This window comes from Lissotriton vulgaris, chromosome 11 (genome assembly GCF_964263255.1).
Source record: "Lissotriton vulgaris chromosome 11, aLisVul1.2, whole genome shotgun sequence".
Lineage (NCBI taxonomy): Eukaryota > Metazoa > Chordata > Amphibia > Caudata > Salamandridae > Lissotriton > Lissotriton vulgaris.
Window position 1 is genome coordinate 602,605,509 of NC_141699.1, and position 576,716 is coordinate 603,182,224.

Here is a 576,716-nt window from a genome sequence, read left to right on the forward strand (position 1 = left end):
CAGAGGTGGCGCGGACCGGCTAAGGTAAGTTTTACTTTAATATTTGATTCCTGGCACCCACCCACGCGTCATCCCCCCCCTGTTTAGGACTGCACTTCCGAGGCATTCCTGCACGGCAGGTTATGTTGCTGAGCTACCGGGGTGGTGACCAGTCCGAGGGTGTGATGGTGACGGGTCAGAATGCGCCTCGAGGCAGCACCCTCTGCGCTCCGTCACCTAGCAGGCCTGGCCATCCACGATGTTCAACTGGCACCGCTCCTTCACCCTCGGACTGGGGGCTCCCTGGAAAAAAGATACTGTCTGTTTTGTACACGAACAACCTGTCCACTTTCTGGGTTTCAGAGGTGGAAGTATTCACATAGCGTGCAGTACTAGATTCAGCCCGTTTCTGAGCGTTTCTGGTTGTGGTATATACAATTAATGGAACAAGGCACAGAGGGTAAAGTAATCTGACCAATAGCACAAAATGCTTGTGAAGTGTGAAAGCAGTTGCCGGAGCGCAAGCGTCCCTGTCCTGCGGTCCACAACTTAGGCGCTAGACCGTACCTTTCTGTCGCGCTGTAGGGAACTCAAGCGTGTCCATAGAGATGAGAGAATGTTGAAAATGGGAGTACTTCTGTAACTAGTGTACACTCTTACTTCAATCTTGGGTCACAGCGCTGTGAAAAAGCTTATTATTTATGAAACAAAGGAAATATATTCTTGCAGAAATACAAGCATGTGCTTTTTCCTACGTGGACAGGCTGTTTGAAAAACACTAAACGCAGCCTTCACGTTCGCACTCCTTAAACATCCTTAATATTGTTTGGATTAATAGAATTCTGTTACGTCACTGTTTAAATCACAGTTCCACTCTGTAAGAAACACTAGTGATTGGCATTCCTGTACTGCTGCATAGAACTTGGCCAATCGTCACATGCTAATTTCACAAGAATCACTGCACTGCTACAGTGCACTCGATAAACTGGATTCCCTCTAGGCGCTAGACTTTGTTAACATCCAATGTAATGGTACTGATTGTATCAGCATTAGAAGATTGAACGGCTGAGTTTGCAGTGGAGTGTTTCACATCTGTTGCGCCCAGTTCCAGCCAGTGCGCCGCAGTAGATGCCCTCCTTTTCTGAGCTGTTTTACCGGCTGCCCTGGCTCCATATCGTCAGAGCTGCGTGTTTTTAAGGCTTGAGTTTTAATCTAACAGCCTAGTGCATTCTGGGAGCCGGCGTTTCGGCGCTGTAGTATAGCTGCATTGAATGAACGCACCTGATGGCAATCATCTGGAACTGAACAGGGACACTCAGGCACAAGTGGCTTCCTGGCCACATGGAGAGAAGAGGTGACCCCAGTGCTCGTGCTCGCTGCTAATTGTGCTCCGCAAGGCTCACATCTGTAGGGATGATGATCGTGCCTCACTTTCGGGCTCTTGCATCTTTCGCCATTGTAGATGTCTTTGAAATGTTGAAAAGTCTACATTTGGCCTTGGCTGGCTCATCTATTGGAGACTTGGAGGAGAAGGAGGGTGAGGCTGGGGAGACCGGAGGCTCTGAAGAGGAGGAGTGAGACAGACTGAGGGAGAGCAGAGGCTTGAGGGTGGAGAGGAGAGAGACAGAGAGGGAGCGGATCCTTGCAGGTGAGAGAGAGGCTGATACTTGAAGTTGGAGAAGAGAGAGACTGGAGGGAGAGTGGAGGCTTGAAGGAGAGGGAAAGAGCGGCTGGGGGGAGAGCAGAGTCTGAGGTGGATGTGAGAGGAGCTGTGGAGTAGTGGAAACTCAGAAGTGCATTGGTGACCACCTTGCTCTCTCATGTTTGCTTGAAAGTGCACCATTTGCCTACTCTAAAAAAAGAGTTTTCTCAGGGTCGCTCCCTCGCCTCAGGGCACTCTTCCCTACCTTCTACGCCTCACCACTTTCAAATGTCACCAGCCACCACTGATAGGAAGCAGGCGTTTTCGGTGGAGGAAGTAATTTTCCCTCTCTATCGCCTTATCCTTTACAAACACATTTTTCATTTTCTTAAACCATGAAGGTTTCTTCTTTTCTTCTTACTAATAGTAATCTATTTTTTCTGAAAATTTTGTGTCTTTCAAAAAATTGCGTACTCTTTTATTGCTGTTCCGTAACACCAACCTATCACAGTGCGGTTTACACTAGCGTACCAATTAGAACAAGATACGTCTCCTTAGTGCTTAACCAATAGTTTCGCTGCTTTTCGTGGTGCACCAATCAGCCCTTACTTTGTCTTGGTCACAAGGACCAATCCCTGCACAACACTTTTGACGTCAGCTCCTGCTCCGGCTTCTGCAGCTTCGACTGACCCCCCCTTTACAAAATCTATTGAGAAGCCGTATTTACAAAATATACAACTGAATCGGTTAGTAACTTACACAAAACAACTCCATTCGTCTATTTCGCTAAACGAAATTATAGATTTTCAATCGCACAAGTATTCTGTATTTCCAGTAGACAGCGCTTACCTCTTCTCTGCCACATAATTTTACACTTGCCAATAAAGTAGCACCATTTCCTCTACTTTACCCTTCTCTCAAGCTCGGGTTAAGCTCTATTACTCTCCCAGCGATAAGTTTTAGTCGGTATACGCAATGATCCCTGAACTTAAAACGCTAAGATTTTATAGACTGCCCTCGCTATGCATTTATCCCTTCACACATAAAGGTCCCTAAACTTGTGATATACGATGATACCACTGTAGTATACGACAATACTACCTTTTGAAACAGATTAAGCGATGTGCGACTTCACTTGCCATACTTCCTCTGCCTGCAGACAGAGTAACCAGCTTCACGCAATCCTCGGAAGCCTTTTCAGGACTACATATAACATAATACGAACTCGACAGATGTTAGTCATAATATTGTACATCAAAACCCTTATATATCACTCTATACATAATCCTAGCTAATTCTATAGCAACCAATGCTCTGCTACCAAGCTTATTACTGATGCAGCGCTACTCCGGAAATGTTTTCTAAAACCATATCACGTTTCCCTGAAGTACAAAATCATGCATCTACTCATCAGTGGGGCCCATAACACTGAGTAACTCACAAAACACTTCCTTCCTGCTTCATGGTTTGGTGAAATTCAAGGGAGTTTTGCTGTATCATAGTGGAGCGTATAATTCAAAACTAAATATTTATACTATTTACACCTGCAGTTTTAAACAAGTTTTACCATGGTTTTATTAACAAAACATTTTTATTCAGACACACCACCATTATGGTCAATGGATCTACTAGTAAAAGTTAGGCGTAGGAAAACACAAGACCAGCTTAATTCTTCATTTATCTTATTTTTATTAAAAGCAAAGTTTAGCATGTCTAACAGTTAATTTGCTTTATTTATTTCTTTATTCAAAAGTAACTTTAAAGAGGAAAATGTTATCTCAAACAGTTATATTCATTTTATTTAAAAGATTCAGAAAGTAGACATTATTGTTTAGATTTCAGAACATAGGTATTAGCAAAAGAAAGATAGTTCCCAAAATTCATTTTCTCCTGACTTCCTTAACTAATAACCTCAACTAAAGATTCAGTCCTCATTCAAAATAATAGGGACATTATTAAAGCATCTTACATCACAGGAAAATCAGCATTCCAACAGCATCTCAGGAGGAAATCCAAAAGGAGTTTTTCCTAAGTAAAATCGAGGGGTGTTATACACTATTTCACTAACTTTATCTATCTAAAAAGTAACTGTCAGTATAAACTCAGATCCTGATTGGACAAATTCGAGGATGGATGAGCATCACCTCATCATTCTAATATCCAGCTTATGCAGCTTCAGCAGAAATTAAAGAGTCTATTGTCTTTGCGTCGGGCACAGTCATGTCTGAAATTTGCAAGTTCAGACTTTATTCCCACGTTATACAATAGAGACGTCCAATTTTGTTGGCAGTCATCGGACTTCCAGGGCGAGTTGTCCTCGAACTACTTTCATTCAGGCACAGGCAGCTCACATTCAATCTCGGCCTCAGACTGTGCATGCTCAGTTCATCTTCCATTCACAGTTAATAAAGCAGCCATCTTTTTACTAGGCCTCACGGGCCGGAACGGGAACTATCATAGAAACAAACACAAATAAATGTAAATTATTGAAATATAACCCTTCTGTTTACCTCCCCTCATACTAAGGTTTCCCTGTTACCTAGCAAATAAGCAACACATATGCAAATTATACTTACTTATCCTTAGGTTTCTGCCATAAACACATGCACAAAAAGCTAATTTCTGCCACTTTTGATTAATTTGAAGCTTTTGCATTATTACATATCACAACAACAACATTAATTAGTCAGTTATATTTTTGCCATACAAGCAGATTAGAATTCCCATCTGTATTCGCGTGTGCATACTATACTATGTTGGTTAATTTTCCAAACTCACACAATTAATAAAGGTTACAGTTATGAGGAAATGACTTCACGAGAGGTATGCTAAATGTTGTTTCTCCAGCTTGCTCCATCAACTTCAAACATGAGACTGCATCCCTTTAAGCCTGAGACTGCACTGCACCCATTCAAACACTAAATTGCATCCCCCTCAAGCCTGAGACTGCACCCTTTCAAGCTTAGACTGCATCCCCTCGGAACAGAAGACGGTATCCCCTCAAGCAAGAGATTGTATTCCTCTGAATTGGACAGCATACCTTCAAACAGGAGACTGCATGTCTCAAAAATGGCATTCTTTTAAACTTGAAACTGTATTCATCCAAGCAAGAGAATGCATCAATCCAAGCATGCGAGTTCATCTATCCAAACAAGAGACTGCATCTATCCGAACATAAGACTGCATCCATCTGAGCACGAGACTGCATCGATCCAAGCATGCGACTGCATCCCTTCAAGTATGAGACTACATCTATCCAAAAATGAGACTGCATCAATTCAAGCATGAGAGTGAATCCATCCAATATTGAGACTGCATCCATTTTATTGTGACGTGTCCTTGGTATAAAAGGCTGGTAACCAGGCAGCCACAGCATTGCACTCATGGGCACCAGACAGAGAGAACCACTGCTGGTGATTGGAGCTGAGGCCCGCAAGAGGCAGAAGCAGCCGGGCCTATCAGGCTCTAAATCAGAGGTGGCTGAGAATGGGTCAAAAGGTACAAGGTGAGTGTATAAACCAAACGAAAAGTGAACTTAAAACCAAACTTGAAACTAAACTGAAACCAAACTTGAAACTGGCTTGAAACTTCCCTTCCCTTCTGGTCAAATGTCCTTATCTTTCATCTTCCTTTCTATTCCCTTCCTATTCTTTTTTTCCTACTGTGCCTTAAATTTGTATCCACTTCTCCCCCTTTCTTTCCATTTCACTTTCCCTCAATACTTTCTTCCTTACCTCTACAATCCTCTCCCCTTCTGTCACTCCCCTTTACTTTGTCTTTCCCTTACTTTTATTTTCCCTTCCCTCCTCTCCTCTCCCCTCCATCCATCCATCCATTCCAGTCCCATCCCACACTCTCATATCTCTCTTTTTCCCTCTCCACCTCCTCCCCTTCCATCCCATTCTCTTTTCTTCCCTTCCCTGCTTTTCCCTTCCTTTCTGTTCATATCCTGTTGCAAGGATCCTGCTCATACACAGAACTGTGCACAGAGACCTAGGACATCAGTGAATTGTGGTGTACCAGAACCTCACCTCAGTACCTATAAAAACCCAAACCAGCTGGCATGAGTGTCACATTAGCTCTTCATCCTATAGCCAAGTAACCAATGATTAGACAACCTAGAACATGCGACTTAGTACGAACTCAGGAATGGTGGGAAGTGAAAACACTCTTTTGTTATACTTTCATACTAGTCCACAACAGGAGTAAATAAGAGACACGATAAGGTTAAAATATTTATTTTAACGACATGATCTCATGTGCAGTATCTTAGCCAACATAAGCAGACATATGATTACAAATAATATGGCCTGCATGGTTACAATTCCATAAAATACAAAAGGAGAAATCATATTACAATGATGGTGAAAACAGGTCCTATAGTGCCTAGTTTTAACACCCTCCCTATATAGGAACTATGTATTATAAACTATAGAAGGTGCTAAACAAAAGAGGGTACGGAGTTCTCCAGGGGAGTAAGGTTAGGGATGAACCAAGAGTGGGTGAAGGCACACCAGGGAGGGGAGTACTCCCTGTCAGGACTAGAACCCTCACACACCCAGCAAGCTAGGTGGCATGCTTCATCATATGGGTTTGCTCCTCGTCGGGTCGGCGGTACAAGAAACAAAAAAGAACGTATAGGCACAAGTGAATAAATTCATCAACCTGGACACAACAATCAAGGTTCATCTGGCTTAGGCAAGAAGGCTTGAGCTCTATACTTGAAACTAGCGGTGTTGAAGGCTGCCTATACGTTCTTTTTTGTTTCTTTTGTCATCCCTGTGCAGGCTTCACTAAAAGTGGTGGGACTACGTGCCCGCCTCTGAGTTCAGTGGTAGGCAGGATAATTTCCCCCGACCACATTGTGTAGATAGCTATAGATAATTTTTAGGTCCTAATGAAATGCATTGTATCATTCTGAACACCTAGCATGAAACATGTCGACCACTAACATAGAGTAGAGCATTGCTCCCCTGGACCATTGTGCCAGCGAGCAGCCTCTCTTCACTTATTTTAAAGAAGGTGGATTACCACATCATTAACATACATTGTGGACTATCTAACCTTTTTTAATACACCACACTTCCACATCTACACTTCCCCCTAGGGCCCTCATACCCACGGCACCATATGGCAGGAACAAAAGATCTCCGTCAAAGAACCCCTTTATGGGTGCCCGTCGAGTATTGCACCGCTGACCCGACGAGGAGCAAATCCATATGATGAAGCATGACACCTAGCTTGCTGGGTGTGTGAGGGTTCTAGTTCCGACAGGGAGTTTTCCCCTCGCTGGTGTGCCTTCACCCACTCCTGGTTCATCCCTAACCTTCCTCACCTGGGGAACTGCGTACCCTCTTTTGTTTAGCAGATTCTGGGCTTGTACGCTGGACCCCATTAAATAGCAGCCCATTTCGTCCCCCCATTTTGTTCTTAAACTACAGAAGGTCTCTTAGGCTTGTGTGGGGGACCCCATTACCTTTCGGCTCAGTAAAAGTAAATTACATCTGGATCAGCATAGGCTCTCTGCATCCCTATAAACTGAAATCTTCCAAGTGTGTGAAATCATGGCAAGTGTGTGATAATAAGGACGCCAGAATCTTACTTGGCTCACAGCTGCCAAAATGTTGTGTCTAGAAAGCGTTACTCGAGCATGTGGAAAAACAGCTAACATATTTTGATAACCTTGACGGCTTCAGAACTCACTGTGCAGACTTGTGTCACAATGTAAGTCTAGAGATGTCGAAAACAAACCTTTTTTCATGTGTAGACCTTCGTGAAGGCTAACTTACAAAAACAGCTATACACTGTTGTGTGCAAAAGCAGCAAAAGGTAAAATGCTGTTTGAACTTCTAAAAAGCCATGCTAACATAACATGCGCGCAAAGCAGGCCTCAGGTCATACTACAATCCCTTCTGCTCCTGTCCCCTCATCTTTCCTTCCATCCCCTTCACCATTCCCTCTCCCTCACCTTCCCACTCACCTTTCACCTCCTACTTATGCTTCCTTCCCTCATCTCCCTTCTCCTACCCTTCCCTTCAACCTTCCCTCCCACTTCCTCTTCCCTTGCCTTTCTTCCTTACTCTTCCCTTCCCCTCATCTCCCTACCCCATGACTCTCCACACCTCCCTACCTTTCCCCTCCGCTTGCCTTCTCTTCCCTGACCTTCTCTTACCCGTTGCCTTCTCAAATCCCTACCCATCACTTCCCATCCCATCCCTCCTCTCCTTCCTTACTCACCATATCCCTCCTCTTTTCTTCCCTCCCCCTTCTCTCTGCTTCCCCCTCACCCTTCCCATCACCCTTCCCATCTTCCTATACTTCCTTCACCTCACCTCCCTAACCTTTGCCTCCCCACTTTCTCCACCTCTTCATTCCCTTCCCTTCCTTTCCTTTCCTTTCCTCTCCCCTTCCCTACCCCTTCCCTTCCCCTTCCCTTCCCCATTTCTTCCCTTCCCATCTCATCGCTCACCCAAACCCTTCCGTTCCCCCTACTTCTCTCCTCCGCTTACCCCACCACACTCCTCCACTTCCCCCTCCTATTCCCTTCCCCTTCCTTTCTCAACTCAACCCTTCCCTTTCCTACCTTTCTCTCCCCTCTCTCTTCCCTTTGCTACTTTTCTATACTTCATTCCCCTTACCCCTTGCTTCCCCACCCTCTCCAACCCTCCTTCCTCTCCCTTCCCTTTCCTTGTATTAACATTTCCCTCTCCCTGCTCTCCCTCCCCTCCCTCTTCCCCTCACCTTGTGCATCTTTACCCTTCTGTTAGACCTGGCACCTTGGCATGGGTCTCCCTTCCATTTTTGCTGTTGCCTCATGTGTTTTTACTGGTGTTAGATGCTTTAGGCACTGTGCCACTGCTGTCCAGTGCCACAGTGCAAGTGTTCCATATTGTAAATTGATGTATGAATTAGTGATTCCATGATAAGCTGATTTGGTTTACTGGTCAGACCCTAATACAGTGCACTGAGTGTGCCCAGGGTTTGTAAACCAAATGCTGCTAGCTCACTTTAGAACCATGTAACTATATTTTACTGTACCTCCTTTTCCTGATTTCCCCTCTCTATTTTCCCCTTAGGCTTTCATGGCTTGTTAAAATTAGGCAACATTTTTGTCCTGATGATGATCCCTATGACTCTTTAAAAGGGATTGAAACGCCGTCGACTGTATAAAACACCATATACTGTGTACTGTATTAACTGCCTAGGTTGGCGAGTAATGGTGTTTAATGGAATGTCTGGTATTGAAGCATTTACAGGAAATAACAGCTTTTGCCTAATCACTCTGGTCTACTTTCTAACCTTTTCTTCTTTATGTTAAATTGTATATGTCTGGGTACAGGCTTGTGCCCTCCTCTGTGGAAATGTTGAAGGTATTCAATCAGAATATTCTTTTCTAAAGTAAAAATTGGACCTCTGTCCGGCTGGACAAGTCACTACTTAATATAGTGCCATTGTGTCTATATTTATTTTGTGCCACTATTCTCTTGTGCTTAGGACCACTGTTGTTTTTCTAAATATGTTCCCCGAGGTCCCGTGCTGACTCATTCGGGTGCCCTTGTTGTTTTCTATAGTTAGTGGGCTTGCAGCACTGGTTGTGCCACCACAGAAACATCCTGTAAAAGTGTGTCTCAGGTCTGCCATTGCAGAGCCTGTATGCAGTCTGGTACTGCCATGCTGACTGGGCAAGTGCACCCACTTGCCAGTCCCTAAACCTTCCCTTTTCTTCATATCAGACACCCCTATGGTAGGCCCAAGGGCTGGGTGCATTGTAAGTATAAGGTAGGACATGCCCTGGTGTGTGTGGCATGTCCTAATAGTGAATTACAGCCATTTTCGTGTTTCACTATTGCACGGCTACCTTTTCTCCATAGGCCAGAATGGGCAGTTAGATTGTTACATTTTATAATCCTAACTGACTCAGGGAACATGGTAGAAATTTGAGTTTAGTATGCCTGAACTCAGGATGATAAAATACATCTTTTATTGAAGTTGATTTCAACATTTTGTGTTTGAAAATACCACTTTTAGAAAGTAGGTATTTTCTTGTCTAACTATCCAAGCCTGCCTCTGCTAGGTTGTGTATTCCTTGTCTGGAGTTTGAGTGACAGGGCTGGCGGATTCCAAGAGACAGGATGAGTCAGCCGAGTGGTGAATCTAGAGATCTGCATCTAGATGGGAGGGAGGAGTTGCACCTGGGACCTGAATAAGGCTGTGCTTTCCCTCCACAATGTTGGCCCCACCTCCTGTGGTGCGTCTGATGTCCCTGCCCTGCACTGTGAAAGGGGAGAAGGAGTCATGTCAACAGAGTGCTCCAGGGCTGTGCCTTCCCACCACAATGCTGGCTCCACCTCCTGTGGTGCGTCTGATGTTTCTGCCCTGCACTGTGAATGAAAAGGAGTTATGTTAACAGAGTGCTCCAGAACTGGTTTGGACTTGGTAAAGGCCCCTCTTCCCTCAGAGTGGAAAGGATTTTGGGGTATAAGTATTGGGACCCTGATCCCAAGACTTTAGATCACATTAGGACAACTAGAAGAAACCATTGATGATGAGAGGAACCTGAAGAAACTGAGGAGAGACAATCCCTGAGCTGACGTGCTGCTTGGGGGATTGGCCTGCAGTGGTTGTCTGACTGCCAAAGAAAGGAGAAAGGACTTTGTGTGCTTTATTAAACTTGTAAGGATCTCCAAGGGCTTGAGAGAAGAGCTTGCCTCCTGCTGAAGTTTCAGGCACAACAGACTTCAACCACTAGCTCCCCAAGAGTTCTTTGGAAGTGCCTGCTGCTATTTTGAACCTTCTGATGGACTACGTGTCGCAAGGAGCTGGAAGCGCGACTCAAGAGGGAGAAGCGTGTCGCCGTCGCAGCCACTGCCATTGCATCGTGGATGTCACCGCTGTAGCTGTTGCATTGCACTGCATCTCAAGAAACGTCCCGTAACCCCGAAGAAGTGTGTCGCTGTCGCAGCTGCTGCGGTTGCATCGTGGATGTTGCCGCTGTAGCTGTTGCATTGCACTGCATCTCAAGAATCATCCCTCAACCCTGAAGAAGCGTGTCGCCGTCGCAGTCGCTGCATCGTGGATGTTGCCGCTGTAGCTGTCGCATTGCACCGCATCAAGAAAAGCACCTTGCATCCACGGAGAAGTGTGCCGCCGTCGGAGCTGCTGTTGTTGCATCACGGAACAAGGGTGTCGCCGCTGGAGATGTCACATCGAGCGGAAGCGTCTCGCATCATCTGAGAAGGGTGTCACCGCCAAAGCCGCTGTCGTCCCATCACGGAACAAGGGTGTCGCCGCTGCAGCTAACGTATCGAGTCGAGACTTCTCGCAACATCGGAGAAGCATGCCGCATCAGGAAGAACTTCACGTCTTTATTTCTTTGCACCGGATCTTTGCCGCATCTTTATCTCTGCAACACTTTTGATGTGGAAGCGTGACGCATCGTAAGGTACATTTACTCAAAGTGTCACATTTTAAGAACCTAAGAGTACTAAGCTAAACCTACCATTTTAAGTACAGTATTGTGGAAGTCTATATAAAGAATACTTATTTTTTATATAAAACCTGTGTGGTGTCCATCTGTAATGTTGTCACTTCATTACTGTATGTGTTCACAAATGCTTTACACACTGCCTCTGACATTATCCAGTCTGCTCGTGCCAAGCCACCAAGGGGGTGAGTAGGGGTTATTTTAGTGTAGCCCCTTACCCTGACTAGAGGCATGGGTCCCTATTTGTCACAAGTACCTACCTGTGCCAACTAGAGACCCCCAAATCTAACACCTTCCTTTTCCTCTTTTCCCCTATCCCTCCACTTTCACTTCCCTTTCCCATTCCCTCCATCCCCTTCCTTTCTCTTCCCCTCCGTTCTTTCCTATTTACCTGCCTCATCCCCGTCCATCCCAGCCTATATTCTATTCTTCCCTTCCATTACCTTTCCATCTGTAACCATTCCTTCTGCTTCCTTTCCCCTTCCCTCATCTTTCCTTCCCCTCTCCCCTTCACAATTCCCTCCCCTTTCACTCACCCTTCCCTTTCTCCTTATTCTTTCTTCCTTCCCTCACCTCCCTTCCATACCCTTCACCTCATCTCCCTACCTTTTGACTCTGCACCCTCCCCACTCCTCCTTTCCTTTTCCCTCCACTCACCCTACCTTCCCTGACCTTCCCTTCTACCTTCCCTTCACTAATCTCGTCCCATCCCTCACCCTCCCCTTTCATTTCCTCTGCAACACACTCCTCCCCTCTTTTCTTCCCAATCTCTTCCCTCCACTCAACGTTCCTATTACCCGTTCCTTCCTTATACTTCCTTTCCCTCACCTCCCTATACTTTGACTCCCCATCCTTTCCACCACTTCCTTCCCTTCCCCTCTCTCCCATTTCTTCCCATTTCCGTTATCTGTCCATCACCCTCCCCTTCCCTTCTACCATTCCTTCTCTTCTACTCCCATCCCTCACCCTTCCCTTTCCCTCACCCTCCTCTTACACCAACCCTTCCTGTCCTCACCCTTCCCTTTCCCTCACTCTTCCCTTCTGCTTATATTCCAGCCACAATTCTATTCCTTTCCCTTCCATCTCCCTCACCCTTCCTTTCCTCTCTCTTCTTCCCAACCCATTACCTCCCCACTATCCAACACTCCATCTCCTCTTCCCCTCATTCTCCACATCTTTCAATTCCCTTCCTCTTCCCCTTACCTCTGTCCCACTTCCCCTGTGCTTCCTCTCTCCCTTCCACTACCTTCCATTCCCTTCCCTCCCCCCTCACCCTTCCCGCTCTACCCTTCCCTCCTCTCCCTTTCCTTCTCCCTTCCCTTCCCCATCCCTTCCCATCTCATCCTTCACCCTTCCCCTTCACTTCCCTCCCCTTACCTTCTCCATATCTTCATCATACCTTCCTATCTCATTCCTCAGCATTCCGTTTCCTTTCCCTCCCCTTCCCCTTACTCTTCCTTTTCCTTTGCCCAACCCTACCCATCCCTTCATCTCGCTCTCTCTCCCTCATCCTCTCCCCACTTCCCCTTCCCCTCCTGTCTATTCCAGGCTCTCCCCTTCCCCTGACATCACCACTACACCCTTCCCTTCATCTCCCCTTCCCCTCACCCCTCCCTTCCTGTCCTCCCTAAACTTCCTTCCTCTCACCTGCCTCCCCATTGCATCTTTCCCTTCTTTCTCTTCCTCCCCTTCAACTCTCCCTCACTCACTCTCTCCCCTCCCCTTCCCCTCTCTCTTCCCCTCACCCTCACCCTTCCCTTCCCTCACCCTTCCCATCCTTTATTCCTACTTTTTCCTAAACTTCCTCTCACCTCCCTACCCCTTGCCTCCATTCCCCCACCCCCCTTCCCCTCCACTCACCTTCCCTGAGCTTCCCTTCCCGTCCCGTTCCCTTCCTGTCCCATCTCCTCACTCTTACCTTCTCTCTCTTCCCCTTCCCCTCATCTTCCCACTCCTTCCCTTACCTTCTTCTTCTCTTCCCCATCCCTTCCTGTCTCATCCCTTTTCTTCCCCTCACCTTTCTACCACATCCCTTCCCTTCTTCCCTATACCTTCTTTCCCTCACCTCCCTACCCCTTACAAGCCTACCCTCTTCACTTGTTCCTTACCTTCCCTCCACCTCCCATTCCCTTGCCTTCTCTTCCCATTTTGTTCCCTTCCTTCTCCTTCCCCATCACCACACCCCATCTCCTTCTCCCTTTCCTGCCCTTCTTTCTTCTCTTCTCTTACCTATCCCTTCCTGTCCAATCACTCACCCTTCCCTTTCCCTCATCCTCACCCTTCCTTTCCCAATCCCCTACTTTTGCCTCCCCCACTTCTCCTCTTCCCCTCCTCTTCCCTTCCCCCTCAACCTCCCCTCCCCTTCACCCTTTACCTTACCCTTCCCTTCCAGCCTACCCTTCCCTTTACTTACCCAAAAATAATTTCCCTTTGCTTCCTCCTCCCTTCCCCTTTTTTCCCCCCACTCTCCCTTCCCCTTTGCCCAACCCAACCCTTCCCTTCCCATCTCTTCACTGTACCCCTCTTTCCCTCTGCTCCCCCTTTCCCCACTCGCCCTCACCCTTCCCCTTCCGATCCCTTCCATGACCTTCCCTTCCCATCCCCTACCATTCCTTTCCCACCCCCTCGTTCACCCAACCCCTTCCTCCTTCCTTTCTCTTCACCTCCCCACCACACCCTCCTCTTCCCCTTCCCCTCCCCTTCATCTTCCTTATCTTTTGTGCCTTTTCCTCCCCTCTCTGCCCTCCTCCCCTTCTCCTCACACTTCCCTACTTCCCTATACTTCCCTGCCCTCACCTCCCCACCCTCTCCACCCTTCCTTCACCTTCCCTTCCCTCTCCTTCATATCTCCCACTCCCTACCCCACCACGTCCCCTCACCCTTTCTAATCCTTTCCTTCCACTCTCTTCCTCTAGCCCTCCCCTTCCCGGCACTCTTCTGTTTACTTCCCTCCCCACCCCTTACCCATATTCCCTCCCCTTCCCTTTCCCCTTTCCCCTTTCCACCTCATTTCCTCTTCCATTCTCTTTCCCTCTCCCTCCCCCTTCCTCACATTTTCCCTCCCTTCGATTCCATTCCCTTCCTTTCCCCACCCCTCCCTTCCCCTCTCTATTATTCTCTTCCTTTCCCATTCCCTTCCCTTACTTTCCCTTCCCCATTCCATCCTTCACCCTTCCCCTTCCTTCCTCTTCCATTTCCCTTTCCTCTCCTTTCCATTCCCCTCTTCTTTTCCCTTCTCCTCACCATTCCCTTCACATTTCATTCCCCTCTTTCCTTCTTCCTTGCCCTTCCCCACACCTCCCTACCCCTTGCCTCTTCACGCTCCCTTCCCTTCCCCTCACCTTCCATTCACCTTCTCCTCTCCCTCACTATCTCCCCTCCCCCTCCCTTCCCCTCACCCGTTCCTCCTCCTTAACCCCACCCCACCTTCCTTTCACCCTCCTGTTGGACTTGGCCCTTCTGGCAGGTTCACCCCTAAACTTTTAGCTTTTTGAATGTGGTGGTAGTGATTTTTGGTTTCTGCGCCAGTCGAAAGTGCGTGCGCACTCTGAGTGCGTGGAGTAAGGTTGGCCTGCCCTCCCATAGGAATGCATGGGGAATGTCTGTGTCCCTGGTAGTTCCTGATGCGTGAGGTGTGCAGGCTCAAGTTTGGTATGTGCAGACTCGTGTGATTGAATGCTGCACAATGATATGTACGGCGTGAATGTGTCTAGTGTGGAAGTGCTGCTTCTAGACATGAGTGTGCGTGTGCAGTGAGCGTGCTGGCACGTGATTGGCTGGAGCTGGCTGGTGAGCCTGGCTCCAGGAGTCTGGATGGGTCTGCCCGGTGGTGAGTGTGGAGATTAGCATGCTGATGGCTGGGGAGGAGTGCACCTGGGTCCTGAATAGGGCTGGGCTTTCCCCACACAATGCTGGCTCCGCCCCCTGTGGTGCGTCTAATGACCCTAGCCCTGCCAGTGAATAAAGTGAGGGGCTGAGCCCATCAAAGTGCTCACAAACCAGCTGTGACTGGTTTTTCCCCTCACCCAGAAGCCAGACAAAAGAATTTACAGTATAAAAAGGGGCTGTGTCCCCTTACAAAATGTTCTCTTCTTGGATCCTATTGCTGAGGGGGGCTGCTGCTGGGAGCAGGAGGACCGACACTGGGGATTGCCTCCCTGCCTAGGAGGACCCTGTGAGCTGGCTCTGGGCCCAGCCTTGCCCCCCCGCCCTTCCTACAGGACTGTGCCTGGACTTTGGGGCACCCTGCGCTTGGGAGCATTTTTCTTTTACTCTCCTTGTCCCTGTAGCGCTTTATTTTGCCTAGCGCTTAGGAGCGCTTTTTGTTCTCAGCCGGTGCCCACCCGGCATTTGCCCCGCTTAATTGACGATATTTTAAAGTCCCCTGGCAGGTGCCCACCCCACCAGGGACCTTCCCCCTATTTCTTTTTTGCCCCCAAGCGAGTGCCCACCTCGCTTTATAATTAAATTGAAGAGGGAGCCTACCCCTTGTGTTGCCCCGTGTTTCACTGCCGCAGCCCAGGAGTGTGTACAGACCCTGCCGGGCCGCCGCACTGCTAGCGACGACCCGGAAGTGGTTGGCCGGCCGGCCAATTGCAGCGCGGCCTGGCCGGAAGTCCCGCCCCTGCAGTCGCGGTGTGAGAGGACGCCGGCGTCTCCCCCTCGAAGCTCCCGTGTGAAGGTGAGCCCCGAGGCGGAAAAGAAGAGCCAGGCGGGACACGGAGAGAGCCCCGTGCCCGGAAGCAGCAGTAGAAGCAAGGCGGAGGGGGCCCGTGGCACATTGCCGGTACCTGCATCCGCCGCAGAGTGAGGAGACCAGCCGACGCCTTCCCCACTTCCCCCGGTCTCGCTGGTGAGCCCCGCAGTCCCGAGGGAGAGAGCAGCAGCCGGTGAGTGTTGCTCCAGTCTTCCAACATCCGGGGGCAGTTTCCTTTCTCTTGAGCGTCCCCGGTTGGCAGAGGGCCGCTCCAACGATACTGGGGGCATTTCTTTGAGTTAGAGTCCCCCGAGAGGGGACTCCAACGTGTGGGGGGCATTGTTGGCTAATGCGAGTCCCCAGAGGGAGGGCTGCGGGGCATACTTTATTTCCGAGTCCCCAGAGGGGGGACTCCCCACAGAATTGGGCCATATTTCTTCAGAGCCTGCGAGGCTCAAACAGGGCGCATTGTTTACGAACCCTGAGAGGCTCTTGGGTGCCACATTTGCTCGAGCCCAGAGAGGCTCAGGGGGACATTCTATTTGTTTAGGGCCACGAGTCTCCAGCGTTGGCCCCAGTGTCTCCACAGCTGCCCAGCACTTACTGGGCAGCTGCTCCGTTTAGGCCCCCGACATTTGGGTCAGTCACTGGTTGTGGCCTAATGTGAATTCTGCGCTATTGTGTTGTTCCTGCACCTCTGAATGTTTTTAGGCATCATGTGTTTTCCTCCCCTGCACCGCTGAATATGTTGTGTTGCATCATGTGTAATGTTCTTGCTTATATCCCTACATGTATTGTGATACTTAGGTGGTTGTTCTTGCTAGTACAGGTGGTGCTAGTGACGTCCAGGGTCCCTGCGTAATATTCTCCTAAGGTGGTTAGGGTTGTGTAGGTGGTACTTACCTGTTACCAGTAATTACTGGTTGTGTGCTCTATTTCCTATTTTTGTGCTACAGTGATTTATATTCCATGTTCTAAAAGTGCCTATTCCTGACTGTGGTCCAGTCTTGTACATATACCCTGTATATTTTGCCCGTGCCTGTTGGTACATTGTAAAGTGTGTGTTTTTATCTGATGTATTTTGGTATAATACAAAGGCTATTTTTATATATAACCTTGTGTGGAGTTTCTTTTGTGGTGGGCCTGGGTGTTGTTGCTGGGTGCGCACGCAAACACTTAACCTACATAGACTCCAGGTTTAGCCTTGCTGCTCGCGTTACGTTACCTAGAGGGTGAGCAGGGGTTATCTTGGCGTGTAACTTCCTTGCCCTGACTTGGGAATGGTGGTCTCTGACTGACTTTGGTGCAAGCCCTGGCCAGCCAGGGATCCCATTCCTAACATTGGTGGCAGGCGGTGAGGATCCGGATTTGTGTTTGCGTTGTACCGCAGTGGCAACTGGCCACACTACAAAGCTCTGCATTTTAGATGACCACATTTTGGGGATTATTGTTTTTTGTTGAAGTTCCATATTTCTTCTCCTAAAGGTATCATTGTGTAATTGTGTCCAGTACATTTGTTTACCGCCCTGCGCCCAGAGTTGGTACCTGTGTCACGTGTGGTCAGGTTGAGGAATCAGGGGTGGTAGAAACTGCCTTACCAGTCCGAGGGGGGGTTGTGTGTGGATGAATGGTGTGTTGCACTGGACAAGTGAGGGTGAGTTCTCTGGGATAGGGAACTTGCTGAATACCTTGTGAATTGTGTACTCCTGTGTTAAGCTCAGACCCCTAGGTCCCCTGTGTTGCACGTGTCTGTGAGCATCCTGCCAAGATGGAGTCTTATTCAACATCTATGTAACCCCACTTGCCGAGGTGATAAGATCTTTTGGGTACCAAATGTTGTCTTATGCAGACGATACCCAAATTATCATCTCTACTACCTCACCGACCGCTGAGGCCGCATCCAAATTTCGAACTTGTATGGAGGCGGTCTCTCAGTGGATGGTGCGTCCAGGGTCCCTGCGTAATATTCTCCTAAGGTGGTTAGGGTTGTGTAGGTGGTACTTACCTGTTACCAGTAATTACTGGTTGTGTGCTCTATTTCCTATTTTTGTGCTACAGTGATTTATATTCCATGTTCTAAAAGTGCCTATTCCTGACTGTGGTCCAGTCTTGTACATATACCCTGTATATTTTGCCCGTGCCTGTTGGCACATTGTAAAGTGTGTGTTTTTATCTAATGTATTTTGGTATAATACAAAGGCTATTTTTATATATAACCTTGTGTGGAGTTTCTTTTGTGGTGGGCCTTGGGTGTTGTTGCTGGGTGCGCACACAAACACTTAACCTACATAGACTCCAGGTTTAGCCTTGCTGCTCGCGTTACGTTACCTAGAGGGTGAGCAGGGGTTATCTTGGCGTGTAACTTCCTTGCCCTGACTTGGGAATGGTGGTCTCTGACTGACTTTGGCGCAAGCCCTGGCCAGCCAGGGATCCCATTCCTAACATTGGTGGCAGGCGGTGAGGATCCGGATTTGTGTTTGCGTTGTACCGCAGTGGCAACTGGCCACACTACAAAACTCTGCATTTTAGATGACCACATTTTGGGGATTATGGTTTTTTGTTGAAGTTCCATATTTCTTCTCCTAAAGGTATCATTGTGTAATTGTGTCCAGTACATTTGTTTCCCGCCCTGCGCCCAGAGTTGGTACCTGTGTCACGTGTGGTCAGGTTGAGGAATCAGGGGTGGTAGAAACTGCCCTACCAGTCCGAGGGGGGGGTTGTGTGTGGATGAATGGTGTGTTGCACTGGACAAGTGAGGGTGAGTTCTCTGGGATAGAGAACTTGCTGAATACCTTGTGAATTGTGTACTCCTGTGTTAAGCTCAGACCCCTAGCTCCCTTGTGTTGCACGTGTCTGTGAGCATCCTGCCAAGATGGAGTCTTATTCAACATCTATGTAACCCCACTTGCCGAGGTGATAAGATCTTTTGGGTACCAAATGTTGTCTTATGCAGACGATACCCAAATTATCATCTCTACTACCTCACCGACCGCTGAGGCCGCATCCAAATTTCGAACTTGTATGGAGGCGGTCTCTCAGTGGATGGTGCGCAATTACTTGAAGCTCAACGGTGAGAAGACGGAGGTCCTAGTCTTTGGAGTAAATCCCGACATCTGGTCCAAGGACTGGTGGCCTCCTTCTTTGGGAGATTGTCCTCAACCCACCAATTCGGCCAGGAACCTTGAAGTTCTTTTTGACTCTGCCCTCTCTTTTGACCTCCAGGTAAATAGAACTGTATCTACCTGCTGCAATACCATCCGCATGCTAAAAAAGAGTGCTCCCTACTTGTCATCTGACGCTCGCAAGCAGTCTACTGTTGCCCGGGTATCTTCCAGGCTTGACTATTGCAATGCGCTGTATGGGGGCATTAACAAGAAAGCCCTCCATCGTCTTCAGATGGTTCAAAACTCTGCTGCTAGGATGGTTCTTAACCTTCCAAGGCGATCATCCGCAACTCAGGCCAGAATGGATCTCCATTGGCTACCCATACATGCCAGGATTTCCTTTAAGCTTATATGTCTGGCCCACGGAGCCGTGTTCGGCTCTGGCTCCGATGGTATAAAGGCTCTGGTCAGCACCTACTCTCCCAAGAGAACCCTTCGATCATCCTCAAGAAATTTGCTTGCGGTCCCCAGATTCAAAAAGGAGAAATGGGGAGGAAGAGCCTTTTCCACTCTGGCCCCCAAATTGTGGAATAACCTCCCTCCCGAGCTTTCCAACCAACCCTCCTTGACTACGTTCCGGAAGCTCTTGAAAACTTGGCTCTTCTCTAATGCCTATGATTAAACCTTTAAACTCACTGTCACTCTTTGTCTGTTTATGTAATTTCATATATATATTCTATGTTTTAGTCTGCGCATTGATGCCCTTTGGGCTAAGTCCGCGCATTATTAATTATCCTTCGTTCATTCATTCATTCAGTCTGCTTTTAATGTCTGGGGTCTGTTTATGCATGAGCTGAGAGAGTTTTGCGAAGAGAGAGACATTGCAGTGAATGAGTCAGACACCCAGTCCCAACTTAGGGGTAACCTAATCCAATGGCAGAAGGATGACTGGGAGCGTGAGCACAGTGAGGAGAGGGCCCAGGTCTCACAGCATGAGGGCGGTGGGTCTGAGGGGAGCACTGAAGAGTCTGAAGAGGAGGAAGAAAATGAGAGTACAGGGACGCCAGCAGATAGTGAAGACACCATAGATAGCGAGTCCCTTGCTGGGTCCAGTGTAGGTAGCAGCGCCCCATCACTTTTCCTGTCCCCAGAGGAGTGGGAAGATAGGAGGAAAGAAAGGGAGCACCAGCTGGCTTTAGAAAAGCCCAGGTTAGAGCATGCCCAGGCTATGGCACAGCTGGGCGTTAGAAAGCAACAGCTAGAGACTGAGAGGGTCTTAGCGCAGGAGAGGATAGAGGAGGCTGAGAGGGCCTGCACCAGAGGGAGATTACCTCTGGAGGGTAGACTATCCCCTGCAGGCAGTTTTAATTTTCTGGACTCCCCAGGGCGGGTTGAGTCCAGCGGGTAGAGTCCCATGCGAGCAGTCCCATTCCTAGTTCCCCTAGTATGGTACCTGTTTCCCAAGAGGAGGAGTTAAGGTTGAAATTCAGGGGCAGTAGGAAGCTGTCTCGCCAGTATTGGGAAGAGTTTGAGGATGAATGTCATGGAGCACTGTTTGATTGGGTACAGGTTCACACGGAAGATGATTTTGACGTATTGTTCGGAATGATTGTCAAAGAGCACCTGCCCAGTTGTTGTCCACCAGGGTTGCGCCAACACCTGTTGGACTGTGGGCTTACTGATCCAGAGCTCCTTGCAGAGGAAGCAGAGCACTGGGAAGGTGCTAGAGGTGCTAGAGTCATTGGTGAGTGACTCCAAAAGTAGTGGTTCAGGTATCCTCCAGCCCAGCGTGGTGGAGGAGGCTCAGTGTAGCCCAGCTAGGTCCCAGGATAGCGAGGAGGGTGTAGGGGCCCACTGCCTGGCTCAGTGGAGCAGGAGTGAGTGGGAGACCGAGGGTCCCCAGACGCACGAAGCCTTGCCTCAGGACTTGGATGGTTTCTGTAGGGAACACCAGGTTGGGGACCTAGGCTGTCCTGTTATTCCATTTGAGGAAGATCTCCTAGTGAGTAGAGGACCTGGAGCATCTGTAAACAGAGCTCCTGTGGTTCTAGAGTCTGGCAGTACCACTCCGGTAGGGAGGGTACAGGAGTCGAGCGTGAGGAGTGATTGGGGGATGAATTCCCCAGTGGAAGAACCAGTGGGTCAGGGACTACCCAGTTGGGCTAGGTTCCTGTGTAGTGACCATGGTGACACCATTTTTGGTCGGGGGGATCTTCGCGCACTGTCAGGTGGACAGGGGACGGGAGATCTACGCCAGACAGATAGTCACACGACACATGGGTCATGTGTCAGCCTCAGGGGGATGGTGTGTGAATCCCCAGAAGTCCTGGAGTGCCAGGCAATTATTCCACCAAAGGTTCTAGACCCGAGGTTGGAAGGCCAGGTTCAGGATCCGCCTGACCTGAAGGGTAGGACGTCTGTAAGCAGTGTCCTGACGGGTTAATCTTCCAGGGGAACCCCTCCAGTTGGGAGGTTGCAGACCTCTGGAATGGGGTGCAGAGGGTGGGAAAGCCCACCTCTGACCCTGGTGCAACATGAGGGGTTAAATCCTGGGTTGGAATGGCGTTCTAGGTGTACCCCTCGCCGGAGGAGGAGGAACCCTAGTAGAAGAGGTAGGGGAGGAGAGCCTTCCCTGAGACTCCTGGTCCGCCTGAGGTTGTAGACCCTAGGCTGGAGAACCAGTGGCAGTCTAGTCCTGTCTTGCAGGCAGGAAGAGTGGAGAGTGGCTACTATGTGCCAGGTGTTATCGGTCAATGACAGGCATTGTAGTGTAAGGGGTGGGCGCAGGCGAGACACAGGTTTATTTCATTTTCCTGGAAAAAAACAAAAATCTATTTAGTAACGAAAAATGATCCTGCGATGAACCTCAAATACGATTCTATCCTACCCGACATTCTTTCCCCTCAGTGGCCTCTCTTTGTCTCTGCTGTGGTGGAGGCCTCCCCTCTGCCATTAGCACGGACCTCGTGACATCACACTGGATGGTCTGGCCTGTCATAGGTGCTCCTTCCACAGGACTCTGCTGCTGGGAAGGCATGGGCCTAAGGCTGATTGTCACACTTGCTTGCACACGCACATCCATACAAACGTGCGAAGACACTCACACAGAGGTGTTATTCTCAAGTTTTCTAGGTACATCCCTGATGTGCTGCTCCTGTCCACGTTTTTACCTTGAATTCTGGGACTTGTAGTCAGGGGCGTAACACAAGCTCCTGCAACCCCCACGTTGCGGGGGGGCCCGCGCTCCAGGGGGCCCCACCGGGGCCACTCACTGAAGAATGCATTGATTGACTGAGTAGATTTTTAAAATATGGACGGTCCCGGCCGGGGCCCCGTGAAGGGCGAGGCTGGCAGCGGTGCGGGGCCCCGGCCTGGGCCCATGAGGCAGGCTGGCAGTGTGGCAGCAGAATGGGGCCGGGCCCCACTGGTGAGGCTGGCACTGCAGCAGGATGGTCCGGGGCGGGGCCCCGGCCGGCCCGGGCCCGTGTGTGGCTGGCAGACTGAGCTGAGTTGAGCATATCGGGCCGGGCCCCGGCGGGGTTCCGGGGCCCCGTGAGGCTGGCAGCAGGATGGTGCGGGGCAGGGCCCCGGCCGGGGCCCGTGTGTGGCTGGCAGGCTGAGCAGAGTTGATGAGCACATCCGTTGGCCGGGCCCCGGCGGGAGGCCAGGGCCCCATGAGGCTGGCAGCAGGATGGTGCGGGTCACCGGCCGAGGCCTGTGTGTGTGTGACTGGTAGGCAGCGGCTGCACTCGCTGAGCAGAGTTGAGCACAAATGGTGCGGGCCCCGGCCGGGCTGCCCGGAGTGTGTGAGACTGGATGCCATTAGCCATTGCAGGAATGGTGCGGGCCTGCGCGGGGCCACTGTGAGTAGTCTTAATGGTGGTGGTGTGTGGGTGTGGATCAATGGCGGCAGGTCAGCAAGGTTGTTTACTTTACTCCTCTGACTGTCTCTGGGGACTTTCACTTTCCTTTCCGTGGCCTTCCGGGATGCGTATGCGCGCCGCGGGGCACTGGGCAGGGGGGGGGGGGGGGCTGGCTGTTGACTCGCTGACCAATGGCCTCATAACATTTTTCAGGGGGGCAGGGACAACACATGCGCATTGCGCAATGAGGTCATGACGACACACGCAAATAAGTGCGTTTACCGTTATAGTGTGTAAGGTGTGGCAGCGCGGAGCAGAAGACAAAGGAAAGGAAGCCTGAAGTTGAACTTAAGCCCCCCACCACGCTGACCGTTGAATGACGCTCGTCGCTCAGGACTGAGGACTCATCATCAGGTACACTCATATACTCCTCTCCGAGTTTATCCGAACAACAGCGAACACTAACAGCGCTATAATAAACTAATTCATCATCGACCAAAGTTTGGGTGGGATTTTACGACTGCTATAAGTATAAGCCTATAAGGTAAAAACGTGCAGGATGAAGCAGGGCGCGTCCTCCTTTGCACGTGGATCACTAGTGATGGGAAGAGGATTCACTTCCATGGGAAGTGCAAGCGGTTCACGCTCAAGGGGCTGAACAGTATATAGCGAGCTGCAGAATGTCACATTCATTGTGCATCACACTCTGAGAACGAGACATGGCATCGAGGGGTAGATGAGTAGCTGTGGGTGACCCCAAAGAAGGAAGGAACAGCAAGTATCACTAATAGAGACGAGAGTAATTGATCAAGATCATCAGGCCCAAAACCCGACTGCAACTGGATTCCCCATCCATTAGCCAGATGATAGACCCGAGCTGTTGGTGACACAGAAGGTAACAATCATAGTGTAAAATATCACAGCCAGCTTACGGTTAACGTCTATGAGGCTTTGCTGACTGCTGGCATACCCAGCTGGCATTATGCAAACTCGAGTTAGCTTCACTGTCCAAAACAAATGTAAGTGCTGTACCGGTGCTTCCAATCGGTGGACACTAAGAGAGTGGGGTGGGTTGGGTCATTTGTAGCAGTGACAGGGGGGAGTTCCTTAACAAGTTCAAATTTAAGCCTATTGAAAATGGTGTTCCCCTGGGGTACTGTAAACACCAGTGTGTTTCATTGAGAGTTGAGGAGGAGATAGGGAGTCTTGTTATGGAAGGTGGTTGTGGACCATGAAGACTACTGCGTTTCATTGAGTGTTGGATAGGAGTTTAGTAGTCTTGTTATAAGGGATCGTGACCCGTTGTTTGTGACTCTGTGGACCCTAGAAAGCGTTTGTGATAGATGATAATGTGGAGGAGTGTGTGTGCATGCATGAATAAAAAGTGATAACATTTGCATGAGTTTATTTTGGCATTAAGGATCTTGACAACATTCACTTTTTTATTATTAATGTTGTGGTTGTTGCTGTTATTTTGATCATTTAAGTTATTGTTGCATGCTAATCAGACTAATGCAGGCATTACAGAACTGTGCAGTAGTTACAACTAAAACAATAAAAATTATGTACAATAGTAGCAAGTAGATACAGTCTCTGGCCCTGATTATGAGTCGGTCATTGTTTTTTCACCACCTGAGCAAACCCCAGTTTGTACTTGGGTGGAATCCACAGTTTGGTGTTACTATTGCACCCAGTAATTATTGAGTGCTCACCGTTCGTGAAATTTTGGCATGTCAAACTTCCTGGAATTTAATAGAGGGAAACAGTATACTTTTGACCATAACATGGGGATTATAAATCACTCTGTCACAAATACTTGTAATAGTTGCCATTTATAGCACTCAATAAACTACAAGCCCCATGGTGTCCGATTTCGGAAATAGCTCTTACTCTCCTGACACATTTGGAATCGGGGCCTCCATGTGCTCAGGATGAATGTAATTAACTTGCCCATCCCCCCTGGAAGGGTTACACTTTTCTGGAGTAAATCCCCAGCCATTTCCAGAGACAGACGGGTTCTTAGACGAGTTTGTGAATGTCAACTAACTCACAGATTTGTGGGTGGTCATAAACTCCCAAGGAAAACCAAGCTTAAACATCCCCCTCTCCATTCCATGCATTAGACTTTCTCAAGTGGAGTTTTCCACAATCATAGTGCACCTTTTAACCCTCTACTTCTCATTAGACTGATGTGTTGCCAGTTTTGTTTTTCACCCAATATTCCTTGCGCTTATATATAGACTACCTCAATATTGTGAACATGCGCTTATAGAGGCAAGAAGAAATGTATTCAGTTTAACCTGACAAATATGGACCCCCTTGACACTTTTCTTTTGCACAGACAAAAGGGGCATTGAGTAAACAGCTTTGTTTATTTTGCTGCTGAACTTGTGATTGTTTTGCCGGTCCCTTGAATATTTGAGCATTTAAGCCTAAAGGGGCATATTTTTTTGAAACAGGTTAAATGTTTATGCTCCTAAACTTGTTGTTGTTTTTATCACTCACGTTGAAATATTTGCACCTTTATGCAAAAATAAAAGGGGCATTGTTTGACTGCATGGTTTGATGTTTACGCTGCTAAATTGTTATTACTTTACCAGGCACTTTGAAATATTTATGCATTCATGCACAAACAAAGGTGATTAGTCTGACTAAATAGGTTGGATTTATGTATTCTGCTTTGCTGTCTGCTGTACTTGTTACTGTTTTGCTAGTCACTTTGAAATATTTCAGCCTTCAAAAAGGAAATTGTTACTTTAAACTGGTTTGATTATTGAATGTGCTGTAGTTGTTGTTTATCAGTTGATTTGAAATATATGTGGCTTTATGCACACATCAAACTGGGAATTGTTTGACTAACCTGGCTTCATTTTTGCATACTGCTGGACTCTTTTTTTTACCATGCACTTTGAAAGTATGTTCACCTTGATGCAAGAAGAAAGTTGGATTGTTTTGCAAAACATGCTTGATTTATGGGTATTGCTGGACTGGTGATTGCTTTATTTTGCACTTTGAAAGAATTTGCACTTTTTCTTTTCCTTTACCAACTACAGTTTGTATAGATTGTCATTAGGTACTTGCTGATATGGTGTGTTATTATTCTACATACTGTGTTATTTATGGTGTTGCTTGCACTTGTCTGTAATACGTGTACTTTAAATCTTGTATTTAGTCATTGTTTACACTACACAAATGATAAATTACAACAAACATCTGCATCAGTGTTCTGAAGCATCCAAACCGTTTTCTTCCTCAGCCTTGTTTGCATGTATGTTTTGCAGTGATTACTAATAAAGACATTATGATTGAAATTCCTTCCTCAGTTCACGTTATTATCATGCACAACCCTTGACAGTCGCTAGTGTGTAGCATGCAGATAATTATTGAACAGTCTATTTCTCTTGACTTTCACAGGATACTGAGTTATAGCTATTGTACTTCTCATGTATATTGTCAGTTGAGTTTTTATGGAATTCCACTATTCCAGGTTTGGGTTTCTCTTTCAAATTTTCAAGGTATTGTCAATTCTATATCGGACCATGAAAACGACTGCGTTTCATTGAGTGTTGGATAGGAGTTTAGTAGTCTTGTTATAAAGGATCATGACCCGTTGTTTGTGACTCTGTGGACCCTGGAAAGTGTTTGTGATAGATGATAATGTGGGGGAGTGTGTGTGCATGCATGAATAAAAAGTGATAACATTTGCCCGAGCTGATATGGTGTGTTATTATTCTACATACTGTGTTATTTATGGTGTTGCTTACACTTGTCTGTAATACGTGTACTTTAAATCTTGTATTGTTTGCCTGCCTGTTTTGTAGTGCTTACTAATAAAGACATTATGATTGAAATTCCTTCCTCAGTTCACGTTATTATCATGCACAACCCTTGACAGTCCTAGTGTGTAGTATGCAGATAATTATTGAACAGTCTATTTCACTTGACTTTCGCAGGATACTGAGTTATAGCTTGTGTACTTCTCATGTATATTGTCAGTTGAGTTTTTATGGAATTCCACTATTCCAGGTTTGGGTTTCTCTTTCAAATTTTCAAGGTATTGTCAATTCTATATCGGACCCTTCATAGTTTTCTTTGTTCTTCAACAATAGGCAGTTCCTGAGACAATAGGATCACTCCTTGGCATTGTTCTGATTGCTGCCTCAGTTAAATCTGCTTTTGACAGGATTGTTGCAAATGGCATAGCGTGTATGTTGAGAGTGTTTCCCACTTTCTCACTAGAACTTACAGAAAGGCAATATAGAGGCATTTCATTTAAATGTTGGAGGTTTCAAAGCAAAATATGCTAGATTTCTGGGAGGTAGGGCAAAGTAGTACATGGTGGGCCGCGCCGCCGGGGGGCGACATGGTGGGCCGCGCCGCGGGGGGGGCCTCCATGTGCTTTGCAGGGGGGCCCCCTCAAGTTTCATTTCGCCACTGCTTGTAGTCCTGTTTATTTCATCATAAAACAGGACTACATGTCCTGTAAATCAGAGGAAAAAACATGGACTGAAGCAGCACATCAAGCATGGACCTGGGAAACATGGCAGCTATGGTAGTAGGCCCCATATTTGACAGCCAATAAATCGCTGTAAGCCGCTTCGCCAAGAGTGAGGCTAATTTTGCAAATTTATGTTGCATATTTTCCTGTTTGAGTTTAGGCCCAATGCCCACTAGGCCGTGCTGCATCAATGTCTGGAGATTGATGTGGGTCACCTGTTTGTGTCCTGTCACTGCAGCATCCCTAGAACCCCTCAGTATTCTACATGCCATGTGTAGCCCTGAGGCCTCTTGTTCAACACGTCTTGGGCATCTATGGGCATGGTGTGGGTGACGTGGGGGACATATCCCCCCAAGATTTTGGAGTAGGGGGACACGGGGGACAAGGGTGGGGAGACGAGGGGATAACATAATTTCCCCTCACCCTTTTGTTATTCACAGGGCCATTAGTGCGTGAAAGCGCTACCTAATGGCCCTGCACTTGACCTGCCTGGAGTCAAAGAGGCCCCCCGCCCTCTGCCGTTTGTTATGCTGCAGGAAGGCTCTGCATTCTGGGAAGGGCAGAGAAGGGAAAAAACTCTGTCTCTTTTCCTTCATGCCCAGAGAAGGCAAGGACAGTGTCAACTTCTCCTGGTCTGCCTCTGGCAGCTGCCCTCACCCCCTCTCTCTCTCTTTAGTCCTCCATCTCTTTCTGTCTCTGTCTCACTCCTCCTTACGTCCTGATTTCAAGAGACAGATCTTGTACTCTCTCTTGCCTCTCCTTTTCTTTATTTGTTCCCCTGTAAAATGGATCTAAAAAAGGTGGAACACTTTGACTGGAAATTTCCTCATTTTCTAACCGTTTTCTATTCAAAGGAAAAACGTCAGGGCGGAGAGAAAAAATAATTAAATACCTAAATAAAGCAATACAGAGTGGTCAGCACGGAGAGAAAAAACTAATTAAATACCTAAATAAAGCAATAAAGAGTGATCAGCAAACAGGCCAGAATGTTATTTACACTCACACACAGTAGCGCCACTTTACAGAGTTTGCGAGTGAAAGCGCTACTTTCTTTTTATCTTCTTTCTTTGAATGACATTGTTTTCCCAGGGTGAGAATGTGAACCATTTCTAAAGGGACTGCAATACCTGGTTGATGGGTGGAGTGGAAATGTTTAATATGATCGTTTTCAATTATTTTAGCTTATAAAATGCGGCTCTGTGTTAGGGATGTGGACTTTTTTAAACCAAACTGCTTACATTTTCAAAGGATATACGCAATGAACATTGAAACGGGTCCCTTCCTGGTCCTGTAGCCATGTCCTGAACTTTTCAGGCAAAATTACTTACTGATTTCTGAATAATGAATTTAAAACCATTAAGGTAACAATTTTGTTCTGCTTTGCTTATTCTTGCATTACCTATGAGTGTTTTTTTTTTCCAGGGAGTAATTCATTTTTTTTCAGGCAGCATTTTATTGTGACTATTGCATAATGTGAATGTAGTCGCATCAGAATTGAATCATAGCTGAAGGTAGTGCGAGTTTCTCTCAGTGGGGCAGTTTGATGTTCAGTGTGGGAGAGGATGAGGCACTCTGGCCAGAGGTGCTGCATTTGGAACTGGAGAACCATGTTCAGCCTTCATGACCAGTCCACCAGACCACACTCCTGACATAGCTCATTCCGATGCTACACCTTAGAAGGCCTGATAGACCTTAGAAGCACTAGTTTCTTAGCACCCGCAGGTAGACCCTAACAGTGGCAAGTGTGAGTTAACCTTGAAGACCTGTCCACCACAATCCATACTGAAGTTCACCTCCAGTCTTGCGAGCAGGCATACGAAGAAGCACACCCTAGATTGACAGTGACTCTGTCACTGAGGTCACAAGACCCTTGAGGCCAGTCCACCTCACCCATTGGTACCTCCATTGGCCTTTTTCAGCAGTAGTAGCGCAACTTACCAGGGGTTGGCAATGTAGGATTTGCATGCACACCAAACTTAGGGGGTGACTATAAAGGGGTTGAAACCGCCATGTCGCCCCGTCGGTGGCTGTCCCACCACCATTGGTGAATGCATCACCGTCCGCCATGTTATGTTATGTTATGTTATGTTATGTTATGTTATATTGTGTCTTTTATAGCGCTCGGCTACTCAAAAGAGTGTCCCGGCGCTTTATTGACAACCTAAGAAGACAAACACAACACAACAGATTAAAAGAAGGCAGGGTCAACAGAACACAAAAGAGACTAGGAGGCAAAAAGCCAGGTTTTCAGGCCCTTCCTGAAAGCCAGCAATGGCGGTGGTTCCCTGGCGATCGGAAAGACCAACTGCCACACACCAGTGCAGCGGAGGGGCTTGTTGTCCTGCAATGCTGGTGGTGCCTCCCAAGCACCGCACTCGGGATTACAATGTCCCTTACCCGCCAGCCTAGCCATGGCGGTTCACCCGCCATGGAAAAGCTGGCGGAAAGGGACATTGGGGGCCCGTAGCAGGCCCCTTTCCTCCAGCCCCCAGACATGGGACCTGGGGGGCATCTATGATGCCCCGCTACAAATCACTGTACCATGTGGCAGGCACCGCATTGTGCCTGCCACGTAGTGCAGTGAAATATGCAACATGTCCATTTTTTGCATTGCGGCGGATGATCAGCCAGCAGCACCTGCTGCAATGTAAAAGATAGCCATTGCAAACGCCGTGGTGGCGGTCGACTGTAATGCCTATCGTGCATCCACCACCTTGAAGGCCAGCGGTCCCATTCCCCGATTCGATGGTGGACAGTCTGAAGTCCGTCTGCCATCGTAATCAGCACCTAAGTTTGCAAACTTCTTGGTCTCTGCTTCATACACAAACACTTTTGACATCTGCAGCCTGCTTTCGGGCCACTGGAGTTATGCAGCAATGGAGGCCAAAATGAAGTCGCAGTGTTGACTAAATTATGCAACAATAAAAAGGCTGCAGCGTAATGCAGTACATTTTATGATACTTTATTATTTTGACATATTTATACATACTAACAGCCTCTGCAAAGCTTTTGCCTCATTAGTACATGTGTAACATACACATGCAACAGTGGGAAAGGTGATCAGTCCATCTTTGCAAAGGGCCCTATTCTTCACAGCAACATAAGTCACATTTCTTTTAGTAATTTTTGATCCGTTTGAGATACAAAATTGTTTTGGGTGAAATCGTTAGATTATGCAGCAGATGAAGTATTATGTGGCAAATAGAATACAGCCATAGTTAAGTGGAAAACATTTTTACACTTAACTTACTTTTGTCCCAACATTGTAGTTGATCAATTTGTAAGTTCCCCAAACCGAAAAGTGGAGTTTGGGCACAATTTGCATTTACAAAGCAGTCCTACAACACAGGGCTACTTTTAAACTGACCTCAGGCTTCATCAGTGCACACATGCAAGCGCCGAAAGGGCTGCTGGCCTCTAAACTGCCATGCCCTATTATATTCTAGGGACTTAACGGTGGTTCTAATCCTGCTGCCCTATTATGTACAAGGGCCTTGTAGGAGAGGTCATGCCAATCATAGGGGTACCCTAACCCATAGTGCACCCTTGTGTATGTAGGTGTTTTCACTGTATTTTTAAGTGTCTCTTTCATAATAGCACTGGCCCTGGGCCTGTTTAGGCAGAGGCCTGGGTCATTCAGAGCCAGGTACCACCAGTACCAGTCAAGGCCAGACTGGGAACTAAAACCGGCCCTGGCAAAGTGCTCGGGCAGCCCCCGGGGGGGGGGTTGGGGGTGCGATCGAGCTCTTTGCCGGAGCCGGTTTTCAGCCGATTTTGCAGCTAGCTGGGGGATTGCCCGGTGGCCGCAACGGCCAGTCCAGCCCTGGTACCAGTCAGCAAAAAGTTGGGGAGTGCCCAGGGTGGCTTTGCAACACTAGAGAAGCACAAACTCAGATTTTAAAACATAACACCATGGTTGGGGGGGTTCTCTTTAATCATCAGAATTGATTTCTATCCTAATTAACCCATTTTCTAACATTAGGATAAGGAAAGACTGGTGAAAAATCATAACGTTCTAATCTATACCTTGAAGTTTTCATGCAGCTCTTTGATGACGGTTAATATCTCACTGTTCAATGTTAGAATTGTAATTATAAACTGCAAATACCAAAATAATCTCTCATACAAAAGCAGTAACTCACTGACCTATTTACATGATAAGCATTTTGTGATCTCCGTGGTATACGTTCTTTGCAGCAGGCATATTACCATACTGTGGCTACCTTACCATGAGTCAAAACTTCCACTAGACAAACCTACGATCTCTCTCAATAAAGAACACTAATCACCAAAGTTATCTTCACATTTTTATTGTTGCCTGAACATTGCTGGCGACCAGGAATACAGCAGCAGGTACTTTTGAAACCATAATGCACTAGCAAACACGACGCCCCCACCCTAAGTCAGCGACCTTTGTTTGCTTGGTGCATGAAGATGCAAGATTCATATACATGTTTTTTTAACATTTGGTCTGATTACTATATAAATGTAAATAACAATAAAGCATAATGCAAACTGTGACTACATGCCTGCTTTTCTCAATATTTCTCTTCGAAAGTATGCAATTGTATTTGTTTAACAGGCGGTGATTTGTATAGGGTCACTGGAAAGTCCACAACGTTGTCCCTGTCCCCCCCAGAATTTTAGTGTTTCCTATGCCCCTGTCTATGGGGTCTTTTGGGGTATATTCCATGTACTCTAGTGGGTGCAGGCATGCGCAGTGAAGGGAACTGAAGTGTCAGTATAAATCTGGCATTTCTGCCCACTTCTTGGACTTGAGCACAGATCCCGAACACCCGCCCCCACCCCCGCGTCTGTCAGTGGGCACTGCAGGGGCCTCATTTATGAAAAGTGACGCATCGCTGCGTGGAAACAGCGATGCGTTACTTTTCATTGCGCCCTCCTTGAGACACCAATGATGCGTCATATTTACAATATGAAGCATCATTGCGCAAGGAGTTACAGATACGTCAGTATTTCTGACGTATCTGTATGGCGCAAAAGTGACGCATTGCTGGAGTGTGTCACAAAAGTGACGCAACTCCAGCAATGTGTCCTTCACATGGGGGAAGCCCCATGTGAAAGGGCCTACGTCAGTCTTACTCCTGCTGTGAGGCAGGCGCAAGAAATTGACGCGTTTGTGTCCTAGAAGTGCCGCAGTGAAATCTTATAGATTTCACTGCGTCACTTCTATGACTCTTTCTTGCGTCAAAACGCCCCCCCTGCATACATTATACCTGGCGCAGGTATAATGTAGCGCAGGGGTTTACAAAGTGACGCATCTACATAGATGCGTCACTTTGTAAATATGGTGCAACAAGGCACATTTTTTACGCCACTGGTGCGTCACAAAAAGTGACGCACCGGGGACGTAAAAGTGACGCAAGGGCTCATAAATGAGGCCCCAGGTCTCTGTCCCATGCCTTTGTGCCTTCATCACCGCAGGCCTGCCCTCTTATAGCGCTTTATACACACGTGAATCTAGCGCACTACCCTTCCTGCCCTCCGGGATCGATTCCATCCCCGAGGAAGCTCACGTCACCTCCGGGAATCCAGTCCAGATCTCCCCTGCTGGGCCTGCTAGTTTAGCAAGTTGTAAGAGATATTTGCCTTGTCGATGCTTGTCAGTGGATGCTCTTTTTCTCCCCTGCCCCTCAATCCTTACCATAGGCTCCTGGAGTAAACGTTACGGACATGTAACTGAAGGTCTTGATATTGGAGGTGAATCTCCTGGGCCCAGAGCTGCCGTCGCAGCACTTTCGCAGCAGACAGCCTTTGAGAAATGGTGTTCCTCGGCTCCATGGAAAGTTCCCCCAGAGACGTGCATTGTCTGCAGTGGGCCGGCTGAGAGTGGTTCTCGTTGCCGACGGTAACTCAGCGAGAGTGCCGAGGAATGCGTGAGTTTCTTTTTACTCTCAGGGCTGTTCTGTTCATACCAGGAGGGTTCATTCAGTACAACCCCTCTATTCTGCGACGCTTGCGTTGTAATTTCTTTTGGCAAAAGTAAAAGATTTTTTTTGTTTAAGAGCATGCTAGGCCCCAGCAGCGAGGTAACTGTCAATATTAGTGTGAGACTTCAGGTCTGTCTTGGGGAAAAACCTTTGTCTTGCGGTGTTCAATGCTTTCTGTATTGATGAAAAGGTATATTTAGAATATAGGGAGGTTGTATGTCATAATATCTCACCGGTAATGCCTAAAATATACGTTGAAAACAAGATCCAGAAATGTGAATAACCTACAAATTTGGTTAGAGTTGTAATGGCTATGGTAAAAAAAAGTCTGATGAAAAAAAATGTCATCTTAAAAACCGTTATAATGCTAACCCTGAAAGTAACCCGAGCACTGCACCCTGACCCTTACATTAAGGGGCTGATTCTGGTTTTGTCTGAGGCAACGGGGATGGAGTATCCTCTCCAGAAATCTCTTGGTCCGCGCCCCTGATTTAGAGGTACAGTGGCGTGGCAAGGTCAGGTGGTACCCGGTGCGGAAAATTTCTTGTCACCTCCCCTCCCATTGAAATTATCAAAAGAAGGAAAAATCAGATACTTACAGTTGCAAGTGTTATTTTCTGGTCTTTGGCGGAAAGAAAGACCCCCTCCCCTTCCTTATCCATACGCTCTCCACTACACAGCTTCGAGTTCATCCTCCTTTCGTTGCGTTTGTTGACTAAACTAAAAAGTTTCAATACTTATTATGTTGACTTGTTAAGGTTAATTCATTGTCAGACAAAGTTATTAAACTCGTTTTCAATAATATTGTTAAAAAAAGTGTTGTGAGCCCCCTCAATTTTTTGATTTTAAAAACATATTTTTGCCATTTTGTCACACCCTACACCCACCGCACCCACTTTCCTACGCCGCTGTAGAGGTGGGCAAATCACCAGGATTATGCCAAAGGAGTCAAAAAACCCTGTTGGTGTAAGTCTTCCTCCATCGGCCCAAAGAGCTAGGTTGTTGGAAATGAGCCATCTGACCGTCCACCCTATTTAGAGTGGGTGGAAGGATAAAAACATTTTTAACTGCCCCTCACCACCAGAATGATCCTAGCAGTGACGGACAGTAAAAAAAAAATTAACCCCACATAATGTGAAAAAACTCCTATGATGTTGGGGGTCATTAGTTTGATATTTTTCAAAAACAAACCCCAGTTTTTGGAGTTTGTTTTAAAAAAAATCCAAAACTATGAAAATGTTATCCATCAAACGTTTTCTACATTGACAGAAACCACCACAATGGTGGCTCCTGCACATGCATAGAGATGTCTGTAGGGCCGGTGGACATCTCTAAATTTGGCGAGTGGTGAAAAGACGAGATGGCCGATGTAAAGTCCCCTGCCACCCTGTTTGCCTTTACGCTGTTCACCAAAAACTAAATCAGCCCCTAAGACTGACTCAGAGGGGCATATTATCAAGGGGGTTTATCTCCGCTTTTTTGGCTTTAAAAGCCAAGAAAGCGGAAATAAAATTATCTCCCTATTACCTAGCTGTCGCTAACACCAGTTAGCGACAGCTAGTAGGAAATAGCGACCATCTTGGGCCCCACTTTGCATGTTAGTGATATTTATCACTAATGACATGCAAAGTGGGCGTGCCAAGATGTTAGCGACTGGAAACAGTTGCTAACATCGCTATCTCTTATTACCAACTTTTGGCGATATTCGCGCTAAGCGTGAATATCTCCAAAAGCTAACACCTGCCCCTGAGCAGTTCTTAGCCATGTTATCCAATTGTATATGGATAACATGGCTAAGAGCATTAGCTCGGTAATGCATGAATATCGCTGACTTTTCAGCGATATTCATGCATTTCGGCCGATTTTTATCGCTTAGGAGATAAACCTTGAAAATAGCATGGTTCCTAAGCGATAAAAATCGCCGCAGCTCGGCGATAAAAATATCCCCGCTAAACCAACATAGCGATAATTATCGCTAGTTGTTGGTAATATGCCCCAGAATAATTGGCATATCACTTATCTAACCTTCATTTTATATTTCAATCATTTAGGTTAAAAATACACTTAACTCACTTCCGAAATAAAATATTTAAAAAAGAAAGTATTTCAACCTTACATTTTTAGCAGTATTTGTTTTTTACGTGTTTTCTCGTAATCTATTATGACTGCGTATCTTCGAGCAATCAAACTGAAAAAGTTGATCATTTGTAGGCCAGCACATCTCTAGGTTGCTGATAATATAAGTGAGCAATAAGATCAATGTCTGAATGAAAATGAACCCTTAATATATTGAAGGGCTTCTTTCGTTTTTTCAAGGGGCCTTTTACATTTTTTCCTGGGGCTTTGCCACATTAAAATGACGGAAACATGTTACAGCCACCTCATTGACCATTATAAAACATTGTCTGGTGCTCATACAACAGGAAGTGCACACTGTAGACAGCTTAGGTCGCCTACCATGTGTACTCGCTAGGGAGACACCTTCGTAAAAAACCTGAAAGACCCTCGACGTAGAACTTCAAAGATTCAGGTAAGGCAACTCCTAGAAAGACTCATCTCGGCCTATGGAAAAGGCCACCTAATACTGTCCCATGGATCCCATGGAGCAAAGGCTGGGGTGCTATTTCCAGTGTTTCCAGGGGTGTATTCAGTCCTGGCCTTTTGGACACCTTCTACTCAATTGTTATTACTTGGTTTTTATAGAGCGCACAGCTACTCGGATGAGTGTTGCAGCACTAAGGTCCTGTAACCACTGGTCAGAGAAGGAGAAAGTTAAGAGGCCTAGTTGAACAGCCAGGTTTTTAGACCCTGTTTACAGGAGCTCTAGTCTTTGTTGGACCGTAGATAACGGGGAAGAGCATTCCAACTGGAGGTGCCATGGGCAAAGAAGGAGGAGCCGCCACATTTCTTTCTCTTGGTTTTGGGTACAGCATCCAGCAAGTCATCTGAAGAGTGCAGGGCGCTTGTAGGAAGGTAGTGGATGAGTATGTTGGCCAAATAGGGAGGGCCAGCTTTGTAAAAGGGTCAATGAGCCATCACCAGCCCTTTGAAATGGACTGGCGGATCGACAGCCTGTGTAAGTCCCTGAGATGTACTTGGATGTGGTCATATTTCCGAATATTTCGAAGAAATTGAGCCACAACTTTCTGCACCAGCTGGAGTCTCTTGAGTTGGTGCACCTGGAGGCCCCAGTACAGTGCATTATCTAAATCCAGCCTCTAGGTTACAAACAAGTGAATAACAGGTTTTTGGCACTGTGCGGTAGCAACATTTTAATTTTTTTAGGGATCTTAAGAGGCTAAAGCAAACTCCTATCACATTATCCAACTGAGACCTGAAGAAGAGTTTATTGTCTAAATGTACCCCCAAGTTGTGGGCAATTATGACTGGGGTAGGAGGAGCAGGAGCAGAGCTGGGCCAGAACATACACAATTATTCTTAATGGATATAGAATTGAGCTTATGTAACAGGGTGCATTGGGGTGTGGCCGAGCTAGCCAAGATGGCGTACAAGAGTCCCTGAAGCTCCATCTGCCAGCCCACACATCACCACCCATCCTGGCCTGGGGGGCCACATGGGTGCCTTTGAGGAGTATTCATGATTGCTGGTGACCACTGCCATTGACAAGGGCCCATGCTGCTGGCTCATCGCAAACCCTGGGGGTAGTATGGCCGCCTCTGGGGGTGATGAGGCCCCTCTACAACCCCTATGCAGTCTGGCTGCATGACCCGGACCGAAAATCTGAGTGCGGAGCCCACAGAAGTGAGATTCCTCCCCGCTGCTGCACAACACTCCCATGAAAACCTTTCCCAGGGGTGATGAGCTTAAACTCCCCTGAAACGACCGCATTGCTGAGGCATTAACGACAAGCATGGAGCGCAGGACTTGATGGAACCCTGCCGAGGCCCGCAGACTCACAGGTGAACTACTGTTGTGGAACTTGTGGTGCCCTCCAAGCACCTAGCCCATGTCGACCTTCAGCTCTCCCTAGGCCCGCTGCCACTCCGCACCACATCTGGAAGCCTGACCTACCACAACCCGCATCGGCATCTCCTTCCGGAATGCCCAGGGGAGAGGACCACATCATCATCCATGCAGACTGAGGCCGTCAGCCTAAGGGGACTTGCTGCAGACCGACATCGTGCCAACCCGGCCTGAGTTGAGCCTGACTCTCTCTGTCCTCAAGAGGTGACCCCCTCCTTCCACATTTATTTATTTATTTATTTTAAGAGTTTTATATAGCGCTGGCTAGACCCGGAGGTATCAGAGCGCTTTACATGAGGTTCCACAAAATTACAAGATCACATCTGTTCCAATTTACATCTGTTGCTAGACAAACAATTACAAGAGCATAGAAAACGAGATAAGTGAAGTGTATAGGGGAAGGGGGTAAGGGTAAAGGGGTGGGCTGGAGATACGGCAGAAAGACGAAGGAAAGTCAGGTAGCTCCATCGGGCTTTGGCCAAATAGCTAGGTCTTAATGGGAAACATTTAAAGAACATGGAGGGCAAAATAAATGGAGCGTAGAGGGGAGGGGACAGGGAAGGTGAGAAAGGGAGGATAGGGGAAGAGACAACAAGGAGAGACGAAATGAAGTCTGTCTAAAGGCCGACTGGGTAGGTGACGACCAAGGAGGGAGTCCACAGCCCATCTCCCCTATAGCTAAACCAGGGAGCTTCATCGGGCATCAGACAAAATAGTTCAGTCTCAATACATTGAGAGAGGAGAGAAGGAGAGACATAAATAGAGGAAGGATGCAGGAAGAGACGACAGGAGAGACGAAAGGAAGTCTGGCTAAAGACCGACTGGGTAGGTGACGTCCAAGGAGCGAATCCCCGGCCTGTCTCCACTATAGCTAAACCAGGTAGCTCCATCGGGCATCAGACAAAATAGCTAGATCTCAAATTACGAGAGAAAATTCACAGGTAAACAGGGTGGGGACTAGGGCCAGGACATGTGAGGGCAGAGGTCAGTTGCAGGAAAGTGGAGAGGAGTAGAGCGGGGAAGGGGTAGGTAGTTCGGTTAAAGTTCCCATGGATCTGCTTTGAGTCATTCAAAAAGCAGGTCCGTTCCCTCTCAGGCGCCATCTTGAGGTTAAAACGCCAGGTGAGATTTTCGCCAGTATCCTTGTGTTGCTACGACCGGTTGGAACGCCAGCGACAATGTCAGATGCTCCCGACCATCCGATGCCTGGAGATGGTTGAAACAGTTGTTTACGTTGGGAATTAAGCACCTCCCTTAGTTGATGAAAGCGGGGCTTCAGCGGAACAGAGGCTCCAAGCAGCCAAGTGGATCCTGGCTCCTCCTCCTTTCTCCTGAGGTGACACACCAGAATGCAGCACTGAAGCATGGCTCTGATATTTATGGTAAGGTGTCCCTCAGTTAAATATACTGGCAGAGGAAGTGCAGCTGAATCAGGTCCCCGTCCCTCTCACCTCCTTTGTTGCAGCTTGTGAGTCCTCTGGTGGAGATCTGCCTAATGGGCCGAGTGTTTCATCTCCTCGCGCCATTTTGAGGTCAGACAAGTGTGGCGCAAAGTAGCAGCCTCCTCGGGATGTGCTGGTGAGAGGGGCAGAGAATTCGCTAAGCTGCATCAGGTTTTACGAACTTCTCCTGTGGGAGGAGGATTAAGCTATGTAGGGTTCAGTTATATCAGTCCTGAGGTCCGCACTGCTCACCTCCAAGATAGCACCACTTGCCTTGACCCACTGATTTGGGTTCGCGCTGCGTTCCGTGCGCGTTTCCTCTCTGCTTTTTTTTTTTTAATCAAAGTCGAAAACAAAATGAAATACCAAAATGGTGGCCCCCACCGTTCGTTTTCAGTTTCACTCCCCTCCCGTGTCTCTGGCGTGTTGTTGGAGGGGGGTTGCTTATCAGAGTTTCCTTTTTCCCCGCGCCAGAGCTGCCCGTGTCATTTGAGCTTTCTTATCTGCCTCTTTTGTTTTTCAGACCTCGCGCGGCTCCACTCTGCGTCTCCTTCCTTTTGTCTTCCAGCGTTTGCAATAGTTTCCTTCCCGCTCCTAAGATGGCGGCCCCCAGTAGCTAGTTCCAGTTTTGTTTTTCCCTTTCCAGGGGGTTGGGACCGTTTTTTACTCCTACACGCCCCCGGGGGTGTCACAGGGGCGCCGCAGCTGGAGTCTTCTTCACTGACCTTTTTCTGTTGTTTTCTGTTTTTGAGTGGACTGGGCGTTCTGACGTTCCTTTACAGACACCGCAGCAGATCAGTTCCTGGCCGCCATCTTGGGGCTCTTCTGCACCTCAGCAGATTTCTCGTAGGTTTTTCACGGTTTTGCGTGTTTTCCCCTCGCTGCAGGGTTTCGCCTGGGTGTGCCCCCCAGTCCACAGCTTGGAGATTCTGTCCCTGAAGTTTAAGGGGCAGGGGGCTTCCCACTATCTGAATAGGGGCTGCTCTGGTCTGAGGACATTCCCCCATTGCAAGCCATAGCACCCCACCTTAGCTTCCGCCTCGTCCGACTGATGTGAGTAGGCCCTGCACCTCGGCGTCCCCATCGAGACGCGTTGCGGGGCTTAGGAGCCCTCTTGCACCTGCAGGCCCAGGCTCTGACACCTGCCCACATCCAGATGTGATTCCTGAGAGGTGCCCCTGGATCTAGGACACTGGTGGGGCGGAGAAGGCCTCTCCACACAACCTCTCTCTAGCGGGCCTTGCTCAAGGCAACCCACCGCCCACCTCAAGTAAGCCCTCTCAGCCCCAGGGGTCAGCAGAATCCCTGCTGGCCCCAGCTACAACCATCACTGCTGGCGGTGTAGCCTCCACCTAATTCAGCACTAGTTTCAGGGCCCACGTCATTTGTGACCACGGGGAGCTCCCTGGAGACTCTCCAGCAACCTGACATTGGTTGCGACCCCAGAACTCCCTGCCACAGTCCCTCAGAACCACAGTCTTGGTGACCATTCTGTGCCACTTAGCTCCCTCTACGGACTACACTCCGTGAGGGCTGGGGATTACACCTTGCAATAGGATAACTGACCCAACCCTTAACTCCTGCATCAACACCAGTGCTGCTTTGAGCATGCGGGGGAGCCCTGGCTATGCCCTGCTGAAACCCAGACATTGGGCCTGCACCTTGGGGCCCGTGAGAGACAACCTTGAGGCCTCTCCCTGACTACCCACAAATATGAGGCCTCTCGGGCTCCCACTACTGTTTGATGCAGGTGGGGGGTGCCGCTTGGTGCCTACATAAGGAGTCCGTTTTGGGGACCCACATTGCCATCAACTCCCTCCTTGCCTCGGTGCCCTCTGGGGTGGCCAAGACTTGCCCCCCATCCTTCCTAGTGGGTCCGCTCCCGGGCATGCATTGGTGACTCTGGAGTTTTGAGTGCTGACTTCTTCAACTCACACATTAAAGCATACATTGCAGCAGAGCTCTAGGGGTTGCCTCCATTACTGTCATGGCACCATCAACTGCACCCAGTTCACGGTCCCTGAGGGTGGAGCTCAGAAGCCTGCCCACACAATTTGAATTTGCACCGTTGGGGGTATCACCCTGCCTGTGTGTCAGCTCCCAGGTCCCTGAAGCAAAAATTCCTGACATCGCATGATATAGGCAGGCTCCGATCGACAGCGGCCGCCACACCGACACGGACCCAGATTGTGGAACCTCTGACCAGCGTCATTACAGACACTCTTCTCAAGGGCCGTTCTCCGTTGGTGCCCACAGCAGATAAATTGGACCTAGTGCTAGCTGCCATAGAGAATTTGCACTTCACAATGAAAACACATTTCGTTGTCATAGCCTGAGACTTCAGCTTCCTGTGCAATGATCAACGCAAACTCATCGACAAGGTAACAGACAGGGAGAAACATCTGGCCACCCTGCACCCGAACGTTAGGGACACACAACAAACAGTCTGGGAGCTGCAGGACCGTATCAACCAACTGGAGAACAGAACCAACGATCTTGAAGCTAGATCCCGCAGAAGCAACGTGCTCATCTTAGGCATGCTTGAGGTGGTTGAAGACCGTGAGTACATCCAATACCTTGAGACCTCGTTCAGATCCTTCACCCAGGACTCAGAGCTCACTACCTTTTTCACACTAGAGAGGGCTCATCGGACGTAGGCTCACCATCCTCTCCTAGGCTTTCCCCACAGACCCATGCTGTTGAACCTCCTCCACTTCAAAGACTAAGACGCCATCATTAGCGCAGCACTCCCCACAGGACCACTCAGAGTGGAAGACAAAGTGTTTGTGCTTTTTCCTAATTATACCAGGGCAGTTCAGCAGCAAAGATCATCCTTCCTGGGTGTTGAGCATCGCTGCGCCAACACAGGAGCCAGTACTTGCTCCTAATTCCGGCACGCCTGAAGATTATTGCGAACAACACCACTCATTTTTTTTACTGATTCGAAGGAAGCATGAGACTGAGTGGAACAGCAATATGGCCCTTCAACAACTGATTTCAATTTCCTACCTTAGTCCCACCTAAGTCGGGAGAAGGAGACACCAGAGGTACCGCACATGGAGCACACAGGGTTACACAACATCAAGACCACCAAACCTTGAGCAGATTATCGAGTACTGGCGACATGCCCTGAAACCAGCTGCGGACATTGCATCTAGCACTGCTACCACAGACGATGAGAAAGGACCTCACCTCTTCACCACTATTGTTGATGCCCTTCTCTCAGATTAATCACAACGGGGCTCTTTGAATCGTTCAGTGATACCACTGACAGATGCTCATGCATGATCAAGACAAACCGTTGCTTCCTACTTGTTGTGGGGCTGAGCCTTGCATTCACACAGTGTTAGGTTGACATGAGCTTATTAGAAGTTTAAACACCATTTTTCCTTTCTGCTGCCTTTTTGCACACAGCACACACTTTATTAATTGTTTAGAGTTTAGCAGAGTGTTTTGCTTCACACAAGAATAGGATCATTTTCTACATTAGTAGCCTTGCTTGGTAAGCTTAGTCTGAACAGTGAGTGCCGAGGCCTTCAAGGTTATTTCAACACTGTGGTTATTGGTCGGACTGATCAGTGCATGTTCTAGACATAACACATATGCAGCTGCGGCCACCTCTTATTTTGGCGCGTTTAATAATGCACTGCATAGGCATGATCACACACACTTGGAGAACATTCGTAATGTGAGAGCTTGTGTATAGTTTGGTGTGATCCACTTATGCTAATACCAGAGGTATGAGGCGCCTATGTAATCCCAAGAGACCTTCTGTAGTTATAAAATGACCTACTAGTAAGGGAGGGTGAAATATACGTATATATTGAACCTGTTTCCGTTTAGCATTATAAAATGCTTTCTCCCTTTGTATTTGATGGAATAGTAACTATGCTGACAATCTTGTTTCTAATAATATGTCTGCTTGTATTAGCTAAGGTGCTGCGCATGAGAGCACTTGCTCGTGTCTCTTTTTACTCCCTGTTTTGGACTGGTATGAGAGTATAACGAAAGAGTGTTCTTGTTTTCCACATTGCCTGAGGTAACCTAAGTCGCATGTTTGGGTTGTCTAATCATTGGTATTTTTGCTATAGGACGAAGAGCCAATGTGACACTGATGCTAGTCTGGTAGGAGATTTTGGGTACTAAGGTGAGTTTTGGCACACTCTAATTCACCGAGGTCCCAAGTCTCTGTGCACAGTTTGGTGTAGGAGCAGAATCCCTGCAACATGGCGCCCAACGATGGTGGTCTTATTACATGATGCTTGAGTAGTACTTATATCAGTCCTTAGCCCCTTCACTATTGTTTCCGGTTAACAGTGGTGTCGGATAAACCTACCTATAGTTAAATTGGTCTTTGCAAGCTTGAATCTTTCAAAACGGTTTCCTTTTGAATTACTACCCAGTTGTGCTACATTGTTTTACATTGTACCTCTAATTCTCTGTGACGCTATGGCTAACGTTGGCATACCGCAGCATAGTCGCATTGCGGTCCCCAATCATTTGCAGGCTTATAACAAGGGTTTAGAGGGCATGGCAGTTATTTTGGTGGTGAGTGCTGAGGTGGCTTACCCGTTTGAGATTTTCTACTCATGGGTGACATTTCCCGCTGTTGATGTGGCTACTCAGGTGTTTCACACTTATACTCACACAGCCGTGCCCTTGGAATATGTTCCTTATAGGACACAGGAAATTCCTATTTCTGCATGGCAGCACCGTGTTTGGTTTGATGGCGCCCGTTCCACAGTGTAACGGCGATTAGATTAGGTCCTTTGTCCATTTCAGGTGCTTCATGGCCTGTTTTGGTTGGATTTACCCAGCATCCTCGTGCGGGGGTAGTCCCCTTTGCTGAATTATGGCCCCTATATAACTCTGCGATCAGTGTTATCAGGGCCCTAGTTCAATATATCACCCGCAATTTTCCAGGGCGAGGCCCCTGGTGTCGCGGCACTTCCAGCTGGACCGAGTGGAGTGAAGCTTAGTCCTGTGATGGTTAATGCGGTAATGGGCAAGCGTCCCAAAGATAAGGATGATATGCCTTTTTGACTTGCAGAGAAATTTGACCAGCTGGAGGCATTTTTTCCTAATTCGACTCCCGTTGAAAAACACAAGGGGCCTTATTTATGAAGGCCTTGCGCCACCGGTGCGTCACTTTTTCCCATGTTAAAAGTGACGCACCGGCGGCGCAAGGCCTTCATAAATAAGGCCCAAGATTCTTACAATTAGTTTACCCTAGGACTTGGTACCAGAAGCCGGTGACTGTGAGTCATTGGGTTGAATTTTTGTGGCAGTGTATACGAGGTGCTTCGGCACTCCGTCAATGGCTGTCCTTCCGACGGTCATTAAGTGTGTTCAAGATGAACACAGACCTGAGGCTGCGGTTGAATTGGGAATGAGACTCGTAGGCACATTCAACGTAGTTTACGATCTTGTCCTTTCTAATATAAAGGGAGATGCGGTGAACTTTCAAGTGACGAATGCCTTGCGCGATGTACCCAATGCCGACAAACCCTGACAGTTACCGAGAATTATTACGGCGGCCTATAAATCCATTGGCCGCAATAGTTTAGGTATCAAGCCCTTTTCTGCTAAAGATAAAAAACAACCTCAGGGTTCGAAGTCTGAGAAAGACGTTCAGCCCAAAGCTCCAAAGCAAAATAGGAACAAAAATAAAAAACAGGGAAAACAACAACAGAAACAGGAATCCCGTCCCGCGTCACCCGTGCCTGCGTCTACTGAGCGCACTTATGATTTGCGCAACCGCTCTACGATTAAGTCACCTGATCGATTTCAGGTTCCTGATCAACGTTCTCCTCGTTCTTTACAGGACACATCGACCTCATCGTTCGGTGGTGGAAGAGGCAGCAGAGGTCGGGGTGGCCAGCAGTTGCGACCAGCCCCGCCCGAAAGGCAAGCAGGACGAGTCTTCGCAGAAAATACCCCAGTTTCAGAAAAAGAAAGTTGCTGCTTTAACAGTGAGATATGCCACAGATAGTGAGAACGCAGCTTCGGAATCTGACATGGGCGCTGACGTTGTTGGACAGAGCGGGGGAGATTACCATTGTCGCGAGGCTCTGCGTCCACTACTGAAGGTGACAGCGACTGACCAATTCATTGTTGTTGAGACAGCTGATACTAGAGTAGCTCCCCCTGATAGGCTTTTTAAAATTGACCTTTTAATTAAAGGTGACATACAACGTACAATAAAAGGGGTATTTTGGAAAAATCTTACAACTACCTATGACATTTTGTTAGCGGAGGCTGACTGGCCCCCACCTTTTTTATTCGCAGCTCCAAGAGGGGAGGAGGTAATCCTCCCTAGTTTCACGCACACAGTGTCTAAGGAGCATGTGCTGAATTTTGTAGAAGAGTGGGCTAAGGTCCTTGCGCCGGCTTTGTACCATACTCACTGTGGTTGGGATAAATTCTCCCCCCACCATGAGATACCCTTACAGTCTATGCCACAGCCTCAACCTCAATATCCCATGCGGCGTGAAGCGAAAGCTTCCATCGCAGAAATCCTTGAACAATTTGAATATTAAGGAGTGATTGAAACTTGTGTGTATCCGATGAATAGCCCACTTTTTACTGTAGCCAAGCGTGATGGTTCGTATCGATTGATATTGGATTACCGGCATTTAAACTCACATTTCCGTACCTGTGCAGTACAGAATACCCACGGCTCTGCTTTGGTGGATGGTCTTGTGCGAAAGAGGTTTAAAACCACACTCGACATATCCAATGTTTTTTTTGCCCATAACTTGTCTAGTCTGAGTTCCCAATGGACCAGTTTTACCAGTGGTGGCAAACAACGCCAATTTAAACGTCTGGCCATGGGCTATAAGAATAGTCCCAGTGTGTTTGCTGCAAGTATCGTATCTCCACTAGAGAGGGTTGACCCAGATGCGTGTTCGTATGTGGATGACATTTATCTCACAGACGACGAAATATGGGCGCATCTGTGCAGCGTTGACCGCATCAATTGTAATTTTGCGGACTTCGGTTACAAATGTAACTTTTCGAAGTCACACATTGCAGAGTACACAGTGTTGTTCCTTTGCTATGAGCTCAACAATGAAGGTCGAGGATTGACTCCTCACTTCTTGGAGAAATGCTCACAGCTGCGAGCTCGTACAACACTGAAAAAATAGCAATCCTTGCTGGGATTTCTGAATTTCGGGCGTACATACATTCCCGAATATGCCCAGCGTATCAAGCCATTTTATGCTTTGATACAACCTACTTTTACCAAATCGTGCTGGCTGCCTGAGCATTCAACCTTTTTGCAATCTTTGCAGGCTGATCTGCTAGAATCTAAATTCTTACTGACTCAAGATAACCACACCAACCTGGTGATAAGAATCATCCCTGGGGCGGTGAGTTTCACATACCTTACTTTTTAGGAGGTGACACAGTACCTATCGCTTACAAGTCACACTTGCACATTTCGGCTGAAATGCGGTTTTCCACTGTGGAAAAAGTTTTGACAGCAGTGCAAATGGCGATTCTAAAGGAACGCGCACTGTCGCAGGGAAAACGCGAATGTCTGACATAATATCGACAGACAGAATATCGAAATACAAAAATATCGGCACAAAAATATCGACATCAAAAATATCGGAATCATATCTTCATAAAGGTAAGTACAAAAATATCAAAAAAATAATATCGTAGTACAAAAATATCGGAATTAAAAATTTAAATGTATTAATAATAATGTAAAAATAATGTTAAAATACATATAATTTTACAAATATTAAATAAAAATATTAAAACAAAATTAAAACTAATACATATACATTTAAAATAAATAAAACACTTAATAATTTAATGTAATTTTATTTTTTTTAATGTTATTTAATTGATTTAATGGAATTTTTTTTGTTTTTACCCTGTACGTCTGTATCCCAAAAACCCCAAACTGACCCTGAACCCTAAAAATATCCCTGTACCCAAAAACTGAAAACTGACCCTGAACCCTAAAAATACCCCTTTACCCAAAATCTGAAAACTGACCCTGAACCCTAAAAATACCCCTTTACCCAAAAACTGAAAACTGACCCTGAACCCTATAAATACCCCTTTACCCAAGAACTGAAAACTGACCCTTATCCCTAAAAATACCCCTTTACCCAAAAACTGAAAACTGACCCTGAACCCTAAAAATACCCCTTTACCCAAAAACTGAAAACTGACCCTGAACCCTAAAAATACCCCTTTACCCAAGAACTGAAAACTGACCCTGAACTCTAAACATACCCCTTTACCCAAAAACTGAAAACTGACCCTGAACCCTAAAAATACCCCTTTACCCAAAAACTGAAAACTGACCCAGAACCCTAAAAATACCCCTTTACCCAAGAACTGAAAACTGACCCTGAACCCTAAAAATACCCCTTTACCCAAAAACTGAAAACTGACCCTGAACCCTAAAAATACTCCTTTACCCAAAATTATTTAATATTATTTAATTACCAATTAATTATTAATTAACAATAACAATAAAGTAAATATATTAGCACATTAGCTGTAATTAATTTAATTTAATAATGAATATTATTTTTCCCAATTAATTAATTAAGAATAACAAAAAATTGTATATAAAAAAATTACTATAATTAATGTAATTAACTAATTAATATTTATTAATTACCAACTAATTAATAATTAAAAATATGTACAAAATTATATTAATTCATTAACTAATTAATATAAATTAATTACCAATTAATTATTAATTAAAATATGTACAAACTTATAATAATTAATTAATTATTATTAAATTACTTCCCACCCTATTCCCCTATAAACCCATAACCCGCTACAGAACCTATTTCTCAATTAATCAATTAATTAAAATTAATTAAAAATTAATTCTCAATTAATTGATTAATAATTCCTACTAATTAATAATTAATTTAACATAATTAAATTACTTCCCACCCTATTCCCCTATAAACCCACAACCCGCTACAGTAGTAAAAGACAATATTTAATTAAATTACATTAAAAATAAATAACAAAACATAATAAATACAATATAATATACACTAAATTTATTAAAAAATTGATATTAGTAACATCGAAGTTATTTATTTTGATATTATTGACATCGATATTTAAAACTTCGATATTACTGATATCATACTAATATCGATATTAAGACTATCGATATTACTTACCTTCGATATTTTGTCCCATCGATATTTAAACTTCGATATTATTGTATATCGATATTTAAAACTCGATATTTTGTCTGTGTACCGGAAAACGCATGTTGGTTGTTACCCCGTATCCTGCCCTAGAGTCAGTGACGGAAGCCTGTGTACCTAATTCTAAAGCTTTGCACCCATGGTGGATACAATGGGCATTATCTTTGATGTCTCCGCATGTCAAGTTCATTTTTTATGCCTCCTTACAGTCGCAGGAGTTTTTGCAGTATAAGTTTGTTCATCCTGCTCCGTTGACTATGCGGCCTTTGGAGGATTTCCATTGTATCATTTACACTGATGGTTCAGCACAAGTTGCGCATGGGTCTAAGCACGCATACGTCTCAGCTTGCGCCATTGTGGTTGATACCATGGTGAATGATGAATTCAAGTCTGATGTCGTACATACGCAGACATTAGGAGACTGTACTGCCCAATTGGCAGAGCTCCGTGCTCTGATGCTTGCATTGGAGTACGCTGATCCTGGTGTGACTACTCTCATTGTGAGTGACTCTTACTACTGTGTACAGTCTTACAATAAAAACCTGTTTTTTTGGGCTCAGAATGATTTTAGAGATTCCAAGGGTAGCACAATAAAACATAAAATGATGTGGGATCGAGTGGCTGAACTTAAAGAGCGGCTGCCACTCATGTATGTAATTCATAATCTTGGTCATCAGCGTGTGGGAGTTCACGCTGTTGACAATAGTTTGGCCAAGACACCAGTTTCGACATATTTGGTTGCAGCAGTTACACGTTCCAAAAGTAAGATTGATGATGACATCTTGGCAGCAATTGCCGCTACTGAGAAGGGAAGTAAATGTCCTACTGGATTTTCTTCAAAGTATTCTTATCATTTAAGTCCAGATAAAGTTCCTTATGTGAAAATACTGGACATTGGTGACAGATTGACTCCTAACGTGGACCATAGGTCCACACTGTTTACAGCTGCTCACGAAGGTCTTTCGGCTACTGTATGTCAGTTACAACAACTTTTCTGGTGGCGGGGACTGTACAAGCAGATGCGTGATTATGTCCTTCAATGTGACATTTGTCAGCAGATTAAACCTTCAACTGCTGCGCGTCTGCCCCAGACACAGTTGTACATTTCTACTAGACCACTTGGTTGTGTTTATGTAGATCACTGCGGTCCTTTTTACTCTGATACTGGGAAACAACCTTTACAACGCAACTTTTACACCGCACTACCATTACAACGAAACTTTTACAACGCAACATCCATTACAACGCATGCATTTACAACGCAACCATTACAACGGATGACACTACAACGCACACCACTACAATGCATGCCATTACAACGCAGTCATTACAACACATACCATTACAACGCATAGCATTACAACGCATAGTACCCTTACACTATCCAACACTTACCCTACTGTTGCACCCCCTGGAGTTAGAATAGTAATTTTTACCCCTGCACTATCCAACACTTACCCTACTGTTGCACACTCTGGAGTTTGAATAGTAATTTTAACCCCTACACTATCCAACACTTACCTTACATGCAATGTAATGTTATGCGTTGTAATGGTATGCGTTGTAAATGCAGTATGCATTGTTGTGGAATGCGTTGTAAAGGTAGTTTCAAAGAATTTGTTGTAATGGCATGCTTTGTAATGGTATGCATTGTAATGGATGTTGCGGTGTAAAAATTGAGTTGTAAAGGTAGGCGTTGTAAAAGTATGTGTTGTAACGTCATACATCCTCTGATACTGCAAATAAGTCCATTTTAGTTGCAGTTGATTCTTGCCCCCGCTTTGTTTGGGTCTGGCCACACTACAGTGCTGATTCACGAACTGTCATAACAGACTAGCGTGTCTTTGTGGGAATTTTTGCCAGTGGCACCTTCCATTCGGACCAGGGTCCAGCATTTGCCTCTAAGGCGTACAAGGATGCGATGAGTTCATTGGGGGTCCAAGTCAAGTTTTCGTCTCCATACCGGCCTGAGGGCAACAGTGTTGTGGAGCGAATGAACCGTGATTTAAAGCAGTCTTTGACAGCCAGAGTTATAGGTACTGGCAGGAACTGGCTAGCCCATCTCAATAGCGTACAGTGTGCACTTAATAATCTCCCTAGAAGGTCTCTGGGTGGGTGGACCCCATACAAGATGCTCTTTGGTATCAAAATGTTCATCCCGGACCTTGAAGGTCAAGACCAGGCGGCGGCGGCTACTGCCCCTTTTGACGTAGATGAACATTGTCATGTTTTACCGAATCTACAAGAGACGAGAGACAGTCTTGCAAAGGAACACTTGCCCTTCACATCAGATGCTGCGTTGCAGATTCCGGTAGTTGGCTGGTTAACCCGAGTTGGAGAATTGGTTCGAGAGAAGATCGAGGACAAGAAAGAATTTGGTCCCTCATATCGAGCTCGAGTTCCTGTGCTTGGCGTGCAGGGCACGAGAACAGTCATTTTACCTCCACTTCCATTTCGTAAGGAAAAAAGGTACATCTCCATTGACAATGTCAAATTACACAAAGTGGCCGATTCTTCTTAGTATGACACCTGCGGTCTCTTGTCCATCTATACTGAGACATTCTGTTTTGGCTCCGGCTCTTAACACCAGGCCTGATGTTGCCATCGAGATGCCTGCAGTTTCAAGTCCTTTATTGAGTACCCCACCTGATGATCATCTTGATGATACTGAGTATTCTTACCCCACAGACTTATTGATGCCTGATCTATAAACACGTTTGGCAACTGAGTCCAGATTTTCATTTGACACTAACTCTACCACATCATAGTCCCCTTCAAAAATCTCTGTTTTTGCAACATGGTTTAAAAAATGTTTTTGATTCCTCCTTGGACTTACATTTGGTTGGTGCTTTTTTTACATTTTTTTGTTCATGTCAATTGGATTTGTGGTGTATTTTTTCCATCTTGTAAACGGACACTACGTTGAGCAGAGAACGTCTATTCGAAACATTAATGGAACATTGGCACCCCGTTCCTCATCACACAGATTGAAGAGGGATCTGACTTTTGTAAACATTACTGCTTGGCCCGTCTTAGATGGGATTGTATGGGATGCTGTTCGATTTCAAATCCCTGGTCCCACAGAGGTTATAAATGTCCTGAATGTCCTAAGAGTTTCTTTGGGGAATGTGATTAAACGAAATATATACGCTCTTATGATTGGGATGTTCAAGCCATAGAGGCTTTGTTTTCAAATTTGAAATATTATGCTGTTTTTGATGCTGAAGATTTATATTTAGATTCGGCGAATTATGGTGATTTGATTTGTTATCAACACTTTGGCAATCATTACCTGCATAAGGCAAACACCAGGAGGAATATGGTTAATTATACGCAATGGGAGCATTGACCTGCTCCTGTTCAAGTCAGCTCCAGTTCTCTTTTAAAGAGGTTCACCTATTTTACTGATTTTAATCAGTCAAATCCCAATGCATTTTATTTTAAGATGACCGAAACGTCCACTTCCAAAGTTAGACTTACCGACATAAAATTGTTATATTCCAAGTTCTTTCTTGACCAATTGGCTATTGGAGGCTATGAACTGTGGAAAGATACTATTGAGCTTAAATCTGTTTGGGGTTCTAAAAGTGGGCAAGTACAAGGCACTGAGGCATTCCATCGTGCATGCCTCATCCCAAACCATATGTTGTTTTTGAATTCTACAATTTCACAAACCACCTGCTTTGGATTGGCTACTACTAAAAAATTAAATTCTTCTTCTTTTCCAGATTTGGAAGAATACCCCGGTTGGGATAATAATACCAGTTTTCCTATCAGAGAAGTACAGACCCTATAGCTGAATTTTACTTTTGACATATCCAGTTTGGATCCTAATGGTTGGTTGTTTTGGCACAAAAGTGCAGATTCTTGCCAACATAGTTTTCTGTGTTTAGCTCCTGGCTACACGCAGGTTAGGGTGGATCCCCGTTTTGAGAGTGACCATTCTGTGACTACCTATTCAATAGGTAAGTTATATCAGAATTGGCTCAAACACTCCACTTTAGCATCAGTTAAGCTTCATTTGTCTAAATTGACTGACGATGTTGATCTGAATGGTTTTGTCAAGGGCCCTGCTTCCGGCAGATGTAAAAGGTGGATATATGCTATTTACAACGAAGTTTGGAAACTGTCCCAGATTGAGGCTGCTTCCCGCTTAAGAGCTATAGATCAAGCTAATTAGAAAAGGTGCTGGCAGTTGTAGACAACAGCATTAACACACTTTTTTTCCGCATTTACACTTTAGATAATATTGTTTCATCTGTTGTTGATATTGTGCAAGACGATGTCTCTGTTGTGTACCATAGTCAAAATCAATTGCGTTCTATTATGCAATTTGCATGGACTTTACAAATTTTAAAGGCAGTAAAGGTTCCTTGGCACTACATGAACACGTCATCTTTGTTTGTTCCTTTTAACTTGACTGACAGGCAACGTTTTATGTCTATGAAAGATGCAACTTTTTTCTATGTTACATATTGAAAAGTTAGAACCTTTGCCATTTTCTGTGGCCGAAACAAATTCTGCTGTGTGGCTCATCCATGGGTTAATAACATTACCTTTCCCTCTATTCAAGTTTGAAAGTTGTATGAAGTACTACGCAATTGGCAGATATGAACCTCTGGGCACCGCTTATCTCCATGAAGCTTGGTCACTACCTTTTACCTATAGGTGCCTGAGGGAGGGAAAAAAGGTTTATTTGAATGGTGAGGATTGCACAACAACACCGGATCACTCATTAGTGTGTAGAAATATCCAATTGCATGGCTCATGCAACCAGGAAGCGCCAAATCTAGCCTGTGTATTGAAGTGTACACCTACGCCTGCTATCATACCCACATTCACATTACTAGCAAACAGAAGTCATTTACTTTTAAATAATGAAGATTGTAGTGGGATGTTAGCTGGAATTCCTTACGTCGTTACGGTCTCTGAATGTGCAGTTTGTTGTAAAAACGTAATGCTTCCTCCTCCACATGGGAAGCTGGATGTTTCCATCTGGCAGTCAATTCCGACCTTGAAAGCAGAGTTCAACAAGATAAGTCGCATAAGAGCTCTTTTGTCTCAGAAAGAAGTCGCCCTTACATCTGCTCGTGAAACATGTGTCCTTCACGTGGCAAACACCCGCACAGAAGTGCATGCTTTATTAAATACGGATTTGCCCGTGCATTTCAGAGAATTAATTCACACTACCTTGAATGCTTCCTCCACCAAGGGGCTGGCTCACTTTTTTAAAGTTGTTAGTAGTGGTCTTGTGACTTCTTTTCAAACTATATACGGTGTGTTCCCAGCATTTTTTCATTCGATTTCTTCCAGCCTGTTTGGTGGATTTCCCTTGATGCTAGCTCTGGTAGTGGGAGTGCTTCTATTAATTTGTTTATTTCAAAATGGATGTACGTCCTGTGTTACAAGACAATCTGCCACGGCTGTTGCTGCTCCGCAACCGAATGCTTGATTATTATGGAGTACTGCCTCTTGCTACATTGAGTGCAGCTTATGGATTGTCGTTTCGATTTTCCTATTTCACATGCGTCCAGCCTGTCTTTCATTGCCTGAGCTGCGATTTCGACTGGGCCCTGGATTTGTGTCTCTGCAATACGGTGTCTCCCAACGCAGATTATGATTAACTGATGAGCCCCTTAGTTGCTCATGAATTGTTTTGTTCTGGCGATGGGATTATGACCTTTGCAGCGATGAATGGAGTCCTGGGTTGTTGGAATGCTTTTGCAGTGGCGCATGGCTTCTTGGCACGCAGTTATATTGAAAAAAACCTAAGTTGTCCTCTGATGGTACTAGAGGCTCCGGTTATTGTGGAACATGTATGTTCCTTCCCATTGCTGGATTGGATGGCTGAAATGTTTTCAGATCAGAACAATGACTTCCTGTTGGAGCCTGTTGCAACTGTGAATATACACTGTTGGAATGAGATGCGTTTCCTCTTCTCTCCCATTTGTGACCGACGTCACATGTTGGACATCGTATTTTTTTTATTATTATTTTTTCCTTCCTCATTTTTTCCCCGCTTGCCCATTTGCTTCGCTGTGTCTGTTAAAGTGATTCTTGCTTTGAATTGTTTTCAAAATTTGGAGTTTGCTCCCGTTTTTTCCACTGTGGCAATTTGAACTTGATTCTGACTCTTGAACTTGAACTCTGTGTTACAAATGTGCCCCCTTCTTATCCATGCTCAGATCAAGGGAGGGTGTCGTGGGGCTGAGCCTTGCATTCACACAGTGTCAGGTTGACATGAGCTCATTAGAAGTTTAAATGCATTTTTCCTTTCTGCTGCCTTTTTTGCACACAGCACACACTTTATTAATTGTTTAGAGTTTCGCAGAGTGTTTTGCTTCACACGAGAATAACATGTTTTTCTACATTAGTAGCCTTGCTTGGTAAGCTTAGTCTGAACAGTGAGTGCCGAGGCCTTCAAGGTTGTTTCAACACTGTGGTTCTTGTTCGGACTGATCAGCGTACGTTCTAGACATAACACATATGCAGCTGCGGCCACCTCTGATTTTGGCGCGTTTAATTTTGCACTGCGTAGGCATGATCACACACACTTGGAGAACATTCGTATGCTGAGAGCTTGTGCAGAATTTGATGTGATCCACTTCTGCTAATACCAGAGGTATGGGTCCGCCTATGTAATCCCAAGAGACCTTCTGTAGTTATAAAATAACCTACTAGCAAGGGAGGGTGAAATATAGGTATATATTTAACCTGTTTCCGTTTAGCATTATAACATGCTTTCTCCCTTTGTATTTTATGGAATAGTACCTATGCTGACAATCTTGTTTCTAATAATATGTCTGCTTGTATTAGCTAAGGTACTGCGCATGAGAACACGGTGTTAGAAATAAATATTTCAAACTTGCTCGTGTCTCTTTAAACTCCCTGTTTTGGACTGGTATGAGAGTATAACGAAAGAGTGTTCTTGTTTTCCAGATTGCCTGAGGTAACCTAAGTTGCATGTTCTGGGTTGTCTAATCATTAGTACTTTTGCTATAGGATGAAGAGCCAATGTGACACTAATGCTAGTCTGGAAGGGGATTTTGGGTACTAATGTGAGTTTTGGCACACCCTAATTCACTGAGGTCCCAAGTCTCTGTGCACAGTTCTGTGTTGGAGCAGAATCCCTGCAGCATACCATGATGTTGATAATGGCTCTTGCTGTCTCTCATTAATGCCAACATTATTTTGTATTCCTGTATCTGCATTTCTCACCTTATTTGTGATCTCCAGTGCACTTCATGGACAGGGGCTTAACCCACTTCACCACACCTCTGCCCCTCCTCCTTTGCTCCCAGGGCAATGGCCTTGCTCAGCCCTCTCTGGAAGGGTCCGTGGTGCTCTGCAATGAAAATCATGCTCCACTGCCTAGATCACTTACATTCTTCCCTCTTGACCTCCACAAGCACACTATCCCCCCTGTGGTTGCGACAACTTTCGCAGACTCCCATACTTTGTTCAATAGGGCAAATCAGCTTGGCATCCCACCACCACAGCTTCTCTACCCCCCACACTCTTTGAGTCACAAACACAATAATGTTTGGGCTCACTATAGTTGCAGAAGGCCCCTCTTGTTACATACGATTCCATCTTCCCCTACCCCAGCACTGAATGAACAGCGCAGCGAATTCCAAGTGCCAACCACACTAAACCACTGAGAATGGGACACGATAGGCGTACACAAAGAGAAGACCCTCCCCCACCTGTTGACCCTCACAACTCATAACCAACATGCAGTCTTCTCCTGACACTCTTCGCCTACTCACACTGAACGTGAGAGGCATGCACACTCGCAGGAATTGGCATGAGATATGCACCCATGTCAAATGACAGCATGCACAAGTGGTACTCCTGCAGGAGACCCACACAACACAAACAGGAGTGGCCCACCTATGTAAACGCTAGAGGGGCTCATTTATATCACTATTTATTTAGCATATGCATGCAGTGCCCTAATTTGGATTAGACCCGTAGTCCTATACCAAGTTCTAGATACTGCCATGGACCCCAACAGTCACTATATACTAAGAGAAGGACACCTTGACTGTCGTCCTCTGCTCATTGGCAGCCTTTATGGCCCCAGTACGGGACAGACTGATTTTTGGGACACCCTCTTTTCCACACTTGCTCAAAAAATCAAATTCCCCTGGGTCCTTGGCGGAGATTACAATTGTGTATTAGATTTGTAGCTCAATAGATCCCCCACAGCTAAGCATGGGCGAATTTTGCGAATCTCGAGTTCGCGAATTTTGCGGATTTGCGAACTCGCAATCCGCAAAATCCGCGAATTCTCGCGAATTTGCGGATTTTTTTTGTGTTTGCGCGGGTTTCTGCCAGTTCGCGAGGGTTTTGTACAATGTCGCAAATTGCGAACTTACCTGTCGGGTCGCAAGTTTCGCAAACTTGTTGTTTCTACGTGTCCAGCCTGTTTGGGACACTCTTCTTCATCATAGCCACTCTCTGTCACCACTGCCACTCTCTGACTACTCATGCCACCCTCTGGCCCACCCATGCCACCCTCTGTTTCATCACAGCACCCTCTGGTTGTCCAGTCAGTGTACATTATTGTGGCAACGCAAGCACACCTTCCCTGCCTCAAGTGACCTGAATTAATTTGGGGCTGATTAATGTGTCACAGAATATTTTTTTAGCTGGCACCTGCTTCCTTAGTGCTTCCTGATTAGTGATCTTTTGCACTTGCTAAGTGCTTTCATTGTTGCAAAATTAGTTACAACACCTGCCTTGCCCCAACTGACAATAATGAATTAGGGGCTGATTAATGGATTTGAACTTCCAGCCTGGCTCCTGCTTGTCTCCCTTAGCTGTAATTCAGGACCTTTGTGGCATATGTGTAACTATTCTGAGGTTCAGAGCAGGGTCACATAATAGTTGCAACTGGCAACTGAACTCTGGAGGGGCCCCTCAGGAAGCACTACAGGAAATGGCTACTAATGATGAGCCTGAACTTTTGAACCTGGTAAGTAGTTTCAGTTTTGCTAAGATCGTATTTCTGCAATTTTGCACTTATTCGCGGGGCGCGAAGTTGTACTGGGAAGCCGCGAACTCACGCGAACAGTGCGAGCAAAATCCGCTGCTCGCGGATTTGCGGATTTTGCGGGAGATTCGCAAATCTCGCGGATTGCGAATTTACCGAAAATCCGCAAAATCCGCGAGCGAAACGGATTTTCCGCCCATGCTCCTGCGTAACTGGACACATCAATGGTCCCTCCTCGATGTCTGTCAAATACATCACCCTAACCACAAAATATACTCATTCTACTCAAGTTTCAAGTTTCAAGTTTCAAGTTTATTTATTTATGATCTTGGAATTCCAAAGAGATCCACATAAACTGAAAGACCAACAACATATAGGAATTTTTATCCAACATAGTTTCTACAATCCCAAGCGAAAGCCAACAATAAAAATCTCCAAATACAAAATATTATAATATTTTATACAATAAAAAATAATTAGAATATCCTTTATGCCCTTAGTGCTGTATGACGACAGGTTAAAAACCAAAGTTAACAATTGCTCCCTTCATCTAATAAGCGTTAATACAAATGAAAAAAAACCCTTAAAAAAGTTACAAATCCTATGACAGGACATTTCATTTGGTGACTCATAAATAGAATCAATTAGTGCAGAGGCCGAGAGAATGGATAATTGTAAACAAATTGGTCTCATCCATTTACGCCGACCCAATAGTAAAGGGGGGCAAATAAATAACACCTGATTAACATCCTGAATGGTTTTATTACACAAATTACAGATCGAGGAATAACCATACCATTTAAACAGTACGGCATTTAATGGGAGCATACCCTGCCTCAATAATAGCCAAAAAATGGCGCACTGCATTGGGCAGGTTCCAGGAGATATAGGCCTGTACTTTATTTATCACACAGGAGTCTGTGGCCGGGTAGATACCCCTCTTTAATACCTTGGCTGCTAGAGATATTTTCCTCCGGTGCTGAATTGTTGGAAAGCCCATTGTTCATGACGAGCTCAGCTCGTCATCAGCACAGCTCCACTGTGCCTCATGACGAGCTGAGCTCGTCATGAGCATCGAAGGGGGTAAAATGTGAGCTTCCCTATCCCTTGTGAAACTTAATTCCCAAGTGGCCTGTTTCAAAGCTGCCCTTAATTGATATGGCGATAGGGGGAAGAGCAAAGACTGCAGCAAATCAACCACAGTCCTAAAAAAATTAAGAATTAAGGACTGTTCTTTTAAACTTTCTAATATTGCTTTTCTGAATTAGAAATGTTAATGTACCAGGATCACCCTTTACCAGGCTTACAACCCAACGCACTATCCCCGCAAGACCCTGTACCCAGCTACTTCTTAAACCAAATTCTAACCTGAGGGCAGCCACAGGGCAAGCAGAGTTAACTGAGGCTAGGCTCCTTAAAATGTGGCCTTCTGTTGTATTTAAGAAACTCCATTTCTCTGCATCGAGCAATTTAATACCATACAACAGCGAAGCAGGTATTTTTGCACGAAATACCTCTAATAAAAGTGCAAAATGTCTTTTTCCCGTAGATTGGTAAAGGGAGCCCAAGCTTTTTCCCTGCATAGTAGCTTTACGGATTTTATGTTCTATATGAGCTTTATCACTTAGTTTCCCACACACTATTTTTCCCAAGAAAGTGTAAGATTTTACAAGTTCCAATTTTTTGCCACCCACAGACCATACAAAATTCCTGTACTGCAACTTTTTTATTCCGTGCATGCACATGATTTTACTTTTAGATATATTTATCTTTAAATAGTGGGCCTCTGCAAATGTATGAAGTGCCTGCCGATGACTATTTAATCCAATATTATTATGTCATCTGCATAAAGTAGACACACAATGGGTTTTCCCTCCAGTAAAGGGGCAATGCCCTCACTTTGGGCTAAATTGTGAGGAAGATCAAAGATATATAGAGAGAAAAGTAAGGGAGCCAATAGACTTCCTTGTTTTAGGCCATTTGCAATTGGGATGGTTTGTGAGAGACCTTTTTTCCCTCCCATTAGGACTTTGCACCAAGTATCAGTATGGAGAGCACAAACTAACTCCAAAAGTGTGGCCGGCAAATCTAGATTTGAAAGTTTTCTCCACAGCAGGAGACAATCTACTTTATCGAACGCTTTGGAGAAATCTATAAAGGCTGTATACACCCTCCCTCCTCTGACTTTTACATATTTTTCCTTTATTACCTGTAGCACAGTTAGGTTATAAATTGTTCCATGCTTTTTCCTAAACCCGGTTTGCTCCAAGGGCAAAATTTTAACACCATCCACCCAGTCATTAATTTGGGTCCAGAGGCATTTAGCAAAAACTTTACCCACTGCATCAAGAAGTGCAATTTGACAATAGTTGTGAGGAACATCTCGATCTCCTTTCTTAAATAGAGGGACTATTATACTCCTCTTCCAAGGGGGGGGAACCAGTTTGTTTTCATAGCAATACTTGAACACCGGGTAAAGAATTTTACTCCACAGTATACTATTTTGTTTTAGAACTATGATTGGTAATTCACAGGGCCTATTGCGGCTGAAGAACGCACTCCCTGATCACCATTTCTATTTCTTTTTAGGAAGGCGATTCATACAATGAGGGGTCTTCCTTTGGTGCGATGTACTTTATTGCCATCGCATTATCTGCATATAAATCCTGAATAAAGCTTATCCATTTACATTCTTCAATGGCCACAGGGAGCGATCAAGATCTAGCTCCACATCCCTCCCCGGTGAGAGACCAAAAGGTTCTTACCTGGCTTTTAATAGCTGCCTCTCTCAGTTTAATCCAAAAGTTATATTCCCTCTCTTTTCTTAACTTAACCTTTACCCGAGTCCTCTTCCTTTTTAATAGCAGTATTCTATGATATCTTTCCCTGGAGTAGTTCAAGTACTGTTCCCTAACTTGTTTATTTATTTCAAGATTTAACGGCAGGAGGAGTCTGGGGACTACTTCAATGTTTTTGCTTTGGTTCACCTTCTTTGCAATTTCTACGCTTGATTCATGAATGTGTTAAAACTTGCAATTTCTGTTACTGTCCAACTAGGCAATTTCTCTAAGGTAATATCTAAGATACTATCAAGGCCTACGTTGGCTTTATTATCCCAATGACATTTCCCGGTTTTCTTAGCAAAACTATCAGATTTACCATCAAATGCCCATGGATCATGCGAAAACAAATTCGAATTTATAGAAAGAGTTAGTAACTTATGGTAACTACAGAAAGAATTAGAGACCTTTAGGTTTTTTAATAAGAAAAAGGAGGAACTTCCCACTACCACATAGCCTAAGATAGACTCTTCACTATAGTTTTTACAAGTAAAAGTTGCTGGTGTATCAGAGGGAAATCTTCCATTTACTATAATGCCATCAACCTTCTTTGATTCATCAGCAAGCCTTTTCCCTCTCTTATTAGTTCTTTTATTTTGTGGAAAGAGAGCTTGTGGAATCTGCATGGATTCTTCTTTTTCTATATTTCTGAATCTATCCAAAGTAGTGTTAGAGATTTTACAATTCAGATCTCCTACCAGAACTATATGAGGGGGAAGTTCTTCATTATTAACTTTTTTAATGTAGAAAAAAAACGCCTTTAAGAGAACATCATGAGAGGCATCTGGCGGAATACAGACATTTATCAACATTGGTGGTGGACTTTTTACATTACTATCAAGATTATACAACATTACTGCCAGAAAAAGATTACTAGGATCTTTATAGTAATCATAATTCCATTTTATCTTATTTGAGAGTAGGCAAGCCACCCCTCCCTTTGCATGTCCCCTCCTTGACGGGGTTGCTTTCAATCTAAAGTGAAATAATCCCTACATATCAGTTCCTCCGTGCACCAGGTCTCCTGAAGACAAATCACGTTTGCATCTACGTACTTAAATATAGTAACTTCTCCCTGCTATTCTTAATTCCAGGATATTATTTTTAGTTCATTGCTAGAAGGAAGGTTTATTGTTAGACCTGCTCGATAGTACACCAGGTAACCAATTTCTTTTTGGACTTCTTTAGAATTCCATTTAAAGGAAAGGGGGGCAGTCTTAAGTTTCACTTGTCTACCATTTTTATTATTACAAATTTTTAATTCCTCTGTTTTATGCAGAGAATCTCTACTGTCTGACTGTGAGTGGGTTGACAGAGACCTATTGTCGAGGGTTTATTTTGGATTATCTCAAATAGGGGTGTGCGGAATTTGCGTATTCACGTTACGTAAATCTCCGTAAAATGGTAAACAATCTCCACGAACATGCACAAATTCCACGAACACGCTGAATTGCTTGTTCGCAATGCTTTTTTCCTGTTCGCAATTGGTGTTTGCATTTTGGGAACGCGAATAAGCAACAAATTTCGCAAAGTAGCGGAATGCAGAATTCTGGGCAATTTCGCGTTCTCCGAGGAAATTACCTAAATTCCGCAATTTCTGCAAGCGGAACGGAATTTACTGCCCAGGCCTAATCTCAAAGAATGGAATGACATCAATCCCCCTGCTTTGGAGGCCTTCTGACCTTTTTAATATAAGATTTTCAATCATTTTGGAAAGAAACCTTACCCTTAACATATAAACAATTTCTGTATTTAAGATGGAGACTAAATTTATATCACTACTTTTTATTAATTTCAAACTTTCAATCTCCGAGAGACATTTAAGTAATAAAGTCCTATATAATATTAAATCCGCATCAAACAGAGGAATAAAATCTAACCATAGTGTGTCCATATTTTCCCAGAAGGGTACAACGCAAGTTATCGCTTATATAACTCTCATTTTTATGGTGTCATGGAAGGGGACAGCCAGGGGGTTAACCCCTTGCATGCTGCCACGATTCCGCGCCTATGCGGCAAACTCGCGAGTGGGCGGGTTTATGACGGCCCCCAGCCGTCATCAGCACACGAGCGCCGTAGTGCATGACGGATGGGGGCCGTCATCAGCATGCAAGGGGTTAAGTACTGATGGGAAAAGGTTAGCTGGCCCGAATGCTCCACTGTTATATCTAATGGAAGCCCCTCTTCTAAGGTATTAGCGTAATCTCCTTTCGAGTATAGAATATTCGAGAGGGAGGCCTCATAGGCCACCTCGACTCTGTTGTTAATTCTTTATTCTGAGAGTTCACACGATCAATTTCATGTTCCAACTTCATATCTCGTGATGTATTTTGTAGGGGCTGAGAAGAAGTCTCCATACTAACTGAAACCTCAATGTTGTCCTTAAAACAAATTCTACTTTGCTTCTTTTTTGTGACAATGGCATACATAACTATGAAAGTACTTAGTCTAAGTATGTTCTTTCTTTCACATTCTCCTTGCATGACAAATGTACATATTATGTACTTCTTAACATGACTCATCAACTCTGTATGAAAAAGTGCATAAGTGTCTTTTAAAACTGTTGACAGTATATACTTTTGTATATTGTCTCTCTTTAAAACCAATAAAACTGATTTTGAAAAATGTAACAGGGTGCATCAATGGACAGTGTACCTCTCATCATAAAAGGGGGTTACTGTCTACAAAAGTCAACACCTTATATTAGTAGTTCAAGCACATTAGTTATATGATGTTCAAGGCATAATGTCCATCATGCGTCCTAGTCTTAGAAGGAAAACATATTACCATTTTGTGTATTTTGCCCATCACAGTTACAGTATGAGTGTGAGTTAGCTAACAAGCGACCATACTGGCCTTTATAATGTAATCCAAATATGTAACCCTGCTCTTTGCACGGAGCATACAGATATCTGGGCTTTCACTTGCGAGTAGGATTTGTCCCCACCACTGATTCATTTGCCACACTAGATACCACCACTTGAATCTGGTTACACTTCTTTTTTTTATTGCATTTTTTGCTGTGTTCTGGAGTTCTATGAACCATGTCCGGTTTTGCAATTCTTTTAGGATCAAAGACAGAAACCAGTTATGATTTGGGTAAATAAAGTTGTAGTTTGTTAAGATCAGTTTGTCAATCAACTTGGAATCCCATAGGCTTAGAGTTCCCTGGGGTACTTGCTGTGACAGAAGAGACCAACGTGCATCTAGACTTGTTGAGTTCTAATCCAGTCTTCCCTTATTAATCCTTCTTTGCTCACCAGCCCGGAAACAACCTTTACAACGCAGTCATCACATCGCACTACATTTACAACGCAGTCATTACATCACAACATCCTTCACAATGTATGTCACTACAACACAGCCATTACATTGCATGTCACTACAACACATGACACTACAACGCATGTCACTACAACGCAGATATTACATCGCATGTCATTACAACGCACACCATTACAGCACATAGTACCCCCACACTATCCAACACCGACCCTACTGTTGCACCCCCTGGAGTTAGAATAGTAATTTTTCCCCCTACACTATCCAACACTTACTCCACTGTTGCACCCCCTGGAGTTAGAATAGTCAATTTTACCCCTACACTATCCAACACTTACCCTACTGTTGCACCCCCTGGAGTTAGAATAGTAATTTTTACCCCTACACTAGCCAACACTTACCTTATGCAATGTAATGGTATGCGTTGTAAAGGCATAATGTGATGTAATGGAATGCGTTGTGAATGTAGTTTAAAAAAAAATTTGTAATGGCATGCGATCTAAATGTATGCATTGTAAAGGATGTTGCGGTGTAAAAACTGCGTTGTAAAGGCATGCATTGTAAATGTATGCGTTGTAATGTCATACATTCCACCAGCCCCCCTCATTTCATTTCACTGAGATTAACCCTCCTCCTAAGCTAAGGGGAGTTTGTGCTGTTTATGGGGAAGTATATGTCCAATCATTTCTACATTGTGAAGGTTCGGTGGTTTATTTTTGTTTTAAACACAAAAAAGTGACCCATAGCCTTGTTCTGCAGGTTTGACCAGGTCTGGACTGGACATTCTGCCACTCTGGTATTTTCTCTGCAACCTGCAGGCTAGGGGAATGCCTTCAGATCAGGGTGGGCTACCTCGACCTATCTGTGCACCATGGAACCATTCTAGCTGCACCCTCATGCAGCGTAGGGCTTGTTTGAATATTTTTCCCAGTTCTGATTTTGGTTTTCAGCCTGGCCCTGGTATAATCCCCACTCCTCCCTATTAATGGTACCCCTATATCAGGATTTTATTCTGAGTTCCATCAAGGGTATCCCGCAGGGTTTGTGTTGCAGCTAAAACACTTGTTGCACAGCTTACTTCTAAGTCATTCACAAGGCATACAGTAAAAATACTGGCCAACAGCATGGATTTTTATTTTAAATCAAACAAAAGTATTTTTATCAGGTTGTCATTTTTCTGTTTTAGTTAAGTAGGTAGCATTAATTCTTTGCTTGTAACTGAGACCCATGTGGCTCCCAAGTTAATGGGAAAAAGTAGATCCGCCTACAGAGGGTGCAATTTGCTTGAATCCTAGAGGGGCCTGAGGGGGCTGACTTTGGAAGGAGCTAGAAGAGAAATCAATGAGGCAAGGCTGATGTACACATATTATTCTCCAGAATCCTATAACCATTGATAGTTCTCTCCCTCTCAACGCCCTCCGCCCTCCTGGGAATTATTGAAGTCCATGATATTGGTCAGTTTCCTGCTTGTAATTATCTAGTATGGCCAAGTAGCAGTAATTATTCTCTTGTATCTGAGATCCTTGTGGCTCACAAGTTAATGGGTTTCTTTCACACCAACTTCCCTCCTACTTCACACTTATTGATCAAAAGCTTTCCTGAAAAAAAAGCCATTATGCCATTCTGTCCGACAGCGAGTTGTAAAAGGAGATTTCACATAGATAATATCTGTGTGCAGACAATAGTCTTCTTGCCTACCATCTTTTCACACCAATCATTAAAAGGCAAGCCACAATACATGGCTTATTTAAAACATTGAGCTCTTACAACTTGGAAGTTGTGAGATCTCCAGACGAGAAAGGCAGGTGTATTTTGCTTCAATCCTAGAGGGGTCGAAGAAAGCTGATTTTGGGAGGATCTAAAAGAGGAAGAGTGAGAAAAATAGATTAGCCTCAGTTCTGACATTTTGGGAAACTATACAACACTACACTGTTAAGCAAGCCAGTGCCTGTTTTTCAATTTCTTTTAATACTGTTTTTTATGATGTAGTTTACTGTTTTCTGTCATCAATGTGATCCAATTCTTCTTTTCTGAAGTGTAAAAGTTGTGGCTTGCTGGGTTGTCTACCTATTGTTCACCTCTCTTTGACATGAGCATACTAATCTCTAAAAGGAGAGCGAGGAAAAGAAAGGGTACTTCCTTATCCCCAAATTAAATGATCAGACAACAAAAGGGACCCAGCAAGGGAATCCAAAACAAAGCGACACAATGCCAAGAGGGAAAAAAACAAATAGGTTTTGAAAAACACCCCTCACCCACCAACCTAGATGGTGGCATGGTTCATCATCGGGTTCCCAGCTGGGCTGCTAAATGCAACCCAGCTCTGCTACGACGCATGATTTACAGCGGGGAGGGTGATGTTTGTGAAAGGGGTGAGTTTTAGGTGCAGTTTAAACGTGCCTCTTGGAACCTCTATCGAGGTAGAACGATTTTATTCCTGAGGTATTAGGACACAGTTAAAAAGTAGGGTGGATATTATAAAGACTTAATTGGACATTGTTGTACATTTCTTTTCTGTAAGGAGGGAGATGTGTTGTACATTGATTCTTCTTGTAATATGGCTGACAGTAGTCTTTAGCCCTTCCTTAGTGTTTTCACCTTCTCAGCCTTCCTGAATACCTGTGAGTGTTCTAACCTGTACCAGAGTGTTCTACCTGGGTCAGTTGATGGTCTGGTCAGCTGGCGAGGTTGTGTACTCAGCTGTGTCCTACAATAAATCTACATGTAATCAACTAGAAGTATCCTGTCATCTGTCACTATCCTATTTACAACAGACATATTTTTCCAAAAGAAATGGTCAACATGTTTCAGCCTTCACAATAGATACAAAGGCTTTCTTCAGGACCAAAAGAGTGAAGTGCGGCCAAATTTCGGTGACCAGGTGAATTATCAGCACACATACTAAGGTGTGCTGTGAGTGTGGGGATGTAGCCATACTTACGGTTCCCACCATCAGGTGTGATAAAGGCTACGTAATTGAGCAGCTATCAACGATTGGTACCTACTCCGGTCCTGCAAGGAATCTCTTAACATCATTTCTTTCAAGCTTTTTGTTGTAATATGTGGGACAATCTAAACTCCTTGGCACTTAGTCCGCAAATAGCTCCACTGAATATCCTGGAGGATGCTGATCTGATCATATAATATAATAATAATAATAATAATAATAATAATAATAATAAGGGAGTTTTATAAAGCGCCTGGTTACGCTCAGATGGCGCGTCCCCGCGCTATCATATACGGACGGGCATTTCTGTGTCTGGGCCTGGCCTTGGCCAAGCAGGACATTGCTCAAAATTGGAAAAACAAAAAACTCTGAGAATTATTAAATGGAAAGTTGGGTAGGGAGACAAAATATCGAAATTTAAATATCGATATACAATATTATCGATGTTTTAATTTCGATGGTATAGAATATCGATGTCCAGAATGTCGACAGACAGAATATCGTTTTTATGGTATGTTTGTTACTAATATCGAAATTTACTAATATCTAAATTATGTTTAGTGTTATGTATTTTATTATGTTGTTTATATGTTTGTTAAATATGTTATTAAATGTATGTTTAAAAATTAGTAATTTAGTTTACATTTTGCGTTTTAGTATCAGAGCGGGTTGTGGGTTTATAGGGGAATAGGATGGGAAGTAATTTAATAATAATTAATTAATTTATATATTTATTTAAATATTTTTAAATAATAATTAATTGGTAATTAATTAATATTAATTGGTAATGAAATTAATTAGCGTTAATGTGCTAATATATAGAATTTTTTGATATTGGTAATTAATAATTAAATGGTAATTAATTAATATTAATTACTTAATTACAATAATTAGAGTTGATGTGCTAATATAAGTAATTTTTTGTTATTTTTAATTCATTAGTCATAAAAGCATATTAATTATTTAATTAAATTAATTAGAGTTGATGTGCTAATATATTTGATTTTTTGTTATTGTTAATTAATAATTAATTGGTAATTATTAATTCTTAAGTGATTAAATTATATGATTTTTTTATGTGTAGTGGGTTGTGTGTTTATAGGGTAATAGGGTGTCATATAATTAAATGTAATTAATTAAAGAGATTGTATTTCTTTATTGGTATTTATTGTTAATTAATTGGTAATTAATATGTGTTAAGTAGTTCAATTAAAATGACATCTATTTAATAATATTAATTGTTATTAATTGATTAATTGATATTTATATTAATTGTGTTTTTTTGTATGTGTACTGTGTTGTGTGTTAAAGGGGGAGTAGTGTGTGAAGCAATTTTTACCCCCATGCTATCCAATGCTTTCCCTACTGTTGCACCCTCTGGAGTGGGAATTGTAATTTTTACCCCTACGCTATCCAACGCTTTCCCTACTGTTGCACCCTCTGGAGTGGGAATAGTAATTTTTACCCTTACGCTTTCTAACATTTTCCCTACTGTTGCACCCTCTGGAGTAGGAATAGTAATTTAAACCCCTACGCTATCCAACGCTTTCCCTACTGTTGCACCCTCTGGAGTCGGAATAATAATTTTAACCACTACGCTATCCAAGGCTTTCCCTACAGTTGCACCCTCTGGAGTGGGAATAGTAATTTAAACCCCTACGCTATCCAACGCTTTCCGTACTGTTGCACCCTGTGAAGTGGGAATAGTAATTTTAACCCCTACGCTATCCAACGCTTTCACTACTGTTGCACCCTCTGGAGTCGGAATAATAATTTTAACCACTACGCTATCCCACGCTTTCCCTACAGTTGCACCCTCTGGTGTGGGAATAGTAATTTTTACCCCAACGCTATCCAACGCTTTCCCTACTGTTGCACCCTCTGGAGTGGGAATAGTAATTTAAACCCCTACGCTATCCCACGCTTTCCCAACTGTTGCACTCTCTGGAGTGGGAATAGAAATTTTTACCCCTACGCTATCCAACCCTTTCCCTACTGTTGCACCCTCTGGAGTGGGAATAGTAATTTTTACCCCTACGCTATCCAACGCTTTCCCTACTGTTGCACCCCCTGGAGTGGGAATAGTAATTTTAACCCCTACGCTATCCAACGTTTTCCCTACTGTTGCAGCCTCTGGAGTGGGAATAGTAATTTTTACCACTACGCTATCCAACGCTTTCCCTACTGTTGCACCCTCTGGAGTGGGAATAGTAATTTAAACCCCTACGCTATCCAACGCTTTCCCTACTGTTGCACTCTCTGGAGTGGGAATAGAAATTTTTACCCCTAAGCTATCCAACCCTTTCCCTACTGTTGCACCCTCTGGAGTGGGAATAGTAATTTTTACCCCTACGCTATCCAACGCTTTCCCTACTGTTGCACCCTCTGGAGTGGGAATAGTAATTTTTACCTCTACGCTATCCAACATTTTCCCTACTGTTGCACCCTCTTGAGTAGGAATAGTAATTTTTACCCCTACGCTATCCAACGCTTTTCCTACTGTTGCACCCTCTGGAGTGGGAATAGTAATTTTCACCCCTACGCTATCCAACACTTTCCCTACTGTTGCACCCTCTGTAGTGGAAATAGTAATTTAAACCCCTACGCTATCCAACACTTTCCCTACTGTTGCACCCTCTGGAGTGGGAATAGTAATTTTAACCCCTACGCTATCCAACGCTTTCCCTACTGTTGCACCCTCTGGAGTGGGAATAGTAATTTAAACCCCTACGCTATTCAACGCTTTCCCTACTGTTGCACCCTCTGGAGTGGGAATAGTAATTTTAACCCCTACGCTATCCAACGCTTTCCCTATTGTTGCACCCTCTGGAGTGGGAATAGTAATTTAAACCCCTACGCTATCCAACGCTTTCCCTACTGTTGCACCCTCTGGAGTGGGAATAGTAATTTTAACCCCTACGCTATCCAACGCTTTCCCTACTGTTGCACCCTCTGGAGTTGGAATAGTAATTTAAACCCCTACGCTATCCAACGCTTTTCCTACTGTTGCAATATGTGGAGTAAGTATATATATTAATTTATATGTAGACTTTTTAATTTATTTTAAATGTATATGTAGTACTTATTATTGTTTAAATATGTTTTAATGTTTTTATTTAATATTTGTAAAATTATATGTATTTTTAAATTATTTTTACATTATTATTAATACATTTAAAAAAACGATATTTTTATTTTCTATATTTTTGTACTACGATATTTTTTTTCCGATATTTTTGTACTTACCTTTATAAAGATATAACTCCGATATTTTTGATTTCGATATTTTTGTGTCGATATTTTTGTATGTCGATATTTTGTCTGTCGATATTATGTCAGACATTCGGAAAGTTGGACATGATGAATGCAGATATCTGCAAGTACCTATATTCAAGGCAAGAGGATCCTGTCAGAAGCACCAGAAGATATGGGGGAGGTGGTTTAAATACCATGGTCTATTAGACGGAATTGCAGTGTTAACCATTGATTCATGTTAATTGAAGGGTATATGCTTAACGTCCACTGAGATATTGAGCTCTATATCTTTTTACACATGTAATGATGTCCTCATCTGCATAAAAAATTCCCCATTTGCATATAACAAAGGCAATAAAAAAGTGCTTAACAAAGATGTGGGACTAGTTTCCTAGGCCTTAGATATGTATAGCCCTGATATTCGAATGAAGAAGAAATGCAAATTCTTTCCCTGATTAGCGTGTTCCATTCGACATAGACACATTAAAATGGCGGTCTAATTTCCTTTGTGGAATAAAACAACTTCTTCTCTGGAGGTTGAAGAACATGACGGGCTACATCTAAAGCTTGATGGCACTGCATTGTTTCTTGTGTTTTTTGACATTTCATAAACATAAATCATCCTCTCTCCTTTAGGTGTAGGTTATATGAAGTAGTTGTACTGCCTCTATGTTATATGTTGGTAGTCAGCTGCTGGACCACTTTTTCTAACTATTATACAGCATTCTTGTTGAGATGCTAAGCTTTTTCAAATCAATACAAAAAACAAATACAATTAGTTATGACACAGCTTTGACTTTGCTGATCAATATTATGTACAAGTCCTACTATTCTATATGGATGGTACATGATCAATAAGGAGCTTACTGGATTTAAAGTACCTTTTTCCTCACTATGCCTACATTATGATAGCTCCATATTTGTCTTCGATGCTGTGGTTTGGCTTTATCTGATCTTCGAGCAAGAACATTTCTCGTTATTGAGTTATGGCCTTGATGCTTTCAAATAAGCTAATAATATATTGGTGGTAACCGATTGGATTGTCCTTCTCCCCGCCTTTCGCGGGTCCTCTCATTTGCATTTTTATATATTTATTTATTTTTGGACTTTTATATGACGCTGACTAGACCCGGAGGTATCAGAGCGCTTTGCATAGATGAGAGCGAGGAAGTTGAACAAGATACAAATGTGTAATAACAGACATCAATGTACAATAAATAAGGAGATGCAACAGAGCAATGGGCATACACCAAATAAACGTTCCATAGAGTAGAGGAGGGTAGCAGATTGGGCAGATGGTCGATTAGATAAAAATACAAATACAAACCCCGCGGACCGGCATCAACTAGTGTAGAACAAAGGGTCAGTCCATCACCCCAGGGCCGGAACAAAGGCAGGCCCAATTCAAGACATGAGTTAAGTCCGCAGCCGGATTAGGGACGCAGCGCTGCAGTGCCCCAGCATAGCGGGAACATATTTGCTTAAAGAGCAGAGACTAGTAGACATCTGAGAAGGCCAGCGTATGTGTATAAGATGGCCGCCTCACCCCCGCCATCACCACCGAACAGGTTGCGGACGGGAAGCGATGGGGGAACGGGAGAGAAACTTGGCAGTCCATCGCAATGCACATAAGTGGCTGCCGACACCAAGTTCCATGGACAGGACAGGTTGCAGACGGTAATCCCGCCAAGGACTACCCACATCATGGGATGGAGACTCATCCTTGGATGCTAATCCCAAGAACCCCAGCCAACTCTGACCGTGGAGTGGAGAGACCCCTCTGACTCCGAGCACCTCTCCAGTGGAACAAGGCAGTCCTGACTAATGGATCGCAAAAGGGGCAGCCCCTGGGAGAGAGAGGGCCTCAGACAGAGAATCCGTGTTCTCCTTCCGCTCCGACTGGGAAAAATATCTCGGGGTCAGGGCATCAGTGACAGGAAACGACCGGGCCGTCGCCTCAAGGTAACCTGTTTATCTTTGCCAGAGAGAAGTTGATTGTAACTGGATGGAGAGTAGCAGGGGAGTGTCCGGAAGGTAGATGGAGGCCGAGGGTAGACACCCAGAGGGTGATCCCGAGCCTGTCTCCTCTCAGCTGCATTAAGCAGTTCAATTGTGCTGATTCCGCAGGCGGTCGATTTTTGTTGCTGTAAAAGTATTACTCTAGAGGATCACTGAAAAATTGCCTTCAATCCCTAGGGTATGGATGGTTCAATGGGGGGAGAACTTCCAAGGATTTTCGCCACGAATATGGTCCTCGCTGGAACTCCTTACCCGTCGGCCATCTTGAATGTATCCTTAAGCTTGCCGGCTTTTTACAGGTTTGAAGTTTTTTTCTCTACTACAGTATGAAAACCTAATCGCTCCCCAATCCTTCTTAAAGTATGCATGTTGGGTGAGCCCTGGGACATGACACCGTTCTGTCAGTGGTGACCTTAAGCACCTTCTGTCTTTATGTATGTAAATGCGTATATGAATTCTGGCAGTTAGCCATTCGGTTTTCTTCCATTTCAGTGTCTGAGTGGTTATCCCTCTTTGGGAATATGTGACTTCATACTACTGTTGTCATTTTGTTTGGTTTAGGCGCTCTTTGTGCTTTTTCACTCTATGTATATATATTGAGTCTAACCTGTATTTCTAGAATGCTGCCAAAAACACACTGGCTTTTGATGAGGGTGATGCCATGTGTTTGGCTCTCCAACCTGATAGCTTTATTGGTATCTTAATGTTAGGTGGCTGATTCCCTTTGGCCATCCTCCATTCTTACTCAAAGAGGGTGGCTACTTTGACTATCTTTGAATTTGTTGTGATGAAGCCTCCACCAAATCACTGTGGAAGGGTTGAAATGTTGGCATCATTAGTTTTAGACTCAAAGTTTGGACTTACATTAGGTGGTTACTTCCCAGGAAATATCAGCTTGAATACACAACTTATTATCAATAAAATATTATCTTTTGGCTAGTCTAGCCATGTACATTTCAGGTATGGGGCGCCCCTGACCAAAGTCTGTTTTATCAAACTGAATTGTGGCATGATATTCATTGGAAGACTGCATTTGATAGGTTAAAACCGATCAATTGAACTAGACTTCTCATTCTCCACTAGTGGTGCTATTTGTGTTTGATACCTTATCAACCCTTATGTCATAAGGGGCAAAGATTTTGCTTGAATAAAAAGTATAAGTAGCTATTCAGAGGACAGAAAATTCTGATACAATCTTTTCAGTACAGATGTCAAATCCAGTGATTATCTCTGTTTGGATTTGTCTATCCTTTATGATTGCCAATTTTGTTCATCTGAGAACCAAGATACTTAGATAATTGGACTCTATCCAGCTTCTCATCACCAAGGCAACAGGTAAAATTAACTATTTACCAACCACATGACACCATTTTTGTTTTTAGTGTGTTTTGATTTATAAGTTACATACTTTTCAACTTAAAAAACAAAGAAACCTTAATCTTGTGCAATTGGATAAAAAGTATTACTAAATGGTAAAAAGTCAAAATATCGAGTAAAAATTTTTGAATGGACATAATATCGAGTTTAAAATATAAAATGGACAAAATATTGAATGGACAGAATATAGACATCAAAAATATTGTTTTTAAGGTAAATAATGTAATATCGAATGTTAAAAATATAGAAAGTTAGGAGACGCGCGAGCGCGTCAACCAAGATGGCCGCCGCCACCGGAGCTCCGTGATTACAATGGCCCGAATTTCCTTTTAACGATGAATTTTGTGTCAGGAAGTCGGCGAAAATAGCAGGGCATGCCTGTACTTGCTATTTCCTACCTGTGGAGTGAATTTTGGACAATTTACTACGGCGGAAGTATTCTTCATGGATCCATGGTTCCTGCTCCCAGCCTCGCCTGCAGGTACTACCGGCTTTGAGTGCTTGGGGGCGGAGTAATATTCATGACAGAGCCTGGCTTGGGCCTAGCCACGCCTGCAGTCCAATTTAGCTGCTGCACCAGTAGTTTTGAGGAGATTTTTGGTGTTTTTCTTCACTAATTACATAATTTTTCTCACATTGTGAGGCTGTTTTCTTGAATTTATTATTCTTCACGCATTGTTGTGAATTTTTTCACCTCAGAATGGATTCCAAGAATTCAACTACTAATAAAAGGAAGCAGCAGGTTTCTCCTCCTCCAACCAAATTTAAGGTGGTAGAATCCTCAGAACCTTCCCTTGCACTAATTTTGGAGGAAATTAAAGCATTGCGTCTCAATACTGATACTATTGCCTCAGAAGTCAAAAACGTCCGTAAAGATATGGCCTCTATGTCAATGAAGGTTTCTGACAATTCCATCAAAATTCAAGATAATAAAAATAAAATTGACGCTTTCACACCTTTAATGGCCAAAATAGTTCCAATGCATACTCAACTGTTGGACATGGAAAATCGTAATAGGCAATACAACCTTCGTATTTTTAATCTGCCTGAAGATGCTGAGGGGACAAACTGTTGTTTATATCTAGAATCTTTACTACCTGGTCTTTTGAATATTAAATTCACAGAAAAATTTGAGATTGATAAAGCCCATAGAGTTCCCTCACATCGGAACCCTCAACATACTAAACCCAGGCAAATGATATTCAAGGTCCTGCGTCACCATCATCTGGTTCTCATTCGGAAGGCTGCGAGAGAAATTCCATCATTATTGGTGAATGGAACCAAAATCTTTATTCATCAGGACTTTGCTAAAGAAACTGTTGCTATTCGTAAAGAATTTTCTACCTTTCGTCCACAGCTGAGAAGCCTTGGATTTTAAATATGGACTTTTTGATCCTTCTACGATGCGTGTGTGGAAAGACAATGTTTCCAAATCTTTTCAACGACCTGAAGATCTTCGGCTGTTTCTTGATCAGCAAGCTCCTCCATCTATGGACACTCATGACCCTAACATTTGAGTTTGTCTAGTCTGACTTCACTTGCCACATCTTTGCATATTCTTATATTCACGGGCTTCAACGGTTCCTGGCCATACTTGTGGAATGGGTGTGCGTTTCCTTGTCTTTATTTATGTTTCTTGTTTGTTCCTTCCTCCTTCTTTTCTGTTCTTCCTTTTCATATTTTATATATAGAGTTACTCCTTTAACTTGGCTGTTTCTTCCTTCTTCTTGTTCTGATTCCTTTTTCTCCTTCCTTCTAAATCTTAATGGCTAATATTCATAATATTAAAATTGTTTCTCTTAATGTAAAGGGTTTGAGACACCCAATTAAACGTACAAAAATTCTAGATTATCTGGGTAGTTGTAAAGCCGATATTTGTTTTGTTCAGGAAACACATGTTGAGGATAAGATCCTACAGTACATGAATAAAAAATGGGTTGATACTATTGTTTCCTCACCTGCTAAAGGTAAGAAAAATGGAGTCGCTATTTTCTTTGCAAAAAGATTACATTGCCAAATTCTCAGTAAGATTTTAGATTCCGAAGGTAGATATATTATAGTCAAAATCAAAATTCATGACTCTATTTTCTTTTTGTTTAATATTTATGGCCCTACAGCAGATGATCCTGTATTTTGATCTACTATTACTACTGAAGTTTTAAAGTTGGGAAAAGTTCCATTGATCGGAGGAGGGGATTTTAATGTTATTGCTGACCCACTGTTATCTACCACTAGATTCCAACCTTCCAAGGTTTTCCATGCTTTTAAAGCTTTTACTCACACCACCAAATTAGCTGACATTTGGAGGCTTCACTTTCCCACTGATAAATATTTTTCTTTTTTCTCCAACCCTCATAATTCCCATTCTAGGATTGATTATTTTTTGCTTTCTCCTTCTCTTATTCAATTTGCAAATAATCCTGTCATTGGTACCATTGATATTTCAGACCATGCCTTGAATCTTTTGTTTTGAATGTTTCTTCCACTTTCCCTAAGCAAACTAGATGGCGTATGAATACTGGCATTGTCCTTAATGACACTCACAAACCTAAATTATTACAAGCTATTCAGGATTACTTTCTCTTTAATCCTGAAGACTCTACGTCTATAGTAAATAGATGGGACGCGTTTAAAGCTTACATTAGAGGCTCTACAATTTCTATTATGGCTCATGAGAACAAACAATTTAACTCTAATATCAAACTTCTGGAGAAGCAAATAGCTAAATTTGAGCGTTTATTTATTACTTCCAATGATCCTCAATATAAACTTCAACTACAAAAACTTAGATATGAATTTAATGCTATCCTTAGTACTAGGGCTGGGGTCCAACTCTCTAAATCCAATGCTAGATTCCGCTTTGATTCCAATAGGTCTGGGAAACTCCTCGCAAACTATTTACGTATTAAAAGGGATAAAACACAAATTACTTCCATTCGTGGCCCTCAAGGTAAAGTTGCGGTTTCCCATAATGATATTGTTCAGGAATTTTTACACTTTTATTCCAACTTGTATAACAAACCAGATCTTTGTGATAATTCATTAATTGATACTTTTTTAAGCACATGTCATTTACCTCACATTTCTCCTTCAGATAGACTTGGGTTAGATTTACCAATTACTAATGATGAGATCCTGAGTGCCATCAAATCTCTCCCAAAGAATAAATCTCCGGGTCCTGATGGCATCCCTGCTGAATTTTATAAAGAATTCCAACCTCATCTTTTACCTTATTTATTCCAACTTTTCTCACATTTTGGTTCAGCGGGCTCCATTTCAGGCTCTTTTTCAGAAGCCTTAATTATTGTGCTCCCTAATCCTGATAAAGATCCCACCCTTGTCAAATCAAATCAAATATCTTTATTCGATTGTAAACATTACAATCATAAAAGCACAATTCATCAACAAACAATAAAAAGCAGTTCGGATATTTCACAAGTACAAAATTTCTTTAGGCAATGTAAAAGACAGGAGCAACGGGCAGCATAAACATTTTTTTAAAGATATATGTAAAATATATAAATAATTTCAGTGCATTAAAAGATTAAAAATGCCTATAGGCATTAGCAGCATAGTTATCCCTCCATACTTTTCCTGAAGGTAATTGCTAATTTCAGGAAGTTACGAACAAATAAAGTGCAATCGCTTTTCAGTAGTTGAAGGTAATAAAGTGCAGGTTTTATCTGTGCAAAATTCAGTTTTTTAAGGCAGGGCTTTAAGTATAGCCTCCGGGGTATTAGGTAATAAGGACAAATGAATAAAAAGTGTGCCAAGTCTTGCGGAGACTTCCCGTCGCAGCCTCAAGCTGGCAACACCTCACCCCGATGGGCCCCACTTGGTAACGCCAGGAGGAGATGGAACAGGTCAAAACGGAACCTTGTTAGCAAATAACGTTCATAGCCCGTCATGGGCCATGATAAATATGGTTCCATTTGTAGACAGGTTTTGAGTAGGACTTGTTTCCTGATGCTGTCTTTCTGCAACTCAACCTCCTCCCTGGCGGTATATCTAGTTGTCATCATGGCATTTTTTACAAAAATGACATTGGATTTGGTGATAAGATTTGGGGTTAAAAACAAATCAGGCCGACCAATTGCAATCAGGCAGTCATTAACATACTTTAGCCACGGGACCTTAAACCTTCCATCCAATGTTAAAACTTCTTTTAATATTTCATGAGTAAGGGGTATATCATTGTTAAGCCAGCAGTTCAGCCAACACAATACGGGGTTCACTGCTATTCTGTCACTTAAGTAGGGTACACCCAACTCCTCATGTACCGAAAAATTTCCATTTCACCTTGGCAGCCTCAGTATTTTCTTCGAGAAGTTATTTTCTGTGACCTCCAGGTCCCTCATCTTGCTATAACCCCATAGCTCGCTTCCATAGCAGGCGACGGCAACACTTTTTGCCTGATATAGTTTGAGTAAAGCGGCCACCGGGCTATTGCCAATTTTTTTCGCAAAGCCAAGTATGGCTGCATTAACACGTGTTACCTCACCCTTCTTTGTACAAACGGCGGAGCCCCAGGATAGTTTATGATCAAAAAGGACCCCGAGGTATGAAAAAGTATTAGTGGTAGGAATTTTTTCCCCGTTTTTACAAAAGAAATTGGATTTTCGAGAACCCTGGCCTGTTTTCAGAACATAGGACTTAGAATTATTAACACTTAGGCCACGGGACTCCATGAAGTCAAAGAAAGAATTTAAAAGTTTCTGGAGACCATTTGCTGTCCTAGAAATAAGGACAGCATCATCTGCGTAAAGCAGCACAGGGACCCCCTTACGTCCTACAAAGGGGTAATCGGCTCCTGTTTTTAGCAAGTACTCCTCCAGCTCGTTAATATACAAGTTGAAGAGGAAAGGAGCCAAGATACACCCCTGTCGGACTCCCCGGTTTATTCTGAATTCCCCCGTTACTTTCAGATCTTGGGTGTGACGGACATTGGCTCTTGTGTCAGAGTGCAGGTCAGCCAGAAAATGTATTAAATTCTTCTCTACGCACATCTTTAACAGGGTAACCCATAGTTTGCCTCTGTCCACGCAATCGAAAGCAGACGATAAGTCCATGAAGGCCATGTAGACTGTTCCTTGCTTGGCCAGGGTATATTTACTTAAAATCAGATATAGGTTCAGACATTGTGTAATTGTCGAATGACCAGGTCTGAAACCGTATTGTATGGGGGATATAATATTGTTTTCAGTTGCCCATATGTTTAACCTATTCAGCATTATACCACCTACCACTTTAGCTACAGAGTTAATTAAAGATATTGGCCTGTAGCATAACGGGCTACTGCGGTCGCCCTTTTTAAATACAGGGACTATGGTCGATAACCCCCACGACCTTGGGCACCCCGAGATCACAGCTGCATTTACTACAGCGGTAAGGACGGGGGCCCAAAAGGAGATACTGGATTTAAAAAGGTCCGGTGGCAAGCCATCTGGGCCTGGGGCCTTGTACTGGTTAGTCCTTGGATACCCCTTTCTACCTCGTTAACTGAAAAGCACAGAAAATTCTCAGTTGGAGTTAAAAGGCCATTTTCTGTCCTTTTAACTCCAACTGATTACTGTCCCATTTCTTTAATAAACCAAGACTGTAAACTTTATCCTAAAATTCTTGCCTCTAAATTAGCTCCTATCCTCCATTCTATTATTCATCCAGATCAATCTGGTTTCATGAAGAATAGATACTCTGCTAACAACACCAGAACATTATTACATGTCATTGAACAGAGTTCTATGCTTCGTGTCCCTGCAGGTGTTATGGCTTTGGATGCAGAAAAAGCTTTTGATAAAATTCATTGGCAGCTTTTATTTAAAACTTTACTGTCATTCAATTTTGGTCCCTCTTTTATTCATATGGTTTTGGCTTTATATTATGCTCCCACTGCCCGATTGTTTATTAATGGTCAAATTTCTACTCAATTTTCCCTTTTTAGAGGCACACGAAAGGGATGTCCCCTCTCCTCTCTCTTCTTCTTATTAGAAATAGAGCCTTTTCTTAATTACATACGAAGGTGTAAGGATATTCAGGGTATCACCATTAAAGATGTTACTGTCAAAACTTTAGCTTATGCGGATAATGTTTTATTGTTTATTAGCAATCCTATGTCTTCTGTCCCGTTTTTACTTGACATTATTGCCAATTATTCAACAGTCTCGGGGTATAAATTAAATGTTAGCAAAACTGAATGTTTCCCTTTGAATATGCTTTGTACTTCCGATATGTTACCTTCACCTGATATTATTTGGCAAAGTTTTTTTTTTATAATTGAGTATGTCAAACAGAAAACTTCCAAACGGTCTTCCCTTCATCTTTCCTCGTGGGGGAGAATGGAATCTATAAAAATGAATATTGCTCCAAAAATATTTTACTCCCTTGCTATGATCCCCACTCAATTTCCACTCAAATTTTATAAAGATATTGATAAACTATTGTCCAAATTTCATTGGAATAATAAACCTCCTCGTATTGCTTATAAAAAATTGAAAGTCCCTAAATGCCAAGCAGGATTTGCCCTCCCTGACTTTTATCTGTACCATAAGGCCTTCATATAAAAACAGAGTTTGTTGTGGTTTAATATCTCACCTGTTATTAAGCCTCCTATCTGGTTTCATATCGAAAAATCACTTGTAGAGCCTTTCCCATTACCCTCCTTGTTAACCATGTCTCATACCTCTAATGTTGTACATTTCTCGACCATAATCAAATCATCCAGATTAATTTTTAATGATTTGGATTCTAATTTTGCCTCTCCTCTACTTTCTACGGTACATTTGTCATTATGGCACAGTGCTCTAATAAAATTAAACAGAAATGTCACTTTCTGGTTCTCATGGATTACTAAGGGCATTTTCTATCTTAAAGATGTTTTTTCTGATGGTGCATTTATTCCCTTTGCTCAGCTCCAATTACACTTCAACTTGCCAGAGTCCGATTTGCTGAAATACCAATTTTTGTGTAACTCCATTTTAGATTCCTTTCCGAATGGTATTCCATCTACATTATCAGCTGATTTTATAAGTTATCTCAATACTGTTTCTGCATCTTCTAAAGCAGTTTCTGTCTTTTATAAAAAAAAATCACTACTTCAATGGGCACCAACATTGATGCAATTTCAACTTTTTGGAATGCTGAGCTTTCCATTTCTCTATCTGTTGACTCTTGGTCATTAGTTTGGACCAATAGTATTTCTGGATGGTTACCAGTGTAACTCTATCAAACTAATGCATACATTTTGTTTAATTCCTTATGGACCCCATTACGATTGTTTCGTGCTAATTTACTTCCATCAGATGTCTGTTGGCACTGTAAATTGACTCCTGGATCTTTAAGTCACATGTTATTTGAATGTCCTGTTATTATGAAATTTTTGTCCGATGTTTGGGATGTAATATTGAAAAATGTTCCTATTTCTGATGTGCTTTCTTATAAATTATTAATTTGCAAATCAGTTGTTTTAATGCACCGTCTTGAAGATGCTGAGGCATAGTTATTTAATTTTTTGTTTTCAGCTGCATTAAAATCAATCACTTTTTGTTGGAAGGATGCTTTTTCTCTTTCAGTTCAGGCGTTTGGTCTTGGATTATCTTTACAAGAAGATGTGCTCAATTATCGTTACAAGGTGTTCATCATAATTCAGTTTATTATGAATCTTTTTGGTCTCCTATTGATTCATATTTAATGTTATGACTCATGTTCTACATTATTAATTGTTTTATTTATTCATTGCTATACTCATTTTTAGTATACTATTGGTAACTCTATTTATTAACTTTATTATGCTATGAAATGGTCTATTCCCTTCCCTTCCCTCCCTCTTCCCTCCACTTTAGTTTTTCCTTTGATTGACTATTGTGTATTGTATTGCATTCTTTTATGAATGTTATTGGCAATTTTTCTTGATCAATTATTTGTAATTTACTGATATGGCATATATTTTTCTGTTTTGACCATTATTTTAAACTCAAAAATATGAAAGTTAAAATATCAAAGTATATTATATAGGTTATAAAAATTATCTTTAACAATATCAAATTTTTTATAGTGTTTTTTATGTTATTATATGTGTGAAAAGTGTGTATTTATGTTATAATTTATTTTAATTAATGAATTTTGTTTTTTATTTTTGCATAATTTAATTCTGTAGTGGGTTGTGGGTTTATAGGGGAATAGGGTGGGAAGTAATTTTTTAATTAATGGTTAATTAATTTATGTTTGCAATTAATTAAATTTTAATTGGCAATTAATTTTAATTAATTGATTAATTGCTAATTGTGTGAATTTTACTAATTTATTTTCTGTAGCGGGTTGTGGGTTTATAGGGGAATTGGGTGGGAAGTAATTTATTTATAATTAATTAAATATGTAAAATTATTTATTGGTATTTATTTAGAGTTAATTGTTAATTAATTTTTTATGGATAATTAATTAAATTTTAGTTGCACTCTTTAGAGTTGGAATAGTAATTTTTACCCCTACGCTATTCAACGCTTTCCCTACTGTTGCACCCACTGGAGTGGGAATAGTAATTTTTACCCCTAAGCTATCCAACGTTTTCCCTACTGTTGCACTCTTTGGAGTTGGAATAGTAATTTTTCTCCTACGCTAACCAACGCTTTCCCTACTGTTGCACCCACTGGAGTGGGAATAGTAATTTTAACCCCTACGCTATCCAACGCTTTCCCCACTGTTGCACTCTTTGGAGTGGGAATAGTAATTTTAACCCCCACACTGTCCAACGCTTTCCCTACTGTTGCACTCTTTGGAGTGGGAATAGTAATTTTTACCCCTACGCTATCCAACGCTTTCCCTACTGTTGCACTCTTTGGAGTTGGAATAGTAATGTTTACCCCTACGCTATCCAACGCTTTCCCTACTGTTGCACCCACTGGAGTGGGAATAGTAATTTTTACCCCTACGCTATCCAACGCTTTCCCTACTGTTGCACTCTTTGGAGTTGGATAGTAATTTTTACCCCTACGCTATACAACGCTTTCCCTACTGTTGCACCCACTGGAGTGGGAATAGTAATTTTTACCCCTACGCTATCCAATGCTTTCCCTACTGTTGCACTCACTGGAGTGTGAATAGTCATTTTTACCCCTACGTTATCCAACGCTCTCCCTACTGTTGCACTCTTTGGAGTGGGAATAGTAATTTTTACCCCTAGGCTATCCAACGCTTTCCCTACTGTTGCACCCACTGGAGTGGGAATAGTAATTTTTACCCCTACGCTATCCAACGCTTTCCCTACTGTTGCACTCTTTGGAGTTGGAATAGTAATTTTTACCCCTACGCTATACAACGCTTTCCCTACTGTTGCACCCACTGGAGTGGGAATAGTAATTTTTACCCTACGCTATCCAACGCTTTCCCTACGGTTGCACTCACTGGAGTGTGAATAGTAATTTTTACCCCTACGCTATCCAACGCTTTCCCTACTGTTGCACTCTTTGGAGTGGGAATAGTAATTTTTACCCCTACGCTATCCAACGCTTTCCCTACTGTTGCACTCACTGGAGTGGGAATAGTAATTTTTACCCCTACGCTATCCAACGCTTTCCCTACTGTTGCACTCATTGGAGTTGGAATAGTAATTTTAACACTCTTGCTATGCTACGGTAATAATATAGTATATTTATTAATAATATTATGGTAATATATATATATATATATATATGTTTTAACAAATAAAATTGTATTATTATTTTTTTATCACTTAAATTAAATATTTAATAATTGTAAGGTTATTTAAGTATTTTTAAGTATATTGTAGGTATTTATTTTTAATATTTTTTTAATTTTACATTAATTTTAATAAATTCGATATTTTTACAAAGTACATATTTTTAAACAATATTTTTGATTCAATATTTTTTTACTTACCTGTTTGTAGATAGGACTTCGATATTTTGGTAGTCGATATTTTGGAGTCGATATTTTAAATGCCTATATTTTTGTAGTCGATATTATGTCAGTGATCCTACTAAATATTGTTTTCACGGTGCAGTCAATATTTTTAAATATGTATCTTCGCGAATTGCTGTGAATTCCAATTGCCTGGAGTCTGTGTTTTGCTTCATAGATTTTGCCAGGTCATGGACCTCCGCTAGTTTTTTTGGTATCATGTCCATCGTGCTGCTTAGGTCTAGTTTGGCCTTAATTGGTGAATGAATGAATTAAGACGCATTTCTATAGCGCATGGCTAGTCAAGAGCATCCCAGCGTTTGAAGGGGATAACCATCAGAACATCCAGAGAAAAGTTCAAGGAAAGAGGAAAGTCTTAAGTTGTTTCCTGAATATAAGATAATCAGGTTGAGACCGAAGCTGGAATGGAAGCGTATTCCACAGCTTAGAAGCATTAACCGAGAAGCGTCTGCCCCCAGCACGAGATCTCTTTACCCTTGGGACTGCCAGCAGCATTTTGTCGGTGGACCTTAAAATTCTAGTGGTACCATAAGGTACAATCATAGATTTCGGCGGCAGTGGGCCTGTACCATCGAGAGATCTGAAAACTGTACACAAGGCCTTAAATTGCACTCCCTCTGAGACTGGCAACCAGTGAAGTTGGCTCAGAGGAGTCCTGGCAGACAATCGAGTGGGGAGGTTCAGAAGCAGACGTGCTGCACAATTCTGCACCCTTTGCAGAATCTTTAGGCTTCCATGGGGTGCCCCCAAGTAGATAGCATTGAAATAATCCAGTCTTGATAGAATAAGGGCCTGAACCATAAGACGTCGAGACTCGTAGGATAAAAGGGGCAGGATAGGTCTCAGCATTCTCAGCAGGCCGAAACAAATCGCGGCCACCTTGGATGCCTGTACTTTAAGGTCCAAGTTAGGGTCTAACCATACTCCCAAACTTTGTATCTGTTTTCTGGGAGCAGGGGGGGGGACCAGGCAGCCAGGCCAGAGATGGTCAATCTACTCAGGGGCAGAGAAACCAAAAATCATAAGCTCAGTTTTTGATGCATTGAGCTTAAGAAAGGATTGCCCCATCCACTCTGAGATTTTCTGTAGACAGAGAGGAAGTGTGGCAGAACTCGATGAATCAGGTTATTTGAGAAAGATCACGAGCTGGGAGTCATCAGCATAGGTCACAATGTGAATCCCCGAGGGCTCAACCACCTCCGCAAGTGGCTGCATATAGACATTCAACAGTGTGGAGCTCAATGAAGAGCCCTGAGGGACTCCACACTGCAATTGCATCTGCCCCAAGGAAAATTCATCCTCAAAGACAGAAAAAGATCTGTCATGATGAAAAGACTGCAACCAGCAAAGTGCATTCCCTCTAACACGCAGCTCGCTAAGTCTCTGAATCAGAAAGGAGAGGGGAAAACAAGAAAGAACATTTTTTCTTTCTCTAAGAGCTACACTAATACACTATTTTAAGGTAGCCACTACACAAGACAGGTCCCTGAACCCAGATATTGGTTTCCTTTTTCTACATTCATCTCTTTAGGAGGACGACCTGCTCTTTAGCACCTCCATTTCCCTCTTATTTGGCATGATAAGAAGGGCTTGTGTCAGAGACAGGGTAAGAGGAGGGAAGGATTCCAATAATGGCTGTTTTTTTAATATTGTAATGTGGGAGGGTTCAACATTCTGGGGGAATAGCTTATAAATGTTGTCAATTTTATTGGCAAGGAAATTAGCAGTTTCATCACATCTGCGTTGTGCTTCGGATTTGTTGATAGGCAGACTGGGAGGAGTAATGAGTGACTTAGCTATTTTGAAGATCTCACAAGGAACATTCACTGCAGATAGAATTCTGTCATGATAAAAATCTCTTTGAGTAGATTTTAATTCCTCTTTATACCTTCTCAGAGCCTCTCTATAAGCAATTTTTTGGTTTGGGGCTCTAAATAATTCTTTCTCCATTTTCTCTCTAACTGTTTGCAGGCCTGCTTCATTGTCTTGAGTTTAGATGAGTACCAAGGCTTTTTGGCCGTGCCTGTATGATGGGAAATAGTGGTCTTTGGGAGGACCACGTCCAAAGATGACGACAGCCAGTTATTAAAATTTTCGCCGTCATAGGATTTTCATTAGAGAGCGGGATGGTACTAGATAGCAGTTCTGCCCACTTTTCCTTGGATAACTTAGACCAGATCCGTAGCTTTTTGGTCACTTTGGCAGAGGATTGAATAGGGCCATTAGTTGGACAAGAAAAAGGTACTAAAGAGTGATCCGACCAGGGTACAGGAACAGGATCCTTGACCACAATATTGGGCAAGTTAGAAAAATCAGGGTCAAGGATACGGCCAAGGTTGTGCGTCGAGCTGCGTACTAATTGTTTTAACTGCAATGTGTTGAGACCCTCCGTAAGATCATGGAGCCCTGAGTAGGTTATCTCGTCAAAGTGGATATTGAGGTCACCCACAATTGAAAAGTTGGAGAGTTGGTTAGCATAGTTGGCTGCAACATCTAAGCAGTCATTACAAAAGCTGCTCATAGGTCCTGGGTGACGGTAAATAAGAAGCCCGGATAGGGTGAACGTATCCGAGATGTGTATAATAAGCTTTCACAGTTGGGGACTGGATTATTGGTGAATTTGCAGGTGTAAGTGTCCTTAAAGATGAGAGCAATGCCTCCACCCCGCCCAATGTGCCGATCCTGACGAAGGATGACATAATTAGGGGGGAGAGCTTGGACAACTGCAGCCCCTGCATCTTTATTTAACCAGGTCTCAGTTAAAAAAAGAACATCTGGCTGACTGTCCTCCAGCAACAGATGAATTTCTATAGCATGCTTTGGTACCGAACAACAATTAAGACTCAGCATTGTGAAATCCTCTTGCGTTTTTTCCATTCTACTTACTAACTTATGTGTAGGTAAGGCAAGTTTACAATGTGGAAATCTATGGCCATCCTGCCCAGGGTAAAAGGACTGTTTGCAACTCATGAGCAGCTCACCTCTCAATTGAATAGGAGAAGCCCTGGTATACAGGAGTCTCTCTTGGGGGGCAGGATCAGGGGTCCTGGCCCCTGGGCACGATAGGGCGTGGACGGGCACAGACGTGCTTGCCTTTGGCACGCCTTCGCAGCGCCACCGGCGCAGCCGCTGCGCGCGTCCGCTGCGCGACAGCGCCATAGTGCTCATTTAAAGGTAGGGGCGGTCAGACACTAGACCGTAACTTAGCCCAAAAATGGCCGCCCAAAGTGTCCCAACACGGAAGTGAGGGAGATAGGGGCCGCGTCTCGAAAAAGAATCCCCCTGCGGTAAGACAGCAGAGCAGCGAGACGGGGAGTAAAAATGCGAGCAAATTAATTAAAAAGTTAAAGTTGATTCCCAACAAATTCCCCGCAAGTCCCAACCGCTCAGTTCCCACTCGATTCCCACAGGTACTTCCCAATTCTCAGTACAAGTAGGTCTTGTGCACTTGGAATAAAAGTATTACTAAATATTGTTTTCACTGTGCAGTCAATATTAATCAATATTTTTAAATATTTATCTTCGCGAATTGCCTGGAGTCTGTGTTTTGCTTCATAGATTTTGCCAGGTCATGGACCTCCGCTAGTTTTTTGGTATCATGTCCATTGTGCTGCTTAGTTCTAGTTTGGCCTTAATTGGTGAATCCGAGGTAGTTGGCTCTGGTTTTGCTTTTTTATAGGAGGTTCTGCTTTCTTTGTCTGGCATTTTTGACGAGGGTTGAAGTGGTTAGCCTCAGTCCCTCTTCTGGCGGTCTTTTATTCACGGTCTCAACAAGGGCTGTGAGTGCAGGTTTGCGGACTGAAGCACCTGCTGGGTAGACCTTGTTAGACAATGTTTGATGGAGCGCTGGCACCATTGAGTATTAGACTACTTTCTATGGTACAGTTGGCTCAGTCGTCAAGTTTCTTACACAGGCTTAAGTCAGACCGTTGGCACAGTAGCGTTGCTAGTGTTGATTATCAATGAAGATCAATGAGGGTACCATGGAAGTATGGAACCCACGGCAGCTGTGTCTGTGAGACTGGCGCACTATTATGCACGGTCTCAGTGGGGCCGTAAGTGCAGGAAGGTGGTCGCTGTGTAGGAGGCTGTTCCGAGTGTTGTATTGGTTCTCTGTTGGCCCTGTTGACACTGTTGGCGCACTCTATATGCATGTGACAGTTTTGTGTGTGACAAAAGATTTTAGACAGTTCGCTCTCTATATGCGCAATGGAGACTGTGTCAGTAGTGTCGATACTGACCGTTGTAGCTCGAGAGTTGCAAAGCTAGGGTATTTTCAAGAGCTTGCAATGGTGCAATGGCGCAGTGTATCAATGCACGGCGATCCTGATTGTGGGCAGGTGCAGGTAGGCTGATTCAGCACGTTATTGTGCTGCCAATTGTCACAGGTGCCCTCAAGATGCACCGGGGGAAGAGGCCTCACTTAAGTGATGGGTGGGTCGGCACCAGTAGCGTATGAATCAGCGCCGGCAGCATCAGTAGTAGCTCGAAATTTGCAGACTTAGGAATGCAGAGCAGAAACGAGGAAACTAGTTGGTTAATGCTCACAAAGGCTGAAACTCGATGAAACATTATCTCCACATGTTATATTCATATGTTGTCAGCCCTTAATCCGCCCTTCAGGTGTGCATGGCTTCTGCCATTTTGAGAGCAGGCACTCGGGAACATCCTGCAGTCACAGGCGCAGTGGCGATGATAAGCAATTATAGGTGCTGTTGGGTGTTGGTATTGGGAATGGGTGTGAATAGTACTCCTCTGTTCTCTGCTGTATGCGGTTGTGCTGTCAGTTGCACGCAGCGTAAGGGGATCAGATCATCGGCCTGCAAGAAGCCATTGCAGGGTCAGGCTCAACGCGCTGTGAAAAGGTGGCTCCGATGTGAGTAATAATTCTGCAGCAGCAGCGCAGGTGGTTTGAGGATTAGCTTTGGGCACTCACCTTAATGTTCTTTATATCTTAATAGGTGTTATGGCGGAGTAGTAAAGGATCGACTTATGGTCCTAGACTCATAGGTTTCAGCACGATTCGAGCACTGCCGCCATTTCATGAAATCCAGGTGGGCTCTGCTCTCCGCTTGCCTCGTTGTAGGATAACAATCCTGATTTGGCTATCTTCTAGGCATCCGTTATGTATGGGCTTGATCACAGGGTGCTCAACATAGTATTTGGGGTGAAGATCGGCCCTCGGTTCATCTGTCTCCCGAATAATCTCCCAGTTGCTGCCATTGCAAGGTCAGGCAACACGGCGTGGGGGATCTAATATTCTTGCTGCAAGCGGTTGTGAAAACAGCATAAAGCACCCGCCTTTAAAGCTACTAGGCTGCACAGGGTATTGGGTGCTGTAGTGAAGCCGTACACTCACGGTGTACGAAGGAACTTCATCTTTAAGGACTTTTAGGTTGCGCCGGGCACCACCGCCCTTTTGTGTCTTCCAGGCGAGGTCCATTCACCGCGTTTTTGATTTGGCGATCTTCTGAACGTTCAGAAAAGCTTGATCACAAAGTGTTCTTCGTGGCATTATTGGGTGAAAACTGGTCTTCGCTTCGACAAACTCTCAGTTTATCTCCCGATTGTAGCCTAATTCGCTCCTCCGTGTGCCGGGGGACGGTTTCAGGCAGCCATTACCACTGCCGTCCAAGTCACTCCCCAATATTTTTTAATATTTATAAACAAGATGTTCTTCACTTATTATTTTCTTCAAACATTTATTATAAAGAATAAATATTTTTACTTCTATTACATTTTATAGTCATTCGCACACAATTTATTTTCAAATACATACGTTATTTTAAATGCATTTAATATTTACCTGACAATCTGCTATCTCACAGTAGAGTGGTTGTTATGAAGTGATCACTTTGATGTAGTGAACATTCTGTAGTTGTCATATGAAGCAGTGGGGGAGGGGTCATGCTTCCTCAGCTTAAGCTGTGTGTTTGCTGAGAATTAAGTTGTGGTAATAATGCACCCGGTGTTATCAATACCTGGGGTAGCAGTAACTTTTGGGAGTCGTTATTAGCGTTATCACTGGTTGATCCTCTCTAGGGCCAGATAGTGAAAGTAATGATCTTTAAAACTGCCACCTTAGGGTCAATGCCATCTAATGTTCTTGTTTTACTTGGGATACTTATAGGTGTGCACTGTATATAGCAACATGGATATGTGCCCCTTATCAGGGTCATAGAATGGAAGTGGGGATGTCTACATACTAAATGGGAGTAAGTTGTGCCATTGATGGATAGAAGGAAGAGATGGCGCAGAAAGAGGTGAGATCATATTAGTGATATGGATAAACAGTAAGAAACTGTTATAGGGACAATAATAATATTATGTTCCTTTATTGTTACCACCATGGCTCCAGAATTGATGCAAATATCAGAGGTGAAAGTGAGTGTCCCTGTCCTGTTCATCAGACTAACCCTTTTCTAGGCGATATCCTCTTGTTGAGTCTAACAGGGCAAATGGGCTATTATATAAAATATATCTCATTATGTTAGACTCCAATACAAGCCTCTACAACATATGTTGAATGTAAATCCAATTGTTGAGATCAAAGACTTTCCCAGTGTGTATCAAATGAAAGGGATACCTTTTTATGGCATTATTCCACTATAGTCAATATTCTCTTAAATGATCAAAGTTTTCCAGTTTTTGTGAACCCTGTCTGATCAGAGACATCAGTACACCAACCAGATAATTACCTAGGCAAGGGAGGTTTCTATCACTGGAAATAATTTGCTTTCTTTAATTCGACATCTTAGGTCTCTCATTTTTAGCGTGTAAGACCGAAATGTGTTTCCTCTGTTGCTTTCATTATTATACAACTACTTCATGGGTAACAACAATATTTCTATCTGTTGTAGGAGTAGGATTAACAATTCCACTATAAATTTGCCTTTCCGCCTTCTTCTTCCTTGTGTTTTACGTTTCATCTCTTGGTATTTACTGCTGATGTCTAATTAAATCCTTGTGTCAATTTGTTTATGCAAGAAAATGGAGCTCAAACACCAAAAGGTTGGAAATACTGTGTGGATAAACATTGATATCTCTGTTTAGGCACAAAACAAATTCAAGTGCTGCTCTCCTGTAATGTTTAGTTGACAATATCACTAGATCAACTCCTCAGTCATCTCCTCATTGTTTTTGCAAAGCATTCCATCCATAGTCCACTGTTGTTGATATGCTCAGTCACAAATGCTAAAGTTAGGGGTACAGCCTGAGAGGGCTTTAGTTTCAATATGGACACTACTAACCTTACCTCTGTCCCCATCCAACCCTGAGGAGTTCAGTTATAAAACAGGGCTTTCGTCTCACTTTATGAATAGGGGTGTAGAGGCTCTGGGATTGGATCGACCCCTATTCGGCTACAACATTAATTTAAATTAACACCAAAAACACCTTTCCCAATTAGCAGTTTCAAATCCAGAAAAGATTTGACAAAGAATTGGTCTTGCCTTTCAATTCATTTATTGAAATAATCAATATTTCTGACAGTTTATCCCTTCCTACAACCTTACAGATCTTTACTAATGATCTCAAATAACTTAACTGGTGCTGGAGTTAATTATTCTAGCTGTTATGTCTCCATGAGTTTGTGAAATTCACGAGTTAAACACCTGCAATGGGGAATAACCTGTTGGATCCAAAATATTGGATGCTTTTAGATAGGATTTCTAAAATTCTGGAGAGTTCAATGCCTCCCCCCCACCCCACCCCGCCCCACTTACCACCTGTTTTAGTCCGGTGGTGAATAGGAGTGCAAAGCACAACAGGTTGCTGTGCGGAGTCCGTGGCTTGCGGAAGATTGCATGGGGAGGAGCAGCCTCAAGGTCTGGTGGGGGCAGAAATGCAAGCTCCCCCTGCTGATCAGGGTAGGATGAGGTGGGGACCAATCTAGGTTTCTGCTCATTGCTGGCCCGGGAGCCATGATGGTTATACAGGGTGAAGATTCACAGCCAGCAGAATTATTCCCAGTGTTCAGGCACCTGGTAATCCGAAGACTAAGAAAAAGAGACTAGTCAGAAATGATCAATGTGGTTTACCCCTGGATTCCACTCTAACCAACTCATAAGGAGGAGCTAAGTGCTCTTATTTTCTCTAAATCCAATCTTGAGCTGAATAGGTTTGCTACACTGCCCCTAATTTCAGAATTGAATGGGAAGAAACACTGGGAGGGGCACATTTCAGATATTAGCATCGACTTTCTACCTCTGTGTCCACTGGAGCAGAAATACTTTCAAATTAGCTGGAAGATTTGAAACAACTTATACCAAGCAGTATGTTCTGGCATCCTCAGCTAGAAGAAAAGTGTTGAATTAGGCCAAGTGGAAAGAGTCTATCTATTACAAATCAGTTTGGCAGGTTGTGGGTGAGAAGTGTTGCTACTGTTCGATTGACTGTTTGTAAGCTTCTCTACAAGGATCCAAGAAGTTGGTTATGCTTTAGAGGGGGGTTGAAGTTGCACTGTGGTTGTTCTTTCCAACATTTTGAGAAGGTGCTTCTTTGAGATGGCAGGCTGACCGCTGTGGCCTTTTTGTAAAGAAAGTGTTAAATGGTTCTCCAAATAATAATCACAGCGGAGGCGAAAGTTCATGAAGAAAGACCTTTAATCCATCTTCTCATGTCAAGCATAACGTAAATCTGTCTGCCAATGCCCATTAACTTTCCCACCCAGAAACCCCATACTTTGAACATAAACACATAATCATGAGCATGACAGTCAGCCAGGAGCGGAGAGAACACGCTTGTGACTGCTATGTCAACAATGCACAGTATTTCAGCCAGCCACGAGCAGGAAGGAACCACACTTGTGACTGCCATGCCAATATGTAACACATCTCTTTCCCTTTTTTTAACTCATAATGTAATCTTTGAACCTTTCTGGTAAATGTTGTACACACATCTTCCTGGTGGAATCACAAATACGGTGGGAATAAGAAGAATTCTGCCAAACAGAATCACCACCATACTCAACACCTGAAGATACTTTCCTACCTGTGTCATTAGATGAATGAACAACTCCTTTAAAAATAGAAACCCAGTTGAAGTTCCACACACTTACACCCTCAGTTCTTACAGCATTTCTGAAAACGTCTATTACTTTCTTTGGATCTGACCAACATTGAGAACCTTTAGCAACACCTTCTTTTTTCTTTAAACGAACCAAATCACCAACTCTAATTCTTTGTTTGCTTGCAGTACCCCTCTTTCTATCCATGGCCTATTTCATCCTTCCTTCGTACTTATTAACTCTATGTTTAACTAATTCAAAATCAATCATTGATGAATTTTTGTCCTCACTTACATTTTACTTTAATACAGGTATGAAAACAAAACAACCTCAAATAAACAGAGAGAGGGAGAGACAACCGCTGGGTGAAACACACCCAGTTACCCTTCCGCCAGAAGCGAGTCCATTTGTTGTTATCCTGACTGGCGTTCCAGAATTGGTGGATCAAAAATCCGAACCAAACTGGTCGCTAAGAAACAAGATCCAACATTGGCTTAGTATAAACCGCCCACCCCGCCCTACTGCTCAACTAGAATCCTGATGGTCAGAAGAGCTCCCTGGGTCGGTTATGGGAAAAAAACAATACAGGGCGATTGTATTTTAATTACCTTCGAAGACCCTAGAGTGGTTGAGTACATCTGCTCAGGGGAGGATTTTAGCTTAAATGGGGGATTGGCACAAAGCGCCTCTCTTTTTTCTACCCACCAAGATTTCCGGACGGTCCCTCTCAAAATGATGGACCTTGGTACACAGTGGGTCCTCGTTACCGGGGTAGAGAAAGGGAAGAGTGGAGAGGGCAACATCAGAGGGGAAATTATAGAGAACCATCTCGATGGGAGGGTTGGAATGGAATACCATTAACGAATATGTATAGTGGCCTAGAGTTAGTGGACTGACCATCACAGCCAGAAGACCCTGGGAGTCCAACTCCAGACAAGTCCGACACCCCTTATAATTCCCAAAGTGGTAACACCCCTAGGAGTGATTCTCCACTTTTGGGTATTGTTTCCTGGAATATTGCGGGATTACGCCCAAAAATTGAAGACAGGAGTATCATGAACCTTGTGGGTAGACACCAAATTGTCTGCCTTCAGGAGACATGGTCACCGATAGAACTCCACCTCTTGGGTTTTAAGACGTATACTTCTCCAGCGTTGGTTGGCCCCAAGGGTAGGCCAAAGGGAGGACTAACCATCTATATAGCCAATACTATTCAGCAAATAAAAATAACTACTATTGAATTGGATGATAACTTTCAGATTCTCTGTCTCTCCCTACCCAAAAAAGAGTCTGTTGTCCTCATAAACTTCTATAACAACCTTGAGGAACAACAGCTCCAGAGAGTGCTAGTAAATTTACATGAGAAACTGACTACCCTAACGCAGAAAAAAGGGGTAAAGAGCTCCATATTCCTTATCTGGGCAGGGGATTTCAAGTTACATCATTGCAATCACCTGGAGAAAAATTGCGCAGGGATGGTGACTGAGGAGGGCAACCCCCTCTTTCACTTTTGCCATACTAAATTGGGTACAATGAGGAATGATCTTTTATCAGATCTGGACCTTCAAATAGCTAATGCCCTAGATGTTAGTACCAATCACTTAGAACCAACCTATGTGGGAAGGGGGTTCTACTCAACGGTTGACTATATCCTAGTATCAGCTGGTCTCCAAGCTAGAGTTAATCACTTTGAAGTCATCCCAAACACCCTAAGTGATCACTCAGCTCTTACACTGGAATTGAGTTTAATCCAGCAACAATCCTTACCCCAAATAATAGCAAAAGCACTGAGTCAGAATAATATAAATCTGGGTCAACTAAATGGATTTACCATAAAGTGGGGGAAGATAAACCCCGGGGAACTCACAGAAGAGGTGATAAAATCGACATATCCCCAGTTTAAGAAATGTCTGGACTTAAAGGCGGCAGATGAGGAAGCTCTTAGTAACTTCTCCATAATTATGGAAAAAATTAAATCTTTACTCACAGCAAGACCAATCACCCGACCCCTCAGTAACAAAGGGTGGTTTAATCATGATTGCACCCAGGCTCATTCCAAACTCAAGCTAGCATTAAATAAAGATGATAGGGATCCCCAACTAATTGCTACATTAAGAAAGGAATACCTTGCAACACGGAAGAAGAGAAAGGTGGAATTAAAGCAGGCTTTGTGGGACGAACTTCACTCGAGTGCCCAAGCAAAGAACAGTGAAGCATTTTGGAGAGTAGTGAGAACTCCATTCTTGGCAGACGAAAAAACTTCAAAAATAGAAGTTGCCATAGAAGAGACAGTATGGGTATCGCACTTCTCAAAAAATTTCCAAAAGCGAGAATTAAATCAAGAAATTGAAGGAGAAATTCCCCTAGATGTGATTTAGCCCATCCAAATAGACTTCGAAATCTCGGAGATCCTTCTGGCCCTGAAATCAAGTAAAAATGGAAAAGCTCCAGGGCCGGATGGAGTCCCGGTCGATCTTTTTAAGCACAACACAGACCTCTGGGCCCCTATCCTCACTAGAGTATGCACAGCAGCCGCAAAGAAAGGGCTTCTGGAGTCTTGGACGAGGTCCGTGATGGTTCCGATTTTTTTTAAAAAGGGAAATTGCCAGGACCCTGCCTGCTACCGCCCAATATCCTTGTTGGACTCGTTGGGCAAGATAGCAGGTAGGGTGATCCTGGAGCGACTCCAGCAGTGGGTAAAGGAGTAACACAACAGGATCAAGCGGCATGCCACACTATTCCTCCAAGAACATATTAGCCAATTAATAGACGGCGGGCGTCAGAAGACGATTTTACCGGACACCGAGAAATTAACCATGGAACTAAACTATCGCTTAGAGGACTGTATTTGAAGTCAGTTCATCAATCCAGGATACCCACGTGACCATGACTAACTCTCACAACCGGAAGATCAGCAACCTTTAGTTCCGGAAATAAAGCTAACCGGCAGCTACACAGCAATAGCAGAAGATTGCCACGTTACGACGACAAACCCTTAATTCCGGAAGAGCGGCAGCCCTCTGGCCCGGGAATGAAGTTAACCGGCAGCCACGCAGGACTACAGAAGTAACATTCCGGGAACTATTCAAAGATCTTGTTTAAACAACATCGTGTATTCAAACTACAGGCTTCCAAGTTTAAGACTAACAGCCACTGTTGATGTAAAAAAAGACAATGTAGAATTCCTGAAGAAGGCGAACGGCCGAAACGCGTTGAAGGGAAAACATTCTGTATTTAAATAATGAAGTGATAAATTGTCTAGAAATTTTATGGATCATTTAGTGTAAAACGTTTGTCATGTGTTAAATGGTAAAAAAAACTTTGTACAAAAAAAACTAAAATGCATTGATAAAACATAGAAATGAAATAAGATACAAGAGAAACTAACAGATATTTTTTTAAGAAATAACAAGAGAAACGCTTAACAGAAGCTATTTGGTGGAAAGTGAATTATTCAAAACAATGTCTGCCTTACTCAAAAGTACAATTGCACGTAACCTGGTGTGTACGGTTCTATTTTTCCAAAACAATTAATCATGATTGCACCCAGGCTCATTCCAAACTCAAGCTAGCATTAAATAAAGATGATAGGGATCCCCAAATAATTGCTACATTAAGAAAGGAATACCTTGCAACACGGAAGAAGAGAAAGGTGGAATTAATGCAGGCTTTGTGGGACGAACTTCACTCGAATGCCCAAGCAAAGATAGAAGTTGCCATAGAAGAGACAGTATGGGTATCGCACTTCTCAAAAAATTTCCAAAAGCGAGAATTAAATCAAGAAATTGAAGGAGAAATTCCCCTAGATGTGATTTATCCCATCCAAATAGACTTCGAAATCTCGGAGATCCTTCTGGCCCTGAAATCAAGTAAAAATGGAAAAGCTCCAGGGCCGGATGGAGTCCCGGTCGATCTTTTTAAGCACAACACAGACCTCTGGGCCCCTATCCTCACTAGAGTATGCACAGCAGCCGCAAAGAAAGGGCTTATGGAGTCTTGGACGAGGTCCGTGATGGTTCCGATTTTTTTTAAAAAGGGAAATTGCCAGGACCCTGCCTGCTACCGCCCAATATCCTTGTTGGACTTGTTGGGCAAGATAGCAGGTAGGGTGATCCTGGAGCGACTCCAGCAGTGGGTGGAGGAGAGAGGTATCTTGTCTGATTTGCAATTTGGCTTCCGGGAGGGCTTCGGGACAGTGGAACAGGCCCTAAATCTTTCTATCATTATGGGGAAATACATACACTCAAAGCAGGACAGACCCTACATGGTTTATGTGGATCTGTCTGCTGCATTCGACTGTGTCTCCCATACAAAATTATGGTCCGTGCTGTCACAAATGGGGGTGGATTTGCCACTTTTTAACTTTCTGAGAGAATTGTACTCTAAGCCCTCCGCCAGAGTCCGTTTTGGTACAATGGGTGAGCTATCGACGTCATTTAGAGTGGAGCGCGGAGTCAGGCAAGGATGTGTCCTGGCTCCTTTCTTATTCTCCCTCTATACTAACAGCTTGGAGGTTGAGCTTTTAAGGGGTGCCCAGGACCTCCCACAGGCAAAACAAGGCCTGATTCCCGCTCTACTCTACGTGGACGATGCCGTCCTGCTGGCACGGACTCCTCGCGAACTTCAGAAGGTACTTTGTAGATATTCTTCGTTTATGGGCAGCCTTGATCTCCATATAAATGTGACCAAGACCTTTGTAATGACGGCAGGCACAGGGAGGAAACACCCTAAAGATTTAATGCTTAAAAACCAAAAAATTGAGTTTACATCTGATTATTGTTATCTGGGCATTACGATAGATGATAAACTGTCCTGGAAAGTAGCAGTCGAGGCCAGGAAACACTGTTTTAAGAGAGCGATAGCAGCCCTGGTGTCCTTTTCGCAAAAACTGGGAAAACGACCACCCCAGGAACTAATAAAAATGTATAGAGCCAAATGTCAGTCAACAGCACTGTATGGGGCCGGAGTCTGGGGCCATACAGATGTCTCTGCGCTACAGGTTGCAGAAAATGCTTTTTTGAGGTTCCTCCTGATGGCCCCAAAGCGATCCTCAACATACGCATGCCATGCTGAGCTAGGCACGCCATACGTTGAAGATTTGGCAAGAATTCAACCATTGCTCCTATGGCGGCGCATCTGGACCTCGGAAAAAATGCATTAACCAAGAGGATAGTGGCAGATGCCATGACATTAGACCACTCCCTAAAAATAAAATGGCTTGCCTATATTAAGAATTTTTTCACTGACCTAGGGTTGGAGAATTATTACTCCACTCCTGAAAAGATCAGTGAAATTTCTAAGAAGGAGTTAAAAGATCTGGCCTTGGGCCACTTGGACAACCTAAGGCTTCTTTCTGAAGCAGGCAAACCCTCCGTCCACCACGCCATAATGGTCCAAACCACTTTTTCTATCGAACCCTACCTAAACCTTGAAATGAGTATTTTTGATCGTTTTCTTCTGACGAGATTCAGATTAAACCTTTTTCATAGATTAGTAGCCTTCCCTGTAATGAATGCTTGGGACTCAACTTACCCCTCTGTCCTTGTGAGGAAAAGTCAGTACAATCCACTTTACATGTAGTTATGTTCTGTAAATTCTATAATGAACATCGCAAATTGTGGTTATTGTCCTTGTTAAAATCTTGGGGCTTTAGACAGTGTCGTCCTGCCATGCTCTGTCTACAGTTCTTAGACACAGAAATTACTTGCTACCATGTTCTTAACTTTTTGAAATGCATATTTAGACATAGGAAAAATTTGTAAAGTAATCTTCATTAATCAGTGTATTTAAAATGAACTGTGAAAATAATCTTTGTATGTTAAACCGTACTGTACTGAAAAATTTTATGTTCACTATTTTTAAAGGAAAAAAATTACTATGTATTAATATTGCTTTTATGGATTTCTAATTTTGAAACTCCGAATACAGAAAGTTTATTATTATTTTTCTTTAACCACCAAGGAACTAACTTGGTACTAGGTTTGCGTCCTCTTAGAAATTCAAATGGACTAACTAAGGTGACTGAATTGGGTGAGGTCCTATACGTTAACAACATAGACTGCAAAGCATTGCGCCAATTAAGTCCTCCTTTAATAGATAACTGAATAGCTTCCTTTACTACACGGTTAAAACGCTCAACTTGACCATTGGCCTCGGGATGGAACACAGCTATTCTTCTATGGGTTATTCCACATTTCTCAAAAAAATATTCTATTTCCTTACCGATAAATAGAGGTCCGTTGTCTGTCACAATCTCTTGAGGAATTCCTTCTCTGCAAAAAATGTCATCAAGAAATTCAATTACACTCCTTAACCATTTTCACCTCTGGCCATTTTAAGTAATAATCAATGAGGACAATACCAAAATTTTCATTTTTAGGTAAGACATGAAATGGACCAATGAAGTCTAAACCCAATTTCCTCCAAGGGCCAACAGGAAAATCAACTGGTTGAGATTCAGCACGCAAAAGAACAGCTGACTAATCCCTGGTGGAACATTTGCTACACCTACGTACTAAATGCTCAATGTAAGAATCTATTCCAGGCCACCAAAATGTCTCCCTGTTTCGTTCTCTAGAAAACGAAATGCCCAAATGTCCCTCAAGGTAAACGGTGGCACAATGTTATCATCTCTCATGACTAACCCATTTTTAATGGCTAACTCATTCTGAACTTTAGAAAAACTCATCATGTCACCAGATAATTTCCTTTGTTCCGGCCACCCTTGAACAATGTAGTTTTTAGCAGTATTTAGCCCAACATCCTTTTCCATTCCTGACATCCAAACCTCCTCGCAAAAATGTGGTCTTTCACCATGTATTAAATTAATGTCACAAGAAGAGAAAGCAACCTCACAATCATCCTCCTGACATATTTCATCACAAACAATAGGTAACCTGGACATGCAATCCGCATGCATATTCGCTTTCCCTTGGACATATTCAATCCTGAAGCAGAAAGATTGTAACTTTGAAGATAACCTAGCTAAACGTGCAGACATAGACTGACCTCCACCAGGAGACATCAAAAACACAAGTGGCTTGGGGTCAGTTTTGATAATATATTCAGTGCCCCATAGGAAGCTTCTAAAATGTTCTACTCCCCACACATAGGCAAGTAATTCTCTTGCAATGACAGAATAGTGTTTTTCTGCTTCTCTTAATGCTCTAGAAGCATATGCTACAATCCACTCCTTTTCATTGTCCTTCTGTAGCAACACACCACCCAAACTTAAATTACTTGTGTCAACAATAACAATGCATTGTTTTCCACATACAAAGGGTTTTAAACATGGTGCATTAACAATGATTTTTTTTAGATTATCAAATGCAAAAGACATATCACTAGACCAACAAAAATGTGTTTTTCTTAAGTAAACATCTGAAAGGTTCCACTTTAGCTGAATAATTAGGAATACATTTTGCATAAAGTTTCATTAGACCAAGGAACGCAATTAACTGGTCTTTTGATGAAAGAACGGGGATCATTGATTATGCTATCAATGCTTTTGCGTTTGGGTTTAATGCCAATCCCACTAATGGTATGTCCAAGATACTCTACTTCCTTCGCTTTAATTTTGCATTTGTCCAAACGAAGGGTAAAACCTCTTTTAGATATGGCAGCTATGACTTTGTATAAATTACAATCATGTTCCTCATCGTTTTTCCCATAAACTAAAATGTCATCTTGAAATGCGATGGCACCGGATAACCCTTCCAAAGTTTCTTTCATCAGCCTCTGGAATACTGAGGCTGCATTAGCAAGACCAAAGGGCATGCAGCAGTATCTAAACAGACCTTCGGTGTAATAAATGTGGTATAATGTTTTGAATTTTCATCAAGAACAACTTGGTGATACGCACTTGCTAAATCAATACATGAAAATACTTGCGCACCAGCCAAAGTTGAAACCATTTCATGTAAATTGGGTAAAGGATGGCCATCAACCCAAATAGCACGATTTAGACTGCGTAAATCAACACATAACCTGAGATTGCCTTAATGTTTGACCGAAATAACAATGGGAGAAACCAATGGGGAATATTCTATTGGTTCAATAATACCCTCATCACATAGATTTTTCAGTATATATCCTTCAACTTGCTCCTGTAGGAAAAAGGAATGTTTCTTACTTTTTGACGTATAGGTACAACATTTTCATGTAGTCTGATAACATGCTCAAAACCTTGGTATTTCCCTAACTTCCCGCTAAATACACTAGGAAACTCTGAGGTCAACTTGTTAGTGAGATTTGAACTTGAGTCAGTGACAGCATCAACTGCATACACAGGTGGATCAGCTCTGGGATCGAGTCTGATGCCTAGTTGTTGTTGATGTGGCCACCCTAAGAGAGATTTCCCTGACTTTGCAACATAGATTTTACTAAAGGTGTGACGACCTGAAAACATTTAATTGGCTGAGAAGTAACCTACTAGGTCAATTTTGTGTCCCGTAGAACCTTCAGGAGACACATCGGGAAGCAAAAGAAATCTGTTAGGCCATTTTTCATTAAAACAATTTGCGGAAATATTAGAATACCAAGCACATGAGTCAACTAAAGATTTCAACTTAACTCCATCTACATTGATGAAACATGAAGGAAATTTTGACAAACTTTCATCATCGCAAATATTGATGACTGTTTTGATCTCATTCTCCTTGTTATCATAAGAAATGTAATTACTTTCTAAACATTGTATATAATATACATTCCTAGGAGTAGTCTTACAAAACTTATTGAATTGGCCTTTCTTATTACATTTTGAACAGACTTTGTCAATTGCAGGACATCCTTTAAAATTCGCTAAATGGCCATGCTTCCACATCCAAAACAGAGTAATTGAAAGTTCCTTTTCTCAACCTTTGTATTTGTGTTTTTATGTTTGTTTTCAAACTTATTAGGATTGGCATTCCTTTGAGTATATACCTTTTTGTGTTTCTCTGTATCTTTCGATTCCTTGTTGACACTAAAAACATCACCTTTTCCAACACCTCTAATCTCTTTTACAAATTTTTCTAAATGTTAGATCATCTTATCAATATCAATGGCAGCATTTAATAAGTCTGATGTAGATCAGATTTTTTCTTGAACTTTTTTACTATTGGTTCTCATTAAAATCTGATCTCTTAGTACTTGTTCATAGGAAATATGTTCAAAGTCGCATGAAACTGCCAAGGATCTAAGTGCTGACACATAATCTTCAATCGATTCCTCAGGTTGTTGTTTGCGTGAGTAGAAAATAAATCTTTCCATGACTGTATTCTTCTTTTTACCAAATCGAAGATTGAGTTGAGATGATGCATACTGGTAGACATTAATTCTTCCAGGATTGATTAATGCAGGTATAGTTTCAAATTCTTTTAAACCAAAACCTCCTAAACAGTGTTTTAATAGTGACAATTTTATATCAGGTTCACAAACCTCCCATGCCATTGGAGGTTCCCCAGAAGATGAGAGGAAAGAAGGCGGAGGAACAATGCCAGACATTGTAAATGTAAATGGTGAAATTAAATGATAGGTTATAATTTCTAATGCAAAATGAGAGAAAAAATAAATAAATACACACAAAAACCACAGTATTGTTAATGTAATACAGAGTTTTGCATTAGGATGAGACACCATAAATGAGTTCATTTCATTTGAAAATATTTTGTCAATGAACATAGCTCTCAAATTAAAATGAATTTGCCATGTGAAAACTCCTTATTCTTTTTTTTTTAGAACAGTTTATAAAGAAAATTAATTAAAGTACCTTTCGGACACACGGGGGTCGATTCCGATCCTGGAAAAAATCCCCCGTACGATTTGTATTCGTAGCCGAATCCGTACGAATGGAAAAATTCAGTCCGATCTGTGTAGTACGATCCATTCCCGCCTATTCCCGTACGATTATCAGCAAACCGTATGAACCACAGTCGAAGACCCGTACGAATTAGCGTCGGAAATCAAACCGTACGAATTGTAAACATGCCGCACAACCATACAAGAACGATCCAGTTCGGGAACCCAGTACGCGATTTGTACGGCCCAAAGTAGTCGCGCATGAAGAATGAATCGTACGGAAAATATCGCCTCACAGCAATCCGCATCAACACATACCAACCATTTACCCCTCGATCAAGCGTACGCGACCGCCCCACCCCCCAACGGCCTGTTTAAGTCTCCCGCACATACAAGTATGACACGCACACACCCCGATCAAGCCTACGCGAACCCCCACCCCCCAACGGCCCGTATAAATCAGCCGCACGTACAAGTACGACATGCACACAACCCGATCAAGCTTACGCGAATCCCCCCACCCCCCAACAGCCCGTATAAGTCACCCGCACGTACAAGTACGACACGCACACACCCCGATCAAGCCTACGCGAACCCCCCCACCCCCCAATGGCCCGTATAAGTCAGCCGCACGTACAAGTACGACACGCACACACCCCGATCAAGCGACCGCAAACCCTACCACCCCTCAACGGCCCGTATAAGTCACCCGCACGTTCAAGTACGACACGCACACACCCCGATCAAGCGACCGTGAACCCCACCACCCCCCAAAGGCCCGTATAAGTCACCCGCACGTACAAGTACGACATGCACACACCCTGATCAAGCCTACGCGAAGCCCCCCACCCCCCAACGGCCCATATAAGTCACCCGCATGTACAAGTACGACACGCACACACAACGATGAAGCGACAGCGAACCCCACCACCCCCCAACGGCCCGTATAAGCCGCACGTACAAGTACGACAGGCACACACCCCGATCAAGCCTACGCGAACCCCCCACCCGCCAACGGCCCTTATAAGTCAGTGGCATGTACAAGTACAACACACACACACCCCGATCAAGCCTATGTGAACCCCCCACCCCCCAACGGCCCGTATAAGTCACCCTCACCTACAAGTACGACCCGCACACATAACGCGAACCCCTAAACCAGCACAAGGAGGTTGCAAACGAGTCGCACAACACCACAAAACATGTCTCCTGTGTACACACCATTGGGAAACAATGACCTGGCCACATACAAACAGGCAAACAGAGGGCCAAAGTAACACCCACCCCATATAACACACACACCACTAATTCAAAATAAGCCACACCCACAAATGGACCAATAAAAGGGTCCACACATACAACCCAACATCCTTTGCAACATACCTATTTGCAAAAAGAAGACCCTGCCAGCACATCAACAACTGCACCCATTAACCTTCACACATACACCCTATCACATCTACACCCACACCACCCCCATCACAATCAGACCCACACACCCTCATCCATACACACCATCACCTCCTCAATCACATACACCCCACACCATGACCACACAAAAGAATCCAAAGTTCACTAACCCGGAGATGGAGACCCTCACAGATGAGGTCATCAGAGTCGAGCCACAGCTGTTTGGTGCATTGGTCAGACAGACCAGCATAGCAGAAAGAAAATGCCTGTGGGTGAGGATCGTAGACAGGGTCAATGCTGTTGCACCCATCAAGCGCACCAGGCAGGAATGCCAGGCCAGGTGGTATGATCTGCGAGGATGCTCAAGAAGGAGATGGACCAGGACTACGCCTGTGCACAACACAATGGAGGTGGTGGTCCCCGCAGACCTCGACAATACCAGCCCTGGGAGGAGAAAGTCATGACCCTGCTACCACCGGTGGGAGTTCACGGAATACAAGGAGCCGTTGAGCCTGGTGAGTATACAAACAACTCATGTAATATGGGGGGACTCCCTACAGTGCCCAACAGTATGGGGGTGGGTGGCCATGAGTCCCAGCAGTATGGTGTGGGTGGCATTGAGTCCCAGCAGTGCCCAACAGTATGGGGGTAGTTGCAAGGGGGAGGCTGAAAGGGTAAAAGGTATAGGGTAGGAGGCTGCTCTCATCCCATATGTCCCAGGTACACACCCAAGCATCATGCTCAATGCACAGGGAGTATGAAATTACGGACAAGATAGTAGACAATGGGCCCTGGTGTAGGCAGCACAAGGCCCTCCTGTGATCATTGCAAACACAAACACCAGGACAAGGTCAGACATCCTATGCAGGAACCCACAACCACGATCATGGCAGCATGCTTCATGGGGGCACAGCCAAACCACGAAGGATGGACGCTTGCAAATCACACTCAAACTACTAGCATGGCCTGTCACACACACCCCTTACAGACACGTATCCCCTGGGGACAGGCAATGGAGTGCAACACTGTCACAATTGTCATATAGCACAACAAAACAATCACTCATATGATTACGCATCCAACTTTAACATGCACAGTGCTGATTCTCAAGTCCATTGTGTCTCTCACGGTAACTTACTGTTACAACGCAACTTTTACGTCGTAATGCTGTTACAACGCAGCTTTTACAACGCTGGTTCCATTACATCGGATGCTATTACAACGCAGGATATTACATAGCAGATGCTATTACAACGCATACCATTACATCGTAAGTATTGGTAAGTATATAATTTTTTTTTAATTTTATTTAATATTATTTAATTAATTTAATTAATATTATTATAAATAAATATATTTATTTATGTTTTTTAATATTATAAATTAAACATATTAATTTAAGTAATTTTTAAAATAAGTATGAGTATAGGAGTATATGTTTTGGGGTACTGAGGTATATGTTTTGGGGTGTTTGGGTATTTTTAGGTTTTAGGGCTGGGTTTGGGTTTTGGGGTACAGGGGTATTTTTAGGTTTTAGGGCAGAGGTTGGGTTTTGGGGTACAGGGGTGTTTTTAGGTTTTAGGGCAGGGTTTGGGTTTTGGGGTGCAGGGGTGTTTTTAGGTTTTAGGGCAGGGTTTGGGTTTTGGGGTACAGGGGTGTTTTTAGGTTTCAGGGCAGGGTTTGGGTTTTGGGGTACAGGGGTGTTTTTAGGTTTTAGGGCAGGGTTTGGGTTTTGGGGTACAGGGGTGTTTTTAGGTTTCAGGGCAGGGTTTGGGTTTTGGGGTACAGGGTTGTTTTTATGTTTTAGGGCAGGGTTTGGGTTTTGGGGTACAGGGGTGTTTTTAGGTTTTAGGGCAGGGTTTGAGTTTTGGGGTACAGGGGTGTTTTTAGGTTTTAGGGCAGGGTTTGGGTTTTGGGGTACAGGGGTGTTTTTAGGTTTCAGGGCAGGGTTTGGGTTTTGGGGTACAGGGGTGTTTTTAGGTTTTAGGGCAGGGTTTGGGTTTTGGGGTACAGGGGTGTTTTTAGGTTTCAGGGCAGGGTTTGAGTTTTGGGGTACAGGGGTGTTTTTAGGTTTTAGGGCAGGGTTTGGGTTTTGGGGTACAGGGGTGTTTTTAGGTTTCAGGGCAGGGTTTGAGTTTTGGGGTACAGGGGTGTTTTTAGGTTTTAGGGCAGGGTTTGGGTTTTGGGGTACAGGGGTATTTTTAGGTTTTAGGGCAGGGTTTGGGTTTTGGGATACAGGGGTGTTTTTAGGTTTCAGGGCAGGGTTTGGGTTTTGGGGTTCAGGGGTATTTTTAGGGTTTATTTTTTTTAAAGTACGACTTTAATTAAATTAAATTAATTAAATAAATTATAATTAATAAATTTATTAAATCAAATTAATTACAATTTTAAGATTAATTCAATTATATTAATTAAATTAAATTAATTAAATTTAAATAATTACTATTATAAAATTTATTAAATTAAATTAATAAAATTATATTAATTTAATTAAATTACATTAATTCCTATTTAAAATTAAATTAAACTTATTTAAATAAATTATATTAATTACATTTTTACAATTATTTTAATTATATTAGTAAAATAAAATTACTTAAATTAACTTAATTACATTTTTTTTAAAAAGTTATACTTACCTATACTTACGATGTAATGGTATGCGTTGTAATAGCATCTGCTATGTAATATCCTGCGTTGTAATGGCATCCGATGTAATGGAACCTGCGTTGTAAAAGTTGCGATGTTACAGCATGCGTTGTAAAATAACGCGTTGTAACATCATAGATCCGCCTCTCACACAAAGCACTTGACCCATCTTATGAACGTTGTGGATGCACTTAAGTAGCACCATGGACATGGGTATTGACTAGGTGATGCGACTTCGAGAAGTCCACGTTCTAAAGCCATGAGCTAGAAGTGGGTGTACAGGTCCAGGGGGGTTGGCATCGGTTGGCCATCATGGAACAGCAACACCTATCAAAAGTAGCTGAATTGAATCCTAATAAATCCGCTCTGTCTCTTACATGAACATGCTGCATCTAAACCCTGTGCATGATTGACGCAGGCATAAGGATTAACACGGTATCCTGAATATTGCGTCAAACAGAGCACTGCTGTATCTGTGTTGTGCCGGCAACACAAGACACAGCAATGGCTGTGTCAGTCATTGTCAAGAGAATGGAACATGGAAAATACCCCTGAGTACATGTTAATTTGCTCCCACTACATACACATACACAAGTGTACAATGACCACAATGTAAAGCTGGTGGAACTGTGATGCTGATAATGGATAACAAATGAAGATGTTTCATGATATTGCATGAACAGTGTCTGTCTCTCACACCCACAGGGCAACGTGTGGAAACCACCCCCAACCAGGGGGGAGAAGGATCCCAGTCCCAGGCTCAGCAGGACCCTGACCCTACCGACAGTGACGCCACTCAACACACCGTAGATGACCCCAACCAACCTGGCCCCTCTCGATCCCAAACCCCTGCAGCAACTGGATCAGATACATCTGTGCCAACCACCAGACCCATTCCCACCACATCCCAGCAGACAGGTCAGAGCCCTGCCCATGATCCACCAGAGAGCCAGTCTGAAAATGAGGGACACCCTTTGGTGGGTACCCTGGATGTGGCAGACAACATCTACCCTGCCAACACTCTTGGGTCCCGTCGATCCGATGTGCCCACAAGCGCAGGCAGTGCTCGTGTGGGTCAGGGTGGTGGGAGTGGCGCTAGGCGGAGGCGAGATTCTGGCCAGTCACCTACAGGGCCCGGTATGACTGAACTGAGGACCATCCTGGAGGCATACCGGCGGGACACCAGGGAGGTCAACCAGGTAGTGGAGGCCCTCAACGAACTGAAACAACAGCAGGCCGAGCAACATGCCAGGCAAGTACGCCATCATGGACTGGTGGAGGCAACACTGGCTGAGCTCTTGGCGGTGCATCAGGATATGAGCCAATCACTCCGTCAGTTGCTGGCAACATGCAGCACCCTCCCTGTGTCACCAGGCCACAAACGTCAAGGCAAAGTTCAACACCAAATAATACCAACAATGGAGGAGTACCCCCTATGCAACAGTACAGAGAAAGGCCTCTGTTGTTTAGAGCTTGGTGCTCGGGTTAGCACAATGTGCCCCAACCTGTTACTGGACAGTGGATGTCCTTTTAGAAGACCCCTCACTCTCCAACCTAGTTGGAGACATGCTTCATCATCGGGGTCCCACCCCGTAGGCCGAATGCCCACAGGGTGTGCTGCGACACCTGACTACAGTGGAGCGGGTTTTTTTCTTTTATATGTGCATAAGATTTACAGTGAAAATGTATTAAAAAGGGTGCCAAAACTACTCACTACAAGACTTTATTCTTGAGTGCTTGGACCCCTGGATGAAAACAGTGTGGCATTAATCGAGGTGTCGCCTTAATACGATTAAAATGTGCTCCAGTGCATTACCGGAACGAGCCTAGGTATTTTTACGCCCAGCACCGTGATGAGGTGTCGGTCTGGCATGGCGGCTGGGTATCTGAACGATGCAGATAGGTGTTTGGAGAGTGATCGCACACATGCTGCGAAATGCTGGGAGGATATAACCTATACTGATTCCAGGCTATATCCGTGTGGGCGGATAAGTAGAAACTAGCCACCGGCGCCCTAATGGCCACAAAAGCGGTGAAAATACATTGCTTACACTCAAAGCGGGTACTACCGGCTTCATGGGCATCCAGGATTCCAAGACGGCAAATGTATGTCACCTACAATGATTAATGAAAAAAACACACACGCTAGGGTTTGGAGCTGTTTGATCGGCGGTCTGCCGGGACCGGTAAAGTAAAGTAATCGTTACTTCCTGGTTTCCAGGGGTCGCACTTCATCCCGATCACGTGAAATCTCTCGTCACAAACCGCTTGTGTTATTTATTTATATATACACGCCTTCATTGAGGCTCTGTTTCCCAACCAACACACAAGCCTCCTAATAAGCTTTACAGAACTGCTTTATTTTACACGAATTCGGTCTCCATGACCGGTCCAGTCCTGCACTGTCCTTGAAAGTCTGTCAGAGACTCCCATTCTGTTTATTCAATCCTGGAATCCTGGATGCCCATGAAGCGGGTAGTACCCGCTTTGAGTGTAAGCAATGTATTTTCACCGCTTTTGTGGCCATTTGGGCGCCGGTGGCTAGTTTCTACTTATCCACCCACGCGGGTATAGCCTGGAATCAGTATAGGTTATATCCTCCCACATTTCGCAGCATGTGTGCTATCACTCTCCAAACACCTATCTGCATCGTTCAGATACCCAGCCGCCTTGCCAGACCAACACCTCATCACGGTGCTGGGCGTAAAAATACCTAGGCTCGTTCCGGTAATGCACTGGAGCACATTTTAATCGTATTAAGGCGACACCTCGATTAATGCGACACTTGAGCATGGGTATTCCATGTAGTTTCCTATCTAAGGCTACCATGATAGGCACAATTGATGTTAAGTGTTCAACCCTGTTTGTTCACCCTTGTACATTATCCCAACCTTGTTCCCCATTTTTTCTTACAGGTTTTTTCCTGAATGAGGAAGAGACACACCTTTTTACACCTGATCGCATTTTTGCGATCTTGAATATTGAGCGAGGGCCAGGGTGCACCTTAGCGTGTGCGGACCACCCAGTTCAATCAGCACGGTCCTGATGAAAACCTTACACTTATATTTTGGTTGAAACATGTAGACCTTATTTTCTTTTCCTTATCAGTCACATAGCACATTATGCTATTTTTAAATCAGTACACTTTTTGAGACACCGAAGCCTACCTAATTAGGCACAGGTGCCACACTGTTTTTATCCAGGGGTCCAAGCACTCAAGAATAAAGTCTTGTAGTGAGTAGTTTTGGCACCCTTTTTAATACATTCTCACTGTAAATCTTATGCACATATAAAAGAAAAAAACCCGCTCCACTGTAGTCAGGTGTCGCAGCACACCCTGTGGGCATTCGGCCTACGGGGTGGGACCCCGATGATGAAGCATGTCTCCAACTAGGTTGGAGAGTGAGGGGTCTTCTAAAAGGACATCCACTGTCCAGTAACAGGTTGGGGCACATTGTGCTAACCCGAGCACCAAGCTCTAAACAACAGAGGCCTTTCTCTGTACTGTTGCATAGGGGGTACTCCTCCATTGTTGGCATTATTTAGTACAGGGGACTAGGAGTTCCCGCTACACATTTTACATGTGTTTTCCCTAACTTTCTCCTTTGATTTTGCATACAAAGTTCAACACCAGCCACAGGGAGGGAGGAGGAGGAGGAGGAACTGTCTGACGGAGCGTCCCATGCATCGTCCAGGCCTGCACGTGAGGGTTCCCCAAGGAAGAAGGGTCGTCCACGGCTAAGACGTTGAGAGGCAGTGGGGCATGCACAACTCCCAGGACACCTGACCTAGCATATTGCCCTTGGGTGCAACAGCATCACCTATTAGACTCTCCCACATGGACTTGCTGGTCACAGTCTGCCCAATGATGCCAAGCACTGTGGCCTGGACTCTGTTGACTGAAACTGTAAGGCATCTCATCTCCAGCAGTGAACTTTGGATTCCCCCCCTTACTGTACAGCACCTACTCACGTTTCCTGCTCAAGATCACCAAATAAATATAAAAAATATCATACGCATTGGTGTAGTAATCTTGTACCCAGATTCTAAAACATATGTGTGTGTAAATGTATGCAATGCCAGAGTATTTAACAATCTGCAGCCATCCACACACTTGGATCTGAGTCCGGGTGAGGACACACATAGGTCACAATGTTCAAACAACTAGATACATGGATGGCAATACACACCTGTGATGGTTACTAAATGCTGGAGGGGGGTTTGGCTCACAATACTGCACTTACAGACAGGCACAGGAGAGTCACTTGGAGGTGTATGGATCAGGGTTCAAAAAGGTAGTTGTCCATGTAGGGAGTACCTACATCTGTGTCCTGAGGTATGAGAACTATCATCAGCATGCTGCTGTACTGTGGATGTGATGAAAGGCGCACAGGCCAAGGGTGGCAGGACAGACTGTGGGCAATGGGCCATAGCACTCTCTACAAGCTCATCTGATTACGTGACCGCACCGTATGCAGCCACAACAACATAACTCCTGTGACGGGTGCAACTCATCCAGAACACCTTGCCCCGTCTGCTAATTCTCTTCACCAGAACCAGAACGGTTTTGGTGTGTGTTCCCGGTGGCTTTTTGACTGTCTGTGACGGCTATGTCGAAGTGGTGTGCCGAGGTTGCGTACTGCCACGTTACTGTAAGGAAGGCGAGGTGTGCTGCTGTGGTGTTGACAAGGTAACACACTACAATATTGTGCTGCTGTAAGGTGTGTGTGTCCTGTACGAGCACATGACCTGGTGTTACGTAGACACTCTGTCATGTGGATAAGCATAGTCTTGCCAGTATGTGTTGCACACACAGGCAGAGAAGCTGTTATGGGTGAGTTTGAGGTATTGTGATACCAGGTGGATGATTGTCTGGTGTTCTCTGTGTGTAGGGTGGCTGGAGCATGCTCTACAAATGGATGGAAGGAGGAGTAACCTGTAGGCGTGTGTGGTCCAGGATCTGGCCACACTGCGCTGCATTGTGGCTGTGGATGCAGCAGCAGGAAGGAGTGAACACATGACGGCAGAAGGGGTGAGACAACATGCAAAACAAGAACATTCCACAAGGGCATTTGCAAGCCACAAAGTGACATGTGTATGTGAATGCAGGAGTGTCTGGTTGACTCAGGGTCACTGCAAACAAAATGGCAGAGTAACCACCAAAGATCACGGTCACAGGTTCAGGCCCCTTAATGCCAAGTGGGGCACAGGACACACAGCGTCAGCAGGTGTAGTCTGCATGTAGTGGGTAGCAAGCTAAACAGCACCTACACAGCCATCTACCTCACACACAACATAGTACTTTTGTCTTTACCAACACCATGCATGTTGTCACTGCACACGCAACCACATATGAACAATGAACTCACATTAGGCCATATTGAATACATGCACATCAGAAAGACATGTGCGTTGACAGCAAGGAGGCACAATGTTCTGTGGGAATCACATGCCATACACAACATGATGAATAACCTTGGGAGGCCATGCAGCATTATCCAATGTACATGGTCAGTGGCATTGCCCTAAAGACAAAAACAGTCATGCAATGATGTCACCTGTAATGCAGCAGAAAGATCCTCCACACACTGCCAGGGACTGCCTGTACCTTTCATCATCAGAGTGGTGCGATGCTCAAAGGGTTCCACCTCCAAATAGCCCCTTGGTCCGAGTACAAATGACAGACGCAAAAGGGTGATCAGGCGAGGGAAGGAGAGGATGGGAACTGCAGGGATTGAGATCTAAAACAGAGGCAAACAAGCATTAGGCTTACATTCTTATGTCACTGATTCAACAAATACCTCATGAGATACACTGTAGCAGTCACGCCTGTGAAGTGCAACCTCTGTACCCAATTTGAGATCACAGATAATGCAATGACATGTGATCAGATGCTTGAACACGGACACATAAAACCTAGGACTGTCTGTCACCTATTTGATTCATGTGTAATGCTCACAAGTCTGCTACTATGCAAAGACATCCATGTGGACAAAAACTAAGTCACACTGTATGATGATGTGTCCCAAACCAAGAAATCAAAATGTATGGCAGTGCTACTTACGCAAACTGTAATATCTGTATTTGGCCCGGTGTATCCGTAAGGGCCATGAAGGCAAACTTGACATCACCCACAACAGCTGTAAGCATCACATATGATAAGGAAGCTAATGACCTAAATGGAATGAAGCCCCTCTGTAGCCAGTCTTTTGCTCTTGCAACTGAGCCTCACTATACTAAACATGACAAGCAGGTGGAAATTAAGTCAACAGCAAGTAATGAGGAGCCAAGCCACATAAAGAACCCTACCGTCACCATGAAATGCTGCACGGAACAAGAGAATCATGTGAATAACCTCACTCCACTGGTGCCACAGAATAATTTACATGTGCTTCAGCCCACCATTGTGATGTCATCATCGCAACATACCTGGCATCATGTGAATGGAAACTGAACTTCAACTCACTGTGAAGGCTGTCATAGCAGTATTCTCAACCTGCGCTGAGGTAACAACATGACAGTGGCATGACATAGTGGCACAAGGGGCAATGCATCCATGCAAACAGACTCACAGGACATTTGTCTTAACATGTGGGACATACACTGGCCCACACCTACACAACATGGTTTTCGGGAATCCAAACTGTACTGGCCCACAAGGTTGAGGAGATGATCCAGACACATCCTGCTGCACACAGTGAGGCTGCAATCCCCCACAGAGTCTGTGGTTGTGATCTCCCACACAATGTTAAACCATGGTATATGCAATGTTTCAGTGTCAATGTTTACACATATTGATGCATTCACCAGACTCAAAACTCAACGACAGATGACTGTCAGATAGGGTGACTCTCCTGTCATGGGAGTGGGGCTACATGGAATCGGAAACATGATGTTGTTGCATGTATGCATGGTCCAACAACATGCGCATGAACATGTACCACACAATTGAAACCATACCAACGCAAAACAGCCGTATATGAGTCCTTACCCAAACTGACATTTCCACATGTCCGTGCACGCTCCGTTGATTCGGCTGCCGTTGCTATCATCATGTGCAATAGCAGGCTGACCAAGATGACACCAACGGACAACAGGCAGGGTGACCTGGGAATGAGAGGCACACAAGGGGTCAAGTTCATGAAAATGTCATTCAGACATGGTCATGTTGAATAGACTGAGGTTGTACTACATTTGTACATTCCAAGTTCACACAAAGCATGTATGTGTGTGGCATTACATCTGCACCTGTGTGACACTCCACAACAAACATCAAAATGACATTGCATACAGTCAGCTGGACACACAGCATGCTACCCATGCAACTCTACGGTACATGCTTGAACAAAATGCACCTAGGACTCACCATTATGAAAAGAAGTTGCGGATGAGGTGACTCCGGATATCACCTTCGATCTCCTTGTCACTAGCATCCTGGCCAAGGCCTTCATCCTCAACGGGCGGATGTTCCAGCTCATCAGGATCTAGGATGAGTGGTACGGCCTTCTCCACTGCCATGTTGTGTAGCATGCAGCACCCATGAAGATGTTATACACCTTGAGTGGGGTGTATTGGAGGGCTCTGCCTGTCTTGTCGAGGCACCTGAACCGGCTCTTCAGGAGTCCAAATGTCGCTCTATCACCCGCCTGGTCTGCCCATGAGCATTGTTGTACCGCTGGTCTGCAGCTGTCCTGGGGTTGCGTAGCGTAGGAATGAGCCATGGCATGTTTGGATATCCTGCGTCTCCTGCAAATTGACATCATGAAAATGAGTGTGTAATATGATGCAGTAAAGGAAATAATGACATACACACATACATGAGTAACAGAGTTTACCCACCGACAAGACATGCCCGATGGTTGTCCAGCTGCAGCATCATCTGTGGTACCCTGCTACGCCTCATTATGAATGCATCGTGGCACGATCCTGGAAAACGTGCATAAAACATGGGAGATCAGCAAGTTGGCAAGACACACCACCAGGGCATTTATCGAGTGGTAATGTTTCCTGTTGCGGTACGCTTGCTACTGAGCCTGTGGTGGCACCAGAGAAACATGTGTTCCATCAATCGCACCAATTACATTTGGCATGCGTCCCAGGCCATAGAATTCCCCCTTGACATCTGTCAACTGTTCAGGAGTCGGAAATGTTATGAATTTATCTATGTGCAGAAACATAGCAGCCAATACATCACGTAAAACCCGGCTGAACATGGTTTGGGACATCCCCCCAACATCACCTATGGTAAATTGGAACATACCTGTGGCAAAGAAATGTAGGGCTGCCATCACCTTTACCTTGGGTGTCAGTGCAGTTGGATACCTGTGTCGTGGCTGGGGGTGTGGTTCCAGCCTGTCCGTCAGGTCCTGAATCAACTGTTGTGTGAAGCGGTAACGCCGTATGCAATCATGTTCCCTCATGGCATCCAAGTCTGGCAACGGTCTTGGCAGAGGGGGTGCCCTGCACAACATATTTTGGAGAAAATGTGTACAACTGTCAGACAAAGACAATTACAATGTACATGGCGCAAGCAACACTGCTTCAACAAATATAATCAATTTTGAGTCTGGCGTGGGCTACACATTGAGGACACATGTGCCAGCTGGCTGCCACTCCTCCATGATAACTGATAGACCTGTTGTCTGTGGAATGGACATGAAATGCATACAAATGAGCTGCTGGGCTAGTCTGAGTGTGCAGGACAAAGTATCGCGTCAGTGACACACGTCATGTGAACTGCATGAGGAGGTTGTCTGCACATCCAGACAGCTGACAGCAATGCGCACACCCACATCACATGTGCCATCATTTGCACATATCAGACATATTGTGATTGAGGTGTGCATTTCCTAAAACCACTACATGGACATCATCAGACTGCAAAAATGTATGTTTGGGGACAAATGGTCTATGATACCATCACACATATGAGCGGTTCATTTGCACAAGTGGCATGGTGTGCGTACATGTGAAACCCTGTCATCAGGTCAAAGACGCATCATAGATGCTCCTACAAGAAATAAATTTGACAGTATACAAACAGCATGCACAATCTCGCACATGGTCACACAGGGTCATGCTGGGCGTAAATTTGACATGTGTGACAGTGGGCATGTTGCTGTCATCATTTGACAGTTGCCTGTACTGAATGGTGTGCCATACCAGTGTTGATGTGCATCCCAATATGTTAAAGACGTAACTCAGGTGAGAAGTGTTGAATGTATGTCAAACACATGTGCACCATGATGAATGACATGTCTCAACAGCTCTTCACACATCAACTGTGCCCCAAGATCACATTTCCTGTGCTATGTCACTGTCTGCCACACCTAGGGCCTGCTGATTGGAGGATGCCATGCAAATGTATAGATCTGCATCCTCAACATGAGCCTACACCTACATCCCTGCCATGTGATTTCCTGGTGTCACTCTCCCAATGGTGCCATGAATGAGCTTATGAACGCAGCCTACACATGCATGCACTTGAGCATGTCAAACGCAATGTATCCCAATTGTACATGCGTGTGTACGGCTCGTTTCCCTATTGCATTGTAGCCATACGCGAGCAGAGCGTACCCCAAGTGAACGTGCGTGTGTATGGCTCGTTCCCCTATTGCATTGTAGCCATACGCGAGCAGAGCGTACCCCAAGTGAACGTGCGTGTGTACGGCTCGTTTCCCTATTGAATTGTAGCCATACGCGAGCAGAGCGTACCCCAAGTGACCGTGCGTGTGTACGGCTCGTTTCCCTATTGTATTGTAGCCATACGCGAGCAGAGCGTACCCCAAGTGAACGTGCGTGTGTACGGCTCGTTTCCCTATTGCATTGTAGCCATACGCGAGCAGAGCGTATCCCAAGTGAACATGCGTGTGTGCGGCTCGTTTCACCATTGAATGAGTTGCATTTGCGACGGCAATCGCGCCGTACTTGTGTGGGGACTCCAGAAAATACATAGGGAAAATCTAGGGGAACAGTGGAATGGTCAGAATGCAGCCAGGTTGTCAAGGAAACATAGATTTTAGAGTGTTCTACAGGTGTTCTGGAAAATTCAGTTGGGCAAAACCTATACAATGTTGCAAAGGTGGTTGTTGAGCTCAGGCTCATTTTTCAAACCATGCAAATGTGTGTCATGGCCTTTTGTGCCATGGGATTGGATGAAACATAGGATGCAAACTATTCTGGCCTATCACACAGTACTCCTTGGACTCACAGACCATGTGCAGCACAGTTATATGGCAGCATGTGGCTATGAGAGGGCACTTGCCTGCACAACATTGGAGTGGACAACACAGCTGCTGTCTCTGTATTCTCTGGACCCTGATTACCTGAGCATGGAGAGGGCACCTGCATTCAGTGAGGGGGAGAACAAGACCCTGCTGGAAGCCCTCCTGCCTAACTACAGCAAGCTGTATGGGAGACCAGAGGAGCAGGTGAGTGATGTGTGCACTACCTTGAACTGTGCACCTGTTGTGTGTGTGACACTACAGCCATTGTGTATGTATTGTCAAGAGATGCTATTTTGTTTGGAGTGAGTGACGGTGTGTACAGTGTGGTCTCTCACATGCAGTTAATGATGTGGTGTAATAGTGTTTACTGTTCCTCAGCATTGTGCTAACTGTGACATTAACTGCAATGTGAATCACACTTTCTGCTGTGCCACACCATGCATGTTCTTTTTGGATGTTTTCCTGAGCTGTTGCAGTGTTCCCCCATGAATGACAGATGAATGTACTCACTGTAGATGGATTTGTGCATGACCTGTGTGCTTGTTGGACAAAAGCATGCTTTGAAGTGATGTACATTGAAGAGTGTGATTGATCTTTGTCACCTGGTAAAATGTGCTATGTGATGTTGTATACACTGTTGACAATGACAAGCAGATGAGCTGTGCCAGGGTGTGCATGTGTGGTCTGAAGAGGGTTATTTGGTGTAGTGGGGTGTGTGACAGCATGTCACGTGCTGCAGTGCACCCTGATGTAGCATATATTTCTCAGTGTGTGCCATGCTCAAAGAGTGGTTTGCAACCCTTATGTCATCTGTAGCCTTTCAATGGCATGTAGTGCATTGTTGTTTGCTCACAGGCCACATACACATGGACAATGATACAAGTGTGGTCAGCATCCTATGCCCTGTTGTCGTCTATTTGGTGCAAGTGTGTATATTTGGGACATGGACCAGGTGTACTGATGTTGTCTCACTTTATATTCGTGACAGGTATCTGCCTATGAGAAGGGTGACATCTGGCTGGACATCAATAGGGCTGTCAGGAGTGAGGGGGGCCTCGCAGGAGGCTCAGTAACATCAGGAAGAGGTGGCAGGACATCCGGTGCTGGACCCGCCACATCGCCAGGGTACAGCTCAAGCTCGAAGCTCCACGCTGGCATGGCGCCACCTGCCACCTCGCCCCCCACATGCTCCGGGTCCTAGAAGTGGTGTTCCCAGACCTCCATAGGCAGTTGCAGGAGGGACAGCAGCAAGAAGGGGGTAGGTACATGTCGGTTTGTTGTCATGTTTGTCACATGCTACCAGCAGTGCTCCGAGGCATGGTAACACTCCCACAGTTGGAGTGATGTGGTCAGACAGGCACTTTGTGCATTGGCATAAGAATGGCCCATTTTCAGGAGATGCTTGTTTACATGCCTTGCCCTACTCCACATTTGACCTGCGCTTTTTCGCTATTAATTGTTTTTCACATGTACTCCTAAGGTGCAATGTCTTAGTATGCATATTCCTTTGCACATCATCATATTGGAGGGAGGTCTGTGACACCTGTTGGTACCTTACATGTAGCACCACCTGTGCACTGTGTCTGCCCTTCTTCATATTTTGGGACTGATCAGGAGTCTCAACATGTGTTTTCTGCACGAGTCAGCCTCAGTGGCCTTTGTCCATGGTAATCTTTCTAATTGTCATGTGTTAGCTACAGGTGAATACTGTACATGTAACTAATTTTGGCTAGTGCATACTCACACTGGGCAGTACGTGTGTGCATATTCTCAAAATATGTTGCTTATAAATAATATTGATGGTCAGCCACACAATGTGACTTTGGGTGTAGACAGCTGTGATGCCAGTGTGAGCTGATGGAACACTTGGGTCAGGTCCCAGGATGGCATCGCATGGCAGTTCAGGCAGGACTTTTCACATGTGGCACAGGGTCAAAGCGATTCAAACATGACCAGGTCTGGATTTGGGTAGCAGGGTGGGCAAATGAACAGTGATTCATCATCAGCTATCCTGTTGTCAGGCAGTGGCTCATCATTGTGACTCTCATACAAGTTGTTGCCTTGCCTGTTACTTGTATCCTACTATACATTGAGCGTTGTGTCTCTTACAATTGCCCAATACTAGGCTTAGCATTGTGCAGAGTTCAGTGGCATGTGACTCATGATGCATGCCATGTTTAGAAATGTGCCCAAATGATTTGTAGCTGATATGTCTGATGTGTACAGGTGACTGATATGTTTTTCTTATTCTCCTTGCCAACAGCATCATCACCACAATCTGGAGGAGACACAGGCGCGGACCAGACAGAGTGACCCAGCGACAGTGCCACCTGCTTTGAGGAGTCAGAGGGAGGCAGTGGCACGGAGGGTGAGGAGAGTCAGCGGGCCGGCCCTCATGAGCACGACACCTCCTACCATGCGGACGGCTCGGAATCAGACTCTCCGGAGGAGGGGGAATATGCAGCTATGCCATCTTCTACATCTTTGGCTGTCCCCTCCTCCTCCAGTACCATCTCCACCCTCCCAGTTGTTAGGGTCCCTAGGGTCCGTGCTAGCCAGTGTGTCTCCTTTGTTCCCGGCACCGCAGCCCCTGCCCCTGACTCCGCTGCTGCCCTCAGTGCTGAGTCTGTGGACCTACTACGGCAGATTGTAGCAGGTCAGCCATCCATGTTGACTGTCCTCCATGGACATACACAAATCATGCAAAAGTTGTTGTCATTCATGGAGGGCATGTCATCTGCCATGTCTGATCTACGTCGGAGTGTGGCTGCCATGGAGTCATCACTGACGGCAGCACTGTCGACCCTGCAGCATCTGCCCCCCCTCCTTCAGACCCATCCACCTCAGCCTCTCCCATACCTGCCCCACGTACATGCAGACGCCACAGGTCAGACACCACAACAGACACACCCAGCACACCCACACGGTAGACAAAGCGCAAATCTCCACGCACCCAATCTCAAGGGGATGTAGGCACACCCACAGGGAGAGGGGACAGACGTCAAACACGCATCCACAGACCCACGCCAACAGACTCACAGCCCTCTACCTCCACCCCCAATGTGTCCCCGGGTTCAGGTGGTAGTTTTTCAGAACTGGCTGAAGTGTGCAGCCAAGTATATCTAGCCACATTCTGCGAGGCACCGGCCAGTTTGGAGAAATATATACCACCTGCAGCCACTACACCTGTCCTTCCCTCTCCTGTCCCTGTGGTGCTGGAGGATTCCCCAGATGATGCCCCCACTGTTTCCACAGACGATTGAACTCTATTTGCAGGCAAGTTTGGGTGTGCCAACATCCAGGATGCCACAACCTTTTCCCAACGTTATTTGGACTGGCCATTGGCCTTCTGTGAGCATGGACTCATATTTACGTTTTATCTTTTGATGCGGCAGAATAAAGCTTTTCTTTTTGGTTCTGTACCTTTGGTTTTCTGATAATGGCTTTGACTGCTGTGTGCCTGGGAGCTGTTGTGATGTTCAGATTTGGGTATTGTAACATGTGTCTATTTCCTGATGGTAATGAGGTTCACCATGGTATGTTTCTGCTTTAACTGCTGGGCACTGCTAGGGGTCTTAGCCACACACACTCTCTACTGCTGGGCACTGCTGGGGGTCTTAGCCACACACACCCTATGCTGGTGGGCACTGTTGGGCACTGCTGGGGGTCTTAGCCACACATACCCTCTAATGCTAGGCACTGTTGGGCACTGCTGGGGGCCTTAGCCACACACACCCTATGCTGCTGGGCACTGCTGGGCACTGCTGGGGGTCTTAGCCACACAAACCCTGTGCTGGTGGGAACTGCTGGGGGTCTTAACCACACACACCCTATGCTGCTGGGCACTGCTGGTGGTCCTAGCCACACACACCCTCTAATGCTGGGCACTGCTGGGGGTCTTAGCCACACACCCTATGCTGGTGGGCACTGCTGGGCACTGCTGGGGGTCTTAGCCACACACACCCTATGCTGGTGGGAACTGCTGGGGGTCTTAGCCACACACACCCTATGCTGCTGGGCACTGCTGGGGGTCTTGGCCACACACACCCTCTAATGCTGGGCACTGCTGGGCACTGCTGGGCACTGCTGGGGGTGTTAGCCACACACACCCTATGCTGGTGGGAACTGCTGGGGGTCTTAGCCACACACACCCTCAACTGCTGGGCACTGCTGGGGGTCTTAGCCACACACCCTCTAATGTTGGGCACTGCTGGGCACTGCTGGGGGTCTTAGCCACACACACCCTATGCTGGTGGGAACTGCTGGGGGTCTTAGCCACACACACCCTATGCTGCTGGGCACTGCTGGGGGTCTTAGCCACACACACCCTATGCTGGTGGGAACTGCTGGGGGTCTTAGCCACATACACCCTCTAATGCTGGGCACTGCTGGGCACTACTGGGGGTCTTAGCCACACACACCCTCCCATGCTGGGCACTTCTGGGTGTGTTTTCCACACATCACTTAGATGTGACGCAACAAACACATACATTTCTGACGTATGTCCCACACGTCTCACAATTCCACTGGTGATATGCGGTAGCGTACCGTACCCCGAGGTTGATGACGTAGGTGCAGCACGTCTCACTGTTACACTGGTGATATGCGGTAGCGTACCGTACCCCAAGGTTGATGACGTAGGTGCGGCACGTCTCGCTGTTACACTGGTGATATGCGATAGTGTACCGTACTCCGAGGTTGATGATGTAGGTGCGGCATGTCTCACTATTACACTGGTGATATGCGGTAGCGTACCGTACCCCGAGGTTGATGACGTAGGTGCGACACATCTCACTGTTACACTGGTGATATGCGGTAGTGTACCGTACTCCGAGGTTGATGATGTAGGTGCGGCATGTCTCACTATTACACTGGTGATATGCGGTAGCGTACCGTACCCCGAGGTTGATGACGTAGGTGCAGCACATCTCACTGTTACACTGGTGATATGCGATAGCGTACCGTACCCCGAGGTTGATGACATAGGTGCGGCACATCTCACTGTTACACTGGTGATATGCGGTAGCGTACTGTACCCCGAGGTTGATGCCGTAGGTGCGGCACGTCTCACTGTTACACTGGTGATATGCGGTAGCGTACCGTACCCCGAGGTTGATGACGTAGGTGCGGCACATCTCACTATTACACTGGTGATATGCGGTTGCGTGTGGCGCAACGTACCCCGACATTACAGGCGTGCAATGGTGTGTGCGTGTGTGGCACCAGGTACAGGTATACTTCAGTTGTTGGGGTTTGTTGTACTCACCATCTGCGCCGTTGTTGGTTTCTATGTACGAGGTGGTGGGCGTACAGAACTGGGATGACACGGACGATGGGGTTCATGTCTTGTTTGTCACGTACCGGGGTGCGGTTTGGGCCGGACTCTGCTTTTACGGCAGTTTTGAGCTCTCGTAGCAAAAGAGCCGTACGGAGTGTCTTCAACACGGATCGTACTTCCTGGTACGGATGACGCAGTCTATTTACATTCAGACATAGCATGAAGCGTCAGCCGAATGCAAATCGATTTGTACGGAGTTTGTCACGAGTCGTACGGAGTGACGCTTTGGGTTTGGATCGTACTTGCAGAATCGTACGGGGACGTTTACGAGTACGAATCATACGGGGAAAAACGATCCGTACGAAGATTCGGAATGCTTTTTACCCGATCCGAATTGACCACACGGTGTGAGTGTCACCGATGACCTCCTTAAAGTTGGATTAATGTAAAAATTGCTTTCTTGACGAACGGTGTGCATATCACCGAGAAATATGCAAAGTTTATTTATCATGATGGAAGCACGTAAGGTTAGAGGTAATGAACTGCAACGTGATGACGTCATAAAGCGTCAGCACATGTGGATGTGTACAAGTAATGGAGTTAGGCAGAGCGGAAAGACATCAGAGTCCCAGTATCCAAGGAGATCCGAGAATTCTACGAGGCAGGTAACTGCTTCCCACTTGAAAGATGCAATGCGCCTTAGGATTTACCCCGGTCACACATAAATTGTAAAATTCTCTACTCACTTGGTTTACAGAATGTAAATACTTCCCTATACATCTTGGCTGCAATGATTGAATGCAAAAAGGAATCGTGTGAAAGAAGATTGATGAGAAACGATTAATTCACTCAGGAATCTGTAGTGAGTGTGTAAAAATGAATTCCTTCACACATACAAGAAACGTGGAAATGAATTTGTAAAAAAAATAAAGTTCATCCATTTAGCAAGGCAAAAGATTTGTGCCCCTCGTCGCCAGAGTAAAGAAAGTGCTAAATGGTTAACAGCGGAGGCGAAAGTTCATGAAGAGAGACCTTTACTCCGTCTTCTCATGTCAAGCATAACGTAAATCTGTCTGCCAATGCCCGTTAACTTTCCCACCCAGAAACCCCATACTTTGAACACGAACATAAACACATAATCACGAGCATGACATTCAGCCACGAGCGGAGAGAACACGCTTGTGACTGCTATGTCAACAATGCACAGTATGGCAGCCAGCCATGAGCAGGAAGGAACCACGCTTGTGACTGTCAAGCCAATATGTAACACTTTTCAATAGCAAATGGAAGGCACTGCAGTCTTTGACGCAGGTGTTAATGAAGTCAGAAATGATAGTGTGCACCCTGAGTATCGACCTTCAAATATTGATGGAGCACAATACAGAGGGGAAAACATTTTTGAAAGAAAATCACAAGGTAAGTGAGTCTAGATTTTTATACCTGTCTCCACTACCCACATGGTACCTGTATCTTCAAGGTGAGTATGAAATTTAAATTTTATTGTTTAGTTAGTTAAAACCAAAACAATTTGTTGTACATCACACAACCAATATTAAACCTTTTAAGATGCTCATTAAAAAGAGGGAAGAAAAGAGAACAGTCACATAAAAATGTTTAGTAAGAACAAGAATAAAAACGAAATGATTTTCCTCCTATTATTCAAATCATGATAAAAGGAAATGAGGCAAAAAGATAAACCATTAGCAATTATAGACTTCCTCTGGTTTAAGGCGTTTCTTGAATGCCTGCAGGAACTTTACCAGCTTGCAGTGTATTCGAGGGGCAGTTGAGTCCAAGCCTCCAATAATGGCAGATCTACATGTCCGTAGTCTCTCAATCCGAAAAATATGCTTTAAACAGTATGTCCGTTCCTTGGTCAACATCTTGCAATGGCAAATTATATGAATTAGATCTCCTTTGGGACCACCACAAAGTCGACATGTGACAGCTTCATGCTGTTTCCAAGCTGGCCCCTCAGCTAAGGTCGGAAATTTGCCAAATCTCAGTGCCATCAGCTTTTTCTTGATAAGGATAGAATAAGTTGTTTCCAAGTAAGGTGCAGGGGTTAGTGACTTATAACCATTGATCACAGCCCAAGAGTGGGAATGATGGGAAAAAATGTCTTTGTCCGTAACCAAAGAATGAAGTTTGGCCACTTTATTTAGTGCCTGTTTTAATGCGGCAAAAGGCATATTTTTATCCCACAGATTTGCCGAGCATGTTACCTCCAACGCATGCATAAGGAATTGATTTGTTTTTGATTTTTTGTGTGTTTTCAACTCTTGCCATAGGAAGGTATTAAGATTATTGTCAGTTGCTTTTTGCTTAATCTGGTTCGACACCTTGATATATGAATATAATCTGCCCAGTGCTTCGTTTTTAAGCCAAATTCGAGGCGCATTTGCGCTGGTGAAGACATGATGGGTAGTCGAAGTACCTTTTTATAAATTTTAGTTATTAAGCTGTTTAATAGGTCTTCGTCCTTTCCGTGCATTGCCACACTTGCATATGTCAGGGTTGGAAGAACCTTATTCGCCATCACGATTAATAGTGGTTTCAATGTTGGACCTTACAATTTCTTCGACAGAGTGCTTAAGCCGAATATAAAGGCTCCTGCTCTTTGCGTCAGATATTTCTTCTGGTCTATTAAGTCAAGCTTATCATCTATATAGAAGCAAAGATACTTATAATTTGAGACTTTCTCCAACGGTTTTCCTTCTAGCCAAATATAGTGTTGTGATACACGGCTGTTGGATATTAACATTGTTTTGGTTTTTGTAACATTTAAAGCCAACTTGTTTGCCAACAGGAAAACTGAGAGTTCTGTTACTAGTCTAGTTAGTCTCACCTTCGTTAGACTCATGAGAACAATATCATCAGCATATGCCAGATGTGTGAGCTGTAAGTCGCCTTGTTTCGGAGGATGTGCATTACAAGTATTCAATTTCCCTGAAAGATCTGAGATAAAAAGATTGAATAGATGAGGCGCAAGGACACACCCTTGTTTAAGGCCAATCGATGTAAAGACTTTTCTTGATAACCGGGAACCATCCCCTATTTTGACTTGAGACCAGGTATCGGAATAGAATAGTAACAGGCCCCTTAAAATGCTCTCAGGTATGGCCCATGCTCTTAATTTCGGCCATAATAAGTTACGATCTACACTGTCGAAGGCGGCTTGAAGATCAATAAAACACAAATTCATGTCCTGTTTACTGCTAATACATTTTTCTGCTATCATGCTGATGGATAAGATATTTGATGTTGTTCCGATCCCCTTTCTGAATCCTGTTTGGTTAATAGGGATCAACTCTCTTTCACCTGTCCAAGTTACCAAATCGTTTAAAAGAAGCAATGCAAAGTATTTTGCCTCAACATCCTGCAGCGCTATTAAACGATAATTGATCGGATTTGATCTTTCACCACCTTTGTAGATTGGCATAAATATAGATCCTTGCCAGCTTTCTGGTACTTGGTTGCAAATTTGCACATCTGCAAACAATTTTGCCAGTCGTGGACCCCATAATTCTGGTGCATATTTATACGCTGCTTGAGGAATGCTATTCGGGCCTGGCGCCCCATTAGATTTGCCTTTTTTGATTATTTTTATTATCTCTTCTGCCGCATATGGATTATTCGAGAGACCAGAACTTAATGCATTGCAAAGATTACTAGTCGAAGGCTGACTCCCTTGTTCTTTAACTGTGTAAATTATATTATGATTTTTTGGGAAAAGATCACTACCTAGAATTTTTGTAAAGGTATCAGTAAATTTTGTCGCTAGAAACGTAGCGCACTCGGATTCCTGCACATTCGATGTAAGTGCATTACTAGGTTTTGTTAACTGATTTATAATTTTCCAAAATGTATTTGAGTTCTGGAGTTTTGAACTAAAAATCAGTTTGGACCAAAAGCTCTCATTAGTCCTCTTTTTAAATTCCCAGACCTTATTTTTGTATATATTTCTTTGCGCACGAAAGGTGACCAACTGACATGCACCATTGTCGGCAGACTGCAACTTCTTGCGAGATCTTCGCAGAAACCTTCGTAGGTCTTGTAGCTCTTTCGAAAGTTTTCTCTGCGAACAGACAGTGTTGGTTTTCATGACAGGTAGCTTATTTTTTGATTTAATTTCTCCAAAAAGAGAGACCATGCTTGGATCGCATTCATGCAGCATTCCCTGGAACATTCAATGTGGCCTTCATTATCGTAAACCACTCGATTTCATTTGAGTTGGACCGGTTTATAAGTTTTAGATTAGCTGAACATAAATGACCTTCTAGTATATACGATGGTTGCAATCTTTCCGTGTTAAGGTTGAATTTGGAATGTTGCATTGCATGATCGCTCATCGGGGTGTATTCAATATAAAAGCTAATTACTAAAGGGATTAATGAAAGACTAACAATTGTAAAGTCCAAGGTTGATTGAGCATGTGGACCATGATACGTTTTGCTAGGGGTTTGGTCTTCCGGAGTCCTCCCATTCAGAACACGCATACCAAGAAACTATAGTTCTGTCACTAATTGGATTGCTAGAAGATCCTTCCGAGTTCCTGCTCCACCATGTGTCTGTTGAGGAACACCCCAATGGATGTTATCAGCCGTTAATATATCATCTTCCTCTGGAGTTAGAATCAGGTTGGACTTGAAATCACCAGTAATTATAATATTAGACAATGGGTCTGTAGTGCGTAGGTCAGTGATAGTGTTGCACAATATCGCATTCTTTGTCTTTTTCACCTGAAATTTGGGTTGCGTATAGTAATTAATCAAGATTGTTGACTTGGTATTGCTAGTATTTTGATCTGTTAGTTTGATTAGTTGGATACTTGGATCTGGAGATTGTAGTTGTTTCGAGTTATTTTTAAAGATGTTGACACATAAACTGAGATGCCTCCGACGGCACGGCCATAGATCTTACATTTTTCAGCCGCTACAATATGATGTGTAAAGCCAACAAGAGCAATTTCTTCTCGTAGCCATGTTTCCTGTAGCGCAATTATCTCACATCCACCCCATTCATTCAATGGTAATCCTCCCTCCAGTAATCTTTTTGTGCCTGCAATGTTCCAAGATAGCACATGTATGTCCTTGTTAGTATTTTGATTCGATTTACCTTTAAACGGTCAGATCTTCCGTTTTTCATTTAGCATACTAGGAAGCCATTTCCAGTTATCCTTAGTATGTTGCGTCTCCCCATTACCAAGTTCCGTTCCTACACATGCGAGGGGGGATTCACTTCTACCCTTTGCATTCAAGGTGAGTAGATGTGGAGTTAGGAATAATAAATTTATACCTCCCTATATGCACTTACCTTTCAATATTCTGTCCTCGATATCTTGCACCAGGATATTTTGGAGGTCAACATTCAATAGTACAATCAGTGATGAGAGGTTCCGAAACTTGTGTGCAGTAAGTGGCATTGCTAGACCTTTTGCTGCCCTTGGTGGTCGAGGCGTTTGCCGCCCTCGATGGCCGCAGGTGAGAGGGGGTTGGGACAGTCCCTACGTCTGCTGACCCGTGATGGCACAGGTAAGACTGGGGGTGCGCGGAACTGCCCCCAAAACTTGTGCTGCCCGGGGCGGACCCCTCCCTTTGCTACACCACTGTGTGCAGTCAGGGTCGGCACTAGGCATGGGCAGCGTGGGCAGCTGTCCAGGGCCCCGCACCTGCTCACAGCCGTGAGGCCTCGCACCTTTAAAGACTCCAGACTATTGAGGCTCACGAGGCCCCCTACGAGTTTATTTTTTTTCTTATTTGAACAAATCTTCCCTGCAGGCCTGTCTCTGTGGGCCTAATGGCTGCATATGCATGTTGATGGCAGCAATTAGACAGTTTATTGACGTGCCCTTACTGTGAAGGGTGCCCTGCCCCTGTATCAATGAAAAGCAGAATATCCTGTTGGGTGCAGAGCAAAAGATTGAAAGGCGATGTTGGTGAATCACAATGGAAACTGCTGACCTAGGACAAGTGGAAAGGCAGCAGAGTGGGGGACTAAAGGGGAAAGACACACTGAACAGAGTGAGGGGGAGCCGATAGGTGTGTGCAGTAATGTAATGTAATGTAATGATCCGTTTATAAAGCGCGGCTATCAATCCGAGGAGCATCATGGCGCTAAGTGGAACCCAGGGAAATGAACTACGAAACCTGGTTGACTGCTGATGGTGTTGATAGGGGCCTGAGATCAGAGTTTTGCAGAGAGATCAGATGCGCTGAAAATCCGGGTTTTCAGAACTTTCCTGAACTGAGACTCGGAAGTAAACTGTCGAAGCTGTGGAGGGAGTTTGTTCCATACCTTTGAGCCCAGCCCTATGAGTACATTTCTTCCCTTCTTTGCCAGTCTAAAAGCCGGTATTGTTAGCAGATTGGCCTTTGATAATCTTAAGCTTCGGGAAGGAACGGACCGTTAAAACGTGTGTGAAGGTATTGATGGCCCGAGGAGGGGCAGGCCGTAAAGGTGATGAGGAGGACCTTGAAAAGAACGCATTTGTGAATTGGCAGCCAATGAAGTGTGTTTAGAGCCGCTGATGCAGATGGCCTTCTCTTGTGATTTATATTTCTCAAGGTGTGATCACTTGCTTGCGATCCTACAGGAAGTTTTTTATCCATGCCAGGACGGTACCCGTGAGGCCAAAGTAAGCAAGGTGGTCTAAGAGGATGGCATGTGAGACCGTGTCGAAGGCCATCAATAGGTCTAACAATACTAATACTGCTCTTTTGCCTTGATCCATGGCGGCTTTGAGATTTTCAGCCGTATACAATAAAGAATATTCTGTAGAGTGTTAGGCTCTGAAACCAGATTTATTGTGATGGAGCAAGTTTGATTTCTCCAGGTAAGCTGTGAGTTGCTTATTTACAAATTTTTCTGTCAGCTTACATGGACTTGGCAAGAGAGAGATGGGGCACAAGTTTGATAGGGTAGTAAGGTCCGGAATTTGCTTCTTTTGGAGGGGCTTTACCGCTGCAAGTTTCCAATCAGCTGGGATCTTAGCCGTGGAAAGAGAGGAATGTATTATGTAATTTATATTAGGGTTCACAGTATCAATCAAAGTGTGTAATAATACTGGAGGGCAAGGGTCAAAAGGGGAACCAGATTTTATGGATAGAATTTCCTGGTGCGATTCTTCGAGGGAGATTGGTTTAAAAATACGCATGCAAGTTTTGTCCAGATCTGCCGACAAATCTTTATTAGTGAAGGTAGGGATAGGCGGAGGGAAATCTTCTTGTAGTATGCGAACTTTCTCTTTAAAGAAATCTGCAATGTCATTGCAGAGACTTTGAGAGGGGGAAATATTTTGTTGTATGCTTGTAGGATTGGTAAATTGATTGACTATTTTAAAAATCATTTTCTGGTTTGCCTTGGTGTTATTAATTGCCTTAGTGTAGTAGGCTTTTTTGAAAGACTTATTCAAAGCATGGTATTTCCTAAGGGCTACTTTAAAATTGTTTAGCTCTGTGTCCTCGTAATTTCGGCACCATCTGCGCTTTAATGTCCTGACCTAGCTTTGAAGTTCTTTTAGAGCTTGCAAATACCAAGGGGCCGAGGGCCTTTTGTTAGGTCTGATTTGATGTGGAACCGGAGGTGCCGACCAATCTTTCAGGGCACACATCCATTGACCAAAGAGCTGGGTATCAGTGATAGGGTCTCCGAGCAGGTTAGGTCTACTCTTTAGTACTTCCGAGAGCAAATCTGGGTGAGTAATTAATTCCTTCCATCTGGGTTTGGTTTGACCTGTTGAGGGGCCTTGGTATTTTTTTCCCTAGATGGGGGCTCCTTTTTTGACAGAATTTCAAAAGAGATACATTTATGATTGGTCCATGTTTGCTCAACTGGGGGTTTAACCTTAAGAGTATTCAGGTTAGAACAAATACAGTCCAACGTATGGCCTGCACTATGTGTGGCATCTAAGGAGCATTGTTCTAGACCAAGTATATCCATTATCTCCTTGAAGCAAGTTGCTGCAGGGTCATTTTGTGATTCTAAGTGTAGATTAAAGTCACCTAACACTGTAAATTTGGAGAATCTAAGGGTTAATGTGCTGATTACTTCTATAATGTTATCTAGAAAGTCTTTATAGGGTCTGGGTGGGGGGGTAAAGGAGTACTCCCGCAAAGGAAAAGGAGTCATGCAGCTGGAGACAGAAACTGACGCCCTCTGCTCTTATTAAGTCAGGTAGTTGAGCTATGGAACACCTGATGGTGCTACGATAGATTATTGCCAGGCCACCCCCACATTGCTCTAATCTGTCTGATCTCTGAATGAGATATCTGGGGGAGGGCATTTGCAATATCTGGATTGCAGAAGGCCTTTAGCCATGTTTCAGTCACAAAAAGACAATCAAGATTTTCATTAGTTAATAAATCGTAGATGTGAAGTGCGTGTTTACTCATGGACCTAGCATTTATGAGGCCACCGCGCAGACTACTCAGCGGGCCAAATATTTTTACTTGGGGGACCTGAGTGTGTTCGAACTTATTTTTCAAGTTTTACAGCTTATCGGACCCTCCCATGTGGCAGCATCTAATATGTTGTGACACATGGTGGCTGCTGAATTAAATGACAGTAAAAACTCCCTTGTAAGTGAGGGCCCTGACAGAGGAAATCTACGTAGCGTTTCTGGCCCTTGGCCCGGTCCAAGCGCGGACAGGTGCAGACAGGCTTGCCTTTGGCGTGCCTTCGGCGCACCAGCGGCGCACCCGCTGCGTGCGTCTGCTGCGCGCCGGCGCCATCTGCAGTTAATATTGCTGCTAGGCAGCCGGTATGAGCAGGAGACTAGACCATCTCTTTAACAAAATGGCCCCTGCAGAGTGTCCTACAGGAAGTAGGAAAATGTGATTCAGGCGCTAGTTCGCGTTCCCGCCTCCCTCCACACAAACAGCAAAAGCTGTGGTGGACCGGGGAGAGGAACTACATCACAGTGCTAAAAGCGGTGAGTGTGAATTAAAAACACACAGTAGAAAGGGTGAACATAAAAACTTCAACCCCAAGCAATTTTGACTGAGCAATTTAAAATATACACAAGATCGTAATTTTAAAAGAAATGTCAAAAAGTACTGGTTGCAAAGAGCGTGTCCCCACCGTGCGAGCTCTGCCGCTCACCCCCAATCTATGAGGCAGCTGTTCCCTGTGCATCGGTGCCATCTGCAGTTAAAATTGCTGCTAGGCAGCCGGTATGAACAGGAGACTAGACCGTCTCTTTAACAAAATGGCCCCCACAGAGTATTCTACAGGAAGTCGGAAAATGTGATTCAGGCGCTAGGTCGCGTTCCCGCCTCCCTCCACACAAATAGCACAAGCTGTGGTGGACCGGGGAGAGTAACAACGGCACAGTGCTAAAAGCGGTGAGTGTGAATTAAAAACACACAGTAGAAAGAGGTGCACGCAGAGGAGCAGAATCAGCGTGTAAAAGTGGATAGGGCAGGTTTAAAGTGTGCTGGGTCACTCGAGTCTCAGACCCTTTGGGAGGGAAGAAGGGGGGCAAGCACACCGACTACCATTTTGTGTGTGTAAAAGGCCGCTTTATTGAAACAGGTGCACATCACATTTATTAAACTGGCAAACTGCCTTACAAAACTGAAACCTCTCTAAACATCGAGTTACCTGACCCCTTTTTGTTTTACTCCCCCCACCCCTACGATCCCCACATGATAAAATCCCCCACCCTGCAATATACAAACATATAACTCAATTACATCATAATACTATCCAGTTTTATCCCCTACCTCCTAACTCCAAAACCTCCCAAGACCTACAGTCCTATTTGCCTTCTTGCAACTGTAACTAACTACCCTCTAATGTCAACTCCCAAACTGGTTACGCTTTCCCCGCTCCCGTTTCCCAACTCCCCACACTTCACGAGAAAGTACCGAAATCCAGCCCAACTTGGCCAACATCAAAAACAACTCCGCCAGCACCTGTTCCAAGCGACAGCTTACATATAACCACCCCCTGTGCACCTGTCCCAACCCAGCCACCTGACACAAAAACCCTTCCTGTCCTAAAACCCTCCCAGGACAACCAAAAGCCCAAGCCAAAAACTTAGGGAGGGTGGGCGGGGACAAAAAGCTCCTGACTAACACGTTCCCAGCCACCAGGTCTCAGTATCTAAAATGGTGGCTGGGACCCCTCGGGAACACTATTTATACTTTTTGCTGCCGGGCTCCTTTTGGGCTGGTTTTGGGCTATCCCCAGCCAGCCCAATGCGGCAAAATGGCCGCTCGCTTGTTCTCCCCCCTTCCCCCTCCCAAATCTGCCCGGGGGGCAGACCTCGCGGCTCGGCTGCCCCCCAAACCCCCCTTGGGAGGGAAGAAGGGGGGCAAGCACACCGACTACCATTTTGTGTGTGTAAAAGGCCGCTTTATTGAAACAGGTGCACATCACATTTATTAAACTGGCAAACTGCCTTACAAAACTGAAACCTCTCTAAACATCGAGTTACCTGACCCCTTTTTGTTTTACTCCCCCCACCCCTACGATCCCCACATGATAAAATCCCCCACCCTGCAATATACAAACATATAACTCAATTACATCATAATACTATCCAGTTTTATCCCCTACCTCCTAACTCCAAAACCTCCCAAGACCTACAGTCCTATTTGCCTTCTTGCAACTGTAACTAACTACCCTCTAATGTCAACTCCCAAACTGGTTACGCTTTCCCCTCTCCCGTTTCCCAACTCCCCAAACTTCACGAGAAAGTACCGAAATCCAGCCCAACTTGGCCAACATCAAAAACAACTCCGCCACCCAGGGAAAGGCGGAGGTTAGGTGCTTACACCGCCTCCCCCTTTTCCTGCCCCCCACCCCCCCCCCCATTTTTGCTGCAGAAATTGAGACGCCAACCGCTTGCCCCCAACTCAAAGCGCACCCCCCAATAAGCGGGCCTCCCTGACCCATGCAACCCGAAACCATTCCTTATTGGGACTCAGCTGACCACCAAATAAGCTATCCCGTGTTTGCCACTTGGCCTTCTTTACAAACGAAAGCTCCTCCAACCAAATCAACACATCCCGGGCTAAGAAACCATTCCCGACCTGCACGAGCAACCATTGTCAACAACTATGCCCCTTCAACGTCCCCTTGCGCGTTCAAAAGAACTCCGCTGAGCCCATAACGCCGATACCCCTGCGGATCCTCGCCACCGACGCGTAAAGTCCCCCCGGCCGCACCACCGTCCATACGCTTCAGACGCCGCACAACTCCGAAACCGGCACGTGCCCTACCACTGCTATCAGCCCCCCTCCCTTGCCTAATGCTTCCACCTCGCTAACCTCCCCGACACGTACCAACCTGCCCGCAAAAACCGCGGTGTCCCCCCAGCACATGAATTTCCGACACTACCCCCATGTGCTATGCCACTAGAAACTCTAGAAGCCCCGATATCCGCTGCTGCTTGTCTGCCGGCAACCCTGCCTCCATCAAAACCCCTGTCCAACCAACCCAAATAATGACCGCGCCATGCCGGCCCCACTGTCTTTGGATTTCCAACACTGGCACTTCGTGCCATGCCTCAATCACCTCGAGCCGCCTCAACACCCGCCGCTGCTTGCCTGCCGGAAACCGTGCTTCCCGTAAACACCAATACCAGCTCAATACCCAGAATTGACAGCGCCGTGCCTGGCCCCACTGTCTTTTGACGTTCCAACATTGGCACCTCGTGCCTTGCCTCCATCCCTTCGAGACGCCTCAACATCCGCCGCCGCTTGTCTGCCAGCAACCGTGTCTCCAGCAACACCAACCCAGCTCCATACCCAAATTTGACAGTGCCATGCCGCCCCCACTGTCTTTTTACATTCCACACTGGCACTTTGAGCCTTGCCTCCATCACCTCCAGTAAGCACCGAGACCACTCAAATCTAAATTTGACAGCGCCGTGCCTGGCCCCACTTGTCATTTGAAATTCCCACACTGGCACCTTGTTCCTTGCTTCCCTCACCCCTAACAGCCTCCACATCCGCTGCTGCTTGTCCGCCGGCAAACGTGTGTCCAGCAACACCAAGCCCAGCTCAGTCCCAAAATTGACAGCGCCGTGCCTGGCCCCACTTGTCTTTCTGAATTTTCCCCACACTGGCACTTTGTGGTTTGGCTCCATCACCTCGAGCCGCCTCAACATCAGTCGCTGCTCGCTTGCCGGCAACCGTGCCTCCAGCAACCACGAGACCAGCTCCTTACACAAGGTGACAGCGCCGTGCGTGGCCCCACTGCCTTATCCAGTGCCCATGGCACCCCAAGGACCTCCGTGATCTCCTGAAACCTGTCCAGCCCACCTGGCAGTTCGTGGAGTCCGGGGCCCCGCCACGAAAAAGAGTCATCCAGGTAGGGCTGAAACTCCCCAGTGACCCGTTCGTTCCATAAAACCATTGCTGGAACCTACGAACCTTCAACCCCGTGCAGGACCTCGCGCAGCCCATCGGCAATGCTGTGTCCACCTACCTAAGGAACCTACATTTGGCAAAACAATATTCCCCAGGAACTGGGCCTAGTCAAAGACCATAATACAAAGTGGTCCTTAGGGAATTATTTTAAAGATTTTTTTTTTTGTTTTTTTTTTTTTACCTTCAACTGTGTCACCATAGTGGACAACATTCCATAACGCTCCAGGGATTATTATCAAATCAAAATGCTGCAGTGTCCATAAGCTACCTAAGAGCATACCTTACGCACATCACCAATGTTGCGCCATATTTCATGCATGTCTGGCGACTCAAATATCCAAGCTACTCAGGTTGCCATGTGCGGTGCTGTTTGACCCTTTTCTCCACACTATACGGTCAATATGTGCACATTCGCCATATAACCTTATTCCTCCCTTATATACCTAATCCCAATACCATGCTCAGTAGTCTTATACCTGGAAGAGTGTCATAGCGTCGACGTTTGATCTCACACACCCTTATCCCCGATACCTTCACCAGGACAAGTGTTGCACCAAGACTCTATTGTAAAATCACACATGTCCCAAAAACAACATACTTACGACCCATCTCCTAAGAACATGTATATGTATTGTCTGCCCACCCCACACGGAATGCCCCCAAGCGCAGATTCATAATGTCCCTGCACCTCTGCCACTCCCCAATAGTCCCCGTGTCCGAACACCACTACACCATCACAGATTCGTGGAGTGAAACGTAACCCAGGTCCCATACGGCTGTCCAACCCGTGGTGCCGCACCATACTACTAGGCGAAATGCACACTCCTCTAACATCCATGTTTGCTCTTCATTACTCACCAACACGACCGGCAACTAAGACCTAAACGTCTGCTCCTAAAAAGGAACCAAAGTCCGTCACCGCAACCACATGCCAGTTACGTCACCTCCTACTGCTGTGTAACCATGCTCCATTCTGTATATCTTACCTTCTGCCTCTCTTTGAGCAGAAAGTAAAATTGAACAAATGTCTCAACAGTACTGATAATCTATCGTGTTATGAGACCTTAGCGCCCCCATGAACGAATCCAACTGTACTTACATCCCCTGTACTTTGCCCGGGCAACCCCGAAAGGGAACATAACGTGACAAACTTAAGTAATGACCGAGTTCCGCACATAGCGCTGTACAACCCAACCAAAACCCCAAGCCACGGTAGAAACTTACCAACGCATAGTTGCCTAAATCAGCCTCCTCACACGAAACTCACTACAACAGTCGAGTGCTTCGCTAGTGCGGTGCAGCTACGCTATGGTCGCTCCTGCGATCACGTGACCCAACTGACCGGCAAACGTGTTGGCCATAATGTTATGGAGTCCCATGTCTGACTTTGCCTCTAACAAAACGGACACGTGGCTAAGAGCCCCAATATCCTCAACTTCTCTGCGACAACTTTGGACCACCTTAAAGGCATAGAATTATTGTTGCCTTTTACCCCTTCTAATGTCTCTATTCCCCCCCCGCAAAGGAGATCTCGTATGTGGCTGCATGACCAAACCTCGCACCGGCGATTAAACACACTCCTGCCCGACCTTGCGAGCCACAACCTCGGTATACAAACCTATCCACTGCTACCCACTCAGGGGTACTCATGATCCCCAAAAAGCCCCTTTTTCTGTCCCTTAATGCCGTGTTGTAAACAAGACAACATAAAGGCAGGAGTTGTATTAAAAGGATTTATTTCAGTATTAAATCAGGATAAGAAAACCCACAAGAAGAGGCTAGAAAGAGCGATGCTGTCGTATAACGGAACGGAATGAACATTATACATGTCATGAAAGAATAGGAAAGTAATTAAAGGAACAGATACAACATGCCGCCTGTCGAAAAAGGAACACTTAACCATAATGCCGCGTCCTCCATTTGTAAATCTCGCTATAGCTTATTCTCGTATATATTGGAACTAATTGGTCGGAAAAGAAATATACCACAACCTCCTGCCCAATGCAAGTCAACATCCGCCCATAGCTTTGCATGACCACAGGCCTCCTCCAGTATTCCCACAACTATACAAAATATTGTCTCAGCTAACACCACCACCTCGTTCTATCTAAGAGCGCTTAGGCTTACCCTTGATGCCCGCGTAAGGACCCCCCCAATCCTTCCGGTAGACTGATTGTCGCAGGTTGCCCATCCATCTTACCCTACTGGCCGAATACGTTGAGGTTCCCAGAAAGCCTGATGTGGCAACGACGAACTCCTATGCTAGATACAGTACAAGTGTGCTAGAGCGTGTATAAGGAAAAGCACGTGACAATGAAATGAATATCCTTGGCCTCAAGGCATGTAAAGCTGGCACGCGAGCATTTCACAATTGTAGCCCCCAATGTCATCTGCATTGTAATCGTGTGTAAGGAAAAGCACATGACAAAGAATTGAATATCCTTGGCCCCCACGGCATGTAACGCTTGCACGCGAGCATTGCACCATTGTAGATGTCACCTGCATTGTCTTATAAAAGAGGCGAAGCCTTCACCATGTCCCCCGCTGATTTGATTGGTAAACGCAATTTGCTGTTGCTCCATGGCTGCTGACGATCCCCAAGCCGCAGAGGGCCCTGTGGGTGTGAAGGACTGCCGAGCCCGCCTGGGGCCTTCCTACTCCCCAAGCCGCTGGGGGCCCTGTGGGTGGAGGGACTGGCGAGCCCGCCTGGGGCCTTCGTAACCAGCCGCGTCGAGACCCTCGCGCACTCCGGGCCTGCTGCAGGAAGCACAGCCCTCCCTTCTCCTTGGTGCCGCTGGGCCGCCCCAAGCCATACCAAGTCTGGAGCCCCACGCCGGCCGCACCCCTGCCAAAGAAAAGGTACTGCTGGTGTACTGGGACCCTGAACCGCGTGCCCCCCCTCACCGCCCCCCTTTTTCTCCCCAACCCCCTCGTACCCTCTCCCTATTAACCCCCTTTACCCCCGGTCCCCCAGGGGGCAGGTAAATGAAAGAGTGCTTCTGCTGCTATAAACTGAGATGGGACTGTCATTAAAGGAGACGCCCCTCCCCCTCCCTCTAGTCGCAACACCTCCTTTTCCTTACAGTGATTGATAAATACGTAGTAAACGGCACAAACGCGGAAAAGGCAGGCACACCATGCATGCTTTCCTCTAGACTTTCCATTTCTGGCATAAAATATAGGAAAGTCACATATTACAACGCTTCGAGAAAATATCTTCATGGTAACTCATTTTGTTTAATTCAAGGAAAACAAATGCTGACGTTTTATTTTTAAAAGAGATGCATGTACAAATGCAATAAAGTGACTGTAATGAATGTCTGAGTCACGCGTATCTATATTCACCTTCATTAGTTAATGGCGACAGGGGGAACAATCGCCTGTTTAATGGTTTCATACAGTGATGTGGTGTCTCTAACGAGATATACAAAATGCACCTGAGCACTCCAGCTAGAAGTGGCACAGAGTAAACATAATTGTTTCTCACCCAAAAACGTTATCTCTCTCTTCACAGATCGACTATTCCTGCTTTAATCCTGGACACACGCGCCTCAGCCGGCAGCGTCTGTGAAGTACTATACATGACGCCATGCGTGGTCATTTCAAGTCTATCAAAACAATAATTCCCACATGTCCTTTGTATCTTAACCCATACGCCGCCCTCCCCGCCAATTTCCCTCCTAAATACGGCGAGGCGCCACTGGCAGCGCGCCTCGTCCGCCCTCCCTGCACCATTGTGTTCCCCGCACCGCCTGTCACAAACAGGGCTGCGCTCGTGACATCCGCGCAGCCCTGTGACACCCACCTGACAAACGGCAAACTCCCGTGGCGGCGCGCAGGCGATGACCGCCGCCGCCACACCGCGAAGGCACGCCGCGCCGGACCCCTCGCCCAGCCGGGTAGTGCATCGAAAACTCGCCTTAAAACTAGCGCAAGCTGCCGAAAAAATTAACAGCCAGCAATAAACTTAACGAGAACGACAAAAAGCTCCTGACTAACACGTTCCCAGCCACCAGGTCTCAGTATCTAAAATGGTGGCTGGGACCCCTCGGGAACACTATTTATACTTTTTGCTGCCGGGCTCCTTTTGGGCTGGTTTTGGGCTATCCCCAGCCAGCCCAATGCGGCAAAATGGCCGCTCGCTTGTTCTCCCCCCTTCCCCCTCCCAAATCTGCCCGGGGGGCAGACCTCGCGGCTCGGCTGCCCCCCAAACCCCCCTTAGTAAATTAAAATGGACATTCAAAAGGGGCCCTATATTCATGTCCTTAAGTTTGCCTGCAAAAACATTGATCCAGTGTCTGCACAATGAATGAAAGTTCGGAAAAGCAGGTGATGAGATTTGCCCTCACCCTCAGAGTGAAAAAACAAATCTTAACTCTGCAACAGTGCCACCCTTCGCTACCTTAAATGAAACTTCAAAGAGACTCATTATAATTCTTTCACAGTCTCATCATGTCAGAAATGGAGCATTTTCAATATTATATACAAGGAAGCCATAGATGTTGCTTATTCATCTTATGCAACTAATAACCACTGACAAAGCCAATAGTCCTGGCTTGTTGTAGGTGTAATTTTACTAGCTGCAATATTTTTCTGGAGGCAATGACAGAGGCAGCAAAACACCAGTCAGGCGGCAGACTCTGCTAAGCACAGATTTATGTAGCTTACATGTTTTTAAGTCACACCCTTAATTACATCAGCAACTCCCCCTTAAAAGACACCCCCAGTTTTTTTCATCCCACTTAAACTACTGATGTCAGGTCAGTATGTAGGCCGTTTTTTTGGCTAGTTGTTGACCTGTTTATGGTCAGGTGAGACGGTTTTTACTATTGATTTTTATTATATTAAACCAAACATTGCCTGCACCAAACTCAAATCAGTGCAGTCTTCCATACCTTACAAAAAACATACACAGCATATCTTTACAAGTTTAAAACTGCCCCAGTTTGCAAACATGGGACACTTTTCTAGCTAACTAACTCACTAATGGTGGCCCCTTTTATTTTGGAACTGGGCCTATTTTCTTTCCCAGTCTGATGCTGCATGTTTGGCAGGGCCACTGGCATTATGCGATTGTGCAGCAGCGGCGATTTCTGCATAATTATGCATTTAACGCATTTGCCACATAATCGATCATCTGCTGCATAATCTACAGATTTTAACAACAAAATTGCTTTCTATCTCAAACAGTTCAAAAGTTACTGAAAATGCAGCGACACATCTTGCTGCATGTGGGAAGGCCCTTTGAAAAGCTGGAATAGTCCACTTTCTGTTTCCCACTACTAAAGTTGGGTGTTAAATTGGTACTAATTGGGTGCAACCAGTGCCCAAACAGTGTTACCAAGTTTAAAAATGGCAAAAAAATGAAGTAATACTATTTCAAAATGTGCCAGATTATGCCCCATAATTTGCCTTTTCTTGCCACATAATTTACTCACCCTGCCACATAATTTAGCTCGCTCCTGCCGCATAATTGCAGTGGTCCTGATGTTAGGGTAATCAATGGCAGTGATTTTGTTCCTGTTTATATTTCACATGCTTAACTTAATCTTGCATTGCCTTAGAGTAGTAGCTATTTCCAGATTGTGTGTTTCTGTATTTCATCTCACAGCATAATACTCTTGGATGATATACCCTTTGTACTGAGTCACCTCCAGGTTCTAATAACAGGCTACAGTTGAGCACTTTGGCGATGAGGATGCAGGCAGTACAACTTTCACACTGTCCCTGTCTGTAGGTCAAAAAGGTGTTCGGATTACATGATCATTCAAAATAGGGCCTCTCTGCAGAGCACAAAGAGCAATGGTCCTGCATTCCAGTTGTGATTCTATGCAAATGTGTGTGAAGGAGCTACTTATTGGTCAAAACAACAAGGGGAAAGGAAAATAATTTATTGTTGTTACTCATTTAGCTTAAACAGGTAACAACCATTGACAAAATCCAGTTGCAGCCGGCATGAGTCGCGGGTGTGGGGGTTGCGGGGTTTGTTTTAATTTTAATTATTAAAAAAAAACTTTCTTTAGCTAGCCCGATCCGATTCCACGTCGTCGATGCTTAGGGCCTCACATGTTCCTATTCTGCCCGCGGCCCCACATATCCTGGGGCCAGCCCTGTGTGCAGTGGCCATTTGATTTACATATTGAGTTTATTGACTATGTTGATGTTACCAAGTGATACTTGGACACGACACACAATGCATACACACATACACATCTGCATGTGTGTGCGTGTGTGTGTGTGCAGACAAATCTCACAAATGTGTAGGGGTCTTACTCCCTTGCTCACTCAAGGTGATGGCCGGGACCAGTTAAAGCACACTGATTTACCGACCGACTTAATACTTTACACCACGTTATTCGCTTAAAGGAGAAAGCACCAATATACCTTGCCATCAAAATTGAATCAAAAAGAAATTCTTGCTATTCATAAAACTCGGCTTTCTTTTCATTAACTCGTTGACCCTAAACAAAGATTAATAAAAAATATTTCTGGCAAGTTTGCAAAAGTATCTACTGGTGACGAGAATTAAACTCACTCAAGCCTATATGTATGGGTAGCCTTTTTGAACGATATTTAAGTAAAAAATGTCTCCAGCAATGTAAACCTATGATAGGTACAAACAAACAATTCTATTCCTAACAGACATGCATTTCATATAGGCTTTTACCCCGGGGCGTTTTTGTTCCAGCCGATATCAAAATATAAAATACAAAGCTAGTGAGGTAAAAAGCTAAAAAAAAAAAAAACGAAATTAAACTAAAAGCTATACCAAAATATTAACACACCACCTGCTCATATCAAATGAGGACCTTATAAAGTCAGGATTTTTTAATTGATTTCTTTTAATTCTTTCAACAGACCAACACATGTCACAAAACACCACAGCCTGGCACAATATCAACAGATAGGCGCATCCTTTAATGTACTGTATAGGCTGCTCTCTAGTGGCAACATAGCCACAGTGCAGTGTGTTTGCCGAATGAAAATAAATAGTTAACAATTTAAGCTGTCCAATTCAATTGAATTGTTATTGTTCGTTCATTCACAAACTTTCTCGTTGTAAATATAACAACGAGGACTTTGCTTCACCTTCTAGAGAGAATCTATTTAAAAAAACGGTTGATAGCTTCATTTAAGAACAGCTCTAAAATCCTAAATGTCCTATTACGTATAATCTGTCAGAAAATATGAAAGTACTTCTTGCAAATAAAATACCTTAAAAACTATTAGCACGACCATTTTTCGACTAAATGCCGTACTCCCTACCGCCTAAATAATTCTCCAGTAGCGTGGCTTATATTTTCCATAATACCTGGAAAGTTAGTACGATCGGCGCTACATCTTATACGCCAATAAATTCACCAATGACGCATTTTTTTCCTTGTTCAGCTGTAATATCCTGATAAATACATCGTTACGACGTGTCCAAGTCCTGATACCATACCAGACCATCACCTTTGTCGAAGCCTTGGTGTAATCATTGCATTAAGTAGTCGATACCCACAGAGCTGCACTGGTTTGAAAAGTCAGGCCATATATCTTGGGTGAGGCACTTTTCTATGCCCTGATCAAATCGCCAGACCCTGACGGCCGCCTTAACCCAGTATTCCACTTTTGGGGGTAGAGTGTCCCTCCATTTCATACACATTTATCTTCTGGCAGTTAAGATCAGATAAAACAGCAATCCTCTGTGTGGCCGCCTACACAGCTTGCTCATTTTGTCATCTCCTCCAAAAAGAAAAAGCATTGATCTCCCTGCAAAAAATGCCTTTCAGACCGAGTCCTATTCCTCCCCAATAATCACTCGACCTAGGGCATTCAAAGAACATATGGACGTCCTGAGCTTCTAAACAACCACACCTTACACATTCGGGGGGAGGGTGAGGAGCAAACTTTTCAATTTTAGATGGTGTCCTATACAGACGGTTGATGGTAAAAAAGTGATTCCTCTTCAGGTTGGCTGGTTTGACGATAGAATACAGGAGCCTCAGGGAATTATCCCAAACCGTTTTGATATCTCCCTCATGGTAAGTTCTACTCCAGACTAAGTGGGGAGGTGCTAGCTTCTTTTTCTCGGCCTCCAAAAACTTATCATACCACCTTCCAACCTCCTTACTCTTATTTCTTGGAAGAGGAGCTCCAGCTCCCAGTCACCCCCAATTTCCTTTTCTGAGGCCGCAAACCAGGAGGACAGTTGGATGCATTTAAACCTAGACAGGTTGTTTCCAGTCTTTGCTTTTAAGACTTGCCAGGGGTACATCCCCTCTGATGTCATCAAATCTATCCATGTTGTAATTCCCGCCCTCCTGAGTGGTAGACTTAAGCCATAGTTTAAGCATATTGGGGTGCCGGGGGAATCCCAAACTGGAGCCAAGTCTGAATAGTAACCCATGTACCACGTTCTCCTAATCTTATACCATAAATTCAGCGCAGATCTTAATACTTTTAATCAGACTTTCATGAAGAACCTGGGGGCACCAAACTTATAAAGAAATCCCTCTATGCTCCACTGTCTCACCATCTCTCCAAACAGCTTCCCCCAAGTAGAGTCGTCTGACTTTGCCAGCAGCATCCGAATGTTTTTAAATTGGAATGCTGCACAATTCAAAATAAAGTCAGGCAGGGCAGCCCTCCTTTGTCTAGCCTACAATAACGTTTTTTCCAGTCCAACCTAGTGCCCTTATAAGCCCAAATAAATCTCTCAACCTTCCCCTAAATTCTGTTGATGCCTGATTTTGGGAAACCAATGGGAATGGCATTAAAGAGGTAGGTCAATTTGGTTAGGATGACCATTTTTATCAAATTGACATGCCCGAAAATAGTTAACGGGAGGTTTTTCCATCTACCTAACAGGTATTTTATTTCTTTAGAGACCCTCTGCAGGTTAAGCTGCAGGATTTCATCTATCTCATCCACAATTAAGGTTCCCAGATATCTAAAATTTGGGCTCACTTTCCCACCCCAGTCTTTATCATTCCAGCACATTACCTCAGTTTTAGAGGTATTTACTGAATAACCAGAGAGGTTGCCAAATTCCATTAATAAATGTTCCACCCTCGGAATGGATATGACAGGATAGGCCATATAAATGAATAGGCTGTCAGCATAAAGCTCAACCTTACGACTATAAGGTGGTAGGCTAAAAGGGACTACTGAGACATCTGATCTCAAGAGTTGGGCAGAAGTTCTATATGTATATCATATAATAAAGGTGAAACTGGTCAACCCTGCTAAGCCCCTCTAAATATACTGAAGCTGGAACTCAGTACACCATTTAAAAGGATCCTGGCCACCGCATCCTAATAGGCTGACTTAAGTGTATATAAAAAAGTAGGGCTGCATCTCATTGCTCTCATGACCTACCAAAGAACCGTCCAACACACTTGATCAAACGCTTTAGCAGCATTCATGGCAACTAAGGACAAGGGGGCTGAGCGTTCATTGGCAAGATCTATGGTACCAATAAGTTGATGAGTCTGCTCCTGTATGTACCTCTTCTGGATAAAACCTTTCAGATCTGGATGTATTAGCTGTGGAGCTAGTTTAGCAAGTCTCCTTGCTAAAATACTCATAAACATTTAATGATCTGCATTCAGCAGGGAGATTGGTCTATAAGAATCAGCCCTAGTGGGGTCTTTAGAGGGTTTCAGAATAAGAACTATTGTAGCCTCTTTCCGAGATCTAGGAACATGCCCGCACTGTCTATATATTGAGTTGAACAGGGTTTCAAAAATTGGTGCCAGCTCTCTATTAAGAGATTATACACTTCATTGGGGAGCGCGTCCGTGCCTGCAGCCTTATCGTTTCCACTTTGAGTAAGACTTAAACAGATCTCCTCCTTAGTTATAGGAGCCTCAAGTATCTCCCAACTTTTCATTGTTAGACTGTGCAATTGACTTACTCAATCAGCCTTAAGAAGCTCTGGACTAGGACATATCTCCTCTTTGTATAGAGTGGAGAATAAGGAAACTAGGCAGGCTTGAATGTCCTCCACTTTATCCGAGACAACCCCTTTGGCATTCACAACAAATTGATTGATGAGATTCCTAGATCTATCTGCCCTAGCTTTCCAAGTCAGCAATGCACCACCCTTTTCCCCCTACTCAAAGTTCTGCATACACTTAGCATGCCACTGCGCTCTACACTTTTGGTCTATTTTAATCCTGTAGTCTTGTTTCACAGCTTCTAGGAGTCTCTGTATCTGCTTCCTTGTGGCGGCAGGCCCTAAACGAGTCCGGAGAAGTTCAGCCTCCAGTGAACCCACTCTGTCCTCCATATCTTTTAAGCTTCAGCGTTTTGCATTATTTTTAAATGTAGCTCTGATTTTATAACTCCCCTCTAATGCACGCCTTGAAGGCATCCCACACGACATCTAGGGAGGTGGACCTAATGTTGTCCTCGAAGTAGGCCACGCATGCCCGTTTTAATGCCTCTGCCATCTCAGAATCTGTCAGGATAGCCCTCTTTAGTGTCCATCTAGGCCTGGGAACCCTGTCATAGCAAACTAGGGAAATACTGATCGTAGCATGGTCCGAGATGTGACCAGGGAGAATGTTTAAAGTGGCTATTGCCTCTTTGATAGCCCTGTCTGCAAAGAGGTAGTCTAACCTCGAGAAAGGGCCACACTTTTTACAATGTAAAGCCATGGCTGGCTCCCATCTTATACCTCCACACATCGGCCAGCTCATGCAGGATATTCTATAGTGTCTGGCGCACCCGATGGGCATTGTCATGGCACCTCCCGTTAGACCTGTCATGTACAGGATCCAGTAGAACATTAAAGTCCCCCCCAACTATAATAGGAGCTGTTACTTCCATTAAATTCCATTGAAGGTTGGATAGATGGGAGGGATCATCAATATTGGGCCCATAAAAGTAAGCATCCACTAGCTCTGCCCCTCCCCAACCCAAAGTAGCAATTATCTACCTGCCAGATTTATCAAATTTGGAGGATTTGATTACGCAGTCCGCGTCCCATTTTATTAAAATGGCGACACCCTTGCGGAGTGCCGCCTGCTCTGAGACTAGAAAACACTCCATCCAGGGATATTTTGTAAATGCAGCTCGAACTTCAAGGGTGTCTAAGTGGGTTTCCTGGATCAGACATATATGTACTTTACTCTCCTCCAGGTATTTCATTACCAATCTCCGCCTACACTTGCAACTAAGCCAATTAACGTTCCAAGATATAAATGTTAGCTCATTGACTCCCCTCATCTTAAAAATTCAAACTCAGTACTATCATGGACCGACACAGTGGTACAGCAAATTCCATACATTTCAAACATTCTGGTGTAATAGAGAACATTGTTTTTTATTTTGTTACCAATGCTCCCCACCATGTGCCCATCACCCTTCCATCCCCCTGACTAGCCGGCACACATCTGCAGAAGTCATATCAATGGCCTGCTTCATTTTAGGGATCTCTTGCTCCAAAATTTCAGTTTTTGCAGGGACTTCTTCAAGTTTCTGAGCTAAGACTGCGGAAGAGGCCTGTATCGCTACCTGATTCTGCTGGGATATCGTGAACCTGCTCTTCATCTCCTGCTTGAGGGCCAAAAGGATGTCAGCCAAAGAATCTGAAGCCACCTGAGGGGGGTGATTGATATCTGGGTCTGATTCACAACTGTGACATATAGTCCACAACAACAGCAATTTTCATTGAGGAAACCTTTTCGAATTGAAATTCTTCAGGTGAAAGGTGTTTTTCAGGCTCATGTACGAGTTTGTGCTTCACTGGTTTGGTTGCAGCATCTCCATCAAATAATGTGTTTGTTGGAAGAGTATCATGCAAAAGAATGTTCTTAATAAATTCACTCCTTTCTTTTGCTACATCCATCTCCCTATATGTTTGCTAAAGTTGTGTTATTGTAATCTGTTTTATAGGGGCTAGTTGGACGAAACTGTTACTATAGCAATTAAAGCATGGAAGCTTAGCTTTAGTGATGATGAAAAACAGTTTTTTCTCTTTCAATACAAATCTTTCCTGCTTTAGTTCTGCGCATACTTTTGATACACGTTCCAGGACATCTAGTAGACATATCTTTATATCGTTATCCACATAGTGTTTGGTCACGAAGTTGTGAAGTTGCACAGGCTCAGTCAATTTAAAGTGGTTTTGTTGCTGCTGCATGAAATGAAGTAGTCTGTCAACATGTTTACAAAAACCTTACCCTCTTGTTACCACACGTTTGTGGTAGGGAACAGTTTCAGGATAGTTTATTAATTTTGAATTTGTCATCTCTCTTAAAACATTGCAAATAAAAAAGACTTTATGGTAAACTAGCTGCCGTTGAGCAACATATTAACTTTTACGTGTATGAGCAACAATTCACCTGGAGCTTTTCTGTGATCTTTGGATTGTCTGTTCCAGTTACATATCTGGAGCCAGAGCATTGATCCTTCCCTCTCTCTCTTTCACCACAAAATATCTTTGGATTAATTTTCTGTAGAGGTATGGTTTTTCTCCCTCTAGCTTCTCCACTCTTTCCAAATACTAGGACCCATATCTCCGGTAGTGTATGCAATCAAATTAGCAGAACACAGTAATCAGTGACTCCAGAGCCTTCACGTGCAGCTCCCAATCACCATACCGATTAGCATATACTAAGTTTTTCACTTGAGCTATCATATGTAAAACCTTTCCCCAGTACTTGCAAAGTTCATATTTTTCTTCACATTCTTTGACAAACTCTACGAGCTTTGTTTTCTGATTTTGAACTGAGTGTATTGAAGATTCCCTGACTTTGCATTATGTCTTTTGAATGAAGTGCACCATGTGCCTTGTTCCCTTCTGAGATAAGATAAGCAAAACCTAATTTGTCCTTCTTGTTCCAGAAAGCATTCCAACGTAATGTTTCTACAGCCTTAGATATGATGAGCATACCTTGTAACGAACGAACACAATGAGTTCGGCTCAATACTGACTCGACAGTTTTGCTTCCAGAGATTTCAGCCTCAATAAGTGCATCGTCTATGCCACATCCACTGAGATAAACTCCTGCACACAGCAATGCAACATTTGTCTTGTGGAAAATGCCCCAATATTTGATAAAGATCATCAAATTCTACTGGGTTGCTCATAAGCAATATAGAAAACACAGCATCACAGAAAATTGGCAGGATAGGCTGGTCTCCAAGCTGAGCATGCACATTTTGGAAATTATTTAGAGCTGTGTATACTGTTGCATAGTTTGTGACCAAACCTTCTTTAGTGGGACGGTATTCTGGTGAGATCAGAACATGAATTTCAGCCCATGGAGGAACTGGCTTTTCTTCATCTTTCAGTCTGCACCTAATAGGCAATATGATAAATTCAGTTACATCAGCTTTGCGGACTGCAGCATCATGTAGAAGAAGATCCATGTCCTCAGCCACTTTGAAACTTTCTAGAAGACTCTGATGTGTTGATGGCTAGTAGTGATTTTGCACACGTTGGAAAGGCAGTTGGGTTATAAGTTTGCAGCTTCATTTGTTTATGTCTACAGCTGACACTTTGATCTTCCAGCAGCTACTTCATTGGTACAGTCTTGAAAAAGCACCATGGCATTATCATGTGTGCTGGGTGTTCCAGACAAAGAAGAACGGTCTTCAAAACTAAAATTATGGAGAGCAGCAATTGTAAATCCTTTCCTGGTAAAGTAACTTGGAAGTGGTGTACTGTTGTATTCATAAGACTTTACAGCATGAGCTGATAACAAGTTCCTGCACCGTACTATGTCATTATCGCTTGTTGATACACCAATCCTATTCATTGAAGTGATTAGCTCTCTACTTTTGCACTTGACATAGATTCCATGGGCAGTCATCATGTGTAGTGCCGGTTTCTTTTTGTCATGATCTAATTCATAAAACATGATTAGGAAAAGATAGTACATTTGCGCAGTATAATCCTGTTGGTTCACGGGATTGTCTCCCACATCTTTGTTTATCTTCAAAGCCATCATCAATGTTTTCGGCTTCTGTTTCGAACTCAAGAACTTTAGTTTGTAACAGTTCTGCTTTGTTGATAATAAACAATGATGTAAAAAATGTTAAGACGATGTCAGGCATTTTTGTTGACTCCCATGATTTGCGGAGCTCTGGGGCATCACAAAATGTATTATTAAGCCCAAAATCTAAACCTTTCAGGACTTTTCTTAAAATAGTTCCTGCTGAGAGCAAGAACTTCAGGATTCAAATCAGCTGAGAGCACTGTTGGACTTGTCCCTTTTTGGCTAAAGTTCCCTAAACATTTTCCCTTTCCCCTAGACCTTTTTCTGACATTATGTTGCCGACTTAGATGCTTTGGGCACTCTGCCACTGCTGATCAGTGTCAAAGTGCAAGTGCTCCCGTAAAAAGTGTTATGGTAATTGGTTATCCATAATTGGTATGTTTTCCTTACTAGTAAAGTCCCTAGTAAAGTGCACTATATGTGCCAGGGCTGGTAATGCAAATGCTACTTGTGGGCCTACAGCACTAATTGTGCCACCAATACAAGTAGCCCTAAAGAGAGAACTCACGCCTGCCACTGCAGTGCCCGCCCACAGTTTGGCAACTACCATGTTGTCCTATCAAGTGCACCCACTTGCCAGGCCTTACCCTTCCCTTTCCATGCACTTCAGGCACCACTGTACCACTATGGTAGGTTCAAGGTTCCCCCCTGGGCAGGGTGTAGTATCTGTAAAAGGTAGGACATGTACTGAGGTGTGTACCATGTCCTGACAGTGAAATACTTTCCATTTCATTTTTCACTGTTGTAAGGACAGCTTGCCCATAGGACAGAATGGGGAAGGCTGTGTAATATGTTTCCAGCCTATCTTCCCATGGGCTTAAGATGGAGAGGTAAAGTTTAGTATGCCTGAACTCACAATTTAATAACACATCTTTTTGTGAAGGTGGTTTTTGCAGTGTGTGTTTGGAAACCTCGCTTTTAGAAGTTCTAACAATATTGTGTGTCTCTGCCTGGTTGTGGATTTACTGTCTGGATTTGAATGTGATAGGATCTGGAAAATGTCTTGACCCGGGGGAGGAGTAGGAGACAGCAACAGGCTGACCTGCATCTGGAGTGTAGGGGGGAGGAGTAGTCCCTGGATGTGAAGAGGCCTGGGTTGCTGCCATTAAAGAATGTCTCCACCTCCTGCTGAGTGATTGAGGAACCAGACCCCCACTAATCAAAGGAAAAATGTGTCACTGGCAGGGAGACATCAGGAACTGGTTTGGACAGGGATCAGTGAACACAAAGACTTCAAAGACATTTAGGGGTATAAATATGAGAGCTGAAACCCCTGAACCTTGGACTGATCAAGACCGAAAAGGATTAAAACTACTTTGTGGTCAAGAGGAACCTCTGCCAAGGAAGACCAACTGAAGAGACCGAAGAGAAGGACTGACCCTTGCTGTGTGTTCTGGGACCGGCCTGCAGTTTACGGATTTAACTAAGGAGAGGCTAAGGGACTATGCTGTGTGCTGTGTCCCCCTGCTTGAAAGGACTTTGCTGAGTGCTGTGTCCCAAAGTAACTTGTTCCCAAGGGACCGAGGAGGGCTGGCTCCCTGTTGTGGAAACTCAGTAACATCAAAGTTTCCAAGTGTATCTCAGCAGCGCTGTGTGCATGTGCTTTTTGCAGCCTGAGACCTTCGTAAACATTGCCCCGGGACTGTGTGGCCCAAAACCCAACCGAGTCTCAGTGAGGCTTTGTGCTTGGGTATATGCAGCCTGAGCCTGCCATTTTGGTCCGTGGTGCTGGTTGGAAAGTGCCCCGTGACTGCAGTGCCCCCGCAGCGTGAATCATCGTCCATGCTGCTGTGAAGTTGTTTGTGGCCTGAGCCCTCACTGTAACGGAGGCTGCAGAACAAGATCGCCACCGCTGGCCCGAGCTGCAACATGCTGAAGGATTTCATAAAGCTAAGGAAGTCATGAGGTAATTGTGATTGCTGTTAGCAAGAGGAATCTGCCCAATATCGTCAACAACGGAGAAGGCAGCGCCATAACCTGTCCTTCCACAGCGCCGCCTTGCATCGGAGATGCATCATCATCGAGAGCGCCCAGGACGTCCGACGAGCGGAGAGAGGGAGAGAGGGAGTCAGTGCATCTCCAGGTAAGGCTTGGACTCCGGTCGGGAGCCACAAGTGTGTGTGGCCTGGGGATGCGCGCAGGTGGAGTACAGAAGTGCTCCCGTCTCTATCCCGCTGCATATAGTTAAACGCTCTGAGTCCTCGAGCGGCCTGGACCTGCCCAGCAGTACCGGGGCCACCTTGGAAGTTCCGGATTGTTGTCTGTGGTTGGGGCTTAGTGGTGCACATGCTAATCGCGTCAATTGGCCTAGCATTATTCCTGCATTACGATCCGCCTTATTACTTGCATTAGGGATTGTATTATTCCTGCATTACGAGCTGCCTGATTACGTGCAGTGAGGATTGAATTATTCTCGCATTACGAACTGCAGTATTACATGCATTAAGGAGTGCATTATACTTGCATTAAGGAGTGTGTTATACTTGCATTATGAACTGCCTTACACTGTGCATTGAGGATTGAATTATTCTCGCATTACGAACTGCCTTATTATGTGCATTGAGAATTGAATTATTCTCGCATTACGAACTGCCATAATACTTAAATTAAGGAGCGCGTTATACTTGCATTACGAACTGCCTGATTACGTGCATTGAGGATTGCATTATTCTTGTATTACAAACTGCATTAGTCTGACGATACGAACTGCATAGCATTGCATTAGGACTGCATTTGAACATCGTGAAATGCTCATTGATACTGCAAGAACCTACAAGTGTGAGTTGGCCTAATAACCGGCAAAGTGAAATATTACATATATGAATATTTTGGATTTTTTATCGTTTGGTCTTCCCATATTTTTCTTCCTGATAAAGATACCACTATTTTCATACATCAGTGTGGTCTCCATTTATGGTGTTATCACTGTGTCACTGGGAGTCTGGTTGCAAATACTTTACACATTGCCTTGAAGATAAGCCTGGCTGCTTGTGCCAAGCTACCAGGGAGGGAGCAGGGGTTATCAAAGAGGGTGTCCCTCCTTACCCTGACTAGAAGCTATGGTCCCTATTTGGCCTAAGGTAACTGCCTCAGCCTACTAGAGACCCCCAGTTGTAACAAAAGGTTACTCTTGCATGATACACACATGGGTGGGACTAGCCACACAAAGTTATTTCCAAAACCTAGTGAAGAAATATCAATTCTTGCCACTAGGTAGCTGAAACTCACCCTTTGTAAATGAAATAGAGCAAAGATGTAGGAGTACAGCTGTTGCTAATAGCCAATTCAATGACACTCGGGGAGATTTGCCTACTTTGCATGTAGCGCACTGCAGCAGCCGCAAACGCTGCACTGCGCTACATGAAAAGGAGAGAGGAGAGTGCCGTATTTAGTAAAATAAGGCACTCTCCTCCCCTCTAACGAGCGCCGGAGCTGAAATCAGCTGCAGTGCGCCACAAGGACACCTTTGCGCTATGGTGCAATGGTGTCTCTGTGAGTCTAGCATAGGTTTTGTACTGGAAAGGTACCCTTCCAGTACAAAATACTAGCTAAGACTCCCCTTTCAAACATTTTCCCTCTTAGTGTGTGTACTGTACAATGCAGCACACATGCAAAGTCGGAAAAGGAAGGAGAAATGAAAGCATTTCTCCTTTCTTGCGCCTACTTTCATATGGCACAGTTTTCTCATGCTAAACCCTGTTTACTTTTTTTAGTAAATTGGGTGTAGCGTGAGAAAACATGGGTGGTTGCATGGGAACACCCATGCATCACCCTTGGTACGCCCCAATGGTGCAAAGTAATGCAAAGCTTCACATTACTTTTCCATTATTTCCAGCACTAAACAAGACAAAAAAAGATTTTGCACTGATTTGCGTCACTTTTGTGATGCAAACGCGGTACAACATCTTAGTAAATCTCCCCTCAGTGTGTCAACCTCAGAAGGACGAAGAGTTGAATGGTTCATACAAGATTAGAGGCTATGGTATGTACACATCTCTCTAGTGGATGTATAAATGACCGAGATATTCTTTTTACTAATCCATATAAATTCGTTTATGGCAGTGTCCTTTCTTAGCATCTAGTTTTTTATATTGTGTGTCTGTTTCTGTGCGTATGTATATATATATATATATATATATATGCAAAAAAAAACTCCAAAGCCACTTCCAATCCCACGGACCGGCGAGGCAGGAGATGGACCATAGGATCTGGCAAAGATGTTTTATTTTCGTTTCAGGTAAAATCAGCAATGACGCGATTCGGGCTCACAAGCCCTTGTTCACATGCGGATCACTTCAACCATGTTGTTTTTTAAATGCTTAAAAGTGCACGCCCCCAAACCCTCACTTGGTTGGATATATGCATATATATATATATATATATATATATATATATATATATATATATATATATATATATATTCGAGCTCCGCAGGCAAGAAACCAGCAAAAAATCAGCACTCACAGCAGATTAAACCCAATACGGTTTATTTGCGCACAAATTCAAAAACCAGACGCGTTTCAGCACTTGCCTTCCTCAGTGTCAGCTGGCGACGGCAAGGCGGAAGTAAATTAAAGCATTAATCATCAAAAGCAAAAACGGACCATAAACATAATTAAAGCGCCATCTTTGAATGGTGAAATAACGCTCGTTTCAATACAAATGAAAACTCATTCCTAGCAATGCCTCTAATGCTGTACAAATCAATCACTTTGTAATACAAGTTGAAATTAAATTAAATTATCCACTTTTGACATTTAGCCCTGGATGGGCAATTTGTTGGTTTAAAGTCAAAACCTAAAATACATGAATCAGCATCAGTTGCATTGCTCGACTAATCAATATACTGCACTGGTAAACAGTTCAAAAAGTTCCTGTACCCCATAAATCTGCGATGAAGTGATTAAGTGATTATGGCCTGGATGGCCGTATTAGTGAGACTGCATGTCAAATTAACCAGAACTTTACATAGCACTAATATGACAATTCCAATATCAATTCATTAAAGGGGTCAAGCTGTAAACCAGTTAATTTCTTGAAGCATTTTGTGTAGGTGTAAATTTCTCAGACAGTGACACAGTTCAAGGTACGAAAATTATGTTATAGGTGTGATAGTAGCTCTTCCCCTGCGTTGAGTCCTCCTGGTGACTTTGTTTGGAGGTCGATAATATATCGTGACTCCAATCGTCTAAGTCTACATTTCAGATCTCCACCCCTGATGTCTTGAGGGATGCAGTCTAGGCTGAAGAAGCTAATTAGAGTCCTGTCGCTATTGTGGTGACTAGCAAAATGTCGGGCCATCGGATAGCTTTCATCCTTATTGGCGATGGCCCGTTGATGTTCTAGGATTCTAAGCTTGACTGCTTTCGTTGTGCTTCCCATGTACATCCGTCCGCAGGGGCACTTCAGGCAGTACACCACGAATGTGGTAGAACAAGTAATAAACTTGTTGATTTTAATCTTGGAATCTTTATGTGGCACCTGATAGCTCAATACCCTCTGACTATTACTGCAGGCCTTGCATTTCCCGCATGGATATGAGCCATGCATGGCGTGCAGTTCTCCTTTAGACTTCTCCTTTGGTATGTGGCTTGTGACCAATCTGTCTTTTAATGATCTTATTCTCCTGAATGTTATCATGGGGTGTTTTTGTAGGTCCTTCCCAATTATGGTATCCGATTGGAGGATCCCCCGATTTTTTGACATGATGGCTCTGACTTTATTCGCTGCCACCGAATAGTTGGTAATGAGTCTAATAATGCCATTCCCTCCTTTGGAAGTATCAGTCTTTTTATCCTGCAGTAGGGTATGTCTCTCAACTTTTTTAGCTTTCTCTTCAGCTTGTTGGAGGACGTTTATAGAATAGCCGCGGGATCTAAAGCGTTTCACGCTTTTTTGTGCGGCCTCTGTGAAATCTCTTTCCAGGGAGCTGTTGCGCTTTATCCTCAATAGTTCCCCGTAGGGGATGCTCTTAACTAGGGAAGTCAGATGGCTGCTGCGTCCGTGTAGGACAGAATTACCTGCCGTCTCTTTTCTATAGAGGGCGGTCTGAATCGTGCCTGAGTCAACGAATACCCTTAGATCTAAGAAGTTGACTTCTTTCTTGCTCATCGTGTATGTGAATTGCAGGTTAAGATCGTTTTGATTTAGAATCTTGATGTACTCCTGTGCTGAGAGTTCAGACCCCCTCCAAATAAGGAAGAGGTCGTCGATATACCTTCTCCAGCATATCACCTTGTCCACCCATGGGGTTTTATCGTCTGCCCAGACCACCTGCTTCTCCCACCAGCCTACGAAAAGGTTCGCATAGCTGGGGGCGAAGCAGGTGCCCATCGCAGTCCCCCTCACTTGCCTGTATCGCTGATTCTGGAAAATAAAGATGTTATTATTTAAACAGAAGAATATGAAGTCCAAAATCATTCTGCTGTGTTCCAGAAATCGGGCGGGTCGTAGATTCAAAAAAGTTTTTACTGCTGCAATTCCATCAAGGTGTCTAATACTCGTATAGAGGCTCGAGATGTCCATAGTAATCATCACTAGATCGTCTTCCCACTCCACATCTTGTATATATATATCAAAGTCAAAGTTTGTGAGCAACGCTCACAGTGCCTCACAGTGCCTCCCCCAGCCACTTCATGGCGGCGGTCCGTGACGAGGCAGGCAGCCTCGAACAAATGCACCAAAGCCGTCTTGAATAATACAGAGCAACAGCAATCACGGACACAGGTTCTGCTGCAGTTAACCTCGATTTATTTCAAAGGTCAGAATGGCAAAAGTAACACTCAACGCGTTTCAGGAACACTCCCTTTTTCACGAGTGCCTGTTTTCGCGTTGCTTTCTTTTTATAACACCACGTGATTACAAAGTAACAACGTGAAGACAGACTGACATTTGGACCATGATTAATCCAATGTGCTTTTGCGACTCATATTTACATTTGTAGTGAAACACATACATAAAGAAATAACTAATGCCTTCGCTCTTTAACTTCTCAAACTAAGAAAGGGTTTTTTGAAAAGATTGCATACCCGTTTCTGTAACAATTTCATAATGGTATTAAACCCAGGTGGGTATAAAATGAAGTGTTTGACAACGTGCTAAGGAATGCTAGAAAACGGTATTGTGTCATTCTATATAATAGTCTCTCCAAGAATAAAGCCCAAGTGGGCAACAGCTACATGGAAGGCTTTAGATTTGATTCTTCGAGTCTAAAAAGATTTTCGGTCATCAGCTCCATCAAAAAAGATCTATAAAACAAATTAAATAGAAAAAAATATATAAATGTGTGTCACCAAAAAGGAAAAACAACAACGAACAGTAAAAAAACATTAGACATACAGATTTCATCAGCTCAGGGCATAAAGAAAATTGTTCTACACAACTAAGGAATGTGATTTGTCAGAATTTGAATAACAAACAGTAGTTTTATATAAGGATCATCCTAGATGAACGGCTAATTCCTCGTCAAGGTTATGGCCTAGCGGGGTCATTGTTCTGTATTGGATAATGAGTTTGGACTCAAGTCTCCGAAGTTCTTTAAGTCTGTCACCTCCTCTCACATCCATTTTAACAAAGTCAAGTACCACGAAGCTCAGTAACTTTGTGTTTTGTTCATGGTGACTTTGAAAGTGGCGTGCTATTGGATAAGCCTTGTCCATGTTTTTTATGGCACGTAGATGCTCTAGAACACAAATTTTAGCCTTGTGGATGGTGCTTCCAATGTAGGCTACTCCGCATGGGCAAAAAAGCGCGTACACCGCATACTCTGTGTTACACGATGTATGTTTCTTAATGACATAGGGTCTACATGCCGTAGATAAAGTACATTCTTTTCTATTTTTGCTGTTCTTATAGGCTTTGCTGGGATGCTTTAAGGAAAATGATGAAGATGGAAAAAGGTTTAGAGAAAATTGAAACTGATATTAAAATGAGGAAGCAACGAAAATTTCAGAGAGATCTGGTAGATTACCAAAAAGGACAGATCCTTACTTTCTCTCGTAAATATGACCATCTGAGAAAGAAAATGGCTTCTAATACGCAAGGAATGCCTGTGGTGAGAAATGATGATGCACAAACTGATGAAGATCGTTCTGTGGAGAGCGGTACGAGCATGACAAGCGGAAGCATAGTAACAAATGGCAGTGGAATTTCAGGCACGCTGAATTACAGTGAAGTAAAAAACAGCATTTTAGCAGAATTCAACCTGGTATCAAAAGGCCGCCATCCCAACAACAGATCAGAGGGATTTCAAAGACGAGGAAGAGGAAGCAGAGGAGGAAGAGGTTCAAACAAACAATCCGGAACTCCGAGCAGCCCCGTGGGAAGTCGAACAAGGGGAAAGATGACAACAAAATGATGGATGAAAAAACCGTGATAAATCTATCAACAAAAACACTAAGTAAGATGGAAATTGATTTACTTGCTAAAGGTCTTTCTTTTTGTCCCACTAACAGCTTTGATTATACGCAAAGTCGCATTGATTTGTTCTTCTTTACCCGTAAATTGCGCTTGCATAAATGGCATGCCACTAAAGTCAATACTCAAAATGCTAGGTCATCAAATACCACTAGTGAATTAAGGATAAAAGATGTGGAATTACTTCATACTATGAATGTGTTGGCTGATACTATTACAGATGATTGTGATCCTACTACAAGTCTTGAACTTGAAAATTTCCCTTTTGACCTGAGTAGTAAGAATGATTTTAGACCAAAATCAATACTTCTACCGCAAATTAAGAACGATGCCATAGAAGTTTTCGAAAGAGGAGTGAATGAAGAGCTGTGGAAAATATCTAAACGTAAAACTTATGACAACTGGAATAATATCAGTAAGGCCCAAAGAATTGCCCTTGATAACCTCAAGAAAGACAATACAATAGTGATAAAAAAATCCGACAAGGGTGGGAATGTTGTCGTGATGTCAAAAAACGATTATGTAAATGAAGGCCTGAGACAGTTAGCAGAGGCTGACAAATACGAAAGAAGTAATAGGATGGAATATGAGCATGCTATTAGACAATTTCAAACAACATTAGATGAATGGAAAAGGCAATGATTGATTGAAGATACTGAGTACAAATTCCTTGATTGTAAATTCCCGAAACTGCCAGCGTTATACTTGTTGCCAAAAATCCATAAGGAGCCACTCAATCCACCAGGGCAACCGATAGTTTCATCGAGAGGGAGCTTTCTAGAAAATGTTTCTAGATATGTGGATTTTTTCCTCCAGGGTCCAGTACAACAACTTCCATCCTACATTAAGGATACCGGGGATTTTCTCCGAAAAATACAAAAGATTGAGTGGAAACATGAATGCTCCTTACTTACAATGGATGTGTCCAGCTTATATACTTGTATACCACACAGTAAAGGAGTGGAAGCATGCAGACATTTTTTAAGTAATAGATCTGCATCATACTTGGCACACACTGAAATGCTGCTTGAAATGATTACCACCTGCCTCAAGCAGAACTACTTCTTGTTCGCCAATAAAATATACCATCAAACCCTTGGTACTTCTATGGGGACCTGCTTTGTGCCATCTTTTGCAGGTCTCTATATGGGGTACTGGGAGGAAGAAGTAGTGAGTAAGTTGAACACATTCAAAGAAAAGATACCGATGACATCTTTTGTATCTGGGACGGGAATGAAGAAGAAGCCTCTGAATTTGTTGCCATGCTTAATACCAATGATTTTAATCTCCATCTGACTTCACAATGGTATAAAAATTCACTGGAATTCCTTGACCTCAAACTATTTGTTGAGAACAATAAAATAGAAAGCAGTCTTTTTAGGAAGAGTACGGCGGGCAACAGCCTGCTTCACGCTGAAAGTTGCCACCCTAATGCACTCATTCAAAGCATCCCATTAGGTGAACTACTAAGGCCAAGCGCAACTGCAGCACCTCAGAGAAATTTCTAGTGGAATCCAAGGCGATGTGTGAACGATTTGCACAAAGAGGGTACACAGAGAAAACCAATAAAAAAGCCATCACTGCCATATCCAAGCGAACAAGAGACTCTTTGGTAGCAGATAAATCCCAAAAAACAGAGTGTAAGCTAAACACTGAAGGCTGCCAGAACCTTAGGTTCATAACAACATATAGTAGACAAACTAAAGCAGTCCGAAATTGTCAGAACAAATATTGGCCAGTATTGGGAACTGATAGAGACCTGGCCAGTTGTATTGGATCCAACCCACAAATCACTTTCAAAAGAGCCAGATCGTTACGAGATACGTTATGCAGGGCTGTCGAGACAATAAGACCTATGATCCCTGGCATACAAGGTTTTTTCACGTGTCGTAACTGCAAAGCCTGTAAGAACAGCAAAAATAGAAAAGAATATACTTTATCTACGGCATGTAGACCCTATGTCATTAAGAAACATACATCGTGTAACACAGAGTATGCGGTGTACGCGCTTTTTTGCCCATGCGGATTAGCCTACATTGGAAGCACCATCCACAAGGCTAAAATTTGTGTTCTAGAGCATCTACGTGCCATAAAAAACATGGACAAGGCTTATCCAATAGCACGTCACTTTCAAAGTCACCATGAACAAAATACAAACTTACTGAGCTTCGTGGTACTTGACTTTGTTAAAATGGATGTGAGAGGAGGTGACAGACTTAAAGAACTTCGGAGACTTGAGTCCAAACTCATTATCCAATACAGAACAATTGTCAGAACCTCCACTCCTCAGGATCTGGATGATGCAATAAGGGGTCTATCTCCAGACATCCCCGAACTCTGAATTATAGCACAGAGTTGAAGGGTTATCAGGCGAGGGAAAAAAGCTCGAAGGCCGGGCCGGGGGTCGAACGGTGAACCTGTGGGGAGAAAAACAGAGTTTCAAGGAACATGAAACAACACCCCCTACTCTCATTTAATTCTCGCTAATGGTATGATGCGTACCTTTTCTACCAACAGGGTCAGCTTACTCTAAAGGGATATCCACCTCAATCAGAGCACACCCATCAATAGTACCTAATGCACACAATAAGGCAGAAGTTATTACTCACAGCTCTATATGGCTAGTTGCAATAGTATGAGGGAATCTAGAACAGAGCTCACCGGTTCAAATAATAAGTGATTGCATGTACCCCAAAACAAGACAGACTTTTGGCCCCAGAAAAATATGAATAAGAATGTTCAGTTTGTAGAACACCAACAATGTCACGCTACTGGGCTTCCACGGTGTAGCATACCGCCGCCCTTCCTAGTTGATTGCCAGAAAAGTATATAACACAAACAAACGCTTTCAAAATTGGTCTTCGGTTACGTCACCGATACCAATGTGTGAATAAAGTACACCCCTGTAATTCCCCACTTACACAGGCTTCCACAGTATTGGTACAACCGTCGCCTAATATGTGGGGGTATTACTATGGCTCTCCCCCTTCTTGCTCGGTTCTTCCCCAGGAGAAACGGTTCCGTCACCGTGTTTCCTTTTTAAAGTCACTTTTCAGTCTAAACGCCAAAGTTACCAGGAAGACTAGTTGAATGTGGGTCTAAGCTGGCCTCTTGAACTACTAAATGAAATAGTAACTCTCAGGACACTTGTTTGTCCGAAACCAATCCGATGAATTTAATTGAATTTAACAACACATCAACATTATGAATGTTTCAAATTAATTAGAAAACATTGCTTATTTCACTCCACATATACACATATAACAGTTCACTCACTCAAAAATTAACATACAAGCACTCATACAAACCATACTACGTACAAATATATACCAGCTATACATCAGTTAATAGTTCAAATATTTACAATTCCATCTAATTACAAATGAACACATAGCATTGGAACAGACTGTGTCACTTTTATTGTCAACAGTGTCTTTGTTTTAGCACAACGTTCCTAATGCTAATTGAAAAGGGTCTACGCGTTTCGATCACCCCTGGTTATGGGGAGATCTCGTCAGGACCACGTAGCTGTGAATGGAAAGGGACAAACATAAGTGAGTCTGCCAGAGGCCTCCCTATACGCTTCAGAAACCAAAATTGGGGGAGTTGTTCCTACCTCAAAGGTGCTCGATTTCTTATGGACCAAAGGCTGTAATACAAACAAACTAAACTTAGTTTCATATGGCTGAGATACCCGCCACCCCCTCTCAACACAATCCCCAAGGATGGGAAGACGGAAACGGTTCTGAACTTTTGGAAGGCGGGAGGGAGTTACCCTCCCGGACGTATTTATTAAAATATGAAACAAAATTAAAACATTAAAATAACAGTTTCATATCATGTACAATTTCATTTACACATTACGATGTTCTTGGCTGACCTTAACACATCTCTAATACAAAGGTTCTCCTAGCCGATACTAAACATCCTGCAAATGCATTTCTCAAAATTGAAATTGTACATCCTAACATTACGGGCCAACGGCAAGGTCGTAACCGGTGTCAGATCCCCAATACCAGAACTCCCCCCTCACTTGTGAGGGGCGGTCGCACAGAGGACTGTACCTCTGTGCCTACTTCCAATTTCCCTTGTCTTAGCGGGGGCCCCCTGTTAACTCGACGCCATCTTAGTGGTCGTCCGAGGACTCGTGTGAGGTGTCTAGAAGGTAGCGTAGACCCCCCTCCCACCCCACACAACTTACCACATCTGCCGTCGCAGATGTCCTTGCCCCGGGAAATTCCCAGGAGGGGCCCGTAGCCCCTATTCCCCAGGGAGGGGCCTATGGCCGCCTTCCCTTTCGGCGTCCCCATCGTTAGAGGGGACCGCCTCCCCGTTTGAGGGGCCAATGGCCGCCTCCCCCCGGGCGTTCCCATCCATAATGGGTGACGCCCCCACCTCTAGGGATCTTCCAATTACTGCTCACCGATCATGACCTTACCGCCCGACCAAAATAAATACGACAATCTAAGCTAAAGAGGAGAAAAGACAATTACACTCAAGCAATTCAAAGTATAATCTCTACTGAGCATCACTGTTCAATTCTGTTGCAACTACTTTGCTGAATAAAACATGCTGAAAAAGAAAAAATTATCAACTTTATTACGTACCAAATTACCAACTTTATTCAGAACAAACTGTAAGAGAAACAATATCACGTCACTCGACTTTATTCAAACAAATCGCTGTCATCAGGGGCTGGTGGGTGGGTCAAAATTGGCTCTTCGTTCCGTCTCGAGCTCACGTGCAACGGGGAGGTGCAGCTTCAGAGCACAGGAACAAGAGGATGCTTCCTTGGCTTGTCGCTCCTTTTATCCTTCTTCGGGCGGGCGTGGACCCACCTCCAATCCGCCTCCGGGGCGTGGCTAGCGGCGTCGGTGTCTAGGACAACCCTCTCTTGGGCGGGAAAAGGCGCGCCCCAGCTACGCCGCTTCGGGCATACCAGCCGAGACTCGCCTCCCGCCCAAAATGGCTTCCCGGGGGGATCGGGGTACTCCACCATACGTTCGGGGGGACCGAGTGGTCACCCCTTTCCATATGGCTGAGATACCCGCCACCCCCTCTCAACACAATCCCCAAGGATGGGAAGACGGAAACGGTTCTGAACTTTTGGAAGGCGGGAGGGAGTTACCCTCCCGGCCGTATTTATTAAAATATGAAACAAAATTAAAACATTAAAATAACAGTTTCATATCATGTACAATTTCATTTACACATTACGATGTTCTTGGCTGACCTTAACACATCTCTAATACAAAGGTTCTCCTAGCCGATACTAAACATCCTGCAAATGCATTTCTCAAAATTGAAATTGTACATCCTAACATTACGGGCCAACGGCAAGGTCGTAACCGGTGTCAGATCCCCAATACCAGAACTCCCCCCTCACTTGTGAGGGGCGGTCGCACAGAGGACTGTACCTCTGTGCCTACTTCCAATTTCCCTTGTCTTAGCGGGGGCCCCCTGTTAACTCGACGCCATCTTAGTGGTCGTCCGAGGACTCGTGTGAGGTGTCTAGAAGGTAGCGTAGACCCCCCTCCCACCCCACACAACTTACCACATCTGCCGTCGCAGATGTCCTGGCCCCGGGAAATTCCCAGGAGGGGCCCGTAGCCCCTCCTCCCCAGGGAGGGGCCTATGGCCGCCTTCCCTTTCGGCGTCCCCATCGTTAGAGGGGACCGCCTCCCCGTTTGAGGGGCCAATGGCCGCCTCCCCCCGGGCGTTCCCATCCATAATGGGTGACGCCCCCACCTCTAGGGATCTTCCAATTACTGCTCACCGATCATGACCTTACCGCCACAGGCCGGATAGTTGACCGGCTATCCGGACCCCCCACAAAAACTCCTACTTAAAGGTCATGGCTGCAAACTCCTTAACCAAGCTACGAGGTCTCCTATGAGTAAAGTATTCCCCACCCGGGACAGATGGACCCCATCCTCTAGATACATCTCGTCCCCCCTGATACATCCATGAGGAATAGAATGCAATGTACTTGTACGGAACAATCTACCAAGTTTGTTATTCACTTTCTTCACCGAATGATTTATAGCAGACACAGAATTAGCCCCCCGCCACACCTTCCGTGGAATCATATGGGACCATGCAATCGTGCACCCCGGAACCCTTCTCGCCAACCAACTTACTGTGGATAATATCAACTCGAGAAGTACTCGTCGTCCAGCGGTCACCAAATCATTGCCCCCAAGATGCACTATGATTACAGATGGCGGTGACCTTGTCCGCCCTAACAAACCCTCCATAAAAGTTTGGAACTGGTCAATACAGAGCCCGCCCCTTCCGTAGAAGGTCACCCTGTACCCGTATTCCCCAGCCATGTGAATCATGTCACCTGCTTTGAATACGTCTGCGGCACGCCTCACGTATGAGTGGCCCACGACCCACACCACTCTTTCCTCAGCCGGTGATCTTTGACCGCTGGTTCTCAGGTGTCGGGTCGACTGCACAGTCCGCCCCGCCTCGTAAGCTCGCGAAACTGTAAACCAAACAAAAACAAGAAGCGTGAGTGCATGATATTAGCTTCACAACATGTGCAACCGCACATACCTTTTATAACAATTCGAGGACCAACGCCCCAACTGTTTCACTTTTTCCACACTCAGACCCCTGGCTGTAGCCTCTGTAGCAGCCCCTATCCGGAAGGAATGAGTCCCGAACTCGCACGGGTTCAAGCCCGCAGCTGCGATTGCCATTGTGAGTACTCGCTGAAACTGAAACCTAGTCAGTGGGGGGGCGTCGGCGTGCCTCAGCAAGCTTCGCCCCCATGATGCCGCCCTTTGCGCCAAATACTCCTCAACGCATGCTACCGGGCACATGGGGGATCCCGGAATCCGCTGGATTACTACGCTGTCCCCGATCGCTCTCTGATCGGTTTTGGACCTGGCAAATGAGACTACCATTGTCTCCCCCTTAATTTGAATGTGCTCTCGGCACAGACCTCCCCCCGTATCCTGCTTGTTCCTTGCCACCAGTTCGCTTACCCGCATAGCCCCATGGAATGCTAATGCAAAAGCGGCCCGGAATAGCACTGTCTCTGATTGAGATGAACATGTCGCAGGGAGTACGGACAGTAACAGGGCCAACCTTTCCAGACCTATCGGGTGCCTCTCATCAACTCTGCTACCCTCAAGGCGTTGCCACCCACGCAGCGCCTTCTGTACCAGAAAAGACGCTGTGGGGTCCTGGATGCCATGAGCCCGTGCCATGAAAGAAATGGCGGCCCGGTGCCTATTGGCCGTAGCCACTGATTTGCCTGCCTGATGTAATGATAACAGAAATTTCAGGACATACTCCTCTTGGCCCCAAAGCTCCCCCCTAGCTGAACCCAAAAAGGACCAATAGGAACGGAACGCCCCTTCATATGCCTTCCTTGTCCTGGGTGCTAGACTCTCTCCCACGAGGTCTTGTAGTCCGGGGCACCGCGAGACCAGAGAGCTTCGGGAAATGGTGCCGCCACAGGGTCCGCTGAGGGCAGAAAACCCCAGAAGGCCTGCATACGGGAACGAGAAAGCGCATCAGCTGCCTGATTTAACACCCCTGGCACATGTCTTGCCCTAAAGTGGACGTTTAGTCTCATACACAGCAAGACAATTTCCTTCAGCAATCTCAAGATCCATTTGCAGCGGGCTGCCTGACCATTGATACACTCAACCACGGTCATATTATCAGACCAGAACACCACAGAGCGATCACGAAACCGCTCAGGCCATGTTTTTAAGGCCACCAGAATAGGGAACAGTTCGAGAAACCCAATGTTACCTGTGAGCCCACTCTCGTGCCACCATGCCGGCCATGTTCGTGCTGACCAATGATTACCGAAAATGGCGCCAAATCCCACACTCCCTGCCGAATCAGTCCACAACCCCAGCTCCTCGGAGGAGACCGCTGGTTTGTTCCACACGACCCGACCGTTGAAATCCGCCAGGAATGCCAACCATATGCGCATGTCCTGGCGAACCTCTGCCGAGAGCCTTGTGCGGTGGTGCCCTTCCTTAAGGCCAACCATGGCTTGGGCAATAGAGCGGGAAAATGGGCGAGCCATCGGTATCACTCTAAGGGCAAAATTCAGCTGACCCACAGCCTGCTGCAACTGATGCAACCTTACTTTCGTCTCGCTAATGCATGTTTCAAGCGATGCCTTAAATTTCGTTACCTTTTCCTTCGGCAAACGGAAGCACCCCTCTTCGGAATCGAGCTCTATTCCAAGAAACTCGAGCGAAGTAGACGGCCCCACTGTCTTACCTGGTGCCAATGGCACGCCAACGCGTCTCATGAGATCACAAAATTCATTCAAAGCCTGTGCACATTCTCTGTCCCCGGCTGCCCCCAGGAATAGAAAATCGTCAAGATAATGCATCACATGTGTAAACCCCGTTGTTCTTGTGAACGCCCATTGCAAAAAACAACTGAATCTCTCAAAATACGCACAAGAGACGGAGCAACCCATTGGCATACATTTATCCATGTAATAGCGTCCCTGAAACATGAAACCAAGGAGACGCTGATCATCTGGGTGTACCGGGAGCAACCGGAACGCCGACTCGATGTCTGATTTAGCCATCAGCGCTCCGGGCCCCAGGCGATTCAACATGGCGACGGCCTCATCAAAAGATGCGTACCGCACCGAACAAACTCCCGGGTCAATCGCATCGTTCACCGAAAGACCCCTTGGAGCTGACAAATTATGTATCAACCTGAATTCCCCTGGATCCTTTTTGGGGACCACACCCAGAGGTGAACAAACAAAATTAGCAACTGGCGGTTTGTCATATGGTCCAGCGACCCGACCTCGGGCCACCTCTTTCCCAATCTTTGCGTGTACCACCGCCGTATTCTGCTGAACCGATAGTTGGTTCCTACATTGTGCTTTACCCTGAAAATCCCCCGCCGGGATGCGGAAACCATATGAAAAACCATCTCGCAACACCCCAGCGGAGATATGATCCGGGTATTCGTTCAGCCAAGGGATCAGTGCCATGATATCAACCGGGGTAGGTAGCGGCGCCCCTCGGACTATTTCAGACCTGTTTGGTGCCTCCCCTACTTCCCGTATCACCAGTCTTGGCTCTGCACATAGTCTCGGGGTGCGAGGACTGCCCACACCCTGCACATTCATGCCTGAACCTGCAAGATCCCTGTGGCCTAGTACATTTGCCTCTGTTAAAGCTCCAGCAGACCCCTTTTTTACCTGAGCTGCCATTATTCCTTGAGTTCTGCTCATTGCTTGAACCCGCCCGAAAGGGCGCCCCTGACGAATGGCAGGAATACTCGACCACGTCACCCCCTAAAGATGGCGACTTCCCCATGCCTGGCTTCTCCATTTTTTGCCAGGAAATGGAGTCGAAACAATCCCACGTCAGGGATGAGTCGTGCTCCTTGGAATTACGAAATATGCTATCATAACAAAACCATTGATTACCCCCATATGTTTCATAAAATTCCATGATACGTGTCTGGTACACGGCTAATTCCACCAACAATTCGGGCCTACGTTCCCCCATAATTGCAGTGAACATTCCAAACGCTCTGCCCCAATTGCCTATCGATTCATCAACTCTGAAACCGGCCATCTTGGCGCGCCATACACTAGGATGCAAAAACTCTTTTTGATTTTTTACATGCTCAGTCTCATAGTGATCGGTCAACAAGGAAAACATGTTCACATATTTATCTGCCCATATCCTTTCTTTCACCTCAATCGGGATATGTTGAACAACTTTTTCCCTCCTTGAAGGTACCGATCCCTCCCCCGCCATCGGCAATGGCTGCTTACCTGAACCGGTAGCTGTGACCGTAGTCCCTTCCGAACAAACGCACGATACTGGTTGTCCCACGGGAGCCTGCGGGGAAACAAAAGGACAAGGTGCCTTTGCAGCATCTCGCGATTGCCGCAACTGCCTCATTATTAATTTGGCCTCTTCGGCCGTGTCCCCCGGAGCAACGGCACCCTCGGTATTCCTGCCCAACCATGCCGCCAACTGGGCGGCCAACTCCGGTGGCATATCCCCCTCGTTCACAGGTGTAACTACGACAGGGATCGGCTGTCCTGCGTCCGGAATCGGAACTGGGGCCTCTACTGGCCTGACCGGGCTCGCCGGAGGAGCCTCCGGAACCGGTGCCTCCTCCCCGGCCGCCCTGTTCCTGGCCCTTTTACCTCTCCCGGCAGGGACCACCCCCGGCAATGCTAGTCCGATGACTTTCCTAGGCCGGCCCGTACCGTTCCTGGCCGCCATCTGCTTCTTCATGTTCGCCATGTCCTTTACCAGCATACGAAGCATTTGATCGGTGCTAACCTTCTTTCCGACCTTTTTGCCCGGCATTTTCTCACGATAGTCGACCGAAAGGTCCTGGAACCAAGCTTCAGCGCTAAAAGAGAAAACAGAAAATTACAAATTTTCAAAATTGGCTCTTCGTTCCGTCTCGAGCTCACGTGCAACGGGGAGGTGCAGCTTCAGAGCACAGGAACAAGAGGATGCTTCCTTGGCTTGTCGCTCCTTTTATCCTTCTTCGGGCGGGCGTGGACCCACCTCCAATCCGCCTCCGGGGCGTGGCTAGCGGCGTCGGTGTCTAAGACAACCCTCTCTTGGGCGGGAAAAGGCGCGCCCCAGCTACGCCGCTTCGGGCATACCAGCCGAGACTCGCCTCCCGCCCAAAATGGCTTCCCGGGGGGATCTCCACCATACGTTCGGGGGGACCGAGTGGTCGCCCCTTTCCAAAAGGCCTTTAGACTTAACTGCTCTCAGCAAGACAAAAATTCAATAGTTACTCACATGTATTTGTGTCACAAGCCTCTTTGAATCAATGGGGAGTGAGAGATCTGTTATGAAACAAAGCAAGTATGACCTGATGTCAATGGCGGGTGGATTTATTGTGTAAAAAAATGTTGCAATAATGGAAAACGGGAAGGAAACTTACTGCGAGTCTGGTGACTCCAGAGACGATCGTTTGCGTGGTGGGCTAGGCGCCTCGCAGAACGGTGGTTGTTTTTCTGTGGAAAACAAACATACGGATAAATGATCCGAGCGCTCGCGTAACCGTCCTGTGTTGTAGCGGTGACCGGCCGGGCTGCTGCTCTCCGTACCTTTTTATTTAATCCTTGTAGGTTTGAAATATCAAGATGGGGTCAAGCTTCCGTCTGATGCGTGGCAAAGCTATCGCCAAATGTGCGATGTTCCTTGTTCGAAGATCTCCGTCTTACTAGCTTCCTGTCGCTGAGGATTCTGGGATTTGGAGTGTTTTACACAATATTCGCCTGGAGCGGCAAGAGAGCTTGGTCAATCAGCACGCATTGTGTGTGCAATGTTATGTGGAAGTAGGCGTCTTGCTGGCCTCGTGTGACTAGGAATGGTGGTGTCTGTATTACTTTGAAACTGAGGCAAGAAGAAGGAGGGGTTGAAAAGAATCAACTCGACATATAGCATATGTTATGTAGGAAAGGGTAGTTAAACCTTGAGTCTGCAGGTAGCCGATGTCCTCTGACATTGGTAAAGTGTGTCACAAGAGTGTCCAGAGTTCCCAGAAGGGTTTACAGTCAATACATTTCAGAGATTTCATTCAGGCCATCTATAGCTTTATTAAATTTAACAATTAGCATCGCCTCATGGCGTGAGAGTTTTTCTTCAATGTCGCCACCCCGGTGGTCCTTCTCTATTTTGGCAATCACAGTCCATTTTAAATCATCAACTGAGTGGTTGTTAGTCATCCAATGGTTGACTAAGGGCGCAGTGGTAACATCTTTTTTAATCCGCGATTTGTGTTGCGTGATCCGACATCTAACCTCCTGACTTGTCTTCCCGATATATAGTTTATCGCATGGGCATTTAATTCCATACACGACATATCGGGATTTACAATTGGAAAATTTTTCATGTTTCCAGAATCGCTGTTTGTGCTGAAAAAGGATCCCTTCTTCTGTACTTGAACAGCATATACACGCACCACATTTATGGTGCCCTTGTATGGGCGGCAATCCCAACATTGAGCCCAATGTTGGCTGTTTCTTTTTAATTGATGCTCGAACTAAGTGATTGGACACGCTCTGATCTTTTCTAAAAGCAAATAGAGGTTTTTCTTTCAGTGATTCATCAATGCTTTCCACCAGATGCCAATTTTGTAGAACAGCCTTTTTGAACAGATTGGAGCTTGGACAAAAAGTTGAGACGCATACCATTCTCTGGAGATTGGGTTTATCTCTCCTCTCTAAAAGAGCCTCTCGAGGGATCCACCATACTCTCTTCATTGTTCTTCTTAGCAATTTCTTAGGGTATCCTTTGGCTATTAGATTGTCTGTCAAGTTGTTAGCGTGAAAGATGTATTCGTCCTTAAAGTGGCAATTCCTTTTAATCCGAAGATATTGCCCAAATGGCAAGTTTTCTTTTAGATTACGAGGGTGGTTGCTTTGGAAATGGAGGGCCTTGTTTCTATCTGTTTTCTTTTTATATAGGGTAGTAACTAGCCCTTCATCTGTTGGGTAAACGTCAACATCGAGAAATGCCATTCGAACTTTAGAGAAATTAAGGCTAAATTTGATTTCCTGTGTTCGTGAATTAAGCCAATCATAAAATTCAATAAGTTCCTCTTGAGTTCCTGTCCATGTCATGAAAATATCGTCGATGTATCGACTCCAACTCAAAATTTTATTCACATATGGATTAGACTGATAGACAAATCTCTCTTCATAGAGCGCCATAAAGAGCACGGCTAATTCGGGGGCAAATGGACACCCCATGGCCACACCACTTGTTTGAAAGAAGAATTCTCCATTAAAATTGAAATAATTCTTTTTCAGTGCCAATGACGCTAGTTCCATTATAAATTGCGTCGGCACTCTGGTTGGTCTATCTCTTCCTTCCAGATAATGATTGATCGCATCCAGTCCATCACTTTGGGGAATCTGGGTGTACAATGAAGTCACATCCAAAGTGACTAGGAAATCTTCATTTTCAACAAAGGGAATTGATGGAAGTTTATTAATGAAATCCGATGTGTCACGGAGAAATGATTTGACTTCAGGGAGAAAAGGTTTTAAAAAGAAGTCCTCAAATTTCGACACCGGTTCAAATAAAGACTCGCAACCGGAGACGATAGGTCTTCCCGGTGGTTTGTTTATGTCCTTATGAATTTTTGGCAGGACGTAAAAGAGGGGTGTACGTGGGTTTTTGCATTTCAGAAATTCATATTCCTTTTTTCCGATAACTCCATCACTCAGACCTTTCTCAAGGATTGGATAAAGATATTGTTGCAACTCAGCAGTGGGATCACTTTTGATTTTTCTGTAGCATCTAGGATTATTCAGTTGGCTCATCACTTCTGCTATATATTTCTGAGTGTCCCAAATAACAATAGATCCACCTTTATCTGCCTGTTTAATTGTGACAGAGGAATCTTTTTCAGGTTATCTAGGGCACTTTTTTCTGACTGTGAAATGTTGAATTTTGTCCAGCTACGTGTTTGTTCCATCTTAGTAACTGCCAACAGGATTATTTTCTCAAAAGTAATAATTTCTTTTGCTACTTGATTGGTGGGTGGACAGAAGGATGACTTCTTCTTCAACCCCGTCACCTCTATTGGTGGATCATACGTAGTTTGGGAGAAAAATGATTTTAGTTTCAATTTCCTACAGAATTCAAGTGCCTCTGTTTTGAGCCTGACGAAATTGGTATGTCTAGTGGGGACAAAAGAAAGTCCTTTTTCTAGAATGCTAGTTTCCGCTGGTGTGAGAATTTTATTTGACAGGTTGAAAATTGGGGAGACTACCAGTTCTTGTAATTCTGCCTCCGCGTTGTCATTTCCCATGGTTGGTTGTAGCGTTGGCGTCCTCTGTTTGGTTGCTGGCCTCTCCCTAAAAAAGGAGCTGGAGAAGTTCCTGGTTGTTGTTGAAAAGCACCTCTTTTGTTGGTAGTTTTTCTCTGGTTGTCTGCTTCTCCTCCACTTGAGGATGATGATGAGGTATCCGAAAAGGTAATAAACTTAGTATTTGACCTGCCTCGATATTGGCCAAGGTATTTCCTTGAGTCAACTCTTGAATAAAAATCCGGTTGAAGATATGGATACGTTTTTTGTAGATTGAAGTTCTTTGTGTCCCTTTGAAATTGATTTTCTTTCTGATTGATGGTGAAATCCTTAAATTCCAGAACATCCTTTTCCACTTTCTCCAGTAATGTTTTTGAATCAGTGATTAATTGGTTTTGTTCTATTTCGGTTTCCAAAGTTTTGATTTCCTCCAGTTGTTGTAATGAAATCCTTTGAGCCGTTTCAACCGTTAAGACCATGAGGTCTCGGCTGCATTTAGTCTCAATGAAACTATAGCCCTTCTTATATATCGGATCCTCTGTGAATATCACAGGAATGTTTTTGATTTGTAATCCTCCTGGTATTGTACCAGCTCTCAAGTGCTGGAGTAGAAAATGACCGTGTAGGTCTGTACGAATTTGTTTTTTCTTTAGCCTTAAGAGTTTATCTGTTTCGTTTTGATTCCTTGCAGATGCACTTAAGGTAACTGAAGTGAAGAGGGGGGGCTTCTCTAGTAGATTTTTTATATGTTCCTCACTATAAGCAAATGTTTGATTTTCTGACATACTGTGTATAAATGAACAAAACACAACAAATTCCTAACATATAAACAACAAAATGCAAACAAAGCAACATTCGTACCAATATAAATAACTTAACAAACCGACAACTATAACGACTCCACTCTGGGGTCAGAGCGAAAAACCTCGCAGAAAGCCTTCTGCTAAAGTACCGTAACCGAAACAGGGTTTGGGCTCACGGGCAATAAGGACAAGCCTCTAATCAATCACAAAAACCAAAACGAGCACCAATATTGCCGACTAGTTGAATATGGGTCTAAGCTGGCCTCTTGAACTACTAAATGAAATAGTAACTCTCAGGACACTTGTTTGTCCGGCTCAATGTTGGGATTGCCGCCCATAAAAGGGCACCATAAATGTGGTGCGTGTATATGCTGTTCAAGTACAGAAGAAGGGATCCTTTTCCAGCACAAACAGCGATTCTGGAAACATGAAAAATGTTCCAATTGTAAATCCCGATATGTCGTGTATGGAATTAAATGCCCATGCGATAAACTATATATCGGGAAGACAAGTCAGGAGGTTAGATGTCGGATCACGCAACACAAATCGCGGATTAAAAAAGATGTTACCACTGCGCCCTTAGTCAACCATTGGAGGACTAACAACCACTCAGTTGATGATTTAAAATGGACTGTGATTGCCAAAATAGAGAAGGACCACCGGGGTGGCGACATTGAAGAAAAACTCTCACGCCATGAGGCGATGCTAATTGTTACATTTAATACAGCTATAGATGGCCTGAATGAAATCTCTGAAATTTATCGACTGTAAACCCTTCTGGGAACTCTGGCCACTCTTGTGACACACTTTACCAATGTCAGAGGACATTGGCTACCTGCGGACTCAAGGTTTAACTACCCCTTCCTACATAACATATGATATATGTCGAGTTGATTCTTTTCAACCCCTCCTTCTTCTTGCCTCAGTTTCAAAGTAATACAGACACCACCATTCCTAGTCACACGAGGCCAGCAAGACGCCTACTTCCACATAATATTGCACGCACAATGCGTGCTGATTGACCAAGCTCTCTTGCCGCTCCAGGCGAATATTGTGTAAAACACTCCAAATCCCAGAATCCTCAGCGACAGGAAGCTAGTAAGATGGAGATCTTCGAACAAGGAACATCGCACATTTGGCGATAGCTTTGCCACGCATCAGACGGAGGCTTGACCCCATCTCGATATTTCAAACCTACAAGGAATAAATAAAAAGGTACGGAGAGCAGCAGCCCGGCCGGTCACCGCTACAACACAGGACGGTTACGCGAGCGCTCGGATCATTTATCCGTATGTTTGTTTTCCACAGAAAAACAACCACCGTTCTGCGAGGCGCCTAGCCCACCACGCAAACGATCGTCTCTGGAGTCACCAGACTCGCAGTAAGTTTCCTTCCCGTTTTCCATTATTGCAACATTTTTTTACACAATAAATCCACCCGCCATTGACATCAGGTCATACTTGCTTTGTTTCATAACAATCTCTCACTCCCCATTGATTCAAAGAGGCTTGTGACACAAATACATGTGAGTACCTATTGAATTTTTGTCTTGCTGAGAGCAGTTAAGTCTAAAGGCCTTTTGAAACTAAGTTTAGTTTGTTTGTATTACAGCCTTTGGTCCATAAGAAATCGAGCACCTTTGAGGTAGGAACAACTCCCCCAATTTTGGTTTCTGAAGCGTATAGGGAGGCCTCTGGCAGACTCACTTATGTTTGTCCCTTTCCATTCACAGCTACGTGGTCCTGACGAGATCTCCCCATAACCAGGGGTGATCGAAACGCGTAGACCCTTTTCAATTAGCATTAGGAACGTTGTGCTAAAACAAAGACACTGTTGACAATAAAAGTGACATAGTCTGTTCCAATGCTATGTGTTCATTTGTAATTAGATGGAATTGTAAATATTTGAACTATTAACTGATGTATAGCTTGTATATATTTGTACGTAGTATGGTTTGTATGAGTGCTTGTATATTAATTTTTGAGTGAGTGAACTGTTATATGTGTATATGTGGAGTGAAATAAGCAATGTTTTCTAATTAATATGAAACATTCATAACGTTGATGTGTTGTTAAATTCAATTAAATTCATCGGATTGGTTCCGGACAAACAAGTGTCCTGAGAGTTACTATTTCATTTAGTAGTTCAAGAGGCCAGCTTAGACCCATATTCAACTAGTCGGCAATATTGGTGCTCGTTTTGGTTTTTGTGATTGATTAGAGGCTTGTCCTTATTGCCTGTGAGCCCAAACCCTGTTTCGGTTATGGAAAGTTACCAGGAAGACGGCTTTGTAAGCTTCCGCTTCCTTTGGATGGCTATACGGTTTCCTAAATCCGTATCGCTAGTCAAATGTACTCACCACAGCCGTGGTTATGGTCAACAGGAGCTGATCAGGATACATCCGCGTCTTCGTCTCGGGAAACGCCAAGCCGCGATGTCGATGCAGGAACAGAATTACGCACACCGAGTGCGCGACGGGTGCCTAGATAACAGTACTTCCCCCCCAGCGCCTCATGGGACATGTAGTTCGATTGAGTAGGCGCGATTCAGTTCATATCACGAGCGCTATTTCCTGACAGTAGGCCCTCCCGCCCAGCGCCTCCTAGAACCAGGCTTGGTGGGGCATCTCCGGAAAAAGGCACGCACCGCGGCAGGGGCATGGACGTTCCCACAAGGTTCCCATGAATCGTCTTCCGACGTGTACCCCTTCCAGGACACCAGAAACCAGAGTGAACCACGTCGATACCGTGAGTCCAGTATCTTCCGAACTTCATACTCCACATCCCCCCCGAAAACAACGGGAGGAGCACGGCGCCGCCGCATCCCCAATGCTGGTTTCAACAGATTACAGTGAAACACCGGATGTATGCGGAGACTGGCCGGTAGCTTCAGCTTGTATGCCACAGGATTGATCTGGCGCACAACCTTGTAAGGGCCAATGAACCGGGGGTGAAAAATGCTACGCATCTTGAATTTGATATTCTTTGTGGATAACCACACGCTATCACCAACCCGGTATAGAGGGCCATCCACACAATGTTTGTCTTCCCATCTCTTGTAGTCCTTTTTGGCGATCAGTAAGTGTTTACGAGCCGCCCTGTGTACCTTTTGCAACCACCGAATGTGCACCGCCACTGCAGGCTGATCATGAAGATTCCCAGGTATGACTATAGGCAAGGTCTTCGCATCGAACCCATAGTTCGTCTTCAAAGGAGACATCCCTGTAGAACTGTGCCAAGAATTATTATAGGACAATTCCGCCATCCATGGCAAGGACACCCAAGACGTCTGAGCTTCCATCGCATAGCATCGCAGATATTTTTTCAGCGTTTGGTTCAAGCGCTCGGTCTGACCGTCCGTTTGCGGATGGAAGCTAGTGGAGACCGCCGATTCAATTTGGAGTGTTTTACACCATGTTCTCCAGAAACTGGCTATGAATTGGGGGCCTCGGTCTGACACTATAACTTCCGGCAACCCATGCAACCTAAACACTCTGTCCAGCAACAGCTGAGTCGTCTGACCAGCCGTGGGCAAGTTCTTGCAAGGTAGAAAATGTCCCATTTTAGACAGGCTGTCTACCACCACCAGGATGGCCGAAAACCCCTGATCCAACGGGAGCCCTGTGATGAAATCCAAGCTCACGTTTTGCCAGGGACGGAGAGGAGTCGGCATGGGCATGAGTTTTCCTTTCTGTTTGGTGTTAACTCTCTTACCCCTGGCACAATCCTCACATCTTTCTGTCCATAGACGTACGTCCTTTGCCATTGTCTTCCACCAGAAATGCCTTTGCAAGAGTTCCATGGTTTTACGAAAACCTTGATGGCCCGCCAAAGGCACTTCATGACACCATATGTACGCCTTTTTCTGTAGGTCTTTGTTGGATAGGAATAGTTTGTCGTTCTGGAAAGGCAAACCGTTCTTGATGTCACGATTCCTCTCGTTGGATGCCCACTGTATCCATCCCTCTTTGGTTTTTGCTTTGACCACCTCTTTCATGAATTGATCTATGTGTATCACACATATGACTTTGGCCGGGTCGATGATGGCCTGTGGTATCGAAAGGTTCTTCTCCATATCTGTGTCTTAACGTGACAAAGAGTCTGCCTTACGATTATCTGACCCTGGCCGGTATGTGATGATGAAATCGAATTCCGCAAAGAACAATGACCATCTCATCTGCCTTTGGGTGAGATGGCGTGCAGACTTCATGTACTGTAGATTCCGATGGTCGGAATACACAGTAATGGAATGTCTGGCCCCCCACAAGAAATGACGCCACTCCTCAAGAGCTTTCTTGATGGCCAACAGTTCTTTCTCAGATATAGTATAGTTCTTTTCAGCGTCATTGAGTTTTCTTGAGAGATACGCCACCGGATGCAGTTGACCTGTCTCTTTATCTCTTTGGGAGAGTATAGCCCCTATGGCTTCATCCGAGACGTCTGCCTCCACTATGAAAGGATGTTCCAATTGTGGGTGTTTGAGCACCGGAGCCGTGGTAAAGGCTTCTTTCAGGAAAGCAAAGGCTAGAGAGGCCTCAGGAGTCCATTTGAAAGGAACGCCCTTACGTAGTAACCTAGTGATGGGTACTGCCACTTGTGAGAAATCCTTTATAAATCTGCGATAATAATTCACAAAACCCAAAAAACATTGGACATCCCGAACACATTTGGGGAGAGGCCATTCCTGTACTGCCTTTACCTTTCTTGTAGACATACTCAGACCATCCGGGCTTAAAATCACACCAAGAAATTCTACCTCCTGCACTCCAAATTCGCATTTGCTTAATTTACAGTATAATTGGAACTCTCTCAATTTTAGCAACACCTCTACCACATGTTGTGTATGTTCCTCAGTAGACTTAGAATAAACCAAAATGTCATCTATGTAGATTACTACCGTACGATCTACATACTCTTTCAGCACATCATTCAGAAAGAATTGGAAGGCGGCAGGGGCGTTACATAGCCCGAAAGGCATCACCGTATACTCATAAAGCCTGTATCTCGTTTTAAATGCCGTCTTCCATTCAACTCCCTCTCTCACTCTTACGAGATGATATGCCACTCGGAGTTCTAGAAGGGTGTAAATGCTAGCCTCCCTTACTTGATCCAGCAATACAGAGATGAGAGGGAGAGGATATCGATTTCTGATGGTGTTTTTATTCAAAATACGAAAGTCACAGCAGGCCCTGAGTTCCCCATTGGCTTTAGCCACAAAAAAAAGAGGGGATGCTGCTGGTGAGCGCGAAGGTCTGATGAACCCCAAAGCTAGAAAACGATCTAGGTATTCCCTGAGGTGGAGAGTTTCAGGTTCAGACAACGCCTAAACCCTACAACCCTACAAGTTGGGATTGTAGCCCCATCTACCAAATCTATTTGACAGTCATACGTGCGGTGTGGTGGAAGTTGTTCTGCCTGTTTTTCACTGAATACGTCCCCAAATCGTGCATACTCCGCTGGTAATACGACCTCCTTCTCCGCTGCAGTAGCTATTTGAAAAGGATATCAGCGCCAACGCCTGTGACTTACTATCCTGCAAACAACTTTCCTTACATTCCTTGGACCAAAACTTCACCGACTTCTTTCTCCAATCTATGGTGGGATTATGATGTCCAAACCAGGGCATGCCAAGGATGACTTCGTATTGGGGAGCGCCTATGATGTTCAATGTGATGGCTTCCACATGTTAACCGCTACCCTCCCCAATAGATAACTGCAAAACCTCGGTTTGGTCAGTCACTAATCCTGATTTCAAAAGTTTGCCGTCCACTGCCAACACTTCTTCGGGAATCTCTCTGGGTATACGCCCTATAGCGAGTCTTGCCACTAAACCACTATCTATGAAGTTTCCTGTGGCTCCCGAGTCCAACATCGCAAGAACCTGATGGACCTGATGTTGACATTCTAGCCCTGCTATCAAAACTATATGTGTCTCACTCTCCTTTATAGCATTACCAGACAAGGACGGTATCTTCCACTCACTCTCTTTCTCACTTGTGGGGGATGGAATGGAGGGAACCCCTGCCTCTGCCTTCGCTATCGAGACGGTACCTCTTTTATTCTGAAAAGAAATCCCCTGTGATTTCGGTTTCGAAGGGCATTCACGTACAAAGCGCCCCTTCTTCCCGCAATACATACATAAGCCTTGAGTACGACAACTCTCTCTCTCAGTTCGGGAGAGAGGTGCCCGTATGGCCCCTATTTCCATGGGTTCACTATGGGTATCGCTGGATGCTACCTCTTTTCTGGGATTCCTGTCTGTTCTGTAAAACGCCCTTTCTTCTCTAGGTCTATCCCCACTGCGATCCAACAATCTACCATCCAGACGGAGAGAGAGACTGACAAGATCTGAACGGGTGGTGGGTTGGGGATCTATTTGGGCTATAACGTCCTTCAACCCTTCTCGCAAGCCCTGATAAAACAGGGACATTCTCTTCTCTTCTGGCCAGTCAGATTCGGCCACCAAACGATTGAAAGACGTGAGATAAGTCACCAAATCGTTTCTACCTTGCCTCAAACTCAATAACTCTTTGTCTGCGCTAAAAGAGGTTGTTCGTCTATCGAACACCCCTTCGAAAGCTTTCCTGAAGGCGTCCCAATCAGACAACACCCTATCGTTATTCTTAACTAACGGCACCACCCAGTTAGCAGCATCCCCTATCATATAGGACATGGCGAACGCCACTCTAGAGTGATGATTAGGGAAAGACGAAGGCTTGCAGGAAAAATGGAGCAGAACTTGGGTCAGAAAAACCTGTATTTTATGCGGATCCCCATCGTACCTTTCGGGGCTGGCCAACGGTATAGGAGGAGGCACTGTGACTTGAATCTGGGGATTACTAGTAACATTCACATCAAAAGGGTTACGAGATAGCTTATCCACTCTGTCTCGTAATGCAGCAGCCTCTACTCAAGACGCCGCCAATTCCTGCTGTACCAAAGCTAAAGCCTGAACTATATCATCCATAGAGGCCATGGCCGATTGCCCATCCAGATCGGGAGGAGCGTTAATTCGTGGGTGCGTAATTCTGTCAGAACCTCCACTCCTCAGGATCTGGATGATGCAATAAGGGGTCCATCTCCAGACATCCCCGAACTCTGAATTATAGCACAGAGTTGAAGGGTTATCAGGCGAGGGAAAAAAGCTGGAAGGCAGGGGCCGGGGGTCGAACGGTGAACCTGTGGGGAGAAAAACAGAGTTTCAAGGAACATGAAACAACACCCCCTACTCTCATTTAATTCTCGCTAATGGTATGATGCGTACCTTTTCTACCAACAGGGTCAGCTTACTCTAAAGGGATATCCACCTCAATCAGAGCACTCCCATCGATAGTACCTAATGCACACAATAAGGCAGAAGTTATTACTCACTATTATTATTTATTTTATTTAAAATATTTATAGAGCGCGACTGTCACCTGGCAGGTATCCTGGCGCTGTTGGCTACTCCTGGAGGTTCTTAGACGGGGGGTTGAACTATGGTTGGGGATTTAAAGGGGCGGAGGAAAGAGCCAAGTTTTAATTCGTTTTCTGAAGGGAAGGAGATGAGGGATTTGGCGAATATCGACAGGCAGACTGTTCCACAGCTTGGCAGCAGCTACTCTGAACGATCTTCCCCCAGTCCTGGCCTTCTTACATCTGGGCACTTTCACAAGGCAGGCGGTTGTAGACCTGAGTGTTCTGGTGGGAGTATACCACGAGAACAGACGTTGGAGAGGTCTGGGTCCGGCACCGTGTAGTGCCTTAAAGACCAGGCAAAGGGCTTTGAAGGCAATGCGTTGCCTCAACGGCAACCAGTGCAGCTCGGCCAGTGCTGCGGTGCTGCGGTGGCCGAAGATCTCCTGGTCCGGCCAAGAGCCAGTTTGGCTGCTGCCGACTGAACTCGTTGGAGTCTGTCCAATAGTGTCGCAGGAGATTCAAACAACAGGGCATTACAATAGTCTAGGCGACTAAGAATAGTGCACCTGACTATCAATGCTCGGGCAGAAGGTGGTAATAGAGGCAGGACTTTGAGCAATGAGCGCATAAGGCATGAGCAGGTAGCGACTGTTCTTGAAACCTGCGTTTCCATGCTTAGTTGGTGGTTTAGCATGACGCCCAGGTTGCGAACACTAGTGACCGGTGGCGGGTTGTTAGAGTTTTCCGGGGGCCAAAACTCAGCAGGCAGAGGGCGGGGTATGCGGCTCGCAGGGCAGAACAGAACCTCGGTTTTCGAGGAATTAAACTGGAGGGAGTTTCTATGCAGCCAGCTTGCGGTGTCTCTTAGACAGTTGTGGAAAGCTTCTAAGGGGATGGAATCTTCGCCCTCCCAAGAGAGAAGGAGCTGAGTGTCGTCCGCGTAGTTTACTGTGGTCATGTTGTGTGATTTGATTAGAGTGACCAAAGGTTTCAAGTAAACATTAAATAAAATCGGGCTGATAGAGGAGCCCTGGGGAACACCGTGAGGGACAGGGGAGAAGGCCGATTGGAAAGGGGGAAGGGATACAGCCTGTTTTCTGTCACTGAGGTAAGAGTGGAACCAGAGCAGGGCCGTGCCGTCGATCCCTGCCTCTCTCAACCGCTCGAGCAGGATCCCATGGTTGACAGTATCGAATGCGGCAGACAGGTGTAATAAGATCAAGGCCACAGCTTGGCCCCTGTCTGCACGCATTTGAAGCTTCTCCATGGTGGTGAGCACAGCGGTTTCAGTGCCATGGGCTGGGCGAAAACCAAATTGGAATTCGTCCAGAATGTGGTGCTGCTCGAGGTAGGTTGAGAGGCAGTTACTGACCCAACGTTCCAGCACCTTCACCGGGAATGGCAGAAGTGATATGGGGCGGAAGTTGGACAAGCATTCTGGATTGAGCGTAGGTTTCTTTAGAAGCGGGGTGATGAGCGCTTGCTTCCAGGAGGTGGGGACGAAGCCACAGCTGAGGGATTGATTACAAATCATCCGGAGAGTATGAAATAATTCGTGCCCACAAGCTTTCCAAATTTTCGGAGGCAAAGGGTCAAGGGGAGATCCAGAGGTGATGCCTTGTGCCACTTTGTCAAATTCAGTTTGAGAGAGAAGGGGGAAAGCTCGGAGCCTGTTCGTGGGAGGGCAGGCTGACTTCGAAGAGTCGGGGTTGATAGTGCTGACTTCGGGAGGGGTGGGATGGATGTGTGGCGGGGGCGGGGCTAAATTATTTATGATAGTCTCAATTTTGTCGGTGAAAAACTGAGCAAGGCTATCACAGAGGGTCTGAGATGGAGAGATGGGGTTTTTGGCGCAGTCAGGATGTAAAATATTGTCCAGGATCTGAAATATGCTTTTGGGACTGTTAGCCGCATTAGCTATGGTGGAGCAGTAGTAATTCGCTTTGCTCTCTGTGATGGCGGATTTGTATTCACGGAGTGCCTTTTTCCAGAGGACTTTGTTGTTATTACAGTATCCGTGTCTCCACTGTCTCTCAGCCTGTTTACAGGTTGATTTGAGGATTTTCAGGGAGTTGTTGTACCAGGGAGCAGGTGCTCTACCTTTAGGTTTGCAGAGTTTTAGGGGGGCGGCCGAGTCCGCGATGGAGGTGATTTTTGCGCTAAAGGATCTATAGTTGTATTCCACCGAATTGGAAGAGGAGAAACTATCTTCCACCTCGAAGACTTTGGCGGAGCTACTGAGTTTTTCTAAAGCTTTCCAATTACGATAAGAAAATTGTGGTGGCAAGTGAGTCTTGGGCTGTCTTAAAGTGGCGTTATTGATGTAAAGTTTAATGAGCGAGTGGTCTGTCCAGCTCATAGGCAGGATGTCGCCTACTTGCGTTAGACCCGGACTCGAGAAGATAAGGTCAAGGCGGTTGCCAGCGGAATGGGTGGGGTCCTTTATCAGTTGGTGAAGCCCCACACTGTCACAGGACAGCAGAAGATTATTTAGACCTGTGTCTAGGCTGCCGTTTGGCCAAAGATTGAAGTCTCCTAAAATAATAAGTTTATTATGGGAGGTTGCCAAATTAGTGATAATCGTGAGGAGCGCTTGCTGTTGCGAGATGGAGAAGGCCCCAGGCGGTCGGTAGCAAATAATTACCGTGAAGGTGACTCCTAGGTGGCAATTTATAGTCAGACCGAAAAGCTCAATTCCGGGTACTGGATCTATATCAATGGTGTTCATTTGCTACGAGGCTCGGAAGATGACACCGACACCGCCACCGCGGCCTTTGGGTCTAGGGAGATGGAGAATGTTAAAGTTTAGAGGGCAAGCAGAGGCTAAGTCAGTCTCACAGTTGGCATGTGTCCAAGTCTCCGTTAAGAAAAGTACATCTAGATGATGTGAGTCTATAAGGAGATTAATTTCAGTGGCATGCTTCGGTAGCGATCTGACGTTCAAGAGGCCTCCTACGATTAGGCCCTTGTAGGTGATGTCAGTTAAGGGAGAAGCAGTCTCTTCAAAGGTGAGCTTACCTTCATGTGCATATCCTCGGAGATTAAGCAGAGCATCGCGGGAATAGCAGGGGGAAAGTGGGCTGTGTTGGGCAGGGTTTATGGCGCTAGGCGCGTCCTCGTCGCGGACGAGCGCAGACGAGCTTGCCTTAAGCGCGCCTTCGGCGCGCAGTCGGCGTGCCCGCTGCGCTCGTCCGCTGCGCTTCCGGTATTGACACATGATTTATAGTTACTGCAGGTGGCGTAGGAGGGGTCGTGGCCAGCAATAGATGGGCGTGGCTATCGTCTCCCTTTCAGCGGTCAATGGCGCCAAGGAACGAGTAGATTCTGCTTCCCCACAGCTAATAATCAGCTGTTCTGGAAGTCAGGAGAGTGTGGAAAACGGCAAGTATTTCCTTTAAAAAACAGTACACAAACACAGGTTTAAAATGAATATAACACCTCCCGGCTTTTCGCCTCAGGAGTTTAGCAGCAATGGAGCAGCGCGAGGTCAGCGCGTCCTATATAACACTGCGGAGGGGGCGTGGCCAGCAATAGATGAGCGTGGCTATCGTCTCCCTTTCGGCGGTCAATGGCGCCAAGGAACGAGTAGATTCTGCTTCCCCACAGCTAATAATCAGCTGTTCTGGAAGTCAGGAGAGTGTGCAAAACGGCAAGTATTTCCTTTAAAAACAGTACACAAACACAGGTTTAAAATGAATAGAACACCTCCCGGCTTTTCGCCTCAGGAGTTTAGCAGCAATGGAGCAGCGCGAGGTCAGCGCGTCCTATATAACACTGCGGAGGGGGCGTGGCCAGCAATAGATGGGCGTTGCTATCGTCTCCCTTTCGGCGGTCAATGGCGCCAAGGAACGAGTAGATTCTGCTTCCCCACAGCTAATAATCAGCTGTTCTGGAAGTCAGGAGAGTGTGCAAAACGGCAAGTATTTCCTTTAAAAACAGTACACAAACACAGGTTTAAAATGAATAGAATACCTCCCGGCTTTTCGCCTCAGGAGTTTAGCAGCAATGGAGCAGCGCGAGGTCAGCGCGTCCTATATAACACTGCGGAGGGGGCGTGGCCAGCAATAGATGGGCGTGGCTATCGTCTCCCTTTCGGCGGTCAATGGCGCCAAGGAACGAGTAGATTCTGCTTCCCCACAGCTAATAATCAGCTGTTCTGGAAGTCAGGAGAGTGTGCAAAACGGCAAGTATTTCCTTTAAAAACAGTACACAAACACAGGTTTAAAATGAATAGAACACCTCCCGGCTTTTCGCCTCAGGAGTTTAGCAGCAATGGAGCAGCGCGAGGTCAGCGCGTCCTATATAACACTGCGGAGGGGGCGTGGCCAGCAATAGATGGGCGTGGCTATCGTCTCCCTTTCGGCGGACAATGGCGCCAAGGAACGAGTAGATTCTGCTTCCCCACAGCTAATAATCAGCCGTTCTGGAAGTCAGGAGAGTGTGCAAAACGGCAAGTATTTCCTTTAAAAGCAGTACACAAACACAGGTTTAAAATGAATAGAACACCTCCCGGCTTTTCGCCTCAGGAGTTTAGCAGCAATGGAGCAGCGCGAGGTCAGCGCGTCCTATATAACACTGCGGAGGGGGCGTGGCCAGCAATAGATGGGCGTGGCTATCGTCTCCCTTTCGGCGGTCAATGGCGCCAAGGAACGAGTAGATTCTGCTTCCCCACAGCTAATAATCAGCTGTTCTGGAAGTCAGGAGAGTGTGCAAAACGGCAAGTATTTCCTTTAAAAACAGTACACAAACACAGGTTTAAAATGAATAGAACACCTCCCGGCTTTTCGCCTCAGGAGTTTAGCAGCAATGGAGCAGCGCGAAGTCAGCGCGTCCTATATAACACTGCGGAGGGGGCGTGGCCAGCAATAGATGGGCGTGGCTATCGTCTCCCTTTCGGCGGTCAATGGCGCCAAGGAACGAGTAGATTCTGCTTCCCCACAGCTAATAATCAGCTGTTCTGGAAGTCAGGAGAGTGTGCAAAACGGCAAGTATTTCCTTTAAAAACAGTACACAAACACAGGTTTAAAATGAATAGAACACCTCCCGGCTTTTCGCCTCAGGAGTTTAGCAGCAATGTCACAGCTCTATATGGCTAGTTGCAATAGTATGAGGGAATCTAGAACAGAGCTCACCGGTTCAAATAATAAGTGATTGCATGTACCCCAAAACAAGACAGACTTTTGGCCCCAGAAAAATATGAATAAGAATGTTCAGTTTGTAGAACACCAACAATGTCACGCTACTGGGCTTCCACGGTGTAGCATACCGCCGCCCTTCCTAGTTGATTGCCAGAAAAGTATATAACACAAACAAACGCTTTCAAAATTGGTCTTCGGTTACGTCACCGATACCAATGTGTGACTAAAGTACACCCCTGTAATTCCCCACTTACACAGGCTTCCACGGTATTGGTACAACCGTCGCCTAATATGTGGGGGTATTACTATGGCTCTCGCCCTTCTTGCTCGGTTCTTCCCCAGGAGAAACGGTTCCGTCGCCGTGTTTCCTTTTTAAAGTCACTTTTCAGTCTAAACGCCAAAGTTACCAGGAAGACGGCTTTGTAAGCCTCTGCTTCCTTTGGATGGCTATACGGTTTCCTAAATCCGTATCGCTAGTCAAATGTACTCACCACAGCCGTGGTTATGGTCAACAGGAGCTGATCAGGATACATCCGCGTCTTCGTCTCGGGAAACGCCAAGCCGCGATGTCGATGCAGGAACAGAATTACGCACACCGAGTGCGCGACGGGTGCCTAGATAACAGTACTTCCGCCCCAGCGCCTCATGGGACATGTAGTTCGATTGAGTAGGCGCGATTCAGTTCATATCACGAGCGCTATTTCCTGACAACAATGACCCCGCTAGGCCATAACCTTGACGAGGAATTAGCCGTTCATCTAGGATGATCGTTATATAAAACTACTGTTTGATATTCAAATTCTGACAAATCACATTCCTTAGTTGTGTAGAACAATTTTCTTTATGCCCTGAGCTGATGAAATCTGTATGTCTAATGTTTTTTTACTGTTCGTTGTTGTTTTTCCTTTTTGGTGACACACATTTATATATTTTTTTCTATTTAATTTGTTTTATAGATCTTTTTTGATGGAGCTGATGACTGAAAATCTTTTTAGACTCGAAGAATCAAATCTAAAGCCTTCCATGTAGCTCTTGCCCACTTGGGCTTTATTCTTGGAGAGACTATTATATAGAATGACGCAATACTGTTTTCTAGCATTCCTTAGCACGTTGTCAAACACTTCATTTTATACCCACATGGGTTTAATACCATTATGAAATTGTTACTGAAACGGATATGCAATCTTTTCAAAAAACTCTTTCTTAGTTTGAAAAGTTAAAGAGCGAAGGCATTAGTTATTTCTTTATGTATGTGTTTCACTACAAATGTAAATACGAGTCGCAAAAGCACATTGGATTAATCACGGTCCAAATGTCAGTCTGTCTTCACTTTGTTACTTTGTAATCACGTGGTGTTATAAAAAGAAAGCAACGCGAAAACAGGCACTCATGAACAAGGGAGTGTTCCTGAAACGCGTTGAGTGTTACTTTTGCCAATCTGACCTTTGAAATAAATCGAGGTTAACTGCAGCAGAACCTGTGTCCGTGATTGCTGTCGCTCTGTATTATTCAAGACGGCTTTGGTGCATATATATATATATATATATATATATATATATATATATTTATATTCCAAACTCAACCTCAACACAGAATATGTAGAGGAGACGACGCCAAATGTGGTGAAAGATATATTTTCCTTTATTGCCGCTTTTCAACGCGTTTCGCCTGACCCAGCAGGCTTGGTCACGAATAAAGTTTTTACAGATACAAATAACATTTAAAGTGCACTGGTACCATGTGACTCATCACATGACCCATAAAATCCATAGAACTGAACAAAAGACTTTCTTTACGATGTATATGTTGCTGAATCTTATACACATAATTCATTCATGATAAAAGGGATAAATTAAATGAATAATTACAAAATTGTTTTTAGTTTTGGAAAGCAGATAGACTCCAGGGAAAACTATTAAATTTCACAAACAAATGGTCGCATTGGTGGTTGTCACTAGATGTTACGTAAATAAGCATTTATAACCAATTATGTAGTCAATATATATATATATATATATATTCACTAAAAAAACATAGGTTTCAGGGACGTTATAGTTAGAAATTAGCATTTAAAAAACCTTACAAATTCACTGAAAGAACCATAGGTTTTAGGGAAAGTTATAGTTAGTTGGCCATTTCACTCGTACAAAACCAGAGAAATTCCCCCGTTATAGTTAGTTCAGTTAACTATAACTCGCGCCCCCACAATGCACCGCTGATGACGTCACATATTACATCACTCATGACATGGTCACTGAAATCACTGATGACATCTCAAATGACATCACTGATGACATCATCCAGTGACTGTGTGTTTCAGTAAAGTTTAAATATGTTTAATATAATGTAGGGAAAGGCATATTGAAGAATGAGTGGATGTATTAGTGTCTGAATGGATGATTTAGTAGGTGCGTGACTGACTCTATAAGTGAGTATTTAAACGTATCTTACTGAATGCATGGGTTAGTGACTAAACTGTGTGAATGTCTGTATCCGTCTGTCTGTTGGTGTGTAAGCGGCTGCATAGGTTTGCGAATCGCTGCATGAGTGTCTATATGGGTTATTGATTGGTTGTCTGAATATCTGTATGGGTGCCTGAGTGTTTGTGTGGGTGGTGTGTGTGTGACTCTGTGCATAGATGTGTGAGTGGGTACCTCACTGGGTGCATGGTTTCAAGAGTGCATCTGTGATGGACTGTATGGGTGGGTAAGTGTGTGTATGGGTGGGATTGTGAGTGAATGTATATCTCAGTGGTACATGTGTGAGTAACTACATATGTGAAAAGCAGTATATATGTGTGTTGGAGTACATAAATGGCTATAAATGAGAGTGTCTGATTGTGAGAGTGGCTGTATGGATGAGTGTGTGCTTGTATCAGTGATTGTATAAGAGCGTAAGAATGTGCTAGTATTTGTATGAGTAATTGAGCAGATGCGTGTATAACTGTATAGATGAGTAAATGGCAGTGTGATTAATTATTTGCATGACTGACTAGGTGCGTGAGTACCTCTATGGATGAGTGACGGTGTGAGGGTCTATATAGGTGTATGAGTGCATATGATAGTCCTGTACTGAGTGACCATAAGTATGATTGACTGTACGGATGAGTGAGTGGATGTGTGTGTAAACCTAAGAATCAGTGAGTGGGTATGTAGTTATTGGTGCTGGAGTATCTATGGTTTTGAGAATGGCAGTCTGTAATTTAGAGTGGGTATATCAAAGGTTATATTAGGGTGTGAGAAGATGCATCAAATTATCACATGGATGTCATTTGAGATGTCATCAGTGATGTCACTGACCATGTCATGAGTGATGTAATAGGTGATGTCATCAGCAGTGCATTGCGGGGTCGCAAGTTATAGTTAGCTGAACTAACTATAACAGGGGAATTTCTCTGGTTTTGTACGAGTGAAATGTCCAACTATAACTTTCCCTAAAACCTATGTTTTTTTCAGTGAATTTCGAAGGTTTTTTCAATGCTAATTTCTAACTATAACGTCCCTGAAACCTATGGTTCTTTCGGTGAATTTCAAAGTTTTTTTTAATGCTAATTTCTAACAATAACGTGCCTGAAACATATGTTTTTTTAAGCGAATTTCTAAGGTTTTTTAAATGCTAGTTTCTAACTATGCCTACAGAAGTAGGATATTTGAAGAAAGAAGAAAAAACGCACAGAAAGAAGCAAAGGAAATGCAGAAAGAAGCAACAGAAGTCCACAAAGACGAAGAAAGGTGCAGGAAGAAGCAAGACATATGCAGAAAGAACCAACATGGGAGCAGAAAGAGGCCTTGTTGCAAATTCGTCCTGTGCTCACAACCTTTTCAGACTGGTACTGTTGGTAACTGACTTGGACTAACCAGGCCTAGAGCCAGTGCAATGCTAAAAGACACTTAGAATACAGTGAAAACACCTAAATACACGAGGGAACACTATGTGTTGGGGTACCCCTGTGATTAGCATTACCTCTTCTGTACGGCCCTAGTACATATTAGGGCAGGGGGATTAAAACTACTTCAGTCAGAGGTGCAGAAAAATGCTACTTTTACTTTAACTAGTAGTCGTGTTTGCTGTGTGGTGGATAAAGGGTGCTGGGCGTCCAACCAACGCTCAGGAATTGCACTGCGTCGGACTTACAGGAGGTACCAGTAGGGATTCTTGGCCCCCAAACTCCCTCAGGTCTAAATTGGACTTCATCCCCCATCCAGTAGTCTGCCACGAGGCACGTTTGCAGAGTGCTAGAGAAAGGGGCCATGGCCTTCGAAGATGTCTTAGCAATCCCACCGTTTGGGACTTACTGGAGGTAACAAGAGGGGTAGTTGGCCCCCGAGGACATCCTTGGGGGCCATCTTCCCAAACTATTACCTCCAGTCAGTCGCACACAGCAGCATTGGTAAGTTCTCTTACCAGACCACACCCACTTTGCCCACCACTCTACAAACGCGCTCCCTGGCACGCTCTTGGATGGGGATTGAAGTACCCTTCACTGCTGGGGGTCCTTTAGAGGCCAACTAACCTACTTTTTACCTCCAGTAAGCCCCACACAGGGGGTCTGGTGAGAGGTAGACAAAGGCCATGCCAGCTTTCTCCACCACTCTGCAAACGCGCCCCCTGGTGCGTTGTAAGTCGGGGGAATAAGTCCCCTTAAATCCTGAGGGTCCCTGGGGTCCAACTAGCCCACCAGGTACCTCTAGTAAGCGCACCGGAGCTGCGTTGCAGAAAGGTTAAAAAAGGGACGTGGCCTGGCCCACCTCTCTGCAACACAGCGCAGGGGCGCTTACTGAAGGTACCCTCAGGATTGAAGAGGAATTAATTCTTATATTTTTTGATTTTCTCAGCAACTACTGAACGGATATACACCATTTAAAAAAAGGTCTCTTTCTGAACCAAGGGCTACCTTCTTGCCAAATTTGGTGTAATTCCATTCAGCAGTTTCGGCTATATCTGTGTCTAAAATTTCCTATGGTAAATTGATTTTCCGACCTCTATTTTTTGAATTTCTCAAGAACTAGAAGGTCTCTTTCTGAACCAAGGGCTACCTTTTTTGCCAAATGTAGTGTAATTCCATTCAGCAGTTCAGGCTATAGCTGTGTCTAAATTTTCCTATGGAAATTAACATGGAGAAAACAGATTTTGGGACCCCCCTTTTTTCTCGTCCCCCGCTTGCCGAATCACCCCGAAACTTTCAAGATAGGAACTGACCGAGTGCCCCACTAGTTTTGAAAATATTGCGAAGATTCGTCAAATGGCGCCAAAGTTATTGGAAAAGACATTTGAGATGTCATCAGTGATGTCATCAGTGATGTCACTGACCAAGTCATGAATGATGTAATATGTGACATCATCACCAGTGGATTGCGGGCACGAGAGTTACAGCTAGTACAACTAACTATAACAAAGGAATTTCAATGGTTTTGTATGAGTGAAATGTCGAGCCAACTATAACACACCTGAAACCCATGTTTTTTTCAGTGAATTTCAAAGGTTTTTTAAATGATAATTCCCAACTATAACCTGCCTGAAACCTATGTTTTTTTCAGTGAATTTCAAAGGTTTTTTAAATGTCAATATCTAACTACAATATCCCTATAGTATTTTTAAGTAAATTTCAAAAACACATGTATACTTTTTATAACAGTATGTTTTATAACTTATAATTATACCTCCTGGTTTTATGGTATTTATTTTTGGGACATTTCCATCTGTATTTATACATATTTTTTTTAAATAATTGTATCTGTATTTACCCATATATATTTCGGGTTTTGTAAAAAATGAATCTGAAATTAGTATATTTCCACATTTATTTTACTGATAAATATGCACTCATGGCTGAAAGACTGACCGTTTTTACTCTTGTTAACACTCTTGGATGATAAGCTATACACAACCTTCATATTAAAATGTGCAAGTTTTCTTATACGAGCATATATATTACTCTTTTATTGTTTTTACCCTTTTACTTTTAGAACGACAAACCTATTGGCCTAGTACTCATCATTGACAGCATTTACAATTGCTCAAAAATAACCCAATTTACGTATTTATCCACACTTTAAAATAAATGCAGAGGAAAATAAATACTTTTCTGTCTGTATTTATCTGTAAAAATCAGTAAAAACAGAAAAACAAGGAGCCCTACTTATAATTTAAGGATGTTTTCAACTTAATTAGCAGTAATTAACATATAAGTGTGCTAAAAGTATGACGCAATACCAATAATACCTGGCTTCGAACAACAGCGTTCACAGTCCATCAGCATCTTAGCCCACCACTATCTCACTGTAGGTAACACCTTACTTAATCTTCCTAACGCCCCAAGCGCCGGCACACCTTTCCGGGGGTAGCTTTACGCTTTACAAATGCTAGCATTTTAATTTACCAGCATAGTGATAACAAATATTAACAAGTTTTTTTTCTTCTATTGCAAACAATATTTTTTAATGTCTTCTATTTAGATGTTTTTAATCATGAGAATGCAAGGGACACAGTTTACCGGGTAACACTTTTTAAACTCTCGAACGTACGTAGATAATAAGGACCTTATACGTGTTACTATGGAAATCGAAACCTTTACAGCTTCACAGTTTGTAACTTTTCCCAACACGTGCACAGGTAAAATGGCTAAAACGTGACCACGTGTAAACTGTAAAACGTGACTACATAGGCGGAGCTGGATCTTCCTTCCATATACTACTAAACAACCAAAAACGATATAAACCACACCTATTGTGCGATTAGTTTCGTTTTTGCGAGTTATTTCTGCATCGCTAATCTGTGATGCAGGTTCCCTTTTCTTGCATCGGATTCTTGTTTTGCGTCACAAAACATATTTTGGAGTTGTAAGTTGTTTCATTATGGCATAGTAGATATTTATAATTTGTGGCTATTTGTCAATATTTAAACATTTATATCTAGAAAAAAGAGTTATTGCATGTTTTTCCCTTTTTCTCTGTAACATCAGCAGCTTGTTTTCAAAAACAGATAGATTACAACAAACATTGCTCCTTTTCTGGCTCCTTTCAGCTTATATATTTTGACTTTCTATATTATTATATTGACACTGTACTTCGCTTCAGAGGTGTTGGTGACCCGTTTGCGCAAACCCTAAAAATGTACAATCAATGTCACCACCTTCCAGTTGTTAGTGTGTTTTCCCCTAGGGATCATATACTGTTAATATGTATATTATAATATTAACAGTAATGCTGATCTCAGTGGAGTTCATGACCCGTCGGCACAAAGAGTAAAGATATATAAGGATATGTCACCATCTTCTGGTTTTTAGTCTGTTCCCCCCTTGTGATCATATACTGTGAATATAAATATTATAATTTTCGCAGTCATGATCTCAGAGGAGTTTATGACCCATTGCCACGAAGATCAAACTTTTTGACCTCCCGCAGAAAAGAAGCTCAGAAAATAATTACCGGTCGAAAGTATTTCTTTATGGATGTTCTGTTAAATAGATAACTTTATTTTCCTTTTCTTTTTACTGTAACAATGGTATCAATTGTTATAGTGTAATAGACAGTCCTATTGTTACAGAAGAGGAATAGGAGATTTTTCAGCACCGTCTGTATTGCAGCTTACTAAACATTAGAACGTACTTGATCTGATATTTTTTTCAGGGAGCATATTTTACGAAATTGCATAATAAAAAATGTAGCTTTCATACATACTTTGTTACTTTAAATATTTGATAAACCCTACATTTCTGAATGTTATTTTCTAATTTCTATTCTTTTCAGTTACGGTTCCTATTCACCTTCTCCCTAAAGAATATATAGGACCAGTATTGTATATTATAAAAGTACTATCCTATATATTCTTAAGTGAATATGTGATTTGTTAGCGAAACAGTGTGCGACCTCTAAGCACTACGACAGAACGTTCCTGAATTGTACAAAATACACATTTGAAAAATAATAATGCATACATTTCTATGTAATATAAAGTCACTTGTATTTAACTGTTTTTTACTTGTTCTCCTGACCTCAGATAATGTAGTGCAGGAGTGTTTGTTGTAGCACTTCTATTCTACTTCATCTAAAAGTAACTGATGCCCTCTGACATTATCAATATTATGGGGCAACACTTTTACAAACTATAGCAGAAAAAAGGAGAGAAAGGGCTCCAAGGCCCCCCTGCAAAATTAGAGGCCTTAACGACCCCCCAAGCCCTGGGGACCACCACCCCTGGGCTTTCTGTATTGTGGAAAAGAGGCTGCCTGGCCCCCCGCCTGGAGCCCTCGAGGGCCCTGGGGACCGCAACCCCCCAAGTGCGGCTCCTGCTGTGTCCCTAAGTGGCCACCCCAGGACACTGCTGTTTGCTATTAGAGGGCGGGAGTCTTGCAGCTCCCGCCCTCCCATAGCAAACTTGGTTTGTATTTTGAAAGAGAGAGCAGGGGGTTGGCGGTCCCTGGGGCTAGGGGCCCCCCCCCATAAATTGTATTAAATTGCCCCCGGGATTTGCCTCCCCCCCCGGGGGGGGGGGGGGGCTAATTATAAAAGAAGCCGGTTGGCAAACACCAGCTGGGTTTAAAAAAAAAAAAAAAATTGTAAGCCCTGGGGGTCCCCTAAACAGATCTAGAGGATCAGGATATTTCTACCCTGCCCCCTTTCTATGTTTTGCACCCATATTCCACTGACTTCTTCAGCCTCACTTCTACCGAGGCACAAAATGGCTGCCAACACTTCCTGGTTTTGAATGTTGACAACCACTTGACAGCCAATTAGCATTCAGCGTGTGATCGGAAGGGTGCGCTTATAGTGCGCACATGGTGCGCTCAGGGTGCACTCAGGATGCGCGGATCCACCACGGCCATAGATGTATAAATGCTTTTAACTGTAATTTTCTCAGTAACTACTGAACAGATTGACACCATTTAAGCAAAAGGCACAAGTCTGAATTGAGGACTACCTCTTTGTCAAATTTGGTGTAATTCCGTTCAGCAGTTCGGGCTGTATCTGTGGCTAAAGGTCTTAAGGGAAATGGCATGGGGAAAACGCGTTTTGAGACCCCCTTTTTTCCCGGCCCCCTTCTTGATGATTCACCTTGAAACTTTCAGGATAGGAGCGGACCGGAGCTGACCATAAGTTTTTAAAAGTTTGCAAATATTCATCAACCAGCGCCAAAGTTATTCCAAATAGAATGTTGCGGTCTTCCTATCGAAAATAGGTCCTAACTATAACTACCTACTGGCGACCGCCAGTAGGTAATATATATATAGTCACCTCTTCACCTCTTTCTTATATATATATATATATATTAGATGTGATCAAGGCTACCGTGACGTAGCCGAAACGCGTCATGCTGGAGACGATGGGACAATAAACCACCTTCTCGAAAACTTTTTGCGCATTTAGTGGTCTGTACCTGTGGTGAACTGTGGCGATCTAGGTCTGAGGTGCAGGAGCTGGAATTTATATATATTTATATAGATTCACTCTAGGCGCAGAAGAAGGCTCCCACGCCGAAATGCATCCGCCGAAAATGAGTTGTTTCTTCAATAAAGCAGTTCCTGGAATCCCCTACTTGGCCTCTGCTTCTTTCGTCTGGAAGGAGTTGCTCTGCATATTTTGCGCGAATGCCAGTATCGCGCCACAGAGGCCTCCGCATCTAAGTTGGCCTGGGACCCACTGGCAACTGCTTCGGCACATTGCTCTTCAGGTTACTGAAACGACCAGGCTCACCATCGGAGTGGGAAGAGGCAGAGCGGAGTTGCAGCATTCATGCTCCAATGCTGGGCAAGTTGGACTTCCTGACAAGCCCCCGTTATTTTTCTTCCTACACTCCGGGGTTTTGCGGCACAGGGGACTTGAGGGAACATTGCTTTTGAAGTCTTTTGCGGGACACCTGTGCAAGCGACAGTGAACAGCCCTGAAAACCGTACCAAGCATCTAATTCCCCCCGCATCACTCACCTCACAGATGAACTGCATTCTGGGATCTGCAGTGCCTGCAGCGTCCTGGAGTCCACAGGTGTGACTGACTAACTATCTGGGAGGAGGAGTCAGATGCTGTCCTATCGGTGGACGGCAGGACATTGTTCAAAATCATCTCTCGTCCACACCCCGCTCATTCACTCTAGGCGCAGAAGAAGGCTCCCACGCCGAAATGCATCCGCCGAAAATGAGTTGTTTCTTCAATAAAGCAGTTCCTGGAATCCCCTACTTGGCCTCTGCTTCTTTCGTCTGGAAGGAGTTGCTCTGCATATTTTGCGCGAATGCCAGTATCGCGCCACAGAGGCCTCCGCATCTAAGTTGGCCTGGGACCCACTGGCAACTGCTTCGGCACATTGCTCTTCAGGTTACTGAAACGACCAGGCTCACCATCGGAGTGGGAAGAGGCAGAGCGGAGTTGCAGCATTCATGCTCCAATGCTGGGCAAGTTGGACTTCCTGACAAGCCCCCGTTATTTTTCTTCCTACACTCCGGGGTTTTGCGGCACAGGGGACTTGAGGGAACATTGCTTTTGAAGTCTTTTGCGGGACACCTGTGCAAGCGACAGTGAACAGCCCTGAAAACCGTACCAAGCATCTAATTCCCCCCGCATCACTCACCTCACAGATGAACTGCATTCTGGGATCTGCAGTGCCTGCAGCGTCCTGGAGTCCACAGGTGTGACTGACTAACTATCTGGGAGGAGGAGTCAGATGCTGTCCTATCGGTGGACGGCAGGACATTGTTCAAAATCATCTCTCGTCCACACCCCGCTCATTCACTCTAGGCGCAGAAGAAGGCTCCCACGCCGAAATGCATCCGCCGAAAATGAGTTGTTTCTTCAATAAAGCAGTTCCTGGAATCCCCTACTTGGCCTCTGCTTCTTTCGTCTGGAAGGAGTTGCTCTGCATATTTTGCGCGAATGCCAGTATCGCGCCACAGAGGCCTCCGCATCTAAGTTGGCCTGGGACCCACTGGCAACTGCTTCGGCACATTGCTCTTCAGGTTACTGAAACGACCAGGCTCACCATCGGAGTGGGAAGAGGCAGAGCGGAGTTGCAGCATTCATGCTCCAATGCTGGGCAAGTTGGACTTCCTGACAAGCCCCCGTTATTTTTCTTCCTACACTCCGGGGTTTTGCGGCACAGGGGACTTGAGGGAACATTGCTTTTGAAGTCTTTTGCGGGACACCTGTGCAAGCGACAGTGAACAGCCCTGAAAACCGTACCAAGCATCTAATTCCCCCCGCATCACTCACCTCACAGATGAACTGCATTCTGGGATCTGCAGTGCCTGCAGCGTCCTGGAGTCCACAGGTGTGACTGACTAACTATCTGGGAGGAGGAGTCAGATGCTGTCCTATCGGTGGACGGCAGGACATTGTTCAAAATCATCTCTCGTCCACACCCCGCTCATTCACTCTAGGCGCAGAAGAAGGCTCCCACGCCGAAATGCATCCGCCGAAAATGAGTTGTTTCTTCAATAAAGCAGTTCCTGGAATCCCCTACTTGGCCTCTGCTTCTTTCGTCTGGAAGGAGTTGCTCTGCATATATTGCGCGAATGCCAGTATCGCGCCACAGAGGCCTCCGCATCTAAGTTGGCCTGGGACCCACTGGCAACTGCTTCGGCACATTGCTCTTCAGGTTACTGAAACGACCAGGCTCACCATCGGAGTGGGAAGAGGCAGAGCGGAGTTGCAGCATTCATGCTCCAATGCTGGGCAAGTTGGACTTCCTGACAAGCCCCCGTTATTTTTCTTCCTACACTCCGGGGTTTTGCGGCACAGGGGACTTGAGGGAACATTGCTTTTGAAGTCTTTTGCGGGACACCTGTGCAAGCGACAGTGAACAGCCCTGAAAACCATACCAAGCATCTAATTCCCCCCGCATCACTCACCTCACAGATGAACTGCATTCTGGGATCTGCAGTGCCTGCAGCGTCCTGGAGTCCACAGGTGTGACTGACTAACTATCTGGGAGGAGGAGTCAGATGCTGTCCTATCGGTGGACGGCAGGACATTGTTCAAAATCATCTCTCGTCCACACCCCGCTCATTCACTTTAGGCGCAGAAGAAGGCTCCCACGCCGAAATGCATCCGCCGAAAATGAGTTGTTTCTTCAATAAAGCAGTTCCTGGAATCCCCTACTTGGCCTCTGCTTCTTTCGTCTGGAAGGAGTTGCTCTGCATATTTTGCGCGAATGCCAGTATCGCGCCACAGAGGCCTCCGCATCTAAGTTGGCCTGGGACCCACTGGCAACTGCTTCGGCACATTGCTCTTCAGGTTACTGAAACGACCAGGCTCACCATCGGAGTGGGAAGAGGCAGAGCGGAGTTGCAGCATTCATGCTCCAATGCTGGGCAAGTTGGACTTCCTGACAAGCCCCCGTTATTTTTCTTCCTACACTCCGGGGTTTTGCGGCACAGGGGACTTGAGGGAACATTGCTTTTGAAGTCTTTTGCGGGACACCTGTGCAAGCGACAGTGAACAGCCCTGAAAACCGTACCAAGCATCTAATTCCCCCCACATCACTCACCTCACAGATGAACTGCATTCTGGGATCTGCAGTGCCTGCAGCGTCCTGGAGTCCACAGGTGTGACTGACTAACTATCTGGGAGGAGGAGTCAGATGCTGTCCTATCGGTGGACGGCAGGACATTGTTCAAAATCATCTCTCGTCCACACCCCGCTCATTCACTCTAGGCGCAGAAGAAGGCTCCCACGCCGAAATGCATCCGCCGAAAATGAGTTGTTTCTTCAATAAAGCAGTTCCTGGAATCCCCTACTTGGCCTCTGCTTCTTTCGTCTGGAAGGAGTTGCTCTGCATATATATATATATATATATATATATATATATATATATATATATATATATATATATATATATATTACCTACTGGCGGTCGCCAGTAGGTATATATAGTTAGGATTTTTTTCCTATGGGACTTTTGAAAATTCTATGTCTAATAACTTTGGCGTTTGTGGACGGAATTGGCTGAAATTTTCAGGAAAATGGCACATTTTGTTTCTGAGCAGCCCCTGAAAATTTGGGGGGTGTTTGTCAAGGGGGGGCCGAGAAAAAAGGGGGGTCCCAAAACACGTTTTTCCCATGTTAATTTCCATAGGGCGGTTGGCCTCACTTTTAGCCCGAATGGCTGAATGGATTTGCACGAAACTTGGCAAAATTGTAGGGACTGTTAGCCTGATGTGCCTTTGCTAGGTCTCAATATATGTGCTCCAGTGGATTTTGAGAAATTAATGTTCAAAAAAAGATATATATCTGTGACAGCGCTCCGGGCAGCGCTCCGGTTCGCGTACTTTTCGGTTTACGGAGCTTTGCGAAGCGAAGCTGATTGGCTCTCCGGTGTCTGTAAACATTCTAAACAGTCCGTAGCGGCCGCCATCTTGTCTCTCGGTAGGATCGAGAGTCAAGAGGAGGCCAAAACAAAGGGGGAAATGACCATAAGGGGGCATAGTAGATCCTCCCTGACCCCCTAGGTTTGATGAGGAGGTTTTAAAAGGGCCCCGCGGGGCAAAAAAAACAATTTTTTATTTTTTATTTTTTTGCGTGGGAAGCTCCCAGTTCGCGAACCGGTAAGCGGACCGGGGAGTGTACTATGAGGAAAAAAGAAATATAGACTGTTCATATATTGTATGTTAATTGATTGTTCGTTTTGTTGTTTTTTTTACATTTATTTATTTATTTTGATTAAATAAAAATGTATTGGTCAGAATTTTCATAGTTCAATAAAACTTCCAGCATTACCTCATCTGGAATCTCCTCAAACATGCATGTTTCTATGTCTTGTAAGCATTCAATAAATTGTTCATCAAAAGACTGATCCATAAAATCTTCATCCAAAAATTCTTCATTTAAAATCTCTTCAGATGTAATGTCGAAGGAAACATTGATTTTTTCATGCTCCCCTTCCATTTTTTTGCTGTAAATTGCATAAAAAAATTATTATATTAGAAGAGTTAGGGCACTGTTGGGTTTAAGTTCAGACAGGTAGTTCTGTTTTTTTAACAGTGAAGTTAAAGTAAGTAAATTCATAATTATAGCAGAGAAGTGTAAGTCAATCAATAAATATAACAGAGGAGCCTATCTGTATCTATAACTATAGCAGGGGGACAGTAAATAATTATCAAAAAACGTTTTTACAAATTAATTTAAAGTGCCACTTACAAATTATCAATTTACTTTACAGGGAGGTGAAAAGGCTCTTGAAATGTAGTTCAGGAAGTAGTAGTGAAAATGGCTGTGTTTCCTTCTCTTCTTTTATATATATTCAGGTACATAACCAATCAAATGTCAGGAAAAACAAAATTGAAAATGAAAGTAACATTTTCATTGGTTGTCAATTCCAACACTTCAGATGTGTTTTGTGAAGTAATTTACCTCAGGGTATTTAGATAGGTCTACAGGCTAAATGGCTAAATGGAATTCCAAACAAATTTATGAAAATGGCAGGGAATGGTATGTAGTATGAGCTAATCTATATTTGGTGAAAGTGTTTCCAGTCGTTTTCCTGTAAATTACTTTCCCACCTTTTTTGATGGACCGCTTCCCGGGGAGCTCCCCGGTACGCGAACCAGCAGCGTTACGGGAGTCCACCATTTTGTGTTTCAGACGAATTAAGATACAAGATGGAGGGCAAATAATGTTCAGAATGGGTAGAAGGGGGCACGGTAGACGTATCTTGACCCCCTAGGTTTTCTGAGGGTGGCTGAGGAGGCCCATATGTGCGGGAAAAAAACATTTTTTTAGAAATTTCGCGCGGTTAGCTTCCGGTTCGCGTACCGGGTAGCGCTCCGGGGAGCGTAGTTTGTTGAAAATTAGTGAAAAAAGTTAGAGTAAAATAATAATTGTGAGTGATCAGATGTAGGGTAGCTCTGAGAAGAGCTTTTGGGTTTATGGTACATTTAGGTACTTATAAGTACGTACCAATGCACAGTCTTAAATTCAAAATGAAAATTCTGTTGCCCTCATCTGAGAAGTGAACTCCATCTCCTCTGTAGATATCTTGCATGCAGTAACGCAAGTTATTGTTGTACATGGAGCCCATTCCATGGTCTCTCATTTGTTTACATGCTTCCTCGACTTCTCAATTTGTGGACAAAATTGGTTCGACCACCTCCATTTCTGTCTTTGGCATATATTTGAATATACCAAGGCAGTTTGAGGAAAAAGTGCCATTAATTGCTCAAAGGTGTCCTTTAAAAGCATTTCCCGACCTACCCCAGTCAAAGTGCCCAAATCATTACCTCCACAGTGCACAATTAACAGGTCAGGTTTTGGCAAATGCATAAAGGTTTTCACCAATGGTATCAATTGGTGACATTTTAATCCTCTGTGGCCCAACCACTTAATTTCCACATCTTGTAAATTGAGGTTAGGTAAATTTCTGTTCTCAGCTTACCTTTGAGCCCAGTAGATGTAACTATGTCCAACAATCCAGACATAAAACATGGTGAGAGAAGGTTGTGCTCCAGTCAGATGAAGTGTGGTAATGAAAGGGCAGTTGAAACAGTAGGAGTTTGTAAAGAAAAAAAACTGTGGAGTTTCGGTGCTAATGATTCATTAGCAGTGATTGGTGGATTTCCATTTCTGAAAACAGAAAGTTAGGGTGCATGGATGTGTTCTTTGAACGATGTAATTTGAATGGTCAAGAAAAAATCATTTAATGAAAGATTGCACTGGATACGCAGGTGCACTGAGAGTTCAGAGTTCAATTGAAACATTGTTGTGTGAACTTGCAAACATCAGAGGTCTATCAGGAGATGGTTGCTAAGCAAAAAAGGTAGAGAGGGCAGAGGGGGGAAGGGTTTTGATTTGAAAAAAATGAGGGAAGAGTTTTGATTGGCTGACATGAGAGATATGTGTGATGAACATCAGCATTTCTGTGCTTTCTATAGCTGCAGCCTCTGGAGTGCATACTCTTTGTTCTGCTGAAGACAATTTGGTGTATTTCTGAGACTGTTTTGAAACTCATAAAGTATTTGTTAAGGTGAGAAAAGATTTATTTAATTTAGATTCAGAATAGTATGATTTAAGGAGAAAATTATGAAGAAAGTTGTGTTTTTAAAATGTTGCTTTGTCTCAAGTGTTTTACAAATAGATTTTGTTTTTTTGAGAAATTGTCATTGGAGATAATGTGAAGTATTAGTACTGACAGGGTGTTTTTGTACATAGGAGCTGTGCAGTGTTTTCAAATTATGACTTGAAAATCGTTTTTGAGGAAAAGGAATTCTTTTAAAAATGTTCACAAGGAAATAATGGTGTCTGCTTCTTTATTAGGCATTTGAGTGTCTCTGATGTTATTTTTCCCATTTTAATTGAAGAGCTTTCTCCGTGGGGCAAGTTTCTTGTAAATATGCTCCCACCTGTGCTTGGCAAATTTAGATTTTGATTCTTGGAGTTACATAGCCATGTTAAAAATGACCCAAAAGGGGGGAGGAGCCAAGATGGCGACCGGGACGGACGTGTAAGCTCCAGGCTCCGTGAGCCGTCCGATCCTGCACCGAAATCCTGTCACTAATCCTGACCGTACCGTGTCTGAATTGTGACACGCGAACGCTGATGTCACCGGTGTTCTTTTGGGACCTCTGCCGATTGTTTACACGGTGAACTCGCACTGTTTGCCGACCCCTGAAGCCGACCCGGGACCTGGAGCCGATCGCCGCACTGGACGCGGCTGGGCGCCGTCAACCGGACACGCTAACACGACACTGGCTGGGACAAGAGCGCTTCTGATCGCGTAGACGGGCCACATCGCCCCTTTCGAAGCGGTAAGGCTCCTGGCTGGGTCGCCCTGCTAACAAGAGAGATGGGAACCCGACCCACAGCGATTTTCCCCCGGTGAGCTGCCTGGGGACTGCACGGAGTCCATCTTGGGGTGCCTGCCCTACCACAGCTCGTCCGCATCGCTGGTTAGAGAGAAAGCGCTCGTTCTGCCCTGGTCTGGACCTGTGTGCGGCCAGTTTGTCGGTGGCTCCCACTCTTCTAGCTCTTGCCTGCATAGTCGCCCCCCTGTCTTTACTGCGAGCTTGCTGCGGGGGTAACCATGACGTCCCCTCCCATGTAGAGGGAAGATGGCGGTCTCTTCGTCCTCAACGGGCAGGATCCTGCCTATGTCTGAACTGGTGATTAACTTGGGGGAGCGCCCGTGCAGTATGAGTCAGCCAGCAGTACGGAGAGAACCGACCTGTGGCGACATCCTGGCTGCCCTGTTTGACTTGCGGGCGACATGGCGGCGACAAGCCTATATATTGGAACAACGGATAGTGGGAGCTGCCGTATGTCTGAAACAACTGCGTTCGACTGGCCCCTTGTTGCCGCTGACTAACCCTGCTCAGGAGACATTGTTACACTGCGAGAATGTGAAGAAGCGAAGTAGCCTGTTTCACTTTTGATGAGGCTACTGTTGCGAAGTCACCCTCCGATTTGCTGCCTGATACTGTTGCCACCGACTTGACACTGTGGCAGTCCCCAGAGACTTTTCGGGCGATGGCCCCCCTCCCTGCCTTTACTGTGACTCTTTCTCCGCGTTCGCAGAGTGTGAATCGTCCTGCGATGGGGGGGCGCCCCGTCATCTGGGCACTGCTGGTGTTGTCGACTGGGGGCGCTCATATCTTCCTCCTCTTCGCCTTCTTTGCTGGAGGAGGCCATTTTGTTTCTTTGTCTGGCCGGAGAGGGGTGTACAGCGATGGACATGTCTGGAGGCATTTCGGCGCTCTGTCCAGGGCTGAGGATGTTTCACACGCTGACTTGCCGATTGACTGGTGACGGCCTGGCCTGTATTGTTATTTGCTATGATTTGCGCGCTGGGGGGGATGTTCTTCTTCTTTCAAGATCGCAGTCATAAAATCCTATTGTTTGTCTTCGTAGCCAAGATTTTGGTTCTGGGCGGAACGGGGGTCCGGAGGTAGACCACTTTGTTTATAACTGATGCGAGGTCTCCCAATTTCGAAGCTCCGTCTGGGGTAGAAACCATTGAATTGCTCGTGAGGTTGGGAAGCTTGATAATTGTGGGCTCCTCCCCACCATCTTAATTTTTGGGGAGTCATAGATTAGTTTACACACTCGTCTTCCTCCCTATATGTCAAGGGTGACACTTTTTCTTTTTCTGCCTTTCTTCCGAAGTTCGGTCTTTGCTTTCTCTTTCCTTTTTCTCTCCCTTTTTCTCTTTTCTTGCTAAATTTCGGGTTTATGGGGCGACAGACACTCTGCTGGGGGGGGCGAGGCCATAGCCTCTGCATGTGTGTAGGGTGGGGGGTTATATTTAGTTTTTGTTAGTTTCTATGGTGCCTATTTATGATCTTCTTTTATAATTTTCTCCTTTCTTCTGTTCTGGGTCTGTGACAGGGGTTAGTAAGGAGTGGGTGGCGCTGTGGGTGGTACGTAAATACGGACTGACGCTCCTGTTGTTTTGCACTGTACTGCCATATTGACGGGGTGTTCATCACTACTGTTGTCTCTTATTGTTGCCTGCTCATGTTATGAAGCTAATGTACGGACTCAGTTCTCCTTGATTCTATTCTTTACTGATTTATATTTAGATCACAAAAATTTAAAAATTTAACCTTCAATGCTCCTTCTCCTTGGCGACATGATTTCATTCAGTGTAACTGCTATTACTTGTTGCTGTATTGCCTGATGCCGCTGGGGAACCGGATTGCTTGCACCTGTGCTTAAAAGTATCGTGGCCGGCCTGACGGTTGTAGGCCCGTATTTGTTCCCCTTTTCATGCACAATAAAGGTTTTCAAAAAATTTAAAAAAATACAATAAAATGACCCAAAAATGGTGCAAGGGCAATCAAAAAACGCTTTCATGTGTCTTAAGGACATTTTAAGTCATTTCCTCTTGAATGTAGGTATACAATTGATTTATATGTTGTGTTTAAAAACGTTTTTTGAAATCAATTACATTTCTGGATATGTACTGCTAGAGCTTCATAGGTTGTTTGGGGCATATTTATAAGGCATTTGAGTGTCTATGATGTTATTTTTCCCATTTAAATTGAAGAGCTTTCTCCGTGGGGCAAGTTCCTTGTAAATATGCTCCCGCCTGTACTTGGCAAATTTAGATTTTGATTCTTGGAGTTACGTAGCCATGTTAATAGTGACCCAAAAATGGTGCAAGGGCAATCAAAAAACGCTTTCATGTGTCTTAAGGACATTTTAAGTCATTTCCTCTTGAATGTAGGTATACAATTGATTTATATGTTGTGTTTAAAAACGTTTTTTGAAATCAATTACATTTCTGGATATGTACTGCTAGAGCTTCATAGGTTGTTTGGGGCATATTTATAAGGCATTTGAGTGTCTATGATGTTATTTTTCCCATTTAAATTGAAGAGCTTTCTCCGTGGGGCAAGTTCCTTGTAAATATGCTCCCACCTGTGCTTGGCAAATTTAGATTTTGATTCTTGGAGTTACATAGCCATGTTAAAAGTGACCCAACAATGGTGCAAGGGCAATCAAAAAACACTTTCATGTGTCTTAGGGCATTTCAAGTCACTGCGGAAACACAGGTGATGTGATTGTGAAATGAGGAAAAGAAACTCTACATTTTTCAATTACATCACTAGTGTTTCCTACGTTTACGAATGACATTGTGCAGATGAAGTTTAGGTCTGTCCACGGACACAAAAGAGGTCTGGCCTTTGTTCAAGAGTGAAGTGGACATGACTTACTTCATTGGTAGGCCTTCACATGTATTATCTCCTCTGTATTCTTCAACAAGCGTAAATCTCATCTGCAACCGTGAGTAGGCCTCACCTCAAACAAACCTCTGGATAGGCCACACCTTATCGTCATCCTGAATCAATCATTTAAAATGTTAGGGACAGATTTATGATAGGTGTATGCCTGTTTTGTTCCACTGTGCGTCACTTTTGTGACGCAGTGGTGGTGCAAAAGATTTGCTATGTGGCAACATATTTACAACTTGATGCATCTAGGCAGATGTGTCATGCTGTAAAGTCCTGTGCCACATGAAACCTGCGTCAGGTTTCATATAGGTGTTTTGTTGCAGGGTGGGCATTCAACAATTTTACTATTATAGTCTCTGAGATTTGTGTCTTAGTCTGCAACATCTCATTGTTGTTCTCTTTTTTTAAAGATAACGACAACATCAAGCATGAGTGATAATGAGCAATCAGTTGATCTCGATCTTATCGTTGAACTTGTCATTGAAACGTCAGTGGAAGTAGATCCCTTACATCATTTAAATCCTGAGGATGATGAAGAATATGATGAGAATGTCGATTTGTCAGAATTGTTTGACTTAGGGTGGGAAGCTGATCTGCTTGAGCCTATGTAGTAAACCGTTTCATTTAAAATTAAACAAAAGTTCAAAAATAGTTTGTGTGTAGTGTCTTTATTAAAATAATCAAATATGCTCATAAAATTAGTTCAGATTCACATATAAAACAACACAGGTAAAATGTAGAAGCATTCAATTTCTTTGCTAAATTTGCCAATGCACTAAAAATTGTTCTATGTTAAAATAATAAGTAGGGTGTTAAGTTTTTGATGACTGTTATTGATTTAATGTTTGGTAATAGTGGTTAATAAAATGTTTTATTATATTTTACCACAGATTCAACTGCAGATCATTTCAAAATTTGAAAATGCCAACTAAGAATCGAATTAGAAAGGCTACAAACCGTCAAAGACAGCAGGTTCATCTATTACTGCAGCAGTCCTCTACAAAAAAAACTTGTCAAGTCACCAAGAAAGCTCCGGGTAAGACCGAGAAATCATTCATAAGAAATATTTGTAGTAAAAAAAGTATTTCTACAGAAAATGTTTCAGTCCAGAAAAAGAGAAGCAATTTAAACGGAAAGGAAAGACCAATCAAAAATGTTACTGCTAGAGCAAGAGATAACTCTGTGCATGATAGTAGAAGGAAACAACAGTTTAGGGACATTCGAAAACGAATGATCCGCAACAGGATAATAGTCAATTTGTTAAAAAATATTAAGAAAGGCCAACAGAAAGTGGCATTTTATAAGAAAAAGAAAAATGTAGAGAAAATTATGGATCAGGCTTTCGAAATTAAGCGAAAGTTATTTATTTTGGTAATCAATAGAATTAGGAAACTAAACAAGGTAATTTCTGATTTCAAATCAAATAGTAGATGGAAGAGAGTAGTCAATCGTAGTAATTTTTGTGAAGTTTTTTCCGGAGAATGGATGCATAGTTCAAGTTGTGAGGCATTTTTTAATGAGGAGAGTTATTTCCAGGATAATGATTTGGTGCTTGCAGTTGACACCAGTGGTCGAGCTTATGAAGTGAAAGATGGTTGTCCAGTTGAAAAAGAAAAACTTGTGACAACAGAGACAGAAGAGGTGTTAGGTAATGAGGTTTTAGGAAGACGTCCTAAGGGTCCTGTGTACATTTGGAAGTGTAGTAGTATTTGCAGTGTGCAACAGGATTCCATCAATTTGCTTTGTGATTTTGTACGGACATTTAATAAGAAAAGTTTGAAGCAGAAAATGAAGTTGTTGCAAGAATTAGATCCTTGCAGAGTGAGAGAAGGGACAGGTTTGCATGGTCATTCACTGGCTTGTCTTTCCAGGAGAGTATGCCAGAGTGTTTTTCATCATTTCAGGATGCTAGCAGTGCATCATAATAAAGTGAGGAAATTAGTGAGAATGTTGTATTATGCTAAGAGTCCAGCAATTATGCTTAAACAATTATGCGCTGCTCTTTTGCATGGTTCTGAAATAGATGTGAAGAATATTTGTGAAGAAATTGAGTTTTGTTACTTTGGAAGTAAAGATGAGAATGTTCAAATTGACCCAGAAGTAGAGGGTAATGTTGAAAATAATGTACAGGTTTCCAGTACAGATAATTTTCAGAAGGAAATTGCCACGTTTCAGGTGAAATCAAGTGAGAGGCCTAATTTCACTTGTGTGTGTTGTCGACGCACTTATTATAAGAATCAGATTAAGTTAGTGGACTTATATGCAAAAAGAGAAAGGGAAAATAATAGTGAATGGAAGGATTTCGCAACATACTTGATGGTAGAAAATTGTTTTGATTTGGGATCCGATCAACGTGTGTGTACTTATTGTTGTAACAAATTAAACCAAAACCAGATGCCTGCTAGGGCGGTTCATAATAATCTGGAATTGGTTGAGATTCCTTCTGAATTGAAGGATTTAAATACTTATGAATCTATTTTGATTCAAAGTATCCATCCCTTTCAGGCTATTGTAAGAATGGAGCCAAAGACAGGGAAGTTGCCTCCATCAGATTTACAGAGAGGATTAAAGGGAAGAGTTGTTTATTTGCCTCTAGATTTGAACAAAAACATTAACACAATTGGAGTAGAAAAAGTGGAAGAGGAACCTCTGGTTATCTTAGTTAATGGGGTTCCGACAAAGAATAAAAAAATATGGCAAGATTTAGTGGATGTTAGGAAAGTCAAAAAGGCAACATTGTATTTGAAAAAAAATAATAAGTACTATAAGAATGTATATGTTGCAGAAGAGGAAGTAAGTGATGAAGAGGATAGCGATTTGTGTGCTGGCCAAATTGAGAAAGTAGAAGCCTCTAAAAGTGAAGAAATATATGAACATTATAGTGTTCATCCTTTGCATTCCAAGGAAGTCATGGGGAATGCTATTGAGTTGTTTCAAATGAAACAAGCCAAAGGGAGTCCCATTAGTGTTTGGGAGGAAAGTTTGGAAGCTCGGTGTTTCCCACAGCTATTTCCAACAGGTCAAGGAGGAAGATATGATGAGCGACCTCATCAAATTCCTGCTTCTGAATACCGGACTTTACGATTGTATGCAGAAGAGGCTAGGTTTCGACAATGCATTCCCTATTTGTTTCATCTCCTGTTTGAAAGCGATCTGTCTGGACTGTCATATGCAGTGAACCACATCTTGAAAAGTGGTATACAGATGCGAAACATCTCGGCAAGTGACTTTATGGATAAAGTCAATGTCCAAGACAGTATTTTGGATTCTCACCTAATTAATCTCATGGCGTGTCAGCGTGGTACTAATGAGTACTGGTACCATCGTCATGGTGATTTAAAATGTATGCTGAGGAACTTAGGAACTCCGACATGGTTCCTCACTCTGAGCTGTGCCGAGTATGGCTGGGAAGACTTACTTGAATTTCTACGAGAGGCAAATGGAAACATTGAAAACATCGAATTCAAGACACCCGGAGAACTGTGCTCTTTGGATCCAGTGAATGTATGCAGGTACTTCAATCATAGATTTGAAGCTATGATGTCTTTCATCATGAATAAGAAGAATCCACCTCTTGGAGAGGTGTTGGATTTCTTCTGGAGAAAGGAGTACCAAGCAAGAGGTGCTCCTCATATACATATGCTGCTGTGGATCAATGATGCACCTAAATTTGGAACAGATCCGGATGACTTAGTGATGAGTTTCATAGAACAGTATTCTACGTGTGCTGTTCCAAACGCAAAGGAGAAGAAAAGCCTAAGAGAACAAGTTCTACGTTTCCAAAGCCATCGTTGTGGAAAGTACTGTCATCGTAAATTCAGAAACAAGGACAAGTTCTACACCAAATGTCGTTTCAACTTTCCACGACCGGTGATTTCTAAAGGAAGAGTGAACAGTTTGATGTCTTCTCTGCAACATAATGTGACGAGGAAATCACCCAAAAATACATACAATTTGAAAAGGAACGAAGAGTCCAAGTACATCAACGACTACAACCCAGTGATTTTGTCCATGTGGAATGCTAACATGGATATACAGTTTGTGGCTGACAACTGTATGGCTGTGGCTCGGTATGTGACATCTTACATCACCAAAAAAGAAAAGACAGAATTGAAGGATATGTGGGAGGACATTTCCCATGAAAAGAGCCTCAGCAAGAAGTTGTACAGTTTCAGTCTGAAGATGTTGTCGCATCGAGAAATCGGAGCTTACGAATGTTCTGACCGGTTGTCTTCAGCAAGTCTCTATGCCAAATCCAGGAGTATCGTTTGGGCGAGTCTTGGTCTTGCTGCAACGCGTAATCGAGTTCTGAAACCTGTGCGGGAAATTGAGTATTTGGCGGAAAAGGAGCCAAACAGTACCGACATTTTGAAGACCAACATGTTGGATACATATTATCCAAATCGAAGCAGTCACCTTGAGAATGTTTGTTTGTATGAGGTTCTACAAAATTACATATTCAAGAGGAACATCAAAGAAGATATTGAGAAAGGAGTGTATGCTGTAATTGGAAGTGAGGGATGTCTGGTCAAGCAAAGAAAATGCCACTTGGTAAACCATCGAAAATTGAGTGGCGAATCTCCAGAAAAAAAGGAGTTTTTCTATTTAGCACTTTTGCAACTTTTCAAGCCTTGGCGTGCAGAAGAGGAACTGCTTGGAGATTTCCTCTGTTACGAAGACTCTTTCACTGCCACCAAGGAAACCATAGAATGTCCTGCTTTTCCCAAATATCAAGAAATGTTGACTTTGGAAATTGAGCAGGAAGCAACGATTGCAGCCGAGATTGCCAGAGACAGTTCTCAGGACAGTCAGAGTTCTGCTTCATTGAGTCAGGATCCACTAGGAGGACCTGTTATCGAAAATGAAGCTGCCACTGCTATGAATGAAGTGGAAAGAGCCATGGCACATGCTCAGGAGGATACGGTTAACTTAGAAGACTTGGAAAAACAACTCAACGTTGAGCAGAGGAAAATATATGACGAAGTTACCAAGCAAATTGATCATGGATTAAGTCATGAGAAGAAAGAGTGCTCATGTACGTCGTTGAAGCCTGTCCGACTGTACGTGAGTGGAGAAGCGGGAACTGGAAAAAGTTTCCTCATTAAAGCAATTTCTTGTTATTTGCAGGAAAGGACTGAGTCATCGCTGTCTTGTGTTGTCACCGCTCCAACTGGACTGGCAGCACATAACATTAAAGGTATTACTTTGCATCGTCTACTGATGCTGCCAGTGGAGCATGACAACAAATTACAATACCGCAAGTTATCTGGAGATGCTTGTTGTGAAGTTTCAAGAGTCTTGAGGAAAATGAAACTTCTTATCATTGACGAAGTAAGCATGGTTTCCAATGTCATGCTTGCCTTTGTGCATTTGAGAATGCAAGAAGTTCTTAAAACTGAGTATGATGTGTTATTTGGTGGCAAACACATCATTGTTTTCGGAGATCTTCTGCAGCTGACACCAGTGAAAGGACAACCTGTGTTCAAAATGCTCACGCATGAAGATACCAGGAAGTGCCTAGGGAGCATTGGCAACGTCAATATATGGTTAAACTTCAATTATGCTGAACTGCATGAAAATATGCGTCAGGCGAAGGATGAAGATTACAAGAATATTCTACAAGATGTTAGAATTGGAAAAGTGACCGAGCATGGGAAAGAAGCTTTACATGCACGATTACTGTCAAATTTATATCCAGAACAAGACGTTGTGCCTGAGAATATTTTTCAGAAAATTACTGAGAAGAAATCCGGAATATGTTTGATGCCAACTCTTGCAGAATGTGCCATCTTCAACAACAAAATGTTGCATTTAGAAAAGCAAGAGATTGTGAAACTGGAAGCTATTGACAGAATAGAGCATATGGGATCAACAATTATTTTGTCTGAGAATTTGAAATCAAAATTGGATTCATTAGAGAAGACTATATCTAAAACTGCGGGTTTTGAAAAGACTTTGAATGTGTGTTTAAATTGCCGAATCATTTTGAGAAGGAATTTACATGTTGAAAGAGGTCTGGTAAATGGATCAATGGGTAATGTTGTTGATTTTGAGAAATACAGAAGTAGAGATGGAATTGAATTTTTAAAAATTAAATTTGATGGCATTGAGGAAGTACAGCTAATTGGTCGTTGCTCTGCTAGGTTTTTGCTTGTTAAAGACTTATATGTTCGCCGTAAGCAGTTTCCTGTTTGCTTGGCATATGCGGTGACAATCCATAAATCGCAAGGTTTAAGTGTAGACAGTGCATTGGTGAATATTGGCAGTTCTGTGTTCAAGGAGGGTATTGCATATGTGGCATTGTCACGAGTTAGAACTTTATCGGGATTGTACTTGATTGACTGTGATGTCACAAACATTTGTGCGGATCTAGAATGTGTTAAGGAATACAATAGGTTAAGAAGAGAGTATGCGCCACATTTGCCTCAATATCCTTTGTTTGAGAAACGTGTGGTAGGCCGGAAACGAAGAAATATCAGTAATAGTAGGGAGGTTGTAGCAAAAAGCCAAAAAGTCGATGAACCGAAAATTGTAAGCAGAAAGAAAATGAATTCTGTTGAAGATGTTGTCGGTTTTCAATTTGAAAACAGTTCTGGTGTCAACTGCTATGCTAATGTAGTTGTTAATGTTGTCTTTTCACTAGAGACTTTAAAAGAACAGATTGTGATCAATTCGGAACAAAGTTTATGCTGTTTGTTGAATTCTGTGTTAGAGAAATGTAGCACTGATAGAACAAAAGTAGAAAGTGTGTCTGAAGTTCGTTATCTGTTAGACGAATGTTCAGGTCAAACAGAATTCTCTGAAAATATTCAGCAGGATTGTCAGGAGTTTTTAATGTATATGCTTGATGTATTGCAAGATGAGGGTGTAGATGTAGATCACCTGTTTGGGCTTTCTTATCAATGGCAGCATGACTGCGAGAACTGTAGGGTATCAAGTACTACTAGTGTAGACTCAGAAAGATTTATATATTTAACTTTGCCAGACAGTAAATCAGTGTCCTTTAATACGCTAGTAAAAGCAGCTGATCACAACATGGAGTGTAGCCAATGTAAATCTGAAATGATGTCAACATTATTTATACGAAGATATGGCCAGTATGTCATTTTAATGTTCCAACGATGTAGGCCTGATGGAACAAAATTGACAACTTTAATAAAAAATGTTGTTGCTTCGCAGTTGTCAATATCAGGAAGGACTTTTGTAACTGCAGCAATTATATATCATGACGGTCCTTCAACAACATCAGGACGGACATTACACAGCTTATTTAAAGTCTAGAAACGTCTGGTCATTCTGCAACGATTCTGTTATAACTTTCAAAAAAAATTTGCCGTATGACCTTAAAAATTCTTAACTGGTGTTTTTAAAACCAAAATTTTAGGGAAAGAATCTCGGGATGTGCTCTGAGAAATTTCAAGAGGTTCATGGAGTAGAGGGAATGTAAGTCTGCAATGCTGTCTAGATTATTGGTCAAAACTTTTGATTATAATGTCATTTTAAAAATCCAACTATATAAACCTGATGCAAGTAAGTCTGCTTCATAGTAAGCAGTATCAGTGTCATAGGAAAAGTAGAACATGAGTGAGCAAGAAGGGTAAGATATTAGTAGTCCAGGATTGTGAAAGTAATCTTAAACGTTTTCTTTCTGAAACTTGCGAAAATAAAAAATGTCGGAATTCCAAGAGTTGTAAATCGCTCTAACATGATTTGGCCTTGTGGAAACATGTGGTAGAATGTGAGAAGTCTTTTATCGTATGTAACATATTTTTCAAAACGATAGAGGTTTTCTTTCAGAAAGTGGCGGGCTGAAAATATTAATAGCACAACAGAGTGTAAGCTGTTCATAGGACATCCTTCGACGTCATGGAAAGTAAGTTAATTTTAAGGAGTTTTGAATTCTGATTTCTTATGTTGTATGGGTTTTTTAAACACAATCATTTTTATTGTGTTTTTTTCCCCGCTGTTACATGATGAATACCTTCAAGTCACTGATTTTAGTGAAATTTGATACATTCTGAGAACAGCAAAAATAAACCATTTAACATGTATAATTAATTCTCTACTTTTTGTACTTATGATATACATTTAGAAATGTGAGGTAGACATGGAGAAACTGAGGCTTCTGTAAGTGTCAAAGTTAATGCATACAGTGCTGCACTTCTGGGTACTGTTTTATTTTGAAACCTGAATAGGCCTCACCTCAAACAAACCTCTGGAAAGGACACATCTTATTTGCATCCTGAAACAATCATTTAAAATGTTAGGGACAATTTTATGATGGCTTTACATCTCTTTTGCGCTGCCATTGCATCACTGTTGTGAGACATCAGCAGTGCAAAAGATGCACCATGTTCCAAAATAGGCCTCACTTCATCAGCATCAAGATACTGTTAGTTTAAAATATATATCTTTAGGACTGTGTAGGGGGCCTAGAGAAGCAGAGGCTTCTGTAAATGTCAAAGTTGTTGAAAAACTGTTTGTCCTTCAACCTTTTCCCATGTCTTTTCTAATTTTTAAATACATGTTTTAATATTTTTCAAATGTTTGTTCTCTCTTTCACAGATTGAAAGTATGAAAAAAAATTGAATAAGTTAACAAAAATTATAAGGTAAATGTTTTCTACTCTTTTCGTTACATTTCTATCACATTCACCTACTATAGGGCTTCAGACTATAGAGCTTTAAACAAAGTTTAACTAAATGTGGAAATTTGGAGCTGTGCCCGTGGCTTTTAGTTCAATGCGCAAGTGCATTGACCTAAAATGCGTGTGCACATTACCAAATCGCCGTCTGTTCCCTCAGGCGCACTCCTCCCACACCTTTGAAGTGAAGATTAGCTTCACTTCAAAGGCCCCGGCTGCTTTACACCCTCATTCTGCTGTCTCCGCTCCGTCCCCTCCCCTGTCTGCCGTGTGCATTTCTCGTCCCCCCCCCACAGTAATGCCACTCACACACGCAACGCCACTCACACACGCAACGCCACTCACACACGCAACGCCACTCACACACACAACGCCACTCACACACACAACGTCACTCACACACACTACGCCACTCACACACGCAATTCATCCACGCAACGCCACTAATCCACGCAACGCCACTCATCCACGCAACGCCAATCATCCACACAACGCCAATCATCCACGCAACGCCACTCATCCACACAACGCCACTCATCCATTTGCAAAACCAAAAGGACAAACTCTTCTATTGTGAGACCTATTGCATTTTCAATGCTTGATTCTTTCACTTCCTTATCTATTTTGTTTTCCACAATTATATCCTCTTCCATCTTTTCTTCGGTAAATAAATCTATTAAACAGCATCTCTGGTTTAGTCCCTATAGCTGTCTTTCTTTTAACATTACTCTCTGTTTACTTCCCTTGTACTTACTCCTTTATTTTTATTTTTTAAAAATTGGGGTTAGCTCCCGGTTCGCGTACCGGCGAGCGAACCGGAAAGCGAACTAAAAAAAAAACAGCTTGCCAGAGTGTTACACTTTCTAGCAATTTTTGTATAAAGGGGAGGTAGTTCTGAAAAGAACTTTTTTTTAATGTTTTTGTAGTTTTATATATTTTGTTTCTTTTTTGAACATTATTTGTTTTTTTTTGTATTTTTTGAACAATTTTATGTTTTTTTTGTTTTTTTTAAAGGGAAAGAACAAAAAACAGGCATTGAAAAAGGCTCAACAGGAGCAAAAAAAAATTATTGCTTGGGGCGTTTAGAGCATTGGTGTTTTTCAAATGCTAAATTAATTAATTTAACACTCATATTAGCACATGAAATTAAAGTGCCACAATATAAACAAATAAACTTCATATGAACAAAATTTTTTGGGATATTTGGCACTGTTTCTCGTGCCTCTGCAACCGTCAGAGAAATATCAGCTGATGTCCTGGCCACAGAAGTTGGAGGGTTCTCTTGCAGGTCACGCATCTCTGCCCGGCTATAATTTAGTGGATGCCACCTCTGCATATGACGGTGCATAGTGTGGTTCCCATAACTGTACTTTTTTTCAGTGCCCCTGGATAATTCATCTTGGCATATAAGGCACGTAACATAGCGTGCATTAACTTTTTTCTTTCCTGCTGGAATAGAAAAAAACTGCCAGATAAAACTATTTTTGTAATGAGATACCCGGGGTAACTCTTTCAAAAATCGTGGCGCCTCTTCTTCCTCTTCCTCTTCTGGATCCTCTTCCTCCTCTGGGTTTCCAAGGAACTGTGGAGGTGGTCCTCTCTTCTTATGAGGAGGTGGTGGTGGGGGGGGTCCAGCAGCTGCAGCTACTACTGAAGCCATTTTTTTCACAGAGCAAAATAGGTCTTCCTTTCTCAAAGTTGAAAGTCAGAGTGAGAAAAAAGGTGGGGGCTTTCATCATTTGGGAAAAAAAATAGTTCTAAACCAATGAAAAGTGTTATTTTTAGGTCACATGACCTAGTCTTACATCATTAGGAAACCAAAAGTGAAATGAACCAATGAAAAGTTTTATAAACAAGTCACATGACCTGTTACGCTCATGTTACGCGCTGCGCGCCGCGCCCCGGATCGCTTCCGGTTCGCGGTCCGGAGCACTTCCAGGAGCGCTAACGCGGCGCGTCATAAGACGCATTACGCGACAACGTGATATGTCGCGCTTCCGCGACGCGTCACGATGTTGATTTCTAATGCGGCAGTTGCGCAAACGGAACGTTTACCGGTTAGCGGACCGGGTCGCGGCATCAAATTGAGCTAACGGAAAGCTTCCCGGTTCGCGAACCGGCAGCGAAACAAAAAAAAATAATTAAAAAAAATATATAAATAAAAGCATTAAATTACAAAAATTTTAAATATATTTTTGAATTAGAATAAAAATACATTTTACAGCTTTTGATATTTGCTATTAAAAAACCATTGAAATTTACTGAAAAAACCATAGGTTATAGACCATATATAGTTAGGAATTAGCATTTGCAACACCTTGAAAATTCACTGAAAAAACCATAGGTTATAGACCATATATAGTTAGGAATTAGCATTTACAAAACCATATTTTACTCACACAAAACCATTGAAATTTCATATATAGTTAGTTGCCCTAACTATATATCGCGCACCCGCAATCCACTGCTGATGATGCCACATATTACATCATTCATGACATGGTCAGTGACATCACTGATGACATCACTGATGACATCTCAAAGGACATCACTGATGACATCACTGATGATATCATCCAGTGACTGTATGTTGCAGTAAAGTAAAAATATGTCTTACATATTGAAGAATGAGTGGATGTTTAAGTGTCTGGATGAAGGATTTAGTAGGTGCATAACTGACTGTATGAGAGAGTGATTAAATGTGTCTCACTGAGTGCATGGGTTAGTGACTAAACTGTCTTATTTTGTGCATCATTATATCTGTTGTTCTGTATACTGCTGCATGTGTTGATCAGTAGCTATATGAGTAACTATATGGGTTATTGATTGTTTGCCCAAGTATTTGTATGGGAGACTGAGTATGTGTGTGAGTTGATGGAAGGTGTATGACTCTGTGCATAGATGTGTGAGCAGTTGATTCACTATATGTATGGGTTCAAAAGTGCATGTGGAAACAGCTGCATGGGCAGTTGACTGTGTGCATGAGTGTATTGCTGAGTGAATGGATATCTCAGTGCTACATGTCAAAGTAAGTACATATGTAAAACACAGTACATGTGAGAGTAGACATATATAAATAACTGTGCAGAAGAGCCAGTGAATGTGTGAGTGGCTGCATGGATCATTGAAAACTTGTATCAGTGATTGTATAAGAGAGTAAAAATATGTTAGAATATGTTTGAATTAGTAAGGTGTGTATAACTGTATAGTTGAGGAAATGGAGGTGTGATTGATTCTTTGCATGACTGAGTAGGTGCATGAGTAACTCCATGGATGAGTGACAATCTGTGAGTGTCTGTTTACACTGAGTGTATCTAAGGTTATATTAGAGTCTGAAGAGGTTCATCGTATTATCACATGAATGATGTCATCAGTGATGTCATCAGTGATGTCATTTGAGATGTCATCAGTGATGTCATCAGTGATGTCACTGACCATGTCATGAATGATGTAATATGTGACATCATCAGCAGTGGATTGCGGGTGCGCGATATATAGTTAGGGCAACTAACTATATATGAAATTTCAATGGTTTTGTGTGAGTAAAATATGGTTTTGTAAATGCTAATTCCTAACTATATATGGTCTATAACCTATGGTTTTTTCAGTGAATATATATATATATATTCACTGAAAAAACCAAAGGTTTCACACATGTTATAGTGAGCTGGACATTTCACTCATACAAAACCATTGAAATTCCCTTGTTATAGTTAGTTCAGCTAACTATAACTCGCGCACTTGCAATGCACTGCTGATGACGTCACATACTACATCACTCATGACATGGTCAGTGACATCACTGATGACATCTCAAATGACATCACTGATGACATCATCCAGTGAATGTGTGTCTTTCTGAAAAAGAAATATTTTTTTACATGTATATCTAAAGGTCGATGGAAAAATAAATGGGTAAATAAGTGTCTAAATGTTTTTTTGTTGTAAAATTGATTGTACAACTGACTTATTAAGTATATCTTTGTGAATACATGTGTTAGCGAGTAATGTTTAAATATGTAAATATCTGTATCAGTGTCTCACTTTGTGTATAAGTGGCTGCATGGGTTAGTGAGTAGCTACATGAGTGTTTATATGGGTTATTAGTTGGTTTTTTCAGTATCAGAATGAGTGTCTGTATGGTTTGGTGGGGGGTATTACTTAGCGCCCAGATGCATGAATGAGTGGCTCACTGTTTGTATGTGTTTTGAAGACAACATGTGTGCAGGACTGTATGGGTGGATGATTGTGTGCATGAGTGTGTTAGTGAGTGAATCACTGCCTCAATAGTGTTTTTATGAGTAAGTACATGTCTTTTAAACTAGTATATGTGAGTATTGATGTATATAAGTAAGGATATATGACAGTGACAGATTGGAAGAGTTCCTGTATAAATAAGTATGTGTTTATATAACTGATTGTTTAAGAGAGTAAGTATGTGTACGTTTCTGTAGAAATAAATATAGTGGTGTGTGTAGAGCTGTATATGCAAGTAAATGGATGTTTGATAGTTTATTTGCATGTGTGAGTATATGTGTGAATAACTCTATGTATAAGTGTAGGTGTGTAACAGGATGTATAGGTGTATGAGTACATATTATGAGTGAGCACATATATGAGTGACTATATAGAACTATTAGTGAATGAGTGGATGTGTATGTAGATTTTAAATTACTGAATAGGTTGTTCTAACTGGTATTGGTATCTCCATTTTTTTGAAAATGTTAGGTTATATTAGGGTGAGAGGAGGTCTGCCACTCTTTCACAAGGATGATGTCATCAGTGATTGCAAAAACAACAAGTGATGGACCGAATGTGGATCAATGTCACACATTCCCCCAGTCAAAAGATCTGGGCCCAAATCCATCATTTTTTTGCACTCCACACCACCCTGGGTTAGACAATGGCGATATGCAAATCAGCTCTGACCCTGTTGCCCCATGGGAACAGTCCAGTCCGAACTACAAAAGCCATGTCCTTCCCGGAACGGAATCAAGCATCCGAGGACCGGACCGGTTTCGAGTAACACCTCTCATCAGCCCGGCTAGCTTGACTTCAAGTGGTGTGGAGTGCCTGGGACCCACGTCTAGGCATCCCCAGCGCACTTAGGGCGGCAATTGCAAAAACAACAAGTGATGGACCGAATGTGGATCAATGTCACACATTCCCCCAGTCAAAAGATCTGGGTCCAAATCCATCGTTTTTTGGCACTCCACACCACCCTGGGTTAGACAATGGCGATATGCAAATCAGCTCTGACCCTGTTGCCCCATGTGAACAGTCCAGTCCGAACTACAAAAGCCATGTCCTTCCCAGAACGGAATCAAGCATCCGAGGACCGGACCGGTTTCGAGGTAACACCTCTCATCAGCCCGGCTAGCTTGACTCCAAGTGGTGTGGAGTGCCTGGGACCCACGTCTGGGCATCCCCAGCGCACTTAGGGCGGCAATTGCAAAAACAACAAGTGATGGACCAAATGTGGATCAATGTCACACATTCCCCCAGTCATCAGTATTGTATTGTATTGTAATTGCATTTATATAGCGCTTACTACCCCTGACGAGGCGTCAAAGCGCTTTTTCGCCGGGTAGCACGCTACTCCGGGACCCACAGAGGATTAGTTTTGAATTAGTATAGTGAAACATGCAAGTACATTTTAAATAGTGGATAGGTTAGTCAGTTATTTGGATTTGGAATGATAGCAGAAGGACAAAGTAGGACAAAGGTTAGTATTTATTTATCGCTCGCTTGTTGACGCATGCTATTCAGGGAGCCTATAAAGGATTAGTGGTGAATTAATATGGTGAAATATGAGGTAATTTCAGTGGTGGATATTAGTGTGTTACTTGGCGTGAGAAGGATAGCGGATGGATAAAAGGGGAAGAAAGATTTGCATTCATATAGCACTTGTTACCCCTGATGGGTGTTGATGCCCTTTTTTGGCGAGTAGCACGCCACTCCGGAACCCATAAAGGATTAGTGTTGAAAATTAGTATAGTATAAATACGAAGTAATTTGAGTAGTAGATATGTTATTCAGTTATTTGGGCAGTATATTAGTATAGTTGAATATGGAACATGGAATTTGAGAAGTGAACATGTTAGTCTGTTAATTTTGATAGAAAAAGGATAGTGGAGGGATAAAAGAGTGAAGGATTTTTTTTTTTTTTAAGAGAAAAAGGGCAGCATTTCAGGCCCTAGTCCCGACCAGTCTCAAACAGGCCCAAACAGGCAACTACCCTTGTCCTCTCCACCCTTAACAGGCCCAAACAGGCAACTACCCTTGTCCTCTCCACCCTTAACAGGCCCAAACAGGCAACTACCCTTGTCCTCTCCACCCTTAGCCTCGACGCCCGGGCTGAGACGCCCTAAGCCTGGCCCTTTTTGTAGCCCTAGTAATCAGGTGACCCCTTCAGCCAATGGGAACCCTAGCCCTAACACTATCCAATCACAACACTAGCCCTAACATCTTGACCCAATAGGAGACCAGGACCTTGCAGCCAATCTTAACCCTAGTCCAAGTACCCAATCAGTTCAAAAACCCTGATCTCGACATCCAATAAAGTCCTTAGTCCTACCACTAGTCCCAACCCAAGTCCAAGCAGCCAATGGTATAAGTAGCCCTAGTCCCTACTTCCAATAGAAAGCCTAACCCTACTCTTAGTCCCACAACTGGTCCAACAACCAATCACACCAGAAGCACTAAATCGCTACTTCCAATTAAAGGTCTTACCATAGTCCTAGTCCCACCCTACTCCCAACAACCAATAACATAGGAAGCCCTAGTCCCTACTTCCTATAGAAATCCGAACCCTAGCCCTAATCCCAACCCTGCAATGATTGAATCACAGACCAAGAAACCAATCAGAACCCTCAAATACCCAGCCAATGAGGACATTAACCCTAACCCAATAAAAAACACCAGATACAGCCACCAATCAGTGTGCACATGTGCCAACCATCAGCACACCATATAAGGGCCCAGCAACCTCAGACAAGGTTTGCTGGCCAGGGAGTTGGAAGCTGCTTGCTCCTGTTCAGAATCTCCTAGGAGACAGACAGGCTCAATCCACAACTTTGGACTTCAGCAGGTAAAGGATTCACTAACTCGAAATCTAACAATACTGTTTAAATAAAGCTTTACTCCCCCTGCTGGCCAAAAATCGAAGTGCACAGGCCCCAGTAAATACAGTTTCAACAGCTCACAGAAGCACCCTCTGATGTAGAAACTCCCTGTTGCTGGGGGGGGGGGGGGGCAGGGGGCTGACCTCACTGGCTTGTGAACACAAAATGGTGGCTGGGGGTGCACTGTTTCAGCACACAGGCCTAAGCACAGAGCAAAGGAGAAATTTGGAGGGAAAACAGATTTGTCACCAAGGAATGAGAGGGACAAACTACAGAAGTTGGACTGCAAATCCCACAATTCAACACACTAAATGAAGGCAATCATGGGCAGGGAAAACCACACATTTAAAAGACAACACAGGTGATAAAATATGCAATTATAGGCAGGCTAAAACTACAATTTTTAACTGTAACAACCACAGGCATAGACAGTAAACACAGAAAGTGAAAATCGTTTTTTAAATAACTTTTTGTCTTGGGAAGAGACAGCACTAGTCTGCCTCCTTACCACTTCCTGGACTCTGCTCAAAGCAATCTGGGGCACATGTGGGCTGCAACTCACAAGATGGAGGAGACTGATTTGGGGTGCACCCAGCAAGGCCTTCAGGGGCCTGGGCAGGTGTGAGAGGAGGGCTCAGGCTTGCCTGGTAGCTGAATAGCCAATGGTCTGCTGGCCTGGAGGTGGGGTCTGGGCAGCTGCTTGCTCCTGTTCAGAATCTCCTAGGAGACAGACAGGCTCAATCCACAACTTTGGACTTCAGCAGGTAAAGGCTTCACTAACTCGAAATCTAACAATACTGTTTAAATAAAGCTTTACTCCCCCTGCTGGCCAAAAAACGAAGTGCACAGGCCCCAGTAAATACAGTTTCAACAGCTCACAGAAGCACCCTCTGATGTAGAAACTCCCTGTTGCTGGGGGGGGGGGGAGGGGGCAGGGGGGCTGGCCTCACTGGCTTGTGAACACAAAATGGTGGCTGGGGGTGCACTGTTTCAGCACACAGGAATGTCATCAGTGATGTCATTTGAGATGTCATCAGTGATGTCATGAGTGATGTAACTGACTATGTCATGAGTGATGTAGTATGTGATGTGACGTCATCAGCAGTGCATTGCGGGTGTGCTAGTTATAGTTAGCTGAACTAACTATAACGGGGGAATTTCAATGGTTTTGTATGAGTGAAATGTACAGCTAACTGTAACATGTGTGAAACCTTTGGTTTTTTCAGTGAATTTCTAAGGTTTTTTAAAGGCTAATTCCTAACTATAACGTGGCTGAAACCTATGGTTTTTTCAATGAATTTCAAAGGTCTTGTAAATGATAATTTTTAAATGTATAAATTATTATATTTCTTTCTTTTTATACTAATTTCTTACATTTTTACTATAAATATTTATATTTATTTTATTTTGTAAATTATATTTCATATTCCAAATGTAAAATAATAACAAATGTAAATCCCATTTTTTTTATAAATTCTTTTTTCTTTCCAATTTTTTACAATTAAATTCTGTATAATTCCTTTTTCATATTTTTTTGGGTAATCGCACCGTACGCGTACAGTTATCGCACCAAACTTTGTACGGTAAATGGTCCTCTGCGTGTAGCCGCGCACTCGTTACGGATACGCTTTTACCTTGCGCGTCGCATCAACACTTCGGCGTGACGTCATGTACGACGCCTGATAAGCGTACGGCGCGAAAGTTTCTAATTGTTCAAAAACATATATTTATGTATTTAATGGACATATTAAAGAAAGAAATTATCTAGGACAATCATAAAAATAGTTTTTTTAAAAAAGAAAACTAAAAAGAAACAAGCATTGGAAATGCAATAGGGCTCGCATTAGGAAAGTTTGAGCTATTGGTCTTATAAATTAAATTTTTATTATTTATGTGGTATTTTTCAAAATAGCTAAATTAATAGCTTTGTCATTTACAATGCCAATAGTTGTAACTTTCGCAAATGTGACACCTACAGCATTTGTAATGCAACACGTTTTATATTTACGGGACTTAGATGTATTGATATTACAAATAACAATTGCTTTTAATTTTTTTAAATAATTAATACTTAAATAATTTATTTAATTTGGCAATAGCTTAAACTTTTGTAGATAACTTTTGGGAAGATTATGTTCAGTGTTTTTCTATTGTGACGAAAATCTTAGAGCAGAAGTGAAATAATAACATCTTTTTGTGATTTGTAATAAAGCTCGAAAGCTTGAAAACAGCTTGAAACATTGAAAGAACATATTTTAACCAGTGATGCTGTGGTGGTGCTGAGTGATGCTGTGGTTTCGCTGAGTGATGCTGTAGTTGCGCTGAGTGATGCTGTGGTTGCACTGAGTGATGCTGTGGTTGAGCTGAGTGATGCTGTGGTGGTGCTGAGTGATGCTGTGGTGGTGCTGAGTGATGCTGGGGTGGCGCTGAGTGATGATGTGGTGGTGCTGAGTGATGCTGTGGTGTTGCTGAGTGATGCTGTGGTGGTGCTGAGTGGGAGATGGGGAGAGGGAAAAAAAGGAGAGCAGGGAGAGGGAGAGGGTAAAGAGATGGAGAGAGGAGAGAGAGGGGGGAGAGAGGAGAGAGAGAGGGGGAGAGAGAGACGGAGATGGGGAGAGAGGAGAGGGAAGAGAGGGAAAGGGAGAGAGGGAAGTGAGGGAAAAGGAGAGAGGGAAAAGGAGAGAGGGTAGAGGGAGAGAGGGAGGGGAAGAAGAGAGGAGGAGGACGAGAGTGAAGGACGGAGGGGAGGGAGAGGGGAGGGAGAGAGGGAGAGAGAGAGAGGAGAGCAGGCAGAGGGGGAGATGGGGAGAGGGAGAAAAAGGAGAGCAGGGAGAGGGAGAGGGTAAATAGATGGAGAGAGGAGAGAGAGGGGGAGAGAGGAGAGAGAGAGGGGGAGAGAGAGGGGGAGAGAGGACAGAGAGACGGAGACGGGGAGAGAGGAGAGGGAAGAGAGGGAAAGGGAGAGAGGGAAAAGGAGAGAGGATAGAGGGAGAGAGGGAGGGGAAGAAGAGAGGGGGAGGACGAGAGTGAAGGACGGAGGGGAGAGAAAGGGGAGGGAGAGAGGGAGGGAGAGAGAGAGGAGAGCAGGCAGAGGGGGAGATGGGGAGAGAGAGACCAAGAAGCGAGTTCCTCCTGCAAACTAGCTTGAAAAGCCAGAGTTCGGGGTATGGTGGGTTGAGTCTGCACGGGCACACCATGCCGAGCAGCTGCAGCCCTGGCAGGGCTCTGAGGTAGCGTCTTCTGCCCTGGAGAGACGGCCGGGTGAAATAAGAAATAGAACAAGACGGACATGCGAACTGTCAGAACTCCCGTCAGCCTTTGATGTAAAACACATTAAGAGGCATTCGCTGTCCTCATCTGCTTGGAGCTCTGGAACAAGACAAGAGGGTGGGTGCGAGCAGTTCACGGTCTGCTGCTAACATTGCCAAGCACAGGCACAATGCAAGGAAAACAAGGAATGCGAATGCGCGTTTTAAAGTGCGCTGAAACTTTAAAAATAAATGTTACTAAATTCGACTAAATCAAGACTCTTGGGGGCGAACGTCAGCCTTTGATGTAAAACACATTAAGAGTCATTCGCTGTCCTCATCTGCTTGGAGCTCTGGAATAAGACAAGAGGGTGGGTGCGAATAGTTCACGGTCTGCTGCTAACGTTGCCAAGCACAGGAACAATGAAAGGAAAACAAGGAATGCGAATGCGCGTGGGAAAATGCGCTGAAACTAAAAAAATAAATGTTACTAAATTCGACTAAATCAAGACTTTTGGGGGCGAACTGGTGAAGCCCTTGTGAGTAGACTTGGACATTTCAAACTCTCTATTCATGTTAACGTTTGTATATTTTCGATGGGAGCATAAAAGGAGACACGGCCTGGCGGCCGTGAAACTGAAAGTACGGCCAGCGCTGGGAGGAGAAATGCAGAGCGCACGCTGAGAAGCTTGTGGGAGGGAGGCTGGGCTGCCTTTGATGTGGTAATGCGAGGCAGGTAGGCAGGCGGCTGGTGGCATTGTGCACGCGCTTTTTAGGGCTTGCGCTTGCGCAATGACCTAAAAAGCACATGCACTGCATGGAATCGCCAGTGGTTAAACTCTGGATAAGCCACTATAGAGCTTCGCCAGCTATGCGCAAGGGCATCAGCAGGCGAGCCCTAAAAAAACTGTTCTTTTCAGAACTACCTACACTGCCTTAAGAAAGAACTATATTTTTATATTAGTGTGTAAAAGTTTGTCAGAATGAATGTGTAGTGCATAAATTAATGAATGAATTAGTAGTGTATGGTGAATGTGAAAGTGCAAAACTATAAGAGAGTGCTACAGCATAAATGTATAAGGTGTTTACCTATACTATACTGTAGTACCTCCGAAGCACTTCAATGTAACACATCCATATAAATATGTTAGAAGTCTATACTTCAATTTGCACTGCTAGTGAAACTGCCTGGGTGACTTTCTATGTGTTAGGAGCGGATTTACAACCCCCTTTTACACATCTTTTCCGTCACTTTTGTGATGCAGCGGTGGTGCAAAAGATTTGCCATGGTGTCTAATATTTACAATGTGATGCATATGGAAGGTGCATCACATTCTAAAGCCCTGCGCATAGAGTGGGGGGGGGAGAGGGAGTGGAGGTGTTCTGGCATAGGAACGCCTCCTAAAAGTGACTGAGTGAAATCTATAAGATTTCATTCAGTCACTTTTAGGCCTATGCTATGTCAAAACCCTGCACCTGCTTGAAACAGGTGTAAGGATTGACACAGCATTGTGAGCATAGAACTCCAAGAGCATTGCTGGAGCTGCGTTGCGCTTGGAATGCAAGTCAAGCAATGCACCCCCTTCACAACACAAATACATCACATATCTGTGCCGTTTTTGCTCTCTAATACACCACATTGTAAATACGGTGCATCCATTGTGATGATATCACAGTGCACAATAACTGGCATATCTCTGGGAATGTACCACTTATTGTACATCTGCTGATTACTGTTTGAATGTAGTGAATGGATTACTACACACTGATCAATGAGTCACTACAAAACTATAACAGGAATGACAGAGTGCTTGGTGGAAGTGTAAAGATAAAGACTGAGGAATTCAAAATATAAAAGATAAATTTGGAGGTGCATAGAAAAGTACATGCATAGTAAATAGGAGTTTGAAGCAGTCCATATGCTAAGGCCTACTTTGCTCCATAATTACTTGGGTACTGACTGCATGATTACAGTTCTGCAGAGAGAGTGCATGACTGAATTTATAAGAGCTTCAGTTTTACCACAGTACATATATAAGTAAATACTGCTGAATAGCTCACTACAATATTGAAACAGTAGAGCGAGAGTGATTGTGAAAGTCTAATGATACAGACTGGGGAATTGAATGTATAAAAAAAATGTGCAGCTACATACAAGACTGCATGCATAGTCTGTACAGGTTTAAAGCAGTACATGGCCTAAGGCCTACTTTGCACCATGATTACTTGAGTACTGACTGGATAATTACAGTTCTGCAAGGAGAGTGTCTGTCTGAATTTAAAAGAGCTTCATTTTTAGCACAGTGCATACATAAGGGCATTCTGCTGAATAGCTCACTACAATACTGAATCAGCAATCACAAAGAGTTTGCTGGAAGTGTAAGAACATAGACTGGATAATAAAAGCTATAAAACACAAGTTTGCCCATGCATAGAAGAGTTCATACATAGTGTATAGGACTTTGAAGCAGTCCATGCCCTAAGGCCCACTTTGCATCATGACTACTTGGGTACTGGCTGAATTATTACAATTCTGCAAGGAGAGTGTCTGGCAAAATGTACAGCAGCTTCACTTTTAGAACTGTGTATACATAAGCACATACTGCTGAATGCCTCCCTGCAATACTAAAATAGCAGTACCAAAATGTTTTGAGGAAGTGTAAATATACAGACTAGGCAATTGAAAGTTTAAATGCCAAGTCTACAGGTGCATAGAAAAGGGCATTTATTATATTATAACCTTCCCAATGCCCCAAGCACCAGGACACCTTTCCGAAGGTAGGATTACGATCTACAAATGCTAGCATTTTTATTTTTTTAATTCTTTTGATTAACACATAGGACAATAAAAATAAAACATCGGGTGACACTCAATCATATTACAACTGATAGTACATCTTCCTTTCACAATATGCTTATCATATGATTTTAAGAGAGATCAGTGCGGTTCCAACACTACATTAGCTTCCCGCGCGACTCGGGGAGCACAAATATCTCCCCAGTATTTATTCCAAGCACCCCAGATTTCCCCCCATTTCCCGGGCCTTCCTCTAGCAACTTATAACGATTTTTCACTAAACATGCACCATTCCAAGTCCTCCATCCATTTTCCTATCTGGGGGGCCTGGCAGGCTCCCCACAGCTGGGCGATATTGCGTTTGGCCACTGCATATGCTAACGTAACCCAGGTCTTCCCGTGTGAAGGAAGATCAGTCAGCACCCAAACATTAGGAGACATCGGCGTGCCTCCAACTCCAATTCCACTCCCAACACTTCTCGTATCTTATCGTGTATTTTAACCCAATAACGCCGTACATCTGTGCAGTCCCATAAAATATGCATGATCGTTCCAGCCTCCCCACAACCCCTACGACACTCTCCATTCACAACCAAACCCATTGACACCAGCCTCAACCCTGTTACATAAGAGCGATGAAGGATCTTCAACTGCACTAACCTAAGCCTCATTTGTATTGCCACCTCTCTCGGAGACGACACAGCCTCTCTCCAGTCCTCATCATCCAAAACTAGGCCATTTGCCTCCCACTGCTCTCTAATGGTTACGAGAGGGTCCTCAGTATGATTAATAAGCTTTTTATAAATCAATTAAATTGTTTTGGTCGGAAGATGTCCATCTAGCAATCGATCCTCCAACGGAGAGGCCTCTGGGAGTGTAACTCCACAGGGAATTTTGGCAAGCAACGCATGCCGGATCTGCAGATACTGATACCGCTCGCTTTCCTGCAAATTATGTTGTTCCTGCAGAGCCTCGAACGTGATGACCCCGTCCTTTCCCCACATATCTCTGACCTGCGAGATCCCGATGAGGGCCCACTTGTCAAAACCTTTAGTCTTCCATAAACCCCAAACAGTCCGAGCTCCACAGCGGCGTAGCCAAAGTTATTGTCCTGTCCCATTTAAGAGATCTATTAGCCTCATGCCACACCCGTACCGTGATTGCCGCCGGCCTGACCAGGGGAAGCCTCCCCTAGCTGGCATATAGAGCCCTAGTATAGTCGCTGCCCGGCACCTGTCCACGATCCATCACGTATCCAGGGTCCAGTGGCGATCCATAGATCACCTGATTGATAGCCGCCAGTTGGGACGCCCAATAATACTTCTGAATATTAGGCAGGCCAATCCCCCTATCATACTAGGGTAGCGTGAGTTTGGTAAACGCTATCCGTGGCCTGCCATCCCAGAGTAGCTGCCTCTGAAGGGACTCAATTTCCTTAAAATATGAAAGGGGTACAGGGTCTAAGGAATGCGTACAGGAAGCGGGGAAGGGCCATCATTTTAAACAGAACAGCACGTCCCAACAGGGAGAGCGGCAGAGACCTCCATCTCGCCCCATCCTGCCAGAACCTAGTCAGAGGGGGCACCAGATTAGTGTCATATCGTATCTTGGGATCCATTGAATCAAATATGCCAAGATATCGGAACCCCACCAACTCCAACCTCACCGGACAGCCTGCAGGGATATCAGGAGGAGCACCGCTCAATACAAAATTGACCAACTTCGACCAGTTAATGGCACAGCCAGAATACCTCCCAAATATGGCCAGGACGTCCAGAAATGCACTCAAAGAGTGTCGGGGGCGCTTAAGTACAGAATGATGTAATCCGCATACAACAATATTTTGTCTTCCCACTCCGACGTCCATTGCAACCCCCTAATTGACCTATCCCAACGGACCCACGCAGCGAGTGGCTCCAACGCCAGCCAAACAACAATGGGGAGAGAAGGCAACGCTGTCTGGTACCCCTCCCCAAATGGAAGTCCGCAGACCTGTGGTTGTTCACCACCACTCTGGCCAGAGGACCGGAGTATAGAAGGCTGACCCAATTTACAAATTCCGGTCCGATGCCCATCTTGCCCAGGACAGCGAAGAGATAAGGCCACTCAACTCTATCGAAGGCCATGGTTGTGTCTAATGATAACAGAACTGCCGGTTCATGTATTTTCGACGCACCACCCAGCATCCCATGTAATCTACGTGTATTAAGAGCGGTATTGCGGTGCGGCATAAAGCCGGATTGATCCGGATGGATCAGTGTCGTGATAATTTTTACCAGGCGGGTCGCCAGTAGCTTGGCTAACACCTTTGGTTCAGCGTTCAAAAGTGAGATCGGTCGATAAGAGGAACATTCTACCTTCGGCTTACCTTCCTTATGTATCATAATTATATTAGCTACTCTCTGATCTTACGGAAGCTGACCCTCCTCTCTACTCTCAATAAACATTTCTCTGAGAAATGGAGCCAGCTTGTTATATAACTCAATGGGGAGCCCGTTCGGACCCGAGGCTTTCCCGGAATGAACCCCTCTAATGGCCTGCGCCACTTCGTCAATCGTGAAAGGGGAGTCTAGATAGTCCCTATCGTCATCAGATAGAGTGGCCATCGGAATATCACGTATCATGTCCGCGTTATCTATCTGCGTGTAGCCCCTTTCCGCCGTGTACACTTCCTTATAATAGCTGGTGAATTCTTCCACTATTTGTTGTGGATCTGTTATTCTACCCGAGTCTACCGACCACAATTCTGGCACTAGGCATGACGCCCATGCCCCCTTTTCCAGCCACACAATAAATTTCCCGGCATTGTCCCCATACTCATATATCCTACTCTGAGTGTCTGCATGTTGAATCTTAGCCCTATCTCTAGCAAGACTCCTGTACTCATCCCTGAGAAGTCGGAGGCTGTGCAGTCCCTCTGGAGTGGCGTCTACTGACACCTCTCTTTCTAAATCGAGCAGCTCCGCCTCTACCTTATCAACCTCAGCCCGACTCTTCCTCTTTTTCCTAGAGATAATCGACAGTACTTCCCTCTAATGACAGTCTTATATGCTTCCCATAGGGAGCATTTTGAGTCCACAGTGCCTTCATTTTCCTGGAAGTATTCATCCGTAATTTGCACAATCTCCTTCTTAGTGTCAGGGTCCCTCAGTCGCCAAGCGCTAATTGGAGCAACTCTAGTGACATCCCACTGACCCAGCTCAACTCCAAGCCAGACCGGCGAGTGATCAGATACTCCACTAGCCAGATGTCGCACGTCATGAACCCACGCTGAGTGCGACGCCGGCACCAAGATATAATCTATCCTCGATAGGGAGTTGTGTGCCGCTGATGCGTGCTTATACTGAGTTTCACCAGGGTTTTTCATTCTCCACCCATCAACCAGGTCAGTAGTTTCAACAAAATCAGACAACCATCTACGGACCGGCACCAACGCCCTGGCAGGGTGTCTATCCACTTCACCATCCATCACTGCATTAAAATGCCCCCCCAGAATCAATATCCCAACAGGCAATGTCAAACAAATTCTGCGTAGGTCTCGAAATAAGTCGGACTTCAGGGCCGGTGGAACATAAACCGACAAAAATGTGATGGTTCTCCCCTCCCACGACCCCGAAATCCCAATGTATCTACCTCTATTGTCAGTCCATGTGGCCTGAATAGTAAGCGGAAAGGGGTTCTTCACCAATATCGCCACCCCTCTTGAGCGAGTGGTGAATCCTGCATGTGCTACCAACTTGTATCCGCCTTTATGTAATGCCAAACAACGCTTACCCATGAGATGTGTCTCCTGTAACAACACCACATCCGGTGAGTGCCTTTGGACCAACTGACCAACCATACTCCTTTTTATCTTATCTCCTAGCCCATTAACATTCCAACTGAGTGTGGAAATCCTTAATCACTGTCTACCAGAAGACATTATGATAATACATCAGTACTGAATTAATCGGTGACACCCAATGCAAAAAAAACAAACAAACATCAACAACAAAACATACCCAAAAACTCTTCTTAACGTGTGTCCCCCAACCCCCCACGCTGCACCCCTGCATGAAGCTTGCGCTCACCCCCAACTCGCAGTGTGCCTGTCACCCCCAATCTACTCTACAAGTAACTAAAAGTAGAAAACAGAGAAGGACCAACTAGCAGGTCCGCCACCCCCTCCCAACTTGTCACTGTCACCCCTGCATTTTCAATTAAAAAATGAACTAACTATAAACCCTGTTAGGCAGATAAATGCCCCCTTCAAACCTACAAATACAGATTACAAATAGACGCCCCCTACGGCCTTATCGTTACAAAGTCATTGGTCCTCAGCCTCTGTCTGGTCACAAGGCTCAGAGCCCGGCCTCCGCACATGGTCCAGCCTGTCCGCAGCCACATCGAGATTGTCGAAGAACCAGGCCCTGCCGTCGATCTCCACCCGAAGACGGGCCGGGAACATCATGGCGTATTTAATGCCTTGTCGCTCAGTCCATTTTTAACTGCCAGGAACCCATGCCGTTGCTTTTGCACCAACTGGGTAAAATCCAGGAAAAACAAGAGGGAGGCATTCTCAAATGCCAACGGAGCAGTAGCCCGGGCCGCCTGAAGAATCACATCTCTGTCACGGAAATTAAGGACTCTGGCAATCATAGGACGGGGGTTCGCCCCCGGCTTAGGTCTACCGCCCGGGACTCTAGGCGTCCGCTCAACCGTAAAGAAGTTGCTCAGGCCTTTGGGTTTAGGATAACTGAGAATGAGATTTTCTACAAACAGATCCGGTGCTGGGCCTTCCAATTTGGCCGACACTCTCAATATGCGTATGTTATTGCGTCTTGCGCGCCCTTCATAATCATCAAGCTTCCGATCCGTGAGTTCCCTGGATGCCTTGAAATCACGCACCTCCTGCTGCAGCACATTCATGTAGTCAATAAGGCTAGTCGTCTTAACCTCCAAGGATTTGACTTTCTGTCTCGCCTTCATGAGATCAACCCTTATCAGACCCATTTCTATAGTGACGGTGTCAAGCTTAGTGTCCATAGCCTCAATTTTCTGGCCCAGGGACGTCTGAACTCCTGTTATTGGGGCCATGAGATCCGTCAATGTAAGCTCCTCTCTCGCCGGATAGTTGTCGGAGCCTCCCGCAGGCCCCCTCTTCCCCTCAACCGGGGACCCCTTCGGCAGTGTGTAGCGATCAAGTTTATTGGATTGGACCTGCCAGGCCCCCCTCGAGGACTTGGCGAGGGTTTTATCCGGGTCCGCTCTCGCTGCCATCGTGTCTCTTGAGGACCAGGCCGCCGTCCCACTTCCGCCGTCAAGCTCGAGGTAACTCCGCCAACCCCAGCAGCCGGTAACAGGGCGTCTTCCGAAGCACCACTCTCTCTCTCCTCCGGTCCGCACCTCGAAATCACTCCAGACCATGGCACGGGCTCCGTCTGGGAAGGAGAAGCTTCCTCCACATCCAAGGGTTGACACCCCGTCAATGCTCCCAGTCCATCAAAGTGTGCAGCGCAATAACGCAACCACTGACACCATCTGGTCCACCAGAATGATGGCGCCCCGCTTCCCACCTCAAATCAGGCACTCGTGGGGCAGTGCTATGGACACCAGGGCGTGCAACATGTCTCTGTTAGGGGCCCCCAAATAGCCCTGATAAGCAGTGGGTCACGAGTGCCGCGCCCCCGCGATCCAACCAAGAATCGTGTTGGAGGGCCCACTTAATCTCAGGCTATAGCATCACCACTCCCACTCTACTAGGCAGATCCATGCCCAGCTCAGGGGGCCGACTCCAGGGGCCTCAGCAGCACCGCTTCCCACCGCTGCCTTACACCCAAAAAAAGTACTGGAGTCAGTGCATAACTCAGGGCCCCGCCGCTCTACCAACCATGCAGGCTCAATCTTCGGACCCTCTCCTGGCATTAAAAGGCAGACTTGATTCCACTCTAGGGCTCCTCAGATGCCTCAGCACCGCGTCGGACCCACAGACTTCAGCACCAGCTGGCGACTCCCAATGATCTGTCCAGCCCCGGATGACAGCAGGGCGCTCCTCCTCACAAGTCCTCACTCTGGCAATGCCCCGAAGCTGCAGAGCCTCACACGAGCCACCGAGCCCCCCCGGGACTCGCGGCTACTTTCAGGTCCAACCTCCGACCAGGCCGACCCTACCCGTCCACCGGTGCCCGATGTTGTTGGACTCAGGAGGGCGTAGGCCGGTACTCGAGGTCCCGGCGTCTCGGGGAACCAGGCCGCAAACCTCAGCACGGCTTTCCAGAGGCACCCGACCTCGGAGGAGGATCAGAACCTCGCTCACCGGCACCGCTACTATTCCCCCACCTGAAAGTGGGGCTGGGGCACAGGATAATAATCAGGATGGCGAGTCGGGAGCGAAGGGTCGGCGGACCTGGTCCTTAAGCATCCATATTGGTCGCTGGCATTGTTTAAATCAAGAACCATAAAATAACAAATATTAAACCTTTTTTTTTCCTCTAATGATAACGATATTCTTTTTTATACGTCTTCTATTTAGATGCTTTTCATCATGAAAATGCAAAGAACACAGTTTACCGAGTAACACTTTTTAAACTCTCCAACGTATGTAGATAATAATACCTTATACGTGTTTCTATCAAAATCGAAACCTTTACAGCTTCACAGTTTGAAACTTTTCGGAACACGTGCAGACGGAAAACAGTTAAAACGTGAGCACGTGTAAACTTCAAAACATGCCATCTACATAGGCGGAGCGACATCTTCCTTCCATAGACTACTAAACAACAAAAAACTATATAGACCACACCTACTGTGCAATTAGTTTCGTTTTCCCGAGTTATTTCTGAATCGCCAATCTCTGTTGCAGGTTCCGTTCTCCAGCATCGGATTCTCTTTTCGCGTCAACAAACATATTCCGGAGTTGTAAGTTGTTTCAAGATTTGTCAATATTTAAACATTTATATGTAGAAAAAAATGTTATTGCATGTTTTCCCTTTTTCTCTGTAACGTCAGCAGCTTGTTATTAGAAACAGATATATTATAACAAATATTACTCCTTTTCTGGCTCCTTTTACCTTATATATAGTGACTTTTTATATTATAATATTCATACTGTACTTCGCTCGAGAGGTGTTGCTAACCAGTGGACGCAAACCCAAAACATTTACAATCAACGTGACAATAATACACTTGTTATTATGTTTTCCCCTAGAGATCACATACTGTTAATATGTATATTATAACATTAACAGTCTTAGTGATCCTAGCGGAATTCACAATCCGTCGTCACAAACAGTAACAATAAGTAAGCAACATTACCGGCTTGCGGCTTTTAGTCTATTTTCCCCTTTTGATCATATACTGTGAGAATATATACATATTATTATTCTCAACGTCATGATCTCAGAGGAGTTTATGACTCGTCGCCACGAAGATCTAATTTTTTCACCTCCCGGAGAAAAGAAGTTCAGTAAATAATTACCGCTCGAAACTTTCATTATAGATGTTCTGTTAAATACATAACTTTATTTTCCTTTTCTTTTTACTGTAACAATGGTATCAATCATTATATTATAATAGATTGTCCTATTGCTACAGAAGAGGAATGGGAGATTTTTCAGCGCCATCTGTAATATAATTATCAAATATTTTAAAAAACTTGATCAGATATTTTTATATATATTAAAATATAGCTATCATGAATACTTTGTTACTTTAAATATTTAATAAACCCTACATTTCTGAATGTTATTTTCTAATTTCTATTCTTATTTGCGATTCCTATTCACCTTCTCCCTAAAGAATATATAGAACCTGTACTATATATTATAAAAATAACATTCTATATATTCTTTGGTGAGTATGTGATTTATCAGCACAACAGTCTGCAACTTGTAAACACTATGACAGCATGTTTCTGTATTGTACAGAATACACATTTTAAAAATAATAATGCATGCATTTCTATGTAATATGAAACAATTTAGTTTTTAATGTTTTACTTGTTCTCTTGATCTGAGATAATGGAGTGGGGGAGTGTTTGTTGTAGCACTTCTATTCTACTTTATCTAAAAGTAACTGATGCCCTCTTACATCAACAAGAATGTGGGGCAACACTTTTACAAACTGTAGCACAAAAATAAACTATATAGCCACGCTTAACTGATATTTTATTAAATTCCATTTTTAATTGTTACCCCTTTCATATATACTACGAACGTTTCTGAAGAAAGTTTATTTGTATTTGTTTAATAAAAACTGTTTGAAACCTAGACTGAATTTTTTGCTGAGCAACCACACCTACCCATCATGAAAGTAAACACCACATTATAATTAAATAGTAGTACTAAGAAGTATATCACCTACAAACTTGATAAAAGAAACATTGCAAAACACTGTCATTTTTCCGCCGTGATTTATACACCACAGGGCAATTATATAAATGGCCCTTAAAACATATATAAAAAATTGTCTACCTCATAATTCCTCTTCACCACCTTATGGGCACTATACACAGTTAATAGTTGTCCTAACCTACCCTCTACTACTGTCTTTCCTCATACTCCTTTGGAAAATGCATCACAATATCACTGACCACAGTGAACCGTTCCCACCCAATAAGGAGCAACTTGTGTTCGGAACACTTTACCTAATAAAATGTCCATGTTCTCCAAAGATGAGCAAGGAACGACTGCTAAGCCTTCTACTTTTTTTTTCACAACAGGTTTTATTGATTGATTAGGCAAGGGATAATTACAGTTTTCCACAATCAGAAAGGTACTGTCAAGTAGCAAGGCACATTTCAATATTCTTACAACCCAATCAATTGGAAGAAACCCCCCCCCACACCCCCAGCCACCCCAACTACCCAGTGTCCCAACTACCCACCCCTTATCCCTTCCCAACCCAATGCACGTGATCACAACAGCTCCATCAATTGATCATTTTACAACAATTATCGAGTGCCACCCTAGGCCTGGAGGTCCTCTACAGTAGGCAATCCATCATCCGGGGCTACTGGAGGCTCCAGGGTCAAGCCCCTGTAATCCGCCCACCGTTTCCAGATTTTAAAGTGTTTCCATGGGCATCCTCTGGCCTCAAACACGGGTCGCTAAAATCCCATGAAGTAGTCAAGGCCTGCCTTCCAGGCCTCCAGTTGAGGAGCCCGGTCACCCTTCCAAGCCCTCGCCAGGTCCCGCTTAGCCACCACCAGACCCAACAGCAGAAGGTGACGTTTGTAGATGTTCCCGCCCACATTCTCCAAAACATGTAGAAGACCCATCCCAGCACCTCCGACAGACAGCTTCAAACCCCGTTCCAGAACCGGGTCAGACCAACACAAGACCACACCGTATGCAACAGCGTTCCTCTCTCAGTCCCACAACGCAGGCACTCTGGGGATGCAATCAGGCCCGCCCTCCACAATCTCTCCCGGGTATAATATGCCCTGTGCAGATATTTAAACTGGATCAATCGGAGACGTACTGCGATTGCAGCCCCACGTGGGGACTCCAAGGCCTCCCTCCAGTCATCCTCGTCCAAGGGGCCAACATCTTTTTCCCAGGAGTCTTTAAGCGGGAGTAAAGAAGCGGAGCAATGAGTGACTAGGGTTTGATAAATTCGGGACACCTTGCTTCTACTGGATTGAATTCCGGTAGTTGTTCCAAGCCAACCAAGCTTGGCGCAAGCGCGTGGCGGAATTGTAAGTATTTGAAGAATTGGGATTTGGGCATATGAAATTCCGAGCTAAGGTATTGGAAGGTTTTGAGTGTGGTCCCAGTCAGAACGTGTCCAAGGGAAGAGATTCCAATGGAATCCCAGCCCCCAAATCCTGGCAACGAGGACAAAGCGGGAAGTAGTCCGTTCTTCCACAATGGGGTCTCCGCCATCAATTTGCCCCACCATCCCATGCGGCGCAGCGCCTGGCGCCAGATCTTGAAGACCACCTGTGTGGCCCGAGGCAGCTCCTTCCGCAGCCTGGCCGAATACAGTAGTGTGTGTAGCGTGGTGTCGCCCATCAACGAGCGCTCGAGGGCATATGCAGGGTCTCCTCTATCTCCATACCACCATTCGTTAAGAACTAATAGGTGGGAGGCCTGAAAGTAAGACAAGCGATCCGATGTCGCCAGACCTCCACAGTATGTGGATAGGAAGCATGTCCGTAGTGCCACCCTGGCGGCGCCCCCCGCCCACAGGAAGCGGCCCAACACTGAGTTGACCCGACGAAACCACTGTGGGTCAATCTTATGTGGGTGGTTCTGTAATTGGTACAACATGCGCGGGAGTGCGACCATTTTGAAAATCGCAGACCTACCAAAGATTGTAAGAGGCATCCGGGACCACGTCTTGATGTCTGCCTGAACCTTCTCCCACACCGGCAACACGTTGCGCTCCCACGCTATGTCAGCAGACTCGTACAGGAAGACTCCCAGATATTTCAGTACTCCAGCTGCTACCTGCAATGCCGACGCCCAGGGGTATACACCGGTTCCCCCGCCCAGCACCCAAAGGGTGGACTTACGCGGATTGAGGAAGAGCCCTGACACCTCGCCGAATATGCGCATAATCTCCAGGATACGGGGGCCGGACCGGTTAAGGTCTGTAAGAAAGAAGAGAACATCATCCGCATAGAGTGCGATTCTATCGGAGAGTCCCCCACCCCACACAAAGCTGCGAAGATGTGCATCGATAGGCACCCAAGAAGCCAGGGGCTACATGGCCAACGCAAAAAGGTAAGGGGATAATGGGCACCCCTGCCGGGTCCCCCGGCCAACCGAGAATTTCCCAGAGATCGCCCCGGACACCCGCACGGAAGCAGTTAAATCTGTGTATAGTAGTTTGTCATATGAAATAAACACCGGGCCCAGGTTAAGGCGTGGTAGGAGGGCAAATAGGTAGGTCCAGCTGACCGAGTCAAACGCCCTGTCAATGTCCGCTAGCAATAAGGCCGCCCGCTCCCCAGAGGCCCTTATGGCGTTGATGGCCGTCTGGGCTTGCCTGATGTTGTGTCGTGTCGCCCTATGCGGCATGAAGCCCGCCTGATCTGGATGTACTGGTCAGCCACATATGGGAGGAGGCGATTCGCCAGTGCTTTTGCCAGCAATTTAGCCTCAAGGTTGAGTAAGGATATGGGGCGATACGATTTGTGTCGGTCCAGGGGCCTACCTGGCTTCTGAAAGACCACAACCTCGGCGTGGCGCCAGTCTGCTGGCAAGCAACCCCGTTCCCGCGCCGACTCCAGCGCCTCCCTATAATGGGACCCCAGTTGGAGATGAAACTTATTATAAAATTCACAAGGAAAGCCACTCGGCCCGGGCGCCTTCCCCGTGTTGAGTTGCCCCAAAGCCTCACCCAGTTCCTCCGCTGTGAGGGGAAGGTCCAGAGACTTCCTTGTTTCATCGGAAACAGCCCGGGGGGCAGATACGTAATAAATTTGTCGATCGCATCAGCCGGGAGGCAGTCCCGTTGAGCATATTGGTCCGCGTAATAGTGGGCAAAACTCGCCGCCAGAGCAGCTGGATCTGTAAAAGCAACTCCCTCCCCGTCTGTGAGACCCGGCAATGTGACTGGTTGCATGATGTGTTGACATAACCTATGGAGCATAGTACAGGACTTATCTCCCCACTGATATATCCTGCTCCGCGTGGCCAGCCATGCTTGCCGAGCCTCGTCCATCAAAATAGATGCGTAGGACTGTTGTGCCTGCAGGAGCAGCCGAACCGCCACCCCATCTCCTCCTCTCTGGCACCGCTGTTCTAGGTGTTCAACCTGTGCCGCAACAATAGCCTCCCGGCGACGACGACGGGCGGGCGCGCACCACGCTATGTCCACGCCTCTCAGTGTAGGCTTCATGGCCTCCCAGACCGCCACTGCGTCAACATCCTCGACCAGATTTTCCTGCCAGTAATGGGCAATCGCACTGCGCATGTGTTGAACATAGTCTGCCTGTTGAAGGTGCCACGAGGACATCCTCCATCGGAACGGCTGACGTTTCCTATGTAACTCTATCTTCACTGCGACAGGAGAATGGTCGGACAGTCCCCTAGACAGAATTTTGGCCTCCCTCACCCTGTCAAGGAATGCTCCCGGCATGAAAACATAATCCAGTCGAGAAAAGGAGCCGTGCACAGCAGATACATACGTGTATTCTCTCACTGTGGCATGCATATGTCTCCAGATATCCACCCAGCCCAGCACTTTAACCGCCGCACCCAATCTGGTAGGGGCAGCAGCCACCATCGTACCTTGCAGCCTCTTACGGTCCATGCACACGTCCATAACATCGTTCCAGTCACCGCCTAGCACAGCCAGGGATTCCGGGATGTCCGCCCACACTTCAAACAGCCTCTCAACCAGGGACCACCAGGGACCACTGCAGCGGGGGAGGAGCGTACACACTCCCAAACACTACCGGTTCAGCACCAATCATACCCTTAATAAAAACGTAGCGGCCCTGCGGGTCCAGCATTGTCGCTCATGAATGTAGGCCAGTCTGCGGTGAACCAGAATAGCAACTCCCCTCGAGCCCCTGGAGAACCCGGCATGAAACACCTGTTGGTAACCAAATCTCTGCAGGCTTAGCACCTTTGACCCCATCATGTGCGTCTCTTGCAACAGCAAAACATCTGCAGCCTCCCGTTTACCCCATCGCAAGATCGCTCCTCTCTTAATTTTGTCCAGCATTCCCCTGACATTCCAGCTTAATATTCTCATGGACTCTCTAGGGAGTCCCGAAGGCGATAGATCAACCATAGTCAAGTTGGAAATGACCCGAGGACCCCAGCACCCAGTCCAGGCACACCACTCAAGTAATTGTACTGCATTAGGAATCACGTGCAAACCCCTCTGACCACCCCAGGCCCCCCCTACCTCCCCCCCAACACCCTCTCCCCAACATACCAACCCCTGGAGCCCACCCACCACCCGTACGCTCCACGGAACTCTGAAGCATCTGTCGCGGCATGGGGAACCTCAGGCCCAAAACAGAGCGCCCAAGGCCAACCATGCCAATGGATCACAACTATTCCCTCAAACGAAGAACCTTCCCCTCACGGCCAACCCCCCCCCCCCGTGGGGGATTAGGCAGCCCCATAAAACCAGCACCCCGAACCCCACACCACCACCTCCCCTCAGCATTAGTCCGTGACATTGTGGCAATTCGGTGGCATTGTCACAAGCCAGGGAAGGCCCTGGCCATTATCTGTGGTGTGCCGCGGCACTATGCGCCCAATGACCAGTTGTCCAGGTAGGCACAATCCATCTTCGAGCCATCCCCTCGGTAAGTCCTCGAAATCAGTAGATACTCATACTCTCAAGGTTTCAATTTTCTCTCCCAGACTGGTCAGTGTCAAGTTGTGTCTCATCGGGCTGGCCGCTACGAGAGAAGGACCGCTTCCGTGACCTGGACTTCCTGTGTTGCTTATTCTTAGTAGCAGGGTCGCCCCTCTCCTGTGAGGAGCCAGAGCCCAAGCCCGGCTGGGCGTGCGGCCGGACCCTGACTGTCTCATCAGTCTATCTGAAAACCTCCTCCGGGGTATCAAAGAAGTGAGTTTTCGACTGGAAGATGACCCGGAGACGACCCGGATAGAGCAAGGAGTACTGTATCTTTAAGCCACGCAGCTTAGCTTTCGCTGCCATGAAGGAGTGGCGTTGCTGCTGCACAAGTTTAGTATAGTCAGGGAAGATCATAATTTTATGACTTTCAAACATGAGTGTCTCCTTGGCTCTTGCTTCCCGTAAGATGATGTCCCTGTCATGGAAGTTCAGCAGTCGGGCTATGACCGGACAAGGTCGTTCTCCGGCCGGCGTTTTTTGCGTCAGGGCTCTGTGAGCGTGCTCTATCACAAAGCATCGTGACAGGGTGTCCCGGGAGAGCCAGCTCTCTAGCCATTGTGTCAAAAAGCGATCCATGCGTCCTTTCTCGCAATCCTCCGGAAAGCCCACGAAGCGCAGGTTGTTTCTGCGCGCCCGCCCTTCCGCGTCCTCCACGCGGCGCGCTAGGCCCTTTTGGATTCTTTCCATTGCCGCCACCTTCTGTTTCAATGTCCCCACATCGCCCTCCACTCCAGTAATCCTAGTCTCTGCCTCCGTAATGCGGGCTACGGCATTGCAAAGATCCTGTCGCAACAAAGTGACATCAGCCCCCACCACTCCTATTTTAGCGTCCAGCATGTCCCTACATTGGGTAATCGCCACCATCAATGCCGCGTTATCGGGGCCTGCACCTTGTCCACACCCGGAAGCACCAGGCCCTCCACTAGGCCCGGTAAATTTGTCGATGGGCCCCTGCTTGGCGGACCCGCTCCCTCCACCGCCCCTGGTCATGGCTGGGTCACTCAGAGGGGGCAGTCCAACACCAGCAGAGCTCTTCTCGGTCAGCAGTAGGACAGGCCGGATGAAGTCACAGCCCCAGAGTAAGTTGATCCACAAGGGGGGTCCTCCACCAACATCCGGATCGCACCGGACCCCAGCTCAGCCCCAAGGGTGCATCAAGGGGGACGGCAGCAGTCTCACCCGGCTCCGCTATACCGCGTGCACTGTTTTGTCGCCGACCAGACCCCTCCCAAGTGTCCACTCCGGGTACCAGGGGTCCTCAACCTCACCAGTCAGTGTTCCAGAGCGTTCAGGTCAGCCCAGGCCTTAACACACACAGTTGGAAGGCAGTGCAATTCGGGACCCAGGCACTAGGCCCCTTCGGCTCCGGGGCAAGTCCTGACCGGAGGTGGTCAACCGTGTCTGGGCTCCTCAGCAGGGGGGTTCTCAGCGCGCCACAGTTCCTGCCCCACACCTTCTACTGGGTCTAACATCCACCCCCACTGGGGCCGTATGTACTCACTGCTCGCTCTACGACACAGCAGCCGCCGTCCCACAGCTCCTCCAGGGATCCAAATGGCACTCCGGCAGGGTCCACAGTCGGCTACTGGGCAGGAAGCACAACCAGGGTGTCAGCGTCGCCCCAAGATGGCAAACGGGGCTGCCCAGGTCACTGTTTGGGCCGGCCCCGGGCCCCACCACTCGCGGTCGGGGAGCGCGAAAATCCAGGCCCCGGTCTCAAGGCCTACGCTCAGGCCACTGCCACCTCTCCGTGCCCCCTCCTCTCACAAAGCCACTCAGGAGGCAGGGGGATGCAATGAGGTCTCCGACCCCCACTCCGACGCCGAGCCAGACGAGCCAGGCGGCACAGGAGACCACCGCCGAAGTTCTGCTCCAGGGACGCCCGTCCCGGTCACCACCAAAATCGAGGCCCCGGCTGTGCACGCCAGGACTAGGCCTCGAAGAGCTGCAGCTGTTTGTTCAGCCCCAGGTGGCACAGGAGCTCCATCCGGCACACCGATGGGTTCCTCACACCTTCCGCCACAAGTCTAGGCCAGTGTATCGTCTCGTGGGTCCGGGAGCCAGGATAATTGCTTCGGATAAATGTCCGGCCGGCGGGAGCTCTAACAAGCTGCGTCCACCATCTTTGCCCGCTAGGCCACGCCCCCAAGCCATCTACTTTTAATACTTTACAGCCAATGAACATTAAACTTCGTAAAGACCCACTTGGAGCATGTTACCCTAAAACTCCCTGAACAGGAAGGAATCCTTAATAAAACTTTTCCACAAAATTCTTCTACGACTAACGGTTCCTATGAAAAAAAAATATATAAATCTCCAGCACAGTAAGTATTTCAATTACCAACATATTGTGGTGAACTTCTAACCTCTGTACTCACACAACTGATCCATGAACTGTTACTATAGTAACAGGCAGAAAAGTAGTGGCTGTACAAAAAAACGTTATATTTCCCTTGGATCCTCTACAAGACAGAAGCGAAACCAAAATACCACATTTCTAACACCTTTGCACAGTTTTTTTTATAAAAAGAGGCCCCGGAGGTGGGGGAGGGAATCGAGTGCAGGAGAAAGCGGTCCCCGGAACTTTGGGGGGCCATGAGTCCCCCCCATACATATAGTTAAACATCCGGGGTAGCTATCCCCACGCAGGGGAGACCCTCTAGGCTCCCCATTATGAAAAACAAATAGCCCCAGAGATTTGACCCCCCCCCGGAGGCTATTTAACAATAAAGCGGGCTTCACTTTTTTTTTTCCACCCAAAACGCGTACCGTGCGTTTTTTTAATTAAAAAACATATCCGGCGTGACGTCATATATGGCGCCCCGTACACATACTCCATGTAAGATTCTAATTATTCAAAAACATATATTTATGTATTTAATGTACATATTAAGAGAAGACATTATCTGGGATAATCATAAACATCGTTTTTTAAAACTGTAAAAAAGCGTATATTACTTTAAAGTTAATTTACGGAAATACTACACGTACATTGTAGGAGTAAAGATAGTTTGAAGACTTATACATTTTATAAAACAATATAGCACTGCACACTAAAGAAGAAAAGTCAACACAATTATTGACCCCTCTCCCAACATTTAAAAGCCCCTGGGGGAGGTGATAAATTAATCGAGACTGAATACGTTAGTACAGCCTACTGTGCTTACGTTACCAGAAAAACACAAGAACAGTACAAAGCCCAGATTTCCATTAAAGTGATTTCTTAGTTGCAGGTCTAGTTGTCAGATCGACACACACACTCCCTCCTGACTGGTATACACCCACACCACACCCATTCAGCGTATCCATCACTACACACATGACCCTATGTATAAAAAAGATGGGGCACACTTGTTCTACGCTATTTTAGAGTAGTTCCCAAAGCACCGAACAAGGGGCCCACTACCACATGTGTGGCCTCTTTGGTCACTGAGTTAGTGGTGCCCGAAGCACTGAGCGGGTGAAGAACATGCGATGATGATGATGGGAGCACGAATATTTTGTTAGCCATAGAGATATCAAGACTCGGCACCATATATGAGACTTCTTTGTTGGAGATCGGAACTACCTCATGAAGAAGGTGTCTTCCACGAAAAGGTAAGCAGTGAGGCTTGAGTATGCATCAGAAGGAGTCAAAGGGTTGTAGCTGACTACATACAAAAAACGACTTATTATTTTAGACGAACGCTCTCCTACATAATATATTAATTTACATGTTTAATTTTTTTCCCCAATAGCAGTAACGTTTTTATAACCGCTGAAATGCCCAGAATATATTCACAATACAAACCATTTGTAGAAATCTGACAATCAAACGTCTATAAAAGCGCAATATTATCTAACTCCAAATTAATATAGCAAGAATTATCAATCATAACATCTTTCTTTTAATATCTTTTAGATGTACAGCTTCAGGATGGATTATGTAACACGGGCAACGGCAATAGCACAAGGTGAGCAAAGAAGCTTGTTTCTGAAACAACGACAAGTTATCTGTCAAAGGAGAGAATATGTAGTATGCAGCAGGGGCAAAAAAAACATTGGGCTAACAGGGCTTCACCTAGGATGAGATAGCTTCCTGAGCCCGCACACAGTCGCACCCCAGTACGTCACAGATCTTTTAAAGACATTTTGCTTGTTAAAAAGGCTTTGATAACCCCCCGCTTACAGCCCCTGCAGCGCCACTCTTCCTTTTGCTTGAACTAAACACCCACCCCAAATTTTTTCTAGCTCCCCCACCCCCGATATTTTTCACTGTGGTTGTGCCTCTGGATTCACGTACCCCTCCCCTCTCGTGTGTGTCTCTCCCATGTTTTAATGTCCTTTTTTCCCTTTCTCTTTCTTACTCTCTCACATCATTTCTCTTTCTTTTTAAAACTTTGGACGCTACTTTCTCCACTCTGCTCTATACGACCATATCTGAATTGAAATGATTAACTCTCTTGATTACAGTGAAAGCTTCTTCCACACGTAGAGCACCATTTTTCAATAACGCCAATGGCACTAGGGGACAAAGAACTTTGCTTCCGAAACAACAAATTATCTATGAAAGGAGTGAGTGGGTAGTGTGCAGCAGCTTCACTGTGTAAAATATATAATTACCTCCCAGCAGTGACAACAGATAGGTTACAACAGTCAGACAAACAGATCTACAAGCTTATTATGCCACTTTTGTATCACTTTTAACATGGGAAAAGTGAGGCAAATAGCTTGTAAATCTACGTCTAACTTTTCAGGAAAAAATCTCAACTCCAGACTCTGCGAGACAGTTTTAATGTTGTTTTCTCTGTTTTTCTCTCTCTCACTCTCTGTGACATTATTTCTCTTTCTCTTTTAAACTTATAGAAAATGCTCTCTGCTTTGACCTGTAGAAGAAAATGTGTCTTCAAGTTGTGACTTCCACTGGCCGTGGTGTTTGGCCGCAGTGTTTATGCAACGGTAAGTACAGAGGCCTACATATGCAATGCCTTCATTACAATGCATTAGAAATAAGTCGGTATATTTACAATCCCGTTGAGCCACTTTTGTGTCAGAAACGCAGTAGGGACTTCCATATAGACACCACTTGAACGTGGCACTATAACAGAACTGAAATGTACTAGGCACACTGAACACGTAAAACTGTAGTGTTACCTTCATTTGTGAAAGGAGACAGTGGGTAGTGTGCAGCAGCTTCACTGTCTAAAATGTATAATTACCTCCGAGCAGTGACAACAGATAGGTTACAACAGTCTGACAAACAGATCTACAAGCGTATTACACTACTTTTGTGTCACTTTTAACATGGGAAAAGTGACGAAAGCAGCTTGTAAATCTACGTCTAACTTTTCAAGAAAAAACCTCAACTCCAGACTCTGAGAGACAGTTTTAATGTTGTTTTCTCTCTCTTTCTCTCTCTCACTCTCTGTGACATCATTTCTCTTTCTCTTTTAAAGTTATAGAAAATGCTGTCTGCTTTCACATGTAAAAGCAAAGAAGTCTTCAAGTTTGGAATTCCACTGGCCACGGTGTTTATACAACGGTAAGCACAGAGGCCTAGATATACAATACCTTCATTACAATGCATTAGAAATAAGTTGCCATATTTACAATCCCGTTGTGCCACTTTTGTGTCAGAGAAGCAGTAGGCACTTCCATATAGACACCACTTGAACGCGGCACTATAACAGAAGTAAAATGTACCAGGCACACTGCACACGTAAAATCGTACTGTTACCTTGACTTGTAATGCTTCATCTCATTTACTCACATCTACATAATTCTAAACTGTAATTTTCTTTTTTATTTTGCAGATTACCAATCCAACGTCCTTTGGAGTCCACTTCACAATTTGTTTATAATATTGTTTTTTTAAAGTTATTTTTCTAGTTCTTTATAATATAGTTATTTTTTAATAAAAGTTAATAAAAAAAACGACATATTTCTTTTTTTTGTGGGGGGGTTGACGGTCCACAATAAAATAATATTTATAATGTTCAAGTACTATAGTAAGATGTTCAAGAGTAAGATTGAAAAGTACTGAGTTCTATTTTCTCTGGGTACACTACAACATTTTAAAGAAATCAAACTAATACGAAACAATGTGTATCACATTTACAAACCTCTTGCGACACTTTCCCATGCAAACCTACCACCCAACAAAATTAAGTGTGGGCCTCCATGACGCCCCTCAAACCACAGAAACAATCACCCCACAAAAATGTCTATAGTGTATGAGAGGAATTGCGTGCCCTCCGCCTGGTGCCCTGGAGTCCACCACGCCCAGACCCGGTTCCTACAGTGTCCTGGGGGGAAACAGCCATTACAACGCGTTCATAACCACGCGTGATCGTCACCACAAAGCCATTAGCACACATATGGCTTTACCACAAATGCTTTTACAACTAGTATGCATTTACCACGCATGTTAAACGCATAATCGTAATGATATATTTGTGTTGACAAACACGCGTTGTAATGGGTCTGGCTTATGTCCTTCAAATCAGTTTTTAGGTATACGTGTGACCAAGTCATAAGATCGGAGGCCAAGAACAAACACTGTGTTGTCTGTGCCAGGAAATCTCATGGATTTTAGAGAAGATAAGCGGAGGGTAAAATGAAAGTAACAGGTATAATAAAAATAACGGAGAAAAACTACAAAAATGGCGAAGGACGGAGTATGTAATCAACGTTTGTCGCCTCAACACTACATTTCAAATTAACAAAGATACAATATATTTATTAATATATTACAAAAGTATAGCAGTGGATGATACACACGGCCCGGGAAAAGAAAGCAGCAAATTTAATACCTGAAATGAGGAGAGGTTTGCTTGGCGAACTTGAAGAAAAAGAAAAAAACGTGGGCTTGGAAACAAGGCTGCGCATGCGTAGAGAGTACAACTGGTGCACAAAAAAAACCCGGAAACTTATACATACTATCATAGAAATATAGCTCTTTTTTTGACCAGTAAAGTTAGTTCTTAAAAAGAACGTATTTATTTATTTTTTAGTCCCAATGCCCCCACGATCGCAGACGGCTCCCCGCGTCCTTCGTGAGCCTGCATTGCTTTATCAGAGACATCACCTTATATGCTGCTCTCTCTTTCGAAAAACAATATGCTTTCTTGAAAAAGAGAACAGATTAACTTGCTCTCTTTTTCAAATAGGATAGCGGTTTCCTGTGGTAAAGTAAAAGCAGCAACGGTACCGCCATCCCATACCAAACAGCAGTGTCCCGGAAGTACGCACCCCGAGACACTGCAAGAACGGACCCTGGGAGATGGTGGACCCCAGGGCCACCAAGGGTTCCAGGAGGGGGGCATCGCGACCCCCTCCAACATTAAAAAACTCCGGGGAGTGCAGGTACCCGGAGCTGGAAGGTCATTTTACATATTACTGCCCCAGGAAGGTGGCGTCCTTCAAACCAGTTTTTAGGTATACGTGTGACCAAGTCATAAGATCAGAGGCCAAGGACAAACACTGTGGTGTCTGTGCCAGGAAATCTCATGGATCTTAGAGAAGATAAGCGGAGAGTAAAATGAAAGTAACAGGTATAATAAAAATAACGGAGAAAAACTAGTAAAATGGCGGTGGACGGATTATGTAATCAACGTTTGGCGCCTCAACACTACATTTCAAATAAACATAGATACAATATGTTTATTAACATATTACAAAAGTATAGCAGTGGATGACACACAAGGCCCGGGAAAAGAAAGCGGCAAATTTAATACCTGAAATGAGGAGAGGTTTGCTTGGCGAACTTGAAGAAAAAGAAAAAAAACGTGGGCCTGGAAACGAGGCTGCGCATGCGTAGAGAGTGCAACTGGTGCACACAAAAAAACGGAAACTTTTACATTCTATCATAGAAATATTGTTTCTTTTTTTTGACCAGTAAAGTTAGTTCTCAAAAAGAACAGTTTTTTGTTTTTTTTACCCCAAAGCCCACTCGATCGCAGACAGCTCCCCGCGTCCTTCGTTAGCCCACATTGCTTTATCAGAGACATCACCTTACATGCTGCTCTCTCTTTCGAAAAACAATCTGCTTTCTTGAAAGAGAGAACAGATTAACTTGCTCTCTTTTTCAAATAGGAAAGCGGTTTCCTGTGGGAAAGTGAAAGCGGCGACGGTACCGCCCTACCATACCAAACAGCAGTATCCCGGAAGTAGGCACCCGAGACACTGCAAGAACCGATCCTGGGAGATGGTGGACTCCAGGACCATCAAGGGTTCCAGTAAGGGGGCAGCGCGACCCCCTCTCAACATTAAAAAACCCCGGGAGTCCACAGACCTGGGCTGGAAGGTCATTTTACATATTACTGCCCCAGGAAAGTGGCGGTCCCCGCACCGTGTACGGGGAGAGAGAGAGGGAGAGCTGAAAACACACTAAAAACTTTTTAAAAAGCCTCGTCGGGGTGACTGTCCCTGAGACTGAGGGGAAGAGTATCGTAACCCCCCCCCCGCATACTTCAAAATAAAACCACAAAGGGGTGGCGTTCCCCGGTGCTCGGGGCACCTTACAACCCCCCACTATGAAAACAAAATTGCCCCCGAAATTTGCCCCCCCGGGACCTAATGAATAAAATGGACTTCTATTTTTTATTTCCCTTTTCCACCACGTACGTATACCATGCGCATACCCCCCGATTTGTTATTTTAAAAAAAATTATTTGAGTCTAAAGATCCGTGTAAGACCCCCTGAGCAACCGTAGAGGGTAAGGAGGTTTCTACCCTGCCCCCTTTCCTTATTTCTCAACTTTGTTTTACTGTTTTCTTCTGAGTGGCTTCTAGCGACGAACAAGATGGCTGCCAACACTTCCTGGTTTGGAGTGTTCACACACAGTTGACAGCCAATCAGCATGCAGCTCGTGCTCGTAATTGTACGCATTTCCGTACGCGTGCTGTACTCCGTCTCTAGATATCGCTATGATTTTACTTGTAATTTTCTAAGGAACTACTGAACGAATTCACACCATTTAACAAAAAGCACAATCTGCTAACCGAACTCTACCGCTCTGCCAAATTTGGTGTAATTCCGTTCAGCCGTTCGGGCTGTAGCCCTGGCTAAAGGTCCCTATGGAAAATTGCATGGGGAAAACACTTTTTTATCGGCCCCCACTTGATGAATCACGCCCAAACTTTCAATGAAGGAGCGGAACCGAGCATGCCCTTTTCTTGGAGAATTTCGCGAAGATTCGTCCACCGATCGCCAAAGTTATTCCAAATAGAATGTTGTGGATTTCCTATGGCGAGTAGATCCTAACTATAACTACCTACTGGCGTCCGCCAGTAGGTAATATATATATATGAAAGAGGTGACTCAGACAGATTCACCAAAGAACAAAAATATATTTCCACTACAACGTTTCAGCTTCCGCCTTCCCCAGGTAGTACATGATGGTTTGATCAGTGGCTGCACAGATGACACAGCTGAATTTTCAAAAAGCATCATGAGTGAAGATTCCATTTGGAATGTGGAATCAATGCAGTCCTGAGAGCTCTAGAGATATGCAGTAATCAGGTTGTGTTGTCAGTAATGTTCAGTCCATCAGGATGCAGTGATTTTAAATGGTACAAACAGAAGTTTTCCCTGAAGTCCAGTAGTTCTTCCTTTGAAACATGTTCCACGGGGAAAATCTTCAAATCTGATAGTGAATATATATATAGGAAAATCTTCAAATCTGATAGTGAATATATATATATATATATATCACCCAGTGGCAGTCACCATTGGGTAGTTACACATAGGGCAGAATTTCCATAGGAAATGTGTTTTTTGTGTTGCTAATAACTTTGCACCATTTCACAAATCACCACAAAAACTCCCCCAAAAAGTGCTTGTTTTTGAAAGGTTTGAGCATTGAAAGTTTCAGGGTGATCTGTTAAGCTGGGCCGAAAGAAAAAGGGGATCCCAAAACTAAAAAAAAACATGCATTTCCTATAGACTTCTTTAGGTAGGGCTCGAGCAAAAACTGCTGAACTAAATTACACCAACTTTGGCAGGAAGTTAGATCTTGGTATGTAGATTGCGCATTTTTGTGATTTGGTGTAAATTCCTTTTGTAGTTTTTCAGAAATTAAGGTAGAATAATATTTGTATATCTGGATCATCTGGTTCAAGGGACTCTTGCGAGAGTCCCTCAAGGCCAATTAAAAAAAAATAAAACATCCTGATTGGTACATGGAGCTTTTTTCCTTGTGCCATCTCGCTCCCGTGGGAGCAAGCTCTCTGATTGGCTGCCAGCAACATGAGAAAAATGTTGCTGACAGCCATTACAGGGCTGAAGTTATAACAAAAAAAACAATATATGGGGCAGGGTACGCCCTAAACCCCATGTGGGGTCCCCGATTCCCCCCCCCAACCTGGGGTCGAAATTTTAAAAAATGAAAATTTTTGCAAGGTGGGTGCTCTGGATGGGCACCAGGATACCACCTTATTTAAAAAGGAGGCCCCAGGAGATTTGGTCTCCAGGGCCAAAATAGGCTCGGGAGGGGGCAGTGCAGCCCCTCTCATTCAATTTAAAAGACAGCCTTGGAGGATGGGGTCCCAGGACCTAATACGGCTTGGTGAGGGGGCCACAAAACTCCCTTTCTTTTAAATTACATAAGGCCCTGGGGAAGGGGGTCCCTGGAGCCTGAGGCCTGGGAGGTGGGCCAATTGGCTCCCCTCCCCTTTAGGAAAAAAGGCCCTGTGTGATGAGGTCCCCAGGTCCTAATAAGGATCGGCGAGGAGGACCAAGTGGCACCCTCACCTTTAAAACAAGCACTGGCGTTGCCAATAGGTCTCGCAGTAGGAAAGTTGGAGCTATTGGTTTTGTAAATGACAAAGCCCTTTATGTATTTAAAATGATAACCAAAGTGAAAGGCATTGTTATTTGCAATTGTAATGGCTCCAACTGTCGTACTGCGAGACCTATTGGCAACGTGAGTGGTTTTTCGTGTGTGAGTGGCGTTGTGTGTGTGAGTGGCGTTGTGTGTGTGAGTGGCGTTGTGTGTGTGAGTGGCGTTGTGTGTGTGAGTGGCGTTGCGTGTGTGAGTGGTGTTGCGTGTGTGAGTGGCGTTGCGTGTGTGAGTGGCGTTGCGTGTGTGAGTGGCGTTGCGTGTGTGAGTGGCGTTGCGTGTGTGAGTGGCGTTGCGTGTGTGAGTGGCGTTGCGTGTGTGAGTGGCGTTGCGTAGTTGCGTGGCGTTGCGTAGTTGAGTGGCGTTGCGTAGTTGAGTGGCGTTGCGTAGTTGAGTGGCGTTGCGTAGATGAGTGGCGTTGCGTAGATGAGTGGCGTTGCGTAGATGAGTGGCGTTGGGTAGATGAGTGGCGTTGCGTAGATGAGTGGCGTTGCGTAGATGAGTGGCGTTGCGTAGGTGAGTGGCGTTGCCTGTGTGAGTGGCGTTGCCTGTGTGAGTGGCGTTGCCTGTGTGAGTGGCGTTGGCTGTGTGAGTGGCATTGCGTAGTTGAGTGGCGTTGCGTAGTTGAGTGGCGTTGCGTAGTTGAGTGGCGTTGCATGTGTAAGTGGCGTTGCGTAGTTGAGTGGCGTTGCGTAGTTGAGTGGCGTTGCATGTGTAAGTGGCGTTGCGTAGTTGAGTGGCGTTGCGTAGTTGAGTGGCGTTGCATGTGTGAGTGGCGTTGCATGTGTGAGTGGCGTTGCATGTGTGAGTGGCGTTGCATGTGTGAGTGGCGTTGCATGTGTGCGTAGTTGAGTGGCGTTGCGTAGTTGAGTGGCGTTGCGTGGTTGAGTGGCGTTGCATGTGTGAGTGGCGTTGCGTAGAGTGGCGTTGCATGTGTGAGTGGCGATGCGTAGAGTGGCGTTGCGCAGAGTGGCGTTGCGTAGAGTGGCGTTGCGTAGAGTGGCGTTGCGTAGTTGAGTGGCGTTGCGTAGTTGAGTGGCGTTGCATGTGTAAGTGGCGTTGCGTAGTTGAGTGGCGTTGCGTAGTTGAGTGGCGTTGCATGTGTGAGTGGCGTTGCATGTGTGAGTGGCGTTGCATGTGTGAGTGGCGTTGCATGTGTGAGTGGCGTTGCATGTGTGAGTGGCGTTGCATGTGTGAGTGGCGTTGCGCAGTTGAGTGGCGTTGTGCAGTTGAGTGGCGTTGCGCAGTTGAGTGGCGTTGCGTAGTTGAGTGGCGTTGCGTAGTTGAGTGGCGTTGCGTAGTTGAGTGGCGTTGCGTAGTTGAGTGGCGTTGCATGTGTGAGTGGCGTTGCATGTGTGAGTGGCGTTGCATGTGTGAGTGGCGTTGCATGTGTGAGTGGCGTTGCATGTGTGAGTGGCGTTGCATGTGTGAGTGGCGTTGCGTAGTTGAGTGGCGTTGCGTAGTTGAGTGGCGTTGCGTAGTTGAGTGGCGTTGCGTGTGTGAGTGGCGTTGCATGTGTGAGTGGCGTTGCATAGTTGAGTGGCGTTGCATAGTTGAGTGGCGTTGCATAGTTGAGTGGCGTTGCGCAGTTGAGTGGCGTTGCGCAGTTGAGTGGCGTTGCGCAGTTGAGTGGCGTTGCATGTGTGAGTGGCGTTGCATGTGTGAGTGGCGTTGCATGTGTGAGTGGCGTTGCATGTGTGAGTGGCGTTGCATGTGTGCGTAGTTGAGTGGCGTTGCGTAGTTGAGTGGCGTTGCGTGGTTGATTGGCGTTGCATGTGTGAGTGGCGTTGCGTAGAGTGGCGTTGCGTGTGTGAGTGGCGATGCGTAGAGTGGCGTTGCGCAGAGTGGCGTTGCGTAGAGTGGCGTTGCGTAGAGTGGCGTTGCATAGTTGAGTGGCGTTGAGTAGTTGAGTGGCGTTGCGTAGTTGAGTGGCGTTGCGTAGTTGAGTGGCGTTGCGTAGTTGAGTGGCGTTGCGTAGTTGAGTGGCGTTGCGTAGTTGAGTGGCGTTGCGTAGATGAGTGGCGTTGCGTAGATGAGTGGCGTTGCGTAGATGAGTGGTGTTGCGTAGATGAGTGGCGTTGCGTAGATGAGTGGCGTTGCGTAGATGAGTGGCGTTGCGTGGGTGAGTGGCGTTGCCTGTGTGAGTGGCGTTGCCTGTGTGAGTGGCGTTGCCTGTGTGAGTGGCGTTGCCTGTGTGAGTGGCATTGCGTAGTTGAGTGGCGTTGCGTAGTTGAGTGGCGTTGCATGTGTAAGTGGCGTTGCGTAGTTGAGTGGCGTTGCGTAGTTGAGTGGCGTTGCATGTGTAAGTGGCGTTGCGTAGTTGAGTGGCGTTGCGTAGTTGAGTGGCGTTGCATGTGTGAGTGGCGTTGCATGTGTGAGTGGCGTTGCATGTGTGAGTGGCGTTGCATGTGTGAGTGGCGTTGCATGTGTGAGTGGCGTTGCGCAGTTGAGTGGCGTTGCGCAGTTGAGTGGCGTTGCGTAGTTGAGTGGCGTTGCGTAGTTAAGTGGCGTTGCGTAGTTAAGTGGCGTTGCGTAGTTGAGTGGCGTTGCGTAGTTGAGTGGCGTTGCATGTGTGAGTGGCGTTGCATGTGTGAGTGGCGTTGCATGTGTGAGTGGCGTTGCATGTGTGAGTGGCGTTGCATGTGTGAGTGGCGTTGCATGTGTGAGTGGCGTTGCGTAGTTGAGTGGCGTTGCGTAGTTGAGTGGCGTTGCGTAGTTGAGTGGCGTTGCATGTGTGAGTGGCGTTGCATGTGTGAGTGGCGTTGCATGTGTGAGTGGCGTTGCATAGTTGAGTGGCGTTGCACAGTTGAGTGGCGTTGCATAGTTGAGTGGCGTTGCGCAGTTGAGTGGCGTTGCGCAGTTGAGTGGCGTTGCGCAGTTGAGTGGCGTTGCGCAGTTGAGTGGCGTTGCATGTGTGAGTGGCGTTGCATGTGTGAGTGGCGTTGCATGTGTGAGTGGCGTTGCATGTGTGAGTGGCGTTGCATGTGTGCGTAGTTGAGTGGCGTTGCGTAGTTGAGTGGCGTTGCGTGGTTGAGTGGCGTTGCATGTGTGAGTGGCGTTGCATGTGTGAGTGGCGTTGCATGTGTGAGTGGCGTTGCGTAGAGTGGCGTTGCGCAGAGTGGCGTTGCGTAGAGTGGCGTTGCGTAGAGTGGCGTTGCGTAGAGTGGCGTTGCGTGGTTGAGTGGCGTTGCATGTGTGAGTGGGGTTGCGTAGAGTGGCGTTGCGTGTGTGAGTGGCGTTGCGTAGAGTGGCGTTGCGCAGAGTGGCGTTGCGTAGAGTGGCGTTGCGTAGAGTGGTGTTGCGTAGAGTGGCGTTGCGTAGTTGAGTGGCGTTGCATAGTTGAGTGGCGTTGCGTAGTTGAGTGGCGTTGCGTAGTTGAGTGGCGTTGCGTAGTTGAGTGGCGTTGCGTAGTTGAGTGGCATTGCAAAGTTGAGTGGCGTTGCGAAGTTGAGTGGCGTTTCGAAGTTGAGTGGCGTTGCGTAGATGAGTGGCGTTGCGTAGATGAGTGGCGTTGCGTAGATGAGTGGCGTTGCGTAGATGAGTGGCGTTGCGTAGATGAGTGGCGTTGCGTAGTTGCGTGGCGTTGCGTAGTTGAGTGGCGTTGTGTAGTTGAGTGGCGTTGCGTAGTTGCGTGGCGTTGTGTAGTTGCGTGGCGTTGCGTAGTTGAGTGGCGTTGCGTAGGTGGGTGGCATTGCGTAGTTGAGTGGCGTTGCGTAGTTGAGTGGCGTTGCGTAGTTGAGTGGCGTTGCGTAGTTGAGTGGCGTTGCATGTGTGAGTGGCGTTGCATGTGTGAGTGGCGTTGCATGTGTGAGTGGCGTTGCATGTGTGAGTGGCGTTGCATGTGTGAGTGGCGTTGCATGTGTGAGTGGCGTTGCATGTGTGAGTGGCGTTGCATGTGTGAGTGGCGTTGCATGTGTGAGTGGCGTTGCATGTGTGAGTAGCGTTGCATGTGTGAGTAGCGTTGCATGTGTGAGTTGCGTAGTTGAGTGGCGTTGCGTAGTTGAGTGGTGTTGCGTAGTTGAAAGGCGTTGCGTAGTTGAGTGGCGTTGCGTAGTTGAGTGGCGTTGCGTAGTTGCGTGGCATTGCGTAGTTGAGTGGCGTTGCGTAGTTGAGTGGCGTTGCGTAGTTGAGTGGCGTTGCGTAGTTGCATGGCGTTGCGTAGTTGCGTGGCGTTGCGTAGTTGCGTGGCGTTACGTGGTTGAGTGGCGTTGCGTAGTTGAGTGGCGTTGCGTAGTTGAGTGGCGTTGCGTGGTTGAGTGGCGTTGCATGTGTGAGTGCCATTGCATGTGTGAGCGTTGCGTAGTTGAGTGGCGTTGCATGTGTGAGCGGCGTTGCATAGTTGAGTGGCGTTGCGTAGTTGAGTGGCATTGCGTAGTTGAGTGGCGTTGCGTAGTTGAGTGGCGTTGCGCAGTTGAGTGGCGTTGCGCAGTTGAGTGGCATTGCGCAGTTGAGTGGCGTTGCATGTGTGAGTGGTGTTGCATGTGTGAGTGGCGTTGCATGTGTGAGTGGCGTTGCATGTGTGAGTGGTGTTGCATGTGTGAGTGGCGTTGCATGTGTGCGTAGTTGAGTGGCGTTGCGTAGTTGAGTGGCGTTGCGTGGTTGAGTGGCGTTGCATGTGTGAGTGGCGTTGCATGTGTGCGTAGTTGAGTGGCGTTGCGTAGTTGAGTGGTGTTGCGTGGTTGAGTGGCGTTGCATGTGTGAGTGGCGTTGCGTAGAGTGGCGTTGCGTGTGTGAGTGGCGTTGCGTAGAGTGGCGTTGCGTAGAGTGGCGTTGCGTAGAGTGGCGTTGCGTAGTTGAGTGGCGTTGCGTAGTTGAGTGGCGTTGCGTAGTTGAGTGGCGTTGCGTAGTTGAGTGGCGTTGCGTAGTTGAGTGGCGTTGCGTAGTTGAGTGGCGTTGCGTAGATGTGTGGCATTGCGTAGATGAGTGGCGTTGCGTAGATGAGTGGCGTTGCGTAGGTGAGTGGCGTTGCGTAGTTGAGTGGCGTTGCGTAGTTGAGTGGCGTTGCGTAGTTGAGTGGCGTTGCGTGGCGTTGCGTAGTTGCGTGGCGTTGCGTAGTTGCGTGGCGTTGCGTAGTTGCGTGGCGTTGCGTAGTTGAGTGGCGTTGCCTAGTTGAGTGGCGTTGCGTAGTTGAGTGGCGCTGCGTAGTTGAGTGGCGTTGCGTAGTTGAGTAGTTGAGTGGCGTTGCGTAGTTGCGTGGCGTTGCGTAGTTGCGTGGCGTTGCGTAGTTGCGTGGCGTTGCGTAGTTGCGTGGCGTTGAGTGGCGTTGCGTAGTTGAGTGGCGTTGCGTAGTTGAGTGGCGTTGCGTAGTTGAGTGGCGCTGCGTAGTTGAGTGGCGTTGCGTAGTTGCGTGGCGTTGCGTAGTTGCGTGGCGTTGCGTAGTTGCGTGGCGTTGCGTGGTTGAGTGGCGTTGCGTGGTTGAGTGGCGTTGCATGTGTGAGTGGCATTGCATGTGTGCGTAGTTGAGTGGCGTTGCGTGGTTGAGTGGCATTGCATGTGTGAGTGGCGTTGCATGTGTGAGTGGCGTTGCATGTGTGAGCGTTGCGTGGTGTTGCGTAGTTGCGTGGCGTTGCGTAGTTGCGTGGCGTAGTTGAGTGGCGTTGCGTGGTTGAGTGGCGTTGCGTGGTTGAGTGGCGTTGCATGTTGAGTGGCGTTGCATGTGTGTGTGAGTGGCGTTGCATGTGTGAGTGGCGTTGCATGGTTGAGTGGCGTTGCGTGGTTGAGTGGCGTTGCATGTTGAGTGGCGTTGCATGTGTGTGTGAGTGGCGTTGCATGTGTGAGTGGCGTTGCATGTGTGAGTGGAGTTGCATGGTTGAGTGGCGTTGCATGGTTGAGTGGCGTTGCATGGTTGAGTGGCGTTGCATGGTTGAGTGGCGTTGCGTGGCTGCGTGGCGTTGCATGTGTCAGAGGCTAAATGTAGCACAGGGAGACCTCCAGCGGTAAGACAATCAAAAACAACTTAGAAAACATTTCACAGTATGAAGAGATCAAACTCATGAACGAGCGTGATACACCTCAGCTAAAAATCATGATAAATAACAACACACATTAGAAGTGAAACTGCAAGTACAGAAGGACCAGCTTTGCTTGTTTAAAACTCCCACTTCAGGCAGATGAGTGTAATGTGTAAAGCGTCTTGTGCACATGAGCAGATCGGAGTCTGGAAGCAAATACAAACAAGAGGAATGACTGAGGCACATTGGTGTGAAGCACATCAAAGGGCTTCTCCTCCCCTAATTAGGTGAGGAGAAGCCGGTCGGGAAACTGAAAGTACGGCCGGCCTGCAGCCGGCCATGAATAATTAGGGGAGGAGAAGCCCTTTGATGTGCTGGGCTGGCTGGCCCTGAATGCGCGTGCATGTTATCACGTGGTTCACGTGAACAGCATGAAAACCGCGGGGCTGAAAGCCCTTTGGTTTGAAGAGAAAATAGCCGACTTGAATTCTCCCCATTTCCCATTCCTTCGGAATGGTAAAGGTGAGACCTAAAAAATATGGCCCAGTCATGGAGGATGGGGTCCCTGTGGCCTTATGAGGCTCTTGGATGGTGGCCACCTAGCCCCTTCACTTTGTTATTGGTTTGGCTCCTGGGGATTTGATCCCTGGGGCTCAATAAGGCATGGGGAGGGAGGCATGTGGCCCCCCCTTTGCTTTTTTGTTATATTTGGCCCTAGTGGATGGGTGCCCTGGGGTATAATGAGGATTGGGAAGGGGGCTGCACACCCTCCTCCCTTTATATTTTGGCCCTGGTGATAGAGTCCCTTGGGGCCCAACAAGGATTGGGGAGGGTGGCTGCACACCCTGTTCCCCTGTTTAATAGTATATTGCCCCAGGGGATGGGGTCCCCGGGGCCAGTTAAAGGTCAGGAGGTAGCTGCATGCCCCACCTCTCATTATATATGTTTTGGCCCCACTGGATAGGGTCCCTGGGGCCTGAAAGGAAAACCCTACACTGCGCATGGCAAAGTTTTGGCAGCCTGCAAACCTTTGGCCACAAGCCTTGGCGGCAAGCCAACCCCTATGATCAACCCCCCTGCTTCAAAAGGCCGTGCATAGTGTCGGGTTGGCTGCCTGTGGGAGTTGGAAATAGGGCCTGGCTGCAACACAGACCCTGCGGCCAACCCACATCATACACGGCAAAAGGCCGAGCGCAGTGTGAGGTTGGTTGTCTGCAGGGGGCCGGCTACCTATTGGTGTATTGGTCACTGTTGCCAACCCTATGCTGTGCATGGCCTAAAGTTGTGTGCAGCATGGAGTTGCCTGCCTGTGAGTGGTTAGTTGCAGGACCTGGCCGCATGCCAGACCCTGTAGCCAACACCCCGCCATGCACGGCCAAAGGCCATGTGCAGCAGTGGGTTGGCTTTAAGTATGGTAATAATATATTACTTTGTGTAAAACAACCCAAGAAATTCAGTAATGTAATTTGAGATGTAATCAGTGATACTGTAAATTTTTCATTGAACATGTCATCAATTATATAATATGTGATGTCATAAGCAATGCATGGCGAGGGTGCAAGATACAGTTTGCTCTGCTAACTATAACTAGTGAATTTCTGTGGTTTTTGGAGTTCAAAACATTAATGTTGTCACTGACATATTTACTTAATTATAAGGTTATGTTAACCTTTGCTTTTTCAGTGAATTTCTAAGGTTTGTTTTTAAACAAAACCAAATATTTTTATCACATCTAACTATAGCGTTTCATTAATTTTTGTTTTTTTCAGCAAACATATATAGATACACTAACACATACATATACGCACATTCATTTATAATGTTACATTTAGATGATTTAAAACTAAACAAATCATACCTACAAAGTAAAAATCTGCAAAATAAAGGACTTAAAACTTACCTGTAATGTAGTGACTCCAGTCCAGTCCAGTAAAACTTTATTGGATCATTATTAAATAAGATCATAAAAGTACATCAGTAGGTTAAAAATTGTTCTCATTGGTGACATGCAGTAACATTTCATCATTTTTAAAAGAGTTGTATAAAAGAGGGTACAGAATTTATTATAAATTTCAGTATATACATACAAAAGAATGCAAGATAAAATATAGAAAAAAATACAGTGTATGATTAAAATACTTTTTTGGTTTGTTTATAATGTAGTGACTCATGATGTAACTCCTGCAATGTAATGACTCCCGATGTAGAGCCTGTAACATACTGGTAACATACCAATCCAAGTGGTGAAGTAGTTTATTTGCAAATGGGGATCAAAATGCGATCCATAGTTAGAGACAGTTGCAAAATTAAAAGAATCTTTTATGCTTGACCATAATAACTTATCACCACCAGGTTTCTTGAGTCATGTTAACTCTGCTTACTACATGGGCCCATCTTCAAGGCAGGAAAAGATATTCCTGGGCACTAGAAACATGAGTTTTTCACGCCGTTTGCTGAGCGGAAATTGTTTACATCAGTGGTTCTTAACCTTATGACTTATATGGACTCCCCCTCCCCCCCCCCACTTCATTATTACTGGAACCTGGGGGCCCCACTGAATCATTATTGGAATTTATTGGAATCCGTGAAACCCCACTGAATCATTATTGGAATGCAGGGACCCCACTGAGTAATTGAAGCTGCATACCCAGCCTAAGCATTTTCGATCATTTGAAATACTTAGAAATTACAGAAACAAGCATTCATCAAATAAATATACACATGATTAAATATGTTATTTAATCCACAAACGTCTACCAGCTCTCCAATGAACCTCAGCTATGTAACAGTTTGTACTCTTATTCTATAATCCATTGTTTTAGGGTATAACTAGGTATCTTGCCTTCGCTCTGGGTGCTTGTCTCCATTGCTAATGTAGGGTGAACTATTTGTGGGTGCACTCCGTGACTCACAGACGGGGCCGGACATGTCTTTTATTCCATCTGGCTTTTCCCCAGAAAGTGGGGGTCACTCTCGTGCCCCTGTCACTTTCCCCAGCTCCCCGAGGTAAATTGCAGAGGTTTAAGAATGAGAGAAGAGGGGGAGCGAGGGCAAAGGTAGAGAGAAAGCGATCGGAGAGGGAGAAGAAAAGAAGAGAGAAAGAATGTATGGATGGAAAGTGAGAGACTGCGCGAAGGAAGAAAGAAGTGGGTTGATTCTGGTAGGTTTGCCAGGGCTGTTTTTAGTTGCCCAGTCCGACCCTGCTCACAAACGATTAACTTTTGCTATAAAGGCTTTTCAGACTAACCTAAACATGAGACAGAGTTATTTGTGACTTTATAAAGATTTTAACGCACTGATCATCAAATGGTAACTCACTGTTTCGAGCACACTTACAATTAAGTCCATACTAGAGCCACAGCCTATACAAGAGAGCACAGCAGTAAAAGAGCAAGTTATTTACTGTCCTTTATTATTTATATAATAGCAGAAAAAAAGGGAAACAAAATATTCACACAGATTTTGGAGGTACACCATCTCTTAGCAGGGCAGAACTGAGGATAGCCCACAAATAACTCACAGCCGCAGCCCCTTGTGCTAAAAGAAAAAAAAACCAAGAAGGGAATAATGAGCATGCCAGCCTAAGCCGGTGCTGCAGGACCACCAGCAGATGTCACCACAGCACCACAGCTATGCAGCTGTAGCACCACTCCCGCCATTCAGTGACCCCCCCCCCCCCCCCCCCCGCTGGAGGTTGTGGATTGGAGGTCTGGACCACTATTTCACAGGCACAAGAGAAATGGACGGAACCATCACAAGGTCACTGTTCATGTGCTACGGCTGTGGGGAGCTATAGGACCTATTTAAAACCCACCGAAACACTGGGGACGACTATGACTACAACGCGGCTGTGGCAGCGCTAAATCAGCACTTCGACCCTGTGGATGTCTTCTATACATGTTCGTGCATGTGTGAGTGGCGTTGCGTAGAGTGGCGTTGCGTGTGTGAGTGGCGATGCGTAGAGTGGCGTTGCGCAGAGTGGCGTTGCGTAGAGTGGCGTTGCGTAGAGTGGCGTTGCGTAGTTGAGTGGCGTTGCGTAGTTGAGTGGCGTTGCATGTGTAAGTGGCGTTGCGTAGTTGAGTGGCGTTGCGTAGTTGAGTGGCGTTGCATGTGTGAGTGGCGTTGCATGTGTGAGTGGCGTTGCATGTGTGAGTGGCGTTGCATGTGTGAGTGGCGTTGCATGTGTGAGTGGCGTTGCATGTGTGAGTGGCGTTGCGCAGTTGAGTGGCGTTGTGCAGTTGAGTGGCGTTGCGCAGTTGAGTGGCGTTGCGCAGTTGAGTGGCGTTGCGTAGTTGAGTGGCGTTGCGTAGTTGAGTGGCGTTGCGTAGTTGAGTGGCGTTGCGTAGTTGAGTGGCGTTGCGTAGTTGAGTGGCGTTGCATGTGTGAGTGGCGTTGCATGTGTGAGTGGCGTTGCATGTGTGAGTGGCATTGCATGTGTGAGTGGCGTTGCATGTGTGAGTGGCGTTGCATGTGTGAGTGGCGTTGCATGTGTGAGTGGCGTTGCGTAGTTGAGTGGCGTTGCGTAGTTGAGTGGTGTTGCGTGTGTGAGTGGCGTTGCATGTGTGAGTGGCGTTGCATAGTTGAGTGGCGTTGCATAGTTGAGTGGCGTTGCATAGTTGAGTGGCGTTGCGCAGTTGAGTGGCGTTGCGCAGTTGAGTGGCGTTGCGCAGTTGAGTGGCGTTGCATGTGTGAGTGGCGTTGCATGTGTGAGTGGCGTTGCATGTGTGAGTGGCGTTGCATGTGTGAGTGGCGTTGCATGTGTGCGTAGTTGAGTGGCGTTGCGTAGTTGAGTGGCGTTGCGTGGTTGAGTGGCGTTGCATGTGTGAGTGGCGTTGCGTAGAGTGGCGTTGCGTGTGTGAGTGGCGATGCGTAGAGTGGCGTTGCGCAGAGTGGCGTTGCGTAGAGTGGCGTTGCGTAGAGTGGCGTTGCATAGTTGAGTGGCGTTGCGTAGTTGAGTGGCGTTGCGTAGTTGAGTGGTGTTGCGTAGTTGAGTGGCGTTGCGTAGTTGAGTGGCGTTGCGTAGTTGAGTGGCGTTGCGTAGTTGAGTGGCGTTGCGTAGATGAGTGGCGTTGCGTAGATGAGTGGCGTTGCGTAGATGAGTGGTGTTGCGTAGATGAGTGGCGTTGCGTGGATGAGTGGCGTTGCGTAGATGAGTGGCGTTGCGTGGGTGAGTGGCGTTGCCTGTGTGAGTGGCGTTGCCTGTGTGAGTGGCGTTGCCTGTGTGAGTGGCGTTGCCTGTGTGAGTGGCATTGCGTAGTTGAGTGGCGTTGCGTAGTTGAGTGGCGTTGCATGTGTAAGTGGCGTTGCGTAGTTGAGTGGCGTTGCGTAGTTGAGTGGCGTTGCATGTGTAAGTGGCGTTGCGTAGTTGAGTGGCGTTGCGTAGTTGAGTGGCGTTGCATGTGTGAGTGGCGTTGCATGTGTGAGTGGCGTTGCATGTGTGAGTGGCGTTGCATGTGTGAGTGGCGTTGCATGTGTGAGTGGCGTTGCGCAGTTGAGTGGCGTTGCGCAGTTGAGTGGCGTTGCGTAGTTGAGTGGCGTTGCGTAGTTAAGTGGCGTTGCGTAGTTGAGTGGTGTTGCGTAGTTGAGTGGCGTTGCATGTGTGAGTGGCGTTGCATGTGTGAGTGGCGTTGCATGTGTGAGTGGCGTTGCATGTGTGAGTGGCGTTGCATGTGTGAGTGGCGTTGCATGTGTGAGTGGCGTTGCGTAGTTGAGTGGCGTTGCGTAGTTGAGTGGCGTTGCGTAGTTGAGTGGCGTTGCGTAGTTGAGTGGCGTTGCGTAGTTGAGTGGCGTTGCATGTGTGAGTGGCGTTGCATGTGTGAGTGGCGTTGCATAGTTGAGTGGCGTTGCACAGTTGAGTGGCGTTGCATAGTTGAGTGGCGTTGCGCAGTTGAGTGGCGTTGCGCAGTTGAGTGGCGTTGCGCAGTTGAGTGGCGTTGCGCAGTTGAGTGGCGTTGCATGTGTGAGTGGCATTGCATGTGTGAGTGGCGTTGCATGTGTGAGTGGCGTTGCATGTGTGAGTGGCGTTGCATGTGTGCGTAGTTGAGTGGCGTTGCGTAGTTGAGTGGCGTTGCGTGGTTGAGTGGCGTTGCATGTGTGAGTGGCGTTGCATGTGTGAGTGGCGTTGCATGTGTGAGTGGCGTTGCGTAGAGTGGCGTTGCGCAGAGTGGCGTTGCGTAGAGTGGCGTTGCGTAGAGTGGCGTTGCGTAGAGTGGCGTTGCGTGGTTGAGTGGCGTTGCATGTGTGAGTGGGGTTGCGTAGAGTGGCGTTGCGTGTGTGAGTGGCGTTGCGTAGAGTGGCGTTGCGCAGAGTGGCGTTGCGTAGAGTGGCGTTGCGTAGAGTGGCGTTGCGTAGAGTGGCGTTGCATAGTTGAGTGGCGTTGCATAGTTGAGTGGCGTTGCGTAGTTGAGTGGCGTTGCGTAGTTGAGTGGCGTTGCGTAGTTGAGTGGCGTTGCGTAGTTGAGTGGCATTGCAAAGTTGAGTGGCGTTGCGAAGTTGAGTGGCGTTTCGAAGTTGAGTGGCGTTGCGTAGATGAGTGGCGTTGCGTAGATGAGTGGCGTTGCGTAGATGAGTGGCGTTGCGTAGATGAGTGGCGTTGCGTAGATGAGTGGCGTTGCGTAGATGAGTGGCGTTGCGTAGTTGCGTGGCGTTGCGTAGTTGAGTGGCGTTGTGTAGTTGAGTGGCGTTGCGTAGTTGCGTGGCGTTGTGTAGTTGCGTGGCGTTGCGTAGTTGAGTGGCGTTGCGTAGGTGAGTGGCATTGCGTAGTTGAGTGGCGTTGCGTAGTTGAGTGGCGTTGCGTAGTTGAGTGGCGTTGCGTAGTTGAGTGGCGTTGCATGTGTGAGTGGCGTTGCATGTGTGAGTGGCGTTGCATGTGTGAGTGGCGTTGCATGTGTGAGTGGCGTTGCATGTGTGAGTGGCGTTGCATGTGTGAGTGGCGTTGCATGTGTGAGTGGCGTTGCATGTGTGAGTAGCGTTGCATGTGTGAGTAGCGTTGCATGTGTGAGTTGCGTAGTTGAGTGGCGTTGCGTAGTTGAGTGGCGTTGCGTAGTTGAAAGGCGTTGCGTAGTTGAGTGGCGTTGCGTAGTTGAGTGGCGTTGCGTAGTTGCGTGGCATTGCGTAGTTGAGTGGCGTTGCGTAGTTGAGTGGCGTTGCGTAGTTGAGTGGCGTTGCGTAGTTGCGTGGCGTTGCGTAGTTGCGTGGCGTTGCGTAGTTGCGTGGCGTTACGTGGTTGAGTGGCGTTGCGTAGTTGAGTGGCGTTGCGTAGTTGAGTGGCGTTGCGTGGTTGAGTGGCGTTGCATGTGTGAGTGCCATTGCATGTGTGAGCGTTGCGTAGTTGAGTGGCGTTGCATGTGTGAGCGGCGTTGCATAGTTGAGTGGCGTTGCGTAGTTGAGTGGCATTGCGTAGTTGAGTGGCGTTGCGTAGTTGAGTGGCGTTGCGCAGTTGAGTGGCGTTGCGCAGTTGAGTGGCATTGCGCAGTTGAGTGGCGTTGCATGTGTGAGTGGCGTTGCATGTGTGAGTGGCGTTGCATGTGTGAGTGGCGTTGCATGTGTGAGTGGTGTTGCATGTGTGAGTGGCGTTGCATGTGTGCGTAGTTGAGTGGCGTTGCGTAGTTGAGTGGCGTTGCGTGGTTGAGTGGCGTTGCATGTGTGAGTGGCGTTGCATGTGTGCGTAGTTGAGTGGCGTTGCGTAGTTGAGTGGTGTTGCGTGGTTGAGTGGCGTTGCATGTGTGAGTGGCGTTGCGTAGAGTGGCGTTGCGTGTGTGAGTGGCGTTGCGTAGAGTGGCGTTGCGTAGTTGAGTGGCGTTGCGTAGTTGAGTGGCGTTGCGTAGTTGAGTGGCGTTGCGTAGTTGAGTGGCGTTGCGTAGTTGAGTGGCGTTGCGTAGTTGAGTGGCGTTGCGTAGTTGAGTGGCGTTGCGTAGTTGAGTGGCGTTGCGTAGATGTGTGGCATTGCGTAGATGAGTGGCGTTGCGTAGATGAGTGGCGTTGCGTAGGTGAGTGGCGTTGCGTAGTTGAGTGGCGTTGCGTAGTTGAGTGGCGTTGCGTAGTTGAGTGGCGTTGCGTGGCGTTGCGTAGTTGCGTGGCGTTGCGTAGTTGCGTGGCGTTGCGTAGTTGCGTGGCGTTGCGTAGTTGAGTGGCGTTGCATAGTTGAGTGGCGTTGCGTAGTTGAGTGGCGCTGCATAGTTGAGTGGCGTTGCGTAGTTGAGTAGTTGAGTGGCGTTGCGTAGTTGCGTGGCGTTGCGTAGTTGCGTGGCGTTGCGTAGTTGCGTGGCGTTGCGTAGTTGCGTGGCGTTGAGTGGCGTTGCGTAGTTGAGTGGCGTTGCGTAGTTGAGTGGCGTTGCGTAGTTGAGTGGCGCTGCGTAGTTGAGTGGCGTTGCGTAGTTGCGTGGCGTTGCGTAGTTGCGTGGCGTTGCGTAGTTGCGTGGCGTTGCGTGGTTGAGTGGCGTTGCGTGGTTGAGTGGCGTTGCATGTGTGAGTGGCATTGCATGTGTGCGTAGTTGAGTGGCGTTGCGTGGTTGAGTGGCATTGCATGTGTGAGTGGCGTTGCATGTGTGAGTGGCGTTGCATGTGTGAGCGTTGCGTGGTGTTGCGTAGTTGCGTGGCGTTGCGTAGTTGCGTGGCGTAGTTGAGTGGCGTTGCGTGGTTGAGTGGCGTTGCGTGGTTGAGTGGCGTTGCATGTTGAGTGGCGTTGCATGTGTGTGTGAGTGGCGTTGCATGTGTGAGTGGCGTTGCATGGTTGAGTGGCGTTGCGTGGTTGAGTGGCGTTGCATGTTGAGTGGCGTTGCATGTGTGTGTGAGTGGCGTTGCATGTGTGAGTGGCGTTGCATGTGTGAGTGGAGTTGCATGGTTGAGTGGCGTTGCATGGTTGAGTGGCGTTGCATGGTTGAGTGGCGTTGCATGGTTGAGTGGCGTTGCGTGGCTGCGTGGCGTTGCATGTGTCAGAGGCTAAATGTAGCACAGGGAGACCTCCAGCGGTAAGACAATCAAAAACAACTTAGAAAACATTTCACAGTATGAAGAGATCAAACTCATGAACGAGCGTGATACACCTCAGCTAAAAATCATGATAAATAACAACACACATTAGAAGTGAAACTGCAAGTACAGAAGGACCAGCTTTGCTTGTTTAAAACTCCCACTTCAGGCAGATGAGTGTAATGTGTAAAGCGTCTTGTGCACATGAGCAGATCGGAGTCTGGAAGCAAATACAAACAAGAGGAATGACTGAGGCACATTGGTGTGAAGCACATCAAAGGGCTTCTCCTCCCCTAATTAGGTGAGGAGAAGCCGGTCGGGAAACTGAAAGTACGGCCGGCCTGCAGCCGGCCATGAATAATTAGGGGAGGAGAAGCCCTTTGATGTGCTGGGCTGGCTGGCCCTGAATGCGCGTGCATGTTATCACGTGGTTCACGTGAACAGCATGAAAACCGCGGGGCTGAAAGCCCTTTGGTTTGAAGAGAAAATAGCCGACTTGAATTCTCCCCATTTCCCATTCCTTCGGAATGGTAAAGGCGAGACCTAAAAAATATGGCCCAGTCATGGAGGATGGGGTCCCTGTGGCCTTATGAGGCTCTTGGATGGTGGCCACCTAGCCCCTTCACTTTGTTATTGGTTTGGCTCCTGGGGATTTGATCCCTGGGGCTCAATAAGGCATGGGGAGGGAGGCATGTGGCCCCCCCTTTGCTTTTTTGTTATATTTGGCCCTAGTGGATGGGTGCCCTGGGGTATAATGAGGATTGGGAAGGGGGCTGCACACCCTCCTCCCTTTATATTTTGGCCCTGGTGATAGAGTCCCTTGGGGCCCAACAAGGATTGGGGAGGGTGGCTGCACACCCTGTTCCCCTGTTTAATAGTATATTGCCCCAGGGGATGGGGTCCCCGGGGCCAGTTAAAGGTCAGGAGGTAGCTGCATGCCCCACCTCTCATTATATATGTTTTGGCCCCACTGGATAGGGTCCCTGGGGCCTGAAAGGAAAACCCTACACTGCGCATGGCAAAGGTTTGGCAGCCTGCAAACCTTTGGCCACAAGCCTTGGCGGCAAGCCAACCCCTATGATCAACCCCCCTGCTTCAAAAGGCCGTGCATAGTGTCGGGTTGGCTGCCTGTGGGAGTTGGAAATAGGGCCTGGCTGCAACACAGACCCTGCGGCCAACCCACATCATACACGGCAAAAGGCCGAGCGCAGTGTGAGGTTGGTTGTCTGCAGGGGGCCGGCTACCTATTGGTGTATTGGTCACTGTTGCCAACCCTATGCTGTGCATGGCCTAAAGTTGTGTGCAGCATGGAGTTGCCTGCCTGTGAGTGGTTAGTTGCAGGACCTGGCCGCATGCCAGACCCTGTAGCCAACACCCCGCCATGCACGGCCAAAGGCCATGTGCAGCAGTGGGTTGGCTTTAAGTATGGTAATAATATATTACTTTGTGTAAAACAACCCAAGAAATTCAGTAATGTAATTTGAGATGTAATCAGTGATACTGTAAATTTTTCATTGAACATGTCATCAATTATATAATATGTGATGTCATAAGCAATGCATGGCGAGGGTGCAAGATACAGTTTGCTCTGCTAACTATAACTAGTGAATTTCTGTGGTTTTTGGAGTTCAAAACATTAATGTTGTCACTGACATATTTACTTAATTATAAGGTTATGTTAACCTTTGCTTTTTCAGTGAATTTCTAAGGTTTGTTTTTAAACAAAACCAAATATTTTTATCACATCTAACTATAGCGTTTCATTAATTTTTGTTTTTTTCAGCAAACATATATAGATACACTAACACATACATATACGCACATTCATTTATAATGTTACATTTAGATGATTTAAAACTAAACAAATCATACCTACAAAGTAAAAATCTGCAAAATAAAGGACTTAAAACTTACCTGTAATGTAGTGACTCCAGTCCAGTCCAGTAAAACTTTATTGGATCATTATTAAATAAGATCATAAAAGTACATCAGTAGGTTAAAAATTGTTCTCATTGGTGACATGCAGTAACATTTCATCATTTTTAAAAGAGTTGTATAAAAGAGGGTACAGAATTTATTATAAATTTCAGTATATACATACAAAAGAATGCAAGATAAAATATAGAAAAAAATACAGTGTATGATTAAAATACTTTTTTGGTTTGTTTATAATGTAGTGACTCATGATGTAACTCCTGCAATGTAATGACTCCCGATGTAGAGCCTGTAACATACTGGTAACATACCAATCCAAGTGGTGAAGTAGTTTATTTGCAAATGGGGATCAAAATGCGATCCATAGTTAGAGACAGTTGCAAAATTAAAAGAATCTTTTATGCTTGACCATAATAACTTATCACCACCAGGTTTCTTGAGTCATGTTAACTCTGCTTACTACATGGGCCCATCTTCAAGGCAGGAAAAGATATTCCTGGGCACTAGAAACATGAGTTTTTCACGCCGTTTGCTGAGCGGAAATTGTTTACATCAGTGGTTCTTAACCTTATGACTTATATGGACTCCCCCTCCCCCCCCCACTTCATTATTACTGGAACCTGGGGGCCCCACTGAATCATTATTGGAATTTATTGGAATCCGTGAAACCCCACTGAATCATTATTGGAATGCAGGGACCCCACTGAGTAATTGAAGCTGCATACCCAGCCTAAGCATTTTCGATCATTTGAAATACTTAGAAATTACAGAAACAAGCATTCATCAAATAAATATACACATGATTAAATATGTTATTTAATCCACAAACGTCTACCAGCTCTCCAATGAACCTCAGCTATGTAACAGTTTGTACTCTTATTCTATAATCCATTGTTTTAGGGTATAACTAGGTATCTTGCCTTCGCTCTGGGTGCTTGTCTCCATTGCTAATGTAGGGTGAACTATTTGTGGGTGCACTCTGTGACTCACAGACAGGGCCGGACATGTCTTTTATTCCATCTGGCTTTTCCCCAGAAAGTGGGGGTCACTCTCGTGCCCCTGTCACTTTCCCCAGCTCCCCGAGGTAAATTGCAGAGGTTTAAGAATGAGAGAAGAGGGGGAGCGAGGGCAAAGGTAGAGAGAAAGCGATCGGAGAGGGAGAAGAAAAGAAGAGAGAAAGAATGTATGGATGGAAAGTGAGAGACTGCGCGAAGGAAGAAAGAAGTGGGTTGATTCTGGTAGGTTTGCCAGGGCTGTTTTTAGTTGCCCAGTCCGACCCTGCTCACAAACGATTAACTTTTGCTATAAAGGCTTTTCAGACTAACCTAAACATGAGACAGAGTTATTTGTGACTTTATAAAGATTTTAACGCACTGATCATCAAATGGTAACTCACTGTTTCGAGCACACTTACAATTAAGTCCATACTAGAGCCACAGCCTATACAAGAGAGCACAGCAGTAAAAGAGCAAGTTATTTACTGTCCTTTATTATTTATATAATAGCAGAAAAAAAGGGAAACAAAATATTCACACAGATTTTGGAGGTACACCATCTCTTAGCAGGGCAGAACTGAGGATAGCCCACAAATAACTCACAGCCGCAGCCCCTTGTGCTAAAAGAAAAAAAAACCAAGAAGGGAATAATGAGCATGCCAGCCTAAGCCGGTGCTGCAGGACCACCAGCAGATGTCACCACAGCACCACAGCTATGCAGCTGTAGCACCACTCCCGCCATTCAGTGACCCCCCCCCCCCCCGCTGGAGGTTGTGGATTGGAGGTCTGGACCACTATTTCACAGGCACAAGAGAAATGGACGGAACCGTCACAAGGTCACTGTTCATGTGCTACGGCTGTGGGGAGCTATAGGACCTATTTAAAACCCACCGAAACACTGGGGACGACTATGACTACAACGCGGCTGTGGCAGCGCTAAATCAGCACTTCGACCCTGTGGATGTCTTCTATGCACGTTTCACGATCCGCTGGAAGAAATATGAGCCCAGCTCTTTCAATGGTGCCGGTCACTTTATTGCGCCGGCTGATCCTCAGACAGCTAGGGATGTCACTCAACAACATACTCATACTTGAAAGGTCCCAAGAACTATCAAATGTACGGGCGAACGAGATGGAAGTGGACCTCAACAGGAACCCGACCACGTTGGGTTGCTCCATGACCTACCCAAATGAAAGAGGAGAGGATGGATGATATTCAGAGGTGCCCGAAACCAGCCTGGCCACCCCGAAGATGCCTGTGGGTGGACCATATGGAAACTGCGGCACCGACTGGCCTTTGCTATTCAAAAGAAAAATATGCCCACAGTGTGGCAAACAGAACCATTTTGCAAAGGTCTGCAGGAGTGGGAGTTCCTGAGCAACTTTCAACAGGCCGCGCGGAATGCCGACCAACATCAAGCAGTTGTCACTCGACGACCTGCTGGGGCAGAAAGACGCCACCCCACCAGGCCCTGGTTTTCACATGGAAGGGGATGATGACAATGTATTCATGGTGTCTTTTGCCAGCCGCACTTATCGGCGCCTTCATCTGCACCCCATGTGTTCAATCTTAGCGGCGGGCCCCACGGTGAAGACGCTTATCGACACAGGAGCGTCCATAAACATCATGGATTCTGAACAGTACGAGCATCTCTCACCCCCCTTTCTCACCCACCAAGGCAATGATCCACACCTATGGTGGGACAGAGCCACTCTCTCTGCAACGAGTGATTGAGGTACCAGTGGCCAGTGAGAGACATTTTACTCAAGTAAAGTTCCATGTGACAGATGGGAAAAGACCTGGAGCTAGTCTTCTTCGCCAACCAAATCCATGACTCCATCCTGCACGAATTCCCGAAGCTGTTCAGGGTCTCAGAAACCTTAAAGACAAACAATTCAAACTGCACATTGACTCCTCAATCCGGCCTACAGCCCTGAAGCACAGAAGGGTGCACCTCCACTTGCGCCTGCAGGTGGAGGAAGACTTAAGGAAAATGGAAGAATTGGGTGTGATCTAAAGGGTCACAGGCCTGACCCCAAGGGTGCCACCCTGGGTTATCACCCCAAGGCCCAAGCAGCCGGGAGTCATCAGGCAGTGTGTTGGCACGCGCCTTCCCAACCAGGCAGTGAAGAGGGAGCACCATCTACTGCCCGCCATGGACAATATTGTGGTGGACCTCAATGGGGTGAAGTTGTTTTCCAAACTCGACCTAAACGGCGGATACCACCAGCTCGAATTTGCACCAAGTGCAGGTACATCACCACCTTCTCCATGCACGTGGGTTTGAGAAGATACAAGCTGCTGAGTTTCATTTGTAGAGCGCACTACTCACCTGTGAGGGTCTCAAGGCGCTGGGGGATCTGCTACTGTTCAAACTACCAGATCTTGAGAAGTCTCCTGAAGGTCAGTAGGTCCTGGGTCTGTCGCAGGTGAATGTGGAGGGTGTTCCATGTCTTGGCGGCGAGGTGGGAGAAGAATCTGCTGCTGGTAGTCGTTCGGTGGATGCGCGGAACAGTGGTGAGGGCGGGGTCAGCGGTGCGAAGCTGGCGGGTGGGAGTGTAGAAGGTGAGTCGTTTGTTGAGGTATGCTGGTCCGGCGTCGTGGAGTACTTTGTGAGCGTGGGTGAGAAGCTTTAAGGTGATCCTCTTGTTGACGGGGAACCAGTGCAGGTCCCTCAGGTGGGCGTTTATGTGGCTGTTGCAGGGGATGTCAAGGATGAGGCATTTGGAGGCGTTCTGTATGCGTTGTAGTCTCTTCTGGAGTTTGGCCGGGGTTCCTGCATAGAGGGCGTTGCCATAGTCCAGCCTGCTGGTGACAAGGGCCTGGGTGACCGTCCTTCTGGTTCTGGTGGGGATCCATCTGTAGATCTTGCGAAGCATGCGGAGGATGTTGAAGCAGGAGGAGGAGACGGTGTTGACTTGCTGGGTCATTGACAAAGATGAGTCCGGGATGAACCTGAGGTTGCGTGCGTAGTCGGTGGGTGTTGGTGCAGCCCCCAGCGAGGTCGGCCACCAGACGTCGTCCCAGGTGGAGGGGGTGGAGTCGAGGGTGAGGACCTCCTTCTTGTCCGTGTTCTGTTTCAGGCGACTGTTCTTCATCTATTCTGTGACGACCTTCATTCCTTCGTGGAAGTTGTTTTTGGTGGTGGCGGGGTCTTTGGTGAGGGAAAGGATCAGCTGGGTGTCGTCGGCGTATGAGATGATGTTGAGGTTGTGCGATCGGACGATATTGGTGAGAGGTGTCATGTAGACATTGAAGATGGTCGGGCTGAGGGATGATCCTTGGGGAACACAGGTGATCTTGGTGGCTTCGGATCGAAATGGAGGGAGGCGGACTCTCTGGGTTCTGTCAGTGAGGAAGGAGGTGATCCAGTCCTATGCCAGAGATCCTTGCATTGTGGTGGCGTTTGCGTAGGGTGTGGTGGCAGATAGTGTTGATGGCGGCCGAGAGCTCTAGGAGGATGAGGGCCATGGTTTCACCGTTGTCCAGCAGGGTCCTGATGTCATCTGTGGCGGTGATGAGGGCGGTTTCGGTGCTCTGGTTGCTGCGGAATCCAGACTGGGATGGGTCCAGGGTGTTGTTCTCCTTTAGGAAGCGGGTCAGTTGTCTCTTGTCAATCTTCTTGATGACTTTCGCCGGGAACGGGAGCAGGGAGATGGGCCGAAGTTCTTGAGGTCCTTTGGGTCTGCCATTGGTTTCTTGAGTAGGGCGTTGACCTCTGCATGTTTTCAGCTTTCCGGAAAGGTTGCGGTCTCAAATGAGTTGTTGAAGATCTTTCAGAGTTGGGGTGCAATGATGGACGTCAACGGCTGCGTAAGTCTTCCAGAACGCATTCCGAGAGACATTGATGGGACCTGCATGGAGTCATTAACCTCAGTCATGACATCCTAATATTCTCGGGAAGCCTGGAGGAACATCATGTGCATCTGAGGAATACACTCCAGTGCTTGGCAAGTAGAAGCCTAACCCTCAACAAAGCAAAGTGCCTGTTCTGGCAAGAGTCGGTTGACTTCTTCGGGGACATCTTCTCACATGATGGGGTCCAGGTAGATCTGAAGAAAGCCATAACCATCCATACAGCGCATTTCCACACCACCTTGACAGAAGTGCGCAGTTATCTGGGAATGGCAACGCACTGTGGTCACTTCATACCAAACCTCGCCTCGCAGTCAGAACCTCTAAAAGCCCTCACGAAAAACGGACTGGACCGCGGAAGCTAGTGTATCCTTTCATGCCATCAAAAAGGCACTGATGGACAAGACAGTCATGGCGTACTTTCATCCAGGGTTGGCACACAGAGTTGGTTGTTGATGCAAACGCCATTAGTCTTGGAGCTGTGATCCTCCAAGCGAATTCAAATAAAGACTGGGCACCAGTGGTGTATGCCAGCAGGGCGCTATGCGGGATAGACATGAGGTATGCCCAGATTGAAAGAGAGGCCCTTGCTATCAAATGGGCCTGCCAGCATTTCCACCTCTATCTCCATGGACATAATTTCCAAATGGTGATTGATCATAAGCCGCTGATCCCCCTCTTCACAGGAACCATGCAGCTGGCCCCTCTCAGGATAGAATGTTGGGCCGTGCACCTTCAGGCATATCGCTTTGAGGTGGTGTTTCGGCCATGGGCCAGCAACCCTGCCAACTATCTGTCACGCCACCCCATCGAGACAGACACACCACATCTGCACGCTGACAAAAAACTCACTGAGGAGTTTGTGAAAATGGTCACCCAAATGGCATGCCCCAAAGCACTGATGCTGGAGAAGATGGGGCAGCAACAGCCCAAGATGGAAATCTGGCAAAGGTCAAGGAGGCGCTGACTCACCTGAGGTGGCAACATTTCTTAGACATGCCCGCTCGTTGAATACAGAAGACCAAGGCATGGAACAACAATTGTGGAGAATTCACAGCAATCTCAGTGATGACATTCACAGGGTGGTGCTACGAGGCCAAGCAATCGTGATCCCGAGTAGGCTACAGCATCAGGTCGTTGGCCTAGAACATGTCGGACACCACGAATTAGCCAAGACAAAGGTCCACCTCTCCAGCAAGGTGTGGTTCTCTGAAATGGACGCTTAAATAATCAACAGAGACCACCTGAAACAAATATACAATACATATTCCGATGTTGTTGGAATACACTCAGTGTGTTAAAATACCCCTCACACACCAAAAGGGCCCTTGGTGTCATGCTTCATCATCGGGGTCTTCCCGCCCCCGCTGCGGGACGGGGCAGTGCTGCGACAAGCGGCTACGCCGGAGCACCTTTTAATTGTGAGTACTATGTGAGTGATGATGGAGTGAGTGTCAGTGAGGTCAGGAGTGATAGACAGTGAAATTAAAAGATACCTGGCCTGGTGTTTAGAAAAAATTATTTAATAGGCACTGGCTGGTATCGTTAAAAGGGTGAGGCGGAGGGCAAGATCGGGTTACTAGTCTTGCTCTCCTGTGTGGGTCAACATGTTTCGGGGCGGCATGCCCCTTCGTCAGGACCGGGTAGTATAGATCCCCCTGTCACTCACTAATGCGCTCCCACAGATAGAGAGTGTTGTGTTTGATCAATGTGTATAAATAATTTAAATACACGTGAAAAAAGCTCGATCAGTAATACTGATGATGTAAGCCTGCAAGGATAAGAACACAGGATTTTAGAAAGAGCGCGGATCCCAATGCGCTTTACTAGTGAATACCTGTAAGGGATGAAAATACACATAGGGGAAGGAAACACACTTTAGGCTGTTACATGTCACGCCAAAGATTTTTTGGGAGGACCAGGTTTGCCGAATATGGAAAGACAAAATATATAGAACTGTGGAGAAAAGCATTCATGGGCTTATTGCCTGGCAGGCCAAGGATTTCCTGGAAGGGCCAGGTGACTACACAGGGTGAAAATGGGAAGGGATACACACACATAAAAATATATATACACACACACAACAATATAAAGCATCAAAAACTAGCAGTGAGATGCTTGTTCAATTTTGATACATACTTATTGAATGAGGAGACAATGCCCCATGAGCCAAGCTGGGCGAAGGGTATAGAGGGTCCAACTGTGGGGAGAAATGGAGAAATAATGCCAGGACCTAGATTAGCTATTTACACTGAATGGATTAGGGTAGTGTATTCCAGGTCAGGACTGTCGGCTATGCCGTACTTACTCAACCCCCACACCTCAGTGCTTCCTCCTTCGTCAGTGGCTTCCGTGGTAATGGTAAGCCAGGGCGGGGCGGGTCTTATATAGCATGGCAGAGGCTTGTTAACATAGCCTTAATTGATTAACTCGAAACCGATGTGCGCGTTCGGTCGAGTAGTTGGGACGTGTGACCAGAGCGGCCATTGTTAAATGTCCGAGGTCGGCTGGGCTGGGGTAGATTTTAGCAAGGATCTGTTGCATTTCTCTTACGGTAGGTAGTAGTAGATGGAGGGTGTTGATAAAATGGTAGGGTACACCCTAAGTCCGCTCTGATGCTTGTATCGGCGTGTGCGTCGCCAAACGCGCCTGAGCGGTGAAGTGTATTCACTCCGCGCATGCGCAGTGGTGCTGCTTTGTGAGTATCTTGCCGCGCATGCGCGGGAGAGAGGTGTTCCTCCGTGCTGCTCGTATGGAGCCAGGGGAGATGCTTGGTATTGAACACACGGAGGGACGCATAAGAAGCCAGGCATGAATTATTGTTAGAGTGGAACATGTGTAATTATCATCTGTCTATGCAGGCAAGTCAAAACACATGTTCTCAAATCGTGTTCCTCTTATTAATAGGTGGGAAAATGAAGGGGCTCTTATTAGGTTGCAGCTGTTCAGAGGGAATAACTCTTATTTTTTGCACACAGTTTAAGAAAAAATAAAATAAAAATTAGAGATTATCATACATATTTACACGTCATGTCGGCCAGCACCACCTTGCAGGTTACTGTGATTGCTGGTCGGACATGATGGTGTTAGGTTTTACATTGTTACTGTATTCAAGTCCCGAACTGTGAACAGGCATTGGTTTAATCATGCCTTAAATTGCGACCAAGGAATATCATCGTTTAATCCTGTGAGATGCGTGCCCAAGCGATAGACCCAACGTTGCTCTTTCGCAAGAAGGTCCTTATCACTCCCGTAGGCTTCTATAACTGTCCATTGCAGGTCATCTACACTGTGACCCATTGTGGCATAGTGGGTGGCCATTCTTGTGGTAGTTTTTTTGCAACGTACGTTGCTGCGATGTTCGCCCATTCGTATCTTGACCGGTCGTGTGGTCATGCCAATGTACTCTTTCTTACACGGGCAAGTGATCAAATAGACCAAGTTCCGGCTGTTGCAGTTCGTAAAAGAACGTTGTTCCCATGTGGATTTGTTGGAAAAAGTTATATTACGACTTTTTCTTGTGTATTGACAAGATGTGCACGAGCCACATGGGTGGTGCCCTCCAATGGTTGAAATAGCAGAGGGTCTCTCGTTGGTGAGTAGTTTGGGTCTCGTGTGGACCAGCAGATCCTTCAGGTTTTTGCCACGCCTGTGTGCAAACATTGGTTTTGGGAAATCTAGTTTCCCGCAATTTAAAACTTTCCAGTGTCTGTTCACAATTTTTGTGATCTGGTTCGAATTGGTGTTGTACGTTGTGACACAAATCGGGCGTTGGTCTTGTTCTTTTTCTGCTGTAGTTTCCAATAGGGCATCTCGGTTGTTGTTCCGTGCTCTCTTAAAACCCTTGTTGACTACCTTACTAGGATAGTTCCTGTTACTAAGCTTAGTTTTCAAATCAGCTGATTGGGTTTTAAAGTCTTGGATAGCGCTACAATTACGCCTAAGGCGAAGGAACTGGCCGTAGGGTAAATTGTCGCGTAGATGTCGTGGATGGAAGCTACTATATAGCAACAGACTGTTTTTAGCCGTGGGCTTGAAATGAGTACAAGTCTCTAGTTTGCCATTAGAGGGGTAGATATTCAAATCAAGAAAAACTAAGTTTTCATTAGAGGCTGTGTGGGTGAACTTGAGGAACCGATCTTGTTGGTTCAGCCAAGTCATGAATTGAACCACAGAGTCTTGATCACCCCTCCAGATGACTAACACGTCATCTATGTATCTTTTCCATGTGACCACATGGTTCTTGTAGGGGTTCTGGTCGTTCAGGATTCTGGTGGCTTCGAGGTGGTGTCTATTGGTCTAAGGAAAGCATCCGCAAATTTTGATAAGGGTTCAAGGATTGATTGGATTCCCGATACTATGGGGCGCCCAGGTGGGTATGGGGCGTCCTTATGAATCTTGGGGATGGTGTAGAAATAAGGAGTTTTTGGATTCTTTTGAATCAGAAAATCGCTCTCTTGTTTTGTGAGCCAGTCGTGTGCCATTGCTTCCTCAATCAGGAACGCCCCATACCCACCTGGGCGCCCCATAATCCTTGAACCCTTATCAAAATTTGCAGATGCTTTCCTTAGACCAATAGTACAGAAGACAAGTACCTATCTAAAAGACACGAAAGCAGTCCTACAGTTGGTAAAAGAGATACCTTTTGACCCCGAACACGACCTCCTTTTGGGACTAGATGTAGAGAGTCTGTACACGAGCCTCCCCCACCAAGAGACTCTAGAAATTATTGAGGAAGTCCTGTTCTCAACCCCATGGGCGTACCACACCCCGAGGCAAGTGGTCCTAGAATGCATCTCCATGACCCTAAAAAAGAATTTCTTCATGTATGAAAACACATACTACCTACAAAAACACGGCACGAGTATGGGCAGCACCTGTGCGCCGAGCCTAGCAGGGCTCTATGTGCACCACCTCGAAGCCACCAGAATCCTGAACGACCAGAACCCCTACAAGAACCATGTGGTCACATGGAAAAGATACATAGATGACGTGTTAGTCATCTGGAGGGGTGATCAAGACTCTGTGGTTCAATTCATGACTTGGCTGAACCAACAAGATCGGTTCCTCAAGTTCACCCACACAGCCTCTAATGAAAACTTAGTTTTTCTTGATTTGAATATCTACCCCTCTAATGGCAAACTAGAGACTTGTACTCATTTCAAGCCCACGGCTAAAAACAGTCTGTTGCTATATAGTAGCTTCCATCCACGACATCTACGCGACAATTTACCCTACGGCCAGTTCCTTCGCCTTAGGCGTAATTGTAGCGCTATCCAAGACTTTAAAACCCAATCAGCTGATTTGAAAACTAAGCTTAGTAACAGGAACTATCCTAGCAAGGTAGTCAACAAGGGTTTTAAGAGAGCACGGAACAACAACCGAGATGCCCTATTGGAAACTACAGCAGAAAAAGAACAAGACCAACGCCCGATTTGTGTCACAACGTACAACACCAATTCGAACCAGATCACAAAAATTGTGAACAGACACTGGAAAGTTTTAAATTGCGGGAAACTAGATTTCCCAAAACCAATGTTTGCACACAGGCGTGGCAAAAACCTGAAGGATCTGCTGGTCCACACGAGACCCAAACTACTCACCAACGAGAGACCCTCTGCTATTTCAACCATTGGAGGGCACCACCCATGTGGCTCGTGCACATCTTGTCAATACACAAGAAAAAGTCGTAATATAACTTTTTCCAACAAATCCACATGGGAACAACGTTCTTTTACGAACTGCAACAGCCGGAACTTGGTCTATTTGATCACTTGCCCGTGTAAGAAAGAGTACATTGGCATGACCACACGACCGGTCAAGATACGAATGGGCGAACATCGCAGCAACGTACGTTGCAAAAAAACTACCACAAGAATGGCCACCCACTATGCCACAATGGGTCACAGTGTAGATGACCTGCAATGGACAGTTATAGAAGCCTACGGGAGTGATAAGGACCTTCTTGCGAAAGAGCAACGTTGGGTCTATCGCTTGGGCACGCATCTCACAGGATTAAACGATGATATTCCTTGGTCGCAATTTAAGGCATGATTAAACCAATGCCTGTTCACAGTTCGGGACTTGAATACAGTAACAATGTAAAACCTAACACCATCATGTCCGACCAGCAATCACAGTAACCTGCAAGGTGGTGCTGGCCGACATGACGTGTAAATATGTATGATAATCTCTAATTTTTATTTTATTTTTTCTTAAACTGTGTGCAAAAAATAAGAGTTATTCCCTCTGAACAGCTGCAACCTAATAAGAGCCCCTTCATTTTCCCACCTATTAATAAGAGGAACACGATTTGAGAACATGTGTTTTGACTTGCCTGCATAGACAGATGATAATTACACATGTTCCACTCTAACAATAATTCATGCCTGGCTTCTTATGCGTCCCTCCGTGTGTTCAATACCAAGCATCTCCCCTGGCTCCATACGAGCAGCACGGAGGAACACCTCTCTCCCGCGCATGCGCGGCAAGATACTCACAAAGCAGCACCACTGCGCATGCGCGGAGTGAATACACTTCACCGCTCAGGCGCGTTTGGCGACGCACACGCCGATACAAGCATCAGAGCGGACTTAGGGTGTACCCTACCATTTTATCAACACCCTCCATCTACTACTACCTACCGTAAGAGAAATGCAACAGATCCTTGCTAAAATCTACCCCAGCCCAGCCGACCTCGGACATTTAACAATGGCCGCTCTGGTCACACGTCCCAACTACTCGACCGAACGCGCACATCGGTTTCGAGTTAATCAATTAAGGCTATGTTAACAAGCCTCTGCCATGCTATATAAGACCCGCCCCGCCCTGGCTTACCATTACCACGGAAGCCACTGACGAAGGAGGAAGCACTGAGGTGTGGGGGTTGAGTAAGTACGGCATAGCCGACAGTCCTGACCTGGAATACACTACCCTAATCCATTCAGTGTAAATAGCTAATCTAGGTCCTGGCATTATTTCTCCATTTCTCCCCACAGTTGGACCCTCTATACCCTTCGCCCAGCTTGGCTCATGGGGCATTGTCTCCTCATTCAATAAGTATGTATCAAAATTGAACAAGCATCTCACTGCTAGTTTTTGATGCTTTATATTGTTGTGTGTGTGTATATATATTTTTATGTGTGTGTATCCCTTCCCATTTTCACCCTGTGTAGTCACCTGGCCCTTCCAGGAAATCCTTGGCCTGCCAGGCAATAAGCCCATGAATGCTTTTCTCCACAGTTCTATATATTTTGTCTTTCCATATTCGGCAAACCTGGTCCTCCCAAAAAATCTTTGGCGTGACATGTAACAGCCTAAAGTGTGTTTCCTTCCCCTATGTGTATTTTCATCCCTTACAGGTATTCACTAGTAAAGCGCATTGGGATCCGCGCTCTTTCTAAAATCCTGTGTTCTTATCCTTGCAGGCTTACATCATCAGTATTACTGATCGAGCTTTTTTCACGTGTATTTAAATTATTTATACACATTGATCAAACACAACACTCTCTATCTGTGGGAGCGCATTAGTGAGTGACAGGGGGATCTATACTACCCGGTCCTGACGAAGGGGCATGCCGCCCCGAAACATGTTGACCCACACAGGAGAGCAAGACTAGTAACCCGATCTTGCCCTCCGCCTCACCCTTTTAACGATACCAGCCAGTGCCTATTAAATAATTTTTTCTAAACACCAGGCCAGGTATCTTTTAATTTCACTGTCTATCACTCCTGACCTCACTGACACTCACTCCATCATCACTCACATAGTACTCACAATTAAAAGGTGCTCCGGCGTAGCCGCTTGTCGCAGCACTGCCCCGTCCCGCAGCGGGGGCGGGAAGACCCCGATGATGAAGCATGACACCAAGGGCCCTTTTGGTGTGTGAGGGGTATTTTAACACACTGAGTGTATTCCAACAACATCGGAATATGTATTGTATATTTGTTTCAGGTGGTCTCTGTTGATTATTTAAGCGTTCATAAGAGGAGGATTAGCCCACCGCGGTGCCTTGTTGCACCACCTCTTCACTCCCTTTTTTGATATTTTTGAGTCTCTGAAATGGACACCATGGTAGAGGAAAAGGTCTGTCAGTGCCACTCCTGTACGATTTCTGGGAGTGATCCAGCACCCATCCTCACAGAAAAGCCATCCGGTGAACCATGGTCGAAGGTCAGCATCAATTCTGGCTGTTTTCCTGGCGGCTGCAACACCATAGTCATGATTGTCATTAATGGCTCACACTCTAAATTTCCTATTGTGGAGGTCGTCTCATCCATGGCATTCCCTCACGTCAAGGCTGCCCTCGACAGGACATTTGTGATGATGGGCCTCCCTGATGAAATCAAGTCTGACAATGGACCCCCATTACAGGGTCGAGTGTACCAGGACAATCTGCCGGCTCACGCCAATCGACACCGGAAAATCACTCTGCAATGGTCACAGGCCAATGGTGAGGTGGAGCGCTTAATGCGGACCCTTAACCGAGAGTTGAGAATTAGAGTGGAGAAAGGAGAAGACGCAAAGGCGTGCCTCCACCAGTTTCTGAATGCATACCGCCAGATCCCACAAAGTACCACTCGCTGCACCCCAAACCATTGGCTCTTCTGACGTGCCCCACGGGACAGAATCCCTGTGGGTCACGCCTGCCACCCAGCTGAAATAGACAGTGAAGCCACCCAAGCCAGGAGGGAGGTCAACAACTAAAAAGCAAGCCTCGCTCGAAGAGCCCAGTACTCCTCGTTGTGCGTGGGCGACTACGCTGTCATCAAGGACAGACACCCAGGGTGGAAGTTCTGGATGCCCTACGAGCCAGAAGTGTGGAGGTCATTGTCACGCACGGGACCATGATCTCCGCTAAGAGGGGTGAGCGAGTGGTAACCATGTATCTTGGTTCAAAAAGGTGGTTGGACCCAGTCCAGGCAGGAGTGGGATGCGAATCCAGAGATGGAGGATGGCACAGCTGCTGATTTAGCGCCCTCTCCTGCGGCAAGCAGAGACTGCTGCATGCCGAAGGAGACAAGCTGAGTGGTTCCAACAGAGGTTCTGCAACCCCAGACCCATGGCAGTGCACCTCTCTTGAACAGCCTGGCCGGAGCGGATCCCAGCTCCAACTCCTAGAGCCAAAAGTATAGTCTCCGGCCAAATCTTACCCATAGCCAACGACTGAGACTTTATATGTTCCCAGCATCAGGAGCAACAGCTAAGTGGAGAGTAAGCAGCTAAATAAAAGTAGGGATGTATGAGTCACCCGGGTCGTACTGTACATTATCTCACCTTGTATCACTTCTCTGGACGGGCTTGCCCCGAGGAGATAAATAAAGGGGTGCATGACCGCTCGGGGTCTTCGCCCACACATTACACTACTGCATGCATGTGTTCTTTATGGGAAAGCAGGCTAAACCCCAATCACCATAACACCAGGCCCCTGACCTATGACCTGGCACACCACAGTACCGTCTTCCCTATTTGTAAACCACAAATTTGTCCAAACTCCTTTCAGGCCACCACCATGTCCTGGGTTGCAATGTGAGCTAAGTATGCACAAATTATCATATATCAAAACAGGTTCACACTAACCAATATTACCAAATTATTCACAATTTGGCAATCATTATCTAATTTTTGTTTTTGTTTGAAGGTTGAATAATTTGGGTGCATTGTGGTGCGTGTGAAAAGTTTCCATCAGCCAGCACGCCCTTACCTCCTCAGACTACATCCTCCTAGGAGACCTCAACTTCCACCTGGAGAACAACAATGACAGCAACACCGTCGCCCTCCTGGACAACCTCACCAACCTCGGACTCAAGCAACTGGTGAACACCCCCACCCACTACGCCGGTCACACGCTAGACCCCATCTTCTCCACCAGCAAGCACATCTCCTTCAGCCACTCCACCGGACTACACTGGACAGATCACAGCTGCATCCATTTCAACTTCAGGAGAACCATGACCCACCACCACCCGCAACAGGTTCCCCGCAGAAGCTGGAGCAAGATCTCAGCCGACCAACTCACCACTTCCCTCAGCCAGAACCCTCCCACCAACACGAGGGACCCCAACGAAGCAGCCCACAACCTCACACAATGTCTCACCAACTGCACCGATGTCCTCGCGCCTCTGAAGAACCCTCCCAGCAGACCTGGCAGCAAGAAAGTTTTGTATAGGACTTCCCTGGTTCAAATATACACAACCAGGTTTATGTCCGTCCTGCACTATGTTTTTAATGAAGTCAGAGCTACCTCTGTATTAAATAATGTTTCTTCACTGGGGAGTAGCCAGTACTTCTTTTAAGTCACTTTTTCATTACCTTTGGATATAATTTTTTCAATTTTCTAATAAGAGCCCAATGACGACAACTGGCAACCAATTATCTTTTGGTGCCTGAGGGCTCTTTCTAACACTGTGCATGTATCTTTTATTCCACCTTTGGTGGTAGTAATCTATGCCCTTACTTGGTTCGCCCTAATTTTCTTATTTCGTCACTCTTCTGTTGATTTGTACTGGCAGCAAGAAAGCCTCATGGTTCACCAACGACCTCAAAAACTCCAAGAAAACCTGCTGCACCCTCGAGAAAGCCTGGCGCCATGACCAGACAACGGAGAACATGACAGCCCTCAAGAACGCCATCTGCAAACATCACCAGCTGATCGGCACCACCAAAAGGACAACTTTCAAAGAACGTCTGGACAACAACACCCACAACAGCAAGGAACTCTTCAACATCGTTAAAGAGCTCTCCAACCCCAGCGCCTGCAACAATGACATCACACCCTCACAAGACCTCTGCGACTCACTCGCCTCGTTCTTTCACTGCAAGATCGCCGATACACAACAGCTTCGGAGCACAGACCACGCACCCAACCACTGTTCCAGCGCCCCCACCACCACCCTCTGCAACTGGACCCCGGTCAGCAAAGAAGACACCACCCACACGATGAACACCATCCACTCCGGCTCCCCCACCGACCCCTGTCCACACCACATCTTCAACAAAGCCGACTCCATCATCGCACCCCAACTCCGGGACATCTTTAACAGCTCCTTCGCATCCGCCACCTTCCCGGAGAGCTGGAAACATGCCGAGCTCAGCACCCTCTTGAAGAAACCCACCGCGGACCCCATGGACCTCAAGAACTTCCGCCCCATCTCGCTCCTCCCTTTTCCTGCCAAAGTCATTGAGAAGACCGTCAACAAAGAACTCTCCGCCTTCCTCGAGACAAACGGATCCCTCGACCCCTCGCAGTCCGGGTTCCGAGCAAACCACAGCACCGAGACCGCCCTCATCGCAGCTACTGACGACATCAGGTCCCTGCTCGACAACGGGGAAACAGCGGCACTCATCCTCCTGGACCTCTCAGCAGCCTTCAACACAGCATGTCACCGCACCCTGATACAACGCCTCAGCAACACCGGAATCCAAGGAACGGCCTTGGAGTGGATCATCTCGTTCCTCGCCGGAAGAACCCAGAGAGTCCGCCTCCCCCCGTTCCGATCCGCGGCCACCGAAGTCATCTGCGGCGTTCCGCAAGGATCCTCGCTCAGCCCCACCCTCTTCAACGTCTACATGAGCCTCCTCGCAGCCATCGCACGCCAACACAACTTAAAGATCATTTCCTACGCCGACGACACCCAGCTGATCCTCTCCCTCACCAACGACCCCGCCACCGCCAGAGCCAACCCCCAGGAAGGAATGAAGGACGTCGTGGAATGGATGAAGCTCAGCCGTCTGAAACTGAACTCAGACAAGACAGAAGTCCTCATCCTGGGTCCTTCTCCCTCTGACTGGGACAACTCCTGGTGGCCCCCTGCCCTGGGCACTGCCCCCAAGCCAACGGACCATGCTCGCAACCTGGGCTTCATCCTGGACTCCTCCCTCACGATGTCCAAGCAAGTCAACGTCGTCTCGTCATCCTGCTTTAACACCCTGCGCATGCTCTGAAAGATCTTCCGGTGGATCCCCACCGAAACCAGGAAGACGGTCACCCAGGCCCTCGTCACCAGCCGACTGGACTACGGGAACGCCCTTTACGCCGGAACCACAACCAAGCTCCAGAAAAGCGCATACAGAAAGCTTCTGCACGACTCATCCTGGACATCCCTTGTCACAGCCACATCTCTGCCCATCTGAGAGACCTGCACTGACTTCCCGTCAACAAGAGGATCACGTTCAGACTCCTCACCCACGCACACAAGGCTCTCCACGACATGGGCCCTACGTACCTCAACAGCCGCCTCGCATTCTACACACCCACTCGCCAGCTCCGTTCCGCCAGCCTCGCCCTCGCCCCCGTCCCACGTATTCGCAGATCTACCGTCGGAGGAAGATCCTTCTCCTACCTGGCGGCCAAGACATGGAACTCCCTCCCCACCCACCTACGGCTGGCCCAGGATCATCTCTCCCTCAGGAAACAGCTCAAGACCTGGCTGTTCGAGCAGTAGCGAATCCCCCTCCCCCCAGCGCCTTGAGACCCTGGCGGGTGAGTAGCGCGCTCTACAAATTTCTTGATTGATTGATTGATTGATTATAGTAAATGAAGGTTGAGTGTCGGAAAAACAAATTCCTCCAGCCCGTATACCTTAACAATGCGGTCTCTGTAACAACTGCGTCTTAACCACATATTGTTTTACCACGCATGCCTTTACCACAAATTTTCATGGTAAAGGCATGCATGGTAAACAGCTATGCGGTACTAAGGTTACGACTCCCTCCAGCTCCCCTGAGTCCTAAATACAACCCCGCCCTCCCCTCATCCCTAAAAATGATCCCCATCTCCCTCTGTGAGCCCGAAAAACAACCACTTACGAACCGCCCTCTGAAAATGTTCACAAATCCCCTCTACCCCCTAAAAACTACCCCAAACCCACCACTCCCTAAAAACTACCCCAACCCCCACCCCCTAAAAAGGTACCCCGGATCCCCACCCCTGAAAACTACCCCAACCCCTAAAAACTACCCCTGAATTACCCTGAACCCCCCTCCAACCTTGAAAACTACCCCGAAACCCCAGCCCCTAAAAACTACCCCCAACCACCCCTAAAACCTACACCAATCTCCCAACCCCTAAAAACTAACCAGAACCCCCCACTCCTGAAAACTACCCCCAACCCCACCCCCCTGAAATCTACCCTGAAACCCCACTTACCTGTCTGTGTCCGCTTCCCGACGCTCCTCTCTCCCCGCTCATCACGAACACTAGAGCGACTTTACCTTAACCACACGCATGCGTGGTTAAGGTAAAATCGTTGTTCGGACAAGTCCTTGTTCGGAACTCGTGGCTCTGACCTCGTTATTCCGGATGTTTCCCAGTAAAGGATTATAATTAGTATTCAAAGACAAGCATTTAAAACTCTAGGCCCTGGCAATGTAGTTTTATGTGCAATCCTTTTCAATTACTTAATCCATGCGCTACAGTGTGTTCCCCTAATGTTTGCTTAAAAGTAAACATGCCCAAGTTAATTTCACGCTCTGCAGTTAAAAGCTGTCTCACTGCCTTTAGTTAGGCATGGAGTGGATCATAACATGATGGTCTTTTCCCAGACAGTTTTGTCGATTGATGTGGCAAAAATGTAGAGCAATCCTGCAGGACTTGTTGATGCGCACTTGATGCCAGAGGCAGATCTTCCTTGGCATGGCTGGATCCCTCAGTAATCTTGCTACATTTGACCTTGTGGTAGAAGTTAACATCCTACAAATGTCAAAGAGGAGGGCATCACAGACAAGGAACTTGATTGCTTTTTTTTTTTTGTCTACCTATCTGTCACAGCTTAATTGTGAGTGCTCAGTAGTACTACTCTTTAACTCCGCCTCGCGTCAAAGTTACCGTTAGCAGGGGTACGGTTAACTCTGGGGCTGAGGGACCATGTATCAGGTGTCTGAGCCTGAGGGTGCCCTAAGAATCAGAAATTACCAGTTGAATCAGTAACTATGATTATTCCTCATTTCATGACCGTATTTTAACTGAAGATTTTGGCTCTAGTGTTCTCGCAGTCGTTTTAAATCCAATAGGGCCAACAATTAGAAACATGTTGGCATTTGTGATCGAGATTTTAGTCATTACCTTTATTCTAATCCTTCAGAAAGCACCAGTAGTCAGTTCTAACACCTGCTTCATTTGACCTTTAAGTGGTGCTGAGGCACTGTCTACAGAATATTGAGTTATGAATGTGTACTAATTATTTTTTTTTTAAAAACCTCAAACGTGCCATTTTTATTGCTGGTAAATCCTCACTGTAGTCTACCAAAGGACTCCTTGATAAAAAGTAGGACAGTTTAGGGATGTTGGGCCTGATGTACAAAAGAGACCAGTACAGATAGTGTTCACAAATTGTGTGCTGACTATTTGAAACCAACCTGTCTGTGATTTTTCTATGCAACCCATGTACTATTAGGTCATGTCACAAAACGTACGCAATTCACCAACATCTCTGGGCTAATGTAAATTAAATCATACACCCTTTGACCCCGATGATATCACAGGAAGACATAATGTGAGCTTTCAGCCGAAGTCATACTAGGAATAATCACAGGACATTTTACTGTGATGACATCATACAAAGTGCTATCAATTGAGTTACAAACCATGCAGTAAGTGCAAGGTGATAACAATATACAAAAACAGAAAAATATCTATTTTAGCTACTACCTATATTTCAACTAGGATTCCGCCAAGCTCTGGTCGGTGCAACTATATCACCTCCCCTCGTACAATCATCATATGCCAATGGTGATGATCATATGTGCAAAGTTAAACACAGACTTCTTGACTGCAGCTTTGCCCAAACTCTATAGGACCTACGTTTGTGTTAAGTACTGTTACAAACTACATAATGTTTAAACATGACTGCAAATTAGAACATTGGAATGTTGGAAGCTCCATTGAAAACAATGGAGTGCTCCGGCTTATAATGGCTGGTATAAGCCAGGAGCTCCAACATTCCAATGTCAAGAGGCTAAACACATTGACTTGTCCAGTACCCTCACTGTCCTGAACTTTGTCTATCTACTTAAATAACATCTCTACTTTACACACAAAGATGTATGTTTTAAATCCACAGGGCGCATGAAGAGCGGCGAAACAGGTTTATTTGGCCTGTACAAACACTCCTGAAGCCCTGCTCTTTCAGCAACTGTCTGCTCACTGCCCCTGGAGTCCACACTCTAGAATCCAGTGGTAGATAGCAACCTGATGCTGACAAAGTTGTTTGGATACAACAGTATGGAATCTCCATTGAACCACATTTTATCAAGTGGAAAGTAGTTCAATAATAATCTAATGAAAAAACAGATCATACAAATAAATTTAAAATTATAAAAACAATATCCTACCAAGTCATATCTTTCACAGAAGCCTGATAAGGTACACCCTTGCTGAGGCCTGCATCATATTTGAGCAAAATTAAAGATCCCTTAAACCTCTATCTCTAAAATATAGAAGGATGTCCTGTGAATTAAATTATTACATCTTGTAATATCTATTACTCTATCAATGTTTTTCATTGAGAATAAAGTGACTAAGGCTTCTCTTCGAGTTGTAACGTGATAGTTCCTAAAGAATGGGCAGAGAATGCTTTTTCTTTCCTCCACAAAAAGTAATCAATCTAAAAGAAAGTGTGTCACGCTGTATACAATTCTCAATACACATATATAGTAATCATTTTTTTAAATATATTCTGGCTTTACTCCAGGGAATTCTCCATACTGGATTAATACCTTTACAGATTAGTAAAATTGTATTTGTTATACTCCTATCAGGAATATAAAACAAAGACTTAAAAAAATCCTTTTTGCCTAAGAATTCAAGTGAGCCTGTCAAAGCTTTTTTGGTTGACAAATATTTTATAGCTCTTCTGTGAATAAACTCTCTGACCCTTTCATGGAGACGCCTTTTTAGGTTTCGACCTGGCGAGGGGCACGCAGTGCCCCTCCCAGATCGAAAACTTTTGTCTTCAGTGGGGATGTTTGGACCGCCTCTGTTTCCAATTGGCTAGCTCCATAAATGGAGACTAGCCATTGGGAGACAGAAGCTGTCAATCACGCTTTCTGGTGAAAACGCGATTCGGGGGCGTTTCTGGGTCTTTTTTTAAGTCCCGCCCCCAACACCCTCCCTCTCGCCATCCCGTTGTCGTGCCTTCTTGAAGTTCTCCCTCCCGCCCGCCCTCTGTCTGTGCCTCCTCCCTCTTGCCCGCCCACTGTCTGTGATCGATGAGTCCCGCCCCCCACACCCTCCCTCTCGCCGTCCCATTGTTGTCCTGCCTTCTCGAAGTTCTCTGTTGTTGTCCTGCCTTTTCGAAGTTCTACTCTCCGTGCCTCCTCCCTCTTGCCCGCCCACTGTGCGCGAAATTGTCCCCGCTGCCGCCAGGCCGCGACCAGGAAGTCAGGCAGGCCGGGGGCGGGACTGCGGGACACCCCGTGAACTAATTTCCCGGGCCGTGCTCTCATTGGCTGCCGGCCCGGGATTCCCTAGTGACGTCACTCCCCGGGCCGCGCTGGGATTGGCTGCCGGCCCGAGGAGATGGCGAGGCGCCGCCTGAGGAGAGGAGCCGGCAGAGAAGATGGCCGGATGCTGCCCGGGGCTCCCGTGAGCTGCTGGGAGCCCCGGTGGTCCAGCGGGGAGCAGGAGTCCCCGAGAGGAGGAGAGGACCCCGCCGCTGGAGCCGCCGCCTGGGAGAGAGCCGCCGCCGGGAGCTGGCAGACCACGTTTGTGGTATTCGGTGTAAGCTGCTTTGTTGAAAGATTAATGTTCTTGCATCAGCCTGCACACGTGTTTACAGCGTCGCACTTTTCAGTGCCATCCTTTCCGTTTTCTTGAAGCCATTGCTCATCTGCTAGAACCAAGGTAATTGGCATTGAAGCTAGCATACTCCGAGTTTATTTCCTGTGTAAATATTGAATACGATTTCTCAGTCGGCTATAAAGATTTATTTCCTGATCAGGTGACTTTTAAATGTAGAGCTTCCACCCTAAAAATGTAGAGCCTCCACCCTGAAAATGTAGAGCCTCCACCCTGAATATTCGCTCCATTATGGTAATTTGCTTGCCCTTGTGAGCTGCTTCCTAGTTGCTTTCCTTTTTTGAACTTCAAGAATAGACGTCTAGATACAGTAAACATGCTTCTTGAGGTCCTCTTTTTGTAATATTCTGTGATTTATTGTATTGTATTGAAATTGCATTTATATAGCGCTTACTACCCCTGACGAGGAGTTGAAGCACTTTTTCAGTGAGTCACACGCTACTCCGGGAACCATCTTCCAAAAATGAAGTGCTTAGAAACAGGCGCTTTATTGAAAGACAAAGTCTAAAACACGAGTTGCTTCACAGAGACCAGCGTGGTGGTGAGTGTTGTCTGGTTAAGGTTATATTATAAAAACCTTGAGGTGAAGAGTTGGGAAGCGGGTCAGGGTCAGTTAATTTTTAACAAATATACATTACTCATATTTGTCCAGAATCACAAGTTTTTTTGGTGAACTGTCACAGTCGAGATCAGCGTCTATGTCTCCAGACTGCAGTGTCCAACTTCGCCGCTAGAGCGCATTTTAACCCTCTATGTAAAAGGCCATACACGCTGTATAGTTTACGTTTACGGCCTGAGCACAAACACCGAGCCTCGGTCTGATTCAGCGGGCTTTGGCTTCCTGGTGGGAGGGGTGACTTGTTTTATCATATTTACACAGGTTAAAACTGTCCTGGCAAAGGTTTCACGTCATTAGTGACAGTTTAACTACCAATTCAGCAATAAGCAACAGAAAGGTGACCAGTCAACCCCTGCAGAGGGCTTTCCACTGCGCAACAGTGCATTTTACAGTGTTTTTAGTTACTTTTGAACTTTTGGAGCTAGATACATTATTTTTGTTAAAATCTGCAGATTATGCATCAGATGATGGATTATGTGGCAAATGTGGCAAATTCATAATCATGAAAGTATAAATGCTGGCAATGGCGTTTTAAAACAGTAACCTAGCTGGAAGGCTAATTGGCTCTGTTTATACTAGAAAGGGGTCTTCTGGTGTGGTTTCTTGCATACTTTCTACAGGTAATGCAGTTGGCATCCATTTTGCTATCCATGGAATTATAAAAAGCCGATTAATCCCTGCTTGAAACCTACATCTTTACTCCGAGCAGCCTCCAACCTTTATTGAGGGATTTCTGGTTCATTCCATTTTCTTAATGTGCTCTTCTTTTAAGGCGCCCACATGCTGCCAGCAGGTGCTTAAAATCCGTGCTGTTGAAAATCTGAATGAATGCACATACAGTTCACAGGAAACAACATGGGAGCACATTTAACATGGCCCAACTCACAGGTCCATGTTTGAAACTGAAAGCAGATAAAATGCAACTGTGGAGAAGACCTGCAGCTCCCCTTCCACCATCTCACTGGAAGCAGATAGGTAGCTGACACAAATATTTGGGAATTAAATGAGAATTGCAAACGAGACGACTGCAAGAGTTAACCGCATGCTCCTGACGTGTTGTGACCAGTGGTCCTAATGATGAAATTAGGGTAGGGCCCACACATATTTCATTCTCCCGATCTTAAGAAGCACCGGTCTAATTGAGTCCAATTAAAGCATGGGTACTGGAAAACATATTCCCAGGGGCCAAAACAATAGTCTGTGGTGTGACCGAGGGCCGGTGAATGGATGCAGGGGTTGGAAGTTGGGTGTAAGGGAAGTGAAGCAGGTACATGGTGTGCACAGTGATTTGTGGACTCATTTTGAGGGTTTCATTCCATACTGTCCTCTAATTTAATCCCCTGGAGTAATAGATTTGACCACACTGTATTATGCTGGATCTGAGCTGTAATCCCCCTACCAAACCCTGGGGTAAGCATTATCTGCTTGTTATAACTATCTTTGGAGAGGCAAGTGAACAAAGAAGGAAACTTGATTCCCTGCCCCCTGGCTGTGCTGGGTTCCCCGCCCCCTGGCTGTGCTTGCTCCCCCTTCCCCTGGTTCCCCTTCCCCTGGTTTTGCTTGCTCCCCTGCCCCCTGGCTGTGCTTGCTTCCCTGCCCCCTGGCTGTGCTTGCTCCCCCTTCCCCTGGCTCCCCTTCCCCTGGTTCCCCTTCCCCTGGCTGTGCTTGCTTCCCTGCCCCCTCGCTGTGCTTGCTTCCCCTTCCCCTGGCTGTGCTTGCTTCCCTGCCCCCTCGCTGTGCTTGCTTCCCTGCCCCTCTCTGTGCTTGCTTCCCTGCCCCCTTGCTGTGCTTGCTTCCCTGCCCCCTCGCTGTGCTTGCTTCCCTGCCCCCTCGCTGTGCGTGCTGCCCTGCCCCCTCGCTGTGCTTGCTTCCCTGCCCCCTCGCTGTGCTTGCTCTCCTGAGTGTGTGTGTGGCTCTGGGTGGGTGTGTGTGGCTCTGGGTGGGTGTGTGTGGCTCTGGGTGGGTGTGTGTGGCTCTGGGTGGGTGTGTGTGGCTCTGGGTGGGTGTGTGTGTGTGGCTCTGGGTGGGTGTGTGTGTGTGGCTCTGGGTGTGTGTGTGTGTCTCTGGGTGGGTGTGTGTGGCTCTGGGTGTGTGTGTGTGGCTCTGGTTGTGTATGTGTGTGGCTCTGGTTGTGTATGTGTGTGGCTCTGGTTGTGTATGTGTGTGGCTCTGGTTGTGTATGTGTGTGGCTGTGTGTGTGGCTCTGGGTGTGTGTGTGTGTGGCTCTGGGTGTGTGTGTGTGTGTGTGTGGCTGGCTCTGGGTGTGTGTGTGGCTGGCTCTGGGTGTGTGTGTGGCTGGCTCTGGGTGTGTGTGTGTGGCTCTGGGTGTGTATGTGTGGCTCTGGGTGTGTGTGTGTGGTAGTAATTGCTGTCTGCTGAGCTCGTCCATAGGGTACAATAGGTCTCACATTTGCGAGAGATTAAGATAATGGCAATGTAATTGACAATGCCATTTATTTATCTGTTTTCAAAACCAACACATAAATAAAAATTTTGTAATTTACAATGCCAATAGCTCTAATTTTCCAAAGGCGAAACCATTGCATTGTAAATGCTTGTTATCTTGGCTATAGAGAAAGTAATGTCAATATTGACAAATTTGACACCTAAGGCAGAATTAGACTTAGCATTTAAGACTATACATTAGAGTTAATATAAGACAATTAGGGCACCCTTTAGTGTTTGATTAGAAAGTTTATCTTTCTCCTAACTCTTTATTAGGAAGAAGAAGAACCTTACTGAGCAAGATTGGGCTTGCAAGTCCCAAGAATGCAAACCCAATTCAGATCTCAATGCCTGAATCATTAAATTGAAATGGGATTAAAGAGTCTGTTTAGACTCAGGCCTTCCGACGTCTCCTAGCTAACTCTATAATTGAAAGAGAGAAGCACCTCTCCATAATAAGTCTTGGGGATTAATTTACCCAAGATTGTTTTCCTTAGTGGGTCTGCGGACAGACAGCCATCGACGGAGTCAAACTGTTTGACTTTGGTTATTAACAAGGTTTTTAGGACCTCAAAATGTCTATCCCATTTAAAATTTCATCAAAATTAAGGCATAAGGGGGGCGTGTCCAAGATGGCAGCGTGATCGGACGCAGGTCTCCGAGGCTCCCTGCCCGATCCCACCTAAAAGCACCTAATTGCGCCGCCTGATCTCCCTAGAGCACGGGAAATCACAAGAACCAAGAGCGGAACATAGCTGCGGTCCCGGAGACCCGTCGCTAAGTCTGCACACCCCGGGGGAGACTTCGGACAGCGAGGGAGCCTCAGCCGCGGCCCCGGCAATGGCGGCCACTTTGGAATGCTTACCGGCTTGAGTCCTCTTCGCTCCTTACCTTCCTAGCGGCAAAACCGGTCGTTTACCTATGGAGCCTGCCGGGCTGACCCCCTGCCGCTGGCCTTGGAAGCGAGAACCCTGCTCGGCGCAGACTGCCGTCTCCGCGACCCGGCCGGTGATAAGGAGCCGTGAAAATTGAGGCCCCGGCTTCGGGCCTTCTGCTCGAGCACCTGCGGCCTTCTGCGCGGCCTTACCAGCTCGCCCCTGCGGCGCGGGGGCGACCTCCACCAGCTGACGACCACACCACACTACCCTGCAACAGACCGAGTCTGAGCAAGAACCCCAGAACTGACCGGCACGACCGCTGGACCAGAGAAGAGGACGTTGCCGCGGTTTCCCTGTGGATCTCCCCGGGACCGGGGACCGGCCTGAGAGAGTGGTGAGAGAGACCGGAGGGCAGGAACCGCAATGGAGGATAGCCTTCGCGCCAGCCAATGACAGGAGGTGAGGCGAGTGGAGGTGGGCACTGCAGAGAGGGCTCAGGGGGGCACAATCGAGCTCCCGGCGAAGGGACTGACCGGCTGGGCTTATAGGCCAAGCTGCATCGACGTATAGGGGGCAGGACTACACGCATCCCGGTTGGGCTACTGAGTGTCTGGACCCATTTGCCTTTGCTGAACAACGCAGGCGGCCGCCGAGGAGTCGCCTGTGGGGAGTGCGGTTGCTTGGAGGGGGAAGCCAGTCCCGATACGCGCTTGGCCGTCTGTGGTTGCCTGCCCCCTGGGATACACAGGTGATCCCTGAGGAACCGCCTGCCGTCTGGTCACCCCTGGTGCTGCTGAGTCCGCTGCCAAACTGCTGACCATTAAGCAATAACTGCCCCACGGAAATTGGCCTACATAAAGCCGGAAGAGACGACACAAGGCCCACCGGTAGTGCAGCGGCAACCCGCCCTCATCCCCTATCGGGAACCCAAACGGAGCAGAGGGTGAGCCAACCCTTTGATAGCATGACCCGCCTTCAACCTTAATACGCCTAACCTCTGCACTTGCCTCCAACCCCTGAAGTTCATCGCCCGGGCCACCTCGGTGGCTAGTCACAACATGGCGGGTCTCAGAGGGAAAAAGGGGCCCCAGACACTCCCCGAAATGCTGGCCAAGACCCAACCTAAACCCAGCAAGGATCCACCCTCCCAAGTGACCGCGAAAACTTCGCCGGTACCGTCCGATGACCAGGTACCCATCACCAGATCCTTCCTAGAGACACTGTTTAATTCCCTCAGGGACGACTTAAAGTCCCTGAAGCAGGAAGTGGCGGATGAGGTCCGAGAGCTTCGGCGAGACGTGGAGGGTCTTGGAGAACGTGTGGTTGCCATTGAAGAAGCTGACCAAACCAGGAGCGACGAAATCGAGCAGCTCCAACAAGAGGTCCTGCGACTCACAGACCAGCAGCTGGACCTTCAGGCCCACGCAGAGGACCTTGAAAACCGTTCCTGTCGCAACAACATACGGGTCCGGGAAGTTCCTCAGAAAGCAGAGGGGACTGATGTCGCGGGATACCTACAAACCCTATTCAGGAACATTTTGGGGGAGCCAGCAGACTTTGCCATCCGTATTGATAGAGCACACAGAGTTGTGCTGCCTCAACGCGCCTCTGCCCCGCCACCAGACATCTTGGCCTTTCTCCCTGACTTCCCGCTGAAAGAGCGGATTCTCCGGGAGGCCCGACGAGCACAGCCTCTTCAATTTCAAGGTAACCCCGTTGCCCTATATCAGGACCTGTCAACTATTACATTGCAAAAACGAAAAGAATTTAAAATAGCGACGGACTTCCTGCGGCGACAAGAAATCCCTTACTCCTGGGGCCACCCGTTCAGACTGATATTTAAATGGAACGGAACTCTACATCAAATGCGATTGCTTAAAGACACCTGTACCCTTCTGGGCCTTGACCAAGAAGATGATGTGCCAACAGTGAAAGCATCGCAAGGGCCCTCCAGAGGGGCTGGCAGACAGTGGGCCGGAGACGGTCCCCTTCACACCGATTGAAACCAGACGCCTCCATCATCACGCAAGAGCGGGCGACGGCGGTGGCAGAGGTGGCCAAAGAAACCTCCTCCTCTGAATGATCTGTATTCTTGTTAGGGAGATTGCTCACAGCACACACCTTGCTCGTGCAGTGGGGGGGGGAGTCGGGTGGGGAGCCGGGATGGCCACCATCGGATATGACCCTTGTAAGAAACATTACCACTGCCCTGTGTGGACTGACAGGACTGGGACTATATCTTTTCTTGGTTTGGGGGTTAGGGGGTGGGAGTTGGGAGGGGGGAGATGACCATTCAGATCTGAGACAATGGGTTTTGGCTTTGAACAGATGGTTTGACAGTTGGGTTGCTTGGGGGGGGGTTGGGGTGGGTTGGTGGTGGGAACCAGTGTGCCGAAAGGGAATTGTCAGCGTTGGAAGTGCTGTGTTTCATACTTGTCCCTCATCACCTTGCTTAGCCCTTCGCACATTTCCGAATATGTGCCTATTCACACAAAACACTTCATACACACCTCCCCTGAGGGCTGGGATACCAGAGATCCACCTCATACTGATTAGTTTGTCACACTTTTGTTTGCCAGGGGCACACTCCTTCACTTTGCGCTGCCCAGCTCACTCTCCTTACTCTGGCTGATCCTACTTTGAAAGTACTGACCCTTAACGTGAAAGGGTTGAACAATCCTATCAAGAGGAGAGCAATAATTTCCTATTTAGAGAACTCCAGGGCCGACATCTGTTTATTACAGGAAACCCACCTTCTGCCCAAAGACTGGCATAGAATGTGCTCCCGTGCCTTCCCCAACAATTCTTTTCCTCCCTTCCAACGAAAAGGGCTGGGGTGGCCATCTTAGTGTCTAAACACTTCCGGGGAAGGGTGGGGGATAAGGCAGGGGAGGTCAAGGGTCGCCTTTTGGCCTACACCTTCCTGATAGGCGACAGGAGTCTGACGATGGGATCCATCTATGCCCCGAACACAGGATAGGAAGCTTTTTTGAAAAGCGCAGTTTCGGAGTCCCTTTAGCCATCCAAAGCGCTCTTGCTCATCGGGGGAGACCTCAACTTAGTTATGGACATGAACAAAGATAGGTCAAGGCATCGTTATGGGGAAGCAGGCGCCATCACGACGACCGGAATAGAGTGGTTGCGAGAGAGAGGCCTGGTGGACATCTGGAGGGCCATACACCCTAACGCAACACATTTTACCTTCTACTCTCACGTACACCGTACCTACGCCAGCTAGATCACTACTTAGGATCCTCCGAACTGCTCTCTAACCTCAACAAGGTTTGCATAGTGCCTGCGGCACTCTCAGATCATTATGCAGTGGAGTTATCGCTCAACATCCCTGTGTCGTCCCACCCCCGGGGTTCATGGCGCCTCAGCGAAACCCTCTTGCAAAGACCGGAAGTCACCAAACGACTCCACAAATGTATCGTCGATTACCTTACTATTAACGATACGCCGGAGATATCACTGTCAGATCTATTATGGGCCCTGAAATCAGTAGCCCGCGGTGAACTCATCGCAATCGCCGCAGCAGAGGTCAAAGACCGGAGAGCGAAGAGAGATGATCTCACTGCTCAGGTTGCTGAGTTAGAGAGGGTACACAGCCGCACCTGCTCCCCACGGGTCTGGAGACAGCTGAAAGCGGCCAGGGCTCAACTGGCCAGCTTGGACACTGACATAGCAGAATTTGCTGCGCTCCGTCTTCGACATACGTATTATGTCGGGGGTAACAGAACTGGCCGCTTGCTTGCCAGCACTTTGAAGGCTAAAACCCAACGCTCAAAAATTTCCGGCCTTACAGACGAATCTGGCAGCGTCCTCGCTGAGGAAACTCAGATTGCGGAGGCATTCCGGACATACTATGCCTCACTATACAAGGCGGAGGCGCTGCCCCTCGGAGAAGCCGACACCTATTTGAATACGGCGGCAATTACCGCACTGTCTCGGGCTGGTGCAGACGCTCTGGACGCCCCCATCCGTCTAGAGGAAGTGACTGCGGCTATCTCCCGCCTCCGCCCGCTTAAATCTCTGGGTCCTGATGGTTTCTCGGCTGGTTTTTACAAAACCTTTGGCCAGCTGCTGGCTCCTATCCTCACCCGGCTCTTCAATTCCTTTGAGGGTCCGGGCTCCATCCCCCTGATATGTTGGCGGCTGAAGTGGTGGTGCTACCTAAACCGGGCAAGAAGCCCACACACTACTCGGCGTTCCGACCAATCTCATTGCTGAATCTAGACTTGAAACTCTTCACAGGAATTTTAGCATCGCGCCTAGGCCCATGCCTGCCTGGGATTTTGGAGCCTGACCAATCGGGCTTCGTGCCTAATCGCCAATGGAGTGATAACACCAAAAGGATGCTCCACCTGATAGACAAGGCCCATTTTCAGAACTCAGATGCTGCACTGGTAGCCATGGACGCTGAAAAAGCATTCGACCGTGTCGATTGGTCATACCTACAACGAGTCCTGACGCGTTTTGGATTGGGTAACCACTTCCAACCCTGGGTCGCCTGCTGTTACCACCGCCCACAAGCTCGGGTTCATTTGGGTAACCTTTGTTCAGACCCCTTTGAAATCCAACGGGGCACGAGACAAGGGTGTCCCCTGTCCCCCCTTTTATTTGCCCTTTACATAGAACCCTTAGCACAGAAGATCCGAGATAACCCTGACATCCGAGGTATCACCTTCGGCCGAGAACCACACACAATCAGCCTCTATGCAGATGACATCATAGTTGCTCTCGATCATCCAGACCGTTCAGTGCCCGCCTTTTTGGGGGAGCTAGACTCCTTTGAGACTATCTCAGGCTTCCGAATCAACAGGGGGAAATCCCTAATATTACCCCTGGGCGAAAACGCCCACCCTTGTGGGTCTGCTTCTACGTTCCGGAGTGATCTCCAGTTGGCCACACAACTCCCGTATTTGGGGATCACTCTCACCTCCTCGACAGAATCGACGTTAGCTCTTAATTACAAAACCCTCACAACCCAAATTCGGGCGGACCTTGTGCGTTGGTCGAAACAACCCCTCTCCCTCTTGGGGAGGGTTGCCGGGTAAAAATGTCAGTCCTACCTAAAATTTTATATATCTTTCAGACCCTCCCGGTTATGCCCCCGACAGGCGCCATCTCGGACCTAAAAGCCGCCCTCCATCATTTCATCTGGGAAGGGAAGCAAGCGCGCTTACATAAACAGATGATGCACAGGAGCATGGACGAAGGGGGCCTCGGAGTCCCCAATCTACTACAATATTTTCAAGCTGCTCAACTCCGATATCTGGTGGAATGGTACAGGCCAGAATCCGAGAAGAGATGGCTCTTCCAAGATAGGGCTATGGCCCAGACGTCCCTCTGGAGAATTCCTTTCCTTCCCCGAAGGCACTGCCCGTGTTACATCTCTAACTCACCTATCACCCGCATGAAGGTCTGGGACATGGTCACCGTCAAGAAGGGCCTGACTACCTTTCCTTCCCCATTTACCCCCATCCTGGACAACCCAGGCTTCCCGCCGGGAAACGATCCCCACACCTTCTTGCAGTGGCGAGGCACCGCCTGTCGGTACGCTGGTGACCTCTTTGACACGCGGGGCTTTCTCCCCCTCTCGGACATTAAACAGGGCTACGAGATCGCGGACCCTCACCTTTTTCAATATTTCCAACTCCGGCACTGGCTCACCGACCCAGCCATCACCGCCCTAGTGGGTCGTCCACTGACAGTTTTCGAGAAATGGCTGTTAACAAAAGAGACAGATGGGCATCTTATCTCAGACATATACAAAATGCTTAAACCCCCACTTACCTCAGGTAAAACAGCGGGTCAGAAACGTTGGGAGGCTGAGCTGGGTAGGACACTAACATCTACAGAATGGAATCACATATATTACAGGGCCTCGCATACCACGCGCAACACGACAGGTAGAGAAGCAGCGGTGAAACTAGCAATGTATTGGCACCTCACACCGGTCCGGCTTCACAGTGGGAACCCGTCCCGCAGCGAATTATGTTGGAGGGGGTGCGGGGAGCGTGGCACGCTAACTCATATCCTTTGGGACTGCTGTGATGTCCGGGGATACTGGGAAACGGTCCTTGATGAAATTGACTCCACCTTTGACACCGAAATCCCGAGATTCCCTGCCTACACTATCCTAGGCCTGACCAATGCACTCACCTTTCCCCTGAAGTCTATTCGGGGTCGCCAAATGTGTATAGCCATGCAAGCAGCCACACAGCACGTCTTATCGCTTTGGGGATCAACCAACAAGCCCACACATGTGGGATGGCTACTCAAACTATGGTTCACCTTGGGGATGGAACGCATCCAGGCCACCCTCACACATACCACTGCTGCATTTCAAAAGGTCTGGCTCCCGTTGATATCCCTTTTATCTAAGGAATTTAATGAAATAACATGCCCCAAATACCTTTGAATATTGCGCCTTACTAAAGCTACCAGTGAAACCCAGGGGTCTCATGATTGATCGCAACATCCCCTATTTGACTGACTATGAAGTTGCTTCTTGCATACGGCACACTGGTTGGGAGGGGGGGAGGAAGGAAGGGACGGGGAGTGGGGGGACTTTTGGGTTTTGTTATTCCAGTTTTGTTCTCTTACACTGCCTATCATTTGCCTTTTTGGTATCAAACCGCTACTTTGGTATATCCATCTCACTTTCTATGTAATCTACAGAGAAGACGTGCCTGTCTGTCTCGCTCGCTTTTTTTGCCTGATACATTTGCATTGTAGCGTGATGCCTATTTCTGCTCTCAAAATCAATAAAACACATTTGAAACTAAAATTAAGGCATAAATACTTATAAACCTTAACCGGTTCTAGTGGGCCATTAGGGAAGAACCATAGGGACATATGCATCAAACTTTAGTTTTGCGGCTTGCAATTTGCAATTTTTACCGAATCGCAATTTACGAGTTGCAAACCGCAATGCATTTAAAAATTTGCAAATAGTTAGCGAATCGGTAAAATTTGCAATCGCAAATTGCGAGAATGAAATTGTGACTCGCAAAAACTGCAAACTCGCTATTTGAGAGTCGCAAAAAGCGATTTCCAGAATACTATTCACCATGATGATGTCAGAACCAGGAAGTGGCCATACCCATGCAGTTACCTGTGTGCTGAGAGTGAGGAGGAGGAGGAAGAATACTGAAGAACATCAATTAGGAAGAGTTTGTGTTTTGGAAACTGTTGCAGACAGCAGCATGGCTAAGGAAACACCCCTGAAGGAGAGAAAAAGGCAGAAGAAGTTCAGTGAGAATCAATTGGAGTTGCTAATCGAAGAGGTGGTGAGGAGCCATGACAAATTGTTTGGAAAACTTACATTGCAAATCCCTGAATCAGAGAAAAAAAAATTGTGGCTGGCAATGCAAACTAAAATTAATGCAGTGGGGGTTGCTCACCACAGCATTGGAGATTTGCGCAAAAGGTGGTACGACCTGCGCAGTCGTGCAAAAGAAAGGGTTGCAGATAGGCTTGCAGAAGCAAAACAAACTGGAGGGGGCCCATCAACCCAAGCCAGCCCCACAGCCATGGAAGACCTTGTGGAGTCCACCCTACAGCCAGAGGCTGTAGTTGGAGTCACAGCAATAGATTCCTCTGCACCACCCAGTACCTCTCAAGGTAAGATGCATGCAACTTCTTTTCCAAATTTCAGTGTTAGCTAACAACCAGTGTAAATCAGATCAGACTTGTGCAGGAAATAGTATTCCAGTCCATGTTTTACTTATGACACACCAATGCATTATGGGAATTGTAGTTAACAAAATCGCAAGGGATGTCTGGTGTCTAGCAAACAAGATGTGTTAAAAACCATTGCACCAGGGAAGTCAGTCTACACACACACACTGTAATTCAAAATAACTTTATTGAACAAAACTTTGTACAAAAACAGGAAACATGTCCTAAATGGCAATGAATCACGCACTGTTCCACATCACATATGCATGTGTCCAAGAGTCTAAGAACAGTGATGGACATGCACCACAAGAGAGTGAGTCCCAGTCAGAAGAGGACATAGCAGTCTCACCAACACCCACTGCACCAGCACCAAACAAACGCAGAACCACTGTGGCCTCATTGCCAGCATTGGGAAGTGAGGAGGAGGGAAAACCTGAGCCCACAATAGCTGAACCAGTGGTTACACCCACATCCAGACCACACGAACAGCTGCGATGTGGGAACATGCAAGCTCGGAGAAGCAGGACAGCAGCACTGTTGAGATCTGGCGCAGGCGAGACTTCCACATCAGAAGATGGCCTGGAGAGGGCCATGTTAAGAGTACAGTACCTGCAGGTGAAACACATCCGTTTAATGCATGGAAACCTTTCAACTCTTGCATGCAAAGTGGGGGACATGTGTGACAGCATGAATCATCTAACTACTGCTGTGCAGGCAGGTCGCAGTGAAAACAGACAACAATTTGGAGAGCTGACTGGGGCACTCAGGGAGCTATGCAAGGTGCTAAAGGAGGATCAGGTGTCCATTTGAAAAAGACACACACAATTACTTGGACGCTTGGATGGGTGCACCAGGGCCATCAACCGTCTTAGTACTGCCACAGCACAACTATCCCGATGTGCACTAGCCATGCAGTTCGAAACGAGCCATTGCTGCGGAGATGTTGCCAAGTGACTGGTCCATGTGACTAATGCTGTGGAGCAGATGCAGGCCAATGCTGTTGCTGGCAGTAGTTTAATGGGGGTGTGGAAAGTGAGGATGCCTCCAGCCACAGTAGCAGCTTGGCACCAGTGCCGGACTCCAGGAGGCGCAGCACACGGAATATGGCAGGATCAGAGAGCTCACAAAGGGATGCGTCTGACTCCCCTGAATGGGCAAGGGGAGTTAGAGGAAGCAGGAAATAGTGGGGCCATGTCCACAGCAATTGTCACTGGTGAAGCAATTAGTAACTACTTTTGTCTGGTCTTAAGTGACGTTCCATGACATACCATATTGTGTATAAATCATTGCATTCAGGCTAAGCAAGTGTACATTAACACAACAGTTTAAGTTGTTTTAAATAAATCTATTTCGCAAAGTAACAGTGTTGTGTTGGATTAGGACTCAAATCAAAAATAATTCTGTGTGATTTCTGCACGTCGCGTTCTCCCCTCAGCAGCACCCGCTGCATTTCCTGCATGTTGTGAGGGTATGTTCTTCTCTTCCTCATCGCATGGCACATGTGGCAATTATCTTGCAACAGATGTCTGGCCTGTATTGCAAGGCACCGCCGGTTTTATGGATGCAGCGAATCTGACTTTTCAGCAGCCCAAAGGTCCTCTCTACCACATTTCACCACACTTCGCGTTGTCCTGTGTGCTGCATTGAACAGGTGTTCACTAGGTGTTCTTGGATGCAGGTATGTTGTCAAGATGAAAGGACACACAGCATATGCGCTGTCACCTGTGGAGAAACAGCATATGTATTCGTCACTGTGATCTATCACCATAAAATGTAGATGTGCATGAAACAATGTAATGTGTTTACCGAGCAGGAATCCTTCTCCAAATTCACCCCCAAGTAGACATGTATGTATGCCGCTGTGCCTAAAGATGTAGGAATCATGCGTACTACTTGGGTATCTTGCCACAATGTCTATGATTATGTACTTCGCATTGCATATCACCTGTAAGTTTAGTGAATTAAATGAATTTCTATTCCTGAACATATACTCATTCACTGCGGGAAGCCATATGGCTAAATGTGTCCCATCTATGCAACCTATTACATGGGGAATGTTGGCTATCTGATAAAAGTCAATTTTTGTTTCAAACAATTCCTGTGGGGTGGTTGAGAATCTGATGTGTTGGCGCATCCGTTGTAACATAGCTTTCAGGAGGGCCTTGAAGAAACGCGAACGTGAACTTTGTGACACCCCACCAGCTGTAGCTATTACCCCCTGGAAGCTACCAGATGCTAGGAGGTGCAGGGAACAAAAGACCTGCACATGGGTGGGGATGGCATTTGTCCTGCGAGATTGAGGCTGCAGTAGTGGGTCTAAATCAGCAATTAGAACATATATCACTGCTGCATTCAGTCTATACTTCTCATAGATTTCCTCATCTGTTTGCCCTCAACAGAGTAACGCGCACTCCGAAAGTGTCCTCATGTATCCTCCTATTCCTCTGTGCTGCTGCACTTCGCCCCATCCTCCTCGCCATGGCGTAGAGCGCTGCCATTGTGAAACATTCTGGGGCCTTCTGGGCCTGTTTAAATACTTTCCTGATGTTCCCCGCCTGTTCTGAATGTTTTCACCTGGTTACCACCTAGTTTGATTTGGTGGTATTTTGCAAATGCAAAATTGTGATTTGCTATTTTTTCACAATATGTGACACTTCATACATTGCTTTGCGAATTCGCAAATACTAATTGCAAATAAGGATTCACTGTTTCTGGTAATCGCTATTTTGGTTATCGCTAAATTTAGCGAATACTTGGGATATTCTGCGATTTGGGTTTATGCATTGCTTTTTGCTAATGCTCATTTTTGCGATTCGCACTGTTTGTGATCGCAAATTAGCTTGATGCATCTAGCCCACAATTGTCTTATTAGGGAAGATCAGAGTCTTTGTTTTCTCAACATTAACAGTGAGGCTAATAGATTTACCGTATTCCGTAAGGGCTTTAAGTTTGCATAGCATTCCTATGGGAATTTAATCTATTAAGACTAGGTCAACTGTATACATAAGACATAGGACATGCAATACTCCAATTTTGGAAAAATTTGTTATAGCTCAGAAATAAATCTGGCCCATTGACATTCACTGACATGTCCTTACAGATTGCTCAGAGATATTATTATTTCTGTATTGACCAAATACCAACAGTTATTTGAATTGCCTTGTTATATTGCGTCTTGCATTTTTGCCCAGTAAGATTCAAATAAATCTTTTAACTTTCGTATTGACATAGATTGATATTTGTTTTTCACATCATTAAACTCTTGTGTAACTAAAACGCTCCTGTTACTAACTCGTTTCTCATGCATCCTATTTTACATCTTTCTTTTTAAAGCACACTCATCACTGAATCACCCCAAGATACTTCCTGGTTTATCTTCACTTTCAGAGAGTCGTGTTTGAGATAAGGCCTTTATACAAGACAAAACTTTTTTTTGTAAATTGAGCTAACCATTCGATATTACAGATATTTCCAGTACTGGGCCGAAGCCTGTCCATTTTAATCCTGAACAGATCTTCTGTGTTAACATCATATATTGTAACCCTAGTGCTATGGCCATGATTGCAATAAATATGGCATCCACTTGGCAAACTCTTCAGCCTTCAGAGCAGACACCACATGCTCTGAACACCAGGAGTAACAAGGATCTCTAACTATAGAGGGTGGTGGTCCTTCACCAGGGAAGTGAAGGCCATTGCCTCTTTGACTGGTAGGCTGATGGGCTGCAGTCTAGTGTCTAAATGACCCTCTTAGAGAAGTGTCAAAATTGAAAGAAGGCCATCACTCGATAGCGCAACATTTTTGGGATCAACTTTGGGGGTGTGGAAGATAAGTCTCCTGGGAAAGCATGCACAACATAAAATTATAGCTATCAACACTGGGAATGGTTCATACCTCTGGATTCTGAGGTCACAAATAAGTAAAACTTTGCTCTCATTGTCTATATTGTCACTCAGAATCATCAATGGACAACATCAAATATTGTTGGTTGCTCTATCCATCTATAACTATACATATAAAATACATGAAAGCCTGCCATAAATGTGTAAAAGTCCATCTCTAATTTCCTTAGTACCGTCAAGGTGGTATCTCTAGTCACCAGTAATTTGAAAAAAATGCCATAGCTGCTCAACTGTAATATTTTATTACAGGTGAGTTGTGAGGTCATAATGTCTGCTCTCAGTACCAGTAGTCAAGGTGAAAGGCAGGTCACTGTGCAAAATTACAACTACAGTTTAAACAAGGAAAAGGCTTTTCATCATCTCGGAATTCCATGACCTCATAAAGAAACTCAGCCTTTGTCCTTGTTCCTTTATGCGGATAAGGAACTCTGCAGTGACTTGCAATATTCTTATAATGTACGGTGGGGATACTTTATCTCGTATATTACACAATCAATGAATGAATCAATCACGATTTACAGAGCGCAGCTGCTTCACCCGTGAGGGTCTCGAGGCTGGTGAACCAAATACCTCACCCACGAATTAATTTGTGTTATTAGATAATCGGTTTCATGAGTAACACAGTAATTGTGTGGGGAAGACTGCGGTGGAAGGAAAGCGTGTGTGATATCCGAAACTGAAAAATCTGGGTCAGCCTGTCATTACCGTTTACCGCTGGAAAGCAATAGGCGGCCTCGTGTTTGAGCCTCAGTAAATCTCAGCTACTTCTGCAGAGCCCAGTACAGCTGTGAGAACTGCTGAGGTAAGTCAGAATCACCCGCGGCCTGTTGTAAAATTACCTTAAGTCAGCATTTCCTAATTTTAAACACAGCAATGGAAAAAAACATGATGCTCGCCGGAGCAAAGGAAGATGACTATTTTCATCACCTGTGTTTTTCCTTTGCTTTGACATCATCTAAGTAAACTCTATTTATATTTGAAATCAAAGGGACAGCTAGCAACATGATGTTCCCTGTGCTTTGCAACACGCATTGACGTTTTTTTGTGCCACGTGATCTATTGTAAGGATGTGGTGTTTTTTTTCCTTGGTTTTCAGGGCCCTCAGTGTTGCTTCTTGGTAGCAAAATGATTATTCGGATTTTATCAATTTTTTCTGCAGCAAAATATACCACTCTCCGAGAGCTCCCGAGTTTCCCAAATCCATACCTGTATAGCATATCAAGACCATTTTTTTTAACTTTTGCATTCTGGAACTTTAGGTCCGAGTTATACTATCGGGTAAACAAGACAATAAATACCAGGTGGTTGGAAACAGGGGCGTAGATTCATGAGAAGGGGGAGGGGGTGTTACACTCCCCTAATAAATGTATTATTTAGTAAATAGTTGTGTAGAGGAGCTTTCAGTGGGGTATCAACGTGTCGGTCCGATTTCACTTGGGATTTTTAAATACTCACTCATACATAAACACACACACACTGTTTTGAAGGTCTTAAAACATGGGTATTTTACAATATACCATGGGGCACATTTATGACGGACTTGCGCCACGTTTACGCCGCCGTTGCGTGACGCAACAGCGCGGAAACGTGGCGCATCCCTGCGACCTATTTACAACGTGATGCATCTAGGCAGATGCGTCAAGTTGTAAAGCCCTGCGCCACATGAAACCTGCGTCAGGTTTCATGTGGGCGTTCTGTCGCAGGGTGGGCGTTCCCTCGTAGGAAAGCCCCGTAAAACTGACGCAGTGAAATCTACAAGATTTCACGGAGTCAGTTTTACGAGGCTGCTGCGTCGAATCCTTACGCCTGCTTGAAGCAGCCGTAAGGAGTGACGCACCACGTTATGTATGGGTGGCCTCTGTACATTGCAGGAGTTGCGTCGCACTTGCGACGCTACTTCAGCAATGCGCCGCCTGTACACCACAAGATGCGTCACGCATCTGCCCTTCCTTGCACCATGGTGCCCTGCATTAGAAATGCGGCGCATCTGTGGTGCCGCAAGGAGGGAATTGCGTGACGCATCAGTTCTGGCGCATCCCTGCTGATTTGCAGAGATGCACCAGAACTCATAAATCTGCCCCCATGTTTTAAGTACCCCTCACAATCTAAACACATTTCCCTTTCCATTGCCCCCTCCCCCTCCCCAGACAGTCTTACTGACCAAGCTCCGCTCCTGGATACAAAAAATATCGCTGGGCTGGATGTCCTACTTACGGATGGAACTAGGAAGCCAGAGAGCTCTGGACCATGACAACATGTAATACGGTGTTAAATTGCACTTTGGTGCAAATTAGTAATCCCCAGGCAGTGTATGTAATCTCACCCAGTGTTCGCTTTATGCATTCAAACTTTACATGGGTCAGTGCTCTCAAGTTTTCTATACCCATGTATGAGTAGATCACCAAGGCCAGGATTTTTCTTTGCTTACTGGGACTTGTATTGTTGTTTATCTCGTTATGAGATCAGGATTACAAGTACCAGGAAAAAATACAAAATCTGGGCATGATGACCTTCTCACACATGGAACCCCTGAAACTTGAGATTTATGCAATTGTTTGTTAAAAATACAGAGCTGGTGGTCAGGTTGGGAATGGAGTATGACGCGGGGCACCACTGCTCCTCTCCAATTGAGCCTGAATAAATATCAAAGCGCCCCTTCTAGAGAACATACTTCCCCAGACTTCAAAGTCCCCATGGAGTGGTCTGCGAAGGGGGTGTTCCAGAATCCCAGATCAGCACAGGGTGCCGGGGTGACTCGGGGCCTGATTTGCCACACAGATCAGCAGGTGCGGCCATCATCTTACATTGCGCTGTGGGTGATGGGCGCAAGCCATCTAGAGTAAGCTGCTTCACTCTGTCACCTATGGAGGGAAAGGCTCAGACCTCAACTTTGGCTTCTTCTTGGCCGAAGACCCAGAAGTCCAAAACTGGAGTTGAGTGTCCCCGTGCCCTAAGCAAAGTTGAGTGGCCACATGCCCTTAGGAAGCGTGGCCGCCATTCCACACCACAACATAAGAGTAGTCTCGGGTCACACACCTTTTCTTGACTTCCGGGGAGTGAGGACCCCGACCTCAAAAGTGATAGTATCTGTATAAGGCCCGCTGATGGTAGGAGTGGCAGAGACCCTGGCATGGACAGGAGGGAACCTGGTCCTGCCCCCAGTTACTGCACTGCCTACGTCAGAACCCAGGAGGAATCCTCCCCATTGCAGGGATAAGAGCACCTTTGGAAGGGACCTGGAGGCCAAGACTAACCAAAACAATTGAGAAACTGAGCAGCCTTCTGCCACCAGCTGGCATAGCTGCCATTTCAACCATCACATGGGCAAATACGCTGCTTCACACTGAAATGGACACGACAAGACAATGTTTTCAGGATGCGAGACCCCCGTCTATCCCAATGTTGGCTGTGGCGACTGGGGTCTTGATCCCTACATCCAGCCTAGACCAGTATATCTCATGCATCCAGCACCATAGTCTGCCAAAGCAACTCTACGACTATCAGGTTTTCTAGCCCTATTCCTTAACCCCCTCATGGCCTGTTGTGTCTTAGACCTGATATTTGCTAGCCTTAGACCCCCTGTGGGCATTAAAACCAGCAAAGTGGCCTTTTGGGGTACTGAACCACCCCCACGTCCCCTGCAGATTGATAAGTTGGTGAAGGCCCCAACATAGATATTGGGCAGTCAAGAATGGTGGCCCTAGAGGTGGCCTCACAGAGATTGTGATTTGTGGGGTGGGAAAGATATCACTTATCAGTTACCAGTCTTTACAGGGAGGGCACTGATATGTAGCCTGCTAATTAGGTGCCATACCTTCCTCTATCCGTTGCCAACCTCAACATGGAGGCTGAGTTTCAGCCTTAATTATGGGGTGGTCTCTGGAACTTGCCTCAGGGACCCAGGAGAAGTTATGACCAGTCACCAGAGGGCTCCCCTTACGGCAGAGGAGAACATACCTACCCCTACATCAAATAGGGAACACACACCTGGTACTCCATGCCACTAGGGGAAGTCACCTGCACAGGAACCCTGACACACAGCCTATGAATTGCATTTGGGGAATAACAGACTCCATCTGTATTGTGCTGTTTCTTCCTTAGGCATGCTGTCCCATGGGGGCCCAAGAAGAGGCACCCTGCACTGATCCCTGTGACTTGAAAGTGTGGCACTAAGCAACATGTGGGATCCACAACTGACATCTTGGACCTCTCACACCTCACCCAACACCTTGCTCAGACTAGCTTGCACTTGGACTGCTCCTTTCATGTCACAGTGGCATGCACTCCTGGTCATCTTCAACAAGATAAACTCCACCATGAATATTCAGTAACACAAGCACCCAATAAGGGGATAGCCACCTAGGAAGGAGGATTGATTGTGGGAGAAAGTGGTACCACAGCTCTCATCTCTCAGGATTAAATAGAATAGTTCCTAGATTATATTTTGTCAAACATTGGCTCCATCAAAATAGAACTCAAGTCATGTCTGCAGGAAATTAAAACAGAAATCTCTGAACTTGGGGACTAGAGCTGAAGACCTGGCACACAATGCGTATACACTCACAGAGGCTCAGGAACTTCTATTGCATAGGGTACAATCTTTAAAAGAACAAAATATAAAGCTCACAACAAAAGCCCTTGAAAACAGAAGTCAATGCAACATCTGAATTGTAGGAATTCCAAAAGGTATGGAAGGTGATGACATCCTAGGTTTCACTCAAAATTTTCTACAGATCATTCAAGGCACCTTAAACTCCCCTCTAAGCAGACTCGACCATGCTCATAGGGTGATGGCAGTTCCACCCCATACCAACAGCACAACAGACATCATTACAAAAGTACACTTTTTCAAGGAAAAAGAAGCCATCATGAAGGTCGCCAGAGAGAAGTGTAACCCCACCTACAAGGATTGTCCTAGCCAACTGTATGAGGACCTCTCCGTGGTCAGTCTAAGGAAGCAAAGGAAAGATGAAGCTAAGGATTTTGTGAGTACAGTATAAACCTATACCTCCAACAATGGTAAGTAGATGACTTTATACTACTGATAAAAATCTTTCTACCATAGACTTTCTTTTGACATATCGTTTTCAACTGTGCTGGCTTAATTTATTACATTGTTAGGAACTAAACTACAGCTCACAGAATGCACTGATTTGTTACATGAAAGCCCAGGACTGGAAGTGGTGTGTCAAGGAGTCAATCAATCAAAACAACGACCCACCACCGCCCACAACAAGCCCCCCGAAGATGCTGGAGCATTATCACCACCGACCAGTTCACCGCCTCCTTGAGCCAAAACCCTCCCACCAACACCACAGACCCCAACAAGGCAGCCAGCAACCTCACACAGTGGATCACCGACTCCTCCGATGCCCTTGCTCCAATGAAGAACCCTCCAAGCAACCCCGACAGCAAGAAGTCACGTGGTTCACCAACGATCTCAAAGACTCCAAGAAATCCTGCCATGCCCTCGAGAAAGCCTGGCGCAACAACCAGTCAACGGAAAACATGACAGACCTCAAGGACGCTGTTAGACCTGACATCATTGGCTTGAGTCTCTCCTCCATTTTTTCTGTTTGCCTCCTCTGTTTACGATGTTTTTGCTGGTATATTGCTTTGGGCACTGTGCCACTGCTGATCAGTGCCACAGTGCAAGTGCTCCCTATGTAAAATTACTGTACTGATTGAATTCCATGTTTGGCTTATTTGGTTTACTATCAGTCCCTAGTCTAGTGCACCAGGAGTGCCAGGGCTTGTAAATACAAATGCTGCTCGTGGGCTTGCAGCACATGTTGTGCCACCCACAAGAGCGGCCTAGTAAAAGTATGTCTACAGGTCTGCCATTGCCAGACCTACGTGCAGTCTGGTACTGTCACGCTGACTGCGCAAGTACACCTACTTGCCAGTCCCCAAACCTTCCCTTAACTTCATATTAGTCACTCCTATGGTAGGCCTGAGGGCAGGGCGCATTGTAAGCATAAGGTAGGACAAGCCTGACCAAGTTGGCATGTCCTAATAGTGAATTACAGCCATATTCGTTTTTCACTATTGCGAGGTAACCTGCTCTCCATTAGTTAGAATGGACCGCCAGGATTATTAATGTTATGATCCTAGCTGGCTCGGGGAGCATGGTGCAATGTCGAGTTTGGTATCCCTGAACTCGGGGTTTAATCACGCATCCATTGGTGTGGATGGTTTTTGGATTCTGGGTTTGAAAATAGCACTTTTAGAAAGTGGCTATTTTCTTGTCTAACTATTTCTGGTTTCTGCTGGTTTGGTGTGTGTGTGACAGGAGCTGGGTGGCTCCAGAGGTCTGAATGAGTCAGTGTGGGATGAGTGGGACATTTGCGTTGAGAGTAGGGGGAGAGTAGTTGCTGATAGCCTGCCCTGCCTGATACAATGCTGGCTCCACCTCCTGCCAGGCGACTGATGGCTCTGTGCCTGCCATGGACGATCCTGGCCCCACCTCCTACCAGGAGGCCGATAGCTCTGCTCCTGCCAGTGACAATGCTGGCTCCACCTCCTGCTGGGCGTCTGAGGACCCAGCCCTGCTCAGTGAATAGGCCAGGTGCCTCTGCCTGGCTACACCCACAACAGACCCAGGATGTTGGGAAATTCCCCCGCATGGACAGAGGGATCAAAGCCAAAAAGGGGTATAAGAGAAGGACCCCTGAACCAAGACTTTAGATCACTTCTGACAAGGAAACCTGAACCAAGGACAAGAAAGACTGCTGATCCAAGGACTTGCCTACCCCTTCTGCCAGTGTGCTGTTTGTTGGGGGAATCCTGCAGTTGCTTCTTTATTTTTGCCAAGGAACCAGGAGAGAGGAACTGTGTGTGTACTCTCAGACTTTGCTAAGAAAATCTCCAAGGGCTGGAAGAGTGCCAGCCTCCTGTTGAAGTCACAGGGCTAAAGGACTTCATCTGCTAAAAGTGCTATTTGCTAGAACCTGTGAATCCAGCACCTCTGAAAGAAACCAGCCACCTCGACGCCGACGGACGCTGCCGAATCCAGCTCGACATGGTGAGTAACGGCTCCAGTGTCCCGCTTCCTCGACACCGGCCGCCGGGCCCGATCGACGCCAGCAGCAACGCCAGTGAGTAGCGAGTTCGGCTCCAGCTCCAAGTGACCTTGTGTCTGCACCGCTGCTGATCGCATCGACTTCGTGCCCTCTCGACGCCGTGAGCGCTGCTCACTCTTGCAACTTCATCATCGACATCGACGACTCCGAAGATGCGACGCCGGACATCTCGACGCCGCTGATCATCGTGTGCTTCGCTTTTCCAAGGTACTGTGTTGTGGGGGTCTGTGCGACTCCGGGCTCGACGTAGGGCTCCTCGCGGTCGACGCCGAACCCTTTGGATTAACTTTGCCTCGACGTCGTGTGACTCCAGTGTGGGTTACATTGTTGCCAAGAACTGTGTTTTACCGAAGAAGAGTTGCTTTTGATACTAAAGACTTTGTGCTAAGAAGAAACTACAATTGAACTATTATTTTTCCTTCCAAGAGTATTTATAAGATTGTGGTATATTTTTTTTGTCGTTATTTGGCCTTGTGCTAAGCCTTATATAAAAATCCTTATTTTTATAATACTACTGTGTCGTGTCCATTTGTAGTGTATTCACTTTATTACTGTATGTGGTCATAAATGCTTAACACAGCCTCTGAGATAAGCCTGTCTGCTCTGCCAAGCTACCAAGGGGGTGAGCAGGGGTTATCAAAGGGTGTGATCCCCTTGCCCTGACTAGAAAAGGTGTGTCCCTATTTGTCAGAAGTGCATACCTCTGCCAACTAGAGACAGCCGGTTCTAACAGACGCCATTCGCAAACACCACCAGCTGATCCGCACCACCAAGAGGTCATCTTTCAGAGAACGTCTGGACGATAACACCCACAACAGCAAGGAACTCTTCAACATCGTGAAAGAGCTCTCCAACCCCAACGCCAGCAACAACGACATTGCGCCATCACAAGACCTCTGCAACTCCCTCGCCAAATTCTTTTACCGCAAGATCGCCGACATCCATGACAGCTTCAGCATTCAGAACACACACCCGGCCACCGAACCGACACCCTCCACCACCACCCTGCACACCTGGACACCGATCAGCACGGCAGACACCGTCCGCACGATGCACACCATCCACTCGGGCTCCCCAGCCGACGCCTGCCCACACCACATTTTCAACAGAGCCGACTCCACCATCGCACCCCAACTCCCGGACATCATCAACAACTCCTTCGCATCCGCCACCTTCCCGGAGAGTTAAAAACATGCGGAGATCAGCGCCCTCCTGAAGAAACCCACCGCTGACCCCACGGACTTCCGCCCCATCTCGATACTAAAAAAGATCCCGCTAAAGTCGTCGAAAAAACCGTCAACAAGCAGCTGACGCCTTCCTCGAGACCAACGGCTCTCTCGACCCATCACAGTCCGGATTCAGAGCGAACCACAGCACCGAGACAGCCTTCATCGCAGCCACCGATTACATCAGGACCCTGCTGGACAACGGGGAAAATGCCTCCCTCATCCTCCTCGACCTATCAGCCGCATTCGACACGGTCTGCCACCGCACCCTGACAACCTGCCTCCACCACGCCGGGATCCAAGGAAAAGCCTTGGAATGGATCACCTCCTTCCTCTCCGACAGACCCAGAGAGTCCGTCTCCCGCCCTTCCGCGCAGAAGCCACCAAGATCATCTGCGGCGTACCTGAAGGCTCCTCGCTCAGCCCCACCCTCTTCAATGTCTACATGAGCCCCCTCGCAGCCATCGCACGCAAGCACAACCTCAACATCATCTTCTACGCTGACGACACCCAACTGATCCTCTCCCTCACCAACGACCCCGCCACCGCCAAAGCCAGCCTCCAGGGCGGAATGAAAGACGTCGCAGAATGGATGAAGCTCAGCCGCCTGAAACTGACAAAACGGAAGTCCTCATCCTCGGCCCATCCATCTCCGCCTGGGATGACTCCTGGTGGCCCCCAGCTCTGGGAACCCCCCCACAAACCCACGGACCACGCACGGAACCTGGGCTTCATCCTTGACTCCTCCCTCACGATTACCAGGCAAGTCAACACCGTTACATCCTCCTGCTTCAACACCATCCACATGCTCCGTAAGATCTTCCGATGGATCGCCACCGGAACCAGGAAGACGGTCACCCAGGCCCTCGTCTACAGGCGCCTGGACTACGGGAACGCCCTCTACGCTGGGACCACGATCAAACTACAGAAAAGACTCCAGCGCAAAAAGAACGCATCTGCACGTCTCGTCCTGGACATCCCACGACACAGCCACATCTCCGCCCACCTGAAGGACCTGCACTGGCTCCCCGTCAGCAAGAGGATCACGTTCAGACTCCTCACCCACGCTCACAAAGCTCCCCACGACCTGGGCCCCGAATACCTCAACAACCGCCTCTCGTTCTACACCCCTAGCCGCCAGCTCCGCTCCAACAGCCTCGCCCTCGCCACCGTCCCACGAATCCGCAGATCCACCACCGGAGGAAGATCCTTCACCTACCTAGCGGCCAAGTCTTGGAACACCCTCCCCACCCACCTACGACTAACCCAGGACCATCTCTCCTTCAGGAAGTGCCTCAAGACCTGGCTGTTCGAGCAGTAATGCCCCCCCCCCAGCGCCTTGGGACCCTCACGGGTGAGTAGCGCGCTCTATAAATGTTCTGATTGAATCAATCAATCAATCATGGGTTTATATAACAAACTACTCACCCGGGGTCTCAAGACACGGGGGGGTTGTAACAGCTCTGTATCAGTAGAAGAGCCAGATCTTGAGGTCCTTCCTGAAAGTGTGCAGGGTAGGGGAGCGTCTGATGTTCACGGGGAGCTCCTTCCAGGTCTTGGCTTCGATGTAGGTAAAGGCTCTCACTCTTGTTCTGTTTCTGCAGGTGCGGGGGACCTCTGCCAGAGCGAGGTCTGCGAAGCGGAGGTTCCTCTTGGGTACATGGAAGGATGCGCTCTTGTTGAGGTATTTAGGTCCGATATTGTTGAGGGATTTGTAGGCGTGGGTGAGGAGTTTGAAAGTGACCCTCTTCTCGACGGGGAGGCAGTGCCGGTCTTGTAGGTATTGGGTCATGTGTTCGTGATGTGGATTCCCAAGGACGAGTCTGGCAGCGCCGTTCTGGATGGTCTGGAGTCTGTACAATAGAGTTCTGTTGATTCTGGCGTATAGACCGTTGCCATAGTTCAGTCTGCTGGTTATGAGCACGTGGGTGATGGTCTTTCTGCAGTCGGGGGGGATCCATTTAATGGTCTTGCGGAGGATGCACAGGCAGTTGAAGCTGGCAGAGGTGACGGCGTTGATCTCGTGGTTCATGGAGAGGGAAGAGTCGAGGATGATGCCGAAGATTTCGTGCGTGGTCTGTAGGAGTGGGTGGATTCCCGAGGGCCTAGGACCACCAGATGTTGTCCCAGGCAGAGTTGCAGGGTCAGAGGATGAGGACCTCGGTCTTCTCTGAGTCGAGCTTCAAACACCTGTAATTCATCCAGGCTGCCACGTTCTTCATTCCTTCTTTGAAGCAGAGTCTGGTGTCTTCGGAATTCTTCGTGAGTGAGAGGATGAGCTGGGTGTCGTCGGCGTAGGACACGATGCTGAGCCCATGCTGTATGACAATGGCAGTGAGGGGGGCCATGTAGATGTTGAAGAGCGTGAGACTGAGTGATGATCCTTGGGGTACACAGCAGTTGATCTCAGTGGGTTCGGAGAGGAAGGGGGAGTCCGATCCTCTGGGTTCTGCCGGAGAGAAAGGATCGGATCCAGTCAAGGGCAGCTCCTTGTATCCTTGAATCGTGAAGTCTGGTTGCAAGAGTGCGATGAGAAACAGTGTTGAAGGCTGCGGAGAGGTCTAGAAGGATGAGGGCCGTGGTGTGACCCTGGTCGAGCAGCATGCATATGTCATCAGTGGCGGTGAGGAGAGCGGTCTCGGTGCTGTAGTTGCTGCGGAATCCCGACTGGGAGGTGTCTAGGATGGAGTTCTATTTGATGAAGGTGGTCAGCTGGGCATTCATGAGTCTCTCAGTGACTTTGGCTGCAAAAGGGAGGAGAGAGATGGGCCGGTAGTTTTTCAGGTCCATTTGGTCGGCCGTAGCTTTCTTGAGGAGGGGTTTTACCTCCACCAGCTTCCAGTCGTCTGGGAAGATGCCGGACATGAAGGAGGCATTGATGGTAAGTCACAGTTCGGGTGCGATGGCGGCGGCGGCCCTGTGGAATATGTGCGGTGGGCAGGGGTACGTTGGGGCTCCTGAGTGGGTTTTCGACGGTAGCGGGATTCCAGGTCTTGATGGTTGGCTTATCTGCAGCGTTGGGTGGGGATTTGATGTCCTGCGTCGGTTTACTGAAATTGTCGTAGAGGGCCTTGATCTTCAGATGGAAGTATGAGCTGAGCTTGTCGCAGAGTTGCTGGGAAGGGTTGACATCAGTTGCTTCGCTGGGGGGTTTTGTGAACTGCTGTATGATGTTGAACAGTTCCTTGGTGTTGGTCGCGTGGCTCTTGACTTTGTCTCTTATGAAGGTCCGTTTGGTGTCCTTGACGTGCTGGTGGTATTCCTTATGGCACTCCTGTGGATGTTCCGTGCTTCCATGGTTTTCTGGTTTCGCCAGGTATTCTCTAGGCATCTGCAGGAGCGCCTGGCTTCCTGTAGTTTAGTGGTGAACTAGGCAGCCTTCAGCTGATGTAGTTTGGCGGGGTGTCAGAAAGGTGTGAGTTTGTCGGCGCAGCTGGAGATCCAGTGGTGAAGTTCTATGGCTGCGAAGTTGGTGTTGGTCATGGTACTGGGGGAGTCTTGGAGGAGGGTGGTGATGAGGAGTTCCTCTGTGACCTTGCTCCAGTTTCTTTGTGGTGGTCGCAGGGCAGGCTTGGGTGCGGTGGTGGTGTTGAAGGTGAAATGGACGCAGTGGTGGTCCGTCCAGGGAGGCTGGGTGGTGTGGCTGAAACAGATGTTTGTTCCTCCTGTGAAGATAGGGTCGAGGGTGTGTCCAGCTCTGTGCATGGGCGTGTTGACCAGCTGCTTCAGTCCAAGGTTGGCGAGGAGCGTGATGGAGTCTGGGTCGTTGCAGTTGTCGAGGTGGAAGTTCGGGTCCCCGAGTTGGATGTAGTCCGTGGAGGTGATTGCGTGGGCTGCGGCGAGCTCGGCGATGGTGGTTGCAGGCTGGGTACGGGGTCCCGGCGTTCTGTAGATGAGGGTGGCGTGTAGTGTAGTCCTCGGGCTTGTCTGCATCGGGAAGTTGAGGTGTTCTGAGTTGGAATGGGGGTCGCTTGTGCTGGATGGGGACAGGCGGAGGGGGATCTTGTGAGCGATGGCTAGTCCTCCTCCTGGGTGTTGGGGGCGGTCCTTTCTCTGGAACTTGTAGCCATTGGGTATGGCAGTGGCGATGTCAGTGCCGTAGGTGGCGTTGGTCCAGGTTTTCATGAAGAAGGCGACGTCAGGTGAGAGGGTGTCGATCAGGTCCCAGATCTCTACCGCGTGTCGGTGTAAGGAGTGCACGTTGAGTAGGATGCATGTCAGGGTGTTGGTGGTGCGTGCGTCAGGCAGGCCTTCAGCGGTGGTAGGGGCACTGTCGATGGTGAAGGATCTGCAGCACGTTCAGGACTCATCTCTCTGGTATTTCTAGTCAAACAGTGGAGCATGCCACTCACTTACATTCAGGCCTGTTTGAATTAGTCACATGATGTGAGTCCACTTGGTAGCCATGCATTTTCAAAGAACCGCGCACAGTCCCTTATGAGAAAACACACTTGGAATCTATACATTTTAAAAGGATCATGGTTTCGTATGATAAAGCACCCGACATGCAATGACCCAGATTTACTAAAATAAAAGTTGCACTGCTTGGTGTCAAAATTCTACAGACCTGCATTGTATGCTTTACTTTTATGTATGTTGCTCTATATTGACTACACAAAACCATGCAATGATACTGTACGCAAATAAGGTTATGTGTGAGTTTTACAAAACACGAATGCACCTTGCAAATGTTTAAAAAGTGACGCAAAGTGATGGAAAACATTCCTTGCATTCTTTAAACATGATAAGTCATGAGAGAGGGGAGACAAGCCATGAGGGTACAAAACAGGAGCTTGGAACCCAGGATGGGAGTACTCATGATTGCAAGGCAGGGGACGTTGAGGTTTACCCAGGAGGAAGTGGTGATCCTGACTATCGAGATCACAGAACAATAGAAGGATCTGTTGATCACATTTAAGATTCCACAGGTGAAGATTGCTACATTGTGTAAACACATCCTTGATGTGGTCAATGTGGTGACCAATATACAAAACTGTTATCTGATTTTTTCAATTAATCACACATAAAGATTTTTCTTTTTCAGAAACCATGTATTTTTGGAATTTTTACATTTGAATATTGTTACGTCACCATTTCAGTCTCAAACTATATAATGCGAAATTTAAAGACATAAGCTCTATGTCACCAAAACACAATGTTGCTATTGTAGTTACAATGTAGATACATTTTTAAATACTACGAAAACCATAGTTGAGGAAAAGGCCCAATGCATTTCGGGGGGTTCCCTTCTTCAGGGGCACTGCAAAAATAAAACAATGTATGACCATTATGTTACACAACAGAAAACTAATTAGCATTCTCTTAAATGCGAAGGCAGTTCATAGTACTGTCACCATCTAGTACATTTATCTGTTGTGAAAGCTGATAAATATGAACTTCTCATTAAGGTCAAAACAAAAGAGATGAAAAAACAGGGTAGAAATAGTGGATGAGCAATGAAAACACCACCACCACGAGTGAATAATGTTACTTTGAAATTCGTTCCCATTGAATAAAAGTTGCAGGAATATATCGTCATGTTAGACTGATAGGACTACCGAAGTACAGATACTGTCCCACCACACTGTGACTTATTGGAAAAAAGGAAGGTTATGACCATGTACTCACATCCCAACTACTTAATAATATATTGTAGTCTAACTGGAGTTCTAGCCGGAAGAAAACTGTCTAATGCGAGTGCTTCAGCTGAGAAAACAAAACAACAGAATTTGTATCCATCAAAGACATGAGATGGAATCAATGCGCTCAGTTGCAAAATAAGCAATGTGCTACTTAGTATACTTACTCGCATAATACTTATATGACTGCAACCAGTATACTGCTAAACATGTTGTTGCTAATATGTAGCCATTAGCTTAAAAACTGTGTTCAATCATATAGAAACAATGGTTCCCTTCCTGTTATCACTGCTCGGGTATAGACCATAAATAGCGGAAAGAGCTCTTGTATCTCCACTACCTGCGAATGAATGAAAGTGTTATCATAAGAAGCTATCCATACACAGTAAGGTCTGTCTATTCTGATAACATACTCTCTAATTGGACAAGTTTGTGAATCGTACTGTCATGTAATTAACACCTTAGCTGCGTGTAAACATTTCTCCCCAGTGCTGCGTTGTCCATTAGAACTAGTGCTGAATGGACGTTCAATGGTCGTGCGCAGCACTGGGGAGGTAGCGCTGCTGACGACCATTGGCCGTCAGCAGCACTTAAGGGGTTAAAGAAAGGCATGTTTACAAACCTAGATGGAATCTAACAAGGACATCTTAAATATATGAGAGGTTTATTATCAAAACACTGGCCGAAAACTGGTGTTAAGTAGCAGTCACCGTATTACAGTTTAGATTCATTTGTTTACTACCATAGTAAACCAATTCTCCTCTGACAATCCTTTCCTGAACATAGTGCCGAAAAGGTAACTGTGTCTTCGAAGAACTCTTATCACCAAACCGTTTTAACTCACCAAATACTCTGTAATCCTCGCAAGATAAGACCACGTCTTCTACTCTCAATCTACAAGATAAATAAAGCCGCTTTAGAACATGTTTCCCTGATCTCTATCATGATACTAGCTAAACGGGTTGTCGGCTCACCTTAAATTGCACTAATCCGCGACGGCACTTCCTCCAAGCTCTACCACGCGCTAAACTATCACTGGCGTGTAGCGATTTTATGCACCCGCGTCGGCCTAATAGACAAAAAGATAGGGCTAAACTGTGACGTCCATCATGGTGCGCCCGCAATGGCCTCATAGAGTAATAGGACTAAACAAGAACGTCCATCTTGGAATGGTAAAGTTACTGATAACAACATGTATGGTTTGGAAAGCTTCTAAATTCATGGTAATACGAGTAACAACGACCGAAAATAATCCCCGAAGGAAAAACAAAATCGGGACTGCTTAAGCATAGAATTTATTGTTTTTGGTTACTGAGAACCTTGTGGACAAACACGCGCAATATAAAGAACCGCGAAGTATCACACTATATAGAATTCAGATTAAACTCCGATTGATGTCCGCAAAAATTAGTACCAATGGACAAAACCTAAGGACATAGCAAAGGAATGGGAGAGAAAGTTAAAGATATAACAATGTGTAAATTACAGAAAGGAAAAAAAGGGAAACAAAGAAGAAAAAAAGGTAGAAAGAAGACTAACCAATAGATCAGCCCAGTTCAAAAAGTGTGAAATGATACGTGATGTGAAGACTTCCATGATAGTGTTTCTTTTGTTTGACCTAAATCAGAGCCCATTTACAAAGACTAGTGAGTAAAAACAGCAGCTTGAGCGTCATAGAAAAATTGACAAAAAGACAGCCATTAGCAATGAGGCAAGAACCAACAACATCAGGGACAGGAAATGAAGATAGTGCATATGCAGCTTCGCCTTTTTTAGACAAGGTACAAGGAGGAGGGAGACCTCCAGACGTCCAAAAAAAACAAGGAGGAGCCAAAGACAAGGAAAAGGAAACAAACGAAAAGGAGAAAGAAGCCAAGGAACGCGAAGCGGAAGCCCGGAGTCTGAGGAGCAAGGGTAAACCCTCGTAATTAACATCTCGTCTAAGCAACTGACTAGTGCTCAAGAACTGGTACTCAACAAAGGGACTTCTTTTGTACCAATTTACCACACCAATAAATTGGAACTTGAAGTGTCAGTCTTTCGGTTTCTTCGAAACTTGAGGTTAAAACACTTCTTCACAAATGTAGTACCGACAGCAGACACACAAACACTGGAACAGGAAAGTGAAGATTCAGAAATGAGGCATTTCAGACCCAAAAGTACGTTTATGTCCCCGGTGACACATAAAATTCTGGACACCTTTGAATCTCTGATACGTCACGATCTCAACAAATTGAATTTACATCCAAGAATGCGGTCCAACCTAAGAAAAGATGAATTGGATATTCTCAGGAGATTGAGTACAGATGATCAAATCACTCTTCAAATGGCAGATAAAGGTGGTGCCCTTGTTGTAATGGACACGAGTTTTTACGTACAGAAGGTCAATGAACATTTGGAAGATCAAACTACTTACATACCACTAGAAGAGGACCCCACTTCCAGCTTTATGTCAACACTTTGTCAAATCTTAGATAAAGCAGAAGAAATGGAATGGATCACACCATCACTACGAACGTTTTTGACAGAACAGTATCCAAGAAGACCAAGGCTGTATATGCTCCCGAAAGTGCACAAAAGTTTAAATAGTCCGCCATTCCGACCAATAGTGTCAGGTTGTGAATCTATATTTTCACCATTGGGACAACTTATTGACCATTTTCTACAAAAATGTGTTCAATCATGGCACAGTTATGTAAAGGACACCACCCATTTCTTGAACTTGTTTCAAGAAGTGCAGAAAACATACAATCCGGACTGGTTGATGTGCACTATAGATGTGACTTCATTGTACACGTCTATCCCTTTAAAAGATGGCGTAGAAGCTAGTGAATGGGCGTTGCTACAATTACCTGAACTGGAAGTCAACAAAATTTTCATCTTGGAATTGTTGATATTGTGTCTTCAACACAGCTACTTGTCTTGGCAAGACAAATTTTTTCTTCAAGTAAGTGGAACCTCCATGGGTTTTTCAGGCGCACCAGCGTACGCCAACACCTTCATGGCTCAATTTGAGGACATTCATATCTTTAAGCAGGAAACATGGGCCAAGAATCTAGCTTTCTACATAAGAATCATTGATGACATCTTCCTTGTATGGAAAAGTTCCCAAAACTTGCTAGAACAGTTGATTGATGAACTTAACAATAAACACGTAAGAATCAAATTCACCCATGAGATAAGTCAACAGCAAATCCATTACTTGGATGTCTTGATAACTCAAACAGCTAGCAAGCTTGAAACATCAGTGTATACAAAACCCACTGATAGAAATAATCTACTTCTGTATTCAAGTTTTCACCCTCCTTCATTGAAAAATAATCTTCTGTACTCGCAATTGCTAAGAGTGAAGCGGATAACCTCTAATTCAGTAGACCTACAAGATGCCTTAAAACAACAGCAAGAGAGATTTAAACAAAGAGGGTATCCTGCGGAAGTCTTGGTGACAGCTTTGAACAAGACTGAAACTAAACAACGTGAGGTGTTACTTAACACCAAGCCAAAAGAGAAGACAAACAGACATGTGTTTGTTTCTAAATACTCATCAAGATCTCAAGCAATCAAACACATCATCAAATCTAGATGGGAATTACTGAAACAAGAGCCTGATTTTAAGGGCTTATATGACGAAGAACCCTTGTTTGCGTACACAAGAAGCAAGAACCTTAAGGAAATTTTGACCTCCAAAGTGCCTGAAGATCAAACGCAATTCAATGGAATGCGTAAATGCTACAACTGCGTACATTGTAATAATGTAATGATAGGGAACGTCATTCACCACCCACTATCAGGGAAAAGCATTTCATTAAAATACAACGGAGATTGCAACAGCTCTAATGTAATTTACACCATCAGATGCCCGTGTGGGCTACTTTATGTAGGCAAAACCTCAAGAAAAATTAAGGTGCGCATATCTGAACACAAAAGCACATTCAGAACAAAGTCCACTAAGTCCTTTTTTGCCACACATTGGTTAGAACACCAGCATACCAATGCTCAGCTTAGGTTCACCATTCTTGAAATAGTTGCAGTGAAACCTGATCACAATCATTCTATTCATTTAGCTCAGAGAGAAGCCTGGTGGACAACATTTTTGCAGACCATGGTGCCAAGTGGGCTCAATGACAGAATTGAATTGCAGTGTTTTTTGTAATGCAATGTTTATAAATAATAACATAGGCTCACACGCTATTATTAATGCCATTTTTCGATGCAATTTTTCTATTACGCTCAAGCTGCTGTTTTTACTCACTAGTCTTTGTAAATGGGCTCTGATTTAGGTCAAACAAAAGAAACACTATCATGGAAGTCTTCACATCACGTATCATTTCACACCTTTTTGAACTGGGCTGATCTATTGGTTAGTCTTCTTTCTACCTTTTTTTCTTATTTTTTTCCCTTTTTTTCCTTTCTGTAATTTACACATTGTTATATCTTTAACTTTCTCTCCCATTCCTTAGCTATGTCCTTAGGTTTTGTCCATTGGTACTAATTTTTGCGGACATCAATCGGAGTTTAATCTGAATTCTATATAGTGTGATACTTCGCGGTTCTTTATATTGCGCGTGTTTGTCCACAAGGTTCTCAGTAACCAAAAACGATAAATTCTATGCTTAAGCAGTCCCGATTTTGTTTTTCCTTCGGGGATTATTTTTGGTCGTTGTTACTCGTATTACCATGAATTTAGAAGCTTTCCAAACCATACATGTTGTTATCAGTAACTTTACCATTCCAAGATGGACGTTCTTGTTTAGTCCTATTACTCTGTCTATGAGGCCATTGCGGGCGCACCATGATGGACATCACAGTTTAGCCCTATCTTTTTGTCTATTAGGCCGACGCGGGTGCATAAAATCGCTACACGCCAGTGATAGTTTAGCGCGTGGTAGAGCTTGGAGGAAGTCCTGTCGCGGATTCGTGCAATTTAAGGTGAGCAGACAACCCGTTTAGCTAGTATCATGATAGAGATCAGGGAAACATGTTCTAAAGCGGCTTTATTTATCTTGTAGATTGAGAGTAGAAGACGTGGTCTTATCTTGCGAGGATTACAGAGTATTTGGTGAGTTAAAACGGTTTGGTGATAAGAGTTCTTCGAAGACACAGTTACCTTTTCGGCACTATGTTCAGGAAAGGATTGTCAGAGGAGAATTGGTTTACTATGGTAGTAAACAAATGAATCTAAACTGTAATACGGTGACTGCTACTTAACACCAGTTTTCGGCCAGTGTTTTGATAATAAAGCTCTCATATATTTAAGATGTCCTTGTTAGATTCCATCTAGGTTTGTAAACATGGCCTTTCTTTAATTACATGACAGTACGATTCACAAACTTGTCCAATTAGAGAGTATGTTATCAGAATAGACAGACCTTACTGTGTATGGATAGCTTCTTATGATAACACTTTCATTCATTCGCAGGTAGTGGAGATACAAGAGCTCTTTCCCCTATTTATGGTCTACACCCGAGCAGTGATAACAGGAAGGGAACCATTGTTTCTATATGATTGAACACAGTTTTTAAGCTAATGGCTACATATTAGCAACAACCTGTTTAGCAGTATACTGGTTGCAGTCATATAAGTATTATGCGAGTAAGTATACTAAGTAGCACATTGCTTATTTGGCAACTGAGCGCATTGATTCCATCTCATGTCTTTGATGGATACAAATTCTGTTGTTTTGTTTTCTCAGCTGAAGCACTCGCATTAGACAGTTTTCTTCCGGCTAGAACTCCAGTTAGACTACAATACATTATTAAGTAGTTGGGATGCGAGTACATGGTCATAACCTTCCTTTTTTCCAATAAGTCACAGTGTGGTGGGACAGTATCTGTACTTCGGTAGTCCTATCAGTCTAACATGACGATATATTCCTGCAACTTTTATTCAATGGGAACGAATTTCAAAGTAACATTATTCACTCGTGGTGGTGGTGTTTTCATTGCTCATCCACTATTTCTACCCTGTTTTTTCATCTCTTTCGTTTTGACCTTAATGAGAAGTTCATATTTATCAGCTTTCACAACAGATAAATGTACTAGATGGTGACAGTACTATGAACTGCCTTCGCATTTAAGAGAATGCTAATTAGTTTTCTGTTGATGTATCATCGTTGTGTAACATAATAGTCATACATTGTTTTATTTTTGCAGTGCCCCTGAAGAAGGGAACCCCCCGAAATGCATTGGGCCTTTTCCTCAACTATGGTTTTTGTAGTATTTAAAAATGTATCTACATTGTAACTACAATAGCAACATTGTGTTTTGGTGACATACAGCTTATGTCTTTAAATTTCGCATTATATAGTTTGAGACTGAAATGGTGACGTAACAATATTCAAATGTAAAAATTCCAAAAATACATGGTTTCTGAAAAAGAAAAATCTTTATGTGTGATTAGTTGAAAAAATCAGATAACAGTTTTGTATATTGGTTATACTTTAATTACATTGGAGTGCGTTTGGTAAACTAGTGGAGTTTTCCACCAGCGGTTGATTGTTATTTTGGGCTGGCTGCCTTTCAACCAAACAGCACACATACATTGTGCAAACAATTTTTTGAACAATTGAATACTTGCATTAGATAAAAAGGAGTGCGCAGGCAAAAACCTCTTTCTTAACTTTGTTGCCAATCACATTTACCCGCAGCACCCCGCAAACACTTTTACTTGAAAATGTCTTTTGACAGTATATCTAATTTAACTGAAAATAGAGCAGACACGAGAACTTACACAGACACACAAGTCCAAAGTATTTATTCACTCATTGAAGAAACACCATCATTTGATGCGCAAGGCAGCTCCATTCCCCAACAACTCAAACAATTGGAATTTATAGCCAAAAGAGCACTGAGTCAACGGTTACACGCCTCGACCCTTATACAGTACCACAAGGTACAGAGAATACCACGAGGGTTACGATTGCCTATTAAGCCTTTGTTATATAAATTCCAATATAATAAAAGATTCATGGAAAAGTGGCAGGCAGTATTAAACAAATGTTCACTGGATTTAATTTTGTTATTAATTGAAGAACTTTCTAAAACCATCAAGGAGCTAGAAGAAGAGATTAACATCATCAAATCAGATTTGTCTAATCGCTGTGAGGCAGTCTTTTGGAAACTTACGTTGGAAGATCTTAATACTAAATTGGATTCTTATGGCAAGGAAATCCAAGAAAGAAAATTACGAAAATTCCGGAGAGATACTATTGACTATAAATTAAACGAGGTTTACACCTGGGCAGAGGTGTACGCCAAAAGGCGTCCATATCAAAAACCTGCCACCTCGTCACAAGAATCAATAGTTTCGGAGAATGATTTGGACCATCAAGACAGCCATTAGCAATGAGGCAAGAACCAACAACATCAGGGACAGGAAATGAAGCTAGTGCACCTGCAGCTTCGCCTTTTTTAGACAAGGTACAAGGAGGAGGGAGACCTCCAGACGTCCAAAAAAAACAAGGAGGAGCCAAAGACAAGGAAAAGGAAACAAAGGAAAAGGAGAAAGAAGCCAAGGAACGTGAAGCGGAAGCCCGGAGTCTGAGGAGCAAGGGCAAACCCTCGTAATTAACATCTCGTCTAAGCAACTGACTAGTGCTCAAGAACTGGTACTCAACAAAGGGACTTCTTTTTTACCAATTTACCACACCAATAAATTGGAACTTGAAGTGTCAGTCTTTCGGTTTCTTCGAAACTTGAGGTTAAAACACTTCTTCACAAATGTAGTACCGACAGCAGACACACAAACACTGGAACAGGAAAGTGAAGATTCAGAAATGAGGCATTTCAGACCCAAAAGTACGTTTATGTCCCCGGTGACACATAAAATTCTGGACACCTTTGAATCTCTGATACGTCACGATCTCAACAAATTGAATTTACATCCAAGAATGCGGCCCAACCTAAGAAAATATGAATTGGATATTCTCAGGAGATTGAGTACAGATGATCAAATCACTCGTCAAATGGCAGATAAAGGTGGTGCCCTTGTTGTAATGGACACAAGTTTTTACGTACAGAAGGTCAATGAACATTTGGAAGATCAAACTACTTACATACCACTAGAAGAGGACCCCACTTCCAGCTTTATGTCAACACTTTGTCAAATCTTAGATAAAGCAGAAGAAATGGAATGGATCACACCATCACTACGAATGTTTTTGACAGTACAGTATCCAAGAAGACCAAGGCTGTATATGCTCCCGAAAGTGCACAAAAGTTTAAATAATCCGCCATTCCGACCAATAGTGTCAGGTTGTGAATCTATATTTTCACCATTGGGACAACTTATTGACCATTTTCTACAAAAATGTGTTCAATCATGGCACAGTTATGTAAAGGACACCACCCATTTCTTGAACTTGTTTCAAGAAGTGCAGAAAACATACAATCCGGACTGGTTGATGTGCACTATAGATGTGACTTCATTGTACACGTCTATCCCTTTAAAAGATGGCGTAGAAGCTAGTGAATGGGCGTTGCTACAATTACCTGAACTGGAAGTCAACAAAATTTTCATCTTGGAATTGTTGATATTCTGTCTTCAACACAGCTACTTGTCTTGGCAAGACAAATTTTTTCTTCAAGTAAGTGGAACCTTCATGGGTTTTTCAGGCGCACCGGCGTACGCCAACACCTTCATGGCTCAATTTGAGGACATTCATATCTTTAAGCAGGAAACATGGGCCAAGAATCTAGCTTTCTACATAAGATTCATTGATGACATCTTCCTTGTATGGAAAAGTTCCCAAAACTTGCTAGAACAGTTGATTGATGAACTTAACAATAAACACGAAAGAATCAAATTCACCCATGAGATAAGACAACAGCAAATCCATTACTTGGATGTCTTGATAACTCAAACAGCTAGCAAGCTTGAAACATCAGTGTATACAAAACCCACTGATAGAAATAATCTACTTCTGTATTCAAGTTTTCACCCTCCTTCATTGAAAAATAATCTTCCGTACTCTCAATTGCTAAGAGTGAAGCGGATAACCTCTAATTCAGTAGACCTACAAGATGCCTTAAAACAACAGCAAGAGAGATTTAAACAAAGAGGGTATCCTGCGGAAGTCTTGGTGACAGCTTTGAACAAGACTGAAACTAAACAACGTGAGGTGTTACTTAACACCAAGCCAAAAGAGAAGACAAACAGACATGTGTTTGTTTCTAAATACTCATCAAGATCTCAAGCAATCAAACACATCATCAAATCTAGATGGGAATTACTGAAACAAGAGCCTGATTTTAAGGGCTTATATGACGAATAGCCCTTGTTTGCGTACACAAGAAGCAAGAACCTTAAGGAAATTTTGACCTCCAAAGTGCCTGAAGATCAAACGCAATTCAATGGAATGCGTAAATGCTACAACTGCGTACATTGTAATAATGTAATGATAGGGAACGTCATTCACCACCCACTATCAGGGAAAAGCATTTCATTAAAATACAACGGAGATTGCAACAGCTCTAATGTAATTTACACCATCAGATGCCCGTGTGGGCTACTTTATGTAGGCAAAACCTCAAGAAAAATTAAGGTGCGCATATCTGAACACAAAAGCACATTCAGAACAAAGTCCACTAAGTCCTTTTTTGCCACACATTGGTTAGAACACCAGCATACCAATGCTCAGCTTAGGTTCACCATTCTTGAAATAGTTGCAGTGAAACCTGATCACAATCATTCTATTCACTTAGCTCAGAGAGAAGCCTGGTGGACAAAAATTTTGCAGACCATGGTGCCAAGTGGGCTCAATGACAGAATTGAATTGCAGTGTTTTTTGTAATGCAATGTTTATAAATAATAACATAGGCTCACACGCTATTATTAATGCCATTTTTCAATGCAATTTTTCTATTACGCTCAAGCTGCTGTTTTTACTCACTAGTCTTTGTAAATGGGCTCTGATTTAGGTCAAACAAAAGAAACACTATCATGGAAGTCTTCACATCACGTATCATTTCACACTTTTTGAACTGGGCTGATCTATTGGTTAGTCTTCTTTCTACCTTTTTTTCTTCTTTGTTTCCCTTTTTTTCCTTTCTGTAATTTACACATTGTTATATCTTTAACTTTCTCTCCCATTCCTTTGCTATGTCCTTAGGTTTTATCCATTGGTACTAATTTTTGCGGACATCAATCGGAGTTTAATCTGAATTCTATATAGTGTGATACTTCGCGGTTCTTTATATTGCGCGTGTTTGTCCACAAGGTTCTCAGTAACCAAAAACAATAAATTCTATGCTTAAGCAGTCCCGATTTTGTGTTTCCTTCGGGGAATATTTTCGGTCGTTGTTACTCGTATTACCATGAATTTAGAAGCTTTCCAAACCATACATGTTGTTATCAGTAACTTTACCATTCCAAGATGGACGTTCTTGTTTAGTCCTATTACTCTGTCTATGAGGCCATTGCGGGCGCACCATGATGGACGTCACAGTTTAGCCCTATCTTTTTGTCTATTAGGCCCACGCGGTGCACAAAATCGCTACACGCCAGTGATAGTTTAGCGCGTGGTAGAACTTGGAGGAAGTGCCGTCGCTGATTCGTGCAATTTAAGGTGAGCCGACAACCCGTTTAGCTAGTATCATGATAGAGATCAGGGAAACATGTTCTAAAGCGGCTTTATTTATCTTGTAGATTGAGAGTAGAAGACGTGGTCTTATCTTGCGAGGATTACAGAGTATTTGGTGAGTTAAAACGGTTTGGTGATAAGAGTTCTTCGAAGACACAGTTACCTTTTCGGCACTATGTTCAGGAAAGGATTGTCAGAGGGGAATTAGTTTACTATGGTAGTAAACAAATGAATCTAAACTGTAATACGGTGACTGCTACTTAACACCAGTTTTCGGCCAGTGTTTTGATAATAAAGCTCTCATATATTTAAGATGTCCTTGTTAGATTCCATCTAGGTTTGTAAACATGGCCTTTCTTTAATTACATGACAGTACGATTCACAAACTTGTCCAATTAGAGAGTATGTTATCAGAATAGACAGACCTTACTGTGTATGGATAGCTTCTTATGATAACACTTTCATTCATTCGCAGGTAGTGGAGATACAAGAGCTCTTTCCCCTATTTATGGTCTACACCCGAGCAGTGATAACAGGAAGGGAACCTTTGTTTCTATATGATTGAACACAGTTTTTAAGCTAATGGCTACATATTAGCAACAACCTGTTTAGCAGTATACTGGTTGCAGTCATATAAGTATTATGCGAGTAAGTATACTAAGTAGCACATTGCTTATTTGGCAACTGAGCGCATTGATTCCATCTCATGTCTTTGATGGATACAAATTCTGTTGTTTTGTTTTCTCAGCTGAAGCACTCGCATTAGACAGTTTTCTTCCGGCTAGAACTCCAGTTAGACTACAATACATTATTAAGTAGTTGGGATGCGAGTACATGGTCATAACCTTCCTTTTTTCCAATAAGTCACAGTGTGGTGGGACAGTATCTGTACTTCGGTAGTCCTATCAGTCTAACATGACGATATATTCCTGCAACTTTTATTCAATGGGAACGAATTTCAAAGTAACATTATTCACTCGTGGTGGTGGTGTTTTCATTGCTCATCCACTATTTCTACCCTGTTTTTTCATCTCTTTCGTTTTGACCTTAATGAGAAGTTCATATTTATCAGCTTTCACAACAGATAAATGTACTAGATGGTGACAGTACTATGAACTGCCTTCGCATTTAAGAGAATGCTAATTAGTTTTCTGTTGATGTATCATCGTTGTGTAACATAATAGTCATACATTGTTTTATTTTTGCAGTGCCCCTGAAGAAGGGAACCCCCCGAAATGCATTGGGCCTTTTCCTCAACTATGGTTTTTGTAGTATTTAAAAATGTATCTACATTGTAACTACAATAGCAACATTGTGTTTTGGTGACATACAGCTTATGTCTTTAAATTTCGCATTATATAGTTTGAGACTGAAATGGTGACGTAACAATATTCAAATTTAAAAATTCCAAAAATACATGGTTTCTGAAAAAGAAAAATCTTTATGTGTGATTAGTTGAAAAAATCAGATAACAGTTTTGTACATTGGTTATACTTTAATTACATTGGAGTGCGTTTGGTAAACTAGTGGAGTTTTCCACCAGCGGTTGATTGTTATTTTGGGCTGGCTGCCTTTCAACCAAACAGCACACATACATTGTGCAAACAATTTTTTGAACAATTGAATACTTGCATTAGACAAAAAGGGAGTGCGCAGGCAAAAACCTCTTTCTTAACTTTGTTGCCAATCACATTTACCCGCAGCACCCCGCAAACCCTTTTACTTGAAAATGTCTTTTGACAGTATATCTAATTTAACTGAAAATAGAGCAGACACGAGAACTTACACAGACACACAAGTCCAAAGTATTTATTCACTCATTGAAGAAACACCATCATTTGATGCGCAAGGCAGCTCCATTCCCCAACAACTCAAACAATTGGAATTTATAGCCAAAAGAGCACTGAGTCAACGGTTACACGCCTCGACCCTTATACAGTACCACAAGGTACAGAGAATACCACGAGGGTTACGATTGCCTATTAAGCCTTTGTTATATAAATTCCAATATAATAAAAGATTCATGGAAAAGTGGCAGGCAGTATTAAACAAATGTTCACTGGATTTAATTTTGTTATTAATTGAAGAACTTTCTAAAACCATCAAGGAGCTAGAAGAAGAGATTAACATCATCAAATCAGATTTGTCTAATCGCTGTGAGGCAGTCTTTTGGAAACTTACGTTGGAAGATCTTAATACTAAATTGGATTCTTATGGCAAGGAAATCCAAGAAAGAAAATTACGAAAATTCCGGAGAGATACTATTGACTATAAATTAAACGAGGTTTACACCTGGGCAGAGGTGTACGCCAAAAGGCGTCCATATCAAAAACCTGCCACCTCGTCACAAGAATCAATAGTTTCGGAGAATGATTTGGACCCATCAAGACAGCCATTAGCAATGAGGCAAGAACCAACAACATCAGGGACAGGAAATGAAGCTAGTGCACCTGCAGCTTCGCCTTTTTTAGACAAGGTACAAGGAGGAGGGAGACCTCCAGACGTCCAAAAAAAACAAGGAGGAGCCAAAGACAAGGAAAAGGAAACAAAGGAAAAGGAGAAAGAAGCCAAGGAACGCGAAGCGGAAGCCCGGAGTCTGAGGAGCAAGGGCAAACCCTCGTAATTAACATCTCGTCTAAGCAACTGACTAGTGCTCAAGAACTGGTACTCAACAAAGGAACTTCTTTTTTACCAATTTACCACACCAATAAATTGGAACTTGAAGTGTCAGTCTTTCGGTTTCTTCGAAACTTGAGGTTAAAACACTTCTTCACAAATGTAGTACCGACAGCAGACACACAAACACTGGAACAGGAAAGTGAAGATTCAGAAATGAGGCATTTCAGACCCAAAAGTACGTTTATGTCCCCGGTGACACATAAAATTCTGGACACCTTTGAATCTCTGATACGTCACGATCTCAACAAATTGAATTTACATCCAAGAATGCGGCCCAACCTAAGAAAATATGAATTGGATATTCTCAGGAGATTGAGTACAGATGATCAAATCACTCGTCAAATGGCAGATAAAGGTGGTGCCCTTGTTGTAATGGACACAAGTTTTTACGTACAGAAGGTCAATGAACATTTGGAAGATCAAACTACTTACATACCACTAGAAGAGGACCCCACTTCCAGCTTTATGTCAACACTTTGTCAAATCTTAGATAAAGCAGAAGAAATGGAATGGATCACACCATCACTACGAAAGTTTTTGACAGTACAGTATCCAAGAAGACCAAGGCTGTATATGCTCCCGAAAGTGCACAAAAGTTTAAATAATCCGCCATTCCGACCAATAGTGTCAGGTTGTGAATCTATATTTTCACCATTGGGACAACTTATTGACCATTTTCTACAAAAATGTGTTCAATCATGGCACAGTTATGTAAAGGACACCACCCATTTCTTGAACTTGTTTCAAGAAGTGCAGAAAACATACAATCCGGACTGGTTGATGTGCACTATAGATGTGACTTCATTGTACACGTCTATCCCTTTAAAAGATGGCGTAGAAGCTAGTGAATGGGCGTTGCTACAATTACCTGAACTGGAAGTCAACAAAATTTTCATCTTGGAATTGTTGATATTCTGTCTTCAACACAGCTACTTGTCTTGGCAAGACAAATTTTTTCTTCAAGTAAGTGGAACCTTCATGGGTTTTTCAGGCGCACCGGCGTACGCCAACACCTTCATGGCTCAATTTGAGGACATTCATATCTTTAAGCAGGAAACATGGGCCAAGAATCTAGCTTTCTACATAAGATTCATTGATGACATCTTCCTTGTATGGAAAAGTTCCCAAAACTTGCTAGAACAGTTGATTGATGAACTTAACAATAAACACGAAAGAATCAAATTCACCCATGAGATAAGTCAACAGCAAATCCATTACTTGGATGTCTTGATAACTCAAACAGCTAGCAAGCTTGAAACATCAGTGTATACAAAACCCACTGATAGAAATAATCTACTTCTGTATTCAAGTTTTCACCCTCCTTCATTGAAAAATAATCTTCCGTACTCTCAATTGCTAAGAGTGAAGCGGATAACCTCTAATTCAGTAGACCTACAAGATGCCTTAAAACAACAGCAAGAGAGATTTAAACAAAGAGGGTATCCTGCGGAAGTCTTGGTGACAGCTTTGAACAAGACTGAAACTAAACAACGTGAGGTGTTACTTAACACCAAGCCAAAAGAGAAGACAAACAGACATGTGTTTGTTTCTAAATACTCATCAAGATCTCAAGCAATCAAACACATCATCAAATCTAGATGGGAATTACTGAAACAAGAGCCTGATTTTAAGGGCTTATATGACGAATAGCCCTTGTTTGCGTACACAAGAAGCAAGAACCTTAAGGAAATTTTGACCTCCAAAGTGCCTGAAGATCAAACGCAATTCAATGGAATGCGTAAATGCTACAACTGCGTACATTGTAATAATGTAATGATAGGGAACGTCATTCACCACCCACTATCAGGGAAAAGCATTTCATTAAAATACAACGGAGATTGCAACAGCTCTAATGTAATTTACACCATCAGATGCCCGTGTGGGCTACTTTATATCTTGACATCTTCCTTAAACCAGCGGCTGAGGGTACGATGTCCTATGTAAGAGACACCATGCAGGCGATACAATTGGTGGATGGCTATATGTTCAATCATAACACGAATATCCTGACCACGATGGACGTCACATCACTTTATACGAACATACCACAGTCAGCAGCTATTGAAGTGATTAGAGAAGTTTTAGAGGAACGTCCTAGACCATGTCAGATACCTACTCAATTTATCTTGGATTTACTTGAGATTGCGATGCGCAAAAATTTCTTTTATTTTGAGGGAGACTACTATGTGCAGACATGTGGGGTGGCCATGGGGGCAAGCTTTGCGCCGAACCTGGCCATACTCTTCATGGACGCCTATGAAAGGGAATTCATATATAGTGACACTAACCCATACTTCACAAACATCAGGACATGGCGTCGATATATCGATGATGTCCTGATGATTTGGGAAGGTGATGAAAAAACCTTGATGGATTTCCATGGATGGCTAAACCAACGCTCCAAGGATATACAGTTTACCCTTGAATTTAGCAAAAAGAAAATCAATTTCCTAGACATTTCTATAGTGGAGGATGAGGGATTGTTACACACCACCCTCTATAGAAAGGCCAGTGAGAGGAATACCCTTCTTCGGTACAATAGCCACCATCCGCGCAATCTCAGGGACAACCTACCCTATGGTCAGTTCCTGAGGTTGCGCAGGAATTGTACCAGGAAGGAGGATTTCTTCAATGAATCTATGTCACTGATGGAACGTCTGTCTGAGAGAGGCTATCCACAACGACTGTTAAAAAAGGCCCGAAAAAAAGCCTGGTTCTATCACCGAGAATACCTGTTAGAGCCAAAGATAAAAATCAATAACAGCGATGAAAGGTTAACATGTGTCACCACATTCAATACAAAAAGCACTGAAATTAAGAAGATTATAAGTACACATTGGCACCTGGTGGCTGAGGATATAGGGATTATGACACCACCTATGTTTGCCTTTAAAAAGGGAAGGAGTGTGAGGGACCATGTAGTCCAATCACTATTACCCAGTGTATCCAGGGATGCTCAGTCCACTCTATGGAACACGCCACCTGTGCTGGGCCACCACAGATGTGGATCTTGTAAAGCATGTCAGCTAGCGGAAGAACTAAAATCATGTACTTATAATAACTATACGCATGTAATGAAACAACACACTAATTGTAACTCAGCAGGGGTTATATATGTAATTGCATGCCCCTGTGATTTTTGGTATATAGGGCAAACTGTCCAAAAAGTAAAAACCAGAATCCTGCAGCACTGCAGCAGGATTCGCTGTAGAGTCCAAGGGGCACCGCTAGTTGAACACTTCATAAAGTTTGATCACACACCTGAGAGCCTAAGATGGTGGGTGCTGGAGAAGGTTACTGTCAATATAAGAGGAGGTAATTTCTCAAACTGTTTAAGTGTTCGGGAATGCAAATGGATGCACACATTCGACACTGTGAACAAGGGCCTCAATGAATACGAAGAAACAACAAGACAGATGGCAACACTATATAATGGCTGAATCCTCTTATTTAATTAAATAGCTTTACCTGCATGTAATCAACAACCGTACAGTTGCACCTATGTATCCTTTGATTGGACGATATGTACATTAAAAATTTTTCAAATCCATGCACCTTATATATGCAACATTTCAAATTTATGCAGTATGTATATATCACAATTGTTTGACATGTTTACATATTGAATGTCCTGGATTATCAAATTAACATATTGGTTGCAGTATCCTATATTTGAAATGTTGGTCACAGTATTCTATCCCTCTGATTCATCTAACCAACACACCCAGAGTTGTATTCCATGTTGCACCCGGCAATTCCTCGACCTGACCTAGGACATTGCATTAGCCCAATTCTATTGTTCAACACTTGAGAGTACCCACTCTCGTTGTAACAAATCGCACCTCATCTACGAGCACATCAATGCTCCATTGACGTAAACACATGAATCCTTCTGTTCTATCTTCAACAATGCCGGGAATAGAACATTGTGTACGTTATCTCTTCGGAGACTAAAACAAGGCTGACTGTCCGCCTAGCAACGGGCTAGACGCCATGACGTAGGCGCGCCGGTTGCCTAGCAGCGCGGGACGCCATGACGTAGGCGCGCCGGTTGCCTGGCTACGAATACCATCTCGCGGCTCCAGTCTCTGCTTCCGCATTCCATAACGCGGTGCGAGACGGAAAGCTGCAATCTACGGAACGGCGCCAGATAACTAGTTACCTCTACTTGGTTTAAAGACACGAGGTATGTTATGGATTGAATGGGGTAACATATCCTATGGCAAACAATTGATTTTTGGCCATGTTATACGGACAGCGCGCTAATGGAGAGACGCTCTGTCCTTTCTCCTTCACAGCAATTGGCATCAGACGTGCCGGATTGATAACCTATATACAATTTCGAAATTTGAACGCCAGTGACAAACGCATTGGGTAAGTGACCACTGCGAGATTACTGCGAACAGTCACCTTATAATTTAGAATTTGCTTAATTGTTGATTAGATACATTAGGACCTCTGCCTCTTTAAAAAGATTTGGGACAATTAGCGCAAATATATATAGCCAATATTGTTGGTATTTACAAGCAACTCCCCAAACTGAATAAATCAATCATATGGGAGATTAAGGATGTAGCTCTAATGGATTATGTCATTGATCAGCAGTCACTCATATGTGACATAAAGTTGTGTAGCACTAATGGCTACCTCTTTTCTCTACTTCACAGTATACCATTGGATACTTGCATATTACGAGTGCGGACCGATCGTCGCACTGTGACGTGTCAAGGCACCACGGGAGGGTGAGTGCTTTTTCACATAGGTCATTAGTGGACCCATTCCAAACAATACAGTGATACTTAGCCCCACTATTCATTTATCATTACAGGTGCCTTTTAATTGATGTGCACACAGAGAGATTTCCCCCTGTTACTCCGTCCTGATGAAGACCCGTTGTTGAGGACTTGAACCACCCACCACATGATTGGGTCGAAACGTCGACTACATTCCCCTCTTGGAGCCTGTACCTACTGACCCCTGTCCCAGTCCACCTTCCATCCCCTTCTTCCTGGCAATCCTATTGCCAACGGTGCAATTTGAGAACCAAGGAATTGTAGATAGCGTCTAGCGAGTAAAAAAGAAGTATTTTTTACAAGCATTACCCAGGACAGGCTCAATGTTCCTTGTATATAAATGACCTACACTTTTTTCTGATCTTCTCGATCATTCACTTGAGCACTCACTTTATTCTTTTCTCTGTGCACGTTCATTCTCTCATTTTTAGAAGAAAATGTAATTTGTCTTATGATCTGTGTATGTGTATATAGAGACATTGATTCTCATTCGTCAACATATGATATATTAAATGTGTTACCCAGTTGAACCCCCCTTTTTTTTTGGTTTTATTTGGTTACTGGTACCTATTGTAAATGATTTTTGAGGCTGTGGGCAAGCATCACCTATGTCAGTGAAACCATAGATTGAGTCGTGTTTGTGGAGTCAAGAACATATATTAAAAGTTGTGATTGTTCTCATTAGTGAAAGTATGTCAGGGACCATTTGTTGTCTATACTACTTTATGTAGGCAAAACCTCAAGAAAAATTAAGGTGCGCATATCTGAATACAAAAGCACATTCAGAACAAAGTCCACTAAGTCCTTTTTTGCCACACATTGGTTAGAACACCAGCATACCAATGCTCAGCTTAGGTTCACCATTCTTGAAATAGTTGCAGTGAAACCTGATCACAATCATTCTATTCATTTAGCTCAGAGAGAAGCCTGGTGGACAAAAATTTTGCAGACCATGGTGCCAAGTGGGCTCAATGACAGAATTGAATTGCAGTGTTTTTTGTAATGCAATGTTTATAAATAATAACATAGGCTCACACGCTATTATTAATGCCATTTTTCAATGCAATTTTTCTATTACGCTCAAGCTGCTGTTTTTACTCACTAGTCTTTGTAAATGGGCTCTGATTTAGGTCAAACAAAAGAAACACTATCATGGAAGTCTTCACATCACGTATCATTTCACACTTTTTGAACTGGGCTGATCTATTGGTTAGTCTTCTTTCTACCTTTTTTTCTTCTTTGTTTCCCTTTTTTTCCTTTCTGTAATTTACACATTGTTATATCTTTAACTTTCTCTCCCATTCCTTTGCTATGTCCTTAGGTTTTATCCATTGGTACTAATTTTTGCGGACATCAATCGGAGTTTAATCTGAATTCTATATAGTGTGATACTTCGCGGTTCTTTATATTGCGCGTGTTTGTCCACAAGGTTCTCAGTAACCAAAAACAATAAATTCTATGCTTAAGCAGTCCCGATTTTGTGTTTCCTTCGGGGAATATTTTCGGTCGTTGTTACTCGTATTACCATGAATTTAGAAGCTTTCCAAACCATACATGTTGTTATCAGTAACTTTACCATTCCAAGATGGACGTTCTTGTTTAGTCCTATTACTCTGTCTATGAGGCCATTGCGGGCGCACCATGATGGACGTCACAGTTTAGCCCTATCTTTTTGTCTATTAGGCCGACGCGGTGCACAAAATCGCTACACGCCAGTGATAGTTTAGCGCGTGGTAGAGCTTGGAGGAAGTGCCGTCGCTGATTCGTGCAATTTAAGGTGAGCCGACAACCCGTTTAGCTAGTATCATGATAGAGATCAGGGAAACATGTTCTAAAGCGGCTTTATTTATCTTGTAGATTGAGAGTAGAAGACGTGGTCTTATCTTGCGAGGATTACAGAGTATTTGGTGAGTTAAAACGGTTTGGTGATAAGAGTTCTTCGAAGACACAGTTACCTTTTCGGCACTATGTTCAGGAAAGGATTGTCAGAGGGGAATTAGTTTACTATGGTAGTAAACAAATGAATCTAAACTGTAATACGGTGACTGCTACTTAACACCAGTTTTCGGCCAGTGTTTTGATAATAAAGCTCTCATATATTTAAGATGTCCTTGTTAGATTCCATCTAGGTTTGTAAACATGGCCTTTCTTTAATTACATGACAGTACGATTCACAAACTTGTCCAATTAGAGAGTATGTTATCAGAATAGACAGACCTTACTGTGTATGGATAGCTTCTTATGATAACACTTTCATTCATTCGCAGGTAGTGGAGATACAAGAGCTCTTTCCGCTATTTATGGTCTACACCCGAGCAGTGATAACAGGAAGGGAACCATTGTTTCTATATGATTGAACACAGTTTTTAAGCTAATGGCTACATATTAGCAACAACCTGTTTAGCAGTATACTGGTTGCAGTCATATAAGTATTATGGGAGTAAGTATACTAAGTAGCACATTGCTTATTTGGCAACTGAGTGCATTGATTCCATCTCATGTCTTTGATGGATACAAATTCTGTTGTTTAATTTTCTCTGCTGAAGCACTCGCATTAGACAGTTTTCTTCCGGCTAGAACTCCAGTTAGACTACAATACATTATTAAGTAGTTGGGATGTGAGTACATGGTCATAACCTTCCTTTTTTCCAATAAGTCACAGTGTGGTGGGACAGTATCTGTACTTCGGTAGTCCTATCAGTCTAACATGACGATATATTACTGCAACTTTTATTCAATGGGAACGAATTTCAAAGTAACATTATTCACTCGTGGTGGTGGTGTTTTCATTGCTCATCCACTATTTCTACCCTGTTTTTTCATCTCTTTCGTTTTGACCTTAATGAGAAGTTCATATTTATCAGCTTTCACAACAGATAAATGTACTAGATGGTGACAGTACTATGAACTGCCTTCGCATTTAAGAGAATGCTAATTAGTTTTCTGTTGATGTATCATCGTTGTGTAACATAATGGTCATACATTGTTTTATTTTTGCAGTGCCCCTGAAGAAGGGAACCCCCCGAAATGCATTGGGCCTTTTCCTCAACTATGGTTTTTGTAGTATTTAAAAATGTATCTACATTGTAACTACAATAGCAACATTGTGTTTTGGTGACATAGAGCTTAAGTCTTTAAATTTCGCATTATATAGTTTGAGACTGAAATGGTGACGTAACAATATTCAAATGTAAAAATTCCAAAAATACATGGTTTCTGAAAAAGAAAAATCTTTATGTGTGATTAATTGAAAAAATCAGATAACAGTTTTGTATATTGGTTATACTTTAATTACATTGGAGTGCGTTTGGTAAACTAGTGGAGTTTTCCACCAGCGGTTGATTGTTATTTTGGGCTGGCTGCCTTTCAACCAAACAGCACACATACATTGTGCAAACAATTTTTTGAACAATTGAATACTTGCATTAGATAAAAAGGGAGTGCGCAGGCAAAAACCTCTTTGTCAATGTGGTGACACCATTACACTTGACTGTGGAGAAATGTAAAAAGAGGTGGCATGATTATAAGTGCAGGACAAAGGCGAAGTTAGCAGAGAATCTGGGACCTACTTTGAAAAAAGGTGGCGGCCCATACTTCCACCTGGAGCTGATGCCCATGTAGAAGCAGGTGGTACTAAAGGGGGTGGTGCGGATTCAAGCAAGCCGGGCTGAAGACGGCTGAAATGCCAGAAACCGGTCATCGGAAGCTTGTTTCTGGTCCAAGGAAGGCATGGCTTGGCAGTTCGGGCTGGACTGTTCCCATGAGGCACTGGGTCAGACTGATTTGCGTATGGCCATGTCTGAACTGGGGTGGCAGAGTGGGCTAAAGAACGGTGATGGATTCCACCCAGATCTGTTGACTGGGTGTGAGTGTTTGATTGGTTCAGATGCTCCGTCCATCACCACCCCCTTTTGTACCGCTTTGTTCGCCATAAGTTGGCAGGGTATGCTCAGACGTGAGTCCCTTGCTCACTTTACCACTGGATTCAAGCAAGCCGGGCTGAAGACGGCTGAAATGCCAGAAACCGGTCCTCGGAAGCTTGTTTCCGGTCCAGGGAAGGCATGGCTTGGCAGTTCGGGCTGGACTGTTCCCATGAGGCACAGGATCAGACTGATTTGCATATGGTCATGTCTGAACTGGGGTGGCAGAGTGGGCTAAAGAACGGTGATGGATTCAACCCAGATCTGTTGACTGGGTGTGAGTGTTTGATTGGTTCAGATGCTCCGTCCATCACCACCCCCTTTTGTACCGCTTTGTTCACCATAAGTTGGCAGGGTATGCTCAGACGTGAGTCCCTTGCTCACTTTGCCACTGGATTCAGGCAAGCCTGGCTGAAGATGGCTGAAATGCCAGAAACCGGTCCTCGGAAGCTTGTTTCCGGTCCAGGGAAGGCATGGCTTGGCAGTTCGGCCTGGACTGTTCCCATGAGGCACAGGGTCAGACTGATTTGCATATGGCCATGTCTGAACTGGGGTGGCAGAGTGGGCTAAAGAACGGTGATGGATTCAACCCAGATCTGTTGACTGGGTGTGAGTGTTTGATTGGTTCAGATGCTCCGTCCATCACCACCCCCTTTTGTACCGCCACGTAGAAGCAGGTGACAGATGTGATTGGTCCTAAGATGGTTGGTGGAACTGATGGAACAGGCACCGTACATCTAAAGGACACCAGTACATCTCAGAATAAATAATGTTTCAGACTAAAAGATGTTAGTAAGTCAACCATATCTCAACACATATGGGTTTTGATAATATTAGATGCCAGACGCAGCCATTGGCTGTGTTTGTCATTGCTGTTAAACTTGCATTTGCATAGTGTACACTACTCAATTTCAGATGCTTAAGCACATTATCTGATATATAACAGGATAGACAGTAGGTGAATGCCTTTTAGAAGAGTGTAATAATTTCTACAGTTAGGTGATCCATAACCACAAAGGTAATAGTACTCCCTGGGCTATACAATGCTTTTTTTTATTTACATTTATTTTTTAAATCAAGTATAATGGGGGTGTATTACACAGATGTATGTGTGAACAGTAAGTAGTGTTTCTTATTTCATTTAAAATAAATACTATTTTCATTTGGTAAACAACGTTTCACGAAACAAATGTACAAATGTTACCCTCTCTGCTCCCAGCGCCTTCCAGTCACACACATCTCTAGTTTCTGCCACCTAATACTGCCGACTGCAAACCCTGGCCTCTTTACTCATACAACCCCCTATCTGCTTCTTGCACCTCAAGATCAGACTTTGTCCTTGAACAAATATGTGCCCTAACTGAAATGCTGATGGTCCCAAGCACCAGGGCCACTTCGAAGTTTGCACCCATGCCTGTGTGTTCCTGCTGGAAGTGCCATTGAGTTGTTTTTGGTAGTACACAATTAAGGCTGCCATACACTTATAGAGCACATTGGGATTGGTTAAGAACGAGTATGAGTTAGGCTGAACTCACATTTTTACAACACCAAACCTTTGTTATGTGCAGGTTACTTGTTAAATACATTAACAACTTGTTAAATAAATTAACACAGCGTCTGCATGTGTTCACTATTTAATACATCCAGTTTATGCACTTTGTAAGTCCCTGTTGGACTGCGGCCTTTCAGGATGAGTGACATTACATTCATGTATAATAACCAAAATATTTTCAAATTCTCATCTCTCATCTGGTCGCAGATGACAACTGTCGGTAAGAGAATGCGCTACAAAGCAGTCAAATAACAGTGTATAACAAGATGGGCACTCATAATTCATCAGCTTGTTCAGTGTAGAGGCTGAGCATAGCAGCACAGAGTTATGTTTTAATGTTTTGTTCAAGTAAATGCGACTCATTAACACAGCTTAAAGTAATCGTGTGTTACATTCACAGTTCCTAATAAATACATGTCATCAGTACCGTGTGACGTGGCAACGAATGAACATTCTGCTCTACTGTCAATCATTTAATCTGTACTAATTAAAAACGAAAGTTAAGTAAAAGATGAACATTACATTTAGCAGAAATACAAAAAAAATCCAAACATGTCAATCTTTGCCAAAACAGATCCATAACAGTCATAAATGTTTATTATATAACATGGTAGACATAATATATATATATATATACATAGATATACTACTGTTCCCCTGGCAATGACCTGTCCTGTCGGTAAAGAGTAGAAAAGATGGATATCCAAGGCCATGTGTGATAGAAATAATCCGACACGTAAATGTTGCAATGTGTATATACATGCTTCTAATTTCTACAAAATGCAAAGGCTTTTTAATATTATGAAAATATCATAGACACATAATAATTAGACACATTAATATGCCTTCATCCACATCCATACACACATGGGTAAGTATGTGTTACCCCCTGGTGATTTGTTACTTTACCAAGAAATTACAACTATTTGTGTTTAAAAGAATATCTCATCAAGTCCTTCCTATGTTCTTCAAATCAAAGTGTCTCTCACTAAAAAAATAAGTCTTCATGTTTTGAAAGAAATAATCACCATCGCAGTCAGCACAGGACTCATCTAAAAAATATAATGACTATTTTTAATAAAAATGTCTATAAATGTATTTAACTTCGTGCATGTCTATAAATGTATTTTACTTCGTGCATGCATAGAACAGTAAACACATTCATTACCACAGATATTGCGCTTTCTCCCTTTTCCGTGCACACAGTTAAGTGCACATTCAGTCTCAGAAGGTGCATGATGTTACAGAGAGCCCAATACAAATATTTGTATGGCGTATGTTATTATTTTCAGTCATGGGGAAATTAATCAGCAGTCATTTACAACTCATCAGAATGTCTGTTGTGTCAATAAGGTAGAAACCACGAACAGATCTGACTGAAAATGTGATTAAATATGTAATAAATAACCAGCCTAGTATGGTTTTAAATAAAAACTATTCATTGCCTTCGTTATCTGTACACAAATTTATGAATCAAGCTTTCTCTTCCAAACTAAATGTCCATGCAACTATCAATTGTTGCCACAATAACAAAAATTCAAATTCTTGAAGACGTCATGTTTTTAATGACAGTTTCCTTTCTTGTTTTTTCTCTTCTTGGGTACATTACATCATGCACATAGGTTCATCACAATATCGTATTCAGTCAATCCCAATGCATTTCGGTATCGAGATACCTTCGTCAGGGGAATACAGCAATTAAAACCAACATAACAAGAATTATCTAAACTCGAAAATGGGGAATTTTGGACCCAACGTCGTGTACATGCAAAACATAGTGTAATTTTGTCATAACGAGTCCCAGATCCAAAAACATGCTGGTGCCTCCGTGCTTCTATTGTGCAATCAATGTGTATAACTACTAACATGCCAACCCCGGTGTCACTCTGCCACCTCATGCTGATCATTGTCAATGATGCTCGTACCTGAACACCTCAGTCGGTAGCTGGCCACTTTATACAGTATGCGAAGTACCTATCTGAAAAATGAAAAGCTCTCAATGCCTGCCGACGACAGAGAAGTTTCCTGAGCTAACTCCGGTATCAAAATACCGCCTACCTGTCGAGCCCACTGCCTTTACGTGTCCCGTCTGTTCTGTGTCTGAGTTGAACTCGCCGCTAATTCTTAAAGCTCTGTGAATGAAGAGACTATGTCAGACCCTATTTTAATACGCCCAGGTACTCAAATGCGCTTAGTGCAATAACGCGACAATCTCCATTTACCTGACGTTTGACTCCAACCGGCCTCTCTTCGTCTCGCGTGTTGCTTGGACTGTTTCCTGTTTCCTATATGCCGCCGCCACCCTCGGACTAGACACTAAAATCGGACTCCTCATCTGTTCTAATGCCGGGCGCCATCTTGAGATGATCTAATCATATCAATGTATGTGTGTTAGAAAAAGAAGATAACTGAACTAGCCAGTGAAAAACTGGAGAGGTATTCGAAAAAGGCTCGGCCCCTTGAGCTAATAGTTCTATACAATTACTGACTGGCCCGTAAGCATACGTAAAATGTCTTATGACTAGCACATTTCAATCAGTACTGGTTTTGACAAAGTTACTATACATGTTTTAATTGAATGAATATTAGAATTGTACACATCACATTATTCTAAATTATAGCAAATTACAGAAAACACATAAATACAATTTTATCATTAAGACCACATGTCTCCTGTTTCTTTGCTTTTTTTTAACCTTGTCCCTTCCTTGTCCGTTTTGTTTTGTGTGCTGTTGTTCCGTGGGAGGGTGGTTGGATGTGGGTCTCTGCATGAACCATTAGGCAAGTTCTTGGACCATTATCTGCAACCTTTAGTTCAACAATGGAGTACTTACATACAAGACACGACAGATTGTCTAAAAAGAATCAATGAAGTTACAATCACTTCAGAGGAATCAATATGGTTATGTACTGTAGACATAGCAGCTTTGTACACCTCTATTCCCCATCAGGAGGGAATAGAGGTGGTGGAATGGATGTTATTAAGGCATGATTACAATGAAGGGACCAATGTGTTTCTTCTTGAGTTACTTCACTTTTGCCTCTATCATGGGTATTTCAAATGGCAGGACAGTTTTTACCTTCAAAGGACAGGTACCAGCATGGGTTTTACTGGGGTACCAACTTTTGCTAATATATTTATGGCAAAGTATGAGGAGACTAACATTCTGCAGAACCACCGATGGACACAACATTTAAAAATTTACGTCAGGTATATCGACGACATTCTAATAGTGTGGAATGGTCCACAAGACGAATTAAAGACTCTTCTCACTGAGTTGAATGAGTGTCATGATCAGATCAAAATAACCCATTCCGTCCATGCTAAAACCATGAATTACCTTGACATACTCATTGAAAAACAGGGACAGGAATTACACACAAGATTGTACAAGAAAGCAACAGATCGCAATAATGCGCTGCATTATAGCAGCTTTCACACCATGTCCTTAAAAAACCATTTACCCTACTCCCAGTTTTTGCGGGCTCGCAGAATCTGTTCGCAAGAGACACAGGGTCTACAAGAGATAGAGGTAATGGCACAGGCCTACAAAGACAGAGGGTATCCGGATGAGGTACTTATGCAAGCCAAGCCTAAAGCTAGTCTTAAAGACAGACAAGAACTACTGGTCAAAACAACCACAGAACCATTGAAAAGGGAGGTGTTTGTAATCAAACATTCAACTGACTGTAGATTAATCAAGAAAAGCATTTTAAACAGATGGGAGGTCATTGAACAGGAAGCTGATTTCAAGACAGTATTTGTAGGCAAGCCTATGTTTGCCCATACTAGATCAAAGAATTTGAAAGAAATATTGAAACAACCACTCACCAGAATAGGTACAGTCCACCACAGAGGTATGGTGAAATGTCATAACTGTGGCCATTGCAGTAATGTTATGGTAGGGAACGTTTTCCCACACCCACAAACTGGTAAACAGATTCAATTGAGACACACGTCTGACTGTAACACCAGTAGGGTAGTGTATGCCATCAAATGCCCCTGCGGGTTGGTATACGTGGGGAAACTATGAGGAAGGTAAAAGTTTGTATCACGGAGCACAAGAGTATGATAAGAACTAGCAACCCCAAGTCCGGCCATGCACTGGAAAGAGCGGCAACACACCATACCACAATTGCGATTCACTGTACTTGAGAGCATAGATGAAACGTTACATGCTGACACTAACCGCCAATTGTCTCAAACAGAAACATATTGGATTCGAAGTCTGAATACGCTTGAACCATGTGGTCTTAATGATAAAATTTAATTTATGTGTTTTCTGTAATTTGCTATAATTTAGAATAATGTGATGTGTACAATTCTAATATTCATTCAATTAAAACATGTATAGTAACTTTGTCAAAACCAGTACCGATTGAAATGTGCTAGTATTAAGACATTTTACATATGCTTACGGGCCAGTCAGTAATTGTATAGAACTATTAGCTCAGGGGGCCGAGCCTTTTTCGAATACCTCTCCAGTTTTTCACTGGCTAGTTCAGTTATCTTCTTTTTCTAACACACATACATTGATATGATTAGATCATCTCAAGATGGCGCCCGGCAATAGAATAGATGAGGAGTCCGTGTTTAGTGTCTAGTCCGAGGGTGGTGGCGGCATATAGGAAACAGGAAACAGTCCAAGCAACACGCGAGACGAAGAGAGGCCGGTTGGAGTCAGAAGTCAGGTAAATGGCGATTGTCGCGTTATTGCACTATTCGCATTTGAGTACCTGGGCGTATTAAAATAGGGTCTGATATAGTCTCTTCATTCACAGAGCTTTAAGAATTAGCGGCGAGTTCAACTCAGACACAGAACAGACGGGACACGTAAAGGCAGTGGGCTCGACCGGTAGGCGGTATTTTGATACCGGAGTTAGCTCAGGAAACTTCTCTGTCGTCGGCAGGCATTGAGAGCTTTTCATTTTTCAGATAGGAACTTCGCATACTGTATAAAGTGGCCAGCTACCGACTGAGGTGTTCAGGTACGAACATCATTGACAATGATCAGCATGAGGTGGCAGAGTGACACCGGGCAGGTTGGCATGTTAGTAGTTATACACACTGATTGCACAATAGAAGCACGGAGGCACCAGCATGTTTTTTGATCTGGGACTCGTTATGACAAAATTGCACTATGTTTTGCATGTACACGAGGTTGGGTCCAAAATTCCCCATTTTCGAGTTTAGATAATTTTTGTTATGTTGGTTTTAATTGCAGTATTCCCCTGACGAAGGTATCTCGATACCGAAATGCATTGGGATTGACTGAATACGATATCGTGATGAACCTATGTACATGATGTAATGTGTCCAAGAAGAGAAAAACCAAGAAAGGAAACTGTCATTAAAAACATGACGCCTTGAAGAATTTGAATTTTTGTTATTGTGGCAACAATTGATAGTTGCATGGACATATAGGGGCCGATTATGATGGCGGACGGACCTGAGTCCGTCCGCCACCATAGAGAAGGAGGGACCGTCCGCAGGGGCAGCGGCGGTCCCTCCATGCAGATCAGGATGTGACCTCCAGAGTGGCGGTCACATCCTCTATTTTTAACATTGCGGCGGGTGCAGCTTCAAGCTGCACCCGCCGCAATGTTAAAAATGCATGTATTACATTTACATGCACAAAGAGGCAGGCACCGCGCGGTGCCTGCCGCTTTGTGCATGTAAATGTTGGGGGGTACCATAGGTACCCCCCATGTGCACCCCCCACCCCCGACACCCTGGGGGCCCGCAACGGGCCCCCAAAAGCCAAAGTCCACATGCTTTTCCACGGCGGAAAAGCCGCCGCGGAAAAGCATGTCTCCGTGCAAATCCTAATTTGGCTGACGGTGTCTTGCAGACACCGTCACGAAATAGCCCTCCCCTCCCCGCAGATCAGTGGCGGACGGACCTGCAGTCCGCCGCTGGTCCATCCGCAATCCCACCGCCATCCTAATCTGGCGGTGGGTGTTCTATGTGGCTGCAGCGGTGAATCCGCATACTCCGGGACGGCGGTGGCTTCCGCCGGCCCGGAGTATGCGGATTCACCACAATCACAATGAGGCCCTTAGTTTGGGAGAGAAAGCTTGATTCATAAATTTGTGTACAGATAATGAAGCCAATGAATTGTGTTTAACAGGAGCATCCCACGGGGGCTTGTGAATAGTGCGCCGCTCTCAAACAGTATCTGTTTGTTAGTTTAGTTTGCCACTGACGTGAGCCAGTCAGTTTGAGCGGTAAGCACCACATGTATTAGGATTAAATATAACAATTTGTATATTCAACATAAGGTTTCTATTGGTGTGAAGAGGGTCAAACTTTCTTTTGTGATTTAAATAAAAACTGCCACATATGAGATCTAGAAACACTTCAGACACTGGGTACATCTACCTACATTTCAATGACACCCCAAATGAGCGCATACAGTACGGGAAAATGAGAGCGTGCGACATTCCATTGTTAATATATAATAAATATGATACCAAGCATGAAGTCAAAATATATTTTTAGGAATTTAATTTTACAATTTTTAGGAAGCAGACAAGAAGACACCATTGATCAAATAAAACTTCAGATATGCATATTTTTGTTTTCTTGCTAGGTCCTTCCACTATCAAGGAAAAGCCTTTGGCTACACCTGAGTCATGGAGCACCCTGGAGCCATCCCTGCCCTCTTTGTACTAAGAAACATGCTCATGGATGAAATGGAAGGCATGTCAGCCACTCTGTGAGAGGGCTCCAATAAACACATCACAAAGCTCTCCAGGGGTCAAAGAGCATCTTGTCCATCTGTGGATGGAGAAGAACATACCAAAAACTTTGAAAGACTAATCTACAAAACCCAGGCGGACATAGTGGTAGAGGTGAAAAAGGGCTTGGAGACTCTCAATGAGGGTTTTGACGGGGTTCAGGGATGATTTAGCCCAAACAGTGCCTAAAAAAGACCATCAAATGTTTACATGTGGGGCTCGATTGCATGGATGAATAATGACCCTTATTGACATTAAGGAGGCTTGTTTCGGTCCAGGGAAGACATGGCTTGGCAGTTCGGGCTGGACTGTTCCCATGAGGCACAGGGTCAGACTGATTTGCATATAGCCATGTCTGAACTGGGGTGGCAGAGTGGGCTAAAGAACGGTGATGGATTAAACCCAGATCTTTTGACTGGGTGTGAGTGTTTGATTGATTCAGATGCTTCGTCCATCACCACCCCCTTTTGTACCCCATACAATTGTTCCAAGCAGAGCATGATAACATAACATAACATGATAAAAACATGTACTTGTGATGCAGTTATAGGCCTGTGATGCAACATAAGGCAAATCATACAATTACAGCAATCCCTTGCCAGAGAACATTGTCACAGCCTTCACCCCTCAACTTTCAGTCGCCCCACAAGACAAGCACACACATGTGCCTATCATTACAAACATCATGGGAGGTCAGCTGTGATGTGTGGGGAAGATCAAAAGCTATGCGACTCCGTCCAAAAAACAAGGCATCAGGGAGGCATTTCTGTACTAATGTATCGTAAGTTCTTTGTTTACATATATGCCACCTTTTCTTATATACTATTGTAGTCCTTCTTGTTGGTGAAACAACAGTGAATGTTTCAGGGATGTGTGTCAACAAGGCAACTTTCTCATCTATTCTGAGATTACATGTGTTGAAGATTTCGTTCATATATATTTTTCTTAATGATGTGCACCTCCTACTCAGTTACCTTAAGCTTCTATGTTCTCTCATCTGTGATCATAAAATAAGCATGATTTATAAGGCATTCTTTTTTAAATGTAATGGTATTGGTGAGATCTCACATAGTTGTGTCAATTAGTATACACAAGATTGTTCTCCTGGACTGTAAACATGGCACCTCCCTCCAACTAGTTACGAGTTTATGTCAGATGGTCACATCTACCTCACCTGCCATTTGTTAGGTCTTGATTAAAATGTGTTTGTTCTTATTATGTATCTGAATTACAACATTTTATTCTGCTGTTCTGAAATATCAACTCTGTTGGAAATGACCATATTTTGCATGATGTACCTCAAGATTTTTGTCTCAGCTGTTTTATTGGCTGTAGAACTCTGTGCACTTTACCCCTGCTAACCAACGGTAAAGTGCCTGTGCTGCACCTTTCAACATGATGACATTGGTATATCCCTGATTGGTTTATTTCCGTTGTCTATAAGTACCTAGTATATGGTGCAAAAGAGTACCCAGGGCCTGTAAGTTAAATTTCACAAGTGAACTGCAGCACCCATACACTATAGTGACAGAGTAAACATGACTACAGGCCTACTCTCCGTAGCCTGGCTTTGCAGCTTTAAAACTGCAAATTCGATGTCTCAAAATAACCCATTTGACAGGCCTAATCCTTCCTTTTAAATATTATTAGGTCACTCATAAATAATCATCACTGTCCTTAAGGCAGGGTCCTTGGTGTTTAAAGGTAGGACATGTCAAAGTTTATTGTTAAACGTGTCCTTACAGTGACAACGCCACAAAAGCTATTTTCACTGTAGCAGAGTTGGTTGTTCCAAAGGAAATCATTGGGATACAATATTAAATTTGATATACAAGAGTCCAGGCTGGACATTTTATTTTTGACTGAGACGTGGCTCACAGAAACATCTAAACCTACAATAGCCACAGCTCTACCCCCAGGCTATTCCATCTTGAGAAGGGACCGTACCCTGGGAAAGGGGGGTGGTGTCGCAATCATTACCAAGAACAATATCTCAATCAATCAATCAATCAGAGTACTTGTAAAGCGCGCTACTTACCCGTGAGGGTCCCAAGGCGCTGCGGGAAGGGGGTGCTGCTACTGCTCGAAGAGCCAGGTCTTGAGGAGTCTTCTGAAGGTGAGTAGGTCTTGGGTCTGCCGTATGTGGGTAGGGAGGGTGTTCCAGGTCTTGGCGGTGAAGTAGGAGAAGGATCTAGTTGGTGAACCATATGGCTCTCTTGTTGGCGCGGCTGTTGGAGGGTTTCTTGAGCGGGGTGAGGGTGTGGGCGCAGTTGTCGATCCACTATCTGAGGTTTTGGGCTGTGGCGTCTGGGTTGGTGGGGTCGGTGGGTGGGTTCTTGGCGAGGGAGGTGAACAGCTGGTCTTCGGTGACTTTGCTCCAGCAGCGGCGAGGCAGCTATTGGGTGCGTGGTGAGTGGTTGGTTTTTTGAAGGTGAAATGGATGCAGCGGTGGTCGGTCCAGTGGAGTTTGGTGGTGTGGTCGAAGTCGACGTGGGAGCCTCTGGAGAAGACGGGATCCAGCGCGTGGCCGGCATCGTGGGTGGGTGTGGTGACGAGTTGTCTGAGGCCCAGGTTGGCGATCAGGGTGGCGGAGTTGGCGTTGTTGTTTTTCTCGAGGTGGAAGTTCCGGTCCCGAGGAGGATGTAGTCCGTGGAGGCGAGTGTGTGGGTGCTGGCGAGGTCAGCGATGGAGCCGCTGAACTGAGCCCGGGGTCCGGGGGTCTGTAGATGAGTGTTCCTCTGAGGGTGGTGTTGGGGTCGGTGTGGATCCGGAAGTGCAGGTGTTCGGCGGTGTTGAGGGTGTCATCTGCGTGGGTGGGGACCTTGAGGGTGGACTTGTGGACGATGGCTATTCCTCCTCCGATTCCATTGGCGCGATCCCTGCGGGTGATCTTGTAGCTGTCCCGTATGGCTATGGTGATGTCGGGCGCCGACAGTCGTTCCACCAGGTCTCGGTCAGGAAAGGCCACGTCTGGGGCGGAGGTGTCGAGCAGATCCCAGAGCTCGACGGCGTGTTTGCGTGCGGAGCGGGTGTTGAGGAGTATAGTATGCAGCGGAGGTGGGGGGTCCACTCCTTGGAGGTTTGGTGGTTCTGTCGCAGGGGAAGCTGCAGGTATGGCAGGAGAAGGGTCCGTGGGTCCGTTTCAGGGCGGCCTGGAAGCAGGTGTGGTTTCAGCCGGCGCTGAGTGCGTGGAGGGTGCTGACGTCGTAGTGAATTCTGGTGTTGTGGCGTTCGCGGGGTACAGGGGTTCTGGCGCTGGACGTGGTCCAGGCGCGTATGGGTGCGGCACGCCCGCTGCGCGCATCCGCTGCACGGCTGCTTCTCGGCCTGCATATGAGGTGGCTTGGGAGGGAGAAGCAGCTGGGAGGCGGAAGCGGGGAGGCGAATGGGTGTGCAGGGGGGGCAGGTCACAGGGATGCAGCGGCGGGAAAGGGTCGGATCGGGAGCAGCGGGGGAGCGGGTGGAAATGGTGCACAGGGCAGAGGGGAGGGAAAAACCCAGGAAACAAGGAGGCAGGAAGGAGGCAGGATCCAGGCAGTCAGGTGACGAGCAGCGGCGTGGGAGCGACCTGCCTGCAAGCAGTGTCAAAGGTCATAAAAAAGAACAGAAAAGTCACAAAAAACGGGGGGAAACGAGTGGCACAGAGGCACAAAGGTCACAAGAAAGGGCAGAAAAGGTCATAAAAAACGGGTGAAATGAGTGGCACAGAGGCAGAATGGTCACAAGAAAGGGCAGAAAAGGTCACAGAAAATGAGGGGAAACGAGTGGCACAGAGGCAGAAAGGTCACAAGAAGGGGCAGAAAAGGTCACAAAAAACGGGGGTAACGAGTGGCACAGAGGCACAAAGGTCCCAAGAAAGGGCAGAAAGGTCACAAAAACGGGGGGAAACGAGTGGCATAGAGGCACAAACGGGAGTAGAGGCAAGAAAAACAAGTACAATCAGGGGAGCAGAGCGCAAGAAAAACGAGTGCAATCAGGGGAGCAGAAGGCAAGAAAAACGAGTGCAATCAGGGGAGCAGAAGGCAAGAAAAACAATCAGGGGAGCAGAAGGCAAGAAAAACAAGTGCAATCAGGGAAGCAGAAGGCAAGAAAACAAGCACAATCAGGGGGAGCAGAAGGCAAGAAAACGAGCACAATCAGGGGAGCAGAAGGCAATAAAAATGTGTCCAATCAGGGGTCAGAGGCAAGAAAAATGAGCACAATCAGGGGAGCAGAAGGCAACAAAAACGAGTGCAATCAGGGGCGCAGAAGGCAAGAAAACGAGCACAATCAGGAGGAACAGAAGGCAAGAAAATGAGCACAATCAGGGGAGCAGAAGGCAAAAAAACAAGTACAATCAGGGGAGCAGAAGGTAAGAAAAACGAGTGCAATCATGGGAGCAGAAGGCAAGAAAACGGGCACAGATAAGAATGCAGGCACAGGGGTAGACAGGCAACAGCGGTCACAGACACCAGAAGACAGTATGGGCAGCACAGGGAAGACAGACAGACAGCGACAGTGATACAAACCTAAGGCCTACCACTGGCCACCAGGGATGAGGCGCAGGTGGTAGCCTGTGGGTGGAGGAGGGCCTCAACTTCTACAGCAGCGGCAGCTGGGGGAGGGTCAGGACACACAGGCGGAGCTGGGTGGTGGGGGAGCGACCTACCAGCAAGTCAAGACAGTCCCTATGGACGAGATGGATGGGGTAAAGTGTCTCAGTTTTCATTGTACTTTCTCCTCCCATCAATCTTTGGCAGGAGATTTAATTTATAGACCCTCCGGGGCATGCAGGGACTTTTTAAAGATCCCTTTCCAACGCAATTGCTCAATTAGTCCCCAGATTTAAGCATTTCTTGGTTCTGGGGGACTGTAATTTCCATATGGACAATCTGAATAGCCTGGATACCATCTCACTACGTGAGAACCTCAAGACCATGAATTTATCCCCTTACGTGTCTCTGCCTACCCATGATAAAAGCCCCACGCTCAATCAAATTTTCTCTAATATCACAATAGAAACGGAAGAACCAATTCCCTTAGTCTGGACTAATCACTTCTTGATAGGCTTTAAGATACATAAATTAATGAAATCAGCGCACACCGAGGGGAAGCAGCCACCTTTCACATCCAGACCCTTTTATAAAATCACCCCAGAAGCCCTGAGCACAGAGCTCGCTTTGCATCCTCTTTCCATTAGTGGTAATATAGAAGTAGACGCTATTAACCTCGAGAATTGGGTAAAGTAAGATATCTGGACAATTGCCCCTCAGATCTCACGGTCTTGTAAACTAACAAGACGATCCTCACCATGGTTTAATTAAACCCTGAGGAAATGTAAGAGTACTTGCAAACGCTTGGAAAGAGCGCGGAGGAAAAACTTTAGCGTAGATAGTAAAGAACTATATAAAAAGGCGCTGAAGCTCTATCATAATAGAATCCTCGAGGAAAAGAAAATCTTCTTCTCAGCTAAAATTGAGGCCTCCGGGAACGAGAGTAAGGAAATGTTTAACATTGAGGAACACTTCTCTTCTCCCTAAGCAGCATTCACCAAATGCACTCTATCAACTAACTGGATTATCCAGCTAGCATCTTTCTTTCAGGAGAAAATCTCTGGTATCCAAATATCATTTTCAGACTCTGAGGGGGTGGAACCTGATTCTCCCTTTGTACCCTCCGACCTCACTCTGGCAAGGGACGACTCCCTCTCTCAGTTCCCTTCTGTGACTTTAAAGCAATCCTTGAAGATTATGGAAAACCTAAAATCCGTCTGCCTTCCGACCCATGCCCTGCAAAAACACTTGCCGCCATAGCTGAGACTATCAATCCTGAGGTCAATGCGGTTTTGAACCTGTCACTGAGTAGCAGTCAGGGCCCCTCCATTTGGAAGAGTGTCAAAATTCTTCCATTGATAAAAAATCCCTCCGCTGACCCTACAATAACAACTAATTAAAGACCCATTTTCCTCCTGCCTTTCTTTGCCAAAACAATAGAAAAATATGTGAACTTCGACACCATGCCCCACGGCCAACTCCTACATCTGCTGCTGGAGTTTGGCCTCGGGGCACGGTGTTGAAGTGGTTTTCCTCCTTTCTGGAAGACAGAAGCCAGGAGGTCTGGTCTCCCCCTTTTGCGGACTGCATTTCCCCCTTGATAATCGGAGTCCCTCAGGGTTCTATCTTGAGCCTGCTGCTGTTGAACTGGCCCCTCTCGCCCTTATGGTGGAAGCTTCTGGTGCAACAATTATATCCTACGCTGATGACACTCAGTTGTTGTTCCCATGCAAGAAGGGTGAGGATCTTGATAGAGCGAAGATCAATAAGTGCCTGAGGGAGGTTTTTGCCTGGTTGCGACTCAACCAGCTACAATGCAACCCGGAGAAATCCGAAGTTATTCTTTTCGGATCTTTCATCTAAGATACATGGAAACAATGGTGGCCGACCGACATGTCGCCCACTCAGTCCTCAGCAGGCATTGTGAAAAATCTAGGGGTAAAAATGGATGATTCTCTTGCCATGAAAACCCAAGTTCAGTCGATAGCAGGTACATGCTAAGGCATTTTAAAAATGCTCCGGAGATTTCTTCCCCTCCTGTCGCTCCCCCATAGAAAGACAGTGGTCCAGGCTCTTATTACTTCGAGACTGGATTATGTAAATGTCTTATATTTGGGTCTCCACTAATTTTTATTAAATAAACTCCAGGTTGTCCAAAATGTGGCAGCCAGGGCCATCCTTATGCTGGGCCCCAAAGTACGGATTTCTTCCCACCTGAAGAACCTACATTGGTTACCCATCTGCAGCAGAATTAATTTCAAGGCTCTTGTATTGGCTTTTAAGGAGCTCCATTGCACAGGGGCCTACTACATCAGGAAACGGGTGACTTACTATACTCCTGACAGAAATGTAAGATTGTCACACCAACATCTGAACACTGTGCCCAAATTCGCTTGTTCCCGCAGCGGGGGTTGCACCTTTAAGGTGCAGGTGGCCCGTATATGGAATGGTCTGCCATTAACTCTCAGACAGACTACTGACCTATTGACCTTTAGGAAACAACTCAAAACTTGGTCGTTCCAGCAATAATCTCTAGCCGAACCTGCTCTGGCAGCCGTCTCACTCACTGACAGCCTCTAGCGCCGGGACACACTGTTGAGTAGTTGTGTGCTCTACAAGTATTAAAGAACATAACATAACATATTGTTATCTACAACTAGAAAACACCCACAAATTTCATTTTTCAACATATTAAAATATTTCTTACAAGCCTAATTCACAGGTGAATTAAAATTCCTAATACATATTTTGGAATGTGTGCGTTCCTACAATCATCGTTTACCTTCTTAAAGCCACTAGAGGCTAATCTGCATGAGCTCCAAGTCTCACCCAGGAACTGAATATCCCCCTTGATGAGACATGAACTTTCAATCAATCAATAAACTTTATTTTGGTTAATGGACCTCAAAATTGCAAAATGCATCTTAATAAATTAATGGGGATTATGTATACATATTTCATTGATTTCATGAAAACAATACTTTAAAACGTTCCTATTTTACAGATAAAATACAATAAGTAAAATCTATATCGATTAAAATCATCATTTAGATAAAACAAGTGAAGTATTATAAAACAATGAAAACAATGAACCCCAAACCATAAGCCTTCTGGTATCTAAAAGCTATACATTGTCTGCTTTACAAGGGAAGTTTAGATTGATATTTACTGACCAAAGTTAGTTGAATCACATTGGACAAATCGATGGATTCAGATTGTACTTTCCTTCTGATTCCCCACATATGGCCCAAGAATTTAACAATTGCACAAGCAAACCGAGGTCTTGCATCAGATCTTAAAATGCATAATGCCCCACTATGATCTCTGGTTCCCAGAATTTTGCATATAGGAGTGATCCATCTACTTCTAGGGACTGAGTATGCTGGGCAACGAAAGAAAATGTGGCTTATAGTTTCTTTCAGGGCAGAACAGCAATGACAACCCTTATTGGTAACAACATTACGTAGCCATGAATTCGTAAATGCATTCAAAGGGATTGTACCATATCTAAACTGAATATATAGCTTTCTGTCTGCCGACACTTAAATAAGATCAAGGAAGCCCTCCAGAGAACACAGCAGGTTCAAATCTAGGAGTTTCCCTGTTAATCTTACTAACTTGCTATTCCTGGTCTCGTTCTCAAATACTCAATCCGAATACATAGATTTTAGATGTTTTTTGTGGGATGTTCCAGGCAATTGGTGCAGCCCCCCTTTAATGCGACGTTGCCAAGTAGAATATTAATGTTCCTTATCCAACCTATCTTCTTAGACGTATCTAGGGTCCAGACTTCTTCAAAGGCTACGGCATACAAGGACGATTCGGGGGTTGAACTCAATCACTGCCAAAAAAGAAGAGGACGTAATTTTGCTAAGACTTTGATAAGTCTTTTAAGGATTTAACCTCCATATCTAGTTTAAACAGGGAGTAGTAGAGTCCTGGGTGGGAAGGAAACAAAATTCCTAAGGAACATATGCTCAGTTACTGTGAGATCATTCACTTTCTCAAAGCCCTACAGCACAGCCACAAAAAGGACACTGCTTACTGCCTTGTTTTTATAGACCTCTAGAGCTAGGGCAACCAGTTTGGTATATGAGCAAGGGGGTTCGTTTTCAGGGCTCCAACAATCTGTTTAAATTTTAGATTGGTCTTGTTTAGATGTTGCTTCCAAGTCATACCTTCAGCCAATCTTACAGCCAAATATACAAAGATACACACCCGCTCTAAGCGAGCGCTGTTTAGGGCTAAACATCTTTTAAAGGATTTATGCAGGTTCAGTATCAGGAGTTTTGTCTTAGTGGTGTTTATTTCTAAACCCCTCTCATCGCAGAAAGCCTTGAATTGGTTTATTAGCATCTGGAGCCCCTTGGGAGTTTTAGAAACAAGGCGCATATCATTCGCAAGGAAAAACGTGGCAATCTTCATATTCCCTAATGATGGAGCATCAGCAGGAATTCTAGCTAAGGACCCCACATGTTTGTTGATATTGTGGAAAAACAACGTGGATGCCAAGACACAACCTTTCCGGACCCCCCTGATGACAATAATGGGGTCGATGACTTGGCCCTGAAAACCCCAGTGCACCCTGGCATAGTTGTCATCAGGAAGATGAACAACTAATGCCAGGATCTCCAGAGGCATCCCCATGTCTCTCAACACCAACGAAAGCTTTCCACGAGACACAAAATCGAATGCTGACTTCAGATCTACAAATGCAGCATATAGGCTCCCCTTGCCCAATACCACAACCTTCCAGTAAAGAAGAATTAATCTAAAAACCTGATCGATTGTTCCAGTTTTTTGTCGAAATCCAGCTTGGAAATGCGACAATATATTATTCTCAGCCATCCAGTCCAGGATTCTCACTAGGAGGGTACAGCTGAATACCTCTGAATACATTCTATTAAACTGATAGGCCTGTAGTTAGTCAGATTATTTTTATCGCCTTTTTTAAAAACTGGAATAACCTCAGCTACCTTCCATGAGTCTGGAATTCGGGCATCCCCTGCAATAGCATTAAAAAATGCAATCATGTATTTCGATCAATTACTTTTATTGTGCAGAAACAAGTGTCCAGGAGTTCCATCCGGTCCCGGAGCTTTCGCTGGCACAATGGATACAATTGAAGTTTCTATTTCCTCCTTGGTGAAAATGACCCTCACTGTGTTTGGGGGTAAATCTAAAAGGGGCATCACTTCAGTGTAGTTTATAGTAGAGTAGTGGAGTAGAGGGCACCAAAGTGCTTCTGCCAATCCCTAGCTGTAATATTATCAGCTAGCACAGATTGAGTTCCTAAATTACCCCTACCTACAAGAATCCAAAATTCCCTGAAATCTTTCAGGGAGCACGCCTCCCCAATTTGATTCCATTTTATCTCATCCCAATTCCTCTTAGTCTTCTTTATAACTAATTTGTACAATTCCGCACTAGGGATATGTTTTTAGCTTTGATAGCTCTAACCAGTTGATGCTTTAAAAATCTACATTCAACTTGTGAACCATGAGTTCCACTTAATTAATTCTCCATCACTATGATTTATACATTTGAGATTAGCAACAAAATATCCAAGAGGATGGTAAAAGAACTTTGCATGTAACCCACAATCATGGCTGCATGAGAGCATGGGCCCTGATGTTGCAATTGCTTGCCTTCGAATGGTATAGAGTCAAAATATCGAGTTTTTATTATCGACTAGACATAATATAGAGTAAAAAATATAGAATGGACATAATATTGACTAGACATAATATAGACTACCAAAATATCGACTTGAAAATTTTAATATCGAATAGAATGGAAATAATATCGAATAAAAAATATAGAATGGACATAATATCGACTAGACATAATAAAGACAACAAAATATATCGAATTTAAGGTAAGTTAATATTAATTTTTAATTTTTGATTAATATGATTTTGTAGCGGGTTGTGGGTTAATAGGGGGATAGGGTGGGAAGTAATTTAATTATAATTAATTAAATATGTTATTTTATTTATTGTTATTTATTTAGAATTAATTGTTAATTAATTATTAATTGGTAATCAATGAAAATATAATTGGTAATTAATTTTAATTGATTAATTGATAAATATGTTAATTTTAGTAATTTATTTTCTGTAGCGGGTTGTGAGTTTATAGGGGAATAGGGTGGGAAGTAATTTAATTATAATTAATTAAATATGTTATTTTATTTAATGTTATTTATTTAGAATTAATTGTTAATTAATTATTAATTGGTAATTAATTAAAATATAATTTGTAATTTATTGTAATTGATTTATTGATAAATATGTTACTTTTATTACATTATTTTCTGTAGTGGGTTGTGTGTTTATAGGGGAATAGCTTGGGAAGTAATTTAATTGTAAGTCATTATATTTTTAAAATATTTTTTTGTGTCTAATTTTTATTTATTTTTATATTGTATATTAATTTATTGGTAATTGGTAAAAAATTAGTATTAGAAGGTAATTTTTATTATTAGTTAATTTGTATTTGTAATTTTAATTGATTAATTAACATATTTTATAAAATTGTAAAATATTTTATTTATTTTGTAATTGGTATTAATATTTAGGTTATTTATATTTAAATATGAAGTATTTACTTTCCCTACTATTGCACTCACTGGAGAGGGAATAGTAATTTTTACCCCTACGCTATCCAACGCTTTCCCTACTGTTGCACTCACTGGAGTGGGAATAGTAATTTTTACCCCTACGCTGTCCAACGCTTTCCCTACTGTTGCACTCTCTGGAGTTGGAATAGTAATTTTTACGCCTACCCTATCCAATGCTTTCCCTACTGTTGCACTCTGTGGAGTAGGAATAGTAATTTTTACCCCTACACTATCCAACACTTTCCCTACTGTTGCACTCTCTGGAGTTGGAATAGTAATTTTTACCCCTACGCTATATAACGCTTTCCCTACTGTTGCACTCACTGGAGTGGGAATAGTAATTTTTATTTTCTACGCTATCCAACGCTTTCCCTACTGTTGCACTCTCTGGAGTAGGAATAGTAATTTTTATCCCTACGCTATCCAACGCTTTCCCTACTGTTGCAATCACTGGAGTGGGAATAGTAATTTTTACTCCTACGCTATCCAACACTTTCCCTACTGTTGCACTCACTGGAGTGGGAATAGTAATTTTTACCCCTACGCTATCCAACGCTTTCCCTACTGATGCACTCTCTGGAGTTGGGATAGTAATTTTTACCCCTATGCTATCCAACGCTTTCCCTACTGTTGCACTCACTGGAGTGGGAATAGTAATTTTTATCCTTACGCTATCCAACGCTTTCCCTACTGTTGCACTCTCTGGAGTAGGAATAGTAATTTTTATCCCTACGCTATCCAATGCTTTCCCTACTGTTGCATTCACTGGAGTGGTAATAGTAATTTTTACTCCTACGCTATCCAACACTTTCCCTACTGTTGCACTCACTGGAGTGGGAATAGGTATTTTTACCCCTACGCTATCCAATGCTTTCCCTACTATTGCGCTCTCTGGAGTGGTTATAGTAATTTTTACCCCTACGCTATCCAACGCTTTCCCTAATGTTGCTCTCTCTGGAGTGGTAATAGTAATTTTTACCCCTACGCTATTCAACGCTTTCCCTACTGTTGCGCTCACTGGAGTGGGAATAGTAATTTTTAACCTTACGCTATCCAACGCTTTCCCTACTGTTGCGCTCCCTGGAGTGGGAATAGTAATTTTTATCCCTACGCTATCCAACGCTTTCCCTACTGTTGCACTCTCTGGAGTGTAAATAGTAAATTTTACCCTCTCGCTATACTACGGAAAAAATATTGTATATGTTTTGTAAATAATATGTATATATATATATATATATATATATATATATATATATATATATATATATATATAGCAACGCTCCAAAGAGTGCCACAGGCCGAGGCACCCTCTTAGAGATGTATATGTTTTAAAATATATATATATTTTTAAAAGTTACAATAATTATTTTATTAATTTTAAGTTTATTTAAGTATTTTAAGTATGTTTAAATTAATTATATTTATGATTATATTACTTTTAAATTACTTTTAAGATATTTTAAAAATTCGATATTTTGACTGTCTATATTTTTTCCTATCGATATTTTGGAGTCAATATTTTTGTACTTACCTGTTTGTAGATAGGAAGTCGATATTCTGGCATTCTATATTTTTACCTCGATATTTTGGCGAGTCGATATTTTGACTGTCGATATTCTGTCAGTGATCCCCTTCGAATTATGCGATTGTTAGGAAAGATAGAGGTAAAAAAAATTGTAGGGGTACGGCCATCATATTTAAAAAAGACTTCCAGTACAAATTTGAACCCTTAGTCTTCACTAACTGCGAAGCTGCACAATTTAAACTGGCCCTCACCCCGAATTTTACTTTTTCTGGTATATTAGTCTACCACCCTCCCAAACCATCAGCTCCCTGGGCGGCCTCCTTTCCTAACCTTCTAACTCCTCTACTCATGAACTCAGCCAATATCTCTATTCTGTGCGACCTTAACATACACTTAGAGGACCTTACAAATTCATCTTGCACAAACTTTATCTCTGATTTAGCTGCCCTGAATATTAATTTACTTAACACCGGTCCCACACACAAGGCAGCTCATCTATTGGATCCCATTTTCTCCTATGTATCCTGCATCCGCTGTACCCCTGCACTACCACTATGCTGGTCGGACCACTTTTTATCAAGAGCAGTCTACAACCCTCAATTTATTCAGAGACCTCCTTTACCTCCATACGGATATCCAAAAGGGACTGGAAAAACCTCGACCTAACTGCCCTAAATAACCTTCTATATTTTAACTCACCCAACACTGATCTAAGGGTAAATGCGTTCTCTGACTCTGTACATAAATGGCTCCTAAATGCTATAGACACCTGTCTTCCCCTGTCAAATAAGAAAATTAGCAATTATCGTCCACCTGCACCATGGTACACTGACACTCTCAAAAAAGATAAATCCAATTGAAATGTGCTTAAACAGAAATGGAGAAGAGGCTATGCTCCTGAATCCAAAATCTTATACAAAAAGGCCAAAAAACAGTATCATAATCTCTGTAACTCTGCGCGTGTTACCTTTGTTTCTATCACTATCTCTGATGCTTTGCACTGCCCAAAAATACTCTTTGGCATAGTCAAGCAGTTGGCCGGCTCAGAGACTTTAGCAAGACCAACCCCCCTCCCAGTAAATGCCAATGAGAGGATCTCAAACTCTTTTTGGTACAGAAAGTCGAGAATATCTACTCAGATATTGCAATAGCTAATTGTGGGAGCCCCTCTCAATTACAGTTATAATTTCCCCCCCGCGCACACCTTCACCCCATATGGCAAATTATAAATTTCATGACTAAGACAGGATATCCGGTTCCTCGCCCATTGTTTTGGACTCCTGGTCCCTTCTCAACGAAGATACCTTTAAAATTCTCCGAAACAGTGTGAAATACGGCTCACCCAATGACGCGATACCGATCTCGGTGATCAAACAGTTTCAGCCTACTTATCTGCGTATCATCATGGAACTTCTCACTGCTTCCCTACTGAAATCTTTAGTCCCGTTAGTCTGGAAGCACGCCATGGTGACCCCTCTTCTAAAAAAGCACAATGCTGACCCCAACACATTCTCTAACTATCGTCCCATCTCCTTGCTACCGGCATTCTCTAAAATCCTGGAGAAACATATCCACTCCCAGCTTTCCAATTTCGTTGAAACCAGGACAATTCTCCATCCATCTCAATCTGGTTTCCTTGCTGGTTTTTCCACTGAAACTATGTTATTGGGGGTCACGGGATGGCTGCGGCATCACCTGGAGGATGGTGACACAGTCGCGCTTATATTATTGGACCTGAGCGTAGCGTTTGATACCGTATCTCACCCAATACTGGTTAATACACTAAATTCACTCGATATCTGTGGAATGGCTCTAAAATGGTTAATTTCCTTTCTAGATAATCGTACCTTTCAAATTTTCTCGCCCTCTGCCAGTTCAGATAATCATCGCCTACCCTACCTGGTGCCCCAGGGCTCCATCCTTAGCCTCCTGCTTTTTAACCTATATGTCAGACCCTTAGCTGATGTTGCAGAGGAGGCTGGGTTGTCTTTCTTTTCCTATGCTGACGATTCCCAGATAATTTTTTCTCTCTCCAAAGCAAATACTGATGTTTCATCTCCCCTTTAGCTTGGATTACGAAAAATAGCCTCATGGATGCACACCAACTACCTTAAGCTTAACGGTAAAAACACAGAGGTGTTGATCCATGGCAAAAATAAAGATTTAGGGGGCCTCTCCACTGGCCCAGTGAGATGGGAGCTCTACCTCAGCCGTCTGACTACGTCCGTAATTTAGGCGCAACGATTGACAACTCACCCATTATGCACCACCAGGCTGTGAAGGTCACTGCCACATGCTTCACCATTTTGAGGTGGCTCAGGAAGACCATCTAAATGCTGCCAGAACCCACCCAGAAAAAGTGGTCCAGTCTCTTGTCACCTCAAGCCTGGACTATGGAAATGTACTATACCTTGGGTCCAACAAGGCTGTGACTCTAAGGCTACAGATGGTACAAAACTCTGCGGCAAGACTACTTTGCAGGGTCCCCAGAGCTACCCATATTTCCAGCCACATACAGAACTTACATTGGCTCAGGGTAGAGAAGCGTATCAAGTTCAAAGCCCTTAGCTATATTTTCAAAATTAAAACCGGCACAGCCCCATAGTACCACCAATCCCTGGTCAGCCCCTACGTGCCTACCGGACACCTCCGGTCATCTACCCAGGAAAACGTTTCTGTACCCAGATTCAAACTATCAAGGATGGGAGGCAGATCTTTTGCCTATCTTGGCCCTCTTTCTGGAATTCACTCCCCCTAGCTATCCGGACAAAAACGGTATACAACTGCTTCCCTGAAGATTGGGCTATTTAACCAATAACCTCCCCAAGCTGCTCATATTTCACTCAGTCCGCCCCGGCGCCAGGAAACCCTTTTTGGGTAGCTGTTGCGCCTTACAAATTCAACTAGTGAATAAATATCATCTTCCTGGTTTCTCGTGGCCTCACCTTAGGATTGGATCTCTGTCAGTCGAGCACGTAAATCCTGCTTCATTTTATTGAGTTTAATTTCATCCCCCAGGACCATGGGCAATTTAGGGTGACGTTCACATGGTGAGACTATCTTCAACCTAAGTGGGTGGTGTTCACTGTCGCTGTTCTTAATTACAGTCATATCAACTAATACAGACCACAACCTGAGATCTACTAGGAACTAGTCAATAAGGCTAGTACCTGTTGGGCTAATGAAGGTCAATTCCCCTTCTCTATCTGATACAGTCCTGCCATTGAAGGACTTTAGTCTATGTTCAATGGCCAGTGCATTTAGTTAGTTGCAAAGCTGATTGAGACCATTTCTTGATTAGTGGCAGGTTAAGTGAAGGGACATGCCAGTGTTTGTCCTCCTCATTTACTTCAAGAATGTCATCCTTATCCAGGGGTTCAAACGTTACATTAAAAATTGCCCCCAAAACCTTCTCACACAGCTGAGAAAAAGGCTTTGGATATCAGGAGGTGTTCTTTTCCTCGGGCAGAATGACCATCTGGGCTGTGTCCAGAAACTTAATTAACTTCAAACAGGACTACCCTATGACAGGCACATGTTAGCTGACACCTGGGCATGGCCCTCCTTTGTTCCTTCAGTAAGGCAGAAACCAATTACAGTGGGAAAGGAGCTGCCCCCAGAGCTGCTTCAGACTGACCTCAGAGGAGAGGTTGATCATTTCCCTAGCCATACCTCTGCCATGGTCACACAGACTCTGCACGAGGGGAAAAGGGTGTCACAATCTTGGATAAGGCAAAAAGGGGAACTGTGTGATTGTTTGCAGCAGAGCAACCAGGAGGTGCTGCAAAAGTGGATACGATTGCCCCAGGGAACTTTTATGCTATAGGTTAGACAGTGGCCAGGAGTCACCCCACCCACAGACTAGTGCCAGGCTTAAATGTGGCACCCACTATAACCTCCTCAGAACACTTTCTTGACCTGTGGAAGAACAGAAGTGAACTCTTCTGTGACCTGGGAAGAGCCTAGAAGACTGTGCCTGCTCTCCTTCATGTACCTAGGACAAAGAAGTGGACTCCAAGGGCCATAAAGCTGACAACAAGCTACAAGAGGTGTTTTTCTGAAACTGCCCAGCAGACTATCCAACTGGGCCCACCCTGCTGCTCTCCTTTGCTGGAGTGAGCCTTGACCCCCAACTGCTGTCCCCAAGGTCCTGAACTCTTGGCTGGTGTCAAAGTGTATTCCTCTTATATTGTCCTGAAACCCGGGGCTTATAAAACATTTTGGCTTCGAAGACCTCCAGAGGACTGGCAACCAACCTGCCAAACCGATTCGATAAAGGTGCATTTGTGATGGGCCAGATTCAGTTTCCTCCTGCTCTGAGCTGTTACAGAGCAGCAAATCCAATTCAGTTGTACCTGACCCCATGAAGCTACACTTGAAAAATCGATCCTCCAAAAACTTGTCTGAGTGTGAAGTTAGAAATGTTCACAAGGTGAAGGCATGAAAATGATGCGGTCGGTGAGGGACCTTCTCTGAGCTCGGAGCTTTCCTGAAAAAGTCAACGGGCCCCATTAACAAGTAATCTGAGACAAAATACTAACTTCATGACTTTCGGTATTCACTTTTTAAATTTTTTTTATTTATTTTTATGATTGTTCCACAGTATCTCGACAAAACAATTAATGCAGACATTTATATGACTTCAAACATTAATATGCTCAGAAAACAATCTCCATATACCTAAACCAATATTCCGTTTCTTCACCCCTTTAATTGAATATAGACTGAACTCTAAATTAAATAAATTATACATCTTTGCCCTCCAACGTTCAAAAGATGGGGGATCAGATTGAAGCCATTCTGCCGCAATACACAGCCGCGCGACAGTCATGGCAATGAAAATCAGATATCGATGTTAGTATAAGGGGGTACCCTTCCCTAGTTGGGGCCCCAAACCCAAAAGCATAATTGCAGAGGTTATAACAATCGGCATCCCAATAATTCTACTTATAAAATGTTCTACACTGACAATAAAGTTCATCAAGTGACCACAACTGAAAAAGATATGTAACATATCGGCATTATCCCCCTCACATCGAAAACATTTACCATCTTGTCCTGTTCCCCATTTAGACATACGAGCCGGCGTATAGTACAAATTAAAAAACGTTTTATAACATTGCACTTGCAAATGAGCAGAAAGTAAAGTTTCCCTTGACCTTAAAATAGCATCTTTTAAGGATATGTTATCTACCCTCAAAATTGAAGACCATTTACCATCATGTTTCTCTAAATCGTCTTTTCTGTACGACAACAATAGCTGGTAGACCCCCCAATTTTAGCTTGTCGCTGAATAGCCGCAACTACTATATTAGGAACCAACGTAATTCTTTTCCAAGTAATAAAGTTGTGAATTTGCAAGTACTTTAAGAATTGTGACTTAGACAAGTAGTACAATCTAGACATGTCCACAAACGAAATTAGGGAGCTATCCGTATCAGCAAAATCCCCCAATTGGACAATGCCTTTTAACTGACAGCCCACAGTAACACCATCCCAAAAAATAGGGGGAAGAAGTCTTACAGCGTTGGTAGGGGTATACCAAGATAATTTCTCAACTTGGCATAACTTAAGTATTCTTTTCCAAACATTGAAAGGCCGATATCAACACCTTAAACCTTGTCTGTTTCAAATAACTTCCTTCTATTTCTTTAAATAAACATTGTCGTGCCTCCGGTCCCAACAAAATCTGGAAAATTGAAGGGGCCTCCGCAGCATTACCTATTTCTTCCCCGGTCAATAAAATCTGCATCTTTAACAAAAAGCCTGTATAAAAGTAAAAGGTAAAATCCGGAATTGCTAATCCCCCACGTTCAATTGGAAGAGTCAAGAATCGCATAGCCCTTCTCGGTTTGCCAGGTGCCCACAAAAATTTTGAACAAATGGACAGCAAATGTTGAAAATTGGGACACTGTTAATTCTAATGGTACCGCTCTAAACAAATATAATACCTTGGCTAACACATTCATCTTAATAATATTACTTCTATAAATCAGTGTGAGGTGAAGTTGTTACCACTTATCTAATGATTCCTGAATGTTACGTAGTAATGTAATCCAATTGACATCAGCTAATTCCTGCAAAGACGATCTGACTTTGATGCCCAAGTATGTCACTTCTCTTTTAACTCGAGCATCATCCAAAGTCACTGTTCCAGAAATTAAAACTTGCGTTTTAGCTGTATATAATTTGTAGCCCGATACTTGGAGAAATACTGTAGCAAGCCACTCTATCTCTTGGAGTGCTGCATGGGGATCCGAAGTAGTTATTGCAATATCGTCTGCATATGCAAATACAGAGTATGGAATATTATGTACCATGAAGGGTTTAATCAAGGTATTGTTACCTAGCTGTTCAATAAATGGATTAATATATAATGCAAACAACAATGGTGAACAAGGGCACCCCTGTCGAGTACCCCTTGTAATATTCACAGTCTCTGATAATAATCCCGTTGAGGCAATTTTAGCGACCGGTGAAGTGTACAAAACCTAAAGGGCAGTAACAAAGCGTTGACCAAAACCCAAACGAAACATTAGTTCCCACAGGTATGCCCACTCCACAAGGTCAAACGCCTTTTCTGCGTCTAATAGGATTAAACCCAAATCTCGTTTTTCCGTCTAAGCGACATCGAACAGCGTCACTACCTTATTAATGTGCGTAATAGTATTACCCTCTGTAATAAACCCATGTTGAGTTTGTGATTCCAAAGAGCTGATGAGTTTAGACATACGTGTAGCCAGTATCTTTGAATAGATTTTACTATCACAATTCAATAGTGAAATTGGCCTTCATGACCCAACCAATTCAGGGTCTTTGCCCTTTTTACTAAAAACAACTATAGTAGCCTCTGCCCAAGATTTAGGGGCACATCCCTCTTGTGCAGCACTAAATGTGCTCAACATGTCAATTATGATTAGACAAAAAAAACATCTTATAAATCTCTGTAGGCAGCTTATCGGGTCTGGCAGCCTTCCCTAAAGTTAAAGCTTCTAACTCCTCCGTTGAAATGGGCTCATCCAACATTGCTATCTCACTAGAGTCTAGATGTGCTATAGCCCCATCCAGTAAATTAATAATATGCCTGTCATACATTTCTTGTCGGGTATATAGCTCCGAATAGAACTGATGCAACATGGATAAAATCCCTTTAGGTTCCCCACAAACTAACCTAGCCTTATCTTTCAAAGCTTTAATCCAACCCATAGATTCCTTCCAACGTAATCGCCATGCCAGACAGCGACCCACAGCTTCCCCATACTCGTGCATTTGTTTTTCATTTGCCAAATATTTTCGAACATTTTCCATATTCCAAATCCGTTGTATTTTAGCCCTTGCTTGCTCAGTGGCCTCTTCTAACTCTAAGATATTGTCCGCCCATGACATAGCCCCCTGGATTAATTTACCCTCAGCATTCCTAAGAAGCGAGTACAACTCCTGTATCTCTGCTTTCTTCTTCCAGTTTCGTTGAAAAACAAATCTTAATACTGCGCCTCTAAAGCACGCCTTAAATGAGTCCCATACTATAGCATAATGGGCCGAATGTCTATTGATAACAAAAAACTCGGTAATCCACCTCGACATATGTTTTTTAAAGTTCTCATTTAAACAGTTTCAGATCAAATGAAAATGTCTTTAGAGGTGAGTAATGAGTAGAGACAGTGAGTGTCAGTGTAATTGGAGAGTGGTCAGACGTAATCCTCAGCATAATTTGAATTGCGACCCTGCCCATTGATAAAGCAGATAGAAAAAAATAGTCCAGGCGTGCAAACTTTTTGTGAGGATAAGAATAATAGGTAAACCCAGGGTCTGTCAGATTTAAATTCCTCCATACATCGATCAAACCGAGATCGCTTAGAAGATTGTGCAGAGCTTTAAACACCCGTGGCTTCCGCCCCCGACGCCCCCAAGGTCCTTTCTGCAGATTTAGAGTTGATAGATGAATATTTATATCCCCACATAATATCAAAGGAGACCCCCATGTGGCCAACTCAATATTTAATTCTTCAAAAATTGAGGCATCATCCAAATTGGATCCATATATGACACAGACTGTGTATTTAATAACCCCTATCCTGCATTCTGCAATAACCCATCTACCAACTTTATCCGCTAAGCAGTGACCCATTGTAACCCTATTAACCTTGACTAATATTGCCACTCCTCTAATCATAGAAGATTGTTGTGAAGCCACTACCAATGAGTACCCCAGAGTTTCTAGAACCGACCATTGTGTCCAAGGTATGTGCGTCTCTTGGAGACAGACCAAATCAGGCTGAATATTACGTAACTCTGCAGTAACTCGATTTCTCTTACTCCAATTGTTTAGACCAGAAACAGTCCAAGAACATATTTGTACCCCCTTAGCTGCCATAATGAAAGTCAATCAACCCTTCTATCAACAGCACCATATTGAACAAGATAACACTGCATATTTCCCAATGTTCCTGAGCCAGCCAAACACTCTCTTTATTTACTTTTCGAGTAACTGTGGAATTTTTATCCTTTTTCCTCCACCTTTGTGACCCACCCACATAGCCCTCCCCCCCTCATCCCAAATGTCCCCCCCCTGAAACAAGGCTTTAGGACTCATGGTCCTGTAGATGCAGGCAAGCGTATACCCCCTTGCCTGCCCTCACGACTCTGCTCAAATTAATATGTATCTAATCAAACCTCAAAAAAGAACAAAGCTAAAATATACTAATATACACATACACTTGTGTCACAAAACAAGGTACTCTGTTGCAGCAATAACCATTTACATAAGCCCAACATATTAAATAGAATTTAGAAAATCTTTAGCAGATCCCTTGTTAGAAAAAAAATGTGTACTATCTTTAAAGATCACTTTCAGTTTTGCTGGGTTCAACAAGTAAGCTTGGGCTCCTTTGACCTGAAATTGGGCAATCACTTCACGCAACTGCCACCGGAGCTCAACTGTGGATCGGCAAAAATCAGGTTGCACAAAGAACTTAAAATCACCCCCAGATTTTTTTTATAAGGACGTGCTAACTGAAAAACCTCTTCTCGTGCCAGAATACTGTTAAATGAAATTAGAAAAGCTCTAGGTTTTTCATTTATCTGCTCAGTACCAGAACAAATGCGTCTGTTAAAAGGAAAGCGATGAGCTCTTTCAATTTCACGATCCCAGTCCCATTTGAAAGTTCCGGAAAGGCCGTTTTAAACAGTTCCACAATATAACACCGGGGATCCTGTCCTTCCTTCCCCTCAGGAATCTGGAGGATCCGTAGATTATTCCTCCGTGCTCGATTTTCAATATCCGCCAATTTTCAGGCTGTATCATCCTTGACTAATTGGAAAGAAGCAGTTACAGTTTTTTGTTGAGCTAAATCATCTTCCAGATTAGAAATTTGGGCTTCAGCCTCATTAAACCTAGAGACAAAATCCGCATGAGAATTTGACATACTCCGGACTGAATTTTGTAGCTTTCTGAAAACATTTTGAACTCTCTGGCTCTCTTCCCGCGCTTCAACGCGGTGGGATATAATGGACTGATAGATTAATGAAAGGGAAATATCCTCTTCTGCAAGATTGTGTGTATGTGTTTGTGTCTGGCCAGAAAATTCTGAAATGCCCCCCCCATCGACCAGTGTCAACTCTAGCCTCTTACACACTGTGTCCAACTTCCCTTCAGTGTGCTCTCCCGGCTCCTCCAACAGTAGACTACTGTGATCACTACCCTCATTAACACTCATTTGTGCTGCATACTGATGCACAAGATCCTCACAGGATGACATTGATTGATCGGAGAATGAATAATAATCCCCGACTCAGCATCGAGCATCTGCGTCTGGCCCCCCATTAATAAAGGGACCCTGCCATCACAATTTTCACTAGCCTCCACCCCCCCTACATTAACCATGGAAGTTGAGTCCCCATTCTTTTTTTCCACAACCATATCTCTGGGAGGTACTGAGGCAGTTGCACCAGTGGAGTGAAAATCCACACCAATTTTTCCCGACTTCTGCCGTAGCCCCAACAGCAGGAGCAGGCACTTCATTCTGCGCCGAAGCCTTCTTGCCCATATTTTCAGTGGCAGGAGCATGATTATTAATCTGACACAAACTATCAGAGACTCCAATTATAGGGAGGGAGGCAGAAGGAGGGGCAGGTTGTTTCCCCTGTAGTTTTTTTTTATTAACAGAAAATATTGTCAGAATTTTCTTTGTCTCAGGAGCCTTCTTGCCCCTAGCAGAAGCACCGTCAAGAGCCATATCATTATCCCTAACTGGAGGCTTATCTTTAGCAGTTGATACATTTGGAGCACCACCAGCTCTTACCTCAGAACCGGTGTTCCCCGCTCCTGAGTTTGCTCCCGAGCTTGCCGCAGTTACAGTGCTTCCCGCGTCTTGGACAGTTGTCCTGTATGCAAGGTCTGCCTCGCCCTCCTATTGGGGGCATAGTGGTCAGATCACACCGACTCAACAGCAAGTTTTTACTCGCCCCGTGAACGAACACAAAGTTCTCAGCGTGCTTGAACAGACCGCGCTCCACCCGACGTTGAAGGATCAGGTTCTGCCCACACACACAGCTGTGTCGGAGAAACGCGAGTCAGAAGCACCCTGCGTCTCCTGATTCTACAGCGCCAAACAGCCGCAAAGGAAGAAGGTGAATTCCAAGATTTCCCTAAAAAGTGTCACTCGTGAAGGGCTTTCCAATAACTTTATCCCTCTGGGTCTCAAAGCTGCAACATTGTAGCAAAAGATCACAGAAGTGAGTTGGCAAGAATGCTCAGCCTACATGTCCGCAGCAGCGGGCGCCATCTTACCTCTCCGCTCAGCCTCTACCTACTTTCGGTATTCACAAAGGCCATTTAGAATAGTAAAGTTAGGATTTTGTCTCAGTTAAACTTAAGTTTTGGTCTTAAGTTCAACTTAAGTAAAACTTAAGTTTAACTGAGAGAAAATCCTAACTTCACTACTCCTGAATGCCCTTTGTGAATACCGAAAGTCGCAAAGTTAATAATTTGTCTTAGTTAAACTTAAGTTTTGGTCTTAAGTTTAACTTAAGACCAAAACGTAAGTTTAACTGAGACAAAATCCTAACTTTACTACTCCTATATGCCCTTTGTGAATACTGAAAGCCATAAAGTTAAGATTTTGTCTCAAGTTACTTTTGTGAATCTGGCCCTCCGGCTTCATGTTCAGCAGTTATCCAACAGTATGAAATCTTTTTCAAGTGCAGCCTGCTTCCTTTCCTTGTAGAGAATTTTTGTCTTGAATTTCAGAGATTCAGGGGTAGATATACTAAGCCTTTGTGTAGTCTGTGTGCCGCAAATCGCCGCATGACAGCTCAAGGGCTGAAGTCATTATCTCCTAGATCTGAAGTGGTACAATTGTGTTGGCTTTTGACGACTGTGTCGTTCAAGCTCTGCGTTGAATCATCTGGTGCCATGCAAGTTTAAGTTTATGCAAGGCGGGTGTTCCCTTGCAATTTGTAATGCAAGGCTAACGCAGTGCTATTTACAAAGTAGAAAGTACTAAGTAGAAGCTGCATGACACATAGCCACACTGTGTATCACAGTGGGAAAAATGCGTCACAAATCTGTGCTTTGCCCTAGCAGGTGCAAGTAGTCAGACAAACTCCCTTTTATACATGGACATTGGATCACAAACACATTCCACATGATTTCTAAACTTGGAGATACTGATTATGAGACTGAGTCAATGTCTATGTCGATGAGAGTAACAGAGAAAGAGGAATGAGAGGCTATTTCGTCAGCAGAGCAGCCTCATTGTTCAGAGAGATGGTGAGGCTATTAAAATGTACAGTTTGAAGAAGGGAAACATTTCACATTAGTTGCGAAAAATAGCTCCAAATCTAGAGCCATCAACTGCACGTTCACATGCTATTCCACTCATGTGAAATTAGCTGCAGACAGTACTATAAGGGGTTGGTGGTAAACTCCGCTCCACTGGCAGAGTTCGCAGAGTTTATGCACTAGATCGACAAAAAAAACCTCTGCCTGCCGCTGGCGGAGCGGAGTTCACCGTCTGCGCCTGTCAGCCACCTTGTGTGTAGAATACAAACATGTGGCGACCTTGCTTCGGATCACACAACGTGGGAATCCAGGATCTAATAACAGATGCAGAGCACCTCCTTTGTTGGATACTGAGAGCAGAAAATGGACTAATAAAAGCACCATCTTTAAATGGTGCTTCTCCCCACCTTTACAGTAGCACAATGTTGAAAATACACTTTTGGACCTAGATAGCTTAATATCTTAAGCACTTTTTCAGGAAAGTTGACAAATACTACCACTCTTATTGTTTGTTTAAATTTAAATACACAAATCTTTCGGCTGAAAAGTGTACAATACAGTAGCTGGCAGGATTATAAACAATAAAATGTAGAGGATATATTCTTGCTACAAAAACCGATTCAGTAGCGTATGCCACAGTTTTGGTTGCTGAAGAGCCACAGACTGAAGGGAACATATTTCAATGACTTTTCAGGGTAGCAACCCCTGTTTTTGCATTTGGGCGTCAATGTTCTAGTTAGGTCTCGGTAATATCCTGTCTGCCGGAAGTCCGAGAATTAATGTTTCTTAGTGGGACTATTTGTCCCGTCTCTGTTTTTGCCTCTCTCCCATTGGCTGGCTTCCTAAACAGAGGCCAGCCATTGGAAGAGAGAGCTGTCCCTCCGAATAGGCTCCGTCTTTTTCGGATTCGGGGGCGTACATTTTGCTGTTCTTTAGCCAGTGACGTCATCCGTCACTCAAAACAACAAATACACGCCCCCGAATCCGAAAATGGCTGTGCGTTTCTCCGAGGCATTTTCTCCTTGCCTCGGAGAAACGTGGTGGTGCTCGCCTCCCTTCCCTTCTGCTTTTAGGAGCTGCTCGGCTCCGCTCGCCTCCCCCCTTCCCTTTGCCCTCCTCCGTCGCGCTCTCGCCTCCCCCCTGCTCCCTCTGCTGCAGCTCTCCTCCATCGTGCTCTGCCGCTCCCCAGCCCCCACCCCTCCCTTCCGCCTCCTTAAAATTATGTTGTGACCTCCCTATTCACGGTGCAACGCTGACCTCCACCCCCGTGCAGAACTCTTGTCTGCGTATAGGTATTTATTGCAGCAAGAGAGATGGTTCACACGCCTTTCCTGCAAGCCTAGCAGAGAGGGGCGTGAAAGAAAACTGCCCCGGGTTATCGGGCATACTCACCCCTTTGAACCAGCCCCTCTCCCAGGCATAGAGTGCAGTTATAACGGGCTTCGACTACTACTTCATGCAACACACTATCTGCTGAGCGTCACCCGATTGAGAGGCCCCCCTCCTTACTTTCGCCGTTCCATTTACCTCAGGGGACGTGCGTACACCAATATCCATTTACGCAGCCCCATGAAATATTCTTCTGAATGGCTGGCATTCTGGACACCATGTTGACTTTCTCGTAGTTTTGGAAAATATTTCGTGATTTGATATTCCGCGTTTATAGTGAGAAGCTGTAACTTCTAGTGATGTACTTTTAGGGGATAGTAACTGGGCGTATTTGTGACACCCTCCCATTAATATTTGGGGCATATCAGAGGACCTACGTATTTATTAGGCACATCACAATTAACAACCACGAGTTGTCGTTTGTTGGCAGCGTCAGCTTTAGTATACAGTGGGTAATATTTTATAAATTGCGATTGTTCCTTACAGAAGAATAGTCTATCCAGGAGTGGCGAGTGAGCCTCTCTTATGCTGCAAGAGATTTGCCCTCCTCTGCCTCTCGCATAGTGGGTGGAGGACTTGGTCCTCCAGTTCTATAATAATGCCATTACTGACTGCAATGACGTAATCGGAAGGCATGCAGATATGCAGCAGGGTTGTGTAAGCCCTGCTACTGCTATAATGTTAAGTAGTCCAATTTCTCCAGGTACCCATACATCATCAATCTACATACCAGTGAGGAATGCCACACTTTGTGTCGCACGTTTCTTCTTGACATCCGTACCTCAATGCATAATATATAGCCCATGGAAAATCCAAGTAGAAGAATGCATTGCAATTGTGAGAATTCCACTGTTTGATTCCCACCTTTTGATATCGAAGCTTAAGCACGGCCTATATGAATTAGCAACATCCATTAATACGTGTGCATGCGCCCCCCAGTGGCGTTAATTTTATGAGCCTGAAAAGGATGAAAAGCTCTGTGCTGGGTTCACCATGAGTTGAAAGCAGTGACCTTCGCATCGCCTAGATATATCGGCAGTAGGAACGCTAGTCCCCAGAGGTGTCTTAATGGTTATATCTGAAGGCCCAATACATCAGGTGGTAATATAGCTGAGAGGTGTTTATTCAGCAGGTGACAGCTTTCAATCATAGTAAAATAGCTCTGCTGCAGTGTGCGCTGTTCAATCTGCTGGGTACAGGTTTGAATCCTTGAAGGTTGCTCAGTGGGTTGTTGCAGAGATACGGGTGTAACCTACAGGTCACAAATTCGAATGCTGGGAAGTTTGCTGAGTTAAGTGTGCAGATGTTTCCAAGAGCTGAATGTAAAGCAGGTGGCATAAGCTTGACACCCTAGAAAACTACCTCTAGCTTTCAGTCATCTGAGCCCTTGATTATGAGTTATGGGCAGTGGTAATTACTGCAGGTTAGGCCAGGGCAAATAGCGCATGATTTAAGCGACTTACCTGATCATAACATAACATGTGCATTTGTAAATTACACGTTCAGCCCCAAAGGGGCATCTTGATGCTGAATAACAGATGTTTATTGTTAGCCAACTATAAGAGGCTATTACATTGATTACCCAGACAGGCAGGCGTTTGACTGCACACTCTCCCAGATGCCTTTGTGGGTGGGGATGTGGGGGATTGTTTGGTGCGCAGGTTTAACGATTCCCCTCAAGGCTCATATGCTGCATTTACTCTCGGTGTGACTGAAAGGTGACAGATTGGGAACACTGGAATCTGAAGTCTTATGCAGCAACATAAACTCTCTGACTGCGCACTTCAAATCGGCACACAAAAGTGAGCAGGGTCATGCTCCTACAATTATAGGCCTCTTAGTAAGGGCTGTTGCTAAACGATGACATGTGTTGTGCCATAGAGGTGCACCTCTCGGGAGGCATACAGGGACATGCAGTGAAAATTATTGCTCAGCACACTGGGCTGGTATTGTCATAACAGCATTTGGGCCTTTATCATAGCTTCAGAGTGAAAGGCATATATTAAGCATTTAGATGAAAATCATCTTCTGGATGAATAAGAAACTAAAAGTGCTGCATTTAAGTGGCTTCTGCGTGCGTGAGCTCCTCACCCCACTCCCCCCCTTGTTGCTTGTGTGCGTGAGCTCCTCCACCCCTCCCCCCTCGTTGCTTGTGTGTGCGTGAGCTCCTCCCCCTCCCCCTCCCCCTCGTTGCTTTTGTGCATGAGCTCCTCACCCTCTCCCCTCCTCGTTGCTTGTGTGCGTGAGCTCCTCACCCCCTCCCCCCCTCGTTGCTTGTGTGCGTGAGCTCCTCACCCCCCTCGTGGCTTCTGCATGCGTGAGCTCCTCAGCCCCCTCTCCCCCTCGTTGCTTGTGTGCGTGAGCTACCCACCCACTCCCCCCTCGTTGCTTGTGTGCGTAAGCTCCTCACCGCTCTCCCCCCTCGCGGCTTCTGCGTGTGTGAGCTCCTCACCCCCCTCGTGGCTTCTGCGTGCGTGAGCTCCTCCACCCCCCTCATTGCTTGTGTGTGCGTGAGCTCCTCACCCCCCCTCTCATGGCCTTTTCCTTTTGATAAGGTGGTGTAATGATAGTTAGTGCTTATGCTGCGTTACGACCCCTGGCTGTGCTTGCTCCCCTGCCGCCTGGCTGTGCTTGCTCCCCTGGCTGTGCTTGCTCCCCTGCCCCCTGGCTGTGCTTGCTCCCCTGCCCCCTGGCTGTGCTTGCTCCCATGCCCCCTGGCTGTGCTTGATCTCCTGCCCCCTCGCTGTGCTTGCTTCCCTGCCCCTCGCTGTGCTTCCTCTCCTGTGTGTGTATGTGGCTCTGTGTGTGTATGTGGCTCTGTGTGTGTGTGGGGCTCTGGGTGTGTGTGGGGCTCTGGGTGTGTGTGGGGCTCTGGGTGTGTGTGTGGGGCTCTGGGTGTGTGTGGGGCTCAGGGTGTGTGTGTGTGGGCTCTGGGTGTGTGGGCTCTGTGTGTGGGGCTCTGTGTGTGGGGCTCTGTCTGTGTGAGGGTAGCTCTGTGTAGGGGGCTCTATGTGAATGACTCTGTGTGAGTGGCTCTGTGTGGGTGGCTCTGTATGTGTGGCTCTGTGTGGGTGTAAATGCAATAGGTCATGCATTTGCGAGCGATTAAGCTATTGGCATTGTAAATGACAATGCCATTTATTTAACGATTAAGCTATTGGCAATCTAAATGACAATGCAATTTTTTTATGATTTAAAAAAAAAATGTCATGAGCAATGCCAATAGCTCTACCTTTAATGATGCCGAGACCATTGCATTGTAAATGTTTGTTTTTGTATAGTGTTGTTGGTGCTCAGGAGAGCAACTGTGCTGCTTCGCTTCCAGTAAGGCAGATGTTGTGGTCCTTTTCCTTTCACGTGTGTGCTGTTATTTCTGGATCAGGTTATTTGCCGGTGTCTGGTACTGAGAGATGGGGACGATCAAGAATGTTCGCCAAAAACTGCACACTGCAGCAGATCGACTAGCAGGGGGGCAACTGGCAGGAGAAGACCCTCTGGGCAGCTGGGAGGAGCAGGAACTCTCTACCACGGCCCGACAGCGAGATTCAGCTGGATGGACTGCACCCCCAACAACAACAAAAAGTACTATGGACATAAAAGAAATACTTAATGCCACTTGGATAAAAAAAGTACAAAATTAGGCGTAAGACCAGGCGGCATTCCGCCGAACACGAAATTCTCTGGAATTTCGCGGAGTTTGAAGATAACTACGAGACATTCCACTGAGTAGAACTCTGCGAGCTCCGCCCACCCCTAAGTCCTACATATGTTGGCTTCTGGTTCATTTTAGAGCACTACTGCCAGGGTAGTAGGCATCTCAAGAAGAATTTTCTTTTTTTGCCACCAATAAAGGATGCCATAACTGTAATAAAAGCACAGTATTTGCATTTCCCACAATCTAGGCCAGAGCAAATTCAGGTGAAGCTAGCTTTCTATTAAATTGTGTAATTTATGCATGTTATGGGAGCCACTGATTGCACCCTTAAGCAATTAGTCCCACCTGCATTATCTGCTCACATCTACCACAATCATAAGGATGCCTCTTCAATAAATGTTCAAGGTATTGTGGATTCTAAAGGAAAATTCCCGTGTGTAACTAATTATCCAGGAAGCACACATGATTAATATATCTTTAGGCACTGAGCAATCAATCAGTGCTTCAAGAAAGGTAATTGTGGTAATTCCCTGCTAGTAGGCAAGTGTAAAATATTAATTTGTGTAAAATAAATGTCATAACTTGATTCAGCATTAGCCTTTCAAATCGACTAATTTAACGTAGCTAAAAATCGAATTGTTGTTTAGAAGTATACATTTTATTGTGCATTGTAATATATATGTACAGAAATCTATATAATCACTTATGTTGAAGCTTCACGATATACTTAATGTTTCTAGATATGTAATATGCATGGATTACGGCCACACATGTTTAACACCTTATTGGTAATAGTGTTGGAATTTTCACAATATAGTTCTTTAATTTTATAATAATTATTTATAGTTATGTCATAGAAGAGAAGCTATATGTATTCAATAAAGTAAACAAACTTATTAACTGATGCTACATAAGCCATCAGGTTGAAACAGCTGTGCCGTATTAGGATCATGTGAGAGCACGATAACTGTACATCTCAAATAAGATATGCAGTACTTTTGTTCCATCGTACTAATGTTCCTAGATAGTGTGAATGGATACACACAAGCTCCATTTAACAGGGGCGGCTTTGTTACAGGTTGTGAATTATTTGTATCAAAACTGAAAATGTTCATTGATAAAAAAATGTTTTGATGCAAAATAATTTCCACATCTGTGATACGCAATGCATTACTAATATACATTGTACAGATAGATCTACAGTGTAAATTATTGTTCTTATGCATGTCTTCCTTTCAGAGTGTTTGGTTCTGGAGTATAACAACAAAATACAGTTATTTTAAAATTTGGAGATTTACGCAAAATAATGCTAATATGATTATGATTGACCATGCATCACTCATGGTATGGCTACCAGTAATAGCATTACAACAATCTTGACTGTAATATATTTCTTTGTATCGTAAATTTAGGAATCCTGCTAACATAAAAGACAAAATGTTTTTGCTTAAAACAGTGTTACTATCTTTGCATTGGCATGGCAAATTAAAAACTACACCTGAGCCTACATAATTTTTTTTAATGATAGAATATAACATTTAGCAACCAAAAGCACATACAGGCATAAAAAGATTTTATGATATGGCTTTACTTTTATGCATTGTTTGCAAAGCCACTGGAATTATTTGATTGTACCGCCATAAAGTTTTTCACATAATCATGGTTCTGTCGCATTTGCCACACAATCCATCATCTGCTGCATAATCTGTCGATTTTTTTTTTGATAATCAATTTTATTGAAAGTTTTAGGAACAAGCAAATTCATTGGTAGCAAATCAGACATCACAGTTCAAAAACACATCTCCTCATTGACGTCAACAAAGGTAAAGGAGGCCCCTCCTGAGTGGGTGCGTCAATCCCCAGACAACGCAATTGCATAATAAGACTTGGACCTTCTCAGTGGTATTAAACCGAACCATTTGCCCCACAATTTACCGAATAGTTCCAGACTGCCCGGGCCTCAAAGAGAGACTCCTCCTGTACCCCACACCAATCCACCCCCTCCTCCATTTCCGCACCGTTAGTGCCGCCGCCTGGGACCAGTACGCTACTATGTCTCGTTTCGCCACTGCCGTCCCCAGGAAACGCTTGTCAGCCCTGGAGCCATCTAAGCCATCGAATACCCCCAACAGCAAGCGCCTCGGGTCATAGGGGACCTCCCACCCCAGGGCCCGCGTAAGCTCGAGCTCCACCCCCCTCCAGAATGGCGCCAAGGTCGGGCACTGCCACACCATATGGTAGAAATCCGCTGGAGTAGAGGCACAGCGCGCGCATGCCTGGGATGCTTTCATGCCGGCTCGGAAGATACACGCCGGAGTGAGGTATGCTGCGTGAAGGTAGTAAAGCTGGACCAGGCATAACTTAGAGGATGTAGTCAGGGTTTTGGGTGCCATAAGGGCGTCCCGCCAGTCTGCTTCGTCTAGAGGACCCACCCACCCCTCCCATCGCTCCCAAAGCCGGTCAAGAGATGTAGGGCTGTTGTTCACCAGAGCTCGGTATGTACGGGACACCCCCCCCCCCCGCCCCAGGTTCCCCATCATCACATGGGGCTGAATTCGGGGAGAGAGGTGGGTGTTGGGATGTGCGTGTGGAGAGCATGTCTGAGTTGTAGGTATTTATTGAATTGGGAGTGGAGAAGGGCGTGCATGTGTTGTAGGTCAGCAAAGGATCTCATGTGGTCTCCCACCCACACGTCTACAAATATCGAGAACCCCACAAGGTACCAGCGGCGGAACCCCCCCCAAGAACGAGACCTCCCTCAGCCAGGCACCATTCCATAACGGCGTCTGTCTAGTAAGCCTCCGGTCCCATTGCACATGACGGAGAGCAGTACGCCAGGCCGTGAGCACCGTCCTGGTGACTGGGGGCCATGCCTGCGGCACTGGGCAGCCGTATAGGAACCCCTAGATCTGTGCAAATTCCATGGTAGTGAGCTCCACCCCGTAAGCTGAATCGGACCAGCCGCCCGCAAACCAGTCGTGGATCACAATGAGTCTCGTGGCCAAGTAGTAGAGGTGAAGATTAGTGACTCCCATACCTCCATCAAAGGGGGGAATACAACAGTGTGCCAGGGACATTCGCGACTGCCCGCCTCCCCACAAAAACCGGGTGAGTGTGCCATCTAGTTCCCAGAACCAGCTACCTGGAAAGTGGATCGTGGTATTCTGCAAAATGTAAAGAAAGCGGGAGAGAATCATCATTTTAAAAAGCGCGCTCCTGCCCAGTGGGTTAAGGGGGAGGAACTGCCAGTTCTTGAGGTCAGCCTTCATCCGAGCGACCAGGGGAGCAACGTTTAGGGCCCATTCAAGCTCCGGGAGGAGAGTGACCCACACGCCTAGGTATTTGAATGATTGCCTCCGGAGGGGAATCACCACCTGTCAATCAAAACACACCCGAGAGGGGTGTAGAGGGACCAAGGTTGATTTCGCCGGGTTAAGTCGGAGGCCCGAGACCAGCTAAAACGCCGAAAGGGCCTCCAGGAATCTAGGGCCGGAGTGGTCCTGATCTGCCAGGTAGAGCAGAATGTCGTCTGCATACAGATCAATCTTATCGACCTGGCTCAGGTCCCAGGCCCAACCATGGATGAGAGGGTCCTGACGGATCAGCGGCACCAGGGGCTCCATCACCAGCGCAAATAAAAGCGGTAAGAGCGAGCAACCCTGACGGGTGCCTCTCCGGATCAGAAATGGTTCGGAAAGCCCACCATTATTGAGGACGCGGGCTCTAGGGCTACTATAAAGAACCCTGATCAGGCGGTGGAAGGGAAGACCAAAGCCCATCCTCTCCAGTACCTCCCCCAGGTACCCCCAGTCCACCGTGTCAAAAGCTTTCTCAAGGTCGACGAGAAGCAACATCAGATACGGGTACAGCCGATGATGGTGGCCCATTGCCAGGTGGAGGCGGCGAATACAGTGACGGGTGCCCCTGGCGGGCATAAACCCATATTGATCAGGGTGGACCAAGTCCTGCAGGAGGGGCTGGAGTCGCTGAGACCTTGATCTCCGTGTTGATCAGTGAAATTGGGCGGTAGTCAGAGCAGTCCAGGGAGGGTGGCTGTGTCTTCGGGATGACAACAATGGTAGCCACATCTGATTCAGACGGGAAGGACCCCTCATCAACCACGTAGCGGAAAAGCTCCACCAAGTGGGGGACCAGGTCATCTCGGAAGGAGGCGTAGTATTCCTGGGGGAACCCCTCGGGTCCAGGCGTCCTGCCTGGGTTCAACAGGGAGATTGCCCCATGAATTTCCTCCGGGGTGAAAGGGCCGTCCAGGGTATCAGCGGTTTCCCGGGGGAGACACGGCAGTTGGGTACCGGACTCCTCCAACAGTCCAGTCAGGGAGGCACCGGGAGGGCAAGCGGCATATAAGTCCGCATAATAGTTCGCGAAAGTTTGTGCAATGGCCGACGACGTCACCTGACGGGACCCTGTGGCTGTCCGGATCTCTGGGATGATACGATTAGCTCTGGAGTAGGACACTAGGTTGTGAAGAAGTTTACAATTTTTGTCCCCCCATCCATAAATACGTGCCACTGAGGAGCGCCAGAGCATTTTGGGGGACTCCAAGGAGATCCGTCGAATCTCCTCATGGACCAACGCCAGTTGTCCAGAGGAGTCATCACTACCATTGGTCAGCTGAACACGTTCCAGCTGTACAGCCCGGGACTCCAATTGCACCAGCTGGGTGGCCTGTTCCGTTCGTTTCGCATGGACCAGCCCTCTGGCCACACCCCGACAAACCGCCTTACCGGCCTACCATAATGTCCCTTGTGAAGGGACCGAGCCCCTGTTAATGGAGAAGTAGTAACGTAGCTCCTGGCCGAGTGACTCCACCAGAGCAGAGTCCTGCAGGAACCAAGAGTTCAGTCGCCAGGCCGCCCATGGGCCTGCAACGGAGGACCCAATACGGAGAGAGATGGGGAAGTGGTCTGAGATCCCCCTGGGCAGTATATTCGCCCCTGACACCAGTGTGCAGTCCGTGGCAGGCATTAGGACAAGGTCTATACGGGAGTGGGTATGGTGAGCGGCCGATGTGTGTGTGTATTGCTCTCTGCAGGGGTTCCACACCCTCCAGACGTCGCAGAGGCCCACAGCCGAAGACCATCCGGAGAGGCTCTTTGCAGAGGCCAACCAATGCGTCGACGGGACGCCCGTCGCATCTCGAGAGGGCTGCAAGACGCCGTTAAAGTCATCCTCGACTACAGTGAGGCCCTGAGGAAAGGAGGAAATCACCTGTGTGAGGTGCCGAAGGATGGGTGCTAAGAGCGCCGGGGGAACGTAGGTGGACAGAAGGTTCATGGGGCATCCCTCAATCATCCCCGACAGAACCACTTACATCCCCTGTGCATCAGAGTCAGCGTTAGCCAAGGTAAACGGGAGCCCCCTTCTGAGTAGAATGGCCACCCCCCGGGAACCCCGGGCAAAACCAGAATGCCAGACCCGGTCAAACCTGTATCGGGCTAGGAAGTTGCATTGTGAGCCCAGATTGTGTGTTTCCTGGAAAAGCAAAACGTCAGGTATGTGGCGGTGGGCGGCACGAAGTACAGCAGTGTGCTTAATTTGGTCGATGAGACCATTTACATTCCAGGAGAGGATGTGGAGGGGTCTGTTAAAGGTGTAGGACATGTAGAGAGGTGAGACGTGAGTGGTGCGGATGCGTGCGGGAAGCCATGTTCGGTCTAAGGGGAGTCTCCACCCAGACCCGGGGCTTAAAGACAAAGGTAGAGGAAGAAACGATGTGTATGTCGGCTGTGGAAGCATGAAAGAACACATGGCTACCATGAGAATGAAACTCAGCGGCCTGTATGCGACTAAAAATAACAAACTGTTGGGAGACAACAGTCTCCTCCCCCTCCCTCGCCCCCCAAGTCAAAGAAGAATGTCTTACTCTGGAAGATCACTTTAAGCCGGGCCGGGAAGAGGAGCCCGTAGCGGAGGCCCATCGCCCTGAGTTTTTGTTTGAGTTCATCGTAAGATTGACGTTGCGATTGCACCTCTCTGGAGTAGTCCGGAAAGACCATAATTCTGGAGTTCTGGAAGAGAAACGGCCCCAGCTCCCTGGCCGCTCCCAGTATAGCGTCCCTGTCTTGAAAGTTGAAGATCCTAAGGATGATGGGTCGAGCAGGGGCACTAGGCGGAGGTTTAGGAGCAAAAGAGCGATGGGCACGCTCCACCGTGAACCAGGGGAAAAAGTTTCTCTTTGGGCATCAAGGAGCAGATCCAGGTCTCTATAAAGGTGGCAGAGCGGTCCTTCTCCACACCCTCCGGAAAGCCCAGTAGGCGCAGGTTGTTTCGGCGTGCCCTATTTTCGGCAACTTCGGCCCTACGGTGCAACTCCGAGGTCTGCGTCTGAAGATGGGCCACCTAGGACTTGAGAATGCCCACGTCGTCCTCCACCGTGGAGATACGTGACTCCGCCTCGGTGATGTAATCCGTGGCCTTGCTGAGGTCTTGACGAATTAAGGCCACATCCACCGCACCTCCCCTATCTTACTTTCTGCGGAGGCCTGGGACGTGCTGATCGCCTGTAGGATGATCGAGAGGTCAGAGGCCAGAGCCGGTCAGCGGTCTGCCACTTGGGCCCCGGTCCGACGTCGTGAACTGCGCCATTATAGTTTGGGTTGTGGGGGGGCTTGAGTGGTGCAAGACCTCGCCATAGTCTTCAGGCAGGCCAACAAGTGTGATCAAAGGAAAGAACGGGGGAAGGGGAAAAGGGAGGGTCCCCCACCCGGATCCCCGCCACCCGATTTAGTGGCCAAACACTCGTCCCCCACACCCGGCCCGTCAGCACCACAGACACTCCAATCGTCAATTCTAGGTCCCCTGGGGGAATCCAAGGGAGGGGAGGGGGAAAAGGAAAAGGGGGGGCGCCACCCGTTGAAATGGCCAACTTACACCTGCACCGGACCACAACGCATTGCTCTGCTATGAAGACGGTGATGAACCCGGGGCCGTCCACCAGACTCTCAAGCCCCAGGGGAAGGGCACACCGCGATCCAGGCGGCCTGGCTAAGCTCGGCTGCGCCCCTCCCCGGCCTCAGGGGTCACAAGGCAATCAGAGTCCACGCCGGACCCTCTTCTGGGATCTGCCAGTCTGCAAACTCCTGCTCCACACTTCCAAGGTGGCGGAGGGGACGGACAGCCTCCACCGCCCAAGAGGGAAGAAAGTCCTCGGGCGCTGCACCCCTTAGATCCATGCGGACCCACTGATGACCTGCTGCCCCCTGCACGGTGTCCCCCCCAGAGGGTGGCTCGCCCACCAGGGCAACACCAATGCCGAAGGGCTGAAGTGCCCCCCATGGGGGCATGCTGGCACGATCCAGGCAGCCCAGAACAGTCCCGGGGCAAGCGACCAAGCGCGGGCCCCCAGCCACAACTTACGCCGCCGGGGGCCCCACGCTGCAGTCTCACCACAAGCAGGCAGGACCACTCCTCAGGTCGGCGTCCGGCACTCCTGTGCCCATACAGCCCAGCTCCAGCAACACAGACTCTGCGCCGCTCCCCGCAATACCCTCAGCGGGTCCCTCACAGCACCGGGCCGGCCGCAGGTCAGGCGGGCTCAGCCGCCATCGTCCACCGCACAGGCTGCCGCGGCCACGCCAGGGGCATGCCCGCACCGTCCTCAGTCCCGGGTTTGGCCCAACAGCCTCCCACGGCCACCCCGGGGCCTGCGCGCCACTCAATGACTCCAGGCGCCTCCGCAGCTCGCAGCTCCTCAGTTCCGCGGGCTCAGTCCGCAAGTCCGCACAACCCTGCGGCCCCGGCTCCAGGTCGGGAAGGGCGATCGTCCACGAGACTCACAGGCCGCGGGAAGGAGAGCACTGGACTTCCAGGGCGTGTTCCTCAGGGCCTAGGTCCGAGCATCGTGGGGGCCTCCATTTTGAGAAGCCTGGGCCGCAGGCAGCAAGGGACTCCACGGAGGCAACAGAGACCCAGAGTGGCCCCCCCAAGACACCAGGGGACAGCAGGCAGCACGGGGAGCAGCGGCAGGTAGGTGGGGGAGTCAGATGCAGGCTGGTTGCGGCGGATGCGAGGCGGATGACGTTGGGGGTCAGAGTGCGTTAAGCTCCTGAGGCGGAAGCCGGGAGCAGGGACAAATTGTTTTTACTCTGTGTTCTGTAATACTTGATTTTAATCTCACCTTTGGTTCTTGACAAACAGCGCTAATCGCTGCAACGACTCCCTCATCCCGACGCCATTCACGAGGGTGAGGTGAGACACGCCCCCTCGGCTGGCCACACCCCCTCCAACCCCCTGACCAGCGGCATAAAACATGTGTCTTGGGCGGAAGCGCAGCGGACGAGCGCAGCGGGCGCGACAAATGCGCGCCGAAGGCGCGCATAAGGCAAGCTCGTCTGCGCTCGTCCGCGCCGAGGCCGGGCCAAGGGCCACCCCCCCTAATCCTTCACCCCCTCTACTCGCCCCCAGCTCCGTGTCAATAACTTACACTGCGGATCAACTCCTCAGCATCAAACCAACAACCAGGTACCCTCACTCATTACCAAACTTTAACTATAACGATCCTAGGTTCGGACCACTCAAGTGTCCCACTTGCACCGAGACTCCACCTATCTCTTCCCCTACACCTCCCCCACTAGTGACAGCAGCTCTTATCAATGCAAGATCCCTGCCGAAACATAAATATGAAATCGCCGAGTTCATAGACTCACAACAGATAGATATTCTATTTATCACCGAGACATGGGGAGACGAGGCCTCTGGCCCCGACTTCAGAGACGCCACACCAATCAATTACTGTGTGTGTAAATTAGACAGACCTATAAGGAAGGGTGGAGGAGTCGCGATCATTTACAAAAACCACCTCAAAATATCCACTACAGACACAACCTATCCTGAATGCGAGGCCCTCCTCTTCTCAATAGGCCTATCCAGTAAAGCAACATTCAAAGGCATGCTGATTTACCGCCCTCCAGGATCCAGAGCCAAGTTTCTAGCACGCCTGGATCACATAATCGAGACATCTATTGGAGCACCACACTTCACCATCCTAGGTGATTTTAACTTTCACCTCGAAGTTTTAGAAGACCCTGACACTGCAACGTTACTTGGAGACTTAGAGACTGCCGGTCTTACACAAATTGTTAAAAAACCCACGCACAAAGCAGGTCATACGTTGGATGGATTATTCACCAACAACCCCGAAATCTCCATCACAGAGATCATTCCTCTAATCTGGACGGATCATTCCGCTATATGTTTCTCTATTCCTACTAAACCCACGCCCCCTCCACTGTCCCTTCCCCATTCTACTAAATTCAGAGACTGGAAGAACTTAAATCTCGAACGCCTTACTCAGATGATCCTGGATATCCCATTACTTAATGAGCACGACCCCATAGCAGCGTCAGATACTTATACGGAGACCCTGACCGAAGCCTGCAACAAATTAGCACCTTCCAAAACTTCCCACCGGACTAGAATACGCCCATCAGCCCCCTGGTTCTCTGAGCCGCTCAGACTTCAGCGCCAGCACTGCAGAAACCTTGAACGGCAGTGGCGCCGTAACTTTAACACATCTGACAAGATCAGTTACAAAAGCGCTCTCACTAACTATAAAAAACTCATAAAAACAGAAAAAACCACGTACTATACAAGCCAAATTAATGAGGCGAAAAATTCCTCAGGGAAACTATTTCAAGTAGTAACTTACCTGTCCAACCCATCTGTTCCTCAGTCAGAAGGGTCTCAAGCCCTTTCTGATGCATTAGCCAAATTTTTCGAGGACAAGGTCAGAGCTATTTTTAATACATTTACACCTGAGATAGCTACCACTCCCTCTCACTCTATAGCTGACACCGGCCCCATATTCGCAGGTTTTGAACCCACCTCCTGTGAATTCATTCAACCACTGATCGCTCGAACAAAATCCGGCTCACCTCTGGACCCTTGTCCTCCAAGCATCCTCAACCTCATCTCGGAGGTTATTGCCCCTCCTCTAACCACCATCTGTAATGCAATGTTTGAATCCGGTGTATACCCCCCGCAGTGGAAAAAAGCAATAATCAAACCGCTGCTTAAAAAACCTAGTCTAGACCCTCTCCTTCCTGCTAGCTATAGGCCCATCGCCTGCCTCCCATTCCCTGCAAAGATCTTTGAAAAGATCATGAATACCCAGCTTTCAAATTACATTCATCACAATAATCTACTGGACGAGACCCAATTTGGGTTCCGACAGGGCCACGGAACAGAGACGGCACTGCTAAAAGCAGCAGATGAGATTAGGTCTACGATGGACAACGGAGGAGCAGCAGTGCTGGTCCTCCTGGATCTATCTGCGGCCTTCGACACGGTCGACCACGCCACCTTGATCGACCGTGTCGAAGCCTTAGGAATCACAAGCAAAGCAAAAAACCTCCTGGCTTCATTCCTATCAAACCGTCCACAAACAGTGAAACTAGGCAATTTCACATCCCAGACCTTTTCTTTGCCATGTGGAGTACCACAGGGATCCTCGCTAAGTCCGACACTATTTAATATCTATGTGTCGGACCTGGCGAGGGTCATAAAATCCTGTGGAATCTCCCTCACTACCTACGCTGACGACACCCAACTGGTGTTGTCGATATACAATGACGGAATCTCGGTAGCAGCCAATTTCCAAATGGGAATGAAGGCAATAAGCTCCTGGATGTCATCCAACTGTCTTAAACTCAATTCTGATAAGACAGAAGTGATGACATTCGGGAGGCTTCAACCAACCTGGTCCCCTCAATGGTGGCCTCACCAGATGGGACAACCTCCAGAACCGGTGACGAAGGTACGCAACTTGGGCGTTATCTTCGATAATAAGCTGACATTCCAGCAACATGTCAATGCTGTGGTTTCCTCTTCCTTCCACGTACTAAAAAGGATAAAAAAACTAATCCCATACCTACCGCCACATGCAGGCAAAACCTTGGTCAGTGCACTAATATTTTCCAAAACAGATTACTGCAATGCATTGTTACTCAACACACAACAAAAGGTTCTTAATAAACTGCAAACTGTCCAGAATGCAGCAGCCAGAACACTGCTATCTATCCCTAGATTTGCATCGGTTTCCCCCTACATCCGACAATTACATTGGCTACCTGTGAGGAGCCGCATCAAGTTTAAATCTTTATGCATTGCATATAAGGCTATTCACGACCAAGGACCTCTATTCTTAAGAAGAGCCTTCCGACCGCTTGAACATTCAAGAACCCTGCGGTCATCCTCAGCGCACCTACTCATGGTCCCCCGTACAAGAAGGGCCAACTGGGGCGACAAACGCTTCTCCGTGGCCACAGCTATACTGTGGAATGCACTTCCTCTACACATCAAGTGTGCACCGACCCTTCTTAAATTTAGAAAACAACTAAAGACATGGTTGTTCCCTGCTTAATCCACCCCTCCTCAGGAGTGATCTGCAACTACAGCGCCGAGACACCCTAGGGTATTTGCGCGCTCTAAAAATCGCCAAATAAATAAATAAATAAATAAATAGTGCGACCGCCATCTTGACGCCTTAAGCCACGCCCATAATCTGCCGATTTTAACAATCAAAAAATGTGTTTCTAGCTCAAAACGTACTAAAAACGCAGTAACACGTGTTGCTACACAGTGAAAAGCCCTTTGCAAAGGTTGACTGGTCAACTTTTTGTTTCTTATTTCTATGTTTCAGTGCTATGCTGGTACTAATAAGGTGCTACCTGTGCCCAGACACAGGGCCAGATTGGCTGTAGCAGGCACCAGGCGTTTCCCAGGTGGGCCGCCTGGGTGGGGTCCAGTTTTGGGCCCCTGGGGGCCGTTTGTGTTACAGAGGGCTAGCAATATCGGCCCCTTGCAATAAAATCAGCCGAAAGCAGCATTACCAAACAGCTCGGCTATACACCCCTCTGCCCCCCAGTTTGCCATGGCTGTTTTCGGTTCCCAGTCCGGCCCTGCCCAGACTGTTTTAAAAGATGTAAAAATGACAAGACAAAAAGGTGCCAAATGTTGCCGCAAAATTTGGCTTTTCTTGCTGCATAATTTAGTAAACCCAGCCTCATAATTGAACCTCTCCTGTCCCATCATTCCAGTGGCACTGACTATGGATCAACAACATAATATCGACCACAACAGTATCGTGACACATAAAAATTGTGCCAAAAATGTTGCTATGCTAAGAAAGGTACGTTCAAAAATATCGTAAAAAAATATTATTTCACACTAATATTGTTCAAAAAAGCATAGAAAATTATATATTTAATATATAGAAATGGTATAAAACTGTACATATTTGTTTATGTATACGTATATACTAGACACTATTATTAAAAAAACTATTTGACATTATATTATTTTTTTGTGTATTTTTTTAATTTACAACTCTAAAAACAATAAAAAAACACATCTATGTGTATATATATATATAAAAAAAATCTTAACAAATCACATGCAAAACATGTAATAAATTACCTAATTAATTAATTAAAAAAATAGAAAAAGACATTTACTGAAAATATTTTTAATGATATATAAAAGTGTATATATCTACACATATAGAGTTAAACAAATAACATTATGAAATCTATATAAACAATATTAAGAAAATATTGAAGTATCAGAATAATAGATATAATATTCCCACTCCAGTCTATGCAACAGTAGGGAAAGCACTGGCATTCGGAGCGGTAATATTTTTACTTTTTCCCTCTTCAGTCTGTGCAACAGTAAGGAATGTGTTGGACCCCAAAGGGTAACGTTCACTATTCCCACTCCAGTTTGTGCAACAGGAACGAAAGTGTTGGGCTGCAGAAGGGTAAAATGTACTATTCCCACTCCAGTTTGTCCAGCCTGTGCAACATTAGGGAAAGTGTTGGACTACAGATGTAGAAAAGCAGATTTTCTCTAGTTATCATCAATCACTGATTTGGCGTTAAGCGCCTCTGATCTACTCGATTATTAGCTTAATCAAATAAAGAGGCAGGCGCTGGTATTCTGGAAAGCGATGAACAGGTTTATTTCTCCGGAGGAGAACACGTCAATTCGGACAAACAAAATGTCTTCTCGAGGTGCTCTAACTGTACCTCTGTGGCATAGCCTTTTATATACAATCTTGACTGTTTATTGCAGGGTAACACATTCCTGACAGTGGTTTATTACATCCCCGGAATCCCCGCAGCTGGGCATTCCGGCAGGGTCTGAAGTATGCGGGATGGGTCAGGTGCAAGAGGGTTGTGTCATTGATTAATTCCGACCCCTTTGATGGGGAGCAAGATCTACTGTACGGGGGTAATAAACTGTGTCCGCAGCGTCTGGCTATTGCCTGGGACCGGATCAAACAGCCAGGTGCAGGGGAGGAGGTTATCGATGGGCCTGTTCATGCGAGGGGGATGAAAGGACATGGGCGTTAGGCATGGGAAGTGGCTCCGGGGCTGGGTCACGCTGAGGATGCTTTATGACTCTAGCATGTGTGCTTGGGGGTTTGCAGAGCGCGGGGATGATTGCGAGGTCAGGGTGACGAGCTGGTGATCGGCAATGCACACAATGGCCGCGGTATCTAAAATGGGTGCCGTTTACGTGCATACGATGGCTCTTGTTAGACAAGATGGCGCCGGCAATGTTCACGTCTGTCGATTCTATTTCAACACAGAGAAGTAACATTTACTATTTCCACGCTAGTCTGTGCAATTTGTAGGGAAAGTGCTGGACTCCAGAAAGAGGGGGGAGGGGTAAAATTTACTATTCCCACTTTGGTCTGTGCAACAGTAGGAAAAGCATTGGACTTCGAAGGGGTAAAATGTGCTATTCACACTCCTGTCTATGTAACAGTAGGGAAAGCGTTGGACTTCAGAGGGGTAAAGCGTACTATTCACACTCCAGTCTATGCAATAGTAAGGGAAGTACTTCACTTCAAACACATAATATATGAAATATATGAAACTTAACCCTATGAATTTAATAAAGATTTAAAACTCTTAATATAAACTTTATTAATTGACATATATATATATATATATATATATATATATATATATATATATATATATATATATATATCTCACAGCTCTAACGCACGCAAGTGTAGCATACAAAGGCACTCTGGGGCGTTGATTTGAAACACCTTTATTCAGCAGACGCATTTCAGCATTCAGCTTTCCTCAGTGCTTAAAGGTGACAGTATTTGTAATACACAGTGTACGTTTTTAAATGCAAAGATATCTCTCCTGATTGGTGCTCATGTGGTGTGGTGATTAAAACAGGACTGACACTGTTCTTTCCAAAGGACCGCCATACTTTGGAGGCAACCTACAGTTTTAAAGAGAAATGTTCTACGTTACCAAGCCAGTAGAAATCTGGATATAATAATTATTTATTAATTAATAATTCACTTCACTTTTGGGTTTAGCCTCCAAGCCTGTGAGCATGCAAGTGTGCCCGTCACTGAGAAGGCAAACCCTGAAAACAACGAATCAATCAATCAATCAATCAATCAATCAATCAATCAATCAATCAAGACATTTATAGAGCGCACTACTTACCCGGAGGGTCTCAAGGCGCTTGGGGGGGGGGAGGGGGTGCTGCTACTGCTCGAACAGCCAGGTCTTGAGCTTCTTCCTGAAGGAGAGGTGGTCTTGGGTCAGGCGCAGGTCGGTCGGGAGGGAGTTCCAGGTCTTGGCGGCCAGGTAGGAGAAGGACCTTCCTCCTGTTGTCGTTCTTCGGATACGGGGGACGGCGGCGAGGGCGTGACTGGCTGATCGGAGATGGCGTTTCGGAGCGTAGAAGTTGATGCGGTTGTTGAAGTAGCTCGGGCCTTGATCGTGTAGGGCTTTGTGTGCGTGGGTGAGGAGACGGAAGGTGATTCTTTTGTTGACGGGGAGCCAGTGCAGGTCTCTCAGATGTCCGGAAATGTGGCTGTGTCGTGGGATGTCGAGGATGAGTCTGGCTGAGGTGTTCTGGATCCGCTGGAGTCTCTTCTGGAGCTTGGCGGTGGTTCCGGCGTAGAGGGCGTTGCCGTAGTCCAGTCGGCTGGTGACGAGGGCCTGGATGACCGTCTTCCTGGTCTCGGTGGGGATCCACCGGAAGATCTTCCGTAACATGCGCAGGATGTTGAAGCACGTCGAGGAGACGGCGTTGACTTGTCTGGTCATGGAGAGGGAGGAGTCCAGGATGACGCCCAGGTTCCGTGCGTGGTCTGTCGGTTTGGGTGCGGTGCCCAGGGCGGGGGGCCACCAGGAGTCGTCCCAGGCGGAGGGCGAGGAGCCCAGGATGAGGACCTCCGTCTTGTCTGAGTTCAGTTTCAGGCGGCTGGTCGTCATCCACTCGGCTACGTGTTTCATCCCTTCGTGAAGGTTGGCTCTGGCGGCGGGGTCTTTGGTCAGGGAGAGGATCAGCTGGGTGACGTCAGCATAGGAGATGATGTTGAGGTTGTGCTGGCGTGCGATGGCCGCGAGGGGGGTCATGTACACGTTGAAGAGGGTGGGGCTCAGCGAGGATCCTTGAGGGACGCCGCAGATGACTTCGGTGGCCTCTGACTTGTACGGTGGTAGTCGGACTCTCTGTGTTCTTCCGTTGAGGAAGGAGATGATCCACTCCAGTGCCCTCTCCTGGATTCCGACGTTGCTGAGGCGCTGCACTAGGGTGCGGTAGCAGACAGTGTCGAAGGCCGCGGAGAGGTCTAGGAGGATGAGGGCCGCTGTTTCTCCGTTGTCCATCAGGGCTCGGATGTCATCGGTGGCCGCGATGAGGGCGGTCTCGGTGCTGTGGTTGGCTCGGAAGCCAGACTGTGAGGGGTCGAGGGATCCGTTCGTCTCGAGGAAGGCGGCCAGCTGCTTGCTGATGGTCTTCTCAATGACTTTGGCTGGAAACGGGAGGAGCGAGATGGGGCGGTAATTCTTGAGTTCGGTGGGGTCCGCTGTAGGTTTCTTGAGTAGGGCGCTGAGTTCGGCATGCTTCCAGCTCTCCGGGAAGGTGGCGGTGTCGAAGGAGGTGTTGATGATGTCCCTCAGGTGGGGTGCGATGACAGCGTCAGCCTTGTTGAAGATGTGGTGAGGGCAGGGGTCGGTCGGAGATCCGGAGTGGATGGAGTTCATCATGCGGACGGTGTCTTCGGTGCTGATCGGAGTCCAGGCGCGGAGGGTGGTGGTGGGGGGCGGTGGTTCAGTCGTGGCGTGCGTCGGTTGAGTGCTGAAGCTGTTGTGTATGTCCGCGATCTTGTTGTGGAAGTAGGAGGCGAGGGAGTTGCAGAGGTCTTGCGATGGGGTGATATCGTTGTTGCCGGCGTTGGGGTTGGAGAGCTCTTTCACGATGTTGAAGAGTTCCTTGCAGAGAATCACAATTACAGGGTAGTCGGTGCAGCCTCCAATCCTGTGAGCATGCGCGGTTGAGCGCAAGGAGCAGACCGGAAGATCGAGACGAGAGGAAGATGAGGTTGAATACAATGAGCGGGCACAGTTCTCACGCTCCAAAGCTGAAAACCCAGGAGCTCCTTGTACAAAACTGCAAAGGCACTCCTAATTCCATGTCAGCACTCCAGAAATGAGGTGCGAGTTTACACAACTCCAAAACGGAGAGAAGAGTCCCACGTCGGTCAAACGATGAGGCGCGACTCCAGTCCCAATAGAAGGGGAAAAGTAGAAGCCTCCCAAAGGGTCACAGTAGGGGTGTAGAAGGGTGAAGCGTGACTCCATACGCCCCCAAGCAAGAGGCAGAGGTTCCAAACTTGTAGCCTCCAAAAGCAGCTCAAAAGTAGAACGGTAAGAGCAAGAGGGCCCATTACTAGGGACTGTGAGCCTACTACCACAAAAGCAATCAAAGAAGGTCAAAGCATGGGACCCAGGGCACAACGCCTGAAATGAGGGTCTCCAGGGAGAGGCGCAGCAACGTCAAAGTGAAGACTCACGACCAGAAGGCTTGCTGTTGTGATTTTCCTTCCACACTGTCTTACAGCTTTATCCTGCCGACTACGCCAGTGAAGGATCCAGGAATCGAGCAAAAAGATCACTTGAGGCAGGTCTTCAAGGTAAGATTTACGTTTATTCCTACATAGGAAAATCCCATTCAGGCACAGCATCAAGGCCTGCCAACAGCCAACACAATTCAAAAGCTAACATTCCAAACCCCCTGTAGCTAAGCTACCAGGAGGGAGCTTGCGGCAAGTGTTCCCTAGTAACCATGGCATCAAAAGAACAATGGCCATGCAGATGCAGATGCTACAACTCCCGACTGCACAAAATGAGAGACCGAAGGCAGACATCAAGGATGGGGAGGAGATGCCTGAGAACTGGAGCAAGGAGTGGTGGACCCCCCTAGGAGAGGCTTGTTTGCGCCGCAACTCAGGAGATTTACGGCATCGGTGGTAGGTGACTCAAACCTAGGGATACAAGGGCGGGAGCCTTAAGACGAGGAAGGGAAGAACTTGCGGGGTGGGGTGAAGTGACGTTGAGGGCTGCTTAGCACGCCACCGCAAAAGTTTGCCTAACTGGGGTTGTGCAAGGTCACGACCGGAGGGGTTTAGAAGTATTTATGTTGAAAACTTGTTTTGATCTCTTGGTTAGTATCTTAAGGCACAGGCAGGGGGTTATTGGCCAAAACCTTCAGTGGAAATAGAATAGAGAACCGCTCCAATAAACACTGTGCTTTTTAGTTGTGATTTAAAAAGTCTAGTATACGAGGAACACTCTTCCCAGAGCTGTATTTCTCGGATAATCTAGTCTTGAACTTTGATTTGCTCTCATTTCTAAGTAGATGATACCTCCTCCTATTTTTTTTAAGCTAAGATTGAGGTAGAATGTGTGTTAAAAAGGGAAACAGATGATTTACCCTTATCAGTATTTCTTTCACCCCCTCACCAATTCCTTGAACCAAGAGTGAATGAACCTTTCATTTTTTATTCACTCTGGGCGTGGTGAAGGACACTGTCCCAGCTCAAGCTCACTTAAACAAAAACCACAATGGTACTTACTGCTGTTTCTCTCCTCTTTTCTGAGCCTCCTACGGACCTCCACCTGGAGAAAACCACCCTGAAAGAAAGAAGAAGTGAGAAGACGTCACCAAGTATAGAAAACCTGGAGCCAGGACATTGAGTTTTCTACTGTATTTTCAACCCATCCAATAAATATGCAACAATTGAGAACAACAAACCAAGCCTCCTAGATTCTTTTTCCACCCATCCCTCCCACACATATCAACAGTGTAAAAGTGATAAATAGGATGGACTTGAACCTGAATATTTATTTACTATTCACTGCAGTCGCCGCAAAACCGAGAAGGCACACAGCGAGGGGGTCTGACAGCTTACCTGCCTCACTGGTTCATCTGGGCATCACGACGGCGCTGGGTCCCTGACGCTGTGGTTTCCCCCGCCGCCGAGCTGGTGGCAACGCTCGGCTACGGAGCGGGGTCGAGACTACAGCTCCCAGCCTGCCTCGGGAGAACACCGCCCACTTCCTGTTTGGCGCCACCAGGGATGTTCAAAAACAGACAGCTTCCTCCGCGCCGCGGACGCGCACGGACGGCGCCGGGCGGAGCCCGGGCAGATGGCGGGCCGTCTGTGGCCGTCCGGGGACGACAGGGAACGGGACGGGCTTGCCTTCTAAGACCTCGATATGGGTAAGCGCAAGAACTTGTGTAATGTGTCCCTGCTGTCTCAGAAGGCAAAGATCCCACGAAAGGCTGACACAATCATTTCATATCTGACATCAGCCGTAGGGGTTATCACCAAAGAGATTGCCCAAGCGGAAAAGGAACTGGGATTTACAATCACTGCTCCACAGCTGCCGGACCCTGTACTAATAGAGGATACACAAGACAATGTTTTAGCACCACCTGATATACAACATGACAATCTCCCTGTAACTTTGCCTGAAGGAGACCCTGGAGAAACTTCTAATACAGGGGTGACTGGAAGTGGGCTGGGTATTCCATCGGCACAGGTAGCAACACACGATCCATCTACCAAACAGGCTAATGGGGCCAAACAACCAAAAAAGTGCACCAAAAAGACTAAACACTTAGCCAACATAACTGAGTCGATGGAAGAGGACTTGGTGGCAAGACTCAGCAACAGAATCGAAGGGCTTATAAACCTTCACATGGAACCCATACTTACTAATATAGCCAAGGATATCGTTGATGTCCTTAACCCTTTCGATGCTCATGACGAGCTCAGCTCGTCATGAGGCACAGTTGAGCTGTGCTGATGACGAGCTGAGCTCGTCATGAACAATAGGATTCATCAAATATCAGCACAGGAGGGTACAATGCACAACAGCCAAGGTGTTAATACATGTGTGTCAGGGCTGTTAAAGAAATGTAACCATATTGAATCTTTTATGCAGGAGCAGCGGGACCTTCTAAAAAGTAAACTAGCAGTGACACTTCTGCCCGAGGGGTGTTCTACTGTAGCCATCGCCAGTGACGCTCCAAGGGAAAATCGCTGTCCACCATCAGGCACAAGGGAGGAAAAAGGGACAGCACGTGATAAGTCCACAAGGGTATGCCCATTAGATAAAAATGCCACTAAATACGGATCTACACCTAGCGTAGCTAGTAAGATAGACGCTTTAGCTTCCAATACAGCTATAGGGACAACACCGTGTAGTATCAAGTTATACCTCCCGCCCCAAGCCGCTCCCCTGGTAGCTGTGTTAGTGGGTGTCCCGCCTTTGCAAATTAACGTGAGGGAGAGCCCAAGAGATCTCTTAGAAAGAACTAAAAAATGGTGCCAACAGTATTGCAGCGGGGATGATGACATCGCACTAGATATAATCACTGCGAGAAGAGTGGGCTGGGTTGGACCCAGGGAGAAAACTACAAAAGGGGATTGTGTAGTGATTAACTTCAAAACACGTTTTATGGTGGGTCGGCTTTTCTGGGATGGGTCTGACTTATTACACCCGAGCATCAGACCTCTCCCCCTTGGTTATTTCTACCCACCCCCTCACCACAGATTAAGGAGGCCCCAATTAGCTGTGGCCCGCCCAGTGAGTGGGACAAAAGCACCTAAAACACACACCCCAATGGATACCCAGCCTGATCCAAGAGAGAGGACACTGCTGGGGGAGGGCAGCTCCAATATGGAGATATCTAACCCACTGGGTTGCACCCTGATCAATCGTTTTGCACCACTGTCGAATCTCTCTGAGAACGACTGACTGAACAAGCCGTGCCCACTGATAACTGATCCTGTGACACTGCATCCAGTTTGCAAAATGATAAGCTGGAATATAGCTGGTTTAAGGGCCAAAATGGGGGATCAGATATGGAGGGAATATATCTCTGAATTTGACATCATATCCCTACAAGAAACCTGGGACCCCCACAATTCCTTCTCATTGGATGGCTTTTGTAATTTTTACACTCCCGCTAGGCAAAGCATTGCAGGTAGAGCTAAGGGTGGACTACTGTCATTGTTCTCTCTGGAGCTCAAAGGCTCTCTTAAGTAGCTAGACACAGGTAGTCAGAACTGCCTAGCGGTAGAACTCTCTGTGTCTGACACAAACAAGTTACTATTTTGAAACTTTTATAATGCTGTGGAAACAGAAAACAATCTTGATCTATTAGACCAATTTGTCTATAGTTATAGTAGGAAGTCATATTCTTTTGAGATTTTGTTTATGGGGGACCTAAATATCCACCCTTGCGTGAATCAATGTGGGAGCAAGGATTAGGAGGGGCCACAGTTCTCTGCGCCATCCCATTTTGAACACACAAAAGAGGGGGAGAACCTGGAATTATTCCTAGCTAACTGGAACCTCTATGAATCATGTTGTGGGATGGGAGAACTCAGGAACCCCACGTTTAAGGGAAAGGACAGGGGTACAATCATTGATTATGTTTTTGTTACATCTTATTTGTTATGTTATGTCTTAAAATATTGTGTGGAGGTCTCGGCCTTTAGTGACCACAATCCTGTGTTAATGGACTTGGCAACGGGGGGATCTTTGTCTTTTAGAAATTCTCAATTAAGGGTACAAAGTGATATTGCCCTAAAAGATCAAGGCAGAAGATTAAAGTGGACGAAAGTGGTACCTGACACTTTCACAGCGGACTTATTGGCATCGACAAGGGCAGAGATAACTATATGTCTAGATAATGAGGCTATTGGTTCTGACATCGTAAATGCTTATAATGTTATCTGCTCAAATGTAAATGATAATCTAACCATCAAAGGAAAGCCAAAAACTGGGTATGGTGAGAGGTGGTTTGACAAAAGATGCTCAAACGCGCACGCTGCACTTCTCAAAGCCCTTAAAGTTACCCCTAGGGACAAGGGACTAGTAACCAAGCATAGATTGGCAAATAAGCAAGCGATAACTGATAAGAAGCGGGAATTAAGGGACGAAGCTTGGCACAAACTATTGTCACCCGAAGTTTTGAGAGACAGCTGCAAATTCTGGGCTACAGTAAATCAACCTCTCTTTGCAAATACAGACAATGCGTCGCTGGATTGCAATATCACAGATGAGGTCTGGATTGCACACTTTGAAGAGATCTATAGCCTGCCTTCCAAATGCCCAATCCCTGATGCCCATCTACCCGAAAACACCTTGCCACCACTGAAATTTGAAACCTCAGAGGTTGTAAAAGCCATTGAGGAAATGTCCAAAAACAAGGCGCCAGGACCGGATGGGGTCCCCGCCGATCCGTTCAAAGTTGCCCCTGGTATGTGGTCAAAAATCTTAGCAAACCTTTTTAACTCCATTAACCAAGACAGTATTCCTTCATCATGGTTAACCTCAACTATCATCCCGGTCTATAAAAAAGGTTCTAGGCAGGATCCCTCTTGCTATAGACCAATCTCCTTGATTGACTCTTCTGTAAAGGTCTTAGGTCGGGTGGTCCTGCATAGACTGAGTGAATGGTTGAGGGAGAAAGGGGTCCTGTCTAATGTGCAATATGGTTTTAGGTCAAATAGAGGTACCATTGACCAATGATTAAATCTGCATCTTTTAGTTAGTAAGTATACGGTGGCCAAGGAGGGTAACCTATACATGGGCTTCATGGACTTATCCTCGGCGTTTGACCTAGTTAATAGGTCAAAGCTTTGGATGGGACTCCTTGAGTTAGGTCTTGATCCTCCCTTAGTACATTTCTTGGCAAACCTACACACGAATCTCTCCACAAAAATTAGAGTGAATACTGAGGGGTGATGCACTAGGCCATTTAGATCTGAAAGAGGGGTAAGACAGGGGTGCATTTTGGCACCCCTGTTGTTTACCCTCTACATAAATGCCATTGAGACTGAGCTGGGGGAGGTTTCCCCGGAAATTCCGCGTATGGGGGAACAGGTTATACCAGTTCTCCTATACGCAGATGACGCTGTACTCATGGCTCATACCGGGGTGGGCCTCCAAAAATTGTTGAATGCCTTTGGTACCTTCATGCGAAAAGGGGAAACAAGTGAACCCTACTCACAGCGGAACCAGGGCAAAGTGTTTATCCAAAGAACAATGGTTCCTGTGGCATAACAATTTGTACGATATACAATGTTAAACAGCTTAAATAAGCAATGTAAACTTGTAACAGATAAGGGTTTGGCAAGGAAAGAAGCACACGTATGCAAATTTTATAAGAAAGACTTCTTATATTTCAACTCATGAAAGTGTCCATATTTACAACAGCAACACATATACAAAAAGTTATATGTACAAGAAAGTGCAGTGTGTCCCAAGTGATTTCGTGAACAAAAACAGAACAAACACAGATAATAAGTGATCTGTACAGTTTTGCGTTATGGATATTTACAAAGGGAATGACCAAGCAATATAATACAGTAATTGCTAACAGTGACTATATGGAATCATAGATCACTGTGCTTAAAGGGTTCCTTCCCTATAGCGTCGACGGCGTTTCGACCTGCTTGATGGAGGTCTCGTCAGGACTAAACAGTGCGGGACATCTAGGGAAAAGGTGAGAGTGATATTAATATGTGTGGTTGCTGTAATACTTAATTATGTGTGGACCCAAAGTGGGAATTATATGTCTTTCTTATAAAATTTGCATACGTGTGCTTCTTTCCTTGCCAAACCCTTATCTGTTACAAGTTTACATTGCTTATTTAAGCTGTTTAACATTGTATATCGTACAAATTGTTATGCCACAGGAACCATTGTTATTTGGTACCTTCATGAGCAACCTTGATCTCAAGGTAAACCCAAAAAAGTCCTAGGTGCTAATTGTAGGGAGGGGTAAAAATAAGGGGAAATCAAAAAGCTTTTATTGTAACAATGAAGTGGTATGTAGGGTCTCCTCGTTTCCCTATCTTGGGGTAGTTTTCGACGAGAAGGTGTAAATTTGTGTAAAACAAATGTCATAACTTGATTTAGCTTTAGCCTCACAAATCGACTAATTTAACGTAGTTAAAAATCTAATTGTTGTTTAGAAGTATACATGTTATTGTGCATTGTTTTATATGTACAGAAATCTATATAATCACTTATGTTGAAGCTACACGATATATTTAATGTTTCTAGATATGTAATATGCATGGTTTAAGGCCACACATGTTTAACACCTTATTGGTAATAGTGTTGGAATTTTCACAATATAGTTCTTTAATTTTATAATAATTATTTATAGTTTTATGTCTTAAAAGAGAAGCTATATGTATTCAATAAAGTAAGCAAACTTAATAAATGATGCTACATAAGCCATCAGGTTGAAACAGCTGTGCCGTATTATGATCATGTGAGAGCACGATAACTGTACATCTCAAATAAGATATGCAGTACTTTTGTTCCATCGTACTAATGTTCCTAAATAGTGTGAATGGATACACACAAGCTCCATTTAATAGGGGCGGCTTTGTTAAAGGTTGTGAATTATGTGTATCAAAACTGAAAATGTTCATTGATAAAAAAATGTTTTGATACAAAATAATTTCCACATCTGTGATACGCAATGCATTACTAATATACATTGTACAGATAGATCTACAGTGTAAATTATTGTTCTTATGCATGTCTTCCTTTCAGATTGTTTGGTTCTGGAGTATAACTACAAAATACAGTTATTTTAAAATTTGGAGATTGACGCAAAATAATGCTAATACGATTATGATTGACCATGCATCACTCATGGTATGGCTACCAGTAATAGCATTACAACAATCTTGACTGTAATATATTTCTTTGTATCGTAAATTTAGGAATCCTGCTAACATAAAGGACAAAATGTTTTTGCTTAAAACAGTTTTACTATCTTTGCATTGGCATGGCAAATTAAAAACTACGTGAGAAACCAAACGCTATTGTAGGGCTAGAGGGATGTTTAAAGACCCAGCCTAAGTATTATCCCCCACTCAAACTAAACTTATAAACAACAAACTTAGGGGTCTGGATTAGAATCCAATAGTGATTCTCTAATATTGTGCCTATGCCAGCTCGTGTGCGTAGGAACAAAAATTATAGGTAGAACTAACAAACCATATCGCCAGAATGTTAGACACCGGTAACCGTGAGTCACCCTTAGTTGAGGATTCCCATCAAAGTCTTGTATGGATCAATATTCTCATCTGGTAATCCTTATCGGGTATTGTGTCTCTTGATCATTTCGACCACTAGCATACCCTGATAGCCGGTTTGGGGTAGCGACCCACAATCACTCGGTTATACCACATGATGTTGATATGATGGGAATGTGCAGTGCAGAAATAATATATGTGGTGATTAAAAAGGGATAGGGAACTTAACAAAAACCTGTTTTAATGAACGTTAGCCCCTTCCCATTTAAAAACAAGAACAGTGTAACATAATCATCGCAGTACACACAAATAGCTGCGAAGAGACCAACATGTTTCAGCCACAGAGGGAGGTTCCCCAGGCTTTCGTCAGGGTCTCTGTTCTATAATAATGCTACTGCTTGTGAGTGATGAAAAGTGTGAAAGAACTATATGAAAAAACACACAAGTGAAATACAACAGTAAAGGACATAATGTTCCTTCATCTGTATGAACTCCTCTCTTCGGCACCTGGTGTCTTAGTAATGTCTGTTGGAGACAAACGTACAAGTGAAACACATTCAGCTACCCTGGTCTGTACAGGGAGATACATCGTTTCTAGAATATTTACAACTTCATTACTCACCCAGTGTGTCCGGGGAGTGGACCTCACCTCTTCCTGGACCTCGCTCAGGATATGTGAGACCCCGCTCTACAAGGACAGAAACCGACTTCGTGATTACAGTGAACAGAGGGATCAAGCGTTGATCTGCTCTGACAATACACAATCTACGAGGTCACAAGGTCTTCTGTACGTAGAGTTAACTAACATGTACCAACTAGTTCCTATTTCAAACCTCCCATCCATTCTATCGTTAGCTATATGCTTCAAGTGTAGCCACGTTGTTGTAACTAGTCTGAATTTACACGACAAGAGGCAAGCTGGAAAGCAGCCTAGATCCAGACACTGTGGATAGACTTTAGAGCTACAATCCTACCTGTCCGTCGTTGTCTCGAACTGTGACTGAGTCAGGGGGAGGCAACGGGCTACCATCGTCACTCCTAATTCAATGATCTGGTCTGCAAATCCACAACCAATCAGGGCCTCCGGAGGAGGAGCTTAACCGAAAGGCTAGGATGAATATCATTATCATTCGCATTGTCACTTATCAACCACTGATGTCAGGGATTATATTCATGGCTAAGGGAGTCAAGTTGTGTCTCAGTGTGCACTCGATGTTTGCTTGGTGCAGGACAGTACTCTCGCTCTTAATCTCGCGGGGCTATCGTGCTTGGAACTACAAAGTGATGTAGTGCATGGAACTTGTGTAGTTTACTGGTTCGACCTCCGCTAAGAGTAACGATGTTATTCGCTCACATGTCAGGAACTACATAATGACTATGCCCGCTCGATGTGTATAGTTCAGATGGCGCCAAACCGCTATGAGGCGTTATCGCGGGAAAGTGTGAAGAACTACCGAATGACGTGATGTATCTTACGTCGGTAGTTCATGTAGGGTGCAGTTACCACGTTAATGCTTTGCACAAACAGTCCAGCTCAAATGAAGGACACCCTTCTTATATGTTCAAGATAGACTGAACCAAGGTATGTCGTCATTCAGTCCTTGTCTATCTGTGCCCAGTTTAAAGACCCACTTTTGTTCTTTTCGGAACAGAAAATTAGACACATCACGCACGTGTGGTGGAATGAACGGCTTTTCCAGGACATGCCACTTGAAGTCTGTTTCTCCATGGTTGTGTGTTATAAAGTGTTTGGTGAGTTTCAAAATGTCTTTCTTGCACCGAAACGTGCTTTTGTGTTCTTGCATCCTCACACCCACCTTTCTCGTGGTCATACCCACATAGCGTTCATTGCATGTACAGGTGAGAAGGTAGATCAGGTTGGTGCTGTTACAGTTCGAAAACTGTCGTAGTTCCCAAGGTCGACCAGTGCCAATGTCCACACTGGTGATTTTTGATGTCAACGGGCAAACAGAACAACCTCCACAAGGATGGTGACCCAGCACAGGGGGTAGGTCCCACAGAGTGCCTACCTCTCTCTTAGGTGTACCTTTAGGACGAGTGTGTATCAAACGGTCCCTTAGATTTCTGGAACGTTTAAAGGCAAAAAGCGGGAACTCAATTTTGTCTTTGCCACTATTCAGAATCCGCCAGTGTTTTTTAATGATTTTTTGAACACTGTTAGACTTGGTATTGAAAGTACTCACTAATGTTAGTCGATTCAAAGGTGGTTTCTCAGGTTTAGGTTCAAGTAATGCAGCACAATGGTTGTTCGCTGCTCGTTTATATGAACGCTGAACAAGTTTTTTGGGGTAATGTCTAGAGGTCAACTGCTTAGACAGGTCGCCTGCGTGGCGTTCAAAAGTTTCTGGAGTGGAGCAGTTCCGTCGGACTCGAAGAAACTGCCCAAAGGGCAAATTATCCCTCAGGGACTTAGGGTGCTGGCTTTCATACAAAAGAAGAGAATTTCTTGCCATGGGCTTGCGGTATAATTCACTCTCTAGGCCTGTCTCAGTACTGTAGCTCGAGAGGTCCAAAAAGGGTACCCTTTCTTTGCTCAGTTCGATGGTAAAGCGGAGATAGTTGTTCTGGTTATTGAGCCATTGATGGAAAGGCAGGACCGATTCCTTGGTTCCTCTCCAAACCATGAGGATGTCATCTATGTACCTTTTCCACCAAATTATGGATGGAAAGAAAGGATTGGTGGGGTGCAATACCGTGGTTTGTTCGAACTTATGGACGTATAGGTTCGCTAGGGAGGGGGCAAAAATACTGCCCATACTGGTCCCAGAGATTTGATGGTATATCTGGTCCTCGTACATAAAGAAATTCTCTTTCATGGCTATGGTAGCCAGAGCCATGATGAAGGGCACAGGGGTGATGGAGTCAAGTTCCGATTCTTCCAGGATGGATCTGATGGTATCTAGAGTCGCATCCTGGGGAATGGAGGTATACAGTGACTCTACATCAAGGGAGACTAGGTAATCAGTCTCACGATCAAAAGCTATGTTAGGAATCACTCTCAGGACATCATTGGTGTCCTTAAGGTAAGTGGGCATTGTGTGTACCAGGGGTTTGAGGAAGTAATCCGCAAACGCAGAGAGTGGTTCTAGAAGAGAGCCCTGGCCAGATATTATGGGCCTGCCCGGTGGAGGTCTCTGGGGTTTGTGCACCTTTAGAAGGGTGTAAAAGTAGGGCATGGTGGGATGCTTGGCCTGCAAATCCACAGCCAATCAGGGCCTCCGGAGGAGGAGCTTAACCGAAAGGCTAGGATGAATATCATTATCATTCGCATTGTCACTTATCAAGTGGGCAGTTTCTTCGAGTCCAACGGAACTGCTCCACTCCCGAAACTTTTGAACGCCACGCAGGCGACCTGTCTAAGCTGTTGACCTCTAGACATTACCCCAAAAAACTTGTTCAGCGTTCATATAAACGAGCAGCGAACAACCATTGTGCTGCATTACTTGAACCTAAACCTGAGAAACCACCTTTGAATCGACTAACATTAGTGAGTACTTTCAATACCAAGTCTAACAGTGTTCAAAAAATCATCAAAAAACACTGGCGGATTCTGAATAGTGGCAAAGGCAAAATTGAGTTCCCGCTTTTTGCCTTTAAACGTTCCAGATTCTAAGGGACCATTTGATACAGACTCGTCCTAAAGGTACACCTAAGAGAGAGGTAGGCACTCTGTGGGACCTACCCCCTGTGCTGGGTCACCATCCTTGTGGAGGTTGTTCTGTTTGCCCGTTGACATCAAAAATCACAAGTGTGGACATTGGCACTGGTCGACCTTGGGAACTACGACAGTTTTCGAACTGTAACAGCACCAACCTGATCTACCTTCTCACCTGTACATGCAATGAACGCTATGTGGGTATGACCACGAGAAAGGTGCGTGTGAGGATGCAAGAACACAAAAGCACGTTTCGGTGCAAGAAAGACATTTCGAAACTCACCAAACACTTTATAACACACAACCATGAAGAAACAGACTTCAAGTGGCATGTCCTGGAAAAGCCGTTCATTCCACCACACGTGAGTGATGTGTCTAATTTTCTGTTCCGAAAAGAACAAAAGTGGGTCTTTAAACTGGGCACAGATAGACAAGGACTGAATGACGACATACCTTGGTTCAGTCTATCTTGAACATATAAGAAGGGTGTCCTTCATTTGAGCTGGACTGTTTGTGCAAAGCATTAACGTGGTAACTGCACCCTACATGAACTACCGACGTAAGATACATCACGTCATTCGGTAGTTCTTCACACTTTCCCGCGATAACGCCTCATAGCGGTTTGGCGCCATCTGAACTACACACATCGAGCGGGCGTAGTCATTATGTAGTTCCCGACATGTGAGCGAATAACATCGTTACTCTTAGCGGAGGTCGAACCAGTAAACTACACAAGTTCCATGCACTACATCCCTTTGTAGTTCCAAGCACGATAGCCCCGCGAGATTAAGAGCGAGAGTACTGTCCTGCACCAAGCAAACATCGAGTGCACACTGAGACACAACTTGACTCCCTTAGCCATGAATATAATCCATGACATCAGTGGTTGATAAGTGACAATGCGAATGATAATGATATTCATCCTAGCCTTTCGGTTAAGCTCCTCCTCCGGAGGCCCTGATTGGTTGTGGATTTGCAGACCAGATCATTGAATTAGGAGTGACGATGGTAGCCCGTTGCCTCCCCCTGACTCAGTCACAGTTCGAGACAACGACGGACAGGTAGGATTGTAGCTCTAAAGTCTATCCACAGTGTCTGGATCTAGGCTGCTTTCCAGCTTGCCTCTTGTCGTGTAAATTCAGACTAGTTACAACAACGTGGCTACACTTGAAGCATATAGCTAACAATAGAATGGATGGGAGGTTTGAAATAGGAACTAGTTGGTACATGTTAGTTAACTCCACGTACAGAAGACCTTGTGACCTCGTAGATTGTGTATTGTCAGAGCAGATCAACGCTTGATCCCTCTGTTCACTGTAATCACGAAGTCGGTTTCTGTCCTTGTAGAGCGGGGTCTCACATATCCTGAGCCAGGTCCAGGAAGAGGTGAGGTCCACTCCCCGGACACACTGGGTGAGTAATGAAGTTGTAAATATTCTAGAAACGATGTATCTCCCTGTACAGACCAGGGTAGCTGAATGTGTTTCACTTGTACGTTTGTCTCCAACAGACATTACTAAGATACCAGGTGCCGAAGAGAGGAGTTCATACAGATGAAGGAACATTATATCCTTTACTGTTGTATTTCACTTGTGTGTTTTTTCATATAGTTTTTTCACACTTTTCATCACTCACAAGCAGTAGCATTATTATAGAACAGAGACCCTGACGAAAGCCTGGGGAACCTCCCTCTGTGGCTGAAACATGTTGGTCTCTTCGCAGCTATTTGTGTGTACTGCGATGATTATGTTACACTGTTCTTGTTTTCAAATGGGAAGGGGCTAACGTTCATTAAAACAGGTTTTTGTTAAGTTCCCTATCCCTTTTAATCACCACATATATTATTTCTGCACTGCACATTCCCATCATATCAACATCATGTGGTATAACTGAGTGATTGTGGGTCGCTACCCCGAACCGGCTATCAGGGTATGCTAGTGGTCTCATTGATCAAGAGACACAATACCCGATAAGGATTACCAGATGAGAATATTGATCCATACAAGACTTTGATGGGAATCCTCAACTAAGGGTGACTCACGGTTACCGGTGTCTCACATTCTGGCGATATGGTTTGTTAGTTCTACCTATAATTTTTGTTCCTACGCACACGAGCTGGCATAGGCACAATATTAGAGAATCACTATTGGATTCTAATCCAGACCCCTAAGTTTGTTGTTTATAAATTAAAAACTACACCTGAGCTTACATAATTTTTTTTAATGATAGAATATAACATTTAGCAACCAAAAGCACATACAGGCATAAAAAGATTTTATGATATGGCTTTACTTTTATGCATTGTTTGCAAAGCCACTGGAATTATTTGATTGTACCGCCATAAAGTTTTTCACATAATCATGGTTCTGTCGCATTTGCCACACAATCCATCATCTGCTGCATAATCTGTCGATTTTTTTTTGATAATCAATTTTATTGAACGTTTTAGGAACAAGCAAATTCATTGGTAGCAAATCAGACATCACAGTTCAAAAACACATCTCCTCATTGACGTCAACAAAGGTAAAGGAGGCCCCCCCTGAGTGGGTGCGTCAATCCCCAGACAACGCAATTGCATAATAAGACTTGGACCTTCTCAGTGGTATTAAACCGAACCATTTGCCCCACAATTTACCGAATAGTTCCAGACTGCCCCGGGCCTCAAAGAGAGACTCCTCCTGTACCCCACACCAATCCACCCCTCTCCTCCATTTCCGCACCGTTGGTGCCGCCGCCTGGGACCAGTACGCTACTATGTCTCGTTTCGCCACCGCCACTGCCGTCCCCAGGAAACGCTTGTCAGCCTTGGAGCCATCTAAGCCATCGAATACCCCCAACAGCAAGCGCCTCGGGTCATGGGGGACCTCCCACCCCAGGGCCCACGTGAGCTCGAGCTCCACCCCCCTCCAGAATGGCGCCAAGGTCGGGCACTGCCACACCATATGGTAGAAATCCGCTGGAGTAGAGGCACAGCGCGCGCATGCCTGGGATGCTTTCATGCCGGCTCGGAAGATACACGCCGGAGTGAGGTACGCTGCGTGAAGGTAGTAAAGCTGGACCAGGCATAACTTAGAGGATGTAGTCAGGGTTTTGGGTGCCATAAGGGCGTCCCGCCAGTCTGCTTCGTCTAGAGGACCCACCCACCCCTCCCATCGCTCCCAAAGCCGGTCAAGAGATGTAGGGCTGTTGTTCACCAGAGCTCGGTATGTACGGGACACCCCCCCCCCCCGCCCCAGGTTCCCCATCATCACATGGGGCTGAATTCGGGGAGAGAGGTGGGTGTTGGGATGTGCGTGTGGAGAGCATGTCTGAGTTGTAGGTATTTATTGAATTGGGAGTGGAGAAGGGCGTGCATGTGTTGTAGGTCAGCAAAGGATCTCATGTGGTCTCCCACCCACACGTCTATAAATATCGAGAACCCCACAAGGTACCAGCGGCGGAACCCCCCCAAGAACGAGACCTCCCTCAGCCAGGCACCATTCCATAACTGCGTCTGTCTAGTAAGCCTCCGGTCCCATTGCACATGACGGAGAGCAGTACGCCAGGCCGTGAGCACCGTCCTGGTGACTGGGGGCCAGGCCTGCGGCACTGGGCAGCCGTATAGGAACCCCTAGATCTGTGCAAATTCCATGGTAGTGAGCTCCACCCCGTAAGCTGAATCGGACCAGCCGCCCGCAAACCAGTCGTGGATCACAATGAGTCTCGTGGCCAAGTAGTAGAGGTGAAGATTAGTGACTCCCATACCTCCATCAAAGGGGGGAATACAACAGTGTGCCAGGGACATTCGCGACTGCCCGCCTCCCCACAAAAACCGGGTGAGTGTGCCGTCTAGTTCCCAGAACCAGCTACCTGGAAAGTGGATCGTGGTATTCTGCAAAATGTAAAGAAAGCGGGAGAGAATCATCATTTTAAAAAGCGCGCTCCTGCCCAGTGGGTTAAGGGGGAGGAACTGCCAGTTCTTGAGGTCAGCCTTCATCCGAGCGACCAGGAGAGCAACGTTTAGGGCCCATTCAAGCTCCGGCAGGAGAGTGACCCACACGCCCAGGTATTTGAATGATTGCCTCCGGAGGGGAATCACCACCTGTCAATCAAAACACACCCGAGAGGGGTGTAGAGGGACCAAGGTTGATTTCGCCGGGTTAAGTCGGAGGCCCGAGACCAGCTAAAACGCCGAAAGGGCCTCCAGGAATCTAGGGCCGGAGTGGTCCTGATCTGCCAGGTAGAGCAGAATGTCGTCTGCATACAGACCAATCTTATCGACCTGGCTCAGGTCCCAGGCCCAACCATGGATGAGAGGGTCCTGACGGATCAGCGGCACCAGGGGCTCCATCACCAGCGCAAATAAAAGCGGTGAGAGCGGGCAACCCTGACGGGTGCCTCTCCGGATCAGAAATGGTTCGGTAAGCCCACCATTATTTTTTTTTTTTTTTTTTTTTTTTTTAAAACCTTTATTTACGAATGCACAATACACAGCGTCTGCCTACAACACCGCAGGGCCAGCCGCTATGACATAGACAGGCTGAGTGAAAAGTAGATCCCAAGGCAGTACGTTGCTGAAGCAGTCTATCAAGTCCACATTATAGGTGAGAGCATAGCATCATACAAGTAGGATAAGAAAGGTTTAATTTTATGTTTTTGTCGTAAGAACACCAACACACAAACACATGGTATCATAGTGGCAAGGGTTGCTGGAGGCGGGGGGGGGGAAAGTGATGTGGAAGAAGGGATGCTGGCAAGGGGGGGGTGACACGTGCGGGAAAACAGAGCATGTAATAGAATTAGAAGAGGAACGTAAATCATGGAGAGGAGGGGAGAGGGATCTCATAGTCAAGCGGAGGGGAACAGATATCTCCTCGATAAGCATTCCACTGAGCCCAAACTCTGGACCACTTCCCTGGACGCCCTCGAGCCTCATACACAGTCTTCTCTCGGAACATGGACCAGTCCATGTTCTCCTTCCAGGCACTTAGCAATGGTAATCTAGGGGAGCCCCAGAGCTGTGCGATATCCCTCTTCGCAACCATGTTGCCCAGGGTAACCCAAAGTGTCTGGGCAGCATTACAATCAGACGGTTCCCACACATTCAACAGACAACGACGTGCCTCGGGAAGTAGTGGGATCCCCGTAACACGACTCATAACATCATGCACCCTGGACCAGTACGCTGCAATCATCGGGCATTCCCACAGAACATGAAGAAAGGTACCGTCCATCCCACACCCACGCCTGCATCGTCCGTCCGAAACCAAACCCATTCGCACCAGACGCACCCCAGTCAGATACACACGGTGGAGGATCTTCAACTGGACGAAGCGAAGCCGTGCCGGAATAGCCACCTCCTTAGGGGAAGACACAGCTGACTGCCAGTCCTCGTCGTCTAATTCGAGTCCGTCAGCCGTCCAGGCCGCCCTGAGCTTCTCGAGCTGGTCAGCTCTGTTGTTAATAAGCTTTTTATAGATTAAGGAGATGGTACTATCCGGGACATGGCCATCTAGAACACGGTCTTCCAGAGGGGAGGACTGCGGAATATCGGTACCAGGTGGAAAGACGGAAGACAGGGCGTGTCTCACCTGCATATACCGGAAGTGTTCTCTATCGTCGAGCCGGTATTCCAGTTTCAAGGACTCAAAGGACTTAACCGCGCCCCGCGCCCACAGGTCCTCCACCGTGCTGATCCCAATCATGTCCCACTTTTCAAACCCTTTCGTCTTCCACAGGTTGCCCAACCGTTCCGAATCATACAGTGGCGTCTTACGTGTCAGCCTACCACCCCAGCCCGTGGCCACGGTAGCGTCCCTCCATGCCCGTACTGCACATTTCGTCGGGCCCGTAAGGAGTCGAAAGGGTGTCTTTGAATACAGAGCCCTATTAAAATTGCCACCAGGCAACAATAGTTTATCCAAGGCAAAGGCGGGAGCGGGCTCCGGCGCATAGGTCGCATGGTTGATGGCGCTCAGGTGTGAGGCCCAGTAGTACCGTCTAATATCCGGCAACGCGATACCCCCATCATACCAGGAGAGCGTGAGCTTGGACAGAGCAATGCGGGCACGGCCATCCCAAATAAGTTGTCGCTGCAGACTCTCGACTTCACGGAAATAGCGAGCTGGAACAGGGTCGAAGAAATTTTGCAAGGCGTAAAGAAATCGGGGGAGCGACATCATTTTAAAGAGTGCCGCCCGGCCCAATGGAGATAGAGGCAAATCGCGCCAACGCCGAACGTCTTGCTTCAGTCTACGGAGCGGAGCATACAAATTCCGCTCGTAGCGGACCGAAGAGGTCGTGGATACAAAGATCCCCAGATACTTAAAGCCGTCGGCCGCAACCAGAATGGGAAACCTGCGGGGGAGAGGCGGCAGCGTACCAGCTATGACGTAGACACAGGACTTGGTCCAGTTAATGACAAGTCCCGAGTTTTTACCGAAGGACGTGAGAACGTCGAAGAGAACGTTGAGCGATTTCTGAGGGGAAGTGAGATAAAGGAGGATATCATCCGCGTACAAGGAGACACGATCCTCGAGGTCAGGGGACCATCGGATCCCTTTGATAGAGGGTTCCCACCGGAGCCATGCGGCAAGGGGTTCGAGCGCCAATGCAAAGAGGAGCGGGGAGAGCGGACAGCCCTGACGTGTGCCTCGGCCTAAGGGGAAGGGGTCCGAGCATCTACCATTCACCGCAACCTGAGCAAGTGGGCGTTCGTAAAGAAGCTTGACCCATGCGATGAAATTAGGGCCAAAGCCAAATTTAGCGAGGGCCGCCCATATGTAGGGCCATTCGATAGTGTTGAATGCCATTGTGGCGTCCAGGGAGGCGACCACTGCCGGCTCGGCGAGGGTCGAAGCTCTCGCGAGAACGCTATGGAGTCTACGCAGATTGAGGGCAGTGTTCCTATGGGGGATAAAACCGGATTGATCCGGGTGGATCAGGTCACAGATCACCTTAAGCTACCGATTGGCCAGTACCTTAGCAAGGATTTTGGGTTCCGCGTTAAGGAGGGAAATGGGGCGGTACGAGGCGCAGCGGTCACGCGGTTTGCCATCTTTATAAATGACGACTATGGTAGCGAGGCGCTGCTCGAGGGGGAGGCACCCGGCCTCAACCGCCTCGAGAAACATGTGACGCAGGTGGGCGGCCATCTTGTCGGGACAAAGTTTGTAAAGTACAATGGGGAGTCCATTAGGGCCCATCGCCTTTCCCGAGCGAAGGGAGCGGATTGCGAGGGCAATCTCATCGACAGTAAAAGGGGCCTCCAGGGCAAGGCGGTCCTCATCCGACACAGAGAGCAGGGCAATGTCACGCAGCAGTAGCCTGGAATCGGCCTCATCTCGATCGCTAACAGGCGTGTAAACCGTCCGGAAGTGGTCCACAAAGCAATCAACAATTTCACCCGGATCAGAGACACTCTCACCAGATTCACGAACAATGGCAGGAACAACACGACTCGCACGTTCAGTCTTATCCAGCCACGCAAGAAGCTTGCTAGCCTTGTCCCCCACATCATACAGTCGGCCTAGCTGATTCGCCCGCATCAATTTAGCAGCGTCCGTGACACAGGCTCTATAGTCCACCTGCTTCAATTCCAAAGCGTGCAGCAGCGCCGGCGTGTCATTCCCACCCAGCTCACTTTCAAGCGAAGTAATTTCGGTTTCAAGAGCCACAACAGCCTCCCTCTTAACCCTACGCTCTGCAGCAATGAAGGATAGGGCGGAACCCCTAATAACCGTCTTGAAGGCCTCCCAAAGAACAGTGGGGGAAGTGACCGAGCCCACATTCTCAGAAAAGTAGCAATCTATTGCCTTAACCAAATCTGAGCGGAGCCTGGGGTTTCGAAAATGCCAGGGAGGAATGGGGGGGACCCTGTTGCCAAGTGGACCGCCCACAGAAATCGTAATCAGCAAGGGGGAGTGGTCAGAGCTACCTCGGGGAAGATGTCGTATCTCCCGAACAGTGGACAGTGTGGAGGCTAACATAAGGAAATAATCGATACGGGAGAGGCTACCATGCGCACCAGAATGAAAAGTGTATTGCTGGAGTGTGGGGTGTAGTGAGCGCCAGACATCTACCAAGCCAAAAGTATCAGCCATCTCACTGAGCCACATCTGGGACTGCAACAATACCCTAGGGGGAAGTCGATCACATTCACCGGACATTACAGAATTAAAGTCCCCACCCAGGATCAACAATCCGTCCGGAAGCCCAAGGAGAGTCCTGCCAAGATCAGCATAGGTGGTGGCCTGCAGTCCCGGGGGGATATAGACAACAACAAACACGATCTGTTTACCCTCCCACCTCCCGGAAACAGCAGCATACCGCCCACGGTCATCAAGGACAGCCTCGTCAATAGCAAGAGCAAGGGAAGACTTTACCATGATACCCACACCCCGAGATCCTGAGGTGAAACCAGCATGTGCAACCAGGCGATAACCCCGGCGGTCTAAGGCCTTGCAAGCATTTCCAATCAAGTGGGTCTCCTGAAGGAATACAACATCTGGGGTGTGGCGCCTCAAAAATTGCAGTACAATGCCCCGCTTAATCCTATCGCCCAAACCGTTTACGTTCCAAGAAAGAACCCGCATTTCACCCCCCCCCCCATTGTGGCAAAGACATTCCACCCCCACCCACCAGCAGAACCCACAGTTCAAAGTCATTGCAAAATGTGAAATACCATGAAAACAAAGACAAAACAAACTAAACGAAACATAACCAAGTACCCCGGAACCAACCCCAAAACCAAAACCCGTTACAACACCCCCCTCCCTGCACCCCTGCTGACTAAAAAGCCACCCCCAACTGCAGTGTGCCTGTCGCCCCATATTATCTACACAAAGAACCCCCCGAGGAGGAAGGGAGAAATCACCCGTTCCCGCGCCGTCACGGGCAGTAAAACAATGAACAAAGTTAATTCACATAGTACGTTGCATAGTCTCAATCGGAACCTCTGGGGCCCCAATTACTCCTGGGCCGTTGCACCACCTTCCGCACCACCAGGGCCTCCACTCCCAGAGTCATCTGCCGGCAACGAGTCCAACCAGTCGGCAACACGTTCAGGCTGATCAAAAAAGTAGGCACGTTCTCGAAATTCGATTCGTAGCCGGGCCGGAAACAGCATGGCGTATTTCAGTCCCCGATCTCTCAAGCGACGTTTCACTCCAAGGAAACCTGATCTTTGTCGCTGCACTTGGGGAGTGAAATCGGGATATATGGAGACAGAGTTATTGTCATATTTCAAAGGACCATGCTTACGGGCGGCCTGAAGGATAGCGTCCCTGTCCCGGTAGTGAAAAAGCCTCGCAATAATCGGCCTCGGTGGGTTTCCTGGCTTCACTTGTCCTCCTGGAAAACGATAGGCGCGCTCCACGGCAAAGAATTTACTGAGTCCTGCCGGAGCCAGTTGAGCGACAATCAGTTCCTCGACCAACAGGTCGGTCGACACAGCACCATCACATTCCGGCACTCCGACCAGGCGTATGTTGTTCCGCCTGGCCCTGTTGTCATAGTCCTCCATCCTTTTGAGCAGCAGATCGTGCGAGGCACGCAGATTACCAATCTCGGATTGCGCCTCAGCCATGTCCGTCACCAGACTCGACGCTTTGAGATCTAGAGCCTTCACCCGCTCATTCGTTTTGGCTAAGTCGGCACGAATAAGAGTTACATCCACCGCCACCGTGTTTATTTTGGACACCACGGCTTCGAATTGCTGACTCATATCGGCCTTAAGTCCAGTGATGGCAGCCAAAAGATCTTGGAGCGATACTTCCGACGAAGATGGCATGTCCATTTGAAGTCCTTCAGCACCAACGTTTGTGGCCCCGGGGGAGCCCCTCGGCTGGGTGTAGCGTTCGATCATGTTGGACTGGATCGATCCCCCCCGGGTCGCAGCCTTCCGGCGTTTTTCGGCCTCCGCTTTGGTTGCCATCGCACGTTCAATGTTGGCCGGGTAGCCAGGAGAAGCGACGAGAAGGAGGAAAAGTCTCGAAACTCCGATGTGCCAGTGAAATGGGAGTATCGCGACCTCCGTGCCAGTCCTACGGAGGGAAGTATGGGCTGCAAGAGCAACAGGCGGGGGCAGAGTAGGAGGAGACAAGAACAAAGAGATGGAAACCGAAAGTGAAAGCAGTACACCTCCGGTGGGCCAGATGCGAGTCAGCCGTTGTTGTTCAACTACAGGTCGGCCACAATGGGTAGCCGAGTCCCCGGTCGCGCCATCGGGCAGGCCAAAAAGTTGCTGATGTCAGAAAAATGGTCCCCAGGGTCCGTTTTCGACCAAAAAAGGATCGTTAGCATCAGTGAAGAGAGCGCTGCAAAAGCCCGTCAAAGTGACCAGGATAGGTGAAGGATAGATAAAGAAAGACGGCGCGGGTCTCGGGAGCTCTCTGCTCACGCGACCATCTTGGATGCCCGCGTAGCTCCTCCTCCAAGCCCACCATTATTAAGGACGCGGGCTCTAGGGCTACTATAAAGAACCCTGATCAGGCGGCGGAAGGGAAGACCAAAGCCCATCCTCTCCAGTACCTCCCCCAGGTACCCCCAGTCCACCGTGTCAAAAGCTTTCTCAAGGTCGACGAGAAGCAACATCAGATACGGGTACAGCAGATGATGGTGGCCCATTGCCAGGTGGAGGCGGCGAATACAGTGACGGGTGCCCCTGGCGGGCATAAACCCATATTGATCAGGGTGGACCAAGTCCTGCAGGAGGGGCTGGAGTCGCTGAGATCTTGATCTCCGTGTTGATCAATGAAATTGTGCGGTAGTCAGAGCAGTCCAGGGAGGGTGGCTGTGTCTTCGGGATGACAACAATGGTAGCCACATCTGATTCAGACGGGAAGGACCCCTCATCAACCACGTAGCGGAAAAGCTCCACCAAGTGGGGGACCAGGTCATCTCGGAAGGAGGCGTAGTATTCCTGGGGGAACCCCTCGGGGCCAGGCGTCCTGCCTAGGTTCAACAGGGAGATTGCCCCATGAATTTCCTCCGGGGTGAAAGGGCCGTCCAGGGTATCAGCGGTTTCCCGGGGGAGACACGGCAGTTGGGTACCGGACTCCTCCAACAGTCCAGTCAGGGAGGCACCGGGAGGGCAAGCGGCATATAAGGCCGCATAATAGTTCGCGAAAGTTTGTGCAATGACCGATGACGTCACCTGACGGGACCCTGTGGCTGTCCGGATCTCTGGGATGATACGATTAGCTCTGGGGTAGGACACTAGGTTGTGAAGAAGTTTACCATTTTTGTCCCCCCATCCATAAATACGTGCCACTGAGGAGCGCCAGAGCATTTTGGCGGACTCCAAGGAGATCCGTCGAATCTCCTCATGGACCAACGCCAGTTGTCCAGAGGAGTCATCACTACCATTGGTCAGCTGAACACGTTCCAGCTGTACAGCCCGGGACTCCAATTGCACCAGCTGGGTGGCCTGTTCCGTTCGTTTCGCATGGACCAGCCCTCTGGCCACACCCCGACGAACCGCCTTACCGGCCTACCATAATGTCCCTTGTGAAGGGACCGAGCCCCTGTTAATGGAGAAGTAGTGACGTAGCTCCTGGCCGAGTGACTCCACCAGAGCAGAGTCCTGCAGGAACCAAGAGTTCAGTCGCCAGGCCGCCCTTGGGCCTGCAATGGAGGACCCAATACGGAGAGAGATGGGGAAGTGGTCTGAGATCCCCCTGGGCAGTATATCTGCCCCTGACACCAGTGTGCAGTCCGTGGCAGGCATTAGGACAAGGTCTATACGGGAGTGGGTATGGTGAGCGGCCGATGCGTGTGTGTATTGCTCTCTGCAGGGGTTCCACACCCTCCAGATGTCGCAGAGGCCCACAGCCGAAGACTATCCGGAGAGGCTCTTTGCAGAGGCCAACCAATGCGTCGACGGGATGCCCGTCGCATCTCGAGAGGGCTGCAAGACGCCGTTAAAGTCATCCCCGACTACAGTGAGGCCCTGAGGAAAGGAGGAAATCACCTGTGTGAGGCGCCGAAGGATGGGTGCTAAGAGCGCCGGGGTAACGTAGGTGGACAGAAGGTTCATGGGGCATCCCTCAATCATCCCCGACAGAACCACTTACATCCCCTGTGCATCAGAGTCAGCGTTAGCCAAGGTAAACGGGAGCCCCCTTCTGAGTAGAATGGCCACCCCCCCGGGAACCCCGGGCAAAACCGGAATGCCAGACCCGGTCAAACCTGTATCGGGCTAGGAAGTTGCATTGTGAGCCCAGATGGTGTGTTTCCTGGAGAAGCAAAACGTCAGGTATGTGGCGGTGGGCGGCACGAAGTACAGCAGTGTGCTTAATTTGGTCGATGAGACCATTTACATTCCAGGAGAGGATGTGGAAGGGTCTGTTAAAGGTGTAGGACATGTAGAGAGGTGAGACGTGAGTGGTGCGGATGCGTGCGGGAAGCCATGTTCGGTCTAAGGGGAGTCTCCACCCAGACCCGGGGCTTAAAGACAAAGGTAGAGGAAGAAACGATGTGTATGTCGGCTGTGGAAGCATGAAAGAACACGTGGCTACCATGAGAACGAAACTCAGCGGCCTGTATGCGACTAAAAATAACAAACTGTTGGGAGACAACAGTCTCCTCCCCCTCCCTCGCCCCCCAAGTCAAAGAAGAATGTCTTACTCTGGAAGATCACTTTAAGCCGGGCCGGGAAGAGGAGCCCGTAGCGGAGGCCCATCGCCCTGAGTTTTTGTTTGAGTTCATCGTAAGATTGACGTTGTGATTGCACCTCTCTGGAGTAGTCCGGAAAGACCATAATTCTGGAGTTCTGGAAGAGAAATGGCCCCAGCTCCCTGGCCGCTCCCAGTATAGCGTCCCTGTCTTGAAAGTTGAAGATCCTAAGGATGATGGGTCGAGCAGGGGCACTAGGCGGAGGTTTAGGAGCAAAAGAGCGATGGGCACGCTCCACCGTGAACCAGGGGAAAAAGTTTCTCTTTGGGCATCAAGGAGCAGATCCAGGTCTCTATAAAGGTGGCAGAGCGGTCCTTCTCCACACCCTCCGGAAAGCCCAGGAGGCGCAGGTTGTTTCGGCGTGCCCTATTTTCGGCAACTTCGGCCCTACGGTGCAACTCCGAGGTCTGCGTCTGAAGACGGGCCACCTGGGACTTGAGAATGCCCACGTCGTCCTCCTCCGTGGAGATACGTGACTCCGCCTCTCAAGCCCCAGGGGAAGGGCACACCGCGATCCAGGCGGCCTGGCCAAGCTCGGCTGCGCCCCTCCCCGGCCTCAGGGGTCACAAGGCAATCAGAGTCCACTTGGACCCTCTTCTGGGATCTGCCAGTCTTCAAACTCCTGCTCCACACTTCCAAGGTGGCGGAGGGGACGGACAGCCTCCACCGCCCAAGAGGGAAGAAAGTCCTCAGGCGCTGCACCCCTTAGATCCATGCGGACCCACTGATGACCTGCTGCCCCCTGCACGGTGGCCCCCCCAGAGGGTGGCTCGCCCACCAGGGCAACACAGATGCCGAAGGGCTGAAGGGCCCCCTATGGGGGCATGCTGGCACGATCCAGGCAGCCCAGAACAGTCCCGGGGCAAGCGACCAAGCGCGGGCCCCCAGCCACAACTTACCCCGCCGGGGGCCCCACGCTGCAGTCTCACCACAAGCAGGCAGGACCACTCCTCAGGTCGGCGTCCGGCACTCCTGTGCCCATACAGCCCAGCTCCAGCAACACAGACTCTGCGCCGCTCCCCGCAGCACCCTCAGCGGGTCCCTCACAGCGCCGGGCCGGCCGCAGGTCAGGCGGGCTCAGCCGCCATCATCCACCGCACAGGCTGCCGCTGCCACGCCAAGGGCATGCCTGCACCGTCCTCAGTCCCGGGTTTGGCCCGACAGCCTCCCACTGCCACCCCGGGGCCTGCGCGCCACTCAATGACTCCAGGCGCCTGCGCAGCTCGCAGCTCCTCAGTTCCGCCGGCTCAGTCCGCAAGTCCGCACAACCCTGCGGCCCCGGCTCCAGGTCGGGAAGGGCGATCGTCCACCAGACTCACAGGCCGCGAGAAGGAGAGCACTGGACTTCCAGGGCGTGTTCCTCAGGGCCTAGGTCCGAGCATCGTGGGGGCCTCCATTTTGAGAAGCCTGGGCCGCAGGCAGTAAGGGACTCCACGGAGGCAACAGAGACCCAGAGTGGCCCCCCCAAGACACCAGGGGACAGCAGGCAGCACGGGGAGCAGCGGCAGGTAGGTGGGGGAGTCAGATGCAGGCTGGTTGCGGCGGATGCGAGGCGGATGACGTTGGGGGTCAGAGTGCCACCGCCATCTTGACGCCTTAAGCCACGCCCATAATGTGCCGATTTTAACAATCAAAAAATGTGTTTCTAGCTCAAAACGTACTAAAAACGCAGCAACACGTGTTGCTACGCAGTGAAAAGCCCTTTGCAAAGGTTGACTGGTCAACTTTTTGTTTCTTATTTCTATGTTTCAGTGCTATGCTGGTACTAATGAGGTGCTACCTGTGCCCAGACACAGGGCCAGATTGGCTGTAGCGGGCACCAGGCGTTTCCCAGGTGGGCCGCCTGGGTGGGGTCCAGTTTTGGGCCCCTGGGGGCCGTTTGTGTTACCGGGGGCCAGGAATATCGGCCCCTTGCAATAAAATCAGCCGAAAACAGCATTACCAAACAGCTCGGCTATACACCCCTCTGCCCCCCAGTTTGCCATGGCTGTTTTCGGTTCCCAGTCCGGCCCTGCCCAGACTGTTTTAAAAGATGTAAAAATGACAAGACAAAAAGGTGCCAAATGTTGCCGCAAAATTTGGCTTTTCTTGCTGCATAATTTAGTAAACCCAGCCGCATAATTGAACCTCTCCTGTACCATCATTCCAGTGGCACTGACTATGGATCAACAACATAATATCGACCACAACAGTATCGTGACACATAAACATTGTGCCAAAAATGTTGCTATGCTAAGAAAGGTAAGTTCAAAAATATCGTAAAAAAACATTATTTCACACTAATATTGTTCAAAAAAGCATCGAAAATTATATATTTAATATATAGAAATGGTATAAAACTGTACATATTTGTTTATGTATACGTATATACTAGACACTATTATTAAAAAAACTATTTGACATTATATTACTTTTTTGTGTATTTTTTTAATTTACAACTCTAAAAACAATAAAAAAAACACATCTATATGTATATATATATAAAAAAACAAATCTTAACAAATCACATGCAAAACATGTAATAAATTACCTAATTAATTAATTAAAAAAATAGAAAAAGACATTTACTGAAAATATTTTTAATGATATATAAAAGTGTATATATCTACACATATAGAGTTAAACAAATAACATTATGAAATCTATATAAACAATATTAAGAAAATATTGAAGTATCAGAATAATAGATATAATATTCCCACTCCAGTCTATGCAACAGTAGGGAAAGCACTGGCATTCGTAGCGGTAATATTTTTACTTTTTCCCTCTTCAGTCTGTGCAACAGTAAGGAATGTGTTGGACCCCAAAGGGTAACATTCACTATTCCCACTCCAGTTTGTGCAACAGGAACGAAAGTGTTGGGCTGCAGAAGGGTAAAATGTACTATTCCCACTCCAGTTTGTCCAGCCTGTGCAACATTAGGGAAAGTGTTGGACTACAGATGTAGAAAAGCAGATTTTCTCTAGTTATCATCAATCACTGATTTGGCGTTAAGCGCCTCTGATCTACTCGATTATTAGCTTAATCAAATAAAAAGGCAGGCGCTGGTAATCTGGAAAGCGATGAACAGGTTTATTTCTCCGGAGGAGAACGTGTCAATTCGGACAAACAAAATGTCTTCTCGAGGTGCTCTAACTGTACCTCTGTTGCATAGCCTTTTATATACAATCTTGACTGTTTATTGCAGGGTAACACATTCCTGACAGTGGTTTATTACATCCCCGGAATCCCCGCAGCTGGGCATTCCGGCAGGGTCTGAAGTATGCGGGATGGGTCAGGTGCAAGAGGGTTGTGTCATTGATTAATTCCGACCCCTTTGATGGGGAGAGAGTTTCTACTGTACGGGGGTAATAAACTGTGTCCGCAGCGTCTGGCTATTGCCTGGGACCGGATCAAACAGCCAGGTGCAGGGGAGGAGGTTATCGATGGGCCTGTTCGTGCGAGGGGGATGAAAGGACATGGGCGTTAGGCATGGGAAGTGGCTCCGGGGCTGGGTCGCGCTGAGGATGCTTTATGACTCTAGCATGTGTGCTTGGGGGTTTGCAGAGCGCGGGGATGATTGCGAGGTCAGGGTGATGCGCTGGTGATCGACAATGCACACAATGGCCGCGGTATCTAAAATGGGTGCCGTTTACGTGCATACGATGGCTCTTGTTAGGCAAGATGGCGCCGGCAATGTTCACGTCTGTCGATTCTATTTCAACACTGAGAAGTAACATTTACTATTTCCACGCTAGTCTGTGCAATTTGTAGGGAATGTGCTGGACTCCAGAAAGAGGGGGAGGGGTAAAATTTACTATTCCCACTTTGGTCTATGCAACAGTAGGAAAAGCATTGGACTTCGAAGGGGTAAAATGTGCTATTCACACTCCTATCTATGTAACAGTATGGAAAGCGTTGGACTTCAGAGGGGTAAAGCGTACTATTCACACTCCAGTCTATGCAATAGTAAGGGAAGTACTTCACTTCAAACACATAATATATGAAATATATGAAACTTAACCCTATGATTTAAAACTCTTAATATAAACTTTATTAATTAACACATATATATATATATATATATATATATATATATATATATATATATATATATATATATATATATATATATATATATATATATATATATATATATATATATATATATATATATATATATATATATATATATGTTCCAAACAGCTTGCTGTCGTCGGGGGCCCCCAACCCTGCAGGGCGGTCGTGGCAAGCGGGAGACAGCGTTTCCCGTACTTTAACATCAAACAGAAAAAAGCGCCATGACCTGGTTCTGGAGAAAGAAGCTTTATTTCAATTGGCGCAGGCAACAACAATGGTGAGGCACCTGACGCGTTTCGGCGAATTGCCTTCCTCAGAGGTGCATCACATGTGCAGTGTCCCAGGTGTGGATCGTCAAATCACCTGCCTGACTGCTGCTGTACTGCAAGTCCCATAATTCATCTGGAGCCTCAGTGGAATACCGGTGCCAGCAAAGTGATGTTTTGTCCTCACTGTCAGCTCCAGCGTGTTGTTGTAGGTAAGTGTGGCGCTAAGGCAGACACTGGTGCACACAAGCTCTTGGTGAAGCCTCACAATGTCCATAAGGCGCTGTGTCCAGAACCCGCCTAGCACAGGCATCAGCCTCACCAGGTCATGGCGCTTTTTTCTGTCTGATGTTAAAGTACGGGAAACGCTGTCTCCCGCTTGCCACGACCGCCCTGCAGGGTTGGGGGCCCCCGACGACAGCAAGCTGTTTGGAACATTTAAGGAAGGGGGGCATGACCCGCTCGCCCCGCTGTGAGCCTAAGGAATTACCGGCGATTATCACAGCAAGAGGCGAGAAAGGGAGCCTAGTGAGGCTGATGCCTGTGCTAGGCGGGTTCTGGACACAGCGCCTTATGGACATTGTGAGGCTTCACCAAGAGCTTGTGTGCACCAGTGTCTGCCTTAGCGCCAAACTTACCTACAACAACACGCTGGAGCTGACAGTGAGGACAAAACATCACTTTGCTGGCACCGGTATTCCACTGAGGCTCCAGATGAATTATGGGACTTGCAGTACAGCAGCAGTCAGGCAGGTGATTTGACGATCCACACCTGGGACACTGCACATGTGATGCACCTCTGAGGAAGGCAATTCGCCGAAACGCGTCAGGTGCCTCACCATTGTTGTTGCCTGCGCCAATTGAAATAAAGCTTCTTTCTCCAGAACCAGGTCATGGCGCTTTTTTCTGTTTGATATATATATATATATATATATATATATATATATATATATATATATATATATATATATATATATATCACAGCTCTAACGCACGCAAGTGTAGCATACGAAGGCACTCTGGGGCGATGATTTGAAACACCTTTATTCAGCAGACGCATTTCAGCATTCAGCTTTCCTCAGTGCTTAAAGGTGACAGCATTTGTAATACACAGTGTACGTTTTTAAATGCAAAAATATCTCTCCTGATTGGTGCTCATGTGGTGTGGTGATTAAAACAGGACTGACATTGTTCTTTCCAAAGGACGGCCATACTTTAGAGGCAACATACAGTTTTAAAGAGAAATGTTCTACGTTACCAAGCCAGTAGAAATCTGGATAATGTTCTTTGGTGTGTCCTATATATAGCGGTTAAACAATCAACATAGTTATTAAACAATTTAAAAATTAATTATCAATTAAAAGAATTGGCAGTATTTCTTACTTAATTAGTTACACCCATACCAACCTAGCAGCACACACTTGAAATATAACTAAAATAAATAAATGTAACACAATTAGCATAATTGGTACATAATTAAATATTAATTAATACATTAATTAATTAATCAAATAATAATTATTTATTAATTAATAATTCACTTCCCTTTCTATAACCCTACAAACCTTCTAACCTGCACCTAACAAATAACTTAAATAATACTGATTACAAAATTAACATAATTAATAATTAATTGAATAATTATTCATACATTGTTCATTAATTGCTAATTACTAATTACACCATTAACCTCCCACCCTACACCCCTAAAAAATCAGCAACCTGCACCTAGCAAATACCTTCAAAAATATTTTTTGTCTCGTATGTATAATTGATCATGACATTATGTGTATTATTTTGCGGATACTTTGTTTTTAATATTGTGTATTTGTGATTTTATGTATTTTTAACATTTGATATAATATTTGGATAATAAATTTACAATAGATCTAATAACAATTTATTCTTGTTATATTCAGATTTAGTCCTTTTTATTATATTGGGTTTAGGAGTATTCTGATCTCTGACACTTGAACTAATGAATTATGTATGAATGAGCACATTATAACCTAGAAAAGCTTTTTATATCCCAAGGGACTTCTTCTTATTTTGATTGTATTCAGTACCCAGTCCCTTGGTTAGTGGGTCATTCCCTTTGTCTTTTTTGGGTTTAGCCTCCAAGCCTGTGAGCATGCAAGTGTGCCCGTCACTGAGAAGGCAAACCCTGAAAACAACGAACAGCAGAGAATCACAATTACAGGGTAGTCGGTGCAGCCTCCAATCCTGTGAGCATGCGCGGTTGAGCGCAAGGAGCAGACCGGAAGATCGAGAGGAGAGGAAGATGAGGTTGAATACAATGAGCGGGCACAGTTCTCACGCTCCAAAGCTGAAAACCCAGGAGCTCCTTGTACAAAACTGCAAAGGCACTCCTAATTCCATGTCAGCACTCCATAAATGAGGTGCGAGTTCACACAACTCCAAAACGGAGAGAAGAGTCCCACGTCGGTCAAACGATGAGGCGCGACTCCAGTCCCAATAGAAGGGGAAAAGTAGAAGCCTCCCAAAGGGTCACAGCAGGGATGTAGAAGGGTGAAGCGTGACTCCATATGCCCCCAAGCAAGAGGCAGAGGTTCCAAACTTGTAGCCTCCAAAAGCAGCTCAAAAGTAGAACGGTAAGAGCAAGAGGGCCCATTACGAGGGACTGTGAGCCTACTCCCACAAAAGCAATCAAAGAAGGTCAAAGCATGGGACCCAGGGCACAACGCCTGAAATGAGGGTCTCCAGGGAGAGGCGCAGCAACGTCAAAGTGAAGACTCACGACCAGAAGGCTTGCTGTTGTGATTTTCCTTCCACACTGTCTTACAGCTTTATCCTGCCGACTACGCCAGTGAAGGATCCAGGAATCGAGCAAAAAGATCACTTGAGGCAGGTCTTCAAGGTAAGATTTACTTTTATTGGTACATAGGAAAATCCCATTCAGGCACAGCATCAAGGCCTGCCAACAGCCAACACAATTCAAAAGCTAACATTCCAAACCCCCTGTAGCTAAGCTACCAGGAGGGAGCTTGCGGCAAGTGTTCCCTAGTAACCATGGCATCAAAAGAACAATGGCCATGCAGATGCAGATGCTACAACTGCCGACTGCACAAAATGAGAGACCGAAGGCAGACATCAGGGATGGGGAGGAGATGCCTGAGTACTGGAGCAAGGAGTGGTGGACCCCCCTATGAGAGGCTTGTTTGCCGCCGCAACTCAGGAGATTTACGGCATCGGTGGTAGGTGACTCAAACCTAGGGATACAAGGGCAGGAGCCTTAAAACGGGGAAGGGAAGAACTTGCGGGGGTGGGGTGAAGTGACGTTGAGGGCTGCTTAGCACGCCACCGCAAAAGTTTGCCTAACTGGGGGTGTGCAAGGTCACGACCGGAGGGGTTTAGAAGTATTTATGTTGAAAACTTGTTTTGATCTCTTGGTTGGTATCTTAAGGCACAGGCAGGGGGTTATTGGCCAAAACCTTCAGTGGAAATAGAATAGAGAACCGCTCCAATAAACACCGTGCTTTTTAGTTGTGATTTAAAAAGTCTAGTATACGAGGAACACTCTTCCCAGAGCTGTATTTCTCGGGTAATCTAGTCTTGAACTTTGATTTGCTCTCATTTCTAAGTAGATGATACCTCCTCCTATTTTTTTTAAGCTGAGATTGAGGTAGAATGTGTGTTAAAAAGGGAAACAGATGATTTACCCTTATCAGTATTTCTTTCACCCCCTCACCAATTCCTTGAACCAAGAGTGAATGAACCTTTCATTTTTTATTCACTCTGTGCGTGGTGAAGGACACTGTCCCAGCTCAAGCTCACTTAAAGAAAAACCACAATGGTACTTACTGCTGTTTCTCTCCTCTTTTCTGAGCCTCCTACGGACCTCCACCTGGAGAAAACCACCCTGAAAGAAAGAAGAAGTGAGAAGACGTCACCAAGTATAGAAAATCTGGAGCCAGGACATTGAGTTTTCTACTGTATTTTGAACCCATCTAATAAATATGCAACAATTGAGAACAAAAAACCAAGCCTCCTAGATTCTTTTTCCACCCATCCCTCCCACACATATCAACAGTGTAAAAGTGATAAATAGGATGGACTTGAACCTGAATATTTATTTACTATTCACTGCAGTCGCTGCAAAACCGAGAAGGCACACAGCGAGGGGGTCTGACAGCTTACCTGCCTCACTGGTTCATCTGGGCATCACGACGTCGCTGGGTCCCTGACGCTGTGGTTTCCCCCGCCGCCGAGCTGGTGGCAACGCTCGGCCACGGAGCGGGGTCGAGACTACAGCTCCCAGCCTGCCTCGGGAGAACACCGCCCACTTCCTGTTTGGTGCCACCGGAGATGTTCAAAAACAGACAGCTTCCTCCGCGCCGCGGACGCGCACGGACGGCGCCGGGCGGAGCCCGGGCAGATGGCGGGCCGTCTGTGGCCGTCCGGGGACGACAGGGAATGGGACGGGCTTCCCCCCTAAGACCTCGATATGGGTAAGCGCAAGAACTTGTGTAATGTGTCCCTGCTGTCTCAGAAGGCAAAGATCCCACGAAAGGCTGACACAATCATTTCATATCTGACATCAGCCGTAGGAGTTATCACCAAAGAGATTGCCCAAGCGGATAAGGAACTGGGATTTACAATCACTGCTCCACAGCTGCCGGACTCTGTACTAATAGAGGATACACAAGACAATGTTTTAACACCACCTGATATACAGCATGACAATCTCCCTGTAACTTTGCCTGAAGGAGACCCTGGAGAAACTTCTAATACAGGGGTGACTGGAAGTGGGCTGGGTATTCCATCGACACAGGTAACAACACACGATCCATCTACCAAACAGGCTAATGGGGCCAAACAATCAAAAAAGTGCACCAAAAAGACTAAACACTTAGCCAACATAACTGAGTCGATGGAAGAGGACTTGGTGACAAGACTCAGCAACAGAATCGAAGGGCTTATAAAGCTTCACATGGAACCCATACTTACTAATATAGCCAAGGATATCGTTGATGTCCTTAACCCTTTCGATGCTCATGACGAGCTCAGCTCGTCATGAGGCACAGTTGAGCTGTGCTGATGACGAGCTGAGCTCGTCATGAACAATAGGATTCATCAAATATCAGCACAGGAGGGTAAAATGCACAATAGCCAAGGTGTTAATACATGTGTGTCAGGGCTGTTAAAGAAATGTAACCATATTGAATCTTTTATGCAGGAGCAGCGGGACCTTCTAAAAAGTAAACTAGCAGTGACACTTCTGCCCGAGGGGTGTTCTACTGTAGCCATCGCCAGTGACGCTCCAAGGGAAAATCGCTGTCCACCATCAGGCACAAGGGAGGAAAAAGGGACAGCACGTGATAAGTCCACAAGGGTATGCCCATTAGATAAAAATGCCACTAAAGACGGATCTACACCTAGCGTAGCTAGTAAGATAGACGCTTTAGCTTCCAATACAGCTATAGGGACAACACCGTGTAGTATCAAGTTATACCTCCCGCCCCAAGCCGCTCCCCTGGTAGCTGTGTTAGTGGGTGTCCCGCCTTTGCAAATTAACGTGAGGGAGAGCCCAAGAGATCTCTTAGAAAGAACTAAAAAATGGTGCCAACAGTATTGCAGCGGGGATGATGACATCGCACTAGATATAATCACTGCGAGAAGAGTGGGCTGGGTTGGACCCAGGGAGAAAACTACAAAAGGGGATTGTGTAGTGATTAACTTCAAAACACGTTTTATGGTGGGTCGGCTTTTCTGGGATGGGTCTGACTTATTACACCCGGGCATCAGACCTCTCCCCCTTGGTTATTTCTACCCACCCCCTCACCACAGATTAAGGAGGCCCCAATTAGCTGTGGCCCGCCCAGTGAGTGGGACAAAAGCACCTAAAGCACACACCCCAATGGATACCCAGCCTGATCCAAGAGAGAGGACACTGCTGGGGGAGGGCAGCTCCAATATGGAGATATCTAATCCACTGGGTTGCACCCTGACCAATCGTTTTGCACCACTGTCGAATCTCTCTGAGAACGACTGACTAAACAAGCCGTGCCCACTGATAACTGATCCCGTGACACTGCATCCAGTTTTCAAAATGATAAGCTGGAATATAGCTGGTTTAAGGGCCAAAATGGGGGATCAGATATGGAGGGAATATATCTCTGAATTTGACATCATATCCCTACAAGAAACCTGGGACCCCCACAATTCCTTCTCATTGGATGGCTTTTGTAATTTTTACACTCCCGCTAGGCAAAGTATTGCAGGTATAGCTAAGGGTGGACTACTGTCATTGTTCTCTCTGGAGCTCAAAGGCTCTCTTAAGCAGCTAGACACAGGTAGTCAGAACTGCCTAGCGGTAGAACTCTCTGTCTGACACAAACAAGTTACTATTTTTAAACTTTTATAATGCTGTGGAAACAGAAAACAATCTTGATCTATTAGACCAATTTGTCTATAGTTATAGTAGGAAGTCATATTCTTTTGAGATTTTGTTTATGGGGGACCTAAATATCCACCCTTGCGTGAATCAATGTGGGAGAAAGGATTAGGAGGGGCCACAGTTCTCTGCGCCATCCCATTTTGAACACACAAAAGAGGGGGAGAACCTGGAATTATTCCTAGCTAACTGGAACCTCTATGAATCATGTTGTGGGATGGGAGAACTCAGGAACCCGACGTTTAAGGGAAAGGACAGGGGTACAATCATTGATTATGTTTTTGTTACATCTTATTTGTTATGTTTTGTCTTAAAATATTGTGTGGAGGTCTCGACCTTTAGTGACCACAATCCTGTGTTAATGGACTTGGCAACGGGGGAATCTTTGTCTTTTAGAAATTCTCAATTAAGGGTACAAAGTGATATTGCCCTAAAAGATCAAGGCAGAAGATCAAAGTGGATGAAAGTGGTACCGGACAATTTCACAGCGGACTTATTGGCATCGACAAGGGCAGAGATAACTATATGTCTAGATAATGAGGCTATTGGTTCTGACATCGTAAATGCTTATAATGTTATCTGCTCAAATGTAAATGATAATCTAACCATCAAAGGAAAGCCAAAAACTGGGTATGGTGAGAGGTGGTTTGACAAAAGATGCTCAAACGTGCACGCTGCACTTCTCAAAGCCCTTAAAGTTACCCCTAGGGACAAGGGACTAGTAACCAAGCATAGATTGGCATATAAGCAAGCGATAACTGATAAGAAGCGGGAATTAAGGGACGAAGCTTGGCACAAACTATTGTCACCCGAAGTTTTGAGAGACAGCTGCAAATTCTGGGCTACAGTAAATCAACCTCTCTTTGCAAATACAGACAATGCGTCGCTGGATTGCAATATCACAGATGAGGTCTGGATTGCACACTTTGAAGAGATCTATAGCCTGCCTTCCAAATGCCCAATCGCTGATGCCCATCTACCCGAAAACACCTTGCCACCACTGAAATTTGAAACCTCAGAGGTTGTATAAGCCATTGAGGAAATGTCCAAAAACAAGGCGCCAGGACCGGATGGGGTCCCCGCCGATCCGTTCAAAGCTGCCCCTGGTATGTGGTCAAAAATCTTAGCAAACCTTTTTAACTCCATTAACCAAGACAGTATTCCTTCATCATGGTTAACCTCAACTAACATCCCGGTCTATAAAAAAGGTTCTAGGCAGGATCCCTCTTGCTATAGACCAATCTCCTTGATTGACTCTTCTGTAAAGGTCTTAGGTCGGGTGGTCCTGCATAGACTGAGTGAATGGTTGAGGGAGAAAGGGGTCCTGTCTAATGTGCAATATGGTTTTAGGTCAAATAGAGGTACCTTTAACCAATGTTTAAATCTGCATCTTTTAGTTAGTAAGTATACGGTGGCCAAGGAGGGTAACCTATACATGGGCTTCATGGACTTATCCTCGGCGTTTGACCTAGTTAATAGGTCAAAGCTTTGGATGGGACTCCTTGAGTTAGGTCTTGATCCTCCCTTAGTACATTTCTTGGCAAACCTACACACGAATCGCTCCGCAAAAATTAGATTGAATACTGAGGGGCGATGCACTAGTCCATTTAGATCTGAAAGAGGGGTAAGACAGGGGTGCATTTTGGCACCCCTGTTGTTTACCCTCTACATAAACGCCATTGAGACTGAGCTGGGAGAGGTTTCCCCGACATTCCGCATATGGGGGAACAGGTTATACCAGTTCTCCTATACGCAGATGACGCTGTACTCATGGCTCATACCGGGGTGGGCCTCCAAAAATTGTTGAATGCTTTTGGTACCTTCATGAGCAACCTTGATCTCAAGGTAAACCCAAAAAAGTCCTAGGTGCTAATTGTAGGGAGGGGTAAAAATAAGGGGAAATCAAAAAGCTTTTATTGTAACAATGAAGTGGTTTGTAGGGTCTCCTCGTTTCCCTATCTTGGGGTAGTTTTCGACGAGAAGGCCACATGGCGCCCTCAAAACACAAGCCGTAGTGTGGCTTTTAGCAGGAGTGTTTCGGGACTCATGGGGTTTGCCAAAAAACTGGGAGGTAGACCAGTTGAAGCCATTATTAAGGTTTACAAAGCAAAGTGTTTGGCAGTGGCCTCATATGGATGCCAAATATGGGGCCACACCCCGACTAACAAAATCCAGCTGGTGGAAAATAGATTCTTAAGAGGGCTCCTCTCAGTCCCCTAGTCAACCCCCACTTTTACTACACACACTGAAGAGGGGATCGAATACATCTCAGACCAAATTAAAATAGCACCCCTATTATATTGGTTAAAAATTGGGCTTAACGAGGAAATTACCTTAAACCACTCTATTATCAAAGATTGCTTACATCTGGAGATGGCTGCTAATATTGCTTGGTTGACCTATATCAAAAAGGGTTTTCAGAATATAGGCCGCCCAGCCCTGTTTTACTCCCCCGACACAATAACCAAAAAAGACATCGCCCTAACAAAAAACGCTCTAATGGATCTCTTAACATTAGAATGGGAGGAGATCGAGCTGAGAAAACCTCTTGTAAGAGCTAATTATGGGCTGGTTAGCTGCTCAGGCCCTGAACCATACTTATCGGTGGTAAATAACAGGTACCACCGATACCTCCTGACAAGATTCCGTCTAAATTTGATTCATTACACCCTGGGTTCCTTCCATACTTGGTGTACTCCGGATAAAGCAGACCCTTGTTCTTGTGATTGTTTCTCATCACAAGACACCCTACATTTTTTAATGTTCTGTACATATTATGAACAGTGCAGAAGGAAATATTTGTTACCAGTCTTGAAGCAGGCGGGCTTTGTTCAGGTTAGACCAGCTTTAATATACTTAATGCAACTGGGTAGCCCTTACATTATGTTTTCTGTAGCTAGTTTTTTAACGGCAGCCATTCGTGTAAGGAAAAACAATACCAGCTTACCACAGATTCAAAGTTGCTTTGAGTTATATATTTTGTAAAATTACGTAATATACGTGCGTACTAAGATTTGTAGTTTTAAAGGATTTTAAAGGTACCAATTTTATGGTGATATAAATTTTTTTTAAATGTACTGTATTTTTTAATAATGACAATGAATTGTTTTAACTTTACTGGTAATTTTTGTAAGTGTTTTTTGCTATTTAAAATGATTGTACCATTTCTTTTATGATATTAATTTTATCGAATAAAGAATTTTTGACTGTGTCATGCACTGCAGTCCTTCAACCATATTTTTCGTTAATGTCCAAATGAAGTTACACATTAGAAATTGTAAGAGTATAAACCAATCAGTTTGTATGTGACAGGTAGTCTTTGAGTTGTGAATACACAAAATGTGTGTTTTTATTAATAGAAAGATGTAAAAGTGTAGGTCACATGTGTACATGATGTGTGAACATCCATCCTGCCCTGTGTTCCTACACGGCAGACCTTTATTCTGTTGATTATCAAGCACTGATCATTTACAGGATTTGTGCTGGCACCTTTAATTGATATTTTGCAAAAGCAAGTAATCATATATTTTTGCACATTTAAATTTTTTTAAATAACACAACAAAGCGGTCTTTGTGAAAAAAACAATTTGTATTTGTTATTAGTGATATTAGAAACAGTGTCATTGATGACCGACTTTGGAAAGAAGACTTCACTGAATATAAAAACACATTTAAAAATAAAGCATATCAAGTTATATTTCAACATATTGTTTGTAACTAAACAAATGTAAACAATTATATACAATTTTCTAAAAAGGATGATTATAGCTTACATTATATGGAGAAGATCAACACAATTTCACATGAATGGACTGCAGAGGAACCAAAAAAGAGATGGAATTTTGATAACACAACAGGACACAGATTTAACTGGCCATAACATCTCACTGGTGTTTGTCTCCTTGAGATTCGTTACAAATTTGAAAATTCTAAATATTCAGCCGCAGTTGATTCAGCATGCACCTCATCTTGTTGAGAGGTGGAAGATTGTTGAGAAGGTATAATTCCCAGCGTTGGCAGTGCTGAAAAAGATGAAAATGTTGAACAGAAGTGGGATATAACATTAGTTATGGTAGTGAAGGCTGTGAACAAATCCCTTTCAAGTGTCTGCTGACTCTGTAAGATGGCACTAATAGTTCTGCTGAAGGAGTCCATCTTGGACTCCAAACCGGGATAGAAGGCCTGGATTGCGGAACCGATATCCCCTAGCTTAGTGAATTTGTCCCAGGCTGATCTTGTTGACTCCTGACCTTCATCACCTCAGATATATCTGCTAGGGAATCATCAGCACCCTAGAGCCAAGTGTAGCTGTTTTGAACTGCACTTGTCATGCAATTGTTAGTGCTGAATGCAAAAAGAACTGATGATGGACGGAATGCTGAACAAATCAATCATTTACCCCTAGCCACAGATCGGGGTTGAATCCACTGTTTTTTTGCTCGCAACACCATTGTAGTTTGGACCCAGTCATATGCAAATCAGTCTTGACTCTGCTCCCCATGGGAACAGTCCAGCTGAACTGCCAGGCCAGGTCCTTCCTGGACCGGAAACATGCATCCTGGGACTAGTTTTGGGTTAGCATCCCTCATCAGCCAGATTAGCTTGATTCCAGTGGCATGGCAAGCACAGGACCCACGTCTGGGCATACCCTTCCTACTTAGGGTCAGTGCTTTATTTGTAAAATATTAAGTGCCAGGGCTCTGACCAGGAGGCCACTTCAGCTTGCACCATCCATTGCCCTTGTCATCGGTGCCAAAAACAACTACTAAGCATGTAAATGCGACAGTTCAGATTATTCCAGGTCCTCCAAAGCTAAAGGAATGGTTGGGGAGGCAGGTATTAGCAATTTGAATGTATATTGTATTCCTAAACAACGGTCGTTCTGCTCATCTCTAAATTAGATGAGCAGCACCACCATGTGGTAGACTTGTCCAAGTATGGTGTTGACAATTAGGTGCCAGTGCCGAGCATCGGAAACCAATTACGTGCTGGTGCTGAGCACGTTAAAGCTCCTGCTCAAATTAAGCACTGCTTAGGGTGACAAATGCAAAAAGAACAGATGATGGCTGGAATACTGAATAAATCAAACATTCATCCCCAGTCACAGTTCAAGCTTGAATCTATTCTTTTCTTGACCGACACGTCATTCCAGTTTAGACCCACCATATGCAAATCCGCCGTGACCCTGCTCCCCATGGGAACAGTCTAGCCTGAACTGCCAGGCTAGGTCCTCCCTGGACCGGAAAAAAAGCATCCTGGGACTGGTTTTGGGTTAGCCCCCTCCCCCCCCCCCCCCCCCCCCCCATTAGCCAGGCTAGCTTGAATCTGGTGGCATGCAGAGCACAGGACCACATCTAGTCAGACCATTCCCACTTGTTAGTGCTGAGACACCTCCAGCTCATTCAAGACAGCCTGCCAATATCTCCATTCCTGAATGGAAAATATCCATCATCCCCTGTTGAAGCTCATACACTTTATGGTCTATGCTAACTTCAGGGTCATCTTGTTGCTCTGCAGTAGCTGGAATCTGTGCAAGATAAGTTGAAGTAAGGGAGGGTTCATCTAGAGACACTGGCACATCTTCTGTCCTTGCCAAGTCAGGAGGAGAATCTATAAGAGTGAAGAGGATTTGATCAATGGTGTCTCCATCCAAGGAGGGCAGATAGGAGTCCATGCGAGGGGGCCTATCAGTGGCAAGCTGTGGCTCAGGAGCAAATTGCAGTTAACCTGCAAAAATGTATGAAGAATCAATTATTAAGATGCTGTACAACTTCAACTATAAGTGGCATGGACATTGACATTGACAAATAGACATGCAAATGACAGCACATTGTTTTAATGTAATGTTTGAGCATTTAATATTGATGTTCTATATAACATTATCACCTGAAATATGTGCTGTAAAATAAGATATTTTTCATACTATCTATATGACAACAGAACACCTTTTATGCAACCCAGTATACAAACTTTCATTATTAAATTGTGAAAATTGGGTTTTTCAGAACATAATGACATCATTATTGTTACACCATTGCTGCAGAAATAATATACCTGCACATAGATTTCCAAAATCTTTGCAGCGCCTTAGCGTCACACAATGCAACGCAGGCCTTCCAACTTGTAGTGTAAGATTTAACAATGGCTCGTAAGGCTTGTTTTGTATAGCCGTGTATGGCCTGTTTTTTTAATGTAACACAACTCCGCCGCTTGTGCTGTGTTATGTAACATTACGACCTGGGAGGGGTTGCAAGGGTGGCTCATGGGCATTGCCATGCATCCACCCATGGAATTTAAAGCATTCACAAAATGTTTTAAAATAGTGATCATGGAAACGCATCAGAAGCAGTGAGGCATACAGAATAAATGTTGTCTACATACATTCATCTTTCCCTGTGTGATACATTCTGCTGAACATATAAAAAAAAAAGATGAAAATGACTGAAAGCTTCATTTTTGTGCAGGAAGGTGTCTTGCCTGCATTAAAAACCATCCTTCGCATGACACTTGCATCCTTGCACTATGGTGCAAGTCTGCATGCATTGATGGTAGGAAACACACAGAACAGCAGCCCAGGGGGCTATAAAAAACACAACATCCTTCTGAATAAATCAATATTTTACTTTCTGCCTTTCCTACATTGTGTGAAAAATGTGTACATATGGTACCAATTGTATAGTCTGTGCAATGCCTTGGAATAACAGCTATAAAAAAAACATACACTAACTTTTTAACAATGTAAAGTAAGAAAGTAAGAAAAAAAACTTGTAAATAGAGCATTAATTGTTAAAACTACATTAAAATACACAACGCAAGCATTTTGTGGACTGAGAAGCTGAACATTTATACAAACATATATTAAGCATATACAGCCTGATTCATCAAGCCGAAATAGGCTCGCAAAGGGACAGATTCTGAGAATCTGGCCCTTTGCGAGCGCTATTTTTGCATTAGGGATTCATCATCCCAAATGCAAAAATCGGTAATAGCGATTTCGCTGTTTTGCGAGGAATTACATTTAAGGAATCTCTATTTTAGATTCCTTAAATGCAATTCATCATCCATTTAAAAATTGCGAATTCGCGATTTCGGCCCGCTATTTACCGCGAGGTCAAACCTCGTGGTAAATAGCGAAAACTTAGAAAAATGCTTTTAAAAGCATTTTTCTAAGTTGCATGTTGCACACACACATGTCCTTTGGACATGTGTGTGCGCAACACCTGTTTCAATTTGCATTTAAGGGGTGCTGCAGGGTGTCCTTTGGACACCCCTGGCACCCTTTAAATCGCTATCTTATTTGTGATTAGCTAATTGCTAATCGCAAATAAGGAATACTCATCATTCATTCCTATGGGCCTTTTGGCCCATAGGAATGAATGGGGAGTTATTCCCTATTTGCGATTAGCAATTTGCTAATCGCAAATAAGGAATGTGTAGGAATCGCAATTCTTTTTGCGATTCCTACATGAATCCCGTTTTGCGAGTCTGTAATAGCGATTCCTTATGAATCGCTATTATAGACTCGCAAAACGGGTCTAAGATGAATCAGGCTGAAAGTTTGCTTTCTATTCAAGTTCTGCCATTAACTTACCCTGAGCAATTTACAATGATGGAAGCAAGTGTGTCTACACCCTCAACTCGAGAAACCATCTCCATGAATATTAGTGATGCCACCTGCTTCTCAATAGATTTCAACTCCTCATGCTCTTCAGGTCCTCCTCATGTTGACATTGCAGCCTTGTTGTTCCTGGATAGTTTTTCTTTAGACTGTCATTTAAAATCATGCCATCTTTTTTTACTTATACAATAGTACTTTTTAGGGCAAGCATGGCGTACTGCGCACATGCGAGCTCGCAAGATTTTATGTTTTAGGATGAGTTTCTCTAGCAAGGGTTAAGCCACGCCCCTCTTCTCCATTGGCTGGCCTCCTAAACGGTGGCCAGCCATTGGAAAAGAGGTCGCCATGACGTATTTCTTTCTCTTTAAGCCCCGTCCTTTTCAGACTGGCTGACTTGACCTCCTGTAGGCGTAAAAGCTTTCTTATCTTCTTTATGGGGCCAACAGATGGCCCCATAAAGAAGATAAGCAAGCTTTTACGCCACCAGTAAGTCAGGCCAAGCCAGTCTGAAAAGGACGGCTCTAAAAGCAGAAAGTGGAAATCATCCAGAGTACTTGTTCCGAGCGCTTGTTTTCACCCTTCTTGTCACAGATAACGCTGCCGCCCGGAGAAGGAAGCCTCTTCCTGGCCCATTAGGAGTTTGTGGAGCCTTCTTGAAACAGGGTTTAAGGGATGCTTGGGACATCCTCATCTGCCGAACCGACAGTCCTGTGTGCAACCGCACCCCACCTGTGAGATTAAGGAACGGCTGCTGCAGACGTGAACAGTAAGTGGGTGACAACCACCACCACCTCACCCTCTCACCCTCTCACCCTCTCACCCTCTCACCCCCTCTGACCCTCTCACCCTAACCCCCCCTCTCACACTCTCACCACCTCACCCCCTCTCACCCCCCCACACTCACACCCTCACCCTCACACACCCTCACCATCACACCCTCACCCTCACACATCCTCACCCTCACACACCCTCACCCTCACACCCCCTCACCCTCACCCTCACACCCCCTCACCCTCACACACCCTCACCCTCACACCCCCTCACCCTCACCCCCTCACCCTCTCACCCTCACACCCCCTCACCCTCTCACCCTCTCACCCTCTCACCCTCACTCATCCTCTCACTCGCCCTCATCACCCCACCAAACGGAATACAGTGTATATCATTTGCAGTTAAAAACGAACAGGTCATCCAACAGCTATACGTCATAAATGCATATATTCATCCGAAGCACAAAAAATCAGGTTCAAGGGAACTCATCAAAGAACTGACAAGGCTCATGGCCGAGGGGGACATGGAAAACATACTTGTGGCAGGAGATTTTAACCTTAACCTTTTCAGAGAAAAAACCACGGACGATATGACAAAGGAAATGGATACCATCTGGAAAATCCCAAGCCAATCTCTCCCCCACCGAAACAGATACACCAAAACCGCAACCCAGTTTGTACAAGATCTCGAGCAATTAAACCTGAGAGTGCTCAACGGACGACTCACTGAGGACATTCCTCCAGCACCGACCTATTTCTCATCAAGCACCTTTTCACACCTCGACTTCATGCTCGTATCTCTCCCACTGTACGAGAAGATAAGCTCGTTCAAGATAGGATACAGCACCCAAAGCGACCACCTGCAGCTAGAATCCACTCTTGAATTGACCAGCGTGAATAAAGCAGTTCAAAGAAGATACTTTGCTACAGACCACACCACCAACTACAGAAGAATAAGATGTAAACCCACAGAGCCCGAGAAACTCCTAAACAGCGCTAAAACAATCTTACATCAGACATCCAGCTCAAACAAAAATCCCCTCGACGCCTGGGTTCGATTTGTCACGGAAATAGGAGTCAAACACGCAACAGAGACAAAAACCCAAAATGGCAATAACATCGCCAGGATCACCTACGGCAAAATAACAACTGCAGAGATAAAAAAAACATAAAGAAAGAAATAAAAAAGACCCTCAAAGAACTTCGAAAACATCCTAACATCGAGGGCACCCAAAAGCACCTCCGTAACTTAAAAGCACTGCTAAAAAAGAAGACCTGGGAAAGAAAAAGGCAACTAAATGAGGACCTTTGGGCAAAAATCCTCCACAACTCCAAACAGAAGAATAGTTCCGGCTTCTGGAAGATCATCCATAGTCTCCAACAACCAGGTCACAAAGGCATTGACTCCAACATCTCCGAATCTGACTGGGCTACTCATCTATCAGCTCACTTTAACACAGCGGACCCAGCAGTGGCCAAGCCAACAGGGGGAGAGAGGTCAGACGCAGGGTATCAGAGCCTCGACAAACTGGGCACACTCCCCCACAAAGAGAACCAAGCCGGTAGGTCTAAACCAATCAAGGACCAAAACCAGGTCGAGGCTAGAGATCATTCACCCACACCGGACCCAACGGCGCACCGAGAAGAAATATTACCCCAGGTCAAACCAGACAGGTTAAGGAAACTAATCCTGAAAGGCAAACTCGAGGGGGCCCCCGGGCCCAACGGGATACCGCCGATCCTATACAAGCAAGACCCAGCCTTCTGGTGCAACACCCTGATACCAATATTTCACGCAATAAGAGGAACGGCCAGCATACCAACATCCTGGAGAGGCTCAATAATAAGCCCGATCTACAAAAAGGGAGCCAGGAACGACCCAAGTAGCTATCGTCTTATTGCCCTCATCGATACAGAGGCCAAATACTATGCCGGCCTCATTTTGGAGGAATTAACATCTTGGGCAACAGAAAAAAACATCATCGCAGCAACCCAAACTGGATTCCGCAGCGGCCAGGGCACCTCAACCAACATCATGCGCTAACCCTTTTGTCCGACGCTGCAAAAACCTCTAAGGGGGCACTCTTCACGTGCTTTATTGACTACAGTGCCGCGTTCGACCACGTGGATCGGCATAAACTCTGGTGGAAGTTGGACAGATGAGGAATTCCAGGCCCACTCTTACAACAGCTGATAATGCTATATACCGACACCTGGGTCAGGATCAAGCTGGGCTCTGGCACGCATCTGACGAGACAAATCAAGACCACCAAAGGCCTGAAACAGGGCTGCGTCTTAGCCCACACGATGTTTAACCTTTTTCTCGCAGACCTCCCCGACGAACTGGAGACAGTCAAATCCCACGCCCCAAGACTGGGCAACATCACGCTTTCAAACCTTCTATATGCTGACGATCCAGTCCTCATCAGTCGGTCCCGCATCGGTCTTCAACACCTGCTCAATAAAGCCAATGCATTTTCAAAAACTAACTCATTAACGATCAACTTAAACAAAACAAAAGTAATGACAATAAACTACCATAAAAAACAGAAACCTGCATGGTTCCTGAACGGACAGAGGTTAGACCAGGTAACCTTCTACAAATACCTAGGAGTCATAATAGACAGCAATGGCTCCTTCAAACAACAACTAGATGCCATTCGCCGAAAGGGCACGACATTCCATCTATCGATAAGACCCTTGCAGAAAGTACTCCCAGACCGGTCCCTGGGCCCTCTCCTACAGGTATTAAAAGCTCGTTTACAGCCCATGCTCACCTACGGCAGCGAGGCCATGAGAGGAAAAGACGCCACAACACTAGACAATACCATCAGTCGAGCATACAGGGCAATATTCCATCTCCCCAACAACTCATCACCAGCACAAATTCGGCTAGAATTCGGCCTGCAGAAACAAGCGGTCGAGAGAAGAGGCGCATACCTAAAAAGCTGGCGGAAAATCAGAGATGCGGACCAAGGGTCCTTAAACGCCCAACTATGGACGGAACTATCGATTAGAGACAACTCACCAGCAAGGACCTACTTAATGGATTCACTGAAGGTCTTAGGACTTACAGACCTATGGGAGTCGGCAACCGACCCTCGTACCTTCAAAAAAGTGGTGTCAAAAGTCACTAAGATGGTTTCATTAATCGAGGACAAAGACACCCTAGCTAAGAGAGCGCACGGTTGGGTGGTGCTGAAAGGTTACAGCGCTCTAAAACCACAAGACTACCTAATGATGGGCCTCACACAAAAGACAAAAAAGAAGTTTCTCAACATGCGCATGGGCAGAATTCCTATAGCTCCGCACCTGGCACCATGGGCAAGGGAAAACCCCGTAAATCAATGCCGCTTCTGTCTTTCTGCGAAAGAGGACGTTACACACATAATCTGCATTTGCACAAACCTCCTGGACATAAGGCGCTCCCTGCTACGAGCATTATGGAACCAGAAGGGCATAACGAGCTGCAGGCAGGCTGTGATGCTATGCTTCAACCCCGATGAAACTCAGCTAAACTGCAGAATAACAAAATACTTTGAGATAGTGGCCAAAAGACTAAACGAAAAAACCAGAGGGTCTTCCCTAGCAGAAGTCAAATAATAACAAAACAAATACCCCTGGCTATCATGGTCATCAAAGTGGACGTATTAAGGCCACGAAAACTCCACAGACTCATATATAACTAAAGCTGAGACTTGTAACATTTGAACTACTGCACTTTACTTGTTTTAAAGAAGATACTGACTTTTTAAAATTTGTACGCTTTATAATTGTGAGTTTTTATTAACTGTACAATAAACAAACCTAAACCTAAACCTAAACCTCTCACCCACCCTCACCCACCCTCAAACCCTCACACATCCTCACCCTCACAAACCCTCACCCTCACCCACCTCACCCTCTCACTCTCATACTCCCTGTAACGACCGGATTTTCGGACAAGATGGAATCAGCTCCTAGGAGCCCCTCTAACGCAGTCGGAACATAATCACCTCCCTCCTTAGAACATATTTACAATGGGTATAAGTATAGGTATGTACATCTCGTACCTAAGGATGGGGAAAATAGCAATAAACATGCATGAGTTTTCTACAATATCCTATTCCTACCAGCCAGTCTCGCGGCCACTTAGGCCCAGACTAATCTACCATGGGGCAGGTCTGATTATGTACCCTTACACACTGATCTCTCTCAGTGCTCACTCGACACGCAATCCGGCGTGCCTACACACGAGCCTGCAGTCCCAGTGCTCTCATTTACTTATACGGTCCACAATCCGGCGGACCTCCACACCGTGTCCCCCCGGTGCTCTCATTTACTTACAACACGATCCACAATCCGGCGGATCTCCACACCGTGTCCCCCCGGTGCTCTCATTAACGCCGCGTACCAACGACGATCACTTTCCTATGAACACCTATGGAAGAAATCTCTCATTGGCTACTCAGGATAATACTACAACAATATAATTTAGTGTGGTTTTCCAAATTGGTATATGTACCTTCTGCTCTTGGCATCAAACGTTCCCTCTCTCCCTCATTGCTCAGTCATTTCTTACCTGATCGGGATTCGCATCCGTTCATGCAAACAATGTCTGACTAAAAGACCAGGTTACCCTGATTGAACAAGAATACAAGGCACATGTCGGTTCACTAAGAACTGGGGTATTTTTATTACAATAATTATAAACACAATACTATACGATAGCATATATTCTGCAAAGAAAAGTAAAAAGGTTAGAATGTGCGCACTCTAAGGGAAAGGGCGGAGACACCTTATTAACGTGAAGTCGGGGTTCGGCAGTCATCTAGGTTCCCTTCTCGTCTGTGTCTTGGCTCGTCTCGGAATCACACCTCAGCAGTCACGAGTACACGTCTGCACCGCTATGCTCGATCTCCTCTGCTTCCCTCCAAGTCACTGGAACCTTTCTCATTATTAGCTGCTATCTCTCTCTGTCTCTGATCGCTCTGCGCTACTTCTCCTTCTCCTTCAGTCTTTCTCAGAGAGTCTCAGTTTCATGACCTTTCTCGGACTTCAAAATGGCGACTGTCTGCCTGGAAATAATTAATGGCATAGATGCTAACGGCTAGCTGCCGCCTACGGACTGACTGACTCACAGCCTAACACTTTCGCTAATATGGAAGCTTGTCCTTTCATGGAAAGTTACGGCCAGTAACCTGCCGCCCACAAAATTCTTGTACCTCCCCGTACCAAGGACACGTTCCCAGCCGGCCGGCCTGAAGTTGTGTCTTCGGAGTGGAGAAAAATACAGTCTTTCGATAAGGGCCAGCCTGAGCCGGTTCTCTCCAAGCGAACAACACCTCGAAACTAAAACATTACACTTGACCTAGAAAGCCTCTCAAGCTGCCGAGCAGAAAGCAAAATGGAGTCTGTCCCGTTTGAGGCCTACAAGGCCCGAAATAAGCATAACTCCATAGAAGGTATACTAACACTCTTGCAAAAGGACGGATCATCACTAATACTAATGAATCTATCCCCTAACTTAAGTTTATAAGCCCTGATCTAAGGAAAAGGGTACGAAAATGCACTACTGTGCCTTATGGATAAGTCCTGTTTATAGTTCTAATCCCTGTACTAAAAGGGTAATAGGCTGGAGTCATCTTCCATCATTCTCCCTCCAAAGAGGGCCGAAAAAGTCGGTCATTACACTCCCTCACCCTCACTCACCCTCACACCCTCTCACCCTCACTCACTCTTTCACCCACCCTCACCCACCCTCTCACCCACACCCACCCTCTCACCCTCCCTCACCCTCTCACCCTCACCCACCCTCTCACCCCCTTACCCCCTCTCACCCTCTCACCCCCCTCGACCTCATCCTCACACCCTCACACACCCTCACCCTCACACCATCACACCTCTCACCCTCACACCCCCTCACCCTCACATCACACCCCCTTACCCCCACCCACCCTCTCACCCCCTCACCCCCTCACCCCCTCTCACCCTCTCACCCCCTCACCCTCACACCCTCACACACCCTCACCCTCACACTCCCTCAACCTCACACCCCCTCACCCTCTCACCCTCACTCACCCTCTCACCCTCACCCACCCTCTCACCCTCTCACCCCCTCTCACCCTCTCACCCCCCTCACCCTCACCCTCACACCCTCACACACCCTCACACCATCACACCCCCTCACCCTCACACCCCCTCACCCTCACGTCACACCCCCTCACCCCACCCACCCTCTCACCCCCTCACCCCCTCTCACCCTCTCACCCCCTCACCCTCACACCCTCACACACCCTCACCCTCACACTCCCTCACCCTCACACACCCTCATCCTCTCACCCTCACATCACACCCCCTCACCCTCACCCACCCTCTCACCCTCATGCACCCTTTCACCCTCACCCACCCTCTCACCCTCACTCACCCTCTCACCCTCACCCACCCTCTCACCCTCACCCCCTCTCACCCTCACCCCCTCTCACCCACCCACCCTCCCTCATCCCCATACCCTCAAACACCCTCACCCTCACACACCGTCACACACCCTCACCCTCAGACACCCTCACCCTCTCACCCCCTCACCCTTTCACCCTCACTCACCCTCTCACTCACCCTCTCACCCGTCCTCACCCACAACCTCACCCACCCTCTCACCCTCACCCTCACACCCCCTCACCCTAACACACCCTCGCACCCTCACTCACCCTCATACCTCCTCTCTCCCTCACACACCCTCTCACCCTCACACACACCCTCACCCTCACCCCCTCACTCTCACACACCCTCTTACCCTCACCCTCTCACCCTCACACCCCCTCACCCTCACAGCTCCTCACCCTCACCCTCACCCTCAGCCTCTCACCCTTAAACCTCCACCCTCACACCCCCTCTCACTTTCACACACCCTCATACCTTCTCACCCTCTCATCCTCACCCTCACACCCCTTCACCCTCTCACCTTCAAACCTCCACCCTCACACCTCCTCACACCCTCACCCTCACACACCCTCACCCTCACACCCCCTCATCCTCACACTTCTCACCCTCACACCCCACCACCCTCACCCCATGTCACCCTCACACCCCCTCACCCTCACCCACCCTCATACTCACAACACGGGACCCTGACACTACCATACGACATGCCGCTCGGAAGACTCTTTGATCCTGAAACCCGGTTCGTATATATGGGACCGGGTTGGTGACAACCTACGCACGCATAGGAAGAATTACGAGGCGGCATCCTGTTGGATCCCTTGTAATCAATCATTCATAGGAGACTGACCCTGAACAAAAAGGAATCGACAAACTGCTGCCTGAGAAGAAATACGTATCTCTGCACGGTCTAAAAGGCAATAGTAAAACGCAGAGCCAAAGATCTCGGCTGGTTGACATCTACCCAATTCCGGGCAAAGAACACATGCGTCCTCTTAGACTTTCAATCTACTACAAGCACTTTCAATTCTGAAGGCTCGTCATAAATTCAATTGCCCTGAGGAAGCTTCCAGTGAGGGAGAGAAACGTGTTGGCTGATGTATGTTAACAAATGTGGAACTTTTTGAAAAACAAAAAAAATTGAATAAACAAGACACTTTTTGCACACAACTACTACTTTTCTTGGACTCTTTCCTTATTACGTGCACCCCAAGCAAACTTTCAAACACCCTCATACTCACCCTCACACCCCCTCACCCTCACCCTCACACCCTCTCACCCTCACACCCTTACCTTCACACACCCTCACCCTCAAACACCCTCACACCCCCTCGCCCTCACACACCTCCTCATCCTCACACCCCCTCACCCTCACACCCCCTCACTCTTCCTCTCCCCCTCACACCCCTCACCCTCACACCCCCTCACCCTCACACACCCTCACACACCCTCACAACCTCACACACCCTCGCACCCTCACACACCCTTACCTACTCACCCTCACACCTCCTCACCCTCACACACCCTCACCCAAACTCACCCTCACACCCCCATCACCCTCACACCCTCACACACCCTCACTCACCCTCACACCACTCACCCTCATGCCATCACCCTCACATCCCCTCACCCTCACACCCACTCATCCTCACACCCTCACCCACACACTCCCCCTCACCCTCACCCGCCCTCACCCTCACACACCCTCACACACCCTCACTCATCCTCTCACAATCACCCTCACACCCCCTCACCCTCACATACCCTGACACACCCTCTCCCACCCTCACACACCCTCACTCACCCTCACACCCCTCTCACCCTCTCACTCCCTCACTCACCCTCACCCTCACACCCCCTCATCGTCACACCCCCTCACCCTTATATCCCCTCACCCTCACACACCCTCACCCTCATACCCCCTCACCCCTCACCCTCACACACCCTCACACTCACACCACCTCACCATCACACACCCTCACCCGCTCACCCCCTCGTTCTCTCACCCCCTTACCCTCACACCTTCTCCCCCTCACACCCCCTCACCCTCACACACCCTCACACTCTCTCTCACCCTCACCCTCACACACCCTCTCACCCTCACACCCTCTCACCCTCACACACCCACACACACCATCATACACCCTCACACACCCTCACTCACCCTCTCACCCTCACCCACCCTCACACACCCTCTCACCCCCACACCCTCACACACCCTCACCCTCACACACCCTCACACCCCCTCACTCACCCTCTCAGCATCACACACCCACACTCACCCTCACACACCCTCTCACCCTCACCCTCACACACCCTCACTCACCCTCTCACACCCTCTCACACCCTCACTCACCCTCACACACCCTCACTCACCCTCACATACCCTCACTCACCCTCGCACACCCTTTCACCCACACTGCCACAGACATGGCTTGCCTCGGGTGACAACTTCCCTTATAAACTCTTGGCTCGTGAGGGGAGAGTTGGGCTTGCAAGACAGTTTTACCGCTCCCTGAAAATGCTGCTTATTTCACTTGGAGAGCGCCGGGTGTGTTCATGATTTCACTTGGAGAGAGCGGGGTGTATTTCGTTCCCACGGTCTCTGAAGTCGCATCTAGGCGCTGCGGTTGGTCCATTCTGCAGGGTTGTAGGGGGCACTTTATAGCTTGCCGTCACCGTTCGCTGTCCGGCCTTCTCGAGCATTATCTCTCTCCATCCAGACATATGTCCCGGATAGCACCCCCTCCTGTTGTCAGACGTTGATTGATCCAAAGTCTGATGGTCCTAATTTACACCTTTGCTTTCACATGAACTGACTAATTTGTGCCCCCCTCTCACTGCTAAAGGGAGTACAGCCCCCTCTTACCCTGCAGTGGACGCCTCTCGCCAGTGACCCGGTCACGCCCACTTCCTAATGTGCCACAAGGCTTTCTCCCACTGAAGCGTGTGCTCTTCCTTTGACACCCCACCCCCACTCTCATATGTTCCAAGTCTTCACCCCTCCCCCCAAAACAGAAACAGGATCGCTATTCCCAGAGTCGCAAATATGCAGAAGATGGTCGACACCTTGTCCCCTCCAAGATGAGCCTGTGGGGTCTCAGCCCCAGGCTTATAAAGGGCTTGGGGTCTCCTTCAGTGTAGGGACCATAATACCCCAGGAGGGTAGCAGAGGATGCCGGGATACCCAGAGAATGTAACCAGTAATGCTCCCTACCAAGGGGGTGTAACCTTAGACGCCTGTCCTCACGGGGACAGTGCTAAGAGGCCTGTCTGTGAAGGGAATATAACTAGCGCCTGCCTACAAAGGGAATGTAAGCCTAGATGGCTGCCTGCCAAAGCATTGTTGATGTAGACGCCTGGATGCCCTGAAAGTACCGTCCCAGATGTCTTAATACAAGGGAAAGACTGTGGAATGTAACCATACATGTGTACACACTGGAATTACTAGATGATGTAAACTCCACAGTCAGGAAACGTAGGTGTGTAAATGTCCCTGTAGTATGTAGCTGTATATATCCCGTTACACTTGAAGTGTGACTACCAATGTCAAAGGTTACAAGGAAGCCTAACCACATAATTCTAGATTCTCTACGATTGTGGAAATGTCATTAAAGACGGTTACACACCCAGAGAATGTAATTGCAGATGCCCCTTAAGCATCCATTGTACATTTCTGGCGATCCATGGGGTGTTAGCGCAGCTGTTTGGGAATGTGCAGTGCTGCTGTGTTATTCAGTAGATGTGCAGAGGCTGGGCAGCTGAGGGAATGAGGTCAGACAACTCGGGCAATGAGTAGTTAAGTAGGTGATCGGCCTAAACTGGGGAATGATTGCCCGAATGCTGACTGACCAGCTTTGGAAATCTCAACTGATCATTGATTCAGAGAGCAGAACATGCTGCCGAGAGGAGGGAGGGGGCAGGCAGCCATGAAAAGGGAATACTGTGTAACCTGGTTCCTATGCTTCAATCCTTTGCTGGCTCTTGGAATTATGCTCGGGGGCTCTGTGTATGTGTGTGTGGCTCTGTTTATGTGCGTGTGGCTCTGTGTATGTGTGTGTGGCTCTGTGTTTGTGGCTCTGTGTGCGTGTGTGGCGCTCTGTGTGTGTGGTGCTCTATGTGTGTGTGTGTGTGGCGCTCTATGTGTGTGTGTGTGGCGCTCTGTGTGTGTTTGTGTGTGTGGCACTCTGTGTGTGTGTGCGTGTGTTTGGCGCTCTGTGTGTGGCTCTGTGTGTGTGTGTGGCTGTGTGTGTGTGTGTGTGTGTGTGTGTGTGTGTGGCTCTGTGTGTGTGTGTGGCTCTGTGTGTGTGTGTGTGTGTGTGTGTGGCTCTGTGTGTGTGTGTGTGGCTCTGTGTGTGTGTGGCTGTGTGTGTGTGGCCCTTTGTGTGGCTCTGTATGGCTGTGTGTGGCTCTGTGTGTGTGTGGCTCTGTGTGTGTGCAAATGCAATAGGTCTCGCATTTGCGAGAGATTTAGCTATTGGCATTGTAAATGACAATGCCATTTATTTATCTGTTTTCAAAACCAACACATAAATAACAATTTTGTCATTTACAATGCCAATAGCTCTAACTTTTGCAAAGGCGAGACCGTTGCATTGTAAATGCTTGTTGTTAATGCAACTCAGTTGACATTGTCCAATATTGAATACCGTAAAGCATCCATTTTGGATAATGCTTTTTTTAAATGAACAACAAAAATGTCCCATTTTTGTCACCTCTGAAATTAACATCTGGTTCCCTTCTTCAGTAAAGTTGACTTTTATGTGCAAGTCCTTTATTGCCAGCACCCGTTTGCCTAAAGACATCCTCCTGCATGGAACTATTGTCCATCTTTCAACTTTTTGGGCTATGGCAAACTGGTGAATGAGATTGTGGAATTTTTGAAGGACAACACCAAAACATTGGAATCATGTGTGACGCAATGCAGATCTGCTACGGGAATATTGCTTTGTATGACACAAATTAGCTTCATGATTTGCAAGACATAACTGCATCAGTTCACAATGTGTCAAAACAACAGTTTTGTCTCAGGCTGCATCGCTGATGCGCCACTCTTGCGTCACGATGAGCTGTATAGTTAATAGGGCATACCATTGGGTAAGAAAGGAGCATAACGCAGAGCAACTCGGAGCACTCGGAGTATGTACAATGCCCACTCTACAGGCAGTAACCAGCAGAGTGCTCTGCTACTGAAGGGCGCCTCTCCTCCTCCCCAACCAGTCTGATTCGCGCTGCCGTACCTGGTTGAGCCACAATCCTCCGCAAGTGTGGCTGGGCAAATCGCGGTGATGGTGGCCTCCTGGCGCTGGAACCTCCTTCCGTCGTCCCTCGTCTCGTCCTTCTCCCGTCTCCGTCTCGATATAAGGTCCTTCTCCGGTTTCCTCCTGAACTCCGCTACACACCAAACACGCTCTTCCGGGATCGTCACACGCCGCTCTTCTCACTTCCTCCTCTTTGTCCAATCCCGAGGTGTACACATCATCTGGGGGCGTGGAGTCGTCCTCAAGGTACGCCCAGTTAAAGGCACCGTCCTTTTCTTCCTCTGCGTTTTCTCTCCATAGGGACTGGGAGTCCGAACTTCAATCGTTTTGGGGTGAGTGGAAAGAGGGGAGGGTATTTGAATCAGTGACCCACCAGTCCACGTTTGGGGCCATCTTCTCTGTCTGCCTAGTCTCCCTGCTACACCATCGTACCAACGAGGACTTCAGGAAGCGGTGGTATGATATGAGACAAAGGTCCAAGGAGAGGTTGGCCACGAGATTGGCAGAAGCCAAAGCAACTGGAGGTGGAAGCTCCACTACACCTGAACCAACGCCAATAGAGGAGTTGGTGGACACAACCCTCCTGCCTGAGGCAGTGACAGGCGTGGCTGACCTGGACAGCTCTAAAACCAGAGACACCACAGAAGGTAAGATGCATGCCAAAATCACCCAATGCATTCCCATCCCACCCAGACCCCAAAATCCACCTGCATAAATAGGAATCCGGTCCATGTTTTTATGAATACCTAGTGAGGCATAATGGGAAATGTAGTCAAATGCAATGTAAATAGGGGCAGATAGACATACAGAGGGAACAGTTCCAATAGCAATATGCAAAGTACACAAAATAGACAAGCAGGCATGTAAATAGTATTTTCAAAAACTTTATTGAAAAAAAATTCTATTGACACACAACTCATGTGTGCTATTTTTTGACAGATGGACCTACAACACAGGACACGGTTGCAGTACTGGGGGAGACAGCTTCAGCAGAGGACCAGGCAGGGCAGGAGAGCCAGGGTGCCACACGTGACACACCTTCTGCGCAAAACAAACGGCGTAAAATAGTACCTGCATTGATTCAAATGCCATTTGGGTCCACAGATGCAGAAGACGTAACACAGGCTAATGCATCACCAAGCACAGCTCCGGGCAGATCCCAAACACCAACATCCAATACGACTGGCAGTGGAGCCAGACAGAGGGCACGGGCCAACACCTGCAGTGCCTCAACACGTAGTGATTCAGTTTTTGCTGGGCTGGAGGGCCAAAAGTTACGTGAGCAGCGCCTGCAACACAAAGGCATATCATCAATACAGCGTCAGCTGGCGCAACACAATCGGCACATGTCAGAGATGAGACTTGGCATCACAGCTATAGCAACAGCAACAGAGGCTAATCTAAATGAAGCAAGGATTGCCAGGCAGGCCCAGCGCAGGGACCAACGACGCTTAAGCACATGCTGGACCAATTTGCAAGGGCTGTGAGCCGACAATTAACAGCTATATCCATGCTTACTAGAAGAACTGTGAGTGTGCAACATGAAATGGCACACTGCTGTCAGGACGTTGCAAAGAGCCTGGTGCACTTGAGCAGCTGTGGGCTGCTGTTACTGGGGGGATTGTTACGCCAGGTAGCATAGACACTGATGGGCAATCAAGCAGAAGCACACCAACACCACCAATACCAGCAGAAAGGCGTAGGAGTGGCCGTCAGGGCTGAGGTGTGGACAACAACACGGAAACTACAGAACAGGCTGACGGTGGTGCATCAGGGCGTTCACGCCGTAGGTGAAGGGGCAGAATGGACAATGGTATGTTGTGAAGCAACACATCCCATGAGGACTTACGTTAATGATGTTTGGGCACTGTGAGGACATGAACCGTGCAAATTCCAAACTAACAGTCACACTGTGTGACATTGTATTTCCTGCATTGGAGGAAGTAAAATATTTTTTTGAACAACAACATTGGTCATTGTGGTTTTTTTCACTTACCTAGAAGTAGTTCTGTGAGATGTCATCAGGTCTCATGCGCCAAGCAGCTGCCCCAGCTCCTCCTGCACGTCTGCGTTGGGGGGCTGTCAGATCCACTGGGGTGCCGTTCTTGAAAGCAATATTGTGTAGCATAGCACAGGCCACCACTATATTGCAGAATGTTTCTGGACTGTACTGTAGAGTGCCTCCACTCTTTTGGAGACAGCGGACACGGCTTTTGAGGATTGCAAAGGTTCTCTCGATGGTGGCTCTTATGACTCTGTGGGAAGTGTTGTATCTCCGCTCAGCAGCTATGGTTGGATTTAGGTAGGGTGTGAGAATGTAGTCATGCACAGCATATGCACTGTCTCCTGCATGGAAGAAGAATGTATATGTTTAGTGAGATGCTGCAAGTTGAAACATTTCTTACTACTGTTTGTGTGTGCCATAAGATTACCTAACAGGCATCCCTCTCCAAAATCCCCATTTGTAAGTCTGCGATGTAAAGCACAGTGTCTAAAAATGAAGGAATCATGAGTGCTTCCTGGAAGTTTTGATACAATATCGGTGATGAGATTTTTGGCATTGCAGACTACCTGGATGTTAGTTGAATGGTATGATTTTCTGTTTCTAAAAACATACTCATTGTGTGATGGGGGACAGTGCGACATGTGTTCCGTGTTCACAGCCAATCATTTGGGGGAATTGGGCAATGTGATAAAAATCCTGTTTGGTTTGGTCAAATTCCTGTTGTGTGTCTGGAAATTTGATGTGGCATGCATCCTCACGCATTGAGGAAAGCATGGAAGAAATGCAAAAGTGCGCTCTGGGACACCCCTCCCGCTGAGGCAATTACCCCCTGGAAACTCCCTGACGCTAGGAGGTGCAGTGAGCACAACAACTGTATATGTGTGGGAATGGTGTGGGCCCTGTATGTGGGGGGCTCAAGCAAGGGTGTCAGCTCCTCTACCAGCTCAAGAATACTGTCTGGATGCAGCCTGTAGTGCACATGGATGTCCTCCTCAGTGCGTTGGAAGAGGTTGATGCGTGTCCTGTAAATCCTCTCCTGGCGTCTCCTTCTCTCTTCAGCCTCATGGAAACGCAGCCTCCTGGCTATAACATAAAGCCCAGCCATTGTGAGAATACACTGATGCATCATGGGGCACTTTATATAGGTTGCACCTGGTTACCACCTGGCCAGAGTTGGTGGTAATTGAGAAGTGCAAATTTGCGAATTTCGTAAATTCACTATTTGCGAATGTTACCTACATTGGAAATTGCGAATTTGCTTTTTGCGTGGTGGTATTTGCGATTTTCGCATATACTGACACGCAGATTGCGGATTTGCATATTTATTCGCAGAACCCATTACTCGCAAAATTGCTAATCGCAAATTTTGCGATTAGCAATTTTGCATGGAACATTTCTTACCTACATAGCATCACACACTTTTGCTTTAGCAAACACCAGTAATTCTGCGAATTACGGCGTTTGCGAATCACAAAAGCCTACCTACATATGCCCCCAAGTTATTTATTAGTATTGCGCTGCAGCGGAGTCCAGTCTGACCAGCCTCAGGAGATAGCTGCAGAGGGACTGACTTCAGAGCACTTGGTAAAACATAATATGCATTTCCAACCCTCCTATAGACCCGCCCAGACTGAAATTTTCCAGCTCGGGCACCACCTGCCGAACGGGTACATGTTATCACATTTTCAAGGTTGTCTTGTTCAAGCTCAATGTTCTCTAGTGTGGGAGCAGGGCTACGAGAGAGGAAAGGATATGCTATTCATTAGTGCATTAGGAATCAACCTTGAATACGATAAGAAGAAGTAACTCGAAGCAGCTTTTCGCTAAGGCAGACAGTTAATAAAACAGAAGCTTACTTTCGATCATAGTGCAAATGGCGACTAAAGGCAAAATGGCGCTGCAAATGCTAACTTAACGCGCACAATGCCAGAAGGAGTCGAATAGATGCATTTGCAGTCCAACAGACCCTCCTTTTAGCATTTGATATCAATTTTGTCTATTCTCTAAGATATTTATAGCCATTTATAGTCACTAACATAATAAGAAAATCATTTATGCAAGTCAATACACATACTGCTAATATTCAAAACTACCCTCATCAATATTCATCAAATCATGGACAGCTTGCATCATCATAGCTGAGGGCTTAGTATCATGTCCTGGAGCCTTAGGTGCAGGTATTAGCTTGCTAACACAATATGTATAGCAGACAGGGAGACAATTAAGACACAGGCAACAAGTGAAAATGGCACCCGCAAAGGCTACTAGGAAAAGGAGTATTTTCCAACCCCAGGATGCTATCAAACCCCAGAACCAACCAGACCAGAAAGGGACCAGGTGCCATTCTCTTGCGGCCACATGCATCAACCTATTTAGGAAGTGCAAACAGTGCGAATCGCAAAATTCGGCCGTTTGCGATTCCTAAATAGGTGTTTGGGATGCATCAAGCATTTTTGGTAAAATCTCTATTTTTAGCGAATTCCAAAAATGCGACTGCTTTTAAGGAATCGCAAATTTGCGATTCCTTAAAAGCAATGCATGAATAATTTTAAAATTGCAAATTCGCAATTAGGGGGTGCAAATTTGAACCTTGTGGTAATCTGCATAAATGTGTTAAAATGCTCTAATTTGCATTTCAAAACACTGTCATGTTACAGACACACATGTCCTTAGGACATGTGTGTTTGAAACATGCACTTCAAAATACATTTCAGGGGTGCAGGGGGGGGGGTCCTTTGGACCCCCCCTGCACCCATGGAATGCATCAACATTTTGCGAATTCTAATTTGCGAATTCACAATTCCCATTGATTCCTAAGGGGCTTTTCCTTTTGGCCCATAGAAATCAATGGGAATTGCGAAATCGCAAATTGGAATTTGCATAATATTTGCGATTCGGTAAAAATTGCGATTTTTACCGATTCGCAAATTTTATGCACTTTCAATCATGCATCCCGTTTTGCGATTCCTTATTTGTGATTCCTTAAAAATCGCTAAAAAGGAATCGCAAAATGTTTTGTTGATGCATGTCACCATTGGTGAATATTGAATGAAAGTCGGTGCAACCTCTGTATTGCTGCATAGACATTCGGAGCATGGTCCGGTATGTACACACAGCAGCTAATACTGATGACACAACAGGCCCAAACCCGATCATCACTGATGACGTCTAGCACCATCCAGTTTTGAAGAGCAACAAGTCTCGTAGCCTGAAGCTCAGCTGTATGTTGGTCAATATTCCTGCTGTGGTGTTAATAACTCCCTCCACAATTCTTGTGAGCCTGCGAATGTTTAGGCTATTGGACATAGGACCCCAGAAGGGCAGAATGCCCTTCATAGCATCAGTGAACTGCTACAGAGTAGTGTCTGTCTGATCTATGTTGATAACCCTTCTAACTCTGGACAAGTATACGCTCCTCCGGTGCAATCGATGGTCTCTGTGATAACTGGACGGTGCTATATACTGGGGGTAGGAGGAAAGACACATAACATATACCAGACCACCCTCTGGGAAGCCATACATAGGCAGGAGACCCTCAAACAAAATACACATTATGGGGTGGAAGTGAAGGTGGACTATTGGTCGTGCTCAAGTCATAAGTATAATTGCAAATACTCCTTCCCACTTTAACACTCCCAAAACCTTAGACACAGAAATTAGCTGTCGTGTTAACTATTGGCACTGGCATTGCCTCGTCCTAAGTAATATTATGCATCTGAAAGGACCTGAAGTATTCAGTGACATTAAAATCTTGAAAAGTCATAATTTCATTTTGGAGCCACGTTTCATTCTTTTTGACTTAGTAAATATTCATACAGGCATTTGGATGCAGAGTATCAGGGGCCCCTTGTTTTCCGGGGATAAACCCCTGATGTACACTGATATATCTTAACACAGTCTCTTAGTCGGCATACATTATATTCATTGCATCAGCATGGAAATGGATATACACCATGGTAAACAGTTGAAGCCATGCCTCACAGCTCCCTAAATAAGAGAAGGGTAGGGACATCAATAAATCATTTTTATGCATCACAGAAGGGAGCAAGCCGCAAACCCAGCAATCAGTAACATTAGAGGTATGGTGCGCCTGATGGAGCATCTGGAAGAATACATTGTCAACGTACGTTTGTCTGTGTCTCTCCTTATGAGGTGCCAAAGTGACAAATACATACTCAGGGGGAACAGGAGTAGTACCAATCAAAGAATGCACAGGATATTTCTCTTCAAGAAACCAAATAATTCTGATTGCAATTGTTAAAAGGATCAGAACAATTGTTACAAAGACTATCAGCCTGATTCATGAAAGACCCGTTTTGCGAGTCTTTAATAGCGATTCATAAGGAATCGCTATTACAGGCTCGCAAAACGGGATTCATGTAGGAATCGCACAAAAAAATGTGATTCCTACATATTCCTTATTTGCGATTAGCAATTTGCTAATCACAAATAAGATAGCGATTTAAAGTGTGCCAGGGGTGTCCAAAGGACACCCTGTAGCACCCCTTAAATGCAAATTTAAACAGGTGCAAAGGACATGTGTGTGTGCAACATGCATTTTTCTAAGTTTTCGCTATTTACCACGAGGTTTGACCTCGCGGTAAATAGCGAGCCGAAATTGCGAATTCGCAATTTTAAAATGGATGATGAATTGCATTTAAGGAATCTCAAATAGAGATTCCTTAAATGTAATTCTTCGCAAATTTGCGAATTCGCTGTTACCGATTTTTGCATTTGGGATGATGAATCCCAAATGCAAAAACAGCGCTCGCAAAGGGCCGGATTCTCAGAATCTGGCCCTTTGTGAGCTGATTTCGGATTGATGAATCAGGCTGTATCTTCTTTTAGTAGACCAGCTAAACCAACCAGGACCACTTTGCTCAAAACGTGGGGCTGCTAAGGGCTGTTCTTCATCCATAATTAGGCGGCCAAATAAGTAAAAAACATTTTTTCATTCAGACTACCAGAGGAAAGGTCATACAATGGAGCCAACGATGATAAAACAAAGAAGAGAGGCACAAAACCTAGCATCAGTCAGAGCCATGCTGGCAGACTCTAATTGTTCATCTACAGTGGTGCTATTGAGCACTTCTCGGTGGAGCTGCGCGATCACAGCCCTTTCTAAAGAAATCCACATCGCTCAGGATACGTCACCCTCCTTCCTGGGAAGACTCCCTCAACTTATCCTGTCCAGTGTCTCGGACAATGCACTAATCTCCCTTTCCATGATCTATCGCTGGTACTGCAGACAGGGTACATTCACCCTATAATCCATCCATGTAGTCCATCCCTACAAATCTCACTTTTCCTTTGGTGCACTGTCCCTCCGTCGGGGCGTAAATTATACCTAGCCACCCCCGACACTGTGTCATCTTGGAAGAGGATCTTAAATTCAGAGAAGTCAAGGGACTGAGACTCAAGCTCCTGTGAGCCAGATGGAGGATCATCCTGGGCAGCCCTTGCTTCTGGGGGAACCGCCTCATTCAAAACAGCTTTGTTCTCCTCCTCTGTTTGCGCCCATGTCAGTCGCACAGCCGAAAAAGGGGCAAAGCGCGGCACCTTCTCTGTCTCGTAGTCGCCTATGCTGTCGAGGACCCACTGGTAATAGGGGAGAGGTAGTGGGACTCTCCGGCAGTGGGACAAATGTATCCAATGCTTCCGGCTGTCCACCTTCACTGCCATCCGGGTGGTGGGGAGGACCGGCAGGGGTCCTTTCCAGTGTGGCTCCAAACATCCCTTCCTCTGGTAGTTACTCACCATGATGTAATCACTGGGTCGGATATTGTGGCCTGGCCCCTCAGGTATTGGCGGTAGAGCCTCATGAATCTGTTGATGAACAGAACGCACATTTTTAGTCAACTCGCACATGTAGTCCACAAGCAAAGGGTATTCTATCTCTCAGAAAAACAACGGGGTCATGGGCCACCCCAGACATTTGCTAGGCGGTCAAAAACAACCTCTTAAGGAGACAATCCTGTCCTAGAGTGGGCTGTTGGCCTTGTGGACAACAGGGCTAGGGGTAACGCATCTGACCATTGCAATCCTGTGCTTTCTTTGATCTTCGCCAACTTAAATTTAAGAGTACCATTGTACTTCTCAACCAAACCTGCTGATTGGGGATGTTTTGCTGTGTGGAATTTCTGCTTGATGTGGAAACCTTTGCACACCAACTGGATAACCTTTGAGTTGAAGTGACTTCTGTTGTCACTCCAAATCAAAAAAGGGGGAAACCGAAACGCGGGAACTGCTCTTTTAAAAGTGCCTTCGCCGTTGCCATGGCTGTGTTCTCTTTAGTGGGGTAAGCTTCAACCAATTTACTGAAAACACAAACAACCACTAACAGATTTTTCAAATTGTTGACTCGTTCGATTTCTATGAAATCCATCTGAAGAACCTCAAAAGGGAAGGAAGGTGGTGAAAAGTTACCAGAATGTGTAGGGGTGCCTCTTCCAGGATTATGTATCATGCAGACCGTGCAGTACTTCACCAGATGAGCACTTACCTTAGGGATGTCATCGTTCTGCCATACAGGATCTAACAATTTACATATTCCCTTTGCACTAATGTGGGCTGGCCCGCGCACCATTGTGACTACAGGGAGTACATATGCATCTGGTAACATCCATCTATGATTCTCTTACTTATCAGTCCAACACCCTTCCTCGTCTAAACGACCTGTTTTCTCCATTCATATTGCTAACTCCTCAATTGTTGCTTCACTTTGAATCTCTTTAACATTCTTCAATGTATCTTCAAACATCGCATTGTCGTGTACCCATCTAGCAGGACCTGCCACAAACATTCTTTTCATCTTAGATCTAGCTGTCTCCTTAGCTGTCTGATCTGCAAACGCAATTCCCCTCCCCACATCATCAGTAATTGCCTTGTGGGCACTGCACTTCCCTATCGCTAACTTTTTGGGAAGTGTCAGAGCTGACAAAAGCCTGTGTATCAATGGGCCATTCTAGATCTTTAACCCATGTGAAGTCAAGAATCCCCTCTCCACCCAGAGCCGCCCAAAATTATGTGCAACCCCTAAGTTATGCGGCTTGGGCCGATTGATAAGTAACACGTAATGTCTCCACTACAGTCCACAACATAGTAATAGAGTAAGCTGCGGTGGTAGTGCCATTTGGTATTTTAAAACAAGAGCCATCTACATATAGTTCCTCTTGTGGGACAGATAAGGGAGCATCAGTCAAGTCTACCCATCCCTTTGTCTCTTCTTCTGTTCGAAAAATACAATCAAGTATATCTCTGTTCTCTCTTTCAGAAGGGAGGGGTAGTAACATGGCTGGGTATGGAGTGGCACATCTTTTTAGTGTGACGTGTGGTGCAAAGAGGGTCAGTTCATACTCAGTCAGACATACACTGGTGAGGTACTGTGTCTTCGTTTTCTTCAAAAGTGTATCCACAGCATGAGGTACCATGACTGTGAGATCGTTTTCAAAGACGAGCCCTGTCGATTGTCGGATAGAGACACCCGCGTCCCCTCTTAGACAGCTCAGGGAGGGGGGGGGGGGGGGGGGCTCTTGTGACGTTATCAAACAAAGCAGAAAAATAATTACACAGCCTCTGCTTACCTCCAAAGGCCTGTGTTAAAACAGAGAGCGTGTAATCAGCCGTCTCGTGTACATACAACACGAATGGCTCAGCATAATCTGGAGTGCGAAGCACAGGTATGGAGCAGAGCGCAACTTTTAATTGCTCAGAAACTTGTTGACATTCAGGAGTCCAGGGCAAGGCTTCATGCACATCTATAGTGGTTAGCTGCAACAACGGCTTTGTCAGTAAAGAATAGTTAGCAATCCAGTGTCAACGGTATGAAGTAATGCCGATAAAGGCTCGCACATCACTTTGAGTCTTAGGGATGGGAATTTTAACAATAGCACTAATGCGTTCAGGTGTTAGCCTCCTTCCTTCCTTCGAAAGTAGGTGACCTAAATAGGTGACCTCCTGTCGACAATATTGATACTTTGAAAGGGACACTTTATGTCTGTGCACTGCCAAATGTAGTAATAATTTGACCGTTGTATCTTTACAACCTTCTTCAGTGTTAGAAGGTATTAAGAGGTCGGCTACGTACTGCAGTAATACATTACCTGGGGGAAGTGTGAGGGAATCAAATTTGCCTTTTAAATCTTGAATATATATGCTAGGACTTTCAGTATAGCCCTGAGGAGTACAACAGAATCGAAAACTTCTGCCGGCCAGGGTAAATCCAAATAGGTGCCTGCTATCTGGATGAATGGGAATGCTAAAGAAAGTGTTTTTCAAATCAATCACAGAAAAGAATTTGGCAGTGGAAGGAATCATCGTCAGAAGGGCGGTGATGTTGGGGACCACTGGGAACTGAGTGACCACTATTTTATTAACCTCACGCAAATCAATTACAAAATGATAGACATCAGGATGAGCATCAGAGGATTCCAAAGGTGCCTTCTTATGAATGGGAAGAATAGGACTATTACACACATTCGCTGCTGTCTCCTCAACAACTCCTGATTTAATCAAATCCTGTATAATCTGCAATAGAGCTCGCTCCTCTGCCTGCGGTATTTTGTACTGGGGAATACGAGGCAACACAGCATTGTCTTTGACCTTAATAGAGACTGGAGGTATCTGCAACATTCATATGTCTGTATAACGTGGGCGGCACATCTTTGAATTCAGCAGGGAGTGGCACTTCTTTGGAAAAATAATTTTAGGTTCTAGCCACATTTGGTCCTATTGTCATATAGACACCATCCGGAAAAAAAAAAATTATGGTGTGTAATTTTTTCAACAAATCTAGTCCCATTACATTTTCTATGCAATTTGTTTCAATAAGAATGGCGACTCTACAGTAAAAGAGCCAATAGTCAAAGCAAGGGGTTTGGAAATGGTGATCACGACCGGTACACCTGAAAAGCCTACCAAAACATTATTTTGGCCAGACAGAGCTAACCCGGGGACCAGCGAACAAGAAACAGAGCTATTCATTGCACCTGTATCTACAAAGATTTTTTTAACCGAGCCGTGCAAATCTGCTGTGACATAAGGACCATGCTGATCTACAGGTATCTGAACTGGTCCCTCACCACTGCCAACTCTTCGGACCATACGGTCAGATCCAAGGGTTTCGCCTTTCAGGACCCAGCAGGGATGACCGCTGGGCGAGGCACGGCCCAATCAGACAGGCGTGGCAGCTGCGAGAACTAATCTCTGTCTTGTGGGGATCCCCGATCCACCCATCTGACCTGATGTGGCCCAGACCTCCACACCTGTTGGCGGGCGAGATTGGGCCACCCTGTTCAGGCGCCACTGAAGGAAGTGACCCCAATTGGGTCACCCGGGTCACTCACGACCACCTCTAAGCCTTCCACAAGAAATGAAGAGTTGATGAAACAGTAGAGAATACAAACCAAGTTATTTATTAGTATTGCGCTGCAGTGGAGTCCAGTCTGACTAACCTCATGAGATAGCTGCAGAGGGACTGACTTCAGAATACTTAGTAAAACATAATATGCATTTCCAACACCCCTAAAGGCCCACCCAGACTTGAATTTTCCAGCTTGGGCACTGATAAACAAAGGAGGTACAGAAGGATGAGCTTCCACCTGCCGAATGGGTACATGTTTTCACATTTACAAGGTTGTTTTGTTCAGGCTCAACATTTTCTAGTGGGGGAGTAGGGATACGAGAGAGGAAAGGCATGCGAAGATAGAATAAGCTATTCATTAGTGCATTAGGATTCAACAGTGAATACGATAAGAAGAAGTAACTCGAAGCAGCTTTTCGCTGAGGCAGACAGTTAATAAGACAGAAGCTTACTGTCGATCATAGTACAGATGGCGTCTAAAGACAAAATGGCATAGCAAATGCTAACTTAACTCGCACAATATCAGAAGGAGTCGGCTAGATGCATTTGCAGTCCAACAGCGGTTGGTCTTAACTTGCGCCTTGGAAAGGCTGTCAGAAAGCGACATTAGCAGGGCCCTCATCCCTTCCCAGCCTCGCATTTGGGCCCCCCTCAACATCCATGCACCCTGTGGCAGGCACTGTGAGGTGCCTGCCACACAATGCAGGGATGTTTACAAAACCTCCACACACAAGCTCCAAGCACAAGCTCCCGTTTGAAAAATGTATGTTTCCGACGCACCATGTGCAGTCGCATCCAAATAAGGTGGTCGGAACTGACAACCAGAGTTCAGTCAGTTCCCAATCGTCAACAGTGTCGGTCAGAGGGAGCTCCGACTGACAACATAATGAGACCCTTAATTATTTGTTTTCAAATTCATTTCAAAATAATCCCACCATTGTGCATTTTCTAATTTTATTAGGTATCAAATATTATTAAACGTTATGTGTAGAATTAATTTTAAAAACAAAATATTAAAAGGTAAATGTATTTTTACATTTTAAAAAGTTTATTACAACATTATGATGAAATGTTCTTTATTTTTAGTAGATCTATTTTTCAACATTAAATAAAATATATGTTTTCAAAAGACAAAAAATGTTAATTATTGTTAACATTATTTCATATTGGGTTTTACTTTAAGTCTCTACCTCTAACAGTTACAGGTCATATGTGGCTGGTCATATGTGGTGCTGGACTTACCTGGGCATGCATGTGCAGAGATCTCTGCTACCAGGGTGGTGATTTCTGCATAGAAAAGATGGAAGTGGGGTATGTTGAGATCTCCACGTGTTGGTTTGTGAGTAGTACACAATTAGCTCTATCGTAGTACCTCTAAATGTACATACAAAGTGCTGTTTGTGAATAGGGCCTCATTTGTATAGGCGGCAATTTTCATTGGTGTTCAGATTAGGAACCCCTATAGTTTACCATGGGCCTTTTGAGCCTCTTACTAGTTACCCCAGAACCTTGGCAGATGATGTCACTGGATTTTATAGTAGTTATCTGAAAGTCAAGACTGCACACAAATTTTTGGGATTGTAGACCATTTGACTAAGATAGGTTATTTATTTTTGGCATTTTCAAACAGTGTACAACCACATAACAAAACCAACATTAGCCAGTCATTATGTATCTTCAATAACTTAATCCAATGCAGACCTGTGCAGTGATCTCAAATAATAATCCTATTGTCACGTTATGTCATTACAGAAAAATCATTACATACATTTAAATAGTTGCCTTCGTTCGAAGTCCGTACTCCATCAGTCCACGGCTCCATAAATCAACAGCATCAACACATTTCAGGATATCGACATCATGAATACAGAAACAGTTACCTATGATCAACCAAATGTATCTCAGAAACCTAGCAGCCTTTATTCGGTTCGATACCCATTGCTTATGCGACATTATTCCAGTATGTTTCCCGCTCCTTCAATGTCCTCCCCACCAGTCCCATCTTCTTCTTGTTTCCTCCCGGTGCCACTGAATGAACGGCTCCCAAATGTCGCGTGGCCTGGAGGTGGGTGGCATCAACTCCCAAAAGGTACCCAGTTGCGTGTGCCCATAAGTGACATCAGCCAGCCAGCTCTTCACTGATGGCACCCTCCGTCTCCCCCAGTTCACTGCTACTTGACGTTTAGCATACAGAAACAGCATCACATGTAACTTTCTTAATTTGGGCACACTTTGTTTCACATATCCCAAAATCCCTAGTTCTGGGGACGGGACATCAGCTCTTCCCACAATCTGATTGATGGACTCAAAAATCAAAGACCAATAGTCACTTAGCTTCTCGCATGACCATGCCATGTGCAGGAACTTTGCAGGGGAATGCCTACACCTCCATCAACTATCCTCCTCCCTGAGCCCCATTCTATGTAGGTTGACCGGCGTCCTATAGAACCTGTGCAAATATTTAAAATGGATTAAACACAGCCTGTAATTAGGGGACAACTCAGTGAGTAGCCCACAGCAAAAGTTTCACTGCTCTTCAGTGAGTGGGGTAGAAAGCTCGTCATTCCATTTCTGCAGGGCTGTGAGTTGTACTATGGGAGCGCTTTTCTGCATTTTTTGCATTTGCCTATATATTCTAGTTACCAATTTTCCGGGAGAGGGGGAGGGGGAGCTCACTATTGTTTCTAGCGCTTGGAATGTTGGGGGAGCCAGCGGAAATTCACTGCTCAACGCACGGCAAGCCGACCTCAGTTTATGATACAAAAACAGTTCTGAAAAGAGCACCTCCCGTCCCTCAGCGGCTACAGGAGGGGGCATGAATTCATCGTTAGGGAACAGATCAGCAAATGTGTGTAGGCCTAGTTTTCGCTGCATAGATGCGCCAATACCACCCTCAACGCAGGGAAGCAGGGGATTTTGTACCAAAGATAATGATGGGGCATACATCCACGGGACACACGCCCTCTTTCTCAGCTCGTCCCACATCCATCTCAATGTCTCTGCCGTGTCAACCTCACCTCTAGGACGTCTCGCTTTCACGCATATAGCCACCTGTAGTGGTATTGGTGCCATAGTATCACATTCTACAGCGACGTGTGGCTGGAACGGGGTTGGGTGTACCCAAAAGTGTAAATATTGAGCTTGAATGCATAACGCATAGAGGTGCATGTCTGGAGCTCCCAATCCCCCCTGCTGCAAAGACAGAGTCAGCACGTCCCAGGCCGCCCTGGCCTGCCCACCCGCCCATGCCAAAGTGACAAGCTGCGACTTTAGTGTGGCGAAGAAATGTGACGTCAGTGGGATCGGGACATTAACGAATAGGTACAAAAAATTGGGTAATATGATCATTTTTGCCAAAGCAATCTGCCCAGTAAGGGACAGAGGTAACTTCGCCCATAATTTCACCTTAACCTCCAGCCATGTCATAGCACGTCCATAATTCAGATTCCAGATTTCCTGTAGATCTCTACTTATCCAAATTCCCAAATATTTACCTCATCTTCCTCCCATCTCAGAGGGAACTCAGATGTGACCTCTGGAGTGCAGTCTGTCAGGAGGAACACGAATGACTTGGACCAATTTATACAAACACCAGCCAGACATCCAAACCGGATAAACTCACGCAACACTGGGTCTAGATTGACTTCTGGATCAATAAGGTACAGGGTCACATCACCTGCATATAAGGATATTAATAGACTTCTGGAGCTAAACCCTATTCCCCGCGCAGTGTGGTGTTGTCTTATTCAGGCCGCCAATGGTTTCATCGCTATGGCAAAGAGTAGCGGGGACAAAGGGCATCCCTGCCGCGTACCCCGTGAAATGGGAAAGGTATCAGAGATCAATCCATTCACTTGTATTCTAGCACTTGGAGCAGTGTATAGTAAATGGATCCTACTTATGAAGAGCGGGCTGAAGCCCATTCTGGACAAAATAGCAAATAAATACGGCCATTCCAGAGTGTCGAACGCTTTCGAGGCTTCCAAAAAACCACAGCGGCGTGGACACTCGGGTGCGGATAATGTAATGTAGAAAAAATGGTACGTAAATTGTGCGATGTTGATCTCCCCGGGATAAACCCCGACTGGTCAGGCAGAGCTATTAGGGGCAACAAGGGATGCAGCCGGTTAGCCAGTAACTTGGCAAAACATTTTACATCCACATTGATTAACGAGAGGGGCCTATAAGAGTCCAACTCATCATCAGCTTTGCCCGGCTTCAGTAATGTAACTATCAAAGCCTCTCTCATTGAGTCAGGCAGCTTACCCACCTCCAAGTGCTCTTCATTCACCGCCAGCAGCCTGGGCGCCAGCACCTCCGCATATGTCTTGTAAAATGCGGTTGTAAGGCCATCGGGCACGGTGCTTTGTTTAGAGGCAAACTTTTGATAACTAATGCAATGTCCTCAGTAGTTATCGGAAGATCCATGTATTTCCTATATGTTTCATTAAACTATGCCAACGCAATGGACTCGAGAAAGGACCCCATCCCCTCCGGGCATTCACTCTGGGTGGCTTTGTATAGATAGGAGTAGAAGCCAGAGAACGTCCTCAGTACCTCCTCCTGCCCTCTTACCACATTGCCAGATGTGTCTTTTATTTCATGAATGTGTGTCGCTGTTCTAGAGGGCCTGATCATATTGGCCAACGTGCGCCCCAGTCTGTCCCCTCCCCATATCTCCTCTAATCTGTATATTTCACGAGGAATTTCACCTTGCGTTGTGCTTCCTCCGCATAGTCTAACAGTTTAGCTTTCAGCAAGCCGGAAGCATCACAATTTCCTACAGCATAGTACTGCGTTTCAAGTTTCTTGATGTCAGCCTCCAACGAATCCAGTGAACCTCTTATGGCTTTAAGCACATCTGCTTGTCTGGCTATGCATTGCCCCCTTATAACCACCTAAAAGGCTTCCCAAAGTGCACCTTCTGTGTCTACTGACCCAGTGTTATTCTGAAAGTAGTCTGCAATATCATTTCCGATCTCTGCCTTAAAGGCCTCATCAAGTAGGGCGTGTGGCGGGAGACTCCAAGTGAACGCAGTTGGTAGGGACAGCCGCAGCAGGCACGGGCATGATCAGACAAGGAACGGGGCAAGTGCTCGACCTCAACCGCGCAGGCAGCCCTATCCCGGGACAATAACCAATAATCTAGGCGGGATCAAGCTTTAAGTTGTTCTGAAATATAAGTGCCCTCCTTCAACACTCCGTGTCTGTGTCTGCAGATGTCTATCAAGGCACCTTCCGCTAGTATCTCCTGAAGGGCCGCGCTAGCTGCCGGGTGCACGGATCTAGCTGTGCCCCTTCTGTCTAAGCTCTCATTAAGTATAGCGTTAAAATCGCCTCCCCACAAAATCGTGTCACATCCAGTCGTTTTGATTTCAGATCATATTGTATTAAAAACATCAGGATAATCAGTATTCGGGCCGTATATGACCGCTATGAGGATGGACACACCACACAGGAGCCCCTGCACCAGGATATAACAACCTTCCGGATCCACTTGCGCCAAACCCTCCCTCCAATCCAGATCTCTTCGCACCAAAACCGCCACCCCCCTGGCGTAATTAGAATATATCGCCGAGTATACATGCCCCCCCCCCCTGTTGAGGCAAAGCCTTCGGGATGGCACAGTATTTAAGTGAGTTTCCTGTAAAAGGCATAAATCCACTTTGTGACGAGTCAGATAGGCATGCACCAACCTCGATTTCCTGCCATCGTTCAGACCACGAACATTCCAAGTAAGACCGTTCAGTGTATTATCAGGAGCCATGCGCAACTACACAAAGGCGTCCCATGACATTTCGCATCATATGACACAACATGAATATAAAAAGCAACAATTATACACCATCTTCTTGAGTGACTGGCATTACACAACATAACAACCCGTCCCATCCACCCCACACCCACTCCAATCCCCCAATCAGGTTGCAGAGTAGCCCACCCCACAATGAACTTCAAACAGTGCAGTATCGAAAAAACGGGAACCTTCCCTTGGAGGCGCAGCTACACCGGCAGACAACCTTGCATTATACAAGGTGGTCGGGAAAACTGTGGAGGTCTCAGCTCGCCCAGGAACCCTCAGCCTAAAAAAATAAAGAAAAAAAACTGTGCGGTGCAGCCACCTCGAATCCCCTCAGTCCAAATCAGACAGTCAAACATGGCCTCCCTTTGAGCGCCAACACATTAAGAAACACCTGTTTATACGATACCCCAGTTAATCATTGTCACTTAGGGCTCCTCCTGACGCCTTCTCCAGAACTTGTTTCTTCTTAGACGCCTTTCCTCCCACATGTTTTGCGAATTTCAGCGCTGACTTTGCATCCGTAAAGAAGTGCGGCGTTCCATCCATCGAGACCTTCAATTTCGCAGGGTAGAGCAGAAAATAGGGTATTTGCGCCTGTAATTCCCTTCTTGCCACTTGCACCACAGGTGTGAAGTCTGGATAGAACGAGATGACTTTGCCCTTATGCGTGATATTGCCTTTTTCTCTAGCCATACGAAGAACTAGGTCCCTGTCCTGGTAGTTCATCAGTCTCGCAATTATGGGCCTAGGCGGCGTTCCAACAGATGGTCTTGGTCCCAGTGACCTATGCGCTATTTCCACCGCAAATACACCAGGGAGATGTGGGTCGAACAGCTCTCGAAGTAAGTCCAACAAGTATGTCTCCATTTTAGTGATGACAGTCGTCTCCGGTATCCCAGTAATGCGTAGATTGTTACATCCCGATCTTGCCTCCAAATACTCATTCTTAGCTCTGATTATCCCCAGCAGCTTATTTATTTATTTATTTATTTTTGGCGATTTTTAGAGCGCGCAAATACCCAAGGGTGTCTCGGCGCTGTGTCACAGAACTCTCCGTCGGAAAAGGGGACTAGGCATGGAATAGCCATGTTTTCAGATTTTTTCTGAACTTGAGCAGAGTTGGCGCACACTTAAGGTGGAGAGGGAGAGTGTTCCACAGTCTCGCTGTGGCGACGGTGAAGCGTTTGTCTCCCCAGTTAGCCCTTCTTGTGCGGGGGACTGTTAGCAGATGGGCAGAGGATGAACGCAATGTTCTTTGCTGTTCGAGTGGGCGAAAGGCTTGTTTTAGAAATAGGGGGCCATGGTTGTGAATCGCTTTGTACGCTATGCACAAGGCTTTAAATTTGATGCGGCTCCTTACCGGCAGCCAATGCAGCTGTTGGATGTAGGGGGAGACAGATGCAAATTTGGGAATGCGTAGCAGGGTCCTAGCTGCAGCATTCTGTACAGTCTGGAGTTTATTGAGGACCTTTTGTTGTGCATTTAGAAGCAAGGCATTACAATAATCGGTTTTGGAAAAGACTAGCGTACTGACTAAAGTTTTGCCTGCGGAAGATGGTAGGTACGGGATGAGTTTTTTGATTTTTTTTAAGGTGTGGAAGGCAGATGAGACCACTGAGTTTGCGTGCTGCTGGAAGGACAGTTTGTTGTCAAAGATGACTCCCAGGTTTCGTACCTTGACTACTGGTTCTGGAGGTTGTCCCATTTGTTGGGGCCACCATTGTGGAGACCAGATTGGTTGTAGTCTCCCGAATGTCATCACTTCTGTTTTATCAGAATTTAGCTTGAGGCAGTTTGATGACATCCAGGAGCTTATTGCTTTCATACCAGATTGGAAGTTTGACGCTACTGTTTGGCCATCATCAAATACGGACAACACCAGTTGTGTGTCGTCTGCGTATGTGGTGAGAGAAATCCCGTGGGATTTGATGACCCTCGCTAAGTCAGACACATATATATTGAACAGTGTCGGGCTTAGCGAGGATCCCTGTGGTACACCACAAGGCAGGGAGAAGGTCTGGGAAGTGTATTTTCCCAGCTTCACCGTTTGTGGGCGGTTTGACAAGAATGAGGCAAGAAGCTCCTTAGCCTTGTCCCTTACTCCTATGGCCGCGACACGGTCGATCAGCGTGGCGTGGTCGACCGTGTCGAAGGCTGCGGACAGGTCTAAAAGTATGAGGATTGCAGCTCCTCCACTGTCCATAGTGGATCGAATCTCGTCCGCCGCCTTCAGGAGTGCTGTCTCCGTGCCGTGTCCCTGACGGAACCCGAACTGGGTGTCATCCAATAAGTTGTTTTTGTGAATATATGTTGACAGTTGCTGGTTCATGATCTTTTCAAAGATTTTGGCCGGAAAAGGAAGGCATGCATTAGGCCTGTAGCTGGATGGGAGAGAAGGGTCTAGACTGGGTTTTTTGAGTAGCGGCTTGATAATAGCTTCCTTCCATACTGAAGGGTAGGTGCCGGATGTGAACATTGCGTTGCAGATCGTAGTGAGTAACGGAGCACCAGCTTCAGGGATAAGGTTGAGAACAGCAGGGGGGCATGGATCGAGTGGTGATCCGGATTTGGTTCGGGCGATAAGGGGTTGAACCGTGTCTTTCGTGATAATTTCGAAGGCTGAGAAATGTGGAGTGTTATTTGTCATAGGGTGCTCGGTAAGGGATAAGGAGGGGTCAGGTGCAAAAGTGGAGAAAATGGCTCTGACCTTATCTTCGAAAAAATTGGCCAGTGCATCTGAGAGGTCCTGTGATCCCTCTGAGGGGGGTGGAGGAGGATTGGACAGGTATGTTACTACATGGAATAGTTTTCCTGATGAGTTTTTGGCCTGGTTAATTTGGTTAGTATAGTAAGTGGTTTTCTCAGATGTGATCAGTTTTTTGTAGTTGGAAAGGGCATTTTTATAGCTGATCTTGTCCACATTATTATAATGTCGGCGCCATTGTCTTTCTAAGTTTCTGCAATATTGGCGCTGCAGTCTGAGGGATTCCGAGAACCAAGGGGCGGAAGGATGCTTTCTGTTCCTGTTAGAGGTTTTTGTGGGGGCTAGTTTGTTGCAGGCTGCGTTCAGGTTGTGCAAGTAGGTGGCTGGCGCAGCTACCGGATCTTGATTGTTTAACGGCGGACTGTCCCGTATGATCTCAGTGAGCTGGTCGGTATTAATGTTTTTCCAGTCTCTGAATTTCGTAGGTCCAGAAGTTGTCTGGGAGGGTGGGCAAGGATTAACGGGAACTGAGAAACAGACTGCAGAGTGGTCTGTCCATATTAGAGGAATAACCTTAGTGATTATAATATCTCTGTCGTTAGTGAATAGGCCGTCTAGGGTATGCCCTGCTAGGTGGGTAGGTGATTTGACAATTTGTAGGAGATCAACTGACTCCATGTCGCCGAGTAATGTTCCTGTATCAAGGTCATCATGAGATTCAAGATGAAAATTGAAGTCACCTAATACGGTGAAGTGTTGGGCTCCAATGGACATCTCGATGATTTTGTCTACGTTTGAGAGAAATTTTGATCTGGATCCTGGGGGGCGGTAGATTAACAAACCTCTGAAGGTAGTTTTACTGGAGGTGCGTATGGCAAAGAGGAGAGCTTCACACTCAGGAAGAGTGGTTTCTGATGTTGTTAATTTTAGGTGCTCCTTATGTATGATTGCTATTCCTCCGCCTTTTCTTAGGGGTCTGTCTAGCTTGCTTACACAATAGTTGTTGGGCATGGCGTCTCTGAAATCAGGTCCAGAGGATTCGTCTTCCCAAGTTTCGGTGATAAATAATAGATCCAGGTCATGGGAGTCAATGAACTCGGCTATTTCCATTTTGTGTTTGGGTAAGGAACGAACGTTTATTAAAGCTGCAGACACTGTGGGTGTGGGGGTGGTAGTGACTGTAGACGGTGTCTTTGTGCATGTGGGACATCTAAGTGGTCCAATGCAGGAGTCGGGAATAAAAAGGGGTATGGGATGGGCTTTCTCGGCATAAGGTTTATAGCTCTGGAGTTCTGCGGAGGAGTAACATAGCAGAGGAGTATTGATGGTGGGTCGCGGACCAGGCAGAGCAGGGGGGGTGGCCCTGGGCCCGTCCTCGGCGCGGACGAGCGCAGACGAGCTTGCCTTATGCGCGCCTTTGGCGCGCAATCGTCGCGCCCGCTGCGCTCGTCCGCTGCGCTTCCGGTTCCTGTGCATGTAAATAGTGATGGTTAGGGGGTGTAGAGGGTGTGGTCAACGCCGAAGGGCGTGTCCTGTGGCCGAGGGCGGCGTTGCTGTGGCAACCCTCTCCGCTACAGCAATGGATCTGCTGGGCGGTGAAGGACTGGGTTCTTTGGACCCAGCGGTGCCAGGGCACAACACCTGAAACCTTCGTGGGTAACCTGCTCCGGCGTACAAGTCACAGAGACACGGGACACTTCCTTCGGCGTCAAAGAGTCAAGGTTTATTTACTGCAGGGAACACAGAAGTCACAGGAAGTACATCGAGTGTAGTTCGGGGAGACTGCTTCAAATTGTATTTGTGGATCGCTCCTTTTATACAGTTTTTACCCATAGGATAACATGATACACAATAGTTTACAACCTGGTTCCCACAAGTCGCTCTCAGAGGGGTCGCTTAGATCACTTTGAAACACACAAGATCCGGAACATAAGTGCGGAAACATTTGGCGGTTCCCAACTGTAAAAACCCATCTTCCCACCATTAGCAAATTCCAATCAGCAGTAAAGTAGATCGAAATAGGAACGAAGACAGGTGCAGAGGAAGACGGAGACAGTAGGGAGATCGGAAAGGGTGTAAAAGGGGAGTGTCGAGAAGCACGAGATACAGGCATCAAAGGGACGTGCCTAATGAGATGCACGACTGAGACAATAAGCCCGTGCGGCAAGATGAGCCTCGAGCGGCGCCATCTGCCTTACAGTAGCATCCCCCTCGTCATAAAGACACTTTCAAAGAACATGTGTCTTCCGCAAATATCTTGGGAGTCCCAGGGTCGCGAAGCGGACAGCGTCCGTTCGCTGGCTACTTGAGGGCAAGAGACAAAATGGATGCCGTATCTAAGATGGAACCCGTGGGTACAGATGACAAACCCACATAACAAACGAACGGTTTAAGTTAGCACAGCGAAACTGCGCACACTTACAAAACTCGTCATTTGCGGTTCATAGATACTAGACTCGACCATATTCGTGCGAGTTAAAACACCACTTACAATTGTCACGGAACCTCAGACGCTCCTTTTGCCCTCATGTAGGCAAGCACTAGTCGGAATCATACTCGATATTCATCAGACCATCAAGATGTCGTTGTAGCATAGCTCTGTCCAACCGAGTCCCCTTGGTAACAGATGGTTGTCTCATACACGTTGTAGCACAGAGGCCACATAAGGCAGGACCACACTGCACACAAAGGCAACACGTGAACAGGAACACTACCACAACCCCGATGATCGTCAGAATCTTCCAACCCCAAGTCGACACCAGGCCCCAAAACCAACCAAGTAGCGTCCAATCCCCTACATCCACGTGTATGGATTCGGAGATCTTGTGCAACTTCGAGATGGCTTGATAGACAGTAGGAGCATTATCTGGAATGAAAATGCAACAGCTCGAATGGATCACTTTACATACCCCACCGCGATCTGCTAAGACAACATCTAAAACCATACGGTTTTGTAATGTCATAAGTCTCTCCGCCTGAAGTTCTGTGGTGATATTACCAAGGGCACTGGTAGTAATGTTAGCTGTCGATTCTACCACTCGAGTCAAATGTCTCAGGTTCCTACTATTAACCATAGGTCCCCAAAACGGGAGGAAACCCTTGAAAAAGTCTCCTGCCTCTTGACCGGCAGTATCCTCTTCGCTAATTACGCCTCGTACAACTCTAGTCTTATGATAATCGGCATCTACAGTAAACGTCGGAGGCAACAGATTTGCAACAAAACATGAGCCCATGAAGTCTGCGGGCAACCATGTGTATGCACGATCATGACAGATAAAGTATGTACCCTTGGCAGCCAGAAACACAGGGGACGGGGACATTGGCAGAACGTAACTTTCAGTGCAAGCACTTACTCCAAGTGAGGCTTGCGAACCACGACCCACGATACAAAGATTACCAGTGTGGGGTACGACCCATATTGGAGGCGAGCTTTTAAGCTGCTTTTCATTAGTGAACGTACTATATTCCCCTCTATTCGGTGCCCTATAGGCTTGTACCTCTGCCTTAGGGATGAGAAAAGCATCATAGATCTCATCTTCTAAATCCTGTATTGCCATCGATACCACCCACTGATACGAGGTAGGACCTGGTTTGGGGGAACGTTCTGGAGAGGGGTGGAAACCCAGTGCGCTTCGAAGCATTGTTTGGTATGCTCGAGCTGACCCTTGGGAACTATACGGTAACACCAGATATGGAATTCCCTTACCCGTAGTATGTGGCATCAACCCACACACCCAACAATTAGTAGTGTTAACCACTAACTGATGCTGATGGAGGAGCTGGATAAAGGAATTGTTGCGGAATTCTACACGTCTAGCCTGTTCGTGTTCTGGTAACATATGAAAGGAATGAGGAGAAGCAGTAGAAGTAATGTTAGGGTAAGGAGTAGGAGTAGGGGTAGGAAGTAAGAAGTAAGACATAGTGTAATACACCCCACCCGCCAAAAATGCAGAAGCAGTTAAAAACAAAACAAACAACTGGGATACAAAACATTTCGTACGACTAAGTTTCTGCAGCTTGACTCTATATGCCTGAGCTCCTTCCAAATCATTCAGCTTCGAAAATGCCATTTCCCTACGACCGTCCGCAACGTTTCTTGACGCACTTCGTTCTGTGCAGCAATAGTCAATCCCCAGGAGTTCCTAGGAACCGACGGTCTTTAACCTAGTGTCAAGACCTACTGTCCAGAAGGAAGTACGCGCGCGGCCCTACGGCCCTCAATACACAATATGTATATATTAGCACAATATTTCTCAGCTGTGGACAAGGAAGAAGCTTGATATATATATATATACAAAACAATTTTCAATGATACGAATGTTCAAAGTTGATCATGGGAAACGAAGATATTGCAGTTATCAATTTCAGCAAAGCAAGCAAATTTTTATTTGTCCTTAGTGTGAGATCGCAAAGAATATCGATGTTTCCCGGGACGTGTCTGCACGTCGAACAAAGGATCTGTCGAAGAGACAGCGTCCTGCTGATCAGTTCGTTGGTCTGGTCTTGAGTCTCTTGCTGACAAATGTTCAACAGTGGCTTTCTGCTGCGCTGAGGGTTCTCCAACAAGCTGTGCGTCGCTAAAAGGTACAAACGCCGGCAATGTTTCTGTTTCTGTTGACGCAATGCCTTTCCTTACCCACGGGTCTGCCGACAAAGGAATAGGGACTCGCTTACAATGGGTAGCATGTACCCAATTTTTCCGCCCCTCAAGACGAACGGCAGTCCTCGTGGCCAGGAGCACCTGGTAAGGTCCGGTGAAGCGAGGGTCCAGATTGTTTTTTCGTGAAAAATTTCGGGTAACCACCCAATCTCCGGGCTGGAGCTGGTGGCCTGGACCCTCCGTCTGCGTCGGCAAGGCGTCGTAAACCTGTTGATGAATTAACCTCAGTTTAGCAGTCAAGTCATGTAAGTAATCAATCAACATCGGAAACTCCAGATCAGAGAATATTCCTGGCCTAGGAACCCCCCACACATTCGCAGGACGGCCGAACACTATTTCATAGGGACTGAGCCCTATTCGGGAGTGTACAGTCGCCCTAGTTGACAGTAATGCTAGAGGCAAAGCATCAGGCCACGAAAGTCCAGTCGTAGCTTGAATCTTCGCTAATTTTAGTTTAAGGGTGCCATTGTACCCTTCAACCAATCCAGCTGACTGGGGATGATTGGCGCTATGGAATTTCTGATTTATTCCAAGGCCCTTACACACACTCTTCATCACACTTCCAACAAACTCACTTCCGTTATCTGACCACACGACTCTAGGCATTCCATACCGAGGAAAGTATTCCTTCAGTAGGATTTTCGCAGTAGACAAAGCAGTATTGTCTTTGAGGGGATAGGCCTCGATCCATCGGGAGAATGCGCAAACCACAACCAAAACGTATTTCAGGTTATTGCATCGCTCCATATGGATGAAGTCCAATTGGATCACCTCAAAGGGATACAAAGGAGGAGCAAAACTGCCAGGGGGAGTTGGGGTTCCTTTGCCAGGATTGTACATTATACACACCATACAATTCTTCACCAAACGTTCAGCACACTTAGTAATTCCATCATTCTTCCACACATCAGCCAACAACTTGCAAATACCTTTCGCGCTAATATGTGCTAACCCATGTGCCATTTGCACAACGGCCAGTACATACGCATCAGGCAACATCCATCTTTTCTGATCTGACAAATCAATCCAGCAACCATTCACATCCAACCTTCCCGTACTTTCTTTCCACTTCATCTTTTCAGTGTTGGTGGCCTCATTCTGAATTGCTTTCACACTCTCTATAGTATTCTCACACATACTTGATTCTGTAGGCCACCTAACCGAATTCGTCACATACATTCGAGTGCTAAGGTTCCGGGCAGTCTCCTTAGCAATCTCATCTGCAAACGCATTACCACGACCAACATCATCCGTCACTTTACGATGCGCACTACATTTAACAATTGCAACTTGAGCAGGCAAAGTCAATGCATCCAAAAGATCGTTCACAAGCTGGCCATGCTGTATTTTCGTGCCATGTGACGTCAAGAAACCACGTTCTCGCCACAATCGTCCGAAACTATGCGCTACACCGAAAGCATACTGACTATCGGTGTACACATTCACACGTTTACCTTTTGCTAATACACATGCTCTAGTAAGAGCGATCAGCTCTGCAGCTTGGGCAGAATTCTGATTCAATCTCGCAGTCTCAACAACAGTATTCAATGTCACCACAGCATAAGCAGTAGTCACATCACCATTCGGCAATTTAAAACATGACCCATCCACATACAGGATGCCATCCGGGTCTTCCAATGGGGTGTTTTTAAGGTCCACACGACCTTTTGTTTCCTCCTCTGTCCGCAAGTAACAGTCATGTTCTGTTACTGCATCTGACTCTGCACTAATTGGTAACAAAGTTGCCGGATTTAGGACATTACAACGTTTTATCTGAATGTGGCTTGCCAAGAGCGTCAATTCGTACCCAGATAACCTCGCACTCGTCAAGTGCTGAGTTTTCGTACGGTTCAAAAGAGTATCGACTGCATGCGGAACCATCACCGTAAGCATATTATCCATGACCAATCCTGCTGATTGTCGGATGGAGACCGCAGCTGCCGCAGTTGCTCTCAAACAACTCGGCAATGCTCTAGCTACTGGGTCTAAGGTCGAGGAAAAATATGCACATGGACGTTGCTTACCACCAAAAGGTTGCGTTAAGACGCTTAAAGCACAACCTTCCCTCTCGTGAACATATAACGTGAACGGTTTACTGTAATCAGGGGTACCTAACACAGGAGCCGAACACAATGAATCACGTAATTCAGAAAAACTTTTCTGACATTCTTCCGTCCATGGTAAAGGAGTCGAAACATCCTTGCACGTAAGAGCCACCAATGGTTTCGCTAGCAATGAAAAATTAGGAATCCACTGCCTGCAGTACGATGTGATACCTAGAAAGGCACGCACATCTCTTTGGGTTTGTGGCACAGCCATGCGCGCAATCGCTGCAATTCTCTCTGGGGTCAATCTCCTTCCCTCCTTTGACAATAAGTGACCTATGTAGGTTACTTCTTGACAACAATATTGGAGTTTAGAAGGTGACACCTTGTGATTTAACTCACAGAGATGTTGCAGCAACGACACTGTAGCAATTTTGCAAATGTCCTGAGTATCAGCAGCCACCAATAAGTCGTCGACGTATTGGATTAAAGCCGCACCAACCGGCAACCGAAACGCATCTAGTTGACCCTTCAAAGCTTGACTGTAAATCGATGGACTTTCACAGTAGCCCTGAGGAGCGCGTTTGAACCGGAAGCTACGTCCACCAAGAGAGAAACCGAAAAGGTCCCTGCTCTCTTCGGCAATCGGGATGCTGAAAAACGCATTTTTCAAATCAATCACCGAAAACCATGAAGCTGTAGCTGGAATCAGAGTCAGTAGCGCCGTAATGTCAGGCACAACAGGGAATTGAGGAACCACAATTTTATTCACCTCCCGTAAATCGATAACAAAACGATAAACAGGCGGTTTGGTAGGATCAGTACGTTTAAGAATGGGCAGTACAGGACTATTGCACACGTTTCCCCGAGTTTCTTCAATGACATCTTTCTCGATCAAATCATAGATGATCGCTAACAAAGCTCGTTCACCATCAAGGGAGATACGATATTGGGGAATACGTGGCAATCGCACATTCGATTTCAACTGAACAACATAAGGGGAGATATCAAGTAGGCCCACGTCATTTGGACCCGTCGCCCACAAAGATGCAGGAAGAGAACTCAATTCCGGTGGAAGCTTATCGAGGGACAAGTACATGGGAGAGACTACCCTCTCTCCTAACGTAAGCTTTACACCCGCAGGAGAACAATACAAAGTCGCATACAAGCGTTTAAGCAAATCCAGACCCAAAAGATTTTCGCCACAACCAGTAGACAAAATCAATGGAGCTTCGAGCTCACGTGGCCCAATTTTAAGGGGCAAAGGGCGCGAAACTGGATTGCTAACGGGGGCGCCAGAGAATCCAACGGAAACATTTGTTAAGCCAGACAAAGGTGCGCCAGGGAGTTTCGAATGCATGATAGAACTTTTCGCTGCACCAGTGTCCAACAGAAAAGGCTCAACGACGCCCGATGTAGCAACTGCGACGTAAGGCCCTCTCTGATCAACCGGAACTGATACCACTCCCTCTCCTTGTCTTCGGCTGTCCTAGTAATTACTATCGTCAGTTCCCTGATCGACGTAATAATCGTCTACATTGTACTGCGCAGATCGTCCTTGCGATGATCCACGTTGATCAAAACAGTTATTAGAATTTGATGAATGGTCAGAGCGATCATTCTGAGCACCACGACCTCTACCACGTGATGCGTGCTGTGCACCACCACGACCTCCTCTAGACGAATTACCACCACTACGGTCATTTAAAGCAGGACAATTGAATTTAATGTGTCCCTCCTGTCTACAATAAGCACATTGATTGTACCCTAATGAAGATCTCTGAAAAGATGAATCATTACGCGGCTGCGATCCATTCGATTGCGACTGCGATCTATTCTGCTGAGGCGCATTCTGATTAGAACGCGGCGGATATGCTTGTTGTAACAACACTTTAGTTTTCAGCTCTTTCGTCTTTTTATCGGCACGGTCATTTTCCTCTTTTTCTCTATTTTCGTAATATTGTGCCGTAGCCAATATCTGAGCTGAGGTAGAAACGGCCCATGAACTTTCTGAATTTTTTAATTTATGGCTCAAGTCGGGCAATAAGTTCGATACGAATTTATCCACAAACAACCTCTGTCCACCCTCAGTACCCATATCCTGCCCACTATGATCGACGAATGTTTCCTCGAACCTCGTAAAGAAGTCTGAAACACTCTCATCTTTCTTCTGCTTACAGGCTGACAACTTGTCCCAATTTACCCTCATAGCTGGCATAAGCGTTTTCATTAATGTAATGATTCGCTGGGGAAGAAGTTCAATCAACTGATCGGGTTTAGTAGCAGCCACTTGTCCAGCGTCTGCCGCTGTAATGGCAGCCCAATCACCACCTAATTCATTCGCGTGATCTTGGTGACGAATCTTGGCCCATACCGGTTGCGGTACGACATTGCCAAACAACATGTCGATATCGGCCAGATTCATTATCGTAGCGTCTACGAGCTGCGATAATTCTTTGTAATACCCCGCAGGATTTTTGCGAGGATCAGGCAAAGTTTGTTTCACCTGAAGCACTTCCGATCGTTTCCAAGGGAGGTGTATCCACACTCTCTGGAAATGTGCTGGTATTGGAGCATTAGCATTAGTATTATCAGCGGGTACCCAAACTGGCGGAACTTCACGCATAGGATATTGGCCAGACCCATCTCGTTGTTCAATGTCCTCAACGAACAATGCATGAGGAATAGGAGCGGGACGAAGAGATAGCAACCGCTCAATAGCACGTCGGACATTAGTGTCGACTATCAGTCCAGTTGCGAACTGAAGCCGGAGTTCAGACAGGGCGGTCAGCACCTCGTCAGGCGCATTGGCCACTATCTGATCATGTAAGAACTTGCACATTTCATCAAACACATACCTCTGAGTTGGTATGTTGAATTGATCAAACGTTTCGAGGACAACACGTGGTGGATTTCTAACAGGGTTTATCATCCAACCCATCGCCATATTGTATAGCGCAACACGTTCTCTATTACCAGGAAGCTGGCTACGTCTCTGTGGACCATCAGAACCTGCAGACCCAAAAACAGGTCCGAGCGACTGAAAGAAGTTTGTCGCAAGGGGAGAATCACGATTACGAGTAGAGGGAGAAGAGTAAGACACAGGACTAACAAGAGAAGGAGTAGAGACGTTAGCAGCAACAGGGGTTAACAACACAGGAGCAGTAGCGTGAGCAGTAGCGGGAACAGGAGTATGTGGAAGCGGAGGAGCAGTAGGAATAGAAATAGGCAAAGGAGCAGGAACAGTCGGAAGAGCAGGTGCAGGTTGAGGAACTGGTGGAGGAATAACAGGTGGAAGAACAGGTACGGCAGGGACCACAGGAGCTGCGGTACCCTGTACGTACGGAGGTGGCGACTTCATAAGATAGGACATTAAAGAATCCTCAACTGCCTCTTCCTTCTTATCCGACTCCGTAGGCAAAACAGGATAGCATTTGTCTATGGACATACGCTGTAATCTCTCAAACACTTCCTTATCCTTATCCTCCTTATCACGCTGAAACTGCTCAGCTTTCTTCACTATAGTAGCAACAGTATCTCGCTGACTACGTTTATTTTGTCTGATCTCTTTCTGTCGGGCTTCTTTGCGCCAGAACCGAAAGGCATCAAACATGGCCGGCCTTGATTTACGTTCGAACAACTTTATTTCCAAATTATCTAAGATCGATGCTTCGAAGCTACCGTGAGGTGGCCAACGAAGATCGCCGTCTTTCTTTGTATATTTGATCCAATAATCGTTAAAAGCAATCGGGCCTAGCCCATGTTTGCTATATAAGTCATATGTAGGAGTTCCAACCGGAGGTATCGGACACGAGTCCTCCAGCAGGGAATCCGCACCACAAGGTCTAAAGCAACTGAACAAAGTACTGCGACCAGGCATCTTGCACACTAGCCGAGTTTCACAAACTTCAAGGGTTACGGGATTTCGGGATTTACCAAGTCCCAGCAAAGAACTAAACCCTCGGTCTTTGGCGGCTGCAGTCGTCAAACAAATACAACAACAACAAAGTACGCTAGCAAAGTGTCACCGACAAAAACACTCACACAGCGTGTACAACAAAGACACCCGCTAAAGTGTCTACAACAAAAACACTCGCTAAAGTGTTTACAACAAAGACACTCGCTAAAGTGTCTACAACCAAGAACTCTGGGAGCGACCCACAAATACTTAACTCAAAGATCAATGGCGTCCTCAGGAAGGCCCGTCAATCGTCTCGCTATACCAAGGTCTACGCCAGGCGCCAAAACAGGTCTACAGTCAGGGCAGCAGTCCGTCGCAGCCGTTAGGAGGCGGGAATCTTCGCGGGAAAAGTCTTCGGGCCACTTATTTCGACAACAGGATCGATGAAGCGGGGTGCACCTTCCCTCGGAGATTTCACACGAAGTTCCTCACGATCGTCGGGCTTGGACCGGTACCACTGATGCAGCCCCACGTTGGGCGCCAACTGAAGGACTGGGTTCTTTGGACCCAGCGGTGCCAGGGCACAACACCTGAAACCTTCGTGGGTAACCTGCTCCGGCGTACAAGTCACAGAGACACGGGACACTTCCTTCGGCGTCAAAGAGTCAAGGTTTATTTACTGCAGGGAACACAGAAGTCACAGGAAGTACATCGAGTGTAGTTCGGGGAGACTGCTTCAAATTGTATTTGTGGATCGCTCCTTTTATACAGTTTTTACCCATAGGATAACATGATACACAATAGTTTACAACCTGGTTCCCACAAGTCGCTCTCAGAGGGGTCGCTTAGATCACTTTGAAACACACAAGATCCGGAACATAAGTGCGGAAACATTTGGCGGTTCCCAACTGTAAAAACCCATCTTCCCACCATTAGCAAATTCCAATCAGCAGTAAAGTAGATCGAAATAGGAACGAAGACAGGTGCAGAGGAAGACGGAGACAGTAGGGAGATCGGAAAGGGTGTAAAAGGGGAGTGTCGAGAAGCACGAGATACAGGCATCAAAGGGACGTGCCTAATGAGATGCACGACTGAGACAATAAGCCCGTGCGGCAAGATGAGCCTCGAGCGGCGCCATCTGCCTTACAGTAGCATCCCCCTCGTCATAAAGACACTTTCAAAGAACATGTGTCTTCCGCAAATATCTTGGGAGTCCCAGGGTCGCGAAGCGGACAGCGTCCGTTCGCTGGCTACTTGAGGGCAAGAGACAAAATGGATGCCGTATCTAAGATGGAACCCGTGGGTACAGATGACAAACCCACATAACAAACGAACGGTTTAAGTTAGCACAGCGAAACTGCGCACACTTACAAAACTCGTCATTTGCGGTTCATAGATACTAGACTCGACCATATTCGTGCGAGTTAAAACACCACTTACAATTGTCACGGAACCTCAGCGGTCAGGTGTCATCAGCCAGCGAGCGTAAGCAGGAAATGCAATCAGATTCAATTGTACAGTTTTTAAAAATGCAGCGTGCTTGTGGGCTAAAATCTCCCGGCTTCTGCCTCAGGAGAGAGTCTGTAGACAGCGCTAGTAGGCAGCGCGATCTGTTTAAGTACTGGCTTGTGGGCGTGTCAACGCCGAAGGGCGTGTCCTGTGGCCGAGGGCGGCGTTGCTGTGGCAACCCTCTCCGCTACAGCAATGGATCTGCTGGGCGGTCAGGTGTCATCAGCGAGCGAGCGTAAGCAGGAAATGCAATCAGATTCAATTGTACAGTTTTTAAAAATGCAGCGTGCTTGTGGGCTAAAATCTCCCGGCTTCCGCCTCAGGAGAGAGTCTGTAGACAGCGCTAGTAGGCAGCGCGATCTGTTTAAGTACTGGCTTGTGGGCGTGTCAACGCCGAAGGGCGTGTCCTGTGGCCGAGGGCGGCGTTGCTGTGGCAACCCTCTCCGCTACAGCAATGGATCTGCTGGGCGGTCAGGTGTCATCAGCGAGCGAGCGTAAGCAGGAAATGCAATCAGATTCAATTGTACAGTTTTTAAAAATGCAGCGTGCTTGTGGGCTAAAATCTCCCGGCTTCCGCCTCAGGAGAGAGTCTGTAGACAGCGCTAGTAGGCAGCGCGATCTGTTTAAGTACTGGCTTGTGGGCGTGTCAACGCCGAAGGGCGTGTCCTGTGGCCGAGGGCGGCGTTGCTGTGGCAACCCTCTCCGCTACAGCAATGGATCTGCTGGGCGGTCAGGTGTCATCAGCGAGCGAGCGTAAGCAGGAAATGCAATCAGATTCAATTGTACAGTTTTTAAAAATGCAGCGTGCTTGTGGGCTAAAATCTCCCGGCTTCCGCCTCAGGAGAGAGTCTGTAGACAGCGCTAGTAGGCAGCGCGATCTGTTTAAGTACTGGCTTGTGGGCGTGTCAACGCCGAAGGGCGTGTCCTGTGGCCGAGGGCGGCGTTGCTGTGGCAACCCTCTCCGCTACAGCAATGGATCTGCTGGGCGGTCAGGTGTCATCAGCGAGCGAGCGTAAGCAGGAAATGCAATCAGATTCAATTGTACAGTTTTTAAAAATGCAGCGTGCTTGTGGGCTAAAATCTCCCGGCTTCCGCCTCAGGAGAGAGTCTGTAGACAGCGCTAGTAGGCAGCGCGATCTGTTTAAGTACTGGCTTGTGGGCGTGTCAACGCCGAAGGGCGTGTCCTGTGGCCGAGGGCGGCGTTGCTGTGGCAACCCTCTCCGCTACAGCAATGGATCTGCTGGGCGGTCAGGTGTCATCAGCGAGCGAGCGTAAGCAGGAAATGCAATCAGATTCAATTGTACAGTTTTTAAAAATGCAGCGTGCTTGTGGGCTAAAATCTCCCGGCTTCCGCCTCAGGAGAGAGTCTGTATCCATTTGGAGCAGTTGTTCTTTCGTTTTGACTTGAAATTCGTGGCATTCTGTGTGTCGGTTTTCAAGGGCGTCCAGACGAGTCTCATGTGTCCCAACCTGAGATTTTACTACATCCAGCTGCGATGTCAAGTTGTCAAGTATAGCATCTATATTGCGTAGGCTACAACGCATGTCCAGCACCAGGGTTCTAAGATCCGGACTCTGGTCATCCCCATCGGTTTCCCGGAAGCTCTCCGCCTGTGTGTCTGGTTCTGGCTCCCCCTGTTTGGCGGTCTTTTTGTTCTCGAATGTTAGTTTGGGCTGCCTGGCGTCTTGTCTCCCCTTGGTTGCAGGCATGCAGGCCAGTCAAGAGCAGCACACAAATTTAACAAGAGCTCCCCCTATTAAAGTTCAGATTTGCAAATGGCAAGCCACTGAGGAACACCCACTGCCTCACAATCACCTCCGGTTAGCGCTTCACTTCGGGAGACAGGGTATTTCCAGTAAGGGCATCCGTCCCTCTCGACCCAACAGAATGCCTCTGATCTCAGTGAGTCGTCTAACACAACCGCCGTCCCACTTCGCGACTCCCTCAGCGAGGACGATAGCAATGGGGGACAGGTGTCCAGCGATGTCGCAATTGCGCTCTGAGTGTCAATTGCCCCACTAGAGACTCAGTCAGGGTCTTCGCATCTAGCTCCCCTTTCAAGGTGCATCAAGTGTCCTCGGGTTAAAACACTCTTCCACCCCTATGGTGCTTGGCGCTGCCGAGTGATCCCCACGGGATGGCTGCCTCCTTGCTGCACTGCCGGTATTCAGCTCCGAACCCAGCCACTGCCCAATGAAAAGCTCAGATGCCGCAATAGCTCCTCGTGCCTTGATTATCCGCACGGCAGGCCTTCCAAGCGGACCCGGTCAGCCTCAGTTCCCACCAGCCTCTGAACCTCGTAATGCACCTCCCAGTGCCGCTTCTGCTGAAAATGCCCCCCCCCCCACAGGTTCCACACAGGCGAGCTCAGCCTATGTTGGTGCGCAGGCACGTTGAGGCGCCCCAGCAGCTACTCACGGGGCCTCCGTCTCCTCTCTCCCGGTCTACACAGCTCCCTCTCAGCCGACGTATGGGCGCCACCACAAGTCCAGACCCGGCCAGATTCACCACCTCATCACGTGCCGGTTATAACTGTCTCACACTGCCTCACAATATGGGGGTATCACGGTGCTCATAAAAGGAACGTAGTCGGCATCCAAGGTTCCAACGTTGCACGCTCCACAGTTTCGCAACCCTCACAGCATGCTCATAAATGCGACCAGGTTCCGCCGCATCGACCCCGTCCAGGCCTCTGGAGCCGCGAGCTCCTCCCACCTGCCGGTCTCCACGTCCTCCCGCAGCTACCTCGGTCAGAAAGTTTCATCACCCGCACTCGGCCCCAGTTCGTCCAGGGGTCTCAGGATTTCAGGCAGCACCTCACCGCACAGTCCACTGCAGTTGTAGATGGTCCCGGCATCATGAAATCAACATATAGTGCAGGATAATTTAAGGAACTTGTCCCAACCTGCGGAGCGCACTCAAAGAGCGGCCATTCCGCTGCTCAGCAGGCCAAGCCCCCGACTAAGATAGGTTATTTGATCTCGTTATTAGCATTACCCACTTCAAGAAAGTTAGAATAAATCTTTGAATGCTATAGCATTTGATTACATGATATCCCCAAGTCTTGATGTTATGTTATGTTATATGATTTTTATATAGCACAAATCACCAACTGGTCTCTAAGCGCTTCTAGATAAAAGTGAGCAAGCCACTAGAGCAGAAATGACTGGCAGCAGCGGATGCAGAGGTTATGCAGTTTTTAGTGCCTCTCTGAAAAGAAAAGTCTTTAAGAGCTTCCTAAAGGTGAGCAAAACCGGTTCCTTTCGCAAGTACTCCGGCAGATCATTCCAGACCTGTGGGAGGAGGACAGAACACACTCTACCCCCTTTGGATTTAGAGGTGTACCTGGGTGGAGCTAACCTACAAGCCTCAGATGATCGTAGAACCTGGCCGGGAACATACTTCATCAAGCGATCTTTTATATATTTGGGTGCCTCACCATAAATTGCCTTGTGGGCGATACAGAGACCCTTAAACTGCACTTGCTGTTTAATAGGCACCCAGTGCAATTTATGTAGCAGAGAGGTGGCTTGTGTCCTCCTAGGAAGTCCAAAAATGAGCCTAGCCGCATCATTCTGTACAACTTGCAGTCTCCTAAGGAGCTCCTGGGGAAGGCCAAGGTAAAGGGCAGTCCCATAGTCCAGCCTGGAGATGACAGTGGGGGAAACAATTGACTGCAGTGAGGATGTTGATAGGAGAGGAGCAAGTTTCTGTAGCTGCCTAAGCACACCCGTACAGGTTCCCACAACAGTGGAAACCTGACAAGATATAGACAGTTCCGAATCAATTTTCAACCCCAGGCTTGTTACCGCCGGGACTGATACTGGGACTATTCCCAATTCTAAGGGCCAAAAAAGAACACCATGGGCTAAATCTTGTTGGAATGATAAGCACTTCGGTTTTATCCGGATTTATTTTCAAAGAATTGTCTGCCATCCAATTTATGGTGAACCTGAGCATATTTTTTACTGACTCCTGAGCCTGACAGGAGTTATTAAGCTGGACAAGAAGTTGAGTGTCATCGGCATAATTAAAGACCTGACAATCCATATGGGTCAAGGTCTCCACCAAGGGTTGCAAATAGATGTTAAAAAGGAGCGGAGATAATGCAGAGCCCTGGGATACTCCATAGGTCAGGGAGCCCAGATCTGACAACTGCTCACCCAGCTGAACTCTCTGAGTGAGGTCTGACAGAAAAGACCTTAGCCATTGATGTACTTGCCCGTTTATACCCAGGTTTGTAAGACGGTTTATACCTAGGTTCGTAAAAGGGTTCAGCAGTATGTTAATTACTAACAAAGGATCCCAACAGTAGTTACATTATATCAATCATTACAAGAAGAAGGTGTCATACTTACTCTGTCCCAGCTGCAGTCAGCGGCAGGGGCAGAGATCCTCAGCAATAAATTATTTTTTCGCGCTCCAGCCTTATCAAGCGTTTCCTACCCGTCCAGATTCAATTGCCTTCACTTCCAGGTCCGGGCGGCCACAGCCACATCCACTGACACCTGGTTCCACAAGGCATCTTCTTCATCTCCTCACTCTCAGCAGCCACATCTCGTTGAATCACAGTTCCTTGCTGCTTGCTCTCCATCTTTTTGTCCTCCGCAACCACTTCTCATTTGTTTAGTAATTGACAATACTTTATTTCACAGGATCACCGACGTTTCCAGTGAGGCTGCCCGGGTCGTGCAGAGGGACATTCTTTAGTTTCTTCTCCACTTGCTTCCCTTCTTCCCCCTGCTCTCTGGCTCAGCTTTGACTTTGTTGGGCGGGCTAGAGGTAGTGGGAAGTTGGGACCTGCTCATCCTTCTCCTGCCTCTCGTTCTCGTTGAAATATCAGGTGAGCCTTGAAAGAACGCGAAGCCCACGTTGATTTTCCACATGCAGATCACCCTGGCTGACCTGGCACACGTGATAGGAAACCTGAAGAAAGAGACACAAGCTCTTTCATTGAGGGTTGATACATTACAAAGGGGTGTTACACCTGAGACCTTCCAGGGGTCTACTAGGTGCACCTTCTCTCCCTTTTCCTCTATACCCAGCTCAGGGAGTCAGGTTATACAGGTTATTACCCCTCCTTCTATACCTTTAGCCCCTCTAGAGAGATTTATGGGTGACCCTTCCCGTTTTGCATCATTCATCAATCAATGCCAATTACACTTCATGTGTAAGGCGGCCTGTTTCCCAACTGAGCAGGCTAAGGTGGCTTTTGTGTTATCCTACTTAGGGAGGTTGCATCTATGTGGTCTATACCACTGGTTGATCGCAAAGACACGCTACTTTATGACTATGACTTATTTAAGGATGAGTTGAAAAAGTTTTTTGATAAGCATTCCTTTATCCAATCAGTTGACACAGAACTCCTAAATCTAAAACAGGGAACCTAGGACCTTGTTACATATATTTCTGATTTTAATCGTCTTGTGGCAGAGGCAGGTTGGCCTATGGCTAAACGAAGTGCCTTGTTGTATAAAGGGATTTGTTTTGTACGTATTTGGTAACTTAAATTGATTTTAGAAGGATGAATTAATAATCCTTATTATGAACCAATCAAGTGCTATTTAGCTTGTAATTCAATATAGATACTTTGTTTTATCAGGACACAACATACAAACAAAGACACAAGGTGTATTAGAAAAATATAGTTTTATCAAAAATTCATTGAGATAAGTGACTTCATATACAGATAAGTAAACAGATAAAAATTAGGCCTGTGGGTACACACATAAGTAAATTGCTATGTGACTCAACAGAACCTAAAAACCACCTATCCCCCAGCACATTGAATAAAACAAGACAGGGATAAGATGTACGGTCGACGTTTCGGTTTCCTAAGAGTCAATTGTAGAAACCATCCTCAGGACTGCTGTCAATTATGGTCTGTATAGAGGTATTGTAATCTATTCAGTGTATTCTGCACCTTCTTCGCATGAAATACGTATTGTAAGTTACACTTTGTTAAGTTGAAGTGTATCTTTACTTGATTGACTGTGAGTCGTTTAATATCTTGACTCAAAATCCGAACCCAATCTATCGGGGATACACGTAAAGTCGTGTCTGATCTTCATACATATGGAACGTAAATTCAACTAGCCATAGGACGATAGTCTAGTTAAAGTGGCACAGGCAGAATGCGGTGCACTCTTCTATAAAACCAATGTGGACGCAGAACAAAGTCAAAACTGATCGTATAACGTGAGAGAGATTGCTGCCGTAACTAGACTACTGCTACAGGATTGGCAAATATCTGTCCTGAAATTAATCTCTCTCACGTGAAACGATCAGTTTTGACTTTGTTCTGCGTCCACATTGGTTTTATAGAAGAGTGCACCGCATTCTGCCTGTTTCCCCTTTAACTAGACTATCGTCCTATGGCTAGTTGAATTTACGTTCCATATGTGTGAAGATCAGACACGACTTTACGTGTATCCCCGATAGATTGGGTTCGGATTTTGAGTCAAGATATTAAACGACTCACAGTCAATCAAGTAAAGATACCCTTCAACTTAACAAAGTGTAACTTACAATACGTATTTCATGCGAAGAAGGTGCAGAATACACTGAATAGATTACAATACCTCTATACAGATCATAATTGACAGCAGTCCTGAGGATGGTTTCTACAATTGACTCTTAGGAAACCGAAACGTCAACCGTACATCTTATCCCTGTCTTGTTTTATTCAATGTGCTGGAGGATAGGTGGTTTTTAGGTTCTGTTGAGTCACGTAGCAGTTTACTTATGTGTGTACCCACAGGCCTAATTTTTATCTGTTTACTTATCTGTATATGAAGTCACTTATCTCAATGATTTTTTGATAAAACTATATTTTTCTAATACACCTTGTGTCTTTGTTTGTATGTTGTGTCCTGATAAAACAAAGTATCTATATTGAATTACAAGCTAAATAGCACTTGATTGGTTCATAATAAGGATTATTAATTCATCCTTCTAAAATCAATTTAAGTTACCAAATACGTATAAAACAAATCCCCTTGAAGGCATCTTTACCTTTTCACTTTAATTACCCAAGTCCTCAAGGGTATTTTCGGGTCGCTCACTCTTTGTAAATCATTGTTGTATAAAGGACTGAGATAAGAATTGAAAGATCAGTTAGCTCAGGTAGTGGACCCTCCTGATGATTGTAAATCCCTCATAGATCTAGTGGTGAAGTTAGACCATGGACTACATGAACGGAAGAAGGAGAGGGGTCGCTCCGAGGCACGAGTTGTGGTATTCAGGGAAAAACAAGCTGAGACAGAAAGACCTGTGACTGAAGTAGAACAAATGCAAATTGGAAGTATTAAGAGCCCCATCAGTGATGAGGAACAACAGCGTTGTTTTGACATGAAATTGCGTCAGTATTATGGGAAGCAAGGGCATTTTTTAAGGGAATGTCCAGTTACACCAAAGAGGCGAAAGGATTCAGGAAACTGCTGAGCCTGAAGTCTAAGGGGAGGAGGGATTCAGGTGGGTCAGGTCTAATAGTGTCCGAAAGTATTCCTCAGAGTGACATTCCCTTGCCGTCTTCTCATTTGTATATAGGGTCTCATCTATACTGGGGAGATCGGTCTACTGACATACAATGCATGGTGGATTCTGGTGCCATAGGGAACCTCATGGATATACAGTGGGCTAAAAAGATGGGGATCCCTGTGGAGAAGAAAACCTCCATAGAAGAAGAGAAAACCATAGATGATATCGCCATTACATCGGGGCCAGATACCCACACCACAAGAACACTGTCTTTATGCATTTATAAGGTACACACAAAAGCCAATTCTTTTGGCATGATTCAGTCTCCACAATTACCTGCTATATTAGGTGTTCCATGGTTATCGCAGCATAATCCTGCCATAGATTGGAGGCAAAAGACCCTATCCTTTACTTCTGCCTTCTATAAAGATCACTGTCTGAACACTCATCTCCAACCATATGTAGTGATAGGTTCATGTGTCAATGCAGATCCCAAACTCCCTTCCTGCTATCAGGAATTAGCGAAAATCTTTGACAAACAAAAAGCCACAGTCCTTCCTCCCCACCAACCTTATGATTGCAGGATTGACTTAATTCCTGAGGCTCACATCCCTTGTAGTCACATCTATGCTGTGAGAAGTTGGCCTGGTATACGCTGTCCACTAGTTATAGTGGGCACCTTGCACCAGTCAAAACAACCCTTATTGATGAATAGGTTTAAGACAACCTTTATTGAAAGCTATCTTAGTGGTATTTATGGAGAGTAGCCTTCAGGCTAAGTCTTGAAGGAGTGTAAAGCAGCTTGGCTTACCAGATTATAACCTCTTGAATGACCAAATGAAAGGAGAACCACACAAGGTATATATAAAATATATGTATTTATTACTAAACAATCTCTACTAACCTCTTTATGAGATTAGAGAGCAAGATACACAATATCAACACACTAGAATGTAAGTAAATAGCACAATATAAAATGGGCCGCAGGGGAGACCAAACCACATATTAGGAAAGTGGTATAAGAACCACAACTTGAGTAGACACAGTGCCTAGAGCACATAGAAATGCTGGGACCCCAAGGAACCACCCAAGTTAGTGACACAGGAGACCGACCGGGGACGCAGCTGTGAGCTCCGTACAATCCTATGGGAAAGTTGCAATTAGAATTTGAAAGGTTAGTGCCACTTCGGAGAGGACTTGGAGCAAACCCTTTTAGACTTAGAAGGTTCTAAGGCCAGCACCCATGTGAGCACCGGAGTACTCATGTTACCTCACCTAGGGAAGCCAGGTGCATAGGTATCAAATGGTGTTGGGAATCGTCGCTGTCTTCAATGGCGAATTGCTGCAAAGTGCTGCTGCCGTGGAAAGGAAAAGTGTCCGATGTGATCCAAGCCTGGATCAGAGCTGTGAAGAACCTGAAAGCAGAAGGGACAGAGTCTGGGTCACTTCAGGGTGACCACGAGCACGGTAGACCAATGCTCACCAATGTCGGGTGTTTCAGGTGTGATGAGGTGAAGCTTGATTCCGATGCCACGGGGACCAAGAGACGTCAAGGATGACCAGAGTCTGCAGGCGAGCTGTCCCACAAAGGCTGTTGAGTGCTGGGGGAGTCGGTGTCCGGATCATAGATCAACAAGCCTTGGCAACAGCAAACCCACACAGTGAGAGTAAAAAGGCTTTGGTGTGTACCAGCAAGGTCCTGGTGACTCCCCAAGCAATGGAGGGTCAGGGCACGTCTGGATAAACCAGGTAAGCCCATTGAAAGTTACAGCACCCTTCTCAAGGGCCCGCAAGTTGACGGACAAGGGATCGCGAAGGGACCTCGAGAGGAATACCAGCCCATGGATCACTCGTAAAGTATAGGCCCGTAATCTTCAGTGGAATCACTGCTCGGGTCTGGACTACGAGTAGCCTAAAGCGCAGCCTCAGGGATTGACAAAAAGCACATGCTGCTGCAAATGTGTACGTTGTCCAGGGGCTCAGATTGCATGGTCCCCACAAGGGCTTTGGATCTCAGGTTTGCTGAGAGCATGAATCAGCCTCGGGGAAGCTTGGAAACCCACCTCCTGTTTTGCAAAGTCTTCGGAGTCCTTCAGGAGCTGCTTATTTGCAAACTGGACAGTTGTGTCTTTGGTGCCTGCCTTGCAGGGGAGTAAATCCTTTACTCCAAGGGAGATCCTTCAGTCATCCAACGAAGTGCAGATAGTTGAAGTTCTGGGATTCTGTAGTAGAGTTTCATCCAGGTAAATCTAAAGTCCTGTAGTCAGGGGTTTCTACTTTATACTCAAGGAAGGGGGTCGGACAAACTCTGGGGACCCACCTATATGAGAGTCAGGACAGAGGGGTGGCTACACCCATGTCCTTTGTCCAGTTTCGCACCACAGCAGGACTATGCACAGGGACACCAAATGTGCCCCCCACCCAGCCCCAATACACTAAAGCCTGTCTGGGAAGTGGTCACACCACCCTGTGACAGGAAACCTATTGTCCAGCCTCCCCTGCCAGAATTTCATCCAGCAGCAGGAGGGCAGATGTGTGTTTGTGGCTGGCAGCATCCATTTTGTGATGCCAGGGTTCTGTGAAGCTGGTACCGGGTGTACCAGTGTAGTCATATTTCTCCCTCTAGGAGGGTGGAATCATACCTCTCCCGCCAGGACTGGAGGGGAGGTATTATTCCGAGGTGTTTGACTCCAAATACAACATGTTTCTTTGCAATCATTTCAAAGTAAGCATTTACCGCGAGGTTATAAGGCACTTAAGAGTATATGCTTGGCTGCATCACAGAACAACCCCGGAGAATAGATTCCGAAGGCTGCAGAGGGGCCCTGCTTATGCATGGGCACCCTCTCACACAAAACTCAGAACCCTACCTTCAGGATTGATAAGGCCTGCCATAGGGGTGGCTGATAGGTTTATATGTGCAGCAATATAAGGTAGCTATAGGGAACTTATATCTAAGGAAGGGGTGCATACACCACCTTACACAGGCTGCTGTAGCAGACCTGTTGTGCCATTTTGAATGGTCTCTCAGGGGTGGCATAATACATGCTGCAGCCCCTGAGAGGCCTCTGGGGTTCCTATGCCCTGGGTATATAGGATACCATATACTAGGGACTTATAAGGGTACCCCAGAATCCAATCTGTGCTGTACCTAAAGTACATGCAATCATTTTAGAGAGGAAGCAGCTAGGCTGGGGCCCTGGATAGCAGGGTCCCAGTCAGACTAAAGTCTAAAAACAGTGAAGCATCAGCAATAATTGGGGTAACTATAAGAAGCAGATCCTACTCTCATACATATGCCCTTACTGAAAAGGAGAATATATACCTAAGAGAGTACTTAGATGAGATGTTACGCATTGGATTTATTAAACCCTCTAGGACCCCTGCCTCTTCTCCTCTTTTCTTCATACACAAGCGAGAAGGGGGACTTCGTTGTTGTATTGACTACAGGAAGCTAAACAAAAATACCATAAAGAACATGTATCCCTTACCTTTAATTACCTCTTTATTGGATCAGGTTAAGGAGGCTAAAATCTTTACCAATCTTGACTTACGAGGGGCATACCTTTTGGTACAAGTTCAGCAGAGAGGGGAATGGAAGAACACTTTCCGTACTAAGTTTGGGTTGTATGAATATTTAGTGATGCCCTTCGGGCTATGTAATGCTCCAGCAGCCTTCCAGTTCTTCATAAATGAGTTCCCGGGGGAAATGATGGATGTATATGCCATTGCTTAAATTGACGACATTCCGGTTTATTCTGCTACTGTTGCAGAGCATGAGAATCATGTATGGAACATACTGCTGAAACTGAAAGAAAATAAGTTATTTGTGAAGTTAGAGAAGTGTGAGCGTCACGTCTCTCAAGTAGTCTTTTTGGGGTTTATCCTCTCACCAAATGGAGTAAGTATGGATCCACAAAAGGTGGCTGCAATCACACAATGGTAGTCACCCAAATCAGTAAAGGAAGTACAAAGTTTCTTAGAGTTCGCTAATTTTTACAGGCGTTTTTAGAGAGCTTTTCTCCATTAGCTTCCCTATCACAAGGTTACTCAAAAAGGGAGTGGTATTCTCTTGGACACCTGAAGCGGAAGTAGCCTTTGGAAAGCTGAAATAGGCCTTTACTCAGGGTCCCATACTAAGACACCCAAACCCTTCTCACCCCTTTACTGTAGAAACTGACACATCCAAATGGCCATAGGTGGTATCCTGTCCCAGAGAGATGCCACTACAGGGTGCTTGCATCCGGTGGCTTTCTTTTCACACAAATTCAGTTCCACAGAAATGAAATACTCAGTGGGAACAAATAATTACTGGTCATTAAGAGAGCCTTTGAGGAAGGGCACCAATATCTGTTAGGGGCCTTACATAAAGTCACTGTCCTCTCCGATCACAGGAATCTATTGTTTTTTTAAATCAGCCAGAGCCCTATCCTTGAGGCAGTTGAGATGTACTGTGTTTTTTAGTGAATTTGATTTTGTGATACAGTACCAGCCTGGTAAAAACACTGAAAGGAGGATGTCTTATCCAGATTTGGGAATGAGATTGAAGAGCAAGAAGTGGATCCCTTTCCTATTATAGCCTCTGAGCGTTTTCTTGGGATAATCAGTTCAGAAGAGGAGTTCCTACAAAAATTGCATTGGAACAAGACACAGAAGAGGTTTGAAGTTGGGAAAAGAAGTACCAAGCGACAAGAGTAGAGAATCTCCTATACATTAATGGAGGGTTAGTGGTTCCCACAACTGAAGTGCATGGACAAGCCCTAGAATAGAGTCATGATCACGTACTCACCAGTCATCCTGGTTACACAAAGATCGTGGATCGAGTTAGACATTATTTTTGGTGGCCTTCTTTAACCTCAGATACTAAGAATTACATCCAGAAATGCTACATCTGTGCACAAGGCAAAAGTTCAAATCAGGTCTCCGCAGGGCTGTTGGTTCCCCTGCCTACTCCTCCCAGACCTTGGCATTCCATTTCCATGGATTTATAGTGGAATTACCCAGAACAATATTAGGAAACACTATAGTATGGGTGGTGGTAGATATGCTAACAAAAATGTCTCACTTTATATCTTTGAAATCCCTCCCCACATCTCAGGAATTGGCTTGGTTGTTTGTGCATTGAAAGTGGTGGTATGCACACCGCGTTTGTTCATTTTAATCTTTGTTTAGTCCATAAATCTTTAAACATATTTGTCAGTTCGCGTGCGAAACTGGGCAGTGCCATGCCCTGAGAACACAAGAAATAGGTATTGTCATAATAAATGCAAAAAGTCATAGGCGCAATGCTAAATCAATATGAATACAATTTTATTTAAAAAATTATATATACAGTAAAATAACTCATGTTATTGTTGACTTTCAGTTACCCCTGATGAATGGCTAGTAAAGGCCTGAAATGCATTGGGTTGAAATAAAAGAACTGCTGCTTTAAGCTACCTGTTGTATTGGATCGTATTTACAAGGAGGACTGAATGGGCACAAGTTAATACGTGAAGTTTCCCAAATACAATTTGTTTCAATTGTGGAATGGTTAATATAGAGAAGGAAAGTATGGTAATATTATGGATAAAACACGACGAACATGAATATGGATAAAATGGATGATCTAAGGTTGAATCTGGTATCCAGAAATGCGCTGTGCGTCTGGGAGTGGAGCGTCGTCCAGGCGCTCACCATTTGGTTGTTTGGACAGCACATAGTTAGGATACATGGTATTCCTTCCATGATGGTTTTTGACCGTGAACCTCAGTTTCTTTCAAATTTCTGGAAGGGGTTGTGCAAGCTATTACACATTGATGTGCAATTTTCCTCTGGTCATCACCCACAAACCGATGGACAAATGGAAAGGGTCAATCAATACTTACAGCAAAACTTACAATGTCAGTTGTTGCAATCCACCTCTGATTGGGACAATTATTTGTGGGCAGCCGAGTTCTCTATGAACAGCAGTAAACATACCTCTACTGGCAAGTGTCCTTTTTTCTGTTCCTTTAGTTTCCATCCACAATTCTTGCTATCACTCTCTACTGCCTATACTCCTGCTCCTGCTGCACATGACTTTGTCAAAAAGATTCAGGACATACAAAAGGCTGCTTCCCTCAATTTAGAAAAAGCTTAAGCGGAATACTAGAGAAATGCAGATCTTCATCTTCACCCAAGTCCTGAATATGCTGTAGGGGATATGGTGTGGTTGTCGAACTGCCAAATTAAGATAAAAGGGACTCGAAAATTCAAACCTCGCTACATAGGGCCCTATAAGATCATGAAAGTCCTTAACCCTGTTGCTATGAAATTAGAACTCCCTCTAAACCTGAAAATACACCCAGTGTTTCATGTGTCATTGCTGAAACCGGTTGCACATGGCACTGTGCTACCCATACAACTCATTCCTGTTGAGGTGGAGAATTAAATTGAGTATGAAGTATGGTCTATTCTAGACTCTAGACGAGTTCGGGGCAGACTCCAATACCTGATTCATTGGAAAGGATATGGGTTTGCAGACTATACATGGAAACCCGCAGGATATGTTCACGCTCCTCGCTTGGTTCATCTATTTCATCGAAGATATTCATGGAAGCCCAAACCTGTGGGAGGGACCATAGGTGGAGTGAACTGCCATACTACACCCTACATCATGAACTCCTGTGTATTTAAGGAGATGAGGTAGATTTTAGCATGCACCTTTTTTGCATATTTTGAATACCTTACCCAGACTGACTCAATTGAATAGTCTTTATTATTTTTGGGCTATAGTTACTTTTCAGCACTACCCTTGCCGGTAAGCTTCATATATAGTACACCATTACACTATATTGCCAAGTGCTTTCAGTAATTTTCTCTCTGTTCTGTTTCTACAGTGTTGTGTGTGAATTCCTGATTTCAATTGTAGGACACAAGCAGAAGTGGGGGCCAAACCAGGTAGATATTCAAGATATATGTTTAATGGTTATTCATGGGGGTGTTTGAGTTACAAAAGAGCACAGAGCAGATCATTGACAATACTTTATTTCACAGGATCACCGACGTTTCCAGTGACGTATCATTGCTGCCTGGATTGTATCAAGGGATCCTTTCCAGTAGCCTTGCTGCCCAGGTCGTACCGAGGGACCCTCTTCAGTTCCTTCTCCCCTTGTTTCCCCTCTTCCCCCTGCTTTCTGGCTCAGCTTTGACTTTGGTGGGTGGGCTAGAGGTAGTGGGAAGATGGAACCTTCTCATCTGTCTCCTGCCTCTCGTTCCAGTGGAAACCTCAGGTGAGCCTAGATAGAAGAAGACTGGAGTACAACATTTTGATTAGCAGAATTAAGCCTAGGGCTTAAGCGGTCATCCTCGAAGCTGGAGAACCGGGCTCGAGTCTTTACATGGATGCTCAACATCTTGTAATTCTGGGAAAATCACTTAATCTCCTTGTGCCTAGGAAAAATAAATATGTTCGTCTGAAACGTAACTGGTGCTCATGTAAAGTGCTCTGATACCTTTGGGTCTAGTTTGCGTTATATAAAACTCCGGGGGGAAAAGTACATTAATACTAAACATTTAGGTAGTAGAATTTTACATTTCATTTAGGTGCATTAACATAATCCATAAATACTGCCATTAGACTTGTCTTTATTTAAGTCACTCCCTCCGCTATGAGTACATTTAACTGAGCTAGGTAAAGGGGAAAAGCAGAAAACCTACGAAATAGCTAATATAAGATGCTGATTATAGAATGATCATAAAATAACCCCTTAGGAACAATAATGATGTCAGTGACAAAGTATGGTTACTCACAATGGGGGCTATTCACAAAGATAAGCTTACACATGACAAAAATCTACATGTGTTAAGTTTAGTCCTACACTTTATAGTAAACTTACTAATTTAGCGCTGTCACCATTTATGAAGATACATTTACTACATAGTGTAAAGGTATTACTTGTTGCGTTTCTCATTTGGGGGAGCTCTCCAGCACAGAGGCAGAGATTTCCCTATGGTAAAGTTTAGGAATGTTAGAACTGTAACTGTCAGGGTGGACTTCCTAAAAACGTTTTGCTATTTACTCTACTGTGTTGCTGAATTTGTTTTATTGGCCTTAGAACTCTGTGCTCCTTACCATTGCTAACCAGTGCTGAAGTGTTTGTGCTTACTCCCTAAAACTTGGTAAAACTGGCCTACACATGATTTGCATATTTAATATACGTATAACCCCCTGGTAAAGTGGTCTACCATATATCCAGGGCTAGTAAATTTCTTGTGGGCCTGCAGCACTTATTGTGCCACCCAATTAAATAGACCTTAAACACATGTCACAGGCCTGGATTCAGTATTAAACTGCCAATTTGACTTGGCAAAATAAATCCCTTGCCATGCCTAAAACTACCTTTTTATACATATGTCACCCCTAAGATAGGACCTGAACAGCACATATGACAGGATAGATTAAATTTAAAAGGAAGGACATGTACTTTTGAATTTTAAATTTCCTGGCAGTGAAAAACTCACAAATTCATTTTTCACTACTGTGGGGCCTACCTCTCCCATAAGATAACATTGGGTTCCCTTATTACATTTATTAACTAATAATTTTTGTTTGGGAATTTGGGAACAGGTAGAAATCTCATGTTTGAAGGGGAATGGCCTGCTGCCTGAACCCTGCCCTGTGCCCTCAAGGGACTACCATGCTGCAAGAGACCTGCTTTTCTGCTTGAACCCAAGACTTCCTGAGTGACTCCAAGGGCTAGTCGGTTAGCCTCCTAATCAGAGCCTCAGGGACAGAAAGGGCTCCTGGGACACTGCTATTCCCTGCCTGGGAGAGCACGGGCATGAACAGAAAGCTAATTCTCAACTCCTTCCCCACACATTCCTGGGCAGGAACATGGGTGCTCCTACCCGCCCTGCACAAAGACAAAAGATAGGATATGAAATAAACAAAGATTGGCAGTTATTTTCTGACTCATATTCTCCATTCCTAAAACAAAAGTTAAAAGAACATATAGGGGGCAGGGTAGGGATTCCCTGACTCCATAAGCCTTGTGGGGGAGCCTCCCACCTGGAGCCAAACTAAAAAGAAAATTCTGGTAGCGCAGGACCATCCTCTGAAGGAAGTGACCTGATTAGGGCCACCTGGGTCACTCGCGACCACCTCTCAGCCTTCCATACAAATGAAGAGTCGGTCAGACAGTAGAGAATACAAACCAAGTATATTTATTCAGGTGCACTCGAGCGGAATCCAGTCTGACCAGCCTCCTAGGATTGCTGCAGAGGGACTGGCTTCAGCAAACATAGAGATACATTATGTACATTTCTGAACCAAGGAAGTCCTGCTCATGATGGAATTTTACTAGCAGGTGCAGCTAAAACAAAGAACTACAGTAGGCTGAGTTTCAACTCTGAGGCACACATTATCTCTATGCCAATGTTATTCTGTCTATGCCTACCGCTAGACTAGTGAGAGAAGGCCTCTATCTATTGGAAAGGTTTGCGCTAATAAGAACAGTGTATTCATTAGCTGAGCAAGGCCTAACCTTGGAGAAATGAAACTTTCCACAGCCTGCTTCTCGAGGAGGGAATATGCAGTTGACGACATGATTGAAAATGGCAGCTAAACATAAAATGGTGCAGTAAATGCTAACTTAACATAAGAACAATGCACAAACGAAATATGAAAAAAAGATATTCATTTAATCAGACCCTCATTTTAGCATTTGCTAACTCATTTTAGATTGTGGGTGGAAAGGATGTAATATTCTGAGAAGCAAAAGGACATCAACACTCGGAACAATCCATATACTCAGTATCAGGAATAGAAGCTGCAAGGGATGATGTAGAACCAAAAATGCTCTCATCGATTTCCATCATGTCGTTAATGTCCTTCTGTAACATGATTGCAGCACTAGTATCATGAACCAGCATTTTTTGTTTAGGGGTGAGAACCTTTAAACAATAGGTGGAACAGGTTTGGAGACAGGGCATACAAAGGCAACATTTGAAGAAAATGCCAGCAATCACAGCTAGAAAAGTAAGGATCTTCCAACCCCAGGATGTGAGTATATTCCAGAACCACCCTGATAGAGCTCAAGTACCTGTTTCTTGGTGTCTGTCAGATGAGAGTCTATGTAATTTCTGTATAGCAGCATACACATTGGGAGCATGGTCAGGTATGTAAACGCAACAGATACTGCCAACAATGCAACAAGCCCCACCCCTATCTACAAGTATAATGTCTAACACCATCTGGTTCCGCAAGGTAGCTAATCTCGTAGCCTGAAGCTCAGCAGTGATGTTTGTCAGTATACCAGCAGTTGTATTAATAACCCCTTCGACAACCCTTGTTAGCCAATGAATTTTAAGGCTATTGGCCATGGGGCCTCAAAATGGTTTGAGACCCTTCATGGCATCCTCAAATTGTTGTGCGGTGGTATCCATCTGATCTATATCCTTTGTGTCAATGACCTATCTGACTCAGGGCAAATACATACTGATAATCTTTACGATAATTGGGTGGAGCAATATACATCAGGGGAAGAAGAAAAGAGTGGTAACGTCTGCCTGACCATCCCCTTGGAAGCCAGACATGAGCTTGGGATCCATAGACAAAATAGGCATTAAGGGGTATGATCAAAGGCGGACTATTAATTGCATTTACTCTACCCCACCTTTACCTCCCCAGTCCCCTGGACGCAGAAAGCAGCTGTCAAGCTGACCACAGACACCAGCATCGGTTTGTCCTTGGTAATATTGCGAGCTTGGAAAGATTGGAAATACACAGAGGTGTTAAACTCTTGGAAAGCAGCAATTTCCGTTCAAAACCATGTGTCGTTCTTCACATTTTCATATTTGATCATACAGGAGTTTGGAGACAAAGTACAGGAGATCCCTTGTCCTGCCTTTCCTATGGGAGTAAACCCATGATGAAAACGTATATACTATACCACAGTGCGGGAATCAGCAGGCATCATAACCTGAGTAGAGAGTTGGAAGTAGTAGTGTACCACAATAACAATTCAAACCAACCTTCACAACTTCCAATGTATGACAATAGCATGGACAACAAGAAATCACTTTTACGAGTAACTGAGAGAAGCAACCTACAAACCCAACAATCAGTAGTATTGGACACATCATGGGCTTGATGCATAATTTGTATAAATACATTGTCTGTGTAAGACTTTCTATGCTCTTCTTTGTGAGGGGCCAAAGTAACAAAAATGTGCTCAGGGGAAACTGCGTTATACCAATCAAGTAATGTACAGGATACTTTTCCTCCAGAAGCCAGGATATTCCAAGTATATTTATTAATGCAATCACAACTATTAATGCGAAATCTATTTTACTCTTTGTGGACCAACCCTGTGCTGGATGCATTGGTGCAAATGGCTGTTCCTCCTGGTTAATAGGCCGACCAAACGGATGCATTATGAAACAAGAAAGAGAATGCAATAAACCTTGACAACAAAGGCAATTGTTCCCAGTGTCCGTCTGAGCCTCACTGGTACAGGCTCCTATTGTTCAACAACATTGGCACTCTTGAGCTCCGGCAGTGGAGCTTGCTCAGTCCTCAGCTCTCAATGAATCCCACGTTGATTAGGATAATGTACCTCCCTCCAAGGGAGCATGTTCAATCTATCCTGTCCAATGTCAGAAAAGTGCAACAATCTCGCCTCACCCTAAAGTAACACCGTTGGTACTATAGCAAAGTACACCCTAACTTACAGAGTCCATCCCTAACTAATCTGACTTCTCCTTTGGTGCACCGCTCTTCAGCCGAGGACACAAATTGTACCTGGAGACTACAGGCACAGAGGGGTCAACAAACAGTGGCTCTTAAATGGCTCGGATTTCTGGAAAGATCGCTGCATTTTGCATGTCATCATTCTCTGCATCCATTTGAGTCCAGGTAAGCTTTGCATCACCAAAAGGGATGAACTGAGGCACCTTTTCACCCTCAGCGTCCCCAATGCCGTCCCTCACCCACTGATCATAGTTAAGGGTATCCTGCGGCAATGGCTGGAATGGATCCAATTCTTTTGGCTGGCAACTTTCACAGCGGTCCGAGTTGCAAGGAGGACTTGCTCGGGCCCCTTCCACTGGGGCTCCAAGCTCTTCTTCCGCTGGAATTTACGCAGCAGAACCCAGTCCCCTGGCTGGGTGTTGTGACAGGCCCCTCTGGTATAGGTGGGAGTGACTCACAAATCTGTTGGCAATAAAGGGTACTCAATCTCAGAAAACCTACGGGGGCGGGAGACGCCTCAGACATTTGCCGGGCGTCCAAACACAACCTCGTAGGGTGACAATCCTGTTCTAGAATGGGCTGTAGCTCTCGTTGACAAAAGAGCTAATGGCAAAGCATCTGGCCACTGTAACCCTGTAGTCTCCTGAATCTTTGGCAATTTCAGCTTGAGAGTACCATTGTACTTCTCAACCAACCCTACTGACGGGGGGTGATTCACAGCATGAAATGTCTGTTTTATGTGCAAACCCTCACAAACTAACTGGATAACTTGGCATGGAAATGACTTCAGTTATCACTCCAGATCAAATGGGGCAAGCCGAAGCGAGGAAAGAACTCCTTCAGGAGTACCTTTGCAGTCGCAATGTCTGTATTTTCTGTAGTGGGATAGGCCTCAACCCATTTACTGAACGCACAAACAACCACCAACATATACTTCAAATTATTGACCTTGTCCATCTCTAGGTAGTCCATTTGATGGATCTCAAAAGGGAAAGTGGGAGGTGCAAAATTCCTGGGTGGTGTAGGAGTACCCTTATCAGGATTGTGCATCATGCACACCATACAGTACTTCACTAAATGTGCAGCTGTCTTTGAAATGTCATTCTGCCATATGGGGTCTAACACCTTGCAAATACCCTTAGCACTGATATGAGCTGGGCCATGAGCCATCGTGACTACAAGTAGAACATATGCATCTGGCAACATCCATCTCTGCTTCCCTGACTTGTTAATCCAACAACTCTCATTATTAAAGTTTGCTGTACTTTCTTGCCATACTGCTAATTCTTCCACTGTGGCCTCACTCTATATTTCCTTCACATTCTCTAGTGTATCCTCAAACATGGTGACCTCGGGCACCCACCTAGTGGGACTTGCTACAAGCATTCCTTTCATCTTAGTTCGGGCTGTTTCCTTAGCTGTCTGATCTGCAAAGGCGTTCCTCTTACCCACACCGTCAGTAACTTTCCAATGGGCGCTGAACTTCACTATTGGCAATTTCTTATAGAGTGTCAAAGCAGACAGAAGCATATGTATAAGAGGGCCCTGCTAAATTTTCGTCCCATGGGAAGTAGGGAACCCTCTCTCTGCCCAGAGCTGGACAAAATTATGGGCGACTCCAAAGGTGTACTGACTGTCAGTATAAATATTGACAACTAGTCCCTCACTCAATTCACAGGCTCGAATAAGGGTGGCTAGCTCTGCTGCTTGGGAACTAGTGATGTCTCAACTATTGTATACAGTATTGTAATGGCATATGCAGCAGTTGAAGTGCCATCTGGTAACTTAAAGCAAGATCCATTGGCATATAGTTCCCCTTGAGGATCAGATAAGGGAACATATAATATTGAATACGATCTACGGTGCTGCACCCTTAAAATACTGAAGACCGATCAAAATAGTGGACATGTGCTTAAGGGCATGCTGTTGTGCAAAAGGCTCATAATCCTTCATCACACTCCATATGTCTTCCACACTGTAAATGGGGTTACAAGCCCACTGTGCAGTCTGATAAGCCACCACCTGTTTCTCTGCATCTCCCATATCAGATCGGACCAATGTCCACCCCATACATTCCTTAAATTTCATACAATCTCTATCCGCAGGGCCGAGTACCGGTGTCCCACTACTCAGTAATGTCAGGGAATGGAGGAAAATAGTGCGGTTAACAACAGAGTGAGCAGGCACTAACATCATTGTCGGCTGCGTCGCGGGTATAAAAGCTGGAGAGAGAGACGCGGAAGCAATAGGAGTTTGTTAGACCTGGTATCATTGGCGTGAGTCTCCCTTCCATTTTTTACTGATTGCCTCCTCTGTTTTTGATCTGTTTTGCTGGTTCAGATGCTTTGGGCACTGTGCCACTGCTATTCAGTGCCATGGTGCAAGTGCTCCCTATGTTAAAATGATGTATTGATGAGTGACTCCATGATTGGGTTGTTTGACGTACTTGTCAGACCCTAGTACAGTGCACCATGTGTGCCCAGGGCTTCTAAATCAAATGCTGCTGGTGGGCTTGCAGCACTGGTTGTGCTACCCACAGAAGCAGCTTGTAAAGTGTGGCTCAGGCCTGCCACTGCAGAGCCTGTATGCAGTCTAGTACTGCCCTGTCGACTAGATAAGTGCACCCACTTGCCAGTCCCTAAACCTTCCCTTTTCTTCATATCAGACACCACTAAGGTAGGCCCAAGGGCAGGGTGCATTGTAAGTATGAGGTAGGACATGCCCTGGTGTGTGGCATGTCCTAATAGTGAATTACAGCCCTTTTCGTGTTTCACTATTGCAAGCTACCTGTCCCCCATAGGCCAGAATGGGCAGTTTGATTATAAAATCTTATAATCCTAACTGACCCAGGGTCCATGGTAGAAATTCAAATTTAGTATGCCTGAACTCAGAATGATAAAATACATATTTTAGTGAAGTTGGTTTTAACATTCTGTGTTTGAAAATATCAATTTTAGAAAGTAGGTATTTTCTTGCCTAACCATCCAGCCTGCCTCTGCTAGCTTGTGTATTGTGTGTCTGGTTTTGTGTTTAAAAGGGGCTGGGGGATTCCAGGAGTCACCACAAGGCTGAATAGACCTATCTGCATGTAGATGGGTGGGATGAGTAGTACCTGGGTCTGAATAGGGCTGTGCCTGCCTTCTACAATGCTGGTTCCACCTCCTGTGGTGCGTCAGATGACCCTGGTCCACCTTGCCAAAAGAAAGCAGGAGTCATGTAAACAAAGTGCTTCAGGACTGCACAGAACTGGTTTGGGCGGGGTACAGGACCCTCTGCCTTCGGAGGACAAAGAATTTGCTAGTATAAATATGGGGACCCAGACCCTAAGACTTTAGATCACTTCTGGAGCAACAAGGCAAACCTCTGCCAAGGAGAAGAACCAAGGAAGCTGTAGGAGTTCGACTGCCCCCTTGCCAGTGTGCTGTGTTTCTGGGGTGGCCTACAGTGGTGTCTTCAGTGCCAAGGAGAGGAGAAGGAACTTTCAAAGGACTTTCATCATCTTGCAGAATAATACCCAAGGGCTTGATTTTAGCTTGCCACCTGACCGAAGTCTCAGGGATACCAGACTTCACCCCTTCTGTTTGTCTGCATCTGTAGCTTGCTGTTCTAGCTGCCACAGAAGGAACTCTGCAACACCGACGCCGGCGAGCGACGCTGCCATCTTCATCGAAGCTCTGAGCGCTGCTCCAACTTGCAATATAGACCCGAAGCAGGCCGCTGTGCCACATCGACGCCAGCGAACGACATCGTAAGCCTGCCATAGCCGTGAGCACTGCTACGACTTGCAACGCCGGCCTGACGCCTGCTACTGTGCGGCATCGACTCCGAAGCCAAGATCATCGCGCAGCTGATCCTCGACGTGGGTGGTCAAGAATCCATCGACATCGTGACATAGTACGGAACCGTGGTTTCGGCGCCATCATCATGTCACCTCTTTTCCGGTCCGGAACCGACGCCTTCCCTGCCTGCGCAAGCATCCAGGTCTCGATGCATCATCTCCCTCGAAGTAAGGAACTGATGCCACTAGACGTCAACGACATCGTGAGCTGTCTTTGTTTTCGCTTTTCCAAGGTACTGTTCTTTTTGGGCCTGTTTTGACTCTGGGCCCGGAGCCGCGCACCTCGCGGTCGGCGCCGTAATTTGGGATTTCTTTGACTCTGATGTTGTGATAACTCCAGTTGGGGTTATCTGTTGCTAAAGACTATTTTTAAGTGAATAACCTATTTTTTAACGATTTTTGTATTTTGTGGTCTTGTGTTAATTCTATATAAAGAATACTTATTTTTATAAAACCTGTGTTGTGTCCTTCTATAGTGTTTTCATTGTATTACTGTATGTGTTCACAAATACTTAACACACTGCCTCTGAGATAAGCCTGTCTGCTCATGCCAAGCTACCAAGGGGGTGAGCAGGGGTTATCCAGTAGTGTAATCCCCTTTCTCTGACTTAGAAGCAAAGGTCCCTACTTGGTCAAAGGTGTATAGCATTGCCAGTTAGAGACCCCCAGTTCTAACAGCGTTGCAGGAGTACTAACAGTCACAGTTGCCACAGACGGCAAAGAAAGGACAGGAGTTGCTGTGGCCAAGGCAGTCTGATCAACAATGACAGAAGCAGGAACAGCACAGACAGAAGAACAGGGTAGATGAGCCTGTGAAGGAAGAGCGGGATATACCCCCTGCGGGGCACACGGAGGTGGGAGTCTAGTATCTAACAATTGTTCCACGAACTTATCATTTTCTTCTTGGGCCACATAAGATTTATCAATCTGTAACCAGAATCTCCTATCTTCACATTCAATCCCTATCTCCTGCTTCTCTCTATCATGCACTACAGCTTTCTGAGTTAATGTTTCCATTCTCCCCTTCCGGGCCTCTTTCTCCACTTTCATTCGCCTCTGTTTAACCTCCCTTGGCCATGTTCTGAGGGAATCAAACATAGACTGCCTACCTCTTCTTGAAAACAACTTCTCCTGTAAGAAAGCAATTTTTTTGTTCATCAAAGGTGCCCATCAACGGCCACTGCAACTCGGAATTGTCCCTTGTATATTTGTGCCATAGCATACTAAACATAATAGGGACAAAGCCATGCTTCACATACATATAAAAATTCGGAGTGCCTTCTGGAGGTGCTGGCTGACTTTCTTCCAGATGAGCATTATCAGAATAACAACAACAACAGGAAACCAAAAACCGACTGAACCCAGGCGTTTTCAAAAGTAAGCCAAATTCCATATGTTGCCTGGCAAAGTGTTCACAAACACTTCGTATCTAAATCGGTCCTCAGACTGTACCCAATACAAACCAAAGTCAGTCTCCAGACCGTACCAAATGCAAACCAAAATCGGTCCTTAGAATGTACCAAAGACAAATCATATCCACAAAGAACCAAAAAAAAACTCACCAGGTGCACAGAGGTCAAATGATTTTATTCTCCACTGCCGACTCTTCGGGTCAAATGGCTGATCCAAGGGTTTTGCCGTTTAGGACCCCAGTCGGGATGACCAGTGGGCGAGGTCCCAACCTGTCAGACAGACGGGGCAGCTGCGAGTTCAGGAACTCTCTCTTGCAGGGATCCCTTGTCGGCCTGTCCGACCTGACGATGGCCCCTACCTCCTCACCCATCCGCGGGCGAGGATGTGTCTCCCGATGGAGTCCTTGTACAGGCGCCAACTGAAAGAAGTGACCCAATTAGGGCCACCCGGGTCACTCTCGACCACATCTCAGCCTTTCGTACAAATGAAGAGTCGGTCAGACAGTAGAGAATACAAACCAAGTACATTTATTCAGGTACACTTGAGCGGAGTCCAGTCTGACCAGCCTCCTAGGATTGCTTCAGAGGGACTGGCTTCAGCAAACATAGAGATACATTATGTACATTTCTGAACCAAGGAAGTCCCACCCATGATGGAATTTTACTAGCAGGTGTAGCTAAAACAAAGAAATACAGTAAGATGCGTTCCGATTCTGAGACTGGGCACACATTATCTCTATTCCAAGGACATTCTGTCCTTGCCTACAGCTAGACTAGTGGGAAAAGGCCTCTATCTATGGGAGAGGTATGCGTTGATAAGAACAGTGTATTCATTAGCAAAGCAAGGCCTAACCTTGGAGAATAGAACTTTCCACAGCCTGCTTCTCGAGGAGGGAATGCGCAGTTGACAATATGATTCAAAATGGACGCTAAACATAAAATGGTGCAGCGAATGCTAACTTAACTTAGGAACAATGCACAAACAAAATAGCAAAAAAAACATTCATTTCATCACTTCTCAATTAGATTGCTCTGGGGTGGGCTAGGGTGCGAAGGGTCTGTATATCATTATTTTATGGGAATATGTGTGTGTGTGCATCCCCATCCATGAGCCATATAATGGCCCTAGGGACCCCATCCCTGGGGCACAACCCACTGCTTTTTGAGGAGGGCGCGGGGCATGCACCCTCCCCCTCCCTGAGTCATGTTTGGCCGGGGGACCCCATGCTCTGGCACTCTATATATATTTTTTCTTTGGCGAGGGCATATGGTCCCCCTATTCCCAAGACATATATTGGCAACGGGGACCCCATCCTACACCACCCAAGTCTTCTTTCACTCTTGGGTATCTGTGCTATACCACTGTGTTATAATTTAGTTTAATCATCATCAAGGACTTTTCTAAAAATGTTTGCAACTTGGTATGCTGTGTCATTGTTCCTTAATGCGCTAAAATGTTGTAAGATCCTTTTGTGCAACAGCAGTGTGGTGCTTCAGACAAAACCAAAGAGTATAAGTGGTGCTAATAGAGAACATGACTTACTGAAATTAGAATCAAGGTTTATCTTAGATATGGACTGCAGAGAGCCATTTGTGCTTAATGTGGATGTAAAATTTTACACGTTTTTATGATCTGCAGCAGTCTGCACATGTGGTGCTATATACAGTGACATGGCAATTTATAAAAGAATTGATATATTGTAGGAAATGGCCCTTTCAACAGGGTCACCCCAAAAGTGTTTTCTTCCTCCTCCCCTTTTGCTGAATTTGGTTTTGTTGCCTTTAGGATTCTATGCACGTGAACGTGCTTGTGCTCTTTCCTTAAAACATGTTAGATTTGGCTTATACCCAATTGGCCTCTTTAATTTACTGATGAGTCACTAGACAAGTACACTACCTGTGTCCAGTGCCTGTAAATTAAATGCTACAAGTGGGCCTGCAGCACTGATTGTGCCACCCACTTGAGTAGCCCTTTAAACATGTTTCAGGCCTGCCATTGCATAGCCGGTGTATGCAGTATGCAGCCTCCCAAACCAATTCAGCAGGACAAATGTTTTACCCCATCTTCTTCGCAAGCAGCAACTCTGTCAGCCACTCCTCCAAACTACACTGGATAGACCCCCAGTGGGTCCACTTCTCTTTCAGCAAACCCACCAAACACCCCCACCGCTACCTACGCAGAAGGTGGAACAAGGTCTCCAAAGACCAACCCGCCCCCTTCCTCAGGAAAACACCAACGCTGACCTCCACGGATGCCAACAGCTCAGCATGCTACCTCCAACGATGGATCTATGACTGCACCAATACACTGGCACCCCTCAGGAAACCCTCTGGCAATCAGCCGTCCGAGAAAGCCAGCTGGTTCTCCCACACCATCCAAGAGTGCAGGCACATCTGCAAACGACTCAAGAGAAGGTGGAGGAGCAGCAAGACCTCAGCAGACCACGTGGCCTTCAAAACCACCATCACCACACCCCCACCTCCTCAGAACCTCTAAGAAAAGTGCCACACAGGAACATATCAATGCCAATGCATACAACAGCAAAGAAATATTCACTGTGATCAAAGAAATCACGAAGCCCAGCACAGAAGACACAGACATCGCCCCCTCCCAAGACCTCTGCGAAAACCATACCACCTTCTTCCACTGTAAGATCATAGATATCTATGACAATTTTGCAACACAGGACCCACCCACTGCACCCAAATGTTCCACATCCTAGCCGACCCTTCTCAACTGGACCATCCTCACTGAGGACAACACCCTAAGGATCATGAAAACCATCTACTCTGGAGCCCCCTCTGACCCCTGCTCCCCCACATCTTCAACCAAGCTGGCACCGCCGTCACCCCAGAACTCTGCCGTACCATCAACTGCTTCATCGAGTCCGCCATCTTCCCTGAGGACTGGAAACATGCAAAGATAAACCCACTGCTGAAGAAACCCTCTCCCGACCCGACGGATCTCAAGAATTAAAGATCCATCTCTCTGCTCCCCTTCCCAGTTAAAGTCATCAAGAAGGCCATCAACGCCCAACTCACCAAATTCATATAAACAACCCACATCCTGGGCCCCCTCAATCAGGCTTCAGAAGCAACCACAGCACTGAGACTGCACTCCTTGCTGCAATTGACAACATCTGCACTCTCCTCAACTGAGGTGAAATCACAGCACTCATCCTCTTGGACCTCTCTGCCACCTTCGACACCGTCTCCCACCACACCCTTTGCACAAGACTTCACAACGCTGGCATCAATGGCAAGCATTAGAGTGAATACGCTCCTTCCTCACTGGCCGAACCCAAAAAGTCAAGCTCCAAATGTTCTCCTTGGAACCCATAGAGATCAGCTGCAGGGTTCCCCAGGGCTCCTCACTGAGCCCCACCCTCTTCAACATCTACATGGCCCTGCTTGCAGCCATCGTTAGAAACCCCGGACTCAACATCGTAGTTATAGTTAGGTCTGCCTTTCCATAGAAAAAGCGTTTCTTTGGTTCACTAATAACTTTGGCACTGTCTGGTAAATCTTCACAAAGCTTTCCAAAAAGAAAATTCATCCACTGGAAAGTTTAGGAGTGATCTGTCAAGCAGAGAGGAAAAAAAAAGGTTGGGCTCCAAAAACGAAAAATACCCATGCATTTCCAATAGACGGGCTACAGAAAAACTGCTGAACGGAATTACACCAAATTTGGCAGACAGCTAGATCGTTGTTTGCAGATTGTGCTTTTTTGTGATTGGTGTAAATCCGTTCAGTAGTTTTTGAGAAATTAAGGTTAAATAAAATTGTAGATCGGGATGGTTGTGTCCGCGAGAGGCTCGAGAGACACTTGCAAGAGTGACAATTTAAAAATGGAGCATTCTGATTGGCCCAGGGAGCTTTTGTTCTCTTGGGCCATCTTGCAAGTGTGCAGATTGGCTTCCAGCAACATGAGAAAAATGTTGCTGGCAGCCATTACAGGACTCAGGGACTTAGTCCACTGCCCTGAAATAACAGCTAAAATAGTATAAGGGGGCAGGGTAGGGATACTCTGATGTCCTATGCCCCATGGGGGACCCAGAAGGACCTCTGGGCCAAAAAAGAAACAAAATCAGCAAAAAACAATGCAATCCCGTGAGACTTTTGCAGGATCAAAGCAAATATGAGGGTCAGGCTGCATTTATTATGTTTATGCTCCAGGGAACCCAACCTCAAGGTTTTATTCATGAAGGGGAGGGTGGCTGCCTGGCCCTCCTCCCAGAGCCGGCAGAGATAATTAGTTTAGATAGGGAAGGGGCTGTAGACAAAGATCTAGTTTCCTGCCAAATGTGGTGTAATTCCGTTCAGCAGTTTTTGCTGTAACCTGTCTTAAAGAAGTCAATGGTAAATGCATGGACATTTTGCGTTTTGGAACACCCTTTTTTTGCTTGTGCCCCGCTTGACGGATCATCCTGACACTTTCCAGGAAGGAGCAGAGATGAGTGAACTTTTTTGGGGAGAAAGTTTTGTGAAAGTTCGTCAAATGGGGCAAAGTTATTAGCAAACAAAAACACCCTTTCTGTGTAAAAGCACACCTTACTATAACTGCCACTAGTTAATATATATAGTAATGCAAACTCAAATAAACTTCAAACTGGGCGTTCCGAGGAAATTAAACTGCTATTTTATTTACCAGTTGTAAACAACAGACTGGTTTCGGTTGCCAAGTCTTGATCACTGTGCTGAGTGATTCAATCCAATGCCAATTTAATATTGGTGAAAAGTAGTAGTAATACATAACTTTATTTCAGTAGCCAGTGCCATAAAAGTTTCCATTTCAACACATGAGTATATCAGAAAGAAAAGAAATACATACATTAGTTGAAAATTCTGCTTAAGATAAGGTTTTGAAACAACGTACAACTGAGTGGTTAAAAAATTTCTGAATAATTTCTGAAAAGTCAATTTCTTTACCATTTAGACAGTTCAAGCATTCACAATACCGATTAGTTAAAACCACACATCTATTGCGTAAAATACTGCATTTAACTACTGTTCATGTTACAAAGGGTGCATAGTATAATAGCGTAGCGCCCTTAAAGTGCAACATTCATCTTTGTTTCAAATTGGATAAAGTGCATAGTACAAGGAACGTGGGTCCGAGTGTCAGAAAAAGCCCTACTTATAATCTTGGTGGGCATACAAAGAATGTAGGCTGTGCTAGCTTTCCACCTAGGTCATTCGGTCCTTTCTCCAAACCAAATAATCCACATCCTTTGCAGGAATTTAGCAATAGCACAAACAAATAGAGGGCTGGAATCGAATCTGTTTTCAAGGCAATGGTTTGATCCACATGGAGCCATTTCATTGGAGGCTTTGCAGCCTGGGCATAGCATGGATGTGGATGACTTTGCTGACCATTTGGTAGGAAATACGTTGAGGGGAAGCGAGCCAATCCTGAACTGGATGTAGAGCTTCCTATCCATTGGAACAGTGGTAATGTCAAGATATTGTTCCAATGCGCTAACTGATTTAAGACCCAGAAACTCACTTGTTAGTGAACCTCCGGTTGTGGCATTAGCCTCATTTCGTGTTAGCCAATCCCAGTAACGTGCCTTCATTTGTTCTTTGGAGGGGAAGGACTCTGGTGTGGTGAGATCCCAGGCCTCTTGCATACCCAGGGAGCATTACAGCTTTCTTACGTTTCTGATCCATGTTGTGTCGTGGGACCTGTCTAGATGGATGACTTCCTGGAGGGCATTTGCATAGGATTCAATTTGGTTGTGGACCTAATTCTCCTCCAGAACAGTAATGGGTGCAGCCTAACTCTGTCTTGGGTCAATTTAGTTCCCATATCAGGCTTTAGGGGATAGAACGGGATGCTGGGAGGCTCAAAATACTATATTTCTTAAGAACATTTGTTCTGTTCTAGTCTAGTCAATAGAGTTAGAAAAAGCCAAGAGTTCAGCCCATAAAGGGCCGAGCTCACCGCTTTTGAGTCATAGATCTGGAGCGAGACTGCTACTGGTTTGCTGGTAGATGTGGCATGTTCTTTCAGCGATGAGCCAATAATTTGCCTGTGATTCATGGTCAATTTATCAACATGAGGCTTCCAAGACATACTAGCCCCTATTTTATGCCCAAATACTCAAAGGTATCTACCCTTTCTAGTGCAACCCACCTAATGTGGGCCTTCCCGTATATGATTTGTATGTGTTAAGCTCCATGTATTTGGTCTTAAATGTATTTATCTCCAGATCTCGAATCGAGCAGAATTCCTAAAAATGGCTAAATAATTGCTGGAGACAACTTGGGGTTTTTGACAACAATAAGGGATCATCAGCAAAAAAGAAGTGCAGAGATTTTTGCCTTGCCAAGGGAGGGCGTGTCCGCAGGATATAAGGAGAGAAATTGGACTACATTGTTCAGATATAATGGAAATAAAGTAGGAGCTAATACACTTCCTTGGCGGACACCCTTCTTTACAGGGATCAACTTAGTATGCTGCTCTTCCTTGCCCCAATGTATTCTGGCGAAGTTGTAGGCAAATAATTAGAGATAGAATGTCCAGCAGCATTCCCATATTGCGCATCACGTGCCAGAGTTTACGTCATGGGACCAGGTTAATTACTGAATTTAGGTAAACAAAGATGATGTAAAGGCTGCCCTTGCCGATTACTATGGTTTTCCAGAACAAAAGTAGGAGGCGGAAAATCTGTTCAATTATACTGTTTTTTCCCTAAACCCAGCCTTGTAGGGTGTTAGAATGTCTTTTGCATCAATCCATTCCTGGATCTTGGTCAGGACAGCATGACAAAATACCATTTGAATAGAATCAATAAGGCTGATAGCATATCGTTTGTGGGTAGGTTCCTATCTCCCTTCCTGAAAATAGTTATTACCTCTGCACCTTTCCAAGACCTAGGTATTGGGGTGCCTCTTGCAATTGCATTTAACAGTAGCAAAATATATTTTGACCCATTGTTCCTCTCATGTAAGAAGATATTGCCTGGTATGCCGTCTGGTCCTGGGGCTTTAGCGCGTACTAGAGCATCTAAGGAAGTTCCAATATTGCCCATATCAAACAGATCATAGTGTCTCGGTTTATCAGGTGCAAAGAGAGCTCCCATGGGTTGATCTGGGTTTCATCTGTATAGAGTGTTTTAAAGTGATTGAACCAGTCGGTTGAGGAGATGTGATTTACTGGTTGGGAAGCAGCCATGTTGCACCCCAAAGTGACCAGGTACCAAAATTTGAGTCTTTGCTTTCACATGCTTCCTTATTGTCCCGTCACCTCTTCTCATTGCATTCCCTTTGTGCTTTGTTCTGTGCCTATTTGTATGCTCTCCTGTAAGTACATGTCCCAGACTAAAATTGCATGCGCAAACGGGTCGCAAACCATTTTGCGCATGCAATTTTACGTCGTACATCTGGCCCTAATCCTGTTGGACAAACTTCCTGTAGCCTGTATTGGAGGCCATGCTTTAGCTTGGTTTAGATAGAATTGAGATGTGCGTTCAGCTTCTAAGGGTTTATCCTGTAAAGTGCCACAGTTCTCTGCGTTAAGCCCCATGCTTTTCAACCTATACGTCGCTTCCCTGGCTGAGCAGATTGCTTCTTCTGGCTTTCAATTTTATACCTATGCTGATAACACACAAATTATCCTGAGGTTGGTTACACAGCAACATTAACATCATTCAGAAACAGTTTAAAAGCTGCTTGGTTGCAGTCAGCAGCTGGATGGACATACAATCCCTCAGATTTAACTCAGACAAATCTGATTTTATGGTGTTTGGTGACCCTCTGGGGTGGTCTGCTGCTAAGAGGCCTTTGGAAATAGGCTCCTGCCCCATATCAGCTTCTAGTGCATGCAATTTGTTTGTTACCTTTGACAATGAGCTTTTCTTTGAGGCACACTTCAATTAATTCACCACCACCTACCTTCTCATGTTAAACCTTCTAAGGAAAGCTTTACCTTTTAGCTCCAGGTCTGCTAGGCAACTTCTTATTCAGACATCAATCATAAGTAGGCTTGACTACTGCAATGCACTATTACTCCCTTCTTATCTGATGCACAAACTTCAACTAATACAGAACGCCAGAGCCAGGCATGTGCTGGATATACCTAAATGGGTCGTTATTTCAATACATTTCAACATTTTTACACTGCCTCCCAGTTTAAAAACTCTGCTTATTCAAAGTCTTATACTTCTGCTATAAGGTTATTTTCAAAGTTCTTCCACCTAACTATATTTTCTTGCTGTTTAGGAGCTATAACCAACTCTTTGCGCTGACATTGAGTGCATGTGAGTGTGCTCTGAGTCTGAGATACATGCATGGTAATAGGACTCTGTGTGTGTGTGTGTGTGTGCATGTATAAGAAACTGACTGCTTGTTGGACTGCAAATGCGTCTAGCCAACTCCTTCTAGCATTGTGCGATGTAGTTAGCTTTTGCGGTGCCATTTTGTCTTTAACCGCCATATTGTACTACGATCGAAGATAAGCTCCTGTTTCGTTAACTGTATGCCTTAGCGAAAATCTGCTGCCCAGTTACTTCTTCTTATCGTATTCAAGGTTGAATCCTAATGCGCTAATGAACAGCTTATTCTGTCTTCGCATGCCTTTCCTCTCTCGTAGCCCTGATCCCACACTAGAGAGCATTGAGCTTGAACAAGACTACCTTGAAAATGTGCCAACATGTACCCGTTCTGCAGGTGGTAGCTCATCCTTCTGTACCTCCTTTGTTCATCAGTACCCGAGCTGCAAAATTTCAGTCTGGGCGGGTCTTTAGGGGTGTTAGAAATGCAGATTTTGTTTTACCAAGTGTTCTGAAGTCAGTCCCCTCTGTAGCATCTAAGGAGGCTAGTCTGACTGGTCTCCGCTCGAACACACTTACTAATAAATAACTTGGTTTGTATTCTCTACTTTTTCACTGACTCTTCATTTCTTGTGGCTGAAAGGTGGTCGCAAGCAATGTTCCCTCTAATTTTCTTCCTCTGTGCAGTGCAAGATGTTTGTGTGCTGCAGCCGAGGCTGTGTGCACAAAGCATGCAAGCGCAGCATTTGAGTATATAAATCCGTGGCAGTTGCCACTCAAAACATTTGTTTATAATGAGATTGAGAACAAGTGCATTTCACAAATATAGCTCTAATGAACAGGGTCTTGAGACAATTTTGCAGTGTGGAGACAGATCATCATGACCTTAATTGTGTATTCTGCTTGCACCTGTATCCCAGGCTTAGAAAAGGACAGGACTCAGAAGGGTGCACCATTATTAGATTTGTATTGGATATTCTTGATTGGAGCACTGATCATTTGGTGGGGGATTGCGGGAAGACTATACAAGAGAACAGGTATTTTGTAAGTTGACAATTACATAGCACAGTTACATTTCGATGTACAGCTTAGTGATGAAAGTATTTGCTAAGAGGAAGTGGGTAAAATGTCTTTGCTACGAGGAAGTGGGTAAAATGTGCCCATCCATGCCAAACATAGACTGTGGGAAAGGTTGGCTTAGACAACTAAAGTGCTATCAATAAATGTCTGACATATTTTCTTCTCTCGTTGGTCCTTGCTATTCTTCCAGTGCTGAAAACTCTATCAAAGTCTGTTGTATATAAATTTAGGACACTAGTGTAATTTTTCTGATTCATGCCCATATATATGCATAAATCACCCTATCCTTATAAAGGCATAGAAATCATAACCATATTTAGACTTAGCCTATGCAGTCGAAATATGGCATGGCTACTTCCACTAGTTCCGAAAATCCACAATGATTTCATGGAAAAACCCACCTTCAGCAGACAGGAACTTCCCCTTGCTTGAATATTGATTTAACCAAGAACTCATGGAGTTTTCAAAGAATTGAGTCTTTCATGACGTTATTATGTCCAACCTTACGTCAAACTCGCCACCTTCAAGGCATGAATATGCCCACCCTTGCTCAGGCAAATACACGGTGGTTTGGAGCAGTTCGACTATCTACCTACACAACACAGCTCGCCGCAGCAAGTGCCGAAGGAAGCCGACCCTCCAGAAGACGCACTGAGAGAGACGCTGTATTTTCTCTTGCCGAGAAATCCAGCTCCAGTGTTTCCAAGCTACCCTTGAAGGTTGTTGGGAAATTGAGTCCTGAGAGAGAGATACCAGACCTCCTTCATTCTAAAAACAAGGTACGGAGCTGATTAGACCCTTAGAGAATTCTTGGATAGGTTCTTGGCAAAAGAGTACTGAAACTAAGCTACACCTCACTTACTTCTTCCCTTGTACTAGACCTAGGTCATGTACACCGGGGTAGGCGTATTCTAGAAGCACCAGTTGAGTACTTTTTAGTCTTTATTTATTAAATTTATGTATACTATATATTTTATGGCTTAGAAACCATATCATGCTTTTACAGTATTATATTATAATACTCTTCCTACTGTATGCATTGTACTTTGCAACCAGTATTACGATTGTAGCAGTTCATTTCCTCTGCATGAGAAAGAAGACAGTTCAATAAATACTTTTTATTGAAAACGCCCGTCTCTCCATTTCCCTGCAACTCTGGTGAAACGAAGCATGCATGATTGACTGAGTCAAATAACTATCTATTGTTTCCGCGACTCTAGAGATACATTTATTATTCTTGGGAAACAAAGTTGTCATGTTTATGCGGTTGTCAGAAACTAATCCCTTCCTGTTCATTCGAGAAAGTTTCTAGTGACCTCTAAGCTAGCTGGCACTCACAATTAAGTCTAATATATTCGATAGAGACCTAGTAGACCTCAGTCTTACGTCAAATCTATAGAATATATTATTCCAATGCGCAGAGCCTATCGGGAATATAGGAACTACACTACAAGTCAACTATGCCATTTAAGAGATAGGCCTTTGTCCTCATCAGCATAACCAAGTGATTCTCCTACAGTCTAATTCTTGGTTTAGACTTGATGTATTCAGGAGATTAAATCCTCTTTCACAGTCTGCACTTGATGATTGAAATGTTGAAACGTGGTTGACACGTTACACAATGTAAAACATGCAGGTTGGACATTCAAGAACGACGGATGGTATATGTCAATAGCACTCAGCAAATCTGAGGAAGAAAAGATAAAATGTAGTTCTTGTGTACATTTAGCAGCTTGTTTGTCTGCTTTCGTGACAGACAGGTGCATCATGTAGGTCCTGTACAAAATCACAAAGTATTGTGGACGGCTGACAAAAGACCAAAATAGGAAATACTCAATTATCCTGACCATTCCCATTTCAGAAATGTTTAACTCACTGACCCCAGAATATAGCAATACAGGAGAAGGAATACCTCAGTGTAGAGGTGGAGTAGCCAAGAAATTAATGAGTAGAACAGAGTCAACGATTGGCTCTAGCTCTAAATCATTCAACAAACATGTTAGATTAGGATATTGTGCATTTAAAAGGATTTTCCTTAACACACAGATATGTTTCACCTTACATTCCTGGCCCCATCCTAACAACAATGAATGCTACTGAATTAGGAGTCAAGTCCATTATCATGTATACATTAGTTGGTGGCTTGATTTGTGCTATAGCTGGAGAAATAATGTAGACTATTAAATCAAAAACACCAAGGTTTCTGTAGAGTGTACTCACGTGCTTGAAGTTGGTCTCGTAATAATGAACAAAACGGAGGTGCGGTATAATAAAGTATTTTCATTGGATCACACAATTTGGTCGAGCAGGGATCATTGTACTCCAAAAATAAACAAGCATTAGCAAAGCCAAGCGGCCTGGTGCAGCCGCTGCCTTTTGGCTCCGGCAATTCAGTTTGTTTTCTGTTTTGGTTTTGCAAAAATATTTTTGGTGTAAGCTGGTGTGCTCTCCTCAAACTAAAACAAATTCATCAACTGGCTAAAAACAATATTATTTCCTGGTCTGGAAATAACACATTACTTGTTCCTGGCTCTGAAAAGAACTACTTTTTGTGTGGCTATACTCCTGAAAAGGCATCATGTTGTAACTTACAGAGAAGTCAGCCAATGGCTGAAGAGAACTGACTCATTGCTCCATGATACATTCTGGAACGGGTGAAAGAAAAATGTGAATGACAACAACAGACTAATGGAGGTCGTCTGACTGAAAAGCCCTGTAACACACATAACTTTGGTAAAATCAAAAGGCCTTGGATAACACCAGAGCTAAAAAAGCCAATTGATCAGCCCTTTGCAGCTAGCCTCTTCGCTAATGCAGTTTTTAATGTTTTTATAAATTTTTAGCTTCCTCATACAAAGGCCCGTTCTGAACCTGAATGGCTTGTCGGTTGAGGGGCATTGAGGAGATAGAGAGAGCGCGGCAGAGTGTATGGCCTGAAAGTGTGTGTATGATTAGCAAGACTATAGGAGAAGGTGAGTGAAAGAACATTTGTCTGTGTCTATATATTAAATGGAATTATAGTAAATGCACATTATGTGCTGTACAAAGGCTGAACAACAATACCCAGGGCCACTAGAATTATGCAGTAGGGCAAAGCAACTATTTTTGTGCCAGGGTTGACTAAATTATGCAGCCAACTTGTGTGGCATACTACAGCACATTTTTTCTAAAGCTGCTTCATTATTATTATTTTTTTTACACTTTACACATGGTAATCCTGTCTTGGCATGATTTCACCTAATTGGTACCAATTTACCAACCAGGTATAAAAACAAGCGACTAAAAGATAACCAGCTAACTTCTGAGCAGGGCCTTTGATGCATGTAAACATGTCAATGTTTTGAGTAACTTTTCATATGTTGTTCAAGCTAGAAACAATTATTTTTTGGGTTAAAATCTGCAAATTGTATAGCAGATGATGGATTATGTGGCAAATCCGTAATTATGCAAAAAAAAGCAGTGGCAGCAGAATCGCATGATTTCAGTGGCCCTGGCAACACCGAATATTTATGATGCCTCATTGTGACATGTACTTGTTCAAGTCCATCTTGCACAGGTTTAGCCTAGCGATTCATGTGTTACCTAAGAGTGTGTAAAAAGATGAAAAGGAAGCTCTAAGATGTAGAGCAGTGGAAATCTATGATAGGAGTTTTACAGGACAGCTGCATATTTCATAGCTTCTGTGGAAAAGTTGAGCGCATGACAGGGACAGTGATGGGACAGAAGTGATATTGATACCTTGGATGTCTATCCCACCCCTCCTCCACATTTACTTAGCAAACTTTATAGGCTATTAAATAGTCACAAGACTTTTTTCGTACAGTGCACTTTCTGAATGGAAGTATTTAGAAATGCTTTCATATACGATAAAGAACAAACAGGATACTCAGTGAAAAAGTATTGAGCATTATCTCACATCCATTTCGTATTTGATAGATTTACTCATTGTTCACTCGCACTCAGTTCTGTGATCTGCATGTTACACATCTTTGTAGCAGGCACATTAATCGTTTGCTCTACTTTAGGATGAACTGAAACTGCCACTAGACAACATTCCCCTCTCTCCAGCAGGAGCATTATTCACTAGAGCTAGCTTGACATTGTTATTGTTGCATGGCCAATGCTGGACACCCAAGGAAATCTATAGCACCTGTTTTTAAAATGAAAAGTTCACACCTCACAAGGTCAGTGCCAGGTATGACTGCACCAAGTGCTAAAGCCACAGAGCAACAGAACAATGCCATAAAAAATCAGATATATTCATCATATGTTATAATTAAAAATAAAAAAATAAAACATTAAAATAGCAGAAAAAACGTCAATATTTAACTGGCTCACAGTCCGATCCTAAAACACAGCAATTTAATTTTAGCAACCTTGACCTCGACCAGGCGACATTCCATGCTTGAATGTATAGAGGGTGGCGGAGGTGAGGAAGGGGTCATGGGGAGAGAGAAAACATGCCCTTCACTGTAGGGACTGGCATGTTGACGGTGCATGTTCTAAAAATGCATGGGCAAAGAAGTTCATAGTCTAGAGTGTATGCAGCTGTAGTTTGACAAGGGTTTGCAAGCTTTCAAACCAACATATGAATCAAGAAAATATTGTTTCTTGTAACATGCGCGCACTGCACACATGTTATAAACCAAGAAGACTCACTGAAATGAAAAGAACATTTCTGGTTAATGTGTGTAGGCACCCCATCCCTACAACCCAAAAAGCAAAATCTGGATGTATAATTGATGCCTGTTCCAGACTCTATAGCATTCCACAGGCCCTAACCTGAAAATGCAGAACTGCTGCTCCTCCTGTGGTGTAGATGCACACTGCTCTCCACTACCAGGAAAAAGACAGTACTTTTCACGGTGCTCCCATTTTAAAGGCCGTGGCTGGTGAACAGTCTAAATCTCTTGAGAAGTAGAGACATGCGTGCTTTGAAAGACTGTGTACACACATTGCTTACAGGGAACAATGGTCACGAGTGACCTGGGTGGCCCAATTCGGGTTAGTTCCTTCTGTTGATGCCCGAACAGGGACTCCATTGGGCTGACCCATCTTCGCCCGTGGGCGAGTGAGGAGGACGGGCCACATCGGGACGGGTGGGAGGATCAGGTATACCTGCATGATAGAGCCTAGTACTCGCAGCTGCCACGCCTGTCTGATCGAGCTGTACCTCGCCCTGCGGTCATCCCAGATGGGGTCCTGAAAGGCAAAACCCTTTGATCCGACCGTTTGGTCCAAAGAGTCGGCAGTAACTTTGTTTGACCTGTGTGCACCAGGTGAGTATGTCTTGATTTTTGGGGAATATGGTGCCATTTTGAATAATATTGGGTATTGTCTGAAGACAATTTCTTGGCTTGCTTGAACTTGATAGGTCTGCGGACCGTTTATATACAGAGTGTCTGTGGACACTCTGCCAGACAACATAATGAATTTGACTTACTCTTGAAAATGCCTGGGGCTTGAGCCTGTCTCTTTGGTGCAGTCTGAGGACTGACTCTTGGTTTCCTTTCTTTGATACAGTCTTAGGACCAACTCTTTAAAAAAATGAATAAAAAATAATTAAAAAAGGTATATTTGTGAGTTATTCGTCAGGTACGAGTAGTGAACATGTTTTTTATTAGGATATCTTGTTTGAGCAAATTGTGGTGTTTGGGGTGCCGTTGTTGTTCTGCTGCGGCTCGACTGGAGAAAAGGCAACCTGCACCTCTGAAAGGCACCCTGAATTTTTATGTGTGCCAAGCACGGCATTGGCCCTATTATGTTTAGTACATTGAGGCACAAATATACGAGGGACAATGCTGAGCTGCAGTGACCACTAACAGGTACCTTTGATGAACAAAAACTGAGTTTCCTGCAGGATAAATTGTTTGCAAAACAAAGTAGGCAGTCGATGTTTGATTCTATTCAGGTATGGCAAAAGGAAGCTAGGCAAATGCACATGAGAGCAGAAAAAGAGGCCCAGAGAGGGAAGATGCAGACAGTGACCTAGAAAGCAGTAGCATATGATAGAGAGAAAATAGAAAAGGGTATAGAGTGTGCTGATAAAAGGTTTCGATTGCAATGTGGCAAATCTTATGTCGCCCGAGAGGAAGGCGATACATTCGTGGAGGAGCTGTTAGATGCTCGACCTCCACCTCCCTATGCCCTGCAGAAGATGTACCATGCTGTCCCGATGCCTCAGTCTTCCGCCCAACCTGCTTCCACCTCTAGTTCTTCTGCTCTTGACCTGGCTGCTTCGGCTACGGCACCTCTTGCCTTTTTGCTAGCTTTACATGCCACTGATGCAATGACGGCAAGTCTCCCTACTACGCCTATTGTTTCTGCTTATGCTCTCTCTCCGTCCCTCACACCCTCAACACAGCCATTAATAACATTAATGCCTGCCCCTTTATCTATTGTGTCTTCCCCCAATGTCTCTTACCCGACATTGCTGAGTATTGGGACGCCGGTGCGTGGACAGGACAAAGGAAATTGGGTAGCTGCTCGAGAACGAATGGGGTGGGTGCTGATTTGATCTGATGTGGGGAATGAGGAGAAAAAGATGGTGGCTGATCAGGCCGCACAATGGGCCCGGAATCCAATTTACACCGTGGAGTATGTGTGGAGTGTGGTGAAAGATTGTGAGCCATTTGTGCAGCAACATGCCCTCAAGCATATGTCAGCCACATTAATAGGGTTGTTTGAACAGTGTTTCAATAGTGTCGCACCTCAGATAATTGATGACATTTGTGACCGGGTGTATGCTGCCGACATGGCTCTTAACGACGGTTTTAGTAATGTTATCACACTGATTAATTATCAAGGTAGGTTACAACAGAAAACCCCAATGACAGTGTCCCAGTTTCCGTTGAGGGAAGTACATCCTATTTTTCACCCTGAGATACCGGAGCTGCGTAATCAGCATGATGCCATTATCAGACAGAGAGTAGAGGCCCACTTTCAAGAACAATGGGTTTACACTCCATGGAAAAGGAGTGACGTTTTAGCTCTTACGGGTCAGTTGCCAGACCCTAGGAAAAATCAGACTGCATATTACAAAGAATTTACAGAGGCTCCCTCGTCAACAGTGATGATGTTGGCAGATGTTGGAATGTTTTTCGGTTTGTTGGTACTGGTGGATGTTTGGAAACAGGTGCATACACAGGACCATGTTGTGGAGTTGGGTGGCACTTGGGAAGAGATCAGGGCATGGGATAAAGAGAGGAAGTCTGGTGAGAAGCTAGGGCTGAGATACTAGCTTTGCCGAGTCGTATTATTACTTACATGCATTCCCTCATCCCACCTCGACGGGTAGATTAGGACAAGTTAGCAGCATGTCGTCAGAAGAAAGATGAAAGTGTATCTGTTTTTTTTACTAGGTTTGAAGGTGTGTTTTTGGATTTCAGTGGGCAGGATTTGTCAATGGAGGGAGGTTTGATTGTTCTTTAACAGATTTGTTACGAACCTGCTTCCCGAGATCGCAACTCGGTTACAGGCTTTGGAGAGCACTTGGACTACATTCTACCCTTCAGTAATATTGAGTATGGCACAGTATTATGAGCATAAGGAAAATAAGGAGGAAAAGGTGGAGAAGAAAAATTAAGAGTTGAAGACGAAGGTGTTGATGCAACAAGCAGTTAGGGGTAACAGTAGAGGACATGGCACCATTCTGGCCCAACAGTTGCCCCGCACTAGCATAAATAGTGCACCTGTGAGGCAAAACCAGTGTGCTTATTGTAGGAAGGAGGGATACTAACAAAGTGAGTGCCCGGAGTTGTTGCAGAAAATTGCAGCCCCCTCACAGACGGGGTTGTGGTGGAGGTGGTTGTGACGAGGTTCAAGTAGATGAGTCGTCACAGGGTCACTCTAATCAGAATTATTTTGTTGACCCTCGAGGAAGATAGTACTATCACAATGATTATGATATGGATGAGGTGACTGGGTCGTCTTGCAGTTAGGACAGCCAGGGACAGGGTGAGGGACCAGTTCAGATACCTGTAGATCAGCGTGGTCCTTATGTCACAGCAGAGTTGCGAGGCTCGGTTTTAAAAAATTGGTGAATACAGGTGCAATGAATAGCTCTGTTTCTTGTTCGCTGGTCCCCCTGGGCAGCTCTGCCTGGCCAAAATAATGTTTCGGTAGGCTTTTCAGGCGTACCAGCCGTGAGCCCCATTTCCAAACCCCTTGCTTTGACTATTGGCCCTTTTACGGTAGATTCGCCATTCTTATTGACAACAAATTGCGAAGAGAATTTAATGGGGCTAGATTTGTTGAAGAAGTTGCATGCAAAAATTTCTTGTTCTCTGGAGGATGTCTATATGACGATAGGACCAAATGTGGTTAGTTCCAAACTGTGTTTTTTCAAAGAAGTGCCACTCCCTGCTGAATTCAAAGATGTGCCGCCCACGTTGTGGGCTACAGGTGATACAAACGTAGGGTTGCTGCAGATACCTCCGGTCTCTATTACGGTCAAAGACAATGCTGTGTTGCCTCATATTCCCCAGTACAAAATACTACAGCCAGGGGAGCAATCTCAATTGCAGATTATACAGGATTTGATTAAGTCAGGGGTTGTTGAGGAAACGGCAGCAAATGTGTGTAATAGTCCTATTCTTTCCATTTTTAAGAACGCACCCTTAGATAACTCTGATGCTCATCCTGATGTCTATTGTTTTGTGATTGATTTACGTGAGGTTAATAAAATAGTGATCCTTCCATTTCCAGTGGTCCCCGACAACACTGCCCTTCTGATGATAATTCCTTCCACTGCCAAATTCTTTTATGTGATTGATTTGGAAAAATGCTTTCTTTAGCATTCCCATTATCCAGATAGCAGGCACCTATTTGGATTTGCCCCGGTCGGCAGAAGCTTTCAATTCTGTCGTGCTCCTCAGGGCTATACTGAAAGTCCTAGCATAAATAGTCCAGCTCTAAAAGGCCAAATGGATTCCCCACACTTCCCCCAGGTAATGCATTACTGCAGTACGTGGATGATCTCTTGATTGCTTCTGACACTGAAGAAGGTTGTAAAGATGCAACTGTCAAATATTAATACACTTGGCACAGCAAGGACATAAAGTGCCCCTTCCAAAATTTCAATATTATCGACAGGTCATCACCTATGTAGGTCACCTACTGTCGAAGGAGGAAAGGAGACTAACACCTGAACGCATTAGTGCTATTGGTAAAATGCCCATCCCTAAGTCTCAAAGGGATGTGCGAGCCTTCATCTGCATTACTTTGTACTGTCGAAACTGGATTGCTAACTATTCTTTACTAACAAAGCAGCTGTTGCAGCTTACCATTAAAGATGTGCATGAACCCTTGCCCTGGACCCTGAATGTCAACAAGCTTTTGACCAATTAAAAGTTGCGCTTTGCTCTGCACCTGTGCTTGGCACCCCAGATTATGCTAAGCCATTCGTGTTGTATGTACACAAGATGGCTGGTTGTGCGCTCTCTGTTTTAACACAAGCCTTTGGATGTAAGCAGAGGCTGTGTGCTCATTTTTCCGCTTTGCTTGATAACGTCGGGCGAGCCCTCCTGAGCTGTCTAAGAGCGGTCACAGCCATGGCCGTCTCTATCTGACAATCGGCAGGGTTCATCCTTGATACCGATCTCACAGTTATGGTACCTCATGCTGTGGACACACTTTTGAACAAAACGAAGACACAGCACCTTACCAGTGTACGTCTGACCGGCTATGAGCTGACCCTCTTTGAACCACATGTCTGGCTTAAGAGAAGTGGCACTCTGAACCCAGCCATGTTAGTACCACTCCAGTCTGAAAGTAAGGACAGAGATATACATGATTGTATTTTTCGAACAGTAGACTAGAAAAAGGGATGGGTAGAACTGACTGATGTTCCCTTGAACTGACTATCTGTCGCTAGCTCTTGTTTTAAACTACCAGATGGCACTACCACCGCAGCGTCCGCTATTGCTATGCTGTTTACTGTACTTGAGACGTCATGTGTTCCTTATCAATCAGTCCAAGCTGCAGAACCAGTTGTTCTCTTTCGAGCTTGTGATTTAAGTGAGGGACTGTCAATATTTATACCGACAGCCAGTACGCCTTTGGGGTTGCACATCATTTTGGGCGGCTCTGGGTGGAGAGGGGATTCTTGGCTTCACATGGGTTAAAGATCCAGAACGGCCTACTGATACACAGCCTTTTGTCAGCTCTGACACTTTCCAAAAAGTTAGCAACAGAGAAGTGCAGTGCCCACAAGGCAATTACTGATGATGTGGGGAGTGGAAATGCATTTGCAGATCAGACAGCTAAGGAGACAGCCAGATCTAAGATGAAAATAATGTTTATGGCAGGTCCTGCTAGATGGGTACCTAACAATGGGATGTTTGAGGATACATTGGAGAATTTTAAAAAGATTCAAAGCGAGGCAACAATTGAGGTGTTAGAAATATGGCAGGAGAGAATAGGACGTTTAGACAAGAAATGGTGTTGGACTTGATCCAGCGCTCCTATTGAAAAACTGTCTCATAAAACTACTACCTATACCTCAATACTCACCATTAATCATGAAACACAAATAAAGGCCCATAATACCAATTAGACAATTTTTGAGCAACTGAATCCGGTGGTATGATTAATTAATCTACTCACATATTATTTACAATATTATTGTGACGGGGTGCTGGGTGAACCCCGTAATGATCTGGACTGGTGGTCCGCCGCTCCCCTCTCACCTTGCACATTGTCCCCACAGCTGCCCGAGACCGAGTGGAGCGAGAAGCAAGACGAATACTGGACCCCTCCTGAAATGGGAATCGGCTCCTTTAATTGGAACGAGCCGGGTACGTCAGCCACGCCCCTTCTCTACGGAGCAACGTCAAATAGCGGAAGCACTGTTTCCTCGGCGGACGGCGTTTCCCTCGAGGAGGACTGTTTGCGGACCGGAAGGATCAACGCGAGTGAGACCCGGAAGGAGGACGAGCTGCAGACGAGCCCTGCTGTGTTCGAGAAGCCAGGAGGCCAACGTTCCGGTGCTTCGCCCTGCCACGGTCCCGAGGGAGGAACGTGGCTTGACAAGGTACGGGGCCGGGTAGCAGGGTGGGTTGGACGGCGTAGCGTCCCTACCGAATAGTACCGCCTCGGAGTGTACCTTGTATCCCTTGTACCCTTCCCCTCACGAGCACTGAAAGCACTGCGCCTCGTTAGAGGGTTCACTTGCACTGGGTTTCCTTCACCCCCCTCCCTTAAGAAGTTGTACGTATTGGACGTCCCAGTAACCTTAGTCTTCTTGTCTGTCTTTTCGCTTTTGGGTGTTGGCGGACCTCTCGGACAACGCCGTGCGGCTACGGAGAGAAGAACCGGCCCGAGGCCCTCCTACCATTGGTCCTTAGGAGTCACCGACGGATGTGTCCCAAACCCTACTGTTATTTTGTTGAACTCTTTGCAAGACTGATTTTCCCTACCGGATTGATAATCCTGTTATGCAGAAAAAGACTTACATTCCAATAAAACCTTCTTTAAAGTCCTTACTCAAGGCCCCTACGTTTGTCTTTACTCCTAACCCCGAGATAATTGAAGGCCTGGAACAACAACCGGAACCCCCCCTAGGACAACTGGTGTCAGAAGTGGGATCAGAAACATCTACCATCTGCCAAAAAGAGATGGAAGCCCTCATAGACCATATCATTAAAGGCCAAGAGAAGCTCGAGTGGGCAGTACAGCAACAGATACAATGTGCTCAAGCTGATAGGGATTTAATTAAGTCCACCGTATCGGCCCAACTCGAAGGCCTAAAAACAATGCCGCCTCCCACGCAAATCGTATCAGGAGAAGTGCGTCAGATTACCCCTCATCATAGCGGGGTGGCCCTACAAAAATACATACCAGGAGAAGATCCCGATGCTTTTCTACTCAATTTCGAGAGGGTGGCCCGGGCTATGGGATGGCCGTAAGAGAAGTGGCCGTTCTTTCTTGCTCCTCTTCTCACTGGCGAGGCTCAATCCGCTTATCAGGCCGCAAACCCCTTGGGGAGTACAACCTACTCGACCATTAAAGAAGTCATTCTTGACCATTTGGGTCTAGACCAGGAGGCCTACCGAGTAAAATTCCGCAAAGAGAGAGGAGCACCTGGAGAGAATCCAAAGACCCTTTTCTTTAGACTACGAATGGCCGCCAACAAGTGGCTTAGACCGGAAACGTGCACAAAGGAAGAAATCCTAAACAAGATATACCTGGAACAGTTCATGGAGGCTCTGCCTTATGCCACCCAAAGATGGCTACGTCAACATGCTGATCTGGATGTAAACAGAGCGATTGAAATGGCGTCACACTTTTCCAGAGCCCAACCACGGACTGTAGTTTGGGATACTGACAAAACAGAAAAATCTCAAAAACCAGTGGTACCGTCAAAATCTGACAAGAAACCCCAAGTAAAGACAGAAGCATTTCGGTCCCGTCCTGCTGGCGTGATCTCCCCCTTGAACAGAGGGCCCCAGTGTTTCGAATGTGGAGAGTGGGGCCACATTGCCAGAATGTGCCCGCGAAAAAAACCTACAGAAGAACCCATGGAAGTGGGCTATCTACCCAGGACTGTGATGTATTCAGCGGAGCTTGGTAGTGCCTTTTATGTGAGTATGAAGGTGAACGGTCTCATAGTGAAAGCTCTGTTAGACTCCGGATGCCGACAGTCGGTCGTCCAGGACCGTTTTGTTGAACCTGAACAAATCTCTACCCCGGCCACAGTGTATATACGTTGCGTCCATGGCGACGTGAAACCCTACCCAGTAGCTGAATTAACTTTGTACTTGCCCCAAAGAGATCCCTGTAAAGTACGGGTGGGGGTGGTGGACTCTCTACCCGAGGACATGATACTTGGTACCGATAATCCTGAATTCCTTTCCCTGTTCAAAGAAACCTTAAACACTAATCAGTCTCCAAAAAACGTTAGTCTCTCCCCCGACCCCTGGGTCGCGGACAAAAGTTTCCGTTTTGCACAGGCGGAAGATCGAACCTTATATAATGCGTGGGAGTCTGCTCACGCGAATGAAGGGAACCCCAACCAGACATTCCCCAGGTTCTTGATAAAAAAAGAATTGCTGTATCGACAAGCCCAGAATGAGGGGGATCTGCAATTGCTAGTACCAACGTCCTTTAGAGAACAGGTATTGTTCTTTGCGCATGCCCATCTAACAGCCGGTCACACAGGCAAGGAAAAAACTACAGATGTAATCCTCCGTCATTTCTTTTGGCCAGGCATTTATAAGGATGTACAGACTTATTGTGCAAAGTGTGAGATATGTCAACGGAGGAACACGCAACGTCCACCGGCCGCCCCCCTCCAGAGGATGCCTATCATTGGGACGCCGTTCGAAAGAGTGGGGATGGACCTTATCGGTCCGCTGCCGAAAACTCCTCGAGGCCATCTTTATGCTTTGGTTGTGGTCGATTACGCCACCAGGTTTGTGGAAGCCTTTCCCCTACGTACCACTACAACGTCAGCCATTGCAGAGAAGTTTGTAGAACTGTTTTCTCGGGTCGGTTTTCCAAAAGAGGTCCTCACGGACCAGGGGACCCCATTTACGTCCAAGTTAATGAAGGAGGTGTGCCAGCTCTTGAAAGTTAAACACCTGAAAACCTCGGTATACCACCCCCAGACAGATGGCCTAGTAGAAAGATACAATCAGACCCTCAAAGCAACCCTGAAAAAAATGCTGTCTGCAGAAGGGCCTTCCTGGGACAGGCTACTACCCTTAGCCCTTTTTGTGATCAGGTCCCAAAAACAGAGCAGTCTAGGCTGTTCGTCGTTTGAATTGCTGTATGGACGAGTTCCGCGGTCGCTGTTGGAAATGACTAAAGAACTATGGGAAACCGAAGAAGCAATGGAGAAGAAGGGAATGTTGGAGTATACCACTCAACTACGGAACAAGCTGGGGAAACTGAGGGAATTGGCTAATTCTTCGCTCGATCGGCAACAAGAGCGAATCAAAACAAACTACGATAAGGGGAAGAAGCTACGCACGATAGCAGTAGGAAAATGGGCTCTGGTACTTCTTCCATCCATAGGTAACAGTTCCAAAAGTGAATGGCAAGGACCTTATCAAGTGATTGAAGCCATTGGACAAACCACTTACAGGTTACAGATATCTCCGAAGAAAACACAAACATACCATATCAACCTGCTCAAGGAATGGTTGGGGGTTCCCCCTCAAGACAGTCATGTGGTCGCACCCGCAGACCCTGTACCATCCTCGTTATCACAGTTGGTTGTGAATAACGATCTGTCCCCAAGACAGAAAGAAGAGTTACAGGAAGTGTTGACCCCCTACTCAGACGTATTTTCGGATACACCCGGGAGAACCACTCTAGTGGAACATAAGATTGACACAGTACCAGGAAAGATAGTGAAACAACGGCCTTATAGAATCCCAGCCGCACGAAGAGAAGCCGTTCGGAAGGAAGTTTCGGAGATGCTTCACTTGGGAGTAATTCGACCATCCCAGAGTCCCTGGTCTTCCCCGATCGTCATGATCCCCAAACCAGATGGCACGAAGAGATTCTGTATGGATTTCAGGGCCCTAAACTCGGTGTCCCACTTCGACACTTACCCAATACCCAGAGTGGACGAACTGGTGGAAAAGATAGGCGACGCCCGTTACATCACTACTATTGACCTCACGAAGGGGTATTGGCAGGTGCCTCTTCGTGAGGAAGATCGGAAGAAGACCGCCTTTGTGACCGACGAAGGGTCCTTTGAATTTACAGTTCTACCCTTTGGCCTACATGGGGCACCAGCGACGTTTCAACGTCTCATGAACCAGGTACTGCGGCCATACACCAACTTCAGCTCTGCGTACTTGGATGACATTGTCATATACAGCAATAGTTGGCACGAACACTTGAGACACTTACAGACGATACTGACGGCTTTACGGGAAGCAGGATTGCATATTAATGCAAAGAAGTCAAGGGCAGCCTTCACCAAAGTGAACTACCTAGGATACGTTCTGGGAGACGGGGCCATTGCCCCTCAAACTGAGAAAATCAGGGCAATAGAGAGGGTGCCTTTCCCAGCAACAAAAAGAGACATGAGGGCGTTCCTAGGACTGGTGGGTTACTACCGTAGGTTCATTCCCAACTTTGCAGAGGCCGCGGCTCCCCTAACGGATCTCCTCAGGAAAGAAGTAACAAACAAAAAGTTCTTGCAACCATCCCAGGAGGCTCTGAATGCCTTTCATTTTCTGAAAACCTCATTGACTACTTCACCCGTCCTACTGTCCCCTGACTATACTAAGCCCTTCATTCTAGCAACGGACGCCTCAAATGTGGGCATTGGGGCAGTGTTGTCTCAGTTGGGTGAGGATGGGATTGAACACCCGATACTATATGTGAGCCGGAAATTGTTTCCTCGGGAATGCAACTATTCCACGATTGAGAAGGAGGCATTGGCCATCAAATGGGCTGTGGACAAATTGAAATACTATTTAGAAGGGACCCATTTTTGCCTACATACTGATCATGCCCCTTTGAGATGGATCCATCAGAACAGTAGCCAGAACTCTAGAGTGTTGAGATGGTTCCTGTCTCTACAGCCCTACTCCTTCTCTGTTAAGCATCGTAAGGGCAAAGACAATGGGAACGCTGACTTTTTGTCCAGGGTCTTTCCTCTCCCCGATCGGGAGATGCCAGGGGGGGAGATATGTGACGGGGTGCTGGGTGAACCCCGTAATGATCTGGACTGGTGGTCCGCCGCTCCCCTCTCACCTTGCACATTGTCCCCACAGCTGCCCGAGACCGAGTGGAGCGAGAAGCAAGACGAATACTGGACCCCTCCTGAAATGGGAATCGGCTCCTTTAATTGGAACGAGCCGGGTACGTCAGCCACGCCCCTTCTCTACGGAGCAACGTCAAATAGCGGAAGCACTGTTTCCTCGGCGGACGGCGTTTCCCTCGAGGAGGACTGTTTGCGGACCGGAAGGATCAACGCGAGTGAGACCCGGAAGGAGGACGAGCTGCAGACGAGCCCTGCTGTGTTCGAGAAGCCAGGAGGCCAACGTTCCGGTGCTTCGCCCTGCCACGGTCCCGAGGGAGGAACGTGGCTTGACAAGGTACGGGGCCGGGTAGCAGGGTGGGTTGGACGGCGTAGCGTCCCTACCGAATAGTACCGCCTCGGAGTGTACCTTGTATCCCTTGTACCCTTCCCCTCACGAGCACTGAAAGCACTGCGCCTCGTTAGAGGGTTCACTTGCACTGGGTTTCCTTCACCACCCTCCCTTAAGAAGTTGTACGTATTGGACGTCCCAGTAACCTTAGTCTTCTTGTCTGTCTTTTCGCTTTTGGGTGTTGGCGGACCTCTCGGACAACGCCGTGCGGCTACGGAGAGAAGAACCGGCCCGAGGCCCTCCTACCATTGGTCCTTAGGAGTCACCGACGGATGTGTCCCAAACCCTACTGTTATTTTGTTGAACTCTTTGCAAGACTGATTTTCCCTACCGGATTGATAATCCTGTTATGCAGAAAAAGACTTACATTCCAATAAAACCTTCTTTAAAGTCCTTACTCAAGGCCCCTACGTTTGTCTTTACTCCTAACCCCGAGATAATTGAAGGCCTGGAACAACAACCGGAACCCCCCCTGGGACAATTATATACAACTGTAGTTTATCTATTTTCACCATGGTTTAAAGATTTATTATTTATTAATCAAACCATTGAGGCGATTGAATCAACTGATGGTAACTAGACCATGAAGAAACAAGACCAGCTTATCTTTTCAAATCTAATTTTATTAACTTTATTTTTCATAAAGAAAAAACATTTACGTTTTAGAATCTTTATTTTATAAACAAATAAGAAAGCAGCATTTAATAAGGAAATTATTTAATAAACTGACATTTTCAAAGCAAGTTCAGAAACATGAAGTATTATCAGAATAACAGTTTCCATTCCCTAAATCTATTTCCCTGTCTATTTCTCACTTCACCTAGAAAGGAAAAATCATTAAAGTCTGCTGTCCTTACATGTGCCAAAGGTCCATCAGCATGTCACATCATTCAGGGATCGGAAAGTAAGAGTTTTTTCCCTGCTCATAGTGTCATAATTTATATCTTTCTCTCTAGCTAAACCTTCTACATTTTACATTCTTTTAAGCAAATCCGAGCTTTTCATTGGCTGTCCTGTGTCAGTCCATGATAAAAATGTGTTAGGTCATCTCAGTTTCTTGACCAAGTCCAGGCTTCAAATGAGCCCTATTGTCTTTCATTTCCGCATCCTTCAGCTTCCTCATGAAAGTTACTTTTTCCTCGAGTTTCGAACATTTACTTCCGAGCCTTGGCAGACACTTTAAGTTCCTGTCCTTGAGCTTTTTATCCATGAGCACGTTCAAACACAACCAGAGAACTGCTTCTTTCAATTAACGATGACAATGCAGTAAAAATCTTCACAGCTACGCATGTGCAAAGACTTCACTCTGAACAAGCTTTCGCGTCTGCAGCTCTGTTAGCCATTTTTCTGAACCACCTTTAGGCCTCACTTTGGAAACTATTATTAAACAAACCCAAGACATCAATTAATTAAAGAATTGAGACCCATTCTGTTACCCGCCCCCTTTACTAAATAATCCTGTTAATTATATTACCTAGCAATAAGCACAATCAAGCAGCATTATATTTACTTTTCCGTTTTGAACAGCATGAACTCCATAGGCTCTATATCACAGAAATAAAACATAACATAAGCACACAAAATAAGCACATGCCATTAATTTAATGCCGAAATTTTATACTGACAAACACAATAGACAAAGTTAGTTTATTATTTTTTCTTTGCGCTTGCAACATAAAGCACATTAGTTTGTCCCGCGTGTACTGACGAATGTATTCTTAAACTAATTTGATTAGTAATTTCACCACATGCTTATTAATTTAATTACTATTATGGGAGATTAATTTCACAAGTTTGAACAAAATCTTGTTCTTCACTTGCTCCATCAACTCCCTCATCTGGTGATTTCTAAATCACCAAATAATACCCTAAATGTATACATTTTCAACCCTTGAACATGTTTTGGACTTTCTTAATATTAGTATTTCTAAACTTTAGATTCATCTGATTTTCTGCATTTTTCATATTGAATTCTCTGAAACTCTTCTAATTCAATTTCTTTTTCTTTTTCCTTTCTTAGTTTGTAAATTCTTTTCTTTTATATTACATGTTTTCTTCTCTTGTGTATCATGCAACTAATTTTTAACAAAAGTATCACTATAGCTATGATTATTAAAGGAAAAACGATTTTACCTATAATTGAATTACCAATCTCTTGAAACCAGTGTTTAATTGCTGCAAATCTTTTACTTAAACGTTCTGAAAAACTTTCGTCTTCTAAAGGTTCAATTTCATTATGTAACTCGGTAATATTTTTTATATACATCTCTATATTCTGACTCTTGTCAGGTATGTAAGTACAACAATGTTGAACATGCAAAATTATACAGACTCCACCCTCTTTTGCCAGCAAAATGTCAAGAGCAAGACGATTTTGCATCACCATAGTTCTCATAGCAACAAGCTCTGTATTCACTAATTGAAATCCACTTGCAGTATCTGTTGACAATCTATCAACAATTGTAGACATTTTTCTGATTTTGTTTGCATTCAGGGTTATTCCTACCATAGGTATTAATGCACCAAATATGTCTCCAATTATTTCTGTAAAACTTTCCCTTTTAAATCTATTCAAGTGATTGCTAATTTCAAATGAACCTTTTGCATTTCTATCTACATGAAAACATTTTTGAAAAACTAAACCTACATAACACGTCCCATACCAATGGTCTGGGAGATTGTAATAAGCCTTATTCCCACAAACAAAATAAATTCCAGGAAAAATTGGATCCTTGCCTCCTTTAAATCCCCAACCCCCTATGATACGATAAGTGTCTTCACATTGACTTGCACCTACAAAATAATTATCAAACAAAGTATTATCTCTTCGTATACACAATTTTCCACTAACAGGTTTATCTATATGAATTGCAACATTTTCATTTCTACCATTAAGCTTTTCATCTTCCATTTGCCAAAATTTAGACTTAATAGGTTTCAACATCTCATTTCGTTTGTAAATTGCCCTTCTCTCTTCCACCATATTTAAGAACTTCTTCTCTTCTGTTCTCAATTTACATGTTAAATTATTTCTAAAAGCATACTCATAAGTGAGTTTACTAGTTTCTATGAAAAATTCCCTCATCTGTTTAGCATATTTTATTTTATTCAAGCTTACTTCAACTTTCAAATTTGCAAAAATGTCATCAAAATCTGAGTAATGATACTCCAAACACAGTTTTATAAAACAAACTAGCTATTACACTACATGTTATGCCATAAGTAAGAGGAAGCATATTATATGTAACACCTTCAGACACAGAAGTAGGTAACTTCACACAAATGTAGCAGTCTTTTGCGTCCATCACCTTAACATATTCAGATAAAAGTCTTGAAAAGGTATTACTAGAAAAATCTCCCACAGATCTATCTTGATGAATCTCTGGTTTATGTACAATAATTTTATCAGTCTCATCAACTTTATTAACCACAACTTTACTAGTCATGTTAGTTTTATACATCTCTTTATCTATTCCCAAAGGAAAAATGACAGCTAAAATTAACCAAACTAAAATATTAAGATTACACATATTGAAGACAATTTGCAACATCTTTTGAAAATTGACCATCTCGAATTATTATTAGTAGAAGGCATCTTTACTTTCAAACAAAAGCCCTAAAAAAAATTGAAAAATGAACAATTACTAAAAATTACTAAATATACTCCCCTCTTTTTTTTAACAGATCACTTTATTTTCTAACAGCTTTTCTTCGACCTTAGTTCATACATCAATGTGTTTTCCAGCTAACACAATTTATTCAACCTTGTGTCACCTAATGAACACATTCAATCATTATCACTTGCATAATCTAAATTTCCTTGACTACTATTTACCTCTATTACTGGTGGAATTATAATATAGTTCCACTCTGGTGATTTGTACTTCTGGTTTGGCTTTATTACTCTTTTTGCTCTGCTGTTTATCACTTCTATTTTCTTTCCTGCTTGGTTTTCTTTATTTGAGTCTTCTCCTTTTTGACTTGTGATCTCATTCACCTTCTCTTTTGCTATATTCACTAATTTAAATTTTAGACTTTCATTTTCATTTGGCCAATTATCTCCTTTTCTTGATAATTTCCTTTTTGGTTCTGCTAAATTATATTCCACTCTCCAAGCTCTTTTCCTTAATCTTTTCAATTTTGATTCATCTCCTCTATCATCTGTTTCACTTTCTGTATTGTCAGCTGATCCATTAATAATCAGTTTTATCGTATAAGATTCTTTTTTAGATTCAGGTACTTCTTTACTCTGCAGTTTCACTCTGTTAGGAACAACATCCTTATAGCTGGTACTTGAAATATCTTCTTCTTCTTCTTCTTCAATTACTTCCAATTCACCAGTTTCAGAATTTCCGTTCCTTCTTCCAAAGCTTCCAATCTGCTTTTCAATACTCTCCTGATCTTGATCTTGAATCACTTCTTGTTCAGTTTCCTTTTCTGCTTCTTGATCTAGCAGATCTTTTTCATTTTCTTCTTCAGAATCTTGTATCACAATTTCTTCATTTTCTTCATTTAATGCTTCATTCGCATTTGAATTTTCCAGATGTCGACGTTCTTGTCGATCTTCAGGATCTGGATTTCTTTCAGGGTCTTCTTCTGAATCTGAATCAGCTGTTGTTTCTCCTTCATCAGGATTCTCAGGTGTTGGCACACGTATGGTGTGGCTAGCATGAATCAATTTCTTCAATCCCCTACACTTTACTGCATTTGTCATGACTAATATCAAGTGTCTTGCCTTCTGCCACCTTGGTACTAGGCAATTTCTTCTTCGATGTACTTTGTTCTTACCCAGTCTCCTGGTAACAGATCATGAGCTTGTTCTTTCTCTTTTGTAAATACTTCAGTTCCTACCTGATGGAACACAGAGGTCACCACATTAGATAGATTTTTGCAGTAATCCATAATGATGCTATCATTAATGCTTAACAGTTTATCAACTGGAACAAATGCTTGCCTCATAACTCTGCCCATTAATATTTCATGTGGACTCAATCCTGTTTTTCTATCTGGAATGCTTCTCAAAGACATCAAAACAAGTGGAAGTGCATCTGTCCACTTCATTCCTGTTGCTAAGCACATTTTTGTAATTCTGTTTTTTATTGTACAATTCACTTGCTCAACAACACCTGATGCTTCTGGTCTGTAAGCACAATGTAATTTTTGCTTTATATCCACTGCTTCACAAATCAATTTTAGCAATCTGTTTTCAAAATGTGTGCCGCGATCTGTCTCGATCGTCACTGGGAAACCATACCTTGGTATGATTTCTCTCAAAATAAATTTTGCCACTGTAATTGAATCATTGTGACGTGTTGGGAATGCTTCTACCCATCTTGATAACAAACAAATTATCACCAAGACATATCTGAGTTTGTTGTAAGGTGGCATGTCAATGAAGTCAAGCTGTATTCTGGTAAATGGACCACCCTCCCGTCCTATGGTTCCCATGCTTACAACTGTTTTTCTGTTTGGGTTGATCTGCTGACAGATAAGACACCTCTGACAAAGGGACTCTGCAATTATTCTGAATTTTGGATTGTACCATAACTGCCTAAATAACCTAATCATGGAATCTCTACCAATATGTGCTGGACCATGGTACATGCGTGCCATGTCAGAAATCATACTATCTGGCATTACTACTCTGTCATTTTTGTAAACCCAAACCTCATCTTCTTCTCTTTGTCTGCATTCTGCTTTTAACCATGTATTTTTCTCTTCATCATTTGCTTCATCTTGCAACTATTTTACTCCCTGCCAAGTCTCAACTACAGATGTTAGCATAAGTGAGTTCAAAACATGTTCGTTTTCTTTTTCCCGATTCACAGACACATTATGTTTTGCACAGAATTTTGCTATTGAGTCAGCATATGCATTTCCTTTTGTTATGTAATCTTCACCTTTTTTATGTGCTGTGCCCTTTATTACTGCAGTTTTTTTCTGGTAGCTGAATTCCATCAATCAATCTTTTAATCAACTGAGCATTTCTTATTGGCGATCCCGCAGAAGTTAAATAACCTCTTTGAGACCAGAGCTGGCCATAGTCATGGACTACACCATAACCATACTGACTATCAGTCACTATGGTAATTTTCAGCTCTTTACCCAATTCACATGCACGAATCAAAGCAATTAATTCTGCTACTTGAGCTGAACGAATTCCTTTGAGACAGGAAGCTTCAATTACATATGCAACTGTACATACTGAATATGCTGCACTCAGAACACCTTCCTCTGTCCTTAAGCATGAACCATCAACAAATAAAATATAATCTGATTCAGCTAACGGGACATCCTTTATGTCTTGTCTTGGTTTGGTGCAATATTCTAATACATCCAGGCATTCATGATCAACCTCATCCCTGATTTCTGTTTCAAGACTGTCAGGTAATAATGTAGAAGGATTTAAATTCACACATCTCGCATTCGAAACGTTGTCTGAGTCAAGAATAACCTTTTCATATTTTGTTAGCCTATTATTTGTCAAATGTTGTGTTCTACTTCTAGTGAGAAGAATTTCAACTGAGTGTGGTACATATACATTTACAGGAAATCCCATTATTATTCCTTCACTTTGTTCCAAACTTACACTTGTTGCAGCTACTTCTTTTAAGCAATCTGGTAATGCTTTTGCAACAGGGTCAAGAACAGCTGGGAAATATGCTATTGGCTTTCTCATTTTTCCATGTCTTTGAATAAGAACTGATAATGCACATCCTTCTCTTTCACTGCAATACAGCTCAAATTCTTTTTCATAATCAGGCATTCCTAATGCTAGAGCTTCACACAAACTTTTCTTTAACTGTTCAAAAGCTTCTAATTCAGTTTTTGTTAGGCTAATTGGGTCTTTTATGTCTGCTTTTGTCAGTCTCTGCAGTGGTTTTGCAATTACTGAAGATCCACTAATCCATTGGCAACAATAACCTACCATTCCTAGAAACATTCTAACCTGTCTCTGTGTTTTTGGAGGTTGCATTGCTTGAATCATTTTTATTCTTTCTGTTGTCACTTGTCTGATTCCCTTTGCAATTCTGTGACCAAGATATTTTGCTTCTTGTTTGCAAAACTGCAATTTCGCAGGAGATACTTTATGTCCCTCATCTACTAGATGATTTAAAAGAATAATGGTATCTGTTATGCAATTATCTTTTGTAGTTTTTCTAGTTTCGCTGGATCCCCACCGAAACTAGAAAAACGATCACCCACGCACTGGTTACAAGCCGCCTGGACTACGGAAACACACTATACGCCGGTACCACCGCAAAACTCCAGAAAAAACTCCAACGCATCCAGAACGCTTCAGCCAGGCTCATACTAGACATCCCGCGTAAAGAACACATCTCTGGTCACCTGAAAAACCTCCACTGGCTCCCCGTTAATAAGAGGATTACCTTCCGCCTCCTAACCCACGCACACAAAGCACTCTACGAACTTGGACCCGAATGCCTCAACACACGACTGTCATTCTACACCCCCTCCCGCCAGCTACGATCCTCCAACCAAGCCCTTGCCACTGTACCTCGCATCAACAAAACCACCATGGGAGGGAGATCCTTCTCCTACCTGGCAGCTAAAACCTGGAACTCACTTCCCACTCACCTTCGCCTTACTCAAAACCACCTAGCATTCAGAAAACAACTTAAAACTTGGATATTCGACAAGTAATTCCCCACCCCTTCTCTAGCGCCTTGAGACCCTATGGGTATGTAGCGCGCTATATAAATCTCTTGACTTGACTTGACTTGACTTTTTGCAGCCACAAGGAGGTCATCAATATACTACACTAACGTAGATTTTCCAGGTAAATCTAGATTTTCCAATGATTTCTTCAGTAACTGATTAAAAATAGATGGACTTTCGGTGTACCCTTGAGGAATTCGACACCATGCTAAAATACGCTCTTTGAACCGGAACACAAAAATTTGTTGGCTTTCTGGATGCATTGGAACAGTAAAGAATGCATTACACAAATCAATAACCGTATACCATTCTGCATCATGCGGAATCTGATATAAAATTACCGCTGGGTTTGGTACAATTGGACAACATGGAACAACAATTTTATTAACCTTTCTCAGGTCTTGAACAATTCTGAAAGTTCCGTTTGGCTTTTTGATTCCCATAATAGGTGAATTACATGGGCTACTCTCAAATTCTTTTAGAACACCTTGTTTTATTAATTTGTCTATTACAGGGGTAACACCTTCAATCACTTCTGCTTTCATTTTATACTGAGGAATGTTTGGATAATCTGCTCTTTGTTTTACTGATATTTTTACTGGGTCTACATTTTTCATCAAACCCATCTCATCTCCAGTGAAATTCCAAATTTTTACATTTCCTGTGTCTTTTCATTCTTCAGGTAAATTATTCTTATCAAACACAGGAAATAATTTACTTTCTTCTGCCTCAACCATTGACATTGTTAATTTGTAAAGCCCATCTTCTTCTGGAGTTTGAAGCTCTATACCATCCGGTGAGCAATATATTGCACAGTTCATTTTACAAAGAATATCCCTACCAAATAGATTTACAGGACTGCTATCACAAACTACAAATCTATGCATGTCTTTAAATTTACCTATTTCAACTTCAACTGGTTCAGTTAAATCTGTTTTTATTTGCTGATTAGCTACACCTACTACTTGGATTTTATCTCCAGAGAGAGGAAGGTTTTCTATTTCCACTGATCTAACAGTAGAACTGGTAGCACCTGTATCCACCAGGAAAGTAATTTCTACATCATTTCTACATCATTCACTTTACCATTTACAAATGGACCAGATTGATCTACCTCAAGAGTGGCTCCAAGCACACACTATTCCTCCTCTCTCAGGCACAGTCAGAAGTAATCTTCAGATTCACTCCCTCCATCTTCTTTCAACCAATATTGTTGAGACACATTCAACACATTCACTCTTGGCGATCTGTTTACCTGTTCACCTCCGCTGAACCCTGTTTCTGCACTGTATCTCTGCACATTTACACAGTTTGGAAGTGGCGGTTGTGGTAACTGACTTTGCTGAATCACTACCTGTCGCTGTAGCTGTTGCTGCTCATTTATCTCATTCTGCATCTGTGGATTTAATGATGTATTTTTTAAATAAGTTCTGGGCGGATTCTTGCACTCACGCTTCCAGTGTCCAAATTCGCCACAATTAAAACATGGGAGTTTCTTTTTTAACTCTTCTATATTTCCCATCAATGTTGGTTTATTACAATTACCTTTAAATTTCCCTTGATTCTGTTCAACATTCTTATTTCCTAAACTTGCTATTTGTTGTTCAGCCACTTTTACCTGTGCCCACATAGCTTTTTCCTTCAAATTCTTTTGTTTAGCTTCTATTTCATTACTGCAGTATTTTGCTTTTTTCAAAATATCATCTACTGTAAGTGATTGCCAACCAACTATTCCAGTTTTTACCATTTCACTAATTTCAGATCTCAAGCCATATACAAATCTGTATATAAAATGGCTCATGTCTTTTTCACTCAAATGTTCATAACCACTGTATTGTTTAAATACCAGCAGTAATCTTTCATAAAATGAATGTACTGATTCTTTTGACTCTTGGATTGTTCTATCTATTTTAACCCAATCTATCTCTTTTGGGGGAATCTTGTTTTTCAAAAACACAATTACCTGTTCGTACTTTCTCTTTGCCTCTGGTGAAGGAGCACCTGTTACTTTATCTTGAGGGTATTCTTCTCTAGGCCAATTTTACATTCTGTCCAAAGATCTGATGGGACAACTATGTCAAAGAATCCATCAAGATCAACCCACAAAACTTTTAAAACTTTCACAAACTTTATATCTACCTGTCGATACCATTCTACAGGTTTTTCTCTTAATCGAGGAAAATCATTTGTAAACATTAAAATGTCCTGTCTTGTCCATGGGACATGTACATACCCTCCTTCCGCTATTTCTCTCATTGGAAACTCATTTACTACTTTTTCCTCTTCTCTGACAGGAAAAGCTAAACTTGTTCTGTCTTCATCTCTTTTCTTTGTCCATTTAGCTCTCCATTTACTTAATTCACCCCATTTTCTCAAAATCACAATTAAGTCTTTTATGTGAATGATTCTTCCTGTGGTACTCATGTTTTCAATGTCTTTTTCAGAGAAATCCACCCTATATTTTTTCTGCAAATTCTTCTGCTTACTTAAATCTATTTCTAACTCAAAAGCCATATCCTCTAATTGATCCTATTTGTTTTTCGTTTTCCATGTTATGCTTTTGCAAATAAATAATTCATCATCCTGATATGCCTTCAATCTGTCAGTTCCAATTGTTCCAATTATTAATTCTTCTAAATCTGCTTTCAATTTTGCAATATCAAGTAATTTACATTCTGGGGTTTGTGTTAAATCTATTTTACTCAAACTCTTTTCCGGAGTTCCAGAGTCAGATTCTGCACCAGATGGAGTTTTACATGACGAACTTTGATTAAAAGTTATGTCAGGCATCATTATTTTCTCTTGATGTATTTCAGACAAATCTGAATAAAAATGTTCAGTCACTGTCTGTATTTCTGAATTTAATGTAACAGTTAACGCTGAGTGCCTAATTTCCCTTTGATCAAATACTGGAAGAGCAGGTCCAATTGTTACAGGTACTGTTACTGCTTCCATGCTTTTAGTTAACTGCTGTATTACTTCATTCGTAGAACGAACATATTCTGAGGTACTTGGTAATTCCTCATTACTTTCTGTTCTATTTCCATTTCTTTGAATTTCATTTCTTTGAACTGGGGTTTTAGTATATTTTCTATTTTCTCCTGATATATTTGAATTACGTCCTGTTTCTACTCTTTCAGGTGTTTCTCTATAATTCGGATTTGTTTGAGGGGATGTCTCATCAATAATTTCTCTTTGAGGGGCACTTGGAGATGTCCATGAACAAACTGGTTGATAAGGTGGCGGTTTTCTAGTATAAATTTCTTCTAACACCGCATCTTCTGAATCACTTTCTTCACTATTATTATTTTTCTTTTGGGCACTCTTTTGTCCAGTTACCTCATCAATTATTATCACTGGATACAAACCATCACACATGTCTGCACTTCTCCATCGACGCATTCTATCCTCATGTGTTTCTCTATCAAGAACGAATCCAGTTCTCCTTGATATTCCTCTACTCTCTCGTTCTAATTCAAACATTTCATCTTCCCATTCAACTAAAGCTTCAAATTGAGTAGGTCTAGGCTTTGGTACAGGTTTCATCATTCTTTCTCTTAAATTTTTCAAAACTGCCACGTTAAATGATCCATCTTCTGGCCATGCTAACACACCATCATTCTCAGTGTACTTCATCCAATTTTCAATCCAAAGACAAGTATGATAACCATATTCACCCAACATATGAGCTGCAGGTGTTTTGTACTTATGAAGTAATCTTCCACCTCGTTTTGAAATTTTCTTATCAGGTTTAATTTTGTTTTTCAATTTCTGAAACCATGAAAGCTTCTTTTTCACTTAATAGTAATCCATGTAATCCATGTTTTTAAACAATTTCCCTTACTTCGGAAAAGATCGTAACAACGTCCTTGTTATTCCGCAACACCAACCAATCCGTGCGCGAAACTTTCCAACAAACCAATCAAATTAGGCTTCGTCACTATTTTGCTCAACCAATAGAATTACTGTTTTCAGGATGAGCCAATCAGCTGCAAACTTGCCTTAGTCACATGAACCAATCTGTGCGCGAATACTGTGACGTATGTTAGCCAATCACAGCGCGACACTTATGACGTATGCTACCGCTGCAGCTACTCTGTCCCTCACTCAACTCCGTAAACTGACATCTCCTTTACAAAAATGTTTTACAACGCCATATTTACAAATCTTTCAATTGAATTCAGTTATTAACTCCACAAAAACAAACCATTTGTCTGTTTCACTAAAATAAAGTGATAGCTTTCCCAAACATTCAAGTATTCTTATCACGTGAAATAGACGACGCTATTTTCACAGAATATTTAAATTCGTCGATAAAGTAAGGCTACTTTACCCTTCTAACAAGTAATAACTAACTTGTTTCTCTCTAAATGCACATACAAATATATTTGACACCACCTTAGAGACTATTTAGAGTTTCACTTGATCGTACATTACAAATTCATTTACACACATTCATACAGAAAAATCCCTAACCATGCATTCATGAATCTTTAGTAGGACTTTAACCCACTAATAGAAATCCTCATTCATCAGTAAGGTAGACGATGCTTTCTTACCCTTCACTCAAGCTTAGATAAATTCTTCTACTCTTTTCACAGTGAGTTTTAGAACAGGACCCAAGTCCCTATACCCGAAAGTTACGATTTCATAGACAATCCTCACTATGCATTCTACCTCACACACCTAAAATCCCTAAACTTGTGCTGTACGACCACAACACTAGTGATATACGACGATACCACTATTTTGAAACAGAACAAATGCACTGTGTAACTTCACCTGTCACACTTCTCATGCCGGCACAAATCAGGAATTTTCGCACTGCTGGAAAAAACCTTTCGACTACATATAACAACTGAACAAACTTAACATGTTTTAGACATCATTCCTATGTAGCTACCATGTAACATATTAGTTACCATAGAAACCGTAACTCTGCTACCAAGTAATTGATCCAGCGCTCCTATTGAAAAACTGTCTCATAAAACTACTACCTATACCTCAATACTCACCATTAATCATGAAACATAAATAAAGGCCCATAATACCAATGAGACCATTTTTGAGCAACTGAATCCGGTGGTATGATTAATTAATCTACTCACATATTATTTACAATATTATATACAACTGCAGTTTATCTATTTTCACCATGGTTTAAACATTTATTATTTATTAATCAGACCATTGAGGCGATTGAATCAACTGATGGTAACAAGACCACGAATAAACAAGACCAGCTTGTCTTTTCAAATCTAATTTTATTAACTTTATTTTTCATAAAGAAAAAACATTTACGTTTTAGAATCTTTATTTTATAAACAAATAAAAAAGCAGCATTTAATAAGGAAATGATTTAATAAACTGACATTTTCAAAGCAAGTTCAGAAACATGAAGTATTATCAGAATAAAAGTTTCCATTCCCTAAATCTATTTCCCTGTCTATTTCTCACTTCACCTAGAAAGGAAAAATCATTAAAGTCTGCTGTCCTTACATGTGCCAAAGGTCCATCAGCATGTCACATCATTCAGGGATCGGAAAGTAAGAGTTTTTTCCCTGCTCATAGTGTCATAATTTATATCTTTCTCTCTAGCTAAACCTTCTACATTTTACATTCTTTTAAGCAAATCCGAGCTTTTCATTGGCTGTCCTGTGTCAGTCCATGATAAAAATGTGTTAGGTCATCTCCGTTTCTTGACCAAGTCCAGGCTTCAAATGAGCCCTATTGTCTTTCATTTCCACATCCTTCAGCTTCCTCAAGAAAGTTACTTTTTCCTCGAGTTTCGAACATTTACTTCCTAGCCTTGGCAGACACTTTAAGTTCCTGTCCTTGAGCTTTTTATCCATGAGCACGTTCAAACACAACCAGAGAACTGCTTCTTTCAATTAATGAAGACAATGCAGTAAAAATCTTCACAGCTACGCATGTGCAAAGACTTCACTCTGGACAAGCTTTCGCATCTGCAGCTCTGTCAGCCATTTTTCTGAACCACCTTTAGGCCTCACTTTGGAAACTATTATTAAACAAACACAAGACATCAATTAATTAAAGAATTGAGACCCATTCTGTTACCCGCGCCCTTTACTAAATAATCCTGTTAATTATATTACCTAGCAAGAAGCACAATCAAGCAGCATTATAATTACTTTTCCGTTTTGAACAGCATGAACTCCATAGGCTCTTTATCACAGAAATAAAAAATAACATAAGCACACAAAATAAGCCAATGCCCTTAATTTAACTGCCGCATTTAATACTGACAAAGACAATAGACAAAGTTAGTTTATTATTTTTTCTTTGCGCTTGCAACATAAAGCACATTAGTTTATCCCGCGTGTACTGATGAATGTATTCTTAAACTAAGTTTATTAGTAATTTCACCACATGCTTATTAATTTAATTACTATTATGGGAGATTAATTTCACAAGTTTGAACAAAATCTTGTTCTTCACCTTGCTCCATCAGACTGATAAGTCAGAGAAGCAGAGATGGTGTTACTAGATGCATATGCTGTATGTACTCTCTGTACTCACTATGGCACACAGGCTGCTCACATTAGTGCGAAGGGAAGATGTACATTTTTAGATCCTGTATGGCAGAACAATAACATCCCTAAGGTAGCCGCTCATCCGATGAAGTACTGCATGGTCTGCATGATACATATTCCTGGAAGAGGCACCCCTACACCTTCTGGTAACTTTGCACCACCTTCCTTCCCTTTTGAGGTATCTATAATATTGATCGAAAATGGTTGGTTATAAATTTCTAATTTTGAAGTGGAGGGTGAGTCTCTCCCCCAAGGATCTTTTGGGATGGTCCAAGACAAATGGTGCATTTTCTGGCAAAATAGGCCAGAAACTTTGTGGAAATTGGTTGGATGCAAGATCACTACACATGGGAATTTATTTACAAATTTCTATAATGCAGACACCGTCTTGGTGTGGGACCTGACCGACAGTAGGTTTCGGATCGATATCCTAATGAGGGCCTTTGTATGTTTACATAATGCAACTTTTCACAATGCACATTTTGCAAATTCAATAATGGTCGTTCAGAGAAACATAATGACAGGCTCCAGGGTTAGGTATCCAGCTTCACAATTTGACTACCATCCCAGATGCAACATGAGGGAATTGAAAGTTTATGTAATTCACTAGCAAGCACATTACAGTTTGCTGTAATTTCCTACCAGCAAACATTGCTATTTTACATCATACCCTATGCATCATTTTTTATATTTCCATTATTCTCTTGTTAGTTTACGTTACAGGTCTCCACAATGTTAACAGTGTACTTTCTTGGCTAATTATATAATGTCCAGGTTACCAACTTTCATGTAAACAAATACCTAGCAAGCACAATTTCCAAGTTTAAATTAAGTCCTAGATGGCACAATAAACACATTTATAATACTCGAGTTGGCACAATGCATGATGTATACCTGACTCTGGGTAGTTTGGCCTTGGTCTACTCCATGTACAAAACGTACTGCAGTCATAATCTCTGCAGTATTCATAATTTATCATCAGACCCATATATCACACTGCCTGGTTTGCCTCAAAAGGAGAAGGTATTAGCAGGGGCATAACCATGGCAGTATCACAGGTCAAAGAGCAAGAAGCAGAATCAGCAGATTTAGTCTGTCTTTCGCGTCTTCTCTATAGAGGCTCTATTCATTACCAGCTACATGATGCCTACTGCTCTTACCTCCTCTGGTGCAGGAGGTTTACAGCATCCTTTCTGAGGTGCCAGCCCCCATTAAAGAGTATACATCGTCACTTCCTCATATACAAAGATCCTAGAACATTGGTGCATTTGCTAATGTCTCAGGGGAACAAGTGTCAGGAGCAGAGCTGATGGGGGGAAACAAAGTAAATGAGTCTTCTCATCCTCGCTTCAATGGAAACTGAGGTGTGTGCAGAGTATCACTGAGAAATATATATATATTTATGTGTATTATGTGGAGCAACACCTTGGGAGGCAGTAAGAAACGTAGATCCCAAGCTACATGCTAAGGACCACCACAAAGGAAATGCTACTTTTTCAGAGAAAAGAAGAAATGGCAGGTGTCTTACATTTTCTATAGTGAGTTATGTTAGATTCAGAACGTTAAGAGTTAGACAAAGCTGTAAGAGAATTACTCACCTGCAAGTGATAATAAACGGAGTTCTGACCTTGCACCTCAAAATCAGTACACACACACACACACACACATTCGTTGGTTTTTTACTGTCGTATGATAATTCAGTTTGCAGTATTTGTGTACAACTCATGTGTATCAAAATGATTATTATTGTAAATAACCCTGCAGATAATAAGCAGGTCAAGAAAAATGTTGATATGCCCCATTCATATTTTGTCACACACCCCTAACATTTTAATCTGTTCTCTACCCAAGTGCCATGTGTCTAAAAATTATCAGCCATCTAATTTACATGGCTTTATTGATTTACTATGTTTAAATTATGCCCTACCGAGTATAGTTTCACGGCATGCCTTATGTTGTCATCGGGTCAGCAGTTCAGAATAAAGCCCTCCAGAATATAGTCCTGCAGAATATATCAGTGCAGCATATATCAGTCCTCAGCAAACAGTCCATGCGTCTAACTCTTCCTTTGGGCTGGTACCTTATAAACTTTTATTACAATAATGTATTGTTGCGCAACCAAGTTGTCACTCATGCTCAACTTATGCTTTGCTACACAATTGTGCAAACAATGCCCTTTTGCAGAACTATATGCAAGCTATAGAAGCTAATGCTGTCTGTCCTTCTGCCTTTCAAGACAGCTCTACAAGGTCATCCTACCCTGCAGCTGCAATTACAACACATGCACCAGACAAGTAGAGAGATTTACTTCGCTGTCTTGTTAGTAGAATCAGTGCTGGTAAAACATGGAGCTTTTAAACTGAAGACATGGCTATTATGCATGCATTTGTTGAACCTTCATACTCACCTGAGGTTATATGGACGGCAGTCCTTCAACTCTCCAATTCCTGCGATTTTGGTTCATGATCTTACGATGGACCATGAATTTTGCTAACCGTGGAGCCCGAACAATCATGGCCGCTGCCTGGTGGGGCTGTTTTTTTTCAGATATAGAGGAGATTATGCTCTGGTTCACCCCCTCGCCATCACCTACCCAGCCGGACATTGGACATGGTTTCCCTCGTCTTGCTGCTGTGTCTCCTTTACTCCCCCGCCCTCCGACGAATCCATCCCCTGAAACACTTTCTCCCATGCCGGTCTGCCTGACCCGATCTGATTTCCCTATCCCTTTTTACCTTCCCCCCTCTTTCTTCTTTGCTTCTTGGACGTGTGTCTTGTTTATGCTATTCACTAGTAACTCATGTTATTTTGTAACACTGTCTGTTTTCCATAAGGTATACTTGGCTCCTGTAACTGTTGATAATTTTGTTAACTTGTAACGCGCTGATCCTCATGTAAAGCGCTCTTCTACCTCCGGGTCTAGCCAGCGCTATATAAAACTCTGCAAATAAATAAATAATATACATTTGTTAGAATTACCATTCAAACAGGCTCACAGGGCATGATGGTGGAGGACTACTGAGTGTCATAGTTTTTGCTCATGGAGTTGTTGTAGTGTCACTGGGCCCATTTACTTTTTATCACCTTGTCTCCTAACCCAACGCTTCAGGTTTCATTGAATCCGGCCGAGGGGCCTCGGATATAGGGGATCCAAACCTGTGATCCAATGAGGACCAGGAATTGGAAAACTGACCTACAAAGTAATAATTATATTCATGTATATAACCCTCAACACTGCACTATTCAAATACAGAATTACCACAGCTGGACCAAATCTCCTGAAAAAATTCAGTTGGACTAAAATCAAACAAACCAAGAAGTTGGTTAGGTCAGGTGCAGGGTTGCCATCGGCAGTACAGGACTTCGTTACAAAACATTTCAAAGTAAGGAGCTCGATGACCAACGATGATTGACGAGTTGAACAAAGATAAGGATAACAATATTAGCAATTCAGTAAGGATGTTGATGGGTGATTATTCAGACGGACCCAAAGAAACCATAATGGAGATCACCGTCCCTGATTAGTTGTTGGAAACTCAACACCCAAATTTAATTGGTCCTGTTGGTTAGGGTGAGACGGATGATGTTGACTTTGACTCTTTACCTAAGGACTTGGGGAGACTAAATCTTGTAGAGATCTGGAGGTTTTGTACCTCAGATTGTATGCTAGAGCGGGGGTGGTAATCCTATTGTGGATAAGTACATACAAGTTGTTAATTGCTCAATCTGCATGGTAGTTAAGGTTATCCATATTGACGTCCCTCCTGATAAGGTGATTGTCGCTTGGATTTTTCATCCTCCTACTGGCTGTGCCCAGATGCGGACAGGCGAGATGGGGCTATCAAGCTTATTCAGTTTTATGAAAGAGTATCAAATGCGATGGGGGAAATTGGGGCAAGTTTCCCAAGATCATCACCTTCTCCAAAATCTGTGAAGGAAGGCGGGCTAGGTTTAATTTTGAATGAACCACCCGGTAACAGACAAACCAAGGGGATACCTTCTGCAGAGCCAGAAGGAGACAGGCATTGGATTGAGGAGGGAGGATCTATGGGATAACTACAAATGTATTGATGAGATCAATTCCCAGGGAAATTTGTCTGAGTTTGCCCAACATCTGTCAATGCTGAACCTTCTATCCCTTATGCAAGTAACATACCAGCGAATGTTAAAGGCTTTGATATTGAATAATGCTCAAAAAGTTAAACAGATTCAGCTTCTTGAAAACATATGCAGAGCGCTAAAGCATGGGTCCAAAGAGTCTACGCTGGGAGTGGGGTCACAGAGGTGTATCCCACAGCCATGGCAGTTATCTAAGCCCCAGGAGGCTATGCCATCTACCCCTTGTGTTGTTGGTGTTGCTGGTGGGACCTTCGTCTCAAAGGGCCCTAACAAGTTTAAAAAGAAGAAGTATCTTTGGGAAGAGAAAGGTCCTGTCAAAGTTTAGGATCAACCTGTTGTTCAGAAAGGGGGTTGAAAGGAGGGCCTCCAGTAGGGAAGTGAGTGTAAGACAAGGCAGAAGGTGCATAGAGTAGCATCTTCTATGCAACCTTCCTGCGAAGATTAATCAACTAGCCCACGGGGAGACGCCTTGTAAGTTAGGAACAGGAAGACTGAGTAAGCCACTAAGAGGGTGGGGAAAAGCAGAAGAGGAAAAGAAGGAGGAACTCGCGGAAAAGTAGAATAGTGAGACCACCAGGCAAAATCATGTCACACAATAGTAAATATGGAAAAAGAGAAGCCAAGGATGCTTTAAAAAGGCCCAAATTAGATCGAGTATGGGATGAGACTACACTTAGGTCTCCGCTGCAGTTATTTTTTAAACCCCATTCCAAGAGGAAGACATGACTTTCTTAGAGCAGGCCTCTAAATCGATCTAGGCTTTTAAGTATCCTTGCACATATATAAATATGAAAGAATATTTCTTCAAAGGACCCGCTATCAGTGGGCTTTAAGACTGTAGCTGGCGCAGAGCTGATGTATGCACAGTTTGTCTCTGAGGAGGTGAATGGCCTAGTTGAAGCTGCAGAGCCTACTTTGATAGCCAACGGCATCTGCTTAGTTGACGGTGCTAATAACCTAGAGTGCAAGAGTGCCAACCAGCAACAGGGGGAAGAGGGTCATCCCCGGGAAGTTCCTTTCTTGGCCGAACATGGTGGGTTAAAATATGAACATGTAATCTCGACTTGATCCGTGGGTGCAGGATGGAGATCAGGGACCAGGAGGAGTTGGTGGGAAACAGATGGATCGCAAGAAAGAATAGTGGTCATTACATTTCAAATTATGAAGCCCAAATTAGGGGGAATCAATGTTGTGCCCCAGCACCTAGAAGTGACATTCCCGCAATTTCTAAGGAATGGTGGCCCTAGCCGTCAGCGATATAGTTATTGGAGAGTGGAGAGATCCTCACCAAAAGTTATGCAGGGCTGTCAAACTTCATCGTGAAGTGATAGAGGTGCTGATATGATCGACTGTTAGGAAGGAGGTGGGCATCTCCTGCCAGGACGTGTCTTGGTATGGAACATACATAGGTTTAAATCTTTTACGAAAGTGGAAAATTATAGAGAGATGCTGGGTAATTCCCTTTATGGTTCCTCCAGGAAACCTAGCTGATAGGATGCCTGATAGGTGAGGGTTTTGTTCCAAAAGTGTAAATTGGCAAGGCCTCGACCAGAGGAGCAGCTATAGGTAGACTTCTAATCCTGGTTTCAGTTCATTGTGCGAGGAAAGTAAGGAAGTTAGAACTGCTTGTGCATGGGTTCTTGCCTGCCTAATTGACCTGTTTAGCTATGCTGGGGCGCTGAAACAAATGGTCTGCCTAAACATATGTTCTGTCAGCCTTTTCTGTACCTGAGAGTGAATAATTAGCACTTAAATTGTTTGACAATTTCTTGAAGTATCAGTTGGTGGCATTAAATATCCCTAATTGTACTTTTCTGGCAAGTGTTATTGAAGGGGAAATGAAGGTTCCATCTTGTTTAGTCCAGCAGAATTTTATCAAAGTTAATGGTCGATGTAATGATGGCAACCATCCATCAGAACCTTTAAATACAGTAAGAATTGTAACCCCATTGACCAGTGTTTATGCTAATACATCAGTTTCACTGAGTAAAACGTTTTAGAGTTCTTGATTTAGGGACCAGTGATCCCACTGCACTCAGTCTAGAGCTCAAAGGTCCCCTTGTGTCTCAAATAAATAACATTTTGTCCCCGGACGTAATTTACCACTGAAGAATCTTGTTCTTGAACACGGAAGTCTCACTTCATGCTCTATCACTAATCCAATTTTAGCCTTTAGATGTGGAAGTAGGAGATGCTGGTATTGACTGGTATGGCAGAATGACAAAGCAACTATTAGACCATTTTAAATTGGTAAAAGTTGGACCAAAGTCAGTTTGTGTCATAGAGAAAAGGTTTCACGACGATTGTCAGGAGGGAAGAAGAATAGTGTATAAGTGTCACTGATGCCTCAATACAAATCAAAATAACTCAAGTACAAGAGAAGCATCGGAGGCTTCGAACATAGTATATCGTAATCTATAAGCCCACAAGAAAAGGGAATTTATAAATCAAATTGGAAATCAATGCTAGCAGCCATTGAAGGGAAGTACAGCACAAATGTTTGGAGGCAGGTGAATTCGGTTACTCTCCTCTCTGAATCCACCCTTGAGGCACAGATAACTGAGGAGGCACAGTATACCTTTATTTATTCTCTCTACAGAGGTGGAAATTTTGAAAACTCAGTGGTGACACTGGTTACTTCTCACCCTGATATTGAGGTTATCGTAAACTCTCAGACAGCAGTGGTGTAATTATCTGTAATATGAAATCATCCAGGGCTGGTGGCCCAGATAGCCTTCAGTCTGTTATCTTTAAGAAGAATACCAGGAAGTGGAGTCTAATCCTGAGTGGGTTTTTCAAGTAGGCAGGCAACATCTACTAGGTATTAAACAATGCTCACAGTTTTTCTCCTAAGATTGGGGGTAGGCACACAAGTTGTCGTATGTAGGCAGATGATCTGGTGGTGATCGAACATCCTTTGATTTGGCTCCAAAGCAAATTAAATTAACTAAGCGCATATTGCCTAGAATACAAATTGACGATTAACATTCGATTCAATTAGCTTTATTCGATTTCAATGTAAAATCATAAAAGCAACAGCAACACATATATATACATCAACACATCAAAGACATTTCATTTCACAAGAAATTAACAAACATTTAAGAAAAAGTGATTAAATCAAAAAATGGATTTAAAATTCAGCTAATCACTGGACAACAAAAGAAATGAACAAAATTAAAAAAGGGGGAAATGGGGCCATTCAGTACAAGACCACTTCTAGCCGTCCGGAAGTTACTCTGAGTTACTTAACGGTGCGGCGGGACATATAAATATCTAGGGTAAAAATCGCTTAAACTCCAAGTAGATATTGGACCATCACCTATTTGCGGCTGCCAGGATTTGAGGTATGGGACGACATATTTGTTGCTGAATTTTACAAGAACCAAATCGCCCACAGTATTTTTTACAAGGGGTCCTAGCCAGCCCACCCTTCTGGCGCTTAGAATAGTGCCATCTATATTGGCGGGCAATGGTCTATTCTTAGTTGACCAGAATGCTACCTTGTTCCTTAGATCCTGCTGACTTTCATGTTTCCCCTTTGGGAGTTCTGGTATACCTGCGAGGACAGACACAATGGGAGCTGCCTCTGGTGGCAAGTGAAGGTGATTAGTTTTACGTGGCATGGTGCTATGACTAGCCGCTATTCTATTTTGGGATGGCATTACTTTATTTTGCCCAACCCTGGGGTGAGAACACTGTGGTGTCATGGCTGCTTTCGAGTTTTTTAAAATGTTCACGGGTGGGGCACCTATTTGTTTACCGATAGATGTGTTTTGTATAATAGAGACAGGTGATTCAATGGGGGGTGGGCACTGTAGTGGTACTGGTCCTCCCAAGGTTTTTGTAGGTAGCGAGTTAGCCTTTATTGCTTCTTCCAGTCCCGTTAGTCTATCCCCTAGGCTAGTTATTTTATCGAGCAGTGGGGATATAATAAATTTCATGATATTTTCAAGCGCGGATAATAGGGAATCCTGTACAGGTACATTCGGATTTTTAGTGCTAGCGGTATTGTGTACTGGTCGCTGTCGGCCTAATTTTTGTTTCTTAACCTGATTGCCTGTTTGGTTAACTTTATCTCTCTTCCTTTTGGCCGAGGGCACCTGGGTTGGAACGATGGGTGGGAAGTTTGATGTTGGGTGAATTGTGTCCTGTAAAATCTGGGTCGGTTGGGAAGAACGACTGGGACCAGGACTAATCATAGCTATAGGGGAGATTGGAACCGGAGTTAGCACATTTTCTATATTCACAGGGACATACGAGGCTTTACACAATAGATTGAGTTCTTCCAATAATGATATAGGTGGAGCTATATCAGCAGTCTGTGAGGGAGAACCGTTGGTAAGGGGACTGTCCATGGCAGGAGATCGTTCAAGTCTTTCCAATTCGCTAGCAATGGGCGTTAGGGCACTCTTGAAGTAATAGTCCATTCTTCCCCTGAGCAAGTCACCCTCCAAGGAGTGTTTTCTATAGACCCCCTTGCAAGACATAGTGTAACAGCTTGTAACAAACAAAGCAAGAACAATGTCGGGAATCAAGCCACAGTGACCCTTGGCAAGAACCTGTAGAATACCACAAATATAATCAGATGGTAAGGTACCTTAAGTCAGTGTTCCTCATAGCACGTAATCAATCAATTCACATGCAAGGGGGGATGACCCGACCCGGCCTCCTCTGGCCTATGATGGCCTTAGATGGTCCCGCCCTTGTCCCGGGCTTCTCCCGGCGCTGCCCGCGCGCTACCCGCGACGCGGAGGGCAGTCCTTCTTTTAAAGCGCCTTCGGGCGCTCCCTGGTAGCTGGAGGCGGCGTCCTGCCGCAAAGGATGTTGGGGGATGTAGTCCCCTATCCCGGCTGCCGCGCTGCGGTGTCCTGGCAGCTGCGGCGATGGCGGCGATTAAGGAGCGCGAATGTCCGGGTGCGCGAGTCAGCAGGTAAGGGTCAGCAGCTTTGGCCCCGCAGGAAATGCACAGGAGCCCCCCGCTCCCCCGAGGGCAGTCCTTCTTTTAAAGCGCCTTCGGGCGCTCCCTGGTTGCTGGAGGCGGCGTCCTGCCGCAAAGGATGTTGGGGGATGTAGTCCCCTATCCTGGCTGCCGCGCTGCGGTGTCCTGGCAGCTGCGGCGATGGCGGGGATTAAGGAGCGCGAATGTCCGGGTGCGTGAGTCAGCAGGTAAGGGTCAGCAGCTTTGGCCCCACAGGAAATGCACAGGAGCCCCCTGCTCCCCCGAGGGCAGTCCTTCTTTTAAAGCGCCTTCGGGCGCTCCCTGGTTGCTGGAGGCGGCATCCTGCCGCAAAGGATGTTGGGGGATGTAGTCCCCTATCCCGGCTGCCGCGCTGCGGTGTCCTGGCAGCTGCGGCGATGGCGGGGATTAAGGAGCGCGAATGTCCGGGTGCGCGAGTCAGCAGGTAAGGGCCAGCAGCTTTGGCCCCGCAGGAAATGCACAGGAGCCCCCTCTTCTCTATGTTAATCTATGACGATTAACATAGAGAAGACAAAAATCATATTATTTGCTATGGGGCAAAGGAGATTTTCCTGGTTTGTAGGCAATACGTGGCTGGAGCAGATCCGGGACTACGTATACCTGGGGATAATCTTTTCAGACAATCGTAGATGGGATAAACATCCGGCCAGTTGAATGTATACATTGATTTTTAGAAAAAATATTTTTATTAGAACAGGAAAATAAACAAAATGAGAGCAAACAGACAAGCCATATGAAATCTAATAAAAAGCACAGGTAATAGATAACTACAAATAATACCAGGACAAAGAATTTGATAATCATAATTAATGGCAACTATAAAACCCTCTGCGTAATAAATTCATAACAGATGTAAACTGACGAATATAAAACATCATTCTCAATGTTGCACATTATAATATAGCTGATACTCTGACGTACTCCCTTAAATTTATCCATAATAGTCAAGTCAAGTCAAGTTAGAATTTATATAGCGCACTACATACCCAGAGGGTCTCAAGGGGCTTGAGGAAGGGGGGGAGGTTTACCTATCGAATATCCAGGTTTTGAGATGTTTTCTGAAGGCTAGGTGGTTTTGGGTAATGCGGAGGTGGATGGGAATGGAATTCCAGGTTTTGGCCGCTAAGTAGGAGAAGGATCTTCCCCCCATGGTGGCTTTGTGGATACGCAGCACAGCGGCGAGGGCTTGGTTGGACGAACGCAGTTGGCGGGTGGGAGTGTAGAAGGAAAAGCGCGTGTTGAGGCAATCAGGACCAAGTTCGTATAGGGCTTTGTGTGCGTGGATGAGGAGGCGGAACGTTATCCTTTTGTTGACGGGGAGCCAGTGAAGGTCTTTTAGGTGCCCGGAGATGTGATCTGTGCGGGGGATGTCTAGTATGAGTCTGACTGAGGCGTTTTGGATGCGTTGGAGTTTTTTCAGCAGTGTTGCGGTGGTGCCGGCGTAAAGGGTGTTTCCGTAGTCCAGATGGCTTGTAACCAGTGCGTGGGTGACCGTTTTTCTTGTTTTGGTGGGGATCCAGCTAAATGTTTTTTTTGAGCATGCGTAGGATGTTGAAGCACGACGAGGAGACGGCGTTGACTTGTCTGGTCATCGAGAGAGAGGAGTCCAGGATGATGCCCAGGTTCCGTGCGTGGTCCGTCAGTATGGGAGGTTTTCCTAGGGCCGTTGGCCACCAGGAATAGGCCCAGGCGAAGGGGGATGCACCTAAGATGAGGACTTCCATTTTGTCCGAGTTCAGTTTCAGACGGCTGTGCTTCATCCACTCGGCTACTTCTTTCATCCCTTCATGCAGGTTGGTTTTGGCGGTGTTTGGGTCTTTGGTGAGTGAGAGGATCAGTTGAGTGTCATCCGCGTAGGAGATGATGTTGAGGTTGTGCTGACGTGTGATGGTTTCGAGGGGGTTCATGTAGACATTGAAGAGGGTAGGGCTGAGAGAAGATCCTTGTGGTACGCCGCAGATGACTTCGGTGGCCTCTGCTTTGAAAGGGGGGAGCCGGACTCTCTGAGTTCTTCCAGCGAGGAACGAGATGATCCAGTCTAATGCTTTTCCTTGAATTCCGATGTTGCGGAGGCATTGTATTAAAGTGCTATGACAGACTGTGTCGAAGGCTGCGGAGAGGTCGAGGAGGATGAGGGCAACTGTTTCTCCGTTGTCCAGTAGTGTTCGGATGTCGTCTGTTGCTGCGATGAGGGCGGTCTCGGTGCTGTGTTTGGCTCGGAAGCCAGATTGTGAGGAGTCGAGTGATTTGTTGGTTTCGAGGAAGGCGGCGAGCTGATTGTTGACAGCTTTCTCAATGACTTTGGCAGGGAAAGGGAGGAGCAAGATGGGGCGGTAATTTTTGAGTTCGGTGGGGTCACAGTGGGTTTCTTCAGAAGGGCGCTGAGTTCGGCGTGTTTCCATTTTTCTGGGAATGTGCCGGATTTGAGGGAGCAGTTGATGACGTCTCGGAGATGGGGTGCGATGATGGAGTCTGCTTTGTTGAAAATGTGATGGGGGCAAGGGTCTGTGGGGGATCCGGAGTGGATGGAGTTCATTAGGCGGATGGTGTCTTCTGTGGTGATTGGGTTCCAGTTGAGAAGGTTATTGAGGGGGGGTACAGGTTCGGAGGTGAGAGGGGTTGACTGGTTTACGGGTAGGTTGTCAAAGCTGTTATGAATGTCGGCGATTTTGTCATGGAAGAAAGAGGCGAGGGAGTCGCAGAGGACTTGAGATGGGGTGATGTCGTTGGAGATGGCAGTGGGGTTGGTGAATTCTTTGATGATGTTGAAAAGTTCCTTGCTGTTGTGGGCGTTGTTGTCTAGTCGGTCTTTGAGTGCTGATTTCTTGGCTGCCCGGATTGGTTGGTGGTGTTTGCGGGTGGCATTTTTGAAGGCGGCATGGGTGATATTGTTTGGGTCTATTTTCCAAGTTTTTTCAAGGGAGTGGCAGAGTTTCTTGGATTTCTTAAGGTCATCATTAAACCATGGGGCGTTCTTGCTTCCTTGCTTGATTTGATGTTTTTTCAGGGGTGCTAGTTTGTCGGCGGTTTGGGTTAACCATTGTGTGAGGTTGATGGCGGCTTGGTTCGGGTTCGTTGAATAGGCGGGGGGTTTTTGAAGAAGTGATGTGGAGATTTGGTCGATTGTGATTTTGTTCCAATTTCTTCGCAGAGTTGGTTGAGGGTGGTTGTGGATCGTGGTCTTATTGTAAATGAAGTGGATGCAACTGTGGTCCGTCCAGTGGAGGGTTGTGGAGTGAGTGAAGGAGATATGCTTGCTGGAGGTGAAGATAGGGTCGAGTGTGTGTCCTGCATAGTGGGTGGGGGTGTTAACAAGTTGTTTGAGTCCGAGATTGGCGAGATTGTCCAGGAGGGTGGTAGTGTTCCTGCCGTTGCTCTTTTCCAGATGGAAATTGAGGTCTCCCAGAAGAATGTATTCTTCTGAAGGGAGGGCTTGTGGGGTGATGAAGTCAGTGATGTCTTCGCTGAATTGAGTGCGGGGTCCTGGGGGTCTGTAGAGGAGGGTGCCTCTGAGAGTGGTCTTGGGGTCGATGTGGATCTGGAAGTGGAGGTGTTCGGCGCTAGCGGGGATGTCTTCTGAGCTGGTTGAGACGCGGATGGTGTTCTTATGGACGATGGCGATGCCTCCTCCTGTTTGCTTGGTGCGGTCTTTACGGATGATCTTGTAGCCGTCCGGGATGGCTATGGCGATGTCTGGAGCAGATGAGACATTCATCCAGGTTTCTGTTAGAAAGGCGACGTCCGGGGAAATGGTGTCGAGTAGGTTCCAAATGTCGATGGCGTGTTTGTGAACCGAGCGGGTGTTGAGAAGGATGCATTTGAGGTGGTTGGTGTTGGATCTCTGTTTGGTGTTAGTGGGTTTGGTGTGGGTCTCGAAGGAGTTGTACTTGCAGGAGTGGCAGGTGAAGGGTCCATGGGTGTGTCCCGGAGCGGCCTGGGCACAGTAAGGGAGTCGGCCGGGGTTCAGTGTTAGGAGGGTGGATGGGTCGTATGTGATGCGGGAGGGGTGGGTGATGGGGGGACCAGGGGGTCTGGCGCTGGGCGCGGTCCAGGAGCGGTGGGGCGTAGACGGGCTTACCTTTGGCGCACCTTCGGCGCGGCCGCTGCGCGTGGACGCTGCCCGAAAGTCCATCCGTCTCAAATGGACAGTGGAGGGGGCGGAGCGTGGGAGGGTCAGCTGGGAGGCGGGAGCGAGGTGGTGGAAGGGCCAGGGGTTACAAACAAAATGGCAGCAACAACAACAAACGCAGCAGCAGCGGAAGCGGGGGCGCTTAATAATATGCAAAACACGTTACCATACACAGCTAAGAAGTGCGCGCTAGCGATGCTAAATAGCAATTTCAAGTCAAGCGCTACGATATGACTAAGGGCTGTGTAGTCAAGCGCTGCGTTATGAGTGAGTAATCTGCAGTCAAGCGCTACGATAGTAATTCCAAAAGCAGAGTCAGGCGCTACAATACCAGGTCTGCAGTCAAGTGCTACGATAATATTGACAAAAGTGGAGTCCGGCGCTACAATACCAGCTCTCAGCAGAGGAGGAGGCAAGGGGAGCGACCGCTCGTGTCCAGGACAGTTGACAGTTATAATCTAAAAAAACGAGATCATAATGGGAAACATTCTTATTTAAAGTACGTACGAGTCTAGCAGCAGAAATACCTCCAATCACTTGAAAAGTGCAATGTGCAAGTGTTTTTTAATGGATACAAGAGGATCACATATTATTTAAAGTGCATTGTGCAATTGACAAGAACTATTAAAAAAAATCCTAGAAAGCGCCTAGATCTTTTAATCATCTTTCCTCTGCAAACCCATTAGAAGAGACATTTTTACAAATACCTCTAAATCTTACAATTGCTCCTATACATTTGGCATAGACCTCCTCAAATCTACAGGTCCTAGACATTTTATTAAACCGGTGCTCAATACTGGATTGTTTATCGGTTTTCCAGTTTTGAAGGACAAGTGACCTGGCAACTGCAATAGAGATTAATATAAAATACTGCTGGTATTTTGTTAAACATTTCACCTCTCCTAAGGACCCGAATAGCACCAACATAGCTGATGGCTCAATTGTCAAAGACAATATCTGAGAGATCTCGGCAAAAACCCCCTCCCAGAATTGCTGTCAATTATTACATTCATAAAATATATGCACCCATCCACCATCACCCTGTTTGTTACATCTAAAACATTGATTCGGCTTGCTTGAAACATTTTAGACAATCTCTTGGGTGTATAATATAACAACCATCGAGATAAGTAGTTCATTCTCTTGTAATTAGCTCCTCTAAGTGCTTTATTCGCTAACTCGCTAAGCTGTTTACCATTCTTTGACATTGAACTTGCAACCCGTCTCAGAATAAATTATTTGGAGGTCTTTCATCGAAATCTCTTCAGAATGGATCTTTTGATGAAGTACTGATACCAACAACCGACCCCGACCATTTTATTTGCCATCCGCTTAGCGATTTGACATACCGTCTCACGCATCATTCAATAATTTGTTTTAAGGAAATTAACTAACTGTAAAAAACTCAGAGAAAGGGCAGTGATCAATGTAGTGACTCGCAATCAAACCGTTTCCCAGTTCATTAACGTTTCTTAGTTATGAAAATCCCCGAGCTGGACAAAGCCTAGTTCTTGCCAAACCATATAAGGCCTCCAACTTCACAATCCTGTATAGGGGTGTATGCATGAAATGCTGGGATATCTCGTAATTTAAAAAATAACTGAGGGGCATATTATCAAGACAGGCGATAAAATTATCGCTGCTTTAGCGGCAGAAAACTGCAGCTAAAACGGCGTTAATGGGCTTGATAATATGCTCTATGGAATTCCAATTGAAGCCCATGTCAGATGTCCTTCACCTCTAACATGGGCTTCAATTGGAATTCAATAAAGCATATTATCAAGCCCATTATCGCAGTTTTAGCGGCAGGTTTCTGCCGCTAAAGCGGCGATAATTTTATTGCCTGTCTTGATAATATGCCCCTGAGTTCTTTCAGCTAATGTCAGCATCACATTGTATCTTGTTGTTCAGGGAGTTTCGCCAGACGTAAAAAAACGGGAGTCTTATAGCAGTTTCCTTCAGCATTTGAATTAACAAAAAATTGTCAAAAGCTGACTTTTCGGGGGCGTGGCCAAGATGGCAGTGTGAGCGGATGTGCTTTGCCAAGCTCCGGCCGCCGGCCGCCGTTTAATAGGATAATCACAGCATTCGACCCGGCCCGAGCACTTCCCAAGCGGGCCTGAAGCCGGCACTACTGCGACGGAGTGCTGGAGAGAAGCATTTCCGATCACCGGCGCGTGATCTCCGCTGACACTGACCGGTGCTGTAGCGGCCGTTGAGGCCTGAGGAGAGCGGTGCAGTGAAAGCGAGGCCGTGGTGGGCGGAGCCCGGACGCCACCTCAGGTGCACCCAGAGCCGGTGGCTGCAGCGACGGCAGGCCCGACCCGCGCTGTGGTGCGCGAGGCCCCCTGCGATCCCAGGGCGGGGGCTTCTGCGGGCTTGCCACATCTTCCCGTCACCTCGGCGGCTCAGCCCCGACAGCCACGGGCATCACTGACGCCTGCTGGTGGAGCGCGTGGAGGAGCCCGGCGGACGCCCTGAAATCGGAGGTGAGGAGCGGGGGTGGACGGGCGGGCGCCCAGCGAGTCTGCATCAGTGGAGCGGAGACCGCGGAGAGACGGCAGCGGTCACACGGAACACCTTCACGGGCTGAGGGGTGGCTGCCCCCGCCGCGGGCCCCGGCGGCACGGTGGGACTACATGCAGGCGCCATTTTGAGACACAGCACGCCTTGCCCGGGCCTAGCCTCGCGCCCCCCCCTCATTGCTGGCTCTCTCCTGCGGCTCTGCCCCCATCACTCAGAGCCCACTGTTCACTGCCACGACATCGGGACTGTGGGTCCAGCGGGGGGCGGCAGCGGCCCAACAGCTTGAGTGACGACTGCTGGCTGGGGGACACGGAGAGGCGCTCCCGCGTGGTGTTGGCCTAGCGAGACCCCCTACTCTGGCTGTTTCATCGGCGGGCGCCGCCTCAGGTGCACCCAGCGCCGGCGGCTGCAGCGACGGCAGGCCCAACCCGTGCTGCGGTGCGCGAGGCCCCCTGCGATCCCTGGACGGGGCTTCTGCGGGCCCGCTGCGTCTCCTCGCCACCTTGGCGGCACAGCCCTGAAGGCCACGGGCTCCATCTTGGGGCACAGCGCGCCTTACCCGGACCAAGCCTCGCGCCCCCCCCCATTGCTGGCTCTCTCCCGCGGCTCTGCCCCCACCACACTGAACCCACCGAACACTGCCACGACATCTGGACTGCGGGTCCAGCGGAGGGCGGCGGCGGCCCAACAGCTTGAGTGACGTCTGCTGGCTGGGAGACACGGAGGGTCGCTGCCACGCGGTGCTGGACTAGCGAGGTCTCCCGCTCTGGCGGTTTCATCGGCGGCCGCCGTGGCTGGTGACCGGTGACCGCCTGGGATCCCTGGGAGCAGTTTACCGCCCTGCGACTGGACCCCGTCAACGCCCTGCACCCTCACACGGCACGGTGGGTCCTGGGCCACCCGCTCCCCTAACCCTGTGGAGCGGTCCACACTCGAGGCCCTGAGCCCCACAAGCAGCTGACATTGGTGGCAATCGGCCGGCACTCCGGAGGGGCTCCGGAGGGAGCATGTCAGGCGGGCGGCTCCGGAAAGACCGCACCATAAAGGACCTCTTTACCCCTAACGCAATGGGGAAGCGGACGGACCCCACGACGACTGGCCACCGGGGGGACACAGAGAAGAAAGCGGTGGCCACACCGCCCTCTGGACGGACGGATCCCGAGGGCCCCGTCACACGGTCTTTCCTAGAGTCCCTGTTCACCGGCCTGAGGGAAGACATCCACGCCTTAAAGAAGGAGCTCCAGGAGGAAATAAAGGAAGTCCGCCGTGACACCGACGCCATTGGGGAGAGAGTAGCGGACCTGGAGGCCAAAAGCGACGCACGGGATACGGAGATGGAGGCCCTACGACAGGAGCTAGCCCGCATACATGATCAGCAAGTGGACCTCCAGACACATACTGAAGATCTGGAGAACCGCTCCCGGCGGCACAACATCAGGATTAGGGGAGTGAAGCAGTCACCAGACACGGAAGATCTTTTTAAGTTCACGCAGGGTCTCTTCAACCACATTCTGGGCCGGCCAGCGGACACCCCATTTCGATTGGACAGGGCCCACCGGACAGGCCCAACTAGAGCCAACGCAGCCTACCCGGCGGACATCCTGGTCTGTGTACAGGACTTCAGGACGAAAGAAGAGATCCTTGCCAAGGCGCGCCAGATGGCACCAATCACCTATGGTGACCACTCCCCGACTTTGTATCAGGATATGGCCGCGATCACCCTGGAGAAGCGACGCACCTTTCGACCAGTTACAGCGGAACTGCGAAAGCGCAATATCTCTTACAGCTGGGGTCATCCCTTCCGTCTGGTGTTCCGGCTCGGCAACATTCTCCACCAACCGCATTCCCTCAGGGCCGCCTGCCGCCTGTTAGGCATTGAGGAGCCGACGGTCGACGAGGGACCCACGGAAGAAGGTGCCTCTGGCGAGGAGATCCCAGGGCGATGGCAACAACAGCGGCGCCGACGCAGGCCAAGACGCCCCGCAGCTACAGAGATAGAGGAGGGGCAACGGGCTGCAGTGGAAACCGTGGCGCAGGGCCGGTGAAATCAGACAATAGCTGACCACCGAGAGGACGGCGCGCTGGCCCTGACGAGCAATGTAAGTCCGGGCCTACCTGGGCCGGCGGCGGGGGCGGTGACTGAGTGCTCCCCGCTCTTCCCTGATGGAGACACTAACTCTTCACCTACAGTGGTGGACGGGGGATGGGTTGACTCGCACGCACCGTCACCACTGCCTCCACTCTACGGACTCACTTTACCACAGGTCCAGTGGCCTACTAACTGGACTTGGGACTATGTTGGATCGAGTTTTTTTCACAATTGGGGAGAGGGGTGGGGGGTGGGGCGGGAGGGGGGTGTTGTGCATTGTGGGGTGGGAAGGGAGTTGGTTAGGGGGTGGGAGGGGGGAGGGCGCTCTCCTTGTCCAGGGGATTTGGGCACTTCAATGGGAGTGACGAGCTGGATGTGCGTTGGACGAGGGGTTGTCCCACACCATGCTGCCATAACGCAAACGCTGGCCATAGCTTCCCACACACTACGCCCACCATGACACACCAATTGCGAATACTTTCACTTAATGTGTGAGGCCTCAACAACCCGGTCAAACGCAGGGTGGTCTTGTCCTTCCTAGACAACTCGAAGGCCGACATCTGCCTCCTGCAAGAGCCATCACAGGCTGAGGTCGCGCTCCTTCCCGTGGCAGTTTTTCTCCTCCACCCAGAAAAAAGCTGCTGGGGTAGCTATACTGGTAGCCAGAACCTTTGAGGGACGGGTCATGCAGAAAGAAGCTGAGATCAAAGGATCCTCATCCACAGCTTTCAGGTGGCAGGTCAGACATTATTAGTGGGCTCGGTTTACACACCGAACGAAGGTCAGGAAAGGTTCCTTCTCACAGCACTGGAGGCTGCCACCGCCACTACACATCCACACTTCCTACTTGGGGGGGACCTAAACCTGGTGTTCCACAACACGGCAGACCGCACAGGGCAAAGGTTTGGACAAGTTGGGGTGCTCTCAGCGACAGGACATGCACACCTTTCTGACCTGGACCTCACTGACCTATGGCGACACTTCCACCCACACATGGCGGCATACACCTACTACTCGGCCGCCCACAAGACCTATGCGAGACTGGACTATTTTCTGTGCTCTTCACAGCTGATGGCGCAAGCTGAGGACGTAGAGATCCTCCCGGCCTCACTGTCTGACCACTCGCCGGTGGTAGCGACCTTCCGGGTGGCACCCGCGCTGGCACCGCGGCGTCACTGGCGGCTCCGAGATGGGCTCTTACTGAACCCCGCCACACAGGACAGGCTCAAGACCGCACTCACCCAATTCTTGGCTCACAATGCCAATGACGACACGACCAAAGCCACTCAATGGGCGGCGCTCGAGGCGGTCCTGCGGGGCGAGATCATCTCCATCGCCGCCACTGATAATAAGGACAGGGCTCTGAAAAGGGCTGAACTCACTCAGCGAGTGGCTGAATTGGAGCAGATGCACCAACGCACCGGGGCCGCGCGGGCGTGGTGCCAGTTGTGCACTGAACGAAAGACGCTCGCAGCCCTGGACCAGGATGTGGCCGAATACGCCGCCATGCGTCTCAAGCACGTGTACTACACCGGAGGTGACCGCTGCGGGAAGCTCTTAGCGAGCAGACTACGGGCGCAGGATCAGAAACGCCAGGTACGCTCCCTCAACTCCACGCTCGGGACACAGGTCACGGAGGACGCAGCTATAGCGGTGGCCTTCGGCAAATTCTACGCCGCCCTCTACGATGCGGATTACCTTGATCCGAAGGCAGGCCTGGATTACTTGCACGGCGCGTCGCTTCCCACCCTCACCCAAGCGCAAGCGGACTTCCTAGACCGGCCCATTGGCCTGGAGGAGGTAATATCGGCGATATCTCGCCTTAAAGTGGGGAAATCCCCAGGGCCGGATGGCTACACAGCGGCCTTCAATAAAACGTTTTGCCCACAGGTTGCCCCTATCCTGCGCGACCTGTTTAACACATTTGATCGACCCGGTGCCATCCCCCCTGACCTGCTCGAGGCAGCCATATCGGTGATCCCTAAGGCCGGCCGTGACCCGGCGGACTGTGGCTCTTACCGGCCCATTTCCTTGCTGAACATAGATCTGAAGCTCTACACCGGCATCCTCGCGAGTCGCCTGGTGCCGTACATGCAGCAACTGGTCGACCCTGACCAGTCGGGCTTCATCCCCCAAAGGCACACTAGCGACAACATCCGGCGAGTCCTCCACCTCATCGAGGCCGGCTCGCGTACGAGACCAGGTTGCATGCTCCTTACCATCGACGCAGAAAAGACGTTCGATAGGGTGCATTGGCCTTATCTTGAACAGGTACTGCAACACTTCGGATTTGGGGAAACCCTCCGCCACCGCATATTCAACTGCTACCGACGTCCCAATGCAGCGGTGCGAGTTAACGGCCATACCTCTCCGAGATTCGACATTGGCAGAGGCACCCGGCATGGCTGCCCGCTCTCCCCCCTCCGGTTTGCCCTCTATATGGAACCGATGGCGCAGAGAGTGCGACAACACGACCGCATCTTTGGTATCCGCTTTGGCGGTGACACGCAAAAAATTAGTTTATACACGGATGACGTACTGTTGTCCCTCACTGACCCGATGCAATCTATGCGAGCGCTCTTTGTGGAACTCCACGCCTTCGCGCAGGCCTCGGGCTTTAAAATCAATGAGGCGAAATCGGAGGCCCTAAATATCTCGCTACCCCCCAACACCCTGGCAGAGGTCAAAGCGGAGTTCAAGGTACAGTGGTCGACCACCTCCGTCTCCTATTTAGGGGTCCACCTAGCCCCGACGGTGCGGGCCACCGCAGAGGCCAACTACGTGACCCTGACGAAAAAGGTCCGTGATCAATTGCGGCGTTGGAAGCCGCTCACGCTGTCCTGGCTCGGCCGGATTGCGGCTGTTAAGATGACATTGCTCCCGCAGATTCTGTACCTGTTCCAGACGCTCCCCTTGCTCCCCTTGCGACCACCACGCGAGTGGCTAAAGAAAACCTAACGAAGTATCCTTTAAGTTTCCAAAAACACTCAAAGTGATCTATGACACGAACGCGAAAGCCGGGAAGTTTACGAGGAGATATTGCGGTCAATGGACAGGTAAACGCTTTTACCGACTTTTAACGTTGACGAGTCCTAAACGTTACTTATGCCCTGATAACAGTAATCTGCTTACACGTACTCGTGCAATTTACGAATGTTGACGCTGACGATTCCTCAACGTTCCTTATGTCCCTATATCAGTAACTCGTGCAATTTACGAATGAACGCTTCAATGATACTAGTGATACAGCATATGCTCACCGTTTACTTAAAAGTGCTCTGTCTGAATATCTAATGTTCCAATAATTACCCATTGGTAAACGTACTCGTGTCATAGATCACTTTGAGTGTTTTTGGAAACTTAAAGGATACTTCGTTTGTTTTAGGTACACGTACTCGTGTATCCAGATACCGAATTTGCTGTATCTCGTTTGACGTTCCTTGTGAAGAAGATTAACCTATACGATGATAGGTGAGACATGTATAATTGTGGTTTCAATTTTTTGTGTATGCAGGATCATATCTAATATGATATTAGGCACTTTAGATGTTTAATTATAAGTATTAATACCTAACACTAGTAGGTTTGAAATTAGTATTGCATCTTAAAATACAGCAATGATATACTGCTTGGCTTACTGGGCATTAGGCATCATGTGTTTATTATTAGATACTTTCATAAATCTTGACACTTACCGGGATAGTATACCTTTGTTCTAGGTTCCTCTAACTGATCTCTACGAAATACTGAAATACTTTGAACTATTGTTTTTGACAAGACCTAATTGTGACTGAGGTAATACTCCACTATTTAATGAGTTCGACAATGGTGCGTTTGGGACTACCTTAATTTAGTATTCCCTTTTGAGTACATAACATGGTATATATTTAATTTTCACTGGGGAGACTCTTTGAGCCTATCTTTCTCTTACTCTTATGGGTAATGCTGATAGCCTCCTGATTTGACTTGCTTAACATTACACACTTTTTTTCTGGTGAAATTTGGTAATGGGTAATGTAACAATTTGACTAGCGGATTCATTTAATATTGTAAATATGTTTGGGTTTCAGCCCTGATGAAGTCTATTGATGCGGGGATTAGCATCAGACGAAACACGTGTTGGCTGAAGGACAATTATGGACAAATGTGAATTGGATTGAAGAGATAATACCATTAAAAGAGATTGGAATATCGGATTGGTGGGACTCTCTTATTAAAAAGACAATACTGTGGCAAAAGACATTACTCCTGCACTTGAGCATATTGAAACACTATATCAGATCGGTGAATTCACGATCTAGTGATTATAATTGTGGAGCTCAGAGAGATACTGTTTTGAATGTCAATTTACCCCGGAGTTCTGGGGTGTTTTGGTGACTGTTTGGTAACCAGTACCTTTCTCTCTTCGAGTTCACACTTCAGATTGTTCCTATCTTGCAATATATTCCCTATTTAGAGCTGTGCGCCTGATCTTTGACTTGGTTGCCAAAATTTGATTGTTGTTTGATCCAAGTCTGGGCAGCCGCTTGTGTGGAAGTGAACAATCATGAATAGGGATAAAGAAGCACAAGATTTGTTTAAGAATCGAAGCTCAGGTACTTCTATTAGTGCAGCAGTAGCCTCAACTAATAAAGTTAAGAATGAAGGATTGCGAGCTAAATTTATCAAATTAGAGAGGCTTAAGAGATTGGAGATGAATAAGTGGTGGGATGCAGCCACTTTAAAGCAATACCTCGCCCTCAAACGTATACCACGTGGTCTAAGATCTCAGATAGTCCCGACTTATGAGGATTTAGATCCTGACCTTCTTGACCGCTGGGAGAAAGAACTGACTAATAGTTCTAACAACCTTATACAGATTTTGATTGAAAATGCAGAAAGAAAAATAGCTAAACTGCTGACGGAAATTCAAACTTGTGAGGATGAGATTAAAGAACTAAATTTACCAGAGTCCACAATTAAAAATTACACTATATTGGATGAAATACTTACCAATTTACAGGCTGACATCAAACGTAGAAAAGCTAGAAAAATCAAGCGCGATGAACATGACTATAAAACTGGTCGCATTTTTACATTCGCACGAAGGTTTGATTATCTGGTAGATAAAGAGAGGGCTTCTAAGAAAACTGCCACACCTTCAAGTTCAGAAGTTCCCTCGTCTTCTAGTAGTGTATCTACTAGTGAAAATGAAGACGAAACAACAACAGGTCAGATTCTAGATAATACTTTTTTCCAAGAGGTACGTCGGTTCAGGATGGGGAATCGAGAGCCAATAGGGAGACCAAGAGACACAGGCGGGGAAAGACAAGGAGAGGTACAAGAGGAAAAAGGAGGAGAGAAAACAAGAGTAGGGATGCGGACCCGGTCCTGGAAATAAACAGTACAGAAATGAATGAGATAGAGATTATCAACCTTTCTTCATATGCATTGTCAAATAATATGATTTCACTATTAAAAAAAGGTTTGGGATTCTGTCCGACTACGAGTATTGATTGGTACACTGCTAAAATAGATGTTTATAAATTTGCAAGGTTACTTAAACTCAAGAAATATTTCTCTAATCAAGATACTGAACATAGACGTGTTTCACCAAGAACCACTTTACCTAATGATATAACTATACAGAAGGTTTATGATACAAAACTCCTCCTCTCGATTACAGAGAATGAGGAAGATCCCATTACTATGAGTACTTTATTGCATGACTTAGATATCAAACAAAACTTTTCTATTAGCAGTGGACTTAAAACTAAATCAAGATGGATACCTCAGCTATCGGGCAGGTAATATGATTGATACATTTTATAAAGCAGTCAACTTAGACATTGATCGTCTAATTGCTAAAGAAAATAGATGTTTTTCTTTTCCCTCACCAAGTATTTTGAGTAAACAAGAAAGGTTGGCCTTAAAATCTCTGTCGTCCAATTCTGAATTGATTATACGTAAGGCTGATAAAGGTGGCAACATTGTTGTAATGAACCGAAAAGATTATAATGATGAAGTTCTGTCACAACTTAACAATGATAAATACTATGTGCGAGAAGTAACAAGTCCCCTTTCACAAGTTACTGAGATGATTAATCTGAGACTCAAACAATGGTATGATAATGGCATTTTAGAATATGATGAGTATGTGTATTTACGGGTAGAATTTCCTAAGGCCCCATGTTTGTACTGTTTACCCAAAATACATAAGAACCGTGAGAAACCACCGGGGAGGCCGATTATTTCTGGTATTGGTGGCCCAACAGAGAGACTCTCTCAATTCATTGAGGTATTTATAAAACTGTATGTAGAGAAACTCCCCTCTCATATAGAAGATACCAAACATGTCTTAAATTTGATGAATGATGTAACTTGGGAAGCAGATATGATTATTGCTACATTGGATGTGGTTTCATTGTATTCAAATATAGACCATACTTTGGGGATGAGAGCAATGGAAAGTTTTTTGAACAAAAGATCTGCAGAATACTTTGAGCATACACAAATGATAATGGAAATGACTAAGATTGTTTTAGAAAATAACATCTTTTTATTTGATAATAAGTGGTATAGACAGAAGCTTGGTACAGCTATGGGCTCCAGATTTGCTCCGTCTTTTGCTACTCTCTTTATGGGATGGTTTGAGGCGGAGTGGATCTGGGGCACCAGAGGCGCACAATGGATAGATCATATATACTATTGGGGACGATATATTGATGATTGTCTCTTAATCCTAATATAGCTGGCGGTGTCTGATAGACACCGCCACCATATTAGAGCTTTTCCGCCACGGTCGGAAGGCGACCGTGGCGGAAAAGCGGCGGACGGTTTTCCCGTCCGCCGATGACCCCCCCAGCCATCCTAATCTGGCGGGGGGTCTTTGGAGGCACTGATGCGGTGATTCCGCATCCTCCACGCCAGCGGTGGCTTCCGCCGGCCCGGAGGATGCGGAATCACCGCAATCCTAATCGGCCCCCTAGTTTGCATCTGTCCCAATTAAACCATACAAACTGCACTTTATTAAAGACTTTGTTCTTAAAATAAGGCACTTGGACCTGTTCAGATGCAATGAAATTTTCTTTTTTATTTGGAAATCCCTATGGAACTGGCCAGACTAGCAAAATATGCATGCCAGATTAAAGAATTTATAAGTAAAGATCGAGCCATGGACTAAAGGCTGATCACAGTTTTAAACAAGCAAATATATATCAAATGTTATGGTCTCTTAATTTTACGCTTTGGGTAATTGTTCGATATTTGTCAAATGAAATGATACAATGTTGTTTTTATCAATGATTGAAGAAGGAGGGTGGATGGACACACCACGCCCTGCCTTTTGTAACAATTTTTATTAATTGAAACAATAAAAAATTATTCATTCATTCATTCAGTCAACCTTTGCAAAAGTCTGCTAATTCATGGCACCAAGTGTGCCTCTTTTTAAAGTAACTTTTGATTTGTTTGGGCTACAACGTTTTGTTCAAATATGCTAAATATGCTGCAGATGTTGTATTATGCTGTAAATCCCTAGTTATGTGTGTTTCACCAGGACAAAGTGGTGACCAAGACACATACATCTCTGCCTATTGTCTCAAAGTTGTTAACTGAACTTCCCCTAAACTAAAATACTTTTCAGTTTTCTTTTAGAACCTCACTAACCATTGGAGGTGTTCTTGCACAATAACAACCCAAGGTGTTCTTTACGGATTTTATCTCAACAGAGCACATGATTCGTCAACAGCACTGAGAGTTCCAGGGCTTATGGGGTCTTATGCATAATGGAAAAGTAAAACCACAAGTCAAAGCATGTTTAGTACTGGTGAGGCAAAAAGCGAAAAAAGACAGTCATCCTCGTGATATGTGGCTTATTGGTAAGTATGAAATGTCTGTGGAAGCACAAGATCACGGAACTAGACTACCAGGACCACCACGTTACATGAAAGAACAAGCATTGGCAAAGCCAAAAGGTCTCGCCTTTGCAAGAGCTATTGTTTTTGCCAATGTGATTCGGCCATGTTATACACCAACGTGGATACTGTTCAGCGTGGATACAAGTTAGTGGCATGAAGGAGAGTGGTGTAGAGTAGAGTGGATGGTTGTGGAGGTAATATAGAGTACAAGGGCATAGAGTGCAGTAAAATGACGTATAGTTGAGTGGAGTGGAGTAGAGTGGCGTATAGTGGCACAGAGCAGAGTGGAGAGGGACGAGAGGAGAAAAGTATTGTGGAGTGAAGTATAAGGAGTTGTGTACAGTGGTGTAGAGTAAAGAAGCATAGAGCAGAGTAGATTGTCATAGAGTGGAGTGGCACAGAGTGGTGCAGTGTAGTAGAGATGAATGGCATTGAGTGGAGTGGAGAATTGTGGAATGGCAAAGAATGGAGTGTCATACGGTGTCAGAGTCGCGTAGAGCAGAGTGGAGTGGCATGGAGTGGAGTAAAGTAACGTGGAGTGGGTTAGAGGGAACTGTTTAGAGTGGAGTTGAGTGTTGTAGAACGGAGTAGACTGTCATAGAGTGGAGTGGCATAAAGTTGTGTAGTGCGGTAGAGTTAAATGGCATAGAGTGGAGTGAAGAGTTGTGGAGTGTTGTAGAGTGTCATAGAGTGAAGAGGTACAGATTATCGTAGAGTGGAGTGGCAGGGTGGTTTCGAGTGGATGGGAGTGGCATAAAAGAACTTGCATAGAGGATCACAGAGTGCAATAGTGTTGTATAATAGAGTAGTGGTTTTGAGTGGTGTAAAGTGGAGGGGCGTAGATTGGTGTAAAGTGTTGTAAAGTGAACTTAAGTGTCTAAGTGGAGTGACATAGAGTAAAGTGGCATAGCATCAAGTAGCCAAGAGTAAAGTGCTGTGGAGTGGAGTGGAAAGTTGTAGAGTGGGGGTGTAGGAGGCTGGCTTAGTATATGGTGCATACTTATTTAAGTGAAGCCCCTTTCACTAATCCAGACAACCCATTTGGTGGTTTTAGTGGTCTTAGACAACCATAGAAAGCTCCATAAGTGATAACTGTGGGGAGCAGCCTTCAGGGTTAAAGCAGAAGGAGGGCTAAGCAGCTTGTTTTACCTGATCTAATCATGTAGTGTAGGCTAAACAATAACGAACCACACAGTGTAGTTATAAAAATATGTCTATTTATTACACAACACTCACTAACACATTGGCATATCTCCTACCTGGAGATATCAACACAAATACACACAATACTTTAATTGTGAACTGGTAAGTAAGCACAATACACAGTGGTTCATGGTCTCCAGGGGGAGACCAAAACCTACACCAAGAAAGTGGATAGAAAACTGCGGCTGATGTCAGGATTCGGACCAGGACACTCAGAAGAGCTGAGGACCCAAAGAAACCACCCAAGGGAAGTACCCATGAACCCCATGGAGGTTGTGTGCAGAGTGGAAACATAGCCACATACTCAATAGAAGTCAACGGGAAAGTCGCAGTTCATGTTTTGAAGAAGGACCCCTCCCAGTGGACCCTGAAGAAACCCCATGGAAGACAGAAGGTTGGAGAGTCAACCCACCCGTGGATACTCCAGGCACCAGGAAACCTACACCGGGGAAGCAGGGTGCATTGGTGGGAAATGACGTCAGAAACAGCTGTAGACTACAACTTCAGTAAAGATGCCGCTGGCAAAGACTGTGCAAGAGTCCGGTAGAATTCAAGGATGGATTATTGAAGAGAAGAGCCTGCAAGGGGACAGAGTCTATGCCTCTCGGAAGTGATCAGGAGGCACGGAAGAGCAATGCCCGCCGATGACTGAAGATGCAGGAGTGATGACGGTGACCTTGTCACTGCAGCTGTGAGGACCACACAACACTGAGGAAGACCAGGAGCCGTTCATGAGCTCTCCCACATAGGAAGTCGAGAACCAGGGGGTTGGTGCAAGGTGGGAGCACCAGCAAGCCTTGGCAGGAGCAACAGAAGTGGAAAAAAATGAAGGAGCAATGTTGGGACCAGCAAGGTCCAGGGATCCACTGACTGCAGGAGAGTCAGAGCAGGCACCAAGCAAGCAGAGGAGCCCACTAAATCAAGAGAATACCCTTGATAGGACCCACAGTCCAGACATACAGGAGTCCCAAGAGGATCTCGAGCAGCTCACCAAATATAAAGGCCCACAGTGGAGAGGATGCAGTGAGGATGCTGATCTCCAGGGGGAGACCAAAACCTACACCAAGAAAGTGGATAGCAAACTGCGGCTGATGTCAGGATTCGGACCAGGACACTCAGAAGAGCTGAGGACCCAAAGAAACCACCCAAGGGAAGTACCCATGAACCCCATGGAGGTTGTGTGCAGAGTGGAAACATAGCCACGTACTCAATAGAAGTCAACGGGAAAGTCGCAGTTCCTGTTTTGAAGAAGGACCCCTCCCAGTGGACCCTGAAGAAACCCCATGGAAGACAGAAGGTTGGAGAGTCAACCCACCCGTGGATACTCCAGGCACCAGGAAACCTACACCGGGGAAGCAGGGTGCATTGGTGGGAAATGACGTCAGAAACAGCTGTGGACTACAACTTCAGTAAAGATGCGGCTGGCAAAGACTGTGCAAGAGTCCGGTAGAATTCAAGGATGGATTATTGAAGAGAAGAGCCTGCAAGGGGACAGAGTCTATGCCTCTCGGAAGTGATCAGGAGGCACGGAAGAGCAATGCCCGCCGATGACTGAAGATGCAGGAGTGATGACGGTGACCTTGTCACTGCAGCTGTGAGGACCACACAACACTGAGGAAGACCAGGAGCCGTTCATGAGCTCTCCCACATAGGAAGTCGAGAACCAGGGGGTCGGTGCAAGGTGGGAGCACCAGCAAGCCTTGGCAGGAGCAACAGAAGTGGAAAAAAATGAAGGAGCGATGTTGGGACCAGCAAGGTCCAGGGATCCACTGACTGCAGGAGAGTCAGAGCAGGCACCAAGCAAGCAGGGGAGCCCACTAAATCAAGAGAATACCCTTGATAGGACCCACAGTCCAGACATACAGGAGTCCCAAGAGGATCTCGAGCAGCTCACCAAATATAAAGGCCCACAGTGGAGAGGATGCAGTGAGGATGCTGATCTTGGCAGGAAGAGATGAGGAGGCTGGAGCTTCTTGTAGCCCGAAGACCTTTGGAGTGCAGATCCAACATGCCTTAGTAACAGCAAACAAAAGCGGTGCACAGGGGTTTGGCCCTATCGGTTACGACAAGGGATACTGGCCTCAAAATTTCAGAGAGGACAGGTCAGGCCTCGATGGAGGTTGCAGAACCACTACCTGTGTTGCTGAGCCTTTCGTTGTCCATGGGATGTGAGGAGCAACAGACTGGTCAGCTTTGTTGCGGTGCCTGCAGATGCAGGGGAATGACTCCTTCACTCGAAGGGTGATTACTTTGTGTGTCCTGATGCCCACAGGTCTGTTGAAGATCCTAGATGAAGCACAGATACAGACGACGAAGAAGACTTGCAGAACAGCGAAACAAGGAGCAACAGCTGTCTTACGTGATGCAGTCTCAGTTCCAGGTGAAGTCCAGCAAACCCCAAGTGTCTAGATGGTCGAAGAGTGATATGGTTTCAGGCTTGACTCTTGTCCCATGATGAATCTGAAGACCCAACCACACGTAAGCCCTTTTATACCCTAGGAAAGGGGTTAGGACGACTCAGGAGTTCCTCCCAAAGATGGGGCTAGACTGAGGGGAGGATACTCCCATGTCCTTTGTCCATTTTCACTCCAGAGCGGGAGCCAAGGGCTCCCAGAACTGGTTCTAACTAGAGTATGCAAGGAGGCACCAAATGTGTCCTTCAAAACAGTCTGGTGGCACTGGTAAGCACCCCCACCCTAACCCAACACACTATGGGCCATATGTAGGTAATCTACATTTACCTGGAGGCCCATAGGAATAAATGAGAATTACTGATTCGGTAAATACCGAATCGGTAATAGGGGGAAGACTTACAAGGGTGGCAGGGTGTCACATTGACACCCTGTTGCACCCCTGAATGGTGCATGGGTGCACATGTGGCTATGTCTGCCACATGGCACTTTTGGAAAAGCACAAATTTGCTTTTTCAAAGGTTTTCGATATTTACCACCAACTTGTAGTTGGTGGTAAATACCGAATCCTTAAGTGAAAAATGCACTCACTTGAGTGCTCCCTAAATTAAGGATTCAGTAATTTACCGAATCGGTATTTAAGAATTCGGTAATTTACCGATTCCTTAAATTACCGTTCAGTAAATTACAGAATCCTTAAACCTGCCTCCTACATCTCAAATGTCCAATACTGGTCGGTAACGGCCGAAATTCGGTAATTCCGGCCGTTACCGACCGGTATTGGGCTACTGTTCTGACCGGGTTTTCTGCCCCTTTTTGGGTGTAGGTGACTTTAGCCTGCTATCATTCTAACAGGAGGATAAGAACCTCAGACCTGGCCGATTTACCAGGTGTTTGATGTAATTCCCTACCCTTTTTTGCATCTTAGGGTCTATAAACTTATGTTAATGAATAGATTCCTTAGTAGTAGTATTAATCTGTCTTTTTGTAAGGTTGCTAGCATATTTCTGATGGAGTTATGCTTATTTCGGGCCCTGTAGGCCTCGAACGGGAGAGACTCCATCTTTCTTTCTGCCTTGGCTGCTTGAGATGCTTTTAGGTCAAATGTAATGTTTTAGTTATAAGGTGTTGTTCGCTTGGAGAGAACCGGCTCAGGCTGGCCCTTATCGAAGGATTGTATTTTTCTTCGTGTCGAAGACGCAACATCAGGCCGGCCGGCTGAGAACGTGTCCTTGGCACGGGGTGGTACAAGAATTTGGTGGGCGGCAGGTTACTGGCCGTAAATTTCCATGCATGAACACGGTTCTATATTAGCGAAAGCACGGAGAGTTCAGGGTTCAGTCCGTGAGTCAGTTAGTAGATGGCAGCTAGTTGTTAGCATTATTGCAGTTAATCAATTCAAGGTAGACAGTCGCCATTTTGAAGTCCGAGAAAGACCGAGGGCTGATACTCTCTCTGAAAGATTTAAGTTTTTTTAGTTGGAGCAGCTGGCGAGCTTTGATACTAAGATCAGAGCATGCAGAATGAAGCAGTTAGCGGATCGAGCGAATACTAGAGCGGCAGAACCTGCTTTATAAGATCGAAGTTAGAAGGTGAAGATAGTCCGTGATTGAGAGGAGAGAGGAGTAGTGCAGAACAGCGAATGTGAAGCAAACGAAGTAGAGAATAAGAAGGAGGTTCCAGTGACTTGGAGGGGAGCAGAGGAGACAGAGCATAGCGGTGCAGACGTGTATCCGTGACTGCAGGGGTGATCCTAAGATGAGCCAAGGCACAGACGAGAAGGGAACCCAGATGACAACTGAGCCCAGACTTCATACTCATAAGGTGACGTCGACCCTTTCTTATTAGCGTGCACACACATTCTAATTCTTTCTTTTGCTTTTCAGGCTATGTGTTATATTGCAGTATTATATTGTTGTTATTGTTTAAATAAAGGGTCCTCAGTTCTTAGTGAACAGCTGTGCAAGTGTTATTATTCATAATAAAGTTAATCTTTCTTCTAGTCAGATGCTGTTATGTGAACGGATGCATCTCCTGTCCAGGTAAATGGTAACTGAGCAAGGGAGTAGAGGAGCACTTACGTTGGAGAATACCCTTTGCATATTGTGATTTGGCCATTCTTGTGGGAAAGGATCGACCTGTCTATCTATCACATTACCTATAATATTATATTCCCAGTAGATATAAGATATACATAAAGAAACTTCCCAACAGAGAGAGAAAGAGCTGAAGGTATTCATAGGACAGTGATTGTCGTTGTGTAGCGGCGTTAATGAGAGCATTGATTGTGATCAATGTGTATACCCACAAGATTGTGGCTTGAGAGAGCACTGATTGTGGTCAGTGTGTAATGAGATCGCCGCTAGGGAAAGTGGTGTTAGTGAGAGCATTGACCGTGGTCAATGTGTATACCCACAGGATTGTGGCTTGTGTATGTGTGAAATAGTGAGAGCACTGGGGGGATACAGTGTTTATACCCACAAGATTGTGGCTTATGCGAGCACTGATTGTGATCAGTGTGTAATGGTAAGTAATCGGAACTGCCTCAGGGTAGTCTAGTCTGGGCTATGTTGCCGCGAGACTATAAGGTATGAGTGTGGTGTGGAATAATCAGTGAGTATTTCTAGTAATCCCTATAGATTTAGTGGTGTTTTTGATGATATAAGCTTGTATATTGCTAGTTCCCCATCCTCAGGTAGGTACCCAGGTGCCTTTTGTAAGTAGATCCTGAGGAGGGAGGTGATTACGTTTCGGCTGGGTTTGGTGGTGTTTTGTAAGCTGATTCTACCTGGTCCGAAAATCCAGTCGTTACATCTGGCGTCACAAACCGTTTACGAAAGCCTGTTAGCGCTGTATTGTTTCTATCTTGTTGGTTTGCGCTTGGCGCGTACGGAGTACATTTTTGTATATTATTTGTTTATAGTTGTATATATATTTTTTCTTTTTTGGCACGATGTTTTTGAGGAGGTCTAAATCTACTTTTAAGTTGCCTGTTGAAATTCCCGGCTGGGAATCAACGCCTTACGAGGCATTGGCCCGTGAGTGGGGTGATTCCACTGGTTTGAGTGAGAATTGGAGTTCTTGTTTGGAACTGGCGGATCCGACTAATGTGATTGCTTGTTTGCAGAAAGCGCCAGTTGTGAAGGGTGATGAGCTTCCTATTTTGGGACGCAGAGGTTGGATTGCATTATCTGCGTACAGGATTGTACATGAGAAATTTTTGAAATTACAGAAACAATATGTGGAAATGGAAGAGAAGTTTGTTGAAGTGCAAAATGCTCATACTCTTTTGAGATGTCAAAATAAATTGCTTGCCGACAAACTGGAGACTTATCAGACTATTGCAGAAAGAGCTGCTGTTCGTATTGCTAAATACAAATATAAGAATCGTCGTGGTCGTGTTTGCAAACGGAAAGTGCGTCTGGTCGTGGCGAAAGCCGGACTGGATTGGAATCCTGGTGAGTGGGACGGTAATATCTGGGACTCAAATGATTCTGGCTCCTTGGCTTAGGAGTCTGATAGACGTGAGTATTCTCGCAC

The 576,716-nt window shown here is 45.4% G+C and overlaps 1 long non-coding RNA gene and 1 pseudogene across 4 annotated transcripts; both read right to left on the reverse strand.

The window, feature by feature from the left end:
• Nucleotides 1-63,723: 63,723 nt before the first annotated feature.
• LOC147683218 (uncharacterized) lies at nt 63,724-342,212 on the reverse strand. 4 transcript variants are annotated; one of them, XR_015300935.1, is made up of 5 exons: nt 342,104-342,212; nt 341,940-342,013; nt 341,807-341,859; nt 97,733-97,782; nt 63,724-64,830 (listed from the first exon to the last, which is right to left on the reverse strand). It is a non-coding gene; the product is annotated as an uncharacterized LOC147683218 (long non-coding RNA). The 4 variants fall into 4 exon arrangements; XR_015300934.1 differs by lacking the exon at nt 341,807-341,859; XR_015300933.1 differs by lacking the exons at nt 63,724-64,830; nt 97,733-97,782 and adding an exon at nt 298,678-300,231.
• Nucleotides 342,213-539,795: 197,583 nt separating this feature from the next.
• Nucleotides 539,796-541,079, reverse strand: LOC147683219 (uncharacterized; annotated as a pseudogene).
• Nucleotides 541,080-576,716: the final 35,637 nt, after the last annotated feature.